The sequence below is a fragment of the Vanellus vanellus genome, assembly GCF_965231255.1.
Source record: "Vanellus vanellus genome assembly, chromosome: 3".
Classification (NCBI taxonomy): Eukaryota; Metazoa; Chordata; class Aves; order Charadriiformes; family Charadriidae; genus Vanellus; species Vanellus vanellus.
This window is the reverse complement of record NC_138907.1, coordinates 107893197-108459388: the sequence shown is the minus strand read 5'-3', so window position 1 is coordinate 108459388 and position 566192 is coordinate 107893197. Positions and strand designations below refer to the sequence as shown.

The 566192-nt window shown below is 39.4% G+C and overlaps 2 protein-coding genes across 2 annotated transcripts; both read right to left on the bottom strand.

Moving 5' to 3' along the window:
- Nucleotides 1–132683: 132683 nt before the first annotated feature.
- On the bottom strand, nucleotides 132684–180227 carry TPO (thyroid peroxidase; the record flags this gene model as incomplete). The annotated part of the gene is made up of 14 exons (XM_082480752.1): nucleotides 132684–132844; nucleotides 136395–136565; nucleotides 137110–137318; nucleotides 142688–142925; nucleotides 144443–144613; nucleotides 145112–145370; nucleotides 152942–153457; nucleotides 159853–160059; nucleotides 162755–162884; nucleotides 167534–167666; nucleotides 170007–170176; nucleotides 176661–176742; nucleotides 179172–179265; nucleotides 180156–180227. 14 exons carry the CDS (start codon nucleotides 180225–180227, stop codon nucleotides 132684–132686), a joined length of 2613 nt encoding a protein of 870 aa, XP_082336878.1.
- Nucleotides 180228–211775: 31548 nt separating this feature from the next.
- On the bottom strand, nucleotides 211776–531444 carry SNTG2 (syntrophin gamma 2; the record flags this gene model as incomplete). Its single annotated transcript, XM_082481246.1, has 17 exons — nucleotides 211776–211907; nucleotides 223178–223288; nucleotides 226891–226983; nucleotides 243468–243677; nucleotides 248229–248300; nucleotides 259368–259484; nucleotides 276557–276595; nucleotides 285768–285897; nucleotides 303424–303551; nucleotides 319185–319276; nucleotides 326830–326917; nucleotides 351818–351859; nucleotides 351975–352018; nucleotides 369105–369162; nucleotides 369259–369315; nucleotides 390047–390184; nucleotides 531373–531444. The coding sequence occupies 17 exons, from the start codon at nucleotides 531442–531444 to the stop codon at nucleotides 211776–211778; spliced, it is 1623 nt and encodes a 540-aa protein (XP_082337372.1).
- Between the last annotated feature and the right edge of the window lie 34748 nt (nucleotides 531445–566192).

The following is a 566192-nucleotide window of genomic DNA, read 5'->3' as shown; positions in this document are numbered from 1 at the left end:
CTATCCCTTCTCAGTACCAGTCTGACTTGATATTTAGCTCTTTGTTATTAGTTAGTAAATGCAGGGAAAAGGAAAACACAAAGTCACTGTGCCCAAAGCAATGCTGTAGAGGGCCAGTTTCTGCAAACCCACCGATGTGTGGAAGTCCTCTCCGACCACGCTATCGTTTCTGCATCTGGACCACCAAGGAAATAAAGAAAATTGCATGACACCTTTCAGCATTCTTTCATTAATTCAAGGAGTAAAACTAATCAAATTTTTCAAACCAAAAAAGCTAGCATTAGTAAGGAAATATAAAGAAACGTAATTGGAAGATGCAAAAAGCAACTGAATGTGTATTACAGACGTAATTGACAGTGTTCCTCATTCTAGGAAAACACCCATGACAGAGTAGCATTTGATCTTAAAATGAACATAATAATTTTTGTCAAAACATATGTAATTGCTTGGCAATGTTGTGGTTTTTTTTTTTTTTTCTGTTTCATTTATTTTAAATCATTGTAACATGACCATCCAGTCCAGTTTTAAAGCATGCTTCTCTTGATCTCAGATCGGCTCACGTATTTGTATGGCCCTGTTTTGAAAATGTGAAAAGATGTCACATGCCATTTTGTATACAAAGTTTCCTACTGATTCATTGTGCATATTGTCAATAGCCATATGTTCCTGAGTATATTGTGGCACTGCTTGTTGAAAAAAAGAACAATCAAAATCAAGAATCATGATTAATTGTGGATTGACTACTTTTTCTGACAAGGTATTTGATTTTTTAGTTTTTTCCAGTTTCATCTAATGCATATATATTTTTACCTCAATATTTTTATCATTCATGTTAAAATGGTCTGCCAATGGACTTTATTTCCCATTTATTAAATGTTTAACGTTATAGAATATATGTCTACACTAGCAGTTCAAAGTTGTGTACTTTTTAGAATACAAACTGCATATTTTTGACCAGGAATTATATATTATATTCAGTGAAGGACAACTATCATACCTCATTTTACATCCTTTTTGTGTTTATTCAGAATTGATTCTCTCCCTGAATACTTAATATGTTAGAATTTATGGCTCTGTCCTTAAGTCCTAAGTCAGGACTAACTAGAACCAGAGCTCTTCTTTCATTATATAGTTCACTGACTTCTGAGTTTATTGTTCAAATTTAGGGAACGGAGATTTAAGTATCAAAGAAATCTGCACAAAATTAAACATTCTCATCTTAAACATTTCAGATTATGCAAACAGACTGAATACTTAATTATTGCATGGTAGATCAAATACCTGTCTAATAACTAACCTAGCACGGAAATATGAGTTCCACTATAATATTTTGGCACATAATTTCTCTGATTACTAACGTTAATAATTTCTAATTTGATAAACTGATACCGTGACATGCATTCAAACTTTGGTGTATCTTTAAAGCTTACTACAGAAACTCATTTCATACTATGGTAGGAGCAATATGTACACGTGAGTGGTGTGTTAAAGGTGTGTGGTAGAGGTACACATGGAACTACAATTTATATTTTTAAGAATATTTTAATTGATTTTATATACAATGTTTTGACTTATGTAATTTTCTATGTTAATACTTGTCAAAATTGTGTGTGGCGAGCATGTTTGAGTATCATATGGTTCCTAGAGGTTGTCATTCCTGTATTTCTTTGATACTCTGGTATTTTGTTGACATTTGTTGAGAGTCCAAACCACATGTCTCGTCCTGTAATTCCAACTCAGATGGAACTCCCATTGACCTATAGCAGGAATTCCTCAAAGAGGAAGGATTGCAGAGCTAAACCAAATATAATTTAACTGTCTAAACAGTTAAATAAGGCAGTAATACATCCAGCTGGTTACTACTTGCATTCTTTTATTCCAATTTTGTATTAAATAAACTTTCTCAAGATTTCCGCTTATGGGAGAAGAGAGTTTCCATTTATACGTTATAAAGTAGTACCTTATATCTGATTGTTCCTTTTCTCCAGCCTCCAGAGTAAAGTGGGAGGTTTTCTTCGTTGCTCACTGTTTATTCATATGGTATATAAAATGGGCGTAGGAGTCTGGATATGCTTAAACAAGTGTAATATTGAGTTATTTTCTGCCATCCATTTGATTGTAAACCATTCAGGAAAAACAGGTCTTTATCCACAGTTTAAAATGTAATCAGTCATGGATTGTACTAATTTGGTTTTATTGCAGTGTCTGCAGAATCAGCATTGATTTTAACATTTCTGAAACAGTGGCCAATGGCTAGATGACCATTTCCTCAGCATCCACTGTGAGAATATTGCTGTAATATGTTGCAAATTTTACATATTTATTTTCTTTTTTAATGTTACCTAAAACAAAGTCTTTGTTGTTTTTATTTTAATCAGTAAATTTACCAAAGAACTGTTTGCACTGTATAATGAATGCTTTTCAGTTAAAATAAAATGGGCCACATTTCCAAGTAAATTCCAAGTGATTTCTTCTCGATACGTGTATTGTTTAGATTATTTGCCGAAGATTACAGTGTGTATTTGGACTGTCATGATCAAGACTCCATTTCTGAGAACTACACAATAAGCTAAAGAATCATGTAGATTCAGTGGGTTCTTTAATATTATGACACATAGTATTAAAGTATCTATTCACTGTTCCCTTCTAGGTGATGGGAAAAAATACAAGTAGACTCAAAAAAGGATATTTAAAAATACACTTATTTCTTAACGCAAACGTGTATTTGAAAACTCTTAGTGTTCACCATTTTTTTCCTATTTTTTATGAGTATGGCTTAATACTTACCTACAGCCTTTTCTTGCACAGTTTCTTCACTTCCTCACATCTTCAAATAGATCCAGTCATGACTTGCCTTCCAATGCACTTGAGTCTACATTCATTCTTTATTCACATCATTTCACAAATGGATATCCAGGTTCGTGCAGTCTCAGCTCAAAATGACTCTTCTCTGCAAAAGAGATCATCTTATTTACCTCACCTTGTTTCTCCACCACAGGAGAACATGCTGAACACACGACGAGTTACTCTCATCCTTTGGTGAGGTGTTAGGATCTCTGGGGCACTGGGTCAGTTCCTTAGAATCACAGAATCGTCTCGGTTGGAAGGCACCTTTTGAGATCATCTAGTCCAACCATCCTTTGTTAGATCCACCTGAGATTCATCTGTTTCTTCATGACTTCATACAGCAAAGCATTTTGTGATACAATATCACTGCAATGAATGTAATTCTTATGGCGCCTGACAGTGAAATGGGAAAAGTTAAAGATGGACTCTTAAGACGCAGAGTTAAGAATAATTTTCAGGTTGCAGTTGACTGTGGTCCACTATAGTTTGACTTTGAGTGTTGCATAAGGCAAACCTAGAAAATGAAAACCACAATAGGTTCATTTATGTATTTTCCAGCAGGCTGCTGAAATATCCTGTTGCTCTTCCGAAGTGTTGATGAGTAATATGCAATCACTATCCTATAAAAATGTTAGGGAAATCAGATTTTTTTTTTTTCTCCAGATTCAGATAAAATTAGTTTGGCAAAGTACTAGTATACATTTTTCTAGTAACTTAAATGGGTAATGTATGCTTCTTTTAACAGACATATTCAGTTCCTAAATTCCTAGGCCTAATCTAATAATACTCAAATATTTGTGTTTCAACAACTTTTTTTTTTCTTTTTTTTTTTTTTTTTAACATGAGACTAAAACAGGCAGAGACTTGAAGAGAAGGTTTTGTTTCAATAAATAACTTTGCATTAGCCCAAACAAGACAACAGCCAGGGTTCAACACAGTTAATTGCCAAGAAGTTTACTAACAGTTACAAAAACAACAAACCACAAAGTTTAGACATTTAGAATAAAACTCTTGCTTTGATACTGATATATTTTGAGAAAGATTCAGTTATATTTGAAATAAACCGAGTAAATTGACTTTATTCCTTTTTGGTTGATTACAGCTAAGAATCATTTGGCTGCAGCATGATTAAAGCTGTCTTTATGGGGAATGACCTCCCATACTCAGTAACTTTGTTTTATAAAATAATATTTTACTGCCATAGTGTATATCTTTATATGATCTAAAATATTTTTCCTTATATTTTCTTTTTAATCCCTTACTGGTTTCGTGCTTTTTTCCTGTAGCGTTTACCAGATGAGAAATCTTTGCAGTGAGTTTTTTAGATATGTTGCAATGGTTCCATGGCTTTCTTTTGGGAACTAGAGTAAGGTATCAAACATTGGTATGTTTGACTAATTTTCTCAAAACTTCTGCATTATTCTGTTGTCGTATTGTTAAAATAGATTAAATGTTTTGCATATACAGGATAAAACAATTATAAAATTACCAGTAGAAAGAAACATTGTTTACTGTCCTCTAATGGTCTCTCTTATCTACAGTGTGGGGTTCAGTGAAATGTATTTCAAAATTCACTACGCTGATTTTTATTAGACACAAGAAAAAATGAGATCTGATATGTGAGAAAAAGCTTGTTAGACAGAATATGTCAAGAAAAAATACCAATATGAGCATATGCACATATCTCACTCGCCCTGAAAGTTTGTCAGACTGTCAATGGAAGGAAACGTTATCCTTATGAAAACTAATGGGAACCAATAAATTGCTAAACGTGTAATAAATTACAAATACTCTCCTGAACAGCTTTGCGTTATGAGGTACCTAATAAGGAGGTTGTATTGCGTCATCGTTGTCTGCTAATGCCGTATTTTGGAGCAGACATCCTAGCAATATCAGACTGACTTGGCAATTTTCCTGGCTGCTGAGTTTCACGCAACAGTTCCTTTTCTTCCCTTTTTTCACACTTAGCCTGCTGTGACATGGCAAGGAAACCTCCGCACCTCCAACGTATTTTTCCTTTTGTTTTCTGCCCAACATCTTTGCTGTCCACCGGCAGTGTTATGAATGGTCCTTTCACTGAGCTTTAGCATTCCAGCCTGGTAACAGACGGAGCAGAGTACCCATGAGATGTGTCTAAGTTACAAGAAGATCTGGCCAGCTGTGTTTAGCTGAAAAGCTCTGAATTGCATATCTCTGTTTAGATTCAGAAATGGAACAGAACAGCAGTTCCTGCGATAAAGGAATAAACCTAATTGTTGCATTCAGTAAAGATGTTTGTGTCTGATGCCTCCCTCAGTGATACAACTACATTCCCACAAGTCACATGCTTTAAAAATGTTGCTGTCTTGCCAAAATAAATCCCATTACCTACTTACATCTTTATGAGATGTTGTCTGTTGTTAACCTGGCTCGCAGCCGTTCGAAGGATCAGCGCAGTAAAGTGCTTCGCGTGTCTTTTCGTAGAGATTAGCATGAAAAAAGTACCCAGAGGAAAAAAAAAACTAATCGGGAATTGTCCTGAGAAAGGAAAAAAAACTATTGCTTTGTTTTTGTGGGGAGAAAAAAAGAAAGATTTCATCAAGTACTCTGAATTTTTTCAGGCAGAATGCAACAGTTCATCAGGAATAACGGAACGGATAAAATACACCGAAGCAACACATACCCTAGACAGCAACAGAGAGTCCCCAGGCACTGGGAATCAATTTCACCATTTATTGGACCAGCTGCTAGGGTGGTGGTAGGCTTGTAGTCCCCTACCTCCACTCTGAGGCATTGCCTCTCTTTCAATGAAGATTGCCTTTTCTTTTTTTCTCCTCCATGCTTTCACAGCTAGGGGACTTAAATGTGAACTCAAGGCTACAAGCCACAAAGCTTATTGGGGCAAATCATCGGCCCGGCCCCTCAGAACGGCACGTCCTAGCTGGTGAACAAGGGCTTAGGCAGAGGCCTGAATGGGATGCTTCCCAGGAGGGTTCAGAGTCAACTGGAAATGTTAGCCAAAGGGGCGTACTGGGGTTCCGGTCCTTTTCCCGTGCTTAGGTGCCGGATTCAGTACTGTCTGTTAGAAATTTCCATTATATGGGTTTTACAGTTCCAAGGAACTCTGCGAGCAGATACCAAGCTGAGGGCTCATTCTTTCCTAAGTCACCTTCGCTGTAGAACGCCATCTTCTTGCTGCACACGGGGGACAGTGTGACAGCTTTCAGATACAGCCCACAATCCCAGTTGCTGAAGGAATATTCAAGCTGTTTGAATCATGGGGTTTCTCTCCTTCTGAGTGAAACTGAATTATTTTGCAACCTATGCTTTTATTTAAAATCTCAAATGCTGTCAGAGAAAAGGAAGAAAAGAAAAACTTTTTTTTTTTTTTTTTTAAATTAAGATTTGCAGAAAGGGCCTTCTTGAATGCAGTGCAGCAGACTGGAGACATGTAGGAGCAGAATAAATGTTTTCTTTCAGCTGAACTGCCTTGGCACGGTTGCATACAGCCTTACTTGTTGCCAGACTATTCTCTTATATTGAGAGTGTTTAAAGATTGCCATGGGATTATTTGGATTTTCTTTTATATCAACAATCAATTCGGGCAATAACAGACAATAGCTGCCTTGAGCTAAGAAAATGACAGCTAGTTTCTGATGCAGGCAAATGTTAATGTGGATTTTTAAACCTTCATCTTACGTCTGTTCTTTCTTTTCTGTGGTGGAATGCTATTGTCACCCCACATCTCACCCCACAAGGAGCTAATATTTTCCAGTTGAACTGCAGATGTATTCAGAAAACATGCCACCTTACTTTTTTAAAATCAAGAATTTTATCATTTGGAATGATAAAAAGGGGCATAGCTCGTACCTATTGCTTTAGGTTAATAGACTTTAAAAAAAAAAAGCCCGGAGAAGTCACTGCGGTCTTGTCTAGCAGCTGCACAATACGGTAGACTCAACTCATCCAGTATTTCTTGCATTAAGACACTGTCTTGTCTTTGAATAGTGTCTTAAAAAGACCTGCAGTCCTGATGGAAATTTTTAAAATGTTACTTCTGCAACACCATAATGGAAACTGTAATAGTGGGTTACTTACTCTCACAAAGAATTTCAGCCTGCAATAGTTTATGTGTGTATGTGCAGGTATCAGCTACTGCACTGCTCCTCCTGACCCCGAGTTTCACTTTTATTCGCAAAATAGCTCATGCTTCTATTCTTACATCTTTTTTTTAAAAACTATGAGGTTTTATGGGTGCACATTTACAGCTTAAGATGACTCTTATTCCCTAAATTACACCAAGAATTCATATTCAGCCAGGTCCTAAAGCTGCTTTCAGCTACTTTACAGCCCCAATTTTGTAAGTAGGATTCACATTCTTTATACCCCCATGCTTGATTTTGCATTTTGCTGTGTTACACTAATCGGATAAACTCAGTCTAGAAAGCAATCCAGATTTTTCTGTAATTATTTTAATTTTCATTAGAGAAAGGTTAAGAAACTTAAGGTTTCAAATTAATTAATCTGGTATAGACGTAGATGCAGCTACAGTTGAATCCCTGTTTTACATACCTTGTAGCAAAAATCAGCCAAGCATGGCTGATCACAGTTGAGAGAGCAAGAAAGTAAAGGAAAAATACAGGAAGGCTGAGCTCTTGCTTCCTTTCTGTGGGAAGAAGTTTTTCGCCAAAGGAAAAAGGCTGGTGACAGTCACTGTTGTTTTTCCCCATCTGCTGTTGTTTGCTTCACTCTTGATACGCTATTTAAAAGTATGACAGGTTTGGAAGGGAGGCTTTGATAGAAAAGTCAGGATTTACAGTGTAGTAGCATACTTTGTAAGTTGTGTGTTCGTAGTGATAACCTCGTCTCTCCTTTCCCTTTCAGGCCGCAAGCTTATCTGTATTGAGTTCGAATTAAATTAAAACAAGAATAGCCCACACTTGTGAAAGAGCAGAAAAATACGGTTGGGGAGAATGTTTATTTTAGAAGTTTAAAGAGTTTGGGCTACATTAAGCTATAGCTGTGGTCAGGAATTTTGCATATTTTAGTGTTGGATTTGCACCACTGGAAAATAAAATGCCTTGTTGGCCTACTGAGCAGCCATGGTTTGCAGATGTGAGAAATTCCCAGTGCCAGCGAACTCCACCACAGCTCTGGAAAATTATTCAGACACGGATGAAGACCTGAGTTCATTCAAGCGTCAGTGTCTCTGTTGAGACTAATGCTGCAAGTAAGTACCAGTCTTGTGGATTTTGTGATAATTACTTGTTTGCAAGGGGGTAGAAAGGAGTATCTCTGTTCTGTGCAGAATTACTTATAATGGTTTTGTTTGTCCATTAGAAACACTGCGAGTCATCTTACCTGTCTCCTAGAAGCACTGAGATTAGGAGTAGTATATAGCTATGGCCAGTTTAAAAGCTGTAATATTTATTATTTGGAATATTAGAATATTTATACACAGAAAAGTTGCTTGCATAGTATTTTTTTAATTAATTACTACTTTAAATGGTAAAAATAAAAGGGGTATTTTAGAATAGAAAAAGAAAATGCAAACACCGCAATAATCACACATTTATTTTGTAAACCAAACATTGAGCGGTTGACTGCTTATTGCTATAATACAAATTAGAGTGTTCATTCCAGACTTTACAGAAAATGGTATCGTTTCACAGATTCTTGCAAAGCAAACGAGATACTAGTATCAAGTCTGGTCTGAAGAAAGCTGACAGCAATAACTGTGTCAGCTCATTTCAGCTGGTTTAAACTTAAGTTTATTAATTTTCCTGTGGAATTATGGAAAATGTAAGCACTTGTGATGTAAGACTTTAATAAGTTAAGATCTTGCAAAAGTGCTGTGGAAACTCCTTCCCTAAACGGACCGTTGTGTTTCTGTTTTGCCTTCCTATCTTCAGCCAACCAGGTGGCTTTTTTTTTCATTCTGAAATCCCATAAAAAAATCTGTTAACAGAAGATAAAAGACAGGGCTGGCATCTTGTCTCTGCTAAGCCAATGTGGTAAAGCCGTTGACACAGCATGGTCAGTCCCGGGAAGGACCCTCGTTGGGCCAGGATTTCACCCCAAAAAATCTAATAATATTCCTGTAGTTCTGGATTTTGTGTGTTAGGAGGGAGAAGGAATTTAGTGTCTAAGATACAAGATCAGGAGGTCAGTTTCAATATGTCAGTCTACTACAGGTCAGTACAACAGCACTGAACAATATATTTTTATTAGGAAGAAATCCTGTCCTCTATAACGTCCCAGGCCCCTTTCCTGGCTCTTCCTTGTTTACACATGTGCTCAGTACAACAGAACTAAATAAACAGAAAAGTTACGGTTGCAGTTCCTGAAAGCAAAAGTATCCCATGGAACATTCGTAACCAATTTATAACCAATTTACTTACAAATCTTTCCTAATTAGATTGCTAGGCATAGTATGTGACTACAGTTTAAGGACAGGATTTCACTAAAGGAATTCCTTCTACAGGAGACTATCAGGTTTGTCATTCTATAATAAAAGCCTAGAAAATATTTTTTATTTTTTTTCTAGGTCATTTTTATTACACAAGGTCTATCCCTGTGAGTGCATAGCTACAAATGAAATTGAAATCCGTGTAAAAACTAACTTATGTGGTTTTGGCCAGATTTCAGGAAATCATTCTCTCTTTAGAGAATATCCGTAACTCTCCCAGCAGATATAGCGAATTCTCCTAGGCGGCTTGCCAGACTGTCAGGATGGTGGTTGCTATCTCAGATCTCACTTTCAGCACATTTTGGTCTTCAGTGAAGATTCCCAAAGCTTGTTACATCAGTCTTGGCACAGCACACCAAGGAAGCATGCACGGGATCATGACTTACATGAATACATTTCTCTCTCAGGCCCTGAATAAAATCTCTGGCAACCAGGCAGAAAAACCATACTTCCCTTTTGTCTTGTAAACTTGAGAGCCAATTAGTTAAAATATCTCTATGGAATACACGAATTTCCAGCTGTAGGCAGGAAGGAAACTTCCACTGAATATGGTATTCCTTTATTGTACGTATTTTCTTTTAATTATGAAATATTTTATATTATTAGGAGTTAAAATATTTTCTGACTGCAGTGGTTATATGTACTTACTACTACAATGCATATGATATTTCTTATGCCTACCCGGTGACATCTGTAGGCCGCATAGCTCTCTCTTACGTGGCACTGGTGACCCTGCACCTGAAAAAAGGATCCAAAGTCCCATCCAAAATATTCTATCAAAGGGGTTGGATCTAAGAGGAAAACAACATTTATGGTACCACGGGGACTGATTTCATGAGGAGGTTAAAAGAGCTTTTGCCAAACGACCATCGTGAAGTGACCAAATAAGGCAACAATTCACAGTTATTTTGAAGGAAATATTTGGCAAAATGGAAGGAAGGGGTTGTTTGAGGTGGTTTAAATAGAATGCCTTTTGGAGAAGAAAAAGGGTTACTGAGCATTAAGCAACTCTATTCAATTCCTCAAAGTGTGGAATAACCCCTGCAGTAAACTGAAGAGATTCATCTGTTCCGTTCATGGTAAAATTTCTACAAAACATAAGTGTAGATGTCACAAAAAATAATTAATTAAATAAATAAATTGCTTATTTGCAAGAATTGCAGCATGTCTAAACATATCATACCTGCTTTTATTTTTATGGTGATTTATTCATTAGTATCTAGAAAGTTCTATTCTTTGTGAAAAGAATACCATGGTGTAAGAACTATCATTTGCAGTATTTGAAATGAGTTTTTTCTGGGTCATAAGTTGCTATTACTGTGTTACTAAATTGTATACTCCTTTGCTAATGATATGAACATGATAGCATTATCCTAATTAGGAGTCTTGTTCCCAGTATCTGATATTAACTAAAAGTGTTTTTTTTTTACATATAAATTCATATTTTAGTCACTTTTCAGTAACTGGCTTTTTTATCTGTCTTACAATTCTGTTTCCCTGACCTGAAGGCAGCACAGACCTGCGTACTGACAAGTGGAAAAGTGCTGTTTGGGAGTACTCTACACCCTGTATACGATATCCTGTATTTTTATGTGGTTTATATAAATGATGTAACTAAAATAAAACTTTTTTTTTTTAAGTAAATGTCAGAGGTAGAATTAAATGTCCAAAAAAAAAGAGAAAAAATGGTTTTCAACTCTTCCTTGTCAAGCCGTGAGTTAGCCCAAGAAGTTAAATGGAATTTAGAGGAGGAAGTTTGCTGTTAAACACATCAGAATGGGTTGTGTTTTGAATGGGTAATTTAAAAGGGTTTGGCTGCAACATATTTGTAGACATTGTTTATCTGAAGCGCTCTAAAAAAACCATCTGGACTGAAGGCTGGTTAGAACAGACACATGGCTAACGGAGCTGCTGGCCCTCCTGTCTCCAGAGTTGCTGGATTCTACATTGATACTATTTGTCATCTTAATCCTAAAAAAATATTCTGGACCAAGTCAGAAAGAGGGAAAAACATCTTTTAACCCTTGTCTGGGTAAATCTTGCACAGTTAATTGAAGGCAGGATGGCCCTGAAGATCATAAACGAGATGGTTTTATTCTTGGCTTAGCTTTTGGTGTGTTTGGGCAATTCATTTAATCTCTCAATGTTTAAGTCTCCCATCTGAAAAAAAGACATAATAATGCAGGCCTCTCTAAAGTCCTTTAAAATCTTCTGAAGCTCACTAGTGGTATTTTGTGTCTCAGAGAAGCTTACTGTTGTTCCTTCTTCTGTGTTATTTCCCTTTCCTATTTGTTTTTCATTTTTACTGTCTTTGCCTTTATTTCGAATAGGAATTTCATTGACCAAGTGAAGACAAATCTACCATTTACAAGACTTCTGTGAACTTTTAACCAGAAGGGGAAGCTGTGTCTTAGATGCTCCGATTATCATAGAAGTTTTCCAGGTCTGAGAGTGGCTGATAATGCCACTGCGGTGCCTGTCATTTCCCACCAGCTGCTCTGCAGGGGATATTAGGGGTTAGAAGTGCCATTCTCTGTCCTTTCTCTCTTCCTTTCATGTACATGGAATTAGGCATGTGAAGAATTAGTAACAGTGAGACCATACTTATGCATATCTAATTCCTCTCAGATTGCCTGTACCGTTAAAAATAAATCCTTAAATCACTTGAACCTCAGATTACCCACCAAAATTAAACTGAAGAAAAAATGTCAGTTTGAAAATAATCATAGAACATCCCAGAATTTCACTGAACCCCAGGGAATTTAAAATCATCAGTGTCAGACAAGAAACACACAAGCATGTTGGCACTGCTAACATCAATTTAACATATGGGCACAAGTTAGAACACAGGAAGTTCCGTTCAAATACACGGAAACACTTCTTTATGGTGAGGGTGACAGAGCACTGGCACAGGGAGGTTGTGGAGTCCCCTTCTCTGGAGATTTTTGAGACCCGCCTGGATGCAGTCCTGAGTAATGTGCTCTGGCAACCCTGCTTTAGCAGCGGAGTTGGACTAGATGATCTGTGAAATCTCTAGAGGTCCCTTCCAACTCTGAAAATTCCGTGATTCCGTGATTCTGAGATGTTGAGTGAGTCTTCAAGTCTATCTTTAATCAGAATTTCTATTTTTTCAGACAACCTTAGGCCTGACTTTTTCTGGAAAATGTTGAATTTGCAGGCTGTTGTCATCCTTTCCTTCCTTAAGTTTTCCCAGGCTGATGTGGGATCGAATGAGACATGCTGCCACTTTCTTAACATGCTAGAGCTTCCACAGCCACGCAATGTCCAATCTTCCTCAGCAGGGAGTCTATATCTTCAAAGTTCTGCATCACAGGCATCCTGATAAAGTTGCAGAGATGCCCCATTTCATAAATGCACCTGATGAAGAGCAGGATGAGATGCAGGCTAACTAATTGGTTCTGCTGCCGGATACAAATTCTTCTGACTGAAGATACCTATATCTATATAGGCACAAATTACATTTTCATTCCCTTCCCCCAGAAGGGATTAACAGCTTTAATTCTGTTTAAGAGGTTTAATTAGAGATTTCCCTATAAAAAGTTGAGCAGAGGTAAAACTAAGCAGGGCATTTCCTAGATATGCTCTTATTCTCTGTCAGTCTTCAAATTGCTTATCTTGTTTGTGTGGGTGTGTTTACTATATTATTCATATGATAATCACCAGTGATTTTGTTACATTGTGGCAAATTTTCTGAACAACCATTAACTGCTTGATGTTGTAACATCAAAAATAAATTTATATTAATATATATATCCCTAGTAGGAAGAACAACTTTCTAGTCATCTAGATGCTGTTGACACAGAAAAGACCATGTACAACAGCAGACACAATTCTGTCTGTGGAAATCTGCCTGAAGATGGCTGCTTTATGAGAAATACCACTAAAATTATGGCCAGAGAAAAGGTGAAATAGCACATAGCTTTTCCTTTATTTACAACCCTGGACCTTCACAGTTTGTTTTTTCCACATTTCCATAAAATAATCCAAGTTTTCTACTTTTCAGGGATGTTTACAGGGTCCACAAGAAAGACTTGCCTTAGTGCTGGGTGAGACCAATTCCATGGGAAAGACAACTATTCATGATTAATAACTCTTGTGTCTGTGTGTTTACTATTTATTTTTAAAATTTTCAGCATAGATGTTTTATTACAGTTCAGTAAAAACTTTAATATTTTTACTGTGATCTGAAAAATAGCAACAGCAGAAGTCTTACAATGACATCACTTTGGGCATCGCAGGAATTTGTTATTAGACAGGCACTAAGCACTGCCCTCTTGTTCTTTTAGAAGCTGCTTCAGATTTGGATTTTGATCACAAAGATCATGTTTCTAGTAGCCTTGTGCCAGAACTGAAGCTTCTTTCTATTAACACCATAGATTGTCTTTGTCAGGCTCTGCTCAGAGGCCAAGAAAGAAGAATCCACAGCTGCAAGAGACGAGGTTAAGGTAGAGGATTTTGTGTTCCTTTTTTTCCTGCTTAGATGAAATTTGTCTTACACACATAACTAATAATATACAAGAGTCTAGGAGCGATATTGCTCAGTGGGCATTTTACGTTTAAGTACCCTATGGTGGAATAAGCAGAATGTTCTTATAACAGAATGCATGAGGTAGAAGCAGTCCAAGTTTTTAATCTATTTGAAAACTCCTTGAGTTGTCACTGTGCTGGTCTACTTTTCTAATGGTGAAACACATCGCACGACTGGGTTTCCACAGTTCCCATTCCCATGTTACAGAACAGTGTTTTATAAGACATCCCCAAATGAAAACCAGCATTAGTGTCCTAATTTGCACTAGCTGTGTAGTAGTCCCCACTGGCCTTCCATAAGTGAAGCATCAGCAGTTCTTTTTACAATACTGCTGCTGTTTTGCAAAAATATAAACCCCTCATAGAAATAAGGGTTTACTTTATTATTAACACAGGATAGTATTTTCTGTAGATATGTATTGAAACCATCAGTGGGAGGTTGCAAAAGAGATGTGTGTCCCTAACTCTTACTGAGGAAGAGGATGGCTTTGAAAATTATTTAATAGACCTTTGCACATAGATAGCTGCTCTAAATCTGCTGGTTAAGAAGAGGGAAAAGGAAGAGGAGCATGAGGAAGAGTGTTATCAGATAAAGGGATGTATTCTTTCAAGCAAATCATTTGGATATTTGAATACAAATTACACTGTTATCACAAGATCTTCCTGCCTTTTCAAATGTAGCAACTTTTCCGGTTTGGATCACCCCATTAGCTGCTAAATGTAAAAATCATGCTATTATTTGATTTTATATGAGAGTATGAATATCCAGTATCCACTCTTTCAGGAACTCTCTAACATCACTTGACACTGAACTCCCTTAGTAGTCCCTGCAAACACTAGATGCTATAATACAAACAGTATCTTTACAGATTACAGGTAATAGTAAAATTTCCTTTCCTGTGAGCTGATCAGGCAAATCTACTAAAGAAACGTCACACTGAGTTACTCATATCTGTAGAAATCTTGAACCTAGGTTGCCTTTGCATTCTGCCAAAGTAAAAGAAAAACTGAAAATATGCTGCTGATGCTAGTATATAAACTGTACTCATTGTATCAGGTGTTTGGTCACAGAATCACAGAATGATTGAGATTGGAAGGGACATCTGCTCCAACCCTGCTCAAGGCACGACCACCTAGAGCTGGTTGCTGAGGACTATGTCCAGATGGCTTTTGAATATCTCCAAGGAGGTAGACTCCACAACTTCTCTGGGCGACCTCTTCCAGTGCTCAGTCACCCTCACAGTAAAGAAATGTTTCCTGATATTCAGAAAGAACCTCCTGTGTTTCAGTTTGTGCCTGTTGCTTCTGGTCCTGTCACTGGGCACCACTGAGAAGAGTGTGGCTCTGTCCCCTTTGCACCCTCCCTTCACATGTTTATATACATTGATAAAATCCTCTCTGAGCCTTCTATTCTCTAGGCTTAACAGTCCTGGTTCGTGCAGCCTTTCCTGATGGCAGAGATGCTCCAGTCCCTTAATACTGGCTCATGGTCAACTCAGTGTTCACCAGGACACACAGATCCTTTTCTGCCAAGCTGCTTTACAGCTGGGTGCCCCCCAGCATGTAGTGGTGCCTGGATTTGTTCCTTCCCAGGTCCAGGACTTTGCCCTTCTCCTTGTTGAACTTCATGAGGTTCCAGTCAGCCCATTTCTCTAGCCTGTTGAGGTGCCTCTGGGCGGCAGCATAATGTTCTGGTGCATCAGCCACTCCTCCCATTTTTGTGCCATCTGCAGACTTGCTGAGTGTACACTGTCCTATCATCCAGATCATTAATGGCATTAAACAAGATCCATCTATGGTCTATCTATGTTCATTTATGCCCAGAGTGATTGGTCACAGGGTACAGTGACTTTTTGGCTGTGGATAAGTAAGAGGTCCAAATTGTAAGTGTGAAGGTTCTAGGAGTCTACAGAAGTCAGCACACCAGCTGGCTAATAATTTGAAAATATTCTAAAGTAACTGTCTTAGAATAGAAGAACTTCCTTAAATAAATATTTTTCTTTAAGGTACTCAGGTCCTTCAAAAAAGCCTGAAATCTAAGTGTGGGATATTAAGCTTAATATAATAAGAATGAGAGTTAAGAAACCGAAAATGGGATGTGTGAAAAAGAATATGCTGAAGAGCGAGCAACCTAGACTAACCCAAAGGGACAGCCTGAGAATAAGTTTGTGTGTTAAATATCACCCCTGTCTGGACTTTATATTCCATTTGCCATGGAGTCCAAATTCATCATTCCTTGTTCCAAGGAGCAGCATTGAGGACATACTTTAGCCATCCTTTTAAAACAATCACTTCTGTAAATTCACATTTTCCTTCATATGTAACTGAGAAAAGGCATGCTACTGTTAATTTTCAGCTACTTGCTAACACTTAATTTAAAACTCAACTGAGATTTTATTTTTTTTTGTGCTTTTACAGTAATTTGATGACTTGTAAAGTGGCAGAGGAGTACTTGAGAGGCTGAGAACTAGGTGTTGTCTACTATTAAATGTTCATGGAATGAACACAGGGAAAATTCACAGCAAAATCCTGTAGTGACCTGGAACAACTTTATCCCAAGGCCAGTCTGCTGTAAATGCAAGAACAGCTGATTGTAAGCCAGGGCAGTGATCATAGAATGGTTTAGGTCATAAGCAACCTGAAAGATCATCTAGTTCCAACCCCCCTGCCGTGGGCAGGGACACCTCCCACCTGACCAGGTTGCTAAAAAGCCCTTTAAACATCTCTAGGGATGTGGCATCTACCACCTCTCTGGGCAACCTGTTCCGGTGCCTCACCACCATCATAATGAAAAATTTCTTCCCAATATCTGTTGTAAATCTCCCCTCTTCCAGTTTGAAGCCATCATTACATGCCCTTGTAAAAAATTCTTCTCCAGCTTTCTCGTAGGCCCCCTTCAGATACTGGAAGGCTGCTATAAGGTCTCCTTGGAGCCTTCTCTTCTCCAGGTTGAACAACCTCTCTCAGCCTGTCTTCATAGGAGATGTGCTCCAACCCCCTGATCATCTTCGTGGCCCTCCTCTGGACCCGTTCCAACAAGTCCATGCCCTTCTTATGTTGAGGACTCCAGAGCTGGACACAGTTCTCCAGGTGGGTTCTCATGAGAGCAGAGTAGAGTGGTAGAGTCACCTCCGTTGGCCACGCTTCATTTAATGCAGCCCAGGATGTGGTTGGCTTTCTGGGCTGCGAGTGCACGAGTGATGCTGACATGCAGCTTACTCCAAGGGATCAGGATGATGAAGCTCTATATGACAGTAAATAAAATGATGCCAGGCTCTATACCTCCAAACTTGAGTGTTTTGTTAGAAAAAACCTGCAGACTTTCACTTCATTCCAACTAGGAATGTCCAAAAACTTAGCACAATCATGTCAATCAGTTTTAAAGGGTGGGAATTTTTAGACATCTATGAACCAATGGACTAGGTGATGTCTGGGTTAAGTGACAATCCCTATTTAGATCTAGCCCTGCTGTCACTTCTCTGATGGATGCTTCAGCTTGCCTTCTCTACTGCTCTGCCACCTTGCTTGCTTTTTCCCCTCCTCGCATCCTTAACTCCTCATCTTAATCCTTCTACTCCCATTAACTTTTTATCCAAGTCTGCTCATCTCACTCCCACTTTGGCTCCAAGTTTGGCTTAGTTGGAAGAATCAAACCCCAGCAGAGCAATTTTGAGTCTAATGTAAGCAGACATTTCCTGTAAACTTGATACCTGGATTATTTCCATGTTACAAGGATGACAAATGGCTCACCAAATAAAAGACTTCATAAATACATTATCATTTTCATGAAATATTTCATAGCATTTCTGAAAAGGCAGTAAGAAGTGAACTGTAGTGCAATTCTTTGCTGAGCTTCACAGCCAGACGTAGTTCTAGGTCCATGTAAGATGCTGGAAAACAAACTGGGACATGATATCATCACCAGATGTTGGATATATGACTTGATGTATTTCTTGTGGTTAGTGGGCTGAAGAGCTGATCAAACCACTATTCCCCTTTGTCTAAGAGCAGCGATACATCTGTTAGAAATTGCACCAGAACCTTTGGGATTTCCAAATGCAGCAATGCAGTTTTGCAGATGTAGATAATTACACATTGTTAGATAATAAAGATTTAGATTTTTGGGGTTAGGGGGAAGGAATGCATTCTGTATTTTATTTTCTTAGTATTATAACTAAATGTCTTTATATTCTAGCTCACTTTGCAGAGAGCAGGCTTGAAAATGAAACATTTTATTTGGTTTATTTTTTTAAATTGCCAACTACTTCTCTCACGTTGATCCCTTTACACAGCACTTGCCATGTAAATGTCATGATATTTCAAAGATAAGATGAACTGACTGTGGTAAAGCGTTGGTCTTATGCAATGGCCAGCACACAACAGCAATGCAAGAATTTTGTTAGTGATGCGTAAAAATTTGTTACAAAATCCTATCTTAATCAGTGCCGTTCAATCACTAAAATGCAGAGAACAAAGGAAACTTCAGCTAAACTTGATATTCTCTTGATGATAGATGTAGATTGTTTTTTTTTGAAATTTTGTAGTTCCAAATAAATAGAAAAAAATAATTTCAGTGGAAGATACAGGGCTAAAACCTAGTTCTTTGGGAATCCCTGTGCATATGTCTTGGAGCTCAGATGTAGCATGTAAAGGAGAGGTAGATTCAGGGTTGTAAATCCTGCAAACACATCTGGTCAGACATTTCTCTCTTTTAGAACATTATCTACCCAAACATATAATTTTTAGGCCAGCAGCTTAGGATGTTTGGTAAGGCAACTGTTTTTTACATTTTCTACTGAAATGTGTATATCTTGGACAAAATCTCTTGTCTCTGACAAGTGTTTTTTGCTGTATATGCTATCTCCCCTCTATTCCCAGCAGTAGTTAAGAAACACCTTACCTCATCTACCTAACAGTGATGACGTTTGAGGTAAATTTGTGAAATAGATTCAGACAATATCTTGTATATCTTAATGTGAGAAAGCTCTGGTCAGCCTGTGAAGACATTTTAAAAGACTTTTTAAAAGTAATAAGTTTCTCCTAGACCACCTGAGAAATCCTAAAGTTAGCTAGACAAAAATATTTATGTTTTCAATTTTCATCAACAACAGAGAAAGCAAAGATCAGTCATTTGCTGAAACAGCTCTTCTTACTTGATTGCTAATCTGATGTTTTGGGGATATAATGCAGTAACTTGGTTGTGCACAGCTTATCAATGAAAAAGACAGAGGTGAGTCAGCCCGCAGGCTTCTCTCTTGCAGTCCCAAATCCATAGATGGGGATAGTTTGCTTGGATGGTGAAGAACATTATGGCTGTGCACGGCCAGCCTCAGTGTAGTGTCCTTGGGAGGCCTTGTGGCTGAATGTTCATTTTTTTTAACCATGATCATGAAGATTTACTCCAAGACAGAGGAATAAGACCAATCTGAGGCAAATAAATGAGGTAGGTATTTGATATGTGCTGCAGCATGGGCAAAACTGAGGGACACCAGAAGGGTGCTTTAAAAGCTTGAACTAAATATGCAGGTTCTGTAGATTGGCCTGTAACGACCTGCGGCCTCTGCATATAGGAATCACAGAGTCACAGAATGGTAGGGGTTGGAAGGGACCTTCGGAGATGATCTTGTCCAAACCCCTGCCAAAGCAGGTTCACCTAGAGCAGGTTGGACAAGAATGCATCCAGGGGGGTTTGAATATCTCAAGGAGCCTCCACAGCCTTTCTCTGGGCAGCCTGTTCCAGTGCTCTGGCACCCTCAACGTAAAGAATTTTTTCCTCATATTGGGATGGAACTTCCTGTGTTCCAGTTTGTGCCTGTTGCCTCTTGTCCTGTCACTGGGCACCACTGAAAAGAGTCTGGCCCCATCCTCTTGACACCCGCCCTTTAGATATTTTGAAGCATTGATGAGATCCCCTTTCAGTCTTCTCTTCTCCAGGCTAAACAGGCCCAGGTCTCTCAGCCTTTCCTCATGAGAGAGATGCTCCATTCCCCATTCCCTTGATTCATCTTCGTAGCCCTCCACCGGACTGTCTCCAGTAGTTCCTTGTCTTTCTTGAACTGGGGAGCCCAGAACTGGACACAGTACTCCAGATGTGGCTTCAGCAGGGCAGAGTAGAGGGGGAGGATAACCTCCCTCGACCCGCTGGCCATGCTATTTTAATGCACCCCAGGATACCATTAGCCTTCTTGGCCACCAGGGCGCATTGTTGGCTCATGGGTATCCTGTTGATCACCAGGACACCCAGGTCCCTCTCTGCAGAGCTGCTTTCCAGCAGGTCAACCCCTAACCTGTACTGGTACATGGGGTTATTCCTCCCCAGATGTAGTACCCTACACTTGCTCTTGTTGAACTTTATTAGATTCCTCTCCGCCCAACTCTCCAGCCTGTCCAGGCCCTGCTGAATGGCAGCACAACCTTCTGGTGTGTCAGCCACTCCTCCCAATTTTGTGTCATCAGCAAACTTGCTGAGGGTACACTCTGTCCCATCATCCATGTAATTGATGAACATATTGAACAATACCGCTAGTTACAGGCCTCCAACTAGACCCTGCGCTGCTGATCACAACCCTCTGAGCTCTGCCATTCATTATACACAGTTGTTAAGAAATGGCAGCTACATGAGAGAAGCTCCACCTTGAGCCAAATTTGGCATTTCATGCTGTGGAGGCCAGCACTGACTTCCTGAGGCCATGCAACAATTTGTGAGCAGAACAGAAAATCAAGCCCTGTGAGTCCTCTGCAGCTTAGCAGGATCTCCTCAGGTACTCTTGATACCCGTCTGAGGCTCATCTCCAAATACAAAGTCAACATTGTTAGGTGAAGTCCACTCAGTCTTCTCACAAGCTCAGGGTGGAGGTATCAGGCTTCCTTTTTTCAGCCTGAAGACGGCTGTCTTTGAAAAGAAGGAATGGGGATTGAGAACTGTTTTGCCACATTTAATTGTATTGAGAGGAAGCAAAGGAAAACTTCATCAAATGGTACTGTTGGTGATGTTTGTGTATGGGAAGCAGTTTGCCTGTTAATTTCAAGGATGTTTGCAACAAGCTGAACATCTCTCTATCTGCGTAAAAACCCATTCTCTGGGCTGTCATTTGAACATGGCCACTTTTTTTTCACCGAGATCTTTTGCTCTCAATCTCAAGTGTATACTTCAAGTGCATCTTTTCCCCAGTGAAAGAATTTAAGAACTTAGAACAACCTCCTGAATTTCCTCTAATGCCTGCTAAAGCTGTCTAGTTTACACTGAATTGCACACAGGTTTGAGGTTTTTCTCTCTTCAGTTTTAAGTTTGCAGGACACGTCTGAAAAATACATTCCCAAAATCTTAATGTCCCCCCAAAACAGGACACTAGGCAAGCTACTGTGTGTTAAATTTAAACCTAGCAAGTCTCCTGACATTTTTATTTCCTTGAAAGAAAGCAGCAATTATGTGTTTAGCCATTTGTTTTGCAGTTGAAAAAAATCAGAAATATTTTCTCTCTTATTAACCAGACCAGTTTGTGGACACTAGGGAGTCCTTATAAACCAGCTTTTCTCAATATTTTACTTTCTTCCAGGTGGCTGAGGAAAATAATGCATCTGTTCCAAATCTCAGCAGACCCACACATTACAGACGTCACCGGAGCCCTAAACCAAACATGTTGTGTAAAGCTGGAAATGTTTCAAGAGTTCCCACAATTATGAATTCATCTGATATTCACTTGAGAAACATAACAGCTCGGAACAAATTATCTTTTCTAAACTAGCTAGCTGTAGCTAGATTTTCCTGTGTGTGAGGAGGCAGCAGGGTAGACAGATGGGTTGAACAATGTCCTGTGCTGAGCCAAAAAGGGACAGAGGAGTTTCCTGGCAGCCCAAGATCTATGATTGGGAATAAGGTAATAAGTTAGCAGTCCCAGGTTTTACTCTTCTCTGGTGGGTTGAGCTGTACTATCCATTGACTTAAATTGTCAGTGAAAGATACATGAGGAGACAGCAAGTTCTCAATAACTCAAAGCAGATCCCTTCTGCCAGAATTAACTCCCTTGCTTACTTTACTGAAGCTATTTATACATTATTTCATCAGGAAAGTCCCCCTTGTGACACACTTCATGTTTTCAAGGAGGTCCTGGGAAATCATTATGACCTCATGGTGGATATTTTAGCTTGTTCGTATTTGGGCCATAGCCAACATCATTCATGTTTTCTGTGACAGGGCATTTTATAAAAGTTTTTTTTTTTTTAAAGAATTTTCAACAACATTTTATCCCCACTTAAACAACAAAAAAAGTTCCCCTTAAAGGTACCTGGCTATTTTAGTATGGTAACCTCATTTTTGTATGTTACTTTTTCTTACTTGTTCATCTTTATAGATGCCCATGTTTAACCATTTTTATCTCTTCAGAAGTGTCTGTACTTTTAATGGCCTTGCTACTCTTTTGAGCCATAATACAGTAAAAATGACCATGTCAAATAATTGTCTTGTATTAATGTAGTATTTAAAAAATTCACCCTTTGTTGAAGATCCAGAACAATACCATTGCTTATGAGTATAACTAACCCCCCCCTTTTTTAAGTACTCTAAATAATACCTTTCTAAACATGATGAAAATGATCTGTGAGGGATAGGACCTGAGGGAAATGATAAGATGCATGAGAAAACAGAGAAAACAGGGAAAAGAAAGAAAGAGAAACTGAGGTTTTACTGTATAATAGGGCTTAAGTTGTTGATACAGCCAAGGCATTTTTATGACTTCTTTCTAAAGGTGACTGTCTAAATTATTTTAAGTCCCATAGCTTGAACGGATGCCAGCCTGTCTGTAGACTGTTTCTTGTTTTTAACTTATGCCTGTTTCCAATTTCTGTTTTATTGTAACCTCTTTTCAATCTTTTTGTATTTTTCCCCCCCTTATTTATATTCTTCACTAGTTCCCCTCCTATTTTGGACAGGAAGTGTGTGGCAGGGGAGAGCAATGATCTTCAATCGGGCTTTGGATAACTTCTTTAAGGCTCTCCCTCGGCATATGCAGGAGTGAAAAACAGCCCTTCACTTGGATACCTGAATTGGGTGCCTGGCCCAGGATGTTATCAATATTTGCGGTCTCATATTGATTAACAGTGAGCTCTCGTAATCCAGAGACCTTGCTCTTTCCCTTCTTTTGTCATGCTCCCCCAACAGTTTGTCAGAAGTGATAAAGTCCAGCGTAACTGGAGAAAGAGTCCAACTTGGTGAGCCCAGCACTTTTTTACTGTCTAATTAGTTATGTGTTCATGTGATTGAAGTGCTATTCATTCCACCGTGACCTTGCAGACCTAGGGACTTTCACAGATTTATAATTGACAGACCTCATGCTATTTGGGATGCCCGGGAGCATCCTGCTGAGAGTAGCGAGAGATGAGTTTTGATAATGGGGAAAGGAGAAAAAAGGGTGACAAGAATGCATATGTCCTTGCTTTGAAGCTTTGTCATAACTGGATCTTCCATCTATCCTCTTCCTGCTGCTGCTAACGGTGTTCTTTCATGTTAATATTCCCTAGGAGTTCTTTACCAGATGGACATGGGCATATCCTGGACACGTTCTCTTGTTCACCTGAAAATTTTGTCTGAATGGAATTTGAGGATTACAGGGATCTTTGAGTACCATTTGTCTTATGTTACTCACTAACTAGAGCTACTACAATGGAAGCTAGTAGTGCATTATGTATATTGGGACCGGTGTATTAACTGTACTGTGCATACTGTGGGAGGTGGGTGTCGATATCTTTTCCCAAGTAACAAGCAATAGGATGAGAGGAAACGGACTCAAGTTGGACCAGGAGATGTTTAGATTGGATATTATGAAAAATTTCTTTGCCAAAAAGGTTGTCAAGCATTGGAACAGGCTGCCCAGGGAAGTGATGGAGTCACCATCCCTGGAGGTATTTAAAAGACGTGGAGATGTGGCACTTAGGGACATGTTTATTGTTGGACTTGGCAGCGGTATGTTTACGATTGGACTTGATGATCTTAAAATTATTTTCCAACCTAAAGGATTCTATGATTCTATATGGTTCACTGATAGCTTATGTTTTGGATGGACCAGACCTATTGCAAATGTACGCTTCTGCTCAGAGAGGTCATTCTGTGCATCACATATACAGTGGGCTCCATGTGTCTTGGATCTGAGTCCAGCTCATTCCGTTTGTGTTGTGGAGCACATGTGCATGTATTTCTGCCTGGGAGATATCGGTCAAAAACTGCCTAGACAACAGTTTACCTTACCTAGGGCAACGGGAAGGGAATTTGCAACTCTTCTGGTCTCAGAAGCTTTGGTAGTTCAGTTACATTTGTTGCTGAAATTCTGGAAGTGGTATACAGGAAGGAAGAATATATTTTCTCTATTTAACAAACTAAATATGTTTGATTTTTTCTTCCTCCTTTTCAAGTAATGGGAAAGAGATATTTCAAGGGGCAATGGCTGCTGAGAATGATGAGGTGAAGAATTTCTAAATTTGTATTTAGAACAAGTGTTTGCTAGATCAGAGGCATAACATGAAGGGTCCCTTTCAGTGGCAGTCATTGCTCTGGTGAGCTGCAGGAGAGAGCTCTTTGAACTTTAGAGTGAGACGCAAGAAAATACTTTTAAGCAATCATGCATTTGGTAGAAAAGACTGGTTTGCTAGTTTGAGCACTATGGGATGCCCAATTAGTTATTTAGATGATGATTAAAATCAGCTGTAATGTTTATCTGGTTATGAACTCTTCATTATTACAGTTATTAATACTTCATTGTATGCTAGCACCTATTTTGTGTTTTGGAGTATAGATATGTTTTTAGAGACTGGATTAGCAAACACAGTTTTAAACGTTTGGTACAGATATGATGTTCAAATGTAAAATCATGTTATGAACTTCAATTACTATGCCAGGTGTTCATCTTCCCCAGCTAGTTCCTCCAATTCTCTGCTGAAAATTCATGCTCCAGATCCTCTTCCTGTCCCCCGTGTTCCTCAGGAGCATTTCCTTCCTGCTCTCTGATATTCTACAGCAGAAACAGCACAATTCCCTGTCTTCGGTATACCAAGCTGATCTTTTACACATTCAATTATAAGCAATTCATATTTTTCACTTGTGAAAATTCACATACAAGTGAATTCTGTGACAAGAAATTCAGCTTAGTGAGCTCTGATGGAATGCTGCAGATATGTTATGCTGATGGTTACAGATATTTCGGCCCTGGAGTAAGGAAATCCCACTCATGCCTGGCAGTGGCTTGGATACACCTCTGAAGATGACTGATGTTGGGCGCTGAGCAAAATGATGAGATGGTCACGGGAGAAAGTGAGAATTTAGGAAATAAATGAACAGCAGCAGAGCCACCTACAGTGCTTAGGAAGTATTTGAAGAACTGCTACTATGTGGTGATATTATTGTGATCGTTGTATGACTTAGAGCCATGGGACTTTGTTCAGAGGATATCCAATTAGGAACCCTGAAAGAGGAGAGATTAGTCTGTGGAAGCCTTGGCAGTAGCAGGGAAATATTAATTACAGGCTGAAAATTACCTCTGTACTTCAAGCTGCATCATAAAACCACAGAGCATTGGGCCAGCTCTTTATTCTTCATCCCCTTTGTGACACTTGGATCTCTGTTTGCATACTTAAAGTTATAATCACAGTGTACGTTATTGCTAGGAGGCTGCAGAGATCATGCCTTTTCCTTGCTGTAGTCAGGAAGGGTCTGTTTTTCTCATAGCATTTTTTTCCATTTGTCCTCAGAACAACTTATTGCTCCAGTGGTTACCATAGGGACTACAAAGACATTCAGCATATTCTTCCACGGTGTTTTTGCAGGCTGCTCTATGAGCCTGCACAATTCCAGTAGTGTGACAACATGTTATCTTTATTTATTTAAGTTTTAATCTCCTCTTTTAAGGAAAAATGCATTCTGAATTCTAGACAAGTTCACAAGAAGCAACAAGTAGGACCGGCCATCTCATTAGCTCATTTTTTTTTTTTCTTTTCTTCTTTCTTTCTTTTTAAAGAAACTTAAGGGGAAAAAAAGAAAAAAAAAAAGAAAAAAGAAAAGAAGTCACTTCAACACTTTCTAAAATCTCTGGATCCCAAAGCAGAGACTGCCCTTAAGCTAACAGAATTATAATTACTTTTGTTTCACCCTCTTAGACCTACAAAACATACAGATGTAATCAAGATTAGAGAAAGTTAACACAAAGGCCATTTCATTTGTGTTCTGGGAGTAATAGAACAAGAATCCTTCCTTGTTATTAATCATTAGATCAAAGCTGCATTATGCAGGAATGTTGTATTTATGTTCTAAACTTGGATTTCACTCAGCAAATGGCTTTAGGCCCAAGTTTTGTTGATTAAATTAGGTACTTAAAGTCTGATTAAGCACTTCAATGAAAAAAAATTAAAAAATACTTGACCCATGGTTCACATTTATTTCTGCCCTGTTTTACTGCAAAAAAAAGTTAGTTTTTTTTTTTTTCCAAAAGTACCCTAGTGGAATATGATCCTGTTTATTTTTCAGTTCACTTAATCATTTACGTGTCAAGTGATTTTGGATGTTTTAGTGCTAGGGCAAAGATGCAAGGCTCTTTTAGCTGTCTTCTGCTCGGCTTACAAAATTTCAAGGATCTAAAATCACTGAGCAGTTCAGAGACTCTTACCCTATCTTTAAAATGGTGCCTTCTTTAGGTGGAAGCTTGTGGTAAAATTGTGTTGTGGCTCAACCAGTAAAACCTCTATCCCTAGCACTGGGATATTTTCTTAAATGTTTTCCTTACATTTGTTAGGCTTTGGTATTGTAATAAATGGTACTCTTATCCTTTTAGAAATAAAGAGATATTGAAAAAGCTCCAGAAAGGTTCTAGTTCAAACTTTCCTCTTTCTCTGAAGTTCACCTTCTTATGTGAATAACCATATATCTCAAACTAGACGGTCTCTGAAGCTGACCTTCCCTGGGTGTTCTTTGTAAAGTTGACCTTGTTTCCTTCTGCTGTGAAGGCACTTAAATGCTGTTTGTCGGATGGTCAGGTCAAGAGAGAAGAAATAAGGCCTCATTTCTGGGCGTGGGTCAGGACATGACAGTAGACCCAGCAGAAATCTCCTATTTACAAAAAAAGAAAGGAACAACTTAGACATGCTTACAAAAAACACGTGGCTGTCTACTCGGCACTGAATGTCCAGCTTTCCCCATGCAGTCCCCAGGCTAACGAATTTCAGCTCTGCGCTGCACAGCTATGCCATACTCAAGCTACCATAGCTTTTCCTGCTTCTTGTCTCTGTTTGAGTCGCACAGCATATTTTGCCCCTGGATTGGAATAGGCAGCATGCGTTTGTGTGGAAAACTTCACATCTTCAATGTTTGCTGGACACTCAGCAGGAACCAAGTTGTGTGCTTAATCTGATAAGCCCCCACATCCCTGACTCTGTGAGCTGTTCGCACTATGAGGTTACGTGAGAATTCATGCATACTTGGATGTGACGGGCTTCTAAAAATATCGCACTCCAATGTACATGCACACTGACAGCAGAAATGCCAGACATTCCTCACTGCTCAAGGCTTTTCTATTGAATGTGTGTGTACAAAAAAGAAACCAGTTCGAGGAATGAAACCACCTCCCAGTAAGGCAGTACTCTAAGAATTCTTCTAGCTGAGTTTCTTTGCTAATTGTTCATAGATTCTTTGTTTCAAATAATCAGCGGCCGTAGCCCGAAGGGCTGCAGATCTTCTCCTGCCCTTGGCTATTCAGTCAACTTGACTAACTCTGAAACAAGTCAGAGTGACTGAGGGAGGGCTGCAGTCAAAGGAAATTTGCTATTGAAACAAAAGTGAATCTGCTTCCCTGCCAGACTTTCCGTGGACAAAAGGGTATTTGTTTTCCCTTTGGTACCCATGGTGGCATGGCTTTCATTAGAAAGTTAGCGGGCCAAGGGTACAGCTGTACAGGATTGCCAGCCAGCTTTTGCAGCCAAATGGTCTAAAGCAATCCATGAGAGCACAGCTGCCTCATAGTACAATGAGGTGAGGAACACATGATGAATAACTAGGTCTACGTCTGTGGGTGAAGTGGGGAAGGAGAAGAGATCACCGAGGCTGTTGCAGAATGCAAGTAATACAAATTATTCTGAGAATTTGCTGTCAGTTAAATGAGCTAGGCATCTGACAGCGCCTGAAAGAACAGATGGATCAAAACCAGGATGTCACATCTATCATATCTTATCTGTGGCCAAGAAGGGCAGGGAAACATTTGAATTCCCAGCTTCAACATCACTCCTATGCTTATGGTCTCAGTAAGATCCCAAAGCTTGAAGAGCCTGTTTCCCATTTAAGATGCAGCCAGATTCTCAAAAAAACCCAGCAATTGTCAGGAGATTTAATGAGATTTCTGCCAAAACCACATAACTGTTAGAAAAAATGTTGGCACAGCTGGTTCTGCCACCAACCCAAACTGTAATTCTGATAAGCTTAAATCTTCAAACTTAAGCCAAGGCAAAAAATCTTTCACTTAGCCTGTATTTACTAGCAAATATATCTGATACTTTGCTATTGGTAGAATTGTCTATCTTTTAATTCAATAGTAGTTAACAAATCATTGCATTTATTGAATTTTATCTGTCATCTTTAGGACTTACAAGTTCTATGTGGAATCAACTATTTTGAAATACACATCTCCTTCAAATCAATATCAGGTGTGTGTTAAATCAAGAGTATGTTATTTCTTGTTCCTTTGAAACTTTCCAGATCCCTCAGAACACCACCAGACCTTATTGGCCCTGCCCAGCCTCCACTGGGCCTCTCCTCTTCCCTGCCTGTAGGCCCAGGACACCGTTTCAGCTCAACCTGGGACATTCTGTCCCTACCCAAAATATATTGCTACTGTGTCTGTTTGCAGCCATTTCCTCAGGCCATCTCCTTTTGCTACTGCTGGGATCCCCGACATCGACTGTTGGCCTGGATCTGGGGCTGCTGATGGACCCTGCTACCAGCCCACGGCTCTGCCCGCCGTGCTCAGCCCCTGTGGGACCATGCACTTTTGGTGAGGGCACAGCTTGTGCTGGATCACCTTTGACTCCCATGCCCTTAAGCAGCAACTGGCCCTTGCTGCTCCCTGACATCCTGTGGTGATCAATGGATTTATTTTTTCTTTTTCTTTTTTGAAATGGAAGTACATTTTGAGTACATCTGTGCAGCACCATTTAAACCTCAGCTGGTAGTTACAGTCTGATTCTGCCCTTAACGAAACAGAGACATGGTCAAGCTCCTTCATGAGATGGTTTGTGTGGCTTGCCTCTTTCTGACTCAGGCAGCTCGTTATGTAGTGTAAACACTCTTTGTACTCATGCAAGCTGATACCTAGGGTAGGGGAAAAAAGGTTACAAGATTGGACAGTCCTCAGTATTTGGCGGTAGCTCCATGTTTCCGGAGAGCCTTTTCCTGCCAAAAGTCTAGCTCATGAGGGTGAGCTAAGCAGTAGTGATGGACAGACTGACTGCATGGACCCTGCTCCTGATGCACATGCATAGGAGAAATAAATCATAGTGGCCAAAAGTCTTTAGTAGGGACCAGCAACAGAAATGGCCTTGTGTCTTTCCCTCCTCCTCGTTCTCTTCATTATTCTTAAAGGCAGAAAAGATTAAGTCATGCCAAGTTTTCTCCCCTCAGCCCTATCTAGATTACCCAATCTTAATTCCTTCAACCTTTATTTATGGGCCATGTTTTTAAGATCTTCAGTCATTCTTGTTGCTTGTCTGGACTGACCCACATTCTTCTTGATCTGCACTGCCCAAAAATGGACATGGTACTCCCCTTGAGGTTATAATACTGACAAGCAGAATGAAAGAGTTACTTCACGTGTTTTGCAGACAAAATTATTGTTTATCTATCCCAGTATGGTATGTTCTGGTTTTCGTAGCAGCCTAACATTGAATCATTTTCAACTTGTGACTCACTGTAGTTCAGAGACTCTTTTCTGTAGCACCAGAGATCATAATTATTCATCCTGTCATTATACAGCTGATTGCTCTTACTTATGTGCAGAACTTGACACTCATTCTTGCTGAATTGCATTGTATTCTTCTCCAGACAATTTCTCTAAAATTGCTCAGTGATTCTGCTGTAAGCCTATTTTTAGAACCACTCTTGTTAGCGGAAGGTGGCTAAAGCCACTGTCACTGATGCCTCATTACCACAGGTAATGCTTGCCATGCCACTTCTGTCACTCTGCATTAGGGTAGCCCAGACACTGATGGCACCAAAGACACTTCCATATAGATGTTTTGGGGTAGATATCTACAGGCTTTTTAAGTGCTTAAACTTCTACTGCAGGCAACTTCCACTGCAGGCAATGAAAATATGGTTCATTGTGATTTCTGAGTATTTGGGGATTGTTTACTTAACCAACCCATCAGCACAGTGGTTCCTGAGTGCTATCTGAGATGCCCTAGTCTGACCCAGACATCCACAGCAGAATAATAGAGGGCATACAGGAACTCAGGGATGTCTGTGCTCTACCGGATGGCAGCAAGGTATCAAACAGGAAATCCTAGGACCTTCCAAATGGCACTGGATCTCTCTGATAAGATGAATCTCCACCATCTTTACCAAGTCTTGGGAAACGGGCGAGGTGCCTGAGGACTGGAGGAAAGCAAATGTCACTCCAGTCTTCAAAAAGGGCAAGAAGGAGGACCCGGGTAACTATAGACCGGTCAGCCTCACCTCCATCCCTGGGAAACTGATGGAACAGCTTATCCTTGGTGCCCTCTCAAGGCATATCAAGGATAAGAGTGTTATTAGGGGCAGTCAGCATGGCTTTTCCAAGGGGAAGTCATGCTTGACCAACCTCATAGCCTTTTATGAGGAAATAACGAGGTGGATGGATGATGGCAGAGCGGTAGATGTGGTCTACCTTGACTTCAGTAAAGCATTTGACACGGTCTCCCACAGCATCCTCATGGCTAAACTGAGGAAGTGTGGACTGGATGATTGGATAGTTAGGTGGACTGCGAACTGGCTGAAGGAGAGAAGCCAGAGAGTCGTAGTCAATGGGGCAGAGTCCAGTTGGAGGCCGGTAACCAGTGGAGTGCCTCAAGGGTCGGTACTGGGGCCCATATTATTCAATATATTCATTAATGATTTAGATGAGGGAATTGAGTGTACTATCAGCAAGTTTGCTGATGACATTAAGCTAGGAGGAGTGGCTGACACGCCAGAGGGCTGTGCTGCCATCCAGAGAGACTTGGACAGGCTGGAGATTTGGGCAGGGAATAACTTAATGAAGTACAACAAGGGAAAGTGTAGGGTCCTACATCTGGGCAGAAACAACCCCAGGTTCCAGTATAGGATGGGGAGCTACCTGTTAGAGAGCAGTGTAGAGGAAAGGGACCTGGGGGTCCTGGTGGACAGCAGGATGACCATGAGCCAGCACTGTGCCCTTGTGGCCAAGAAGGCCAATGGCATCCTGGTCTGTATTAGAAGGGGGGTGGTTAGCAGATCGAGAGAGGTCCTCCTTCCCCTCTACTCTGCCCTGGTGAGACCGCATCTGGAATATTGTGTCCAGTTCTGGGCCCCTCAGTTCAAGAAGGACAGAGAGCTGCTGGAGAGAGTCCAGCGTAGGGCAACTAAGATGATTAAGGGAGTGGAGCATCTCCCTTATGAGGAAAGACTGAGGGAACTGGGTCTCTTTAGTTTGGAGAAGAGGAGACTGAGGGGTGATCTTATTAGCGTTTATAAATATATAAAGGGGGAATGTCATGAGGATGGAGCCAGGCTCTTCTCAGTAGCAACCAATGATAGGACAAGGGGTAATGGATTCAAGCTGGAACACAAGAGGTTCCACTTAAATTTGAGAAGAAACTTCTTCTCAGTGAGGGTGACAGAGCACTGGAACAGGCTGCCCAGGGAGGTTGTGGAGTCTCCTTCTCTGGAGACATTCAAAACTCGCCTGGACGCCTTCCTGTGCAACCTCATCTAGGTGTTCCTGCTCCGACAGGGGGATTGGACTAGATGATCTTTTGAGGTCCCTTCCAATCCCTGGCATACTGTGATACTGTGATACTGTAATCAACCCCTATGCAATAGAGGGGGAACTGTAGTGCTCTCCAGGCTCCATTGATGACACACATTATAACTCCGTACACTGTAATTGGAATACAGCCTGTCATGCTGATAGATACTTAGGTGTTCTAATTGCAAATTTAAGACCTTAATATGTCCTAGCAGCAGGAGGAACTCCATTGCTGAGAGGTAAATGCTCATTTTCATCCTCATGTAAGTGCAACGTAAAGGATTTTCTCACATTTCCTCCCTTCTCTGAAAAAAGAAAATGGGACAGTGAGGCAAAAGTAGGGATTTCACCAAAATCTTAGGACATGCTGTCTTAGGTGGTGGACCTTCTCCTTGTTATGGAGAAAAATTAATATTCGTAGTGAATGGTAAATTGAATTTCCTTGTGAGCAGCATTTAAAGGTGTAAAATTATTGAACATACTTAGTGAAGGATACATAATCTCAGCTTTGCTGAGTTGAGTTACTTGCTAAAGTTGAACTAATGACTAGCAATTTTCCTTCAAGTGCAATGATCTTTTATAATCTAAGATTAATGAGGTCTTCACTTGGCAGAGAACTTCAGGAATGCCCAGTGTTCTCGAACTTGAAGCATTTTACCAAATTCTGAAATGAATTTGTGGAACTCTTTCAACATTTCTTTCATGCCTTTTTTTTTTTTTATTCAGAGAAATGTTTTATGATATGCAAAGAAAGAAAAAAAAATTATTTCAACATATCGCAGTAGGACTGTTGCACTTTTAGATTTTAGTCCTTGAAGTTATTTTTCATTCCAAATGAGAAAAACATTTATAATCCATTTCTGGATCATTAATATCTCAAAAAAATATCTTACAGTATTTCAGTTTCAGGGATGATGTATCTAAGCTCCATACTTTTCTGGGTATTGCTTTCAGGATGTCTCTTTCATCTAATTATTTGCTCATCCAGTTCTTCAGACTCATTATCTTCAGACTCATATCTTAATCCTGATCACTAACTTCAGAATGTCCTCAGAATAGGCAGCAGTATCTAGGTGCCTGGCATGTACAAAGCTCATATAAAGAGATTAACTTTAAGCTTAGCTGCTCACTCTGTATTTTCTTTTGTATCGCTCTATCCAAAAATAAATTAATTTCACCTGTCCTCAAACCTTTTTGTCACTCCTTAAAACTGAAGGAAAAATCATCTTTCCAGGGCAAAGTGTAGAGGTCGTAGAAACAAAGTTTTGTTCCAGGTAAGTAGAATTCATCTTCCATAAGAAACGGTCCAGACTGTCTGAGGGAGGTGTTGTGGCTGGCCACGCCCGGTTTGAGGGTAGAACTTGTGTCACAAAGAGGAAACGATATGTGACTGTGGTCAGAGACTCCCTTCTGTGGGGAATGGCAGCACCTATCTGCTGCCCAGACCTGCTGTCTTCGGAGTTTCACTGCTTGCCAGGGGTCTGGATCCAGAATGTTGCAGAAAAATTTCTGAGGCTCATCTGGCACAAAATGATTTCTCTTTGCTACAGTGGATGTTGTTTCATTTGATTTTAGCAAGGCCTTAACGCAATCTCATGTATTACTCCTACAAATTTGTTGTTGTACGGACTGAATGGGTGGACCTCTTTGGTCCCAAAGGACAGTGGTCAGTGGTTTACAATCTAACTTGTGGCTGATGACAAATTGTATTGCTGTGTGGCTGATGCTGGAGTCAGTGTTTTTTACTATCTTCGTCAACAACCTGGGCAATAGGACAGAGACACCCTCAGCGAATCCATGAAATTGAGGCAAGCAGTCAACATGTGATATGTTGACACTGCCATCAACAGTTGACAAACTGGAGCAATGGGCCAATAGGTACATCATGAAGTTCAGTAAAGAGAAATGCGAAGTCCTTCTCCTGGGACAGAACAGCCTCAAGCAATGATATAGACTGGGGAGCACCAGCAAGAGGGCAGCTCCACTAGAAAGGACTTGGGCATCCTGAGGGATAGAAAGTTGTACAAGTCATCTGTGCATGCTTGCAATGCAGGGCCATCGCATGCTGAGCTGCATTAGCCAGAGTGTAGTCAGCAGGTCAAATTAAGTGAGTATTCCTTTGCATTCATTAAAATTATATGTGGAGTATTGGGTCTGCTTTGGCGCCTTTCAGTGCAAAAGAAGTATTAACAAACTGGACCAAGTCCAGCAGACACCCACTAAGATAGACAGTGGTCTGGTGCATTAAGTATAAGAAGAACCTAAGAAGAAAGATGGGCTTATTCATCTCGGTGAAGAGAAGGAAAAGGGGAGTTATCTAATTTTTATCTTCAGCCACCTAAGGAGGGGAAAACAGATTTAAAATCTTCTTAGATACAGTCAGTCGAAAGGAAATTACAGATGGATATGAGTATACAATTTTCATTGTGGCAGTGGTTAAGCACTGGAGGAGGTTTCCCAGAAAGGCTGTGGGTTCTTCATCCTGAGACAGTCAAAGTTCAACTTGGCAAGGCCTCGAGCAACCTGACCTAGCTTGGTAGCTGGCTCTGGTTTGAGGAGGCAGTTGGACTAGACAGCATCCAGAGGTACCTCCCAACCAAAATTATTCGATTCTAACTACCATGCAAACCAAAGCAAGATTTTAATTTCTTTAATATTGCTTTCACATCACTTTAAATTAGGGAATGAAGGGACAGAAGAAAAAACAGAAGGGTAGGAAGCACCAGTAACTGAAGATATTTGCTTTTTTAATTGAGAAAAAATCCAAAATTCCATGTCAACAACTGATATTTACTTAATTTAAACACCATTAATTAAAAATAATAGCATTTTTTTTATCAAGTCTCTTTATCAAGTTTATGGTGTATTTATTTCTTATATAACACTTCATTACTGTCAAGCGTGAGCTGAGAAACTTGACAGATGGAGAAAGAACAGCAGTTCACTGGCAGAACTGGGAACAAAATGCATTCCTCCCAGTACAGTGTTCAAAGCTTTGGACAATTTAGCCTGTTTCCTGTCGGGAGAGCTCTTTTTCTAACTGCTGTCAGTTTTAATGGATATTCAAAAGTAGGTGAATGCTGTGCATGTTCACACTTGGACAAAACATGGTCAGCTTCCTAGGTCATGTTAGAAAGCACTTCACTGGCAAGTGTCTCTGCTGATGTAACTTCTAACTTATTTGTCTTAAATGGCATTGACGTCATCTGAGTCCCCATATTCCAGTGAATTTCTGAACAAAGAAAAAGGAAGGCACACACAGAGTCTGCTTTTTCTCCCAAGATCCAAGCGTGAAATAGAAATGTGAAGAAATAGCCATAGGAAAAGGCTCCTCTGTTCCAGCTGCTCTATTATGACAGCTTGAGCCCTTGAACGTTCTGTCTCCTGTTGAGCTACTCCTTTTCCTGTCTTGTTTTCGCTGTCCTGACAGCTAATTTGCTGGCTCCCTATTCACTTCTGCCTTCCTTCAGACTTTTTTCACAGCCTGTTTTGTAGCTTTGCTATCCTTTCTGCTCTCATTTCTGGATCATGGTGGTGCGCATACTTCTGGCAGGTCGTTGTAATTAATCATGTGCATGAGCCCGATCTGCTTTGCTGTAAGACCTCTCTGAGGAAAACATACAGTGAGATTCCATTTTTCCTGGAAATTTTTACTGTTTGAGCTTCAGTGGATTGTCAGGTAGTTTTGTCAGGACTGGATGTCTTACTAGTTGACTCTACTTTTGCATTTGGCCATCAAACAGAGAAACCCAGAAGTCAGTCACTGGTGCTTGACCTGCAGAGTGTGCAGGACTTACCTGGATTTATTTTTTTCTCCTGTTGGCTGAATGCATTTCTTATAATTGACTTTCTGAGTTGGATGCATACACCAACTCGTTTCCCACCTTTTTTCATTTGTACAAACATACACGATGAAAGATGATAATAAACAATGGGTTTCAAACTGGCAAATTCACTATGTTAAAACTGTGAATAATTGTGGTAAATGTTTGCGAAGAATGATAATAATGGTGAAAGCAACAAAATATGTTAATTACTGTCAGACAACTATGTGTGCCTTTCAGTCCAACAGTGGCTGGAAACAGATGTTTCAGCTTGGTGTAACAGGCTGCTGTGGCAGATACTACCTATGGGGAAGTTCCTTCTCTTTCTGCAGTTGGAAGCTGGTTCAGACCTTAAAACCTGAGGACTTATATATCAAAGGAAAGTTCTCTGCATCTTTTCTATCCTCTGGATAATTTAACTATTCAGATAAAGGTCCAATACTTTTTTGGAAAACAGCTAAGCTGTTTGGCTTCAGTAATGTCATGTCTGAATCTTGTCAAAATGTATTCACTCTTCACAGCCCATAAAACATATGGGAATATCTCATGACACAGAGTGAGTTCAAGTTAACAAAATTCATGCACTGGAAACAAAATAAAAGTCAGTGTTTAAGGTAGAGAGATATTCTGCTAAAGTTGTAAGCTGGAATGAAAGGAAGATCTGGAGTTCTCTGTTTAGCACACAGTAAGTGAACGTCACTGGAGCAAATGGGATGATTCAGTGTTGTTAAACAGAAGTATTAACATCAGTTCCCAACGGAAATAGCTTGTTTTTAATCCCCATATCCAACTCCCACTTATAGCAATAACAGCTGCAAATGAAGATCCAGGGTAACAGAAGGTTGTAGGTGTGCTAAGATGACTGCTTCTTGGACAACTGGAAGAGATATGCACTGTGCGTAATGTAAATTTTCTTCATTCTAACAATATTGATCAGATAACCATAGAATCAGTTAAGGAGTGTGGGGTTGTGATGAAACGGGAAAAAGGACTTCACTGAGAGGTTCAAATTAACAATTTATTTGGACTTCACTCACAGGTCCAATACGTCACTATTGCAAGTTCTGAGTGTACAATGGCAATTACACTATTGCAGTTTAAAAGAAATTAGCGGGATACACTATTGCAAGCTACAAATGATCCTGACAAGTAACAACACGAACCACAAGCGCGCTAGATATTTATACCTTAAACGAGTGCACCAATTACAAACTTAATAGCATGCCATATACCGTATGTATGTTTCTTAGTCACTTACCCTCTCTCAGGTCAGGTCGCTCAATCCCTGGGAAGTTACCCTGTACAGCGTTCTGGACAGGGGGGACGGATCTCCTACAGGCCAGCTGCATCGTTGGAGGATTCCCCATTTTTCTCCCCAAACCCTGCGGTTTATATTTCCTGACTCTGTGAGGGTGTAGGATTATGCCTGAGTGGATTACACTGTCTGGGGGTATTTACCTCTGGTGGTGTGACAGCCAAGTCTCTGTTGCCAATTTGTGATGTCTGGCGCTCAAAGCCACGGGGAATAGTGGTGGGATGGGACTCAGGGCATTTCGTTTGTTAAGGGCCATTTAGTTTCGGTTCTTATATGCAATCTTGAGATAACCCCGGGCTGAGCTGTTTTGCAGCTCCCCCCAAGTTATCTCTGCATAGACAAGGCAAGGCTGAGATGAAGCTGAGTGGGATGACAACTCCCTGCATCTCACCTATTGTGCTCTGAAACCAGTTTAGCTGGGTGCTCCCATAAAGGGGTCCACTAATGAAACATAGCAGAAATATATGCATTTGTGGAGGAAAACAGAGAAGAAAAACAGCTGGTAAAATATAGTACTTTGCTGAAGATTGATTCAGATATGGATCTGTGATAATTTTGGATGAGATCCATTGCAGCTAAAACATCTATAGCAATAAATTAAGCAGTGCTATAATAATTCCAGTTTGCAGTTTGGATGAATCCATCCTGTTTTGGAGGGGTAAAAACATTTATTACTAATGACATGGGCTGTTTCATGCCAGGTTGCCTCGGTGCCAAAAGCAGCCTCTGGACATTTTTAACTTAGTAGCATAGATGTAGTCCTAAGGTCCCTCTTCCTTCCCAAGTTAGAATTCGAATTCCTAAAACTCATCTAGGTTTCAGACAGGGATCTTATCAGTCTTCAAGATGTCCTAAAATTGTTCGCATCCTAACATCCTAACTTAGCTTGGAAGTTTCCATGACACTTTTTGGGCACTTTACATTCATCCGCAGAGGGGCTGTTTTGCGGAGAGATTTGCTTTTGTCCATGTTTCAACAGACATCCATGACACTTATTTCTTGTGAGAAACCCAGGTGGTTGAAGTGCTAATTCAGAAAGTAGGAGGTGGAGGTTTCAATGCAAACATATTGAACTCCCCTCACTAGACAGTTACTTAATTTGTGTCATGAGTGTGAAGGAAAATATTGACTGCAACTGCAGGCCACCGTGCGGTTCGGTCTACGAGCAGCTTCATGTGAAAAGAGGGTAGGAAAGACACGTCTAAATACTGTCGAGTGGCTAGTGCTGGCACAGTTTGGGTTTTCAGATGTTGTTTCTTGGAAGGTGCATATGTTTTTAGACTATTACAAAGCAAATAAAACCTACCTGCAAGAAGGCACCCGATCTCTGTCTCTGCTTTGTCTCACCCGATTACTTGAGCAACACCATAGGAAAGTGGTGCCTTCTCAATCACTTGCCCAGCACAAGATCCAGCTTACTTCAGCGCTCAGCATTCTACCTTCAAAAGTGAACGGAAAACTAGGAGCTTTCACCCACCATGTTTGTGCGCTTAAAGATTTCTCCTTTGAACAAAAATGAGCCAAGAACTCAAATTTGTTCTTTCCTGCTTGAGTTCTCTAATCATTAATTTGTTAGGCCAAGAAGAGATATGTCCACTGAATATGGTTACACGGCCTTATCAAGAAAAAGCCAAGGATAGGCTGCACCCTTGCTCTGTGTACTTTTAAAGGCAGATGTAGATTTCTAAATTACTCAAAGTCTTAAGAGGAAGGTAGGCTTGTCATATGCCACTGGAGCTGCAGAAGGTGCTTCTGCTGGGCAGAAAGCTTGTCCCTTTTCTGATTTAGGGAGGTGTCTCCAGCCACTAAATGGGAAACTTAGGCAGTGATTTTAGACAGGCAGACTTCATGTTCACTAATATTATACTTTAAATGTTATTTGGGGAGACTGTGCCATGAGTTCATTAAACGCTCATTTCATACCTATACCACTGTCATTAGACAAGAACCATCAGCAGGAAAAGGTCAGCAGCTCTCTGCCGAGACCATTCTACGCTTGAAAGATGAAATAGAAAAGTACAGGTTTCAAGGGTTTTGCATACTGTCCTTTAGAAAGCTACCAGTTTCGTTTTGCAGTGCTGGCAACTAACGAAGCCAGGGAAAAAATAAAAGGAAGACAGATTAAAATTACTGAGAAACATTCAAGGCCCACCCTAAACTAAACCTAGTTTTTGTGAAGGAAAGGGGCATGCTATGACTAATAAAACTGTCTAAAGGAAACTTATATTATCAGGATCTCACTATGAAAAGTGGACAGAAAACTGGGTCTTATAGTACAAGGGTAATTAAACCTAAAGCACAGCTTGAGAATAGTCAAATAAAGTGACTTTGCTCTAGGAACAGTTAAAACTCATGGCTAAAAATGTGAGAGAACATTGGCTCAGGATCTGAGACACTGAATCTTTATTTGATCTCACACAAAAGGCTACATATTTATTAGGAAACTATGTGCCCGGGACTATCCTCTGGCACTGAGGCCAAGTGGCATGGGAGTGAATCCGTTATGGTCTTAGCCACCAAAGCAGGGTGGCCATCCCTCAAGATAAGTCACTGTGCTGTGCTAACACTCAGGCCATGCATGAGAATTGTCTGATAGAGCAACTGTTGGACCAGGAAAAACAGTGCCAGGGAATATTCTAAGAATTTGACCTGTTCGAGTTCCAGTGCTTGGGAATGTTCCCTGGCACTGCTTGATTTGTTAACACAGAAGTAGCCCAAATCCTTTCGCTTTAGACACTTAGGATGACACCTGAGATGCAACTAGCAAAGGATGAGCTCTGTAGAAAATTAAAGTATTCAAAGAAGAAGAATAACACAAAGGGATGGAGAAGGTGATGGATAAGGGGAAATACAAAAGTTGGGGTTAAAAATGTATTTTTTGTTGGATAAGTAACTGAAAAAATATATACTGATTAATCTCATTTGATTTTAAAATTCTGAGACAAAGAATGGGACTATGTTTTTAGCACTATTATTCTGATGTCATTATGCCTGTCCATTCTGAAGCACTACTGGGACTCCTTCCACATTCAAACAGTACTGACCATCTTTTTCATTTTTTATTTTCTGTGTCATTTTACGGACATACCAATTCTATAGAATAACAGACCTGTGCAACTTTAATTCTTATGAACTGAAGTGTTCTTTCTCATTGTCCTTATTCTTGTTGGGGATTTTTTTTGTGTGTTCTTTTCCTTCCAACTTCTAATTTATATTTGTCAGTATCAGTTTTCCTAATTTTCTAAATATTGCTCTGGTTTTATAGCTGTCTTCTCATTTTATTTTATTTTTATTTTTTTTTTTTTTTTTTTTAGCCAGATTTCTTTCTTGCTTATAGGATTATGACTTTCTGGGCATGAAGCAAAATATCCATAATTGATTCCCAATTGCCATATATTTTTCCTGCTTAAATTCTTGCTGACTTGACTCATAATTCTTTTCAGGTTTGGGAAATGTCTCCTTTCAAAGCACTAATCACATATGTTACCACTTTGGACGTTATTGTGCTTGATGTAGCCAGCATAATCAAACTTATTTTTTGTACTTACACTACCATTAATTTTTACTTTTACAACCAAGTCCTCTTTATCTCTCACAATGGGATTTCACTTTTTTGGGTATATACTCCCATTGAATATGAGAACTACTGTGTAACATTTGGCAATTTCAAGGATGTTTAAGTAGTGTGAGCATCACGTTTTTGCATTTTATTCGCGTTGATTTCTCCAGTATAACAGATTTCTTTTCCCGATTCATTGGGCTGATGTTCACAGAGCTGCTCATCCTATTCTAATCTAACTAAATCAGTCGGAGATTTTCAAAACACAGCAAGTAATATTCCAGCTTGTGCTCTATCTTCTAAAGCAATCATCCTTAAACCTTTAAGATTATTTTTGGTGAAAAGTGTTACTTTGCCAATGATTCCCGTATAGATTATACACTACTGATTTTAAGATTCTAATCATTGATTAGATTAATTTCATCTAATGAATGATTTAATTTCATATCCAAGACATCTCTTCCGGCTCCAGGTAGGGAAGAAAACAGAACCTAGATCACGGCTGCTGTTCCACTGATATTCATCGTGAGAATGAGTTTAGAAAGATAATTTGTCCTATTTCCAGTTTGCATATTTAGGGAAGCTGAGTAAGTCTGTTTAATTATTTGGGCTTCCTTATTATATGGTTTAGAGCTCAGCTGTGTTCCCATTAAGTCAACTCTTTGTTGACTTCATGGCAGCTGTATTGCACCTATGATTTTTCATTTGGCTTTTCAATTTTATTTTTCCTACTTCCCTATTTTTCATTTATAAGCATTGTTGTTAAGTGCTATTGATGTGAAAATATCCACATCTCTTTTTTTTTTCTCTGTTTTGTCACCTATATTCTAAAAGATGCGTGAAAACAGAGATGAAAGGACTTATTTTTGTACACATAAGTGATGGCTGACAACACAGAGAGGAATCTGAATGAAACCTCATGCACAATTTGATGTTTACTTTTTTTTGGCAACCTGTTTCAATAAGTAATAGGAAGATGAGGGTGAACACATGCACATGCCATAGTTATTACCGATGTTCAGATAACATGCATGTTCTCTAATCCAGGGTAGTGATCACAGGCTCTATGAAATTTAAAACTGTTTCTAGGGAAGAAAGAAAAGACTCATCTGGGAAATTTCTCTGCCAAATAGGAGCAAGTAGAAGAACTTTTCTGAAAGCTCCATCACTTGAGCTGGAAGAGAATAGGAAACTCCATCGCATTCCTTGTGTGGGGAAACAAGGATTATGTAGAAAAAATCATTAGGTTCTACTGTTTCTTTTAGCTCTGTGGAGCAAGCCCCAATACTTTATCCATTTTAATTGCATTCTTATCTTGGTTAAAAATAGTACTGCCCACAGTTTTGGTTACATTTTTTATTCTTTTCCTTGAGGACCAACAGAATTATTGCTTTTGCAGTGTAAATATCAGATCCTGCCATATAAATACCAAGATGCTGAAAGAAGGCAAAAATCACAGGTGTTTCTGACTGATTTTAGTTTGCAGTAAGAAAATATCTTAAGCAATCCGATTTGGAAGTGCTCCATATACAAGAACAGGAGTGGTGTTGGCCAGAAAACACTCCTGAAAGAATTTTATTTAGATATTTAGAAATAGCAGAACCACCCAAAAGAAACTATAAACTAATTGTGAGCCATATTCATAGACAAACCAGGAGAAATAAAGCTAATAGAGTCATTCTTTTAATATACAAAACTGGCTGTGCCCTGGAATGTCTCAGACTGCAATCTGTAATTCTCTCCATAATGGCTGCTGAATTGCTAACTCCCATTCACATATTAATTCTTTGCAAACGTTTTTTGGTGTAAAGACTCAAGACATTTTGCCTTGGAAAAGGTTCAGGCTGTTCAAAGCATAGTTTGTCTTTCCCTCACACATATGCCAATGTGTTGGGTTTTTTTTTGTTTATATATATATATTTATTTTTTTTTTAACTAAACAATGGGAAATGCTTTTCTCATTGTGAGATTTACTGCTCCTTACAAATATCTGACAGTTAACCTTGGCAGTGAGATCATCTACTTTGCAGGAGGATGCAAGAAAAATTTGTGAAAGTTCTGGGACTCTGCTCATCTGGCAGCTAAAGGATTCCAGAAAAGCCTTACTTGGCCTCAGGCTGAGAGTATGGAAGTTTTAGTTAAACCAAAGAGGAGCCTGAATATTGAGGGGCACTTGCCAATATATCTACCTGAGAGAATATATATGAGAGTTTAGCTGTTCTTGTGAATGTTTTGCACTATTTTAGTTGTAAAAATGTATTGTACTCATTTGGATCCATTGAATAATTACACTGTATGGTTATCAACACAAATCAGACAGTGTTCTCCATTCATTATTTTTCCCAAAATTTTAAGTCATATAATGTAATAGTATGATTTCCTGATGATTCCTGATATAATTTCTAATGATTTGCAACAAATTCACAAACTGGTGAACACTGGTGTTACTGGGAGTGTTTCCATGGACCACAATAGCCTGTGAATCAGGCACATACTGGTAAGTATAACATTTTCAAGAAATCTTTTTGGAAATTTTTAAAAACATACAAACTAATCTCAAGGCTGGGAAATTATAATGTGCTGCAATAAGCTTTTTAATATCATAGAGACGCCTGACAAATTCGGTGGCCTTCAACAAAGGGATTACAGCGGCAGTGGACAAGGGAAGACCAACTGATGTCATCTACTTGGATTTGTGCAAAGCGTTTGACACTGTCCCACACGATATCCTGGTCTCTAAATTGAAGAGACATGGATTCGACAAATGGACCACTCGGTGGACACAGAACTGGCTGGATGGTCACACTCAAAGAGTTGCGGTCAACGGCTCGATGTCCAAGTGGAGAGCAGTGATGAGTGGCATTCCTCAGGGGTCGGTACTGGGGCCTGTAATGTTCAACATGTTTGTCATGGACAGTGGGGTCGAGTGCACCCTCAGCAAGTTTGCCGATGATACCAAGCTGTTTGGCGAGGTAGACACGCTGGAGGGGAGGGATGCCATCCAGAGGGACCTGGACAGGCTGCAGAGGTGGGCCCAAGCCAACCTCATGCAGTTCAACAAGGCCAAGTGCAAGGTCTTACACCTGGGTCGGGGCAATCCCAAGCACAAATACAGGCTTGGCAGGGAATGGCTGGAGAGCAGCCCTGCAGAGAAGGACCTGGGGATGCTGATCGACGAGAAGCTCAACATGAGCCAGCAATGTGCAATCGCAGCCCAGAAAGCCAACCGTATCCTGGGCTGCATCAGAAGAAGTGTGGCCAGCAGGTCAAAGGAGGTCATTCTGCCCCTCTACTCCACTCTCGTGAGACCCCACCTGGAGTACTGCATCCAGCTCTGGAGTCACCAACATAAGAAGGACATGGACCTGCTGGAGCGTGTCCAGAGGAGAGCTACGAGGATGATCCAAGAGCTGGAGCACCTCTCCTGTGAGGAGAGGCTGAGAGAGTTGGGGCTGTTCAGCCTGGAGAAGAGAATGCTCCGGGGAGATCTTATTGCGGCCTTCCAGTACCTAAAGGGGGCCTACAGGAGAGCTGGGGAAGGACTTTTTACTTGGACATGTAGCGATAGGATGAGAGGGAATGGCTTTAAACTAGAAGAGGGCAGGTTCAGATTGAACATTAGGAAGAAATATTTCACTTTGTGGGTTGTAAGGCACTGGAACAGGTTGCCCAGAGAGGTTGTTGAGCCCCCATCCCTGGAGGTGTTCGAGGCCAGGCTGGACATGGCCTTGGGCAGCCTGGTCTAGTGGGAGGTGTCCCTGCCTATGGCAGGGGGGTTGGAATTCAATGATCTTCAAGGTCCCTTCCAACCTAAACCATTCTATGATTCAATGATAAAGATGCAATAGAAGTCACCCAGTGCTAATTCCACAGAAGTCAATGGACAAATGGACAATGATTTTTAAACTTCTTTTTCAATAGGATTTTTAATGCCCTAACTTTTTTTTTTTATTATTTCATAAGGCACTTGTTTTCCCATCCTTTGCTTAGGAACTCTATACAGACAAACATACTATGTTGCTATCATAATGCTGTCCAGCCGGCAATGCCCTTCGGTCCACAAACATTTGCGGCCTAGAAAACATTTCTCCAGAAGATAGGTTCAGAAGAAGAGGTCTCTGCACCTTGCATAGGTAAAATGCTGTTCTGTGAAGAACGGCAGCTGTGTGCATAGTAGCAACATAAGTAGGAATATATACTTGGAGAAACATCAGGTAAAGCTCTATAATTCTGTCTAATGCGAACCTTAGCATAACCCCCACTGGGCACCAGATGGTTTTGCTTGTGCAAACAGCTGCATTTGGGAATGCCTCACTCATGTGTGAAATGATGGCTTTCATCTCCGTGACGCATCCGATTCAGTGCCAGGAGAAGAAACTGAAAAATCCAGCTCAGTGTTCTTGGATATGAGAACTATAGAACATTGCAAATGGGTTCTTATGTCAATATTTGCAGTAAGGTAAAGTTCGTGTCAGCTGGAGATCTGGACCGTATTTTAAATATTGTATTTCTGCTACTTTTTGTGACTTTGGGCTTTAAAATGCATTTAAAATGTAGGTCTAGCAGAGCATGGCATTACGGAAAGCTGAAGGATGAGGGACTACATTAATTGTAAGAATTACTTCCCATGGCAGACTTTTAATCTTGGCAGGAATCACAGGTTTGGTTTAGGAGTAAAGCAGAAATCAGCCTGCCTATTGGCCAATACTAACTGGCCAATTTTGACTACTACTACCTTCAGGAATTTTTCATAGTTGCATTTCTGTTACATTAGCTATAAAGCAACATGTAAACACAGTAAATAGTTAATTAGAAAAAAGCTCCTGTGACCTGTGAAAATATAAGATTCTTTTTTTTTTTCCCACGTCGAAGAAATGGCGTTTAAGAACAGCTGTCCCATAAAAACGGGGAGGAGAATCTGTATAAAAATCATTTATGGGGGTATTGTATGAAGTCAAATTAAAAACTGGTGAAAGTGAGCAACTAGCAGCAAAGATTTGCTGATTATGCAACACCTTAAAGAACTGTGGAACAAAGATATCTGCATATTTCCAGATTCTTGACTATCTGCTATTTTCTTCTTACTTGCTTGATTACGGATTCTAAACTTTTAGTTGAATCACTGCAATTGGGATTTTAAATTAGCACATTCTAGAGCTTTAGGGAACACATTATCTACATTAACAAAATTACACAAGTGTTATTTACAATAACAGACATTCCTGCTTAAATGGGAAGGCAGCAAGTGTCTTAGAGATATCAGAAGGGTAACTCTGTGTGAAGCAAACACTTCCTCTGGCATTATATAATATTTTTATGATGAATGAAAAGCTACAATATTTTGGGATCAACTTTAGATATGTTAAATTCACATCAGAAATAATCTCACTGAAATCATACATAGGTGCTATCAATAGCAATGCCTTGAATTGATGGTAATGCTAGTCTGAAAGTTCTTTTCTTTTTATATCTAATTGTTAAAATATAGTTTACACCTATATGAAAAGGGCCTGCATTTCTGTTGGTCTACACAGTAAAATTTTTGTACACACTTTTTGGCAAGAAATCTCTTTTTTTTTAATAAAGGATTGCCATGGATAGTACCTTTCAGATCTATTCCAAATATTCGCTGCCAGAATGGCTTGACTCCAGAAGTTTTGCAAGTAGATGTTTTTGAAAGTTGCCAGAACTAATTCTGAATTTTTCTGTTAGATTCACTGCAGAGAAAGCCATCAAAATTTTTAGCACATTGCCTTCTGTATGCCTCACTTTATTAGAGGATGATGTATTGCTAGATCTTCAGTCAGCATAAATCAATCTAGTACAACCATGAGGATTTTTGCCAGCTCTGATCTAGTGTCTAGTCAGTCCTTGGCCTGTCCACTAAAACAACAGATAAGTTTGCCAAGTTGGACCAAGTAGCTTTATTTGAATGCTTCTGCTTTGATATGAGAAATGTGGGTCTATAGTATTGATCCAAAATGTATTTTTTGGTGCCCCAGGTAAAGAACCTTCCCTACCACTAAATTAATTTAATTTTCCCCATCTCTTACACTTTTATTTTTTTCCGACCAATTCATACAACTCAGAATAGCAATCCCTGTCATTGTTTTTTCTGGATCTTGACCCAGCTTCTGTAGAAGTCAAGGGCAAACTCCCACTGGCTGCTGAGACAGAAGATCAGTCATCAAAAGCAAAAAAAAAAAAACCTGGAGTACTAGCACTTCACAGGGACCTGCAGGAGTAGATGATCACGCAGCAACAGTCGTCATTATGTAGAAGAGAATTTTTATGGGGATGAAGCAGTCAGGATGTTTATCAGAGCTTTTGTCGTGTTATGTTCTGGAGTTAGCATGCTTTTCCATTGCAGAAGTCCTTTTATTAGCTGGCTTCTTGCCAGGTAGGATTTTTGATTCCATACTAACTTGCAAATTTCCCTGGAAATACTTGTTACTCCAAACTGTGCCTGAATATTTATCTATTTTTCCAGTACATGCTAAAAATTTGTTTGTATTTACTAACATGTAGAAAACCCAACTGACAGAAATAAAACAGAAAACAGTAAGGAATTTGGGTCTGATCTTTCAGAGTTTTTTCTCACCAACTTTCATGGTATTCCGCAGGAGAATTAAGTATACTTAATTAAGTATATTTCAACATTGGCCTCCTCAGTTGAAACAAAGTTTGGGTCCTGATAGAGGGACTTTTTGGGTAAGCCCCAGAATTTAGATCTCAAAAGCTGGATGCCACACAACTTGTGTGCCTTAAAGTATAAAACTTTTCTGTCATTATGAAAGAGCTTGCCTGCTGGGTGGAGACTTGGTCAAGAAATGAAGGGAATTCCCAGAAGAGTGACCTGAACACCTTTTCAAAGGCTGAAGACTGGGAGAGGTAAAGTTTAAGGGGAAAAGAAGGGATGTTTCCACACTTGTTTTTTAAATAGATGTACTCAGTCCCTTATTCACCTTTTCCAACCTCTCTTCCGTGATCTCATATTTGTGCTTCTTCACCTACTGAATCTTTTATTTCTTCTCTGAGACTGCTGTGGACAACATCACTGTTCTTGACAGTGTGCTGGCACAGGATAATATTTGTATTGTCAGTGTTGCTAAAGGATTTGGAAAGATTTGTCCTATAATACCAGTAATGGGTACTCGGTCATCCAGATAGTGTAAACTGGTGGTCAGCCGCACCAGTGTAAAAGACAGCACTTAACGCATCGTAACTGGTGAGTGGGTGTTGGCTGCCTTTGCTATAGCTGGAAGCTGTGGCATGTAAAATGCTATACTTCTATTGTAGAGTACGGAAGGCATTAAAATGTAACTAAGACACTATGAAACAGAAAGATACCAGACTTCCTATGGTTAAGAATACACACAAGATGATTATTTTTGCATGTTTATTATCCTAACTGACAGCATTTGGATTTCTGTTTTTCTCTTTCTTATTTGTATGAGTCCTGCAGCTTTGTGGAATGCATGTTTGTTCTCCATATATTCTTACAGCCATGCGTTTTTTTATCAGTGGTGGGACCTCACAGGTTTATCATGTGATGATTATTCCCTAGTCTTTGTGGATAGATGTCTGTCTCTAGAAAATAATTTTACCACCTTCTCTAGTAATTTTTTTTCTTCTTTTGCTCTGGGTATCAAATAAAAGTAGTTCTTGCATTTTGTGCTGTGGAACTACTCTGTATTAGAGAGCTCTTCTCTAAAAAATGTTCTTCCTCATTCTCTTGCAACCTTTCTCTCAGTAAGTGATGTGCCTCCATCTACTTCAATAGATTCAGCTACCTAAAAGGTGTTGTAGCAAGTTTTTTCTTGAAACTATATCTAGTCTTTCCACATCCAGTCAGAAAACAGTAACAGATATACTACAAATTCTCATTTGGACTTTGCTATTTTAGGATTACAGAATTCTTTAAGATTTTTTATGCTCTTGTTTCAGCTTAATCTCAGCAGTTATTATTATCCAGTCACAAGTGGTGTTCCCCAGGCTCAGTATCAGGGCCCATTCTCTTTATATACCTTTATCTCTTTATATATCTTTATATACCTTTATCTGTTTAATACCTTTATCAATGATCCAGACAAGGGGATTGAGTGCACCTTCAGTAAGTTTGCAGATGACACCAAGTCAGGCGGGAGTGTTGACCTGCTTCAGGCTAAGATGGCTCTACAGAGGGATCTGGACAGGCTGGATTGATGGGCCGAGGCCAATGGTATGAGGTTCAACAAGGTCCTGCAGTTGCGATGCAACAACCCCATGCAATGCTACAGGTTTGGGTAAGAGTGGCTGGAAAGCTGCCTGGCAGAAAAGGACCTGGGGATGTTGGTCGACAGCTGGCTGGATACGAGTCAGCGGTGTGCCCAGGTGGCCAAGAAGGCCAAGAGCATCCTGGCCTGTATCAGGAATAATGTGGTGAACAGGACTAGGGAAGTGATCATCCCCCTGTAGCTGGCACTGGTAAGGCTGAATCTCAAATGCTGTGTTCAGTTTTGGGCCCCTCACTACAAGAAAGACATTGAGATTCTGGGTCGTGTCCAGAGAAGGGCAATGAAAATGGTGAGGGGTCTGGAGAACAAGTCTTATGAGGAGTAGCTGACGGAACTGGGCCTGTTTAGTCTAGAGAAAAGGAGGCTGAGGGGAGACCTTATTACTCTCTACAACTACCTGAAAGGAGGTTGTAGAGAGGTGGATCTTAGTCTCTTCTGCCAAGTAGCAGGCAATAGGACAAGAGGAAACAGCCTCAAGTTGCACCAGGGGAGGTTTTGGATGGATATTAGGAAAAAATTCTTCACTGAAAGGTTTATCAAGCATTGGAACAGGCTGCCCAGGGAAGTAGTGGAATCGCCATCCCTGGAGGTATTTAAAAGACAGGTAGATGTGGGGCATAAGGAAGATGGTTTAGTTGTGGTTTAGTGTTAGGTTGATGGTTGTACTTGATGATCTTCAAGGTCCCTTCCAACCTAGAGGATTCTATGATTCATAGAATCAGAATTGTTTAGATTGGAAGGGACCTTGAAGATCATCGAGTTCCAACCCCCCTGCCATAGGCAGGGACACCTCCCACTAGACCAGGTCACCCAAGGCCACGTCCAGCCTGGCCTTGAACACGTCCAGAGATGGGGCCTCAACAACTTCTCTGGGCAACCTGTTCCAGTGCCTTACCACCCTTAAAGTGAAAAACTTCTTCCTAATGTTCAATCTGAACCTGCCTTCTTCTAGTTTAAAGCCATTCCCCCTTGTCCTATCATTACATGTCCAAGTAAAAAGTCCTTCCCCTGCTCTCCTGTAGGCCCCCTTTAGCTACTGGAAGGCCGCAATAAGATCTCCCCGGAGCCTTCTCTTCTCCAGGCTGAACAGCCCCAAGTCTCTCAGCCTCTCCTCACAGGAGAGGTGGTCCAGCTCTCGGATCATCCTCATGGCTCTCCTCTGGACACACTCCAGCAGGTCCATGTCCTTCTTATGTTGTGGACTCCAGAGCTGGATGCAGTACTCCAGGTGGGGTCTCACGAGAGTGGAGTAGAGGGGCAGAATCACCTCCTTTGACCTGCTGGACACACTTCTTCTGATGCAGCCCAGGATACAGTTGGCTTTCTGGGCTGCGATTGCACATTGCTGGCTCATGTTGAGCTTCTCGTTGATCAGCACCCCCAGGTCCTTCTCTGCAGGGCTGCTCTCCAGTCATTCCCTGCCGAGCCTGTATTTGTGCTTGGGATTGCCCTGACCCAGGTGTAAGACCTTGCACTTGGCCTTGTTGAACTGCATGAGGTTGGCTTGGGCCCACCTCTGCAGCCTGTCCAGGTCCCTCTGGATGGCATCCCTCCCCTCCAGCGTGTCTACCTCGCCAAACAGCTTGGTATCATCGGCAAACTTGCTGAGGGTGCACTCGACCCCACTGTCCATGACAAACATGTTGAACATTACAGGCCCCAGTACCGACCCCTGAGGAATGCCACTCATCACTGCTCTCCACTTGGACATCGAGCCGTTGACCGCAACTCTTTGAATGCAACTATCCAGTTCCTTATCCAATGAGTGGTCCATCCACCAAATCCACATCTCTCCAATTTAGAGACGAGGATGTTGTGCTGAATGGTGTCAAACACTTTGCACAAATCCAAGTAGATGACATCTGTTACTCTCCCCTTATCCATGAACGCTGTAACACCATCATAGAAGGCCATCTAATTTGTCAGGCATGATTTGCCCTCAGTGAAGCCATGTTGGCTGTTACCAATCACCTCCTTATTTTCCATGTGCCTCAGCAGAGTTCCCAGGAGGATATGCTCCGTGATCTTGCCAGGCACTGAGGTGATACTGACCAGCCTGTAGCTCCTGGGTCTTCTTTTTTACCCTTTTAAAAATGGGGGTTATGTTTCCCCTTTTCCAGTCAGTTTGAGTCAAAATGGTTTTAGTTTTGAGTCAAAATGGTTTTAGTTTTTTTCAAATAACAGAGAATTCTGTAGGAAAAAGTTAATCAGTCTGAAACATAAAGGATTTATTTATAATCACTTTGCAATCATCCTGGATTGTAAGGTTAAAATGGTAACTAATCCATTGTTTCCATTAGGAGTAACGCAGACAAAATATGATGTGAAGCTATTTAGGTGTTTTTTTTTTTTCTGTAAACCAGTAGTTCTCATGAACGTGGGAGACATTCTGTGGCTTGATTCGCTTATATTTTGTCAGAAACAGTCTCATGGTTCAAGGGATAATCTCATTTCACACGGTGCAGGGGGGAGGGCAATTTTTAAGTGCAGTCAGTAAAATGACATTAACTACAGTGAATACTCATACGCAAACAAACACAAAGTCCTGTGTGAACTGATCCTCAGCTTCCTGTGGGAATGACATCTTCAATGGATTATATTTGAGCCCACTGAGAATCAGCCGGGATAACAGCTGAGCTGGAAGCTATGCATGAATACTGGCTGCCGTCTGTTTTCGTATGTGTTAGTGATACCTATACTTAGCTTGCTGTCTCGGGTAGAGACAGTAAAATTGGTATGAAGGATGGCTGTAAAAGGAGCTTGATGTGTGATTCTTCCAGGCAGTTGTAACTATTGTCAAGATGCTTCCTGAAATGTGTTTTCTATTTATGACCTCTTTTATGGCTCACGGACTTTTTATTCAGTTGTTTGTACTGGTTATTTTCATGCCTTATGCTTTGTGCATTTCTTCATAGCAAGGTAACTTCTTAGAAGTAAAAACTCTTGAAGTGTAGGAACAGACTAAAATACTCATGGCCTCTGACTGAAAGCATGAGGGTGGTGTGTAAATAAGATTCCCTTAGTTCCTTCAAAACTCCTGCCACTAAATAGTGCTATAAGGATCATTTAAAAGTGATTTACTGATGTAAAAATTATAGCGATGACATAACTTACATTTCAAGAAGCAAGAAAAAGTTTCAAGTAGGAATAAGAAGGCTTTTGTATGCATTGATAAGGTCCCCCCGAGCCTTGGCTTCTCTAGGTTGAACAGCCTCAGCTCCCATAGCCTTTCCTCATATGTCAGATGCTTATCTTCTTCATGGTCTTTTGCTGGATTCACTGCACTATGTCTATGTCTCTCTAGTCATGGGGGGCTCAGAGCTGTACCCAACACTCCAGATGGGTCTCACCAGCGCTGAGCAGAGGGGAAGGATCACCTTCCTCATCCTGCTGGCCACATTTTGCCTAATGAAGCCCAAGAGGCTGCTGGTCTTTGCTGTGACAGCCCTTTGTCAGCTCATGGTCAACTTCATATCACCAGGACTCCCAGGGCCTTCTCTGTTTTCCAGCTGGTTGCCCCCCCTTGTGCTCTTCCAGCCAGAGAGCACGTGAAGTAGTCCTGGTCTCAGTGTCCCTCAAAGGAGCTGGTTTCACACAGCTCAAGGCATAATGGCTTTTCAACTTAGTCAGCCAAGCTGGGTATATAAAACTGACTGTTGTGAATATCCTTCCCTTCAGCCTGTGGAGTATTTTTAACTATCTTGTCATACCCTTATAAAAAGAGCAAGAAGTTTTGAGCAGCAGCCTCTGTCTGAATAGTTAGAAATTAATCTGGAAAGGAATCTAAAGAGCAGAAACGTGACAGAAGTGCTAAAGTGGAGTGGCTTTATAGGACCTCTATGGTGCATTGTCACCCCCTTACTTTCACCAAAATAACATGGTTTTGGAATTATTATTACTACTTTTAACTTGCCAAAGTGACATTTAATATGTAATTACAAATAAATAACTTAATAAATGCTTGTTTTCAAAGCTAATTCCTAGGATTTATCTTCTTTCAACTTAATTCTGGCTGAGGCTTAATGGTGGGATAAACCTTTGCAGAGTAAAGGTATCATTTGTCTTTGAATGTGGATATCCTCTTTCCAGATTGCTAGTCTGCCAATGTTAAACAACTCCTTCAGTCCTGATCTGGAAGGAGTATTCTCCTTGTCTTTGTGCAACTGCCACAGCATCTTATTTCACGTTATCTGAAGTAATTCCAGGGGTTCTCTGCAATCCTAAAGTTGTTTGACCCTGGCACATGATTTGTAGATGTAGCAAAGAACATATTCTGTGTCTCCTGCCTTTATAAGGAATCATCAGAAATCACTGCTAATGAATAGCTTGCTAATTGGGGAATGATTTCATATAATTCAATCTCAAATGAAGCTCATTAGAGGGGACTGAATAATATGAATCCTAACAGCTGTCAATTGTAAAATAATAATTTATGCTAAAATCTCCAGGATGTAAAAGAAAACTGAGTAGCTTGGCAGTATTAAAAGTTGTGTGTGAAGTAGGAGGATTTCCTGCTGACATTATTTTTGGCTTTTTATGCCTTGTACATTGAATCAGTGGCACTTCATTCAATGTGTGTTTTCCTTGAATAACCTGAGAAAGTGAGGGCCAAATGGAAAAAGTTTTAAAGGTCTTGTTGACTTAGTTTAGGAATAAGTTCTGTGATATACTTCATATGCTATTCAAAATCAAGTTGTTTGTAATAATTTAGCAGTATTTTACAATGTGCTTTTCATTCAATGCCCTTCTCATCTTGACTGAGCCTGCATTTTATATATAGTACATATACAGTATACAAACTCTGTACGTACTATACAATCTCAAGGTACCCCAAATGTAACTACAACAAAAAAAATTAAGCCCTTCTTGTCATTAAATACATGCTATTGGCCTTTTTGGATACCTGAACAGATGAGACCAAACCTGTATCTACCTTTAAAACACACAAAAATATAAAATCTCTGCTATAAACAGAGGTCTGCTCAATGCAGCAACATAATTTGTCTTTAGCTGGAACAATAACTTGGATTAGACTCAAGAGCAGCCCCTTTTCTTACCGTGAAAGGAAGAAGCTTCGAGACAAGCAGCACTGTAAAACTTCTGTGTGACACATTTTAAAAAAATGATTAAGGATGTTATGTAAACACTGTGTCTCAGTGCTCTGCAGAGGAAGGAGCTCTCTGCTCCCATCTTTCGGTGATCAGCAGGAAATCTGCTCATTTTATCCACACGGTACGTTTTTCCAGGGCTACATCAGAACAGAGGCTCCAGGTCTCCTGAGTGGATAGATCATGCACACAAAGTGATCCCTGTAACCACGAGATCTTCTGCTCACTGAGAGATGAAGACCTGGATGCTGCCTCCAAAATCTTTGCAGCATGTAGTTTTAAAAATCACTGGTAAGTGGCACTGCAAGAAGATAAAGGGAAATAGGGGCTCCTATTTCAGTTACAGATCCTTCTCAAAGGGAAGAAATACTACAGCCTCCACTGTAGAAATGCGGCTGAGTGAGCACAGGTGGCCTTTTGTCAGGACACCCTGTAGGGCCGCATGATCCCAGTGGTTACCCTCTCCCATGGGAATCACGGTACAGGAACAACAGGTACTCCCTTAGATACTGACAAGTGTCCAACCTGGCCTTGGAGATGGGGTTTTGTACTGACATCAATGTGTTGGCAAGGCTTGCCAGGTGAAGAAAAGTGGCGTAATGTAACAAAGTGGCACTTACCTCTTGGGTTATCATAGTAAACAGATAATTGATTTGGAAAATATCTATTAAAATCACTAAGTATATCACGGTTGTGTTTTCTCAAGTAGTTACTGCATGTGCTGCTTTCCTCGGTAAGGTGTTCCTTGATTTGTGTGCATATTCAGTGTTTGTGAGAGAGGAAAATATCTATTAAGGGTGCCTTGGGAAAGTAGATAATGGTTTTAAAGCCAGGCTTGAGATGATGATGGTTGTCCAGACCTTGCTGTCAATGATCTCTGGCAGGAAGGTCACACTTAGAAATTTAAAGTGCTTTCAGATCTTGTCTAGTTACTGGTTTAGTAGAAGAAAAAGCACCATATGGCAGCCTGAGAATATGATGTACGGCACCTATGTGATGCATAAAATGACTTCCAGGCAGCTGGACAGAGGATGTCACAGATGTAGTTTCTCTGCTAGCTTCCCACCTCCCAAATGCTACCTCCCAAATGCTACCCAATGGCTACTGCATGAAAACTATCACTATCTGTGCAAGGACAGAGGGCTGTGGAGCAGGCGGTGCTGACCCTCAGCAGCTCTTGCTGGGTTCCTGTCACCTTGTCTGCCCATTGGCACAGAAGAAACTGAAAGAAACAAAAATCCAGTTCCGCTTCGTCTGGGTTCTGCATTTCTTTGTGGATTACAGACAAAATTCTAAAAACCTGGCAACATTAGTCTCTTTTTGCAGTCAACTGAACAATGAGATTTTAGAGGATTTTTGCTAATTTTCTCTGCAAGATACCATACATTCTGAATCTACTTCAAGAAACAAGCAGAAATTTTTGTCCTCACTTAGATAACATAGTTGAAATTATTGAAGATGTCTAACTTTTTCTCATGCTCCCTTTTAATATGAAACAGCTACAATGACTCCAGACTACATACCAGTCCCTTCACCCAAATAAGGCAGAAGTGGTAGGTAGGGTTATAAATAGAAAGTAGAAATTTAAATCACAAGAATTCTTGCAACACATACAGTAATAGCTAATAGTTAGGACTGACACATTTTTTAAGGCTTATCTCATCTTCTTCCCAGCAGGTAACCCAAGTTATTTTGGTCAGATCTGGTATACATGAAGTACATTTGTTTTGTTTACATTACATGTGTACAGGTTGTGATTCATTATTTATTAGAAATGTTATAGCTATAGACTAAAGTGTTGAATGCCATAGATCTAAGCGTCTTCCAAACACTAATCCATTCTGTTTCTTAGAGATGTTTTAGGACATTATTCACTCAAAATGGAAAGGAAATTTCTTACAAATGCTCAAGGGTACCACAGACACAATGTAAATTTTTGCATTGAAATTACTGTAGTTCACTTTACTCTCCCCTGCAACACCCACCGATGTAATATCTGAGTAGTATATGTGGAGGAAAATATTGTCCCAAATCAGTAAACACTGTTTTCTACATGATGTCTCATCCATAGCCACTTCTCAACTGGAAAAAACTTCTGTAGGCAGGTGCTTTGGTCTTCACACAAGGAACTGGACAAAATATTTCTCCATAGCTCAGTGATTTGGCATGTGTGAATAAATAGTCTTCATTGTACTTTTTCTCTCAGAGCATTGTTCCCAAACTCTATGTCACTCTCTCAATTTTTATCTTCCTGTCCCTGGATATACCTGAAGCAAAGAAACAAAACAAGCTCTGACCCCAACGGACTGCAGTGAAACTGAGGCAAGGGAAAGCGGAATCAGGCCCACAGTATTTAAAACGCAGCTGTGACGGAAATGAGGGAGGAAAGAGAAATGTGGGAGGGGGAGGATGAGTAACAAAACCAGAGAAGTGTATGGAAACTCCTGAATTTTCTCAGGGGCATTCTCCACCCCACAACACAGCGTGTTGGTTATTTTTTAAATCTCCAACAAAGTTATAGAAAATATTTCCGTCTCTCCCATTGTACCCAGTCTGGGTTTCACCTATGTGCCACTCTTTGCAAGAATCTCAGTGCATCATTTGAACTAGTAAATGCCTATATCTGCAATTTGTGCTTTAACCCATAGCTAAGATGTCTGGCAGGAGATTTGATTCTTCTAGTTAGTTAAGCCTGGGGCAAACTGCTATATTTTCCTGGTCTAAACTTTCTTTCAGGAAAAAAGATTTTGCAACTCGCCTAATCTTCTGAGCTCTCAAGCGGAGAACTTGTTGTTGCTTTGTTCTCACAGGATGTTTCTCAGCAAGCAAGTGTATTTATAGTAAATATGGGAAGACACAAAATTAGATTTAATTTGCCTTGTTGATAAGTGGGACAAAATATACAAGCATTAAAATGAATGTCTTCAACAGCTGCCCAGCTGTAATAAGTTTCATTTGTTTAAGGCAGATAGCTTCCACCTTTTGAAAAGCAGGCTCTCTAAATTTTTCAAGTCAAGTCCCAAATGCTAAGGAAAAAAAAAAGATAATCAGTATTTATATCTGAAATATGGGTGTAAGAATTTAAAAGGAGCTAGCTATAGCATCCAACAAAGCCACGAACAAAACTCCTCAATTTTATCCATATTCATCTTGCTTACATATTTGTAGTCACATCTCAAAGGAATTTTAATGGAAATTCTGGTTTAAGACATGTGGTGACTGGTAAATAAAAAAAGACAGTGTAAGTGAAATAAACAAACCCAGAAGTTTCCCTGGACACCAATCAGTTTTGTCAAGAAATGAATTTTGGTTTATATTTAGTCACAAAACTCTTTTTCACAGGCTAGCAGCCTGGGAGCAAGTGTAGGCTGTGGGTCTAGAAACTTTGTTTGCAAAATATTGTGTCCAGATGTGTTTTCTGCAAAGACTGGACTCCAGTCCAGAAACATAGATTTTGAATTATGAACCCGTTTAAGATTAGATATAAAGGCTCAAGACCCAGTGCCTGAACCTCAGTGCCTCAGGAGGCACAATGCTAAATGATGATTTGCTGAAGGCTGATATTCGTGCTTCAAACCTTCCCAGTGCCGCTGCGTGAAATGAAGTGTAGAAGAACCGTACGAACTTGAATGAGAAGCACAGGGAGAGCCGCGCAGTACAGAAATATTAACAGGGGTGTTGCTGCGTAGTAACCAACCTCCTGCCTGCAAGGATGAGGAGAAAGAGAAGAGCCTGCAGCAACACACAGAAGATACCAACAGGGTGCAGTGGGACTCTGGAGCCTACATAGGAGGTGACCTTAGTCACATGCCACTGGTAAGGCCTTCTCTATCTTGACTTAACTGGGCATGAAACCTCACAGTCGTCCACAACTACACAGAGGTTTTTGTAAATGGATGTGAACTGTGTTTGAAGACGCAGCAATTCACACAGCCAGTTCTTACATTTTCCCCTAAGCTATTTGAAAGTAAACACTCACGAGCTTCTCCTCTTTTACCCCACCAAACAGGAGTTAAAAAATAAAATATGTTTAAATTTATACAGATAAACATAAGTGCTTAGACTTTCAAAATGACAAAATGAGCAAGTCAGGCAGAAATACATTCTCCAGGGAGATTCAACACCAGCAAATGTTGTGTTATGATTTTTCATTGGAAGCTATATCCCTTTCAAAGAAAGGGCTGGCTTATTTAGTTACCTGTGCCGGCTTTCCTTTAAGATCCCCGCTTGAAGTCAGGAGACCCTTAGAAAGGCTGCAATAATCGTAGTGAGAGTAGAGTGATAATGTAGGCAAAGGGAAGCTTTCAATTATTTATCAAGTGCAGGAACCAATAGCTGTTCTCCCACTTTGTCTCCTTACACCGCTGCTGGAGAAACAGGGACAACTAATCACCCTGCATGGAAGTTACTGCATTGCAGTCCTTAAGCCCCGTCAAATCCTTGAGGAGTGAGCTCTGAATTACTGGAAGGTGCTCCTGTACTGACAATCGTCAGGTTCTGTGTCTCAGCATGATTTGAGTTTTTCAGCATAAAAAAGCACTAAGAAATGTGGAATAACTTAACTGGTGAATTTATTACCTGGTGAATGGTACATTTCTCTTGCGCTGTGTATTTTTAAATCTGGTTGGTTATAACAGATGTAGCATCTTTGCAAACCTGGCACTGACACTGCCTTTATTAAGGTAAGAATGCAAAGGATATATCTGAATTTGTTCAGACATGGTATCTTGTTTTGTGACAGAAATCTGTGATTTAGCCTGTGTTGACTGTGCCAGTGTCCTGGTTTGAGGATCATGCTTTAATCAATTTGAATGTTTAACTTCAATTCACTTAGTGTGATATATGTGGAAAATATGAAGTACTCTTGATATTGTTACATATAAGTGCTATTTTGGAGAGCTGCCATACCTAAAAAGAATTCACATGCAGGAAAAAAAGAGGGTTCAAAATTTCAGTTATAACAGAAAAAGAGGTACACAAAGCAAAGGCCCAGCACGGGGCGCAGTTACATGATGAAATAGTGTAGATTGCCTTATGCTGGATGTTAGTTCGTCAGTGCTCCGAAAGGCCCCTGGAAAGTTTTGCCTTCGTTAACAGGATAGACTCTAAAGAACAGAATAATCACCAAGAGTTACCAAACTAGACATTGCTAGGGCACTACTGAGACACTTCTTGGGCCAGTTTGTCGTGGGAACAGCGTTCATTCCTCAAACCAGGACGCTCGGAGCAGTGCATACACACTGCTGCCTGTGGGAAGAAGAGGAACTTTATAAACGTCTCTGAGGAAATGTTCTTGAGAAGAGTCCTTATGAGAAATATACTGATATATTTCCCTGGACAATGCAAAGTGTCAGAAAGAAATTAAAAAGTCCAGAATATCTGGAAAAGGAAGGGAAAGAATATCATCAGTCTTTGATACTGTGAATAAGAAAAATGAAGAAAACTGAATTTTAAAGCAAAAAAATAAAAAGGATGAATGAAAAGGAATTGTGACTCTCACATACGTTTTGGAGTGTGAAATCTTTATTGTTCCTGACTGGAAATAAACATTGAAGTTTCACTACTGAGCATTTCTGGTATATATACTATATACTGTTGAAAAGGAAATGCTGTAATTTTTTATTTGACACATTTTTTTGTATATCTGATTTGAAAAATCAATGAGACCAAGATAAAAATCTAAAAAGAACTAGTCTGTAAGCCAGATACATCTGCCCCAGACAGGCAACCACAGGAAAATTTAAGCCCTTAAAGAGTATCTGAGCAAAATTAGGGACACAAATCGCATTAAATTTTGCAAGACAGAGCTTTGCACCTGTCCCTGCAGAACAGTCACTGCCAGCAATCAAAAGGCAGAAAGGAGACAGTGTTCTGCTCTGCTATAGTAACACAGGGGATGATGGATGTGGGACAGAGCAGAGTGGCAAAAGCAGCAGGATGTTGCTTGTGTATGTGTCAGCCGGAGGTGCAGTATGTAACCTGGTCTGTAATTTACATAGTTTTTAATTACTTCCTCTCCTTTTCCTTCCCATTGCCTGTTAAAGATATTCCATCTTTTTGTATGTTTCTCATGAGTCTGCCAACTTTCTGAAAAGCCAAGTTATAAACTTAAACACTAAAATCATTACAAAACAAAATGGCAGGTGATAGACATTTCAGATTCTCAAAGAACAGCCAGGGCCTGCCTGGATTCCTTCTGCTTCACTTTAGACTTCTTTAATGCGAACAACTGTGCTCAGTCTAGTCAGGCTTATTTCATCAACACTTTTACAGTTTGGTAGGATTAACCTTGTGAGTTTCTATGCTGAAGTGAGTCCTGTCTTAGATGCGACTCATACTCTTCATTGCCTGCAGAAGGAACCAAGGGTGATGAGCTTGGACATAAACGTATACCTTGCAGGCATATGAAGTTAAACAAAATGACTCATACTGAGGTTGTCCTTCTCGAGCAGACAACTAATACAAGTTTTGTGCTCTTTTGTTTTGCAGTGTCCCAGGGAAGGGTTAGCAGTCAAGAGGTGTTTAAAAACGTCTGCTTCAAAATATTTCCCATTGTAGAAAAGATGGAGGATGTATGAGAGCAGCTGTAGTACCTACAGTGAGTGCCAACTCTTCCTTTCCCACGAATGGTTAGTTAAGTCAGCACAACATTTCTTAAAACTAACAAGAACCTTATGAATATCTCTACAAATAACACAAGCTCACTTTTTAGCAGGAATGGCATTGTTAATTGAGTGCAGATGTTTTAGGTTGCTGGTCAGCTAGATAATCAGATAAGTAAGAGCGACCTGATGCAAAGGAAATTACAACATCAGAATAGAGAAAATTGTTGTTCCTATGTAAATGAAAGTAATCGACTGTAATTCACTCTGTTACGTATGTGTGTTTAGTTGCAGCTGGGTAAAGGATATAGTCATTCAAGACCATTCAGCTCAGTTACTATTTCTAACTGCTGTTCATCCAGCAATGCTAGACCTGGAGAGCACTCAGTTTCTGTTCTGGAGAAGCTTCTGGCTTTCACTGCATGGAATATCATCTGCAAGCTACTTTGTCTTCTGTTTCTCTAATTGATTGAATATACCTCTAATATATAGTTTGAATATTCATAATTTATATAATTTATAACAAGTACTAAAGAGTAAGCAGATATTAGTATGGTCCCTCAGTTGCAAGACAAGGAAACTCAGAGGAAAAATTTAGTAATACACTGGCAGTAGGTCCTACAAGAATAATTAAAATATTTCACTTATGCCCAGATCTCTAAGACCAACAGCTAAAGTGAATTATTTTGTTAAAGATAAAATATAAAAAAAATCAAAAGAGTAAAACCCAAATGTAATTTGAATGATTCCAAATTTATTTTCCCTGATGTTGCTGGTCTGAGCAAACTGTTGTGTCCTGGAATCATCCTACTGATTACAAGACAAACGCCAAGCTTAGAGGCAGGCTGGTGAACCCTCCTGGACTCCTCCAAGCTCACATGCCAGCTAGCAGACTCCTCCACTAAAAAGGGATTAATTTTCTTCAGTCCCGGGCAGTGCCTGGGGCCTTGTTTTTAGGATTTCTCCCCAGCTAGCGCTCTATATGAGTATGACAAAAACTGAGAAGAAATAATTTCTCGTCTCATTTTACCCTTTAGTCTTCTTTGGACTTGTGCTCACCTTACCATATCAAGCAAAAAGGCTGATCAGACTTATTCTTTGACATTTGGTTGCATGCATTGCCTATATGGGCAAATGCCTGCTGCTTAGGCTGTCTGATTCTCCAAAGAACAGACCTAAGCTGAATAATGAACCCCATGTTCCCTTCTGAAAGTTCCACTTCCCGTGTGAGAAAACATAACTCTGTGGGTTGGATTCATTGGCCATAATGAGGATGGCTACAAGGGGGGGGGGTGGGTATCTGTCTATATCTAAAGACTGATAACATGAGCATGTAATTTTAACACATTTTAACATTTTAACTTTGTACCTTCCCTGACCATTATAAGAGAAGATCAGGTTCATGACCACCTGAAGAACCTGAACATACAAAAGTCTATGGGACATGACAAGATGTACCCCAAAGTCCTGAGGGAATTGGCTGAGGTAGTTGCCAAGCCACTCTCCAGGATATTTGAAAAAGTCTAGATGATAAAACTTTTGTGGTTGCTAAAAATACCTCAACTGCTTTAAAATATCCTCTCCTGTAGCAAGGGGCAGCATATTCTAAAAAGATTACTTGTCAGGAATGACTGACGTAAGGTAAAAAAAAAAGACTTAGTATTAAGCACTGCCTAATAACATGAGTTGTTACATGGGTTGTTATTTATTTTCCTGTTTCATAGACAGCAATATTTCCATGTCTTCCTAGTACATGAATGGTATGTTCCAAGATTTTTATCTAATTTTTATCTTGAAGGCAGTTGAAATTGCCTCTCCAGATGTTATTAAATAACCAAAGCATGCTGCAATCAAGCAGCCTAATTCTCTGGAAAAGAAAATAATTTCCTGTGCCTTATTTACATATGTCTAAGTTTTTATAAAGCTTGAAGAAGAGACTTATGACAATGGTAGTTGATGCTGTTTTCCCCCTTAACAACAAATAGTTCAAATTCTCTGCTGGTCTTAACCCCATTTATTCCCATCAACTGGCCTCCAGGGAATCCTATAAGAACAAATTTGAGTACAAGTGAGTTTGTCACTTTGTAGGACAAGGATTTAGCTATCCCACAGGAAGAGTATAAGATGCTGGGTGGAAAATTGACATAACCCTTGCTTCTGTGAGCCTGAGAGCACAGGGAGAAATAAATGCATCTCTTCTAAGAGAACTAGTTGTGTGTTTGCTCTCTTAAATGCTAGCAGGATGCACATGCCTTTAATTGGATAATATAACCCTTGCACATTCCACATTACCATTTTAAGGGCAGCATCCCATTATATATTCTGAAGCTGTAACTTGTAGCAATAAAAAGCAATTTAACACTCGAAACTAGTGGTCTTAAAACATTTGCAGACTTAGAGATTTCCAAATCACGTAGCTCAAAATTAAATTCAGTTTCAAAGAGCTAAAATTTTAAAAAAAGATATTTAGTTTCTCTAGTCCTCCTCCACCCTACGTACAGTTTTTGTCCTCATCACACAACAGTACAAAGCTAAGTAGAATGTCAACCGGACCATAAAATAAAAGCACATGTGAATCACTATCTAGCTGACATAGCAGCTTAGCCTGAAACCTATCATTTGTAGCCAGATACTAACAGGCAAAATGTAGTTTAGAGCACAGTAGGGGCAGTGACATAGGAAAATTTTTATGCCTTATAGCTGTGAATGTACACATCCAGCCTCAAGATTTCTTTCACTGTTCTCTGTGTGAACATGTCATTTCAAATCTTGACCTCTACAATAACACAGAAGAAAGGAAAGGAAAACAAAGGAAAAAAGAAATCCTGCAAAAAATCCTTCTTCTTTCTTCCTCAAGGGGACACTGGTCAGTGTCTGTAGCCTAACACTGGAATATGAAATGTGAGAAGTTCCTCTCCTACTTTTCCCTGTGCATCATTAAAGGCCAAACCTAGTTCGCCTGTTCTCAAAATTTGTTCCCTTGAGCCCCTCACAAGTTAGTTCTGTGATATCCTATTTCAAGAACTTCCCATTTGTTCAAATGAGGTCTCATTAATGCTAGATGAAGTCCTGCAATAACTTCATAAATCAGTAGACATGTCCTGGGACTTAGTTTACCCTGTTTTGTTGCTGCAAAATAACATGCAGATGGTTTATTATGCGCAATCACTCCCAGTTCGCTTCCCTGACCTATGTCCTATGACATTAACATTAGACATTATAAACCTCAAGTGCATTAACATTTGAGAGTTTTCATCTTAGCAGTCATATAGGCTGAGTGAAAGACATTCATTAAAACCAGCTCACACTCACAATGAGTAAACTTTCTCATTAATGTTCCATAAAGGTCAGGGAGATGATGAAGGAAAAATTCTGTAGTAATAATAAATAATAATTTATAACATTTATAAAGCACTTTTGTTCTCAGTATTCCAAAGTATATTAAAAACATGGTGAATAAAAGCATTTCTACTTGGTGGGGCTTGTTGCAGAAAACATAAATATCACTGAAAATGAATTTTGAATAATTTGCCAGACTATGCAGTGTATCATCATTTTAACTAACATTTTTAAAGTTTCCACTAAAACATTACTATGACTAGTTCTCCTAAACATGCCAAAAAAGCCCAGGCACCAAGTGGGGCCTATGTTAATATGAAACTGCTCAAAATGGGGACTCGGAAATGTTGTAAAAATAGTAAGTTTTTGACATAGGCATGGTGCATGTTATTATGAAGCCATTTTCTTTTTCTTATTCTTAGAAGTGTTTCCAGCATTCTGTCACTGGAAAAGTTCTGTTTTGCCCTGAAGAATAAATGAGTCTTCTCATTCACATCTTAACCTTGACAGCTAATCAGCAGGGTTTCTCAATGAAAAACTGCCTTACACAGTTTCCCGTGTTCTTATGAGGAAACTGGATCTTTATAAAGACAATCTTCCACGAGAGACACTTTTCATTCCTCTGCAAAGACCAATAGCATAAATGCCACAGCAGTGAAAGCAACAACCTTTGACGAGTAACATCCCGCATCGTGGTAGGCAAGCAGCCAGATAGTGTGAAACCAGCTTAAGAACTAAAGTCTACACAAACTAATCACCGCGGATCTACCCAGAAAAGCAATTATCCTGGGAATCCATTTCTTGCTGAACAGATCCACTCTTTAGTCCTACCCTACAACTGGAAAATTGCCATTGACTTCAGCAGACTCTGAAAAGGGGGTAATGCATATTTAAGCCTATATGCTTATGCAAGTGACAACACTGAATTCTTGGTGTAAGTTGTTCCTTTTAGCGCTGCAGAGCCAACAAAGGGGTCTGCGAGAGGGAGTTAGATACGAGGCAAGCTTGTGCTTCATCAGCAGATCTGTCTCCTCTGTTCTGATTGCAGTTTCCTTATGGCTGCTGATGATTATGAGCCAGGAAAAAATGACAGCTGTTGTTCCAAAAAGCCCTTTTAAAACAGGGTAAATCCAATCCTGTATCACTGGCAAGTCAATTAACATGAAATGATCCGATGCTGATTTTGCAGGCTTATTTTTTAGCGGCTATCAAACATAACGTTCAAAAATCAGGATCTACATTATAGGCATCCCATTTACATCCTCTCCTTCAGGAGCAGAAAGAAAAGATTCCAGCTCTCCTTGTTTTAATTTGCTCAGGAACACACATTTTTAGAAATGTTGATAAGGATCCACAGTACTCCCTGACTGAGAGCGTAGAAATCGATGGATTGATTTTGATATACACAATCTCTCTCACAAAAGAGACCCCAAATCTGCAAATTTCTTTTTTCACTATTTGACTTTGTGTCAAATTGCATATATTACATATAATATATTGCTATCCGATATAAAATTAGATTTTAGGGACATAGAAATGGCAGAAGGAGATTTGTACGCTTGAGCAGAAAAGCAGGACTGCCTTGAAAGACGACAACAAAGAAGATGCAGAATCAAAGGCTATTGCAATGCTGCCACTTACTGCCTGAACAGGAAAGAGTTGCTCTGAGCAATTACCATGCACTTTCTGCTTTCCAGTGCGTGATAATTGCTCAGAGCAGAAGCATCAAGTTGTATTACGACTGGGGGATCTGTAATGTCAGGAAAACAGTATTTTTTTGTCTCCTATACCTATTGAGAGCCTGAGGTCTTGAGAGCTGGGATTGATGACTGCTGTGAGGTTGTGTGTAACGTGACTGAGACTTCTGAATACCATCCTAATCCTAATATCCTAATCCTAATAATAAAGTAGTTAAAGACTATGAAAAAGCAGAGCGTCACAATCACAGAGTTATTCTTGGCTATGCAGCCTTAAGTCATTTATGGTAATTGGTGTTTTAGTAATGGAGGTAAAACTAGACAGTAAAAAAGAGGAGTTGTATGTAGAGGAGTTAAATGATGCTTCTGAGGGAGTGTGACATGTCCTGTAGAATGACAGTGAGCTCCAAATGTCAGTGTTTTCTGCTTCTTTAAGGTCTTGAGATAATAATAGAGCTGTTCTGCAAATAGAATGATAAGGACTTGGAATAACTGCAGAACATAAACTATTTACGCCTATGTCTGCCTGTGCTCCGCAGACTCCTGCTTTTGTTTGCCCTTTCTGATGTGAAAATTTATTGTTGAAAATGACATTTGAACAGCTGGTAGTGTTTGAATATTTTCCATTTTACAGATCAGAAACTGAAAAACAAGGAGACCAAGACCGACATCGACAAAGCGTGTATCTTTCATTGAAATCGATTTAACTGATTTCAGTGTTAAGTACTTTTGAAAATATGTAATGTAAAGACATCTGACCAAATCTCAAGGGAACTGTATTACAGGAGAATGATCTGCACATTAGCTTATGGAGTTCAAGGCTGTCATCAAAATTGCCTGATCAAGTATATTTCTTTAAATGTTGATAGTCACTTTGTATTACCTGTAAACTGAATTCAGATATTTATTCTTGAACACGGCCCATTAAATTCTAATATTTAGGGGATTTTTAAACAATTTAGTTTAATTAAATAAATACATCTATCACATAAACTACAAAGACCAGATTTTATTAACAGTTAAAGACTTAAAGAAGTAAACAGACCTAATGATATAATAAACCTTAGGGTCTATGTTTCCACAGCGTACGTGGAAGCTTAGTTGGCATATATGGTAGTTGTACAGGCACAGAAAAGCAGGAAAAAAGCTTTCATTTTAATTCTATCAATAACAAAATCTTTAAAGCTCTTTCACAATGAGTATTTCAGTGTCAAGAAAAACTTCTCATACAAGCAACCTGTTAACTAGGCTAAAATAATTACATATCTGACTTCTGGCAGATATATGAAAAATCTACATTTGTACTTAATTTATTCTGGAGCTAAAGACCTAAATGCATGTGTTTTCAGTTGCCATTTATTTTATGACTAGTTCTTTCTATTTATTGCTTTCAAATCATAATCAGGTGAGGAACAACTTGTCTGACAGAGCAGTTTCCCACATTATGTATTTAGTATAAACAATGCATTTTTTCTGAACATGTGGGTTTAATGATGTTTTTGAAAGATTTCTCCAGTTTCCCTCCAGCTTCTCCATGCTGTGGCTCCAAAGAAGTAGGAAGAAGTGAGAAAATGAGAAAGATGGAGCACCTTCAGATAGCTCTGCTTGATACCTGTTACAACTCGGCTCACTCGCCGTTCAGCCTTTTGCTTGTTTTGACTGGATCCAGTCACTGGGTTTCATGCCCTTTTAAGCTCCATTAGTCTCTGGATGATGACTGATTGCTATTCTGAGCTTCAGGAATGCCCAACTATTAATCCCACGTCTGACAGCCTTTGCAGTAGTGGGACTCCCACAGTCAGTACGACAACCTTCCCAGGCCTCTGACGTGTCACTTGGGCATGTCCCCAATCAGGTATGACCTGGGTCTGGAGCTTGGGTTTCTAATTGCACTCCAAGCACTGAATGGTATGGCATTTGCTGTGTTTTGAGTGAAAACAGTGATCTAGTCATCTGGACTCAAAATGCATGACTTGGGCATAAGAAGTAGCTAGAAGCTGTGGCTATGTCTGTGTTAGCGATGTGACATATTATGTGACATATTAGGAACAGCTTTGAAGGGAGGGAATTGGCGCTAGGCTCTTAGTGTCCACACTTCACATATTTTGGGCAGATTTTAGACTACACCCCATCTGGTCCCATATGCTGAGTATCTGCTAGTGGTTGGAGCACGCTTTCTTGTTTGGTTTTGTTCAAACCTAGTCCAGTTTGGGTGGTCTAAGACCAAGGCATGATAAATGGGGATGACTTGGGAGATCCTTTTCAAAAACATGGTTCTGATTTGAAGTGAAATGTTAATGTGATTCTTGTCTGTAATCCTTACCTGTGAATCTGACACGCATCAAGGAGCTTAAATGTAATACCAAGTTAGGCTTCATGTAACTGCCTTTCTGTAAAACCACTCCCATGAGATCTTGCCTGGGTAGCCCAGGTCTAGTGTGGGCTGCTGGGGATTTCATGTGTTGGTTTCTCACTCTCCCTATATTCATGGTATAATGTTGGGAGAACCTGAGCCTGCACTGTGAACTCAATGCTTCCAACCAGCAACCAAACTTCAGGTGTTGCAGCCCTCAGCAGCACGGCGTGTAAACCCTTTCTTGGCTCAGGAACAAACCCCACAATTTAAACAAACATGTTTCTGTCTAAGCAGGCTGCCATTAGCTTTTAATCAGGAAATCTCTTAAGATCCTAGATTTGCAATGCTCCTTTAGTTAGCGTGTTTTCAGCATCCTCTCCAGTACTACTTCCTACCTTTTATACTCTTTTACTAAGTTCACTTATACTTAGTGTCTAATATTCATGTGGAGATATCAATTCATAAAAATCCAGAAGTGAAATAATTAAATGCACTAAAGACTGAGTATTGTTAGTGACGTCATTTTCCTCAAACTGCTCATTTTACTGTGTCTCCTGGAGTAAAAATCAATAAAAGTCTTGTTTGCGAGGTGTAGTGGTTTAACCCTGATAGGCAGCTTAGCCCCACACAGCCCCTTGTTCACTCCCCACCAGCAGGATGGGAGAAAGTATCAGAAGGGTAAAAATTAAAAAACCTGTGAGTTGAGATAAGGACACTTTAAGAGGTAAAACATAAACTGTGCATGAGCAAAGCAAAATAAGGAATTCATTCACCACTTCCCATTGCAGGCAGGTGTTCAGCCATCTCCAGGAAAACGGGGTTTATCGTGCATAATGGTTAACTGGGAATATAAATGATATAACACTGAACATCCCCCCTTCCTCCTTCTTCTCCCACAGCTTTTACTGCTCAGCAAGATGTCACGTTGTATGGGATATCCCTTGGATCAGTTGGGGTCAGCTGTCCCGGCTGTGTCCACTTCCAGCTTCTTGTGCACCCCCAGCCTACTTGCTGGCACGGCAGTGTGAGGGGTGGAAAAGGTCTTGACACTGTGCAAGCACTGCTCAGCAATAGCTAAAACATCCCTCAACACTGTTTTCAGCACAGATCCAAAACATAACACCATACAAGCCACTAGGAAGAAAATTAACTCTATTGCAACCAAACCCGAAAGGTTTCCGTCCATTTTTTTCTCTTTTTAACATTGCCCAAAGCCTTCTTTCATGAGTGTTTTCAGACTATCAATTCACGCTGCTTCTATGCTTGTAATTGAAGCCTCCGGAATCACTATTAGAATATAGCCTGAGCATATTTAACTGCTCCCCAGGAAGAGCACATTCTGAAATCTTGGAAAACTGCATTCAAATTCCTGTTTAGCTACTGCACAAGTCTGACATGGCAACAAAGCCCCAGAGCTTGCTCTGCCAACAGCCCAATTCTTTTTATTTCAAAGCTCCACCTTCCAAGTGGGGTTTGAGCTTTGCTTTTTGCAGCTGTACCTCATGCTCCCCCTCTCACAGCCCGCTGGCAGTGTGTGGGCTGCCAGAGCCAGCAGAAGGAGGGATCAGCACCAGAAGCTCTCCCAGGGTGAAGATGGTGAGATGAAGGGCAGTGAGGTTTTAGTTTATTCGCTGACAATACCTGGCCTCTCAAGTTCTTGTCCAATCTTATGTACAATCTCCTACCTTCCTTTTTCCACTTGATTTGTTCCAGTAACCTAATTGCCCTCACTGTTTTCCTTACCTTTCCACATCTGGTCAGCCACCACTCTTGTTATTGCTTTTAAAGGCTCTGATAGGTTTGTGACTCCCCATATATCGTTTTCTCTGGCTAGAGTAAAAAAAATAGGTGATTGTTTCTTTACGGGTGAAAAATGTCATATGGGGAGCTATGTTTTATGGACAACAAGAGAAGGCATGGTGGAGGACATGAGAAACTGGAAGAAATTGCTGTAGTTTGGATTAAGGTATTACCCCAAAGGCAGAGATATACTGAGCCTGGATGGTGATTGCCTTCTGCAGCTTGCACTTTGCAATTTGGTGTCCCCCCAAAAAAGAGTGCACCTATAGAAAAAGATGAAGGACTTAGACCTTTAAGTGAAAGAGCATGTGTGTATGAATATATATTTAAACATGTAAAGAGATTGTTTGCAGAAGCAACTAAGGTGAGGGAACGGATGAAGAGAGTTAGGTAGAAACCTCTCGTTAGATTCATTAGGAGCAAACCTTGAATTTTTGGAGGAAGTGGAGCTGGACTGGGATCTATAGTTTTGAATTATGAAGGAAAATATTTCTAAAACATGTGCGTCTCTGTGGGCAATATTAAATTGCATTTGTACATTGGCATCCAATTACATGTATCACGCAGGTACTGTGGAAGATGATGTATAACGAAGGGAATGGGGGAGTGAATAGAGAAATATACATCAAAACACATGGAAATGTCACTAAGCAAATGCATAATGCTTTTTTGTGGGTCTTTTGTAGGGAAAATGCTATGTGAACTCCAGAGTACAACTACGGGGGGTATATTATAGACCTGAGTTTGCATTGAAATCTCAGCCTGTTTTGAAGATCATCTGGTTTCCAAATACAGACACCAGATTGCATTAGTATGTTTCTGTAATTTTAGCCCATTGAGAACAACAAAGAAACATCACTCAGACCTCATGCAAATAGGGAGCAAAAATACAGTTTAGAAATTATCAAGAGTTTCAATAGGAAATGCACCATGGATTAATTGAATAATTTTCTTGCTGTGATTGGGATGAACTACAGGAAGCATCTTCTTTTTATAATAAAATAGTAAATGAATTTCTTGAAATAAAACTATCGCAACGGATTTACCTAAGTACAACCAAAAAGAGCAAACCTGTAAAATACTTGGTGCTAATAGAAATGGCACAGTAGATCACAATGAGGACCTGAATTGAATGAAACTTTATGGTCTATTCTGAAGGAAATTGAAAACTGTACAACTAGGGACACCACAAGATTCAGAGTTTGAGTGTTGTATCTCATGCTGTTTTAAAAATTCAGTGACTAAAGATAATTCCTGTTTTTGCAATCACAGAGATTGAAATTCTGTGTTTCCTGAAATCTGGACATGTTAAGATATTTTTTTAACATGTCTTCAGTCTCTCTCTTTAGTAATTTTTATTTTTATTTTTTTTTAATGGAGAGGAAACTGATTCATGCTTATGTCTGCTAAAACTTTTTCTGAGATTTTACTACAACGGTTCTTTTCTATCTTTGACTGAAACAGGTATTCAGGAAATAAATATCCCTAGAGACAAGTGAAAGATAATCAAGGAAAATTCCACTCCTTTCAGGTACACACTGTGGCATTCATTCTCATGCATTTTCTCCTTTTCACGTTATTTACAATCATGTAACCTTACATGATCAGTAATTGCATTTGTGCAATGGATAGTTGTACTTAATAACCAAAAATAGTACTTGTGATTGATGTTTGGGATTTGGATTAGATAGACTAGGAGATTGCATATAGTAAAAAGTTGGTAAAAATTAAAAGCGTAACTTGAAAACACAATCAGTAAAGCAAATGCATTTTTTATGAGATAGATGTCAAAGTTAGATAAGTTTTATACTACAGATCAACTTTTTAATGTTATGCTTTTTAGAGATGTTAATTACGATTTCCTCCCACTTGTCTAGGTTTGACAAGCTTCAAAATACCCACTTATCATACAACAAAGCTCCTGTTATGCTATTAACAGCATGGGAAATGTGTTTATAGGCACTTTGTCAGGCCCTGTAGTTAGAAGAGTCAGCAAAACCTACTCATTCATGTTTCTCATGAGCCTTTCCCCTCTCTTTACCCCTCCTCTCCAACTGTCTCAAACAAAAAGCTGGCTCTGTGTTTGCAGTGTACTGTGAACTGTTTCATTGCTGGTGATCAAAAACAAAGCAAGGCAAACCTTTGTGGGAATTTATAGAGTGGCAATAAATCCAGTACATGCCATCCACATGCTTTTCAAACCTCTTCATATAACCTCCGTTTTTTGTTCTGGGATAAAGAGCACGGACTCTGATAAATGCCACTACTTAAAAGAAGGAAAATCCCTGTAGTGTCCTGCGGCCCCCCCTGCCCTCCTCCCCACCCCCCGGATGCTAACTTTATAACAGGAGATTAGGGGGTGGGAGGGTAGCTCACCAAAGCAACTTAAGCTTTATAAAAGCTGGAGACTACAGATGACACAAAGCTGTCTTTGCTATTGTCAGACATAAAAATAAGCTAAGGAAAGGTCTGACTAAAAGGAACCAAGGCAGAGTGTAGTTACACAGAATGGTACAGAAGAATTAGGCATTTAATCCGTGATAAATACAGAGTCATAGTACTTATGCTATTATACTGTTCAAGTAAAACAGAGTCGCATGAAGTCTTCACCATTGCAACTGACAGCGATGTTTGGCCCAAAGTCTGGCTTAATCAGAGAAGGCGGCAAAGAAACCAAGTTTGCAGTCAGTGTGCTAATGAATATCTGGGAGAAAATGTAAAACTCCATTGATGGACTCTCCTTTGGCATTGTAGAGAGAACTAAAATTGACTCTGTCCCACCAGTTGAGGACTTCCTCATTTAAAGAGAGTTATAACATGAACACTCAGAGGACGACTTGGACTTGGCGGGGAGGAGAGGGAGGGAGCGGGGCTGGTCTGTGCTACGCTCTCGCTGCCATCAGCTGGCACTTCCTCAGGGACCTCCTGCCAGCCCTCCCGGGCCAGGCCGAGGGGACTGAGGGATCATATGTGCTCTGGAGACTAAAAAAGGAAAAAGGAACGCTGGCTTACTAGCTGTTGACTATGTATAACACTTGGTAAAGCATTTAGTAAACTGTCTTCTGAGTATTTATCATATGTATTGTATGCACAATTCTGTAACAGAACTAGTGTCGTAACCATGAGGACCAGAGAGAGGACTAGCTAAAGGCGTCAGCCCTTCCAATTTGGGGACTTTGGTAGAAGGCTCAAGGACTGATGCTGAACACTTTTCATCAGAGAACATTGCTAAGGTGAGAAGGCAAGCAGCAAATCGTCTTTGTTTCAGTCCTCCAGACCAAGCACCCGGGAATAGGAAATACGGACTTTGCGCCCTGGCTGACAGGCCTGATTGCCCAGCACAGCAAAAGGACTTGGTGACAGCCCATAGGATAAGAACTGCATTTTTCCAGGAATTGTCCATTCCCTTCCTCCCTGTCTCATTCACTGTGTGTCTTCTCTGTTCCGAAAGACCTAAGGCAGAAGTCCTACTGATGGTAAAACTATGAAATTGTCTTAATGATTCTTTTTAAGTCTTGCAGTGAGTTTTTTTGTTATTTTGGGTGTGTGTGTGTGTGTGTGTGTGTGTGTTTTTTAAATACTTTGGAATAAAAAAAAAATGGAAAAATTTAAAATCTTTCCAAACAGCCCTTCTGGCCTGTGCACATTCATTCATCTATTCTACAATGTGGCTTTCACTCTGTTCTCATTTCCTTTTCAAGCCCCACTTGAACTCAGTGATTAATTGATAGCAGTAATAAGTTGCTATCATCTCCGCAATAGCCGTGAGAGGAAATTGAGACTGCTTGCCAATAGGCTTCAGCAATGCTATTTTGGAATGAGTGAAGTAGAGTGCCAGAACACTAATACTGAATGGCACAGATAGCCGATGGGCAGAACCATTCCAATACACGTTATTTTTGATCATTCCAGCATAAAATTAACTCTGGCTTTCACACTGAAAATGTTGATGCCCAGAAATGAGGATCTGTGTTGCAATTTTGAGCTACACTATGCTTTACTGGATACCAACATGTCAGGCCAACTCTTTTCCCCAAGAGAAGCTTTTTTGCAGATGTTCCCACCACCACACTTTTGTCAAGCCTCTCTGGTCTCCCAGCTCCTCAGACAGGTCTTCCCCTCACATATCCTGTTTCCAGATTTTTGCTCAATCAGTCCATGGTTTTCTCTCTGAGCCTTTTATCCAATCAAATTTCTTCCCACTCCAGCTCTCAGCTCCAATCTCCCCAGCCCCAGTGTCTATTGCTGACTCTCACCACACCCTCCTGGCCCAGTCAACCTTCCTTGACTATTTGTCCTAAAAGAGCTCTTCAACCTTCTACCACACTGCCCCACTCACTTTCCTTTCCAGACGCACAACTGCCTTGGAAACATCTCCTCACTCACAAACCTTATCCCATACGCTTCCTTTTGGCCTTTCTCATCCTTTTCTTCCCTTCAGCCTTTTCCAAAAGTCTTTCTGCTTTCTGAGCTGCCTCTTCTCCCTTCCTTTGAAACCAGTTCAGATTACCTCTAACTTTCCCATATGCTTTTTTTTTTTCTTGTTTCTCCATCACCAGCTTCTCCTCCTACCTCATTTCCTCTACTTGGCTCCTCATCATTAGCCCCTACAACACTGCTGCTCCAGGAACTAGAGTTACCCATGACTAAGCCCCGTTTCTGCAGCTCACGCAAAGTACTGTTTAGAAAACTTCCTTGTGTGCATTCCCATTTTTGTTGCCAGCGAGAGCAGTGTCTGGAAGCCGCAGCTGGAGTAGAAACAGAGGGGTGGTGCTGGGGAGCTTAGGAGATTTGGACTGGCTTCAAACTTCCTTCAATGAAGCATAGGGAGGCAATTAATGGGGAAGCTTGGCACAGTGCCCATCTGCAGAGTCTGCCTGTGCTATACAGCTGGCCTTACTCATTTGAACATTTTCTTTGGTTCAATTCACCACATGGCTTTACTTCACTAGGATTAGCTTTTCAGTTGTTGTAAACTTATGCAGCCTTATTGAAAGTAATGTGGAGATGCTGGTTTACAGCTAATAAGGATAAGGTCCCTCTTTTCAGGGCGGGGGGTGGGGTGGCTTTGCATGGAATTAAAAATTGAAACAGAATTTCAGTTGGTGTCATGTCAAAACCACAAGTTAGACATCGTTTCAGCATACAACCTCAAAGTGGTCTGAGTGAATATGAAAAAGCTCATGAAGTTTAGGGAATCTTTAAATGGACTTGATTTCAGCTCTGTACATGTAATTATCTCATGTGGTTTCCAGTGTCAGGTTTTACTGCAACAATTTTGCATTAACTTAATTAATCTCCAGCTGGAAGAAAAGGCATAAAAATGTGCACAGTGTATTCAGACTTAAGTATTTGTTCAACCTTATTTCAACATTATTTGCATTTTTAGCAAACAATCTGAAATTCTCAGTTTCACAGACTCCCTAGACGTTAAAAGATAGATCTTCAATGGGAAGTTAGGTTAGAGCCAAAAGAGGATTTAGGGATCTTGAAGTTAAGCAGTGTAGCAACTATATTTTAAACACTTTTCCCTGGAATGCAATCCAGAATCAAGAGTTACAGTCCTCAGGGCATGGGAAGGGTTGCATAATTCAAAATGGTAGTCCCAAAACCCTGTGCACTGAGAGGAGAAGGCTAGCCAACAGAAATTGCCAAAGATGGATTATAGCAGGAATTTTTCTGCTCCCTTGAGTTTAAGCACAGAGTCAAGACTCCAGGCAAGCGTATTGACTAATTAAAATATGGTTTAGAGTTACCTTAATTATCTAAGCATAATTAAGACCTCTTTCTAGATCATGTTATGAACTGGATTCCCATGACACCCAAACATTGATGTCAAAAATTGTAGCTGGTTCTTTGCAACCTCCAGGCATTAGTATGTTTAGGAATTTTTGCCAGACCTCAGTGATTACGTGTTCTGTGCCTATGCTCGATTGGCAACAAAAGTATAATGTGTTTAAAGGAAGACTGTGGAAATGGACTGTATAGGTAGAGTAAAATGCCCATCTTTTGCATAACTATCTTGTTCATTAAGACACTTATCCGGGGAAGGGGGTCACTTATGGTCACTTAGGTTTATTTACTGCCTCAGCTAAAGGAAGAATATGAGCCTCAAATTCTTTCCTTGTCAAAGAGCAGCTCAGATGTGAGATTGAAGTGGGGTGGGAAGTATTGCCATCGCTTCAGTCAAGGTTTGCCAGAAACAAACGCAAGAAATAGCCAGAGCAGGGCAGCCTGGTTAGGTAGCTTAGTCGTTAGAAATCCTAGTGGAAGGGGAAGAGTTCTGAGCTCCTGCAGGTGAACTCCTGCCCCATGAATCATAGAATCATAGAATCATAGAATTGTTTAGGTTGGAAAGGACCTTGAAGATCATCGAGTTCCAACCCCCCTGCCATGGGCAGGGACACCTCCCACTAGACCAGGTTGCCCAAGGCCACGTCCAGCCTGGCCTTGAACACCTCCAGAGATGGGGCCTCAACAACTTCTCTGGGCAACCTGTTCCAGTGCCTTACCACCCTCAGAGTGAAAAACTTCTTCCTAATGTTCAATCTAAACCTGCCTTCTTCTAGTTTAAAGCCATTCCCTCTTGTCCTATTGCTACAAGCCCTAGTAAAAAGTCCTTCCCCAGCTGAATGAAATTCAACATTGCATGTATGGAATTAAAGATAATAATACCAAGTAGTTCTTGGTGTGCAAGTCAACACTACTTATGGCCAAAAAGTATCAAAGAAAATCCTCAGGCAGCTAACAGAAACTGTGAAGCTGAAATTTGCATGTTGTCATCGTCTTAATGTGAAAATGCACTTGGCGTGATTACATGGCAGGCAATGTGAGTAACCCTCTTTCACATATAAAAAAAAGAAAGAGGAATCGTAAGATTCACAGGTTCAGAAGCTAAAGTAAGTGGTACAGCCCAACAAGCTTATGATTTCAACATAGAGACAAAAGCCATAAAAAAAGCTGGTTTAACTATCATTTAAACAAATTACTTTCCCCTTTTGCTTCTGCCCCTGTAAATACGGTCACATGTTGATTGTAGCAGAACAGAGCAATATTCAATGGTTTATCATTAATTCACTTATTTTTTTCAGTAAGACATTTCTTGTTCCTTCACTCTTTTCCTCTCAATTTCCAAAATAAAATCTCTTAACCAGACTGTTTATTCGGAAAATAAATTAAAAAAATCTGCAGAGAAAATGCTTTAAAAAATAATTATATAGTGATTGCGAAAAGCTTCAGAAGAACATACTATGAGCAAGTTAATTATTTTCTCATCTAACCTCTCCTTAATGTGATTCAAGGGAAAAGGAAACACAAATTGGTTGCTAGGGATTTAAATATAAAGTGTCCTATTTGCAAAGAATGTCTCTATTTACCTCTTCTTAGATTAAGGCAGAATCCTTGATTTTGTCAAGTCTCCTCTTAGCTGCCTGCAGCCAAATTATTGCTGCATTTTTTGTTGTTTTCTACATTTGTAAGCTGTTATCTGAAGCAATTCTATTCAGAGCAGGTCATTCCTCACACTAGACAATTTTATCCTAGAAATGACTGATATGAACAGTCCATTTCATAGCTTGGAGTAAAAATACTTCCTCTGAGTTGAGTTTAAATGCATTTCTCTTACATGACTGCAGACACATCAGTAATGTTTCCAGACCACCAAGCTTCCTGAAGAAAGCACTCAGTGCCAAAGTCTGCTTCCATTTACGTGAATGTTAAATTCTGCTATTATATATGCCAGTGGTCAAAGAACCAGGTTGTAAAAGAGTAATTATGAACATCATTTCCCCAGTGTGAATTGCGTGTGTGTTTTTGAAGGCAGATCTTGCCTTTTTTTTTTTACATTTGGCTTTCAAAAGTTTGTTTCCCATGAAGTTGCACTCATTCACTGTGTATCAGGACTGGCTTAGTCTGTGTTGAAGATTTTAAAAGGAATTTTACTGTACATAGTCTGATACTATTCACTCCCATATTTTCACTGGAGTGAAAATCTTAAAATCTGATATATTCTTTCACTTTAGATATTGCTCCGATTAAAAAAAAAATGTGATGCTTCAGAACAATCTAATATTTCAATGAATTTTAGCAGGTTGAAAATTCTTATGTAGTGAGAAAAAGACAAGTGATCTAAAGTCGTCAAGCTTTGCATGTATAAAACACCTCTCCCTCAGTAATTACTTGCTCATCTTAGTAACAATGCTTTGATTGCTGGTACAAACTCACCAGGGATGTGGTAGAGTACCCGTCACTGGAGGTTTTCAAGAGGTGACTAGACAGGGTGCTAGCTAATCTCATGTAGTCTCCCTTTCCCACAAAAGGTTGGACCAAATGATCTTTCAAGGTCCCTTCCAACCTGGGCCGTTCTATGATCCTATAAGATTTGTGTCTTCAGATACCACTTCTGACCACTTCTGGTGTTGTACTCCATAACACCGGTATACTGATCCTGCCTATAAAAAGCCAATTGCAACATCGTCCTATCAGCACTGGGCAACTACAGTCCAAGATGACCCTTACATCTCAAGTGTAAAGGTGTTTCCAATTAATAATGTTTCGACAACTTTGATGCAGATAATTTTTGGTGGATAAGGAATACCAGCCATGCTGTGATGCTCATCATTATTCAGTTCTATCTCTTTCCAAAATAAATTTAAGGTGGGACAGACTTATTGTCTTAACGACCACAGTGACATATGGAATTATGACCACAGTGGTATATGGAATTCTCTGTTCCATTTCACGGTGTGGCTGGAAGGAGCAGTTTCAACTTGCTGGCTTCTGTCCTTCTACTTCAAGAACACTACAACAGTTGGTGTTTATTCAGTAAGGACTTGTAGCTAGGAGATACCACTTTTAAACTTATTTAATTGTTAATTTATCCAAGTATTTAGCAATTTTGAATCTTTCATGATGAACACAGGTTTTTAATCAATTACACAAATAAAAATAATTGGCCTTCCACATCCCGGATTAACCAACCCTCTCTGCCACACATCTAGGCACACAGGTCATCAGCTCCCCAAAACCCTGATGTGAACTGCTGAGTAGGTGCAGAAACATGTTAGTCCTTTCTCTAACTGAAAAGATCCTACACGCGGAGAAGCTGATTCCTCTGCATCTTATTTTTTTGGTTCATAAAATAAAATCACTGTCTAGGCAATTCTTAGACATTTTAATCCCAGAAGTTGAAGAGGGTGGAGTCATTTAACCTTATTAACTAGATAAATGTGAGCTTAAATTATATAGCTTGTTGCATGAAATGGCATGACATTTTCTTCCTTTTGGAAATAAACCTGCTTCAATTTGTTCTGAAGCAAAACCACTATATGATATAGTAATATCACCACCTTGTGGGGAAGAAATGTGTCCCAGCACGTACAAGCATTGTCATGTCTGTGAATATTCCTGGAGCACCTTTGTACTCAACAGGGAGAGTCAAAATCAACACATAGTCAATGTTGCTGAAATTAGAAATGAAACAATTATTCTTATAAAAGGTAATTTATATTAAAAATAACAAGCTATTGCAATAGACAGGTTTATCTTCTGATTTGTGCTTAACATATCAACTCTGTAAACTTCACCCAACTTGTGCAGCTAGTTACGAACATTATGATTGAAGCCCTTGACTTATAAAGCTATTTAAATTTTATAAATGTTTAATGGGTTTATAAATGTGTTCTATAACAATGTATGTACACATCTAAAAATAATGGATAAATATATTTAAGTGGCAGTTTGCACTGTGTTTCCAGCAATTCTGCTTTCTTCAACTCTCATTTTCATAGAAAACGCTGAAATTATGCTCTTCTGAGAAGCTGGACATCTGACAGAGGCAGAAATACATCCAGCCTGTACTCAACCAACGGACAAACAAGACCATCCTTTCTCCTCCTTAAGCCCCCATTTTTTCTGTTTTCTATATAACTTCCAAACTCTATCAAACATAAGGCAGAGTTTGTACAGACAACGGTTTCATTCACTACAAGCCCAACGGTCTACCCTGTGCACTGAATGACGTAGTATCCTGTGGAAAAACTAGTATATGCTTATATTATTAAAGGCTGTAGTCTAAAAATGATACTTCAGATTTAGCACAAGAATTGGAAACTTAACTCTAGAATTTCCCAATACTTTTGGATAATTGTCAGAATTAGTAACAGACAATACAAAGTTTCTCATGTTTACTTCTACAGATACTATTTTACAGAGAAAGGTGAAAAGGTATTCTCTTATCTGTAACTATAACACCGCTGAAGTAGTGTAGGTCTTAGAAAAGTAAAAGGAAATTTTCTTTATTGGAAAGTATGAAACCCCTTCTAAAATATACCAGTGAAAGGACTTCATACTGCTGAACAAGGAAATTCTGTTTTACTACTAGAATTCTTTGTTGTTTTTTTTTCCTGTCCTGGTATGCATGCAGAAAAAAACCAGAGTCCATGTACAGCAGAATACGGTCAGGATGCAATACATTCAAAACATACTCTAGCAGAACTACCTTTGAGCATTTAAAGAAGACATCATGACTTTAACTTTACATAAGTGAAGTAAATTCTTTTTTTGTTTTTTTTTTTTTGTCCTGCACTGGAACAAAGCATTGCAGAAGTCTCACACTCCTCAAAGATGAGGAAAAGCTGTCATTTACGCTGCCTGCTTGACACGTTTAACTCGGATGCTTCAGTGCTTAAAAAGCAGACTCCAAAAGCAGACTCCAGGCTTTCATAAAGTGATTCAGGCAACCTAATCTGGTCCTAGGCTTCCTACCTGGCCATGGGGCTCCAGAGTGTGATTTTAGAGATCCTCAGTTAGGAACCCACCTCTCTTCACTACTTGTGAAGTCCCCTATGGGGATTTGGTGACCAACGTAGGATTCATAACAGGCACTTCTGACAGCTTAATATCCAGACGCTGGTTACTCTTTTGGGATCAGGCACTTACTGCAGAAAGCAATATGGGCAGGAGGGCTTATTTCACACGGTAGTAGAGCAGCTGCCAAGAAATCAGGAAAAGGCTTTAGATTTACACTACCTTGAGGATGTTTGCACTACAATTTCTACTACTTTGTAGCGGAAAAGCTGGCAGAAAAGTCAGGGCTGATTCTCTGTTGAGCTTTCTCTGTGGCACCTGGACCTTTTCCAGCACAAACTGCAAACAAAGCAAGACAATAATCTAATGCAAGCCTAACTCCTGTGAGAAGGGGTTTTTACTGAGAGGTGTTTCTAGTTTTCTTGCTCTTGGTGTTGGTTGTTCCCAATGACTCTTAAAAACTCTGGTTCTGGTTCCTACAGATAGAGTTTTTCAAGGCGGTTTTCTGCTTAAGCAACAGATCCCTTCAATTTTTTTTTTCCATTTTCTTAATCTGACTATGTAGACCTTCTGAGAGCATGCACATGATCACCAGATTATTTTTTTTTCTTGTCTTATTTGTTTCTTCTCATCTAAGTTTCAAACATGGAGTTCTTTAAAAAAATCCTACCAGCTTCAGATCCAGCGTCAAGAATAGTAATTTGAAAAATCTAAACTCTAGAACGTACCTGTAATTAGGGTTTGCTTTTGGCACTGCAAAGTTCCCCCAGCATGCAAACATATGAAGAAGTCCTTTTAGTTCCTGCCTCATCTGTGTTGTGATTCAGAGCTGAGACAAAGAGCTGACTAAACCCTGGGGAAAACAGGGTCTGTTAGGTGTGATCTTTGTGCACTACTTGCCCCACGGTAATCACAGACTTCAGCAGACAGCAAAGCAACCACAGATGGTATCATCTGAGACAGGGGCGCAGTGCACCACTTTTGCAGAACAGACTAACAGGTAGGGCACTCCCTTGGGAGAGGAGGCTGGAGGTCCTCAGGTAGGGTGTTTATTCTACAGATTATTTCTGGGTTTTATTTTAGTCTCAAAATGAATACAGTGAAGAACGATCTGGGGAGAGCATGCATGAATCTGCCCGTACTTATCAAACTAAACCTTGAGATCACTAGGTGACAGTGCAACACTTTGTGTTTGATCTCGGTCTGCTTTCATGGCTATGACATTCACGGCTTCCTAGCAATTTTCAAATAACAGAGCTGAAGATGTACTTATTCTATCAACCACTGTCTAATCATTTGCAAAGGAAGTGGAGAATGTAGGTTTGAATGTCCATAGAGGAGAGCGGCACGTTCCTGTGCTGGTTAGCAAGGATACTGGAACATGATGGGGTCTATGGTTAATTTTTTTCCTATGTATGCCTACAGCCCAGTCTTGGACATTTCAAAAAAATCCTGGGTTCAAACCAGCTGTTTTCCCTAATCAGCTGATGCATCTGCCATTACAACCTTCGTTGCCCACATTCTCCATTTGTTACATCCAAATTTCAGCAACTGGTTCTCAAGAATAGGGTACCAGGCTGCACCCTGTGTGAATAAACCGGGCTAAAGAAACAGAATTTTTATATAGAGTCAATACTTTTTCATTAGTTTAAAGTCAGCAATATTTTTGTTAGGCCTGATATTAACACTGATATTAACATTTACAATCAGGCTGTCGAATTATTACAGCTCTTTCCCAATAGTGATGCAGTTAGCACAGGTGTACACACATTTTCTGGTATCTCACCCTTTCTTGTGTTAAGCTCACCTTTCTATATTTCTCAGGGTCCTAAAATCAACAGCACTCGTCTGTTTTGGTGTTTAAGAGAATTTAAGAGACCGGATTTGTCCAGACTGCCAATTTAGTTTACTGCCTGAGATGCAATGTTCCTCATGGGTGCTTTAATTGCCAGACTAGACTGCAGACTTGCTCACAGTAATCAGGAATTTATCCTTAGGAGGGCACTGAGTACAGGAAAGGCAGAAGTGCTGGATCACAGAATTACTCAGGTCAGAAGAGATTACCAAAAGTCCCATAATCCAACCTCTTTCTCCAAGCAACATTACTTTCCAAGTTAGTTCTGGTTACTCATGGCCTTGTCCAGTCCATTTCTGAAAATCCCCAGTGATGGAGATACCACAAGCCCTCTGGCAACCTGTGCTTTCACGGGGAGTTTCCATATGTAAATAAAAATGAATTTTTCCTTACTGCAACTTATAACAGTTGCTTCTTGACGTTTTGTTAAGCACCTCTGAGAAGAGTTTGGCTCTGTCTCACGTATAGCCTTGTATTAGGTAGCAGTCAGATGCCCCTTTATCTCTCTCCCCCCTTCTGGGATGTCTTTGAAAAGTTTTGTTAAGGTCTCTCATTTCAGGAATATAAAAATTAAGTACCTAGTTTCAAATCCCTTTTCAAACTTTTGATTATCACTTGCAACCAATCCTTTAAATCTCTTAAAAGATTCAAACAGATGAAATCGCTGATTACAATGATAAAAAAAAAAACAAAAAACACACCCAAACATCCAAAAGCCATCAGACCTTGGTTCTTGAAAACTGGACGCGTGAAGGGACTATCTGAAACTGCCTGCGGGGGTGTCTGCCCGCGGACTGGTACCGCTGTGGAGGAAGACGACTACCAGCCAGGTGAAACAGTAACCGGGCATTTGCCTGGGGACTTTTCAGTCATAAAATAGGTCAGCTTGAAAAGAAGTGTAAAAGACTCCTTAAATCTTTTTTACCTGGGAGACAGAGGTGTAGGAAAAGTACATGAGGCAAAGCCTGGTATGGCACTGCCAGGAGCCGTCCTGCAGCGTCGCAGTCTTCCTGTGGGCCACCACGAGCTGCCTGCGCTCAGCCCAGGGAGAGGGGGGGACACATGGGGACCCAGGCCTCAGTGTGCCTATGGGACCCTGGGGTGGAATTTTGCACCAGCACCAGCCCCAGCAGGCTGTGGGGAGCTGCGGAGGTACACGCAGAGCTGGAGGACCCACATGTCCGGTGGGAGATAAAAATGTATATTGTGCAAAGGGGGAAAATCCCCGTCCCAGGAGAGGGGGTGCACGTGTAACCCTGCACGGCCACAGAGAGGGCACATGTGTGCACATCACTCTGTGTGGGGATGTGTGTGTGGTGGGGTAGAATTAGAACTTTTTGGAATTTTTCATAAAAGAGTGTTCAGAAATACCTAGGTGTTTATTGACACTTTTTATGTGTCTCATATTGTGGTTTATCCTTTTTTTGCTGATAATGATCCTGAATTACTGATTTCCAGTGTCATTAATAAATCAGTAAACTACTCTAATCCCGATTTGGTTGAAACCATACGAACTGAACGGTTTTCCTCGCACTACTCCATTAATGCATGTCTTTCACGTCCTGTGGCCAGAGAACCAGCGAGTGTCCCAGCTACTGTTTCAGGATCGAGCTTCCTAGCACAGAGGTGCTACTCTGGACATCAGATTCCCCACCAGGATAACATCTCACTAGAGCTGGCCATTCCTTTACGAAGTTTCAATTTGAGTGAATTACCATTTTCTAATGAAAAAGTTCAGCCAAAGGACTTACAGTCTGCTTGACGTTTTGTTTAGTTCAGTCAGACAACTGTAAGGTCACTGCTTTTAAAAAGTAACTGGATGTGTTTTTTAGCAAACCAGAATTATATGAAATATTTTAGGCTACAGGCCTTTTGCATATGAATGGAGCAAACCAGGCAATAACTTAGATCTACATAGCACTAGTAATAAACTGTATTTTTTCAAGATTATGCTTTTATGTATGCTCTGTGTGGCCCCACCGAAGGTTAGGGATTTGTTCTCGTTGCAGACCTCATGCTTATGTCACAAGCTCATTTGCCTGACTCCTTGTTACACAAATGGATCAGAAGTACAAAATATGGAAATTACATGATCTAAAAGATGTAGAGTTTTTATCAACTCTTTGTACCTATCAGGGATTATGCTAAATTTGCACCTGTACTGAGAGCAAGACAAACCTTGCACTATGACAGTAAGAAATAAAGTGTCGCTTCCTTGCAACGTCATGTTATGAGCAGTGATTAAATGCTAAATTTGCTTGAGTTTTCATGTGCATTCTTTATAGAAATTCTTCATATAACTCAATTTCAGGACTAATCCCTAGAGAATTTTGCTAACAGCAGTATAAATTAATTGAAAGATATCTCACTTTCTCAATAAAGTAATTCAGCTTTCTAATAGATGTTGAATAAAACTAATGGAATAACTTTGACAGTTTGTCTGACAGGTGTCTTTCAAACACTGCAGCACTGCCTTGCTCTGCTGTAAGGACTTCAGTGATTTTATCTTCCGAGGAGAGGAATGTCTTACACAGCGTGGGCCAAAGTCAGCATTGATCTATTGCTTATTCAGTATTGGTAATTGAAAATCTTTCTTTTCACCCACAGACATCTTTTTTCCCCCTCTTGGCATGACAGACCTCTGTTAGTGTGACAGATCAGGGACAAAATGTCCAAGTCTCTCCCCTGCAGATGAAAGTTGGGCTCCCTCTTTTCTCTCCTTGTCTCACCACTTTTTACTCCCGCACTTTTGGCTTCACGGCTATAAAAGGAGTGAAAACAACCCCCAAAGTTGGTATTTAGGGCATTTTCCTGGAAGAGTGGAGCCAGACTCTAAAAGGGAAGAGTTTCGCACCCAGCTGTCCTGTTCTGACCACTTTGCTATATCTTTTAAAGGAGACCATCAGTTTGGGTTGCCAGTGGATGTAGGCATTTTCAATTAAATCAGTAAGAGAGGTAACCACCTATAGCTCTTTCTCTGATGACCACAGAAAGAATTTAAGCATGTCACTTCAGAAGAGTACAAGAGTAGATTGGGTTTCCCCACCGGTGCTGTGTGTCCAACATTCAGATCCATTTGCACAAAAATTAAGTGCCTCAGTTTGTCACACTGGCTCTGTGGTGTGCTTTCTACCTTTGTATCATGAGTATATTTCATTAGCATCTCTCTTATATGAAAATGAAAATGTGACCTTTCTGCCCACTGAAGATGGGGAGTCCGGTAATTTGCTGATGAAAATTAAAGCTCTCTTGAAATGACAGGTCATGGCTTCCAAGATCTGTTCTTTTGTCCGGGATCATTGGAGGGTATCGTATTGCAACTGCCTCCCAGGAATTTGTAAGCAAAATCTTCTGGTAATGTTTTTAGACAGTTCCTGCCCACAAAGGGATATTAAGCCCACATGGCTGACAGCAAGAAGACCAAAGTTCTGCTTAAATTTCCTGCCCAGAAGTACGTGTGACTGTGCTATGTATAGCACATCAGAGAGCCAAACGTCCAGGAAGCATGAGACATACTCTACATGTACTGTACCATTTTTTTTAATCTACCATAGCTTCAACATATCCAGACATTTTGATGTGACACATGTTCGGTAGATCAGGATCAGCTCTGTAAGACTGGACATTCTGATCCTGTGATGATGGTCTGAGGTTTTGCGGTGGACATATCTGATTTACAGACTTTATGACCAGAGCTCCTGCTATGTTGAGAGATGTCTAGAAATCCTGGACAAATACTGAGCAAATATTTTGCCCTGACAAGATTTCTGGGAACAAAAAAAAGGAATCTCCTTGCAAAACTCATGTTCATGTTGATTGGTCAGACTGGATAACCCCCAGTCCATATTCCCAGTCATCTGCAGTTCCTCCAAATCATACCTTCCTGGTTGCATTGCCTTTTAATGAAATCAGTCAGGTAGAAAAATATTCATAAAACCAATTAAGAGATCTTGACACAGCCTCTACTTCCCATATTTTCTATCTATATTTGCGCAGCTGTCATGCAAATGTTGATGCATGATGCTTCAGAAAGGATTAAAGTATTGTAACTTAATACCACTCAACATTTTTATATAGCTATTAGATCATACCAGCCAAACCAGATTTTTATTGTGTGATTACAGATTTGACTTCTGAAGGGTTTGATGGAATATATTTAGACTACTAGATGTAGCATTGATGTAGATGTAGCATTGCATAGAATTTGGATAAAAAGTTTAATGCTACAATTTCAAGTCTACACTAAAATAGTTATCTTACAAATGCTTAAAAGTTAAGTGTTAATGGTTAAACATTATCTAATACATACATTTCAAATGAGATTCTTCAAGAATATGTAATTGGTCTCTTACTATCCTGAAGAAAACTATTAGCAATATAAAACCTTGCTGGCATAGTTGTGTATAATACAAAAAATTGCCCGAGTTAAAAATAATAGTAAAGGAAATATGTTTTCCAGGAAAACCTTGGTTGTGCAGGCAGCTGAGCTCATTTGTATCATATGTATTTCAATACAGCAAATATGAGGCTATATTCTAGAGACTAAAGATGTTACTTACACATTGGGGAATATGTTCTGAACATCACTGACTCAGAAAAGGAATTAGCCTGATCATGGTGGATAACAAACTGGACATGAGCTTACAACGCACTGCAATGCTAAAACAGCTGATAGCAATCTCTAAGTCTAGGAAGTAACTGAATCAAAGTCTCTAAGTACCTACACGGGAACGTGATTTGTGAGAGTATATGGGTCATTAATCTTGCAAACAAAGGCATAAAAATGTCCAGTGACTGTCAGCTAATACTAAACAGTTTCAGAATAAAATAAGGTATGAACACTCTACTGGGAATGCAATGTATTTACACATCTTGCAAGGTAAAGTGAGCCCTGCTCTATCTGACCCTAAGTTTGGAAGTCTTAGCACTGTCCAACACTGTTGCTCAGCGAAAGTTAGGGTCCACGCAGAAAACACTGAGGAGTTTGTTTTTGCGAAAATTCAGATTAATGAGAGAAAATATTATGGCAGAAATATGATATATCTTCAAATATACCAAAATAATACTTTATTATAAAGATGAGCTATTGTGACTTGGATGACACAGTTATTAATCATAACTGTCTTGAAAGACAATGATGATTTACTCTTTGTTCAATTCAATTATATAGGTATATATAACTATACCTGAAACTGCTGGAAGGGCGTTTCATCATGGGCCAGCCTGACTAACAGCTTGTGCTCCCATCTGGCTATAAACCCCTGTCCCCCTGCCCAGTACAGAGACTGGGGGAAGCATTGTAGTGGACTTTGAATTCTGTGTGGAAGCAGAGGATACAAGGTGGGACTGCTGTGTTGGAGCTGTGCTGTTGTCCAGCACCAAATGGTGAGCCAGCTGGGGCTAGTGTCATCTTACACCATGGGCTGTGACAACTCACTGGCATGGTGACTCCATGTGTGTCTGTGTGTGTGTTTGTGTCCAGGCAAAGCTTTTTCTGACACAGCTCATCCCTTGCTTGGTATTAGCCTGGTGTTGCTTGGTGTTTCCTCCTGTGACAGTAACAGGTGAGAAAGCTCTGGTTTTAGCACAAAAAGTCATTTATAGGGAAATGTACACATTGCATCAGATCATACATAACAGCAGTAGCATCAAAAGATTCATCAGCTGTGGTCACAAAACATTTCATACCCCTCCAAGTTGCTTTTTGACGTGATACGGAATCCAAGGTACTGGTCATGTGATGGAGCAGCCACAACTAGTGGGTCACATAGCAGAGATGGGGCAGGTCATGGGCTCCTAACACAGCTAAGGCTGTCATGTGTCATCAAGGAACAGAAGAACCCCATGGCACACCCCTAGCTTCAGGGCACTGTAAGGTTGGAGGCATTTGCACAAGCCATGCCTCAGTATAATATTTGCAGTAGTTCCTGAAAACCTGAGCTGCTGCCATCACATTGCTGTGATTTTCTGTTGTTCTCCAGCTTGTACTAGTGAAAGTATAGTGCCATCAGTCAACCCTGGTTTCCTGGTTCATCACCACATTCAGCAAAATTTAGAAGCTTGCCCTTCACTTGCTTTTCTACCTCAGCGAGACTGTACCCCAGGAGTAGGACAACTGAAGCTGGTCTCCTCAGTTGTGGTGTCAGTGCTCTTTCCATGGTGCTCACAGACCCCATCCATTTCTCCTGCCTCAGTCTCTTATCAGCAGTATCCCTGTTTATTTTTCTTTGAAACCTCTTCTCTCCATCATATCAATCTGTCTGTTTTGCCAATAGTGGAGTAGCCACCGAGGGAAAGAAAAACTTTAGGACACATGCTGCCTGTGTACTTTTCATCATCAAGGCCACTGGCAGCATTCAGAAAAGCTGATACTCTCCTTCTCAGCGATGGCTGTTTGTTTCCCTTGTTGACAATTTTGGCTTAAATCTTAGAAAATTTTGGTTTTGTCTATGTCTTAATGTTTGTGTCATTTCCATAGGCCCGTTGAATCACGAACTGGCTATCTGTCTCCAAAACTGTCATGCTGGTCTAGTCTATGGTATGGTTGGCTAGTGAACACATTCTGCTGGGAAAGGCCAGGAGGGGGTGATGAAATCAATAACTTCCTCAACTAAATACAATACTTCACAACTGTGGGAAGCATAATGAATGATGTTATAACAGATAAGGGGGAAGAATACTGAAACAGCAAAATGTATGTGTGGATTCTGCTCATTTACCAAACCAAAATAAGAGTACAGCTTTGCCATGTGTTGGGAGGTTGTGTTCAAAGTCTGGAAATTATTGCCTTTTGGAATTTCAGGAACATGTTAAGGGCTGCTCATATTTATGGCTGGTAATGTTTAGTCATTACAACAATGAATAGTGATGAAAAGGAGTTGCAAGTACTTGCATGATATAGGAAATTCAATTTATTTTTCTGTCTATTACAAGTCATGATTCAAAACCCGCAGAATGCACAGACTCCAGCTCATCACTCATCAAAAGGAACTGAGCTGATTTTGTAGTACGAGTATGTAGTCTGTATAGTATGAGGACCACAAGCCTACAGAGCCAATGTAAAAATGGGCACGCAGGTAGATTTTCAAAGGCATGAAAGCATCTGCTCCAGGGCCACGATCTATATGGTATTGAGACAGATCCTAAGGCTCTGAGTTTCAGCAACTAGTTTCCTCTGAGCTCCACATTCAATAAAAGCCACAAGTCTCATGCCTCTCTGGAGGTGGTATGAGCCCAGACTCCTTACAGCTGGTGAAGGTCTATTACAATTAAATTCTGTATGATGATTTTTTCATTAAAAATTATGGCATGATTTTAAAGGTAAAAACCCAATATGCAGTCTGTTCCTAACGAACAAAGTATTCTGTTCTGGAAAACAGCATCTCAGAAAGGTCTTGAGGAGAGGTAATTCAACAAAAGCTTTCAAGACACTACTGTTTCAAAAAAGCTAATGTGATCCTGGGTTAAAATTTAATAGAACAGTGAGTAGCAGAAGTGAATTGACTTTTTACCTACACTCAGCACATCCAGTATTTAAAAAACATTGAAAAAGTTGGAGATGTGCAACAAGAGTCACAAAAATCAGTTGAGGACTAAAGAAAATACTTTGTGAGTATTAAAACCTAGAATTTACTTAATTTTAAGAAAAAGTCTGAAACATTACTTTTTTTTTTTACAGAACCTTACTATCCCCATGAGGAGAAAACATGAAGCAGAGAAAGGCAACAAGAAGTAGCGAGTGAACCCTGAGGCCAGAGAACTTGCATTCAAAAGAAGACACAGTACCATTAACAGCTGGACCGGACTGCCCACAAAGTGATGGATACTTCCTCTCCCACTGTCTCCAAATCATGATTAATTCCCAGCCAGGCAGACACAATCGAGCTACAAATGAGGTATTAAATGGAATTATAGCTAAAGTGACATCTCACCTCTGTTTGGAGACAGGGGAAGAACCAGAGGCACTGTATGTAAGAATATGGCAGCAACTGTAGAGCGTAGAAATAGAAAGGGCAGCGCCTTCTCAAGATTAGGACGGACAAGTGGCTTAATCCAGTCACGCACAGGGTCCTCGCTGTTTTCTTATTCGATATTCAGCTATGAAGAGATCAGAAATCTTTGCTCAAAAGTTGTTTAGGCATAAATTATGGGATTTATCATAAATCATAGATCTAATGCAAGGGTAACTGTTCAAAAATGAATGGTGTGTCAGACATAGGAAATCAGACCAGACAGCCTAAAGCTTTTTAATAGTCTCAAACCTTATGTCTTCAAGTGGATAGGCTGTGTATAATACACTCCTCTCACTCTTAGTGTACAAAAGGCCACCGTTTCTTTAGATCTGGAAGAGATATAAAGATGAAATAGCACTCTCGGGAAGACTTTATGATCGAGAAAAGTATTGAAACGGACTCAGCATTTGTTAAAAAAGAGAAAAAGTGAAATAAATGCCATATCCATTCACTTGAAATTATAAATTATAGAAAATTTGGGAATTCTTAGCTGTCTCTGTTGCCCTGCCCAGTTTACAGGAAGCATTACCTGGTTTCTCAATTCATGAGCCCTCAAGCTTTCTGCTAAGGTTATTGTGAAAAAGGAGTAAACTGTGGAGCAGCTGCTTTATCGTTTGAGGTGCGTGTTACATTACACATACCTTCAGGAATTATTCCACTTATGAGTCTGCATTAGGCCACCGGTACAGCTCTTACAGCTTCTCGTTAGCTCTGCCAATGCTTTTCTGACACTCAGGAGGTAAAGTTATTAACTGTGAAGTCTGCTTGTGAGGAGCCATTATTCCAACTTAAAACAGAGTCTTTCCATACATAGACCTCTGCTCTTAAATTAAATAAGATTGTAATTCTAATTCCACCTGTTTCTTAGGTCAAACTCCTGTGCTGCCACAGGAGAAAGTATGAAGTGAATCACCTAAAACTATGCTAAAGAATTTGGTACGGGTGTTTTACTTTGGGACACTAAGGAGAAGTTTATAAACTCCTGCCCTGGGATTTCCCGTTGTTCCTGCCCCTCCTTCTCCTACACTTTTTTTCACCTGCAACAATTCTTTCTTTGCAGAGTAGAATTAAGCACTTAAGAATTAAAATAAGGACTTTATCTCATGCACTCCAGTGTCTGGTCTGATTTGTGAAAGTGTTAGCTTTTCTAACGCTTAGGTAGTAAGCAATAAATAATTGCAGGTTTAGAATAAATTTCTTTTGGTCACCCAATAAAATTTTAAAGTTTGGATGAACTGGGAGGGAAAAGTAGATTCACTGGATCCCACAGTGCAAGTTGGTATAAGTCAGTAATGAAAAAAATGCCAACATTTAGGGAAATTATTTGTTATACTTTAGGTAAGATTTATACAAAAAGAATAATAAAGGAAAAGTTTATAAGCAAAAGAGAATTTAAAATGTCCTATTAAACTACAGACACTTCAAGCAGAGTTTGCACATTTAGCAGAAGTTCTAAATTTACATGTATACAATGAGGTATATAGTGACATGGTATAATTACAAGGATTTGAGGGGTGGGGGGCTGTGTGGTCAACCAGACTGAAAGATATTTTGTGTGATAGTGCCCTCTGGAGATAAAATATTTCCAGAAACTTGGATGATATGGAAGAACATTATTTTTTCCTGTTCTCCTTCTCCTCAGAACAACGAACGAGCAAAAGCACCCGGGGATTGTGCTCCTATGAAGCTGATCAGTTTCCTGAGTGAGAACTTGGGAGTGAACTAACATATATGTGGACAATCAGTGGACCAAGGTCCAGGCACAGGGGGGCAACTAATTTGTCTGGCAGCCAATACCTGCCTGTTGTGACAAAGGGAGGAAGAGGGGGAGACCTGGGCTTGAAACATAACATGTGACGTAACTCAGGACTTAAGTTGCAGATCTCTGTTTTATTCATAAGATCTGTTATAATTTAAATATGTCTTATTTTTTGTATAATTAGAAAGAGTTGCCACAGGCTACAGTATTCTAAAATTAAAAAGTACCAAAGTTAGCCTATAAAATATAAACAAGCGAAGCCAACTTAGAACAAGAACAGACAAGAAAGCAAAGGTTACCATCCATTAATCAGAAAAGAAGCAGTTTCAGTATTGCTCTCCTGGTTTGAGGAACTGGGAATAACATAACAAATCCACAGACAGATGTAAATTCAATCCTCCTGTAAGTTTTAACATGTGATAAAATACAAACTTCACCACAAGGTAATTCGGTCCTTACTGTAGATGGTGCTGTAGCATAAAATATGCGTTGCGCCCTGACTGCTGCTTGGAAGCAGTCTACCTGTGACTGACACACAAGTTACTCTGTGCACAGGATCAATCCACAAATTGTTGTGAGGGGTCATGTAAACATGTTGCAATTTATGTGCCGTTTATATGTGAGCGTAGGATTGTTGAAATAAAAAAGAAATAATGAAAAATATGTTGAATTCTTTTCTCTAATGTTGGTGTATTGCAGCATATGCTAGACCATAGCGAGGTTTAGAAAGATCTCTGGAATATATTTGCTGAGAAGGATGAATCATTTTTTTTTATTTTATTTGGTTGCTCTGCCTGGGACACAGCAAGGTGAGAAGATTTCAGCTTCCTATTCTTTCTGAGAGAAAATTCCAGATATTTCCAGCCTTCTTTGTTTTATACTGACTTCTTCCTTCATTGGGAATCAATGTGAATTAATTTTCTCTACACAGGGCAAATACAGAGCATTGGTAAAAATCAAGTTCAATGCACACGGCACATGCAATTCTTATTCCAGAGAAGTCTCAAAGGACACCCAGTTATGAATCCCTGTTTCAAGCTGAAGGATAAATGGTGTTTGCAGAGGAGACACGAGTGTCTCGCCAAGATAGCTGCACGCTGCAAGCTAGAGCCACCGCAGGGACAGGAGAAACCCCAGGAGAACGGTTGGTGCGGAGGAGGGCAGAGTGCTATCCTTGTCCCCGCCTGTTCCCCTGCCGCACCAACCCCTCGCCTCACAGGCGCTTGGGGAGTTCATGTTTGTATTGCGTATTGTCTGTGTGGCCTGTTTTGGAGTTAAAACACTTTGCTTGTCTCTTTTCATCTGGCAAATGGGGATGCTTGTGGTGCACTGTCGGAAATAAACCCCAACCTCCACCTTCCTCCTCCTCTCCTTTGTGTCAGTAGTAACTCAGATGGTCGTGTAAGCACCATCCTGGAAAGCTGCTTGCTAAGTAACTGCTGCTCCCTCTCCTGATGGCAGCAGAGGACATCCTGTTTATCTGTAAAACGTGAGGGAGGCTCCCTGCACCACCAGTGACAGCAGTCTGAATGACTCCCGCAGGTGGCCTGGGCCATGAGCCCTTTTATGAAACCCAACACGAGTTCTCTGGCTGCCGCAAGGTCACCCAGTCTCCCCGCAGAAGCTGCTCGCTCTCGGCAGCAAGCTCCTCCAGTTCCCAGAGGTGATGCATCACCTTGCACAAATGCAGAATGAGCAGAATGAAATTTCTGTGCCCATCCACTGCTTAGCGTTTCTGCTGAGAAGGCTAAGAAAGCCCCACATTTCTGCCTTGTACACAAATATTTGTCATATGGACACGAAAAACTACTTTTCTTGAAAATCGGTGGAGCTGCGTCAACATGAACCAATGTAGGATCAAGTCCACCAAACACAATGATTGTAGGGTAACGGCAACAATGAAAATCAAGCAAATAAATTAATTCGCCTTAGCAAAAGCAGGTGATATTGGTCAATGCTGCAGCAATGAAACCAAAACAACTGAACATGGAATAGCCAAAGAGAACTCTTTAGATTTTTATTCTGGACTCTATTCAGCATCAGAACACACTGACATAACATGTTATGTGAGTTTTGTGTGCTCCTTTGACGCAAAATATAACGTGTTTACTTCAGCAGAATACTAGGACTGAGAAAAATTCAGAAAGTTTTGCTCTCATCCAGATATATGTGCCTGGATCCAGGCATCTTTTCCCCATGTCACTGTGTAAGAAAATAGCTTTTCTTTCTTACTAGCTAACTGATATTAGAGCAGCGAAGGACGGAAGCTTCAGCTCCCTGTCGCACACTGACGCTTTGGGTGGCCTGCTGCCAAACAGAGCCTGCCGCTCCACTTTCCAGACCTGTGCTTGGCAGGTGTCTGCCTGATGAAAGACAAGTGCCTAAGAAGGTCTCTGCAGAGTGCATGGGGCAAGGAGCTCGCCAGTCTGGCCCGCAAGAAGTCCGCAGAGGGTATGTCTTCAACCACACCACAAAACCCCTTCTGACTTTTCACTTCATGCTGTTTCAAATGCAAATTTTCTCAAGATTTCTGAAGTTGTCAGGTCAAGAACTTCTCTAAGTAATTTTCTTGGACCTTTGACTGATCCTTTTGTTTTCAGAAAGGAGGCCCAATTTGGGTTGCTTTCTCTTAGTGTCAGGCTTCTAGGAAAAAAAAAAGCTTTTGCTGCACTGTAGTGCTTATAGTGCAATATCCGCTAATTGTTTTTTTTAGAAGCAGCAGCTATCTCTTGGGCCTCCTAGCCTAGCCTGCAGATCATTTTAGCAAGCTCTTCCACATTATTGTATACTCTAGTCCACCCCTTCTAGCCACGGAGGCACCACTGGTCCTCCTGTGCATCACAGCCTTCTTCCTAAGCCAAGGAAGCAGTATGCCAAAAGGGGAGGTGAGGGAAGAGGCGCAGAGAAAGAGAAAACTCTGACTGCATAAACACATTAGAATGAATACTCTGCTAAAATACCATTTGAGTCATTTATCATCAGCTTATACTTGTTGTGCAGGTATTTTCCCCCTACTTTTCTATGAATTATCATTGACAGCTCTTAAACAATTTGCTCAGGGAAAAATCCTGCCCTTAGTCTTCTAGGGGATGCTGGGAGAAGCAGAGCAGGAGCAGTTGCAGGAGAGTACGTGTGTCTCTGATCCTGACCCATTTTGCCTTTGTGGACACAGGGAACCAGAAGCAAAGTCTAACTGTACTTCTGAGCACTGCTTTGAGAAAGATGCTCATGCGTGTGCCTCCTCTGGCTCTAGTCTTTCACATGTGACAGAAGAGGTTAAAAGCAGTGATATGATGGCCTGAAAACAGATAGTCTAAGTAGGATTTTGCTAGTATGACTGATAAGCAGCGAGATTACTGTCATGGGCAACAATCACCCACATCTGGGCAATGCAAGGGAGTCTGGTCCTCAAAAGATGCAGGATTGAAAGAAGGGATTGGAGTAGTGAGCTGTGGTCAGCCTCTGGGCACTTGCACTGAAGAGGGCAGGATTTGGTCTTATCTTTGGTGCCTGGACAGCCAGCTGTCCCAGGAGCACCCTGTATACCAAGGGGACAGGTGGGCTGGTTGCCAAGAAGAGAGACAAACTCTGGAGGCATCTGCCAGGCACTTCCATCAAGCCTCTAATGTAAAAGCTGAGAGGTCAGCTCTGTTTGCTGCCCTCAGCTTTTTGTTTTCTGAGCCTAGCTGCTGTCTCCCACAGCCCCCTCCTTCCCTGCAGTGTTTTACAAGACAGAGCTGATCAGCAAACATTAAATATGCCACTTCCAGTAAGGCACTGGAATAGCAGTGGGCTGCATCATCAGAAAGTTCATTAAGATGCAAATCTGGTAGCAGAGATTGTCAGTTCTGATATCTCCTTGAAGTTGTATGACAAAACTGTTTATCATTGATGAAGTGCTTTTGTCAATTAAAAAAAATGTCATGGTAAGCATGAGCTAGTCATAAACTATTTCTAAGAAATAATTGATTTGTCTTTTCTGAATTTACAATCAGATTTCTGTTAATTGTCTTAGATCTATGTACAATAACTAACACATGTCAAGAATAATAACATATTTAAAAAAAAAAAAACAACCCACAGCAAAAAGCTTTCCTTTAAGTGACCACTGAAAAGCAAAGAAAACTCCCATCAGTTTCAAAGGAAATTCTTTTTCCCAGTTGTGTCACTGATGTGGTACCGTTATTTTACCAGTGAATATGTCTGCTTTAGAATCATAGAATTGTTTAAGTTGGAAAAGGTCTTTAAGATCATTGAGTCCAACCTGCCAAACGCTGTCAAAACCACCACTAAACCATATTCCTAAGTACCACACTTACCTGTCTTTTAAATACCTCCAGGGATGGTGACTCAACCCCTTCCCTGGGCAGCCTGTTCCAAGACTTGATAACCTTTTCAATGAAGAATTTTTTCCTAATATCCATCATAAACCTCCTCTGGTGCAACTTGAGGCCATTTCCTCTCATCTTATCGCCTGTTACTTGGCAGAAGAGACCAACCCCCACCTCTCTACAACCTCCTTTCAGGTATTGTAGAGAGTGATAAGGTCTCCCCTCAGCCTCCTTTTCACCAGGCTGAACTACCCCAGTTCCCTCAGCTACTTCTCATAAGACTTGTGCTCCAGACCCCTCACCAGCTTCGTTGCCCTCCTCTGGACACTGCTCAGAATCTCAATGTCTTTCTTGTAGGGAGAGGCCCAAAACTGAACACGGTACTCGAGGTGGGCCCTCACCAGTGCCGAGTACAGGGGGACGATGACTTCCCTAGTTCTGCTGGCCACACTATTTTCAATACAAGCCAGGATGCTTGGCCACCTGGGCACACTGCTGGATCACACAAGCCGGCTGTTGACCAACACCCCCAGGTCCTTTTTTGCAGGGTAGCTTTCCAGCCACTCTTCCTCAAGCCTGAAGCACTGCATGGGGTGGTTGTGACCGAAGTGTAGGACCCGGCAATTGGCCTTGTTGAACCTCATACCATTGGCCTCGGCCCATCAATGCAGTCTGTCCAGATCCCTCTGTAGAGCCTTCCTAGGCTCAAGCAGATCAACACTCCCACCCTAGTTGTGTCGTCTGCTTTAGCTTTACTCTAAATTTTTTCCATAACACATTTAAAGTAGATTGACCACGCCAATGCCCTTCTAAAAGTTCTATATATTAATGTAAGCAGCTGGTTCAATTATATACCATATATTTCAATGGCAAAATTTAAATAAGGAAAGAGCTCAAGATATAAATAGGCATTTAGATGATAGTTTTGAAAACTGAATTCTTGGTTCTTGATGCTTTTAAAATCTGATTGAGTAGATGTCTGCAATATTAAGTTGTAAATGATTGTACACATCTGCCTCATTGTTTAAATTTCTTACTCCCCTTCCCCTTTCTAGTCAGCCGTTCCTTTTCTAAATGATTTTCTCTTTTAAAAGTGAATTTGAGTTCCACTCATAACCTTGAATAAATGGAGATCTCTGGAGTATTCTGCCTTCTGAACCGTGGGCCAGATCCACAGTTAAGGAAGGTCAACCTAGCTGCACTGTCCTCAGTGCCAAAGTACTGCATTTGGGGATCCGACCTTTCAATGGTCACCTATTTAATGCGACTAATAAATCAAGTATAATGTAATTTCCAGCACACCAAATATAGCCCTGAGAAATGCAAGTATGCCATTTCTCCCATATGTTCAGATAAAGTCACAGTGTTTTCATTTGTATGCTTTCCTACAACTGCTGGAAAAAGCAAAGAATATCTTCTACTACAGAAGGACACTTGAATGCAAATTAGCATCATTACCATAATAGAACTATGTAGTATTTTTAGCAGATCATTAATTAAGACAAAAATTAATAGCACAGATAAAGGCTAGTTAATTCAAATAGTTCCTACCTCTGATAAGATACCCTATCTACTTCTTAGTATAACATTGATCTTTTCTCTATATTTTTAGCCGTAACAGATGTACGAATGTTGTAATTAAACTGGATGATATGCAGTTAGCCTATATATATCTGTCCAGAATAGCGCCATATTAGAATTTTGATGCAAAATTGAAATTCTGTTGAATTTTCCAAAATTGAATTTCCATTCAATAATTTCACTGTTATTTATATCTTATTGTGGGTTTTCTCTTCTTAATGTATATTTACATGATGTGCATTTTTATCTGAATTATATTTAAAACAGTAGCACTTGGTTTAATAGAGCTCCTAGACTCATAACTTACAATAAGAACCAAAATACAAATCTTTCTGAAAGCGTAAATAATGAGGTTGGATACAAGCGAAATTCAACACTAAATATGAAAATCCCATCTTCTCAAGGACAAAGATTCACCGACTCATACATCATTTTTATTTTTAATGGATTAGAAAGAGTAGGTACAAGTCCTCAAAAATTATTTCTGCAACTTTGAAGAGCTGAGAAAGACTGAGTGAATCAGCCAGCACTGCAGAGTTTCTTAAATTAAGTGCAAACACAGAGTATTCAGAGGCTTATATTCTTAGAATAAAAATTATCTGAAGCAATTCATATTTATGTCCCTTAGTTTGCTAACAGAATTTAAAGTTTGATTTTTAAAACACACTTTTTCCACAGAGTTTACATTTTCACAAGTTTTTCACCAAAAAGCTCCACTGCACTTTCTGCATGCCAAAGTCCTTAGGATGGAGCCACGTTACAATAATTTTCTTTCAAATACATCTTTACAGTTTAAATAAAACACTACCCATCTGAGCTGTGATCTTAAAAATTATTTGCAAAAACACTAAATACACTAACTCAAAATAATATTATAAATTCCTATGAGTTGACAAGGCTCTGAGATGCTGTACTTTACATCGGTGGACTGTCTTAGTGACTTGTATACTGGGTGACTCAGTTTTGGTGAATATTGACTTTATATGCAAGAGAAAGGGGAAAACCAAGCAGGTTTTCCTCATTTTGTATTTTCAAAGATTGAAGTTCAGAGAAAAACAATGGGAACATTTTGCTGTATTTCATGCTTTTCCACTTAGAAAAGCACATCTAAATGATAAAAATGGAGGAATGCAAAACATTACAGGTACCAAACTCCTTGCCAGCCTACAATGGCTGCTGTACCTATAGTAATATAAACAGAGGTAAATCTGAGATGGATTTAAACCATATCGGTCTTTAGGATGTTTCTGCTCTCGTGAACGCTACAGATAAGCAGTGTAATATAGCTTTCATTCAGACACCTTAAAGGTCATTCTAATATCAAGTGAAGCCAATTATGAAGTAGGGGTCTAAAATAGTATATAAGACCAGAGACTTCCCCCCCCCCTCTTCTTTCATTTAGAGTGATATAGTGAAATTTCAGCTGTAATGGGAAAGGTTTGAAGGAAGAAAATGTCTGCGCTGGCTTCAGGGACTTTCTCTCAGCTCCACTTGACAGATGCAGTTGTATTTTCGGGCAGAGCTCAGCAGCAGAGCATCTCAATTGCATGCTGTAGCATTTCCCCTAACAGCCTGTTCAGTTAGAGTGGCTCCCATGACGTGCAATGCCGTCCATGGTATATTCACTTAGTTTTCAAATGTAACAGAACTTGCAATAACATTTGCATTCATTTGCATTTCAATGTTGGTGTGAAAAATACTGGAACTAGTTATAAAAGAACAGCTCTATTTCGCCATTTACCATTTTATGACTAAAAAGGCCCATGTAGGGACTGCAGTGATTGACAGCTTCTGATGGTTATTTAAAAAGATTAAGGTGCTTTGGTTTGGGCCATTTATGGCCTTCCGCAGGCAATCAAAACTCCTATGAAATCATTAGGACTAGGGCAGAGGCTTACTTTACTCACATTTGCCTCAAAACCTACAACTCCCAGTTGTGTCTTTACACTTACCACAAACCGTTCTCAGGAAGAGGAGCACTGCTCCTTGCTCGTCAGATGCTCTCTGACAGGTGCACTAAACATCGATTCTTATGTCTGCAACTCAAGCACTAAAACACGTATCACTGTCTAGACTGGGAGACTACCTGCTGGGTGAGAAACTGGCTGAGTTGTCGAGCCCGTGCAGTAGTGGTCAATGTGATGTGTTCTACCTGAACACCTGAAGCAGGTGAAGAACCTCACGATGCTATCCTGGGACCTGCTTTGTATAATGTCTTTATTAGCAAACAGCAGAAAGACGCAGAATAAACCCTCATGAAGTTTGTGGGCAGTGAGCTGAGCATGATCCAGCAGTGAGACCTGGCACCAGCAACAGCCAACAGCATCCTGGGCTGTGCTAACGGGGAAGGGATTGTTCTTCTTTACTCAGCGCTTGTTTAGACAGTTTCTGGTATACTCTGTCCAGGAGATACTCCAGGATAAACTAGAGTGAGTTCAGTGGAGGGAACCAACATGCTCAGGGGGCTGGAGCACTTATCCTGAGAGACGAGGCTGAGGGAGCTGGGCTTGTGCAGCCTGGAGCAGAGATGGCCTTGGGGGAACCTGACAGCAGCCTTGCAACACCTGCATGGAAGTTACTGAGAATATGGAGTCAGACTCTGTACCAAGGTGCATGGTGGGAGGAAAACAACGTCAGTATGAAAAATTGGAACAGGTTACCCAGAGAGATTTCACAACCCCTGTCCTTGCAGGTTTTACAGACCTGCTTGGGCAAAGCCCTCAGAAACCTGGTCTGACTTTGGTGTAGACTCCGTTTTGAGCAGGAAGTTGCAGTAGAGGCATTGTGAGTTCCCTTCCAGCCTGAATGATTGTATGACTCTGTGATACTACAGAGCTGGATAAATTATTACAGTAGTAGATAGGTTTAGATTTGAAAATTAAGCAGAAATGCTCTATAGATTAACATGCTTGCCTCAACTTATTTCTAACAATGTTAGAAATTTTTCTTGCGTGAATTACTTTGCTTCCTTTCCCACTTGATGTGCCTTTCATTTAGGGTCAAAGAATCTGCTTCTGCTTTTTATTCCAATATTGCTACAATTTGTGACAATATAAATCTCTATTATAACATCCTCCCTCCCCTCTGTCTCACCCAGGTACTCCTCCTTCTCCTCTCTCTTTTTTATCTTCAGCATTTTCAACCACTGTGACATGACCAAGCTCATTCATAAAAACATCTGGCCTCTAAATCACTGTCTGTCTCTCATTGTTCAGTATAGTCTTTACATGGCACGTGTTAGAAATCATAGAATCATAGAATCATAGAATCAGTGAGGTTGGAAGGGACCTTTAAGATCATCAAGTCCAACCATTAACCTACCCTGATAAAAACACCACCACTCCTAAACCATGTCCCTAAGCACCTCATCTACCCTTTTCTTAAACACCTCCAGGGATGGTGAATCCACCACCTCTCTGGGCAGCTTATTCCAATGTTTAATAACCCTTTCAGTGAAAAAATGCTTCCTAACATCTAATCTAAACCTGCCCTGACATAACTTGAACCCATTTCCTCTTGTCCTATCACTTGTCGCCAGGGAGAAGAGGTCAGCTCCCATCTCTCTAAAACCTCCCCTCAGGTAGTTGTAGAGGGTGATAAGGTCTCCCCTCAGCCTCCTCTTCTCCAGGCTAAACAACCCCAGATCCCTCAGTCGTTCCTCATAAGGTTTGTCCTCCAGACCCTTCACCAGCTTTGTAGCCCTTCTCTGGACACGCTCCAACACCTCAATGTCCTTCTTGTAGTGAGGGGCCCAAAACTGAACACAGTACTCGAGGTGAGGCCTCACCAGTGCCGAGTACAGGGGGATGATTACTTCCCTAGTCCGGCTCACCACACTATTCCTGATGCAGGCCAGGATGGTGTTGGCCTTCTTGGCTGCCTGGGCACACTGCTGGCTCATGCTCAGCCGGTTGTCCACCAACACCCCCAGGTCCTTTTCTGCCAGGCAGCTTTCGAGCCACTCCGCCCCCAGTCTGTAGCGCTGCATGGGGTTGTTGTGACCCAAGTGCAGGACCCGACACTTGGCCTTGTTGAACCTCATACCATTGGCCTCAGCCCATCTGTCCAGCCTGTCCAGATCCCTCTGCAGAACCAATCTACCCTCAAGCAGATCAACACGCCCCCCCAGTTTAGTGTCGTCTGCGAACTTACTGAGGGAGCACTCGATCCCCTCATCCAGATCGTTGATAAAGATATTAAAGAGAACGGGCCCCAGCACCGATCCCTGGGGGACACCACTCGTCACTGGACACCAACTGGATTTAACTCCATTTACCACCACTCTCTGGACACGGCCATCCAGCCAGTTTTTTACCCAACGAAGAGTATACCTGTCCAGGCCATGAGCAGCCAGTTTCTCCAGGAGAATGCTATGGGAAACGGTGTCAAAAGCCTTGCAAAAATCCAGGTAGACAACATCCACAGCTTTTCCCTTGTCCAGCAAGTGGGTCACCTTGTCATAGAAGGAGATCAGGTTTGACAGGCACGACCTGCCTTTCACAAAGCCATGCTGACTGGAGGTATCACTGGGGGTAGTTGAAATCACTGGGGGTAGTTGAAAGCTGCCTCATTCTTTCTATTTTTTAGCACATCTCTAAAGATTACACAGTTCCTTACAGACCCTTTCACAACAGCATTCCTACCTATCAGCTTTGTTTCTGTCTCAAGTACCTGTATCTCCTTCTTAAGCTCAGTATTTCTTTTGATGAAGGAACAGTTGTCTCTCTGCCATGCTAAGGAGAATGGTATAAAATGATGGTGGTGATTACTTTTCCCGACTACTCTTCATTAAACAAATGCAATCATTTAAATAAATATTTACAATGTCCTCCATGCAGCCACCCCAGGATATTGTCCAAATCAATGCAATTCCATACAACAAAGTATTAATAAGGTATTAATATGAAAAGGTTTCTTATACATATTACAAAACTTCACACTGATACTGAAGATTTACTACACAACGAAAATAGCTCACATAATGGAGACAACCAGTTGAAGTACTCATATGTACTGCTGCCTGGAAATGTTGATAGAGCCGCCTGATCACAGACGCATCATCCCTAGAGCCCCTCTTTGTTCTTGCTCCCCAATACCTTTGCCTGTAACTATGCAGAACAGCCATCACTGCAAAAGCTCTGCAGCAAGCACATCTACACAGCTAAGCAGAGCACAATATGGGGATTCCCAAGCTATTAGATTAGAAATTCACACAGCATAGACAGGATCAATATAGACAAATTATTATGGAGCTCCATACACACCAATTAGTCTGCCAGGAGTCACAAACTAATGATTTCTCACTCAGGCTGACTTCAGTCAGAAAGTTTTGTTTCCAATACTGGGCCCCACTTCAATGTTATGTGGCTATAAACCAGGCCAGCTTAAATCTGCGTGTCTTTGCTATTTAAATATGTGCAGAGAGGGCCAGGGATGGTTCATGACAGAAGCCTGTTTTATGTGTCTCATGGCAATCTAGATTTAATTTCTGCCAAGGAAATGCTTTGTAGATATCTGTTTGCAGGGCCCATGTGATGCAGCAAACTGGAAATTCAGTTCACTTGAACTGTATTTTAGAAAACTATAATGGCTTAATTATGAAAGGGATTATTAGATTCTACAAGCCAACCTGTCTCACTTATGCAGGAGGGCATCTCAGTCTCACTGAGACCAAGAGGAGAATTTCCAGTGGCTACAAAGGTTTTTAAAAGTTAAATTTACACTTTTGCTTTTCAGTATAACAGGGATCTATGTACTGCAATGTTGATATTGTCAAAGTTAGAGAGGCTGGGAAGGAGGTATGGACAGAAGGTAGCTGTGAACTTGAGGTGGATTTCCGCACCAACAATGTATGATACCCTGATTTATATACAAATGAAGGAGGAAGGGAAGGCACTACTTATGCAGGAAATAGAAAAAGTAAATAGAAATAATAATAAATAATAATAAATAGAAAATAAACGGAACCAACTCAGTCCAGGACATGACTGCAATATGAAAGTGTGCTCTGACTCTTCTGCTTTCCATCTTTATGAAAACTTCATAGTGCTGGATACAGTCTAACCTTTGGAAGCTAATGTCCTGCTTGCCACCTGGGCAAGATTTCTACTCAAAGCAAAACTATTGCTGACAGAAGAATAGGTTTGCCAGGGCTTTGTTAGATGAGTCTTGAAGACCTCTAATGGTGGAAGTACAATGACCTGTCTGGGTCACCTGTTCAAATGGCAAACTATTCCCCTAGGAAAAAAGAGTTTCCCTAAATCCAATAAAACCTTCCAAGCCGCAGCTTGTACCTGTCACTCCTTGCTGTCTGGCAACAGAATTTGGCTCTCTTCTCCAATTCCCCTTCGAAGAGTCGTGGCTTTTTTAGGAGATCACCTCTTTATCCTGTCTTGGTCAAACAAAACAAGTTCAGTTCTCCCAACCTTTCCTTGTAGGTCAAGGGCCCTCATCCTTTTGGGAGACTTTGGATGGATCTTCTTTAGCTTTTCCACATCCCTCTTGACATGGGGCCCCAAACCAAGATGCGGTACTTCAGGTGCAGCTTCACCAGTATCACATAAAGAGGGATAATAATTTTCTCAGTTTTATTCAATGTAAACCACTATGTGGTTTGCAATTATTGTGGTGAGGGTGGAGTGTTTGTTCATCTCGCACTAGGCACCCACCGCACTCCCCAAGCTTATGGTCCTTAAGCAGAGTTGCCGCTCATCCAGCTGCTCCACAGCCTGTGCCCGTGCAGGGGGTTGTTGCACCCTTGGGCATAGGACTTCACACTGCTTGTTTGAATGTCAGGAACTTTCTATTGGTTTAATCCTCGAATTTATCAAGGTCCTCCTGGACTAAGCTCTGCCTTTTCTTGTGTCATCCCTAATTTGATATAATCTGCACATTTGCTGAAGATTTAGTTAGTGTGATTCATGTTATTGATAATGAACAATGTCAACCCTGGTATGGACTTTGGGAGTAATGGAAGTAGCTGTCAATTTGCCAGTTTTGTAACAAACTCACCAAACATGTAGAAGCTTAAGCGTATATCTATAACATACTGTGCAGCTTTTGGCAGAAAAAAACCCAAAGCTGGTTCCTACATGATATATCCAGGAGTGCTAGCCACTGTCTCTGCGTTGTGCTGTGTAGAAATACCAACTCATTTGGAGTTAACCTGAGTATTTCTTTGTGGTTCAGCATTTAAACTGTAGACTCTATAGAACGTGTAATTGATTCTTCTTACTGCTAGAGACAAGAGTTCAAGACCAATTGAGTTTTCTTTTTTTTTTTTTTTAAATATTATAGTAAAAGTTTAATATTTTCTCTCCCTGTGGTGTAGGTGAATTTGTCACTTCAAAGTGATAAATGGAGCTCATTAGAAGTTCCTCCTTATCTTATAATACCTTACAGTAAATCTGTATTGTACCACAGGACATTGCTGTTGTGCTTTACAATGCAGAAACGGAGCATTGTTCAACCATCCCTTTGAAAACGCAGTGTGAATTTGAAGACAGAAAGCAAGGAAAGCACAGTTGGGAAAATCTCAGCGCTACTACTTTAAACGTGTTTTTGATATCCATTGGCAGTGATAACAACTCACATAATTTGTCAGTCTTTGTGACCAAATCCTTCTGAATCTGTGGTCTAGGTATCATTACGGGTGGGTTTTTTCCTCCTTTGTGCACGTGTGTAACCATTCCTAAGCCTTCAGAAAAATGGTTTTTCACTCGTTTTTTTTTTCTAATTGCTGCATTTAGAAGAGAAAGATACAGATTTTTATATATGTATTCACAGATTTGTTGACTGTTTTCTACAGATATTAAATACAAAAACATTTAAAATATCCTTTTTTTCTCATGTCCTCTTTCAAATGAGAAATTAATGTGGAAAAAATACATATTCTATTGGTGCCTGAAAATCCAAAAAGAAGCTCAGAAAAGAGAAGCAGCAAAAGAAGACAAAGTTGTATTAGAAGGCAGTGGGACCATGTTTAAAATTAGCTCACCCAACAGCAATAAAAATGAGCTCTCTTTTCTGAAAATGCAGTCAAATTTATCATAAATGTAAAAAAAATCACAGACGTTTTTATAGGTAGCTGTGCACATGGGAAAGGTAAAAAGTCACCTTCAAACCTGCATAAAAAGATAGCTGGCATCAAGGCACAGTGTGTTAACTATGAGTCATGTGCCGAGATCATTGTGGATCTAAATATCAGCAAAGATGACAATCTGAAATATTGCTATACACTGGTGTAAATGCGATTGTCTTGTTTTAATCTGCATTTCTTAGCATATGCATCTATCTTGCTTGTATGTTCTTAATTGTTTTTTTTTTTTTACAAAGACTGCCAACCCCAAGAATCTCTAAAGATTTTAAATGGCTAGCATGTAACAGTGGTAATTTGGATGAATAGAGAGCAAGGAAGCTATATTTCAACTGGACGTGGCTAAGAATGAAGCATTTATGTGAATGAAATGCAAATAAATGAAATTGAGAGAATACGTCAGTTTGTGCGGTTTTACTTTGGTTTGTTTTTTTTTTTATTTTCTTTTTACTGAAGATTACTCTGGAGCTAGATAAAGAATAGAGCTGTTAACCTTTGTTTACAAAGACATTAAGAGGACATCTTGGACTTTGCAGAACAAATATTCTACTGCTCTTTAATTGCTTCAAAAGACTGGAAGAGCACATAGATTAAAATGCAACATACTTTGAATGATATTAACGTTGAACAGGATACTAGAAGACTATAAAATTTAATGAAAATTATATTAACCATAGAAGCTCTTTGTTAAAAGAAGTTCAAAAGTGCCAGGATACTGAATGCTCTCAAAATAATGATTTTTTTTCTGAAATTTTCTATTGTCTCCCAAGATCATAGAATCATAGAAATCATAGAATGGTTTAGGTTGGAAAGGACCTGGAAGATCATCGAGTTCCAACCCCCCTGCCATAGGCAGGGACACTTCCCACTAGACCAGGTTGCCCAAGGCCACGTCCAGCCTGGCCTTGAACACCTCCAGGGATGGGGCCTCATCCACCTCTCTGGGAAACCTGTTCCAGTGCCTTACCACCCTCAAAGTGAAAAACTTCTTCCTAATGTTTAATCTAAACCTGTCCTCTTCCGGTTTAAAGCCATTCCCCCTCGTCCTGTCACTACACGCCCTAGTAAAAAGTCCTTCCCCAGCTCTCCTGTAGGCCCCCTTTAGGTACTGGAAGGCCACAATAAGATCTCCCTGGAGCCTTCTCTTCTCCAGGCTGAACAGCCCCAACTCTTTCAGCCTCTCCTCATAGGAGAGGTGCAGAGAGATGTTCTAAGACTTCTACAAGCTGAATAAAGTATGATGGTACTAAAGACAAGGGAAAGAATGAATAAATTTTGCATCTAAAGCTTTGCCTGAATTCCATACACACGTAGAAAACGTTCTGTTAATTTGGATCCCAAGTATCTAATTTTAGAGAGCTGAGGCTGATGAGCGGCTGCACCGACAAAATTGTTTCATGACTCACAATTCAGAAAAGAATTTTCATACTACAGCCTCATCAGACAATGGCGGTGCTCAGTGCTAATTTGCTGTGTGAATGCTGTTGCAGGAGGCTTTGGATGCCTTAGCCTTTGTGCTGCTGAGAGCCTCCTGTTTGCAGGTGTGCAGCCTGCCTTCCCCCAGCAGTGCGGGGTGCCCATCACCCCAGCCACTTGGGCAGGGTCTCCCAGGACCCTGGGGCAGGATTTTCCCCTCCATGATTTCACGGTCTTGCTCTCAGGCTGTTCTCATGGCCTTGCACCGGCAAATACGGTAATGTGGCTGTGGCAGGTTCTCAAAGGAAGCAACTGCCACAGGCAGGAGAAGCACTCCATCTTTGCCCCTTTTGCCCTCGGTTGGTGCTTTGAAGTGCATTAGAGATCCAATAACACACTTTCACTGAGTGTAGCAATCAGTGAAGATGCAGCACCAGCCCTGGCCAGCACATGCCAGAGATAAGAGCATTGTAGGCAGGAACCACCAACAGTAGTTTGGGCAGGTCCTAATGAAACGTGTGTCCTTCCTGCAGGATAGCATTATGGAGGACCCCTGCTGCACAGGAGGGGAGCCCGGAGGTGGCTGCTTGCCTGGGGACCCCCATCATTTCTCTTCCTGCTGGCCACTGAGGAGAGTTTTCTCTTTCCTTTTCTCTCTGTCTCTCTCCTTTTGAATTTTTTTTTCCCCCAAAGTAACGTTCACTGGTAGAGTTGATACACACCATGAACTATGAGCTCCGCTTTTAAATTTTTATGCACTTGTCGCAGCATCCACTGTGCAACAATGGCTTGTTCTGCAACTTGCTAATATATTCCTGCACCCACTCATCTTTTCTTGCCTTGACTTTTAAAGAGTCATTTTCCGCATCCCAAAGTCCATGTTCCTTAGTTTAGGCAGAATATGGTTGCCATCTGCCCTTTCATATGTGTGATAAAACCCACAATGTCATCACCAACATTCTATCTTACAGAGTTTCACTAGCTCCCTGCTTATTTTGGGATTCAACCCAGAGAGCAGTCTGCAAGGAGACTTGTATCCCAGTCAGCACGTAGTGTTCTGCTGATGTCCCTAGTCTCCAAGGCTTATCTGTAATCTTCCTTTCTGTGGTACCTCACGTAGAAGGAAAGAAGAAATCACTTGATGTCAAGTTCCTGGGCAAGAGTGAATTTTGTTTTATGGGCACATGCCAGGTTGTCTCTGACACCGATTCAAGTATTTTACGTAATTTCAAAGCTATATTAAAACCAAAAGCAGTAATTTACCCAAAACTACAGAGCAAAATATTAGTGAAACATGTAAGAAAGCCCCAGTGCATCTGCAGGGCTTTATACAACTATTTCCAAATTTTCTACTGCATCCATTTTCTACACCCTTACCCTGGATTTGGAAACTGTATCATTCTATATACACATACACCATTCTGCAAAACTACCCACACTTTTGTTAAAGTATTGCCTGAGTTCCACCAAAAATCTTCCCCATAAGAAAAATGAGTGCCAGATGTAGAATTTAAATTCAGAAATATTTCCTATGATGTTTTGGTTTTAGGGGACACTGCCTTACTGGCTGGATCAGCCTATACGGTTCATGTATAGGTTCATTGAAAAAAATGCCTTCATCTCATGGCATTTTTTTTCAGCTTCCTTTTTCTGGGTAGATTAACTCCATCTTTTAATATGTTTGACTGACCCGATCTGCTAACTGAATATGCCCTGTTTAAAACAAACAAGGAAACATGCTGAACCTCTCAGATAGCCAATAAGGTGAGCAATTCAGCATGAATCAAACCACATTTTCTGCATCATATAACTAACTTTAAAGTAAAACCTAAAGAAATTAATGAGCAAAACTTGGAAATAAAATAAATATGTTATTTTGATCAGCTTTCAAACACTAAAAGGAAAAATTACACCGAGTAACTGGAATATTTCTGTTAAGACCCCAAAACATAAATGCATGCTGAATGCCTGTGCCACCTAGTAGTGTGCTTCTCTGAGTCAGTGCCTAGAGATCCAGCTTCTGCCCTCATCACCCCACAGCAAGCACTGAAGTTTAATATTTCTCAACTATGGATTACAACCTCCAGATGGATAATAAAAGACAACCCAGAAGAGTTATTCCCAGTCACCCCACAGTTACCAGTGTAACTTTTTGGGACAGTAATAAACTTCCGAGGCTTCAGGGTCAAATAGAACAGTTAAAATTGTAGTTATACTATATGTCTTTTTAATTTTTAGTAAATTTAAAGGTGCTATGAAATGTCTAATTTGAAATAAATGTTACTCGCCAGAAAGGACTCCACATCTGAGCCTTTTTTAAAAAAGCAGAATTTTGCAAAGACTGGACATAAATATATACATACACGTATATACATATATATACACACCTATACATATATATACGCATACATATACACACACATATACAGAGGCACTCACAGAGACCTACACAAGGTCTTTAAAATTTTTCTCTGGCTGCAATCTAGAATCATAGAATTGTCTAGGTTGAAAGGGATGTTTAAGATCATCAAGTCCAACCATCAACCTAACACTGCCAAAATCACCACTAAACCATGTCCCTCAGCAGCACACCTACCTGTCTTTTAAATACTTCCAGGGGTGGCAACTCCACCATGTCCCTGGGCACTGTTCCAGTGCTTGACAACCCTTTTGGTGAAGAAATTGTTCCTGATATCCAATCTAAACCTCCCCTGGCACAACTTGAGGCTGTTTCCTCTTGTCCTATCGCCTGTTACTTCGCACAAGAGACTGACCCCCACCTCGCTACAACCTCCTTTCAGGTAGCTGTAGAGAGCGATAAGGTCTCCCCTCAGCCTCCTTTTCTCCAGGCTAAACAACCCCAGTTCCCTCAGCTGCTCCTTATAAGATTTGTGCTCCAGACCCCTCACCAGCTTCGTTGCCCTTTTCTGGACACACTGCAGCACCTTAATGTCTTTCTTGTAGTGAGGGGCCCAAAACTGAACACAAAATCTACCATAACTTAGTAACAGAAAATACAATAGAAATTGTATTGCAAGCAGCAGACTACAATGCAACCTGCAGGCTTAATTTGTCTTCATTTTATAAATAATTATTTATGTTTTTCCAAGGCAGAAGGTTGAATGTACACAAAGAGTTCTCTGCACTTTTATGAAACTTCTGAGAGCTGAATGTCGGTGCTGGTAGATGTCTGCATAGTTCAGCTTTCAGCCTTAGCACTTTAAAACCACTTCTGACTATTTTTCATCAGTTAAGTAGGGCAGAGGAGATGCTTTTAAAATACTCTTCTTAAAGTTTTAATCCTGAGAATTTTTCTGGTTTTCATCTCCCTCCAGCTAGTTGACAATTATTTTGCCAAAGAGTACATATACACACAGGCAAACACACACACACACACACACACACACACACACACACAGGTGCCCAGGCAAGGACACACAGATCAACCTTAACACTTTGTCGTCCTTCTTTTCAAAATAATTTATTATAAAACAAAACAAACAAACAAACAAACATAGAACTGGAAAACATAGCTTTCCTTATTGCTGTCATTTAAGTAGTTCAGACTGGGTCCTTAAATCAAAATGTCTCCTCAGCAGCTATTCGGGGGAAAAAAATATAAAAGAAAAAAGGAGAGTTTAAATCCTGTTCAGATGTCTGTACCTACAGCGACAGAATAATAATTAAATATAAAAAAGATGGTGGCAGCGGTATTGATCTCCATGCAGTGTGAATTTAGGGCAGGGATTTAACGCAATATTATTAGAGAATGCTGACAGGGCATTGTTAATTCATCATCTGTGCAATTCTTCTGCAGCAGGTTGGCTATTAAGCATGTGGCTCATAGAAGTGGGTTAAACATGCAAATTAGCTCAGTACAGGTGTAATATTGTTCTGACTTAACTAATAGAGGTATACTCTGTACTCCATACAGGGCTGTTTAAAGATTTAATCCCATCAAGAGTCCACTTATTATCACCACTTTTTTTTTCTTTTTTAGGAAGGGAGGATAACGCAACAGACCCTATCAGGCACAGCAACCTTATGGGAAAATGCTAAAAGGTTGCTTTAAAAATAGGTGCCACATAAGCAATGAATTTCATATTTTAATCAGAATGTAATTAAAATCACATACATGATCAAGACCTCCTTATACTGCCAACTCGGTTTCGCTAGATATCAGCGCACCGTGACACAACTGTAACTGCATCAAGCCTGGTCCCCTGGAATGTGCTGGATGTATCTGTGAGTCCCTTTAAAGTCCTATTTTCTCCAACCTGTAAGCTATTATGGGATAAGGGTCTATTTGCAAAGGAAAGGCAGGTCCCAGCCATTCGTTCAAGAAAACTCATGTAGGGACAGAATCTAAGTTTTGGATCTTGGGTATAAAAATGCATTTGGCTTCAGCCGGGAACTGAGGATTCAGGGCTGCCCAGGCAGGCTTTATGCTTGGTATTTCCAAACTGTCTAATTTTAGACAGTTCTCTCTGTGTGTGTACGTGTGTGTATTGGATGAGGGGAGCTGAATGTCATTCTGATGCAACCCATTCACTGTAGAGGAAGCCTAGCTGCTTGTTTGGTGTACTTGATCTAGCCCTAGGGCTCCTATGTACTTTTACAAACATTGTCTGAAGAAAATAAAGCAAGTGTTTCTGTAAAAATGATCAACAGTAAATACAGCTTCATGGTGGGAATAAGTGCAGGAAACTCCAGAAGGTTGCATAGATTTGTCTTGCAGGAAAAGCAAATTGGGGAAAATTTTAAAACAAGTTTTTTTTTTTTCTCTTTTGGGCAGTACTTGAAGGAATGCTGCAAACAACATACTCAGGAGAATAAGGGCAGAGAGGTGAAACAAAGACACTTGGTTCAGGACAGGAAAGGAAAGGTAAATCCAGGTTGTAGCTAGCATTAACTTACTGTTCCAGGACTCTCCTATTGTGCTTTATTAATACTACTCAAGTTTTAGGTATCATTTAAAAAAACGGAGTTGCTGTAGAGACCAGAAAGCTGTTTAAAATATATACATATATAAAATTTGTTTTGTTCTTTTCCTCATGGATATCATAATAGCATCTTCATGAATATTAAGTGATTCTGCAAACAAGAATTGGGATGTGCACAGGAATGTAAGAATATAGTTCAGTTGGTGATAGATATGAGGAATAAAGAGTAGATCTGATATTGCTGGAGGCAAGAAAACACTTTGGGTGTCAAAAGCAGGGAAACAGAGCCAGATTTCCACATGTTCAACAGTCCCATGTACATAGGTGAACTGGCATCAAAGGGTTATATTTCATATATTTAATGAACTTACAGCTTCCTCATCACAAATTCTTCCTAACAATGTAAGTATGTCTCAGTAATACTTTTCAAAGTATTAAGCCCATTGCTGCTACTAAATTTCCGTTTGCTGAAAATCTAATTCCTCCCTGCTGTTAAAACTGAAGAAGCTGTATTTTTTCTTTTTCTAAAACCCAAAAAACCCTCAACCATAGCCTTTCTAGTCGAGAAAGACTGCTGTACTTACTAATAAATGTAGTGATGTAAAAGAGTCCTACCGCTAGTTCATACTGGGCTATGAGTCTCCAGAGCCTGCAGGAGAAGAAATACTTTGTAGACATATAATTAATCATTATTCATTTTGTTAAATAAATTTCAGTCTTGCCTATTAGGTCTTTGTAGTGACAGGCCAATTAAATAACAAATTCTCTTAAACAAAAATTTCTACCTATTTAAGATGCATCAGACATTAACTTCAGCTGCAAACAGTTTTCACAGGAGGTGTCTCAGCTGTTAAATGTCATATGGTCTTTATTTTAACAAGGAGAAAGCTCAGGTTGAAAAGATAAAGAAGATTCCATAAAGTAACCACAAAACCCACATTTGTTCCAGAAAAATAAAATATTAATAAGGTTGTAGCATTTACATGCATTTTGAAATTGCTTTTGCTTGGGATCTGCTTTTAAGCTGGGGCTGCCCTGCCTGTCCCCCTCCCGAGCTCTGCTGCAGATGCTGCGCAGCAATGCCTATGACAGACCCTGTCCTCTGTTGATGTGGAACATAAATCCCACCTTCAGGCCCATTTCCCAGCCCAGCCTTGTCCCATCCCCAGTCTCCAGGAAGGTGCAGGATGCCTGGGGCTGCCTCGATGCCCTGGCTGTCCTGCTCCTGGCTGGGGTGGTGGGACCTGCCATGGTGGCCAGGCCCTGCCCTGATGCCATGGGGAGCCTCCACCACCCTCTGCAACCAGTCTCAAGGAGCCTCCAGGCCCCACCATGCCCTGGCATAATTCATTAAGCTGAATATAACTATCTGTATTTTATGTCTACATTGTGATGCTGTGAGCTTATGAAGTATTAACGTCTTCTTATGTAGACAGCTAAAGTCAGTGAGAACTGTATCAGAAGAGTTGTACCCCAAAAGAGCCCATTTTCCCCAGAACCCCATAAAGATAGCCTAACTTCAACTGCAGGCAGAAATCTAAAATCAAATCATGTAAATCCCATCCTCCACATTTGTCGGGCATGAGGAATAGCAACATGTGGTAAAATATATCATAGCTTGCAAGATTATGTTGCCAGAATGCAACACCTGTGAATTAAGCAAACTGAGAGGTCAGATTCATAGAAAGAGAACTGTCTAACTTAAATCATTGAAATCTCAAAGGTTACATACATATATATATATATGGAATTTTTGGTTCTATTATAGTAATACAAATTTAGAAGAGTAGGTGTTACACCATTTGTGAAAAATGTCATAGTGTGTTTTATAAGCACGAGTGATGAAAACCTCAGCCTCATGTGTGATCATTTTTCTCATTTATGTTAAGACAAATTACTTATGATTTTGGTTTTATGCAGTGTGCCTTCAACTGCAAGAAATCAAGGGCCATGTCTGCTGCAGGAAGATTTCTAAAGTTTCTGTGGAGAGAGGGACATACCTTATAGGAATTGCTTAAATTTCTTCCTATGATTGCCAGGCTTCCTTCACGGAAGATATATATAATTATTTGGGTTTATATTTAACAGAAAGAGAATTGACACCAGAGTTTGCAATAATCCAAGAACAAGTGTAAATATACCACAAATGAAAAACACAAGATCACTCTGTATAATATGATCACTTGAATACTCCCACGGTAGTTACCACAACTAAGTAGACAGGTTCCCTTTGTTTTAAAAGTGTAATACATACCAGATAGAAGCCAGATATCACCAGCTCAGACTGGTAACTCTTAAATCTCTTTCTCTCTCTTGGTCCTCTCCTTGGAGAGGGAGGGAGGTCATTCACCCCTCTACTCTGCACTGGTGAGGCCACAACTGGAATGCTGTGTCCAGTTCTGGGGTCTCCAGTTCAAGAGGGACAGGGAACTCCTGGAGCGAGTCCAGCGAAGGGCAACAAAGATGATTGAGGGCTTGGAGCATCTGCCTTATGAGGAAAGGCTGAGAGAGCTGGGACTCTTTAGCCCGGAGAAGAGAAGGCTGAGGGGAGACCTTATTATGGCGTACAAGTATCTAAAGGGTGGGTTGAAGGAGGATGGAGCCAGGCTCTTTTCAATGGTTCCCAGTGACAGGACAAGGGGCAATGGGCACAAGTTGGAACATAGGAAGTTCCCTTCAAATACACGGAAACAGTTCTTTACGGTGAGGGTGACAGAGCACTGGCACAGGCTGCCCAGGGAGGTTGTGGAGTCCCCTTCCCTGGAGATTTTCAAGACTCGCCTGGATGCAGTCCTGAGTAATGTGCTCTGGCAATCCTGCTTTAGCAGTGGAGTTGGACTAGATGATCTCTAGAGGTCCCTTCCAACTCTGAAAATTCTGTGATTTCATGATACCGTGAAAGAGAGTTGGGGGAGGGCCTCTGCCACTCGTTCAGTGGCCAGCCTGGCCCAAACCACAGCAAACAGGCCAAACAGAACAGTACTGCTTTACACAGTAGCATCCCAAAGGCAAAATTTCTGTCCCACAGAAGACAATGGCATAATTTTACAGTGTGAGGACTTGTTCTTGTTCCATGAGAAATACCTTCATTTCATGAATTTATTTTAATAACATGTCAGAGGGGGTTAATGAGAAAATTCATTCAGAAACAGTCAAAAATAGGTCAGAGCTGATTATGAACAGCATCATTCTAAAATATAACAATTATTTTAATTCCTTCTGTTAAAATCATATGTAACTGTCATTGTCACTTTGTCATATTTCTTATATTTTAGTTGAAATTAAGATTTATATTTGAATTTACAGGATAGAAAAAATGCATCAGTAATTATTCAGAGATATATTCAGCAGGCTCATGCAACAGCTTGGCTATCTTACCACCAACTCTGCCTCCAAAGCTCAAAAATTTTTGGGCTGGTCAACAGCCAACCCACTTCGTACTCAGAGACCTTTTGTGGCAGATCAGAATTCCCAATGTAAGTTCCTACATGGCAGAGTTAAAAACCTAAGGATATTGCTAAAGGTATTCTAGCTGGAAAATGTCCTAAAGCTGAGAACTTTGTCTTTTTCTTACAATTAATATTAGAAAGCAGAAAAATCCTGAACATTTGCTCACAGAATGGAAAATGGTAAAAGAAAAAAAAAGTTACAAATGCTGATTTTTATTTTTTTTGTTAAAGAAGTTAGTGTTCTTTAAATACTTTCCAGCTGACATCTTGGTTACTTGCCTTCTTAGTGAAAAATATCAGAAATTCCCTGAAGCATTGTGGAATACATAAACTTTGAACCATAGCTCTTAATCTCTCCATTCACACAAAGGATCATGGGATTTTAATGAGACGGGTGGGTCAGTACCTTTGATTTATAGCTCACCTAGTGGGGCATTAACCTCAGCCTGTGCTTGTTTACTTTTATTGTTATTTGGCTATACAGAGAGTCGTGGTGTCCATTATTCTTCATTTTAGGAGCTCAAAAAGAAAAGGAAATACAAGACACTTATAAAATGTTCTGTTTTACCTCAAACCAGGACACACTTCTTGTGTTCTTCAAAAGATAATGTTCATCCTTTCCCTTGTGGCCAAATCTCATTCAACAATCAAAGCAGTGAAGTGATAATTAATTACAATTAATATAGTTACCCCAAGAAACCATGAGTGGAAAATAAAAGATAAACACTCTGAAGTTTTATGATAAAATGGCAGAGAAAGAGCATGCAGGCCACGTATATGATAAGAAAGCAGGTGCATGAAACACCCAAAAGGAAAATGGGAAAAGCGTGATAATCCTGACGGAACACTGGCTGCCTCCCCCTTTCCACGCACTGCACTGGCAGCTTGACATCATCGCTCTGCAAAGACACGCGGTGTCTGAAATCATAGCTCTTACTCTGCACCATGTATTACATGACAGAGTGCAAACATCACGCTGGGGAAATAGTCAGCACACACACCTTTGGCTTTTCACTGGTCTTTCAGCACAAGTTCAGCTCGGTGGTTTGGACTTTTTTCCCTTGAAGTGCTTGCCTCTGGGTTAACCCTGGGTTAACAAGGTCTCCTTGGAGGTTGTCTATGTTGTATGCAGAGACTTGGGATTCACATTTACATAGGCTCCAGCACCTGGGCTGACAGGTATTCCGAAAGCCCATCACAGCAAATCTACTCTGCTGCATCAAGTGCCAGAGTATCTTTTGCCTTTTTCACTCTACCGTGCTGTTTTTCTGAGCCAAACAGAAGTATGATCAAGTACAAAATGGCACATGGTGACTAAGCAGCAAAGCTTTCCTGGAGGGTGGAGTTTGTGCCCCTGCAGTGATGGGTATGCAATGCATCTTCAGCTGCCATCTGTACCCCAGGAAAATTGGTTTGCTGTCTTGGGAGTGGGAAGACATCCATCAGCAGATGTGTATGCTTCCAGTGCCATCTAGCACAATGTAAAACAAAGGTGACCTTCCAACCTGGGAAGTCCAATCGTCAGTTCATCTTGAATTTCAGTATTCAAAGGAAGTAATCATCTGACTGACAGACTTCTGAAGAACATCAAGTTCATTTGCAGCTTGTGAGCCAGGACGGGAAGAATAATAGTGAGAATGTTAATTTCTCATTAGCTTTCCACCAAAAGCCCTACAGAAGGTTTAAAAAACTGATGATACTGGTAACTTAGCTTTGTCATTGTCAGTGCTCTTAACTTACTATAAACATACAAAACTTTTTTTTATGTGTGCTGAAATGCCAAAAGCAATTGCCGTGAATACTCATAGAAATCATAATATGGTTGCGATGTTTTTGTTGAAAAAATATAATAGAAGGGGACATGTCAGAAAATAATATAATAGCTGCTAAACATTGTGAAAACCATCTTCTATTCTGCTTTAATTTAAGCACTTCATTTTGCTTTTACACATCTCAGTCATTAGGGGAATAAAATCGTGGCTTGAGTTTAGCACACAGTTAATTTGAACTGCTGTAATCTTTTGCTTCAATCTACTCTCTTTACCTTCCCCTGAATACAGCATAGTATTTGTCTTAGTTTCTTAGTTAAATATTTACAAGGACATGAATCCATCCACTGGAAAATATAAAATTCAGACTGTCAAAAATTATTTTTTTAAATACCTGAATAGCACAGAATCTAGGGCTCCTATAGTAAAATTTTCTCAAATAAAGGCAGCATTTTTCTTACAGTTTTGACAGAAGTGTCAAAAGTCATGTTTTTTGTCACCTCAAACCAGCTGGTTTTCTCACTCCTGCAGGGTGCAGTGCTGAGAGTACCGAGTGACTTTGCAGACAAAGACACCTGCTGTGACGAGTCACTACTTACAGCATTCTGCATTTTGCAGCACAGCAAAGAAAGTTTGTCCAATATTATAATTACGGCAAAGTTTAAAGAAGTATTATTTTCAGGATTTATGGTCCTTTGACACAGCACTAAAAGCATGCGAAAAGGTAAGAACATTTATCCAAAGGTTACAATCTGTCACTGTCATAAAATTCAGAACAAAAATTAAAGCCAATTAAAATTAGGAGGCCAATGACAATGTTTTGGGCTGAATGACTGTGAGGAATCCTGAGACTACATTCTTTTGTGCTGGAGTAAAACACACTTTTAAAAATAGGTCTTTCTAACAATATTTAATGAGTACTACATACTGAAAAAAAGAATTCGTGTAGGCTAACCTGTATACTCAGTTGAACTGTATTGCATACTAACATTTTCACCAAAATTAAATTCTGGCATGTTTTTATTTTTCCTAACTATGGAGATTGTCTTTGAAAATCAGAGCTCACCGTTTCCAAGTTCCCATTGGGAAAACGCACAAAAAATTCAAAAGATCTTAGAAAGAGAAGTTAGATAGTGTTGTCCAGAGTTGTACAGATAACTGCTACTTCATAGAAGATGTTAAAGTGTCATAAATGTTATTGCCATGGTTATTCGTCCTGATCTGTGACTGGTACCCCCTGCTCCTGACCTCTGGTAATACGGTTAGCATAAGTAATGCCATTTTATAAGGCAAATGGCATTTTTCTGTGGCTGAGCTGGTCACATATCACTCCCCTTTCCCCTCCTCATCAGCCCCTGAAGGTCCTGTGCACCAGGCAGATTTCTTCTCCCCCTCCCTATTGACCTCAAGGTTGTTGGGTGTCAGGCCGACTTCTCTCCTCCTTACCAGCCTTGAAGGTCCCAGGCACCTGGTCAAACAGGTTGTGATGACCCCGTGACAGAACAGGGAAGCGTAACAGCACACAGAGCACTGTCCATAAAATTCTGCAGTTCAAACTCTTAAGTGGGACTTGGCCTGGAACTGCTGCTGGACAGCAAGACCTGTGATCCCCCGGTGGTCAGGGACACCTGCACCATGGTCTGTTTCCTCTGGGGACTGAGTGACTGACTCGTATTCTTTTATCTATTTTTGAGTCTAGATTATGATTGTTATATTGCTATGGCAAGCCAAGTATTAAGATTTGATCTGATCTCCAGAGGGTCTAGGTGATTAGGAACCAGTAACTAAGCTGTGCTGTAAAATTCTGTGCTACACTACTTATAAAACTGTGCTACACTGATTCTGCTTATAAAAATCCTGTGCTATCTTGATCATAAAGTTTTATGCTACGCTAATCATAACAGTCTGTTAAAAAAATAAAGCTTTCGTTGTAACTGCAGCTTAGTGCCGCCATCATTCTACCGAGGATCCCCAACAGAATATGTGTGTCCCTGTAGTGTCAAGTGACATGATCTTACCTACAGACTTCAATAACTTCATTTTTTAAGATTGCAATGGGTCAGAAAGTAAGTGGGAAAGTGTGGCCTGAGAGGGATACCTAAGGTCTAATCTGTTAAAACCCAAATTTATATTCTGACAGCATTGCTCAGGTAGAAGTGTAAAAACAGCAACAAGCAAACAGACTCTAATCTAAAAAATACATACCAAAAGAAACTCTTTCCCTTCCTTGAACTCAAAAACTTCACTGCATGTTTTCAACGCCATTTCAGTTTAATTCAGTACGTTCAATGAAATTTGAAAATATGTTGAATATTCTCTGTTGCATTCTATAAGGAAATGTAAAGCTTTAGAAAGTCTAATCGTCATACTCTGAAAAGAAGAAATACCTCAAAAGGTCAAAAGTTGGGAACTTTATGCTACTAGTTGACGATGCAGAGAGAAAATATCAAGGGCAGAAATTCTACACAGAAGAAAAGAAATGTTTGTATGTTTAGATGTGTTAAATAAGATAAAAAGTTGGTTAAGCTCACAACTGAAGTACTTTCCAACTCAATATTGTAAAAAAAATGATCATAATGACCCCTGAAATGATGTAAACGAAAAAGTCTTTAGGAAGTGTTCCAGCACCTGCAACACCAAAAAGTATGCCATATATATGACAACACACAGTAACCATACCACTTATGCAAGAATTTAAAATTTGAAAATAAAGGCGCGTTGTATTTCCTTAGGAAGATCAAAGATCCTCAGTACTACAAAACTCTCACCATTATTTTGTAATTTTTCCCATTGTATTTTTTATATCCACATCTTTTATCTTCGGTCTAAACTGTAAAGTCTCTAAAGAATTAATCTAATGAAGAACTAGTGCAGATCCTCCTCTAATTGGACAGAGGCCTCTTGCCAGTATCCCAGTGCAAATCAGTATTAGATACAGAAATTACCTCCTCTGACTGAGTTATGTTTATATAACAATTGAGATAACAGGTTCTGCCTTGGACTCACACAGGTACTCAGGTAGAAGAACAAGAAAAAACTCAAAGCCCAAATAGACACTGATGCTCAGTAGTGCCCTCAGATTGGGCTAGTGACAAAATTTGCTGCCTCTCTAGATTACTTTTTGACAAGAGCATCTATTGAGCTTGCGTGCTTCATGTCAGAGAGAATTCTTGCTGAGGAAACATAAGGTGCGGCAAAGTCTCTGCTGCCTTCGCCCATTTCGTGCATGTTTGTGGTAACGTCAAACATGAAGGAAGGAAAAGGGATGTTCCAGATTCAAGGCAAAGCTTACAGCAAGGTAGTTAAAGTTTATAGGAAGTCTGAACTCTACTTTACATGGAATATGTTGAAATGAAAGCACACATTCCTGGTAGTAGGCTTTGGGAGTGTAACTTTAGGTTGGTTACAGTGCAGCTGTAACCTGTCAGTTTAGGAGAAACCTTCCGCTCTGTCTGGTGCACCTGGGGAAACAAAAGTCACGACGGAGCCTAGACTACTACTATGGCAAGGAAGGGAGAGAGATGTCTCAAATATTTGACTCCTTATTCAGGTTTAATTCAGTGCAGAATGCAAACTTCTTATGGCTTCATACAGACTTCTTATGGTTTCAGGACTTCATTCCTTACCATGATGCTATAGAGTAATGAAATGCAATTTTCAAGCAGTTTGTCAGCTGCATTACTTATATACTACTTTTCTAAGGTAGATATTTAGAGTGAGAGAAATGAAAGGCAAGAGCATGCACACTGACATGATGCCACTTTTGTTGAGAATTTTATCAAAGATTTCAAATAGACTAAGTAAATAAACATCAGTTGACTGAAAGTGTTTGTGAGCACCTTTTCCCAAACCAAAGCATTTGCAACACGTATTGACAAGAAACCATGAGGTCCTTACCCAGAACAACAGACTACAGGGTCTCATCAACACTCTTTTTTTTTTTTTTTTTTAACCAAAAGAATCAAAATGTCTCATTTTCATTCATATTTGCACTGAAGATGTTTTATATGAAGCCTCTTATTTCTTGGCGGCTAGATCTTATTTCAGTAGTAGAGAGGGAACTACCTCTTAATTTTCAGTGCATTTGGTCTTTCAGAGACCTATTACTGCAGTATTACAGATAAACCTGAAATGTCACTTCTGGCTCTGCATTTTCTCTCAAATTATTTGGTCTTTGGGATTAACAGTTAAGGGTAATTCCTTAGTGGGAATTTTCCTCTGATCAAGCCAATGGGAGCTAAATTGTTTGGGGTTTGTTTGCTTTCAGTTATGTTTTTTGTGTATACCATACAAACTGGTTACCCTGGCTATGGAAAAGATTTATGGTCAGTTCTTAAGTTGTAATATTAAAAAGCCATCAATCATCTGAAGAGAAAAACAGATACAGTATAATCTCAAAGCTAGAAGTGGTCATGAAGGTACAAGAGGAAAACCACTGAAGTAACAACAGCAAATTCAGTATCACCAGTCGACCAATTATTAATAACAGTTGAATTAAACTGAGTAGGAAGAAAATAGTTTTTTTCCAGAGCAAGGTCTCCAGAATATTGAGACTAACGGACACTAAAATGGAGAATTTACAAGTGAAATCACTTCACTTCCTGGTGAGTTGGACTTCATATCCTTGAAAAGTAAGAGAGGGACTCAATATATATGCATATTTATGTTAAAACAGACAGGTAATTGTTAGCACTGTGGGAAACAGCGTGATAAAACCAAATGAGTTTCTTCCCAGTTTGAAATTACATTTGCCGCAGTATGCAGTGTTGGAGGTAATATTAACCTGCTCACCAAGACTGCAGAAATGAAGATGCAACTCCTTCATGCTTACTTATACTGATCTTTAATTTTAAACATATTACTTCTTCATTTTAATTCCTTTGGACTACATTGTGACACCTTTAATGACAGAATTAAACCTCTATTCCATTTACCGGATAAGAGCACAATATTGTTCATTTTTTGCCCACAACATGGACAGGAGGAAGACTGAGGGCACTCACACAACAGGCTGTTATCCCTTTAATGCATAATATATTCTTATTGTAGTGGCACTCAAAGGTCCCAATAAAGTTTCAGAAATTTAACCACTGGATAGATTTTTCATGGATTTGTCATATAATTAAAAAAGTAAAGTCCAAATTGTATTACTCATCAAATTAGACAGAAGCTCCCCATGAGCACTTTAGATAATCCTCATCCATCAGTCACGTAAACTGGTGTAAAACATGCTAGTTTGCTGGTTGAAAGTAATTTTAATACCACTTTTTCCAGTTTTTCATGTATTTTATATTTGTTTGTTTTTGTTTTTGTTTTTGTTTTTTAATGTGGCTAAATACATCGAGATTCCTTTTTAATTTAAGATCACATCAAAGAAAATAGGATTTATAAAAGCAAGCTTACTTTCATTGTCCTGAGGGTAGGAACACGTAATTATTTAATCACATGACACATTTCAGCCTAAAATGTTTCTGCCCATTGGCTAAGCCTTCATAAATTATTAACTTTAGCCTACTTCATCTGGAAATCAAAACATACACATTTTAAATGTCTTCACTGTGGGTCAACATCACAGTCTTTTTCTTGTGGTTACAGTATGCACAGATGGAAAGTTGGAACACTTCTGTTCATAATTTTTAAAAAAATTCTAACACTTATACAAACCATGGACTAAAGTGTTAAGGGCTGAGCAACTTTGATTTGAGGCAACTCAATGAATTCACTTCCTGAATAAAGTTACCCTATACAAGTTTCCATCTGAGTCAAAAACATTATCCAACCTTAGAAAAGAAAGCCTTGAGCCTACTGATGCATTCCATCAATAAAAGCACGATTGAAGGTTATATAGATTTGCAGTATTGAATAGTTAGCATTACTAGAGCTCTTCAAAATTTTAAGAGCACTTTAGTTTTGAAGATTGAAATGCTCATAATAATATGAAGTGCTCTCATAATTTCAAATCACACTATACTGCAGATCCCCGATTTCTTATTACTTCTAAATTTCAGCTGCTCATTTATTAGAATCAATGTGTTGGTTTAGAAAAGTGTTGCACTGCCTTTTTTACCAAGGCTCAAAGCCTCATTCTAAATATATAGTGACATTTGCTGGGCCTTATGAATGATGGCCTTAAAAATGTAAAAACAATAGACCAACAAACCAAGCCACCCAATGACCTTGATAAAAACTTATTGTATCAGCTGAAGTAAAAAGAAAAGTTTGGTTATATAAATTTGTCGTACTTTTTTTAATAAGGCAATTAAACAAATGAGAACACAGTTGACTGTTGGTAACATTGTCCTTTCACTTGTTAATAAATATTATTGATAGCAATCTACTGTCAAATAGCTGATTACTTTTTTTCTCCATGGGAAATGACAGTGAAATCATAGAATCATAGAATGGTTTAGGTTGGAAGGGGCCTTAAAAATCATCTAGTTCCAACCTCCCTGACATAGGCAGGGACACCTCCCACTAGACCAGGTTGCTCAAAGCCCCATCCAGCCTGGTCTTAAACACCTCCAGGGATGGGGCATCCACAACTTCTCTGGATAACCTGTTCCAGTGTTTCAACACCCTCATAGTAAGAATTTCTTCCTAATATCTAATCTAAATCTACCCTCTTCCAGTTTGAAGCCATCGTCCTATCACTACATGCCCCTGTAAGAAGTCCCTCTCCAGCTTTCCTGTAGGCCCCCTTTAGGTACTGGAAGGCTGCTATAACGTCTCCCTGGAGCCTTCTCTTCTCCAGGCTGAACAACCCCAACTCTCTCAGCCTGTCTTCAGAGGAGAGGTGTTCCAGCCCTCTGATAATCTTTGTGGCCCTCCTCTGGATCTGCTCCAACAGGTCCATGTCTTCTTATGTTGGGGGCTCCAGAGCTGGACGCAGTACTCCAGGTGGGGTTTCAACAGAACAGAGTAGAGGGGTAGAATCCCCTCCCACAACCTGCTGGCCACACTTCTTTTGATGCAGCCCAGGATACGGTTGGCTTTCTGGGCTGTAAGCGCACACTGCCAGCTCATTCTGAGCATCAACCAGCACCCACAGGTCCTTCTCCACAGGGCTGCTCTCAATCCGTTCTCTGCCCAGCCTGTATTTGTGCTTGGGATTGCCCTGACCCAGGTGCAGGACTGTGGACTTGGCCTTGTTGAACTTCATGAGGTTTGCACAGGCCCACCTCTGCAGCCTGTCCAGGTGCCTCTTGATGGCATCCCTTCCCTCCAGCCATGCTGACTGCACCACACAGCTTGGTGTCATCAGCAAACTTGCTGAGGGTACACTCAATCCCACTGTCCATGTTGCTCTTCCCTTGCCCACTACCACTGTAGCCCCCTCATAGAAGGCCACCAAATTTGTCAGGCATGATTTGCCCTCAGTGAAGCCATGTTGGCTGTCACTAATCACCTCTTTATTTTCCATGTGTCTTAGTCGAGTTCCCAGGAGGATCTGCTCCATGATGTTGCCAGGCACAGCGGTGAGACTGACCGGCCTGTAGTTCCCTGGGTCTTCCTTGTTTCCCTTTTTAAAAATGGGGTTTATGTTTCCCCTTTTCCCGTCAGCAGGAACCTCAACAGACTGCCACAGCTTCTCGAATATAATGGATAGTGGCTTAGCAACTTTGTCTGCCAGTTCTCTCAGGACCGCTTTCACAGTATTTTTTGTGTTTCATGTTTTTTAGTTTGTGCCCATTTTCTCTTTTTCTATCAATGGGCACTAATGAGAAGAGTCTGTGTCTTATCTTAATTCCCATTCAGTGGGCATTTATACACATTGACAAGACCCCCTGAGCCTTCTCTTCTCCAGGTGGAATGGTCCCAGCTCTCTGAAGGTCTCCACATATGAAAGAAGCTCTAGTCTCTTCACAGTTTTCATCGCCCTGCACTGGATTCAAATTAGTAATTCTGTATCTTTCTTGTTCTGGGGAACACAGAACTGGACACAGAACTCCAGATAGTGCCTCACCAGTGTTGAGTAGAGGGGAAGGTTTACCTCCCTCGAACTTCTGGCAATACTTTGCCTAATGTAGTCTAGGATACCATTAGTCTTCTTTGCAGCAAGGGTGCACTGCTGGCTCATGTTCAACTTAGTGTCCACCAGAACCCGCAGGTCTTTTTCTTCCAAGATGCTTTCCAGCTAGTCACCCCCTAGCATAGACTACTGCCTGGGATTTTTCTTCCCCTGGTGCAGGATTGTGCACTACCTCCTGTTGAACTTTATGAGGTACCTGTCAGCCAATTTATCCAGCCTGTGGATACCCCTCTTGATGGCAATTTGACCCTCTGGCATATCAGCCACTCCTCCCAGTTTTGTGTCATCTGCAAACATTCTGAGGGTAAACTCTGCCTCAGCATCCAGAATGTTCTCTAGATGTTAAACAAGACTGGACCCAGTATTGACACCTGTGGTACACCACTAGTTTCTGATCTCCAACTAGATTTTGTTCCACAGATCACCATCCTCTGGGCCAAGCCATTCAGCCAGTTTTCAGTCCACCTCACTGTCTGCTCATCCAACCCATATATCAATGGCTTATCTATGAGGAACTTATAGGAGACAATGTCAAAAGCCTTACCAAATTCTGAGTAGACAATTGAGCTGAATTGGAATTAGGATGAGAGAGACAGATTTTCTCAGTAGTGCCCACTGACAGGAAAATAAGCAATGGGCACAAACTAAAAAACTTGAAACATAAAAAAACTTTTACTCTGAAGGTGGTCAGATAGTGGAACAATTTTCCCAGAGAGGCTATGGAGTCTCCATTCCTGGAGATATTCAAAACCGGACTGGATACGGTCCCAGGCAACATGCTGTAGCTGATCCTGCTTAAACAGGGAAGTTTGACTAGTTGATGTCAAAAGGTTCCTTCCATCATCTGGAGTGCTGTGTGCAGTTCTGGGCTTCTCAATGAAAGAGAGACATAGACATACTTGAGAAAGTCCAGTGAAGGGCCACGAAGATGATATGAGTCTAGAGTATCTCTCCTGTGAGGAAAGGCTGAGAGAGCTGTGACTGTTTAGTCTTGAGAGGAGAAGGTTCACGGGGGAACTTATCAATTATATATAAATACCTGAAGGGTGGTGTTATGGTTTGAGAGACCCATAACAATTTGCTGTCATTTAGACAATCATTCTATCACCCGATGACCCCTCCCCACCTGGGAAAGGGAAATCGGGAAAAACAAGAAAACCCGAGAGCTGAAGTATAAACAGATTTAATAAAATAAGATTAGATAATTAACATTAACAGCACTAAAGAACTGATATTGATCCCGACACCAATACGGAATATGCAAAGATTATACTCAGCCAGTTATATCAGTAGGAAGCTGTGCACTCCCAGCAGTGGACAGCAAATGTCGGACACTGCGAGCGCTATGGCTTCGGGAGGAAGGGAAGGCCTCAGGGCTCCGGCACCAGGGCACGAAGTTCTCAGGATGGCAGCCATCAAGGGAGAGAGAGCGACTTCGCAGCAAACTTTCTAATTTATAATGAGTGTGACGTTGATGGTATGAAATAATCCTGTTGGCCAGCTTGGGTCAAGTGCCCGGGTCTCGCTCCTCCTTATCCCTGCACCTGGCTAGCTCAAAAACACTGAGACCTTGAGACCCACACACCATAGCTGGCTGTAAAGTAAATATTTTCACAAATTCAGACACTGGAGTCTTCTGAAAGTGCAGTTTTCCCAAGCATTAGAAGAGAAATTAGTCCTGTGTCTCTCAAACCAGGACATTCCACCCCTTATTTCATACCATATATATGACACACTCAAATTACTGTTGTATTAGTCCTCTCATATATATACACACAAATATATAATCCTCTAAACCTATAAACTATTCCTCTAAAAGGTCTGTTGAGTTTTTTAGTTGAAAACTAGGAGTTCCATCTATCATAATAGTCTTTTAGGGTAGGAACCAGTGATGTGGCATTTCCTTAGTTGTCAGAGCGGGACCAGGCCTCCATACAGGACAACAGACGTGTAGAGTTGGGCGCAGCAATATAACGTGTTGTGCTCACGGCTAGCATGTTCCCTGTCGCTGGACGCCATTCGATGGAGTTAGCTCCGGTTTCATTACCACCATGTTATCCTGAAAAACACTTATTGAACACTGTTAGTGTTATAAGACAATTAACACCACACATTTTAAAATTAAGGATTCTCGCCCCAAATCAAATCTCCTAACGGTATACATCGAACTTCTCCATTTTCCTGCATCACCCACCAGGTATGCCCTGGTCCTTCAGCAAAAGCAGCCCCACGTTGGGCGCCAAATTTGTTATGGTTTGAGAGACCCATAACAATTTGCTGTCATTTAGACAATCATTCTATCACCCGATGACCCCTCCCCACCTGGGAAAGGGAAATCGGGAAAAACAAGAAAACCCGAGAGCTGAAGTATAAACAGATTTAATAAAATAAGATTAGATAATTAACATTAACAGCACTAAAGAACTGATATTGATCCCGACACCAATACGGAATATGCAAAGATTATACTCAGCCAGTTATATCAGTAGGAAGCTGTGCACTCCCAGCAGTGGACAGCAAATGTCGGACACTGCGAGCGCTATGGCTTCGGGAGGAAGGGAAGGCCTCAGGGCTCCGGCACCAGGGCACGAAGTTCTCAGGATGGCAGCCATCAAGGGAGAGAGAGCGACTTCGCAGCAAACTTTCTAATTTATAATGAGTGTGATGTTGATGGTATGAAATAATCCTGTTGGCCAGCTTGGGTCAAGTGCCCGGGTCTCGCTCCTCCTTATCCCTGCACCTGGCTAGCTCAAAAACACTGAGACCTTGAGACCCACACACCATAGCTGGCTGTAAAGTAAATATTTTCACAAATTCAGACACTGGAGTCTTCTGAAAGTGCAGTTTTCCCAAGCATTAGAAGAGAAATTAGTCCTGTGTCTCTCAAACCAGGACAGGTGGGTGCAAAACACACAGAGCGAGGCACTTCTCAGTGTCAGGACCAGAGGCAATGGGCACAAACTGAAAAAAAGGAGGTGTCATCTGAAAAATCAGGAAACACCTTTGTCGTGGCTTGGCCTCAGCCAGCAACAAAGAACCACGCAGACGCTCGCTCGACTCCCACAGCCATGGGAAAAATTGGCAGAAAAAGGTAAAACTCGTGGGTTGAAATATTATAATTTAACAGAACAGACAAAGGGAAGAAGAAAGAAAAACAATAACACCAGTAAAGGAATATAAGAACGCGATTACATCAGCACAGCACCGAAGCCCATCCCAGAGTGGCGACTGCCCCCCTCTCCCTGGCTAGCTCCTTTTATAGCTGGGCACGGGTCACGTGGTATGGAATACCTGCCTCCCCTGCCGGCTCCTTGGGGAAATTAACCCCATCCTTGCCGGAACCAGGACAACCTTGCAACTGGGAGAGTAACTGAGCACTGGTACAGTTTTCCCAGAGAGATTGTGGAGTCTCCGTGCTTGGACATGGTCCTGGGCAACTGGGTTTAGGTGGCCCTTCTTGAACAGAGGGATTGGGCAAGATGACATCCAGAGATCCCTTACAACCTCAAGTATTCTATTATTCCATTTATAAGTACCAGGTCCTGCAGAACATCTTCTTGATCATCTGTGTCAGGATGCTGTCAATGCTCTCCAGAAATCTTCTAGACTGCTCGTGCCCTGCTGCGTTGTCCTTTCAGGTTAAAGTGTGGTTAAAGTCCCCATGAACTGTTCACAGGACCTGTGAACTTAAGACTTCTTCCAGTTGTTTGGAGAAGGCCTCACCTACTTCTTCTTTCTGATGAGGCAGTCCATAGCACATATCCACTACAACAGCAGCTGTATTGCTCTGCCCACTAATCTTGACCCATAAATTCTCCATTGATTCCTGATCCATCCCAAGGTAGCGCCCCATGCATTCCTGCTGCTCTCACAAAAAGTGCAACATGCCCCCCGCTCCTTGTCACTTTCCTAGTCTGTCCTTCCTAAAGAGCCTGTATCCATCCATCCCAGCGCTCCAGCTGTATGAGGTATCTCATCATGTTTCAGTGATCCCAGTGAGGTCAGAGCCTTGTAACTGCACACAGACTTCTCATTCCTCCTGGTTGTTCTCCAGGAATGCGTATCTGGGTTACAGTTCACATAATGATAACACTGAAACTTGGGCTTAGCTTTATTTCTTCAGTATGCATGCCTCAGACACCACTTTTTTAGAAGGTTTCACATTCAAACATTGCCTCTTGCCCATGATCCTTAGCTTAGTGGCTCCCAGTGGACCAGTACTGAGGTAAAGAAAAGCTGCAGTTATATCTTTGAATCTAAGAAGAAAGATGAAGTCTTTTAAAAGTTTGTCGGTATAAATTATAACTAATATGTAATAGCTGATACTCTGCAGTGGCTTGAAGACATGTTGACTGATTAATGCCACAATTTCAAATTGACTGATGTCGTGGTTTAGGCTGAACCGGCCACTGGGCGACTGACAGATGCGCCCCCTACCTCTCTTCAAAGAAAGAGGCAGAGGGGAGAGAGAGAGACTTATGAGTTTAGAAGGAACTAAACTACTTTAATGAAATATTAATAATAAAATAAAAAGAAAATAATGAAACATATACAAAACTGTATCAAGCTCCCAGATGACAATCACATCACTGGCTGGCATTGGGGAAGTCCCAGACTGGACTCAGTGGTGGACAGGAACTGGATTCCAGATCTGGGCTCAGGATCGAGATCAAAAGCAGACGAACAGACAGAGTCCTCCTTGGATATCAGCTCATTGAAGAAAGAGGGCTGACCCTTTGATCCTTCAGCTTTTATACTGGGCATGAGGCAGATGGAATGGAATACCCTGTTGGTTAGTTTTGGGTCACCCGTCCCGTCCGCTCCTCCCTGCAGGTGGGACCCCTCTACGCTTTTCTGCTTCTGACCCTCTGATGGGGCAAATAACAAAGTGAGCTGCCCTCAGGTGTTACAGCAATAAGTATAAGCGGGAGCCTCTCCACGTGCCATTCCCTGGCATCAACTGTAAACATAGGTCTTATCACTCTGAGAGTGAACAGTGTCTGCACAATATGCTGTTAATTTCAGTAGTTAGAAGAGGGACAGTTGAGAAGCAAAGTTACTGAACAAAATTGGTCCTGTGTTACCTCAAACCAGGACAACCGATCAGTATAAAATGCAGTTACGGCAGAGATACTGTAAAGCAAATCTCACTATTTCTGCAAGAGAATGCAAGGGAGACCCAGATAATCACTTGCCAAATTTTGCCAGTCATTTATCAATGGGCGTTTTCTTCCACAGCTTTAAGCTGTAAGAGGAAGCAATGTGTGCCACATAGCAGAAACTGTTATGACTGACTAGATCCAACAAACCAAACCTTAGCATAGCACACAAGGATGGGTCCATGGAGATGACAAACTCTTCTAGCCCCTAGGTCTAAAAGAAGGTGTTAAACTTACATGCTAGACATTCAGCCATGGCCTGGGTGGCTGTACCTGCACCCATTTTCTTGAGTTGTCAGAAAACCAATGAAGCTCTGAAAAGCACATTTGACTCTGTCTGGGGTAATGATCACTCAGCACAGTAGCACTGACTGTAAGCACTTTCTGTTTCCTCCCTTGAAATATAAAATTTGTGTTATATTTGGAGCTGCCTTACATTCATGTCAGTGCAATGTCCTCATATGATCTGTCTTTGTTGCACTCAACACCAGTGAACTAATCTCTTTAAACTAATCTGAAGGCAGGTTTTTGTCTCCGGATTTAGAGGAGTAAATAAATATGACTATGGTTGAATGGGTAAAGGAATAAACTGTAAATAAAGATAAGAAACACAAATAAGGTTGTGGGTTTTTTTCTATTTTTCTGATATTTTAAAAGATGAAACCATTCCTTTTTCACTTTTACCCCAGATAGAGTTGAGCCTGAGGATTCGCACTTGCATTTGCTACAGCGAGAGAGAGGTAGGTACTTCTGGCAATATTCACTGTTGAGAAGGTACTTCTCTTGGTGGGCCTGCCCTGTCAAGTGTCAAGCGCTGCTGTGTTAGTGCAGTCTCACACTGTCCTTCACTCCTGGGCCTTTGGTGATCTCACATGGTCTCACTTAAGGTTTTGTTTGAGGGATGACTTCTCACTTGAGGAATATGCTCATCTGGTCCTGAACCGCAGCTGGAAAACTGACTGGATGTACATCATAATCATTGAAGACATCTGTTTGTTTGCAAGAAGGTAGTTGTTTTTTTTTACCGGGGAATTATCATCCTGTGTTTTCTTTGTGCAATTAATAATTAGGGACAGTGCAATCCCATGTGTCATAATCAAGGCATTTGTTGAAACAGGAAATAAGAAATGTGCCATCAGTGGGATTCAGTCTAGTTATGATTGCATGGAATACAGCACTGAATACGCAAGATTTGAGCACTCTAAATTATCTGTGCTTCCCTTGGGAGCTTTTGTAAAGTAGACATCCAGCCAGCTGAGTTTGGATTGAAGGTTTTCATGGAGCTTTTGACAGATCTAGGCCCTCTTTCCTCAGAACAGGTATTGCTTAGCATCAGTGGGCAACTACACTCATACTCCACACCTAAACCTTAAGAACCAATACAGCTTCCACATATGCTGTAAAGCTGAAAACCAAGAAAATGCATAATTTATGATAGCCCTAAAAGGGTTAAAAGTTTTGTAATGTAATAGGTTGAATTTATTTAAGATTCAGATGCTAAATCGAGATACTAACTAGGAGAATCTGAGAAAGATTTGATTCTGCCCTTCATATGCACTGTCAGGAAATACTTGGTCGTTTACTTACGGTAGGAATGGAAAATGAAGAGCTTACTTCTGCGTCTGTATTATTTATTCAATACCTTCATTTACTTTACAGAATCTGACTGTATCTTTATGCTCCTGACTGTGCAGAGGGTTTTTATGCATGTTTTTTTCAATACGTCTCAATTTTATGATTTTTACAGCATTGTAAAACAGAACAGAGAAATTTTTAATGGACAGTAGGTTCACAAGCATTACCAATGCACGTTCTTCCATCTTCCGCCAGCTTGCAAGGATCAGTACAGAGACATTTGAAGCTGCCTTTAGTGTTAATGCATTTAGCAGAGGGAGAGCATGGTGGATTAATTATGTTTTCACATTCATTGATGTCTGCAAAACAAATACACACCGATCAATAATCATTACAAATTACAGAGAGGGATTAATACCTTCACATACACACTTTCTGCAAGTATTCATAAATGAAAGGTATTGTACACTTTCAATGACACATAGATACTGCCAAAGATCCTTTAAAGCACAAAGTTGGGGATTTTTTGTTTTTATTTGATTTTTGTTTTTTGTTTGTTTGTTTGGTTGGTTTTTAGCTGGAAATGACAGAAAAAAAAACCATTGTTTTGGTAATCAACTAAAAACTACAAATGGCAATTGGTTGAATTATCAAAAATGCAGACTGTAAACTAGAGAGCTTTTCTTGTATGCATTTATGTTCTAAGACCTCTCATTCCTCTATAAAATTTTTCCATACTGTGCTCTATAGAGGCAGTGAAAATAATAACACTGACAGTTCTAAACACTTCTAGGCATGACTTTGAGGAGCTAAGGATTCAGATCATCTTTGAATACAAAATTTATAACAGTAATCTGTAATATCACTGCAAAGATAGTTGTTTGTAGGTGCTATATTAATTCTGTGAAACGACAATATCCTGACAGAATGATGAGCAGATGAACAATTATCCATTGGAAAATGTGTATAAACATTGTTCCTGAGTCCAATCACGTCTTTTTACTTTCACATTCTGATTAGGTGATGAAATGGGAGTCAGTGTAGCATGCAGGAAAGAAAGTAGTCAATGAAAGAAAGAATGGAATCTTTTCCATATTTCTACACCTTTCTTCTTTCTGTGTAATATATACTTGCAGGTGTTGATTCAGTTGCCTAAAGATAGGTGTCCAGCACTGGTTTAGGTAGTTTCCCATTAGTCCTGTATTGTATATGTCAGCTTGTTCAATGTCTCTGACCCATGGTGCTGGGAAGCACTCCGAGCCCATATGTGGGCAACTAGCTGAGCCTTCAGTGTCTTCTCTTTTTGGTTATATTCCTTTCCCCTTTCCTTCCCTACCACAATGTTTGATCTGCTACTTCAGTCTAAGTAGCTCTTTTAATCAGTATTAGAACCTGACCATGTAGGAATGACTTAGCTTAGCATTGTCACTCAGATCACTTAGGGAATTCTCTCATTGGAAATAGGATCAAGCCTGATCCTCTCTTAAATTTTAATACAAAGCAGTAGCTGTGTCCAAAGCTAGCCATCAACTGCAACAGTCAAAAGACTAATCATGCAAGGAATAATCTTAAACTTTAGAACCCTTAAGAAACACTAACTCTCATAACACCTCTCTGAAGCAGAAAAATAATCTGTTGTTCAGGCTGAAGATTCCTGAATAAGTATTACTCTCTTTGAGACTACATTTTGGGTTTACTCCCGTTGGCTTCATCATCTGGGAAAGAAAACCTTCACAGGCTTTGCCTGAACTGTAATTCAAACGTGCTATTTCAGCTTTTGTAGACCCATAGTCATGCTATCTGCTAACTAGCCAACTCTTTTTTTCCATCACTAAATAGCACGTGTCAGATCTTACCAGCATATCCTACAGCTCAAAGAGGGCAGCACTTTATTAAAGCAAAGTAAACAGAGTTATATATCAAGAGTAAGATAACACTTAATGTGAAGGAAGGTAGCACAGTCTAGCACTAAATGACTTCCTGAATCAATAGAAAAGATTTCTGTCAAAGCCAAAGCTAGTAAGCAGGAATTAACAGCTCTCCTATGCTTTTGCCAACAGGCCACTCTGTCTTTTCCAGAGCAGCATATAATTTCGAAACCATCTGCAGAAATGCTAAGCTCTATCCTCCTCATTATATTGCTTGACTTATTCCTAATTTGCTGAACATTTAAAAGAATGAGAACGCATTGCATAGACATGCATGGAACAAAGTGCTTTCTACTGTAAAACTCAAGTAGCATCTGCCTAAGTGGGTCTTGATGGTTTTCTTTTAATAAAGGCATTGCTTATATAACATATGCAGCAGCTTGTTTTCCTATAGCAGATATATAATCTTTTGTTTACATTACTGAACATATTAAAAGGAACTAGGACAAGGAATGATTCATTCATATAACTTATTTATTCAGTTTGCTGCCAGAACATTAATCTACTGAAAAGATTTTATTATAATTCATTTAATAGCTTTATTTCTTTATATGGTATTAATGTGGGTGGAATTCAGTGGATAAATAGGATTTGAATAAAGGAAAGAGCTGAAAATTTCATTTGACTTTTTCCATACCAGGTATACAATTAGAATGAATAGCTTTCTATTCTGCTGTCACAGAAATACTGATAAGCAGACTTTATTGCAGATCAGCTGCAGCACTTGCATTCAAATTAATTTACCACCACCATAATATATTCCTAAATACCGCCTTTTCAGGTTTCATTTTCTCTCATGTTCTTATAAAGCTGAGCAGTATGAGTATGTGTATATATATATATTAAAAATATATATACACACACCATTATAAACACACACATTTGAAACACGAACAGAAAGAATTCATCCTTCATATCTGCAAAGAGTGAAGGTCTTGTAATGAAATATTTGCCACATTCTCTTTCTTCCTATCTTGTTCTATTCAACAGTAAAAATAAGGCAAAATTAAGAAAGAAGATAAAAGAATAATTAAAATAACAGAAGAGTATTCCCCTGAAATGTGCATGAAATATCAAAAGGCAATACAGGAGAGCTGAGGAAGGACTTTTTACTTGGGCATGTACTGATAGGACAAGGGGGAATGGCTTTAAACTGGAAGAAGGCAGGTTCAGATTAAACATTAGGAAGAAGTTTTTCACTATGAGGGTGGTGAGGCACTGGAACAGGTTGCCCAGAGAACTCCTTGCAGCCCCATCTGTGGAGGTGTTCAAGGCCAGGCTGGACGTGGCCTTGGGCGACTTGGTGTAGTGGGAGGTGTCCCTGCCTATGGCAGGGGGGTTGGAACTCGATGATCTTCAAGGTCCCTTCCAACCTAAACCATTCTATGATTCTATGATTCTATATGGTTTTACTGATTTTTCACCTGTTCTACTTTTGTACCTGAAGAAGTAATTCACTTCTGGCAAGTCTTTTCACAGCTATTTGGGGGAGAGAGGTTGGAACTGAAGTGATAATTAATTTGCTTAATTTCACTTACTCAATTCACAGTATTTTCTTCTTTGTCGCTTTTGCTTAACTTAGTAGGATGATACATGAACTCATTTTGTATCTAGAGCATCCATTGAAACAGTTCTAGGAAAATGACAACTCTCTGTCTTGCTGTTATGTTGAATGTAGGAGGAAGCAACGTATAATTCTGATTTGCTGCTTTTTTCCTACTGGTAGTTAATTGACTCATTTTTGCTTAATTAGGTAATTTTTAGTGACATTTTCATGTCATCAACCTGATTGCTGAATCAGGATGGGTAGAGATTGAGATAGCAATTTTGGAGCAAGGAGATTTTCACATCATCATGTTATTGTACCTAGAAACCCAGAAGGTTGGCTACAAGAGAGCATAGGAGGGAGTTCACTTCTGATGGGCTGTGCTGGACTTTGTCTTTTAGAAAATTCAGAAAAAAACAACAAAAAACTAGATACCTATACAAACGGGAGCCTCAAAGTTCCATCCTTTGCTTGTGCAAGTTAATTGCTCTTCTCCTTGTAACTGAAATCCATATTCACATGAATAAGTCACTGTAGATTTTCCAGATTCTGAACAATATACAAAATCACCATTTTCCACATACTTTGGTGTTCCACATATTTCGCCTACAAATAAAAAGACTGTATTACAAGCTCTTAAAAAAATTACCACCTTACCCTCGAAATGGACATTATTCTCCATTATTATTATTATTCTCCATTTATTACTAAACTAGCTTCACAAAAACTACAAGTTTTAAGGTGATCAAGAATTCAATTGTTTATTTCTGGATAAAAATTTACATGGAATACCACAGGTTTGACTTATAATCCTTGTAAAATTAGCATTATCTTCTAACAGTATGTTCTGCAGAGATCTTAGTTAATACTTTCTACCTATCTGTCTAAGAACTCCTGCCCCAGTTGCCATAATTTCTGGATATCTCACAAACCATTTATGTTGTCAAAGTGAAGTTGGCAAACACTATCTTTTTTTACAGAGAAAGTTGAGAAAGAAGGAAAGAAAGACCTAGATCCCATTTCTAAGTGGCAGAAATACTAAAGACCTGCATCAGACCAGTAGCTCAAGACCTGCCACAGTCAACGTCAGTGCTCTAACTGCTGATTACTCTCCCCTCTCATCAGGAAAGATTGGTAATTAACAGATTACCTTCCTGATAGAATTCTTGCCAAGCTTCTAAATTCATCCCAGGTATATTGTCACAATGCTTAAAATCCTGTGGAAACTTTGCAAGTTGGAAGGCATCTGCTGGCACTTCAGTAATCCCAGTGTTGTCACAAATCACACGGGACAGTGAGTGTTTTCTGAGTTCATGCTTTTGAGCTTCTGTGAAAACATTATCATTTTCCCACCAAAATCTAGAAAGATTGATAGAAACATTTTGAAAAGATCAAATTCAAAGATCTGATTATTCTTACTTTCACAGTACCCTATGTAAAAGACCAAAAATAAGAATAACAGCAAAATGTAGGTGCATACAACAATAATAAAAGTAAACACCATGATCTGAAGACTTACATACCCAGCTTGAAAGTCATGAAAAGACTAGTGTGAGTTTGATGTACTGGTCAACTCAGATGATGTGTTAAAGTCAGCTGGTTAAAACTATTAATTATTCATATCTGCAGAATTGCATTTCATTAATGACGGAGGGCCACAAAAAAAGTTACAATCCTCAGTGAAAAACTTGGAACTAATTTGTTTGAACTGCATGTTTAATCTTCTGCACACCAGCATTCAGTGTGCACTCATAAATTGTTTTAAGCATAAATTACAGGAGGATTACAGGAGTAGCCATAATAGATTTCCCTATACCATCGCTTTTGAATTCTGCTTGCCATTACTGAATGGTTGCTATGAAAACAGGTATTTCTGGGCTGTAAGCGCACACTGCCAGCTCATTCTGAGCATCAGCCAGCACCCACAGGTCCTTCTCCACAGGGCTGCTCTCAATCCATTCTCTGCCCAGACTGTATTTGTGCTTGGGATTGCCCTAACCCAGGTGCAGGACTGTGGACTTGGCCTTGTTGAACTTCATGAGGTTTGCACAGGCCCACCTCTGCAGCCTGTCCAGGTGCCTCTCGATGGCATCCCTTCCCTCCAGCCATGCTGACTGCGCCACACAGCTTGGTGTCATCAGCAAACTTGCTGAGGGTGCACTCAATCCCAATGTCCATGTTGCCAACACAGATGTTGAACAGCGCCGGTCCCCGTACTGACCCCTGAGGAATTCCGCTTGTCACTGGTCTCCACTTGGACATCGACCCATTAACTGCAACTCTTTGAGTGCAGCCATCTAGCCAGTCCTCTATCCACCGAGTGTTCCATCCTTTAAATCCATGTTCTTCCAATTTAGAGACAATGTTGTCATGTCATGTAGGACAGTGTCAAACACTTTGCATAAGTCCAGGTAGATGATGTGGCTGAGAGAGCTGGGACTCTTTAGCCTGGAGAAGAGAAGGCTGAGGGGAGACCTTATTATGGCATACAAGTATCTAAAGGGTGGGTTGAAGGAGGATGGAGCCAGGCTCTTTTCAGTGGTTCCCAGTGACAGGACGAGGGGCAATGGGCAGAAGCTGGAACACAGGAAGTTCCATTCAAACACAAGAAAAAACTTCTTTACGGTGAGGGTGACAGAGCACTGGCACAGGCTGCCCAGGGAGGTTGTGGAGTCCCCTCCTCTGGGGATTTTCAAGATGCGGCTGGATGCAGTCCTGAGTAATGTGGTCTGGCAATCCTGCTTTAGCAGGGGAGTTGGACTAGATGATCTCTAGAAGTCCCTTTCAACTCTGAAGATTCTGTGATTCTGTGATTCTCTGGCAGCTGAACCCCATTAGTCCCCAGTAGACCTGGTTCCTCAAAGCGAGTCCTGTGGTCTAAGTAGCTGAACACCTGGCTATGGTACCAGTCCTGTAACTATTTGTTCACTCACCAGATTCGATTGGCCCTTCCAAACCCCTTCCTTTTGACTGGGAGGATTGATGAAAAAACTAGCTGTGCTCTAGAGTCCCTTACCACCACTCTCAGGACTCTGCAGTCCTTCCTGATCCTCCTCAGACTGCTCCTGGTGGTATCACTGGTGTCCATGTGAAAAAACAGCAGTGGATAATAGTCAGAGGACTGTACAGGGCTTGGTATTCTCTCAGTGACATCCCTGATATGAGCCCCCGGTAAGCAGCACAGCTCTCTAGAGCATGTGTCAGGTCAACAAACGGGTGCTGCCATAGCTTTCAAAAGAGTCACCTACTATAGTCACCCATCACCTTTTCTTAGTTGCACTGGTTATATGGGGAGCAGATTGGGCTGCCTTACTCCGCTCCAGCGTCTCTCCTGATGTGATTGGTCTTTTCTCCTCACTCTGCAGAGCTGTGAAGTGGTTCTGCAAGGGCACCTCAGGCTTTGGAGGAAGTCTCTTCCTCCTGCTGGTCCTCGCCATCACAAACTTCCATTCTGCATTCGTGCCCCTCCTCCCTTCTGTGTGTGCCAGTGGGAGAGTTTTTGGTTTGGCTGTGGGCTGTGGGTCCACTGCAGACTGCACTTAGAACCAGCTATCTATCTCCTTCTCAGCCTCCCTGATGTTACGCAACCTCCTCACCGCCTTCTGCAGCTCAGCCACCTGCTGCAGGAGGTCCTCCAGCTGGGCACATATTTTGCAGGCAGTTGTGTCGCCCATCCTTGTCCCAAGAGAAAGGTCCAGGCACCTTCTACAGTCTGAGGTCTGCACTGCAGCCTCTGCCTTCAGCAGCTCTGCCTGGGTGGGCACATCGGCCACCGCTGGGGTAGATGGTGCAGACCCCCCATCTGGAGCTGCATCCTTTGCTCTCAGATGAGTGCCCCCCATTCTGTCTTAGGGTATCTTCGCTGCCCCGGTGTTTCCCTACTTCAGGAAAACCGCCCTGTGCACTGAGACCTGCTGTTTCACTGCACATTGGGCTGGCTCCAAAGCAGCTCCCCTCGGTGACTGACAGCTAGTTTCCGTTACCCCATGTTTAAATTTCAATACCCTGCATTTTAATCTTAAATCAAATCCTGATATCACAGAAAGATTCAGAGTTGGAAGAGATGGAGAAAGAAAGTCAAGGCTGATGGAACAGCAACAATTTGCTGCAGGTGATTAGGCTGAGGTTAAGACCGAGTTTAGTACATTAGAAAAAGAAATCCCTTCATGTTTTGTCAGATTACTGACAAAAAATTTTAAGGCTATCAGGATGGAGATCAATCAGTCAAAAATTCCCCTTAGTCATAGAAACATAGAATGGTTTAGGTTGGAAGGGACCTTGAAGATCATCGAGTTCCAACACCTCCCACTAGACCAGGTTGCCCAAGGCCATGTCCAGCCTGGCCTTGAACACTTCCAGAGATGGGGCCTCAACAACCTCTCTGGGCAACCTGTTCCAGTGCCTTACCACCCTCAAAGTGAAAAACTTCTTCCTAATGTTTAATCTGAACCTGCCTTCTTCCAGTTTAAAGCCATTCCCCCTCGTCCTATCGCTACATGCCCTAGTAAAAAGTCCTTCCCCAGCTCTTCTGTAGGCCCCCTTTAGGTACTGGAAGGCTGCAATAAGATCTCCCTGGAGCCTTCTCTTCTCCAGGCTGAACAGCCCCAACTCTTTCAGCCTGTCTTCATAGGAGAGGTGCTCCAGCCCTCAGATCATCCTCATGGCTCTCCTCTGGACACACTCCAGCAGGTCCATGTCCTTCTTATGTTGGGGACTCCAGAGCTGGATGCATACTCCAGGTGGGGTCTCACCAGAGTGGAGCAGAGGGGCAGAATCACCTCCTTTGACCTGCTGGCCACGCTTCTTTTGATGCAGCCCAGGATACGGTTGGCCTTTTGGACTGCCATTGCACACTGCTGGCTCATGTTGAGCTTCTCATCAATCAGCACCCCCAGGTCCTTCTCCTCAGCGCTGCTCTCCAGCCATTCTCTGCCCAGCCTGTATTTGTGCTTGGGATTGCCCCGACCCAGGTGTAAGACCTTGCACTTGGCCTTGTTGAACTGCATGAGGTTGGCTTGGGCCCACCTCTGCAGCCTGTCCAGGTCCCTCTGAATGGCATCCCTCCCCTCCAGCGTGTCTACCTCGCCAAACAGCTTGGTATCATCGGCAAACTTGCTGAGGGTGCACTTGACCCCACTGTCCCTGTTGCTGACAAAGATATTGAACAGATTTCTGAACTTGAATGCATATGTTAGAGGAGATGTTTTGAAATACCTACTTACTGACATGTCAATTAGGGTATCTAGTAAGCATGTGACCTTACTAGTGCAGATATAGATAATATCCAATACTCTATCTGACAAGGCACTGCAATGAATGTTAGACTTTTCCATTCTCATACTTACTGCATGGCAACTATAACATGTTTTTACGTACTTCTAACTTCTTGTAGATATTTCCTTATTATAGTATTAATGACAATACCATTTCACATTTAAGTTAGCTTACAGAAACTTTGTGGCAGAAACTTGGGGAATCCTTTTATTATTAGAACTCTCTTTTTCTCAAATTGAAGTTAATGTTAAATTATGCTTAAGTTTAATTAATGGAAGTAATATCATAAGACACTGAATAATAAGTAGTATTGTAAAGCACTGAATCATGGCAACAAGCCTGGAACAGCCTCGATAGGTTATCCTTTCCCAGATAGGGTCAAGTATGCCTGTACGATTCAGAAGGCTTTCAATCATGTTTTTAACACAGCTGAGTGTAATGTTTGTTGTCTATACAGTTTGTGCTAATAAGATGCCACCTTTATGATTAACATAGCTTTTTCCTGTGAGCTAATTAATTAACATTTTTTAAAGTTCAGATTTAAATTCTGCCTTGGATGCATATTTACATAATGGTTTCTTTCCACAACAGTGACTTATGAGAGGAGCTTAGAGGTGAGCGTAAGGACCAGAGGTACTTAAAACACCACTGCTAGCATGGTGTGAGCTGTTTAAAATTAGTCTTCTTGTGACATTCAAAATTACTGCCACAAGTACACAAAATGAAAAACAGGTTGGTTTTTATAATTGCTTCAGGAGCAGAAGCAAGACATAAACTGCATCTTGCACCCCTTTGTGACCTGAAGTTGCACTTCTCCTGCCTTCCTGGTGTGGAGGATTGAACTGGCACAAGATCCTGGTGGTGGTTGGGCAGTGTTGTGTGAAGGGACATACTATGCTGTGCCCGATGAGGCAATTCTGGGAGGACTCTGCAGTCCCAATTCACATAACACTAGGTATGTGGTGTTTTTATTATCCCCACTAGGAAACCTGAATCACAGTTCTCTGCCTATCCCTTCTGACTTTGCTGTAGTTACCATGGAAAACATTGAGGTTCTTCCCATTAAGGACCCTGAGCACGATGCAGCCTTCAGGGACTGGATAGCTAAAGCCTGCACAGTATTACATCCATTCACACAGAAATTAGCTGCCCCTGGCACAATTAACTGCTGGTGGCACCTTGCATTTCCACCAGGAGTGCAAAGTTGGGCATCTCAATGAAACAGTCACAGTGTCATCTGGAATTGAAATTTTATACAGACCAAAGAAGAATAAACAAACCCAACAAAACGGAAGGAGCAAAGTTAAAAACATGGAAGTGGCAGGGAATAATTTGTTTAAAGCCTGTCTAAGCATCACGTTGTCTTATGTTCTGGGAAGTATTCTCACAAATCTGTAAAATCTCCATTGGTAGTGCATATTACATAAATGATTCAACAGCATGAATAAACTCACCGGTCACCATCCCTTAGTGCTTTCATTTGCTTTCCAATTATACAGGCAAACAAGGGACCAGTTCTAGCACCTGGAAGAAAGTCTTCTACCAGACCACCAAGCCAAACATCAATATTGCTGGGATTATGGTACAATTCCATGATTTTTTCAGTGACATTTTGATTGGTTATTACTGTATTCAGGTCAGTCTGAGTTTCCAGTTTTGGTAAGCCACAGAATTCTCGCCAGTCATTATAACCTGTAAATATTATGTTAAAAGGAAGATTAGACTTGACTGTTAAGCATGATATATGAAATTAATAAATTTATAAGCACTGGATTCTGACAACCTTAATCATAGTCATAGACAGTTATGTCTAAAAATAAGCCTATTATTATTGGATAAACTGATCGGGGAAATAATGGCAGGATCTGAAACTACAGGATATGCAATTGCTACATCATTTTTATGAAGGAAATCAAAGGTCTAAAACAGTTCTCTTATTTAAGCAATGAAAACATGATAATAAATAATGGGAGCATGCACTGTGTCTTGAGGATTTCAGACTAAGAATACAGGAGGTAGGTGAAGAGTGGGCAAGAAGTAACCTGAATGAAGTTAGTAACTAAAGCACTTTACTAAGGAGGTTGTCCTAGGGCACTTGTTCAGCTCTCTGGAAAATATATTTCTTTTACATTCTTTTACATCATTGGAATCAATACCCCCCCATCTCCCCAAAAAGCTTGTGGTCTGGGTGATGAAATCTCCCTTGTGTAGCTGAGAGTTTTAAATTCCATGCCAGAGTCAAACTTTTTTTCTACTGTCCTGGGCCAAGGACTTGTGTATTCCTAGCTGTGGAGTCGCACAGGAGAAATGGAGAGGGTTGTCACCCAGAGACATAGCGCCCTTTGACAATCAGTCAGTCCTACCTCCATGGGCGGGACTTTGGGCTCAGAGCACAGAAAGGCAGCCAGGTTTGTTCCTGATTCATGCAGAAAAGTGGTCTGATGAGGCAGGGGGTCAGGGCACGGTTTTAGAAATAAAAAAGAATGAGGCCCTGCCTACCATGCTGAGGGTTGCTGCCTCTGCTCTCAGAAGTTGTGGCGTGCTTGCAAGAGGTTTTTACACAGGACCGGGAACCTACTATATATTTTAACAGCTGATGCAATCAAACTGAAATGAGCTCCAGCAGTCTTCCTCTAAGCTGGTACGCCCACGGCCTGATGGGCTAACACTCCTTGACTGTTAGTTCAATCGTACCCTGGGCTGACTGGAATAAAAAATCTAGTGCAGAAACCAGCCACAAACATGTAATATTTCTCAAAACGAGGTGTACACCTAAATCAACACCACTCCTGGAGACATCTCAACACCATCTGTGGTCGGTAGAGCCAAAGAGGTTGTGTCTAAGTTGACCTGTCCTACAGGCTGGGGGCAGCCTGCTGATGGCAAGTAGCTGATGCAGGCAGAAACCCCACTCCTGTGGAGATGGTTCCAGCAAGAACAAGCCTCAGGTACCTACACCAAGCACATCCAGATCCACTCACTAGTACTGTCCTTTCAGACTTAACAGATTATTTTAATTTCAAATGCTGGGGAATATTTTGTTTCCATCAAAGTTAAAAATATCAGTCACTTACTTACATTTTAAAAGAGACTTAAGCTACTTTTCCGATTACTAAAGCTATTATTTAAAAGCTTATGATTACATCCCAAATATAAGCAGTTAGAGTTTAGTTACAAGTTGGGAGAAAATTCAAGAAAAATCGATAGACCTGGGAGTCCATGATCACGGCCACGCTGTAAGTTCAACGATGCTAAATCAAGTGAACCGTTATTGGACAACACAAACAGTTTTTCTGTTAATTCCTCATTCAGTAGTTGATCTTGCACCTGCAGTTTTGCTGAATGTGCTAGAAGACCCCTTAGTAAAGGATCTAAGCCTCCTTTGAACACAAAAATAATATAACGTTACAGCGTATGTATAAACCATTATAGCTTTCTTAACAAATGTGAATGCATGTATGCTTCTATGTTTTTTAAACATTGGCCACAGGCTTTTACATTCAAACATATGCAGAAATGTGCTGCAAGTTGAAATAGAAGTAATAGTGCTATGAAAAGGCTCCATCTGCTTCTTCAGGTGTAAGAAAATTTGGAACCTGATAATATATACCTCCACAAAAAAAAAAAAAAGATACGAAATACCTTTATCAACCTACCAGACTGGTTTAATCTGGAGAATAACTTTTGTCTGATTCAGAGAACTATTTAACTTAGAATAATTGTTCCAGCTCATGTCAATGCTCTGGAACCTGTTTAACAACTTAAATCAGTGATGCAATTACATAAATATTCCTATTCCTAATTCAAGATAAGTAACTTTGAAAAAAGTTACAATATTCTGTAAAAAAAACATCCAAACAGTTTAAATATAACCATACCTTCTTTAATGAGCCTCCAGGGACTAAAGAAAACTTCATGCAAATGAAGATTTGGGAGTTCTGGATCATTTAAATACTGTGCATTCAATCGCCTTACTATTGGATGGATTGTTGCATGACCAAACCGAAAAGCAGCTGTTGAAAATACATTAGAAACTGTAGGATTCATCGTGGGATCATAACCAGTATAAAGGCCAATATGCAGATTAAAAGCATCTGGACCAATGATTTTGGGAATGTAGTCTCTTAAAGTAATAATCTGAAAGAAAAGAAACAGAAACACTTATCATTCAGGTTTTTTATAGATGCATAGTAATGATGCCCACATGCTAAATGCCCTTTTCTTCACTCATCTATCCCCCAGCAATTGGCATGGTTAAGAGCAGTATTAGCTGGTAAACAATATCGTTCTTATTTTTGCAGTAAGGAAGGAGACAAATGACTGGAGAGCATCAGCGGCCCGGCTCAGTGCAGTACAAGAGCCAGGCCCCTGTTAGCTCCTGCCATAAATGCTAGACCAAAGCCTTCTGAGAAGAGACTACCACTCTGGCGCACTTCCAATCCATGGGGGTAATCCAGCTCACAGGAGGTGTGCTGAGGTTTAAAGCCCTGATTGCGACAGTGTAAATTATAATGCCTTTAAAAGTAGCAATGAAAGCATGAATTACTGCAAAATCTTTCAAGAATGGTTGTTGATAAGAACAAATTCTATTTTCAGACATGTATTTTTAACACAAACCTCTTTACTGAATATTTTAAATGACCAGGATTTAAAACACTGGTGCCCAGAATCCCTTGGTAGACATTTTATGCGAAACTCAAGCCAATTTATAGACTCCTAAAAAACCACACTTGAAACATGAAAATGCTGATAAACACCTTCTGTCAAATGCTTTAATAATGTAATAGCATTACAGTCACATGAAAAAAGCATATGAGTAATCATGACCCAAAAAAGGGGAAAACAATCTGATGTACCAAATAAAATGAAAGTGCATTATAGGTTAAAGATTATGCTGAACTCAATAAAGCATAATGGGATGAAAATTACACGTAATGGGATGAATATGAAGCATAATGAACTCAATAAAAGACCTTATAGATTCAATATACTGCACAATAAAATATACAGACAAATGTACTTTGAGCTTGATATAGTGCATACTGAAAAGCTGGTTGGCATAAATTGACCTTATGAAAAACTTGTATCTTTGTTTTAGGCATGGCACAGAGACAAGCAACCCCCTCCAGAATTCACTCACTTCTCTCAGATGGCAGAGGTAACAACCCCTTTACGTTTTCAGGTTAGGTCATGCAGCGAACAAAATATTTGAAAGAGAATAGGGTAGGATTCCTTTTACAGCTCCCTTAATACAACATATGAAGAAAATAAAATAATTGCTAGAAATTAATAGTGACACTGTAATTTGAGAAGTCCACCTTTTCCTACATTCACAAAGGTTTTGCAAGCCACCAGTTCTTTCTAATTTTAGATTTAGAGTTAGTTTTTTCAAGCAAAGACTTTAAATAGGACTAGGTTAGCCATGGACACAAACATCCTGCTGTATCTGTCATTTGTTGCTAATTGTAAATGAAATCCCAAGCTAAGCTGCTCATAAAGACCAGATTCCCTGAAGGAAGGGGCAGTTCAGATTCTTCATTTGCTCCAGAGGTAAAAGATCTTCATTTTTTGTTTCCTTGGTGGGGGCAGAGGGATTGCTGTTTCAAGACATGAAAATTAAAAGGTTAAGGTGAAAAAGAGGTCTTATGCCTGCCCTGAGCTAGGAGATGCATCTGTTTGATGGAAACTTTCAATAGCTAAATAAGGCTCCATCAAGTGGAGGTGATTTTTAGACAATACAGACTAAGAAGATGTTACTAATACAGCAGAAGATGATACTGCCAGAAAGAATCTGGACTCTGACAAAGAACCGTATCTAAAGTACATCAGCATGTAGCATCCAGTCTTTGTGCAGTCTCTGAACATGCCTAGCCTGAATTTGTCTGCGCGAAGCCAAGGAGAGGCTCACTACAGGTTCTCATAACTGACACATATATAACATTTAAAGAAGGTGTAAACAGCTGACAAACATCACAACCATTTTTGTTAAAATTATTTTGCATGCACTCCCTGCTTTGAGAGAGTGATTTGAAAGATTTATTTCCTTTCATACTTGGCATAAATAAGCATAATACTTTCTTTCGATACAGTGTTCCTTCAACATGTTAGATTCTCCTGTGGAAACAAAGGAATATTCTTGTCTAAAAATAGATCAATAAAATCAGAGTCATAAAGGGACTATATAGAAAGGAAATTGCAAACAAGTACAATGAACTGCTCTACTATTTATTACTTACTTTGAGCCTATTTAGGAATAATAAGTTAACTTGCAGGTGTTTGCAGCACCATAAGGGATTTATGTGGATATAATGAGTCTGAACCTGCGAGGCACTGCGAGGTCTCAACTACTTGTGACATTTCTGAGATTACTGGTAATCTAGGCTCCTCTTAGGAGACATTCAGCACCTCACAGCATTAATTCCAATCTCCATAGAAATCTCATGAAGAGATTAATTTTAATCAATAATGTCAATATTTCTACTGTCTCACAGTAGTCATTGTTTCAATGGTATAATTCAGTGAAAAATTATGACAAATGGGCACTGCATTTTAAACAGAAGCCCATATGCTCAATAATATTTAAATGACTTTAGTAGTCTATATGACCAGATAGTGACAGAGGGATTGAGAGTATTTAAATTTTATTCATATAAGTCATATAAGAGAAAATAAAATTCTGGTTTCCTAGCAATTCAACCAATCATTTGATAAGCCCCATCTGTGGAGGTGTTCAAGGCCAGGCTGGATGTGGCCTTGGGCAACCTGGTCTAGTGGAAGGTGTCCCTGCCTTTGGCAGGGGGGTTGGAACTCGATGATCTTCAAGGTCCTTTCCAACCTAAACCATTCTATGATTCTATGATTCAATCAGAAACAGAATTTGAATGATTACAAGACTGTCAGAAAAGGCTTTGTACAGATTGTGCATCATATCATGAATCAGATGTGCACTGTTTATAGGAAAGTAACTGAATCCTCACCTGAAAACACAATAATACCTCAAGTTAAGCAGGTTGTTAGTGTAAAAGACAGCATCCCTCTCATTCAGAAGGCAGAATTACAACAGGGGTTCCCAAGTGTCCTATGAACTCAGTGAGTATCCTGGCTGGGTTTGCCCCCAGGTTGGGCCACCTCCAGCAGAAATCAGCCATACATTAGATATTTGGAAATGTTACATAATTTCAAATTATTTTTGAGAATTTTTTGGTCATGTTAAAAATTATTTCATATCAGGTGCAAAAGATACAGAAATTCATATTACTTCTCATGAGGTTCAGCAGACTTTTCTTTCCAAAACCCCTCTGGCGTTTTCCAAAGTAGGTGTGAATGAGGCACAATGAATGGAAAGGGAAAATAAAAAAAAAAGGCTAGAAGAAAGAATCCAAAAATACGTGAACTATCATAAGAATAATTAAGACTAAAAGTGCAACTTGCCTTTGCCATTGGCCAGAGGTAACTGCAAAGGAATAGTATCTCACTGAGATAGCAAAGAGCGAATTAAATGAAGGTCCTGGACTTGGGAAAGATTGCAGAAATAATAGAGAACAACCAAACATAGTAATGATGTTTAATTCATTAAGGTGCTAAGCACAGTTGGTTTGAGGTTCTCACTGTAGATATTAAAGGACTTACAGATGATGTTGGAGTCCTAAATATTTCTGTAAAGGGTGATTGTATGATAGTTCAATTTTTAATAAATAATGCACACATTATTATAGTTCCATTAATAGTCTGAACTATATCCTTTATAAACATGAGTTATGCAACATATACTCTTTTATAATATCTATTATCTGTATATCTTTTATAATTTCATAGAATTTAAGCTGTGAATGGACTTATCTAACCATCTAATTTCACAAACAAGTTTCATCCAAGTTAGCCATGTTGAACCCAATAATTGTAGTTAAGTTCAAATATGTCAGCCTCAGAAGACACCCCATTTCAACCCATGCCTTGGATCGTGGCAGAGAAGTAGGGATGCAAGCTGTTCAGAGAACACAAGCAGATGTAGAAGGAAGTGAAAAAAGCACCTATATACACTGTGAAAACTAAAGGCGGTTGTCAACTGTAATTGGAATCAACTGGCAGTAGCACCATTAATTCAGAGATGGTTCTCTGAAACTGTAATGAATCACAGAAACTTTGATTCCGATTGATCTGCAAAACTCCTGCTTCACTCCGACTAGTGCCACGTCATCTGGCTTTCACAAACCAAACAGCACATCAGGGGAAACCGCCTCTGGGAGAAACTGCACATGTGCATGCAATTGCATCCTGCAAACCACTTATATATGAAATAGTAATGTTAAGACCGTAACAATTGAATAATTGAGCGTTTTTTCCTGTTTTGTCTACACTTTTTGTTTAAATAAAACCAAATTTAACATCTTTCCTTACAAATAGCTTAGAAGGATGAATCCTGATTCTCCTTACTCTGTTTTCTCAGGTCAAAACAGGAATAAGCAAAACAAGCAGACAGTTTCATTTCGGTTAGTAAATACAATGAAAATACATCTCTTTGCACAAAACATTAGGTAGATCAGAGTATGTATTTTTGCCGCTGTATACTGCAGTGTTAATACTTTAGAGTTAAGCATGTGTCATTCCCATAAAATACAAGGGGAATTTTAACCACTGTTGTACCTTATATAAACTACTACTTATCAGTGAAACATGCCTACAACACAACCAAAAAAATCTGTTTTGTCCAGGATATCAATAGGTAATTGTTATGTTTGGTAACTTTGTCGAGTTTCTATTATTTAATGCTTGTCACTAGAGATATTTATGCTGCTAAAAAAGCATCTGGGAGGAAAAGTATGGTCTAGAGAAAGATTTTTTTCATTTTCCTATTTCTAGAAAGAAGGGAAGGTTTTTTGTTCAATTCTCTGTAATTACACACCCACAGGCAAAAATTACACTTGGAAGTATTCATTCCAAAAAGAGAGAATTTTAGAAATGTATAGCAACTGAAACTAAATTTTAGAGTGGAAATCTCAAAGTAACTTCAACTAGAGCTGTCATTAGTGTGCTGGTTATCATACCACATTAATAGAGATACTCCAATTATCTCTCCTGAATGAATGCCTCTGAACCAGCTAGATATAACTCAAACACATTTCTAATGAGCCATAGGCAAATCTCATTATTCTGTGATGCTGGTAGAGATAATGAGTAGCCCAGATTCATGCAGCGTATTGCCATGCACGAAGTATTTTCTTTCAGGCCATAATGTTACTGGACGTAAATCAGAAGTGTTTGAACGCACAGAGGCCCACTTTTGGATTTACGCTTTTCTTCTAACAAGTATTGACAACCATTGTCAGTGCCATTATTTTAATGCAAACAGCACATTTACAGCAGAGAAGCTGACATGGTTAATGTAACCAAAATATATATATATAAGCGCCAAAATTTTCAAAAGGACTAATTAAATACAATTAAATGAAGTACGCTGCTTTTCTGAAGTTATCTGGCTTTAAGTTCAAGTAACAACATGCCAGCCGCGCAGGTTGTTTCTTAATGGAAACATTCCGCGCATTAAGCTAACTAAAAATTGTGGCAGAAGAAAGGCAAAGTGTTTTATCAGAAGAGTGACATTTTCCTCCCTCCTTACCCAATTAATCTTCACAAAAGTTTCTTTTTGATACTAAAAAACCCCTGTTTATAAGAATCAGAAAGTGTATGGAAGTCCCCTAGCCTTCAGATTATTCTGGTCCTGATATTGCTCATCCAGTATTATGGATCGTAACAGATAGGCTGAATCACTGTGTCGTAGGTTGTCCGATTAAAGGTGAATCTCCACAAACGCAAAGGCTCTGGTGGGGCTTGGAGGAGCAATGTCGGGTGGAGTAACCAAACCGTTGAAAACGGACTTGCAGGATCGTCCGTTCCCTGAGGCTGCCAGAGAGAGCGGGTGAAACCCACCAAGATGAGTCAATGAAAAAAACTGTCCCGCAGACACCATGTGAGCTAAAGGGGTGGTTGCCTGAAGGGGTAGGAGTTGTGGAGTGCAGGGAGGAGAGGACTTTGAGGAACTGCGTAAGAACTTCGTTTGCAATCCTAGGCAATCCTGCTTTAGCAGGGGAGTTTGACTAGATGATCTCTAGAGGTCCCTTCCAACTCTGAAAATTCCATGATTCCGTGATTCCGTAATGTTTTAAGGGGATTGTGGGAATGTGAAACACTATGGGGTACTCAGGGAAAAGGCTAAAGATAGGGAAAGGGAGAGGTCAAGGTGGACTGGAAGAAGCATGGAGAAATAGAAAAGGGGATAAAAGGGGCTGTGCAAGTGTGAAGAGTTAACTGATCATTGTGCTCGTCTGACTGAGCCCTGTGCTTGATCTCTGCAGTTTAAGCTATATTCTTCTGAAATCCCAGTTCTCACTACCCACTTTGAGGCTGTGCTCTCTACCCTGAGTTTGCATGTGTGATCCCTAGTGAGTTTCCAGCCAGCCCAGAGATGATGAGCAGCATAAGAAACTTGAGGACCCGCAAAGACAACGAGCGGGACCTTGAGCCTCAGGGGCTTGTGGGTCCAGACACCATGAGCTGGACCAGCTCTGGGGCCAGTCACTGTGCAGCCTGTCCAGGAGAGCCTCGCGTTGCCTGTGCGTGTACTTTGCTAATGGGCTTCAACCCTGAGCAGCTGCAGAGAACAGGGGTGAGGCCATCCGTGCTGTTCACGTTCGTGCGAGTGCCAGCAAAGCTGCTGCTTTTGCTGTGCGCTCATTTGTGTGGCCTGCCGTGTGTGTGTGTGGTGTGCGTGTGTGTGCGCACCCACACGCTTGCCTACTGGGCATAAGTACTTGGCCTTGTACTTGGCTGGACCTGAGGACAGGGAGCCACAAAGTCCTCCCGCCTATCAGGATAGCACGGCTCCTGATGGGTCCTGCTGCCACCCAGATCTGAGTGCCTCCAACACTGTGAGCAAGCAGATTATATGCTGTGCGAGGGAAAGCCTCTTGAATGTTTTCATTTTGTTTCATTTATGATAGAGTCTGCAGGAGCAGAAGCTGTCCACATGGAATACCAGAACTGTGAGAAAAAAAAAAAAAGAAGTTAAAGCCTGCATAGCTACTTCAGGGGCGGGGGCGGGGGGGTGTTGGGGAAGGAAAAATACTGAATAGAAACAGATTTTCCTATTTTCAAGTCTAGTATAAACATTCTTAGGGACTCTTTTCTTCTGTGTTTTCCCGTATTTATTTCTCCTGATATCTCCTATCAAGAGTAGCCCTTGAAGTTTATGCATTAATGCATCATTGAGAACTTTGGGGGCATTTTTACACAGGGAATTTATTAATTTATATAAATCCTATGAAAAAGTTAAGCATTTTGAACACTGTATAAATACAGAGGCATTGCTTTTTAATTGCTTCCTTTACAAAAAAAAAAATTAGGCCTGAAAAAGCCTCTTCAATAGACAAAATAGACACTGGAGAAGCCTGCAGAAAGATGAAGCAGAGTAGAAACTGCCATGAAAATCAGAGCACTGAGGAGTCAGGACAAACTAAGGCCAAGGACACTGCATTCAGGAAAGTGGAAAACAAAAATCTTTGAACATGGCAAATTTGAAGTGCAGAAATAAGTGGCAAAGGAAAGATAATGGCATCTTAAAAGCCACCGACAGAGACATATTTGAAGTTTTGTGATCAATTCTGGTCTAAGATATTCACTGCAACGTGTAGATAAGCAAATAAACAGCCAACCTGATGCAGAGCACCGACAATCTTTCGTGCTTCTTGGTAGACTGTCTCAGCGGTCCAGTGGCCGTTGATGCTTTTGAGGGCTCTGGCCAGGCGGTTGTGCTCTCGCAGCCACAGCGTGTGCATAGCTGCCAGAGACGTGACCTCGCTGGATCGGCTGTCCCCAGCCATAAAGCATTCAATCCTCTCACCTTCGCTCGCATTTGAGTCCTGCGCACAAGGTGATGGGATCCGGTCTGTAAAAGGCAGGTATTCCCGATCGTTGTCGTAATATTTAACGTTTACTCTCAGAAGGCCTTCTTTGCTTGTTAAATTCCTCAGTTTGTTTTCAAGGGCAGGGGTACTGCCATAGACGGTAGAAGCATCAAGGAAAGAAGTTAAGCCATTGATCTGTTGTCTTGGACTTAGTGCTGATAAATTTCCAAAGAGAATTCCATGATTGCCAGTGCCGCACGCAGGAGATGAGCGGTAGAAGGGCAGGCAATCCATCCCTGCAGTTAATGTATCATTGGTGGTCACCTGCATAAAAAAAACCAATGTATTTTCTGAGGTAACAGCTCTAAATGTTGAATTAAGGCTTGTGTAAATATTTCCATTTTCTGTTTCAACTTCCTGTTGTTCAAATCTCATCTACTGGAGCGACATATTCTTAAACCTGTAGAGATTTTTTCCTTGAGATTAAAGGAAAAAGATGATTTAACCCTTTTTAAGCAAAGACAGAAATAAAACCCAAAGCCTTTGCTCTGTCATAAGAGCAAGTTACTGCATAGATCTACAGCTAAATTAGCCTGGCTTCCAATCAAAATTCATCATGAAATGTAACTCAGTGAAGATGTGAACATCTGGTCAAATTATGTTCTACAGAACACCAAGTGAAACAGCAGGTTTACATGTATACATAAAAACATAATGAAGAGTTTCAACGTCTGCAGCAGCATTCTATAAAAGCTTTGTTTCGATATCTAATTTTAATCCAGCTTCCTGACTAAAAAAAGGCATATGTAATTATTCACTCTGCTTTCTGCCAGTCCCCCACAATCCTTCCCCCACCTTATTTTACAGCGGCAGCTGTCTTACAAGTATTCAATTCTGACTGTCTTTATATACAGCAAAGGCTGAACATAACAAATGAAAGGCTTCCCAGTCCTTTATCGGTTTGACCCACGTGCAGCCGAGAGACCGAGGTCAACTGGTGATCCAGCATTTGTGCGGATAGTCAGCGGTCATATAGTCTGAACTCATCTGTCACGCAGTCAGCTACTTCAACCAGAGGTAAAGGGAATGGGAAAAAGTTGTGGGAATCATCAAATTGGACCTTGGGGTATACATAAGGTTCTTAGGGGAAAATACAGCCCAAATCAGACAGATGGAAGTTTCGCCACAGGAGAGCACTGAAAATGGTACGTGAATGACTCAACAGATGTGGGGAGGGCAGCAGAGGTCTTGGAGAAGGATAGAAAGGAAAGGGGGGAAAGGTTTTATTCGCATTGTGGGATACCCAGAAGGGAAGCTCAGAACACCAATTCTATTTCAAAGAATAGAGTTCATCGCTAAACCAAAACCTGCCAGGTTTCCAAATAACTAAAATTTACCTTTGTTACCTCATGCACATTTGGATTTATAAACTCTGTTTTTCTGAAAAGCACATTGTTTCCAAATTCTAGCTGCACTGCATTGTGCACCCACAACTAGCCACAACAGCGTGTCAGTTCCAAGAGTTTAAAAAAGATTAACCTCAATTAAAAATGTTATAAAAATCATGGAGTCTGAGTTTCAAGGAGTATAATGCTGGGGGGTTCTTATCAACTGATAAACATGAAATAGAAATAGGTAACACTCACTAAAGCTGCTGAAACAACCCAGAAAAAAAATATCTTCAAACATTTGACTAAAAGAAAATAAATGTTTGGTACAGAGACCTGAGCTAACCCTTTTTATTTGTATTATATCTCCTTGCTTTTAATTTTTGAAAAGTCTTTGGCAGAAGACAGTTAATAGTGCAGGTGTAATATAAAAAGTTGTCATTTCTTCTTTATACTTCTAATAATACACAGATCAGTCTGTGAAGATGAAATAGTCGTTAAAATTGGGGTAAAAGGATTAAAGCAACTTTGGAAAGGAATTAAAGAGCTTCATATATTAACATCGTTAACTCATTTATTATATCAAGTAAAATTTTCTTACTACTGAGAACTCATGGCAGTAGGAATTGATACCAATAAAGCATTTAAGTTAAAAAAGGGTTTTATTTGGTTTTCAAGTTTTGTTTGGTAACGAAATTCTACTAATATTTCTTTACCAGTTAGGTTTTAGCAAATCAAAGTAATTTGTTTTTGAAGGAAGTATGTAATTTATTTTCATTTTTCTTTCTTTCACTGGTTACTGAAATCAGTAATTTCTTTGTCTTGGACTTCCTATTTAGTATTTGTCTCTATTATTAAGTCTTGCTTTTTATTAACTTGCTTATTATTTTATTAACTTGCTTATTATTAACTCTTGCTATTAGGGTGGCTTCTGTTTCCCTTCAGCCGATAACGTAAGCAAGAAGCTCATCTCATACTACAAATACCTGAACTTGCCAACCACAGCACTGTATGTGTTTGAGTTCCTCCTGCTTCTAGTTATCAGGAAAGCGTGGAAGAATTCAGGTGTCACCGGGAAAAAAAAGTATGAGCCGCCTTTAAGTTGTTAAACAGCGAGGCTCACAACAAAACATACCAACAGCGAATGAAGTTCATGCTGAATAATCTTTAGTTAACTGCCTCTGCAATTTCAATTCAAACCATTCTGTGCCCCAGTGGAGAAAAACAGCAGTAATGAACATTAAGGGGCTGGCAGAACTGCATAATGCAGTCCTTTCCTTTTTCAGGGGGTAAGTAGTGTGCAGCCAGCAGCTGAATGTGCAAATGAGAGGTTTCTTATGTTATTATTCAAATGACATAAAAAAAAAAAAAATCCGAAAGGGAAAAAAAAGACCCTTTTCTGCTCAAATGGGTACAGAATCATGTTTTTCTCCAAAACTAATGAGGGATATCCATATCAATTTTTTCTCTTTCTCGCATACTTCTAGAGGAAAAAACCTCACAACAAAACCCTCTCCGGCCAAAATAGTTTTCCTAGGATAGCTGCGCGTTGATTTAAACAGTTATTATATATGCATGGTCAAACCTGTTTACGGTGAAATTCTTTTATGTGTAGGAACATGAATAGCACTAATTGTTTCAGTGTACTACAATGTCTAAATTGTTATTTCAGTTAAAGAAAAGTCTTACTTATTGTGAGTTTGTTCTATGGGAAATGACCTTGCAAAAGGATTTTTGCTGTAGATTTGAAAGAAAGCCTAGCTTACGGTCTATGAAAGTTTGCCAATAAGGAAAACATGAATGTTTATTTGCAGAAATGAAATTCGGAGAAGAGTCAATGACCCCATCTGACAGTGAGCTGCTACCGCTGAAACACAGAAGAAAAAGGCAGGGGCTCACTTTGCTGGTTGTTAAGCACACATCGACTGATCCGTTTGTAGCTGCGACAGTAACCTGTCATGTTACGTGTCACCTTTTGCAAATCACCTCACTTTTCTGTGACTGTCTTTCCTTTCCACCTTCCATCTCTGAAAGCTTTTCAGGCCTGTATCTTACTATGGGCATGCGCCATGTCTAACTTATTGTCAGCAATGTAATTAATAGTGAATAAAGCCAGTAGCTCTCCAATGAAAGGCTTTCTAATGCCTCATTATGTCGCAGCCCTAACCTGAAATAATCATCTGAGGAATGACAGGTTATCTCCTCATCCCTATTGCATGTGTCAGGCTGCTGTAAAAGAAGTATAAACTAAAGCTAGCGATTTTTTATTTGTATTTTTTTTTTCCATATTGTGGGATTCTGAAGAGATACAGAAAAAGGATGTTCAGGCTCTAGCAGAAGCTACAGGCTCAGTGTGAGAATCACTGGGTGAAATTCTATCGCCTTTATTATGAAAATGTCCGGAATAGAAAATCATAATGGTTCCTGCTAACCTATGAATCATTTACCTACGCATGTTATTAATATTAATGCACTACCGCAGCTTTCAGTCCTTCATTGAATTGCACTGACTCAGAACATTTTCCAGCCAGCTTCCCTAACCTGCACAGTCAGGAGCTCCCTTTCCCTGGTGAAACCCCCGTGGAGGGCACGTAGCTGTAAGCACAGTTGTCCTTTTCCGTGGGTGGATTCTCCCTTGGGTGCCAATGTTCTAGGACCACAACAAGAGTGCAAACTGCAGCGTCTATGTTTACGTTGTTGGATAATATGCTATTGATTTCACTGTCTTTGGAAACCAGCCACAGTTTCGTCATATACAAAATGAACATATGAAACTTAACTGTGGCTGTTTTCCAAGTATTTCATAGCTAGAGATTAGCTTTACTTAGGATTTCAGGGAAAAAAAAAATCAGTTCTAAGGGAAAACAGCATTTTGTTTCAGTGTTCAAAAAATAGTTCCTCTGGACATGCTAATATTTGAAACCCCCCCTTCTTTATATATGTTTTTAATACAGTGTCTATTCTTTGGCTTTGACAACAACAGTCGCAAAATACTAGACATATAATAAAAGCAAAAGAACAACCATCTTTGTAATTGTGTCTCTTTAAGCTGTGAATAACAAACTAATAACAAAATTCATGGGACTGTGTTCATGTAACGAATCCACAAGTTGAGAAACTCATCTAATACTTACAGGGTTGTGTTTTAATTTCTTTCTATGTCCCCCTCCATGGCCATTCTGAGTATCAGACACCAACTCCCAAAGATAGCCATGGGTATGCCTTGACTCAGTTTCGCTGCTAGGCTATACTGCCGAGCAGGAGCAGCTCCTAGACTGCATTCAGTGCTAGACTTACTACCTGTATACATAACTTGACTTCATCCTTGAAACATGCTTTGTGATGAATCTTTTCAAGCTCCAAGATAGAAATCCAAAATATGTCTCTTGTTTAGAGCACTGAAGGATGCACTTGTGGGTCTACGACATGACAATCTGTGCAGCTTCTTTCTCTGCGCTGTAATGCTGCTGCCACACGAATAATGTTACCCTTGAAGTCCTTTTTAGAAGTCCTCTTAAATTGCCCCCTTTTTAAGCAGATGTGATTCCTAGGCTTGAACTAGTCAGGGTTCAGTGATTAGAATTCTATGGTCCCTGCGATCCACATTTGATTCAAGTGGGCAACAGCATGAATCTGTTCTCAATTTAAAAATCTGTTTACTAATAAAAAATATGGGTGTTTAGCACTTAAAGATCAATACTAATTGCACTGTTTCAAAGAATATCTCATAAACACAAACCATAAGCTTTCGAAGACTTTTGCAGGTTTACGTGTACAGCAAACTGACTTTAAAAAATAGGAGTCAATACATAGCCACGTTGTATCATATGGTGGAGACATGCTCCACCTCCTTCATCGCATCATGCGAATCACTGCTGGTCATGGCCTGGACTTCTGCCCTAGTCTCTCCTGATAAGACTTTGGGAATGAGAATGTTTCTAAGGCTATTACTTAACAGCACAAACAGAGTAAATAACTTCTTGCCCCAGATGGAAATTTGACAGAAATTTGAGAGAAACTAGAGATTTTTGTCAGAACTATGGAAGAATCACTGTAATTAGGGCTGTTGTGGCTAAACTAGGTTACCCAGACACTCAAATATTCGATACTTCAAACATGTCCTGAGAATGTGATTCTTTAAGAAGTCTGTGCGCTCTCTGAATGCTCTCAAGCTATGCTTGTAAACTTCCAAAAGTCTGTATCTGCTGTATGAGAGAGAATAAATATACCTGCCTGTAGTAAAATTGCATGCAGTCATCAATTTCACTTACCTTTCCCTGTGTTTTAGATTCTCACGCCAAATGGAAGATGTAGTTTCAACACAAGACCTGCTTGGGCAGAATATTTTCCTTTATGTTTAATGGAAGTGGAATGAGGCACTTGAGGCAAAAGAGACTGTGGCACAGTTATCAATTATGGTTTGTTGAGGGTAAAAGAGTTTTCTATTCTGATGGAACTTATTCCTTACATTTTCTTCAGTGTATAGAGAAGGTGGTCATTAGTCAAGCTCCAGCCCTAAGGAAAGTGATTTAGGTTACTCTGGACAGAGACGGAGGCATCAGTCCATGGACAGTAACAAGCATGGGGCTCTCCCGCAGCGTGAGGAGAAGGATAGGCTGAGCTCTGAGAAACAAAAAAAGTCATTTGACTTTGCTACTTAATTTTTTTGAGTGAAAGAATGCCTATACTTTTAAATTAATCAGGCAAGAATACAGGATCCTATATTTATACCAATTTATGTTTCTTCTAACCCTCTAACAAGCTTTGAATTCATGTTTTCCATCTACTCAAAGCAAAGAGGTGATGTATGTAAGTTTCAGCAACTCCCTGAAGATATTTTATACATACATTGAAAAGATAGCTCTCTTCAAAAGTTTGCATTAGCTGCTGGAAATATCTTTGCTTTCACTGAGTAAAGTTAAGATCGTTTCACTTTATCTGGCTGACAATTTAAAAACAGAATTATTTATGACTATGTCCCTGTTTCCCCCAATGGAACTCAAAACCTTGAAGCATGAGAACAACAACATTGGGGGGGACTAGTAAGGTTTCTCTGCAACATAAACCTGAGAGACAGAATTTTTTTCTATTTGTACTAAGTACCTTAGCTATAGTTTGTTAGCTCTACAAAACAATTTCAATATCCACCTATTCCATTTAATAGTTGCACTGGGTTTCAATTCTTCTATCACTGTCTGCTCTAATGTTTCTGGATGATCTATCAATTTGCTTTATGATTATTCCAATGTATGCGTATCACTAATGTGTTTTACTTTACTCATCTGTTTAGAGCCTAGAATTTCTGTTGAAGAAATTAATTTAGAATCTTACCTTTATTGGAAAACATGGATTTTGTTTTTCACATGTTGTCTGGCACTCCATTCCAGTTAGGAAGGTGGTTCTGCTTGTGCTCTGGGGAGTGAATGCAATGTCGTGGTCTATGTACTGTCCCCACACCATAATAATATCAGAATACAGGTTGTCTTCAGTAACAGCCTCATTAGATGCATGAATAATTTTTCTTGTCACTTCACGAACCTGGAAAGAGAACTAATTTACCTTGAGTGCCAAGTAGTATTTACTTCTCATAAAATGATAAAACACTAAAAAGCATGGGAACAACGATAAAAGCTAACTTTTTTTCCTTAGGATGCTTTATGCTGTGGAGGACTTTTAATGGTTTGCTTAAAAACAGAACAAAACCAAAACCACAACAAGAAAAAAAAAAAGCCTCTGACAGACTCTTATTTCTGTTCAGGAGCTGAGATACTGGTGCCACAAGCAGATTCAAAGATGTTTCAGTCGAGTTTTTCTATATATTTGCCAAATGAGAAGGGTATCTTTGATCTGTTCCTTTCCAGAGAATTTTGAAAACCACACGCTTCTTTTAGACTGTCCAAAAGTTTTCTTTCTGTTTATTCTGTTTTCTGCTCCATTAACGAATGGATTCTGTTTGCTGGGCAACCACAAATCACTGCGGATACACAGAGGCTCTGGGCTGCTCCATACATAAATGGAGCAGCTTATGCAGCCCAGGAGACAAGCCAGGTTGCAAATACATGGTAGCTGAAAGCTCTGTTTCATTTTCACAGGCAGGAAGAAGCCAAAATGTATTTCTGGGGCAATTCTGTGAAAGCGGCATAGAGATACAGATGCTTTGAGGGGAAACACATGGAGACATCTATGCTACATGTCCAGCCGATATCAACAACCAAGCAAAACCATCAGAGCAAAATCAGCAGTCAGTTTGTGCTGATTAGGGTCTCGTTACTCTTCACAGATTCCTCCCTCATGCTGCAAAATACTCCCTCGCATACAGCAGCTGCCTTAGAAGTCAAGCAATTGAAAGGGCAGCACATAAAATAGTCACAGAGTCTGTAATAAATATAAGGTCTATATAATGAATGTATAAGGCAGGTGCAGTTAAATAGAATTGGTAAGGACAAGAGGCAACATGGGACTTGTTAGGAACATCAGGATGTATGCTGAACTAGTCAAGAGCAGAGATACATGCCGCTCCTCAGGAATACAAGTCCTTATATCAGTATTTTAATAGCTTTGGTGGCCACAAAGCGGAAACTTTTTTTCTTGCAGTTAGTAAAATTTTCTTATCACTGATAACTTGCACAGCTACGCTGTGTTCTAATATTGCTTTATAGTAATCCTCACACTTATCCCTCAACTTCACATTACCTGCGTGTTGCTTTTTAAAGGATATAGTTGGACAGCTAAAAGTACAAAAAAGACTGAATTATGTAAATGAAGAGAAACATCTACCGCACTAGTTTTATCCTTTCTTACTTCAAAATAAAGCAGAGAACCTTGCTGATGGTCAGGTAGGATCAGATTTGGTGCAGTTATGTAGTTTTGTTTTAGTATGTTTTACTTCACAAGCATGTACCCTAATGAATCTAGAAAAAGGCAGTTTGTACCATCTACTGGAAATTTACCTGTGTAAATGTCAGGTTTTCATCTTTAAGCGCTAAATTGTGCAGCTTAGAGACAATGTTATTTAATTAACAACATGAGTTGCAGGTGACATTAACACTAAATTCTCTTGCTCATCCTTATTAAACATTCAGTGGTTAAAATAACAAGACTTTGAGTCCATTAAAAGTCAAGTTTCAAAGCAATGATGACAAACCAGAAATAGTAAATCCAGCCCAAATCATTGCACACTGCACTGGGGAATTTTTCACCCAGTCCTCTATGCAAATATTTTTTGTTCAAACTCCCCTCTGTAGCAGCTCTGCTATTTTTTAGGTATATGAGCTGCTAAAATCTATAAATATTGCAACGCTTTCTTAGCTCAGTAACTTGGTCTATCTAAAAAATAAAGTTATGATTGGACAGTAATATTTGTTCAGTTAAGGTACGCTAACCCAGGAGAAACTGTATACATGCATACACACATACACATGCTAGCACATTTATGTGCTTTATATCTATTTAGTAAACACCCAACCTTGTTTCCCCCCTCCTCCTTCCCTGAATAAAGGCACCACCATTGAAACAAAGAATCATAAAATCACTGGAAAGTCTAGGTTGGAAGGGAAGTCTGGAGACCCCATGGTGCAGCTTTCTATTGAAAGCGGGGATTAGGTTATGCAGAGCTCCGTCAAGACAGATCTTGGGCATTTCCCACGAGGGATATTCCAGCAGTTGTCTAGGCAGCCTGTTCTGACATTTAATTGTTCTCACAACATGTTGGGTTTTTTTCTTGTATCAAGACAGTATTTCCCCTGGAGCAACTTGTGATCGTTGCCTCTTGCCGTGTCAGTGTGCACCCTCGTGAAGACCTCCCTCTTCTCCATAACAGCCTCTTCAGCATGGGAGGGCTGTGATTAGGTCCACCCGGCACCACCTTTTCTCTAGGCTGAGCAATCATCACCCTGGGTCTGCTGGTTGCCCTGTGCCTGGTGCAAGCCAGGGCAGGCACGCGGCTGGCGCAAGCCCTGCCTGCTCTCCACCGTGGTCCTTTTTGGCAGAGCTGCGCCCCCGGCAGTCAGTGTCCCCCTGCACTGCTCTTTGGGCTCACCCCAGCCTGGGTTCAGGGGACCTCTCGCTATTGGGCTGGTGGAACCGATGCTTTAGCAAAGCTGGCGGCTCTTTAATTGAGCTCAACAACTTCTTTTGTTTTTTCAATTACTGATGCAAATGGAGGTCTGTGGTGGCAGGTACAGTTACTGCCCAGTCGAAGTGTTTCAAGTGATCTTGTGGTGTGCTTTCTAACCAAGGGTAGCTGGACTCCATTGTATCGGACACTGGGATCCCATCCTCGAGGTTGGCTTAGTCCATCTTCATAAGCTGGTGGAAGCCACCTAGCCAAGGCAGTGTTGGATGCTCCCCAACTAGGATGTTCCCTGGGAAAAGAAAAAAAAAAACAACCAAATGCCAAAAAAGAACAACAGCAGCAAACCAAAAAATAAAAGCCGCACATCTGCATAATTCTGATTAAAAAATCATCAGTCAGGGCAATATTCATTGTAATAAGATGTTCATGTAAAGATCTTTGAAATGGCATTAAATATTGGTCCTTCATGTATGCTGGCATCAGTTTGACTCAAAAGGAAAAATTAAATTACTAATGAAACATTACTATTTGACTTATGTTTATAATGTAAGTTTGACTTCTTTGAAACACTTGCTCCAATGATGATTTCCTGAGAGTGTCCTCGTTCCCCATAAAGTCAGATATATGCCTAAGTTCTTTTGCTGGCATTTTTAAAAATATATTTGTTTAGAGCAATATCTGGGAAATTGAGATTTAGGAAAATATAAAGTAGCCCTAGAATAAAGATGAAGAAAGCTTAAAAGAAAAATGCATCCTAGACATACAGAAGCAATCATTTAGCAAGACCCAAGGAGAAAGGACTGAGGAAAGGGGAATGACGGCTGAAGTTGCTGAATTCAGTGGCAATGCTCCCTCTGTTTGCATCTATACTAATTACTTGTGTAGAGCTTTGGGAGGGCCTATGCACAAGCCCAAGCACTGCTATGCATTTAATTATGCTTTTAGGCTGCTAACACTAACTGCTCACGCCAACCGGCATTTCTGTGAGTGATACTTGGCTGAGAACACCTTGGGATCAGTGCACGGCATGCCAATTTGCCATCCTGCAGCCAGCGTGCTTGGAAAAGGGAAGAGAAGTAAAAAAGGCAAAAGTCTAAGATTAAAAGGGTGGCAAGAGTCAGGTCACAGTTGGTTTGAGGGCCAGGAAATGATTCCTGGTGATTTTTTTTTTCATTAGTATTGTCAGTGAGTCCTGGGCTTGACCCAATTAATTTTCCTTCTGTCATGAACATTTCTAATGCATTTTTCCTAAGAGAATATTTTAGGGGTTTTTTTGGTTGGTTGATTGGTTGGGTTTTTTACATGGCCTGTTCAATATGTTTCTTAATTGCCAAATACATAGAAATTAAAAAGAAGAAAGAAAAATTTTGCAATGTACCCAGCTGACCAAAATTGTAAAGTAAGCCACAAGGAACTAGAAATATTCCCAGACAGTTAGTAGAATTACAAGGTGTTAAAACATATATTTAGATGTCTAGTGGGACACTGAAGAGGGAACAATTATTTTATTAATACTTCATTGATCTCTGGCACAGTGAAGTGGCTCAATTTGCCAAGCTATATGGTACAGTAATACACTTAATTATCCACAATAATTCACACTTGAAGGTTGAAGTATGCTTTAATAAAGCATTCAAATTAGTTACAGTTGATTTGCCTTTATTGAAATTGCATAAAATACTGCACATAGCGTAGTGCTATTTCTCTCAATTAAAAATAATGAAATGTTAATTTAACTGCTTAACCAGTGATTTTTCTCCTGATTGCTTTTATATTTTAGCAGATCACTGGAATGCTACTTTAGTAAAACCCTTCTCACATGCCTTTTTATTACTGCATTAAACATGTTAATGTCTTGGAATCTTGCTTGAGTTAAAAAGGTTTTTCATCCAGGGCAGCTGAAATAACGAGATTTTGGTACCATACAGCTTTATAGAGTAGTCAAACTTGATTGCTATACATTCTGTTTATGGGAAGTGGGACTTTTGATTCACTTGTGAAACAGTGGAATTGCACAATTTGGATTTTGTTTTGATTCCCTTAGAAGGAACCTGGAGTTTTAAGGTGCAGTTCACTATCCAGATTTATGTCTTTTGAGTGTCATTTTAATGTCCTGCTTAGTTTCAGGTAGAATGAATGATGTGAATCAATGCCATATGGCAATTTAATAATTGAATTTTGTTACGTTTTACATCGCTCTGAGCTACTAAGCTGAACACTTAGCTTGCATTGAAGTGAAGCAGCTATCCAAAAGGAAACATCTCAATTCCTTCTTATAGTCAATGGATTCAGTCAGGACTGCTCATTCTTTCCGCAAGGTGAGCCATATTCATACCGCTAACTGACAGTATTGGGGGTTCAGACTAAGCTATTCAGACTATTGAGGACAGCCCTGCCGAGAACGACTTGAGGATACTGGTGGATGAAAAACTCAACATGAGCCAGTATTGTGTGATCGCAGCCCAGAAAGCGAACAGTATCCTGGGCTGCATCAAAAGAAGCATGGCCAGTGGGTCGAGGCAGGTGATTCTGCCCCTCTACTCTACTCTGCTAAGACCCCACCTGGAGTACAGTGTCCAGTTCTTGAGCCCTCAGCACAAGAAAGACATGGACCTCATGAAGTGAGTCCAGAGGAGGGCCACAAAGATGATCAGAGGGATGGAACGCCTCTCCTATGAAGACAGGCTGAGAGAGTTGGGGTTATTCAGCCTGGAGAAGAGAAGGCTCTGGGAAGACCTTATTGTGGCCTTTCAGTACTTAAAGGGCACCTACAGGAAAGATGGGGACAAACATTTTAGCGGGGCAGGTTGTGATAGAACAAGAGGTAAAGACTGAATTAAAAGTGGGTAAATTTAGACTATATATAAGGAAGAAATGTTTTACAATAATGGTGGTGAGGCACTGAAATATGTTCCCCAGAGAGCTGGTAGATGTCCCATCCCTGGAAACGTTCAAGGTCAGGTTGGATGGGACTCTGAGTAACCTGATCTAATTGAAGATGCCCCTGCTCATTGCAGGGGGGTTGGACTAGGTCACCTTTAAAGGTCCCTTCCAACCCAAACTATTCTATGATTCTATGATTCTAAGCACCGGGTTCTTACCTGATGAAATGGTTAATGACACAGCAATGAAATAGAAATGCTGCAGGTAAAATTCCCCTTGGTTGCCCAAATATTAGGCATAAAAATACAATCTAGTCATCTAAGCACTTTCCCATCAAGCCAGAGAGACAGACAACTCCTGGGTGCCATCACGCCATCCCATCCTATTAGGAGCAGCCAAACCAGCCTTGCAGTAGACGTACAACTACCTTGGAAAGCTAATATTAGGTGAGGTTAACTGCACTGGGAGATTCCATTCCTTTAGTACCTGTAATTTCTTCACCTTTGAATCCCTCTCACTGCACTAAACACTAAAAACTGCACATATCAACGCTAGTTAGTTGGGATAAAAAATGGGGAAAGAATAGCTATTTGGACATGCTTGCCTCCCTTATTCTTCATTAAAAAATAATGCTGTAAATTTATTTTGCTTATTATCCACACATATACCTTCAGGCAGAAAGGAAAGTAAAATCTGTTGATACCTGTTACTAGTAAATGTGGATAATGGCACTGCTGGGAATGTTTGATGTCATATTGATATTCTTCATAGAAGGCCATATTTATGCTATTCTGTTACTCCTGTGTTCAAGGGAGTTCACACTAAACCAAAGTATTACCAGTGCGGTGGAATAAATACTTTGTAATCTATCTGGTTTGTCCCAAATATGTGAACTGATTAAGTAAAACATCTGTAAAGACATTCCATGCTCACTTTGTGATAGATTTTTCTTATAGGTAAATAACGAATTCCACTATGAATTTTGGTTTTAAATTTCACCTATGAAATGCAGCATTTATCGACCTACAGCACAGCTGCACATTCCTACTGGGTGACTAAAATTACAAATACAACATAGGTCCCAATACATTTTCCATTTGAAAGTGGCAGCTGTATAGCAAGGAAGAGTATAGACTGGTACGTCATGTAAAGTTTGAAGTCTTTGAAGGTGGCTTACATCGTAGAATATGTTGTTCACTTTATAGTATAACGGACTTGTTAAGCTGATGTATTTCAGTAAAGCCCGAGGTATTTCAAGGGGCTCACAAAGTTTTAGATGACGTTAAGATATGACTTGCTGTTTTCAAAGTCTTTGGTTTTGGATTTTATTTTGCTGCCTTGCACCTCTTACAGATGTTTAGAATGAAGAGTGTAAAATACCACCAAATATGAATGATGGGTTTGTACAATGATTTGATGCAAGCATAAAACTATACAAAGTAGAACACGGTGACTAAAGACTAACCAGACTCAACGAACCATATTTACCCCACCAGGTTAAGAAATCAGACTGAAATGCCTAAACACGTCCTAGTATTAACCAGAGCCACTGAAGAGAAAAAGATGTTTTACCTTATCTACAGCAGAATATGTTTCTCTCCGTCTCTGGAGAGAAAGGGAAGGTTGTGGGAAAGGTTGTGGGAAAATACAAAAATGAGAATTGACTTGATTTTTTTATTGCTACTCGTGAAGTAATTCTATTTTCCTGCTCAATATCATTTTATCCCATGCAATCAAAAATGAGCACTGGATTAGAATTAGTCTCTTTAATTTCTATAGAAAAAGGCATATACTGAATCAGTCCTCCCTAAATTTATAGTTCCTTACATAACATTAGAAGCCTTCATAGCCACAAAAACTAGTGTACCAAAGTTTAAATGAAGAGGTCCTTCCCCTGGAAACTTTCACAGGTCCCTCATTTAGAGACACGTTGATGCCAAAGTTAGCTGATTGAGGTCACATCCCCAATTTTTCTAGGGAAAAGTAAATAGAACTCCTTGTATTTAAAGAATAAGAAAGAAGTATTGTGGGGTGCATAATTCTTAACATACATACCTGTTATTGCAGGCACCAGTGATGAGTCGATATTTATTAGCTAAGCAATTGTTTGGACATTTTGGTGGCAACATATAAGGCAGGCATCCAGAAACGTTAGCAATCATAGTGAGCAGGTCAGCTGATAACAGATCTGAAAGGAAGAACCCAAACAAGCAATTTGCTCTATTGCTCAACAGCTGCTACAGGAGAAAAGGCATTATTGTCAGCTGCAACTACAGCATCCCCTCTCTTCTTCCTAGGAAAGAGCACTTAGTGAGAAGTGCTGCAGGAGATGATAGTCTCAGGGACTTAGAGGAGACGGAGGGTGAAAGGGAGCTGGTTTTGTTATCTCATGTGTAGAGAATGAGAAGGAAGTAGTCCAGCTATAGCTGAGAACTGAGCTTGAACTTCTCGTTTTGTCCTTCTTTAATTTGTCCTCTGCTTCCTTCTTTCCCTGTGCTGCAGGCACATTGCTTGTCTGGTCCCTGTGCTTCCTACAAAGGTGTAAAAATGCCATTGAAGAACAGAAGTAGATACCAAGGAGGAAAAATGTGGGACTGGAAAGGTGCAGACATTTAAAGACAATACAGCTGACTATACAATTAAGTGTGGAGTGGAAAATGCTCAGAATTATTAGCTGGAATTTGGAAGCTAGGGAAAATCGGGGAGATGTATACCGGTACAGAGCATGTTATTAATATCTTTATAATATGATCCTAGATGGCTGTTCCAGTCAGTATCCTGCTGACGGGGGACAAAGTCACATTGTTCTGTAAGCTCCAGAGAGCTGTGTCCCTCTCTCACCCATGCATGTATGTGAACACATGTATGGCAGGTTGGAGGTAGAGGTGCACATGAAAGAGGAGCAATATCCTTCCTGAACTCAGAGAACTCTTGCCATTCAAACTGACTGTAACCATCACACGCTGAAAGAAAATGGTAGAAGCAGCACCTAACTCTTGCCCCTGTCTCCCCACCGGCTACTGCAGGCCACCCAGTCCCACCCACCCCCACCCGTTCTGCCCATCTAATCCTGAACTAAGCTGCTTTAGTCCATTAATCAAGCCAAAAAAATAAGCTAGAAAAACAAACAAAAAGGATTCAAGACCCAAATCAGCTCAAAAAAATGTTCTGCTGAGCAGCTAGAACCTGTGCAAGGTAAGGGTGAGAACAGAAGGAAAATGGGCTGGTAGACCGGCTACATATCCTCATCATTGTGTACTAGCTACTCATGTCAAAATTGTGGACAGAGCTGTACTTCCATGTTTGTTCAGGTTCAAAGTTATGCTCAGAGCCCAGTTCTCCAGTTATTTGTGTTGTCTAGGTATTGATTCACGTGTTTTCTTTAAAGCCAATTTAGTTGTTCTTTATTTCATGTAAAACTAGTCTGTCATGGCACACAGACTGTACAGCGTCTATTCATCTTCCGTTAAAGTTGTTTCAGTTTTGAAAATTAACAAGAGCTTTCTGCACTTGTTCTACAATTTAGAAATTCGATTTCTTTTGAAACTGCACCAGTAGAAAATTAATTGTGAGCGTCTGTGTATATATAAATATATGCACACACACATATATAGATATATTTTCAGTTCTACAAATGTCCCATAAGTTTAGCAAGCCAGACAAACAACAAACTGTGGACCTTTATGTTTGTCTACAACACTCAAATGCTTCCGTATCTTGAAAAACATTGTCATGTTATAATACTAACACAGAGAATACAGCTTATAATTTTCCAGTTCATGTTGTTCTCATTAAACTACAGGGGAAAAAAAGTCAATGTTTCTGAATTTTTGAGTTTTCCAGACACCAGTTATCTTGAAATTCATCTTGAATTAACAGCAACAAGAAATTTACTTTACTTAGAGAATTATAGGTCATTGAAATTTCTGGATTATCTCTCTACATCTAACATATAAAACCAGTTAAAATAGAAACGAAGCGGAAATAAATGTGTAACAGCAATGCATTAGAAAATTAGGCTTGGAAATAAGAAAGCATTTTCTTAAAAGAAGGATGTTAGTAAGGCTATCAATGTCCAGAGGAAGTGTATTTCAAAATGCCAGCACCACAGAGTGATAGAAATGATATTATTTTGTCTGCAGACTGTAGGCCCCAGGAGCACTGAACCCAGAGTGCTGGAGAAGATAGATCTTTCGCTGTAAACAAGAAGCTTGCAACACTGCGGATATGCAAGCTGATTTATAGGCAATGCAACCATACAGATATGAGTTCCCAGGATGACAATAGCAAAGTGCTGCTCTCCTCAACTATGGGAACACAGCCCACCATCCAGCAAAGAAGAATGTAAACTGGTGACTATATGAGGGGCTTTTAAGAACAAGAGATGGCATCCTGGCCCCAGGGTGCGGACAAGATGTGTACTCCTGCTGGAGGTAAAATAAAAGTGAAGCTAACCCAACTTTAATCTAAAAGACAACATTCAAGAAATCAACAGGGGGTTTTGCCAATGTCAATATACTATATTTACCGGTTGGATGCAATGAACGTTTGTGCTTCTGGCAAACTTTGTGTTTCAGCACTTGAATTGACATTTCCATTCTTTCAGCTGCTTGGGAAATATCTTGACTCTCTTGTTCAGGAAATTTTGAGAAAGCCAGCAGCAAGGCAGGAGTTGCTATTCCCTTTCCTTGGATTTTTCTATAATTGAGATAAAATACAGAAGTTTGGTTTTTTTGTTTTTGTTTGTTTGTTTGTTTTTTTTTAAATGTATAACCTTTTAGAACTTATTCATAGCTGTATCTGTCTATGTTGGATATGTTCCGAGTTTAATGTATATTTTGATTGAAGGGTATGCTGGGAAAGCAGTGAGGAAGACTACTTTGTGACATCGTTCTACAAGGAAAATTCTGGAAAGAAAGGGAAAGTGCCCTTCCATAGGACACACACAACAAGGTTAAGCTTGTGGGAAGCCTTCAGGATGACAGAAACTGTAGGGATGGACAGAACCTGCAGCACAAAGTGGCTGGGAAGACCTTGTGCAGGATAGTCACAATATAGGACTCTCACTACAGTCGCATCTAAGTGAGTAAGCTTTGCTTTTATGCAACATTTACTATCAAAGACCATCACAATCATTGTAGGTGAATTCACGAATGCCTTAGAACCCGGTCAAGGAACTGGCCAACAGCCATCTAGATGCCATCTGCAGTTGATCATAGAGACATGTCTCCTCTCAAAGACTGTCCAAGCACCTGCTTTGAACTGACTAGTTATATATGAAATTTCAGCAATTAGTTTAGTAAGGCTTCATTAGACAGTTATATGGCTATATATATATATGTTAGTTTACAGCCTGGCCTTACCTCTAACTTTAAGGAACTCAGGTCTGATGAGATAACTTCTATAACACAAAGTTAAACATTTAAACATAAAAAAAAAAAATCCTTTTTAACATAAGAAAAAATCCTTTTTACTGTGAGGGCAGTCAGACACTGCAGCAGGCTGCCCAGAAAGGTTGTGGAGTCTCCATCCTTGGATACATTCAAAGCCCAAATGGACAGTGTGCTGAGCAACCTGCTCTACCTGACCTTGCTCTAAGCACAGCACTGGCCTAGATGGTCTCCAGATGTCTTGCAACTGTTCTATGATTCATTGCAAGATTTATTTTTTACTCAGCACGGCTCATATTACCACTGTCCTTTTATTGGCAGACGAGCCTTGAGAAAAGTTCATCAGGGAGACCTTCCTTTTTAGCTAGAAGTCCCAAGTCCTAAACTGACTCCTACAGTTTAGAAAAAAAACACTCCAGTCTATTCCATTTCCAGACATGGTCATAGGTTGCAGACATCCCTGAGGGCTTCTCTGCAGCACAGATTTAATTGGACATGCAGTTTTCATGAAAACATTGTGCTGTCATATTCACTTAGGTTTGTTTAAAGCACAAGACAAGTTTAAAATGGAAAGAGCAATTTTAATTTCAGCAAAGAAAACAGTTAAATTTGTTTGCAAAATTAGAAACATGCTTACATAAAAAGCATTAAGTGAGAAAATACGACTCCAATGTTTTTTTCTATATGCTAACTTTGTCCTTGATTGATCCAAAGCAGCCTTAGCCTGCTCATTTATTCTCTATACAGAAACTACTCCTTTCCTTTCAAGAGCAGAGCTCAAGAACTCCTGCAACTTTGAAAAAGAGCTATCTTGCTGCTCAGCACCCTGTTTTTCAGATTTTCCATAGACAATCAGGAATTTGACTGATAATCTGGAGAATTAAAAGTCCTGAACTGTGTCCCAGTTAAAAAGAAAAGAAAGATGATATAACTAAATGCCAGGTACGTGGATTTGATATTTAATACCTACAGGAGGATAATATCAGTCATGCATCATTTAAAAAAATATTAAATGAACAGGGAAAAATGTTTGTGCAAATGAGTTAAATAACAACATGTGTACAAATTATCTAGGAGCTAAGAATCAAAAATACCCCCGCCCCCCCCCCCCAAAAGAAACCCCTAACTAAAAACCCGCCACCCTTAATGGTGAAGTATGTTCCATTTTGAGATATTTTCTCTTCTATCTTTTGTCTAATCTAGCAGATATTGTAATATTATCACAGCAGGTTTTAGTTTGCCACATTTCCTGTGTGCCTTGTCATGTCCCATCCCGTCCTGTCCCCCTCCCACTTATTCAATGTACACATGCAAGTCCCTTCTGGTTCCTACCCACACTCCTGAAGCTGAGCTCTGACTCTGGAAGAAGATGCTGGTTTTCTCGATGTGTAAGTTACAAACTGTCTTGATATTTTGCAATGCAGAAATAGCCCCATAAAACTACTAGAATGACCTGTGATAGTATAATTATCAGGAAGATGAAATCAGATATAAAGTGTCTTCACACTTGTTTAATAATGTAAGTCCTAGTGCAGACAGTGGTTCTTCATGTTTGCCAGACTCTCAGTTATTGAGTCTCATCACAGATCATAATCAAAAATAAAATAAAATAAAATATCCAGAGTATGAGCCACACTTCTTTCAGCCTCAGGTATTTTGAGTCTCTGAGATTTATTTCTGCCTTAAATTAGTATATTTATAGAATACCTTGTTTAGAGATTTGTAACCAGAATTAATGCCTTAGATATTTGCCACCATTCAGGAGGTCTCTCAAAGCAGTGACATGGTGCAGAATATAAAGTGATAAAGTTATAAAATGATAAAGAATATAATTTCTTCTTTCCCGTAATGTGTACGGACATGGCCAGTCTGCTTTAAGACCAGAGCGGCATTGACTAACTGATCGTGCTTAGTGCATTTCTGCAACTATGACTTCCTATATGGAACACTGAAAATTATTTTCCACTTCCCTATACACACAGGTGATTCCATAGATGGTCCCTTCTATAGACGGTCCTTTTGAGTAGACATAGGTAGGGGCCAATAGAATAATCTTAAATTGTGAGTTTTACAATTTAGATTCTTTAAAAACATGAAATGAACTAGTTCAAATGTACACTAAATAAAAGTCGTTTTACCAAAATGAAGATGATAAGAAATATCTTTAATCTGCTGTTAAGGCTTGAATTTTTTTTAGGGTTGTCATCTATACTTTTTAATCCATTAAGAACACTGTGCTTTCAGCTAAAATATACGTTAAAACATAATAAGTAATTTCAATCATTTCTTTCTTTAATTAGGCTGAGAAAACCTTTTGTGTTTATATTAGAATTGTACCTACCTTCAATCTGTTAGAGTAAATCCAAAGAGGCGTCTAAAAGTATGTCTTATCGAAAACTCACTCAAACCAAATATCAAGCACAAGGGGGGAAGTCCCACCTGACAAACCACCATAATTCACATCTGTCTTATATGTAACTAGTTCAGCAGTCCTTTTGAGTTAGTTTCCAGGTTCTAACAGGAGAAATGTATGATTAGCAGCCGTGTGAAACACGGGCCTAAGGGACTATCTCTTTGCACAGCTTGCCCATTCTGGAGTTATCTTTAGTTTCTCCTACAATGAAAAAACCCAGAAAAACCAGAGACTCAGCAGAATATAAAAAGGAATGTGCAGCCAGAATCGGAAGCCCTCCCAGCAGTGCTGAGCCTCGCTAGTTAAAGCTAGTACAAGTTTTATAATTTGTACTGGTTGTTATTATAACGAGATTTACTGGAAGTAGGTTTTCCTCTTGGCAAGTCAACTACCACTTTCAAAATGTGGTAGTAAACTACCACTTTCAAACCTGGTAGTAAATTAGCAATATATTTGCACATACCACTGGGTAAGTGTCATAACCTCACAGGTGACATATGGCTCTGAGAGTCCTATCCAAACTGCCTAGATTCCCATCGGCATTGGCGCTGTAATACAAATAGTACATTTTAATGGTGATGCCGTTGTGCTCCATCTATGCTATGTTAATACTATTATGAACGCTTATATTTTAATGACAAAGCATGAACACCTAATCTTAAAGGCTAACGAACCCTAATTGGAACAGCAGGCAGGTACTAGCAAACAGTCACGAGAAGCACTTGCCAAGGGGAGAAAATCATGAAGAGAACAGCAAACTATGAGGATGACACTGGGACCCATGTGACCTTAAAACCTGGGAATTAATTCTGAAGCAGTGGCATTTTCCTAGAAAATCCTGATATGCTTTAAAAAATAGAATAATAAAAAAATTTCAGCCCATATGTTTAGTGCATCGCTGGTCAATTGCTCCAGCAGTTAAAGCATAAACAGCGATTCAAGATTTTAAGTGATGATATTAAACAGCTGAGGTGAAGAAATGTACTTGTTTCTTTTAACCACAATTCAAATCAAACTGGAGTCTCAGGAGAAATTCAGTCGTTTTGACTCAGTGTGCAGTACAGACACCTAGATCACGAATTCAGCAAACATCAGGTTAGCCTATTGTACATGGAACAACTAAGTTTTCCTGTTTTAACCCGAAAAAGGAGCTGCCTTTTCATCTCAGAACTGGCTTTTCAGTCTCAAAGACAGCACTGAGCTCATACTATTGCACTGTAGTTTCCTTCAATTACTTTTAAGCCAAAGTAAAATAAGTTTTCACAGCATGGTGACTTCCGTAACTTCCAGAAGCTTAAATATGTAGTCACACGCATTCCCTTCTTGTTTTTAGTCTTTGTGCTGACCAAAGCTTAATTCAAGTATACAGTATTCTGAAAGTTACAAAAGAAAGAAGCCTTAGCAGCTTTAAACTGACCTGAAAACCCAAAACTATTTAATTAAGGATTCAAACACATTCTCTTCTCAATATAATGATCAGATCAGACAATAGTTCAGTTCTCTACTTTGCAAATGGCCAAGGACTAATGTCTACGAGGCAGGTGTAGAGTGCCTTTACAAGCCTGCATTAAAATAGAAAGAAGTCTCTTAATGATATTTATAATTCTCACTGCCCCACTTAATTGGGCCACAATGAACTGAATTATATAAAAGCACAAAATAGAAATACAATTTGCACTTCTACGAATGATCATCTTCAAATTGAAAGACCAACTATTTTATACCAGTTAACATAAGAGCAACTGACAGTCTTATGAGACTCAGACTCCTAACGCAGGTGTCGGGCACTTGTGGCTCGGATTCCACAATCCAGAAAAGCCTGTGCCTCAGTGGTGATACTAACGCACATCTTTCGATCCTCTGCTGAAAGCCTTTGGCTGCTTACAGGGTTAACCACAAACTTAAGCAAAAGACATGACCAGTTCTGAGTGCTGTTGCTAGCAGTGTTCTGTCTAAGAAAGATCCGATGGTTAACAACAATGTCTATTAGAACAAATACTCCGCAGCTTTAAATCACTGATCTAATTTTCAACTGCTGCTGTTAAAAGATGGAAGAAAAGGGGAAAAGGAAGAAGGGAGAGTAAAGAGAAAGGTAGAGGAAGGGATGAGAGGGGAGTAGAAGAAGAGATATGAACCAGATGACCTCCAGAAGTCCCTTTCAACCCCAGCTATGCTGTGACTGCATTTATTATAAAGGCTTTTAAAGGGAACCCAATAATCTATATTTTTTAATATATATATATAATGTATATATTGACATATACAACATTTTGAAGAAAGCTTAGCAGTCTGGTGATTTATCTGGGGTGAGGAAGTGGTCTCAGTTTTATTCCTAACAGAAGTCAAACAATTATCTCTAAACATTTACCTTTTAGCATTTATCATCTTTAAGACATTGGGCAAATATCGACCACAGAATTGCCACAATATCTTATAAGAGTTAAACATCAGTGTCTTCATTTGGTACATGAGGCAGCTGAGCCACTGAAAGGTTGAGATCCATGTTGTTAAATTTGAATGCCTCGGGACTGTCACCAAAGTGCTACCACTAGAAAATGAATGCTCTACGTACTGAGCAGCCACAGTTCTTGACAGGTTCTGCCCATATAAAGAGTCATCTCTCCTGGAGCACTGCAAACGGTGACTCATTTTCAAAACACAGAGATAAGTCCTTTAGGAAAGTCTAAGCAAAAAGTTGGTGATTGCACCCTGTAAAACTTGGCTGATGTGTTCCAAATACTGGAGAGCAATTAATTTTGTGTAGCACAGAAATGTAGTCAGAGCTACACAGAAAATGGCTGAAACTTTTGGATTCACGGCTAGTCTTCCTGAGACACTTTCATCATTCCTCGAAAGGGATCACTCTCATGGCATACCTCAAGCACAAAGGAGCTTTCCCCAAGTTGTTCACGACCCATGGTTCAAGACAAATGTTTTATTTCCTTTCCCTTATCCTTTCATTAGATCTGTTTCACATGGAAGGGGAAATGTGCAATCCACTTCAACAGTCCCTTTTAAGGCAGTAGGGTTTTAACATTGATGCCATAGGAGTTGTTCCCATCTCACTTTGTACTGGAAAAACATAATTAAATTTCAAAAATATGCAATGTCCGTAAAATTACCATGTTTTGAGCCACATCTTAATGGAATGTGGTATGTTACTTAGATCAGAAAAACATTCCTATTTGCTTTCATATTTCTTATTTTTCTCACATTTTAAGAGGGCAACTCATGCAGTGATAATGCACAAGGTTATGTTTGTTCAGATGCTCATAAACATAATCTATCATCATATGTTTTCTCAAAGAAACTGGTTGATCTCAAATTTTTCTCTTATGAAAGCTTTTTGCTGAATAGATCCTTTGCAATCTTTTTTTACCTTTTCAGTGTATAATGTGCAGCATAATCCACCAGATTAGAGCCCTTCTGGATAGCCTCAGTAATGCAGTTATCTTCAGTTTCTTCTCAACAGGAAAAAAATAAAAAGAAAGGAAGATTAATATGTTATTCAATAATATATTTATTCAAATCTTCGCATTTACAAAATATACAAGTTTGTAATTTTTCCTCATTAAAAGGATCTCCCTATTTTAGTGTTCCTGAAACTAATGTGGCTTCTGGCCTTTCTGAAAGATAACGTAGGGGCAATAAATCAACTGTTCCCTATTTTATAAAGCTTGAAGAGGTAGATTTTCTTTCTGTTTCTTCCAGTATAAATCCAGCTGTGCACATTACACAGTACCAAACCTAACAGGTCCATCTGAAACACATTGTATTCTGCATATGCGTTTATGCTCCTTTGGCTTCATACGTATTTTGCATTAAACTGCCCTTGAATTGACAGGACAAATCCGAGCTTCCCTCACAGGTAGTCTGAGCTGGCCGGAGCCACGTGAAGAATTCAAGTCTGTATTCAGGCATAATTAACAAACTTTAAGACCTTCTGGGATCTGACCGATGCATGAAAGCCCTGTTATCATCTCTCCACATATGTTTGATAGAAAGACATATGTGAACCTGATAATACTTCAGCTCTGCTATTTTGCATAGTGCTATCATGGAACATAAATTATTCCTCTTTTGTGTAGATCGAGCTTTATATTAAATGAATCGCTTATATTTAAAATCCAGTGGTCTAATTCCCATCTATATTTTGTGAGATCACCCATTTTTTCTTAGAAAATGAATTATGAATAATAAGTTTGCTAACAATCATTCATGTACAATTGCTCATCAATGTACACTGTAATTTTTGGTGACATATTTTAACTGTAGTCCATGTTGTGCTATTTCTGTGATCTATTTTTGAATAGGATGCTCAGCTAAAGGGAAGATAATGTGTGATAAGGAGTAATCTTTCCTAGGCAAAATTCTACTTCACTCGACTGAAGATCTTCTCAGCCTTAAGTATAGCAGTAGCTATTTCTTTTTCATCTATACATGATAAAATATCCGATGATCCCTTTAATGTTATTATTCAGATTTCTGTTTCATCTGCAAATGGTTTTGAGTCTATTTTAAAAAGCATTTAAAGATCGTTATAGGCCACACAAGACCTAATTCTATTAGAATTTAATACCGCATGATTTTTAATTACTTTTATGGAGTCTACCTCTGAGAAATATAGTATGCTCAAAAAATTGCTCATCATGTGGTATTGATTCAGACTTGGATCTAGAAGAGAAGGTGCCCCTGCTATTCCTGAATTCCATTGTCTCTCTTCCTGTTCTACTGAGAAGTATGATTTTGGTACCAAAGTAGCATTTTAAAAAATGTGGTTCTTGCAGTAATAAACATTATTTTGTATTGCTTCCATGGCACCAAAGGACATTTACTATAAAAAAGAATCATATACAGTCTATCTATTCCATTTATTTACAGTCCACATAGAATTCATTTTACATTAACTAACATCCAATATAAACTCATTTTAGACCGTGCTTTTCCAAACAATTAATATGGAAGCTCCAAGCAGAGGATCCTCTACGGAAAATAAAACTGACCCCCTGTTTCCCAGTGACGGTCCAAAAAAGATTTCCCATCTGAAGGAATGGCTTGGGGGTTGGTTCAGGTTTTTTGTTGTTTATTTTATACACAATTTTATTTTCTTTGTGATTCTACACTAGCTTCAAGTGAAAACTTTCCTAAGGATTTTCCTTTCTGAACAAGATCTGCAGCTATAGAATTAATTAAGGGAATGTAAAGATTGAAATCCTATTTCTTCATCATCTCTGCCCTGCTTGAATGTAAAAATCAGTCTCTGCAGAAGTCTCTTAAAATACAATGTAGTATCTGCTATATTTCTAGTCTATTAGATCTAACTGATTTAGATTGAACAGATGCAAATAAAACAGCTCTGATGTTTAAAATGGTAAGGTTGTATTGTTTGAATGTAGATGCTACTTCAATCTGAGGGACTTGGAAATCTCCCTGGCGTCTGCAGGTGCCAGCAGAGAATGGACCCACAGGAGACGTGCCCTGCGGGCCAGCAGCAGGGTGCCAGGGGGGACATCTTATGGCAACTGGCTCTAGCCCAGAATGACTGAACGTAGTGATGGGCAGTCTGGGAAAGAAATCTAGCAAGCATGCTTGTAAACATGTCATCTGACATATGAATGCCACTAAGACAGTAAAATCACTGCTAGTCAAAGAATACATAATTGAGATACATTACACATGCAAAGTTTTCCTTTGTGAATTTATGAAGCTGCATTTTAAAAGAAAACACCCATGGAATAATTCTCGCAGAAGTCAGATAGTGTATTTTGCACATAAAAAGAGATTAAGCTAAACTGCCATTGCTAAACTGTCTGCAGTGCCAGTGTATTTTCAGCTTAACAGTAATCACCGACAAAGAAAATAACATGTTTTTTTTTTTTCTGTTACTTACCAAAGAGGATATCTTTGCCTATCTGAAGGAAAGAAAAGAAAACAGCTGCGAAGGCTATAGCTGCTGAAATTCCCAAAATAATGAACACTTTCATCTAAAAGAAAAAAAGAGATAATTGTTGACAAAATACATACCTTCATCTTCTAATTATAAGCCATGCTATAAATAATTTCCCACATAGGGTAAATTTTACTTTTAAATTAGATTTGTAGCCACATGTTTGACTATGTTTTTGAAGTTCAAAATGCTAATTTTTAGAAATAACTGCAATTCATTTTCTTTTTTTTCTTCCTTCCTTATTATTTTTTTTCCATTTTGAGAAAATTCCAGCACAAGGAGATACATCACTTTATCTTAAAACATAATATATTTGGACAATATTAGCAATGCATCCTACATATTAGAGGTTCAACAATATTTTATCACGCGTTTTGAACTTCTCTGTGCACTTCACATAATATAGTGAAACTGGCCAAACTAATAATAACATCGATCAGACCCCTCTATACTTCTGTCCGTGTGTAACTGTGGTATCAAAGCAGCACAATGAATATGTTCACGTGGCAAATGGGAGCTACATTCTCCATTTCAGTGCACTGGATTTCTGTTAGTTATTACAGCAGTACAAATATATAAACTATCCAAGAGGTAACATTTTTCACATGCAGTATGTTGAACAGAGATTGAAAGATTTAAAATATTTTTAGTTCTGTATTCCGTCAACATAAGAAAATTAATAATTAATAAATCAACTAAAAATTCAGGGAAGCAATATTGCCCATAGAAACGCAGGGTGAAAACACCCCTTTTTTTTATATTTCATGAGTTAATATGATGAATTTCTTCTGGAAAATGGCAAGCAAAAGTTTTATAGTCTGACCTTTTGTCTGTTGAAGAGATTATCTTCCACAGTTCTGTACTTTATCGATGGCAGTAACTGTTCTGAAATCTGAAAGCGAAGTACTTTCCAGGGGCCCAGCTTACGCTATCAGCTTTATGCACTTGTACTCGCTCAAGCTTTAAAAGTGCAAATGATTTCAAAATCTTCTTGGCCATGGCATGTTCGCACAAAGCAGAAACTGACGTTAATGCTTGATTTGTTTACTTTTGTCCTGCTAGGAACCAAGAGCTACCTATGTAGTCAGTTCTGATATCAAAGTTGTTTTCATGGAAATGCGGAGGACAAAAGTTCAGACTGAAAAAAAAATAATATGGCCATGTTATGCAGTAAAGTAAAATCTGGGTACGCTTTTCACTAGTTCTCTTTGTCAATGTATTCGGCAAAGAAGGCAACTTTGTGTCCTTTTTCATGTGTTCTAGCATTGGTGCTTTACCAAAATGACCTTCTCAAACTCAGGTGATAACCCCCAGATTGCCCACCAACTTCCTTGCAGCATTTTTTATTTTGTTTTGTTCTCTTGGATAATTTATTTCACACTTCTGAGCCTCCCTATTTTTATTTAGTTGCACTTCTTAACTTTTTTAGTGACACTATTGCTTCTTCTAAAGTCAGTCTTTTGACCTAGAGAATCTAACTGGCTGTTTTTTTCCACTTCCTATTTAGGCAGAGAGATCAAAATCAGAGCTGGAATCGGGATTGAGGATGCCTTAATTTCATTTTTGCTAGTCTCGACAGGGAGATCACAAGGTGGAGCCAAAGATCGGTGTTTTGATCTCTGCTATGGGCGATAAGTAAAGTAGGGGTTGGGTAGCAGGGAGCATCCTGGAGCTGGTGCCTGTGGTAGAGGGTGGTGAAAGAAAACCTGTGACCATGTGAATTGACTGGAGGAAAAAAATCAAAGTTGTCATTATCGCAAACTTCAGTTCAGGAATAGCATCCATACCCTCTTCCCTGCAAAGGTGAGCCAACATTGGTGAAAAGTAAGCAGTGAGTAAAAGGAAATGGACCTCTCCTGGAAAAGGAGATTTATGCTTCTTGGGTGGGGGCTTTAAGATGGCAGACAAGAAGTCAAACTTGCAATACCTCTTCAAGGCCATTCCAAATTGCAAATCTTTTAAGGTTGTTTCCTTACCTAAAGAAACATAAAGACCGACTTCTTCCATAGCACAGCAAAGCATTGAGAAAAGCAGATCTCTTCCAAACACCTAAGAGAATAAGGAGCTTTCACCTATATCCTTTCATATACTTTGCAAGTACCACAGGTTTCATCTCTGAGAGTTGGGGGGCTTTCTTAAGGTGAAAAACGCATCTGATTTTCTTTGCAATTGCACAGCCAAAAATCAAAGCTTCCCCATTTAGTTCAAAAAGAGCTTACCTACATGAAGATTTGTTTAAATGAGGATCGCAACCTTTGCTCATTGGTTGCAGTTGAAGTATTTGTTAACGGTAGACTCTGAATGGTTACCTGCAGTAAATCAATCTGTGATGAAAAATTTGAATAGCAGCATCTATTGTGTGTTTTCCTGACTTTAATGTAAGACTATAAATGTTTAACTCCCCACACAGTTTTAGTTAGAAGGTGTGGGAAGTCTTAATTACCCTGGACAGATACAGACAGGCGCCGTTGTATTCCCTGTCTTACTGCAGCCCATTCAGAAGCCTGTTATTGAAATCTGCTGAAAGAGAATTAAGAGGGCAAAGTTTAGTTGCTCGAGAACAACCTTAATTTTTTGAGTCCAGGATTCATATATTGCCTACACGCCAGTGTAGATAATTCGGATGGATATCTTGCCGAATGTATCCCCTTTTTTTCTGGGTTTTCTGTTAGCTGCCTGTCTTCAGCTCTACTTTCTGCAGAGAGGATGTCCGACCGCTCTGCCCAGCAGTGAAACTGCACGCATCGATGACTGTCTAAACACGGAGTGCAAGTCAAGTATAAAACAGTCCTTATGCTAAACACCACTCTTAAGAAAAGCAGCAGTGAACCTTAACAGTTAACCACATTAATAGTAAGCTTTAGATTCATTCAAATTGTTATATTCCCAAGATTTAAATCTGCACATGAACAACAGTACTTAAAAGTACTTAAAAGTTAAAGACCTATAAAGTAAATCTTTGAGTTGTTGATAAAAAGATAAATTCTGTTCAAGGAAATACCCCAAAGCAATAGAATTCCCGATTATTCACACATATGAATTTCTGCAGACCTACTATGGTATTCAGAAATATTAGCCCGTACTTAAAATATTATGCAATTTCAACTGATGTTCGATACAGGCAGCAGACACATTTCTATAACCTCAGAACAACTCTTACTTATGCACTCTAACAGGCTGCAGCCCTACCGGCCTCTCTGAGGCATCATCACAAGTATTGGATTAGAATGAGAAACCTTCAAGATAAATCTGTGCAGCTGCAGGAGCTATTTTTGATAGGAGATTACACTGTTTTGTAATATTTAGTGGCAATCCCAGGCTCTAGCATGGCATGAAGGACATTCTGTTAATATGGAAGTCTAATCTATAATAGAAAAATTAGTCTCTGATCTCTTCTGGCTATTAAAATTCCAAGAACACTTCTTTGCAAAAGAAGAGGTAAAAAGTGCATAGAGCTGTACAATACTCCAAAAGAAGGAATTTCACTGAAGTTGCAGCTTAACATCATACAAACAACAGCAATTAGTCTTATTCTAGTTAGTTCAGCAAAATGTCACCAAGTCAAAAAATGCAAGAAAATGTGAAAGAAAAGTTTACAATTTTTCTGGGTTTCATCAATACTGTGACGTCTAGTCACTTTAAGCACTTAGTTTTTTTCTAAAATTAATTCTATTTCATTAGAAAGACTTTTTCCTGTTATTCTTTTTAGTTAGAGAAGACCTTGCAGAGGGCTCTGAAGCCAGGAATGGGATGAAGAGGGTGAATAGGTAATATCATTCACTGTCTATTCCAGTACAGAACGAAGGGTCAAGTAGGTGGCAGGTTGAAAACAAACAAAAGAAGGCAATTATTTAGACAACACATAGACAGGGGAACAGCTTGTGTCAAGAAGCTGTGGCAAAGTAAGTTTATATGAGTTCACAGAAAAGTTTTGACAATTTTTGTGCAATAAAAATATATCAAGGCCTAAGAGAGTCAAGATTTGCATCAGAAACTCCCTCAATCACAAATATACTATAGCTGGAATTTTTATTGTTCTTCTTTTACAGCTGTTGCTTTTTGTTAAATGCAAAATACAAAGCTAAATGGTTCTTAGGACTAATTTCTGTCGTTTATGTTTACATTTGAAGCTCGGTTTAACTGCTATACGTAGCTGTCCTAAGTTAAAGGATAAATTATAAGTGAAAAAATATATGTACATATAGCGGACAAATAGTTCTATAGTAACTAAATAGTTCAGATATTAGTTCAGTCTTTTTACAAGACAGTGAATAATAGATTTGGGGAGGGGAGGTTATTTAATTGTCCTCAGGCTCTGTGATTAAATTGTTGTCACATGACTGACAAATAGCTAAAAAGATCAGGAAATAAACTGAAGTAGGTCAGTAAATAACTAAATGGCCGTCTATAGTAACTAATAGCATGCAGATTACCAGCAAGTACTATAAGCAAGGAAGGAAAAGAAGAGCTTTAGACCTTTACTCCTGCAACAAGTAAGTCTGAAAAAGGAACAAGCAGCTTGCTGATCTGGGAGAGTTTGTGGCTAAATAAACTGTTTATCTGGATGACTATGTGACTAGTTTTCCAAATGCCGTGGTTGTTCTCTGAAATAACATATCTGCCTTTGCAGATTAGTTACGGTCTCTTCCTGTGGTCAGTAGGTCGAGGGAGGTCATTCTCCCCCTCTACTCTGCACTGGTGAGGCCACAACTGGAATACTGTGTCCAGTTTTGGGCTCCCCAGTTCAAGAGGGACAGGGAACTGCTGGAGCGAGTCCAGCGAAGGGCAACTAAGATGATTAAGGGCTTGGAGCATCTGCCTTATGAGGAAAGGCTGAGAGAGCTGGGACTCTTTAGCCTGGAGAAGAGAAGGCTGAGGGGAGACCTTATTATGGCGTACAAGTATCTAAAGGGTGGGTTGAAGGAGGATGGAGCCAGGCTCTTTTCAATGGTTCCAAGTGACAGGACGAGGGGTAACGGGCACAAGTTAGTACACAGGAAGTTCCCTTCAAATACACGGAAACAGTTCTTTCCGGTGAGGGTGACAGAGCACTGGCACAGGCTGCCCAGGGAGGTTGTGGAGTCCCCTTCTCTGGAGACTTTCAAGACCCGCCTGGATGCAGTCCTGAGTAATGTGCTCTGGCAATCCTGCTTTGGCAGGGGAGTTGGACTAGATGATCTCTAGAGGTCCCTTCCAACTCTGAAAATTCTGTGATTCTGTGATTCTGAAGAAGGAAGGTTGTCCCAGGCTGGTGGAATGTATCTTATATTCTTTTCTTTTCTTAGGCTAATGGTTTGCTTTGAGTAAGCTCAATAGGATTTGGTCATTACATAGTAGTTTTAGTGTATGATGCTGAAATCATGTTCTCAGATAAATTCTTTTTCTCAGAAACACATGGAATACAACATGTAAATAACTGGGATTATTTACTGATGTTATATCTCAGACAAGCAAAAAATATATAAAACTCAAGTTACAGGAAATATTCCTAAGAATTTTTTTAAATGTGCTGTGGTTTATTATACTTTGAAGTAAATGCAGAACAAGACTCTGTAAAGGTAAATTTAACTGCAGAGGAGAGTCCACTCAATTTCTTGTGTCTGAATTCATGCCAACCCTGTATATCACTGTTTGAAAACTCTGCCTTAACTAAAGAGCAAATTATGATTTATATGGAAGAATGTGGAACAGATGAACAATTTTTAAGGTCTATAGAAGGTCTGAAATTCAGTGGCTTGAATCACAAACACTTTTCTTTTTAAAATGAGACAGAAAATAAATCTTTCATCTTGATAAAGCACTGATTTCAGACCAAACTCAGTATCTTTCAGACAGACCATTTTAATGGCAAGCTTAATGGTGAGATTTCTGCCTTCTTACAACGTGTGGCCTTTTTGCAGAGACCACAGTGGTATCATATAATGAAGTTTATGTCTTGTATTTAAGGATGGTAGGAAGATACATCATATGCCGTGTAGCCATAAAGCTGACCAAATACTAACAAGATAACAAGCATGATCTTTTGTAACTTAGCAGAAAACAGGAATTGATTTAGGAAAATAAAAACAATAACCACATAATACAATTATGGCAGACCAATTTTAGTATTCTGCCTGCTGTGAATGAGGCTCTCAGCATGGTTAGTGACAAATCCACAAGAGGATTTAAGATTCGAGAAGAAAAATTGAGAGGTGACAGTAGAGTGAGTCATTGCCATACTCAAAAGTGTCCATAGATGGCAAATGTTCCTGTCCTCCTTCTGCAGTTCTTTCAATGAGTGGAATATTCTCTACATATTTCCATAGTGGGAACCATGGTGGGAACCATGACACATGTATCTCTCACATCAAAAGCTCTTTGGTAGCAGTAGGAACTGGACTAACATCTTTCACCTCCTGCCTCCCAACACCAAGTTACTGCAAAAATCCAAGCAGTGGCAACACGTTTTCACTTTGTACCCATCATTTGAAAGAAAGAAAAGAGGTGGTGTAGTCAAAGTGTTCAAGAAAAGGACATGGACATCTATAAAAGGAGCAGAAAGTCATGGCTGGAGAGAGGCTCTGCCTTGAAGTGAGCAGTGCAAATGTTATACCATGAAGCATGTTTTATGGTAGTTGTGTGTTCTCAGCTCTTCTTACAAGCTGGATCAGGTGTCTCAGTATGACAGCATTGGCACATCCCATTCTGAAGAGCCTTATTCTCTCTCCACACTGTCCAAAAAGCCTGGGTTTTTCTAAGCTGGATAACTTTCCCAAAATTAGGCATTACAGCTGTCAAGACTGTGATATGGAAGCCCTCCTGTGGACACAAATGTTCCAATAACTTGGAGCAGCAGCGCTTGAATTCTTCCTCACAGCTAAATGTTTTCTGTTGGTCTACTTTAGTGAATTGCCTGGTAGGATGCATTTTCTCAAGCGTGGTGCTGTCTTTCCAAATTGATGATTTCATTTTCAATTAATTTTTTGTTTAATTCAAAGATAAAGGCAGTGGTGGATACTAACACAGTAAGAAACCATTTCAGAGGTGGGATTGTCAAACAGTTTGGGGAAAGATGAAAGAGAAACAAACAGCCAGTGAAAAATTAGATTTCTACTCTGTAAATCAAGTAATAAAAGAATCTCTCAAGATGGCCACCAGCTCATTAGATGGATTGTTCACTAGACACATCCTACATTATAAACACATTTTGTTAATTGAAAAACACATTTTAAATCTAATGAGATACTCTTGAACGGTTTTCATCCAAGTTCGTAGTCACTCAAGCAAATGAGTACGCTTCTGAATTAATCTCCAAATTTCCATTAGTCTGTCACAAATCAGGAAAGTAAATGATCTGAAGAAGTTAAATGAAACATTCTTCATGAGTGCCGATATTAAGAGGTCACACAGCCCTACCGTCTGGGACATTTAGTGTTCAAGTGAGCCTTATGACTGAGTAATAAAAACATCTTGGCTATTTGACGTCATGTCAAGGTTCCACAAATCTTGAGCTGTTATTTTTAATGCCCTGCTGAGTTTGAAGCATTCTGCTGCTAGAGAAAGTATGTTTTAAAAAACTCTCAGACTGAACAAACAAGAAATGTTACATCTTTCTTAATTTTATGTTAACATCCAGATGAAAAAGGCACATGGGAATCATCAAGCATGCAGCATTAAATAATAACTAATAACAAGAATGAAACCCATCATATTTAAGTAAATATTAATGAGAATCAACACTTTGTAAACAAGCAGAGGTTACCAAATAGCTAAAGGAACAGGGAAGAGTATGTGTGTGAGTGTGTGTGTATTTGTATGTATGTGTGTGTGTATATATGTACATGAAATTACATAGACACAACAAAAGAACTCATTTTTCACTGAAGTCTTCATACCTGAATTGAGGCAAAATTAATAATAGATGCCATGGTAGACTGACAAATCCAATAAAACTATTTTAATGCAGCCAAATATAAGGTGATGTTTTTGGAAATAAATTGTGCAGATGATATACACATCATAAGAGAATCGTGAAAAGTTGTGATTAAGGAGAAAAAAAGAAGACAAAAAGGAATCATCACTGATTCTCCACAGACCTTTCAGGTTAATGCTCTGGCAAGAGAAAATAATGTGTGCCCCTGAGATGTAAAAGCAGAGTTAAAAAAAAAAAAATTGAACTGGTGTCAATGTATGGAATTGATAACACTACTACAAGGTCGTCATGTCCACTTCTGAGGTCTGGAGGCTGTGAGTAGGCTTTAACAATGTGAGGCTTAAAGCACTGAATGTGCTTTGTTGGGTGAGGAAATGCTGAAGAGTGACATCAGATGCCGTTGGGCATTTACACTTGGAAAAAAAAACCCTTATGGGGAGCAAGTTTTCAATTCTGCAGAAAAAAATGTATAAGAAGATACAATACCTGTGAGCTGTACCGGAGTTAAACAACCTTGACCATGAAACAAAACATAAATTGCAAGTAGCTAAAAAAAAAAAAAACAACAAAAAATGAAAGAGGTTACAAGGGTGTGCAGTGAGGAAGAAAGAGAAGGAAAACTTTCTGCACAGGGCCCTGGGCATGCCTTAGTTCAGGGCTCTCGCATACAGTTTCCCTGGGTACCAGTGACCCGTACCGTAGCACCAGTTCTGCATGAGAAGGAGTGCCAAACCCAAGAACTGACAGAAAGGACACCAAATTTGTGCCTCCCCCCATCTTCTCACCACTCCTCCCACAGACTGGTAGCTAAACCCCGTACCCGCTGCCCTTCCCATCCTCCCCAGCCCATGCTCCTGTCCGGCTTCCCAGCCCTGCTCTGCGCCGGGCAGCAAGGAGCTCTGGCTGGGCAGCCCCCCATCAGTGGCCACCCGGTTGGCTGATTTTTTAACCCTCAGCTTAATGTTAGGCAGTTAATTATGGGCAGTCTGGGATGAGGGCCTGCCTGGCACTTCAGCAATGTCTATATTGCTGTAAACCACCGGGACGATTTGCATACTACCGTGAGTACCAATTAGAAAATACCTAAATGTGTTTTTCCTGACAATGTATCCCTTATTTCTTCGGCTATGCAGTTGAACCCTGATGCACGAGGTAGCCCTTTCTTAGCTGACAGAAAAACAAATCTGCGCACTAGTCAGATCAACGGTATTTGACAGCAGAATTGTTTGCCTTCTGAGACGATATCAGTTCCCATCAGAAATAATGAAATTCGTGATAATGAGAAAGAAACACTTGGGAGAAATGTCCTTCAGTGGAAAGCAACTTTTGCGGTTGGTTTTTGGCAACGTACTAGCAACATGTACCCCCAAAAAGAGCTCTAACCTTACAGTTTCATTACACTGCTGAATGTACTAAAAAACGTACCATAATATAAGTGCTGTAAGTCCATACCATGTTTTGTACTGTGTAATTTTGCAGCATTTTGATACCCAGCTCTTCTTTATAGTTTTCAGTAATGTCATCAAGGACCAAAGAGCTTCTTCTCGTTCAAAAGACACACACAGAAATGCCTTTTGTTGGTTCATGACACCAACGCCATGCGGTGGAGCTTGTATACGAACACGGGATTCTCTAGAATGGAAAGCTGCTGCTGTACAGTAAATGAAATCCAACTGAGACATTACAGCTTTCATCTGTACTATTGGAAATCTCCTATTCAAATCAAGGTGGAGGTAGCTAAACTGCCTATAACAAATAGTGCCTGGTTCATGCTAATTGCTCAGCCATGCCTAGCAGGGCTGTTCAGCAAACCATTGGCTGGACTGGGGCAAAATCCCATTCAGAGGCAATTTTCACAGTTTTGCCTTAGGGATAATCATAATGCAGATCCCCAAACACTTCCTGATATCATTTAATTTACTAGTATCAAAGTAATGAAAGGGTCTTCACTAGAGAAACAGCTGGGGAAAAAAGAAGGGTGCGCTCTACTCAATTTTTCAAGGTGATTGAATGTCATCAACATGGCACATAGAAATATCTCAGACTCTTCACTGTGTGATGGAATAGACCCAATAACGTGCCCAGGCTCTGCTGATGGCAACTCTCTAGGACAAAATTAACTTCTCAGAGCTCTAACAGGAGGACATGATTAATCAATTTGGTGTGGGCATTCATCCATAAATAAGGGCACACTCTACAAGAGGACCAGCAGAAGCTTTGGGATGTGACAAATATAACGTAATACCTTTGAAGGACCATGAATGAGAAATCACTCCTCTAACTGTAGAAATTATTAAGCAGAGTCTGAAGTCGAGTGTATAACTTATACAGATGTGTTTATAATCTTAATATATCATGACATATTATGACACCAGGTAGCTTTTCTTAATATACATAAATCTAGGAATGATGTCCATATTCTCTTCCCCCTGAGGCACAGAGAAGTTTAGATCCTCAGCTTCTTTCCAGGTCTTGCCTAACTGCGATAGCATCTAAGTACCTGAATTCGCAATAATAAAAACTCGTTACATTTCTGTGCCTGTGCAAAGCGGGAACATGCAAAATGCGGCAACAGCAATGGGCAGAGAAAGGCATAACTTTCCTGGCATTCTGCCTGTGCCGGTCGCAGTAATTATATGGCAGGACGAAGCTGCCAGCAGCAATGTTTGTTTTCTGTGCAACAGCCAGGCTGTGGTATATATAATTAGCAAGCAGATGGCTAGCGCCCCACGGGGACCATAGTTTGTGACGACTTTTGCAGTCCACTGCTTGTGCCATAACATTCTTTTTAAAATAGTGCATGTGCCAGGTCTGGGTAACGGTTTAACAGATGCTTCATCTTGGTTTCAGGACAGCGGATGGAGGAAAGTTTCTCTGAGAGCCAGAAAGGAGACATTCAGGAAGCTATGGATGTTCCAGTGTGTACAATTTTGCACAGGTGTACATATGCTCCTTTAGCCCCGAGAATGCCACGGACATATAGATTCAGTCAGGGAGTTCAAGGAGAAGGAAGGTGCAGGAAACTGGGCTCATCTCTTCCCTTGAGAGCCCAGTACTTTATGGCTCATCTTTTGCAGTGAACTGACAGGTTTGCGCAATTTTTAGACTGGAGAATCTGGATCTGAGATCTGGAGGCCACATGCTGTTTTAGAAGATGCTGGAAGGCTGAAAAGGCATGGGCACAATGTGCCTTAGTTACATAGGCCCTCTTACAGAAATGTGAAAGGTCCTCCAGTAAAAGAATTATTAGTAACGTCCTACGTCTAACAGTATTTTTTTTGTATTTCTGAGTATCTTGTATTGATGAACTACAATAGCTCTCAAGAATAAAAAGCTTGCTCAGAGGATGAAATAGGTAAGAATGAGTTGACAAAGGACAGTTAGTCAAGAGACTTTTGATATGCTTAGACATAATACTTGTGTAAAAATAAAGTTGTGGCCTCTCATTTAAATTCGCTTCGTATGTCAGTGTTTACCTGACCTGTGTGTGTAAGCCATTGCGTTCAGGCAGTTCAGCTGTCTCTGCACCCTTTGCAGACTGATCTGACTCTCTGTTTTTCCTGAAAAGTTTCTGTTCAAACCCCCAGTTACTTTCTCCTCTTTTCTTTTCAGCTGAATTTTACCTTGGACTCATTAATCCCCTGAAGTTTCACTTTTTCTCCATGTTCCCCACATTGGCCAAAGCTTTGAGGTCAAACTGTCTCACCCTTTCCATAAGGTAAGTACACATAATCTCTAAAGTGAAATTACAAAATTACAAAAAATTGTGCTCTAATAGATAAGATTTAAATATTCTGGTCAAGAAATTCAAATACAAGGCCTTCCCCTTTTGAGGTCCTTCCTTCCAACCTTGATCTTCTTGCAATTACCCATAATGTTGTGGTTGTAACAAACTCTATCAACTCATGTGCATCACCAGGAAATGTCTTACCTCACAGCCCCCCTTCGACCCGGCTCTATTCAGTGTTTTTTCCATCCTGCTTCCTGCCCCTTCATCCCAGTGCACACCTCAATATGCTCAATGCTAACACCTGAAAGGGAACATCACTCTCATTCTCCATCAAAGGTACTGGCATTTGCCACTTTTCCAGGCCAGGACACCCTCCCTCCATCCCCTCCCTCACTTACCCTCACTGTCTTCATGCAGATCCCTCTTGCTGATCTTGTATTCCTATTTCCAGTTCTCCCATCCTTTCCCATGCCCCCACCCTCCATTTGCTCCTCTTTCCCCATCTCCCCCCTCTCCGTTTTCCTTCATATTCTTTGTTCCTTACCCTACTACTTCTCCCCTGGGTCTCTATTAACTGCCACGTAACCATTCTCCTGACTTCCATCATAATTTTGTACGTAACAGGGAAAGTTTTATATGCTTCAAAAACCATGGACAAGTAATACTTCATGCTAGTTAGACAAATACCCTGTAAGTAAAATCCTTTCATTTTGTAGTGCTCCCTACCAAACCGTGAGACTGGTGTAGGTCTGCAAGAGAGGACCTGGGGCTGCTGCTGGGTTCAGAACCGCCCACTCTGAGAGCACAGGAAAAGACTGTTCTGCAAATCTGAGCTTGCAGCAGCTCTTGAGGAAAGAACGGGTGGGCTTTTAGACCAGATGCCTCTGGGCAGGGTAGGCAATAAGTATTTCATGCAGTGGGAGTTTATCACAGATTGCATAGACACTGAACAAGGAATCTTAAGCTCTTGCCCTACTTTTGACACCATCATGTGAAGTTCTCCCTTAAGATGCACAAAAGCTGCACCTGAATCATTAAATAAGGCTGCATACGAACAACAAAGTCCAGCTCTCAGAAGGAAGAAAAGGAAGACAGCTTCTTCCCTTTGACTACTTAAAAATTAACCTACCCATCTCTCTGTCAGGTGCAAGGCTACCAGTCCTGAGTTCATGGGCTGCAGCGACGACTATGACCTAGTTTAATATAAGTGAAATGTGAAGAGCAGCTCCCTTTTTTGGAAAAAGTCAGGAAGTTTACAACTAACAGCAACCAGCATGAAAAATCATAAGAACAAAGGAACCGTTATTACTTTAAAATTAACCATTGTCTAAACATTTTTTCTGCAGTTGAAAAAAACCCCTTTTTTCCCAATCAGCAGGAATTTTCTTCTCTTTTGAGCTACATACTGCAGAAAATAATTCAGCTCTGTCATTCCAAGCATGAAGTAGAACAAACCGTCTGAAATAGTTAATATAATTTAGTGCAAAGCAATTACATCTATTGCCATGAGAACCACAATTTACTACCGCAGGGAAGTGAAAAAGTCCAATATGTCATAGTAAAATGCAATTTAAGCTGCACATAAACGCGACCTTCTTCACATCTCTGCGTTTTTCTCTTTGGAAAGAGGACCAGAGCTCAGGATTACACCTCCCCAGAGGACTGCCCTGCCTGCCGGGTTACCAAAGCTCGCACCTTAATCTGTGCTTGCTCTCCCTCCTCCGCAAACCTGCCTCCTCCCCTCAGCAGCAGCACAACCTCAGCGGGAGGCCCAATCGTGCTCCCATCACAGCGGCTTCTTGAGATGAAGGTGGCAGCTTCGACGCCTCACCAAAGGCTCCGGCACGCGCTGAGGCAAAGGGGAATAGTTGCTTAAAGAGTGTGGAGGCCCCCTGGCCACCCGCCCTGCCTCTCCTGTCCCTCCTGCTGCTGCTCAGAGGCTGGCACACTAAACCAGCCCCTGAATCCGGAGTTAAAACGCCACACTGTGACCGACGATGCAGGCACATACTCTCCTCCGCTTCTTCTTCTCAGGGGGTAGCCCCGAGCAGAGAAGGGGGACAGGCAGGAAGCTATACCATCTAAAAACCTACCTGCTCCTCCAGGAGCTCCCTTGTTATGTTAAAAGGACATTTCCCCCTCTGGGTGCAGGGCTATAATCAACAGGCAGGTAAATAATGGGGTCATTCTGCCTCTCCCCACCTGGAAGCACATATTTAATAGAAACGGCAGCTGCCATGTCATTGCGTGAAGAGACTGGTCTGACTGCTCTCTGAAAATGTACTACAGCATCAAGGCTTTCCCTGGACCGAGCAGCCTTCCTCCTGGTTGTTTGCTCTCTGCCTACAGGGAGAGTACATCAGCATACATGCAAATTTGGGATATTAAGGACGTTTAAAGATTTACAGCCTTCAGATTTGGTGACAGACAAAAAACTTTTTCTGTGGTTGCATTCTCAAACTCTACTTTCAGCTTAGTTGCCTAAGTCTCACTTGAGATACACTGTTGTGATGCTAGGAGACCTCTTGATTCAAAGACTACGAGATGGGGTGGCTGAAATGTGTTAACTACTTACAGGTTATCTTTGATTATACTGCATTGGCATTACCTAAGAAAGAAATCTCAGCTCCGTTACTAGCATATGCTGTTTTTCTTTTATATTTAAATTCAGGATTTATTTCTCATTCAGAATATATTCTCTTCTTCTTGAAATGCTGTTATTTCCTTTAGGAAGAATTTCTTTGTACAATTAACAGTCCCTACAGGTAGATGATTCCATTATTAACAACATGAGTATCACCTGTGTGGTGGTAAATCTGTTTATTCTTAGAGGCTAGATATGCTAGAAGATTTCAAAAAACTAAAATTGTTTATAAAACTTTTCTGAAGTCCCTTTTCCCAAACATACGCCCAGTAGAGTTGACAGTAATCCTAACATGTCACATTTTTCCTCTGTTAGCAGAACAAGGAACAAGTATACAAGAGATCTCAAATTACAAATCTGAATTATGCCCAGCTTTGAAGGCTGCAGACATTTTGCTCTTTAGCACCGTTCAGTTCAGGATTTCAGCACTGATCTCTCGCCAAAAGTAATGTATATCGTGGTCATTATGTCTCCCAGCAATTCTCAACTGGCTGCATTTAAACCACGGGAAGTGGGAGTGCTTCTAATTCCTTATTCCTGATTATAGACAAAGCCCAGACCCTGACTCTGTCTTGTCCCGCCTAAGTCTGAAAGCACTTGTTACATATCCCTCTCTCCATACCTTGATTTCCACGGTGAGAACTGGTCTTCATGGCTGAAGGAGGCGGCTGTGGCCAGGTCCCCTCACTGGTTGATCATGAGAAGGACTGTGGATCATGGATCACACCTAGGCTTCACCATAGGAACTAGATCAAGCCAACGATGATTTATTACATGAAAGGTGAAATGTGACTAAGTCCTTTACTGATCCAATTACAAGGCTATCATTTTTAAAAGTAAGAAACACACCAAATCACTGATGATAAAATATAAATGTCAAATAGCTGCTAACAAATCCCTTATATTTATTTCATAAATGAGAAAAAACCACCAATGAGCAATAAATTATTTATTCAAAAACATCTATACAAAATAACACTCTTAGAGATAAACACTTTTACATTTTTAAAGTGCATCTCTTCATTGCTACAATATTTGATTTACTAATTTACACTGTACATTCATAATTTATAAAAAAAATAATTGGTGAATATTTTTCCAGTCGGATGTTAATAACAGTGACAGGGAGCACATATTCCATTATAGAAACCACTTTTGAAGTGTGTACATATACAAACTATTCATACCCAGATGTAAAGACAGCACTGTGACAATAGCAAGAGTATCACTAGAAAGTGGAATTACAGTATACTGTACGATAATAGGTTCTCTTGTTATAAAAGGTTATTTAAAAGTGCAAAATATATACACTCTGCCTTTATATTACTTCCTAGTTTAGTCTTTACTACTTATTAAATCCCTTTCTGATTTCCTGAACTGAACAGATAAAATTACAGTAATTTTACACTATGTAAATCTACAATCATGCACATGTTGCAAGGCTGCATTTTCAAGAAAAAGAACAAAAGCAAAGCTACACACACAAAAAATACTGCATTTCAGGTGCCTTTTTAAATTTGCCAACTGAAATACATAAAATATGTAACAAAATATATAATGAATGCCATTTAGATGTGAAACATTATGAGTATGAAAAAATATTGTTAATTTTTCTTTGTTTGTTAATTATAGGATTACCTGTAAGTAATTCCCTATACTAGGATGATCACATTTACGGCATCATTTTGTTGCACAATATTTTGGCCATCAATACAACCTTCCTCTAAAAGGGAAAGAAACCTAGAATATGTAAAAACTCATAGAAAATCAACAAACATTTAATTACCACGTGGCCAAGATGAACAATATTCAAACAGTCTTTATATGTCTGTATAGAATTTTGATATCTATTTAGGTTTGGGTCTATTAAGAACTGCTGAACTATGCATTTTTAGGAGAGAGCTAGTGGACTGTCAGGAAACCTTTAGTAAGATACAGCTATTGGCTGCAACAGAGTATACTAATTCAAATGTTTTTCTGCTGAATTTATGTTGTGTAAAGCTTTAAAATTGAAAATCTTGTGCTAATTACCTGGTGTAGCTCACTTTGATTTTTTTTCCGGTGTCAGAGACTTGATCTTTCAAAATTTATGTCAATTACTGAAGAAAAGATGATCTTTCTCTTTCAACAAAGAAAGATTTACAGACTGGGAAAAAGAACTAATGGCAATTAGAGGAAAAAACCCGAGTGTTAGTGTCACCACTGATGATTTAATCCTAGAAGCCTTGAGTTCTTAAGGAATTCCACTGATGCCCTCTGACTTTCAAAGGCATGTCTAGAAATGGTTTAAAACATTTCCTATAAAGTGTCCACTGGATATTCACATATCTTTTTCTTCTTTGGGTGAGAAAAAGAAAACATTAAAAAGCACATCTGAAATATACAGTTTTCCCAATGAACAACAAGTATGCAGCAATCAGCCTTACACTGTATTGTGGGTTGCTGATCAGAATCAGGGAATCACGGAGTTTCAGAGTTGGAAGGGACCTCTAGAGATCATCTAGTCCAACTCCCCTGCCAAAGCAGGATTGCCAGAGCATATTACTCAGGACTGCATCCAGGCGGGTCTTGAAAATCTCCAGGGAAGGGGACTCCACAACCTCCCTGGGCAGCCTGTGCCAGTGCTCTGGCACCCTCACCGTAAAGAAGTTTTTCCGTGTATTTGAATGGAACTCCCTATGTTCCAACTTGTGCCCATTACCCCTCGTCCTGTCACTGGGAACCATTGAAAAGAGCCTGGCTCCATCCTCCTTCAGCCCACCCTTTAGATACTTGTACGCCATAATAAGGTCTCCCCTCAGCCTTCTCTTCTCCAGGCTAAAGAGTCCCAGCTCTCTCAGCCTTTCCTCATAAGGCAGATGCTCCAAGCCCTTAATCATCTTAGTTGCCCTTCGCTGGACTCGCTCCAGCAGTTCCCTGTCCCTCTTGAACTGGGGAGCCCAAAACTGGACACAGTATTCCAGTTGTGGCCTCACCAGTGCAGAGTAGAGGGGGAGAATGACCTCCTTTGACCTACTGGCCACACTCTTCCCTATGCAGCCCAGGATTCCATTGGCCTTTTTGGCAACAAGGGCACATTGCTGGGCCATGGATAATTTACTGTCTACCACGACCCCCAGATCCTTCTCCTCAGAACTACTTCCCAGCAGGTCCGCCCCTAACCTATACTGGTGTTTTAAATGTGAATGTGAACCAACTCCAGACATCATTGTTGGTGACACCTGTACACAGAAGAAAAGGACTCATTTCATTAAAAAACTCCACATTTCAGGTCCATAATGTATTTTTGCAAGTTTTCACCATGCAACAATTGCCTTTTACTTTGCAAACATGATCGCATGATGGAGGGGAGGAGAAGCAATGGCTACATATTTCAAACTGATCATTTTTGGACGGAAATTCCCACAGTGCATGGCTGTTTTATTAATGGTGTTTGCCACCCAGAGTGAACAAATTTACTGTGGTATTTAAGACAGAAATTCCTGGAAATGCTGACTTATAAATACCTGCGGGAATGCTATTAATACAAATTTCAAGGAAACACAACTGGTTTTCTCAAATACATAGAATTCATTTAGCTTTCTCTTGGTTTTGCTTACCACTTTCACAAAGAATAATGTCTTGTCTCCATTTTTTTATAGCTAAGTGAAACCTGAGCACATTCTGAGAACTTTGAGTCCCCTTAATTTGAAATCATAAGTGATTTATGGAATGCTATCTTTACCAACCTAAGCCATTAGTCATGTTTCTGTTGAAACAGGACTAGTATTAGACTAATGTGCTATGAAAGATGCCAAAATATTTGAATTAAAATTAAACCCTCCTATATTATTGCACAACATTTCATTAATTTTCGTGGATTTTCCAGTGGATATAAAGGGAAATACAGATTTGAACATCTAACATCACAAACTGCTATTCCTTATTTTATAATATATAATGAATATTCAATCTTTTTGGTGTAATTGAATAAAGATAATGCATTAAGCATAAAAAAATAATAATTTATGTACATCAGATGGTATGTCAAAGTAAAATTTTTCAAATAACTAATATTTTGTCTGTCAATACAGTGAGCTGTCAGAAAGCCCAGAAAGTGGCTAAACTCCTATCTCTGTTTTTCAGAGATTTAAGTACTCCAAAATATGGACTGGAAAAAAGAAATTTTGAATAAATGGTTTGACAGAACAGAATGTTTGGTTTCCAGGGGCAATGAACAGAGGCACTAAACCAGATACAAAAAAACCCCAAAAACTAGCAACACAAGGATGCTGATATAGGTGAGTAAATACCGCCAATAGCAGAAATATGACTAGTGAACAGGCACCTGCCGCGGGATGAGCGAAAACAACGGAATGAGATGAGAAAACTTTCAGTGATCAGCACTGAACTTGGAGAATGGTATTTCATCCTTTGAGAGAGTGTTAATAATGTCCCCCAGAAGGAATGGGTGACATTATGATCTGGAGAGCAGGGTAGTGAGATATAAATTCACCTGCTTCAAGAAGAAATACAGAAAGTACTTGCATTTGCAAAATGACTCAATAGAACAAAAAGAAAAAAAAAACAAACAGACAAAATTTCACTTTCTCTGATAGGATGAATGTTACTTAATAATTGAGTATTTCTCCTCATGCTATATAAGGAATCGTGTAATTCTTTTGTGCTCTTCACATGTTTGGAATTGTGTACGTTGCCTACTCTAGTCTGCATAACAGCTTCTCAGGAGACACTCAGCATATTCCCAAGCACCTGGCTGCATGCTGTTCCAGTGATGCTCACTAGTTTGCGTTTTATTATGCTCATATCCCATGATTTTCATTTGAGAGAGTGCTTTTACAGTTTAAATATAATTTATTTTCTTTCCCACCATTGAATTCATATTTAAAATTACTTCTAAGTATCAGTGGTCTGACTGCTTACGCAGTAGAGTCCTGCTCTTTATTACAAACCTCGCACACAGCTATGCAATAAAGAAAAGTGATTCAACAGAAATAAGTTACCCCATATATAAAAGGAGGTTAGAAAGCACTTACATATGCTTTTGCAAAGCTTTGTGGTCTACAGACAAGAGCCTTGTGAATGCAGTTATATCTCATTTACAACATGGTTTTACTTAAGTTTTGTCTTTCTGACTGTAATCACAGATTGTATTGTGAATATTGTTTTCTCACAAAAAATTAAGTATGTAAATATTCAATGTTTGAAACTAAATGGCAAGGCATTCCAGATGAAGTACACTTATCTTTCATTATGAACTTCAAATTAGCCCATTTTTGCCTGTACACAGTGAGCAAAAGACAAGTGCACAAGTTTTAGGCAGTGAATGAACCCAAGATATGTCATTCTGGAAGAAAACAGTGGTGGGTGCTTTGATCACCAGGGTGATGAACAAGCTGAGGAAGCTCAGCTGAAATCATGGAGTAATACGGAACCAAGATGATTAGGGAGCACAAAGAGAAAGAGGAGAATCAGATATCTCTCATTTTCAGTACTTCCTGGCAGAGAATTAGTTTCTACCCTGATCTGCAGTACAGGAATTTTTAACGAGGAGAGGGTATTTCTCCATGCCTGGCCGGTCAGCCTGAAAGCTCTGCTATTATTAAAATGGAAGAACTTGGAAACATCTTTATAATCCAGGGCCTGTTTTCTGAAACGAAGCATGGTGGCAGGAAAACTGACAGGCTGAGAATTCCCCAAGTGCTGGATCCCAGAGCCTCCAAGTCTCTGCTGTCTGGGCTTAGGAAGATCGATTGCTGGATGGGAGGAATTGCCAGGTGCACAACAGTTGTGCTGGGATGAAGGAAATCTACTTTGTTAATTCATCCCAGTAAGCACACTTCCAAATTTGGCTTGTAATCCATGTAAGGGTATCAGAAAAAGTTTTGTTTGTGGAGGCAGATCAGTTCAACCAGGAAAAAAAAAACAACAGCAAAAGTTAAGTACAGACAACCAAAATAAGTACAAGAAAAAAATCAAATTAATATATGCTTCCCTATCAAGATTCATGCTCCTTTTCCTTCTAACAGTCGGGAATCACACCTTTTTTTCAGAGATTTAAATAGAGTTCCTGGTCTCCCTTCCTTTCTCATCTTGCACTACCTCTCCAGCAATACTGTAATACATTAATGACTAATTCAAAGTTTTGCTGAATACCTTCAGGATTTAGATGCTATAGAATAATATATCAGAGACAGGGTCTCTCCTGCAGAAGGTCTGTGCTTTACTTTAATGCTTCTTCTATTGTCAACAATATTTCTGCCCCTTGGCAATCTTTTGTGCTACACAAAGCCACTGAGTAAGTCATTGTGCCTTTTCCACTTTAAATGATCTGTTAATCAAATCATTTTTTATTAAGCTCAAGCTCAGCCTTCCACTACTTACGTTCGTGGAGGGACAATTGAATTTGCCCTTTAAAACTATTACAGTGACATCAAGTTTCCTATTCCTCACCGAATATCGCCAGCGTGGTATTTACTGAAGTGAATCACTTTATGACAGAGAACAAGGGACTCAGCAGTTTGCTGAACACATTTCACTGCTGGGTGGTGAAATGACTGTGTGCGTAGAAGATTGGGGCTGAGGCCGTGCTTGCTCGCTAGCACCTTGCTCATATGAGCTGCTCGTAATGCTGTCAACTAATGGAGGCTTGGAGGGCGCAGAAAAGATTTAGGAACTCTATGCTACATGAAAGGGTTGTTTTTTTTTTTCCCCTTAAAGACAACTTTTCAGAATATTTGCCCCATTTTGTTTCATCTTTCAATCAAGGAAGGAAAGCATTTTTCCTGGGTCTAAACATAAAACTGGTCTGCAGTCTCAACCAAAAATCTGAGACAAAATGCACATAAGAAATGGTGAATCTTTGCTTTCTCACACGGCACAGGGAATGTGCAGGATGTAGGGCTTCCAGCAGAAAGGGTGGTGATGGTTTTGGATAAAGCCACAAAGGAGTTAGACATGCATTGAAAGAGAGAAACCTTAAGCAATGATGCAACTGAACTGGCAGATGGTCTGAATGACCTCTCACATTTGAAAACGCTACGGTATTACAATTTAAAGTGTGACTTTCCTGGCTCCTCATAAGTATGTTGCCATGAGTACAAAATAAATGGCTGAATTTGATATGACTAGAAATTATTAGAATTAGAAAAAAAGATAGTTTTTAGTAGACTTTTCAAGTGCATCAAGTGTACTTATTTTCTTCTTCTTCTTCTACTCATAATGTAACTACTTCTGCTTGCTCTTGTCACACTAATAATATTTTGCAGAAATTTTTCTATATGCTTAATTTTGTTTCAAACCCAGCACTGAAGCACACTTCTAGTGGGGCTAATCTATTTGACCTGGAAAGTCAAAGGACAGATTCACAGATAAACAACCACAGGTAACCAAGCTATTACAGCTTAATGACTTCCACTCATCAGCTGAGGCACAGCAGTCATCTGTACGCATACCCTCATCCGCTTACAGATATTAAACAAAACATGCCCAGTAAACAACCGTGAAGGTCTAGGAATTCAAAGTGAGCGTCTGTAGTGAGTAGACGGTTGCATATTGAGCAATTCTAATTATTAGGTCCATTTTGGGGAATCTAAATAATCACTTACTTGTCATCCTAGAACAGCTAGATCTTTTTCCCACTGCAAGATCTGTTCATAGCAAAGGGGGAGCTGATTATGGATCTCTGTCTCCCAAGCTGCCTCTGAATGAATCCCAAAGGATGTTTAACAGCCTGGAGTGTGGTCTCCAATGTTGTCACTAATCACAGCTCACAGAGGAACTACAATTTTATCCATACCTTACCCTGGTTCCTAGTTATGTATCCTTTTCGTGGCTGTCTTAAACACATCATCTTCTTGTTCTTAGCTAGCTGGAGGTTATTGTCTATTGGGAAATCCTACAGGCAGTCTGCAAATAGATTGCAAATAGTGCACAGTGAATGCCGTTGGGTTATACTGTCAGGTATACAGGTCAAACTGTTCAGCTTTGTCGTGGTTTAGGCCAAAATCCACTACTGGGGACCTGAGGGACCCCAGATGGGACTGACAGATGCTACCCTCTACCCCTCTTCAAAGACAGAGGCAGAGGAGGAAAAAGACACTTATGAGTTTAGAAGGAACTAAACTAATGAAATATTAATAATAAAAGAAATAATGAAATATATACAAAACTGTATCAAGCTCCTGAGATGACAATCACGACACCGGCTGGCACTGGGGCAGTCCCAGACTGGACTCAGTGATGGACGGGAACTGGATTCCAGATCTGGATTCAGGATCGGGATCACAGGCAGATGAACAGAGTCCTCCTCAGACATCGGCCATTGAAGAAAGAGAGAGCCCTGACCCTTTGATCCCTCAGCTTTTATACTGAGCATGAGGCAGATGGGATGGAATACCCTGTTGGTCGGTTTTGGGTCACCTGTCCTGTCTGCTCCTCCCTGCAGGTGGGACCCCACTATGCTTTTCCGCTTCCGACCCTCCAACGGGGCAAATAACAAAGTCGGTTGGCCTTGGGGGTTACAGCAATAAGTATAAGCAGAGCCTCTCTGCACACCACGCCTGGGCATCAGCTATAGACAATTGGTCTTATCACTCTGAGAGAGTGAACACTGTCTGCACAATACGCAGTTAATGTCAGTAGTTAGAAGAGGCCCAGCTCAGAAGCGAAGTTACTGAACAAAATTGGTTCTGTTTTACCTCAAACCAGGACAAGCTTTCAGAAATCTTGTATATGTTGCTTTAAAATGATGGTGACAAGAGGTCTGTCCGCACAAGAGATTTTTTGAAGAGTTGAGTCAGTCTGGGAAACTCCTTGCTAAGTACTTGATACTGGTCCCCAGCTTTTCTAGGTTACGCAAATCTTAGCCAGACACAAAATGGCAGTTCTTATGTCCATTCGATTTGGATAACATCTTAGTATAACAAAACCATCTGTCTAATACTGAGATATTATCTTTTCCACATGCTATAAAAATTTTCCTAGTTTTTGCAATATTTAGTGAAATGCCCATTTTGTCAGTTTAAATTTTATGTGGAGTTCAAACTAATTATAGTACATCTGCACATAGTTCTGGCAATTTCCAGACTCTGGCGTCGAAGAATAGTGAACACTGACCTGCGCTATGTAAATACTTGTGGGGCTTTTTTATACCATTTGAACTCCTAATATTTGATTTTGGAGGGGATGTTTTCATGCCACAGAGACATAATTTGTCCAATTTATATTCTAGAAAATGCTGGTTGTGCTTTGAATATCAAAATAAAAAAAAGGAATGTGGGAAAAAGAAGAGTAGGATGGAGCATACCACTAAAACTTCCAAAGCTTAACTTTCTTCTCTTTTTTTTCTTTTTTGTCAAAAAAAGAAAAAAGAAAAAGAAAAGAAACAAAAATAACATCAATGAAGCAAATTGCTGGAGAACAACTACAGAGGGTTTTTTTTTCCAGGCAGTTGAATTTTTTTAGACCAAAACATGAGACTGTAACTATAAAAGAACAAAGGTTGATCTATTTTTTGGAAGGAGCAATGACAAATGAACACAACATACAATCTTTCAGAGAAAGATTCTTTAAAAAAATCTGAAGTGGTATGATAAATCAAAGGGTAATGTATATCGCAGGTAAAGATGCACCAACAAAATTGATTAGCAAGAATTAGGCAAAAATGGGACTCATTATTAGATACAGTTTAACATACATGGACTTTCAGCCAAAATACTTTTGCGAGCATTGTTGGAAAAATTGTGGAGCTCTGGATCGTAGAGTAAATATTGTGCTTATTACAAAGAATATTGAAAATAATGTTTTTAAAATAACACCTATATTGTACCTACTTGGCTGTCTTGTTAGGAAACAAAATATCAGTCACGTCAAACTGGGAGAACGTTGTCTTTGAAGGCAAGAGAACTAAGCAATTCTCAGGGCAAAACCCCACTTCACAATGGTTGGCAAAGCTAGTAAGATAGAGAAAGCAAAGAAAAATCAGGAAACCTACGTGCCTTTTAGCTAGTTAAAATAAAATCATATGAGAGCATGCCATATAAATTGATTTACTACTGATGAAAAGGCATCTGTTGTTGAGGGAGGTAAACTAATCAGCAAGGGAAAAGACATACTGCACTGCACTGCTGTGCCTACCAGAATATACCAGACAAGAATGAAGTATGGTTCAAATCGTCCAAGAGAAAAATCAGTAAAAGATCTTAATGTTTAAAACAGAGAAACCTTGTTTACATCCTTGTCATATGAGCATTCAAAAACTATGGGTTTTGGGGTAATTTGCTAATTGCAATTGTAGATCTTACTCCACAGGATATAAAACCAGTGTGTTAGAAACTTATTAAGAGATAAAAAGGAAATGAAAAAAATATTGGGGGAACAAAAATGGTTAATGTGGCATTAATAAAATGCATTAGAAGTACTTGGCTTTATAGAATTAGGATGAAAAGGTTGTAATGAAACAAAAAACCATTTAAGAGTATTTTGAGATCTTAGTAAAACTCTAAAAAAGTAAAGTGCAAAACAAAATAACAAGCAAATAAACTCCGGGAGCTTAGTAGCAGGACTGGGAAGAAGTGAACACTGTATAAGTTAAAATGACCATGAACTCAGAATTTGGCACTGTCGTAACAGCGTTCTCACCTACCGTATGGAGTGAGTTAATTGAAACTCCTCAGCACCTTGATCCAAAGAAAGGTGAAGGGCAAATTAAATACAAGTTTGGTTATGAATAGAATTCCTTTTCCTTTCATCCTGCTATGAATATCCCAGTGATGGGGAGAAAGAAATCTGTAATAATGCTAAAAATGCTGATAAAAACATCATTGACTGCAACAAAGAATTGAAGCCCAGAAATGTCATTGAGATTCAACCCTGCAGCTGTTTTGATGTTACTGTTTCCTACTTCTCCCTGACTGCGTACTTTTCCCCCTTTGAGCCCTATGAAAGCACTAGTGTATCTCGAACACCAAGATGCAACATGCGGTAGCGACTCCTGGGCTTTTGTGGAAGCCACTGTGCTTTTAGTAGCAGGCAGATGGGGAAAACTGCTACCTTTACTCCAAAAATTCTTCATAGTAATGAATATAGCTAGGGTATAAGATAAATGCAAATCATAGCACTTTTCGAAGTCTTGGTGTGAAACATTTAAGGAATAGTTGTTGGTTTTTTTTTCCAGTTTTATCCAACAATAAAATAATCTGACTAAACACATTGGTTCAGAAAAGGATTTCAACTTTAAAACACAGAGAAAGTTTTATCATTAAAACCAATTAAATATTCATATTAACTCAGCTGGAGAATATTTGTCCAGCTTCTGTGCAAAAAGAAAACAGTGAGCTGATTATGTACTCTGCTTATGGATGTTATAGGGTAGACTAAAGGGCATTAACTTAGCTTGGTTCTGAATGTTAATTGAACAAAGTGCTTAAAGATACAGTAGAATGTCTCGAATATTTTGCGAGTAGCTTGATGTTCCAAGAGCCAGTGTACTCCCTCGAACATAGAACCCGTCTACAAATTAATGCAATTTTTACTGCCTCATTTTAGAAATATTTTCTACTAAGCACTAGGTAATAACTGTGAGCTGGAAAAATAGGGTTAGGCTTTTTCTTCCCCCCTCTGCCTGTTTAAGGGGATGACAAACTTCTGATTTACACTCCATTCACTTCAGGATTGTTTTATGTTATCTTATTCTCATAATCTTCCAACATTGCACATGATTGCTACTTTTTATTGTGTGAGTATATAAATCTGACACTAATGCTATCTATAGGAAATTGAGCTGTCAAAAAACTCTGCTGAAGCATAGGAAAATCTAGGCTAGTCAGTGGAGAAAGATGACTGCCTTTCCAGAACGTGATTCAATCCACTGGTTTTAGGCATCTATTGCAGAGGGAGTAAAGCGCTCCCTGGAACGGCCAGTCTCTTTGCACCGATTACAGAGTTGGGACCAGCTGACTAACACAGACTGAACACCTCATTTCCACATTAATTCATTAATAAGCATTGAGTATGATGTTTCCACCATATTTGAGGATTTAGAGACATGTAAAAACCTGGCAGCTACCTGGCCTAGAAATATAACAGAAATACTGTTCCGAGAATAATTTGTAACCAAGAAAAAGAAAAATAAAGTTCTTCTTACATTTAACTTCTTGCCCCTGCTTGGTTGCCTGGCAAAACTGCAGATCTCTGCAGCTGAGACCCTTCTGCTACTCACAACTCCCGATGTAGTGTAGACTTGCACGATAGATCATGGTTTTGCACTGAAGAAAAGAGTCTGCGATACATCTAGACTAGAGGTCCGAATACCTGCATAACTGCAACTCTTACAGGGCACCATGGCAGCCTTTCCAAAGAAAAGGTTACAGCTTTCAGTATAAATAGTTTGATTACTTACTGAAAAGTCAGCATTTTTTTTTCCCGTAGGAATTAATCCCTTTACTGACAATGTAGGCAGCTGTGCAACAAGGGAATATTAGAAAAGAATTTTTCTTCCCCTGTGGATTATTTAAAATTGTGTATCTTTTTGTCATTTTTCAGGTTAAGTCTCATTTAAGTCACTGGGACTTAAAACAGCAGTGGATTTTGGCTCAAGTCCATGGAATTCGATAAATTCAAATTTAATGAAAAGATTTTACTTGTCGAGTTTTTCTGGTTGAGCCAGATTAAAATACATCTTCGATTTCATCTTGCATGCTACACAAATCCCTTTTGTACTTTCTAATAAATTTACTACAAGGTCTCTTACTTCACATAAGATAATTTCTTCTCTACGTGCTTCAACAAAAAAGTACCTAAACATTTTTGAATCATAGCTTAAGAAACAAAATACACGATTACATATTTAACATTATTTTCTTTGAAATATGTTCCTTTTCAGCAGCCATAACTCAATGGTTAGCAATTTACAGTAAGAGAACTTCACTGAAAGAAGACTTTCTCTATGAAATTCCAAGAGTGATAGGTACTTCCAGCTTGCATGCCTAAGTAAAGGAGACTTTTAAGATTGCATAGTCTGTCTGTCTGTCCACCCCTCCCCTGCTTCTGTTTTTGCAGTGCTTTGGTCCATTTGCCATGTACTGGAAAGAGGGACAGAAATCACCACTGACTTCTCTTCGCCTCTCAAGAGAGCATGGAGGAAAGGGTTTCCTTTCTAATGTTCACCATCTCTGCCCTTGGAAACTTACTGGAGGACACAGGCAAATGATATTCAACCAAAAATCAACCACAGCAGTCAACAAAACCCAGGAAAATTTCATTGCCATTACACACACCCCACTTTGAACACTGTGATAGAGGAGGCATTCAGGTGCGGGAAGGTGTTATAGAATATTGGCAGTATTTTAGTAGAAACATTCATGGAAATCTTAAAAAGAAATTCAGGGGTTTTTAAATACTGCTTATGCCACTACAAAGATCAGACTACACTTTAAAGGTTTTGTGGAAAAGGCATGCCTTGTCTGAAGTTACTTATGAATTAATGTAGTTCAGATATAAGACAGGATTTTAGATTTATGGTTGCAAAGTTTGTCAGAGCCTAACACCCCTCCTGCCCCCCCCCCCCCCCCCCCCCCCAAAAAAAAAAATCATGTTTAAGCTTCAAGTCTACTGGTTCAAGGGTGGAAAACACTTTGAAATACTTTTTCTAAGATCCTAATGTGAAAAGAATTAAGTCAGATTTCCAGAACTTGAGCTTTGGATCAGTACAGCCTCAATATTATAATTCTATGCTTTATGATTATAAGCAAAAATAAAATTAATAATGTAGGTCAGATGCAGTGGGTGAAGCCCTGCCCCCACTGAAATCAGCGAGACTCTCTGGCAACATCTACATTTATAACTAAAATTGTCAGGGCCTCTTTTCTGCCCCTGAGGCCATCCAGCAGGGTCTGGCCACATCTCCTCTATGAAATGCTCTGGTGTTTTAAACAGGTTAGCACAACCAAGCCGCTTCCCGGGAACAGACCTGAGCTGACTTTAGCTCAACTGTGCACATGATTTTTTCTGCAGATTTTAATCACCACAGAGAAAAAAAATGCCAGAAATTATTTTAACAAATCAACAGTATCATTCAAGTCCAGTATCCAAGTCCATGCTGCACACCTCCTTAATTTATGTCACTGATGAGCCTTGCTCTGATTTAAATAAACAGTACTACCATTTGCTCAAAATCATGTTTTTAAATGGGACTATTTTTAGCCTTTTAAGCAAGTTTTGAGTTTAAATTAAAGACATAAAGATAATCTGGTCATATAGAAATTATCCTGGTTTTACTCTGTTGCTAGCCATAGGTGGCTGTCTTGATTTTGTCATGGTGCACAATTTTCTGACTCTTATGTTTGCATTTTTCTTTCCCCAGCCTGCTGCTTATGGCTCTGCTGTAGCAAGCAAATCTCTCTCTCCTCCTACCCCTTATTTAATTCTGGTACCACTTTGTTTCCCTAGAAACAATAAAGGAAAACTATCACAGAATCATAGAATGGTTTAGGTTGGAAGGGACCTTGAAGATCATTGAGTTCCAACCCCCCCTGCCATAGGCAGGGACACCTCCCACTAGACCAGGTTGCCCAAGGCCACATCCAGCCTGGCTTTAAACACCTCCAGGGATGGGGCCTCCACAACTTCTCTGGGCAACCTGTTCCAGTGTCTTACCACCCTCAAAGTGAAAAACTTCTTCCTAATATCTAATTTAAATCTACAGTCTTCCAGTTTAAAGCCATTCCCCCTCTTCCTATCACTACATGCCCTACTAAAAAGTCCTTCTCCAGCTTTTCTTTAGGCCCCTTTTAGGTACTGGAAGGCCGCTATAAGGTCTCCCCAGACCTTTTCCTTCTCCAGGCTGAACAACCCCAACTCTCTCAGCCTGTCCCCACAGGAGAGGTGCTCCAGCCCTCTGAACATCTTTGTGGCCCTCCTCTGGACCCGCTCCAGCAGGTCCATGTCCTTCTTATGTTGGGGACTCCAGAGCTGGATGCAGTACTCCAGGTGGGGTCTCACCAGAGCAGAGTAGAGGAGCAGAATCACCTCCCTAAGCACAAATGATTAATGAGGTAGTAAGACTAAAGCTTAACATATCACAAGTACACAACAAAGAAAATTAAAATTTATTTTCTGTTTGATTAGCAATTAAATATTTGACATTCCAGCTGCCCAGTCACCATGAAGCAACTGTCTTCTGCCTCAGTGGGCGATTCCTGAGTGGTGACTGTGGAAGGGACCTACCTACCAGCTGATATATTCACCATTTGTGAATCCTACTATTTTGAGGTCTATACTGTGTTGAAAAGTGGTGCAAATACTCAAGAACTTTGACGGGAAAAACATATGCATGTTACATGACACACACTCCGAAGGCAATGATAAAATAATACGCTTTACTGACAACAAAAATTGTAACAAATGAACACAAGCAACCAAACATATTGGAAGTGCAACATTTTCACATATGAGGTATATGTTACCCTGTTAAGAGAATTACAAAGAAATGCAAGGTGCTATGAAAGTCCTGTACAACCCATATGCTAAACAGCTGAGTAAGTAGCAGTCTGGTAGCTTTTCCCAAGCTCTGGCAGCTTCCTCAGAAGACTGGCCTCTAGTCCCTGCCTTGAGATTGTGGCAGAATGTGAAAGGAAGGAAAAAGCAAGAGAGCTAACAAGGATCTGCAGGTCTCTCGTTAAAAATATGTTAGGAGAATTATTTTGAAATTGTAACCCTAAAATCCAGAGGCTTTTTTTTTCTCTAATATTCCTTGAGATTGACTTGGACATATCAGAAGAAAACTATTGTCTTCAAAATTGGTAGAGAACATAGCTCACCTAAAGACTAAAAGAATTCAGAAATTCCATGAAACAAATAATAAAATTACTTCAAATCCGTATAAGCAACGTCATATAAAAAATCTGAAGGTGGCTAAAGAAAACGTGAAACATCCAGCTGCTCTTGCAAAAAAATAATAATAATTAATAATACTAATTTTGAATTGCAGAACTTTTTGGTAGAAATTAAAAATTATTTAGTAAACGAAGGTTAATTTCTTTTAAGTTTTTATTTAGAGTATTTGGGGTGATACGCTGTGTTTTTAATCACATGATACTTAAAACATTAAGTCTAGAGGCCTGAATGTAGTATCAGTTCAGTACTAGCTGGTACAGTTTTCTACTGTTCCATGTTAGTGTTGAACTTTGTATGAGAAAATAGCAGAAAAACAAAATTGAAGGAACTCCATCATTCTTCATCCTACAGACACTGTCACTTATAATTGTTCATGCTAATAACTGAGAAGTGGTTGTAAGAATGCTATTCTAATTTTAATGCTATAATTTGTGAATGTTAAAATCTCAGTAAATACAAAGAGCTGAAAATAAAATGGAAAGCTGAAAATTAAATGAAATGTTTTGAATAAACGCATGTTTGAAAAAGACAATTTTTTGATTGATTTCTGGGAAGAAATGTAATATAAAATCGAGATGATATTTGTTTAAAAATACCATAATGGCTATAAATATTTATTTACAATTAATAAAAATATTTCTCAACTTTGCTAAATATTGTTTTAACAGGAGTTAACACTCCCTACTATACCTTGCAAACAACATTACAATCGTAAACAACACTGGAATTGCAGAGTCCCAACTGTCCAAATGAATTTCTCTATGGATAACACTTGGCAAGAGGTAATCCTTACAGTAGGATTAAATCACCTACTTTAGACACTTTATTTGTGCCTAAACTTTAGGTGGACAGATAAACATCCATTTAAAGTAAGTGCCTGAGGCCCCATTGCAGTCTGCCAAGACAGCTAACTACCTGAAGACCTGAAAGGGGGAACTTCTCTGACTAAATTTAAGCACTGAAGTTATGTAAAAACACTCCTCACCTGAGAGCTTTTAAAGGCACCTACCTCTTTTCCTTAGGATACAGTAATTTTAGGCATTTACTTCAGCAGGACACTTTACTAGACTCCAAAAATTTAGAGAGGACTTTGATGAATTTGCTCCATATCCATTGTATCTACTTAGGGTATTTTTCTTGCTTGATTTTTGATTGTTCTATTTCCTTAATAAAAAAAAAAGCCTCCAAACTGCACTTGAGAACAACCGAGACTTCTATCACAGAAACCTGTAACATTTGGTATTACTTACAGGAAATATGCCATAAGATTAAAATGTCTTCCTTTTATATAATTTTTGAATAACAGGAACTATTATCCATGCATATAAGAAGATGATTTCAGAAGGAAGGTTAGGAATACAACAAAAGTAGAGCCATATTATTTCCTTAGCAAGGAAAAAAAACAATTTGCTTGTGTATAAGTCAGGGTTAGAGCTGTAGGAAAAAAAAAAGGCAGATGGCCCAGAAAAATCTTTACGTTTTGTTACTTTCACCCTATACTGGGAGCATCTTCCTCCAAACAAAACAATTATTAAAGAAGCTGTCTTAACCATACAGAGCATCACATCAAAGGATAGCGTCAAGGCAATATATGAATGAATAAATGAATGATTCATGGATGTTTGATTTATAAGAAAACCCTATGGCAAGGTTTCTTGAACTGAGTGCCTATAGTCAGGCTTCTTAGCAGAGTCTAAAGCTCTTCAGTTGATCTACCGTGATATTAAAATACATACTTAACATTACCTTGTGCAGACACTGGGGCTATTTAATATGCTTAGAGTCAAGTGTGTGCTTAAGTCTATTTTTCTCGATCTGAAATAGAGTAATTAGTGTTTTGCCAGAACTAAACTCTCAGGCCTTGAAAGAACTGGACCATGGAACTATAATTTTTCAAACATATAGAAGCAAGATAAAAGTTCAATTGCCATGGCAGTTGTCTTCAATAATTATTTCTTTTCTACAGTGAAGGTTGTAGAAATTTTCTGTGTCCCCAGCGCTTTTCAAAACAGACTTAGAGGCCAAATTTTGGACACACACTTTTCAAATGTTATTCCATGTTTCTATCCAATAAGGGGGAGTATGTATGACCATGAAAGCAGGAATCAAAATGACACCACAAATATTATTGTATGAATATTCACTTAGAATTTTAGATTAATGCTGAAGATGACAAACTGATTCAGTTTGACGTAATATTTGTTAACTCATAGGTTCAAAATGTTTAACGGATTGTGAAAACTTTTAACGTTACAGATAACACAACTATAGACTTATAAAATCACGAAGTTGCAATATTGTGCATGAAATAACTACTTTCTTTAAGAAAATAATTTATTTTCCATAGTCACAACATATAATCTGATATCAGTTACTGTACATATATTTTCTTGCAATACTCTGACTGTCTATGAATACTGGATCCACAGATGCCACTTTTGCTGCTATAAAGGAGTGAATACAGTGTAAAACTGCCGTCAGGTCCTGAAATTCAAGTTCCTGAAAAAGGAAGTAAGAGAAAAAAAAAAAAAAAGAAGAAAAAATTTGAATTCATATTCAGGTTTATAAATGTCTTACATAAAATAGTACAGACTAGTCAGCAAACAACAATGGACTTTAAATGAAAATTTTAATCTTTATAGGGAACTGTAAAGTTAAAAGTATTAAGAATAAAAGATGCATACCCGTACCTTGTTCACTGGCAGTGCCGCATGTCAATTTAGTTTTCACTCTGTGCTACTTTATCGTTTATGTTTTACTCAGCTTGGACCATGAAAGCGTTCAACTTGTAAGAACATTCAAATATCGCACTGTATTTTAAAGTATTCGATAAGTTAAGGATATTTGGGGATGATGCGGTGTCAAGTCCCAGCCAGGGAAGGTGAGGAAGACACATATTTTGGCAGCCACTGAAGGAGAGTCAGATAAGCGAACTGGGAGGCCAGTGGCTGGGTGGAAGCTAACGTAAAGTCCCACCACAGCCTGCATATGGAAATATGGCTGGGTATGAAACTCATATGCCCCAATTCACAAAGAATGGCAGAGTTACTCCTAACCAGTTCTCAGATTCCCTTGACTTTTTATAACATATTTCTTCTTCTGTGCACAAGCTCAATTTCTTTTTGCCAGTCTCCCCAGACAGAAATGGAGTGATATTTTGATACAATGACAACAAATATAATACAAGAAACATTCAATTTGCAAGACGCTACTATTTGTAAAGTCCGCAGCTGGTACATATACTGTGGGGACACTTGGGACAGTTTTTGGTTTGGGGAGAAGACATTTGTTTTCAACAACTATTGGCTCCATAGTACTTTATTGAGGCACACTCCCTACGCTTGCCTTTAAACAAAAAGCAAAGTACTGGACTTCTGCTTTTCCTATCACAGTACTTTATTGTATCATTTTCTCAACAAAATTGCCTCAAACTGAATATTTAGAATTCAAGGTTACTGTTCTGGGAAAGCTCACCATCACACCATTTTGCTATCAGAGGCCATGGATTTATGAGGCCATGGATTTACGAGGCAGGAGTGGTTCCACTACTAGTGAATGTCTTAAATTGTTCACTAGTATTTGTGGGGCATGATTTTGTGACCCTTTATTGGGCATAACTGGGAAATCTTTGTTAGTGGGGGGAGCTGCAGGACGGCCTCTGTGAGGAGAGGCCGAGGCTGCCCATGGAGGAGCCAGGCTGGAGCAGAGGAAGCGAGTAAGAAGCAAAGGAAAAGAGAAACAAGGAGTGGCAGAAAGAAACCATCACACCCTGGCAATATTTGAGGGCTCTACTTCATGATGATGAGATTCTACTTATTTTTTTAAAAAATTGTGCACGGTTTCTTTACAGCCCCAGGCACATATAGCTTATTGTCTCAGGGATTTTATTTCCCACTAAGGAAATTTATTATTCTCAGAAAAATGTAATTTTCTGTTACCGACTACTGTCTCCAGCATAAGGTGACAATAAGCATTATTACTGGACAAAAAGAGTAATGGAATGATATTCAACAAGCTCCCAAGATACGCTCTTCCCATGGTGTAACAGGGCTTACAAATGCCTTTAGCCTCTATGAAACATGCACAAAAATTGCAGGGAAAGACCTTCTCAGGCACGGTAGCCTTGGAACAGAGAAAGTTCTGGCAGCAAGCTGTCCTCCTTGCTGCCAGAGTGCTTGCTCAGTGCACACAGAAGCCTAAGAGAACAGTGCTTTCAGCCCCTATGTCTTGCAAGGAATATGTAAGCAGAGATTTTTAGATGTGTATAATTGTCTTGGGTGGGTCATCATCAGACAAACAAATTTTAACTCCTTCCAGAACCTGGAAACACAAGAATTTCTCAATTACACAACTCTGTGAATGTGTTAACATAAATGAAATCACTCTCCCCTTCCTTCAAAGATTGTCTGAAACGACTGACTGGTTTTCCTACAGCTTTCCAAGAAAAAACATCTGAATTCAGAAACAATGCCTAGCCTTTTTTGATGCCAACAGTTGAAGTAATAAGCAACTTAAAAAAGAATAGTATAATTCGGTATCTGATAAAATTAAAAAGTGACACTTCCAAGATTATAAAAGAACAGCAAACGTAAAATACTCCTAACTAAAAAAATGGGGGCATAAACTAATATAACCAATAAGCAGAATGAGCTATTTATTATCATTTGTACCTAGTTAAATAAGAAGAAAATAAGATAACATTGAGAGAAGAGGCAAAACTCTCTCAAACTTCTGGGTTTGCATACCTGCTAGTCAACAAATTGAGAAATAATTATCCGAAAGGAAGAAAAATCTCTTGAGAACTTGTATCAAACTAAGCACTTAGGCAACTTAATAACTGGCATTTGGTTGTTGAAGTAATCATTTATGCCTCATACTCAGATCTCGTTGTGAAAGAAAAATGAAGTGTGTTGGTTAAAACTGTTTGAGGAATTTAATCCCATGTAATCTTTCTTCTGACTTTTCAGGGGCATAAACCCCCTCCTTTTTCTATTTTGACTCATAGTTATGGAGCAAGTATGGGAATAAGAATCTTAAAATATATTTTATTGACAGTAGACGTCTACTGTAAATATTAATAGAAAATTAATATAAACACTTTCAGAAAAAAAATAGTGCCATTACTTCTCTCATTGTCTAAGTTTTATAAAACTAAAATGAAGGACACACTCATGGTTATTAATGAAATACAACTCAATATGAAATAATACAGGCCTCAGTATATCAGTTCTTGGCTCAAGTAAAATGTTTACATCTCCTGAATCACCATCTTTAAAACCAATAAATTCTAAAATATAAACCCACTTGCATTAATCTTAGATGTGCTCCAAAGTCAATTGAAATAATCAAACAACTTCACCCCAGGTTTTGTCATTCAACACACTGACCGAATGCAGCCAAATGAACTGAGAGAAGAGAGTCCTTCACAAAGCTTTCCATTTCCCCACTTTGGATTTAAGCACTTCTAAACTATACGTGTTTGTCAAGATAAGCAATCAGAGGAGACCTAACACAGACTGTAGGAAGGATTTCGGACTGCTCTAATGTCATGTGAAGAGCTTTGGGATAAGAAAACAGCAGAGACAGGAATGTCTCATCACTGGGAGACAGTCCTTCCCAATGCCCCTACTGCAGAATCCTCTTTGTTTCTATCCAAGTTCAGCGTATGGATCAAACTGCCATAGTCCCTCCGCGTATCTGAGAGAAGTTGTCTAATCCGCTGTGAATAACCCTTTGAATACTAATATGCTCTTATTTCTATAAAAGATAATCTACATAAAGTTGAAAGAGGAGCAGTATTGCTAAACCTATGTTTTATGTGAAGACAACACTGTTATTTTCTCCAGTTAATACTGCAGGTCCCTCAGTCAGGGGGATTATTTTCAAGAGTGCTGCTAGTTTTGAAAGTTGTTGTAGAGGTGGGTGGCCAAATGGGTGGCATGTAAGCACTCATGCAGTTTACCAGCTGTTTGCTGGTTTGTGTTCTCTCATGTCTTCATGATTTCACGTTAGGTTATCTGTGCGGGTGAGCAATCATCATAAAAGAGGAGCAGAGCTCCGGAGGTGTCCTCTTGCAGGGACTGTGGTCAGCTATGGTGGTATCAGAGCGGTGGGGTTCACCTGAGGCCTCATGTACCAGAAGCTCCCAGAATGCATCTTATCACAGTAGTACTTGACACAGGAGAACTCAAATCGGGCTGAGGCAGCAGTGCTTTATGTTTGAAGGATGTTTGATGTCTGCGCTGGCTGCCTTCATGATCCTGAAGCTGGCTAGTCAGGTGCAGATGTTGAGGAATAATCACATATCTCCAAAGCAGAAGTTGGGGTTCAGATTTGTGCAGGCTCAGGACAGAGGCTGCTCGGACAACTGGTGTTCTGGCAGTAGATATAGCTTGCATGCAGGTTACAACAGGGAAAGGGGAAGACGATTGGGGGTTGGTTTGGAAATATGGATTTGGTAAAAGCTAGGGATGGCCTTCTGGCTTGGGGAAATGTAGATGTTGCATATTCACAGGACACGGACACAATATGTCGCTTAGCAGGAGACTGTGTGGAATACGGTTTTAAGGGTGGCAATTTTTCCTCCTCAGGTTTAGAATGTAATGTAAACTTTTCCTAGAAAATAACACCAATGACAATTCTTTCAAACAAATGCATCGCTCTGATAATTTATTTCTCTTTTTCCTTTCTTTTTTTTTTTTTTTTCCAGTAACGTTTATCTCCGTACCCAGCCAAGCAGGTGACTGAGTAACTGATCACTTTTTTTGCTCTATATCAAGTAACACCACCCTCACACTTGCTTGCTTGCTTTATCTGTGACTGTTGCTTTTTTCTTTAATTAAGATTCTTGGTTTACTTTTGATGTATTTAGAGAGAATCTATGCAATGTCTAATATTTCGATAACCAAAGCTATTTCAGTTTACTATATGAATCTTAATAAGTGGATTATATGCAACGCTAGAAGGAAGACAGCAAGAGAAGAACATAAAAGATTGGTTTAAAGCAGTCAGGGGACAAGACTGCAAAACAGCCTGCTGGTACTAAGAATATAAAAAATGTGCACACTGCACTGACCTCAATCACTCTATCTGCAAAGCCAAGTAAGAAAAATACATGTTCTTGTTCCGTCCAGCCACCTAGGAGAGTTGGATTTATTACATATCATAAAGAGCTTGACAGGCCTGTTGCATCATTAGCATGCACACACTTAATTTTATTGATTACTTCCGAGAGCTGTTGAATCACTATTTGAACAAGACGTGAGCCTGTATCACATAAAAGGCAGATAATGGAGACACTGACAGATAGTGTTATCATGCCCTGTGCATTTCATTGCTTTTTTAAGGACGTTGGTAAGCCTCAGTGTTTATTAGTTGTTGACAAGAGCACAACTATTACTACTTCAGTATACTATTTCCATTAGATTGAAATGATAACCGTATCTTTTGTAAAAAAAAGGAACAGATAAAGATATCTACGTTTTAGCTCCAATCCACGTGGAAGTCAAAATGGGCAGGGAAATCCTAAATTCAGTTCTGTATCTCAGCAAGTATGCCAGGGCTTAGTTACCATATCATGGTTGAGAAGAACAAATGTATTAGTATTGTACAGCTTGTTAAGACTGTTATAAACATGCAAAGACAAAGCTTCGTCAGCTATAAACTTTTATTTGGCCTCCTCTTTGGGGCTGTCATTTGCACAAAGAGCAGAAGGATAAGCTAAAACAGTGCTCTTACCCTGCAAGCATAAGAACCAGATCTATGATGCCAACATTCAGTGCCAGATGAATTGTAAATCTATCAGTTGTACTTAAAACTGTCATGGTTTGGGTGTTCTACAGGGATCTGGAAGAGATCTGGCTTTTCACTGTCAGCTTGAGTGATTCCAAATGCCACTGTCTACTGCTAAATCTGAAACACTTTTAAATGTTGCACTGGCAGATGCAAATTTTGCTAATGCACAAGAAACTTATCTGAAAAGTTGTTCTGGAGATGCTTGTCCAAGAGCAGCCAACTAAATTCACCCGTTCCAGAAAATATTAAAATAAATTTCCACCAGCAATCAGACCGTCCAATACTGCCAAACAGGCAAAATCTTAACTATTATCTACCATCATCTTGCAAATGTTTTTCAAGCTCTCAAGATCTTCAGTAGTAAACTGCCAGACTTCAGCAACAGAAGACACATGTTAATAAAAATACAGAAGGGCTTGAGTGCTAGATTATGGTTTATTGATGCTAGAGATTAATGTTGCTGTAAAGAGAGAGCTTTGCTTGAACCCTCCTTAATTTGCCATATCTCTCAACAGTATTAATATGGAATAAATATCCTCTCAGATGAACATAGTAAATCTAAAGAAAGAAATACGGTTGCTGACCTGTCCTTGATCACTCTCCTGAAGTTCTCCTGTTTCAAAGAGAATAGGATTTACTGCAAAACTGCTGCAGAGTCTAATTGCAAAACCAGATCACACCGTATCACTGTACCACTCTGAAATTACGGAAGCGTTGAGCCTTGAAGTCAGTGAAGCATACTGAATGCCCTCAGATAAATATGCAGGGCTCCTAAGTTGTACGAGTAACAGACAAGAAGTGTAGGTGACCGGCAGCACTGGAAGCTGAAGCTTCAATATGGCTCACAATAGTCTAGCAACACTGATTTCTTCTCTTTCTTTTTTCAATTAAATATTTGAGAACAAGTTAGTAAAAGAGCAAACGTAGTGAAGACAGATAAATAAACTCTCTTTCCATTCCCAGGGTGTGTGAATTGTTAAAATATAATTCCATCTTTTCTTTTCCACGGAGTATAAAAGGAACAAAAAATAAGATGAGAAGAAAAGGGAAATGCTCAATTAAAATATGCTTGGAAGAAGAAGTCTTATCTTCCAGGTAGCTGCAGTTTAGCTAAGTGAGATAAAGCATCAATGCAATCACGGAAGTATTAATCTTAATTATTTTTTTTTTAAGCAACTTTGAAAATTCAGGGTACGTGTCACGTAGGCTAAGAATATCTACTGGTATGAAGATTACTTGTAATTTCTCAGCACTGGATCCTGTATTCAGGTACACAAACTATATACAACTTTGCCAAATATAAGATGTTTTGGCTGATATTTACCCTACCAGTTTTCCACAGCAGATTAGTTTTCAAAAGAAAATTTTAGCCAAAATAATTTACTCACTCCTGAGACTCTGAAATTTGGCAGGAAGATGAGTTTTGCATCAGGGGGTTGCTTTTTATCATTCCCGTGAAATTTGCTCACCTTTGTTCATTGGAAAATGTACTTGGAAAATTTATATTGTCTAAAGACATAATTTTCACTGAGCATGCTCCAGCTTCAGACTTTCACCAGACAGAAAATTAAAGAGGTATGAATTTGGATCAGGCAAATTTGGGTATGTTATATTCTTCCATTTGGCAACCAAACGATGGAATCTACTTTTATAATTTCTTTTTCAATCACTCTTAATTTTTTTATAGTAACTTAACTTAGGTTCTATGTACCAAAATTATTTATGAGAACATCATGTGGGACCACATTTAAGCCTTAACAAAGTCAAGACAAATCACATGTATTGTTTCCCTCCAGCACAGTTAGCCTGTCATAAAATTGAAATGAGGCAATTTTGCAATAGTCTCTTCTCAAAAATCCACCTTGATAGTTTCCTATCACTTTATTATTCTTTCTATAATTAAAAAATATTTATTCTATGTCTATAATCTTGGTGTTTATTTAATAATCTTGTTATTTTTCTGCTATCAAAGTTAGGCCCACTGGTCTGTAAGTCTCTCTGTCTCTGAAAAAACAAACAAAGCTGCCATGTTTTCTCACTCTGCAATCTTACCCATCTACCTGGACTTCTCAAACATAACTTCCACTAGTTCCTAAATAGCTCAGAAACTAACATTTAAAAATATTTCAACCACCTTCCTTCCATGTTCTGGCTTGTGTTTACAACCTTGTATGTGGGATGTAATTTCTTTTTTTTGATAACTGGAGCAAACAAAAAAGCATGTAAACTATCCTTCTCATTTGCTATTTGCTCAGTTTCCACAGCAAACTATGAATTATTAATTGCCTTCATGTCTTCAGCTCTCGCCGACTACCAAAGTATTCAGAGATTTTTTTTTCTTCTTGTTTTTATGTCTTTTTTTTAGTTGTAACTGTTACGAAAAAAGCGAGTATCTTTTTGCATATGAACTCTTATGTGTAAAATGAACACGTGTAGTCAGTATGTTCCATCTGACTGAAGAGCACACAGGTTTGAAAGCGCCCCACCAAAGGGGCATCTCCAACTCAAAGAATTCCAAACTGCTGATCCAAGGAAGTGTTGACCACAGCCCGTATAAAATCCACATTAATATCACAATCTAGGAATACTTCATAATCAACCACTCTCCTGTCCCTTTCAAAATAATTGCAGAGCTACTCCTTTATACAGATCAATTTGCATGCTATGTTGCAATTTCAGAATTTTTAAGTCTCCCTTTAAAAAAAAAAAGTCTGAGTTCCTACAGAAACGAAGTGATGAAAATCACGTATTTGTGCCTGTGTGTAATATCTGCCCTTTTTGTTGAAGAGGTGGACACCTCAAAGGAGCTGAATTTCTAGAAGTGTGGCACAAGTCGTTGGCAAGGACTGGGAGGTCCTGTTACCACTCTGCAGGGAAGTGAAGGCAGGGGCATCGTCATCCTCTCCTGCCTTGACCAGCAGCTGGGGCAGAGGTCCCTTGGCCACCCATTATACATGGGTTTTCTAACCAGGTAATACACACGTACCTACAAACCAGCTGCAACAACATTTTCCCCATTGCCAGGCTGGATAAAAATATGCTGGGACTTGGCAGTAATATGAACGCATTGCAATGACTTTTGGGAGATTTCAAGGAGTTGAAGCGGAGTTATTACCAGAAATATTAAAGGCAGGGTAAGTTCAGGGAAGTACTGAAGTGGGAAACTATGAGGGGAAGTTGTAGGGAATATGAAGGACCTGAAGGAGAAATAAGTGACTGGAATCTGTCTATGTCTATGGCAGGGGGGGGTTGGAACTCGATGATCTTCAAGGTCCTTTCCAACCCAAACCTATGATTCTATGATTCTATGAGTCTAGGCTTTATTTAAAATGGAAAAATGTATTGTTCTTCACCTACAACTCAAGTGCACAGGAAGAAGCATTTGGCTTAAAACTCAAAGGAGAAAAAACACCATCTCTAGTTAGTAACCAAGATGCAAAACCAGAATTCCCAATTGTGATTTTTTTTCCCCAAGAATTTATACGCATATAAAATTAGAGATAATCTGGAAAATTCTTTTGCAACCTTAACTATACTGTTTAGTGCCAAGTGAACATAAGTCATCTGTATCAAGCTTTATTTCACATGTAGCGGCTCATTTACTCAGGAAAAATGAAACTTCTATTATTTGACGACATTTTCTGTTTCTCATTATTGGCTGCATTTCACCCTACAGCACCATCTGGCTCAACGAAATCTCTTTCAGTACAATAAGCTGAGGCAGATACTATACTATACTATGGGTATTAGTGTTGGTTATTATTTCCCAACTAGTCTGTAATTCTGAACTCTAACAAATAATACCATTTAGGTGGTGGGCATATACCTGAATATACATACCACTTATCTGAAGTGGAGAGGCTCCACAGCTGTATCCCCGTCCCATCTAATGTGAAATCATAGTGGGTACACTGCATTGTGCAGAGACAGTGGTAAAAGGTATAGTCACTGCAATCCTGATAAATCCTCAGCTACTTATTATCAGTCTTTCCTCTGGCCTTTAATGACCTTTTTCTGGGATCTTCCAACAGTTACAACACATATGTACACTTAGGTACATACATACTTATAATTCCGTATGAACCAATCACGTATCATCTTCCATCTGACAATTTCAAGGTACCTCAAAAATATTGATGAAAACTTTGCCAATTACAAGGTGTTTTCACTACAGCAATGTAAAAGAATAATTTTTAATGTTTTAACAAATCAGTCTCCTGGACACAACTTGCTATAAAATTATCATTAGGACTCACTTTTATCATTATTTTACAGATAATCAAATTTTCATTAAAATGCTAAAATCTACATTCTTTTAATCTAAAGAGTAAAATACAGGTAAAACCAATTAAAAACAACTGAAATGAGAACAGAAATAAAAAGAAAATAAAATTTGAAAAAATCAGATTGTTTACCACAACAGAAAGAGGAATGATCCAGTATTAAAGCAATGGAATTCCATTGCAAGCAATGGAAGGGGGGGCCTTGGCCGATCACACACATGGATTACCTAATGATTTAATACACAGATTCAGAGATTGAGGTTATGGTTTTTACACCAGTACAATCCTCCTTTCTGACCTGGAACAAGTTATGTGAGCTCTCTGCAACAGATGATCATCTATAAAATGATGATAGTTGTCTTCTGACTCCCAGGAGTACTGTGAGAAAGGAAGTGGAAATGACCTGCTACTATAGCCAAATTATTCTAATATTTTACCTTTTGTAACAGATATCATAATATCTTTTAAAGTAGAGCCAACAGAAAACTCCGGTTAAGTTTGCTGATGAAATACTGACTAATTTACTAAAAGACTTACATATTGCATTTGTTGTAACTTCATGATAAACAAGGAAGGTTAGAGATTTTATTCTTATAACTTTTTTTTTAAGCATTAGAAGGATAGGTAATATATAACCTTTGTGTATGGTCACTATAGAAGAGTAGCACTTTATAAGTGATTTTAACCTGTACAACCCCAAGTAAGAGTATTTGAGAATTTTCATAGATCTTCAGATACTTCTGTTTTCATCAGCTTTGGTCTACCAAATCCCAGTTGAACCTCACTCTTACCTTCTTCTTTGTCATATCACATTGAAGTTCTCCTCACCTTTTTTAAACCTGCATGATTAAAAAATTATCTTTTTATTTATTTATTCAGCATCAAGCTTAGGATCACAGGGCAGAATCGGAACCCATATTAAGGCATTACAGCCAAACTTCCAGAAGATGATTCAAAATACAGTCCTGTATTAGAAACTGCTGAAGTTCAGTTGGGACTCTGAATTCTGAGTTTCACAATTTTATTTGATGATTGCTAGTGGAAAAGAAAGAGACACCAGCAATATCTCTTCTATAGTAGTGACTGGATTAATTCCACAGCTTCATTCCAGATCCTGTAAAGCACTGAGTAGAAGTAATAGGTTGCAGGAATTGCTTGACCTCGTGTAAGAATATTCCCTCTTTTTAGCTAATAAATGTTACACAATCATTTATTTTACTGGTAAACCTTAAGCACATACTTGCTTAAAAATTTACGTCTACTATATAGCATCTTAAAAATGTATTTAGCATTTAAATAGTTTTATTTTTCCTTTAACTTTTTAAAAGCAGTTTATATATATATATCACATATATTATATATCTAATATAGATATATATTAGATATATGTAGTATTTAGATATTATAAATATATATTATATTATAGGTTGACTAAACTTCACAGAAATCATCTTTCTGAAACAGTAAAACACCATCATAACATCACTCAGTAACAGGCTTGTACAAATTGTGTAATAAATCCAATGATACTACATCGCTTCTGTTTCTTGAGTCTCTAGAGAATAGGAAAGAAAAGATAAACTGTGATGTGGAGTTCACCATATGCATGTGCAATAGTACATGGAATTTTTGATGCCTTGATAATAAATCCATTTCATTTTTTACTAAACTGAGAAGGAGGATGTTGCTTACCTTTGTCTCGATTTGTTTGGTGTCTAGATTCTGAAAAAGCAGCTTTACTCTTGTCTTCCCATCATCTGAAGAGCCTTTGAGCTGAGAGAACTTAAACCTCCAAAGCACGTTCTAAAGAGAAAGAGATTCGATTAAGGACTCTGTTACATATTCTTACCTAGAATTATAGATTGATGATCAGTGTTTATGTATCAGTAAACGGCGCATGATAACAGGCTGGTTGCAGAACAAATAAAATTAACAGCTCTGTATCATATGTGAAAGCAAAAGATACAATATTAATATTCACCAATTAAACAAGTATTTAGAAAGTCTTTGAAATGTAAGCGTTTCAGTTGCATACATAATATCAAAATCCATGGCAAAATCTTAATTCTGGAAAGATCCACGAGGATATTTGTATCAGTTTCTCTATACACAATTCCACACCATATCTTGATCTTTCATATTTAAGCTGGCTCATCTGCGTAATGTAGGTAACAATGTCGTACAGGGACGTTGCAAAGCTGAATTTACTGATGTGTATAACATGGTTTGAATTCCTCAGATAAAATAAGCTACAGACATGCAAAAAAGTTATTATTGAATGTAGTCTCACAAACCACAAAAGATGTGCTCTACAGGATACTGTTTTTTGTCAAATATATAAGAATTCTAGCCTTCTTGGTCTCCAACAGGTTTATGCATGGCGTCTTACTGCTGTTAGCAAATCTTAGATGGACAGGTATGTTTTAATAGTTATGGAGATACTTTTTAAAATCAAATATTGGGAAATTATTTTTTAAACCAATGTCATTTTTTGGTATTTATTTGAACGATTTCTATTGATCGCCTGAAAATGTGTAAGTTTAAAAAAACACAAGGTAACAACTTGTACCCAGACTTCCTACTGATGTTTCCTTAATGCCTATAATCTTAATGAAAAGTCTTTGTACATGTTGAAATGTCATTCAGTCCCTGGACACTGCTGAGGAAACACAATTTAAGTACTTTGAAGGCTATTTCATAAGCACACACAGAAAAAAGTTTGCTATGTTCCATTTTCCAATATACCTCATTGCAAAATATTTTTTTCATGTAGACCAGTGCTACCAGTGGTCTTCAGAACCCTACTCATAGTCTGAAAGGGAATGCCCCATAAATAAAAAAGTGTTTACAGAAGGCACAAAAAGCCTGATTCCATCTCCTGGTTCCCTGCAGACATAAACACCATTGACTTAGACAAATATAACAGATGAAGAAAAACTCAACTATGCTACAGCATTGTCATGGTGCTTAAACTTTACATTCATGAACAGATTTTTAACTGGGTCCAGAGGGCCTAATTAGACCATCTGAAAAGCATTCAAAGCTTAAATGAGTTTGGATTTAAATAGGTTAGACGAATGTTCGCTATATAATATAACTGCTAGGGTGGAGATGACACGAACTTAGAAACAATTTAGCAATAATTGGCATTGCTGGAGTCATCATCTCTCTCAACAGTTGACACTGAGTGGAAAAGAAAAAGAAGTAGATGGCTCTGGAAGGTGGAAGAAAATGCACGCTTTGGGATCCCTTTATCTTGGAAAGCAGCTGGAGGCACAGGATAGGGAAGATGAAGCAAGCAAGCCGAGTAGTTAAAAGAAATCTCTACAAACAGGTATAAAGCAGCAGCAGGCCACACGAGTATGTCTATGATGGGCCCGAATCGTAAAAGCTGAGAGTTAAGCCCATGATGACCCTGGAACACAACATGTATGAAGTGAAGTAATTCTTTCAAATAGGTTTAAGTATCCCCCAAAACTGTTCTAGAGAAGAGCTTTCTAAAAGACACTTAAACTCCTAAGCAAAAGTTTTTGCCCTTTTCATTTTGTCATTTGTAATAAGAAGGCCCTTTTTATATTATTTAACTGACTGTAATATACATTTTTTAATGAGTACATGAGCAGTTGCCCAAAATTTGAGATTGAGGCTTAGAACTGTAGGGCAGACGGGTGACTGGCCTTCATTTTAATAAGCCTATATGAACACCTGCTGTGGTGTAAGACCATTCTTTGCATCAGTAGGTGACTTTAATTTGAAATACATTATCTCCAAGAAAAAATAAGTTTGTCAGCAAAATTGCCGTGTCCCTAATGAACTGTTAATTGCTTGACCACTTCAACAATCTGTTCAGCGTTGGTAGGAAATATACTGAAAAATCTCTGAGTGTCGGGCAACAGAGTCAACTCCAGCTGACAATTATGGTAAGATGAACTGTGGAAGCAACCTATTACTGCCTTACTCAGGCTTGAGGATGCAGAGGACACTGCCATCTCTCCCACAGATGAACAATAAATGTCTTGAGCTCTCCAGATTTTTTACAGTTTAATGATAGAATCAATCTATCTGATGTTATTCTGTATTTCTCCTTAGGTAAGCAAGAAAGGTTGTCCTCATCAATAATGAAGGTAGGCACTGTGGCTCAAAGTCCTATCATTTCTATAGGTAACATTTTGGTTCTACTCAATGCAGTAGGAACAGCATTTTAATTATGGCTCATTTTCTGGTCTTATAAAATTTATAATTTCAAAGTTTGGAGTATACCCAATCAATCATCACATTTAAAAGAAGCATTTTGTATAGCCTAAACTAATGAGATTACTTTCTACCCACAAAATGGGTACAACTGAGCAAAAAGCACAATTTCAGAATACAGTATCACCGGAGGCAGGGAAAGGTATGCAAACATAATTCCTGAAATTTTATGCCACCTCACAGGATAGCATGCTTAATGCAATTAGTCTAAATTTTCAAGTAACAATGATCTTGGTCATTACTTCTCTGCACAAAGAAATGTGCATTTTGGCCCCAAAGCCACAAAATACCAACACACAAAAACTAGATCCCATGTCAATGTTTCAAAACACAGTGTATTTCCTCTTAACTCAGAATGACTGACTGAATTTCTTTAATATATATTAAAAAAAATCCTTTCAGTTTGAAGTTGAAGAACATATTTCAGAGGACAGCTCTATTAAGGCAGAAATATTTTTGCATGTGTGTTTACTTCTACTGGCAGACAAATGTATAAATCCATTTAGAATAATTTAAATTAAAATATCACTTTAAATTATATATAAAATAGTAGAATTATAGAGAGGGCTTGGAAGCTGGCGTGTATCATAAAACAGCCCCTGTAGGCACTTTACATATAGCCACTCTGTTTTGCAAGATAAGTGAATTTAATCTTATAGATTATGACTTTGAAATGCATTTGCCCTTGTTCTGTTTACTTTAGGCATGGCCTAAATTTCTTATGATGGAAGAATAATTAATCCTATTTTATATCCACAGCTTCAAAACAAATAGAATCAGGTGACACAATTTTTTTCATGACCGATGATCTTTAAAAAATCTTGACATTTCTTCATAACTAAGAAACCAAGTTCTCTGCTAAATATAACCTTCCTTTGCTTTTATTACTTGAAAAGGAAATTACTTTTTTATATATTTCTCCAAAATTTATTTTTACATGCTAATGCACAAGTATAATTTTCCCTTTCTAGTTCCAAACTGACTACATTTCAGTAGTGCTGTATAAATAAAAAGTACAGTATGTTTGAGGAAGTAATACTTGACATCAACATAAAAAATTACCACTACTGATCAATATAAAAAATTATGGTTAATAATAACATCAATAATAGTAAACCAAAACAGAGTTATGTTTTCTTTTCTTTTTCTCTTACCTTTGTTTTACTGTCAAAACAGGTAAATCCCAGAGCAAAGTCGACTGTGAAACACAGGGTATCCCCTTGCCAACTGCACATATATGTTTTAGACTGGAAAAAAAAAAGCATGATTTTTGAGAGAACAACCATCATCATAATTTATCATATAAAAATAATATTTTGTGGATGTTTTTGTGTGGGAAGACACTCAGCTGGCAACACTGGTCCTGCTTTATATTGTTACATTTTAAAATTGTCAAAACCTTTCGAATGCAGGTCAATATCAGATCTGTCAGCTAGACATTAACTGGAGGTGTTCTGTACTTTGAGTTCCTCTTCCAGAAAATAAAGACCATATACTTGGAAACCATCCCTTACAAAATGCAATGCAGAACAAAGAAAGCCAAATTTGACTATTTCAAAGCTTTTGGAAAACTGCTTAGGCCTGACCTAGTAATAGTTTTTTATTTTGCGACATTTTTTTCATTTGTAAACTTGGGTGACATGCCAATGCAGCACTATGTTAGTTAATGTTAGTTAATGTAATTTAATAAGAAGAACTAATAACTATCGCTCATTAGTTAGCACTGATACTTGCTAGACAGTGCTAGACGTACACCAATTCTTTGATCACCTTTCAGGTTAGAAAAAAAAATTTCTTTTATTAACAAAACCCAGAAGTTCTGTTTAAACTTCTGAATAAGCTTTACAGTAAAAAGTCAATTAATATTCTTCTTTACATGTGTTTTTAAGGCTAGCTAACTTGGGTATGTGACGAATTCTGAAGGTACATGAAAAAGCTTCTGCTGCTGATTTAATACGGAACAGCATGATGACATTCACCATTCACAGTTAATGGCAAAAAGCCCATTGCCTTCAGCATGAGTAGCGATCTGATCCTGTCTCCAGCCTCTCCTCACCTCTCCTTACCAGCCATTTAAAAAACCATACCCGTGTGCTTTATGAAATCTTAGATTTTTTTTTTTTCAGCCAAGGGAGCATTACTTTGCTCTCGATATTTCATAAACTGCAATGTTGCCTCATGCTTAGACATTTGCTCACATGAAATTTTCGTATCTGGATAGTTTCTTAAAATACCATTCCAAACAATGGTTTCAACACGAGAATGGCCCAGAGGAGACTGAAAGCATTAATAAACTTGCTTAAGTTGAAAAATGTCCTTTTAATTGTTTTTTTTTAAAGATTTTTAGTATAATATAAAACTGTATTTAGTAATTGTAAAGGTTTCCTCATTCCACTATTAATAAAAACATTTAGAGTTATACTAAAATAAGCATTTATGAGTTACAGATATGACATTTTATAAAGGATTTTGAAAGGGCTGGGAATTAAATTAATTTATTAGTAAAGATTACTATTATAATCAGCTCAACAATGGCAGAGATGTATATTATTTCTGAATAAATTATTTTGTTCAAAGATCATATTATTTGGCATTTAAAACGATTTCAGTGATTGATATTCAATTAGAAGGACATTTAAATATCCCTACATTTTATTCAGTAATTATAAGGTGGCATTAAGCACCAGTCATAACTTATTCTCCATTATTTTCCAATTAAAAAGGTTATACTAGCTGAGCTCTGACTCAACAAAGCAATTTTTAAAACATATTAAATTAGATTCCCCCAATGGGTAAGCATCTAATTGCTCAGCCACAAATGGTAAATATTAAAATGAACTATTCACGAATAATTAGCCTGGATTATTTTACAAATATTCAATATTTGCAAATAATGGAACTGGTTTGGAAATTATTTGCAGACAAATGCTACAGACAAACAGAATATGCTGCATTTTCACTGTGATAAACATTACATACATACTTACAAAACACTAATAGCTTTTTCTTTTCAACAGAATTAGTTTGGGTTTTGCCGTGTAAATTTAAAAGCCTGCCTATGGCATTTGCTTAACGACTTTGAACAAGTTCTCAGACAGCTTTGTGATAAGGACCCCCATCTCCACTCATTAACACTAGTACAGAGCACTATCCCTTTTCGTTCTTGCCCTTGGAATAAGCTTCCCGTACACTTGCAATAGCTTAACTAAAAAATCTTCCTTACTGATTGGAAATGAGATTTTTCTGGCCTTAGGTCTAATACTAGCTTATCACAAAACTCTTGGGGATTGTAAGTAGAGGTAGATGAGAATCTACAAGGTTATCAACCTTAAGATACGCATTAAAATATTATCCCATCATACAGCTATACCCTAATACCCACATTAATTTACATAGCCCATACACGTATGAAAATTCAGATTGTTAGCAAATGTGGTATAGTGAGCATCTTTGGCTTGCACTGCTCCAGACAAGATGTAAAAGTTTCTCCAGTTCTAACCTTGCTGATTCTGAACATTATGCGGGTGTAGACTGGAAGTTTAAGTCCGACGAGTCAAAGTATAAAGAATTTAGCTGGTAAAAGGAAGGCCTCATGCCTGAATTGCAACTGCTCAGGAAATTGTAGTACACATCCTAGATTGATTATTTAATGTTTTCCAAGCAAGGGGGAAATGATCTGTAGAATAATTATTTGTAATAAAAGACAATTACAAAACTCTTACCTGCGTAATTTTTCAGGTATCAGTATCTCAATGCAGATACCTTTAACTTATTAAAAGATCAAGTTGAATGTAGGAAAGAAGGGTCTAGAGCACAAAAAACTTCTGCCTCTCCTCAGCAAATCGCTGACACAAAGCTGAAATCTTGTCTGTGCACGAACTGCAGGGGGCTGAGATTGCTGGAGGGGAGTAAGAAGGCTGGGTAGGGCAGAGTTAGGAAAAAGAGAGTCCTGAAAGCTAAATGATGGGAAAAGAGGGCCTGCATCTGGGAGTAGGAGGTGTCAGTGAGAGTGTGTAAGTATCCTTCTACTGCGGCCTTCAGAATGAAATTAAGTCCCTAGGGCAAGATTTCAGCCCTCTAACAAGGTCACATCAGCTGGTCGGTAGTTTGTCTTTCACTCCGATCTACGAAACTCTTGACACTTCCATCCCAGCATGATCCTGGGGATCATGCTTGGGGAACTTAGTACTTGCTTTTTTTTGTTGTTGCTATCCACATCAATTAATATCTTCCATGACTATGCATACATCTTGGAATCCGCAGAAGGTAATTAGTATTGAAGGCTTGGATCAATTACCTCTTAATGGAGATGCTTCTTTCGCGCTTATCTTCCATCAGTTTTTACAACGGGGAGAGGACAAGGGACAGGTTGCTTCAGTACTCTAAAAGAAAGACTGATGTAGGATTCTGTCTAACAATGAGAAGAAACTTTACAAATATGCTCAATGACAGGCCAATTAATTTCAAAACCAGCTTTTATGATCATCATTGTGATGACTCTTTCCCTCAGAAGGAGGGAACATGTTTGTGAACAGATCTGCTAATCTAACAAGAAGGGCTTTAAACTTGATTCATGGGTGTCAGGTACCCAAGTCAAGAGGTGAGTAAATGCTAAAACGGGAGAGTGAACACAGGGAAAAAGACTGCAAGAGGGACTTCCTTATTTCCACTCAGAGAGAAGGGCACAAATATACCTCAAATATCTGTACAGTGAGAGACAGAACCTGGGCAACAAACAGAGAGGGGGTCCACTGCATGTTTAGTCACTGGCCTATGACATGGTTGGAAGAATGAAGACTTGGGGGGTAATGGGCAACATCGCAGCCCAGACACAGGCTGCTTAGGAAGGGGATGCAAGGAAGAAAAAGATGACTTGAGTTGCCTTCTATGTGTAGGGGTCCTTGGCCACACAGAGCTGTAGTACGAAGCCAGAAGGAGGCAAGCATGCCTGCCAGTACATTCTGATTTTGGCACAGACTTGTGGGTCTCCCAGGTAGGCTGAATCCATAAGGAGGTCTGGTTGCTTCAGGGACTGTGCAGTCCAAATGCTTCTAAATAAATGCAGACGTGCAATAGATTTTTGTGGTTGACTATGAGCTTATTGAAATGCTTTAGCTGGAAAGCCTAAATTTGCCTAAGTTCTGTCATAGCTGCCCAATGTAGTACCTATGGATTTTTTTCAAGACATACCATCTTTTAATGTTACTCTGATGTGGGTTTGTATTCTGTCTAAGAAAGAGGGGTTCCACTTGTTTACGTTTTTCAGTAAAATTCTTTAAAATCATGCGTGCTAATGTCTGTAGTTGGGATGTTACATTCTGAGATCAACAATGATTCATAGGAAAAAAATACCATTTCATATAATTTTTAAAGAATCAGGGTGGTCAGTTAGCAACCTTTTCAACTGGTATTCCTTTTCCTAAGATTTTCTTTATTTCCTTGGCAAATAAAGTTTCTAAGGAACAAATGAGATTCAGTGAAGTTGCTCGTGTAAGGGCAACACAGAAAGGTGACATAGAGTATATCCCGTTTAATGGAGTTTACTTTTATATCTCTAGTGCTGGTGTTCCCAATGCCTCATCAAGGTTACAGTTTCAAAAATTTGAATATCAAAATTCAGCTGATGCCTAGCTACATTGTGGTTAATTATTGTCTTGCATGAAAAAAAAACAACTCACTTGCTTTAACTACAGCATTTATATGCAATATATTCATTCATTTTGGACTCAGCTATGTTCTGTTGAGCAGGAATTCTAGTGTTTTTGATCAGCCAAAATACAGAAATAAATACTGGTCTTCTATTCTAAATGAACAGAAATTTGGCACATACGTGATTTTGCTTATTTATTTTCCAAAAAGCAACAGGAAAGTAGACAATGCATTTGCTCTAAGATGGGCTGTAAAGCTCTATTACGTGTAAGTGGGAACACAGACACTATTTCTCACTCTACTCATTTTATAGAATTCAACACATGCTTTCTAAAAATCAATGATAAAAAGAACCAGGCAGCAAAGCATTTGGGAAAGAACCATATCCATATGTATACAGTATACATATTGTACACTGTATTCATATTATTCACTTTAAGTTAAAATATGTGCTATGCCTTAGTGTGGAAATAATATGCCATCAATATACTAAATGCTAAAATCTTAATAAAACTTTTACTTTGCTTAGAACAAGGGAATATTTCCCTCAAAATTAAATTACCATTATTTTATTACTCTAACGAATATATTTTTTGAATATTGTTTTCCAGAGACAAATAATCTCTTTTACATGTAAAATAACATGATGAGAACACAGTTGTAGTTGTTCAGTAAAAACAGTACCTACTTCATATACCATAAACCAGCCATCATCATCTGGTTCTGGTCTTCATCCTTTTTTACAGTTAACTACCAATGAATATAGATACAAGGCAATAACAATAGAGCATGCATTTAGCATGTTTAATTTAGTGATGACCCCAAAATCTATTAAAGTTAATGGCAAAGCTCTTTTGAGCTATTCAAGATTTGTCTGTTATTTAAGGTAAAAAAAAATACAAAATTAAGGCTTAACCATATGCAGATCAAAATTTAGTGACTAAAAATCTCAAACAGAACAACTAGAAACACCCCAAACTGAGCACTCTTCCGTATTAAAGTTGAGTCCATGATCTCATAAAGACTTACAAAAGTGAACTGTATACAGATGAGGAGAGTGGAGTTCTAATGGGCTAAATGTATATGAAACAATTTGTTTGTCATTGTCTATTAAACTGCAGATTAACATAATAATTGAATTTAATTGTAAGAGTTTTCCCTAGAAATCAATTACCAGTCAACATTTCAATCATATTAACAGAAGACTCCAGGGTTGCCAATTTAAACTGATCAAATTTTAATATCATCCAAATATCACTGATACTCGTTTCTTCTTATTTCTGAGACCAAAACCCACCCCATATTACATTTAATATTTTTTTAGTCTGTCAGTGTGGGCAGCTGTAAAAAAATGGGAGGAAGTTTGTGGGACTTGTCAGAGGAACTTAAACGCCTGAAACAGAGAAGGACCTAATGTGCTCTTTTATTACGCATTAGAAATAAAATAATGTACAACAGCATTTAAAATACAGTGAGGGTAAGGAAAAAAGCCCTATACTAACAACAGACAGTTTGGAACCTAGATTCTTGCATTTTATATAGCAGCTTTTTACAAGCCATTAAATCATACAGGAGTGACAGGAGTAAGGTTTCCTAATGCATCCAATGTAGTTACCAAAACATAGAGTTTGGTAAAAGCCTTAGTCTGGGACCTGCTATGTCAAGCATAAGCTTTTTTGAAATTTCCACTCTTAGCATAAAAAAACTCTTGAGTAGGATGTGGAGATGATGATAAGAGCAACCAGAGTTGTTATGGTTGTACTGAGAAATACCTCTCAGCCCACATACAGAGAGTGTATTCGGAGGCTTACAAAATTAAACCCCTTAATTCTGAAGACAGCCTGCAAAATCTTCAACAGTCTTTTCATGTAAAATTACTTGTGCTACACTGAAATGCTTTTTAAACGCTTTGAAATTCCAAAATAGTTGAACGAAAAATGCACATACTTCGGCTTTCTCATATTTTAAAATTCTGATTGTTATTTTAGGATAAAATATTTTATATTATATGTCACCGTTTTTTTAAAAAGCAGAACTTTCAGAAGACATTTATAAAGTACATTGAAAGCATTCTCACTCTGAATCCACATTACAGATGAGAAAATGAAATGACAATGAAATCTGACATTCATCAAAAGCATAAGAGGTTTCAGAAATTTCATCCAGAAACTTCCAAAGCTCAGGTGTATTCCTGTTCCAGATAACTGTACAAAAGGATCAGTGAAATAATTTCTGTGAGAGTGAACGAATGAATACCATCTTCATTCAAAAAATGTGGCAGATCCACTCATTTGGCCATACCTTTAAGGAATTAATCATGTCACAATTAAAAGGTTACAGAACTGTGATAATTGCAGATAGATACAATTAAAACTACCCTACCGAAACAGAACAGATTTAACTAAAAATCTTGTACATTCCTTCAAGATCTGCAGTTGTTGCAATCGAAGGAATTGCATCTAGTGCCCTAAAAGTCATACATACCTTTTTTACATACCTGACTGGGTATTAGTAGAAAAAAGTACATTCTTTTGTAAAAGATGATGCTGTAATCTGATGATTTCAAGAAGACATTACAGTTGTTTTTTAACAATGACGCACATCTGTGGTTCAGCATATATGTATGCAAGAGACACACTGGCACTAAAAGTCAGATTTTTCAAAGGACTCAAATAATGGCTCATTATACTTTCACTGAACTTCAAAGAAAGTTTCTATTGATTTCAGTAGAAGTGGCGCTAGCTCAGTGCTTACTGCTTCAGAGGATAACACCTATGTGTGATACGTTCATGCTTTTAATGCTGGCTTTCTCAGGGTACTGCTATGCTTGAAACTTTTGCCTTTCAGTCATCTATGACAATCTGAGCCATGCTCACAAGTAAAATTCCTGCCACACAACAGCTCTTCTAACTGAAATAAATACTTATCTGACATAATCTATTTGTAATTTGTAACGCTCGTGACACTATAGCAGCCAACTGCAAGAACGGTTTTCTTAGTAGAGATCTCGTGGGGCAGACTGCCTTTTCAGAAAACTTCAGCATAACTGGGATTAAGCATTAAACCATTATCACAGAAAGACCACGGCTACACGCGCATGCGGCCCGAAGCAAACGTTCCTCTGCAGGGAATTGTGTTCCTACAGGAAGACTGATAGGTCAACTAATTTCTCCTGAACCATTGTAGGTTCAGCTATTACTTGGCAAGACGAGCTGATAATGCAGTTACAGATGCCTACTCGTGGCTATAGCATTCTCTCTTCATATGAAGCTATGGCTAATGTAAACACGACAGAAGAAAGAAGACTTGTTGCCTCCTCTGCTGAACACGCAGACTATAGCTTAAATTAGTTGTAGGAAAAGGCAGTGAGAGAAATGGAGGTAGGAGAAAACGAGAAATGGGCAGGGGGGGTGGACTAGATGATCTCCAGAGGTCCCTTCCAACCCTGACCATTCTGTGATGCTGTGATGCTGTGAGTACAAAATCAAAGGCCAGCAGCTTAGCAGCGGTCATCCTGTAGCAGTGAAATTTCGAAGTGCATTTTTTAGCCTTGGCTTATGTCAGCAACAGACTGCGTGTGCTTCCTCATCTCTGTGCCTGAGCAACAGCTTCGCGGTTTTGTAGCAACTCATTTTCCTATACAGAAAAGCAAGATATAACAGTGACTTAAATGTTTCACAGTTTCCTACTTGTAGATTTTCCCAAGTATATTTTCACAGACCTGAGGCAGATCCTCAGTAGCAATCATAGGGATCAGGCTGGCACCACTCATCTTAGTGGAACTCTACTGGTTTACTTCAGCAAAGGCACTGAAATGGTTTTGATGCAGTTTGTTATTATATAATATAGTTGTCCTGGTTTGAGGTAAAACAGAACCAATTTTGTTCAGTAACTTTGCTTCTGAGCTGGGCCTCTTCTAACTACTGACATTAACTGCATATTGTGCAGACAGTGTTCACTCTCTCAGAGTGATAAGACCAATTGTGTATAGCTGATGCCCAGGCGTGGTGTGCAGAGAGGCTCTGCTTATACTTATTGCTGTAACCCCCAAGGCCAACCGACTTTGTTATTTGCCACATTGGAGGGTCGGAAGCAGAAAAGCATAGTGGGGTCCCACCTGCAGGGAGGAGCGGACAGGACAGGTGACCCAAAACTGACCAACAGGGTATTCCATCCCATCTGCCTCATGCTCACTATAAAAGCTGAGGGATCAAAGGGTCAGGGCTCTGCCTTCAATGGCCGACGTCTGAGGAGGACTCTGTTCATCTGCCTGTGATCCCGATCCTGAATCCAGATCCGGAATCCAGTTCCCGTCCGTCACTGAGTCCAGTCTGGGACTGCCCCAGTGCCAGCCGGTGTAGTGACTGTCATCTCGGGAGCTTGATACGGTTTTGTATATATTTCATTATTTCTTTTAATTTTATTATTAATATTTCATTACAGTAGTTTAGTTCCTTCTAAACTCATAAGTCTCTTTTTCCTCCTCTGCCTCTCTCTTTGAAGAGGGGCAGAGGGGAGCATCTGTCAGTCCCATCTGGGGTCCCTCAGGTCCCCAGTAGTGGATTTTGGCCTAAACCACGACAATAGATTTTTTCTTTTCTGGTGATCTATAAATTCTGGAATTTTGCAGTTGAAAAGGATTTTAAATAGAAATATGAAACCCAGACATTCCTGACTACAAAATTTAGTTCTGAATCAATGATGCTTGGAGTGGGATTTTGTTTTTCTGTCTGATCCTTACAAAGGAATCACAGGTGGAGAATAATAGGGAACACCAACTTTTGAAAACATAAATTAAAATATAAAAATTCTAAGGTAAAATTACTCCATAAATTTGAAATGCCATGAGAGTAACTTCTTGACAGGCTTAATAGTTTCAGCCTTTTCAGGTCTATAAGATCCTCTGGAAAATAATAAATCTAGACTCACACCACACAGTGGTTATAAATCTTTGGACTTATAAATAAATATAAATATATTAAGATATTTATATGTAAGTCTTTGGATTTACCCTTTCAATATGAATAATTTATAATTTTAAGAATATACTACTATTTTTAGAAATATTGGTGTAACTTCAAGAAAATAAAAATTTTATATTAATTATGTTTAAAATACAGAATATGTAAACAAAATGTTGTTCAATAGCCTTGTAAATTGGTACATTCTCTTGCTTTTTTAAAAATTATAATAGATGCATTGCTTGATTCTCACCTGGTATCTGAATTGTTGAATTATTAGTCATTTTTACAGATGTATTTACAATTAATCTGTATGGTTCTCAGCATCTTTCTTTGTGTTGGAGAATGGTGGGGTTTTTGCACCAGTATGAAAACAAATTAGAATCTAATAGTATTTCTAAAGATGACCAGTTAAATTGGAATTGTAATAAGCTTTCTGTACATAATGAAAACAATCTAAAACTTAATTGTGTAATTAAACTGAGTGCTTCTGGTAACATACTGATAAGTATCTTTAATGACCCTGTAAGTCTATCCTAATCTAACTGCTATTTAATATTTCACCTGAATTTAAGGAGGATATTCACTTTGCTTATTTGTTTCAGAAATTAGCATATTGTGGCATTTCCATCCTTAAAGGGATTCCTATGCATAATTCTGTTTTATATATGCTTCTTCATGACTATGGAATACAAAATTAGGATAGCATTGCCAAGTGTACTTAATATTTTTGCATTTTAAATATATTATTTGGAACTCATAAAGATTACACTATGACCAACCAATCCCGTTTTACTCATCCTCTCAGTTTACCATGAAGAATTCATAAGCTAGAAATGACAATTAATTCTTATTCAGACTGCCTGATTTCTGCTAGATTTTGTTTACTTAGGTGGAATTCTTTTGCTCAGTCTCAGAGGGTGATTTAGACCACCATTTCTCAAGCACCACCTCATTCCTAAAGATGCCTAGAAATGAGTGTGTGTGTTTTGACCACAGAGTTACGGAGACACACAAAGTCTACTGAGCATCTCAGAAAGCAGGTAGTCAGAAGAGTTAGGTTAGCTGTGATAACATTCCAGGAAGGTGACCCAGGAACTAAACTTCTTTTAGGCTGCTTGGATCCTAACATCCCAAACCCTTTTCTTCGGTTTTCTCTAAATCCAAATTCTTCAATTGGACTTGTACGTTTCATGCTAAAAAGTAATTTCAGATGGGGCTAATTCACACTTCCTTGCAGCTTGGCCCCATGCAGTGGGAATGCCAGGGGTACACATCACTGACCAGCACACATCGCTGTTCACACTCTCAGTGGCTTGTTGAACACTCAACTTTAAGCGTACGTAAAGGAACATTGCTAAAACATGCACTGATGTTCAGTGGTAAAAAATTGTTTAGAAGTCATTTGAACTTTTATGTAAAGGAATTTCTCCAGCTGGCTCCTAATTTTGAAATCCTGAGGAGTTTATTAGGTCCAGTGGACTGAGGATAAAAGCCCAAATAATTTTTTTTTTTCTCTTTCTGGAGCTGCTTACAGTATGGGAGCTATTTGTCCATTTAATTTGGGTGAAAATTTAGGTTTTTAAAATGTCAGTGCAGTTTTGCACTGTTCTTTCTTTTTGATCTCTCATCGTTATAAGTGATTTTACACATCATAGAAGCAAATAGGTGATCTGAAATATAAGCATTACATTTCATGTTATAAACCAATTACTGCTTATGACAGATTAGGAGGTAGTACGTATGCATACAATCGCTACTCTATTGCTATTTTATACAATACAATCAACTGCATGCTTTTAAAGGGAAATTATGAGAAAATACTGCTTTCCTGGAAAGGCTACTGAATTAGTTGGAAACAATCTATTAACTTCCATATGTTTTCAATAAGTTCTAGTGAACTCTTTCAGAGCATTTTTAAAAGAAATACACATGTAAAATTAAGTAACAGTCAAGAACAAACAGCAAATGGTTGTAGGAATGAGGAAATTGCATAGAATATCTCCTGAGCTGCAGAGGAGGGATGAGAGGTAAGCATTACATAGATAAGTTTTATAAAAAAATCTTTAAAACTATAAATCTTTATTACAAAAACAAGAGATGAGAACCAAAACCTGTCAACAGTATGGATTCTGAAAGGATTTGTATAATAAACAATGTATGTTTTACAGAAAGCAACGCCATCTTTCTCAGACAAGAATATTATGAATGGTTAGAAATTAATTAAAACTGATGAACTGGTAAAATCTATGACAAGATATTACAAGGCAATTAAAAAAGATGAACAGAAGATATCAAAAAGTAACCAGGACCAGACACTGAGTCAGAGATAGTCCATCAAGCAAAAAGGGAAAAAGATACAAAGCTGGGGAAAGGATATTGTGTAAACCACTTCAAAATAATTATGTGATTATTTTGCCTTGTTTTAACCATCAATAATGTGGTTGTAGATTCCTCAGGCATTTCATATAGATCATGCCAAAGAACATATAGCATACAGGGGGAAATATTAAATTCTGGGACAGGCAGATGGTGAACTAAGGATACTGTAAGATATCTTACTCTTATGTCTGTCAGTGGAACACTGCTCATGCTCATAGATGAAAACAGAGATTGGCTGGACCAACCAATATTGAAAAGGAATTCATTGTTGCTTTCAAAACAGAAAAGGATTTGATTAATTGCATTTGGTTTAACTATTGTTTCTTTTTTAAGGAATTTTAATCATGGTGTTTTAGCAGCATAATATTTGTGGAAAGAAAATTGAAATGGGAATCCTATAGAAACAAAGCTCCAGGTTTGCATACACAATTATTCCCAATAATTATATTTGCATTTATCCAGGAAGAGACATAATCAGCAAGCAATTCTGAGCCACAGTGAGCCAGTCTGGCTTACACGTGCAGCATCAAGAATCTCACTATAGAGAATGGTTTGTTGTTAACTCTTAGGAAAATAACAAATGTTAAAAATGCATACAAAAAGATAAAACATCTGCAGAAGCAGATACCTGTTAACTGAAATATGAAGAAGGAAAACATGGGATAATTGCATCATACATTTATGTTCATTATAAACCGGTTTTGTATTTCCAATGTTGTTCACATGACATGGATTTAATTTAAATATTATTACAACATTTGTGGAAAAAAAAAAAAAAAAAAGAAAAAAATGTTTTGTTATTTTTAATGTATATTCCTCACAGGACGAATTTGTATCATTCCAGGAACATGAATTTATGAATTTTACTGCTAACGTTTCTCTTAGCACTATACATTCATATCCCTGTCCTCAACAACTATATATTATATTTTTATTTCCAGGGTTTATTTGTCTGTCAAGATCAGTCATTGAGTTACAGAACAAAGTGGAAAGAAGTTTGCTAGCGGTACTTCACTTTAAGCAGAGAAAATAACCGTGCAGCAAAACTTCTTGATTGTTCTGATTGAGTGGAGTTCAACTTCTGACCTACTTTAATTTTTGCAGTAACTCATATTAAATAACTTTTTTTTCTGTCCAAGCAAAGTAAATGGTTTCATGAAACTAGGTTATTCAGCTGTATGAGGATTCAAAAGAGCTTGCAGCATCTGCATCACAGCTGGAAGCACGAAGGGAAAACATTCTTTCATGCTTAAAAGTTGCCAGATAAATGAGGAGAGTACGTAACCATGTCTCCTCACTATACACCAACTGCAGGTGTTTCAGTGCCGCTGTAATAGATGGTTTTCCCCCTGCGTGTTTTTTTCATTCTTCTGAGAGCTCTTCCACCTTGTGAAGCAGATTCCACTTCTCTGTCTTCTGCCATCCATGTAACAACTACAAAGTTTTCAGATGCCAGCACAGTTAGCCCAACTCTTCTACAGCTGACAGTAAAATGTATTACTGTCACTCTTTCCTCTGTCCACCACCAAATACTATCGCAATATCCTTTTCTGTCCTTCTGTGGAAGAAAACTGAAGACCCCGAAGATCCACATCATCCTATCAAGATGTTTCTGCATTAATTTAACAATCATATCCAAGACACAGATGAGTCAAGATAATTTCCTTTGGAAAGAACTGTTTGAGGAGAGGGAAGAATACTAAGAAAGTAACATAAAAGGCAACATTGAAAAAACATAGAATAAAATTCCATACTACTATACTGACAAGACTACTCTGAAAAGTAAAAGATTTAGTAAGAGATCTGAAAAAAGTGCTAGTCTTTTCTTTTTGAAGACTGTCTACACTATAAAAAAATGACTTAATCTGAGCATCATTAATTGGTCTTGCACTGTTTAGGATGTTCCAGGTGAGACAGAGAGGCTTGCTGGGATCTGTGGGAGATGACTGAACTTCAGGTTATTACTGAGAGGACTTCATTGCCTATCTTTCTCCATTGCAATGCTGATTTTTATTACCAACCTCATGGAAATAGTTCTTAAGAGCACTTTTTCTGACTTTCAACTGCCTTCCTGCACTACTTCTATTGCATTTTTAGTGCTCTCCTCTGTCCAACTTATGCCATCAGTGACTACAATATTTTTTACAGAAGGAAAATAGATATTTCTAGCATGTGGATTTAACATAAGTTTGCTTGCTATAATTGTTTGTAAATAGATTCATTATATCAGAATCACTGAATTTCACAGTTTCTCAGTAGACTCCTTTTTCTAAGCGTTTGCAGCTTGAAATACGGCTTTAAGATAGCTGAAAAGGGAACGATATTGTGAGGGGTGTTTCTTCCTGCATTATCGCATTCCTTCTGTCATTTAATATTGCTGCCATTTTCAGAAGAAATGTATAAAAAAATCACACAACACGGGCAGTATAAAATTCAAAAGCACCTTTGAACATACCATTGTGCCTTAACATTTCTTTTCCTAAACTGTGTAAGGACAGAATCTTCTCAAAAATACAATTCTTATAGAAACATCAAATATAAAGGACATGTACAGGATAAAGTTAACAACAACTTTGTCAGCCAAGATCCGAATGACCCTCAACAGTAAACAGAACCAAGGCACATTTAAATGAGAATGGGTTAAATGACACAGTGCAACCCAACACCCGCCATGAATCTTGCCCAATCATTTATGAATAAAAATGAATTTCCAACTGTAATTATGGTCTTTCATCAAAAGGAAGATTTTTTTTTATGGACAATATAACCTACCAAGGACAACCCTCAATTTTTTGGATACTGAATGCCAGTTCTTTTTCCATGGCTTGAAATTATCTATGCAATGTTAAGTCGCACCTCATTCATGCTGCTCTTGATATTCTTCTGAAAAGAAGGACATTGAAAGCAGCATTTATGTTTTGAAGGAAGAAAGAAAATAGCAGAGTCAAAAGATTTTTCACTGCTGGAGAGTGACCACAGTGCTTTGCATCCTACTGACATAGCAGTTTACAACAAACCTGAATGTATGCAACATATGGAGTCTTAAGCACTGTAACCAGGATTTTAATTAAATGCCTCTCCTGGAGGTTTCAGATAGGTTAAACCACAGCTGGAAGAAATATTAATGTCTTTTGTGTGATAATGGTCTAGAAGATTTCTGCATTCAAATGACAAAAGATCATTACACAAGCAAAGAACCGTTCCTTAATTTTAAGATTGTTAGGTTGTAAAAGAATAACAAGTTTTGATATTTAACAATAAATACTTCAGAAATCAAATCAGCTACAGGACTAGCTAATCTCCACCCTTGTTATACTTTAACTATACGTGATCTGCTTTTCATATGGATAATAAATAGGATCACTGAATGGTAGGTCAAACAGTCATATAATAATTCCTTGAAGAGGTCAAGTGAGAAAATACTTTATGCATACTTAGTATGAATTATTAATCCTTCCCTGATGCCTAGCAATTTTGCAGCAGAATCAGTTTTTTTCTGAAGAACTGCATTACTTCTCAGAAGTGCAGGAGCAACAGCATCACCATTACAAAATCATTTTTGTTACCTCATCAGTCTGAAGAGACAGTTGGAAGAGTTCTAAGCAAGCATCTGCAAACCTCATTAGTATCCCGGAGATTTGGAAATTTAGAAGAGCTGATTCAACACCTGCGCTAGGACTCCTGCTCCTTACAAGCTGTGCTAATGCAATGCTGTGATCCAGTACTCTTACTGTTGTAAAGATGTTTAGGAGATCCCTGCAAACCCAAACATACCAGACCAAGCTTGCATTGGCACTAAACTGTGTAAATACACTTTTAATTGGAGAAGGCCTATCCTTTTAATCCATACATTCGCATACCACTGGTCCAGTTCACTTAGGAGTATGGATCTAGATATTCACCAAATAACTTCTTTATATAACAGGTGTTTTAAGTTGCAACTTAAATCAAAATCAATTTATTTTCTCTGTCTTCCTACCACAAAATGTCCCCTTTAGAAGAAAGTATCTGCTTTAGCATAAGAACAATCATTCTTTGGACTGCATTCACTGATTCTAATAGGAACTTAGTCCCCACAATGCTTACAGACACCCACATTTAGACAACTATACCAGGAATCAATCTTAAATTTAAAACCACTTAATGGGAAGTGCACCCTCAGATCTGAGAAAATAATTGAGAGAATTTTAGTAGCTAGTAGAAAGTGATAATTTGCTGTTTAACTTTGAGAATTTAAGACTATCACAAACTTTCCTCTCACTTTTACGCTGAGTCTTCAAACTCTCCCAGTGTTAACAAGGACAATCCCAATTTACAATTAACAATGTAAGAGCAAACTATTTCTTCTTTGGAAACAGACCTATTATATAAAACATAACAAATTTACCTTATTTGAGTGGAAAATAAACTTGCTGGAAGAAAATGTTCAAGGTGGGCTGAAAAATCTCCACATAAATTGTTTTCCAGTTGTAAATGTATTAATTTCCAGTTTCTTATAATCAAGATCAACTTCCAATTTTCAACCTTTCATAACATGCTCACAGGCTGTTATTACATTGTCATTGACATACAAATATTGATGTGATGATGAAGTTTTCAGAAGCCTTCAGTGCATTAAAGTGTACTCGGATCCTTAGTGACTGAGCACATCAATCATTAAACATACAAGTTATCTAAAAATTTGTTATACTTCTTTTACTGATGAAATGGCTCTGGGATTTAAATTATTAATTACTTACCCCTGTTCTTTGAACTTCCAAGAAAATCGCTCTTTGAAATGATTTCTCCCACACTGCCAACTCGCTGCCCAGCTCTACATTGAAATAATGACTCTTGCCATGTCCAACCATAACACTGAAACAATATGGCCTCTGGTCTTCAAGATCGAAGTCCTGATGAATACCTAAATACAAGTTTGCTTGTAGCCAGCAATCATCAGCAAGCCAGAGCTGAAAGACATGTTTCAGTATGTGATTCTTCATCTAGCAAAACCAAACGGTTAAAGCAACATTGTCTTCTGTAAGTGATGGGTACTTGGATACATTATGTCATTAAGTTAACAATTACCTTGAAGAAATGTTCTGAGAATTAAGTAATAATTTCAAAGACAACTTATCTTTTTGCTTCTTATTCACTTTGCCCTTATCATGTAATCTGAGCTACTTCTGCAGTTCCAAAGTACTGTCAAAGTTACCTAAGCAATACACACATAGTTTAAAAGGAGTTTGTAGCAATGTATTATTTACAGTGAAAAGGAGGGAAATCCCTGAATTGTTTGAATACAATTCAAGAGCTGTGCACCAGCTTTACAGGATAATATAACTACTCTGTTCTAATTGGGTTCCAATACGCTAAGCACCAAGCAATGCAGTAATTTATCAAGCACCCAAGGGCTAATTCTGGAAATGACAACTTAGAGCTTTCAGTTGTCCCCTAACAGTTGCCAATGCTGTTCTGAAACTACAAAGGGAGTGAAGTGAGATCCTGCCATCGCCTTTAAGATGAAGAAGAGAAACTTCACATTAGTTTTACATAGTCAAAAATATCCCTGTAACAGAATGTTTTGTAAATGAAAATAAATTCTTACAAGAAGCTTCCCTAACCTTTCAAGACTTCACTGATTAGCATAAACATAGAGAAAAAGAAAACTAAATAAAAAAGCTACTGCTTATACATCTGAGTACTTTCACCGACTGAATTTCCAAATTAAGCATTTTTTTCAATTTCTATTTATCAGATAGGGCCCTTTCCTATCTCGATTTCTCTATGATGGCATGGGGCAGAAAAGACTGAAAGAACAAAAAAAGTAATTTGCAAAGAGAATGTTATCTCTTATTTTCTGAAGTCATCTCGAACAGAATTTTCTTTCTCGAGCACTTCAGGTTAGGTTCAGGACACTTGACTCTAGTCAAGCAGATCTGAGGTTAAAGCAGTCATATTTGACTGGACTTAGGTGGCTTTGAAAAGATCAGAATGCAGCTTTGCAGTGGTACCCAAGTCGTAGAATACTGTAGTCAGTACATTTAGAATTTATTTTTCCAGAAACTCTAATAGTCCATCATAGCCTATTGAGGCTACCGTTGAAACTCCATACACACGAAAACAAACAAACAACTGGAATTTGATCACCCAGATGTAATGTAAAATATTCTGACACATGTAAAATAAATGCTTAAATGTTCAGGGTCTTGTGTCCCTCCTGTTCTAAATGCACACACAACCGCCCACACAGGACAGCAGTGAAGATCCACTTTTTAGTAACAAAAAGCAAAGGAAGCAAAGCCTCCGCTAGTACACCCTCGTCTGTATATTGCTCTCCTATTCACAAACAGGGTCAAAATACTCAGATGGGAACTGAAAATTTTGCAGTTTTGCTTGTGCTGGTGAATTACTGAAGCTACACAAAGCCAGCAAATCTAACCTTCTGCAATTTACTCAAGCCTAGTCTCAAGCCTATGGATGCTTTGTGGGGTTCCTCAGCAGCAGCACATAATGCCACCAGGGTACGCAGCACTTTGTTATCAAAACCAGCCCTGCAGCTACCCGAGGAGAGTCTTGAGGAAGTTCAAAGTTATTTTATGACGCTCCTTTGGACTGGTGAAAAGAAAGCTGAACAAAATACCTACATATCATCTGGTGATGATATGTGACAGGCATCACATCTACTTCTGCTTCAAGACTCAACGCTGCTCAGCCTGGCTCATAGACTACTATATTAGTATTTTTTATTTTGCATGTAAAAATGTGATGTGTGAAAATACCAGGCAATAAAAGAAAATGTTTTTAAGACAAGTGACTTTTAAAAATGCACCTAATATTCTTGCCCCTGAAAAATACAAGTTTTCAGTAACAGTTCTTCCAGTAAATATGGAGTATGAAGCAAGGTATAGGAAGAAACACATGAGATAAAAGAGATCACATATTAAATCATTTGGTTGTTACCACTAAATGTCCACGAATATGCAAGTGCATGAGATATATATATGAATTTTAATTCACATATTTGCACAGGCATGTTTGTGTATGCAAGTCTGTATTTATATGTATGTATACACACACACAAAGCCAAAATATAGCAAAAATTTTGTTTCATTTCTATATTGGATTCTAATTTTTCATGTTTAACTCGTGTCATAATAAGCATAGATGAGAAGCTTACAATTAGGTGGGTAACAAACACACTTCGCCTTAAAATCCACCTTTCTTGAGAAGATAGAATAGCACTCTCCACCACAGCTTTGCACCAGTTCTAACTATCCAGAATCCTTCAGAAAATCCTCCTCAAATTGTGGTTTTTACAAGATAAACTCCATCTTTCAGTCTGCAAGGTAGAAACCTTACTCTCTTTAGAGTTTTTCCTATCTTTTTGGATTTTCTCAGTTTGCTTCATTGTCATTTATACCAAAGAATCAACAGAAAAGAGGTTAAAGTGCTGAATTTGAGCTTTTGCACTTTAGCTAATGTATTCATGAAGACTGGCAATTAAGCATTCATTTATTAAAATGTCAAGAACATTGAAGAGTTGAATCTTGGGTTTCTTACTTCTTTTTCTTAATGAAAAAGTATCACAGAATTTGCTTTAAGGGTAGGTTATTCTTGAAATTACCAGAATATTCAAGGAAGGACCGAGTTTCAAATCAGTAGTAACATTTAAAGGAGAAAAAAAAAACAAAACCCAAACCACAAAATCTTTTCAAAAAGCATAATGAGTATAGACGTCACTGGTACATGACTTATGTACCAGCAAAAAGTGTATTTCAAAAAAGATTAAGGAGACTGAACAAATAACCTGGGAGGGAACCTCTCCTCCTTGCCACTGTCACAATGATGGGCAGCACCTGAAGTTGCCCATGTGTACCCAGCTGGAGACATGGTCACATCAAAATAATGCTGCCTACAAGAATGTGGCTTTGCTCCTGCATCCTGCACTCTGGAGCTGAGCTGAAATCCCGAACTCCAGGACTGCTGTTTTTCTGGCATGGCACTGGCCAAGACCCTTCCCTTTCCCCAGTTTTTCCAGAGAAGGGAACCTTCCTCCCCTGCCCAGTGACAGCTGGCTTGCAACAGAGACAAAACCAGCAGTGATGGGTTGCAAAACTGGCAGCTGACATCAGCAGAGGCTCTTTTAGCAGCCAGTTATTGGGCCTGAAACCTCTGTAAAATGCAGGTATCGGTTCATATGTGAGAGCTATTTTTTCTAGATTTCTGCCAAATTCCATGTGCTCCTTGCTCTGTTGGTTGTAATTTCATCGTGTTTTCAATTTCTTTTTTTTTTTTCTTTTTAAATCCCAGTCAACAAAATTGTTGTAGGAAACATGCCGTGTTGTTGAAAGTCAGTTTGGGACAAGTAGTTTGAGCAGTCGAGACATGCAAACTCTCTGCCACCCTACTCTTTGAAGAATTTGGTCATTTAGCACTACAAAGAACTCCCATCTATGCTGAACAGGGCAGTAAAGAAGAATGGAGTGTTATTGCCAGGTCTATGTTTGTTTGGTTTTGTTTTTTTTTTTTCACTTTTCCTTCTGTAAATTGTCCTGAATAACTGTGTTACATCAGAAAAAAAAAAAACCAAACCCCAAAAAAACAACACAAAAATCCAAAACCAACACCAAAGAACGTAAGCAGTTCTCCTTTGGCACAATGTTAAGTCAGGTACAGGTAACAGAGCAACAGCCTTCCTTCTCCACAGCATCAGTGGATGGTCAGAAGAGGAACAGCAGAGAGAAGGACAGCAGCTGGTGAGAACTAAAGCTGATTTGTAATGTTTTCAGTGAAACAGCGTTTTATCTGAAAAGACTGAGCTTTTTTTGTTGTTGCTGTTGTTGATTTGTTTGTTTGGTTGGTTTTTTTCCTTTTTTTTTTCCCCTGGTAATATGTTTGTTTTTACTCTCTTGGGCAAGTAGGCTCTTGTCTAGCCTTACCTCACCTGCAAAGCAGTTTTTGATTAGCTGGTAAAGAACTAAATTAAACTTTCTGATGCAATTTATTAGAAAACATCTTCTGTAAGTCAACTATTTAAACGGACTGCAAAGGTTTTGCCACAAAGCCTTGTTTGGGACAAGCTCAACAGAAAACGTGACACTGTCTCTCGGTGGTGGAAAAAACTGAAGAATTCTCTGGTACACAAATACACCATGTTGCCCTTTGTAAGGTAAAACCTACTGTAATATTTGCAAATGACACTAAGAAAAAACGAACCACTAAGAAAAAAGCAACATCCAGCATCATTACGCTTATCTGTGTGTCCCACCTATACTGCATACAACCAGCTCTAATATTGAACACATGGAAGCATCTTAGTAACTTGCTCACTTGATGCTTAATCCCTTTTCCATATTCTCTTCTACTTGCATAGCTAATGCACCAGCAATTACAGTTTTTTTAACAACAGATGAACTATTTGAATGTTAGCTACTCCTGGTTAAGATTAGCTCATCATTAACAGGAAACGGCAAGCTTTCTTTACTAAATAATATCGTTGTAATTATTAGGAAACCTACCTTGTGAATTTTAAATAGAACCTCACAGAGGTTATAGATTTTTTCAGCTCGTACCCAGTCTAGCGTGCTTACCTATAACATCAAAAGAAAATATTAACAACACATTCTTCATTCTAAAATCATGTACAGATGAAAAAAAATAAAAAGATTTCACCCATCATTATTCTACTGGAATATAGCCATGTTACTACAACTTAATTAATTCTTAATAATCTAATCTTAATAATAAAACAGAAAGTATATAATATGTTTTTACATATTCTACTGCATGCATGGTATTCAAGTGATGTTTGTCATTTGACTGTTCAAATATAAAATCTGTCAAATGCTGAACCCTAGAATATGAGTCCCTTTGTATCCTGAAAAGATGTGGTGATAGAACTTCCTCTTCCAGAGGTCTTCAGTCCCATTTTCAATAGGTGATGCCTCAGATCTAAATTTAGTCATCTCAAAATTAAAGATTGAATCTGAAGTTAAAGAAACCGGGAGAAAGCACTTCCCTTTTTTCTTCTTTCCCAATATTTACAGTGAAATATTTTTTATTTTTGATGGCTGTTGTGAAAGGAAAAAATAATACAGGTTTTGGACCATTACTGTTGATCCTCAAAAGGGATCTATCTACGTGCTGCTTGCAAAATAAGGCTTACAGCCTAGAATGGTGGCTAGTTGATTATTTGGTCTTGAATTTCTCGAAGGAAAAGATGCTTTTCAATCTCAGTTAAAAGTAGGAGAATCCTTCATTCCTGTTAGTGGCCAGACAGGATATAAAAGCATAAGCACTGACTTAATCTGCCGTTTATGAAACTGAATTTAGTGACACTGGCTATACTCTAAAAGCTGTTGAGATGTGACTGAACTTATATTTGCTCATATAATTTGTTTTGATTCCTCAAGATTTATTTAAACTGTTGGGGTTCTTTGCTGCTATTAATGATGCTACTATGGACAATGGTGACACTGCTGTGCCATTAAATTCACTCTGAATACTTCAGCTTTCTCCCGATTATCCTGTGCATCTCTTTCATCCTTTGACTGACTCTCTGTAACCTCTAACACGTTTTTCAGCAGAGATAGCTAGTGATGATGATAACTGTCAGCACCTATATAAGCCAAGATTTTCTTTTACCGTGTATGTCAGAGAAAGGCTACCATAAAGCCAAGAGTGAAACAGTCTGAATGTCATAGTGCGCAAGGTCATCAGGAGAACACGAATAACATGTTGAGAAGGATTTTAAGGAGGGGAAACAAACATACTACAAAGGGATACTAGTATCCAAAGAGACAGCTGACATTATTTATAGTTTTCTCCAAACTATCATAGTATGTCTAAGTTTAAAATGTTATTGTTATAGACTGCATTGCTTTAAAACAAATCACAAATGATCACATATTTCTAGTCAAGAGAAAAGCTGGAAAGAACCAGAAAAGTTCACAAGAAGTGCAATATCCTTCATTTGCTTTAAAGGATGTTTCAGTTTATTGCAGGCTTATCCATCATCACACACTTAATAACAGGATAATGACAGGTAACTAAGATAAATGAGATACAGAAATATATTCCTTAGGCAATAAAGACGTTTTTCTCATTATTCGCTCCCGGAATTGTTCCTGTAGGTATTCTATATACTGCAGTTTCTTGGGGGATTATTTTAGTAGGACAAGATAATTATTTTTTATTAAATCATTTGACAAAATGTTTCAAAAAAGGCATATTCAGAATGGGTCACTTAATCAGAAATACTTTCATTCATATGAATTCAGTTCTGACAAAGTGTCAAAAATCGTGTCAAAATACATGAAAGTACCAATTAGCATTCACTGAACTTCTGCTTTAATTCTTGTTTGTCTAATATATGAATTTATGACCAACAGTAGCTGAATGTCGTTATTATTATCACTGGAAGAGCAATTCCTTGAGCAACTCAATGCATTATGTGATGTATTGAATACTTGGGTTTGTAGATATTTGGCTATATTAATCCTTTCAGAAAGATTGTAAAATAACACACTCATAAGTGCTGTGTTGCAGAAGTGTTTTTTATTTCGGCGTCAGTTTCTCTAGGTTCCTCATGTTTTAAAAACAGGCATTACAGTGGATTTCCAAAAATAAATAAACTTCTAAAATCTAGTTTTACTTAGCTAGATCAAGCGATCTCAGCATCAGTTCAGGCTTATATTCCAGATATATTTAGCTTTAAAAGTGTCTGTTAATCATTGATTTTTCTTGAAAAAGCTATGATTCACAAGGGAGAAAATAATAAAGTTAAATTCATTTTGACACATACACGTAGCAAACAACAAACTGAAGAAGTTATGCCCTAGATGAGAATTCTGCAATTATAACATAGGCATAAAAGACTTCCATGCCTATTCAGAAACCAGCACTAAAGAACTGACTAGAAATGAGAAATAAATATGGGGTGCATGTAAAAGACAAACACCCTGCAAAACTGTCCTGGTTTGAGGTAAAACGGAACCAATTTTCTGTTGAATAATGCTACTTTCAGGGAATCATGGAATCACTGCCTCCCTGCGGCCTGGGTTAAGGCATCACTAGGAACCTTCCTAGCCTGTTATGGCCCTCAGACTATTACCCATTACTGCTCTTCTATTTGGGTGGCCATGAAGCAGCAACATGTAGTCCAAAGGCAAACAAAAGAGTCTTCAAGGCTTTGGGAAAGTTGGTAAGGGAATCTGCAGCACAGGTTATTTTTTCCTCTCTCCTTCCAGTTGCAACCAGCGATATTGGAAGAAACAGATGAGCTCATGGCTGGTGTCACCTACCCAATTTTGTTTTGTTTTGTTTTTTTTTTGATAATGGGATGGCCTACAAGGCACCAGGCTTGCTGGAGTCAGCTGGGATTCACCTTTCTGAAAGGGGGAAGAGGGTCTTTGCTTACAAGCTAGTGGGGCTCATTCACACAGCTTTAAACTAGGCTTGAGGGGGGATGGGGATAATATCAGGCTTGCCCATGACAAGCTGTGGGATGACACACCAAGGTTAGAGGCACGGGGTGCTAGCAGGGCCCTCAGCCTGTTGCTCTGAGATGTGCTGGCTATACTGCAGCATCCTTGAAGTCTCACAGAGATGAACCAGGGGCTCCTGAGGTAATGGGAGTCAAAAGGAAAACACCACTGAGATACCTCAAAGGAATTAAGGGGTGTTCTTCTAAGAAGGTGACACGGCTGACAGCCCAGCTGAAGTGCTTCTACACTAATGCATGCAGCATGGGCAACAAACAGGAGTTGGAAGCCTAGCACTGTGCTGCTAGAAAGTGATGACCTGGTTGCCATTACTGAAACGTGGCAAGACGAATCCCATGAGTGGAGTGCGGCCATTGAGAGCTACAGGCTGTTCAGAAGGGACAGGCAAGGAAGAAGACGTGGAGGCATTGCCCTCTGCGTCAAAAAATGGATACAGTGTGAAGAGCTGTCTCTGAAGAATAGCCACGAGCAAGTTGAAAGCCTATGGGTAGGAATTAGAGACTGAGGCAACAAAGGGAGCCTTGTGGTTGGTGTCTACTGCAGGCCGCCTGAGCAGGGGGAGACTATTAAAGAAGGCTTCTTACTTCAGCTGCAGGAGGCATTGCACTCGCAAACCTTTGTCCTGCTGGGGGACTTCAGCCACGGAATCACGGAGTTTCAGAGTTGGAAGGAACCTCTAGAGATCATCTAGTCCAACTCCCCTGCTAAAGCAGGATTGCCAGAGCACATTACTCAGGACTGCATCCAGGTGGGTCTTGCAAATCTCCAGAGAAGGGGACTCCACAACCTCCCTGGGCAGCCTGTGCCAGTGCTCTGTCACCCTCACCGTAAAGAAGTGTTTCCGTGTATTTGAATGGAACTTCCTATGTTCCAACTTGTGCCCATTGCCCCTCGTCCTGTCACTGGGAACCATTGAAAAGAGCTTGGATCCATCCTCCTTCAACCCACCCTTTAGATACTTGTACGTCATAATAAGGTCTCCCCTCAGCCTTCTCTTCTCCAGGCTAAAGAGTCCCAGCTCTCTCAGCCTTTCCTCATAAGGCAGATGCTCCAATCCCTTAATCATCTTAGTTGCCCTTCGCTGGACTCGCTCCAGCAGTTCCCTGTCCCTCTTGAACTGGGGAGCCCAAAACTGGACACAGTATTCCAGTTGTGGCCTCACCAGTGCAGAGTAGAGGGGGAGAATGACCTCCTTCGACCTACTGGCCACACACTTCCCTATGCAGCCCAGCATTCCATTGGCCTTTTTGGCAACAAGGGCACATTGCTGCGTCATGGATAATTTACTGTCCACTAGGACCCCCAGATCCTTCTCCTCAGAATTACTTCCCAGCAGGTCCGCCCCCAACCTATACTGGTGCTTTGCATTCTTCCTCCCCAGGTGCAGGACCTTGCACTTGCTTTTGTTGAACCTCATTAGGTTCTTCTCTGCCCAGCTCTCCAGCCTGTCCAGGTCACGCTGGATGGCAGCACGGCCCTCTGGGGTGTCAGCCACCCCACCCAGTTTGGTATCATCAGCGAACTCTCTGAGGATACACTCTGTCCCCTCATCCAGGTCATTAATGAATATATTGATCAAAATTGGACCAAGTATTGACCCCTGGGGGACACCACTGGGGGACAGCACTTTGCAGCTAGGCCTCTTCTAACTAACTGAACTCTCTGAAATTAGTGGTATATTTTTCAGATAGTTTCGGGTTCTAGCAACCAATAATAGGACAAGGGGTAATGGATTCAAGCTGGAACACAAGAGGTTCCACTTAAATTTGAGAAGAAACTTCTTCTCAATGAGGGTGACAGAGCACTGGAACAGGCTGCCCAGGGAGGTTGTGGAGTCTCCTTCTCTGGAGACATTCAAAACTCACCTGGACGCCTTCCTGTGCAACCTCATCTAGGTGTTCCTGCTCCGACAGGGGGATTGGACTAGATGATCTTTTGAGGTCCCTTCCAATCCCTAGCATACTGTGATACTGTGATACTGTGATACTGTGATAAGGCCTGATGTTTATAATTAATACTGAGGCATGGTATGCAGAGGGGCTCCTGCTTATACTTATTGCTGTAACATCCAAGGGCAGCTCACTTTGTTATCTGCCCCGTCGGAAAGTCAGAAGAAGAAAAGCATAGGGGGATCGCACCCGTGCCTGCCAGCAATGTGATCATCATCCTGAGCGCTCAATACAGTTTTGTATTTATTGTATATATTTCATTATTTTCTTATTAATATTACTATGTTTTCTTTTCAATATTTTATTATTAATATTTCATTAGCTTACTTTATTTTCAACTCGTAAGTCTCTCTCTCTCTCTCTCTCTCTCATTCTTCTCTCCGTGAAGAAGGAGGTTGGGGAGAGCATCTATCGTTCATTTTAGTGGCCAGCCCAGCCCAAACCAGGACAGATATACTGGCGCCCAATGTGGGGCAGGACCGGGGCTCAACCAGGGCTCTGACAGATTGCCTGAATAGTTCAACTTCCAGCTTGCTCAGTTGAGAGAGCATCAGATTTTTTCTACGAGAGTCTTAAGGAGCTGAACATTAGACAGCTCACGTTACGTTGTTCTTTAATGAAGCATTATCTCATGCCTTTTACAGGGCTTTGTTTAAAGTTAATTGATGCAACGCTGCTTAACCTGCTGAATGTATTGTATAACTTATTTGCTCTTTGTGTTTGTATGCAGTGGTTTAAACGTGCTATTCTGCTGTGGTTTTTGAAGCAGATGTATAATATGATAAATTGGATAAGAACTTTACTTGCATACATTGGGTATCACTAAAGTCAAAGGCAACATAATATACTCTTTGACTTTCTACGAACACTGAATCTCATTCCAGAAATCTTCAGTGCCCCTCAAAATATTAAAAAAAAAAATTGAATAAATTTAAAGAGTAAAACTTAAGGAAAAAAAAGATCAAAGTGGCTGTAATACTTATTACTGGAATACAGAGAATGCTGCGTTATCTGACAAGTAAGCAGAAGCATCCAATCTACCCAGAAGTACTAAAAAGCTCTAGGCAAAAGATGAAATACATTTAGGTCAAGAGTAATTCATTTCACTGGTCTCTTCACTCCTTAATGGAAAAAAAATGAGCAAAGTATGATTTTAAAAAATTATTAAAAGATATTAAAAAGGAAAAAAAATCAAGACATGTTCTTGACAGGAACTATGATACAGCAGTATAAGAAGCCTAAAGATATCCAAACCAACTCAAAATCGATGGTACAAAAAACACACTAAAGAGCAGTCTGATCCTAGCAAATATGTGAACAAAATAAATAAATTCTTCTGTGTATTGTTAGAAAGTTCACCAAAAACATTTGTGGTCAAGTCTATGCCTTCCAACTTATTGCCACCTCTTTCCTACTATGTTACATTGACATTATGTACAATGTAAATTACAAATACAAGTATTCAGAACTTACCTAGTAAGTACTCTCTAACATTCAAAGCACTGTTCATGTGCTAATTACATTATGCAGCTTTTCTTCTCTGCAGTGGTTTTCAAAGGTGGAACTATTTCTGTTACTTTCATATTATTCTTGTACTTATTCCTTTTCTTAAAACTATATGGAGTACATGCAGGGATTGCCTAACTGCCTTCATGTAAAACACTTCAGTGTTATTTATTTAATCATGTTAAAAAAGATAGTTTTGTAATTAAGGGTAACACAACAGCTCAAAAGATATAGCTACTTGAATATAAAAACCATATTGAACTATGAGGAAGACATAAAAATCAAACAGTACAATCCTCCCATACCTATAGTCCATATTCCATAAAAACAAAACATTTCATTTTTCTGAAAAATTTCAATGACATATAAAATATTTTGGTTTTGAATGACAGTTTTGAATACTGTCTCCCCAATTTCTTCTAGGATATGAATTCAGAACTTTTTCAAGATCTGCAAATTGACAGAAATTTATTAAATGATTTTAGAATATAATAAAATACCGCTTGTATATTAACATTGACACATGAATAATTTCTATTTGTTCAACAGTTTTTCACGTGCAGTTTTCAGAAATGTGTCACAATTCTAATATATCAATCTGTAAATGAAATCTGTAAATTACTTAAATACAGTCAGATAAGCCACTTGAGTGACGCAGAAAGACAAGGCACTTTAGAGATGCAGAAAACCATTCTCTGTTAATCGCACCGTTCTTTATTTACTTCTATGGTGGAGCTTCTACATTTTTGGAAACACCATCTGAGATATTGTTGAAATGGAGTATAAATAGAATATTACTTACCATAGTAATTTCTTTCATAGTATAATATCCACTTTTTTCCACAATTTTCTTTATTTTTGCCCATGCCTAACTACGTTTTCCATTCTAACGAAACTTAGCAGCTGTATTTACATTCATACCATCTTTTACACACAATGAAATAGAAAAAGAGTAGAAATTGTACCAGATCCTTTTAAAAGCAGTTGTAAAGTTATGGGTAAGGTCAGTAAAACTAAAGATAACTGTATGACTTGTAGGTCACCTACCCTGTGCATGCTGCATTGGTACATTGATACACTACGTTGATGCAGTATATAACTAGCAATAACATCATGGAAACATCTCTGAAATAAAACTCATCTTCTGAAGATCAAGCAAGTTAAAACATTTGCATTTTTGTGAAAGAACAATCAATTTTTTAATGCTTCAGTTAACATAACGAAAAGAAGTTAGTAGGAGTAATGGTAAATGCAGTACCACTAAATATCTCTAAAAACAGTGAAAGAACTCTATGCATGGCTTTGTGTGGGGAGCTGCATTTCCAGCTGCAGAGCTGGAACATGCAACACAGAACCAGTGTCAGGGCACAGTGTGGGTTGGCAGTTCCCTGGGTGCCATGGGAGCTCCCCTGGGGTCTGGCGGGGCGGGGTCCTCACCAGCCAGGGCTCATCCCATCGCCCTGTAGTGGGTTGACCATGTCCAATGGCTAAGCACCCACACGGCCGCTCGCTTACTCGTCGTACCCCCACAGTGGGATGGGGAAGAGAACAGGAACAGCGAAATCAAGAAAAGAGTTTAACCGAAAAAGCAAAATCAAAAAAGACGGTTTAATAAGTGAAGGAAAGAGGAAAAAAAACAGGATGCAAAGGTGATCACACCCTGCCCGCCCCAAGCAGAACGACGTCCAGCCAGTCTCCAAGCAATGGCTGCCTTTGAAGACCAAATCCCTGCTTTCTATTGCTAAGCATGATGTTTTATGCTGTGTAATACCCCTTGCGGCCTATTTGGGTCAGCTGTCCTGGCCATGTCCCCTCCCAGCCTCTTGCCCACCCTCAGACTACTCGCTCTGTGAGCAGTGTGAGAAAGAGAGAAAGGCTGTGCAAGCAGTGCTCAGCATCAGCCAAAACACTGGTGTGTTAGCACTGTTTTAGTCACAAATAAGAAACCCACTACCTTCCAAGTGCAAGGTCCTGCACCTGGGGAGGAAGAATGCAAAGCACCAGTATAGGTTGGGGGCGGACCTGCTGGGAAGTAATTCTGAGGAGAAGGATCTGGGGGTCCTCGTGGACAGTAAATTATCCATGACGCAGCAATGTGCCCTTGTTGCCAAAAAGGCCAATGGAATCCTGGGCTGCATAGGGAAGTGTGTGGCCAGTAGGTCGAAGGAGGTCATTCTCCCCCTCTACTCTGCACTGGTGAGGCCACAACTGGAATACTGTGTCCAGTTTTGGGCTCCCCAGTTCAAGAGGGACAGGGAACTGCTGGAGCGAGTCCAGCGAAGGGCAACTAAGGTGATTAAGGGCTTGGAGCATCTGCCTTATGAGGAAAGGCTGAGAGAGCTGGGACTCTTTAGCCTGGAGAAGAGAAGGCTGAGGGGAGACCTTATTATGGCGTACAAGTATCTAAAGGGTGGGTTGAAGGAGGATGGATCCAAGCTCTTTTCAATGGTTCCCAGTGACAGGATGAGGGGCAATGGGCACAAGTTGGAACATAGGAAGTTCCATTCAAATACATGGAAACACTTCTTTACGGTGAGGGTGACAGAGCACTGGCACAGGCTGCCCAGGGAGGTTGTGGAGTCCCCTTCTCTGCAGATTTTCAAGGCTCACCTGGATGCAGTCCTGAGTAATGTTCTCTGGCAATTCTGCTTTAGCAGGGGAGTTGGACTAGATGATCTCTAGAGGTCCCTTCCAACTCTGAAAACTCCGTGATTCCGTGATATGGGCTGCTATGAAGAAAGTTACCTCCCTCCCAGCCAGGCCCAGGAGCAGCGCAGCCATGGGGACCGGGGCAGGCCCAGCTCTGGGCACCAGGCACCTCCCTGGGGACTGAGGCTGGGCCAGGACGTGGGCATGTGGGTGGTCCTGGCTCGTTGGGGCCCACGGCTGGGCAGGACAAGGCTGTGGGGAGCTAGAGACCGTCCTGCTGCGCTGCTGGGGCAGGTTCTGACAGCTATGGGGTGCTGCAATGGGGTCCTGGGTTGCAGGAAGAGTGGGGGAAGCTCCAGGGAAGGGGGTCATGGACAGTCAGGGCTGAGGTGCCATCAGGACACTGATAGTCAGCTTTGAAATGTGGTTTTATATCCAAGTTTGAATTCTCCAGGTGGGTGGTTGGTGGAAACTGCCGATTTCCTGGTTTAATTTTTTCTCCCTGATACAAAACATCTGTGGAATGATTAAATAGCACAAAAACTGGTCAACAGGTTTTATGATTTATAGGCTCTGTCACACTTCCTGGTGTATCCCAGTACTGGTATGATGTAACTTATTGACCAAAGGCATCCCCTTTGTTCATTTTTTTGTAAAGCCAATTTTTCTACAAAAAAAAAAATGGGCAGAAACACAATAGCCTGTAGAAGATACTGACATGTAACGTGTTACAAATACTACCATTCATCCTCAGTTCTCTGTTCTTACTAGAGGGCTGAACGTAATAAATGAAGTAGTTTATCCCCAATTAGTATCATGTAGATGGATAGTTTTAATTATATAAAAAACATTTCTTCAAAAATGGGTCTGAAAACAATAATTAAAATTTATAAAGGAAAATCATTCATGTGGTGTGTTATTTATTTGTTTAATATTTTTGTGTTGTTTTTGCATTTTAATTGGATTGTAGTAATTGAATCAAATTTTAGTTCTTAACATATAGACAAATAATTTTTTAGAAAGGAAAAAAAAACCCCAACTTTTCCCAGATGTATTGTCTCATTTTAAAAAGAATACTATTGGCCATTTAAAAATGCTTGGAGTTAATAGGAATCATTTCATTTAGAATTTCAGTCTAGAGAGAGAGAAAATGTTACTGATTGCTTCTCACTGCAGTTCATAAACAAGGTTCAAAGAGAATGTACTTCCCAAAGGTACTGCAGATAGTACACATGTAAAGGATCAGATTTTATTTGGATCAGCTGAAGAAACTGGGAGACTGACCACCTTCTGAGCCAAATTGCAAGGAAGCCTAGAATGAATTGAAATTACATTCTAATTCCGTATTTTATTCGTTTGTTTAAAGCAAAGGCTCTCTGGAGAAAAAAGAAAGAAAAGATAAAACAATACCATGTGGTATGGGTTATTTTTAAAGAGTTTAGAATTCTACATCTCATTTCTGTTTCATTCTTTTAAATTAAAGGGGTGTTTTTTTGAGAAACTTATCTAATAAGTCATCTGTTGTGAAATAGAATTCTCAGTATTAGCTATATAAATTATCAAAGTAAGACGATGTCATTTTTTCAAGCTGTACACTCAGCATTGCATTCTCTGTAACAGTTCAATCCCTTGCCTGCGTGCAAAATCCACAAGCATCTACTAATACCATGGATGGTGTATTTCATGAAGTATCTTGTCTTTAAGAAAACAGAGTAACTACCAACTCATTACATCTACAAAATACCCTAGAATAAATAAGGTAAGTAATACTGGGCCTAACCAACCAGAGAAAAATCTGAACTTGACAACTTTAAAAAGTAAAACACTTACTGCCTATTAGGAATTCTTTGAATTATCCAGGTACAGTAAGACTTTCAGAGAACCTTGGAAGAGGTTAAATATCTAAAGCTTATTGAAATTCAGTGGCATCTATACCTTGAACTTCTTTTGAAATCCCAACTGACAACTTCACTGAGTAAGGAAAAGCAAACCCAGACATAACAAACAGGCTTCCATTTACAATGAAATTGTTACAAAAATATTTTTTTACCGGTGGAGTGCTGAAAATGTAGAAGGATGAGCCCTTCAGTGCCAGAAACTTGAATTTGTACAGCTGAGATGAATCAGTTCCTTCAAGTCTCTCATTTACCCATCCCATATGTATAACCTGTAAAAGAAGATAACTGAAAATTAAACCTCTGTTTTTCAGGAGAGCATAGGATATATAAGAATAGGTCAAGTCTTTCCACAAGAAAGAGTGGTCATGTTAGAATAGGATGCATCAGCCACTTCACATTTGCCTTCCCACCACTCCCATACTCTTGAAGTGCATGGTATCATGCCAGTGTGTCAGAAGTCCTTGAAGAGACTTAAACTTACAACACAGGTTCTCTGAATCTTGTCTGAAATAATCACAATTTTAAAAGCCACCTGTATATGTCTCAGCAGACTGTCACTTGAGCCAGCAGGAAACCTAGGTGTACTGAAATAGTTCAGCCAGCAGTTTAGAAAAAAACATGATCCTACATTATCTATAGGACAGTCAGAACTTGGACATACCGACATTTCTGTTACATGTACCTCTAACAAAATAAATCTGAACAAATCACTAGATTTATTTGAAACCAAACAGCTTTCTGTATGCTCATGTTTGCCACTGTTAATCAAGTGTCTTTGTTCCACTGATTGTCTTTCAGAGTTTATATACTTTTTTATATATACTTCATCCCATGACGATTTATGTTCTCATAGAATTAGATGTCAAATTCAGTTGTTACACAACTTTGCTCTAACAGTATTGCAATAAATTTCTCTATATTTCAGAAAATTAATTTTAAGAAAAAATAAAACTAAGAAGTAAAACTGCATGCTTTCTTTTTGAGGTGAACACAAATTTATAAAGGACTAATGCCATACTGTGGTAGCAGAATATCATCAATGTGGTTACCCACAAAAAATAACATTTTAGGCTTCATTTTACATAAAGAGGAACGTATTGCCCCTGCAAATACGGAGTGATCCACCAATCTGAATACACAGCTATTGCTGATAGGCTTGCTCATTTTCAGTTAAGGAAAATACTGAGTTATACACGGAAATGTCATAACACTTATGAATATACTGAGCCCACAGACCTTTGCTGGAAGACAGTGGAAACAGCCTGAAGAAGGCATTCATTAAATTGCATGAAAACTTCAGCATCTGTTGTACAGGTAGAATTGGGACAAATGTGATGATCTCAGGAATGCTTTCCTATTGCAAGCCCAGCGTGCATACCTGCCACTATTACCAACAGAGCACAAAGGTAGAAAGAATGGACAGGGAGTGGCTAATAGTATGGATGGATGCTCATAATCTTGTATCTTGAAAATTCACACATTGTTTAATAATTTTGTTATTTAATGTATCAATTCTGTCTCTCACCAAACAAATTTATTCAGAAAGAAATAATAAATCAATATGTTGAGCTAGACAATCCTTCTCTATACCCTTCTATCGAGCTCCAGCATTAACACTCTAAGGAGATCTAAGAAACAGCACAAGAAATACAGTAGCACCTCCAGTTCTCTATTTGCAACTCTTTAAATTTAATAACTCTCCCCAAAACATTGTTTCTATAGTACTCAGCAAAGGTTTAGAAACAGGGTGTTCAGACACTTAATTACTTTAACAAAATATACTACTAACTATACTATACATTGAGTTTATCAGCGTTGTAATATAATATCAAATAATACAAAAAGAAGAATAACGTCCAAATCACAGGGCGCAATCAATACAACAGTCTCTTTTACATTCATAAGGTCATGTTTCCTGATTTGCAAATGGACACCCACATTAACCTGTAACAGTATTAAAATCTTTACTAAGAAGTAGTTTACTGATTAAATTAATAAATTGACAAGCAAAGGATATGGCTTTCTATTATGTTCTTCTTTCATCATCATCATCGCCATTTATTCTTACAGCAGCACCCACCAAATAATTTTGGAATTATCCACCATGTCAAAAGGCAAAACTAAGTACTCCAGTCTTGACATCACCTATTAGCTCGCTTGCATTGGTGACCAACGGGTCCAGTATTGCATCCCCTCTAGAGGGGCTGTCTATTACCTAGCTTAAGAAGTTATCCTCAATGCATTCCAAGAGTCTCCTGGACTGCCTGCAGCTCGCTGTGCTACTTTTCCAGCAGATGTCAGGGTGGCTGAAGTCCCCCAGCAGGACAAAGGTTTGCGAGTACAATGCCTCCTGCAGCTGAAGTAAGAAGCCTTCTTTAATAGTCTCCCCCTGCTCAGGCGGCCTGCAGTAGACACCAACCACAAGGCTCCCTTTGTTGCCTCAGTCTCTAATTCCTACCCATAGACTTTCAACTTGCTCGTGGCTATTCTTCAGAGACAGCTCTTCACACTGTATCCATTTCTTGACGCAGAGGGCAATGCCTCCACGTCTTCTTCCTTGCCTGTCCCTTCTGAACAGCCTGTAGCTCTCAATGGCCGCACTCCACTCATGGGATTCGTCTTGCCACGTTTCAGTAATGGCAACCAGGTCATCACTTTCTAGCAGCACAGTGCTAGGCTTCCAACTCCTGTTTGTTGCCCATGCTGCATGCATTGGTGTAGAAGCACTTCAGCTGGGCTGTCAGCCGTGTCACCTTCTTAGAAGAACACCCCTTAATTCCTTTGAGGTATCTCAGTGGTGTTTTCCTTTTGACTCCCATTACCTCAGGAGCCCCTGGTTCATCTCCATGAGACTTCAAGGGTGCTGCAGTATAGCCAGCACATCTCAGAGCAACAGGCTGAGAGCCCTGCTAGCACCCCGTGCCTCTAACCTTGGTGTGTCATCCCACAGCTTGTCATGGGCAAGCCTGATATTATCCCCCTCCCCCCTCAAGCCTAGTTTAAAGCTGTGTGAATGAGCCCCACTAGCTTGTAAGCAAAGACCCTCTTCCCCCTTTCAGAAAGGTGAATCCCAGCTGACTCCAGCAAGCCTGGTGCCTTGTAGGCCATCCCATTATCAAAAAAAAACAACCCAAATTGGGTAGGTGACACCAGCCATGGAGCCATGTATTAATAGACTGAGCCCATCTGTTTCTTCCAATATCGCTGGTTGCAACTGGAAGGAGAGAGGAAAAAATAACCTGTGCTGCAGATTCCCTTACCAACTTTCCCAAAGCCTTGAAGACTCTTTTGTTTGCCTTTGGACTACACGTTGCTGCTTCATCACCACCCAAATGGAAGAGCAGTAATGGGTAATAGTCTGAGGGCTGTAACAGGCTAGGAAGGTTCCTAGTGATGCCTTAACCCAGGCCCCAGGGAGGCAGCAGACTTTCTTAAGAGGAGGGTCTGTCCGGCACATTGGACCCTATGTTCCCCTCAGAAGGGAATCAACTACAACTATAATTCATCTTTCTTTCCCTGTGGAGGTGGTTGTGATATGGGGGGTAGGCCTTTTTGACCTTGGCAACACCTCTGGTGAAGATGGACTGTCATCCACATCACCCACTGACTGGTACTCCACATCCAGAGCCTCATACCTGTTGTAGAGAGGCACCTGGGAAGGCAGAATGGGCAAGGAGGGGGTTCACCTGCCGCCCCGAGCATAGACTTGCCTTCATTCATTCCTCTCCTTTAAGCTACTGCCTTTGAATAAATAAGCTATTTTCTTTGAATAAAATTCTAAATTTAGAAAATGGGCACTGAATTTATCTCAGTGAAGTAAAATGAGATTTTTTTTTTCAATGAAAATGTACTTTATGTCAAAGTTTTCCATCTGTGAAATGGGAAGAATTTCCTTTACTTATTTTGTGGAATTCATGTGAAGGCCCTGTCACTGTTGTATTCTTAACTATGGCTGCAAGATGTTATAGGAGCTTCAAATGTTATAGCCTCAATTTAATGCGGCACTTAATCTTTGGGATAATTCTCTTGAGTATGTATTTAGCTACAAACGGAAGACTGCATTTTCTAATTAGCTGCAGACTTTATTTTTTTGGCATGTGTTCTAAGTGTTTTACTGAAATGGTACTGTATTATTACTATTTTCATTGCAGTCACATCATACTGTGACCAGTCTACCTGTTGTAGATCAGAAGCAAGAGATTCGGTTTGAAGTATACCCTTCTCTACCTGACAAACAGATTTTTGTAATTATTAATAGTTATAAACTCAATGTTAAGCTGTTTTGTATACTGAAATCTCTTTCAATCTCAGACAAAAAAAAAGAATGATACAAATCCACATTCACTGGACCAGATATTGGGGGAATAGTCTACTCACTGGATTATTACAACATTGTAATATCACTCTTGATCTATACGGATTGTGATAAGGTCACCTAATCCACTTCATCAAAGTCTACAAAAACCCAAACAGCAATACTTCAGCTGCGTTTTGAATAGGTTCCACTGACTCTGCTTGATTTAAATGACTAAGAGAAAAACAGTTCCAGGAAAAAATAACTTAAATCAGAAAAAACCCCAAATAATAGATCATCAAAACAAAGAGAAAGTCTTAGAACTCTTAAAAAATATAAAAAAACCCTTTTTGTTTCTAAATTTGACTATAATTCCCAAAAGATATCAGAAACTCATCAAAAGTTTTTCAATTCTCTTTTTCTTTAAAACCATTACATAGCTTTGCATTGTCAATATAATTAATGGAACAATGAAACAATTATATACTTTGCATTAGAAATAAAAAAAAATGGTCTGCAGATTTATATCTTACAAAAGAAAATGTAAACTAATCTGGAAAAACAAGCTGGTATATAATAGTTCAATGCCATTAAAAAAAAAACCCACAAAGTAAAAGCCCTTCCAAAAGTTTTTTAAATCCCCGAAACACTTACCTAACTATGAAAGATGCTAGGAAACAAAATGCTGCAGTATTTCCTGAACTTTCTAAAAGGCACCTATAAAATCAATGCTTACATCAACTTGTTTCATTTTTTTTTAATGAAGATGTGAAAAAATTCAACAAGTAGCATATCTGTAGATCAATTTAAAACTTAGAGAAGAGTATCTCTGCAGAATACTGACTGAAGTCTCAGTACCTACACACATTTAGGAAGAGAAAAATAGTACAGTGTCCCGGTTTGAGGTAATACAGGACCAATTTTGTTCAGTAACTTTATTTTTTAGCTGGGCTTCTTCTAACTACTGAAAGTAACAGGACATTGTGCAGACGCTGTTCGCTCTCAGAGTGTTAAGACCTATGTTTACAGTTGATGCCAGGGAATGGTATGCGGAGGGGCTCCCGCTTATACTCATTGCTGTAACACCCGAGGGCAGCTCACTTTGCTATTTGCCCCGTTGGAGGGTTGGAAGTGGAAAAGCGCAGAGGGGTCACACCTGCAGGGAGGAGCGGACAGGACAGGTGACCCAAAACTGACCAACAGGGTATTCCATCCCATCTGCCTCATGCTCAGTATAAGAGCTGTTTGTTCATTTGTTTTAGAATTTTTGTATTTTTAGGAGAAAAGCAAGGGTTGAGTTGATTTAAATATGGATTGCTCCACCAAATGTGAAAGACGGAATGAGATATTTTCATGGGGAAGCAGCAATAATCGGGCTCGGTAGCTGAAGAAGGATTTCTATTGGAAGACAAGTGGTGAGCTTAGTGGGTTTAGAGCTGCACTACTGTCATTTGCATGGGTTGGGGATAACAGGACGGCAAGCTAAAAAGTAAGTAATAATGAATATCAAAGAGGAAAAGACAAAGCAAAATACATCTAGGAGGAGAAAGAAATCAATTTAGTAAGACCAAAAATACAGAAGAAACTATGTGATTGAAATGAAAAGAACTAAAGGAAGGACACTATACAAGTATATAAAAAGGGGAAATTGAATGAAAAAATATTTGTGAGGAAAAAACGCAAAGAAAAGAGGATTCCAAATGTATACTTGCCTATAAAGACACAAAGTCCTTAAAAAAGGAAAATAGAAGAATTTACTTTATCAGAATCAGTGTTTGATTTACTTATGCATATTTTGGGAAAAAATATGCATCTTTTTATAGAGATATTAAAAAATCTAATACATTTTTTACTTTCTTTCCACACACCTTTCTTATTGACTGGTTTATTTAATGGTCATTTAGACCATAGAAATGGAGAAAGAATAATTATTCAGTTCAACAAAAGTCTGTATGGAACAAAAGCAACCCAGTGTTGGTACTCAATAACAAGCTGTTTGTGGCTCATAAGTAGGCTACTGAGATTTTAATTTGGTTTCAGTACCTGGGTGGAAATATTAGTCCAGGAATAAAAACTGTTCTGTTATTTGGATTGAAACCCGCCATTTGAAATTTTAAGAAGTGCTCATAAGGCATTGCACTACATACTGTCCCGTTCTCAGCATTGCTTTCACCACTTTATTCCCACACTGCATAATCAGTTTGAGGCTGCTATCTGAAACTGCGTGGAAAATTACCCATACATCATCGATGTATTATTAAGTTTCTAACATGTTCTAATACACTTTCCAAAAGTTCCTGTAGGAACAAAATGAGCAATGGCACTCATTATGAGGAGATAAAACAAGTCACTAACAATATGTAATCCAATCATAGCAGATAAATGAAAGTTCTTATTTGCACTTATTCTTTTCCTACAGCAATAAGGCGTCTAGATGCTGCAATGACTAGAAACTTAATGTGTTACATTTAATAAAGCAATCAGTACATTTTGTATATAGTACATTTAGTTAAATAGTTATGACAAGTAAATGACGCAAAACACTCCAGAGGGAAATGAAGAAAGAAAATCAAGTAGATCTCTGATGTCTGAAATGTCAGAACAGATGGGTACACTTATGTAATTAAAGTGGGATAAGAATCTACAACAGACACCAGCTTGGCCTGCAAGTTAAGAACCAGTGTGGTACCATGAAGCAAAACAGAACAATACAAAATTAAGAAAGCAAAGAGAAATACATCTTGAGGTAGCTTAAGTAATTTTTTTTTCGCCTTTTTTAATGCAAGTGCTAGACTGCATGCTTTGAAAAGCACAGATATTGAGGGAAAAAACCAATCCTTTCACATACATAATGATTAACAAAAAAAAAAAAAAAAAGGATTTGGAATGGTAGAAGTTTTGATGCATTACAGTAATGATTTCCATTGTACATCAATTGCATTCGGTTATGTCCAGATGGCTACTACTCAAAACATAATGTTTTAGAAATGAAACTACAGAGGAACGTAGAAGTGACAACACTCAAGTGTTTCAAGTGCTTCAGCTCAAGAATGAAATTTTTAAGTCCAAGCACAGTTTGAACTCCACAAATAGCAACACGTCTGTACTAACCCAAAGGGTTAGTTCACACTAACTAGCAAGAGAGGTATGTATCTGAATTTGTGCATCTTCCCAGGAATTGGCTGCCTATGCAAAATTTAGATTATTTGTCCTTTTTGGTAGTGATAATTACAAGTCCTTCTGGGTAGTGATAGTCGTTTCTCTGCCTTGCTTGTTTTAACAAGGAGGCTGGGAAAATTTGGGCTGATGTCACTCACCTTTTCCCATAATATCCTTCTTCAAGTTAGGATCCAGAACAGAAAACTCACTCTTGGAGACAGGTACCAGTAATTTGCCTTACTGGTTATGCATTCTTATACTATACTAAATCAGTAGCACTGTTTGTGCAGCAGGAACTAAGCAAACTAAATAAAAGTGGAAAACTCAGGTCCTTCACATTATTTTTTTTTTGTCTTATATGTCTACTTTATTTTTTAGCAATATTAAAACAAGAGAAGTAAAATACATCTAATGAGCTATTCTCCTCCTCACCAAATAAAGACTCAAATCGTTTCTTCTGCAGTTTGGGAAAATAAAAAAGGAAAATCTTTCAAACTGTAGCTGTTAGCTATAGCTGTTGCAAAAGAGTCCTCAAAAACGAAAACACAGTCTGCCTATTCAGTCTCAGCTTCCTTCTACGTGTTATCCCCCAGTGAATAAAATGATAATTCTGCTTAAAAATGTGTTAACATAATTTTAATTGGAGAATAATCCTGAAGGACTGATCTCACAGTAGTAATCCAGTGAAATCACAGTTCTGTAATACTGAATGGAAAAGCAATGGGTTCGAAAAGCTGCAAAGAGCAGATGCCTGTGCAGAAAATTGTATACTATAAAATCTTTCTCCTGATCCACAAAGCAGAAATATACAAATAAAAGGAGAACAAGGAAGAGTTGTTAATATTTTTTTAAAACTGTTCTAACAGCTAAGGGAAGCTCAGGAAGACAGCTTAATCAGAGACCACGATTTTTCACCGAAGACAGAATTGCCTTGTGCCACTCTCTGCAAGAGCCACCATGACCCAGCTGACACTGAAGCAATGTAGGGAAAAAATCAGAAGGGCCAAAGCTCAGCTAGAGCTAAACCTGGCTTCTGTTGTCAAGGACAACAAAAAAAGTTTCTATAAATATATTAGCAATAAAAAGAGGACCAAGGATAATATCTGTCCTCTAGTAGATGGGGCCGGTAACGTAGTAACCAAGGATGAGGAAAAGGCTGAGGTACTTAATGCCGTCTTTGCCTCAGTCTTCAGCAGTAGGACCGGTTGTTCCTTGAATTCCCCGACCCCTGAGCTAGAATACAGGGATGGGGAGCAGAATGAAGCCCCTGTAATCCAAAGGGAAATGGTGAGGGACCTGCTTCAGCACCTGGAGGTGCACAAATCTATGGGGCCGGATGGGATCCATCCAAGGGTACTGAAGGAGCTGGCAGAAGTGCTCACCAGGCCACTGTGCATCATTTATGAACAGTCCTGGATAACCGAGGAGGTCCCAGCTGACTGGAGGTTGGCAAATGTGACACCCATCCATAAGAAGGGCCGGAAGGAGGATCCAGGGAACTACAGGCCAGTCAGTCTGACATCGGTGCCTGGGAAGGTTATGGAGCAGATCATCCTCAGTGCCATCACACGGCACATGCAAGAGAACAGGGTGATCAGGACCAGTCAGCATGGGTTTGTGAAAGGCAGGTCATGCCTGTCAAACCTGATCTCCTTCTATGACAAGGTGACCCACTTGGTGGACGAGGGAAAAGCTGTGGATGTTATCTACCTGGATTTTTGCAAGGCTTTTGACACCGTTTCCCATAGCATTCTCCTGGAGAAACTGGCTGCTCATGGCCTGGACAGGTATACTCTTCGCTGGGTAAAAAACTGGCTGGATGGCCGTGTCCAGAGAGTGGTGGTAAATGGAGTTAAATCCAGTTGGTGTCCAGTGACGAGTGGTGTCCCCCAGGGATCGGTGCTGGGGCCCGTTCTCTTTAATATCTTTATCAATGATCTGCATGAGGGGATCGAATGCACCCTCAGTAAGTTCGCAGACGACACTAAACTGGGGGGGCGTGTTGATCTGCTTGAGGGTAGATTGGCTCTGCAGAGGGATCTGGACCGGCTGGACCGATGGGCTGAGGCCAATGGTATGAGGTTCAACAAGGCCAAGTGTCGGGTCCTGCACTTGGGTCACAACAACCCCATGCAGCGCTACAGACTGGGGGCGGAGTGGCTGGAAAGCTGCCTGGCAGAAAAGGAGCTGGGAGTGTTGGTGGACAGCCGGCTGAGCATGAGCCAGCAGTGTGTCCAGGCAGCCAAGAAGGCCAACACCATCCTGGCCTGCATCAGGAATAGTGTGGTGAGCCGGACTAGGGAAGTAATCATCCCCCTGTACTCGGCACTGGTGAGGCCTCACCTCGAGTACTGTGTTCAGTTTTGGGCCCCTCACTACAAGAAGGACATTGAGGTGTTGGAGCGTGTCCAGAGAAGGGCTACAAAGCTGGTGAAGGGTCTGGAGGACAAACCTTATGAGGAACGACTGAGGGATCTGGGGTTGTTTAGCCTGGAGAGGAGGAGGCTGAGGGGAGACCTTATCACCCTCTACAACTACCTGAAAGGAGGTTTTAGAGAGATGGGAGCTGACCTCTTCTCCCTGGTGACAAGTGATAGGACAAGAGTAAACGGGTTCAAGTTATGTCAGGGCAGGTTTAGACTGGATATTAGGAAGCATTTTTTCACTGAAAGGGTTATTAAACATTGGAATAAGCTGCCCAGAGAGGTGGTGGATTCACCATCCCTGGAGGTGTTTAAGAAAAGGGTAGATGAAGTGCTTAGGGACATGGTTTAGAAGTGGTGGTGTTTTTATCAGGGTAGGTTAATGGTTGGACTTGAAGATCTTAAAGGTCCCTTCCAACCTCACTGATTCTATGATTCTATGATTCTAAGATGAGGCCAGCGTACTAGGGTAAGAAACACTACTTAAATACACTCTTTTGCACATTTTTTCCTTAAATAGGAGTAGGTTTCCTTTGCCTGACACATTCTATAGTTTCTAGCAACCAATGTTTTGAACTCTTACAACTTCAAAGAGTAATCTAATATAAACTATTTCATTAACACAAAAAAAGGGACATACAAATACCATGAACATAGTGTGAATGTATTTGTTTTATAAAGCACAGTAAGATTTAATGAAATATGTTCAGAAATGCAACCAGTTTTCAGAATTCTATTATGTATAGATTTGGTTTGTCTGGTGTGGCAAATCTCTTGACTTAATTTTTGGTTGTTTTTTTTTTTTTTTTTCTTCAGTTTCCTTGTCTTTAAAATCAGCATAGTAGTAATAGTTATTTACCTCATAGAGACACTACATATTAGCTAACTGACTAGAGGTCAAAAAGTTTAAGCGCTTTAAAGTGGTACTTCTTCCATTAGAGTAAGTTTTTTCCAGCGGAATACCTGAGGCCTCAGAAAAAAAATCTCTGAAGCAGACCAAGAGAATTTAATTAGGAATTAAATAACTGACCTGCCATATAAATAAAGTGAAAACAATTACCAAGGAAGATCTCAATTCTATCTCTACATCGTCTCTTTTATGCTTAAAGGAATTTAGTTCTCCTCTCTTTCTACAGGTGTAAGTTTTCTGCAAAGAATCTAACTTTTCCAGACTAACAATTAGGAGAAATAGCTTTATTGCTACATGACATATGTTTTTAAAACATTTTCCTCTGTTTTTGAGAAAATTAAAAGAAAAAGAGAAAATGATCTTACAAAAGTATGTGCAGGGTTTCTTTTGTTCTGCAGGATGAAGCCAAGTGAACATGTTCACGGCATACCTGGGCAGCAGTCCTGCTATGACGAACAACGGGAAAAGCCTCCATATTTGAAAAGTTCCTTATTTAGAATTAAGATCATATAATTGTCAAAAACAGAGTGGAAAAGAGACTTCTGAGAAATTTAGTACGTTACCCTCTCCAAAATGCAGTACCCACGATACTTATTTTGTTTCTAAAAATGCTTCCTTAATGTCTTAACGATCTCCAGTAATGGAGACGTCATAAATTCTCACAAGAATCCATTGCAACACTTTATGATCCTTACTAGTGATGAGGAAGTCTATTTCTCATGTCAAACATTAATCGCTCTTGCTGTAACCACAATTTAAGACTTTTTTTTGCCCTATACATTAAAGACTCAAATGATTTTGGCCTTAGACTGGAAGAGTAAAAAAAACCTTATTCAGTTCATAAATGGAGAAAAAATCCATGCAGAAGACTATGTAGGTTGTGTGCATCACTCCCTGCTTCCTTTCACGTTATTCTCTGAGCACACAGTTACCACTCCTGAATATTTTTTTCACACCTCCCTCTCTGACTTTCTTTCAACCTGTCCACAGAGGCCATGGAAAACCTCTGGTCAATGTCCTTTTGGAAACATAGTGCACAAAATCAGATGCAGTTCTCCTGCCAAGACCTTGCAGCAAAAGGAACACTTAGCATGTCTCGCAGTAACTCAGTTAGGTACAGCCTGCGATACCTGACTCGTTCTCAAATGCCACAAAGGAGACATGGTTGTTATGGCATGGAGGTAAATGGCCAGCCCTGCCATGATGTTAAACTGACAAGGCCAAAATGTGAGAAACTGCTGGACATTGCATACAATGCAACGGGAGAAGTTGGTTGGCCAATTCAAGCCTGCAGCTATACTAATAAAACAATACGGGGATAAACTAGCAGGTGAAATACATGAAAAGGAAGTGAAGAATGGGTGAAGAATGTCAAAAGACAATGAAAAAGGGGTGCTGACTTACAGACAGTGGTGGTGGTATCACAGATTAAGGCTGAAACACCCAAATAAGTATGTAAACATCAAAAAAAGTAAGGGCCAATAGAGAAGGAGTAAAATGTGGGTGTGTTCCTTATTTGGGAGGGGGGAAAATGGGGGAAAAAAGGAATATACGGTAAACCATATGAATGGGGCTTTTGGGGGTCTCTGTTGATCAGCCCTGTACCTGACTACCACAAGCTGACGTAATGATAAACTAAAATAATAAATCATAACAATGAACTTTTTGTTTTTATTATCTCTGACTGTCTTTTTCATCTGACTGGCATCTGGGATGGCCTCCCCGAGTGCTAGCAGGGCAATGGAGGATGGAACTAACCTTCCTAAAAGAATTTACATCCCCAGGTACTTTTCAAGTATTTTCCAGTAACAACTAACTTCTCCAGTTGTTTCCCACAGCTGCTCACATATACTCGATTATTCTCGCTGATGTGCTGTGCCCTAATTGGCTTCCACCCTGTTTTTCAGACTCATTCTTCAATATGTCGAGATCATTCTAATGTCTAACACTGCATTTTAAAGCTTCATGTCTGCAAAACTAGTGGGCTTGCTTTTGTTAATGCACCACAAAGGAAGTATTCAAGGGAATTGGATCCCGGACAGACCTTTTCAGAACTTCTAGTCAATATGTCAGTTTTGAAAGTGAACCATTTATACCTATTATTGGATTATCCAACAAAGTCTGTACAACCAAATTTGTATAATCCTTGCTTAAAATACAGTAATGCCAAGAAATGTCATAAACTTTACTGGAATCAAGATATATTGCAGCAACCTCCTGTCACCCATCCACAAGATCTGTTATACTATCACAGGAGGAAATTAGATTGGTTGTCACTATTTATTCTTCACAAATCCTTCAGGGTAGTCATTCATTTGTTATCTTGCAGCTGCATACAAATATTTTGTTTATTTATTTCAAATTTCTTTCTAGAGATTGAAGTTAAATTGACTAGCCTCTAACTCTCCAACTTCTCTTTCTTTTTCCATTAATAGCCATGATGTTTGCCCTTTCTTAATCTTTTGATGTGTCACCTGGCAGACACAAATTCCCTGAAATATCTTGATAATGGCTCTGAGATTACTTTGACCAGTTTTTCAAATATCACCAGGCATTAAAAGCATACACATCACCAAAACTTCCCTCTGTATTGTCATCTGAGATTTTATTGGGTTTTGATAGTATTATTTGCAACAACCATCTTTTGCAGTTGACCTTTTCAGTGAAGGCTGACCTCTGATATGCTGAGTAGAAGACAAACATTTTTCTTTGTCTTCTTGCTCTTAATGCACTTAGAGGGTAATTTTTTGTTACCCATCTATCCCTTGGTGGTTGCATCTTAATCTGTGTCCTGACTTTTCTGTTACTATCAGCTGCTATGCTTTTACAATCACGGTCTCTAGATTTCATTTTCTGTATGATTTCCTCTAGAGGTCAATAAAGAGGCCATTGCAAAAATCAAAACAAAGGAGGGAAGAGACATCATAGGAAGTAGTGAAAATCTGCTTTACAGAATCACAAGAAAAAAGATAAATAGTCTTAATATCTGATCGATATTTTCTTCTTTTTACTGAGAAGAAACTGTATTGTTTTAGTGGAGGACAGGACATGATCACATTAGTCTTAAAAACATAAAAAAACACCCAGCAAACAACATCAGAAACCTTGCATGTAGTTTTTCGGGACAGAGAATTGCCTAATTTACTGTTTCATAAAAAATATAGAGCAACCAAGCAGTGTGTGTTTTCTTGAAAACTGAGTCCCAAATCTGTCTACTGAACACAGAATCAAGTGCTTTCAAGTCCCTAGAGCACTGCAATAAATTATATCAAGCAGAAACAAAAGTTACAATATCTGGAGAATGGTGGCTGTAAACATCCTCCGCAGTCAATAAAATAATGTACAACCTGGCTCAATCCCCCTCTCTCCTTGTGGAGCACCAATATGTTCAGAAAGCATCCAGTGCATAGATGCTGTGTGCCTCGTCAGCTACACAGGATACATATACACACTTAGAGCCCAAGCTTCAGCAGTGGTACTTACTTAATACCTTTCAAAATCATGTAATCCCTGCATATTTGTTAAATCCTAGTAGTCTTTCATGTGGACTAACTAGCATCACGTGCCCTGGCATAACTAGAACTCTCCAAACAATTCCCAAGGACAGTCTGGGACTTAAGCATTGGTGGGAATAATTTCCAATAGGCAGTTTAAATGCAGACACCCTGCTTTGGTGGGAGAAGAGAATTTAGAAGTGTGGAAGTAGCCGGACCGTGACAATTAGCTTCATGACCCAATACTGTTTATTTTATTTTATTTTATTTTATTTTATTTTATTTTACTTTATTTTATTTTATTTTTGTTTATTTTATTTTGTTTCATTTTATAATATTTATATAATGTATATTTATATTTAATAATATTATTTTATATTATTTTATTTATTTTATTATGTTTATTATATGCTTTATATTACAAATATATTAATAATTACAACTACTACTACCTTTCCTACTACCTCTTTCTAACTTTGGATCACAGGCACAGGGCAAAGTCCAAACTCTTTGTTTGACATCTTCTTTTGGCAAAGACACCCATAAATACAGGTGGTTTAGATGCCAGAACCAATATCTTAGTCCTTTCATTTTCCAATTTTCTTTAGTTATGTGCTCATGGAATTCATCACGTTTTGGAGATTCAGTTTCCAGTAAAACCAGTCAGGGGCAATACGAAAGACAAGGAAGAAAGTCAGATTTAGCAAAGTAATTTTTTACATTCTTGACCCTGAATCACAGTTTGTTAATGACCTATGAAAAACAGAACCCGAATGAAACCTATCCTGATTCAACCTCGTCCCTTCATGAAAGATTAAGTTGAACTCTAAATGTAATGAAGAAAACTCACCGCAGGCGACACAATAATGAAACTCTACGGACCTGTTTAATTCTTCAGGGATGTCCCTACTCAAAAGCTAAGATAAATTTGCAGCTATTACCAATTTTACTTCAAGGCAGCTCTTCAGGTGACCTTCAGTCTCTTAAGCTTATCCTTTCTCTAAATTTTAAATCAATTGCATTAAGAAGAGCTATTCAGGTTTGTACAAACATTATGTAACTGACATTAACAGGCTCCACTCATCTAGGGCAGTTCAGGTCCTCTTCTGCTTTCAGTTATCATTGCCAAGTTTTATTTTATTCCTTTGTGATATATATATATATATGAGATTCACATTCTGGTTGTTTTAAAGCAAATTTTCTCGGGACGAGTCTGAATTTTTAACGTTTTCTCCTTTAATATTTTTATGTTGGCTAGTTTTATTTACTTGATCTGCCCAAATTCATGATAAACTGCAGAGAACAATCCAATGTTTGTTGCTGTTAGTCCCATCTTAAATTATAAAATCCTAAAATTAAGGTCCTAATTTTATCTTCCCTTCTTTTCATATTTGGAATGGAAAAAGTAGGATACATTTGTACTACCTAAATTTAGGCACCTGCTTTAGCTGATACGCTAAGAGGCTACTCTTCTTAGGACCTCAGTATAGTCGAAACGGAAAAAGAGGCTCCTATAAAGGATGATTTAAAGCGTGGATATCAAGTTCTACATTTGAACAGCTCTCTGGAACAGAATAATTTTCTGCACTGACTATCCAGGCGGTTTATGGAGACTAGCCTCTTTATTTAGGAAATCAAATTAGGTATTTAGTGATAGGTTGTATGACTGTCCCCAATATTTTTTAAAAATTGACAATGAATATGTCTTCCTTTTTTCAACTTAACCCATTATGTGTGCCCAAACTGATATGAATAGATTTTGAATAGTTACTAAAGTACCTGTAGTAGAGAGTTCATCCAACAAAAGATAGCTAAATTCAATACCTTTTCTGCTGGCAGTCATAATCTCCTGGTTTTTATATCAATTAATAATTAGAAGCCATGGCAGAGAGAGCAATTAAATTCCCCCTTCTTATATAGAACAGGTATTTATTTTGGGTTTGGGGGTAACTTGATTATCTACTGTACATAGAATTAAAGTCTGTAGTGGTTTTTGAGGTTGTTTTTTTTTTTCAAAGTACTGACCCAAAGACAAGAAAAGTTTCCTGTGTAAGAAAACATCAATGGTTAAATATTTTTAATAACCTCTAGAAGACTCTATAAATGCCCTAGTAGATTTTACAAATAAGGCAATGAAATGGTGACATATGAAAGAATATACAAGTTGTCAAACTAATAAATATTTATTTGATCCTGATGTGAAGAATTTTTTGACTCAGTCTTTGACTTCTGTAATAAAATTCCATAACAAATTTCTGCAGTAAAACAGTATAAAAGACACCTTGACTAATTTTCACTTCTATAATCTACAAACCCAGCATTTTTGGAAACAGCAGGGACTGGGCTTTTTGTTTCTGGGTAATGATTCAATGCCAGATAGATGCAATGAAAGCACAGGTAAGTGAAACTCATTACTCTTATAATAAAAGCTTCAAAGTACTTGCCAGAATTACAGAATTAACCTGGAAAATGCTACTACTTCTATCCAAAGTAAATGGGAAAACTCTTTGCAATGCTACAAGAAGAAAGAATACTTTCAAGTGCAGTAAATTCTTCTGGGTCTTCAGGACATTCGGCTAGTTGGAGCAGAAGAAATATCTCATTAGGCTCCTGAGCTCCACAAGTCCCAGACAAACAGTCATAGCAAAGGTAGTCTGCACAGCATGACAATTGCAAAACAGATTGGATTTGTAATACACTCCTTGGCTATCTGTGCACTGTATGTGATGGAAATACAGAGTTAACTTGTCAGACTCACTATTGCAATATTGCATGCAAACACACGCTACGCTTTCCAAGACCCGTTTGGGAGTTCCCGCTCTCATTTATTTCATAATGCCACCTAATCCACTTTTTAGGTCTGCGGTGGAGGATTTTACTCATTACTGTGGATTAGTAAGAATCTGCTGATTAAGTAGGTATTTTAATAATTTCAAACCATAGAAAACTTGTCTTTAGAATTTTAAAATTGACCAAATGTGTGTATGTAAGCTCTACAAATTCTGCAACTCAATGCAATGACAAGAATGTAAAGAATTGGATAGTATAATGGAAGTCTTACCTGGTCTGAGGGAGAACAGCATTTATTTGCCATTTTCATCTATGAAAGACAGATGGAAGAATACACAGTGTTATTAATATGCTGAAGAGTTTCTGCAATGCAGTTAGCATTGACTTAGTTATTGAATACTGTATTAATACTTCCAAATTATATTTATAAGAAATTAAATCATTCAGTGCATAAATACTAGATTATTACTATTACACTAAATTTACAAAACCAAGGACTCAAAAGACAGAAAGTCTTTTACCAGAGTTTTCATTAAAACCTTCATAAAGATTTGCATTTATGAATTTAACTTTGCCACCCTGAGTGGAAATATTACACTGTACTGTAAACACCTCACTTAGGTCTTAGTTAAGAAATTGCTTAAGCAGATCTATAAATGAGGCATGGGATTAAGTACTAGTGAAATGAAGGCCATAGAGTATAACACATGTTTAAAGATGAAGAGAATATTGTTTAGACTTTCCTTTTAGTTTACTCTTCAAGATAAAGTTACATATCTTTCTTTCTCTCTGTTCAGATAACGAGAAGTTTTGTTGATTTTGGCTTTTCTTTGGCAGTCATAGTTTGCATAGATAAGTGGTGGACAAACCCTGACACATATCCCCTTCTCTGAAGTGTAACACTTCTTTAAAATGCGATATTAGTAAGTGTAATAATGATATGGCATCTAGACAGAAAAAGATTAAATGACTGGAAAGACAGACCACCCTATACACAAAGACTATAAGCTGCAAAATGTCCTACAGTTGATGAGTACTTCCAAAGGATCTTGTCATCAAAAAGCCTGTTTTATAACAAATGGAAATCTTGTGATAGAAGACCAAAAGCTACAGCTAAGCACAGGAAAAAACTACAATTGCCACAGGAATACAGCAGAAGGAACCCAGGGCTATCACTCGTATCCTGGCAATACTAGATTTGTAAGATCAAATCTGTGGATAATCACTGGAAGCAGAGCATATCTGCAGCCATGTAGCTCAGTAAATATGGTGATGCCACTGCCTGTTGTGATGGGTTGACTATGGCCAGCAGCTGAGTACCTACACAGCCACTTGCTCTCCTCTCCCTCCCAGCAGGAAGGGTGAGAGAATAGTAAAAGCAAAAGCAAGAGAACTTGTGGGTGAAGATAAAGAGAGATTAATAAGCGAAGGAAACAGGAAAAAACCAAGCAGTATAAAGGCAATCACTTACTGCCTCCCACAGGCAGACTGATGCCCAACCATTCTCCAAGTAACACCCTCCTCGGAAAACAAACTTCCACCTTCTTTGTCTGCTATGTCGCTCCTATTGCTGAGCACAATGTTATCATGGAATCACAGAATCATAGAACGGTTTGGATTAGAAGAGACCTTTAAAGGTCATCTTGTCCAACCCCCCTGCAATGAGTAGGGACATCTTCAACTAGATCAGGTTGTTCGGAGTCCCATCCAACCCAACCTTGAATGTTTCCAAGGGTGGAGTATGTACCACCTCTCTGGGCAACCTGTGCCAGTGTCTCACCACCTGCACAGGAGAGAATTTCTTCCTAACATCTAAGCTAAATCTACCCTATTTCAGTTTAAAACTGTTACCCCTTGTCCTATCACTACACTTCCTGCTAAAGAGTGCCTCCCATCTTTCCTGTAGGCCCCCTTTAAGTACTGAAAGGCTGCTATAAGGTCTCCCCAGAACCTTCTCTTCTCCAGGCTGAATAACCCCGACTCTCTCAGCCTGTCTTCACAGGAGAGGTGCTCCAGCCCTCTGATCATCTTTGTGGCCCTCCTCTGGACTTGCTCTAACAGGTCCATGTGCTGAGGGCTCCAGAGCTGGATGAAATATTCCAGGTGGGTTCTCATGAGAGCGGAGTAGAGGGGCTGAATCACCTCCCTTAACCTGATGGCCACGCTTTTGTTGATGCAGCCCAGGATATGGTCGGCTTTCTGGGCTGCGAGCGCACATTGCCGGATCATGTTGAGCTTCTTATCAACCAAACCCTCAAAGTCATTCTCACCAAGGCTGCTCTCAATCCATTCTCCGCCCAGCCTGTATTTGTGCTTGGGATTGCCCTGATCCATGTGCAGGACCTTGCATTTGGCCTTGTTGAACCTCATGCTGTTCACATGGGCCCACCTCTCCAGCCTGTCCAGGTCCCTCTGGATGGCATCCCTAAGGTCAGCTGTCCCAGCTGTGTCCCTTCCCAATTCTTTGCCCATCCCTCGATGGGGGTGGGAGTGGGTGAGGGGTTGTCAGAGTGAGGAAAAGTCAAAGCCTTGATGCTGTGGAAGTACTGTTCAGCAACAGCCAAAGCACTGGAGTGTTATTAACACACAACGTACAAAATACAGCACCATACAGCTGCTATGAAGAAAGTCACCTTCATCACAGCCAGACTCAGTGTACCTGTAAGAGGCCAACAGTCTTTGTTTTAAGCTAATGACAGAGGCCTCAGGATGTGTCAGGTTTTGTCTGGACTTGTCTTGGACTGCCTGGAGCTGTATTACAGCTTGTTTAGCCATAATGTAAATATCTAATGAACATGAGAATATCACCTACTTAGTTTTAGCAAAATACAGCTGTGGGATGTAATGATATATACGTATATTAAAGCTATAGGTATATATTTATGTGAAGTATATAAAATGTATACACACACTCTCACACTCTTGTACCTAATAGATGACAACAACAAGGCATTATTCTGCATACAGTGAATTATCTATGACCATAAACAAAATGACCCAAGGACAAAACGCGATGTGGAGGAGCACAGGATGACAGCAGGAGCCTTGACTGTATGGAGACAGGGTGACACCAAGACTCAGGGCTGTAGGAACTCACCAGTCAATCCTAACCCAGCATGGGCCATCAGAGATCCTTCTCCCCCATATGCTCACTTTTGCAGCTTTTTTCAATTTAATTGAAACGTGGCCTTGGGCAACCTGGTCTAGTGGGAGGTGTCCCTGCCTGTGGCAGGGGGGTTGGAACTCTATGATCTTCAAGGTCCTTTCCAACTTAAACCATTCTATGATTCTATGAATTGTGTGGTCAAACGGTGCAGGTGTGCTGGTGAGTCAGACAGCTGGGAGTGACCGAGCCTCTGGGGATCAGGTGGCCAGACCTGCTGGGAGCCTGGGGCATCTGCCAGGCCTCGCATCACCTTAGGCAGAGCGCCAGGAGAGCCAAGAGAGCCTGCCAGCCCCTTTGAGAGGTGCTGCCACACTCCCCACCACCCCCCTGCCACCCCAGAGGAGGAACGGGAACCACCACAATAGAGGCAGGTCACAGCCTCCAGGCGCTGGCACCTGCACCACAGCACCTACGAGGACCAATGATGAGGACAGAGACGAGGTGCAGCTGCCAAGTGGAGTGTGGGGACCCCAGCAAGGTTCCTCGCACCTCTTGCACACAGCTCTGCCTACAGCAGCCTGACACCATGGCTGCACCATGCCAGAGGTGGCCTGGAGCACTTTGGGAGGGGGAAGAGATGGCAGAGCTTCTTGGTGCTCTCCGAGCCCCAACAGTAACAAACCAGGGGGAACTCAAGACCCCACTCTGTAACTCGGATAAAACAAATTGGTGACGTGGCCAGTAAGTATTGCAGAAGGAAACAGACCTCACCAGTCTGATTCGGTGTAGACTTAATCCTGAGCAGTTGTGCAGGACATAATGTAAAGGCACCTGGAATACTTTAATGTCAGTAGGAATGCTGTCACACCCTGCTCCAACCTTTCTCCAATGCTTCAGAGACAAATACATAACATGGCTTATGTTATACACACACAAAATATTATTTCCTTGCAGGTGGCCAAAGACATGCTGAATAATAAGATCCCCGTAGCATAAAACAGTGCAAATAAACAGGGCTACCAGGGATCCTGTCTCCTTTCACCCTCCTTTTTGGTTCAGTCAAACTACTTAAGCTCCCTTTAAGATAGGAAGAAATTTTGTTATCCTACTTATTGTTTTATTATGTTCAGATGTGCCTGGAACAATGTGCGTGAGACTGGCTGGGCGTTTTTTCTGCAGAATGAGGGCAGAGTATTGTGAAGAGCATCCACATAACCAGTCCAGCTTCCCACTGGTAAAAGCAATAGGGAAGAATGCTTTGGACTCCACAGCTATTCACTGCACAGCTGTAGCTCATTCCTTATTCAAAGCAGGGACGGCTGCAGCCCTGACGTAACTGTGGGGAGAGGAAAGATCTCCTTCTGCATCACATTATGTCCCTATGTCATGGGGCTGAGGTGAGAGAAGTATGCAATCTCCACTTCGTCTGGCGCCACATGTTCTCTACATGCCTCCACAGCTGGTGCAGAGAGACAGGAATTCAAACAGGATACGCTACACCTTGCTGGCAGCACACGAGCTTTCAGCGCCGCAGTACAGTAACGGGAATTGGAGACAGCAGGGAAACTAACCCCAAAAAACTGGATCTGTGAAGACTGCAGGCAACTTGGAAAAGGAACTATTAAGCAACTGTAATTCCTATTCTCTGTTCTAAATGAACACATACAGGGCAGGAACAGAATGGGGATGAAATGATTCAGAACCGTATACCAAACTCTAAATACCTCCCAGGCTGGGACTTATCTCATTTAACTTTGGTAAGCCAAGAAAAAGGAAAAAGAGTTATACATCTAATATACCTATATTCTCTTTCCAGACACCGGAGAGAGGCACCTTTTTTTTTTCCCCCATGGCTATAAGAGGATCTTACGCAACCGCTTGTTGCTTAGCTAAATTTAGATGATGTGATTCCTGCCCTTACTGACTTCGCATTAAAACCTCAATGGTTTGAACTGTGGTACTTTCAAATGGAAATTTTTGAGTTTAAAAACAACAACAACAAAAAAGCAGCAGCAAAGAAATATTACCATGTGTTTTCACCCCAGGAATAGAATTGTTTGTATAATCCCTGAAGCAGTCAAATTTGTATATTGCCTCCTACACACAAGGATTTTGTTTCCATCTACATGTACCCCACAATCTGCTGTGTAAAGACAGACCGACCGCCTCAATCATCTTTTTTTTTATAAGCCTGTTCAAAGCTCATATTTCAGAAGTCTCTCCCTATTCAAACAGAAATTTCACTCCACTGTGATATAGAGTATCACTCCGATGTATATCATCTACACAAAGGTGTAAAAGAAAAGGTTTACACATATGACATTCACAATTAAAAAAGCTGTCAAAGGCATAAGTATGACACAGATTAATAACCCTGTTTTGAAGCCAAATTCTAAGTTTCTACCATCCTCCAATGAAGCTGCTGGAACGATTTATAAAAAACATAAATAATGTTTAAAGTGAGACAACTGCACCTTAACTTGTTCCCTTACCTGCTTATGAACTACTCATTTATTTGTAAATATTTAAAAAAAAAAAATAACACCGTTAGAATATCCTAGTTAAAAAATAAAACCTTAAGAAGTTATAAATAAAAGAAACAAGTCTCTATAATGTAAACAAACTGGCAGTATTACCTTTAGGTGCTTCTACTGATCATGACTACGTTAACGTTCAGTGTTATGTTTCAAAGAAAATAATTAAAATCCCTGAGAAAAGCTGCATATGTTTAACAGCTGGCTATCTGAACGGTGGATAACAGAGACAGAAATATAAATTATTCCAAGGAACTCCTAAAAAATCCCAAACATCTCCAGCACAGCATTGCCACTTCAGGTGACAGAGAACCCTCTAGCTGAACAAATTAAGAACAGGAGCAGTGAGAAGCACATGCAGATTGAGTTGTTTCCTGTGATTTTTGTTCCATCATGGCAGCTTCGCTGCCAGTTTCCGTTCCCTCTTTCCCCTCAGTTCCTTCAGCTGTACCTCCTTCTGCGAGAAAAGAGGTGTACGATGAAATAAATGTGAGGTGCTGATTCATCTCTATTTTCTTCTGCGAAAGGTCAATGTGAGAACATTGACAAGATGGGGGATTGAATCACAAAAGAAGATGATAGGAAAGTTTCATGCTGGTAGAAAAGTATGTGAAAAACATGAATATCAACAGAGTGATGAATAATTTGTGGTAAGGGTCCTTAGAAAAACAAGCAACCCATACTGCTTGTGAAGCTGACAGTTACTGGGAGATTTTCCGAGCTAAGCATACAAGGCACATATCTGTAAGGAGGGCTGATCTTTCTCCACGTTGCAGTATTCCCTGTGCTCCTCTGTCTTAGAAGAACTACCTCTCTCCAGGCTAGTACCAGAATTATTATTTCTCATCTACCCAGCAACACTTCCTCGATATGCTAACATCCAGAGGTAGCATCCTTATGCAGTGACGACTTCTCACATCTTCACTATTGGAAGACAACTCCTCCTTTACACTTGATCCCCAGAGAGCTTGCCTTTGCACAGAAGTTAGACGTTTCAGTACTTCAAAAAAAGTAGTCTGACGTTAGCAGAAGTGTCACATTGTGGCAGAGCTATTTTTGTACTGCCTACATTAGGATTGTTTTCCGGCATCAGCAGGAGATCTGACAGAGTTGCCAATTGCTGAATGAGACTGTATTAGGGTAAAATAGCAAAATAAAGTACAGTAGGGTAAAGTGATACATGAAAGATAGGGTGCACTGTAAGAAAACAATCTGTATCAAGAACTCTTTAAGAACTACGATTTTAAAAGAAATGATTCAAAATCATCTGCAAACTATATGACAAAGATCTATACAAGATTGGCACGAATAGGCATAGATGAAGTAAGAATGACTAAGGTGCAGGAAGAGTTGCTAAAGACAAGAAACAAGTATGAGCACAAAGAAAATCTAAAAATGTGTAGAAGTGAAAAGCAAACAATAGAAAGTATTACTTAAAGACAGTAATAGGTCAGGTAAGAATGCTGACATTCTTTATGCCAACAGTATCAGCAAGAAGGTCCATTGTCATCACACATTTAGCAATTAATTTATGTACAGAGATAATGGTATAGAACAGAATAGGAAATGAATGGTTTAAATATTTGGAGAAGCAATTGAACTTAGAGTCAGCAAGGACTCGAGAAATTAACCTGTAAGTAGATAAGGGATTATCCGAAATAAGCTCTGAACCAGTTATCTGATTCTCTTCAGGTACTCCTGGAGAATGAGGGAGACGCTCTACAGAAGTGGAGAAGGGCAGAAACAGGGAAAAAACTGTGAGGAATTACAGATCCATTCCCTAATGTCAATTTCAGAAGTATGATAAGAAAAGAATCATTTTGTGAGATGATATAATATTAGGGTAACAAAAAGCATTCAAAATGGGTTTTCAAGAAGCCTAATCCAAAGGCCTTGCCCTAAGCACTATGTCAAACGATCTACGTCCCCTGGCTGCCAGGAGGAGGGGAGCCCTCACCACCCTGCTTTTGCTGTACACCTTAGCTGCAGTCCCGCCTCACAGTCCCGGTCTCAAAAAATGGTTTGCAATAAACTGGATTGTCACCGACTATTACATCTCCTGTTCTGATGATCAGTAATTAAAATAATGCTCTGGCCACAACCTTTCCAGGTGTACCACAGGCTGCCCACCTAACAAAACCTGTAAAGCACTAAGTCCAAGCAAAATCTTTACTCGCTTCTCATATGATCTGCATACGGTTTACGCTCTGTCTCACCAAGAACACAAAACGTGAATTTATCATGGCTGTTGCTTCTCAGACCCCTCCCCAGCACAGCCACTTATACGAACACCAGGGGCTACTTTGTTTAGAGAATGCACTATTGCGATCGATAATGGAGAAGACCGACACAAGTAATCATTATATAATAAAATATTGCTGCAGACAGCTCACAACACAGTGAACATACTACGTCAGGACACATGCTACTGCACGTAGTGCATTTGAAAAAAACAGCCTAGAACCTTATGACTAATTAAACCCGCTTGCATTTATAGCCACTTTTTATTGTCTTATTCACCTATATCCTTGGATTGGCTTTTATTCAGTGGATTTCTTTAGAACTGAGCTTAATAACTACGAACTGGAAGTGCTCTAAAAATATTACCATGCACTTCTTTTCGCTGTTCACACAGAAGAAATTATGAAATTTCATGAATAATTTACATTGCTTTTTTTAGAATTATCAAATAGTAACACCCTGTAAATTATGTAAATAAAAAATAGAGAATAGAGAATATTTATAAAGAATACATCAAGCAAAAATGTTTGATTTTGTCAGACTTTGCTTAAGCAATTGAATATTTAAAAACAATTAACGTAATAAATGAACTATTGTGATCAAATGTGATTCCAAGGAACTTTTGAAGACCAGAAAATTCAATTTATAATCTGTTTTGACCAATTGAAATGCAATAAAAATTTTACACGGTATAATTGGAAGAACTGAGCAATGATTAACCTAGAGTACAAAGTATAAATTAAAGACATGCTACGAAATCATAATTTATAGAAGAAGCTATAGTCTGAACACATCTAAAGAAAAAAAAATTAAAAACCTGCACAGGCAACTCATCCAGGGACAGCTGTGCTCTTATGTTTTCATCATCAAATCTATCATTTCAAAAAGATTCAAATATATTTTCAATATTGTACATTATCAAGTTCCCTATTTAATTTTATGATTCATTCCAGAATCTTCAATAGTTTTCAGTTGCTCTTTCTTGGAATAATAATGTGCTGTCCAAATAAGAATATTCTGTGTCTCCAGGGATTATTTAATGCTTCTGCTTGCAATAGCAAATGCTACTTATGAATTTACAGGAATAACTCAAAACAACATAAGCACATTTATATTTCTAGGGAGAAAGATGGAATAATATGACCTTAAATAAATCAACTACTAGACAACTTAGAGAGGTAAAAATACTGTCTCCCCATAAGCCTCTGTAGGTCACACTTCACTAGCTACAGAACTTTCACGTGCCTACTTCAAAATCAACAAATACTAACTGCGAGCACATTTTAATTACAAAAATTTAAAAATAAATATTTGGTCATATCTAAACCTCTTTGAAATGACCAGAAAGGATAAATATTTTGCCTTAGAAAGTGCGTTTGATTTTCTACAACTTTCTGTTCTATAACACTGCAAGTCTTGAAAACTTCTTGCTACTTCTGATTGACCAGACATCCTCTCCCTGCTCTTCCCTTTCTCCTTTTCCTCCCCATACACATGCGTTTTATATATTGTATCTTAAATGTGAATTATTTTCTACCCTTGGAAAATTAGAAATAATTTTACAATAGCATAGACAAGAAAATATGCAGAAAGTAACATACATTTTGAAGTGTCAAATCACTGATGTTAGTTGATATTGCTCTCAGCCAGTCAGCACTCTCCTGGGCTGTATAAAACTGAAGTATCCCAGTACTAACTCCATCGAGTGCCAGCACTTCAAATGCATTAGATCTGCAGTAAGAAGAAATATATCCGTAAAGGAAGATACGTCAATTTTCTGAAACTGCCCAATATTTCTCAGTGTTCAAGTGATTTTTACACCTTTTGACAAGTTTTGAGTCTTAACTTTACCAATCAAAAGTAAGGCAACAAAAAGAAGGATAATAATGGGCAGTACCAGGAGCAACAAATACAGTAAGTACTTTCTCTGCACCAGCATATACACGTGCTGATCATTTACTTCCCTTGAGTAAATATCCTATGTTCATAATAACTGAACTTAAGGTAGTGCATTCAGGAAGTATGCATTATATCTTTTGAATAAACATAAAAAAATTTAAACCAAAATGACTATTTTCTTTATTGCATTTTGGTTTCATTTACTATGAATGTGTTAAGTTGCAAAGAACTGCCTTCCCTTGCCTCAATTTCTTGGATTCCTATGCTTTTCTACGTAACATTCTAAGTAATGTTAAAGAGCTTAAAGCTCTTTTATGACATAGGAATTTGAGCAATGTACTTAGAAGTTTCTTCAAATAATTTTGGAATGTAGGGCCCTTTCCCAAAACAGCATGGACACATGCTAATATGCAATTGCATTTCATTCAGTTTTTTAGGCACCTTTTACCTGTTTATAGCAAATATATTCTGCAAATGCCAATGCTTTCCCTACTGTCTGCAGTAAGTTAGGCACTGTTTACATACTTCTGAAATCCCCCACATTTGGACGCTGGTGGGATACACTTTTTTAACTATGAGACTTTTCAATACGAACAACAAAAGTTCATGAAGTAGTGGCATGGAAGTACACTGGTCTAAATTTGAAACACGTGACATGCAATAGTTTCAGCGACTAAACTTCAGAAAGCTCCACAGACTACTTAAGTGCCCACGAGCGTAATGAGAATTAGATTTTAGTCATATAATATTGTGAAAGACAATTTAATTATCTGAATAATTGTGCATATGTTGGTTTTGTACATAGTTTGGAGAATAACACTGCTACCATCTACATTTACAAATTAGACATTTATATGCTATATTGCTTTCTTTTTGGCACTAATCTAGAAGAAAGCAAACTACTGAATCAAGGATACTGCTTTATGAAGTTGCTGGGTTTTCCTGGGATTCTCTGATCTAAGGTGAAGTCTTCTACTGCTTAATTTATGATATATGTCAACATAAGCATTCAAAATGACACATAGAGGTTAACAGGCAGTTACTCATTCATGACTTACTGAAAAAGTTATTAACCTAACATTTGTCATTTGTAGGGAGTTTGATGGTGAACATGAATACTGAACTCTATGTAGTTGCTAAAGAAGGTCAAATAAAATACACATCACACACAATATTAACAAGACAAATTATCCTAATAGATATATATACATTAACTGATATACTTTACTGTTAAAAGAGTTGTAAAGCATTATACTTGCTGTTCACAAACATAACATTCTTGGTCTGAAGACTTCATATGTCGGCTGATTCCCTTGTTTTCCTTTCATAATTGAATTATCGTGGTAACTACAAAAACCTGATGGCAATGGCACAATTCTGTGTCACTCTCATTTCAGTAAATCTGTTTCACCTCTTCAGAAAGAAAGAAAAGGTCAAAACAAATCCCTTTATTGTCTTCAAGTAAACTGAGTGAAATAATCACCTCTCAAGCACACTGTTCCTTTTACCGAGGTGCTGTAATGAAATGACTTATGGTATGATCTCTGCAACATCCCACTGAGACAGGGAAGATCTGTCATCCCCTGTGCGTTGACACACAGTGGAGCATGGAAACAGACTTATTTTGGTGTCGTGAAGAGAAGCCGTTCACAATGCCTAACTTAGATATCAAATTCAAATATCAAAGCTAAGATGAGAGAAGACTTAGACGGAGAGGACAATCCAGAGCACTTAACAGAGCCAAGAAACAGTAGGTGCTCTCCACTGAATCCACAAGGTGTCTACATACTAACTCAGCTTCAGTGTATGCATAAAGGCACGCAATTTGAATGCCTTATCCAAACGGCACAAAGTTATACAAGTGGCTGATGGAAGATCACAGAAGGGAACTCCTAAGCTAACAAACAATGCAACCAACACGGGCAATCAAGATTAAAAAATAACAAGTTTTATTAGAAAAAATAACCAGTCTTTTATAATTTGAAACAGGGTGCTGGCAATAGTGCAGATTACAGTAAAACTCCTGTTGTGCTTTACCTTATTAAAATACGGTCGTCAGTCATAAAAGACAGACAACAAGATTCAAACAAATGCGTCTAGAAATCTGAACACGCCCCTGACAGGATATTTGCACAGAATCAAATAGGGTGTGAGGAATGCTGCAAGTCCTCTGGTCCAGCCTCCTCACTAACTGGTTTAAAATACACATTTCTTTTCCACAGGAAGACCAACACTGGACACAGTATTTTAGATGCAGGTAGTTCAGATGTGGCTTCAGGAATGCAAAGTAGAGGAGAATAATCACTTTCCTTGACCTGCTGACTATGTTATTACTAATGCAGCCCCGTGTGTGGTCACCCTTCATCACCCAAGGAGCGTACAGCTGACTCATGCTTAATGTGGTGTCTGCCAGGATCCCCAAGCCCCAGGATCCCCAAGCTGTTCCCTTGCCCCTGCAGACTGACTCCAGGACATCCTTCCCCAGGAGCTCTGTCTTGTTCGAGGCTTCTGATGTGCCCGAGGCGGTCACACTGCCAGGCACAGGGGACTGCGACCTTTGGGGCACCACTGGGACAGGGCTGACGGTGCTGACTCAGGCAGAAAGCTAGTTTTACCAGAAAGAAGCTCAGTGAATTAAACGAAATAGGAAAAGAAAGAGCCAGGGTTTTTCAAACTTTACAGATGCCAGCCACAACGTCTGTGCTAGTAAGAGAGTGATTTTGCTCTCAACCGTACTCAACTCAACTATGATTATTTCTTGCCTTCAGTTACTACAGTTTCCCTCTATAGATTCCATAATATATTGTTACATGTACCACACTGTGGTCTGGAAAACATTGTGTATATAAGGCTACAAGTCAAAACAAATATCCAAAGTAAAAATAAAAACTTAACAAAATGAATGCTGAGGCTTTTGTTTTTAAGTGAAACAATCAATGCAAGCACCAAGACAGCACTGGAATTCAGGAGAAAATAAATTCTAGAGGCTTAAATACCATGCCTTCCTCCATTTCCTCAAAGGACAGAAAAGAAAAAAAATTAATAAAAAAAAATAAACTATGCACCTATTCCTGTTACCTGACAAGGATGAGCTTTCCAGATAATCATAGAATCATAGAATAGTTAGAGTTGGAAGGGACCTCGAAGATCATCCAAGTTCCAACCCCCCTGCCATGGGCAGGGGCAACTCCCACTAGACCAGGTTGCTCAAAGTCCCATTCAACCTGGCCTTGAACACCTCCAGGGATGGGGCCTCAACAACCTCTCTGGGAAACCTGTTGCAGTGTCCTACCACCCTCAGAGTGAAAAAATTCTTCCTAATATCTGATCTAAATCTACCTTCTTTCAGTTTGAAGCCATTCCCCCTCGTCCTATCACTACATGCCCTAGTAAAAAGTCCTTCCCCAGCTCTCCTGTAGGCCCCCTTTAGGTACTGGAAGGCCGCAACAGGGTCTCCCTGGAGCCTTCTCTTCTCCAGGCTGAACAGCCCCAACTCTCTCAGCCTGTCCTCAGAGGACAGCCTTACTGTCCTCAAACAGTAAGTTTGAGAGGTCTCAAGATGCTATGAAGACATCTCATCACCAGAAATGACATGTCTTGGCTTTTTTTTTTTTTTTTTCTCTGAGGCTGCAAGCCCATTTCAAAACACAGTTAGAGGAAATTACCACCTCTTCTACTCTTGCTGTTACTGTACTGACTATTCCAACTAGAACCAGAAATGAAAGTTTGCTTTTCCTACATTCTAGACATCTGGGCTGACTTACCCTCTCATTTCTTATTTTCAGACTTGTCTCCCAATCTGCAATTTTGTTTCCTGCAAGCTTTTCCACTAAGGAGCACGAGGCAGTTTTCTACATTCAGCCTCTTTCTATCTCACTTTCACGGTGAAATGATGAATGAACCGGCAATCCTGGTCTCTTTGGGCTTTTGTTTACTGCATGTATTTCTTTTAGTAAAATAAACACTGTCTTTGTGAGAACGGTAGTCAGAATAACAGATGGGCATTGGGAGACTTAAGTTCTCCTCCTGACATTGATGCTTTTCAACAATTAATATTATTTAATATTAATAACGTGTAAAATGGCCACTGGGAGATTTGCAACACCAACCAGTTAGCTATTAGAGAGGTGTTAAATCCAAAGACTTCTCTAAGAGAAAATGTATTTTCAGTGTCAGATGGAATGGGAAAAGCTGAATTTTTACTTTATTGGAGGCTAAGAATTTCAGCAAAAGATATTTTGAGATTTTCAGTATCTGTAGCATGTGAAACCATCTTCCTGTTAGACTTATCTCAGTGTTTTATTGTATTTCCTTAATAAAAACCTACATGCTTGTCAGACAGCAGCTGCTTTATCTGAAGTTTACTACCATGCTGATACAGACAGATTTGATCAGCTTTGCATCTTCCTATGTCCTAAGTCAGTCTTCCCTCCTGGGTGTATGATTTTTTGATGTCTGACTTCAGTTTTTATTGCTTTGCTTGCAGTATTTTCTAGTGGCTTGTTTGTATTACTATATGGCCCTCTTGCTAGAATTTCTATTTAGCCTGAAGTTTTGTGGACTATGGATGGACCTGAATGGAAATTCCCCCAAAAGAATTATCTGAATTACTTAATCTCTTTCAAATTCTGTGTTAAAAAATAATGAAGTTTTGTATTGCAAATGAAATACAGCCTTATATATTAAAAAATGTTCAAATTTGCTTATATAATGGGACTATTAACAGAAACTATGTACGTAAAAAGATATCAAAGTATTAAACATAAACTTGGATTGAATCACAGAATCACAGAATGGTCAGGGTTGGAAGGGACCTCTGGAGATCACCTAGTCCAACCACCCCGCCAGAGCAGGGTCACCTACAGCAGGTTGCACAGGATGGTGTCCAAGCGGGTTTTGAATGTCTCCAGAGATGGAGACTCCACAACCTCTCTGGGCAGCCTGTGCCAGTGCTCTGCCACCCTCAAAGAAAAGAAGTTCCTCCTCATGTTAAGATGGGACTTCCTATGTTCAAGTTTGTGCCCATTACCTCTTGTCCTATCACTGGGCACCACTGAAAAAAGACTGTTCCCATCCCCCTGGTACCCTCCCTTTAAGTACTTATAACCATTAATAAGATCCCCACTCAGTCTTCTCTAGACTAAAAAGACCCAAGTCCCTCAGCCTTTCCTCATAGGAGAGATGTTCTAATCCCCTAATCATCTTGATAGCTCTTTCCTGGACCCTCTCCAGCAGTTCCCTGTCATTCTTGAACTGGGGAGCCCAGAACTGGACACAGTACTCCAGATGTGGCCTCACCAGGGCAGATTAGAGGGGAAGGATGACCTCCCTCGACCTGCTGGCCACACTCTTCTTGATGCACCCCAGGATGCCATTGGCCTTCTTGGCCACCAGGGCACATTGATGGCTCATGTTTGGGTTTTTTGTAAACATTTTTCTTGCAGTACTGTTTAATTTTGTATTAAACCTGGAGTACCAAAGTAAGATAACTGAAGTAACACACAGACATTATGCTTCTACAGATACTGATGTGGTAGTAGAAGCAGCTTCCAGCTGTATTCCATTGGATTTGTAACAACTTGTGCAGAAGAAAAGGGTAGTGGGAGACGGGACAGTTTTAGCATTAATGAGAACTCTTATCCTGCTACCCATAAAGTCACACAAATGGTTACACTCGTGTTGTTGAGGAGAAAGAATGAGGGTAACATTGCCATCTGAAAGTGAAAAGAGAGTAGGATGCAGGTGTGAGGTATCTTGCTTTGATGCAGACAGAAAAATCCGAGGAAATTCAGTCTCAGCAAGCTTTGTTTGTATGGAAGAAAGAGGTGGAGGAGTCTTGCTGGAAAACAGGAGCAGTTTGGATGACTGAAAGCTATATGCAGTATCAGTGGGCTATTGTCCTCTCTTGAGCGCAGAATGTATAGTAGGACTGGTCACTATGATGGGCTGGAGAATGGAATGTATGTAAGCTTATTAATACATGTTTTATAATTCCAGTGCAATTTTTAGTTAATGGAAGTTCAGGTGAGATGTATTTCACCCTATTCAGGCATATGTTGCCTAAATATACGGGTGACAGGCAGCAGACGCAAGCTGGAACATGGCAAATTTCATTTCAACATTAGATTCTTGTTTTGTTTTCCCCATGAATGTGATCAAATACTGGCACAGGTTGCCCAGGGAGGTTGTGGAATCTCCATCCTGGGAATTGACAAGAACTGACAAGAGATGGCCCTCAGCAATAAGACCTGATTAGATATGCTTTGAGCAGGGAGCTGGACTAAGTGACTTCCAGGATCCCTTCCAGCCTGAATTATTTGACGATTCTATAAATGAATCATGCTAAACTTAGGAACTATTTTGTTACATCAGAAGCAAGTACACAAGATAGGTGAGCTGGATCATTCTCTGGAGATGCTTAGCTCTGTCCATTGACTCCAAGGTGAGTCCAGGGATTTAGCAAATTCATAGGTGAAGGACTATAAGACGTCTATAGTAAGGTGAGATGAATCTCATCCATTAAACTCGAATCCCACAAAGATTTTAAGCATGTGAATAGTCCCACAGCATTTAGGTGGAATGTTATTTTGCCTTAAGTTAGCAACATACAGATGTCTTTTTAGATTCAGAGAATCATAGAAACGTTATCACAGAATCACAGAATTATCAGAGTTGGAAGGGACCTCTAGAGATCATCTAGTCCAACTCCCCTGCTAAAGCAGGATTGCCAGAGCACATTACTCAGGACTGCATCCAGGCGGGTCTTGAAAATCTCCAGGGAAGGGGACTCCACAACCTCCCTGGGCAGCCTGTGCCAGTGCTCTGTCACCCTCACCGTAAAGAACTGTTTCCGTGTATTTGAACGGAACTTCCTGTGTTCTAACTTGTGCCCATTGCCCCTCGTCCTGTCACTTGGAACCAATGAAAAGAGCCTGGCTCCATCCTCCTTCAACCCACCCTTTAGATACTTGTACGCCATAATAAGGTCTCCCCTCAGCCTTCTCTTCTCCAGGCTAAAGAGTCCCAGCTCTCTCAGCCTTTCCTCATAAGGGAGGTGCTCCAAGCCCTTAATCATCTTAGTTGCCCTTCGCTGGACTCGCTCCAGCAGTTCCCTGTCCCTCTTGAACTGGGGAGCCCAAAACTGGACACAGTATTCCAGTTGTGGCCTCACCAGTGCCGAGTAGAGGGGGAGAATGACCTCCCTCGACCTACTGGCCACACTCTTCCCTATGCAGCCCAGGATTCCATTGGCCTTTTTGGCGACAAGGGCACATTGCTGGGCCATGGATAATTTACTGTCTACCACAACCCCCAGATCCTTCTCCTCCAAGCTATCTCCCAGCAGGTCAGCCCCTAACCTGTACTGGTGCCTAGCATTCTTCCTCCCCAGGTGCAGGACCTTGCACTTGGTTTTGTTGAACCTCATTAGGTTCTTCTCTGCCCAGCTCTCCAGCCTGTCCAGGTCACGCTGGATGGCAGCACAGCCCTCTGGGGTGTCAGCCACCCCACCCAGTTTGGTATCATCAGCAAACTTGCTGAGGATACACTCTGTCCCCTCATCCAGGTCATTAATGAATATATTAAACAAAATAGGACCAAGTATTGACCCCTGGGGGACACCACTGGTTACAGGCCTCCAACTAGACTCTGTGCCGCTGATCACAACCCTCTGAGTCCTGTCCCGCAGCCAACTCTCAATCCACCTCACTGTCACCTCATCTAGCCCATACTTCCTCAGCTTCCTAATGAGGATGTCATGGGAGACAGTGTCAAAAGCCTTGCTAAAGTCAAGGTAGATGACATCCACGACTTTCCCCTCATCCAGCCAACCAGTTATAACATCATAGAAAGCTATCAGATTGGTCAAGCACGATTTACCCTTGGTAAATCCATGTTGACCACTTCCAATAACTTCCTGTTCCTCAACGTGTTTGGAGATGACATCCAGAATGAGTCGCTCCAATACCTTCCCAGGGACAGAGGTGAGACTAACCGGTCTGTAGTTCCCTGGGTCCTCCTTCTTGCCTTTTTTGAAGATTGGAGTGATGTCGGCCTTCCTCCAGTCCTCAGGCACCTCTCCTGTTCTCCATGACCGTTCAAAGACGATGGAGAGTGGTCTAGCAATAACATCCGCCAGCTCTCTCAGCACTCGCGGATGCATGCCATCAGGGCCCATGGACTTGTGAATGTCCAGCTTGGCCAAGTGGTCTCTGACCCGGTCCTCCTCAACTGAGGGAAAATCTTCCACTCTCCAGACCTCCCCCTTTGCCTTCAGAGTGTGGGATTCATGAGGTTGGAAGAGACCTCTAATATCATCAAGTCTAACCATGAACCTAGTACTGCCAAATCCTCCACTAAATCATGTCCCTCAGCACCACATCAGAGTGCATTCAGAGTATAAGTCACATGCAAATTTTGCTCTGCAATACAAGAAGATATTAGTAAATATAAATTAGCAAATATAACAAGATGGGTTCCATCATCTTATTGATTGCACTGGCAAAATAATTATCAACATTAAAAACTTTTCAGCTGTATTTTCAAAAAGTCTTAATGCAAGTACTTACAATTTATTTTAATAACTAGGATAATAAAGATGTGTGTCATTTTCTAATTGCTCTTTAAGCACAATGGAAGTCTGCGGAAGAAGTTAAAATTTATAATAAAAAATCACCCAGCTGTATTTCACAGTATCCCTTATAGGAAGACTAGATTTATCTTAACGATGTCTTCAGAGCTGATTTGATATGTCAATGGCTTCAATCTCCGACACAATACACAGGTGTCTCTAGGAATTTTTTGACACACATAAGATGGCTGACAAAATCTGTATTTGGATAATAATTATTGGATTGCCTGCCACTGTAACACCAGTTCACGTTCAGGCTCAAGCTCTGTAAGGCTTTTGACAAAAGGAGAGTCTACATCTTATGACAACAAATCTCTGTCATGACTACAGAGATCATCAGGTAAGTTTAAATTATATGCAAAAGACTACTTCTTCAAGATGTTCAGTTCTCCACACTAATAATTATCCAATTTATAGTGTATATGAAATTCAGACTTGTTTGTTGGGGAAAAAAAAGATGGCTGCGTGCTTGACTTACACTTAGCAATGTGGTGGATTTATTTGAAATCTAAATACCTTCTGCATTCAGAAGGAAGAGCAATATAGCTTGACCAAATAATTATTATTGATACATAACACAATGAAAATCAGTTTTTTCCCCATAATACTCCCCTGAAAATATGTATTTCTTGAACAGATAGATATTTTGCAAAATAACAGTGATAAACTAAGTAATGAGCATCACAGACTTCAACATATTCAACTTGCTCCTGAATTTTTTTTTTTCTGTTTTGGTGTCAAAGCAGGTCTGCTGCAGAAACTCAAGGCTATTTATCCTGAGGCATTTATTGAAGACATCTGGGGGTAGAGTCTTGCTGAGCTAATCCTGGTGGATTAGAATTTAGTATGTTGTCAGCAAGCAGAGGAAGAGACAAAATAAGTCTCAACTTCTCCAGAAACAAACAAACAAAATGTAATAATTCTTTGAACTCAGTGGTAATATTAATATGAATAATTCCCTGAGACTAATAATCTGTTTATCTCTTTGGGGGGGGACAGGATTTATTTTGCCTTTTCTTCTGCTTGCTGGCAATATGGCATGGTGCGATCCACCGTTCTGTCTTCTAAGAGATGCTATTCACTAGAACAAACAAGAGTGAAGAGGTGTCACATCAATTTTCCAGAGCAACACATCATCTGTGGGGGAAAGCGGAAATGGTTCCTGAGTACATGCATCCTGAAAAGAATGGAAGTGCTTCATTTTTGCCTGTGGACTTAGTTGCAGCACAGATTATAAAACTAGAAGCTAGATATTGTGAGGCAGAAGATTCAAAAACCAAACCAGCTCGCTCTCCTTATGTTGGCTTCACGCTACTGAAGAGAATTAAAGGGATGTATTTAAGCATGTGAATATATTGCTCTAGTGTGCAAAGAAATCGCCTTAGTTTTCACGTCACTGATTTTTGATACACTTTCAGACTGCAAGTTTATTGCATCCAAAAGTATGTCTTATTTCTGGCCAAAACATTTTACGTCACTTCTCACATAAGGAACAGGTACTAAAGCAGTCCCAGTCTCTAATAATCAATATTCAGTGCTGATCTTTTATTATTACTGTGTGGCATAGCTCCTGTCTAGCTTGTTTTTCCTGTCTATGCCTTGATTTTTCTCTGATTTAGCAGCTTATTCTAGCCAAGAGTAAGTCAGTCTCTCATCGCGGACAGATCTGCAGAATGCCTGGTCACTTCTTGGGCATCTTTCTGTTTATATCTGTATTTTCCTGTGCCTCATATTCCTAAAGGAATAGCAAAGTGCTTTCTGAAGTGCTCTGAAGATCAACAAATTCAGAACAGATTACAGACTGGACTCCCATACGGATGCGAAGCTAGTTTTAGTACTTTGCAACTATAGTCAAAAAATCAATATGTATGGTGGAAATCACTAATCACATTGCCCACAGTGAAATATATCAATTTTATAATGAGGCTATCAGGTCTAAATGTCATTGAAAACAAATGTCACTTTCCAACTCTATGCAGAATGGAAAAAAAAAAGTTGAAATTCCTTAAGTGCCAAGGGAAACCCCAGTTGCCAAATCCTAAAATACTACAGCTAAAAATACCTTTTGAGAAAAGAGAGGATTTCCAATAGAAAATTTTATGGTTTAATTTGAATAACCAGAATTGTACATAGATTCTAGACGGGGCCTTAGCAACGTTAGTATAATGGTTTTAATGCTTCTTACTTCTGGGAAGCGTTTCTCCTTCTATACTCTAAAAGATGTATTTCTCCTTTGTAGGTCTGCAGGACAGCAGTGTTTCGGAGCTATTCTCTGTACCTAATTGACTAATTACTCAGTCCTTGCCTTCCTCTGCTGCCATCTACGAGAAGGTTCCACTAGGCTCTCGTGAAAAACTATTTCATATAGTTCTTTTTGCTGTAGCAAAAATCCTTAATGTCATCCCCCTGCATTTTGTATTATTGTGTTACATCTCATTTCTAATAGTTCCATCCATTCATAACATAGCGTGTTCCTCTTCTGCACTGATGATGCTGATTCTCTGTCACCAGTTATTTTAATTAGTGTACTGTTTTCTGAATCATCAAATAGCCCTTAAGAAACCCTATTAATAGTATCCCTTCAAACCTATACTTTTTTTTTCATCTTACATTTTATCAGATGTTAATCCTTCTGCCACTGTCTCCCAGCCTATGGCTCCATATGTTTGACTGTGATATCTTTCAGGTACATACTTGTTCTTCTTACCCTCATGTTCAAAATAATCATTACTGAAAACTGTGAGCAAATACTTATTCAGGTTTTGTAACTCAGAGAGATTGTGTTTAACTCCTACACCTTTCGCAATATGTTTTATTCCATTTCTTACTTGCTGAATTATTTATCTAATTAAAGGCATTTTGTTAACTCACTGAAATGTTAAAACGGAAAATAGAATCCTTCAAAAGATTCTCTTAAGAAACCAGTGAGCAAATTAAAAAGAAAAAAAAAACAAACAAAAAACTCCATTGAAAAAAATAACACAATACTATGTAGTAATTGCAATGGCTACAATACCAAGAAATAGAAAATAACACCTAAATCTCATTAAGTTGTTTTGTAATTGGGATCATAGCTACATGGGCTCACAGCTACTGAATTACTTCCAGTCCACTCATTTCTTCAATTTAATTTCCATCTTCCAAATAAGCAATTTTTTTTTTTCAGTCTCTAAACTCATAATGTTCAAGAGGTTATAGGTATTGTACCTTTACTTAAAGCTCCAGTCAATACAGCAAAAAAATGACTATATAGTACTTCGAGCATCTGCTGTAAGGACTGAAAATACTTATCTATGCATTTTTCCAAATAAGGATTTAGACATTGCGGAAGAAAAATGAAAGATTATAAATGAATGAACTACTTTCTCCATCTTTTAGACTACTTACCTTTACTTTTCTATCTTAAAAATAAAAACACCCCAAACTATGCCATGAACTACAAATTCCTTTGTGTGAGACCTACCGATCTCATTATTTCTGTGTTAAATTTACATCACATTTAGTGACCGACTCTATCCTCAACAGTCAAAAAATGTTTCCATTATCAGCTAGCAATTAAGAGTATTCACAGGAACAGAGTTCTCACTGTATATATCACCTTAGCTCTTGCAGAGAAAAATGACATTGATGGATAGTGAGATGTGTAGAATGACAGAAGTAGTGGTGCTATACTACAAAGACAAGTGAATAAATAAGTTACTGAATTAATAACTAATCAAGAAGACTAATCGGCATGCTGCATAGAAATATTCAGATAGAGTCTAATCATATCAGCAATATGAAATACGCTAATCAAAGGGGATTTCGGTAGTTAATACCATGTCTCTTTTCTGTGTTCATACCTTCTGAAGATATCACTGGAAAGACCCTGCATCAAGAAGAGGAAGGACATCTACTACACTTTTTATCTTTCCTTTAAAATATTCTGGGGGATTTTTTTGCTTTTGTTTTGTGATATGGACAAACACACTTCATAGTCTCACTCTGCAGTATTTTCATTCATTCCCATTCCTCTTCATGTATAAGGAAGGAAAAAAAATCTATCCCATTCTCTCTCGCTTCTGTTAATATCTTATGGTTCTGACAAAATCTAAAATATATGAAAAATATACTCTTATGTTATTAAGTCACTAGTCTTAAGATTTCCTGTGAAAAACAAAATGAAAAGTCAAATGAAATGGTAAGTCAAAGATAAATCCTTTCTCTTATAATGAAAAAAGAATAACAATCAAACAGATACAGGTGTTCCTGGCCATCTCATGACACAGGAGCTAAAAGTATGCCTTTTTTTTTGGCCAAAGTTACTGGACTACTCAAATGCAGTACTGAGGAATTTAAACCACATAGTTTAACCACAAACAAAGTAATATAGGCTAATCTGATTAGATTAGACTAGATTTGATCTAAACCACATTAAAAGTATACTATAGACAAACAGACAAGTCTAGCTATATAATGTTTCTAACTGAAAAGCGGTAAAAAATATTTAGCAAGGTGGTGACATACCATACATAGTTATATGCTGTATTTTTTAAAATAAAGGCAACAAAGACATCCTTCAGCAACTCTGTTCGACCTAACCACAATCTTTTTGTTGTTCCTAAGGTTACCCGAAAGTCAGAGATTATTTACACCACCAGAAAAAGAATGCTGAAAATATGAAACAAACTTGAATATGATGGAGAAGAAAAGTGAATGAGGTCAGAGCGGCCATCCAGACTGGCTGGCAGCAGCTTATGACATCAGAACAGCAAGATCAGATGGACTTACAGACACTATACATAGAATATACAATACTATACATTAAAACAATCAGTCTGTGATTGATTTTAGTAACAAAAGTATGCTAAGTCTGCTGTAGCCAAGTGCAAGAATTTCACAGGTGAAAAACCTGGGTTTCTGTCAGGGAAAACGAGGATCGAAAAAAGCAGAGTGTGCATTACTAATAAGCGGACAGACAGAAGAATAATCATAGAGGCTTCAATATCCTTTCCCAAGCCATAATATTTTGCATAGTTACGAGGGAATGACAAAAGCCAAAGGGATAGAGATGATTTTGATGGAAAGAACGATACAGACTTCTGTATTTAATTCAGGTAGGAAGTAGGGGAGAAGGCCTTTCATACAGTCCATCTAGCTGAAGAGAAGGCACACAGCTGCATACATGAAACTACAGAAGATACTCCCAATGCTTCAGCAACACAGACTTAAAAAGCAATCTGGCTGTTCTGGTGCCAGTGCATCTTCTCAAGACCAACTGAGATAACTGAGAGGATAATATATAAGGAAGAACTGCAACAAAACAAAGTTATGACAAAGAACATGAGGGAGACAAAAGTTACAAGGATGACATATAGACTCACGGACTCATTTAATACTGAAAAAGCAGGCATGCTGTCTACCAACATACCCAGATAGGTTCCAAGTAAATATTAAAAAAAAAAAGAAAAAATTAGCAAATTAGTCATCAGGATCCATGATGCATTCAGGGGAATTGTCATGGACTCATTCAAATGACTTTGGACTGATGGCCGAAATGTGAAAGGGAGTGGAGATGTGTAGCTATGGTTGAAAGGAAGATTGTTATCTAGACTCATGTCACCACTTATACTTGTAATTGCTTGTCGGTTTTATTTCATGCAAAGTAGTCCTTTGATTTTAGAGAGCAAATACTAAAAACAAATGTTGGAATTTATGCTTATATGAACATGGGTAAATGTAAAAGAAATTATGCAAGTGGGATAACAGCAAGAATATGTACCTGTACTTCAGAGGAGGAGAGAATAGGAGAAGAGCAATCTGGTATCCCTCAGGCAAGAATAAACACCTTTAGTAAGAACATGGGAAACACCTCATCCACAGTTAATCTCAAGGTGGTATTCCTTTAATGCTCATATAGATACTCTTGTTGGTTTACCAAAACAAGCAAGGAGCATTTAATAGAACTAAAGTATCACGGGAAGATGATAGGCTCTATGGAAAGATTTTATCTTCCTTTAGAGAGTTTACAACAAAAAGGAAAAAAAACCCAAACCAGTAATAAAGGAGTGCTGTGTATACTACATCTATATATGGGAGCGAGATGCAACATGGAAGAATATATCTTTCCAAGACCGCAACAGAAAGCACTGAGCTCCTCAATCCTTACAACAAAAATATATCTGTGCTGGGTTGATCCTGGAGCAGCAGGTAAGCCTCCACATTGCCAATCATTCCCCCGCACCTCTCCAGCGGGACAGCAGAGAGAATAAAAACAGCCAGAAAACTTGTGGGTTGAAATAAACATAGCTTAATAAGCCAAGGGAAGAGGAAACAAAAACAACCCAATCCACAACAGAATAAGTGATGCAAAGGCAACCACTCACCATCTCCCCCAAGCAGAATGATGCCCAGCCAGTCTCCAAGCAATGGTTAGCTCCCCCCAAACCCCTCTTCTCAGTTTTTATTGCTGTTACACGGCATGGAATATCCCTTTGGTCAATTCGGGTCAGCTGCCCAGGTTGTATCTCCTCCCAGCTTCTTGCCCACCCCAGACCTACTGGTTGAGTAGGAGCAGAGTAGGAAAAAGAGAAAGCCTTGATGTTGTGGAAGCACTGCTCAGCAACAACCAAGACACTGCTGTGTTATTAACGTTGGTTTAGTCACAAAAAACCCTACAGCATCATATGCGCTGCTATGAAGAAAATTAACTCCATCTCAGCCAGATCCAGTACACTATCAGAAGGTGGTTTATTTCAAAGAATTCTCAAAATGCACATGCTACTGTTTGGGGAACTGGAATCCCTTGGGATTGTTCTATCTAATGCATAGAGTGCACAGAACAGGAGTGAAACTGCTTCAAACTATCAAGATGACAACTGAACTCAGTTCCATCTTCCACTTATCCTTTAAACTTAAGAACATTGGTGATGAGTTGGTCTAAATGTGCACATACAGATTTGTTCACTTAATTCACAGGAGAGCTTCTAAGCCTTGAATGGTTGGAGGCCTGTGATAGATTGGGAAGGGCTGGACCACATGAACTGGTCAGTTAAAGGAGGAAGGAAAAAAGTGGTGGAGGAAGTGATGAGAGACTAAATAAAACGGAAGTAAGAATTCAAAGACTGTAGAAGAACCTACAACTTTTCTGGATAATTTATTATTATTCACCTGTGATGCTTTAATACAAGGTCTGGGAGAGGAACTGCCAACTGATTTAGGAGACTGTCTAATTTAAAAGCAGCATAACTGTCCTACTAGAAAAATAATGTTTTTCAGATGATTTTCAGGAAAGGAGTAACAAATCTGGCATAGATCAAGAAAGGTATACACATGAATTTCTGGTACCTCCTGGTAGCAGGTGACCTGTATAGCTGATGCTTCAATAGAGATTCCAATTCCCTCATTAACAAGAATTAGACTGGACTAGAGTAGACCAGACCAGAACAGAATATTTTCAGCTGGAAGTAAATAAATATAGGGCAATCCATATAGCAAATGGAAAATACCAACAATGAATGAACTCCTGTTCCCATACATATGGAAAACTGTGGACTACTTGGCCAGAACTACTGATAGATTTGAGGCAGTCCTACCACACAGAAGGGTTTGCAGAAAAAAGCTGATGCATGCTGTGATGTGTTAAACCTTTCTGAAGCACATTACTTATTGAAGCTTTATTAAACTTCGTTTTTATTTTCATCTTTCCTGAAGTCCAAGACAATCACCTCTGACATCTTATTGAACAGCTACTTTATGAACCATTACTTAGGCCTCTGAGATGTAAAAAGATTCCACTATCAAAAATACAATATTTTGTACCATTTAGTTTGCCAAAATCTTTTGTTAATGTCATAGAATCATAGAATGGTTTAGGTTGGAAAGGACCTTGAAGATCATCAAGTTCCAACCCCCCTGCCATAGGCAGAGACACCTCTCACTAGACCAGGTTGCCCAAGGCCATGTCCAGCCTGGCCTTGAACACCTCCAGGGATGGGGCCTCAACAACCTCTCTGGGCAACCTGTTCCAGTGCCTCACCACCCTCAAAGTGAAAAACTTCTTCCCAATGTTTAATCCTATCGCTACATGCCCTTGTAAAAAGTCCTTCCCCAGCTCTCCTGTAGGCCCCCTTTAGGTACTGGAAGGCCGCAATAAGATCTCCTCAGAGCCTTCTCTTCTCCAGGCTGAACAGCCCCAACTCTTTCAGCCTCTTCTCATAGGAGAGGTGCTCCAGCCCTCGGATCATCCTTGTGGCTCTCCTATGGACACGCTCCAGCAGGTCCATGTCCTTCTTATGTTGGGGACATATGAAAATATGAAAATGATATGCAGCATAGTCATGATGATTGTGCATTACATTATAATTTGCAAAGAAAAAGGAGAGTTAATTGGTAATATTAGAATTTTTAGAATTTGAGAATATTAGAGATATGGAATGAAATGTACTACCTTAAAAATTAATTCAGTAATGCCAAGCTTAACCTCTGAACGAGCTGCTGATGCTAACTGAATTCCCAAGATGCAACAGATTATAGAAACATATTTGTAGGAGCTATATTTATTGTCTGTTTTTACTTTATCTTTGGTAATTGCCATACATGCCATTAATCTCAAGAGAAGATGGACTGCATAGTTTTTAATAAGACGACTTTCATATCTCCACTCAAAGAATTCTTTTATAGCCAACACTCCACAGCAAAATATTAGGTACAGCTAGCTAACCCAGTGCTTCCCCTTTTAGGTTACAAACCTTAATTTATCTGTTCCAGCTTTGTACCTCGAAATTCGAGCCATTGACAGAGGAACTGATAAGGTGTCTAGCCAGCGCTTCTCGTATTTTGGTTCATTAGCTATGGGTGAAGAAGGTGATGATGGAGCCTGTACAGAATAAATGAGAATCAGTAAGTGCAGTTTATCAGATAATATAGTGAAAAAAACATGAATATGCATCTCTGGCTATGCTTGTCTCAGAAATGAATAATCATAGTGATAAAACTATTCAAGAAACTTAGGATTTAGTAGAGAAATAAAAAGAAGCACTCGTGTAGAAAGGAACACTAGCTATCTTGATATTATGCTTGTGACTTAATTTCAGTATTGGCTTAACATTAAAGATATTTAAATTTTTGTTAATACTAATATCTGACAATAAAAAGGAAATTGGTTTTAGTCATAAATGACCTGAACTTTCTCTAAATGCAACATAAAATACAATTTTGGTTTAAATTAATTTGGTCTGTGCAACTCTTCTACATGTCTCAAACAATTATCAGAGAAAAAGACACAAATAATATTCTAATGTAAAGACTACATTAGAGAATACTGGTTTCTTATTTGTGCATTGTGACTTTTATCCATAATGTTATTTAATAGTAGATTTAAAATTCTGATTTCTGTGTTATCACCATCCATATACAGACTGATGAATTTTGAAATTTAATCTTTGAGGTTTTCCTTCAAACGCTTTCACTAGAAAGGCAAGATTGTTGATACTAGCTAAGTAGTACGGGATGTCCAGATCTCAGAATAGAGAAAATATAAAATTTTACAATCTACTAATTTCATGTAACCATGGCATACAAAAGAAAATAACCCTAAATCAAAGGTGTGCAAACGCAAATTAAGTTAAGGGAATTAGCGTGGATATACAGCTATTGATAAAAGGGTCTACTCAAACCTAACCAAGAGCTTACATACAGACTGTTCAGCCTGCTCATATATGTAGCATCTTATGTATCACAACTAAATATTGCATTAAGGCACCAAGAATGAAACAAGATAAAAAGAAGACATTTATGAAATTTTAAAAGTTGCCACAGAACCACTGAACTATTCAGGAAACCGTAGAAACATATACATCTTAGTTGACAGACACCTGCAGAATATGCAGTTTGTTCCTAGTGAAATAATATCCAGAGGTTTACATCATTGTATCAATGACTGAAAGTACAGAACTATGGCCAAATTGTCAAAAAAGACAGTAACTGGTTTTGTTTGCAAATGATTTCAAAATACTGTTTACGGGCAAAAATCAATTAAATTAGAAACAGATTAGAAAATACTGGAAACCACTGCTCAGTGTACCAACTCAGATTTATGAGCATAATTATGAGCTTAAAAAAATGCTTATTAAATAAACAATAGAATGAGCTAGGAGTTTCTCACTGAATGCATGAAAACGATAAATTGAAATTTAGTGGTACTTACATCTGCACTACCATGACAGCTGAGCATTTCACTCTTTTATAAAGACAGTAATACTATTTACTGAGAGGCAGCTGAGAAGGATTCAATGTCATAGGTATTTAGGTCAAAGTTGGGCATTTGTGCTGTCTCTGAACCAAAATTATTTGTCCCAAGTTGAACAGAGAATTTTCCCGTAGAGAAGGGAGTTGAAAGCTGTTTGTTTTTTTTGTTTGTTTTTTTTTGTTTTTTTTTTTTTTTTTTTATGTGAGCTGTAAATATACAGTGAGTAGTACTTACAAAAGCAAATAAATCACAGAATGACCCAACTTCAGCTCTGTGGTGCCCAGATGTTCAAACGCCATAAAATTTACTCAAAATAAAGAGCATTCTGGGAATGGTTCTATTTCTTCTCCTTGCTTATAAGGATTTAGGGTTAATTTCCCTCCCTTCCCCGCCCCAAGTTCTTCCTTACAGTCAGCAAGGGCTGATCTTTCTATTTACTTCTTTAAATAAATCAAAATAGCGAGTTTCACATTCTAACAGGATGACTGAGAGTTAGTGATTGAGGCACACTTTTCTAGTAAATGAAAAATTTGTAATGAAATTGCCAGAGTTGACAACACTAAAGAATCTTTCAGACTGCAATCTCTTTGGGGAAAGGAATTTCATTTAGAGTATTTGCAATCACTAGAACAATCCCGCCTTCATTTGACTGAGATCTCCTGGTGTTGTTGCAGTACACATATTTCATAATCAAGTCTGTAGACTAACTCGCTTTCATAGAAATATCCCCAAAAGGCTAAGGTGTCTCCAAAGCTTAGTATAAATGTAATAATATCATAGTGAAGAAGCTGATGCATATTTTAGAATTCTGTACAAATTAAAATAATTGACAGAATCACATGCAATCTGTAGTTGAAGATTATCTACATAATCTAACGTGCCTGTCCGGAAACTGAAATGTCTAAGAATAAAGCACAAGGTAGCAGATTACAGTCAAACATAAATGCTTGAATATGATCACAGAATTTAAATCCAAGAATCAGAAAATAAAGCAACATAAAAATTCCTGAAGCACCTTCCTCTGTTCTTTCCATCAACTCTCAAGACACAGAAAACATCTAGAGAATTTAAACATAAAAGCCAGTCTTTTTCTTATAAATGATTAGCTGTACTTTTAGCAGGCTGTTGAAGAATATTCTGTAACATTCTATACAATTAAAGAGCATTTGCCAGCAAAAAAAATTCATGGGTGGATCACTCCTGTAATTTAATGTTTCCATTTGGCCCCTTACACTTCAATCAAATGCTTTAGTAGGATACCAAGGTAAAGAAAGAAATATCTCAATGTAAGTGAAGATCACAATTTTAGAAAATCTACATCACAGCTATTCATCAGATTCTTGAATTGAAGGGGGAAAAATGGCCAAAACCGCTTGGTCAAAATCTATTAACCTCAAAGTTCTGATAATATATTATAGAAATATTCCTGCCAAAATGCTAAACTGTTACAAGTGATGTAAACTCCTAAAGAAAATGTGGCTTCTCCAGACCATTTCAAAGTTGTGATATTTGAAAAACACACTGGAAAGAGTAATTCCACCCTGCCCAGTTCTGGACCTGCAGAAACCCTACTGCATGATCTGAACATTAATGACCAAGAACAGGGAAAGGATATGAAGGAGTCAAACTGGTCCAAGTTTCAAATGTCTGTTTCTTACTAAGCCATATAGTACAAACCACTTTACAGTAGAGCAGAAAGTTGGACTGACCCCTCTTTATCTTCTTAGGGACAAAAGAGGGCATAAGACCATTGCACAGAAACAAAATACTGCCATAGGACCAGCAGTTTGTTTTGTTCAATTTGCCCTATAATTTATTACACTTCAATCTGAGACAGATCCTTTGATGTATCCCCTTCTAAACACATGGCTAAAAATAACAAACTGAGGAAGAAGCAAGTCAATACAACTTTTGCAAATAGAGGTCATGCCTCACAAGTCTTTTAGAGTGGATCAAAACTGTTAATTAATATGAGAGAAACAATTGCTAAGGTGTACTTGGGTTTCCAAAACCCTTTTGTCCCTCACAAAAGGTTCTTAACTAATTTGCTCTGAAATAAGGCAAAATCCTCACACAAATTAATAATTAGCTAAAATAAGCAAAACACAGCAGTTAAGAACCAGTTTTCACTGTGGAGGAGCACTATCAGTGGACTCCCACAGCTACATATGCCATTCAGCATATTGATTAATGATCTGGGCAAGATGGTGAACACCAGACTGACAAAATTTACTATGCACAAGTAACAAAGAACGATAAAAAAAAAAAAACCAAACTGGAAACAGCTGCAGAAGCAGCTCATGATACTGAATGACTGAGAGATAAAAGAACTGCTAAAAATTTAGTAGATAAACGTATAGTAATGCACATGAGAAAAGACAATATTAACCTTCCCCATACTGTAATGGGATATGAACAGGCGATTAACACTCATAACTAAGATCTTGCTGTTGTGGGAAAAGCAAATGTTGAAAGGTATGAAATGGTTTCCATGCAAATAATGATTAAGTAAAGCAAAGATTCATTAGACTGGAAAAGAAGCAGCTGAGGGAACTGTATGATAAAGGTATGTAACAACATAAATAACAGTGAAAGGGATTAGGAAACAATGATTCACTTGTCCTGTTAGTATAAGAAACAAGGCTATCGATTAGAGGTAAAATACAGTAGGATAAAAACAAAAAACCCCTGTATTTATATAACAAACGCTGGCTCAGGAAGCCCCTATGCCAGAAATTATTGGAGATGTAGGAAACATACTCCAGAAATAAGTCTACGTATTTCCTCCGTTCTTGTATTCTCTTGAGGGCCTCTGCTGAGGACAAGCTATTTGGCTAGATGGTCCTCTGGTGTGACCCAGCGTACTGAACTGGCTGACCTTCAAGCCTTCTGCCTAGGAAACAGCTGCTGCTGCTCATGTTGAAAACTCTCCACACTGTTCCTTCAAAGCATATAAAAATTTGGCTCTTTAGAGATCATCTCTGCAATCACAGCTTTTATCCTCTGGTTCATTTCACACCTTTGGCTTTCCGCTGAGACCGCCAACAATGTTGCCAATTAATGCCAATTTGTTTGTAACACCTGTCCATTAAGAAATGGATTGAACACAAAAATCTCATTTTTGACAGAACACTGAACAAGAATCAGGTTGTAATGACACATAATCACTACCCACCTGGGACAGCTGTGTACTGTTGACCTGGAGGAGGGTCTGATGCTGTATCCCATTAGCAATCATTGACCTATGAAGGACAATGTAGGCAAGTGCTTTGTTGCTTTTTTTAACAACTATATAACAGCTCATTATGGGGCAACCAAGAAGTCTTCCCGTAAGTAGAATGAGTCCAAAAAATCTTCCATTAAGTGAGAGACCTAATCAGACATGTCTCTATAATTAAGTTTCCACTAAGAACACAGAAGGAAGGCAAAAAATCACAGCTGGCTGAGATGACTGTAAACTTTTAATCTTTGTGTGACATACGATTTGCAAAGCTTGGGAAACTCAGTCATTTTACCTTACTTTTTTTTTTAAACTGTCATTGGTTCTAAATCTCTGCAAGAAAAATGTCACGTCCTCAGAAGGAAGTGTTTCTGAATCCTAACTAGTAACTTAATTTGCAGTTTCTGCCAGGGCCACACCTTGAAAGCAGTCACAGTGGTATTTTCAGTTGACATATCGCTCTTTCCTTAAATGTGGGCTTCAGGCAGGTTGAAGCCGGGTGAATTCACTTTTGGAGTCAGAAATACTCAGGGTTATCTTACTCAGCATACTTAAGCCTGCTTTTAAATATACTTTTCATCCCCTATTACAAACACTTAAATTCTCTGGTTTGCAGAAAGGCAAGTCTTCCAAAGTCTTCACAGTGGATGTAGATGAAGGACTATATCTGGAGCAGTAATGCACCTATCGCAAACATTCTTGTACCACAATTAAGCAAAAAGGCAACAATAATTGGTACAGTTTATTCTTAGGAGACTAAACTAATTCGTATCAATGATGTCTTCCCTTGAAAGAAGCTACTTTTTTCCTTTGCTACCACAATGCCTGGCTGTTGCCACCAGCACTGAGAAATAAAGAGAGGACAGAAGAAATTCTGAGCTTTCTACTGTAAATGTAACCAGTGTAAATGATTTCACAAAGAACTTATTTGTGTTCTGTAAGAGTTTGATTTTCTATCAAAACTCCTTAATTTTTACAGTTACTTGCTAAATTACACGTTTCAGGCTTTCAAAAGACTGGCAAGATATAGACTTGTAAACTTAAGTTCAATGAATTTATTTTAATTTATATTAATCAATAAATTTGATTATTACTTTGATGAAGATTGAAATGTAAAAAAAAAATAAAAGGAAATAAAAGGTTAGCAAATATGATGTCCATTTACAAGAAGGGCCACAAGGAGGATCCAGGGAACTACAGGCCTGTCAGTCTGACCTCGGTGCTGGGGAAGGTTATGGAGCAGATCATCCTGAGTGTCATTACGCGGCACATACAGAACAACCAGGTCATCAGGCCCAGTCAGCATGGGTTCATGAAAGGCAGGTACTGCTTGACTAACCTGATCTGCTTCTATGAAAAGGTGACCCACTTAGTAGATGAGGGAAAGGCTGTGGTTGTTGTTTACCTGTACTTTAGTATAAAGTCTTTTACACTGTCTCCCACAGCATTCTCCTGGAGAAACTGGATGCATATGGCCTGGATGGGTGTATCCTTTGCTGGGTAATAAAATGGCTGGATGGCCATGTCCAAAGCGTTGTGGTGAATGGCGTTAAACTCAGTTTGTGGCTGGTCACAAGTGGTGTCCCCCAAGGCTCAGCATTGGGGCCAGTTCTGCTTAATATCTTTGTCAACGATCTGGATGAGAAGATCGAGTACACCCTCAGAAAGTTTGCAGATGACACCAAGTTAGGTAGGAGTGTTGACCTGCTTGAGGGTAGGATGGCTCTGCAGGGGGATCTGGACAGGTTGGATTGATAGGCAAAGGCCAATGGTATGAGGTTCAACAAGGCCAAGTGATGGGTCCTTCACTTGGGTCACAACAACCCCATGCAGCACTACAGGCTTGGGAAGAGTGGCTGGAAAGCTGCCCGGCAGAAAAGGACCTGGGGGTGTTGGTCAACAGGTGGCTGAATATGAGCCAGCAGTGTGCCCAGGTGGCCAAGAAGTCCAATGGCATCCTGGCTTGCATAAGGAATAGCATGGCCAGCAGGACTAGGGAAGTGATCGTTCCCCTTTACTCGACATTGGCGACGCTGCACTTCGAATACTGTGTTCAGTTTTGGGTCCCTCACTAGAAGAAAGACATTGAGATTCTGGAGTGTGTCCAGAGAAGGGCAACGAAGCTGGTGAGGGGTCTGGAGCACAAGTCTTATGAGAAGCGGTTGAGGGAATGGGGGTTGTTTAGCCTGGAGAATAGGAGTCTCAGGGGAGACCTTATTGCTCTCTACAACTACCTGAAAGGAGGTTGTAGCAAGGTGGGGGTCCATTTCTTCTCCCAAGTAACAAGCGATAGGACGAGATGCAATGGGTTCAAGTTATGTCTGGGGAGGTTTAGATTGGATATTAGGAAAAATTTTGTCACAAAAGGGCTGTCAAGCACTGGAACAGGCTGCCCATGGAAGTTGAATAACCATCCCTGGAGGTATTTAAAAGATGTGTAAATGTGGCACTTAGGGACGTGGTTTAGTGGTGGATTTGGTAGTGTTACGTTAACTGTTGGACTCAATGATCTTCTTTTTTCCAACCTAAATGATTCTATGATTTGATGATTCAATGAAATAAGAATCAAAGTGTATCATTAAAGTCTTGAGCCTGTTCCGTAAACCGATATTTCTACCAAGCACATGTATATGTAAGAGGCATGACTAATTCTAGATTACTGTCTTTGTTGATACTGGTTCAAAACCAGATTTTTGCTATTTCTGCTTTGGTGAGCATTGTTGATAATTTCTGAGAACAATATAAAATATTTCTCTGTAAAATATGTATACGAAAGTGCTAGCAACATTAGTACATTTGATATTTAGATATTGAAATATTTTCCTTGTAAAAACAACTCTGAGGTTGATATCATAGAGTCATAGAATTATGGAATATCTCAAGTTGGAAGGGACCCATGAGGATCATTGAGTCTAATTCCTTGCTACTTGCAGGACTGCCTAGAACGAAATCATATGACTATGAGCACCATCCAGATGGTCCTTGAACTCTTGAAATGGTAACGGCTTGGCATAGCTTCATTTCCTTAAGCTATAACTGAAAACATTGGCCAATAAGTTTTAATGGATTTTGGTAAAAACTTTTAAATCAATAAACACTAACTTTCTTGCACCTTTTTGGAGCAAATTGTAGTGCATCTTGTCAAAACTCCATTATTGAAAATATTACAGCATACTCAAAAGAAAGCCCTCAATATAACAAGCTTTTCAAAGTAGGCAGATTTGTCTTACAGTTACTCTGGAGGAAGAGAATTAGACATATAATTTCGTACAACAGCATCAGCAACCATTCAACCCACAGTGAATTGGATGAGCTCTGTATAGTTTTCAGTCAGGTCTGTGACCGAAATATATCTATATATTGTATATACATATATTATATATATTTATATTTATAGGTAGGATTAGTTTTCAGTGGATCAATAAACTGATCTGACCAATGTATGGCTAAGCATTTGCTAATATTTATTCCAGGGATAGATGGGAAACAGAGGCTGTAGATTGGTTGGAGAAGAAAAGAAGACCACTCTACTTAGCAGTAAAAGTCTTACATTAGCTTACTTTAACCACTGAACAACACAATTAACATCTGTTCAGCTGGGAGTTGAGACATGAGTGAAACTCTTGTGATGCCCAGTTGAAGAAACACATTATTGAGATATCTGCTGTAAATAGGAGTCAATTAGAGCGTTCGACTTGTCTCAGAATTCAGAGGGATTTAATGACGATATCAAAATACCTGTGCATTCCTTTGATGCAGCATCAATTTAGGAGAGGGTCTATGTTTATTTATTTTTAATGGAATTCTTAGATGCAGGTGCACAATGCTGTGACAGCTTTAAGAAGACAGTAATTATCTGGTAAAGTATGCATCACCAAATCATTTAATAGATAAAGGCTTCTATACAGGAAACAAGCTCTTCCAGATGAAGTAACAATTTGGACAAGTTATTTGATGTCTTTAAAATTCAGTGAAAGCAACAACTTTTAATTATACCGCTCTATTCTACGTTATTTTAATTAATGGACGTTGTTTAATTAAATGGGAGGAAGGTGAAACAGCATGTGAAACAAGGATACTATCCCTCCCTTTTTATCATAGAAAAGAAATGCTGTTTTTAATTCGAATGCTGCATCACATTCACGCTTTTGAAATTTAATGACTGCTCTTGAGGACATTTCATGCTTTTTAATTAATGGATGATTTTGCAGACACTGAGCACCTATATGTGGTGTTCACATGGAGAGTCTGTATAGCAGTACATGTTAGAGACTTACACTGCCCTGGTCACTGCAGTAGCTGTGCAGTTAAATCAATGGGATTACTATTTTACCAGTGCGGAACAAATGACAAACCTTTCAATTATATAAGTTTCTCTAGAAGTGATTTACAATGGAAATATTAATGAATATTTCATTACAGCTGTGCTGCTAGGTGCTATAACATTATTATTTTTTTAATGAACCAATAAGGTACAAGCCTGAATAAGATATTTTTAGACGTTACATATGGACTATTTGACAGAATCTTGCACCTTTTTCTTTAATTTGTTTCCCTCGGGCTATTATGTAATTGGTTCCTGAGTAACCTCAACAACCTTGCCTGGAACACCTCTCCAGATATATTCTTCCTTTGAGGGTAGGGGCCAGGGGCCAGAGTAGTTTGTATTAAATCTCAGCACAAAAAGCAGGAAGTAATTATGACTCTTCTTAAACGGTAGCAGCAGTCAGAAATCAAACCCCAACATTAAAGGTATATAGGGAAAAGTCTAGAACAAAATATAATGTTGAAATGACTATGGTGTGACACTATAAATGGAAGTGTACCCAAACTTCAGCTGTTACAGAAAACTTTTAGCAGCCTTTCATATCCGCAAATGGGGCGTGCTGTCCTTGCTTAGAAAAATTAGCTCAAGGTTAGGGAAATTCTTTGAACTCTACACAGTCTGCACATCCCCCAGGATAAATCTCAGGTTTGACTCTTGCTTGCATCCCTAACTAGGAGCTCAGTAAGTGTCAATTTGTTGCAAGAACCTGTGGAATGACACTGCATGCAACTTTGTGGGAGAATTCGTTGCCTCAATTTTACTATCATTTTTCACTATCAACCGTTTATAGCATGTACCTGAGCTGCTGGATTTCACCTATGCTAACATCCAATCTAGAAACAGGTCATCACTATATGCCTCTCTACTTCCATGCTGATCATTAGCAGTGCCCGGTATTCGGAACAGTAATTGCACACTAACTTGGGGCAAGAGTAGAAGGATCTTTCTAGTTAAAAAAAAAAAAAAAAAAAAAGAAGAAGAAGAAAAAGAGAAAGCTTACTTTCCTTTCTTCTAACACTTCAGCTTCCTCATTTAGTCTTCAATCTCATGAATGCCACCATATATATTTCTCTCTAACCAAGGACTTCTGATACTCCCTGCTAATACACATGAAAAATGGCTGCTCTTTCTGTTCACCGTGTTGGCAACAGGTGAGAAATGGTCATAATTTAATTTACCCGTACAACAGAATTTCAAATTTCAAACTTCTATTTATAATCTAGCCCTGACCTGAGGTGGTCCATTTTGCACCTGTGTAGTCATAGGCAGGAGAACAGATAATAAGAGAAAAAAGAGAGATTATTTTGTCCAAGAATCGAATGTAAATTTAATACCTCCACAGCTCTCATTCTGCACTCCTGAATATCATGGGCCAAACAGAAGGGCATAATTCATTAATAAATAACACCACTCCCCAAAACTCCTTTGTCTATCTGTGCAAATGAAAGGTGCTCAATGCACTCAGTGCAACCTACAGAGCAATACAACTCTCCCTAAAACAGATTCCTGGTGACTAGTCAGACGAATTGCTCCCTACGATCCGTCAAGTAAGCAAAGGGACTCAAAATATTTTAATCACAATTGTAATTAAAAAAAAAAAAAGGCAAATGCATAAGGAGAAAGAAAATGACCCAATTTCTATCAGAAATTATAAAAAAGTTAATAAATTGGGCTTTATATCCTAAGCCATTTTCTTTTTGCTGCAGCTGCAAACTAAAATGAACAAATTCATAAGAACTCTAAACAATGCATTCACATGAAAGGGCCGTGTATGAGAAGAATATGTATAATTAAAAAATAAAACCAGATACCTAAAAAATGCAAGATACTGTTTTCTACTTGGCATATTAGTTCCATTGTGATCCTGCTGTACTTTTTTCTGAGAGACAAATAACAAATCCAGAATCTTTTATCTGAACTTTCTTGGTCTTCAACTTCTTTTCAAGTGGCAACAGATTTGGATTTAGGCCAGCCCCCACTTAAAAATTGAAGCTGCCTTCTTTGACAGTGTACGAGTATCATATTAATTTTCAGTGTTTTAAGTGAGTACTTTTTAAACTACTATTAGATGCCATAAAGCAGCAAATATTGTTCAGTGTTCATTTATTTAGCAGCTACTAAGTCTTTCTTTGTACTTTCAATGCCATGTTTCCTTTCACCAGCTTTTGTCAATGCTCTAAGTTAAAGAAAAAAAATCCTAAAACCATATTTGACTTAAACTTTAGTGGGAAATTATACAAGTGTTTAATTGCTGTGCAGAAGAAACGACCAACCTGATCAATCAGATGTTAAATACTAGAAGAAATAAGTCTGCTGAAAGGATTAGCAGTGACAGTGGGGATCAATACAACTAAAAGATAAGACTTCTAAAGGTACCTTTTATTCACTTCACTAATGTCATAGCGAAAGTCCCAATCAACTCTAATCACAATTAGAAAAACACAGCACTTTTGAAGAGCTAAACCTAAATTAAACAACTTCAATATTCAAGATCAAAAGCATTTCCTTAACAATTCTATAGTAGTGGAGTAGGAAGGTGTTATTTAATAGGCTTTTTCCAGCTTTTATGGCAACGATTTCTGAGAGATGTAATCAGAAACAGAAAATTTGGATTATTTTTCCCTGTAGATGGAAAGGGGGCAGTCACTTTATATTTTATTAACGGAGAAAAAGGAGCACACTTATTTGCAGTGTGTTTATCTTATTTCATAAAGGTCCTCAGCAGAGCAGCAGTTCAAAATATTTGAGCTAGCTGTGCTCATGTATTTTAATTTTCTCTTTGACAAATAAATGGAAGACATAGTGATGATTACTTTCATGACAGTAACCAGCGCTGTATCTCTAACTGAGCTATTTTTTGTATTTATTACATTAATTACATTTTATGCATGTACATTACCAAATGATAGGCTGAGAATTGGAAGTCAATTTAAAGTTACATTCCTTTCATATTCAGTGAGAAAAACATGGATTTTCTGATCAAGAGTTGGCAGAGTCTATTGGCATCACATGCTAAACTGGTCTAATAGAAAAGGTATCGATCTGAAATCCTGAAAATTTTCTTCTTTCAAGTGAACTACAGGATGAAAAAAATGAAGAATAAAATAAAACTTCAGAATGATCAATAGCGTGTTTATACTGACTTGGAAGATGCTACAGGAACATTCAAAAAATAAAAATATTGAAGCTTTCAGATGTAGGGCGTCAATTCAATCTCACTTCAATGGTCTGGTCACACACTCCACTAATGTATCCATCACAATAGCTTTTACTATCAGCAAGAGGGTGTTCACCCCCCTTTCTTGGATCCTCTTCCCCTTTTGCCTTTGCATGTTTGGGATTGAACTGTATCATTCTCTCACTCTGGAACCAGGACATTAAAGATTCATTATTCTACTGATCCCACCCAGAGCTGAGCATCTGCATTTTTTCTTTTTTAAAAACTGTACTTGATGATGAAGTAGGAAATGTCTTTTTTAAAGCAAAACTTTCTGATTTAACAGATGAAACAAAGCAACCAAGGAAAAAATATTTTAAAGCAATTTAGAAAATTTTAAGTGCCTGTTTAGTTTCATTTAACCAACTAAACTAAACATACACTATCAAAATTAAATTAGAGCTCTTAAATTACATGAACACTCAGAAAATCATGATTTACTCTGGTCTCACTTCACTTATTAGAACATCGCTTTTAGAAAATTCAGGGAAGCTGGATTTTCAAACAAATGAAAACCTCCTACATTTTCCCTTTGCAAAGTAACTAACATATTATTCAATGGTGTCTTAAACAAGAATTTGTTTTATTTCTGGCCTCTTTTTTTTTTTTCACCCCCAATTTCTCCAGAGAGCTGGCCTGGACATCTAGGATATTTGGACATCTAGGAGAATATCACTACAGAATTTTCTTCATTGTTTTGTAGTTAGAATCCTTCAAGTAAACAATGTGTAATCCCTAGCCTAGAGACCACCTCTTCTGAACGTTTTATGTTCCCCTGTGAAACTTCACATTGTGTTTAATAAACCACTTTTATGTTACAGATGAATGTATCTGCCACTACCAATCTCGACAGTATTCGTTGCAGTGCAGAAGCACAAAATAATTAGGTGTGAAGAGAGCACTTCAGCTCATTTCGCTGTGTTCCAGAGAACCCTGTTAAAGCGCTATACTGCAAACTGCTCTGATGTTATAGGGCGGATGTATATAAATCCTGAAGATGGTATCACGTCACATACAACGGATGCTTCACAGCAGAGGTGATAAAACATATCTAACAGAGGCAAGCTAGCACCAGAACTGAAAATGGTATAACCACATTAGGCAGAAGCAGCTTGATGTTAACACGGCTAAACTACTGTCTACATGATACAAGCCAGTATCACCACAACATATTCTATTGTGCCACGTGAATTTTGCAGCCTGAACACAGCATTAGCTCAAATGTCTCTATTATTGTTTTTCAGAATAGACATGCTGAATGACATCTCGGTAAAACTGGCACAACAGTAATTCCTTACCTCTCGTTCCTCTCCTTTCCTTTACCTTGTGTGCTTTCTGGACCAGAATTCGGCTCATAAATATACATGCATTGTCTAACATGGCATGGATCTGACTGTGGTTAGGAAGATACATACAACTGCAACACAAACTTACAGGATGCAATACTCAAAGTGAGTCAGATCTCCACTACCGAGATGACATTAAAAAGGGATATAAATATCCTCAGGCTTAATGGGCAATCCCATTATAGGAAATGTCGGTTCTATTCTTCCTTTACTGTGAAAATGAAAATGTCGAATTAAAAAAAAAGCAGAAGCGCTCACTAGCTGGTAGTCGAAACACATTTATAACCACTTTTGAAGATCTGATCACAGCTCAGTTACGCACACAGCTTAGTTTGATAGCAGCTTGACCCCACACCTCCAGCAGACCATCTCAAAAGCCAGTCACTCCTGCTCAGAATAGTTAGAAACTTGCTTTTGCATTTCACATAAAGAATCTGGCGATTTTTCATTTTGTTTCCTATGAAGAGAGATCGTGACTTTTTTACTAGGCTAGATATAATGTAGATTGTTTTGTTTTATTTCACTTCTAGGTCATAGTGTCTGGTGCGTACATAGCTCCTCATGTGACTTTATGTCAAGCTTCAGAAAAATTAAGTGCTGTATAAAAACAAGCTAGTACCCTAGTATTCTCCTTTTCTTACCTTCTATTTTTCCACTTATATTTCAAGCTTATGCACAGTCTTTTGTGTGCTGCCTTGGAAACTAACTCTAAATTACTCTGTTCCAAGTCTACAAAACTCCAGCCGCTAATTTATGTTTTTATAATGCGTACAATTCAAAGTGTGCAATTCCCACCGTACAGTCAGAATGATTATTGAAAGTTATTATGGCACACTCATTCTAGCACTTAATAGGCATTAATTTACTATAACATGCTAATGCAATCACAGGCAATCATCTGACCACAGCCCTCTTATAATGTAAGCTCTTTGCAGAAAAGGCTTTGCTTGTCTGCAGAGCCCCTGGTAGACAGGCATTGCAAAATGCTGGACCCTGAGGCCAGACTGGGGTTCTTTAGCAAGACAACGATACAAGGTAAATAAAGGTAATTATTATCTGGATAATTAAAAACTAATAAACATGAAACCTCCTCTATCTATGCTCCGTTTGGACCCCAAGCACTAAGGTACAGGCATCCACGCAGAAAAGCATATTTCTATTTATTTATTTATCATACGTATATAATATATTTATATTAGCATATATATATTTACTAGATGAAAATAAGCCTTAAGGATTAGTTTAGAAAGACAGTGCTCAAAATAGTGCAAAGCTTGGGAGAAGTACAGTAAGCAGCAGACACCGATACCTCTGGCTGAGTAGGAAAGAAAAGGAAAAACAGAGGAGAGGAGAAGCCTTCACTCCATTCACTGGGCATTCCTTCTGTAAAATTTAATAGCCGGCTGAAAGACTACAGCTACAATCTGTTAAGAGCTAAACAAGTTTTGAGCACAAAGGTCCATGTCCTTGTACAGCTAATATTTATATCTTCAATCTTCATTTTTAAAAGAACAACATTGTTGCCTACTAAGACATCCTATCTTCTTTGGCTTTGCTGACTAGTTTTTTCCTGGAGAAATGATTTTTTTTTCCCACAATACTGCAATTAACTCAATCATAGCTGTTCACTGCAGAAAAGAGAACTGAATGTCCTCTGGATTAAAGAAACAGCCCTTTTTTTTCCTCCATGTCTGCTTTCCCATTTTATTTCTTTTTCCCCTTGTTTTTCTTATCACAAAAGTTTGCCCCAATAATTCATTTTCACTTTCTTTTCTGAATCCCATGTATATTTCAGCATCTATAGCCGGACTAAATTCAATAGTATAATACTACAACTCAACAAAGTATGACAAAAGTCCACACAAATTCATGCCTCAACAATGATTAAATCTTACTGTGTTCACTCCTCCAAGCTTCTCAGTTGCCTCAGAGTAAGAACCTAGCAGCCCAGGACCCCATGTTGGCTACTTTGTGAGAAGAGAATTTTACAGTGTATGCACTTAAAAAACAATCAAACAAACAAACAAGCAAGCAAACAAACAACAACAAAATAATTAAGGTAGCCTTATAGTCCTACACTAGCATTTTGAAGCTCAGAATGGGAAGAGCACTTACATAGCTTACACTATGTTTTTATTATTCATTTGCTTACAGTGTTAGTTGAGTTTCCATTTAAATGTAAGCCACTGTCAAAGAGAGGTGATGAAGCTCCACTGCTGTGATCACTAGATGGCCCAGGGGAACCTAGAAATCGGATCATGAAAAATAATTGCTTAAGTTAAAAACATAGGTATATATCAGGCAATATCTATTCCAGCTGTAAAACACAGGAATAATTTTTAATATAAATCACCAAACCAGGCCAGAAGTACTACTTGAACTTTAGGATGACAGCCAATAAAATGTGTCTGACCATATGCTATACGTTACGTCTAGAAAGTAAAAAAGTAGCTAGATGTCATCTTATAGAGGCTGTGCTCATCGGAATTATTTGTATGCTTAACTGTTTGCAAGATTAAGCCTTTTTTCACCGAGAATGAGATATTCAAATACAAGTAAGAAATTCAGTTGCACAAATACTATTAATTTAAGGAATAAATTTCCTATTGAGTGTTGAAAGTCTCACCTTAGAGTATAACCATGGACTGTATTTTTAAACAAAGCTATTAAGAAACTCTGAGGCAAGTACTAACTGTACACATACATACACTATTAATGAATACATATTTTTCTCAAAATGCTAATTACTTTCAAGAATGATGCACCTTCTCAAACTGAGAAGTTAAAACCAGTCAGTCATCTTGAAATGTTGATACTATGTTAGTATGTTAATATTACACAGTTATTCTTCAAGATGGCTCTTCCTTTAGCAGTTATGCATCACGATCCTGGTTTAGTAGTTAAAGTGACTCCACGAAAGCTTAATACTTTTGTAACATACAATAATGGAAACAGCACAAAGTCACATCATTGTGTAATTTTTGCTTAAATATAAAATGTTAACATATAGCACCAATAATATACAATTACTGTCAGGCAGCACTTGGTCTTATCAATAAAGCACATAAAATCAGTTTCACAGAATTATATTCATCATCACTGAAAACTCATTTTTCCATCTGAAGAAGTCACCTGAAATTGCCTGTAGATCATTTCACATTAATAGGTCTGTCAAGTCTAACATCACCAAAGTCAAAAAGTCATTCTTAGTCATATATTTTTGTATGTATCTATTCCACTTATCTGAAAGATTTAGCAAAATGAAACTTAATTCAACAAAAGCTCATTTTCTCTGTAACAAATTTCTGTCAGTTCAGTGCTGAGGTCTCAGAATTACACACTGAATTCTGAAGTTTCATCATGTTTTCATTTGAAGTCCTTTCTGTACAGCGTTAGATGTATCTAGCCACATTTTGTAGCTACTATATATGTACAGTAGACTACAAAAACCTATGTTCAGACTCACAGATGACCACAATGACTTGCTGGAACAGAAGATTTCTAATTTTTTAAAATAAAATTTTTTTTTCTATTTTTTTTTCTAATTTTTTAAAATAAAAATAATGAAATAAAAAGTCTGGCATTATATTCTCCACTGAATAGTCTCCCTCTCGGGGAGTCCCACTGTCTCCAGCAGTAGACAACTACGACAGGTCCATGAGTCAATCAGATTCTTAAAGTAGAATTATCCTCCCTCTTCAGCAATTCAAGCATATCAAAAGACATTAATTCAGATATTTTCAAATCTCTACATCCAGTTTTTACCATAATACAAAATAATACATTAGAATATTTTCTTTTTTTAAGTAGAGAAAACTGACATCCGTTGCATGGGAAAGCTAAGAATAAAAGGTTAAGGACCGTATTTCTCTCCTCCCACAGGGTCCCTGCAGACTTGCTTTTCAGTTCAGCAGTGTCCTTTGGTCTTCTGAGTCAAAATACACAGGCTCTCTCAGGCTCCACTACCTCCAGCACTTGATTGCAAGCAAGTTCACAAGTCTTTCAGTCTGCTTCCTACCTATTCTGCCTCACTCACTCATGGACTACTCCTTCACGGTCCTGTTCATTTTACAAGCTCCCTCTGTATATGCTCAGCTGCTTTCATGGAAGGTGCAGTGCGCTCATCTCTCCAAGGAGCTCCGTTTGCCTCCCCACATGGCAGCCCCAAAGCAATCAGGTAGTCTTTCCTCCCTGTTCTTAGAACAAAACACAGCATGTACATACACAAGATATACACGACACAAAAAATACTAACACAAAGTAGATCTTGCACTGTCTGCTACTGTAGCCCTTGCTCAAGTAGATGAGACTCCAAATCAAGTGTTAGGTACCAGTCCAGACTCTGGAACATTAGTTCGAGAAAGACTATCAAAACAAAGTGTTTACATAAAATAAAACATCTGCTACAACTCCCCCCTCCATGACTACAATACAGTACCCTGATGGGTACCGATGCTGGAAAAGAAAGTATTTGGTATGCTGTGAGATTTCTAGCAAACATTATTGCCTAGCTCTCCTCCTATCCCGCCCGTACCATAGCTAGCCAGCCAGCCTGAGACATGCAAACCTACACTATGACAGGCATCGTCCGTTTAATTTGCTTATTCTCAGCTGTGGCATTTTTGTTATTTTGAGAAGGCTGCGTTAGGAAGGATCACGTGGGTAAGGAGAAGATCTTTGCCTGATCTTTACCTGAGCAATAGCTGAGTGCGGTCAGAGGGAAAAAAAAAACCAACCTTACCCTGTATGGTGAGAAGGGGCCAGAGAGAGAGAGAGAGCGTGAGAGGGCAAGGATATAGGAGTCTGCAGTTCACAAAAGAGACCGAGATGCCCCTGGGGGTAGCAGGAAAAAAGGCAGGCAGAACTCCAAGGTGAGGGAAAGAAACTTTGTGAGGATCACAGGGGATTTTGCAAAGCAAGCAGTAACTCAGGATATCACCAAGCTAGCTGACACTAAACCTAAAGCAAGAATTTATTTGCAGTGGTACAGGTAGGAGTTGTTAATAAATCCTTTTATATTCTTTTTGACAGAATCACTGAGATTTTTCAATTTAAAATCTTAGGTATTCTACTACTCATTTTAATAAAGCCTGGATTCTATTGTTAACTTTAAAAGCCTTAAGCTTTCTAGACCTAGAAAAGTCTCTATTAAAGTTCTGGTCAACTCAGAGTCCTATCAACAGGTGTTTTTTTATCTCAGTCAGTGAATTACACTAAATCTCTAAATAACAAACAAAACCCCTGAAATGCAAGACAGAATATCAATGTACAGTGAATAGTCAGCAAGACGTTATCCTTTACAACAATTTGTCTTATGATCAATATTGCTGAACGATAATGGATAATTTTTCTAACTTGCTAATTATGTCATAGACAAAAAGCTCATTCCAGAAAAACCCCAAATTTAAAATCAGTAAAACACTCCTGGTAATTTTTGATTACACTACAAGCTTTGCCATTTCCGAATATTCTGATAATTTGGTATAACTATCAAAAAGAAAAGAGAGCCTGTTTTATCATAAAATCTCCTGAGGAGTCTTTCTAGCAGCAATGAATTTTATCTAAAAGGGTCCTACGAGCCCTGCTCAACTCTGGGACGGGAAATGGACTTAGCTTCAGAGAATACTTAATGACAATACCCAAGAGCCGATGCCATAATTATTCTGTAACAGACTAACAAGTAACCCTTATAGCCACTAATAACTTCCTGACCCAGCTCCAAAACCCAAAATTCCTTCCTTTGGTTTTCAGAAACACAAATCTATGCTCTCTCTAGCTGACAGTGACCTTAGGGCAAACCACAGGCCATGGGAAGAGGAATCATCCTAGCCACGGAGCCAGACAACCCAGTGAAGCAGACAGTTAATGACCCTACTGGCCCATGCTAACTTCTGATCTGGGCATGATAATCGCTTTTTGAGAAAGAATTATTTGCCCTATGCAAAATTATGCCAAGCATTCTGTAATATTTTATAAAATTGCTGATCAGTTTCCTGTGGCAGAGAATATTTCCTGGCATAATTTAATTTACTATTATAGGCAGTCTTATAACAGTCTAGTAAGGGCCAAGATTGCCTGTGAAAGAGACAATGATCAACACTGGCATACTGCCTTGGGTTAGGGCCCCCTACAAACAGAGAAACAAGCAGTCCTTGTCTCATCCTTATGTGTCAGTTAATCAGTATCCATGTCTAAACCCATGCCAAATCCTGTATTTGTTGTTCACAACCCATGAAGGAGTGAAGCAACCAGAAAAATGTGGTGAGAACTGTAGGAACATACTTCCCTGCTGTGACATCTTGTGCTTTTCACATTCGTGGCATGAGATAGCGTATGAGAAAGAAGCAGGGTAGGCAGATGCTACTCCTGATGATGTACTTATAAGAAATATTAATAATACTAGTTAATAGGAAGAGACAGTATGGTTGCATTTGAACCGAACACACCACAGCACTAAAACTGCCAGCATAGAAGCTTGTCTGAATGCTTGAAGGTAGGGGACCATGAGCCTGAGTCTTCTGGGATGCTAGGGAAGGCCAAGATGCTTCAGATGTAGGCATGCATACACTTAAATGTTGCCTGCATTGAGTTGTTACGTACTTCATTGCATAGTAGAATTGCTACTTAGCTTGTTATATGTGTCACTGATGCTTCATGACTGGAATTCCCTTTTGTGCATGGCCTTGTGAAAAACTCTTCTTGAAATGGGGTGCTTTGTCCCACCACTGCTATTCTCTATAACTTCAGTGTACGGCCCTACACAAGACCTATTTTCAATAATTTTCTACACCTTATTTGCTTATTTCCTCACCGAAAGAATGAGTATTATGTCAAGTCACTTACCAAAGATCATCTCACTCACTGAGCTTGGTTTCAGCCTGTATGGGATGGCTGAACAGAACATCCTGGAGAGGAGCAAGCTGAGGTCCAGGTTCAGTTCAGAAGGGTCATTTCTTAAGTTCCTCAGCTGTCTGACCATACTTAGCAAATCCTTTTGTTGAGCATGTAGCATAGGAGTGAAGGCGTGGGTTCATGCATGGGACTGGGCAGGGTAGTACAATGCTTGCCAAACATTTTCTCATGCTCTGTGTAAAGGAGTCAGCTCTAATAAGCTACCCAAAATGAGCAGTTTGTATCTGCTTCATTTAAGAATGATTGCTTCTCTGCTGTGCTTGTTGATAGTCCGTGACAGCTCGTCTAAAATGGCACAGTCCTCCCTGTTCCAAACAGGTTTCCTTAGAACAACAGTAATCAGGGGCAGACTCCAAATGGTGCCAGCTGGCCGCAGGCCATGAAACAGGCCCTTTGAAAGAGAATGAAGGTTTTTGTAAGTTGAAAGCTCCTGGCTCAAGTGTTCATGGAGGCTATTTACCTACAGAAGTCTTGCATGCACCTCTGGTCACACGGAGATAGAAGATGATCTGGTCTCCCTGCTAATCACTGCTTTCTCTTTCCAGAAATAGCACTTTATGGAAGCAGTGCCATGGTCTCAGCCTCCCAGACAGGAACGGCTGCAGTGCCACCTGAGAAAGGCAATGCAGGGGTCCGCTAAGTTCCTTTTCTCTCCTATTATGTACCAAGAGGACACCATTATTCCCGGACCTGTGTGAACTCTTTGTGAAGGTGGCAGCTGTCTCACATAGAGTGTGTACTGGATGTAAGCGGCAAGGTTTTGGGTGGTGGCATGGCTCCAGGGGTTGGAGATGGTCAGGAGCTACCCTGGGCTAGACACAGCCAGTTCCAGCTGGCTCCAACAGAAGCTGAGCTGAGCCCAGCAGCCAAGCTGGTAGCACCTCTGGAAAACTATTTAAGAAAGGGCAAAATACTGAACAGCAGGAAGAGGAGTGAGGAAAACTGTGAGAAAAAAACATACGAACCTCAAGGTCAGAGAAGAAGAAGAGGGAAGAGGTACCCCAGGGCTTGGAGTAGAGATTCCCCTGCAGCCCATGGAGAGACTATGATGAAGCAGGTATTTCCTTGCAGCCCATGAAGGACCATGTTAGAGCAGATACCCACACTGCAGCCCATGGGGGACCCCACACTGGAGCAGGTGAATATGCCCTGAAGGAAGCTGCAGCCTGTGAGGGACATAGGCTGGAGCAGATTTCGCCTGAAGGACTTCAGCCCACGGAGAGGACCCATGCTAGAGCAGCCTGTAAAGGACTGCAGCCAGTGGGAGGGACCCTCGCTGGAGCGGGGTAAAAGTGTGAGGAGGAAGGAGTGGCAAAGAGGAACGTTGTGTGCTGACTCCAACCCCTCATTCCCCATGCCCCTGCACCGCTTGCAGGGGAGTTAGAGGAGTCAAGAATGAAGTTGAGCCTGTGAAAAGAGGTGGGGGGAAGGTTTTGTTTCAGTTCATTTGCCTTTGTTTCTCACTGCCTGACTCCACTTTAATAGGCATTGTTTAATTAAGTTTCCCCAAGTTGAGTCTATTTTGCCCATGATGGTAATTAATAAGTGATCTCCCTGTCTCTTTCTTGACCCAAGAGCTTTTTCTTCCTACTTTCTTCCCATGTTCTGTTTGAGCAGGGGGAGTGAGAGAGCGGCTGGGTGGGAGTTCGGCTCTTAGCCAAGGTTAACCAACCACAGGTTATAGAGTCAAAGTGTGTATGTATGTGATGTCAATCAACAAGATGAGACAACATTGCTTGTAGGACTGTCATAACCACACATGAATATGGCCAACAGCACAGAAACTACTGGTAAGACCCTGCTAGCTTGCCAAAATCATGTCTAAGCTCGGATACAGTTATGCAAGGTATTATAGATATCAGTCTATAGTTGTCTGATGACCTAGTTTTGTCTGAAAAGACAAAACCTGAAGTTTCATTATAAGGAACACTGACCAGACAAAGATCTCCAAATGTAAACATAAGATTTCTTCAAATTTAGATTCCATTTTCAAATGGAAATGATAGGCAGTAAGAACTGAAATAATGGTTTTAGCATGAAATGTATAGTCTAGTTTAGTGGAGGCCCTTCAAGTTTGCTTTTAATAGGTGTAAGAATCTAGATGAAATGACAGACACGTCTCTAATGACAAGAGCTAGACCTGTGAGATCTATGATTCCGCTGAAATCAAGAAAAAACAAGTACATAGTTGAGTGCAACTTACATAAATCCCCAAAACAAGACGCACTGTAAATCTGATTCGCTTAGTTTGGAAAGAGAATCATATGTAAGATAAACTGGTGCAAAATTATTTGATCTGATTAAGTTAGCTGATATATTATGTACACTTTCCTGCTTGCAACATTGATTTCAAGTGTCTTGAATATTTATATTTGCTAACCAGAAGAACCAAAAATTTCCCTCATCTGCGTTGTTCACAAACAATTTACTATTCTTAAACTACTCAGTTGTCGCATCATAATTCTGCTCCCTGACAAAAATGACATAAATATCAAAGTAATTTATGAAATATGCATACTTAATGTTATCAATTTGTTTGGTTAAGTGTCCTGAAAATACCTTTCAGTGTGAATGCATGACTGAAATGTTTGTAAACACTATTATATTGTATTCAGGCAAAACTTCTGTAGAACAATTGTCAGATATCACCCATGACTGTAATGCATTTTAATGAGGTTTTCAGTTTTATTTTGAATAAACTATAGAGAAGCAGTCATGCCGTATGCATAAGATTCTTATATGTTAAACAATAAAGCACACACACAATTTTCTATTTCTTCCTGTAAAATGCTCAAGGATTGAATTCCTATTTCTGTACACTGTCATCTTATGAGAATACTGCAAAGAGGAAAAAAAATTACTCCTATCCGTTAATTTCCTCTTACCTAATGGGAGCTTTAAAAATGATGGAGCTTCCCTGAGGTACTGAACAGTGATGGTAACTTCATCGCCAGCATTTCGCAGTAGGTGTACCTGTCAGTGTGACAAATAACAGCTACTTAAACCAAAGAACCACCAGCCATGGAAAGCACATTACTTTTACAATGAAATCAACATCTCTGTTGATCTATAATAAACTCAGTATGAACATTTCTGACTGGGAATGAAGAATATCTTGAGGGTCAAGCCACACCAACAACGGATAACAGTAGGCAAGACCAATGGAACAACCTGAATAAATAATTTGGTGGGCAACTTCAAGCTGAATAGAACTTCTCACAAACAAATTGATTTTATAAAACCAGCACAGGGTAGTAGGGAAATATGTGTTTATGTAGATATAATACATTAGTCGTGTGTGTATATGCATAAACAGACACATATATATTAATACATCATACATAGCTGAAGTAATCTTAAGATTTGAAGTTTTTGGTTTGATTCAGTTAGGTGATGCATTAAGTACATTTCTCTCAAATATAGTTTTGATTTTTGTGACTGTCTTCATTATCTGTAAGTATTTGCTAAACAGAAGGGAACACATATACACATATACATGTGTATAAACACATGTATTAAAACATGAGAATTTAAGTAAAGGCATAGCACACTCCCGCACAAGGAGCTTTGTTAAATGTAGAACTTCAAATAACATCTTTGATGGAAGTCAATTCCTATTACAGGGGAGAGGTATTCCACAGTTTCATATCCATGACGGTCAGGAAACAAGTATCGCGTTTGGCTTGTACGTGGCCTGCAGACAGGACCTGCAGCCCTGATCCCATGAGTCAGAAATGGATGCTAACGCCTGTAGCCTCTAATCTGAGCACAACCAGAGCATGCATCTATCAAGCAGAAAAGTAACCGTCTGCAGCAAACTGACTCCTATAGATGTATTTACTGGTCTAACGTACTTGGAGGAAGCTGGTGCTTGTGTTGCTTCAGACCACTATTTTAGCACAATGCCACACTGGCCAACATCATGAGATGCGGGATTACCTCAAACGTTGTAACTCCTTCTCTTGTGCATCTGAAATAATGCTTACACCAGCTTACACTTACATGAAAACATCAAGCTTATGCCTAAGAGATATGAAAACCCAGAACAGGAGAAGAAATCAAGTAAGCAGTCACATAGGTTAAGAATTTTAGGCTATAAAATATTCTGGAAAAGAGTAAGCAAGAGACTGACCATAAAACCCCCAACACTAACATTGAAGAAAACATAGTCTGGACAGGGACATATTCTGATTTGGTTGATTAAGTGAGCAGACACACAGAGACATTGAGTCTCCGGTTAATGAATTTGTCTTCCCAAACTTCATTAATATCCGCACTAGGCCTTGAAATGAACTGATGTTCTCCTTCTAGCCCAGCCACACCAACTAATGACTTTGCACTATTTATGCTAATTTACATTGCAATGGAGCCTTTACAACTACAGCAAATGATTTTAAATGTGACCAAAATGTTTATAAAAGACAGTAAATAATTTTTTTTGCCACACTGTACTGATAGAACCACTGAATTTTGGAGTCATTGACCAACAAAGCTTAATTTGAAACATTTTCCATGAGTGCATTTTTAAAGTTAACAAATAATGAATTACTTTATTCTCTTAAAAAAAAAATTATGAAATTACACACAAGCACTTCAAACAGCAGATACGCTTCATTTCATAATGTCCTGCATAATCAGGTAATGAATATTACTATTATTAAAAAGAATAGTAAGCTGTTTAAATTCCTGACCCCTACCTGAAAATTGATTTGGTCCCAGAAGGAGAAAGACATTTGGCCTGATCCTTGAAAAAAACATCCCAGCTCAGGCCAAGTATGCATGGGCTGCAAAAAATTCATCAAGTAAATGTCCCACAGGCAGCTGCACTGACCACAGCAGCATATGGGGGGCAAAAAATGCCCAGATTTGAAATTAGGAGAGTAACGCACATTACTTGTTCGTGTACGGGGTGCTGGCTCCAGCCAGCTCTGACCAACCCACCATAGGGGATGGCTTCTGGTGGGGGTAGAGGAGTCGGGAAGAAAGAAGTTGAGTCTGGGAAAAGGGCTGAGGAAAAGCTGTTGCTTCGGTTTTTTTGGTCTCTGTTTCTCACTACTCATATCTATTTTAATTGGCAATAAAATTAATTAATTTTCCTCAAGTCGAGTCTGTTTTGCTCATGATGGTAACTGGTAAGCGATCTCCCTGTCTTTGTCTTGATCCACAAGGTTTTTCTTCCCATTTTCTCCCCCTCTTCTGCTGAGGAGGGTGAGTGAGAGAGCAGCTGGGTGGGCATGTGGCTGCTGGCCAAGGCTGACCCACTGCCGTGGGTTATGGACAGTTTTGAAAAAAAAAACCAAAAAACCAAACCAAACCAAAACAAAAAGCTAAAGGAAGAAGTGTAGCGATGCTTTCCACATAGTTTAGGTTCAGTGAATCCAGCCTGGGTGCAACAATGCCAAAGAGGTGATATGGTAGGCAGAGAAACAGACACCCAAAGTATTCCCTTCCAAAGAAAAAGTGCCAGAAATTCAGTATCAAGGTAGTAGGAAGTCAGAGTCGGCAAGAAATACAAGATCCTCTCACCAAATGCTGCTGTATCTTGTGAAATCATTTTACCTGTCATTGTGTGGTAAATACATTAGTAACGACGACTTTAGTTGAACAGGGAGCTAGGGTTGCAACTTAGGGAGAAAAAGAGGATTTATGGCCTTTGGAAGGAAGGGCAGGCCACTCAAGAGGACTACAAAAAGGTAGTGAGGCTACGTAGGGAAAAAATTAGGAGGGCCAAAGCCCAGCTAGAACTAAACCTGGCTTCTGTTGTCAAGGACAACAAAAAAAGTTTCTATAAATTTATTAGCAATAAAAAGAGGACTAAGGATAATCTCTGTCCTCTATCAGATGGGGCCAGTAACATAGTGACCAAGGATGAGGAAAAGGCTGAGGTACTTAATGCAGTCTTTGCCTCAGTCTTCAGCAGTAGGACCAGTTGTTCCCTGAGTACCCAGACCCCTGAGCTAGAAGACAGGAATGGGGAGCAGAATGAAGCCCCTGTAATCTAAGGGGAAATGATGAGGGACCTGCTTTAGCACCTGGAGGTACATAAATCTATGGGGCTGGATGGGATCCATCCAAGGGTACTGAAGGAGCTCGTGGAAGTGCTCACCATGCCACTTTGCATCATTTATGAGCAGTCCTGGATAACTGTGGAGGCCCCAGCTGACTGGAGGTTGGCAAGTGTGACACCCATCCACAAGAAGGGCTGGAAGGAGGATCCAGGGAACTACAGGCCGGTCAGTCTGACCTCGGTGCCTGGGAAGGTCATGGAACAGATCATCCTCAGTGCCATTACACGGCACGTGCAGGAGAACAGGGTGATCAGGCCCAGTCAGCATGGCTTTGTGAAAGGCAGGTCATGCCTGACAAACCTGATCTCCTTCTATGATAAGGTGATCCACTTAGTGGATGAGGGAAAAGCTGTGGATGTTATATACCTGGATTTTTGCAAAGCTTTTGACACCGTTTCCCACAGCATTCCACTGGAGAAACTGGCTGCTCATGGCCTGGACAGGTGTACTCTTGTGAAATCACTTTACCTGTCATTTACCTGCTGGGTAAAAAACTGGCTGGATGGCCGTGCCCAGAGAGTGGTGGTGAAAGGAGTTAAATCCAGTTGGTGTCCAGTCACAAGTGGCGTTCCCCAGGGCTCGGTGCTGGGGCCCGTTCTCTTTAATATCTTTATCAATGATCTGGATGAGGGGATCGATTGCACCCTCAGTAAGGAGGAGCAGATGACACTAAGCTAGATGGGTGCGTTGATCTGCTTGTGGGTAGGATGGCTCTACAGAGGGATCTGGACAGACTGGACCGATGGGCCGAGGCCAATGATAAGAGGTTCAACAAGGCCAAGTGCCGGGTCCTGCACTTGGGTCACAACAACCCCATACAGTGCTACAGGATTGGGGCGGAGTGGCTTGAAAGCTGCCCGGCAGAAAAGAACCTGGGGGTGTTGGTGGACAGCCATCAGAATATGAGCTGGCAGTGTGCCCAGGTGGCCAAAAGGCCAACAGCATCCAGGCCTGTATCAGGAATAGTGTGGTGAGCAGGACTAGGGAAGTGATCATCCACCTGTACTCAGCACTGGTGACACCCCACCTTGAGTACTGCATTCAGTTTTGGGCCTCTCATTACAAGAAGGACATTGAGGTGTTGGAGCGTGTCCAGAGAAGAGCTACAAAGCTGGTGAGGGGTCTGGAGGACAAGTCTTATGAGGAACGACTGAGGGAACTGGCATTGTTTAGCCTGGAGAAGAGGAGGCTGAGGGGAGACCTTATCACTCTCTACAAATACCTGAAAGGAGGTTTTGGAGAGGTGAGGGCTGACCTCTTCTCCCTGGTGACAAGCGATAGTACGAGAGGCAATGGGTTCAAGTTATGTCAGAGAAGGTTTAGATTGGATATTAGGAAGCATTTTTTCACTGAAAGGGTTATTAAACATTGGAATAGGCTGCCCAGGGAGGTGGTGGATTCACCATCCCTGGAGGTGTTTAAAAAAAGGGCAGATGTGGTACTTGGGGACATGGTTAAGAAGTGGTTTCGTCAGGGTAAGTTAATGGTTGGACTCAATGATCTTCAAGGTGCCTTCCAACCTCAGCAATTCTATGGTTCTATGATTCTGTGATTAGTGTAGCAACATCAGCATTTTGCAAAATCCAATGGATAATTTCAAAACCAACAAATTAATAATATAGTCACAATACTGTTCTGAACTATGTAATGGTTTTAAACATACGCTAAATAGAATTAATACTGAGAAGTCACTTTCTTATTCAAAATTGGCTTTTTAGAAAAGCCAAACAAGCGAACCATTTTAATTCTTTGACTTTGGAAAACAAGGAAGAATTTTAACTTCCTAACAGAAACATTTTGAAGAGAACTTTCAAGCACAGGATAAGAGCTATATTTCCTCTTAATTAAGCAAAGAATGTTTACACAGAAGCATCTATATTTATCAAGAGATAAGAGGAGATAGTATGACAGACATACTGCCTAACATACTTTTGGAAGATTTTAGTCAAATATTATGAAGATAAATTAAATCCAAAACCTGTACGGAACAAAAGAAAACAATAGATTAGAAACTGCTGCTGAGCCTGAAAGCTGATTTTTATTTCAAATGATATTTTTGAAAGAAACTCTAATATTAATGCTTTCGTTTAAAATTATGAAGCAGTAATACCTTAAAAGATACTGTATCATACTCTCCTGAAGCTACTTTGTATTCTTAGGTAGTGTCTGAAGAGGTGGTAGAATTGAACCATGCACATACTAAGAAAAAAAAAAATCCATTTCAGTGCTCACAGGAAGGTATTAACAGTAGGGAAGGTCACTAAATAATGCACTGCTCTGTGGTGGTGAAGCTTTTGCACAAGTCCAGTAAGTCCAAAAAACCAAATCCAGTAGCTTTGGAGTCCCTGTTGCACTGTTGCCGTACTGCAGTAGTAATATGCAAGGAGAATTGTAAAAGCGAGTGTTTGGGGTTTTTTTAATGGCTGATTAAATACATTTACTGCAGCTAACTGTGTGTGGATGTACCTACTTGTGTGTTCATATGTATGAAGGAGAAAAGGCCATCAAAAGAAATGCTTGCTTTTCATGCTGGCTATAATTTGCGAATTTTGTACATCTCTAAGTGCATTCATCAAGCCACAGTTTATTATGCTTCTTCTTTTCACTTGCATTTCTCAAGAATAAAACAAAGAGAATGTTAAACATATAAATAGGACCTTCTAGATCTCACTTAGCTAACTACAGTCCAGAGGCTGCAGAGAAAAATATGACTCAAATTTTAGGAAAATCAAATGACCTTTGTTGCCTCATTTTCACTGCCAACACCCTCTTTAGGGGAATCGTATATACTAACTCAGGCAGGCACGTCAATGGCACAATTCATAGCGGATGTGCATTCTTTTTAAGTTCTGGTGCCTTGTGTTTACCGTGGCTTCCTCTAACCCTTCAAACATACCCCATCATTAATATTCACACTGCTTAGGGATATAGACAAGGTTTTGGCTGTTTAAAACAGTTTCTGTCTTATTATAGATCAGAATTGTAACAGCAAATAAAATCGAAAAGGAGCATGCCTTTGATGAATGAATTCACCCAAACGGCCCTTTAGCTAAGATCTATTCCAAGAGCAGAAGTCACATCATTTAAAAGTGACCATTTAAAAGTTTCCACTCAAAAGCAGTTGTTAGTATTTTTTCTAGAAATCAGTAAAGATTTTAGGATAAAAAGGAATAATCACCTGCAGGTGATCTAAATAAGGAGAATCTGGATAAAAACCTTACACTATAAACATCTGAAGTTAGATGAAATGAAACCTATATCACATCTATAGATGAATATTTAAGATTAAACACCTAACTTGGACTAAAAGTCTGAAGCAAAAATTCTGAAGTAAAAGGAATTGAATCTCCTGATGAATGTCTGATGTTGAGGTACACGCTTTTCACAAATAAAACACTCGAAATTCACATGAAGTGCAAGTCTCAGGGTTGACAAGTACCTGGGTGGCACATTCTGTACAAGCCTGTAATGCAGTGGGCAAACAACCAAGAAGTTGTAGTAAAACGTATGAAGAGAATTAAATCATAACATATAATAGTAAAAAACCCAATGAAATCTAGAGAAGTAAAAGTTTTAAAAAAAATCTTAAACGCTCAGAATGAAAAAGCAACAATAGCAATTAATACTTAAAATGCCTCCTAGGCTAAAGCATGTTTGGAAGATTTTTTTTGCGATTTGAGCTCAACCCATGAGTAGAACTGAAAAATCTGATCTCATGCTTTTATGTCTATGAGTACGCAAAGATGCATGAAAAACAGAGACCTCACAGTACAAGCAGTCTTTAAGGTGATAGCAGAAGCAAAGTGGCTTTAAAAAGGAGTTTGTAAGATTAAAATTTGATTGCAAACAGTCTTGGAAAATCATGAAGCAGAATCAAGTTAGTTCTTTTCCACTGGCCAGTTACGAAGTGGTTTCCCACAAATACTTCTGAGTCGTATCTCCCTTAGCTTTGCTCTCTTCCTTAATGCTTAATTAGCTACTCCAAAACAAGCATTTGTGTCTGAACAATGTATACAAACATGCTAGGAAAATGACAGTCAATTTATTAATTCTGCGGGGACTTGCAACACTCTTTCCTTCTTCAGTTAGGTATCTTATCCTATTATTAGAACCAAAATTAGTTTTACAGAGATCTATCATAGATATCCTGGACAATTATATGACACGACTCAAGTCACTTTTCCTTATACTTCTCTACTATACCAGTATTATTCTTTGATGTTTGTATATGTGCCTGAAGAGATTTGTAGCTTTCATAGTCATTGAGCAAATCACAGAATGAATTATACAACTTGGTATAATATTGCTAACGAGACAACCTGCTCCTTTTGTGAAAATCTGTCCCTGCCACCCATACATGTTAGTAGCATCTTCCTGTTTTGCTTCCTCAGTGGTCTCTTACTTTTGTTGTTTATTCTAAAATTTTTATCTGATCATTAGATTAATGCTTATACTACTACAATTTTGAGAAATTTTATTTTACCTGTCATTTTACAAATATATAATACAGTCACAATGAACTAAAAATTAAAAAGATGAGAAGAGAAAAATGGTGAAGTAAAAAATTATTTTGATGAAGCAGTTTCCGTCCAGAATGTTGTCACTGCTACAACAAAGCAACACTAATGACACAGTACTGCACTAGTACTGATACCACCCATAGATAAAAGTATTCTACTGTTATCCCTCTACTGAAACATAAAGTCCTCAAGCAACAAAGAAAGGACAGAGCTGACCAGCATCAGACATGTATGGACACTTTCTAATTATCCAGAAAAATACAAAGAATCATGTTGATTTTACCAAGGATGCTATTAGTGATCACTTCCAAAGTGAAATGAATTACACTCAGAAGGACGGCATGACTGCAGACACAGTAAAGTTAACTGTAAGGGTACGGATACAAGGAAAAGATGGACCTTATTGGGAACGATTTTTGAACATGCCGATAAATACTTGTTTTATATTATTATGAATGAGTAATACAGAATATTATTAAATTATGAGTCCCGTGCAAGGTTCACAGTTAAAAACAGCACCTGCATACCACTGAACTGGGCTTGCTATGCGGTTACTGATCAGAGGCGGAAAAGACTGGAAAATCTTGCTGAAGTGATACATTTCCTTAAATACAATATAGAGATTTCATACTTCAGAAGAAACTACAGGACATCAGAAAAGAAAGATCTTAGGTAGGCGGGCTGCAGTTCTCCAGCTTGGGCTGCACATGTATTTTGTCAGATACATCTTACTGGGACAGATGTCAGTGAGTAGTTGAAACATTTAGACCTCGGAGAAGGAGATTTCTAGCACACCAAAATCTAGCTCTGCACCCAAATCACTGTGCTGCTTCACTCCTTGCTGGAATCTAGGAGCCTTCTCATGATGTTCTTGTGCTTCAGCACAAACTGGGGTTCACAGCAAGCTTTCACCACAGCTCATAAGGCACAACTCTCTCCATGGCTATAGGTATATAAAAAACTACCAAGTATAATACAAATGCACTATACTCTAGGAGAAGCCATAAAGTTTTTTATTTGTCAAAGAATCGGATATAAATAAGGGGCAGAAAAGGTATTAAGTAGAGACAAAACGCAAAGAAAATTAGAGCAGAAGAGGGACTGGTGCTTCTCCCATTTCTCATTGTTTTTTTTTTCCTCCTATTATATTCAAATGGATTTACTACCATTCACATCTTGCCAATCAGTCCCTTTGGCTGGACGAATATCTGAGGAGACCCTATCATGGTGGATATGCAACAGCAATTGGTACATATGTCCCAGACTGAGCACCGAAACCGTAGGGAATCTGCATCTTCCAATTAAAAAATAAAACATACTGTTATCTAAGAAACTAAGTCCTATTTATTATCACTTTAAAAATGTCCCCTCCCCTTTACCTACCTATCAAGAAAATGCAGCTTATGGAAATTTTCACAGATTTAAATTAAACTGCAATTTCTCTTAGTTCACTCAATTAGCATTTTACTCTTATATCTGCCTAAAAATACAGTAAAAGATGTTTCGAACCACAAAGCTTCATTATTAATTCAAACAAATAACATCAGTCCTCTATGATATAATTACCAGGAATTATAGACAAAAAAGGAAAATGCTTAAATGTTTTTTTGTTGTATGTTATTTTTTCTATTTAATCACACACTAGTCTGTGTTTCACTTGAAAACAATGCTTACATGAACATCTGGGATATGAAAGATGCCGATACATATTGTGCGTTGGAAAATACATTCTGAGCCAAATCTGAAACAATGGAAGTTTAAATATATTCGCTTAAAGTTAACTATTACCTGAAGGGTGAAATCCCATCCCTGAGAAAATACCTTTACCATCCTTCCAAAAAATTCCAATATCGGAGCATTACAGGGCCTTCTCTGGAAATTCAGGTCAGTCTCAACTGTTATCTATGCGATACAACTGGAAAGAGTTCAAAGCCACAGAACTCAAAATTTTAGAGTAAGCACTATGTTTATTGCTTATCTACTGTTATGCATTACTTGTAAAAAGAAAGAATTGTGCCAGCTATCAAAAAATCACAACAGACAGAAACGGCCAAATTACCAGAAAACAAACATACAATTCTTAGACTGAAATTTTATTAAATAATTACTGACATATTTGGTATGTCAGCAACACATACTATAGTATCAGAGCGGCACTTCCAGTTCAAATACACATACACACATCTGACTGAGAGTGACTGGAAATGCGTATGTTAAAGTGGAATCAGAATCTGTAGAAATGCAAACATTTCTATCCCAAAGGCAGGCCTTTTCAAGCAAACAAATCGGAGCAGTCTAACCCTGCAGGTTCATATTCTTCAAATATATTTGAAAATTTTTCCAGATGATAGTTAAGTGGTTGTGTTTATACAAACTCTAGTTGGCACAAATTGAGCTAAAAAGACTAACTGCAGGTTTTCATGTAGCCGTTAATGTTCCAATTTTCTTTGTCAGTATTTGCAGAGTTCTCAGAAAAGGATTTTATCTGACTAGAAGTGCCTCTGAGGAGAGAGATATCAGTCAGAACATTTCTGCCATCATCCACTGGCAATGGCATGAAATGATGATGAAGGTAATTTCAGTTGAATGATACACAATAGTTAATAAAGGGTCTCTTGTGCTGCCGAGTGCAAAAGCTAAACCAGAAGCTTTTGAAGTTATCAAATCCAGTAGGTCATAGGCTGCATTCTCTGATTGAGAAATTGTTGACGATTTGGGCATTGCTTTCTTTTCTTACAACAAACTTTTCCACAATGATCCCTTTGTACTCAGTCTTCCTAGTCTAACAGACATTTCACAGACATCCAGAGTTAATATAAGACTAAACGTAAGAAGCACCATGAACTGCTTTTGGTGCCTACACATTCACTGCTGAAGTATGAGATAGAAGTCCTAGACCTACGGACTGATCAGCTCAACAGACTGCCCTTCACTTTGGATCAAGCACAGAATTTATTTGTAATCATCCACCGGTTCACCATTTCAGGCTTAAAGAGCCAGGGCACCTAGAAAATAAAAAAAGTTCCTCTTTTACACTGAAATTCTTACAGCATGTAGAAGAACATAATAGGATAAAAGGAATACCTATGGACAAAATTCAGCACTGCTTCACAGTAATAGTATCCCCGTACGTCACTCGTTAATGCTTTCGTTTCCACAACTCCCCAAGCATGAAAGTGCTACTACCACCATAAAACAGCAGATCATCTGCAATATTCAGTAAGCATCAGGAAGAACTTTGTGTTAGGTGAAGTCCCATACCTGACCCTTCTGCACACTATCTCAGGACGCCAGGACACGATTCCTTGCAATTGTGCTACCGTACAGGCCAATATTTATTCTGCGCAGGTCACCATAAAGTATATTCCCTTACTCAATACTGAACATTTCCTGTACTGGAAAAAAAATCATTCTAATTGATGAGGGGAACATCATGCAAATCTCATTGACATGTTACAGTCTTCTGAAGAATTAGTTTCTATTCCCTCAGAGTACTGATTTCAGCTAGAGCCATATTCGTTTAAATACAGGGCTACACCTTTTTCTGTTAGACTTTTTGCCATCTAATACCATATCAGACAAAGAACAAAAAAGCAAAAAACCCTTTGAATTCCTGACCCAGTTCATGAATAGTTTTGATGCAACGTGCTAGCTTATTTGCTATCTGAAGTGCATGGACACACTCCTGCTGTATGAGTAAATGTTTTGTCTGCTATCTACAATAAGGAACAAGAGCTGATGCCATTATCCAGCCTCAACTGTGGCTAAACAAATGTGCCTGAAATATTAGTGACAGCTGTAAGACCCCTTCACTTCTTTAGATCAGACTCCCATTAACTCAGTGGCTTTTTGAAGAGAAACAATCCTTATGTACATACAGTGGGTTTAAAGGAGTTTCTTAATCTTCCTTGTGATCGGAAATACAACAATTTTATTAAGGAGTTAATTTTATGTGGGTGTAAGTCCTCTAAATAACTTATATTTTCCTTTCCATTTCAGGAAATTTACAAAATGCAAAATAACTGAGTTTCGCTTATGTAAACAGCGTAAGTCTAATCTTCCACAAACACATCTATTTAATTAATCTATTCAACATCACAAGGGTGTACACTGACTCTTCATTAGCCTGCAGCTCGGCCCTCTTAATAACACAGCAGTAGGGTATAGGGCACTCGTAGCTCTTTATACCCTGATGAAACACTGAGGGTCACCCAATATAAGGTAGTGAATTAGTCAGAACCACAACACACTGTTTAGATAGGCAAAGGAAGGGGGGGGCGGGGGGGAAGAAATGAGACAGAGAGGATGCTGCTTCAGAGAAGCCAGCTCAACCAGAGTGGAAACCCGGCAGAGACACCAAAAATGAAGACGTAGACTAGTTTGTGCGCAGGATGTAAGGATCAAAGGAAGCAAGAACGGACAGGTCAGGGATAACAAGGGACATCATACAGCACTGTTCCTGAATCTAGCAAGTCCTGTTTTAAAACCAGGTAATTTCTTTTCCTGCCAGCCCTTTCGAAGACACTCCAGACTAGTCCATGGATAGTTTATACCCTTTTGTTCTTATTCCAACATTCTCCTTTAGCTTACGTATTTGGTCTCCCTCCACGGTGCTCAGTTTTATACAGGTGGGAGGAGGAGATGGAAGAAAAAGCCCCTTTATTTATGACTAAAGGCTCGTATAATTTGTTATAAAACCTTTGTAGGTCTTTCAACATTTAGAAATGAAATAAATATAAAATAAAAGGGTTAAAAGAGACAGGGTTTTTTTTTTATTTTAATTTTTAAAAGTTTTTTACATCTCAACTCCTTTTACCCTTAGGAAGTACTGCTTAAAATCACAGCTGTCCAGCCGCACGCTCTGTGTGCTTTATCTACGAAGCACTACATTTCGTGTCCATAGCTTAACAAAGACTTCAGTTCTTCCCACAGCTCCTTTGTGCCAGGTAGCTCAATTGTTCCATCAGTTTTAATTATAGTCATTCCGCTGTTGTACTTGAAGATTATGCACACTTTAAATGCTCATAATGCCAGAGTACCTGCTGCTTCTCTAACCCAGGGAATGATGTGATTGTGAAATAGATGGGGTAAAATAGTAGTACTGAAATCTGAACTGCTTAATCGTGGCTGCTTCCTTAACGTGTTTAAGCTTGAAAGAAAGTGGATTTCCAGAAGTACATTACAAGAATATATGTAATATTTTTAAGTACACATTTAGCACAGGTACTATGATGTGTTACTGCATTTTTTGAAATCATTCTCTGAAATTTTGCTATCCTTCACAAAAGCACTGTAAAGGTGCAAAAAGGTGCAAATTTAAGTAACAAAAAGGTGTTTTAAAGCATATGAGCTTTATCATTTGCATGTAAAAGACACTGGAGACCAAAAGTGTAGTATAACCTGCTACTTAATGAGGGATGCTGCCAGATGCATTCAGTGACGAAATAATCGCATTTCTAAGAGCATTTGCAAACAGTGAGGTTAAATTGTACGTCCCACAAAATTTTAAAGTTGTACTATAATTTACTGATGTTATGTGGCTTTATTTTTATGCAGTGCTGGAATACAAAATACTTGTGGCAAATTAGCACCTGGAGAAATGAAACTAAACTCAGATCTTTTTCATGTAAGCAAGGTGAAAAACACCTTTTAATTATTTGTATCACTATCATGATAACAGGGCTTTCCTTCTGTTACTGCCCATCTACATAGCAGCAGCTTAATTTTCTAAAATACATGGTAAGTCTTAACTCATGAAAGCAACTACATTAAACCCACTAATAAATGCTCTCTAATAAAAGGGTTTGTTCATTTCTTTCAGTTCCTGTTTCAGCTTTTTGATTCATGCAGATGTTTTGCAGCTATTTACTCACCGTAAGAGGTATTTGCTGTCCACATAAGAGATGACTAAAGCATTCTTCTGGGACTGACTGAGGCAATGACAAAGGAACTCTTTGAGAACTACCAAGATGAAGTTAAGAAAGTAAAATCTTCAAAAGCTTAATAGTATTTTATTGTCTCTTTTTTTTTTTTTGAGGAAACAACTGTGAAACTATCTAAGAAGAAAATTCAGAAAACGCGCAAATTATCTTCAAAAGATGAAAAGCCTTTCACATAAAAATACTTTGAAAAAATGGAGACTCAGTGGGTACCCATAAGTATGGATCCCCTACATAATTTCACAGCGTAGCCCTGCCAAGTCATTCTAGACAAATCTCCATCATTTTCCCCTTCCTCTCCCTTCAGCTCTCATGAACAGAGAGAATCTGGAGAAGGGAAGTGGTAATGTCAAGGTTGTGAAAGCATGTACCTTGATTTTTCTTCCTCTCAAGTTTTGATTAATTAAATGCTCTAAAAACATACACATGAGCAGGAAAGCCACTTGAACTCCAGATTAGTCAACTGCATATTTTAAGTTTTTTACTTTTTTAAAATTTTTATTTAATAGTCACATGAGTGAGATCAGGGAAAGCACCAGCAAAAGCCCTTTCAAAAAGTCACTGGAACAGATTTTTCATGCTTTCCTGGCGCTCTTCCTTTTCTTTCCTCTCTGACATTTTCCTGAGACTTGTTTGTCATCTCTCTGGAAGCACAACGGCTGCTTTGTTTGATTATTCTATTTCATATTTTTTCAGGTTTCCCATGACAAAACATACACCCCCACAAAAATGCACTCACACTTCTCTATGGGTTCAATATAATTTTTAGAGATTGATTTCTTATTTCCACTCTACTGCATCTGCATTACGTGAACACATGCAATTCCCGGAAACAGAGTTTGAAGTTGAGGTGATTTAAGACACTACCACTACGTTTCTGTGCAATACCACATACTTTTCTTTAACTTACACTCATACAGGAAGATGTAATTCCAGCTAATTCCAGCAGTAATGTATATAGACTGTTTCAGAAAGTGTGTGCAATTTTATTGTGTCTTTTTTTTCTTTTCGGTAAGTGTTCATTTTTAAAATGCTGTTTAGTAGCATCCACCTGTTCTTCCAGCACGTCTGATAAAAAAAGAATGGGAGGAACAGATTGCTTTTGTTAGGGTGTGCGAGTGAGGCAGCAAGGGATGGGAATACAAAAGCACAACTTCATTTAGATGAAAATGATGTATTTAAACTCTCAACAGAAATAATTTACTAAAATGAAGAAATCTAAAGGCAAATTTTGGAAAGTACCAAGAAAATGGGAGAGCCCTGCAGCTGAAGAAAAAAAAAATCAAACAGTTCCATGACATTCAAAGGAATCAGGCAATCTTCACACGATGTGAGAAAATCTCAGTTACTGGTTCTTCTGGATCTGGCAGAATTACCATTCCAATACTCGAAGAATATTTCTTCTATGTTGATAGAACAACAACATTGCAGTACAGAGGACTAAATATTCAAGTGAACCATGCAGAGTATTGCTCAAAGTACTCAGAATATTCATCTTGGCAGCGTTAAGATAGATCTCCAAGAAATGAAACACGCACACTCTTTCTATGTAGAAAAACATTTATCTTTTCTTTCATTTAACCGACCAAACTCTCGTTTTGTATTTGTCAGATTTCAATTGCTTTGTCCTCTTGGACTTCCTAACATTTTCGCTGTTGAGTGAAAGAGTGTGTTTGAACTAAAAAGCTTCCTGCAAGAAAAAATTTAAAAGTTCAAGGAATAACCTGAAGTTAAGCATCAGTCTTGGGTCAGAAATGTGTGTATGTGTGTAAGGCTATCCATACATTTTAATGTAGCAAGTAGCTGGGCAATCTAGCAAAACAACGAGCATTTCTCTTGAACTTTGGTCTGTACTGCTGATTATTTCTGGCAGGAATCCTAAGGTATTAATTCCTCTATGGACATTAAATGAAAACTTTATGTTTACTTTCTCCAAATGTCACAAGGTTGTTGCCTCAAGTATTACCGAATTACATATTCAAATATTAATGCATAGTTAAGCCTACAGAAGATAACACTGCAGTTTTCACATTGTAAATACACATCTTTATTTGTTTAGAGATAGAAGTAAATTAATCATTTTAATAAGAACATAAATCAATAAAATCTACTCATTGATATGACTAAGAGATATTACTACACAATAAAATTAGTAAATTGCAAGACTTTTTGCTACTTCCCAAGCACCTATCAATTTGACAAGTTATTTTATAATTCTTTTGATGATTTTATTAATCCATCAATATAATTCTATGTTTTTTATTATCTCATAAAATTTGATATATTTGTTGAGCAGTTAAGCATTATGTACCTTTTTAGGTATGTATCTTCCAATTTTTTTCTAGCTGACCTTTTTATTTCTGATATTATATGGATAAAATTTATAGTCTACATTCCACCACTTGTAAATGAATTCCAAAAAACCATGTAGTGAACTTTGATTCTAAAATACCTAACACAGAATGGATGATGGAATAAGGGATGAATGAAAATAAAATTTCACTATCTCAAGGAAGATAAGCAATTTTCAGATTTATTCCGTGTCTCAATGAATCAGCCTATTGAAGCACAACTTCACCACTCCCTGACAGACATACCAATAACACATTAAATAGTATTAAAATAAACATCTGAAGTTATCAAAGATCTGACAAAACCACTTGATAACTACTGGCTAAAAGCAGTTCAAATTCTGAAAATCTAAACCAATCCTCAGTGAATGGATTCTCTTTTTTAATGGATGTTGCTTCTTCAGTGGTTCTCTTCTGTGAGACTACTCCTAAATAAAAAGAAAGGAGTGTTTCTAAGTACTTTCCTGGGTCAGTGAACAAAATACCAATTAGATTAACATTTATGTGAAATACTGAAAGTGTGCAAAACACACTGATTTACTATAAAAATATATGAATAGGATACAGTAAGAAAAAAATATCAGGTAGGACCTTGTTCTTAATTTTATATACCTAGCCACTCATTTCTGCCGTTTCTAGCTAACAGAAATAAATCCTTTATTATCTTGAAATGGGATTAATTTAATCCAAACTTACAACTGAACTAATCATAGAATCATGAAACAGTCCAGGTTGGGAGGGACCTCAAAAGATCATCTGGCCCAACCTTTTGTGGCACTCAGTCCAATTGAATCCTGAAAAGCCCCAGTGATGAACAACCATCGTGGCATCTATATTTTGCTTACAGTGGATACAAAGAAGCACTTCTAGTGCATTTCATCATAGGGCAGTGCACACCTCAGGGACTCACTAATATCTTTCTGAATCTTATTTCCCTCTCCCACTAAGTACAGAGAGAGAGAAGCACCCAGCCCGGACCACTAAAGGCCGGACATGGAAGTATTCTCAGGAGTAGCCTTTAGCAGGGATTTCCCTGGGTTTCCCTCAAATGCTGTTGCAGAGAACACTGTGGACAAGAGGGCTGTTCACAGAAAGTGGTATGTAGAAGAAAGACCATCTGGACAACCTATCTATCCTGCTGTCTGTATAGCAGCTCTTCCCCTTCTCTGGAGATTTTCAAGACCCGCCTGGATGCAGTCCTGAGTAATGTGCTCTGGCAATCCTGCTTTGGCAGGGGAGTTGGACTAGATGATCTCGAGAGGTCCCTTCCAACTCTAAAAATTCTGTGATTCTGTGTGATTCTGTGATTCTACTGTATTGCTACCGCATCACTAAGTCCTACTGTCAGTCTTCACAGCTCTCCCTTATCCTTCACCTGCTCAGGTGAGGAGGGCCACGAAGATGATCAGAGGACTGGAGCACCTCTCCTGTGAGGACAGACTGAGAGAGCTGGGGTTGTTCAGCCTGGAGAAGGGAAGGCTCCGGGGAGACCTTATAGCAGCCTCCCAGTAGTTTAAGGGGGCCTACGGGAAAGATGGGGAGGGACTCCTCATCAGGGAGTGTACTGATAAGACAAGGGCCAATGGTTTTAAACTGAAAGAGGGTAGATTTAGATTAGATATTAGGAAGAAATTTTTCACTCTGAGGGTGGTAGGACACTGGAACAGGTTGCCCAGAGAAGTTGTTGAGGACCCATCCCTGGAAGCGTTCAAGGCCAGGTTGGATGGGACTTTGAGCAACCTGATCTAGTGGGAGGTGTCCCTGCCCATGGCAGGGGGGTTGTAACTTGATGATCTTTAAGGCCCCTTCCAACCCAAACCATCATATGATTCTATGATCCTCAATAACCTGAAAAATTCTGTTGAATCAGCAAACTGTCACCTCACGTTTCATTTCCTTTGACAGTTTATTACGAATATCTTGAAAATGGAAGTCCTATCCAAGTGGATGCCAAGTGGTGTCCTTTCATTGTGAATTTCAACCAAATTACTCTTCTCCTCTGCTTCCCTCTTTCTCTTCCCTCAGAGGAACTAACTGTTCCTTTTGTGTTGTACAGGGTGATAACCCGATTAGCCACCAGGGAAACAAAATTAATTTTCCACTCAGATAAGCAATACGGAAACTATATTAATCTCCAAATTAACATTTTCAGTATTCACAGTCTCTGCACACCAACACGTTATTTCTAAAAATAAACTTATTTTTCAAGGAATAGAAATTATTTTCAATTTTCCACAGTCTATTGTATTACCTACTGTAAAAGCAGGATTTCCCTTAGTCCCGATTTCAAGTTATTTATGTTTCTATCCATACCCTTAGCCAGAAGTAAGGTGTGATAGTAGCAACTTGAAGAATTGTGAAGAAAAGCAGATTCTAGTAATTAGAAATGAAAAACAGGAAAGCCAGTTTGTTGTGAAATTGTTGCTGACAGAGCAGCCAGTTGTTTGTCATGCAGAGAATTAATCACCTTTTAACCTTGCTGACAGTTCAAGGGTCAAGAAACAAAACTCTGTATTTGATACAATCAGGATCAGGTATCTAAATAACCATCTCCAGAGTGTCAGTTATGAAGATGGTAGGTAGCAGACAGAACAAACTGGCCTCCATTCCTACAATTCCCAGATCCTGTAGCCTTCTCTCCCATGGATTTACCGCAGTGGGTCTTAAGTCTTTAACACCTGTCAGCCAAATGACAATTACACGTAATCTTCCATTTAGTAAAATGCAGGTGATCTCTGTTTGTGCCTATTCAGTGCATCTCCTCACACGGCGTAAGGGTGAAACGGTAGATACTCTAAAATGGTAGAAATGAAGAACAAAAGCGGAAAAAGTCTACACAAAGGAATTCAGACATGCCATTGTGAAAGAAAACAAAATAAATCCCAAGAAGCATGTACTTGCTTCTGCCCCTTAACAGCTTATCACTATGGCTGGCACTAGTGATGCAATTCAGTATCTTTATCTTCGCCACCAGTACCCCTTTCAATAGTCTGTGGTGGGTTTACCCCAGCCAGCAGCTAAGCCCCCACACAGCCACCCACTCACACCGCCCCCCCAGCAGGACAGGGGAGAGAATAGGAAAAACAAAAGCAACAAAACCTTCGAGATAAAGACAGTTTAATAAGTGAAGCAAAGATAAAGGCAAAAACAAAACAAGTGATGCAAAGGCAACCACTCGCCACCTCCTACAAGCAGACTGATGACCAGGCAGTCTCCAGTCAATGGCTGCTTCCCCCAGAAAACCCTCCCCACATTTTTTACTGCCGAGCACCATGTTATTTGGCATCGAAAATCCCTTTGGTCAATTCAGGTCTGCTGTCCTGGCTGTGTCCCCTTCCAACCTCTTGCTCCCTCCCAGCCTACTCATTCAAGAAGAAGAATGGCACAAAGAGAAAGCCCTGATGGTGTGCAAGCACTGCCCAGCAATAACAAAAACACTGGCATGTTATTAACATCATTTTAGCTACAAACCAAAATACAGTACCATCCTGGCTGCTATGAAAAAAATTAACTCCATCCCAGCCAGATTCAGATTCAGATTCACATAGTCCCCTGCATCACACAGTACAATCTGTAATCTTGAATTAGGTATTTACAGGAGGTCTTCACCACCCAGAATACAAGCAGCAAGAAGTGTGTTCAAACTATATGGGAGGGTGACATTTCAGAAGTCCCATCCTGAAGTAGATGACTGAATGTGTAAAAGATCGTGGTGCCAGATGAAAATAAAGCAAGCCAAAAGAATTAGTCAATGACCTTTGACAGGCTCCCATTGATTAAATACTTCATATGATGTTAACAAAGTCAAGTGTCAAATGCAACCCAGCATGAACTGAGACCACTCAAGCCTCATCGCTGAGCGGCTTTTGAACCGAATTGCTGGAGTGCCTCTCACCTAACCTGAATGACACGTTTAGAAATAGGGGACTCTACAAAGATAGAAGATGCAGGTATGATTTCCTAAAAGTTAGATGAGTCTTTCATCCTTAACCTTCTGCTTTCTGGACAGGTACCCTTAATCACTAAGCTACTATATTAATAGCTTAATTCGTTGTACCTTCAGTGGTGTTTTTAGGTGCCCAAACCTACTGCACAGTATATAAAAATCAAAGCTGATGGTTTGTCTAGTCTCTGAACCCCAAATGGAACTTAGGGGTGGGATTTCCTATTTTGCATAGCTTACAAACCTTACATACAAAGAAGCCCTTTTTTCAAGCAAACATTATTGCAGTTCTGGATCCGTACCAAACCCAAAGTTTAAACAAATCCATTTTCATCAAACAAAAAGACACAGGGACCCGTGGACCCTCAAGAATGTAAGCTGAAGGCTTTCTTTTTTTTTTTTTTTAATTAAATGGATCACTCAGACGTATTCCTAAATTAAATACAAATTTCACTTCAGATGTTTATGTGCCATGTTTGTGTGCAAGTCCACATACTCTGGGCCTCTGTAATCCAACAAAAATGAGATGAGAATTATTAACCTTCTGACAGGTAGCAGACAAGCGCATCATCATTGACGTGTTCCATCTACAAATAGCAACTACTGACAAACAGCTGATCCCTACAAGCTGAAAGCTTAGGGACATTAAATGAGCCCTTTTTGAAGCATTTCTTTTCAATTGACAAAAACCACCATATTCAAATAAGGAGATTTTTATTTTGGATAAGATATCTCAACATTATTTCATAAAAATGCAATGACATAATTTTTGAAAAAAATAAGAAATAAAACATCTTCCATTCTCTCAGGAACTTTGGCAATAGCCTACCTCATCTCAAATCTCATAGAATCAGCCCCTTCCTCTAACAACTGACCCATTTATCTAACCCCACTCTGATTATGATAGCAGGTTGGGGTAGTAGAAAAACCTCTTTGCAGATCTGTCGCCTTGGCCCACTCAGATCTCTCTTCCTTCTGGAGCTTCCTTCAGCCATACAGCCTACAGTTGTTCCAGGAACTTTCGTTTAATGCTTCTATTGAATTCCCATGTACAGGGCAAAGAGCATATCATTCTCTGACATTCCTCACTACTGCAGCTTAGCTGTGTTACATCCACAGTTCTGGAGCACTTCTTGCTACTGAAAAACAGTCCTTAAAGGATGTAACTTACCGTTTTGTGGGGAATAACTTTCAGGAAGTTTAAAGTTTTGTATGTGCAACAACAATGCAAGCAGCAGGAGGGCAGTTCACCAATACACAACAGACCTGACTGTGCTTTCCTGAGATTATATGCAATTACTCTAGAGCTTCAGCCTGATGGTATTAATCAACATCAAGAAAGGGACCACAAGATCATGCAGGTGCACTTTATCTTGACCTAGAGAGATCACCTCCAAGGAATAAAAGCAAGTTTAGTTCCTTTGCCCATGTAATTTCTGCCTTGCTGATAAGACTGTCAAAGCCCATGTCATTTATGGTTGCTACAGATGCTATTCTGAGATACAGTTGTCAGTAAATTGACTGATAGCTGCCAATAAACAGGCAACAGGGGGTAACAATTTTTATCTAAACTGCCTTGCACTGCAGACCAGAAAAGCACTGCACACGGAGTTAATGTGAACTGGCTTTATCCACATACAGTCGATCCGATAAATGAAACAAACCAGTTAAAAACTAACCACTATTCAATAAATTATTTTATTTCAGGTTAGACCAAACATTGTGGTAAACTGTATTTCAAAACCACATGAAATAACTGAAGAATAATGAGAAAAAAAATAAGCATATTATGGACTGCTGCTTTTCTTTAAGTCAGTGAGAATGGCAAGTGCCCACTACATTTTCAAAGAAAATCCAGTAAAATTTTCATAATTATAAAGCTAGCTAAGAAACCTTAGAAAAAGCGTTGAAACTGCTAAAACTTAGGCCATCCGTTACCAAATCAGCATTTATCACTGCAGCAGATGCAGTGGCCTATCAAGGCTATATGGTGTAGAATTGTTGGAAGTGATGTACAGGCGAAGGATGGGGCTGAGGTATCTTGGTGGTTCAGGACAGAACAGAGAGTAGGCGGCAACAGCAACAGATGCTATCAAACACGTTATTGCTAGGAGCCATTTGGATACACCTGCTCAGGAGCTGGTGATTTGTTTCAGTGGCTTCCAGAATTGACAGGTTCCCAGCCATCTCCCATCCTCGGTGCTTTTCAATGCATTAGTCTGAGTGTTGCTGTCGAAGTAATTCTTCAACTGGGGTAGAAATATGAAATGGAAGGGAAAGTGCAAGAAATGCTGCCAGAACACTGGTCTAAGATATTCATCTTATGCCCACTGGAGAACATATGATGGTAAAAATATTCTGGAAATTCATCCAGCAACTTCTAGCTTACCACTCGTCTAAACTCTGACAGGTAATATATAGTAACTACTGATAAATACTTTTCTATTTGAGGTTCAGCTGCAAGCAGCTAAGCACTGAAAATGCTACAGAAGCAGCATTCCTTCAAAGAAGTTCCCTATTTTATTTTTTCCCAAGAGAAGTCCTTGCCATCTTAATTCTATAAAGCAATGTAAAAAACATGTTAATAATTTTCCTTCTAAGCAAATAAAAAACTCACTGGAAGATCTTGGTCTGTTTCTTGAACATTACCACGAGAATGAATATGCTAGTGAGAGTCAGCATATCGTGCTAAAACTAGTCACCGTAATTCCATTCCTCAACCTCAAGATTCCTCTAAACTAAACACCACCAGATTAAAAAGCTATGTAGAAACTGTGACGCATTCCACAGCATGCTCTACAATCCTGGGCAAGGGGCCTTTTCAGTGTGCCGCAGCGATCCACACATGCCAGTTTTCCCATGAAAACCAAGATACAGAGATGTGTGCCTTAATCTCCTCCCAGCTTCAAGTTGAGACCTTTGTATGTTTTCTGTATTCATAGAATCATAGAATGGTTTAGGTTGGAAAGGACCTTGAAGATCATCGAGTTCCAACCCCCCTGCCATAGGCAGGGACACCTCCCACTAGACCAGGTTGCCCAAGGCCATGTCCAGCCTGGCCTTGAACACCTTCAGGGATGGGGCCTCAACAACCTCTCTGGGAAACCTGTTCCAGTGCCTCACCACCCTCAGAGTGACAAACTTCCTCCTAATGTTTAATGTAAACCTGTCCTCTTCTAGTTTGAAGCCATTCCCCCTCGTCCTATCACTACATGCCCTAGTAAAAAGTCCTTCCCCAGCTCTCCTGTAGGCCCCCTTTAGGTACTGGAAGGCCACAATAAGATCTTCCAGGAGCCTTCTCTTCTCCAGGCTGAACAGCCCCAACTCTTTCAGCCTCTCCTCATAGGAGAGGTATTCCAGCCCTCGGATCATCCTCGTGGCTCTCCTCTGGACACGCTCCAGCAGGTCCATGTCCTTCTTATATTCATCTCTTTCTTGCATGTGGGTATAGTCTTCTTTTGTACAGGATTTCTTTATTATTGTTATATATTATCTATAGCCCTATAACCTCTGGGAGTACCAGCTAGGAATTAGGATGTGTCCAATATGTGCACTCAGACTTGAAGACTAGAAGTGCGTTTTAGTCCTATAGTTGTCATCAAAAAGAGCCAATGTTTAAACACATTTCTTGCTTCCTAATAAAGAAAATTCCCCCAAATCTGACAGATAGCACCTTAAAATGACTTACAGAATAAAAAGAAATTTAAAACCATGTAACACCACTGCTTTCCTGATTTCTCCTATGCTTGTCCCAGCGATTAGAAACATTGTATGATATTGTTATTACTATCTATACTTCCATAACACCAGAATTCTCAACATGAAACAGGAGCACTGTGCAGTGCACCACAGCCGACAACAATAATGTATATGGTGCATAAATATAAATAGGGCACAACTGAAATTAGGTCATGTTACATCATTTCACCAAATAAAATAACTGTGTTCCTTTACACATTTCCCATCAGAAACCCCCATGTTCTCACACAAGTGCACATTTAGAAATAGGTAGCGAAACGTTAATTAGGTTTTCTGGGTTTTAGTGCATGCAGGGGCAAGACCTACAAAAGTTGAGTCCCTTTCAAGTGCACTGAAGACGATGAGAATCAAAGTTTTTAAATACCTGAGCAGGATCATGACACTCACCCCACGTATTCTAATTTTAAACCGCTGTTTTTACAGTAGGTTAAAACAGATTATTCACTAAACTAATTCAATCCCTGTTCCTACAATGCTAAGAAGGTGAAAATTTTATTACTATTTAAATGTACTACTGCAGCAGATGAACCCTTTAGAAGCACCTGCAATCCCAGTGCATCAGGCACTATACCAAAGGTATAATCCATAAAGATGATATGTGTGCGCACACATATATAGGGTATGTTATAGATACATATATATTTAGATATATAAAAGACTACTCAATTTCTTTGCAACCCCTGAAAGACTAATCGTGATCACCCAAAGGACATTTTGGTACCTACAGTAGCATCATAAAATAGGTAATGTATGTTTTTCACACTTTCACTGATAGTAAAGGCTTTTTTCATTTTTTGTTTGCATTCTATTGAATTTTCATGGCAAGCAGCCAAGTGTACAGTTTACAGGGAAAAAACCCCAAAAGATCATGTGTTCACTGACAAAACTGATACTATTCTGGGAAGAGCAGTTGTACTCTGCCAAACACAGCAGAGGCAACCTACCCGGACTTTGCATTTTTGCCTTATTTTGTGCTTTGAAATACTTATTTTAGCTGAGGGATGTAAAAGCTATAAGAAACTATGATGGAGACTCAACTTTGGAATAGTACGCTTGGGTCACAAGCATTTACATCTCACTATGAAGAAGAGTCACAGTAAGAGTGCAGAAACTGTAACAAATGCTAACAGCCAAAATTAAGCTTTAAGTAACCACATATATGACAAACCTGACTATAGCACTATGTCTTTATAGTAAAAAAGAGTGAACTTATATGGAGCAAGGCTAGAGACAGAACAGCACGGACACAGGATATTCTGTACACTATCAAAAAATCAAAGCGGAATGACTTACCACTTCTTCATGGGTAGCACTTTCTACATTTATACCATTAACCTAAAACCAGATACGATAGGGAGAAAATTATTTGCAATGTATGAGTTAGTTAATGAAATAAACATAAAGGCAAGCATGAAACAAATGTCTGTGGATAAAGTGAATGTTTACTGACCTGTATTATTGCATCTCCTATAAATAACATTCCTGTTTGGTCAGCTGTGGGATTACAGAAGGAGTACATTTTAATTGAGAGTAGTACTGAAAAATAACTTTACATTCTCTTTCAGCAATTCGTTTAGCATGCTGTTAGTAACCTTCATTGTGAAAATACCAATGGCATCGCAATCAGTATTCATCCTATAAAGGTAATAGATTCCTACCAATTTTAAACAAATTAAGAGAGTTATTGCCCATGCACAAAGAATTTATTTAATATGGAATACCAATGTCATTTCTCACTAATGAAGGATTTCATTAAATTATGTGGAAAGTGTGATTCACACTTTTCATTATTCTTCCACAAAAGGGAAATAGGAATTTCTGAAACTACTTAGCAATTCCTTTCCCCCTCAACAAATTTACAGGGACCGCTATAATTAAAGAGGTTGTGCCTAGAATTTAATACAACTCTTTAACATGAAGTTTGAGTTAGCTTTGTTCCTGAGAATAACAAAATACATTATTCCGGTCTGTAATTTGCATGTTTCCAGCCTTACAGAGTTAATGGGAATAATGTAATGAAACTGCACACGATTCTGCACAGATACAAACAATGACATTTTTGAGGTGCATTCTCTAACTTTTAATAGTTTTACTTTTTCGTGGACTTTGAGGACGTTTATCTCTTGGAATTTATTACTTAATTGAAAATAAGGCTCTGATCCTGCTAATATGATTACATGAGGCACATTAGTCTTATGTATGATCTTATAGGGCCACAGCTTGAGACTTTGAAGAACGTAATAAATTTTAACATAGCCACTACTTTTACAGATGGATATAGAAGTAAAAAAGAAAGAAAAATTGTATAGAGTATTCTCACCATTTCTGCAATATAGCTTTTGCCACTACAAATGTACCTTTGGTACAAAAAAGTTTTTTTTATATTAAATTTAACTTTCTAATAGATTTTTAATATCTCTTTTGGCAGAAAAAAGATAACAGTTCATTAGTCATACTTTTATCAGTACTTAGGAAAGATTTCACTATTTTTTTTAAATGGCATACTACAAGTTGCACTGAAGGCCTTTACCCCACTTCTTATTGTGCTTTGTATTTTAAAATATCATAGCTTGTAGAGAAAAGAGACATCTACGTACAGACATGCAACTGAATTAAAGCAGTTTGAGAACATCATGAAGCAACACAAAGTAGGCTATATTGGGTAGATACATTGCCAGAGCTGCTGAACATTAGCTTGGGCATCTCAACACTAAACTTCTGCTCAAGATGTTAGTAATACGGAATCACGGAGTGTCAGAGTTGGAAGGGACCTCTAGAGATCATCTGGTCCAACTCCCCTGCCAAAGCAGGATTGCCAGAGCACATGACTCAGGACTGCATCCAGGCGGGTCTTGAAAATCTCCAGAGAAGGGGACTCTACAACCCCCATATACCACATATACCAATAGTAAAAAACATGTGAACCATTTTTAATTCGATACTTAAGTTAGGGGCATTGGGCTGCTTTAGGAAACCAGGAGCATACCTGAATTGGAGACAGAAGGAAGAGGGTGTGTTTGAAATTCCAGTTGTGGGAAAGTATGAAAGGAAGAAGTCAAAGTGTGGATGCCTTGCCCACTGTGTGTGACCAACTCAAAAGTGAGTGGAGAAATTTTGAGCATGTTTGTATTAGCAAGTCATGAGGCACAACGGAGATAGATAAAGAATGAAAGCAGTTGGTGCTGAGGCTTCTTACGCCTACACTGTATGGGTTTCAGGGGTTTTATTTCAGATCAGTTTGACTGGCATCCCAGTCTGAATGCTCCCAAGTGATGTGAAGCTGCCCAAGGAAAGCTACCGCACAAAACTTCATGTTTTGTGGGCCCCTAAGCAGCCCATCCCAAGGCATACAGTGCCCCACAGCGATGCACTCCCGCTGCCAATAACAGCTGCAGCGGGCCACGTGGCAGAAGCAGACCTTGCTTACAAGTAGTGCAATGGTCCTCGCAGTGCAGAGCCTGGACAGCAGTTGAAGGAGGTGTAACACAGGGAGACTGGGGTCTCCACCTGCTTCAGGAGGACACCCTAATAAGCCAACCCTGGGATATTACTCCGTGTGGGGGCTGCAGTAAGACTCACACTCCAACTCCCTGCAGCAAGGCAGATGTGTGTGTTTATACTTCAACATGTGTCGGTCAGTTGACCTGCGGGCCACGCATGTGATGAGGATGGCACACACGGGCAGCAGGCAGCATTGTTTTCCCGAGTCCCCATCTTTTTTGCTCTTCTGGGAGGCCAGAGCAGCTGACACCATTGGGAACATCAGTTAGAAACAGCAATATTGAAAAAGCAGCACAATAAAAGGAAGAGAGGTGGGGATGCGAAAGATGAGTTTGGAAAGAATTTCTGTAAGAGCCGAAAACAGAAGAATGTAGGGCTGGTAAGAAAGGAAAGTATAGTGAGCCAGGAAATGTTTGGGTGAAAGATGAGATCCTGACAGAAGAGCGCGTCATGAAGATTTGCAGGCAGGTAGGTATCACCACCCTCCTGCATGTTCAGCTATCCACGACCCACTGCATAATGACACAACAGCACAGTTGTGCAATCTTGTCTAAGTTTACCAAGAAAACTGCTTAGTTCTAACAAGAGTTATAATAAAATATGTAGACTTGTATCCATGCAAAATAGGAAAGGTAAAATTCCAGACACAGGTATAACTAGCCCTGTCTCAGGAATTAACAGCTCAAGGCTTGAAGAGGAAAAGAACTGATATTAAAAGGTGTCAAAATTCCAGGAAGAAAACCAGGTAGCTGGAGGATGGTAACTCAGCAGCACCAAAGACCAATCTCTTCCAGGGAGCAATGGAGCCTGAACCTTTTCCACCCGACTTTTGACTGTCAGGCCAGCAAAGACTCATTGGTCATCCCACAGGGGTGAGGAGTACCGCAATATCCCTTGCACCTACTGTGTGCGTTAGCCAATAAATTTTATAGTTTAAGAGCAGAAAGCAATTATATCCTGCTTGCAGTGTCTCTACACACAATCAAACCTGTCCAGATAAGTCAATGAGAGAAGGAGCATCGTGTGGTCAGCACCAAATGCTCTGTGAACTGAAACACGGCACAGAAAATGAGGACAATCACGGAATTTGCTCCAAAAGTGCATTATGCTGCAAACTAACCCAATAACGTAGACACCACCGTGGCAGCTGCCATCATGGCCAGTGACAGTACTCTGGCAAACTGTGATTGCAAGTCTGTGATGAGACACTTTGGTTTTAGTTGATTGTCTATATTTTAAAATCGGTGACGATTTCTAATAAAAATATTTTCCACAAATCAAATTGCAGGGGACATGTCACTACGATGCACAAGTTACAATACAGTTTACAAGTGTATTAGAAATAAAGTGATTGGAAGAACTCCTTGGAAAGAAACAAACAAGCAGTCTTGTTTCTCTAAGGCATATTTTAAATCTGAAGACAAGACATCAACTGATGTTTTCATTAAGTAATGTGTTCTCTACATGACAAAAACGTTAACTTTAAGTAGAATGTTTGAGGCTATGTGGGACTTTTTGTCCCACTGATAACATCCTCATATACAAAGGTGTCTATGAAAGGCTGCTCTGTAATTATCAGTCACTATGTGTAAAATGAATCAGTACGAAAACCAACACTTGAGAAAGGGCTTTGGGATACCGCGGAGCACATAAACTTACTCAGAGAAACAGTAAATATAACTTTGCTAGATCCAGTATGCCTCTTTTAAGTTTTACTTGAAATAATATTTCAGTGGCGGTGAATTGAACACGGCCAAAACAAAAAAAACTTCGGAAAAAAAATAAGCACAAAGGAGTGATAAGTAGAAATGTAGCAGGCTGTAAAGGAAAATGAAGTGTGCTACAACAATTAGTGCTACATCAACTGTACGCCTTAATTATCTTTAAAAATGTTTAATATTGACTAAATGCTGTACATTGATTAAATTCACAAGCGATACTGCAGTAGGAGGAAAGCATCAGGGAAACCCAAACAGGCTTATGTTGAAGAAATGATATGAAAATAACTTATTTTTGAGAATATTAGACTTGAAAAACTTTCCCAAAAGCAAATGTCCCATCATTGTAGTCATTAAAAAAAATTATTCATACAGATCCATGAACTATAAAAATTATTTTGCACTTAGTGAGAATGGAAAAGAACCAATAATTCTTTCCAGCTTTCCCTCATTTCCTGTTGCTATCCATTAGGGCTGAAGAAGGGCTGTATTAAATTTTCCAACATTTGCAAGATTGTAAACCAGTAAATTTACTGAACAGACTCTTGGGAAATTCTAACTTATCCCATGTTAACTGATGTACAGCTCTATTCAGATTTGAGTCTGTAAATAATCTGATGTCCTCGTGTTTTTCAAGATTGATCGCAATACATACTTTCACTCAATTTTTGTTGAATTCCTGAATCACACAAGAAACATACTATGTCCTCTGACATTATTAGTGATGGGCAAAAACATGCTGCTTAAAGCACACAATGAGCTGCATTGGATTCATGGACCTCCCAATTCATAAGCTTAATTTTAAATAAGTATTTCACTGCATAAAGAAAATCTCAATAAATAGTTAAGAAACTAGACGAAATAAAAAGAAGACAGAATAAACTGGTATATAGGATGCAAGAGACGTCTTAAAGTCATACAGATATATTTTTCCCCCCTCTCCCATGAACGGGATATAATCACAGTCATGACTGTAAAGATACACCTGCTGCAATTTACTTTTTTTTTTAAATCTATGTTTTAGAATATTTTGAATCTATGTTTTAAAACACAACAGTATTAACTCAAACATTTAAAACTACCTTGTTAGGTAAGTTTTAAAATCTAAACATACTCTTTACAGGACTTGCTTAAATTCCATTTATTTGTTTAAATAATTAAAAATAATAATAATAAAAAAAAAACCCAACCCAAACTTTCCAAATTCCTATTTTTGACCATGAGATTTCCTTAGTCTAGTTTTCTTCCTCTTGATACGTGTTCAGTTTGTCATGTAAAGAAAAGCTGTAAGTCACTCAATAATCCAATGTGTTCTATCAAACACCCTTGCCATTATTCTAATGTGCCAGGTTCCCCATGCTGAACTGAGTGGCACATGGCAAACTGGGACTTCTCTCTCCACTTTTCTCAGTGCCTATGGAGCAATCAGAAAGAGAGCATTTCATTTTCCTAAAAGAGCTGTACCTACCCATCAAGAAGTCACTTCTAGGTGTAAGCGTACACAAGCCTGAAGCACTGAAGCTCACCACACAAGAATCAATTAAATGTGAGAGATGCACAGGGTGTGATAGGGGAGACAGGTACCGGACAGGTACAGGAGAAAGCAAAGACTGGATGTAGCAGGGACAGATAATAATGGGCCTGGACTACAGGAAGAACGACACGAACTGCAACAGCGCGCAGGCACCACAGGCATCACCAGGGAACACTTAACGTTCATCCAAGCATCTGAGCAAGAACTGATCACTCTGGACATAGTTTTCCTTACGGTCTGGCATATGGCAACAGGAGCATGCAGCTGATACCGAGATTTGTCTAGGACAACGTACACGCTAGCAACTGTAAACTTATTCCACTTTTGTTCCATAAAAGAAGTACCAACAAGCCCGGGATTTTTCTGTTCTACCCACTGCACCAGGTAGGGTCCCATAGTCAACATAAGGCTGTGTTTTTGTTGTAACACTGGAGTGGTTGGTAAAGTCACGGTCAGGGACCCTGGCTGGAAAGCTGATGTGTGCAAGAGGTGGGGACAGAGACTGAACGGGTACATTGGTCAAAAGACAACTACTTTTTGCCGCTGCTTTTAAAAGCGCAAATATGGGAAGTTTGGGAAGCCACGAATTATCGCAAGAAACTGACGTGCCTGTGTTCAAAAGTGAAAATTATTATTTTGTTCCATATAAAAAAGGTGAAATTATTAGGATGGGAAAATCACGGGGAGCATACAAAAAAAAATCATTCAAAGAAATTAACACAATTAATTAAATGTGATTTCTTGCTGCTCTGTGGTGACAGTAAAGCTGAGAGTAAAAATCTGGACTTTGTATTTTGAACAGAAATTGCCTAACTTTACTTCCTGCTTCCCTTCTCTTCCCCACTGGCAAGTAATTCAAAATAGTTTTATAGCCCTTATTTATTTATTTATTTCCTGCCTCAGGATTACTGTAGGACTAAGAAACTCCACAGACAGAAGCTAAATGTAGAGAGGCAACTAGAGGATAAACATATGAATCTGTAAAATCAAAAGACATTCCCCAACATAATATTGTCAAGAAGAAGAGGAAAAAACTGTATCTGAACACTGTATATTTTGATCTTACACTACTATAAAACCAATCTGGGTATTAAACCTTTTACCATATCATGATATGCAGTTGCATCGGATTCAAAGAAACTAGACAGGATTAGGTTGGCTGAATACTTGGATAAGAAACGCATAAAATAACTGCTGCAAAAAGTGACATTTTCTAAGACAGTAAGTTTTGCTCAAGACACAAATTCATTGTTAAGCAAATGCAAAGTATACTTCCAGAAGACATGATGCTATTTGAGATGAAACTGGAATAAGTTATGAGGAATTTGAGATGATTTATAATTTTTTATGGGGATAGAATTGCTTGTATCAATAATTCAGCCAAATTCCATGCTAGTTTGTGACACTAATTTCTGGCTTTATTCCATTAAAAATACCAGTACTGTGTTTTTCACAAGTTCTTAGAAACTACCGTTAAATAAATTGATATTATTTACTGGAAAGGAAATGGCTTTTGCTTTGAGAAAGAGAAAGGCACTTAACTCATATCAATGGCACATGTTCCTGGAAAAGACCAATTTACAAAGTGTACTGTAAACTCCTTCATATTTTGGGTATACACGAGTACTGCTGTTAACAAAAGGTAATTGAGAAGGATCTGGGGGTCCTGGTGGACAACTTGCTGTCCATGAGTCAACACTGTGCGCTCACAAACAGCATCCCGGTCTGCATAAGGAGGAGTGCTGTCAGCATGTGGTCGCAGGTGACCCTTCCCTTCTACTCACCACTGGTGAGACACAGATGGAGTGCTGAGTCCAGTTCTGGGCTCCCCAGTACAAGAAAGTTGTGGTCTTACTGGAGCAAGCCCAGTGAAGAACCACAGAGATGAAGGACTGGAGCACCTTTCATGTGCCAGAACTGGACTCTTCTCAGTGGTGCCCACTGACAGGACAAGAAGTAATGGGCATGAGCTGAAATGCATGAAATTCCATCTGAACACAAGAAAGCACTTTTTACTGTAAGGGTGACCAAGCACTGGCACAGGTTGTGGAGTCTCCATCACTGGAGATATTCACAAGGTATCTGAACATGGTCCTGGGCAATTGGCTCTGCGTGGCCCTGCTTGAGCAGAGGCTTTGGGCCAGACGACCTCCAGAGGTCTCTCCCAACCTCAATAATTCTGTGATTTGCAAAGGTGCACACAGGAATATATTTAATATCCTTAAATATTTTAGCATATTTGTTCAAAATACCACTAATTTGAAATAACATTTACCTATTAAGGAACTATTTGTTGTAAATAAAAATATTCTGAATGAAAACAGGATTTATTTTTACAGTTTAATTCTCAGATGTTGACTCTTCTCACAAGAATTATCCTTCATACTCTATGCAACCCAGCTCAGTTTCTGGATCTTTTTGCTTAGAGGAACCTGGGCTTTGATTTTCTAATTCCCATTGCTACCGGAGCAACAGTGACACAGGAACCGAATTCATAGAAAAGAAAAAGTACCATGACAAGCAAACAATCACAGATCAGAAGCAGATAGATTTTCTCAGAAGTTTTGATTAAAACTTGCCAGGGAAATTAAGAAGAATCATTCCACAAAATTACTCATGTACAGCAGAATCCCACCTGGAAAAAGGTAACCAATTCAGACGCCACTGAAAAAAAAACCCTGAAGCGATGGAAATTTCTAACAATATATATACTTCCTATTTTTAGTGTCATATCTATTGTTGTGCTGTAATGACATGTGATTTTCTCTGTTTATCTTTGTGACTTCCCATCTCTATTAATTTTCAGTGTGTGTCTCTCATGTTCTCTCACCCCTTTCTCCACTCTATTCTCAAATGATCAGCAAGTATATAATTATTTCTGGACTTATGACCATCTTATGAGAGCTTTTTTTAAACAAAATTAGCTTAAACTGGAGATTTTACAGTTAGCAATAAAGCACACTGAAAACACGAGGCATGAATTGCTAAAACTTCTACTTTTTTTCAAATGAAATATTTTCATTCTAAAGAAGTCAGCTAATATTAAACAGGAAAAATTTTTCAGAGCTGAATTTGTTTTGAGTTTGATACTGGCTTTGCTCCTTCACCTGCTCCTTTTAGATGACCTCAGCAAAAAACAGGTTTTCAGAACATATTGCTCACTAGAATCTTCTACTGATAAAACCATTTATCTGTCAATGGCTAGCATTGAGTCCAACTTGAAAGGAGAACTACTGTAAAAACAACTTTCTAGTATTTTTCACTGCAAACTATTAACGGGATAAACTTAGCTTTATTATAAAAAAATATTGCTTGTTATTTCCTATACGCCAAAAAGTAAAATTAGGAAGATGTTAAAGGGTAATTAGTGAACACAAAAGCATACCAATGGGCATTAAGGAACCTGAAAAAACAAATCCTTTTATCCCCTGCCATGACTTTTAGAAGGCAGATGATATCATAACTGTTCAAATTTCAAAATACCATTTGTTACTATTGTCTACTAATTCAGAGAACCTACGCTAAAGACAAAATTTGCCATTTTTTACTGACCTGGTGAGGACAACGGCTGCATGTATACCAAAACTGAGAAGAATAGAACATGGAAAAGTCATGGGCATGGCACTATTTTTAATTAAATGTGCTTTGAAAGACAGTACAGAAAGGAGTTTTAAAGTTTAGTTTTACTTCTACCTATCTAACTCCTAGCAGTAACTATAGCAAAAATTATTAAAAGGCTTTTTGATGGTCTTCTGATTGTAAACAGCTTTGTGACATGAGCTGCATTGCCAGTTTATCACATGATCTGTAAAAAGTACCAGCATACACTGTGATTAAATAGAATTTAGACCTGCTTTAGGAAACAAGAGGAGAAAAATTCAGACGGTCTGAGGTTCCTGCAGAAGTCCAGGTGTTTGCATGTCTTGATGCAAGATCCTTACGCCAAACCAAATGGCAATGTGATTCTTGTAGGTGTTTCCAAACAAATAACATTACATTATGAGGTCAGTAAAGAAAACCTAGACACAACAGGTTAGGTCTTTAATTTAGGAAAAAAAAACTAGGAAAGAGTCTCAGTGTAGCTCAGTAGCTTGTAGATGTTGCAGCAGAGAGAACCCACAGGATTGGTTATCACGATAAATACTTCCTAGAGAAAAATACTTCCAGATTTACACACATTTAATAAATTAGGTCTTCATCATTTGATTTTGCCTTTATAGAAAAATATTAACTTTCAACATCAGGAAAAAAAATTGGAACACTAATAGTGTATGTAATTTTAAATTTTGCCTATTTAAGAAAAGTCATGTTGACCATATGAAAAGCAAAGCAGATATTTTTTAAAATGTATCTTCAGAAAATCTGAATGTGCTACATTACTACTGTCATTTATTACTTGGGATACTTGCCTAACCACAGCTAATAAGTCCCTTGAGTTTGAAGATAAAAGTAAAAATATGCATGCATCTTACATGGACAGAATTCAGACATAAGTCGCAATCATTAAGAAGCAAGAACAATAGTTGTAACTATGAATAAGTTATATTTTGTTTTTTAAAAAAAAAGTTCTACTAGCCAAAAATAGCTAACACTCCATTACGTGTCAGTGAAAAGCTGTTTAAAATTGCAAAAATGTGGTATTGCTAGGAATATGGTTAGCAGTGCTAGAAGCTCTAGGTACTCTATGCGTATAATTAATCGAAACTTAATAACATTTTCAGAGTTATTACAATACTTTTCAGGTAGAAATAGTTGTGCACATTTTAAAATTAATTAATCACTAGGTGAACAAATTGACAAAGGAATGTAGTACAATGTAAAGGAAGATGAATCTGATCACACAATTGCAATATTCTAATGTGCAAGGTTAGCTCTAATAGACAACGGATTAATATCGTATTTAAAAGGATCTCTGAGCTGAATAACATAATATAAAGTTAGACAAGTTATGAATAGGTAACCTCGTATAAGGAAATAAAGTATAATCTGGCATCTTCAATCTTTTCTTCCAGAAAATGTAAATAAGTTTCGATTAAATTCTAGTATAGTATACCAAAAAGCTTTAAATTCTGTAGAGGTGATAAATGGAAAACAAACTTGGAGACTAAGGGGGGATGCCAAAAGCAGAAGAAATACATACTTTAAATGAGTTACAACAAAGGAAGTAGTTCCTAAAATAGCCTAAAAAGTCTTTATTTCAGAAACCAGTAAGGGAAAGATAAGAACAGTGAAAAGACCAAAAATAGAACTTTTCTGAAATTGCGAAATGATGTTATTCAATTTCTCATATTATTCTATGTGACATTATCTCCTAGCAGAAGGGTCGTTACATTTGCTCTTTCCATCAAATACTCTGTATGATTCTTGACTGCTTCAGCACCAGATCCATCCATCCTCAGAGGGACTTCAGGCAGTTCTCTCCTGAAGACATTCTCTTAATGAAAACAGACTATATAGCTCTTTAATTTCTCTGCACAGAATAATTATCATTAACCTTTTTCTTCAACCTGGACTGTAGTGGTAACAAATTCAAATAGTAATTTTAAGTGCTATTTCATTAGATTTCTGCAGTTCATAAGGGAACTACGTTGTCAATCAGAGGTAGGTAGATGGAAGAAAGAACAGAAACTGTTCATGTCAGTGGCATCCTACGGCCACAGTTTATTCACTCAACTACCTGAAGCTACCTGAAGCAGATGACAACTGAAACAACATAACGTACTTTTCATACCTTTCTCTATTTAGTTTAGAGTACAAGAATGATAACCGTAATATTATAGGTCCACTGAAATGACAAATACTGTTTTTCAGATTTTATATCTACCTTTTTGTTTCATAAACCAGAAAATGCACCTTCCAAAGAGAATATTCGTCATAAAACCACACAGAACTGAAATACAGTTTCCAGAAACACTTTATATCTTAACATACCTGTTAAGCAAAACTAATTATCTTTTATTGAAAATTGATCTTCTTGACATGCAAGAAGAATTTGATCATTAATATACTCTTTGAATACAATTTCTTTATACACTTAACAGAAAAGCAATAGTCAGTATCAGGAACCTAACGCACATATTTTCAGACACACACACATATATATGTATACATACATTAAGGCTCACTTTGGAAAAGTGCACAAGCAACTGCCTAAATCGAGAGCTGGAAAGCTAATTCACTTTTTTTTTTTTTCTGCCAAACCAAAAGAATGAAAACAAATTTCAAATTGACCTAAAATGGGAATGCTCTGCTTTTCTCTGTAAAAATTAGTTCGAAAAAATAACACAAATTCTACAACGAAACAAAATTTCTAAGTGAAACTTACAAATATTTCATCCCAATTTTTCATGAAAACATTACCATCTTAAAAACATTTACGAGATCTGATTTTAAGTATATGCCTGCTCAGTTAACTAAACACTTAAAAATTAACTCTTTGCATCCTTCTACCCAAAGAAGTCTTTAGATTTAGGTCAAAAATTTAAGTCCCTTGCTTCAGCACTTAACCCTCAAAACAAATCCCAGAAGTATAAATTGTTCTAGAACCTTAACTCAAGAATTCATCTACCTACACGCTCCTCTAAATACACAACAACTGCTATTTGTATCACTGGACCTTAAGTGGGTTAACTATTACGTTGAATAAAAATACGTTCCCGAGTCAGGGATCAAAGTACCTTCCTTTTACTTGTTGACTGGTATTTTACAGTTCATTAAGATGCCCCTTCTATTAACAGGTACTGCCCTTTGCGGCCTGCCTAGTCTTGAGGAGGGAACAATAAAAAGAGAAATCCAAAACACTAAGAATGTTTTTCTGTGCCCTCTGAAAATAAATTTAGAGCTGGAGGCATGGGTCCAAGACACAGAACAGTGAGTAGACTCTATATTCAGATAGCATTAGCTTTCCAGTAATGAAAAAAAAGAACACTATCAAAGATAATTAAAAATTAATGATAGAAAACACTAATAATCCTAAAAAAAAAAAAAAAACCTGAAGAAATGTGTAAGTGATATTAGGAAATAGTGTACACATATTAAATACCATCCATCTTCCAATGTCTTATGCTCAAATGAGGCCTTTCTTATGTTCAAAGATGGCCTTGTGTTCAGTCTTCACCTTCATTAGCATAAGGCATAATGCAAATTTTTGATCCATTCTGACTTCCTTATAAACGCAAATACCTCTGCTTGGGCTTAACTCATCCTTAATCTTGACCTTGCTGGCTCACTGGAATTAATCTCCAAGGCTGATGAAGCCATGGTGAGTACAGCTGTAGGGATGAAGAACATCAGCTATGAACATACCCAAGCTGTCCAGCTTGACTGTAATCTCACATCATGCCCACCGACTCGTTCCGACTAGGCTTGCTTACCCTAATTGTACCGCCCTTCTGGACGACCAGAGGCAACACAGAAAAAAATACCTATGGGGGAAGTATCACGTATGCTTCCATACTCAACCATCTTTGCTTGGCATGCAACTGTAAGTGAAACTGTTAAAAGCCCTCATCAAACTGACACCGTGTCCTCCAAACAGATGGTCCCAAATGCAGGCAGCCAGGATGTGATATTTGGACACAGCCTGTGTTTGCAGAGCCCACGGTTTTAAGCCAAGAATGTTTCAGTGGCTGAATGTCCTGAGTTCGTTCCCGTCCTGCCAGGGTATACCGCATCCTCTGTCAGAAATGGACTAAACACACAAAATAGAAGATTTTTCGATGCAGCAGAATGTGAGTTATAAGTCACCTTTTATCACAGAAGGTGGGAAAATGCTTTCAAATTAAGGTTTTAACCAATTTTGGCTCTCAAAAGAGCACCTTTTTTGAAACTGGCAAAATGCAAACTATCCCTATTCCACCAGGTTTTATTTAATTTTATTTAACTATTTTCATCACGCCTCAGTGAGCTGAACCCACTGTTCGGTTTCATCGTTACTGCTTGTCTGACTCCACATGTTATCTGAGACATGTGAAAAGCTCACAGCAGAAGCCGGATTATTACAGCAGGTCTCACGAAAATGGAAAGTTGCATCAAGGTAACAAAATTTGACTGCTAACTTGACGACTTTGCAACACAAAGCAGAAATTTGATTGCTTGATATTTATATTTATCAAAATTTCCAAAACTATATGCAGTAAGTCACTTGTATGTATGAGGAGGTTAGATTTCAAAATCCATTTGTTTTTACAGTCTACACAGTTTAGATTCCATAAGTTCATAAACACTTTTTAATAATTAAAGATGGGAATAAGAGAGAAAGATGTAAACACATGAAAGGTCATACAGTTTACCCATGTACTGTGTATAAGGTTTCTTCAAAGTTTATTAAATGGCTCGGACAAAATTTCTTACAGATCCACTGTACAAGTAAGCCTGACTGATCTCATTCCCTTCAAAGCTGAGGACGTTCAGTTACACATCTCTGAGAACAGGACTCTACATCTATTTGACTGTAAGCCTACTGCAGTCTTTACCATAAATAAATTGTTAATACTAATTACAACACATATATAAAAATAATATACACCTAGAAGATATCAGCAAACCACCAACTATTGTACAATGATTTACTCTATCTTAAGCCAATTTCAAAAGGAAAACACAGGAAAGCAATACTGTATCAAATTACATTAAAAAAATCCAAAAACTAGAGAAACCATGAATCACTCTGAAAACATCCTACCGATAAGCTTCAACATCAATAGCATCTTTTAATAATCTGGGAGATTGTTAGTAATGTTGCTAGTATGCTGAGTCAACTGGATGATCTGATATATGGGTAGGAGAAAAAAATCCCTGCTTTGGAAGGGAAACAATTACCTATGGGATTAAAATTACTCTGTAGCTAATTATATCACTTCACTTTTGAATTTATAAATGTGTTTGCATTTACTTGTTCTCATTCTGTCTGGCACAGGACTTTTGTCCCTCTGAAACTAACATTAGCAAAAGCCTCGGTGGTATGAAAAAAACATAACCTCCCTTAGACTGGAAGACAGAATCCAGAGAAAAATGTAAAGGGCTTAAACTTGGTGATGAGTCATTGGCATTAGCAAAACTTGCTCTTAATATTGTTGAGGAGGGCACGTGCCCAGGAAAAATTCAGGACGTTTTTCACCGTGATTTGTAATACACTGGACAGTAGTCTCCAGCACTGAATGACCACTTAACCTTGTCTTCCAGAAATGTAAAGCTATGCTCTTTAATTGAGTTTCTGCGTATGTTTCAGTGCACTTGTTCAGGAAAGTCTTATTGACTAGACTGGTCTAGTAGGATAACTTAATCTGAAAGTTATAAACACAGTGATCGCAGCTAAGGGGTCTCTAAGCCAGTCGAACCTGTAAGAATAGTATTTATTACCACTGTTGCTACAGAAGTGCTCGTGTTGAATAATGAAATCAAATCCAATTGAAATGTTCACCCTATCTCAACAACTGAAGTGCAAATGCTTTCAGCTGCTGCTTAGGTCAATACCAACAAAATCACTTCTCCTATATTTGAAAAATTTAAGGACTACAAAGATAGCTGACTAATTACATTATTTAGGATAGCACAAAGGTTGCACAGATATAAAAAGGAAGCAACTGCATTATTCTATTATACTTCTAGCTTTGGAACTATAAAGTAGTACTGTTTCCAAAGAAAGTAAGCTTGGAAATATGATTTTGCAGTGTTGTTGTATAACGTGCACTCAACTTCACATAAAGTATCACAAGTTATCTGCCATTTTAGGAAATCAGTACTTTAGTCAGTAAGGATAACTTAACTCACATAAATTCGGACATTTTACTCAAGGACCCAAAATAGAAAAATCCCTCATAGTAAAATTCCTGATAAGAAAACCCTTTTTTATCAGGTAACTGATATATTTTCAAATGTTACTGCATGATACAACTTCTTTTTTTTTTCGTTTAGTATATTTGCTTGAACTAATCTCACTGCTTAACTCAAAGCCACCTCTGAAGCTAACCTATCTGTTCCACCCTTGTTAGCTCCTTGTTATAATGAAAGTCCATTGGTGATTTAGTCACATTATGAACATACAGATGTTCAGTCCAAAATTCAGTTTGAGATAAAGCTGTAAGAGTCTCATCTCTCCCTCATGCTTAACATTTCCTCTCATTATATCAAATATGAATAATTTTCCAGATATCCTTTTATGCATAAATATATATATTTAAGTATTTTCTGAGGAAAGATTTTAAAATTTGAGGTAAACAGCTGACCCCCAAAAAATTTTTTTGGACTTGTTACTCTACAAATAAATACAGTTCATGAAAAACTACCTACAATATACAAAACTCTTCATAGAAGTATTTATATACAAACTCACTACTAACCTTGATTGAAAGTACTACATCCTAAGAGGGGAGGAGATAGCTTGCTTTGTTGGCAATTAATTTCCCGAATTACTTTCCTTAGACCTGAATGCTTATATTCATTTTATTATGACGATGCATTTATTTTCTTGGTATAGTTTATTACACTGCGTATTCAAGGAGCCTATTATTGTTCCACGTATAATAACACAATTGACATAAAAACACCTTCTCTTCCTCACTGCAGAAATATCGTTATAGAAAGAACTTTCATACTGAAATATATATAAGTAGTGTACACAGGCAACTTGAAGCAGTCTTTCCAAGAGGATACTGGCATAGCCTATCCATTCACTATTCACTAGGTATCAGCTGAAAATGGGTTACCAAGTTTAGGTATTACATTTCAAGTAAAATAAGGACCCCCTGAAGAAAATGCAGAGGAGAAAAACAAGCACAGCCTGCGATTTAGTAAAGCACGAGGCTGAACGTGGTGCCACGCAAATGTGCTTAATCCCCACTGCAGCAAAGCGGGAAGAGAGGCTGAGGAGTTCAAAAGATCATGCCGGTGGCTCGGAGTCCTGTAAAGGAGCAGGACATGCACCGAGGGTCACAGTGCACACTTCGTGCAGGAAGGGTTACGTGAAAAGGGTAGATTTATTCTAGAGAAGAGGGGTAACGCATAGAAGCTCATCATAAAAACATGACAAATCTTCAGATATGTAAAAGAATGCCCCAGCAAAGAAAAGAACAAACTACTCCCCATTTCCCTGTCCACCAGAGAAGAAAATCTGACTTTGTTTTTGATCAGCTGAGACCCTTATTTCACGTTGCAAGGCACTGCCCACCCACATGCAACGGTTCTGCTTTTCCTTACTGAGGGGCTCCTTTGTTTTCCAGAGCAGTTCTCCAGCTTGCCAAGATCAGCACAAGGTCTGACACCATCCCTCAAAGGTTCCTTCTGCTAGATAAATGTCAACGTGATGCTTAACTGGGATAGACTACACTGATTTAGATCTTGTGTTATCATCACCGTAATAAACATTACAAATCTCTCTGCTTGCAACTAGGCACAGTTTGTCATACCACAGAGCAGTGAATTACTGCGTGAGGAAAAAAGTATGTCCGGTTTGTATTTTTTTATCCTCTGGGTTATTAAAGTTAAGTACATCAATAGATTTCCTATCTCATTGTTTTGTATTCACAAGTAACTTTAAATATTTTGTTTACAACACAACTGTCTTACTGCAGTAAAAAATACGTTTGCTGAAACTATTACTTACCAGCAAAATTTCAAGGACAGGTCCTAAAGACTTGAAAAGATTATAGATTTTAAATTTAACACAAAGACACATGCACCATTTGGACATTTATAGAAAAGCTAATGTGAGGCTGAAAGAATAAGCCATACTTCTGTTTCAGTTGTCAGTTTAAAGAGCATTTAATTTTTCAAAAATCCCCATATGTACTACAGCTCTATGTAAGTAAATAACATAAATATAAGTTACCTGCTTGGTCTTTAAATATTTTTGATATGACGACAGGCACTTTGTGCTCAGCACCACCCTGTAAAAGATGTGCATTAACCATGAGATCTCAATTAAGACTGAAGTGAGCTAGTCATAGTGAAAATTAAAAGAAGAAACAGGAAGTTATCCGTACCTTTATGCTTAACCCCAAGCCACCAACTGGTTGTCTATGAAGTGTAACAGTTCTGTGCTTTAAAAAATTGGAGAAAAAAATAAATTTAGGTGAAAACACAATATCTGAATAAGCATAGAAGAAGTTTCTAAACTGCTTTCTACTTAAAAAAATAAAATTCTCAAAGGTAGCTTAGAATCTGAGTGATCAAGTTCAGTTCTGAAATATCATTCAACGCTGACTTATAGGGACTTATTTAATTCCCTACCATAGAGAGCAGAACTCGTGTGTGAATTGTGCATGCACACTTTTAATGTGTTTTTCTATTGCTGAACTGTTGTACCTCCTAAACAGAAATTTTTATATGCTTTTGCTTTGTTTTGGCATGAGAAAACTATATGAAGAGCTTCGAGGTGTGCATTTTCATAGCTATCAGGTATAGATGATATTTATTCTAATTTTTCAATCACAAATAGCAATGCTTTCTAATCCATATCTTCAGACCTATACCAATTTTTTGCAGCATATGCCTAAAGACTTTTAGCGATAGTCTGCTTCAAACGGTTATTTTCTTGCATTTCACATTTAAGTGCATAAAGAAGATAAACATTCATCAATATTTTTCTATGGCAACCTATCGTATGCTTAACAGTATGCTGAATTTGACAATTCATTAATGTGTAACTCGTGGTTCCTGACAACATAATAATAGTACTTCATCTGTTGACAATAATTATCGAATTGAGGGGATTTTTTTTGCAACATGCTGAACAGTACTGCATAGAATGCCATCTTTACAATAATTCCTGAACGTGTGCATTTATGAACAAGATAACTATTTTTTCTTTTTCTGTACATCAGAAATTCTATATGAAATTACTCCTATATGTATACTTCCTGATTGGGTATTTTTATGATTACCCTAATTCAGATAAATGTAAATTTCTATTCCAATAGTCAAGCCCATATTATATTAACAAGTTATTGTTAGCTTTTTTTCTAACACTCACCTTACTAGACATATGTTCATATTGACTCAGGGCAAAGGGGAACACAATAAATCATACATTTTAGTCTAATTTTAAGAGGTAAAAAAAGGTTAAGAAGGTTAAGAATAATTTCATATATTTTCAAAATTTCTCTCTTCTTTTCCCATGAACATTATACTACACCAGTCTGTGCTAAAAATGGAAAAATATTATATTATGACACACGGTACCTGATTTATAGCAAAAAGGTTTATACGATTCAATTTCAGATGATATAATTCAGCTTTATTGAAATCTGTGCTAATTCAAATTTTCATACATTTTCTTCATTTTGAACTGCATCAAAACTTTTGATCAGAATTATCATATGCACTGACAAAGTTCAGATCCAACCTGAATTAGAATACATCTCTACTTTTAAATTCAGTGACTCATTCCCAAGAGTTATTTTCCATGACAAAAATCCTGTCTACTTATTTAAATTCATGTTTCTCTCCACCTATACTTACACGCTGTAAACAAATTATCCCAATATATCCCATCACGTAGGGATGATGGAATAAATATTTTGACAGTTTAGTTTGCTTTAGCATTATTGGACAGCAAATACAAAACCACTACATGGACAGCTTTGGCTATTTTATAAAAGACAAGCAAGGTATTATTTATTGGCATCTTACATATTCAACTACAACCAACGTGTATTTTTATATTGTTGATAGGTATATTCCAAGTGATAATACTGGTGATATAATTGAGTTTGTAGCTCTATGAAGCAATCTATTTGCATAATATATTGTCATAATATTGATATTTGTATTTTTATAGTTCATAGCATGAACATCCAGAGCTTCAAATATTCCTATTCAGACACTTTGAAAGAAGGTATTAAACATGTACCTAAACATTTCCTACATAACAGCTTTTTTAGTAAGAGCTACATTTAACAGCAAAAACTTCCTTCTTTTAAAGATGTTCAAATTGCAAAGTAAAATGCCAAAAGCTGAGCATGATCAAGTGTCATAATCAAGATCATTTACACAATCTTATTTCAGTCCTATGATCACACATCATTTGCTATGACTACGACTAGCGGTCATACGAGACCAAACATCACATTTCATTTTCTACAGATAGATTTTTGTTATTGATTTTGAGTTTTAAAAAATTGAACAGTGTACAATTCCAGAAGTTTAGAAGAAAGCTAATACTGGGTCAGTACCGAAACCATGTAAAGAGAGACATGGATCCTCATTATATTACAATACTTTAAGGTCAGATGATCATAAATCTGGTAACGAACCATCCATTCCATTATGGAATAATAGAAAAAACAGTTCATGCAGATTTAAAAAGGGATAATTTTAAAGGGGAAAGTGTTATGGAAAACACCTTTTCAAAGTGTTATGGAAAATACCTTTTCAAATTACGTGAATACTTGCTATGAAATTTTGAATCTTGATGGCAGAGTACCTGTGTTGTAATAACCCTTGTAAGGCAGCGATCTGACACCCCACAAAAACTGGATTAAAAACACAAACCTGTTCAGAATAATATGGTGTATTTTAAGCACATGTAAATTGGCTAGCTAAAAGATTCCAAATCAAAACATAATTGAGATAAAGCTACTATTTAGTGGATATGCTTCTTGTGGGATAGCGACAGTACCTGGATTATATTAAAAAAAAATAATAAGCGATCTAAAAAAATCGAAATTAATTGCAATCATGTTTGTAAGGCACAACACGTGATAAAATTAGTGATGAACAGGACAGGTTCTGAGCACACAGAACTTCAAGGTCAAAGGTCATTTCAGATCACCCTTGTAATAAGGAGAACAGGCCAAACAAATAGAGAAAAGCATGGTATCAGGCAAAAGGTGGTCTTGCAAAAAAACCTGACCACATGAGTCACGCTGAGTATGAGAAAAACCTACGTTCCTGCACAAAGCCAGGCCCAAATCACTAGTGTAATACTACATCATCAGCAGACTATTAAGAATGAGAGAGAGACTATAATTTTTTTCTGTATCTGGCAGTGATCCACACACTTTAAATAATATAGCTAGTTCTGATATGCTAATTTTGAAAATGATGCAAATAAATTGGAGAGGTATCAGGCGAGAGCCGCAGGAGCGCTAAATAGCTTGAGAGATTTGTGTAGTAGTGAAACAGATGCCAGGAGTTAAATATATTTAGCTTTTTAAAGCACTTTTCAGGGATGATCAAGCACAGTTTTAAAGCATCTTCCCTGGCAGAAGATGACCAAATCTTACAGACAGATACTGTGAAAATGTTAATGACTTGACGTGGTAAACAGACACATTCAGACTATAGACACAAGACTTAAACTTTTGCAGTATGACACGCCATAACTAGATTTTTTAAAAAACTGGTTTTGATAGTAATATGGCCTTGAGACCTTACAGTGTGCAGATATTTCTTTTTTATCTTTATTTAACGCACAATATGTCATGTTATTTCATGAACACAAATTTAATTTAGTTCTGTATGTAGTATTACTAAAATACTTGGGGCTTTTTTATACTCATAAGCAGTACGATACATAGGTACATCCACATAAATTAAGTAAGTTTCACAGCCTGCCACAAGCATCCTTATTCTACAGAGCAAGGATGTAGGCACTCACAGATTTAGGGACAATTATTTCTGTTTTAGTGATGGGAAACACCTAAATGCTTTTTCTAAGTATTTGTATGAACTTTATCTGTTCAAAGTAGCTTGTTGACCAGCTTCAGCCTTAGCTTTGAATGTTCAGCATTTTAACACATCATAATTTCACATTAGAAGATGAGATGCACCTAATGCCTGATCAGCAGTGTTAATTTGTTTTTAGTTTATGTACGTGACACATCTAGGATCATAATGCACCTCTATTCCAGGGGAAGGATGAATCACCACTAGATATTGAGACTACCCTTTTCTTCCTGTAACCCCTCAACTCATCCTCTGTGTATCTCCCAACATAAAAGACAACACAAACCCAAGATTCAAGAGACAATAGCCTGTATACTTCTACCTTCTTAATATTTGACTTTGCAACTGTAACTTCAACTGCTGTCGTCCCGTTCTCTTCTCAGGACCTTTCTTTGCTTTCGTTCTTCTTCTCTCATAACTCAAAATTCAGGAAGGTATTTTTCACTCCTCCTTCAAACCAAGGAACAGACTATTTGTCTTACAATTCCAGTCTCACAAGCCACGCCTATGCTAAAATTAAGCAGGCTGGAGGATTTTCTCCAGCAAAGCAACACAGTAAAACTCCCGTCCACACTACTAAATCTTTCTTTCCTTTAAAGCATTATGACTACCATCCAAACTGCCTAACTGGGACACTACATGACACATACCATCTCCTGATTTGGTGTGAGGTATTGTTTAAGAGAGTTGTAACTGGCATTGGCCAAAACTGAGACAGAGGGTACACCAACACCCGGTGTAGACAATTTGGCACAAGTCAAAACGTAGCCAGGGAGCACACTCACGTACAGTATAGACAACTGTGGGCCAATGTTAAATGTGTGCTATGGCTGTGTTTTATTTTCTAACAGAGATGAAGTCATATAGAACTTTGTATAACGAATCTTGCAATAAATAAACAGAAAGAAAAAGGACACCAATATACACTAACTCCATGCACAGAATTAAGGTATTTCTAATTATCCCTACAAGTACTGGTAGCATTGGTAGTCATGTACAATAAAAACATACATGTAAAATAACATACATATTAGATTTTATTTAAATTATGATGGAAAAGCATGTAATATTCTGATGGCTGTCACAGAGTAAGACAAAGTCCTTGGTCCAAAGAACATTCCAAAAATTTCTCTTAATATACTCTAAATGATGATGCTTCTATAGCTGGCACTATAGATACAATTCTAATAGTGTGACACTAATAAATCATTTTATAACCTAGTAATGCATATACTAATACTGGTACAAACATATTCTTAGAATTGTGAGTCAAAAGTTTAGCCAAACTCAGGTTTCATGAAAGCAAATCCACCTAACAGCCCTATCTGCCAAAGCAGATAGGTTTCTGGTTGCGCACTTGAGTGCTACTGGTAACACAATTCCTGAACGTGGACTACTTTACTGGTAATGTTGTCTGTCTGCCTCTATTTTTTCAAGCTGTCAGCTGTGCAGAGTTGGAAGGAAAAGACTAATTGATCATATGTTATCAAGAATCTTTTGTATTAGAATCTAATCTTCTATACAAATGTGGATTAAACACCCAAGCGACAGGCTTCAGCATTCTTAATGAGATCTCTGTGAAAACAGAACTGTGTAGACATACAGTGTGTTTGGAATGCAGTCTAAAATACAGAGCGTATTTTCAATTATAGATGTGACAGAATAAAGTTTCCGTCAAATATTTGATTCCAGGCATGTACATTGAAATTAACCTGAAATTTCCATAACATGATCTATAGGGAACAGAAATCTGTAATAATGACGACGATGCCCAGCCACTGGTGTAAAGCAAGGAGGCAAAGGCAACGACAGAAGCAGGTGTCCAGAGAAATGTGTTAGCTGAGAAAAGCTCAAGAGAAAGTTAAAGCTGAAAATCTCTTGAACACAGAAATCACCTTCTAAGGACTGTCTTTCCATGTTTTCTCATAAAAGAAATGAAGGCAGAATTCATGGAAGATGAGAGTTATCTGGTTTATTGTGTTAGTATCAAAGATCTGAGCACCTTCCAGAAGGAAGAGGGAATATATATATATATGTCTCATTGAGAAGACTTTCATGAACTTCATACAGGCAGAATCTACAAGTCACATCTTCTGTCAGGATGCAACAGGTTGGTGACGTGGGAAGTAACTCCATTAGTCGCTCTTGTGATGGACAGCATCAATGTACTTTCTTGATGTGTGAATGCCCTTCTTAAAGCAGAGATCCCAGACAGCTGTAATGGTGGTAGGTGACCATCAAGCAAATAGCCCGATACGTTTACAATTCCAGGGAGAAGACTCCAAAATGTTTGACTGAACAAGTGCACGGCGGCACATCCCACAGTAATCCTGCTTAGCCCAAGAAGCGCCAGGCAGGTTTGGTCTGCATTTGTACCCAAAATGCAAGGAAACGCATGAAATAAGTCCTAGCTATGAAGATTAGCTAGGGAGAAAGGAAGCTACAGACGTGGACTTCTAGAGTAATGTTCTCCAAAACTCTTTCAGTAGTCCCTGTAGGGCTGGGGAGACAGGCAAGATTTTAATGCCTTGCTAAAGAGATGGCTCAAGGAAGATGGATTCGGATTCATCAGAAACTGGGGGCATTTTTGAAACAAAGGGAGCTTGTACAGGAGGCACAGGCTTCATCTGAACTGTAAAGGAACCAAAGCTGCTGGTACTTAAAATTCAGGAAGGCCACGAATAAAGTTTTAAACTCTAGCATTGGAAAAGTTTACAGGTACAGACAACAGTATAGTTGTGAACAATGCTTCTATTATGGATATAAACAGAGATATTCTGTATCCTGAAGTGAAGGACGGGTTAGAGAGGGAATAATACAAATAGGAAACGCAGAACAGAGTGCTAGGAACAAAATCAAAATTGCAATAAATCTGAACTAAACTCTGGAGAAGCCGAAAATACTCTAATACTGGGATGTAAAGCATATATGAAAGGTAAAATAGGCTAGATAAGCAGCAGAATAAATGCCTTATGCTACAGTGAAACTAAGAGTCAAATAAAACCAATAAGGCAACTACTTTAACAAGTGTAACGGCAGATTCCAGGCTAAGTACAAGCAAGTCTCTTTACTAGTGACCACTCAACTAGGATGATAACAGTGACTGACATATGCAAAGAGGCAACAGGAAAGAGAAGTGTAACAGTGGTAACAGACTTCACTTAACCTCCAGTAGATCGGACAGATACACATACGGATATAAGGCAGTCAATAAAAAGTAGGTCTCTATCAGTCACTGCTTCACGGAGCTCACAAGATTAGACTCGGTACTTGCCCTAGTCTCAAGTATAGCAGCTAAGAAAATTAAAACTTTATAGGCAGTGTCAAGAGTACTTAGGGGTACCACACTGGAAACACATAGCCAACGAATGCCATTTGCCAGAAGGACTTAATTTGGAGAAATAGGAAAACCGCATGGCTACAGAGGAGGTTAAGAGAGGTTATTACATGTAAAGAGTGATGGAAATCATATTCATCTGAAGATAAGAAAAAGGAACATAAGCAAATAAAATTGAAAAACAAAATTAGGCAGCAACAGAAAAGAGTTCCAAACACTGCCAAAAAGAATAACAATTAATAATAAATCTTCAAATCTGTCAGGAGCAGGAGGTCTGCCAAAGAAACCACAGCGTTGACCTACAATCATGATATAAAAGGGATACTCAGAGTAAATAAGGCTACTGAAGGGAAGATAAATTAACATTTTTCATTAGTGTGAAAGAACTTTCTTTGTAGCACAAAGGATTTATGGATCTGTCTGAATTTAAAACCACTTTAGAAGCAAATTGACTAAATAACTGTAGCAAATCACTGGGGTGAGATAACATCCACCCTACTCTTAAAGGAACACATGAATGAAACAAAGCAGGAGCACTGGAGTGATACTTCCCAATAAAGCCTTCAAACACGAAGACTACAACGTTGAAAATGAAATCCCATTTTTTTATATAAGGTTCCAGTTAAGGCTTAGGAAACTTAAGGCCTGCACTAAACAAATTAGAACTATAGGGGAAAAAATAAAATCTATATACAGCGAAAGAAAATGTAACAAAGAGCAGAACTGGCAGTTTGATGAACTTGATCTATCTTGGAAGAGATAGTGCATTTTATAAAGGCAAGTTAGGGAAACACAGGAATCGTGAGGGAGGAGCCTTGCACAGACATATTGCTAATCAAAATTAGTTAGAATGTAGATAGAAAACAAAGGGATGGATTAGATGTGCAATTCTCCCAATGGAGGAAGGTCACCAGTGAAGTCCCACTGTTGCCTATGTTGCAACCTGCATTATTCAAAATACTCAGAAAGAATTAAAAAAAAAAAAGGATGAGCAATGAGATTACCTTTGCTGCTTACTGAGATGGGAAACATAAGCGAACTGAAAGCATTTGCAGAACATCTTACAAAATATTAACTGGGCAACAAAATAGCAGACAAAATACAATAGCAGATCAAAGCTGGTGAGAGATTATTTTTCACATATAAATTATTTATATAAGGAATTAGGATTGGTTCTAAATCAGCCAGTTCTATTAAAGAGTAAGACCTTGGTGTTAAAGTAGATGGTTCCACGATATCATCAGTGCAGTGTTCAGCAGTGGTTAAAAATCAAATTTTTGGAAGTCTTGGCAAAAGACATTCAGCAGTACAAAACTGCTCCTGTACAAGGAATAAAAGAATAGGCTATAACTCTTCACCCAGGAAAAGAGACTGGGGATGAGGAAGCTCTTACAATACGGTAAGTTGCACAGAGGACAGTGAATGGGAATCAGTTTTTATAGCCTTTTCCAGTACAAAAACTAGGAGGCATGAAATGATACTATTAGGAACCAGGACCAGAACAAACAAAACCAGGTGATCCTCTATGCAAGGTATAGTAGATTCTAGAGTATGGCGAGAAAAAACTTCTGGACGCTTAAAGTCTACACATGTTCAAGGGGCTATCGGCCAACTATAGCAAAAATAAATCCGTTAACAGCTCACAAAAAAACTCCATTTTGCTCAGAAAGGCACTGAATAACTTGGGGCATAGAAAGTGTTATCACATATTTTTGCCGTTTGGCTTTTCTAGGGAAACATTAACGTCTGCTGTTGGAAAAAGGACAGTGGGCTCAGCAGATTTTAGGTCTGACTCAGTTCTGAACTTCTTATGCAATGACAAAATTTCATGACTACAAAATTTGGACAGAAACCCACACTAGTATTGCAAGCAACTATGAAAGAAAATTCTGCTCCAGAACTTCTTGCCAAAACTGAATTGCAATATTTGTGGAAAAAAAAAAAACCTATCTTTTTGTGACATTAATGATAACGTCACGTACATATGCAGCTGAAAACCCAGTGTTTATGTCTCGGTCAAACATACAACTTCTTTCATGTTTTACTTGTCTGCAGGCTAGATATATTTTTTCTTTTCAGACTAATTTATTCATGGTTTGAAGCTAAAATGAGGCAGACGTCTGTATTAGTCTTAAAAAAAAACAAAACAAAACCAAAAAATCTATGACTCTATGACTACAGAGCTACAATTGACTGTATGATGGCTGTGTAATTTTATTTCATTATAGGCAAGGAAAACTCTTTAGAAAGTGTTACTAATTATCAAACTGAACAGGAAAGCTGAAATTGATACCTTTTTGGCTTTTTAGCTAGTATTTTGTTTTGCTAATGCTATCCTTTAATAGTATCTAAAGTTTATTAAAATTCTTCATTCTGAAGGCTTCCAAAGTACTTGATGTGATACTGTAATGATCACTCGTTCCAGTTGTGCTACAAAGCAGAAGCAATTATGTACCCCCCAGAGCACACCGCATCGTAGGCCTGTTTTGTTTTCCGTTTCTCGGAGATTAGATGAAGACTAAGTGCCCTGCATGAAACTTCAGGATACATTTGAATAGACACAACATAATTACTAAAACTGTAATTGGCCAGGATACCAACACGAGAACTTTTATTGTTGCAGGCTGTCAAGGATTTTTTTATCTGTTTCTCAAAGCAATACTGCCTCTCTAATACCTACCGCTATGTTTAAGAATCAGGGTAACAACGTGGCCATCACATTCTCTAGCATCTAAGTTTTGAGAAACAAATGCATTGACCGGTGTCAAACGTACCAGTAATGGAAAAGCAGATTCACCCCCCAAGTGTTTGGCAGCCAGTTTGATCTGTCAAGCAGTTCTTTGAGTGAGTAGGCTGGCTGTCAACTTAGTCTGCGGTGGAAGAATATGTATTTTGGAAATTAATTTTCTCTTCGAACAACAAACCGTAAACCTGAGAAGGCCGCTCAAATTTTCACTTTTGTAATGCTCTAAGTATTAAAGGAAATTCATATTGCCTAATTGCACATGTCCAAGTAAAACTTTTGTCTTGTTCTGACGCAGGGAAACACTGGGGCATATAGGTGTGGACTGAACAAGTTTGCACATGTTCAAAGACAACCAAACTGCATTTAAGAAAGCAGCCTACTCTTTCTGAGAAACTAAGATTTAAAGCCACTGAGCCGCTAGCTAGGTAGGCAAAAGTAATTTTTAGGGATGAAATACCCATGGCCGCAACAGTGGAAGGACAGAATTTAAATTTTGGGTTAGAAGTAATATTTAGGTGTGATCAATCTGTCATCCTCTCAGTCACTATCGCCACCCTCGTGGAATAACATTTACTCTGCAGGACGGCCAGAGCGTGACCAGTGGGTTTGTATCTCATCAAAGCATATAGCTCGGAGACAGGGGCTTTATTTAAAAACAATATCATGTTCTGTGCACTGGGGCAAAAAACTGCACTGCCGAACAAGATGTTAAAGGTGTGAATAAGCAGAAAAGATTTTGCCCCAACTTAAGATGCTGACAGCCATAGTCCACAGATGAAAGCAGTTCAAGTAATACATTCTTAAATTCAGCCTGTATCTTTTGCTTACATGTAGTTCTCAAAGGTGTTACAAATCCAGGGAAAGCCAATTCCAGAAGAGCTCTGGACTGAAACAGCACGTATAACTATATAGATGAGGGGAGGAAGGCCTTAAAAGGTCTCAGTCATCAATATTGGAATAAAGACCAGTGAGGTAGAAACTTTCAAGGACTCCAAGAATGATGCCAGGCAAGAATATATTGAAAAACAGATACAATATAAATTTTAAAACATATAAGACACAGACACCATACAAAAGAACACCATGCCAACAACCGTACAGAGAAGAGACTGCTTGGTAACAGGAGGTGTAATGCTGCTTGTAACAGCTACAAGGAATGATACAGCTGAAAAAAAAAAAAAAATCCTATAGTTTTAATAGTTTCAAAATGAATGATACTTTCACACGTAATTTGGAAAACCATATGGTCAAATACCTGTCTTTTAGGGCTGAGGTAGCTCGACAACAAAACTTTCTAGATGCCTTTAAAGCACGATGACTCAACAGAAAAGTTTCTCTCTGGAAACTGATACTCATTCATACGAAGTGACATGATTGGAGCTTAATGGGCAACATGAGAAGGCAATTACAGTCCTTATTTCTGGTACTGCTTTTTAGCGAGATTTTATATCCACCTGTCAGCGCCTCCCTATTATGTCATTATTACCAGGTTGTTAACACCTAGGGCTGGCACTTGTGGTAAAGGAGCTTTCAATAGGAAAAATATTATATCTATCTATCTTAATGAACAATGTACTAAAGTGATTTCAGGAGCTACTGCTTGAAGTAATCCACACCCATTGACATAAATGGATATATATGGAAGAAGATTCTATATGTACCACATTTCCCTTTTCTGTGCCAGTCTGCAGGAAAATATTAATGAATACATATATTATTTCAAAATATCGAACTGACGCACACAATAGAAAATGCTGCAACAGTTGAAATAGCCCACGTTCTTCAGATTTTGTTGAAACTGTTCTAAGAAATAAGCCCATTTGCAATGGCTAGAACAGGTTGGAAGACGAAGACTTCCAACACTTTGATTTATTTTTATTCTTTTCCCTTCTATTTATCAGTAACACCACTGTGCTGACTCTACCAGTGTCCTCCTGAGCTGCCCCATTCCCCTGCTGGGGCAGGGAGGTTGTGTAGGGAAGCGTTGTACCGGCTTCTCTCCTGGGTAGGCACCTCCCCAACTGCAGGACGTGGATGCTCAGTGACTTGGCAACATTAAATATAGCCATTGGTATATACCAAATATGCCTTGGTACCTGAGCCCATATTGTCCCCACGCTCAAACCACAACGGACTATTACCTTCACAGGTAGCAGACTATTCCTTAAACAAGGTAAATGGCTAAACAGGAAGATAGGAAAATGTGAACAAAGAAATCATTCATTGCTGCACTGTTCAGAGTTGCGCAGAGTACTTTTTTTTTTTTTAATAAACTTTATTCCCACTACTACAGTTGCATCTGTCATTTATTGGAAACAGCAGTCTCAACAGGCCTCCTCATTTGTAGAACCTAAGATGTCAAATTTACTGCAGGTACTACATGGCAGGTTGACAATAGAGAATAAAAGGCAGTCTCGGGCAACGATGGCAGTAACAGCAGAGCTTGCCACCCAGGCCCGTGGGAAACATACAAAGGAAAAGAAGAAGCGAAACAAGAAAGTGCAATATGAAGAGTTAAAAAAAAAAAAAAAGCCTGCAACTTGTCCTGCATGGACGCAAGGGAAGAAACAGTCTGATACCAGAAGGAGTAAGAAGATAAAGATAGGTACTTAACATACCATATCTCCCTTTTCTTCAGCAACTCTTGAAGCTGCCACAAGGAAGTTGTGAGATAAAAAATGATTGAAAATCAGATCCTGTAAGAATGTGAGACCAAGTAAAATGTACCATAAAATGCAGAGATCCTTCTGGTTGTTATAAATCCAAAAACAACAAAAAAAGGATGTGGTAAACAAAGATATGTGAAATCCTTCAGGAAGTTTTCTCCTCAAGATGGGGATTTCCCGCACCGAGGATTTTCTCAGCTCACACCCTCCACCTCTCCAGCCCTGGAGCTTCCTCGGCAAATTGTTCTACATGTATTTAACGTTCTGCCACATACACAGATTTCCACTTCTGCTTACACAACCCTCACTTCTCACTGACCGTCAGCGAACTTCCACCTATCCAGTGGGTGCAGGCTGCAGAACACCTATTGGCTGTCTCTCTTGGTAGAAATGTGGATTTTAAACTACAGTAGGGGCTGCTCTTGCCAGAATTATTTCAAGATGGAATTCAAAAGAAACACCATACTGAGGAAAGAGAGTGCGCGTAGCACTCTAACGACAGATGGTGCTGGATTATGATTAATCACTGAGTCTAACAATATAGGCACCTACACAATAAGGCTAGAACCACATAGCCTTATGCTGACACATAAAGATATCACATGACATCATAGAGCACGTCAGATGAACTGCAGTGCCATCATCCAGGACTGGGACACAGAGATTCTTTCTTCCAGTATGTGGCAGTCTAGGGTCAAAAAATACTTAAGTAGAAGCCAGAAAGCACTGAGTTTTGATTGTTTCCTTACTCACTACTGCTACTACTAATATATGTCCCACAGCCTTTATTAAAAATTGAGTATACCCAAATCTTAAGAAATCAGCAGAGCAAGAGGAAAATGTAAACGTCACACAGTTAGCCACTTCGGTCAGACTGAATGTGCCACATCTGTGCATTGCCACAAGTTAATACTGCCCTATCAGGAACTGTAACCACCAGCATCTTATAATTAAACCAGGTAAACAATCAAAGAATGCATTGAACAATAATGTAACAGCTTTTCCGTAAAACTACATTGGGGGTAGGGTGTCAATCAAAGAACTTTATTACAAGTAGGATTTGCTATATATGTGCATGTTATATATATATATATAACATGTCTGTTTTTCAGGAAAAGCTTTTTGCTCAAAAGGTGCATGTATAAATATTAGTCCCAAGTCTGTATTATTTTTAACAGACTATTTTATGTTCTTAGAAATAGTTGCATTGGTTAAAAAGACAGGGTAACTCAGAAAGTGGAACAAATTATGGAGACAATGGAAATGTAAGTCAAGAAACCTCAAGAAAGACAGGGAAAGACACGAATTAGTCCTCCATGGCATCAGATGGTGCCTCATTCTCCAATTCCAGGAAGAGGAGCTGTAGCAAGGAACAGGTACACAGAAAGCAAAAGATTATTTTGAATGGGAAATAGAGTTTTGAAACTTAACTTCTTGCACTGCACCTTTTCGCAGAAGGACGGGAAGAATGCAGCTAGAATACATGCTAGCAAAGATCTGAGACAGCTGCAGAGAATCCTTACTAAATATGGAATAACAACATTTTTATCAGTTTATCTTATTATAACTGTTTCTATTACTCGAGATTAAAGGGGGGTTTGGTTTTTGGTTGGCTTTTTTGGGGAAGGGTGGGGGAGGCGGATTTTGGTTGTGGTGTTTATTTTTTTAGAGTAAAATTAAGTCACTCGTTTCAAAACCTGCCAACCTAAATGAGTATTATACAAAAAACAGAATTAGATTGTTCTTAGAGAGGTACAAAGAAAAAGGATGAGCGGCAACAGTCACAACTTGCAGCAAAGGAAATTCCAATTGAGCATAACAACAGGAAATAACTTCACAGTGAAAGAGGCTAAGCATTAGAAGAGGCTGCCCAAAGAGCTGGTAGCATCTCCATCATTGGAGATATTCTAAAGGTGAACAGACAAAGCCCTCAGCAACTTGTCCAAACTTGTAAGCTACCCAAACATTGAGCAGCGGGTTGAATTAGGTGACCTCAAGAGGTCCCTGATCTAAATTCAATCCCTTCAATCTAAATTGTTACATGATCTATGCTAGTAAAGATGACTGTGACAAACCCCATGGTATTTTATTCTCCAGGGTGTGGTGATCATATTAAATATGAGTGAATGAAACATATTGTGTCTTGGTATGACTTGCACAAGAATCCTCAGGAACTCCTCCACTGTAAGATGCTTAATTTGTTTTTTTTTGTTTTTTGATTTTTTAATTTGTCTTTAAGATGTTGTAAGATGCTTAATTTGAAACAGGAGCTTTCTTTGGCAAGTGGTACGAGAGGACCCCGGACTCAGGCTCTTCTCAGACTGACCATTCAGATTAACTCTATGTGGATCATCTATAAATATGGATTTCCAGAGTTACTAATAACATACATAGGACGCTGTGTCAAGATATGATTGTACTTCTTTCTTTTCCCATTCAAAATAAGCTGATTTCTTTCAATTAAAAAGACATCCTATAACAATGAATTACAGCTAATTCTTGCCAGGACACAGCTGTTCCTTATGTGAGTAATTTCGTTTGCATTCACTTTGCACAACATTTCACATGTTGGCTGGTGTGAAGACAAAGACGAACAGTAGAAGCTGCACCCATCAGTATTCCACATACCATAACTGGAAAGGCTTACGCTTTCATTGCAGTCAGATATTTTGCCCCTAACTGACGAGTATTTTAAACTGCTACACGAGCTCTCACAATATACGTAGTTGCAATTTACCACTCCTGACAGTCTGTCATGGCTCCAGGTGTAATAGATTAATTGAAATTTTAATAAAGGACATGTATATTTGTACATATGCATGGTCTACCAATGTTGTGCTGCCTTTCTTCTGTCTTGGTATGAGCGCTTATTCTCAGCTGCACTCATTCCATGCTTCAGGGAGAGATTATTTTTCAGGGATATCCATAGTGTCCTTTGCATTCTTCTGTTCTGTTACGTTTATTAGCTTTTTTCCTTGAGGTATTTACTCTTCTTATCTTTAAGAAAAAAGGTTTTTTGTCATGCTGATGAGTACTCATATTTATTATTTATTTTGTCATACAAACTTTTAACTCCTCTCAAAGTGACAGCAACACAAGCTTATGATCTTTCATAATAAAGAACCTACGGAATTACTTGCTAGCTACCTTCTAAATATCTAGGTCAGCTTTCTAGAGCATGGAAAACAAATAACAAATGGTTAAATAATGTATTTTTTCCATAAAAATGCTCTTAGTTTCAAAAGGAAGAGTCTTTCTTAATCACTCACTTGAGGTTTCCAAAAAGACAGAAAATGTTAATTATTAGCTTTTAAAAACAGTTTTGGACTGAAATACCATACCAGCAATGGCAGAACAGGCAGTGGGCAAACAGTAATATTAGTAGTCATCTAGAGAGAAATTTCCTTGGGTTAAAAAAAAAAAAAAAAAAAAAGCTTTAGACTTTAATGCAGATCTCTTCCCTGGAGGTTTGCTAAAATAAAATTCTTCTTTGTCCTTATTAGCGTCTGAGTTATAAAGAAAAAGTCATAGCAGTCTCATCAGGGATTTAAACAGTACTTTCAGGCACTGTTTCTGTGTTTTGAATCACCAAAACAACTAATCTTGCTATTTTTCTTCCCTATTTACCTACCTTGCTTCATTCTGATAAAGTCCAGCTAAGACACGGCTTGTGAAGCTGGACAACTGGGTACCCAGGATGCAAAGGTTTCTGTTATTCTAATTCTATTAGAATCGCGTAAGCCTCTGAGGAGTCCTCTTCCAATCAAGACGCCAGGAGTCGGCATTAGAAACCTATTTGCCCGACCACTGACCAAGTCAGAGACAATTCAGCTCTGCGAGAAGGACTGATTTTGATAAAAAGCCAGATGTATTTCTTTTCTTTTTTGTCTTTGCAAGTGCATTTAGCGGGGAAAAAAAAATACAGAAACATAATGCAAAGTAAACGACAAAAAACCACTGCTTACGTAAAGAGGAGAAGCATAAAACCGTGGGCTGACAACAGGAGAAGGATGGTAGCAGTATACATAGAAGAAAAACAAAGAATATTAAAGGGTGAGGCACTGTATATAAGAAATTAATTTTAGCATGCAGAATGACAAAAAGTTAAAGCAAAATCATATCTTAATGAAGCATAAAGTACAAAAATGAATGCCTCTCTGTTTCTCCTTTAACTGAAAATGGATCTGTCTGTCACAAAATTAATTCCTTTCTGTAAGTATTGTTAAACTTTAAATCCAGGGGAAAAAAAAAAGGTATCTTCTGTTGAAAATACTTAGAAGATAGCAAAAAATGCCTATTTATTTTCAAAACGCCATTTCTGTCTATACCTTTGTGCTTGGCTTCTATGAGCATGGACCCATTCTGATGTACCCATACCTTCTCCTTTTTCCTATGAATCTGAACACCCCAAACATAATTCTAAGTCATGAAGACTTGCTTAGAATGCTTGGATTTGCCAAGTCTGAAGTTCTGGAATACATTGTGGTAGAAAGATCGCATGTTTAATCACATAAATATAACATATATAAATATTATATATAGTTACATATAAATTATTTTTCATAAATGTAACAGTATATAAGAAAACACTGGAAAATATTATTTCCCACAATGGTTCCACTTCCAGAAGGATTTTTATAGGTATTTAAAAGTCAGCTTGCCCACTGTGAAAAATGTGAATACTAAGGAAAGGAAACAGTTGCCTTTACATTATTTCTTCTATACACACCCTGAATTTCAGAAACCATGCTCTTCTCTCTCATTACTCTACACCCAGGTCCAAGATGGCAAGAACTAGTGAAATGGGCTGAACTGCCATTAAATTACAGAAAGCCAGCTCTACAATTTCTCATCAAAGGTGAAGCTTTCTCAGTGCTTAAAAGTAGCACTTACATGAACGGCAGATGGCAAAATATGAAACAAGAATAGATCTGGACGACGGTAGTAAAAGGTGGTTTATAGCAAGAGCCTTTTATCCTTGGGAATAAACTCTACTGCTGAAAGTTCAACCGACGACAGCAGCACTAGCGACCACTGATGTCTTTGCCAGTCCTCCCTATAGCATTCAGAACTGGACAGGACTAGCAGAGCTAATTACGCAGGGCTGCAAATCCTGTCCTCAGCATTCCTGACAATCAACAAACCTGTCAGCGAAAGGAAGGCTGGAAGCAAACGCATCCCATGAATGCTGTCCCACAAAACTGGCTGAAGAACCCATGAATGCTGTCCCACAAAATTGGCTGAAGAACAAAAAGCATTATCACAAACAGACACAGAACTTTCTTCTTCAGCATTTTTCCATTCACATACCCTACCTAAGAAGAAAAGTTACTCTAAAAACAAAAGATTTTTTTTCCCTCCTACATGTTTGGGGTGACTACAGAATGAAGGCAAACGAGTTATTTCTATTTTTGTTGCAAAGGAACTAGTCCGATGAACAGCCATGTGCAAAATACAGATTAAGCATGAACACCTGAGAAAGTATAGAAAGAAGGAGAATAAATCAGTAAGACAACGTGATTGCTTATGACTGCTATAGAATTGACTTTCAGGTTACAATTTTCTATTAATATTTTGAATCACACAGCACAGGAGTGAAAATTATTTTCTGGAACCACTTGAAAAATAAAGCATTTATCTCTTCGGAATTTTTCTGGTGTAGCTGTAAACGTGAAACTTCAGAATTACCAAAAACAGAGCTAGAGAACTACCAGCTATTTCAGCCTGACTTCTAATTCTGTTCTTCAGCTCCTATACACTAGCAATTTATATACTGTAAAAAATAGTGTTCATCTTCATGTTACACTCAATTGGCCTTTATATTAAATGCTAGTGTTCCAAAAGCTTTTATTTGGTTCGAAGTATAATAAAGAAAAAGCAAATACTGCTGTATTTTAGCCACAGTTTAGTCCATTTTTCTCATTAGAGTTTGATAACAGGAGCCCATGAGGACTGAAGATAACTTTTGGAAAAGGACACTTCGGGGAGATCTTGCAAGGGACATGGAAAAACACCAGATTAGAGTCTTAAAATTTAGTTTTCAGTCATCAGCAAGAAAACTTAAGGAAAATAAGGAGATAATATTAACAACGTTTGCCAGGAAAGGTCAGCTTGGCAGGACTGCCCATGCTGTCTAGCAACAGAATGAGGAGGGAAGAAATCCCTTCTGAATGGACTTTACAGTCAGAGGCACAGGGTACTTTGCAACTAAAACCTAAAGTAACATCTGAATATATTATATTTGAAATTCCCTCACTTTTACAAATTAACAGTACTTCTATATCCTGGTATAGCTCTCTTCGTTCTGACATAGTCCCCGGAGTGACTCCTCTGCAGGCTTACCCACTGCGTAATTGTTATTGGCCATGAAATAGAAGCAGGCACCTTCAGCTCGTTCCGTACGCAGCAGCTGCACATCCCAGGTCTGCCCCCTCTGCAAGGACTCTTACTTTCCAGAATTTCTTTCAAAATCAAGCTCCTCGAGTATTATCAGAGCTTGTCCTCCTGTCCTGTCTTCCGCCACGAAATACTATTATTTAGGGTACCCATAAAAACCACAAGTGCACCAAAATCAGAATCAACCTAAATCTTGATATTAAAGGAAGAGGCAGACTTGATGTTTTGTTTTGGTGGTTTTCGTGGTGGTTTTTTGTTGTGGTTTTTTTTTTTTTCCCCTATTTTGTTTTGTGGGTTTTTTTTGGGGGTAGAGGGGTTGGGGTTTTGGGTTGTTTTGGTTTTTTGAGTGATCAAAGAGTGAAAATCAGTAATATACAGATTTGATACAACATTTTCTCAGATGCAGCCAGCCTGTGCTGATTCAGTCAAGAAGTAACCCGGGACTAGTTACAATAGCATTTTGATTCTTTTCTTATGAATGTTTATACACAAGGCATTTAAATACCATTGAGTCCAGAGCAGTCATGTATGCTTATATGCAGAGATACCATATATTGCAGTCATGTGATATTTTCCTATGACTCTCACAACCACAATTCGCATACAGCTTATCAGCACTACCAACAATTCTGTAGTTAAAAGCTACAGCTTTTCATGCTTCTCAGTGAAGCAGAAAGTATATGCAAGCAGGTGATTTTTGGCCGCAGATTATATTTATTTCAGCAGACCAACCCAAATGGGACGTGCTTTTCACTTCACTGAGTGGCCTCCCACTAGTTGCCAACTGATGCAACATTTTTAAACATTTTTACAAGAAAATCATGTTCCACTGAGTTCGATAGACAAATTTTGACACCAGTATATAATGTTTCTAACTACTCAAAGCTACTTCAAATTATTTTTTGTGTGATATTAAACAATTTATATTAATATTTACTATGGCAGAAACTAAACATGTTTTTGTGTTATATAGGCAGACTTTCTCTCTCTGACACACGTTTATATAGATATACGTATATACAGATACAGTCTACATAGTCTTTGGCTCCTAGCTTCTCAGCAGAGTATTACAACCTCCCTTGATGTCCCCTAGTGCCAAATTTTATGTTGAGGCGAGACGTGCAATACAGCAAGCAGACAGAAAGGCTCCCCCTTGGCTCCCCCTGAGGAAGCTGCACTGAATTGTTCAGTCTAGCAAATACCAGCACAGTTCATGAAATTTATTTTACTCAGTAAAATTTGGGATACCCACACTTAGTTTTAAGAGGAACGCTGTTTACGTAAGGAAATAAAATACACTAATTTGGGATGTCCATAACGCAGACACCACTGCCGTATGGCTCACGCAAAACGCTACCAGTTTTTCCAGCGGCATTACTAAATGGCAATACAGAAGATTCCTCTATAGCTTAGGGCACCACATGTTTTGAAAAGCAGCATAACTGAATTTTGGGGAACAAAAGCACCACGTACATGCTGGCACTGATTAAGCCCCATCTGTGCCTGAAAGAAAATTAAAGTGAAATAAGTGTCTTGTCAAGTGTTCTCTCAGCCAGCTCCATGCCCTTGAACAGACATTCTGTCAATACTTGATACACAAATGAAGAAAACTCTGGTGTATTAGTTTCCACTTAAAATGCTTTCAGTGGGAAATACTTCTTTCTTCTTCATTTAATGGCCTAACGATATTTGGTGGAAGAATGCTGTAATCTCAGTATTTATAGACAATTTCTCTCCTGTTAAGGTTACATATGTCAGAATAAAGGACATATAGCACTGAACAAACAAAAAGTTTTTATACGCAAGAATGTAAGTATGCACAAAAAAAACCCAACAACTGATCATTACATGTATTTCTATTACCCAATAAAATCTCTTGCACTCCAATACCACAAACTGATCTCTGCAGAAGACATTAAAGTGCACAGTCGAAAGCACAGAGATATAGAAGCACTTACATTTGCACTGTGATCACTTCCACTAACACAGACGACATCTTGTTTTTGAATTGTTAATACCTCTTTTGTAAGCTTCAGTCGGATGTCATAAGCGTTTTCGGATACTTCATCATACAACAATGCAATACTAGTTTTAGTCTGCAAAAGCAAGGCACAGAAACAAAAATTTAAGCATATGAACATTTCATAATGATAAATAACAACTCTATCCCATTCAATACCTAAAATGCATATAAATGAGCATTGTTTACAGAAAGTGGAAAATTGGTCTGCTTTTCAGGCTTCAAATGGGTTAGACATAAGAAGCCTCTTCAGTACTGTAAAACGCAGGCTAAATGGTCTTTAAACTAGACATTAATATCTAAAAAACACATAAAATTAAAAACCTGCATTGTACTGTTCCACAAAGGAGTGTAGCCATTGAATGATGTCCTATTTGGTTTTAATTGTATGACTTATTATGGAACTGTATTAGAAGCAGATAAGTGTGTATAAATGTATGTGAACACATCTTCCAGTTTCAGCAACAAGTAGAGAAGTGCAATATTGTTCCTGACTCAGAGATGTTACTTCCACTGTGTCAGAAAAAGACCTGTACCCATCATAAACGTTGCCTTTACAATAGAGAGTTCTATTAGGGTAGAAAACTATGTTTTCACATTGTAAAACACACAAATAAATACAGGCTTTACAGGGTTTCTGTTTGTTTAGGTCAAGATGGACATGCATTTCTGAGGTTAACATCATTGCTGGACTAAGAACTAGTAATAGTAATCCACTACTAATAGTGGTCAGTCAAGTATTTTGGTATAAAAAAAGAAATTCCATTTTCATTTCTGGTTTATTTACTTATGCACAAATCTCCCACTAATATTCAGTCAGATATTTCCTTAAACAAAAACGGTGAAACTAGGACTGCTTATAGCTTAAACTAAGCAGACTAATGCAATTTCAGAGCTTTACAGTCATTGCACAGAAGAGAAAAAGCAAAGCACCTGCTCTGAAATGGATGACTATTTAAAAGTAATATTTGCTTACTAATTTATAATGTACATAACAGTGTCATCACAACACTGCACTTTCCTCTGTGCAAGTGAAGAATAATCAAGCATAATTTAAGACTGAGGTGCAGCTTTTTTTTTTTTTAAAGACCATTTAAAATCAAGTTGTTCATCTGTGTTTTGTTACATAGTAGACTGCGTAAAGAACAGAGTAATGGAATAAAAGAAGAAACAGACCCTGTGCACTGAATGAATGCTTGCGGGATTTTAAAATAAAATCAAACACGGAACAGTATCTTCCTAATTATATTTTCATTTCGATAAAGTTAGGGAGAAAGGTCTGTGGTGATTGTCAGTAAAACCCTTTGGTCTGTAAAGGCAGGATCAGCTTAAGCTTAAGGCACTTAAACTTCGACATGGTGTAGCTCTGTGTAGCAACCGAATGTCAAAGCCTCCCTTGCAGTAGAAATGGAAAATGCAGCCTAAAGAGCAATTCAATTTACCCTGAAGTATAGAGACAGAAGTTGCTCGGCTGAATTCTCATGAGGTTTTGCTGTCCCTGGGCTCAAAGCAGTTGTCCCCGTGTAGGCCACTGCTGCCACTTCAGACACTTCAGCCTATCTAAGACGTCCACACGTGTAAAGTTGACAGAGGCTTTTTAGGAAAACCAGGTCCTTCTCCAGCTGGAGGCAAGACCAGATTTCCATGATTATAACGGGATGCAGACACTGGCCCTGCCAGCAGACATCCACATGTAGGTATCTTCAGCTTGAAATGGATCTCACTAAAGTTTGACAGTGTAGAAATCCACAGCTAGGACAGCTGGTTAGATCCTGTCAAGCCAGTAATGAGCAACAGACACCGCCGAAGCATGATTTACCTCATCTTTTCTATACATCCATCTAGAAGGGAACAAATTGTCTCATAGCTCTCCGCTTTGACTTAAAAAATAAATATAAATAACAACTCAGACACAAGCGTCTAATTCCAGGCAGATAAATCTTGTCCTTAGTGTTTGCTGGGAATGCCTAAAGGAAACAAAGCTCAGTGAGGGCCTTAATCATTCTCAGTTGTGTGGAAATCAACAATTCTTAATTTTCCCAAGGTTTTGAAATTTTTTTAAATTTCTGGCATGTGTGGATGTTTTACCAATACAATTTTGTGAATGACAATGTATGAAAACCATGCCAAAACACCATCCACTTAAAAGCCATGCTGCATAGCAGCAAGTATTTTCAAAACAGAACTGCCTTGAAAAACCACTATCCCCACATTTTGCGGCTGTTCAGAGGTTGCGCATCGCTATCCCACCTGGACTGGCAACTGCTGCTACTTTTGCTGATGTACCAGACTAGGCTTTACAGAAACATCAAGAGAACAGAGCTCCAGAGAGCACTTTATACAGCCTAAATCCGGAACACTTCTCTGGCTAGTAATCGCTACATACATTTTGAAGTAACACAATGAAAAAAACCCTGAACTTTCATTTGTAACAGATGATCAGGTAACGAATGAAATATGTAGCCTGACCGATTAAATCGCTTATCATTTTCCATCGTGCTACTTAAACTGAAAGTCTCACTGAAGCTCATCTATTCCTATTAAAATCCAATACCTACCTCACACTCCAGCTAACTCCTGACGTGATCCAAGATGACGTGCAGCAATACCCTATTTGCTTTCAGAATCAATAAGATTAATCTAGATTTCTCTCAGCCTTTCAAGTCGGGGTTTTTTTTAGACTATTATAAATGGCTTTGAATCAGAGTTCAGCACATTCCCCTGTTCTATCTTTGTGCTAAAGAGATGGCACACGTAACTCCAGCAGGCAAATCCCAGTCCAAAGTGCTTCTTCAAACACGGATCTTTTAATGGGAACTTAGTCTTTGCACGTACATGCATATCCCGTATTTTAACTGCACTATGTTCGTCTTGATTTCTCATTTAAAATCCGTTTATGCAGTAGCCGTTCTAATAACTGGTATCAGAAAGTGAGGACTAAAAAGTAGAAATTACCCCCAAAATGGTGTAGTAACTTTAGAGATCGTATCCCAAATTTCAATGTTTTGTAATAACAAACATGCAGAAAGTGTAGAGGGAGTTGCATCTCAATAGGATTTAAGTGTTTACAATGAGAGGTAGAGGAATATAAATTTAAACTCGCTTGGGCAGATGGGAAGTTAAATGTTGATTTTCGTATCTCTGACAGTTTCCTAGACACTGTCCTCGGGAAGAGGGGGGAGTGGTGCGCGTGCGCACGTCCACATATGTGGTGGGAGGAAGAGAAAAGGAGATCAGTAGCACAACCGTCACAGTAGCTTTGACTTTTAAGAAAGCTTAGTCACGGCTCTGTTTTTGAAAGAAAAAAAACCCTCTGAAACCTACTTTCTCAAGCAAGCTCAAAAACTGTCAACACCACACAGAGGAAAACATCACTCTCTAGAGGGAGCTGGAACAGCAGAGGAATCCTTTTATCGGTTTTATCGTTGACTACTTAAAGGCAGGTCCCCAGCAGGTCCCCAGCCAGTGAACTCGCTTTAAAGCGCTCCCCATTCAGCGCAACGTTTGGAGACCCTACTCAAAATACCGTAACTCTGTCATTACACTGTATCTGCAGCGTAAAGCTCACAGCCGCAAATTCTGTTTCCAAGTAGGCATCTCTAAGCCAAACTTTGGTCTTATTACCATAAAATACTTGTCTTCACTGCTAAGTTTTATTTTGAAAAAGCTTGCAAAAAATGAGGCAGAATTTAAAAGTGTTGTTGAGGTGCACTAGGTTTTCTATAGAAACTATTTACTTTTTTATGTCCGTTTGTTTCTTCAATGCATTAGAGCAGTATTTGTCAGGGTTTTCATGCTAGTAACTGTTTGAAGACAGGCAGAAAATGTTCAAGACTCTTACACAGATGATCAGAAAATTCAGATGAGATTCATAATAAAATCATATAATATATTTGCATTCATTCAGAGCAGATGTCAGAGTACACGCACTGCAGTGGTACTATTTTCATTTAAACTGTGAAGTTCTGGGTAACTCCAAACCTCTCTTATTTCCTCTGCCTAAGCATATTTCAGCAATTGTGATTCCTACTGTTGCCAACTAAATGGAGTATTAGTGTCTTAGACCCTTATAAAATTGATTATCTGAAGTTTCCCCTACTTTATCTAAAAAATCCTCTGTGTTGAGTTACATTGGTCTTCCCGCAGAAATCACCATTTGCCTATCTTCATCCTTAATAAATATATCCATAGCTTCAATGGCATGGCAGTTCATTTTTTAACTGCTAAAATGCATTTATAAATTACTTTTCTTCATTTGTAAATGAAATTCTTTAAGCAGCATATTGGAACTTCTTTTTTCAATTTCCATATTGTATTTCCAGAAAAATATTTTATCAGCAATATTTACACCTCAGAGGTCTAGTGATAAAATTCACTAATCCAATTTAAGGTTTGTTTTTTTTTTTTCATGAAAACAACTCTACTGAAATTCTATATCTGTGGTATACTGATGGTTGGAACACTTGGCTGAAGACACATAAGAACCGGAGTCCCCCAGGTCCCCAGTAGCCGATTTGGCCTAAACCACAACAATCCTACCTTCTGATTAGGCAGAAAGAGAACTTCAGGAGGTCCCACATAGCCAGTGCTCTGACCACTAAGTTACAGCAGGCTCAAATTTACTCCCTCTCTCGTAACTGGTTTGATATGTTTTCTACACCACATCTACTACCATGATAAAAAGACAATGACATTTTCTCAGAGAATGACAGAATTCAAATTTAAAATAGCCTTTACTAACATAAAAAAAAAAAAAAAAAGATTTAAAAATGGTATGAAGTATAACAGAAAAAAAAGTGCAAGGAAGACTTTAGGAAGAACAGTCACTTGCATGGAAGAAGGAAAGGATTTCTTCAGCATTTCTTAAGGAAAAGAAGCAGGTAGGCAGCAGTGAGGACTGAAAGCAAAATATTGGCATCAATATCTTGTTGCAATGAAGGCAAACAGATATTTTGACTGCTCTGCTTTGGATTCTTTCCTACTGATTCGCTTTTTCTCACTCTCACAAGACAGTGCCCAAAAGCAGACACAGTTCTTCAGCTGGGTAATACAGAAGGTTCTTTAACCACTGATGAATGTGAAGGAGGACTAATTTCATGTCCATGAAGTAATCCATCACCACTGTTGCATTTAATACATTCCGGTATATTGTTTCCTTTTATACAGGATTATGTCAGCATTGATTCATGGCTATACTACATAGAAGAGGTAATGAACTGAAAAGCGTCATCAGAAATACAAAAAAATTAAAAGTGATCTGGAAGACAGGACCTACAAGTAATTTGGCACAAATTTGGGTTGTTTAGTTTAAAGACAGAATACAGGAGGACATAATGACAGTTTTAAGTACTTCAAAATCTATTGTGAAGACAAATGGAACAATCAGATAAGAAAATAATTCAGAAAACTCCTCCTTTTAACATATTCCAGCTATATGGAAACTGAATTCCTTGAATGGATTACGGACATCTATTGCTAAGGGATTCTGAGAGAAAACTGAACAAACATCTGCCCAAACGGTGCAGGTACTAATTCTTTCACAGGGCAAAATCCCAGATGAGACAATTTATTTCAGATCTATTTGTCTCTGACGTTAATATTCAGAATTACATGACTTCTTGCATATGACTGAATCTCTGCATCCAGGAGAAAACACGACTTGCCTTAGAAGGACACCTGCATTGAACAACTTGCAACTGCCATGAGAGATGAAAAATAACTATTAAGACCTGAAGAAGTTTATCATTTAAGGTCCTTAACAATGGATGAGTGACATTGACAATCAAATTTGTTAATAATCACAATTTTTATGGCACTTGATCTGAAGGAGGGCTGTACCCTAAGAAGAACTGTACCTTTGCCTTTCATGACCAAAAAATAATTCCAGGCTTAATAGGCCTTGAGCGAGAACGCAAATACAGGCTTTTCAATGCACCAACATGGGACAAATGGATAAGGACAGCAGATACATAGGGAGAGCGATAACGCACCTGTGGAAGGCAGAAAATTAATGATTCCATTAGCACTGTAAACACCAAAGAACCATTCAGAAAAAGTCAAAGCAGATACAAGACAGATTTAATTAAAGCTTTCTGAAACTATTTATACAGAGCTCCCTTAGAGAGTATGTTTTTCCTGTAAATACACATGGAGTTGTCCTTTTTCTCAACTTTAGCATACTATGGCTTTTACACCTACTGATACTGTTTCACAACTGCTGAGATAAAAATCCTTAACCTTAATACTCTTTCCTTTAAAAAATTCTGACTATAATAATAATGGAGCCCTTAGACTGTTCGGATAGGTTACGGTTCCCCAGCACTAGGGGGGTGAAACGTTCTACTAATAAGTCAGAAGAACCATCTGTAAAAATGCTAAGGAGGACAAAATGTTACGGATTTGTCCCTTATCTGAGAGTAGCTCAAGACTCCTGTAGATCAGGAGAGAAAACATTGTTTTACAATCACAGGTATAAAGGCACCTTGGGAGGTTTGAAGCCCAACCTCAAAGCAAGGCAACTATGTGATCAGCCCAGGCTGAAAGCCCCCAAGGATGGAGACTGCTCAACTTTGCTGGGCAAACCAGCTCCACTGCTTGACTGTCCTCATGAGAAAAAGCTTTTCCTTGCATGTGATTTCAAGTTCTGCTTGTTGTCTCCTGCCCACCAATGCACCATTGTGAAGAGCCTGGCTCCATCTTCTTTATATCCTCCTTGTTGACATGGAAAGGCTGCCTTTAGGTCCTGCTGAAGCCCTCTCCAGGCTCAACAAGCTCAGCTCCCTCAAAGATCAAATGGTGGCCTTGCAATCAACTTGCTCCAGGTTATCAATGTCGTTTTTGTACTGGGGAAACCAAAAATGCATGCTGTATTCTAGATGTACTCTAGTGATTGTTGAGTAGAGAGGGATAATTCCTTCCCTTGATCTCCTGGCTGTGCTCCTCGCAATACAGCTCAAGATGCTGTTGACTCCTCTGCTTCCAAGGCTCACTGCTGGCTCAAGTACAATTCGTTGCCCATCAGGAGCCCCAGGGCCTCTTCCACAGAGCTGTTCCCTGGACAGGCAGCCGCCAGCCTGTATCATTCCCAGGGGCTCTTCCTTCCCAGGTGCAGCATTTGGCATTTGACTTTGTTGAATTTCATGAGTTTAGTTCATGAATTTGTTGAATTTCCTGGCAGTCCATTTCTCTAGCCTGCCTAGGTCTCCATCAATGGTGTACTGACTGCCCCCTCCAATTTGGTGCCACCAGTAAGCTCTCTGTGACCTCCTCCAGGTCACTGACAGAGACGTTAAAGAGGACGGCTCACAGGTTAGAACCCTGAAGAACACCACTTGCCACAAGATTCCAGGTAGAGGACAATCCATTAACCACTACCCTCAGCCTGAGCATCCAAGCAGTTGTCCACCCACCAATCTAGATTGAGGCTAGAGCAATAGTGTAGCAACTCACAAGGACATTTACTTCCTTGTGTCAAAATAATAATAAAACCGGTAATAGTAATGTTAATTAAAAATTTACAATTTTGTTTTGTTTTGTTTTGACAGATGAATGCATAACAAACATGGCAATCTAACTAAAAAAAAGATCAGGAAAAAAATCATTATCACTGCTTATAGTCACTACATTCACTACAGATAAAAGCGTCAGAAGATGGTATAGAAATTATTTGGATGAGATCAGGGCTTTGGATCAGACACCTTTCTGTTCTAAAGTACTACTGCTCACCGTCCCCAGTATCACGATCACCCAGTTTCCATGCAGAGAAGGATGTGGCAATGCTACTACACCCATTGGGCCCAGCAGTCCTGCTTACCCCATCTCAGAGTCAAAGGGCCAGGACTATGATGGACACACCTACCGTCATGGTAGGGGCCACAATCCCCATTTCACACCCTCTACACGCATGCAGAGATGTAGCGTAGGGTGCCACCAGCTGCTTCCACCTCCCTTCCCAACGAGAACCAGTGGGGATCCCAGCACCAACATCTCGCTGCACTGTTGCAGCTGATGAAACTTGTGGCTGCCCCACTGGTCCAGCCCTTCATCTTTCATCTGTGTTTGAAGGGAGATATTTTAAAGAAGTTTGCAGGGAAATATTTCCAATTAAAGCAAAAACCAAGTTAAGTCTGAACTTCATTCCAGCTGGAAAGCAACTGCCAATGTTAATTTTTAACAGTAGATTATTTTCAATATTGCAAAAATCAACAAAAAAACCCACTTTTAATCTAAAATAATATACAGCCAAACTGACTTAATAGCTGTTTAACTTTTAAGGTGTACTTGGAAAATATGCATCTTCTTTTAGCTTCTGTTTAAAAGAAGCACTCAAGCCAACCTCACAAAGAATTAAGCAAAAAAAAAAAAAAAACCAAACCCAAAAACCAGCTGCTTTACAGCTAGTAAAAGTACTTATCCTTTTCTTACTATTTTTAAATTCTCTTGAGCATTTAAAGACTGACATTAGATTGTGCATTTGTAATAGAGCTGTAACCCCATTTCATAGTTTCTTAGCCTCCACAATCACTGTTCTCAATTAGTCAAGAGGATCACAAATTCCTGATAATTTAAAGAGATGATTCACATTCACTACAAAGGCAGTGGAATATGTCCGATGGACATCAGTGATTCCAGGGTGCATCAATTAAGACTCAAGATATTGAATTACTATATACTGTAAGTTTTCAATGCAATATATGATAAGAATCAGCATCAGAAATAAAAGACGGTCAAGAACAGATATTTAAGACACATTTGAGTGTATTTTTTCCAAAAGCACAGATTATATCTGGAATACGCACCTTGGAAATTACTGTTTTCATAGATTGTTCTTACTTCTTTTTAAATGTCTATATTTATTAATGACAATATTATGGATTGACATTTCACTACATACAATTGTAAAAGGTATATTAGCATTACAAGTTTTTAGAAGATCGTAAGTGCAGCATGACAATATCACTTTCTAGAAATTCAGAACAGATTTTTTCCTAAATATTTAAGTGGCATACAGAAATCTACAAGAAAGAATATTAACTCAAGGTTAATCAAAGTTTGAAAAGATGCTTTCAAAATGCAAAATTTAAAAATCTATTTTGTTGCTTACATCACAGCCTGTCCACCAAAAGCTCTTTTAAAAACAACCTTAGGGTTAGATCATTGGGATTTTCTGTTAATGGCATTAGCCTTGCAAGAAAAGTGATTAACAGCTGGCTCTCAATCTGTGTGATCTTAATCATTAGAAAGTAAGCAGTAATGTCTTGTTTAATTACTGCAAGCACAGTGTGTTGTGAGCTAATTAGCTATGATTGATTATTGTCATCCTCACGCACCTCTCAAAACATCAGACACAAATACTTGACTCCTGTAATGCATGTTTGGAAAATGAACTTTCAGAATGTCACAATGAATAAAAATTGCCTGCTTAAAAATTCTAATCAATGCTAAATAATAGTGCCGCATAGTTGAATACGTTAGAATACAGACTCTATTCCAGAAAACAGCCAAGGCACAAACTACTACAAAAATTACCTTGCTTTATTTTGGTTTAGATCATGTCTTTAAGTAAATTGGTTACTTATTACTACACCTCATTTTTCAGGCCGGGCAGTAGCAGAGAATTAAATAGCCTAAGGATATAAAGATGCACCTTGGGTTACAGCAGGTTCATACCAGTTAAATAAGAAAGCATAAATTTCACACTTCAAACTAAGCCACTTAGCAATAGATGAAAAAGACCACAACAACATTCTCTTTGAAGATTATTTAAGAAACAGCTAAAAGATCCTCATAAAATTAATGTGATCACTTCTATTACTGGTACCATGCAGCTTACCCTAGCAGGACTTCAGCTGATTTATAAATGTTCCTGTTATGTATCAAAAGAAAAATGAAGAACTGGGAGTGTAATTAGAAGAGACCCACCCATTTTCTTAATCTAGAATAGGCAAGTATGGTCAATATAAAGGCATCGTGTTTTTTGTAATGGAATAGCAGGTTCTGATTCAAAACCTTGGTATCCTATCATACTCTTGGTATCCTTCCCCTTTACACTAATACAGCTTCACCACATTCATTCTTTTTCAAGCTTTTGCATAAAAATATTTTTTTTTCTATTCTATTAAACTGTGTTGTTCTGCCAAAATCAGCTAAGCAAAGCCATATCTAACTGCTTAATTTCTGAATAAAGTGGGTGCAAATATTTATAGCTTCCTTCTAAATTTAAAGTTGCAAAATTAAATTCTATGGTTTCATCACCCTAATGCAAATTCTGCAAAGGTAAAGAAATCCATATCAACATTATAGTAAGAACTTGTCATACTGTATTGGTTTCTAGTGCTACTGGACATAGCAAGATTTAGGCAAAGATTAATCACAGGAATACAAGAAGATTTAAAATAGAGTTCCTAAATATTAAAGTAAGTCTAGGGAAAAAAAAAAAAAAAAAAAAAAAAAATCCAAACACAACTTTTACTCACATCTGTAGTGTTTACAGGCCAGTTGCTCAGATAAACCCAGAGGTTAGAAATGAAATCCTTTTAGCCATGCATTTGGCTGCTAGCTTGGAAAGAAACATGACAGTCCAATTTCATCCTTTATCCAAAGACTTAATGGCATGTTTAAGTTTAACCTCTGTTAAACCTTCTCCTTCTAGTCTTGGCTCCAATTTTCAAACGTAATTGTGATGATCAGTAAATTTTTAGTATTTTCTGTATTTAATGAACATTCCCGGAGTATCTCGAACTGGCTGAAACACTGACTAGCGGGGATAACTTATCAATAAGAAAACAACCATTTAATCACTGAAATTAATAAAGGAAAACAGAATTCAGAAGTATTATAGAGGAGAAAAGCATAAGCTTCATAACAAGACAAAAAAAATAAAACTGGAATAAATTTATAAGCCTCTACAAAAATTAGCGGAATTGACAGAGAATGGCCAAGAAAGGCAGAAGTTAGGCAGGATGATGGTAATTTCGAAGAAGTTACAGTTTAGATGGCAATCTTATACTCAAAAGCAAAATCAGAGGAGTAGTTAGACTGTCATTATTAAAAGGTGAAGAGTCTTATTTATAAACTGATTCTACGTCATGCCACGAAAAAAGATGAAACAGTCTGTTTACACCTAAATTTCAAAATCAAAATGTCCTGAAGTAAGAGTATATTACTGACAAACACCTACAGTTACGTTCTGTTTTTAAGGGAGGTTCTTTAAGAATAACGCAGATAGAAACAATCCAAAAGGCATGCGTACATATCCAATTTGTATATAGTTGATTAGTACATAATAAACTTTGCAAGGAGTGCACTTTTTCAAGTTTATGTATAAGATTTCAACCAATTAGCTTCTGAGCTTGCTGGGACTTCTCCACAGTACATGTTGAATTTGTTAAATAATCATTAGTGATAAGCACACAAAAATGGGCTAGTCTCAACTGAATCTTCTGCAACAAGAAAGCCTTTAAATAAGCAACTATGATATTAAACCACTGTCAAATTTAAGTCACTTCCCTAATCTCTTAGATTCAAGCTACAAAAAAGCAGTATTGAGAATCAACTTAAATAGATAGATGTTCACAAAATGCAGAAGGTGGAAAAATACCTGCAAATATCAGAGATGGAAAATAAAGTACTAAAGCTTACTGCTGGGGACAAAAAACAAAAAATGAAGAGATAATCAGATTCAAGATCTTAAACAGGTAACCTTCAGAAACTGGAAGCTTGTAAAGAAAATATCAGAAAAGAAACAGGAAATCTCGGAACAACTGAAAGTTTTCTGGAATACCCAGTAATTGAAGAAAAATTGCAGGTAATGTAAGTAATGAAAATTAAGAGATTTCTCTGAATTAGACTTCAGAAGACGGTTTCTTAAGATGAAGAATATGTACTCTAAATCACTCTTCAAAAGCAATAGCAACATGTAATCAGAGGTGGCAAGTGGAGACATATGTTCATCTTCAATTTTAAAAACAATAAATGGTCTGGGATGAATAAATGTTTGTCCAGAGCTCAAAGAAACATACACAGTCTAGTTTCATTAGCACCAAGACAAACAAGAAGATTAGTGCTAAAAAACACATATTCTGGAACTGGTGCTAAGTCTGATTTTGGGAGTTGCATATAAACCTTATTTTTTATCTTGCTCAACTTCAGGAATTTGCTGATTTATAACCAGTGCAGGCAACTGACTGATACGCAGGCACTGAAATCATTCGGCTTATGCTTGTGGACTTACATTTACACATCTGGACATAGGTACCAAAGCACAAAAATAAAACTGGTAAGAAACAATCAAACAGTAAACAACTAATGCTGAGTACAAAAGCATTTGAAAGTAAGCTGCTTGACAAAACAGTTGGATATTTCAAGGGGTTTTGACAAAACTTTGACAAAAAAAAAAATGTGTTTCAGAGCAATAAACTTGCATCAGAATTTGCTTTTTATCCATAACCACCCCTCCAGTGCGTGACGAAACGGGAAAAAGGACTTCACTGTGAGGTTCAAATTAACAATTTATTTGGACTTCACTCACAGGTCCAATACGTCACTATTGCAAGTTCTGGGTGTACAATGACGATTACACTGTTGCGGTTTAAAAGAAATTAGCGGGCCCAAGTAAAAATACAAACAACAAGCACGCTAGATATTAATACCTTAAACAGGTGCACCAATTACAAAGTTAAAAGCACGCTATGTACCGTACCTATGTTTCTTAGTCGCTTACCCTCTCTCAGGTCAGGTCGCTCAATCCCTGGGAAGTTACCCTGTACAGTGTCCTGGACGGGGGGAACGGATCTCCTACAGGCCAGCTGCATCGTTGGAGGATTCCCCAGTTTTCTCCCCAAACCCTGCAGTTAATATTTCCTGACTCTGAGGGTGCAGGATTATGCCTGAGTGGATTATATTTACCTCTGGTGGTGTGACAGCCAAGTCTCTGTTGCCAATTTGTGATGTCTGGCGCTCAAAGTCACGGGAATAGTAGTGGGATGGGACTCAGGGCATTTCGTTTGTTAATCACAGAAATAAGTTCCAGACATTCAAAACTGCCCCTAACATAGAGGACAGGACCACCCCACCACCTCCCCTTCCTTGCCTATCCTTTTTGAAGAGTTGGTAGCCATCAATTACAGCACTCCACCTGTGTATGTCCTCCCACCACATTTCTGTGATGGCAACTACATCATAGTTTCCTTGCTGTACAATGGCCTCCAGCTCCTCCTGTTTATTTCCCATGCTGCGTGCATTAGTATAGATGCACTTCAGCTGGGCTAATTGTCCTGCCACTTTCTTGGGGGGACAAGCCCTAATTCGCACCTGATCATACTCAAATTATCACTACCCCTCATGTCTTTGCTGTCACACAATTCACCATCCCCCACCATCACTGGGACAGGCTGCAAGACCTTGCTAACACTTTTACCCAGAAGCACTGGTACGCTTCTCCCAGGCACCACTTTTGTAATCCTGGTCTCATCCCCATCCCCCTTCAAACCTAGTTTAAAGCCCTATAGATGAGCCCTGCTAGCTCTTGTCCCAGGATCTTTCTTCCCCTTCGGGTTAGGCTTCCCCCACCTGTTGCCAGCATGCCTGGTTTCCTGTAGATGACCCCATGATCAAAAAAGCCAAAGTTCTGCCGGATACACCAGTCTCGGAGCCAGGAGTTAATTTCCTGACTCCTCCTATTTATCCCCTCGTCAAGGGGGGCCCTCGTTAAGGGCCATTTGGTTTCGGTTCTCATATGCAATCTTGAGATAATCCTGGGCTGAGCTGTTTTGCAGCTCCCCCCAAGTTATCTCTGCATAGACAAGGCAAGGCCGAGATGAAGCTGAGTTGGACGACAACTCCCTGCATCTCACCTGTTGTGCTCTGAAACCGGTTTGGCTGAGTGCTCCCATACACAGTGTCACCCACCCCTTGCTACTGTTAGTCACATGGCACTGGACTGGTACAATATTTGGTTGACACCACATGGAAAACCCTCACTCCCACAGGCCGGGGATAAAGATGACCTGTACCATCTACCGCAGACTGATGCAAACAAAGATCGCTGAATTAGCTCCTCCCAGACTCACAAGTCAGCGCGGCACAGCAAAGGACCGGGGCAGTCGCTCTGCTGGGCCTGCAAGCAAGGCGGCGTGAAGAAAGCAGACGACAGAGGGAGAGGGATATCCACTTTACTAAACGGCAGGAAAAGAGAGCTCCTGCACAGAGTCCAGCAGGAATCGGTGCTTAAGAGGAAGGAGCACTAAACAGAAGTCAGCCAGCCAAGTGGCACCAGCATTTTTAACTCAAGGATTTTAGTAAACCTTAAGTTAACCTTGCGGTCAGAGAAAGGCATTCGCCAGAACAGTATGAGGGACAGGGGAGCAAAGTCACATTACTGAGAAATGGCAGGGAGAAAAGGAAGGGACTGAGGGGATTTTTTTTTAAGTTTAAAGCATGGAAGCAAAGAATTAAAACAGTCAGACAAAAAACTACAATTAGATGGAGAGAAGGCAGATATTTTAACTGTTTAACTGACACCATCAGCACCATCGTGAAGTCACACCAGTACTGTAGGAGAACTACTGCCAGATTATCCTAATGATATTTCTCGGCAGGTAAGGTCCATGTGTGCACAAATATTATGGTGACGGGACAGCAGGAATACAAAATCCTGTGTCATGTACATTTGAAGCATATTTATGAAAGGCCTGTGCTGGAGAAAGGTGTATCATCTTAAAGGTTTTATCAACAGTTTCACATTTTCATGCAAGTATAAAAGTCAGATTTTCAGGGCAAGGGACAAGATTGTTTGCACTTTGTGAAGGAAAGCGGGAGAGTAGAGGTACGGATGTGGGAAGATGGGGCAATGGTCCCAGGCATAACACAGCGTTGCCAGAGAAGAGGAAGAGAAGACTTAAAATAAGAACAGAAAAGCAGAAAGAGGAATTAACAGTAATAATAAGGGAAAAGATAAAACCAAAAAAAAATAGTAATAATGAGAAAAAATGAAAAAAGGCAATTTTTAAAAATCACATGCTTAAGAGGAAGAGTAGCTGCTCATGGACAAACACATATATCTTTTGCAGGAATGACCACCATAGGTTATTATTCTGTAAAAGAATTTGACATATTAACTCTGCTCTGAGTTGATATTAAAAAAATCCATGTGAAAACCGGAAACAGAATTTACAAAAGCTGTACTTAGCAAAAACGCCAGCCAAAACAATTGAAAGTGCAGCTAAATAACAAGCCCATAAAACACAGCTGGTGGTAAACAGGATCCTGCCTGAGGTTTACCACTGCCTCTCCCATTGTCAGAGGGCTCACTGGGACCACTATTAATGTAAACTGCCATTGCTTCCTACTACTTCCCTCTCCTTCTGCCAGCATGCAGAAGGATTAGCCACCATAAAGATCACTGTTATATCAATTATTTAACTCCATTTACCCCTGCCACAACTATACTATTTACATGTGTGTTTTATACCCCTTTTACATACTATCATACTTTTTATTACACCTATTCTGCACAGTAGAAAAACAGTGTACTTTTCTATACAAATGTCAAGAGGTGAAACAGTGAGAATATTACTGTTTCAGCCTTTCTGTAAACATCTGTTTCCATTTTGATTTGCTGGTCTCACACCTAACTATTCCTACACATGAAAACTTACTGTGGGGATTTTTTTTTTGCAATGCCTTTGCACATACAGCATCGCACAGAAGGATTTTCTGATTTGCATAGAAGTATTTTTTGATTAGAAGGGGCAGTACAGGGCACATCCTCTGTCTCTGCTTAGGTTTTCTTCATTTCATAAATGTCAAAGGTTTACTTTAGCCTCTGTAACCCTCCTTTGATTTTTGTCCTACGGGGATACACATTTTCTGTATTCAGACGATTCACGCTGATGTTAATGGGCCATTAAAAATTCTGGGAGTCATCTTAAATAACCTCTCTCCTTTCCTCGTACCTGAAACTAAGCTATTGTTTTCCTCTTATAAAAGAGAAACAGCATCCCAACACAAATGCTCAAAAAAATCCTAGGGATTTAATTTTAGTCCCAATGAAGCTGAAGTCAATTGAAAATTCTCAGTCAAGTCAGGCTTTCATTGTAAAAATAATTAGTTTAAACTTTGTCACAAATGTTGACAGCTTTTCAAGTTGTAACATTCATAGCATAGTTATTACCATAACTATAAAAATCATGCAGAAGGACATCTTTCAGAATTCTGCAAAGGTTTTGAGATGAGATCCATCTGAACCACTTTTTCAACTGATATCAAGATTCCACAAACTATGCTGGTTTTCATACCTCATCAACAGTTCTTTCAAGTTCCTGAACAAGTAAAGAGTATATTATCCAATTAGAAACATACGTGACTTCATCATTTAGAAATTAAAATCGTATTTAAAAAAAATCCATGTTCTAGCATTTTAAATTTGACTATTTTCAAGACAATCTCAGAATACCAAGGGCCTAATTATATAAATATACTTCAGGTTAGAACAATCAAAATATATGCTAAAAAAGCATGAAGAAACAATCACACAAAAAAGTAGCTTCAGTAGTTGTGTAAAAAAGGTGAAAATTAACATAAAAATGAAAACTATATCAGGCAGTACAGGAACCTTTTTAAAAGTTGAGATATAGAGTAGACTTCTATGGAGATGTTCCAAGCAAAGTTATGAAAGAGAAACAAGGTAAAAAAAAAAAACAACAAAAAAATGCTTAGCATACCAAGTAATCTACTTTAAGATATGCAGAAAGCCCATGTTAGTACTCCACATAATTGCTTGTTTTCCTGACAGTGCTACTTTTTTGAGAATGATCAATTAATAAAAAAATGCAATGTAGATTTTTTTTTTTCTGAAATCTGATTATTAGAAGCATGGAAATGCTAATCACGTTCATTTTTCTGCACTCACAAGTAGAATTTTTTTGATTTGTTTGAGATTGTAAACTTAATAATAAAAAAAAACACTTTACTGGAAAACATGAGAGCAGAAACACAGAACTATTATGGTTGGGAAGGGCTCCTGGAGATCACCTAGTTCAACCCTCTGCTCCAATCATAGTCAACTACAGCATGTTGCTCAGGATCATGTGCAGTCAGGTTTTGCGTATTTCCAAGGACAGAGACTCCACCACCTATCTGTGACTTGTTTTAGTGGTTGGCCACCTTCCACTGTAAAATAAATAATTCTTTTTCTCTTTCAGCAGAATTTCCTGTATTTTAATTTGTGCCTATTGCCTCTTTCAGTGGGCACTACTGGGAAGAGTCTGGCTCATTCTTCATTGCTCCCTGCCAGTCAGGTATTCATACATGTTGGTAAGACTCCCCTGAACCTTCTCTTCTTCAGGCTGAAAAGTCACAGGTCTTTACACCTCTCCTCATATGTCAGATGCTCCAGTTCCTTAATCTTTGTGGCCCTTTGCTGGACTTACTCCAGCATATCCATATCTCTCTTGTAACGGGGAGCCCAGAACTGGCCACAGCACTTCAGGTGCTGCATCTGTGCACTGATGAGTGGAAGGGGAAGGAGGTGATCCTTCCTCAACTTGCTGGCCATGTTCTGCCTTATGCAGCTCAGAAGGTTGTTGGCCTTCTTAGCCACAAAGCTGCATTGCTGGCTCATGTTCAACTTGGTGTCCACCAGGACGCCCAGGTACTTTTCTGCAAAGTTGGTTCACAGCCAGTAAGCCTCCAGCCTCTATTGGTGTCTGGAGTCATTCCTCCCTGTGTACAGGACTTTGCATTTCCCTTTCTTGAACTTCACATCAGGCCATTTCTCCAGCTAGTGCAGGTCCGTCTGAAAGACAGCACAGCCGTCCAGTGTTATCAGCCACTCCTCCCAGTTTTGTATCATCGGCAGACTTGCTGAGGGTTTTCTCTGTCCCATCATCCAGGTCATTAATGAAGATGGTAAAAAGTACTGGACCTGTTATTGATTCCCTCAGTACTAGTGACCAGTTTCAAGCTGGACTTCATGCCACTAATTACAACTCTCTGAGTCTGTCCATTCAGCCAGTTTTCAACCCACCTCTCAATTCATCTAATTCATACTTCATCAACCTGTCTTCGAGGATATGATGGGAGACAGTGTAAAAACCCTTGCTATAGTGAAGATAAACAACATCCATTCCTAACCCTGTATCTGCCAAGCCAATGACCTCATTATGGAAGGCTATGAGGTTAGTCAGGTGGAATTTCACCTTCATAAATCAATGCTGAGTACTCCAAATCACCTTCTCGTCCAACATATGTTTGTAAATGGATTCCAGGCAAAGTCACCCTATCACCTTCCCAAGGATATTGACAAGGATGCACGTTTCTTGCCCTTCTTGAAGACAGGCTTTTCTCCAGTCTGCAAGAGCATTTGCCATGAGTTTTCAAAAATTATAGAGGCCTTGCAATAACGTCAACCAGCTCCCTCAGCACTTCTGAATCTGTACCATGAGGTCCCACGCACTTGTGTATGTCCCATTTATTTAAGTGTTCCATAACTGAGGGAAAGTCTTCCTTGCTCCAGATTTTCCCACCGGTATTGGGCACCTGGGATTGCAAAAGCATTAAAGACCATTAAAGGTGAAGAAGGCATTGAGTACCTTGGCCTTTTCCATGTCCTACATCACACAGTGCCGCTACATTTCCTGCTGTCCCTGCTTCCACTTCTTGTATGCTTCCTTTTTGTATTCGAGTTCAGTGAGAAGCTCCTTGTTCATCTATGCAGGCCTCCTGCTGCCAAGAATAAGATATTACTCAATTAAGAGTAGTTTGGACCCAACAGTCAAATCCTGGAAGACCCCGATAGAGGCTTAGTTTGTGCTAAGCAGCCTAACTCCTACTCACCAGTCCCCTACTTCACTGGCAGGAAGAGAACACTCTAGACTACACACAGATTTTTCACACAAAGTATGCAATTAAGTAAGTGAATAAAAGAGGAATTTTGGGAGGTAATAGAAACCCATACAAGTTAACTTAGGGTAAAATTCTAAAATGAACCTGCAAGGAAGAGGAAGGAGACTCAGACTGCCTAGTTGCTCTGACACACTAGCAAAAACTTGTATGTCCATTCTGAGTTTTTCAATGGATGTCTAAATAATGAGCACAGAACATATGGAAACAAGCCCTGTGGCATAAGGGTATTCTTTCACCCATTAAAAAATCAGGTTTTGGAAACTCTGGCTTGAGGGAGAATTTGGAACAGCTGATTTACTGTTAGGCAGCAGCTTTAAAACAGCTAACAGATAAAATTGCAGGTTCCCAGGCTACAAAAAGGCACCAAAATGGCATTCAATTTGTCAGTGGCATCTACTTGACGAACTATTTGCCCATCTGACAGACATTTATTTACGTTTGTTTTTTTTTTTAAAGGGCTTTCAGCATAAATGAGTATTCGATTAAAGGTGGGAACTGTGATAAAAGTTAGAAATTAATAAAAAGATCCAGGAAAATTTTCAGCTGTTTGTCACAGCTGAACATTCCTAATTGTGAGGAACAGATAAAGGGGACAACAAATGGTTTTCACTTTCTTCAGAAATGTTTAAGTCACACTTACTGTGTAGGGGAATCTTCCCAGGGTAGATGATGAGCTGCGAACCCTGTCACCCTGTCGTAACTCCAGTTACACCAATACAACTATCATAGTTCTAGCAGCAGCGCATTTTCTCCAAGCGTATGTATTCAGTGACAACCCTCTCATCATTCAGAAAAACATCCGTGAAAAACTTTAGCTGGAGGCAGGGAAATGCAAGTAAAACTCGAAGACTCAGTACTGTCCCAGCTGTGACATCCATGCCATCACCAGTGTCATGAAAGTACACTCCTAACACACACAAAACCTCAATTTTTAAAACTATGAGAATTAGTAAGTAGACCATAGATCTTCAGTGAGTTCCATACACATATAAATATCCACTGGCTACTATAAACGTAGCTTACGTTTTTAGCTGTAAAGGCTTACCTACACTTAAAGTGCAGGTATCCATAGAGTTTGTCAAAAACTAGCTATGAATTAAAACATTATGTAATTCTAATTTTGACACTAAATTCTCTTATACAACTTCCCAACTTAATGGTATCTAAAGATGTAAAAGGGATGGAGTCAGATCCATAGGCTGTCCTAAATAAAAATGAGCATTCCCCAAAAGATCTATTATCTGTTAAATGAAATTTTCTTCAGTTTAATACTTAGAAAAGCAGCAGCTTTCCACTTTGACAATCTCCAATAATATATTCTCTCGTACTTTTCCTAACATCTCTCTACCAAAGCCTTTCTTTCATTTAAAAGAAAGTGTCTGCATATTTACCTACACCTACTCCAATGTAAGTTGCCTCTGTTTCATGTAAGTTGTTTTTTTTTTTTAAATTATCACAAAATGTCACTGTCCTTATTGCACAGGATGGATTTCCTTTTTTGCAGACTTCTTTCCACAGTCTGTAAAAGCAAAGTTGTTTAAGAAAGGATACGGTTATTTGCCTTTCAACATGTCAATACTTCTGACTCAGTCTTCTTCATGTCAAATTAGAAATAGTTCATATTTCAGAAGTACAAGAAGAGCATTTTTTTTTTTTTAACTGGGACATTTTTGGGGGGAATTGTGTTTTGTTTACACCTGAAAAGCATCCCAAATTAATCACAAATTATTATGTAGGCAAAAATAAAAGTATGAGCATTCTTCTGAATACTTAAATTTGGCATGCCTGAATTCAGAAATACGTCTTCCTATTATAGTTTGTGTTATTCATATAATTGGCACTGAATTCCAAAACAGGAGTGCCAAATTAGCATATAAGCAGACATATTCCTTTTTTTTTTCTCTCCACTGTAATGCTGAGCTTCTGGCATCATTCTCTCTGCGGCACTCATACTGCCTCAAGATGGATATTTTCTTAAAGGTTTTGTTTGTTTCTTCCAGGGAAATCAGTATCTTCTTGTGTGCATGTTTCATAACTTTCTTACAGACTCATTTTCTTACATCTTGAGATAGGAAGTAGTTTGGCAAGGAAAAAGAAAAAGGGAAAAAGACAGAGAAAAGGGAACATCATCCCTATTGAAACAACAGAGTCTACAACCAGGGGAGACTCACTTCTTCACAGACAAGGAACTGACAGAATTCTTTTTGGAAGATACTGATGACACAGCAATAGGTTCTCCACTCTAAGAAAGAGTAACCCCTCCTTAAGTTGGCAAATCCGCCCTTGCAACACAGCCACGGGGAAGCACAGATCATATCTACTTGGAATCAGTAAACTTAAGCTGATTCTTTTAAAGATGTTAGTGTGAGTGGAAAAAATAAGATCATAATAAACAACATATATATAGACGTGAATCACGTTCTTTTCAACTACATGATTTTGAATGTGAATTTCATTAGTGCCAAAACCCTTCTTACATCTGAGACTGGAAAGAATACAGGTTTAGAATACTGAAAAATATTCTGTCCTCTGCAGTCTGTTCTCAGACATTAAAAAGGTCACAGAAGAGCAGCAGTAGGATTTGGCCCTTTACATTTGTGTCAAGTTTCACTTTTTCTGTTCTGGGCTAGCACTCCTTTCCAAAGTGAGACATGAGGAACAGCATTTGATGAAACAAGTAGACGGGTTACTTAGCTTAATGACTTCTCAGACACATTATTATGCATGACACCTCATTCCTACCTGGTAGGATGGCCAACAGCAACCGAGAAACACGTGATACTAGCATCTGCAAGCACGCAGCCAAAATTCATGAAAATAAACCTAGCAGCTCTCTGCTGCTTTCATCAATCACCTATTCCATTCTTTCTATCTGGATCCACTTTGCCAGTTAAATTGCAGTAGTGTATGGCAGAACACCATATCACTAAGGAACTGATTATGAATATTACTCGATAAGAACTACCTCTTGTTTGCATAATAAAATTTAAGTATTCATTACTTAATATTTCTTTCTAACCTATAAGAAATGTATAATTATACAAACTGTGAACACTTCCTACCTATTTGCTATAGCAGAAAGTCTCTACACACAGCAAAAATTTCAGCAAGCCTATTTTTTTCTAAAATGCTCCTGGTCAGCAACCAATAATTTAAGTATTTAAAATTATTCTAAAACTTAATTATCAAGAAATTGCTTTATTACTGAAAGGCACTACACAATATTCTTACACTACACAACGTTCTTAAAACATCAGTATCCTATGTCAAAATACAGTGGGATGGCCAGTTTATTTACTGGGGAAAAAAGAAACAAGTTGTGTGTCATTCTTGTACACAATACAAAGCGGACATCAGTTCATTTAATTTCTTTTCTCAATGTTCCAACATTGCAATACTAAAAAAATCATCATCATGTAAACATGATTAAAATTGCCTTGCATCAGTGACTGCTGCCTACCTAGGCAAAAGTTATCCACCTTTCAATACTTCCTCTGTGTTTTCAGGATCACCAACTATCGATAATACAGATTTCACGAGGATATAACAGTGGTTGAAGGACCAGCGGAGATTATCCAAGATGCTATAACTTCTATATGACACAAGGAATAGATAGCATGGATAGAAACATAGAAAATGCAATTAAATTGAATGGTAGTTTCTAACATTTCAGTATACCTTTCATTTTGGTTTCCATTGAGCGACGGGCACAGAATTTGAATTACACTCAAACATGCAATTTCCACATTTAGCCCCACTCTGTGCCAACACCTCCAGAACTACTTTTAGACTACTTTTAGACTTCTAGTTACCTAGAAGCACCAAGCTAAAAATTTAATCTTTCACATACTGCACCTTTTTCTGGCAAAGCAGGGAAGACAGGATAGGCTCTGCACGTATATTAACAACCTGAAACCTATGGGTTTAGACTGGGGAGAAGAAAGCCACCTCAGCTCACCTACATGCTCCAGTCCCTGTATACCCACTTCCACACAGTGTAAAGAACATCAGTGTAATTGATACCCCTGTACAAATGCTTCATTCCTGCAACAAAACTTTATAGATCTTCACCAGGTACTGAACCAAAGCTCAGAAGAAGCAAAAAGAATATGAAGACACTGCCTGGATATCTGAATTTTGCAAAGCAGTCTCATGGATTTATTTCAGTAGCTTAATTACAACATAACAGTAGCTTACTGGGGTGGGTCAGACTGGCGGTCAGATTGAGTCTGTGTTGACAAATGCATTTTAAATCATATTAGGGTTAATTTAAAAATAAAGTGAGCATTATAAATTTTATGTAACATTAACCTTAGTAAGGTCAGATTTTGCAATCACGTAGAGAACTTTCCATACTTAAAAGCAGGCAAACTCTTCAAATCACACTAATTAATTCAGATCTCATGTGGATACATAATGGCTAAAATGCAGAGCTATCACTGTCCTAAAAAACACAACAATTCGAGTGTAATTGCATTGAATGGGAAAATAATGCATTACGTATGTCCAACTTTCACAGAAAAATTAAGCCAAACAGGTGACCTGTCAGTGACTCAAAACTTGGTCAAGACCACTCAGCAAACCACTTCTGTACATATTCAGGATTTAACAAGAGTAATTTAGAGATGAATAAGAGATTTAACAAGTCTAGTCCTGCCACTGGAATCAACAGGTTACTGCAGGCCACCACGGGCCACCTGTGCCTGGCTGGGGGTGCCACATGGGGGAAGCCACACCTTGGTGTCACTGCGGGACCTTAGGTGGACTTTTGTACTGGAACAAGCCTCAGCACCTTGTGGGAAGCGGCAGAGGTTCATGTAGAGCTGGAGCACTTACACTTTCAGCCAGAGATGTAAATATGTGGTGTGTAAATAAAAGGCTGTTCAGAAATTTGTGGGTCTCAACATTTTGGTCCGTATCCACTATTGTGGTTTATCTGTTATATTGCTGATACTGATCCCGAACAGGCAGTATACCAATCATCAGTTAATTATGTATCATTAATAAACAAACTGCTTTGCTCTTGCTTTGATTTAAACAATGCAAATACAAGGTTTTGTTTTTTTCCTGAAACACCTCTCTAAACCCAACCTTTGCCAGCTCCTTGTCCCTGTACTTAGACATACTGATCCTGAAAGGATAAGGACAGCCAAAACAGAGTAGACCTTGTTTCTTTGCTCAAACGCTCAGGAGGAAACTATCCTTATGAAAGAACAAGCTTCACATGAGAGAATATACCCTCTAGAAATACATAAGCAAGTTAATTTACAGTAAAATTCAGGGCATCTAGAGCTCCTGTTCTCTAACTTTGCACTCCACTTGATGGATTATTCATAAAGCTGAAGTCTAACAGAGAGAAATACAGCTGAATGGGAGAGGAGAAGGATGCTGGAAGAAGCACCAATGGCAAAATCTGAATAGATGGTAGATCACCACCCTAATGAGGGCAGAGGTGAGAGGTCAAGAGACAAAAAGAGTGAAAAAGACCAACATAAGGAAGAAAGTAAGATTAAAGGCTATCTTGTCCAACTAGCTTATGAATATATATATAAAAAATCTAATAGGGAAACCCCTAGAAATTAGTAAAGTCAGACTATATGAATTACAAAAAAATCTGATAAATCAAACCATAATGAAGATAGGCTTTTAAAATTTCTACAATAGACATCAGATACCACTATAGCAAAACTCATCACACCTCAGGCCACTGATACTAATTATTAACAAAGCATGGAATAGCAGGAAAATTCCTAATGACTAAAAAAAGCACAATGTCACCCTTAGATAAGCAAGTGGGATACCCCAAATAACTACAAACTGATTAAGATTGGATATTAGGAATTTTTTTTTTTCACTGAAAGTGTTATTAAAGATTGGAATAGGCTGTCCAGGTAGGTGGTGGATTAACCAACCCTGGAAGTGTTTAAAAGAAGGGTAGATGTGGTACTTGGGGACATGGTTTAGAAGTGCTTTTGTCAGGGTAGGTTAATGGTTGGACTCGATGATCCTAAAGGTCCCTTCCAACCTCAGCGATTCTATGATTCTATTATTAGCAGAATATTATATATAAGTAAAATAATCATCATAATCTGATATTAACACATTGGAAAACAAAAATGTCAGTCACCAAAGTTAAAAGAAAACAGAGTTCTTGGAAAAAAAAACCTTTATTTCTTAGAGAAATCCACAAGTTAGTTTGATAAAGGTTAAGTGCATAATGGGATCTACTTACACTATATATGCTGGCATACTTAAAACTCTGCAGTGCACTGGTGAAACAAGTGGTTCCCTCAACAGAGAAGATGTTACTTGGTTTTACACAGATTTCCATCCAATATACTCATTAACAGCCCATTTTTTCATGTTCCCAGTTTACACTGCTCTCCCTTCCCACTATCCCCCAGTACTACTTGGGTCCCACTCCTTACTTTGGGCTGGACAAGCAGCTGGACACGAGTATATACACCAGGGTGTCCATGAGAGTAAGCGCCACCCAGCCAGTCCATGAGGCATTAGAGTCATGTAAACACACTTTACTTCCCCTAGTAAATACATTAATTTAAATTAAATTTTGACATATTCTGTATTTGTTTGAAATTAACTATAAAACAGTAATGAAGAGAAATCAAAGGAAAAAGGGGAGTGGATTAAGGGACAATTAGATCAATGGACTGAAAATTGGCAAGTTCACATATACCTTATATTTATGTTAAAAATAAAAGCTACCAAAACAGCTTGGAAGAAACAAACCATAATTCACTAAATGATTAATAAATAAAAAATCATAATTGGGGAATTATAATTGAGTAGTGAGATTTTTAATAAGCTTTGATGATATATAAAGTTATATATCAAAGAACATACCTTGTACACTCAAGAAATTATTCATGAAGACGCAAGTTGTAATGGCTATACAACTTAACATTAACATCCAATGCAGCACACTTAAGAGAAATCTTTGCTATAACGAGTAACTCTGATAACTACAAGTATTTCTGCACAGCACGTATAAAGCCTAAAATACTCAGTTAATTTATGGTGTTATGTGTTAAAAAAATTTAAAAACTGGAAAAAAGAAAAAGCTACAAAAATTACATTCCTTCAAGAACTCAAGGATGAGAAAGACATGAGACACTTCTGGCGTTTAATCTTAATCTATTAATCACAAGAGGTTTAGAGATCTTGACTATTTTGCATAAGTATCTTTAAAGGTGAGAGGAATAGCAAGACCAATGGCTGACATTTAAGAGTAAGTTAACAAATGTTTGGAAGAAACATAACTGAAATGTGCGGACAGATTTTTCTCCCAGGGGTTGTCTTGTACTCAATGGCAAAACAACTACTGAGTTTAATGCAGAGGTAAGTGGGTACAGTTAAATACTATGATATATGAGATCAGAATTAGTGACTGATTGTCCTTTATACCAAAATCCTATGAAATCTATGCCTTCCAGTAATTCAAAAACTAACTAGTGTCTCCTCTGTTAATTTTCTACTAGTAGATTTAATCTAGAAAAACTACTGAAAAAAAACCCACTATGCACTATGTCATAGTTCATAGAATCATAGAATCGCTGAGGTTGGAAGGCACCTTGAAGGCCATCAAGTCCAACCATTAACCTACCCTGACAAAAACCACTTCTAAACCATGTCCCCAAGTACCATATCTACGTGTTTTTTAAACACCTCCAGGGATGGCAAATCCACCACCACCCTGGGCAGCCTATTCCAATGTTTAATAACCCTTTCAGTGAAAAAGTGTTTCCTAATATTCAATCTAAACCTCCCCTGACATAACTTAAACCTATTTCCTCTCATCCTATCACCTGTCACCAGGGAGAAGAGGTCAGCCCCCACCTCTCTACAACCTCCTTTCAGGTAGTTGTAAAGGGTGATAAGGTCTCCCCTCAGCCTCCTCTTCTCCTAAACAACCTCAGTTCCCCCAGTCATTCTTCATAAGATTTGTCCTCCAGACCCCTCATCAGCTTTGTAGCTCTTATCTAGATACGCTCCAACACCTCAATGTCCTTCTTGTAGTGAGGGGCCCAAGACTGGATGCAGTACTTGAGGTGGGGCCTCAACCAGTGCTGAGTACAGGGGGATGATCACTTCCCTAGTCCTGCTCACCACACTATTCTTGATACAGGCCAGGATGCTATTGGTCTTCTTGGCCACCTGGGCACGCTGCTGGCTCATATTCAGACAACTGTCTACCAACACCCCCAGGTCCTTTTCTGCTGAGCAGCTTTCAAGCCACTCCGCCCCAAGCCTGTAGCGCTGCATGGGGTTGTTGTGACCCAAGTGCAGGACCCAGCACTTGGCCTTGTTGAACCTCATACCATTGGCCTCAGCCCATCGGTCCAGTCTGTCCAGATCCCTCTGCAGAGCCATCCTACCCTCAAGCAGATCAACACGCCTGCTTAGTTTAGTGTCATCTGCAAACTTACTGAGGGTGCATTCGATCCCCTCATCCAGGTCATTGATAAAGATATTAAAGAGAACGGGCCCCAGCACAGAGCCCTGAGAGGACACCACTTGTGACCAGACACCAACTGGATTTAACTCTATTGACCACTACTCTCTGGGCACAGCCATCAAGACAGTTTTTTAGCCAGCGAAGAGTAGGCCTGTCCAGGCCACGAGCAGCCAGTTTCTCCAGGAGAATGTAGGCCTGCTGGTGAATGAGACAGGTGCCCTAGTGGTGGAAGACACAGAGAAGGCAGAGTTACTGAATGCCTTCTTTTCTTCGGTCTTCACAGCTAAAGCTGTCCCTCACGAATCCCATACTCTGGAGGCAAGGGGAAAAGTCTGGAGAGAGGAAGATTTTTCCCTCAGTTGAGGAGGACCGGGTCAGAGACCACTTGGCCAAGCTGGACATTCATAATTCCATGGGCCTTGATGGGATGCACCTGCAAGTGCTGAGAGAGCTGGCAGATGTTATTGCTAGACCACTCTCCATCGTCTTTGAACGGTCATGGAGAACAGGAGAGGTGCCTGAGGACAGGAGGAAGGCTGACATCACTCCGATCTTCAAAAAAGGCAAGAAGGAGGACCCAGGGAATTACAGACCGGTTAGTCTCACCTCTATCCCTGGGAAGGTAATGGAGCGACTCATTCTGGATGTCATCTCCAAACACGTTGAGGAACAGGAAGTTATTGGAAGTGGTCAACATGGATTTACCAAGGGTAAATCATGCTTGACCAATCTGATAGCTTTCTATGATAAGTGGTTGGCTGGATGAGGGGAGAGTCGTGGATGTCACCTACCTTGACTTTAGCAAGGCAATTTTGACACTGTCTCCCATGACATCCTCATTAGGAAGCTGAGGAAGTATGGGTTAGATGAGGTGACAGCAAGGTGGATTGAGAGTTGGCTGCATGACAGAACTCAGAGGGTCGTGATCAGTGGCACAGTCTCTAGTTGGAGGCCTGTAACCAGTGGTGTCCCCCAGGGGTCAATACTTGGTCCAATTTTGTTTAATATATTCATTAATGACCTGGATGAGGGGACAGAGTGTATCCTCAGCAAGTTCGCTGATGATACCAAGCTGGGAGGGGTGGCTGACACCCCAGAGGGCCGTGCTGCCATCCAGCGTGACCTGGACAGGCTGGAGAGCTGAGCAGAGAAGAACCTAATGAGGTTCAACAAAAGCAAGTGCAAGGTCCTGCACCTGGGGAGGAAGAATGCAAAGCACCAGTATAGGTTAGGGGCGGACCTGCTGGGAAGTAGCTTGGAGGAGAAGGATCTGGGGGTTGTGGTAGACAGTAAATTATCCATGGCCCAGCAATGTGCCCTTGTTGCCAAAAAGGCCAATGGAATCCTGGGCTGCATAGGGAAGAGTGTGGCCAGTAGGTCGAGGGAGGTCATTCTCCCCCTCTACTCGGCACTGGTGAGGCCACAACTGGAATACTGTGTCCAGTTTTGGGCTCCCCAGTTCAAGAGGGACAGGGAACTGCTGGAGCGAGTCCAGCGAAGGGCAACTAAGATGATTAAGGGCTTGGAGCATCTCCCTTATGAGGAAAGGCTGAGAGAGCTGGGACTCTTTAGCCTGGAGAAGAGAAGGCTGAGGGGAGACCTTATTATGGCGTACAAGTATCTAAAGGGTGGGTTGAAGGAGGATGGAGCCAGGCTCTTTTCAATGGTTCCCAGTAACAGGATGAGGGGTAATGGGCACAAGTTGGAACATAGGAAGTTCCGTTCAAATACACGGAAACACTTCTTTACGGTGAGGGTGAGAGAGCACTGGCACAGGCTGCCCGGGGAGGTTGTGGAGTCCCCTTCTCTGGAGATTTTCAAGACCCGCCTGGATGCAGTCCTGAGTAATGTGCTCTGGCAATCCTGCTTTGGCAGGGGAGTTGGACTAGATCGTATCTAGAGGTCCCTTCCAACTCTGAAAACTCCGTGATTCCATGATTGCTGTGGGAAACAGTGTCAAAAGTTATCCTTACAATTCTTATCATTTGTACTGGAGAGAATAGCAATGAAGATATTTAAGTAAGTTTCAATATCAAAATTCCCTTTAGAATTGCACTTATGATAAAAGGAGGACTGTTATTTCTATATTTAACAACACAGTCAAGTGAACTTGAGGCAGTTTTTTTAACACTATTATCTTTAACACACTACCAAAGTTGGGATTCAGACAGATATGATGACAAACTGGTTATGCAGATTCTTCATGGGAATACTTGAACTACACCACTGTAACGTACTGTTGTCCAGATTCACAGTGGCTCCTTGTAAGCTGAAGTTAATATAAACTATTTACCTTTGATGCCACAATGTTTTTCTAATAATATCCCTAAGTCACTACAATTACTTTTTTTTTTAAGCCGTACTCTCTCAAGTGTAACTCATTCTTTCAACTTTACTTCATAAGTATAAAGCGTCCTGCTGATTTCTTTATAGAGTTATCACATCAGCAATGCTGGTGCATTCTAGCACTATCTAACCTCACCCTGGCTACAAGAAATATGTAAAATACACATTCCTCATCTGCCTTCACATGCGTTTTAAATACTGTCATGGTTTGGGCTAGGCTGGCCACTAAAACGAACAACAGATGCTGTCCCCCACCTCTCTCTCCAAGGAGAGGCGGGGGAGGAGAGAGACTTATGAGTTTAGAAGCAACTAAGCTACTTTAATGAAAACATGAATAATAAAAAATAAAATAATGAAATACATACAAAACCATATCAAGCCACCAGGACGACAATCACGTCACCAGCAGCCACTGTTAAAGTCCCAGACTGGACTCAGTGATGGATGGGAACTGGATTCCAGGTATGTATTCAGGAACGCACAGATTGGGATCAAAGGCAGATGAACAGAGTCCTCCTCGGATGCCAGCCACTGAAGAAAGTGGGCTGACCCTTTGACCCCTCAGCTTTTATACTGAGCATGAGGCAGATGGGATGGAATACCCTGTTGGTCAGTTTTGGGTCACCTGTCCTGTCCGCTCCTCCCTGCAGGTGGGACCCCTTTACGCTTTTCCGTTTCTGACCCTCCAATGGGGCAAATAACAAAGTTGGTTGGCCTTGGGGGTTACAGCAATAAGTATAAGCAGAGCCTCTCTGCACACCACGCCTGGGCATCAGCTATACACAATTGGTCTTATCACTCTGAGAGAGAACAATGTTTGCACAATATGCAGTTAATTTCAGTAGTTAAAATAGGCTTAAATGAAAAGTAAAATTACTGAAAAGAAAATTGGTTCTGTTTTACCTCAAACCAGGAGAAATACATATTCCAATGCCATTCAAGACTCAATAATCAGTAACTGCTAAAAATTTAAATTCAATAAACTTGAGTGATGGTATTTCAGAAAACTATTCAGACATATTTCCACTGCTGTTTTTTTTTTACTTTGTATATAAATGCACTCTCTTTCATAAAATTCTTGGAAAATCAGAGTTTCAGGAATTCAAAGTCCCAGTAAGCCATACTCCTGTCAAGAGGCTGAGAGAAACAGCTGGGACTGAGCTTCCAGAATGGATGTCCCTTATTTTTTCAGTATTTATGTGAAAATTCTGTGGGTCCTTTTCTCACTCCTGACGTCCACCTGAAAAAGGTCAAACGTCCAATTTCATGACCAGAAATTTTCCACAATCTCCCATTTTTTTTTCCAGTTTGCATCTTCTACTTTCTGAAGCTTTGAAAATTCTTCTCTTCATCTAGCTATCCAAGATTGAATCAAGAAATGAAAGGTGCAGTTAAGAAAAAAGAAAAAAAAACGGTTTCTCCAAAAAAGAAACACTAAAAAAGTGGAAGAATGATGAAGGTGATTTCAGCATGATAAAAAAAAAAAAGACTGAAAACAGGTGCAATAAACAGCAGCAAAAGTATATTAAAAAAAGAAACTTGATTACAATTGATAATAAACCTATGCATGTTTATATTACGTCAGAGTCGATTTGCAATTTTGCACACAAATTTAAAAATATTAGGAAAAACTGAATTTTATATGAAGCCCTCAACAACTGGTGCATGAACTTTCTGCTTAATAGAGCATTACATTAGTCATACTAAAAAGCAACCGAAGCATTAAAAAAAAAAAAAAAATTGCACGCTTTGAAATTACTTTGCTTTACTTCTAGGTGCTTTGAAATTACAAATTACTTGATGGATTGGACATACCACCAAAATGTGTATTTGGACAAGTTCCCTCACCTTAATTAATCCACTAGCCAGAATCTTCCTTTTTTTTTTTTTTTTTTTTTTTTTTTTTTCAAAAAAATGCAGGGATGTTTTTATATTTTATTACCTCAAATCATCTCTTTCCAAAATAAACCAGTTAGAGGAAAGACCCTGTCCCTTAATTGTCCCATAGCACTTATTTGCTAGCACTATTTAAAACTGTACAGCGTTATCCTTAATTAAGGACTAATTCAATTTGATTTCATGAGCGGAGTTCTGTCTCTATACACATTGCTGATAAACCGGCATCATTATTTCCCCTCTTTGGAGTCCAATTTGGTTTTACTTCAAAAGGTTTGTTGGCTCATCCATTGGGCTTTACACTGCAGTGACTGCAGACACCGGCTCTGAACTTTCAGAAAAACCTTCTTACTTTAATTGGATGAAAGACTGAAAATAGATATTCTTATGTACTGTAGGCACTTCCTATTTAATAAGCACAGCGAAAGTAAATGCCTTCTTTTAAGAATTAAACAATACTGAACATTTAAAAGCAGAAACCACCTGAAGCGAGCTGATACAGCAGCAGCCTCCTTTAGGAAATTTATCCTCTCCTCCTGTAGACACAAGCAGTGGAATTGTTTGTTTTGGTTGATTTAATGAAGAATTTATGTCATCATTTTCTTATATGACTGAAGAGATGCAATGATACAATCTTGGCAAACCATACTAACGCTAGATGAAAAGGATGCCAGAGATTAAAAAAACAATCTCCCACCCACACATTCAAGAGCTCAGGAACATCCATGAATAAAAAAATTGAAAACTTAGATGGTCAATATTTCAGTAATATTTCAATATGAAGTAATTTACCATTGCTATATTTTGCATTTTATGAATTCCTTAGAAAAACAAATAATTTTCATAATGAATTTTGCCTTTCCTTATTTTGTAATCTTCATCTTTTCCTTTTGTTTCAATTCATCTTCATTGTTTCTATAAAAAATAGAAAATAAGTTCATGTTTGAAATAAAGTCAATTAAATTTTATTTATTCCTGTCTAACTCGGAAATACTCAGTTTTGCTGGCAAATTTTCAGACTGAGTACTTCTCCAATTTGGAAGATAGTCCCCATCAGCAGGGGTCAATTCTAGTAAAAGCCCAACCTGGACAAGGTTGACAAGTGTCATTTTCAGTAACAGGTATTTTAAATGTACATTACTTGGACAAGGTGTTGAAAATGTAAGCTGCATTTTTAGAAACTAAATTTGAAATAAAAATGGAATTTTTAAATTTTAAGTGATAGGTAAAGGTCAGTACTGCAGGCAGAATAGGGAGTGAAGAAAAGTAGCAACCAAATGGAACAGATACATACTTCCCGAAACATCTGCCTATTCATTATCAGCAAGACAGATGGGAAAAAGAAATATGGCTGTGCCACACTGTTTCATACTGTTGAGATTTCTTAGAAAATTACTAGTTTCTTTTAAGTACAAATAAACTTTTACTGAAGATCTTACCTTAGGAAGAAGAAAAAAGTAAGATTTTTTGACAAAACAGTGTTCTAAGTGTTATCACAATTTATATACTATGTTTTTACAAAGTATGAAAAGGAGCTGGAGAAATATGTCTTCATGGATATTATGTTTTTACAGCACAGTCAAAACATGCCAAAAGTTGCTCAAAAATCACAATGAATAGCCAGTCCTGTACATTTCATAGAGGTTATGTTCATCCTGAAAGGTGCATTGTAGTGAATATGGACTAAGCAACCCTGGAACTTAGCAGAACAGTAAGATGCAAAAAAATGAGTTAGGCACTTGGATGGTTTGTGTCCACTGCTTGTGTTAACAGGGCAGACAAAATACATCAAAGTGGAAGGATGGCTAATGTTACTCTTTTCCATTATTTCAATTACACAAACAGTATTATCCTATGACTGCAGGAGAAAGCACTTTAACTAATAACGTTCTACTCTGCATATAAAACACTAACATTTACCACTCAAGATGTCCACGATGTCCTCATGTAGACAACAGAAGTCCATACCTGAAGCCAAACCCAACAATTTGCTGTGAAAGAACAAAAGTCAAGGAATGAGTCCCTTTCTCATTCCTCAAATCCCCTGAAAACCCTTATGCAGTTCTCATTTATCTGCAGTACTCAGGTAAATTCTCACTTGTCTGTGCTTCAGTTGGCTGCTGACTGCCACTCCAGTCACTAGTCTTAAAAGACAAGGCTTTTCTCATGGGCTCAGAGATCCTCTAATTGCAGGAGGAGTGAAGGCACATAAGCCAAGGCGATGCATCACCATTCCCTTTAAAGCTTTTAAAGCCTGCATGAGGACAGAAGGCGCAGCAACCAGGGTTTATCTGCAGATTTTCCCAGATCACACCCATTAGCTTCACAGGGCTTCAACCTCTGAAAAGTTTTAGTGAAAAAGTCTTTTTCACTGACAAAAATCATAGTCAAGCATAATCTGAAATCCATCACTGGTCAGGAAAATAAAAAAAAAAAAAAAGAAAGAAAAGAAAAGAGCCAAGTGCTTTGAACTTCACTCTATTATTTGTCTTTTTACATCTAACTGGTATTTTTATTCAAGTGGTATTTGCTGGCTTAGCCAAGTAGGTTATGATAAATACATTCAGAAGAGACAGATCTGATAAATCCAGTGGTTACCAGAAGAAATAGTAAGTGGTTTGTTGCACTGAAGGCATTTAGTCTGGAAGAATTTGCATTACAGCTTAATTTAAAATTTTCTTTTCAAGTAGTTTGCCATACTTACAACGAACCATTAGCAAAAGGAAGACAGCAATATAGCGTGTGCTGAGGCAGATTTACGTTCTGCTTTACCTTTACACAAACAAAAATACTAACAACGTAACGCAATACCCCAGTATGAGAGCAATTAGCGATTAATAATAACACAGTCAAGAAAGAATTCTTGGTATATAATGCAGTGGAACATAATTGGATTTCATATTTTTGTCACTTGATCAATTTGTAAAAGATCACACTGAATCAAAAAGTCACCCACATATAATGAAGACATTCGAGCAGGAAAAAAAGAGAACCAATACTTCATTGACGCTGTAGCAGCGCTATAATCAGCACGCTTCACTTCATTAATCTTCCTCCTTTCAAAACAAAACACTTGGATTCCCCTGTTATATACCCAAGCATGGTGACAACCCCATAAAACCCTTGTGCCTGGCTGCCTGTATGTGCACAACCATTTGCACCTTGTTTAAAAGCTGTATTAGAAATTTGTAACTGAGTTATTCGATAAAAATGCTACTACAAGCTAGCTGTTGTATCGTTTGGGTGCATGGCATTTTCTTCTCATCCTTCAGTGCTTGTTTTACTGTCTTTTCATACTGTAAGCCCCCAATTTGGGGGGGGGGACGACAAAGGACCCTCTTACCTTACCCATCAAGATTTTTCATGGATCAACATTAATTAGCCGTATGGTATTTGTATAATGCCACTTTCAATTGAAAACACTTTAAAGGGCAATACACATCCATGATCCCTCACCTGACCAGATCAAATTTGGAAACTACTGCTGCAAGCACTACAGACAGAGCTTCCCCTCCAGTGCTGCTCCACGGTAGGATGCTGCTCTCCACAAGGGACCACAGCAGTGCCACACCACCGGGCTTCACAGCCCTTCCCAAACTGTCCTCCACTGCGCCACTGCACAAAACGTCCAGCATGCTCCCTTAAAACAGGACGAGGGGCGATTGATAAAACTGCACTACCACAAGAGCATGAATAGATGATCTTATCTACCTAATTGCTTTAAAATTAACTTCTATAATGAAAAGGAATTATTTTGGCATACAAGTACAAATACGGAAAGACTCGCCTATTCAAATAATAAGATGATTCAAATAATAAGAAAAGTATTTTCATAGAAGATATTTTGTTAGCAATATTAAAAGGAATGATAATAAAAAGCTAGTTATACACTGAAAAGAGGACAGTGTACTCTGTAAAGTGTACTAAATCTGAGCAAACCACTCTTTACTATTAAATACCCCACAAAGGATCTAAAAAGCCAGATTAAATACTTTATATAAGCCTATAATGAAAGAAAAAACAACCTTCAATCTGCAGTACAGCTATATACTATATCACAATAGAACAGAAAGAATGAAACTAGATACCGGCAGACATTTTATAACATTATTTTTATCTTTTTCTAACTGTTGATACTAGTATTTTCTATGGTCCAAAATGTTTTTTTTTAAGTGTAATTAATGGTGCATTCTTCTACTTAAAGTGAGAAACAGTAATTATATTAGATTGTACCACAAAATACATTTTCAAGGTGTTTTTCCATCTAAGGATAAAAATCCAGCACCAGCATTAATAATACACAAATACAGTAATATAACACTGCACATTCAGAAAATACAGCAAAGTGTGATCACTGTATGCCCTGCCGAAAAGCAAGATCATTCTCTGCGTGTGTGTGTGTTTTACAGTAAAGCCTGAAAAAGTTCAAGATGTTACTATGTTACAGTTCACACAAACATGTACATAAGAGTTTCTATTCTGGAAAACATAATACTGCAACATCATTAAAAATAACAAACAATAACTAATAAATATATTGCTAATTTTCTGTCACAAGCTTCAAGAACATCTCCTAAATTATACTATCCTTCCCAAACACATCACCATTTTCATTACTGGATCGAGGACACGCAAAGTCTTTCATTTATTCATCCATATTACCAAATTGACACCTACTCAATCAGAAAGCATACTTTAAATATACTGCAGTCCTACCCAAACAATAGTAGGGTGAAAATGGCCACAGAGAGCCCAGGACACCACAGAAAAAGTTCAGCCACAATCTTTAAAAGTCTTGTTCCTCAGGAGCAAAGGATTAAACATGACAACTCATTGTGAATTCTCACTCTGCTACTACCACATTAGGTATCTCCTTCAACTCTACTGCTTTTATTTCGATAGAAAAAAAAAAAAAAAATCACTTTCAAATTGCCCCCTCCCAGTCACAACCGGAGAGCTGCTATCGTCAGCATGTGCAAACATGAGAAAGTCTAGATAGGACTCTACAGTTTAGCAGCTCCTCCACAGCAGTTTGCTCACTGTAGTATACTATTATCCGCAAGTAAACAGAGATATACTATGAAAGAGATAAGCCACCATACGTTCCTCACAGTGCAGAATGATGATGAGGCAGAGTTACTGTGGAAAAAAACATCCATTTTAAATTCACATACTGTTTGCACCTTCAAGATTAAAAAAAAAAAAAAGTATATTCAATGTTAAACAGCTGGTTGTATAATAACAGTTACGACTCCAATAAGAAATAATATTGAAAACAGTGTTTCTGAGATTACCGTTACATAGCAGAAACAACCAATAATTCTGATCTCAAATATTATTTGAGCCTTTTATCATGTAACTACCCTGTGCAAAAGTAGCAATGCCGTAAGAGACACTATTTTAAAATCATTTATGAACAAAACAACTCTTTGTTTGTATCTGACATCTCCACAAACCGTAATTAACAGACCTTTCTCTGACGTAGCGCGAATGCAGGCGTATGCACTCTGTGAAGCCCCTCGCCCACAACACATGTTCATACACCCGCCATAAGCCTACATAACCCAGACAGAAATCCATTATTCAGCATTTGCTGGATCTGCAAGCAAGTTACCTAATTTAGACCTAATAATGTGAGGCTCTATCACCCTAATTACCATCAGTGGGAAGCAGGAACCATCTGATTGACAGAAGAGAATGAGAGCAGCCACAGAGCAGCCTGACAGACGGGAAATCAGCACATTTCAAGGTCAAGGGAGCAGCTCAAGTTCAGATGGGAGCATCTCCTACACGTATTGAAGTTGTAAAGATGTTCTGCACCACTAATTTATATACAGAACGTGTGACAGTAAACATTTAAGAATTACTCTTGGTTGCCCAATACAGTATGCAGACGTTCACGCAGACATGCAGAGGTTCTTCTGAATAACCATGATCTATCTCTACTCTCTCTGTCCATACTCTACTGGACTAAGTAGTAGCTTTAATTTTATTTCTGGCAACTGACTATTGCAGCCTCATAAAGAAAAACAGCATAATACAAACATAAAGTTTCATTTCAAAGAACAATCTTAAAATACCTTGTGTTTCACTGATCATAGAATCATAGAATGGTTTAGGTTGGAAAGGACCTTGAAGATCATCGAGTTCCAACCCCCCTGCCATAGGCAGGGACACCTCCCACTAGACCAGGTTGCCCAAGGCCACATCCAGCCTGGCCTTGAACACCTCCAGGGATGGGGCCTCAACAACCTCTCTGGGAAACCTGTTCCAGTGCCTTACCAGCCTCAAAGTGAAAAACTTCTTCCTAATGTTCAATCTGAACCTGCCCTCTTCCAGTTTAAAGCCATTTCCCCTCGTTCTGTCGCTACATGCCCTAGTAAAAAGTCCTTCCCCAGCTCTCCTGTAGGCCCCCTTTAGGTACTGGAAGGCCGCAATAAGATCTCCCCGGAGCCTTCTCTTCTCCAGGCTGAACAGCCCCAACTCTTTCAGCCTCTCCTCATATGAGAAGTGCTCCAGCCCTCAGATCATCCTCGTGGCTCTCCTCCGGACACGCTCCAGCAGGTCCATGGAATCACGGAATCACGGAGTTTTCAGAGTTGGAAGGGACCTCTAGAGATCATCTAGTCCAACTCCCCTGCCAAAGCAGGGTTGCCAGAGCACATTACTCAGGACTGCATCCAGGCGCGTCTTGAAAATCTCCAGAGAAGGGGACTCCACAACCTCCCTGGGCAGCCTGTGCCAGTGCTCTGGCACCCTCACCGTAAAGAAGTGTTTCCGTGTATTTGAACGGAACTTCCTGTGTTCCAACTTGTGCCCATTACCCCTCGTCCTGTTACTGGGAACCATTGAAAGGAGCCTGGCTCCATCCTCCTTCAACCCACCCTTTAGATACTTGTACGCCATAATAAGGTCTCCCCTCAGCCTTCTCTTCTCCAGGCTAAAGAGTCCCAGCTCTCTCAGCCTTTCCTCATAAGGGAGATGCTCCAATCCCTTAATCATCTTAGTTGCCCTTCGCTGGACTCGCTCCAGCAGTTCCCTGTCCCTCTTGAACTGGGGAGCCCAAAACTCAACACAGTATTCCAGTTGTGGCCTCACCAGTGCAGAGTAGAGGGGGAGAATGACCTCCTTCGACCTACTGGCCACACTCTTCCCTATGCAGCCCAGGATTCCATTGGCCTTTTTGGCAACAAGGGCACGTTGCTGGGCCATGGATAATTTACTGTCTACCACAACCCCCAGATCCTTCTCCTCCAAGCTACTTCCCAGCAGGTCCACCCCTAACCTGTACTGGTGCCTAGCATTCTTCCTGCCCAGGTGCAGGACCTTGCACTTGCTTTTGTTGAACCTCATTAGGTTCTTCTCTGCCCAGCTCTCCAGCCTGTCCAGGTCACACTGGATGGCAGCACGGCCCTCTGGGGTGTCAGCCACCCCACCCAGTTTGGTATCATCAGCGAACTTGCTGAGGATACACTCTGTCCCCTCATCCAGGTCATTAATGAATATATTAAACAAGATTGGACCAAGTATTGACCCCTGGGGGACACCACTGGTTACAGGCCTCCAACTAGACTCTGTGCCGCTGATCACAACCCTCTGAGTTCTGTTACACAGCCAACTCTCAATCCACCTTGCTGTCACCTCATCTAACCCATACTTCCTCAGCTTCCTAATGAGGATATCATGGGAGACAGCGTCAGAAGTCAAGGTAGATGACATCTATGACTCTCCCTTCATCCAGCCAACCAGTTATAACATCATAGAAATGTATCAGATTGGTCAAGCATGATTTACCCTTGTCCTTCTTATGTTGGGTACTCCAGAGCTGGATGCAGTACTCCAGGTGCGGTCTCATGAGAGCGGAGTAGAGGGGCAGAATTACCTCCTTTGACCTGCTGGCCATACTTCTACTGATGCAGCCCAGGATACGGTTGGCCTTCTGGGCTGCGATCGCACATTGCTGGCTCATGTTGAGCTTCTCATCAATCAGCACCCCCAGGTCCTTCTCCTCAGGGCTGCTCTCCAGCCATTCCCCACCGAGCCTGTATTTGTTCTTGGGATTGCCCCGACCGAGATGTAGGACTTTGCAATTGGCCTTGTTGAACTGCATAAGGTTGGCTTGGGCCCACCTCTCCAGCCTGTCCAGGTCCCTCTGGATGGCAACCAATAGTCAATCACTGCGTCTTCACAGTCCTTGAACAAAATAATGTACAGAAATTTTATTGAGTGTACACTAAGGGCTAAGGATCCTGTATGTGGCAAGTAGTTTAGCTCTTTAAATTTATAGAAATAGTGGACTTTTTGAACTTTTATCTTTATTGCTACCACTGTTGTCAATGGCAATATTCTCACAGAGTCTTATTTTGTTAGTTAAGATTTTATCGTTAGGGGAAAGGGAGAGTGTTTGGTTTAAAGTTTTATTTGCTTTAAAAAAAAAAAAAAGTGTTTGTTTGCTGCTCATTTTATAAAAAAAGGCCTACTAAGTACCTATTAAGTGTTCCCTCCCTCCCCCCCCCGCCCCCAGTCAGGCTCTGATTTTAAGTAAGTTTCAAACCCCTAACACATAGGAATACAAATTAAAGGCATTGCAAAAGCAAATATGTAAAGGCTTGTTAAGTCCCACACAATATTCAATGTGAAAAAACCCCACCAACCAATATCTGAAAACGCTGGTCATAGATGGAGCCATTTGACACAACAGATTCCTGATCTGGCATTTCTGAATGAACCAGAAAGCACTCAAAGTTTTACAAGATCACCCAGAGTTAATGTATGTATCTACATTTATTTACATATAGACATAAATATGAATGCATATCCCCAACAGAATATCTTTCCCAATGAAATCAAAGTGCATTAATGAAAAACTTTAGACCAAAATGTGATCTTTCTACATGCTTATGTGCAGCAGAACCTTTTTCCTTTTGAGATTCAGACCATGTTTAACTCAAAGATAGAGCAGAGAAGTTAAACAGATACTCTAGGGGAATGTACGGTTAAGCAAGCTAAATCTTCTGGAAGTTGTGAATGGGTGCTATGCCAAAAGGATCACATCAAGAAAGCACTGGTTCCTTCTGAGGTCTGTTTTCCTTCCCAATTTCCCTGATTCGAGGTGAGGTGGTTCTGTTCGGTTCTCATTTTATGCTTTCGTTCGCTGATTCTGTCTAATGGGCAAAGCGAGCTTGACAAGCTGCCAGGGGTGAACTGCAGCCGTGCCTCCTCATGGGCTCCTCTTGGTTGCCTTGTCTTGCATTCCTAGGTTCCTTTATTTCTACTACTTCTCAGTTTCATACTCCTATATTACAGAATTCCTTTTTCTGAGTTACATTGGTCAGATTTTCTACCTATTTTGCATCAGCCTGTAATTTTCCTATCTTTTGCCTTGCTGTTTCTTGTTTGCCTTCTTCCCACTCCCACCCCAACTTTTGCTGTTTCATAGAGGGTACTTTCCACTGAAAGTATCAGCCATTACCTTTATCTGAAAACTGCAATCAATAAAATCTTGATTTTTCACATTTGCTAGAAAACATGGAACAGAATTGGTGCAGAGAATGTTTTGAAGGGATTTTGAGGGAATTCTAGTAGAAGATCCTATCTGAACAATAAGATTGCTAAAGTCCATGTCACAAATCTCCTCTGCCCCCTGTTTATTTAAGTGTGACTTAGTTTGCAGTGCACTATTAATTTCTACACCAGCAATTTAACAAAAGGAAACTACTTTGGTGCCACTATTTCTCGGTATCTGTATTCTAGCACAACTCCTGTTAGATTCATGAGCTTTTACCACCTGTGATCATGCAGGAGGGAGAAGTTTGCCAAATAAATTAAAATAATTTCTCCCTAGTTGCCTTTGCCAAAGGAGAAAAAAAAAATAATAATCTTCGCTGGGTCTAGGAGGAAATTAACTATAATTCAAGGGAGAAACACAGGAGTTGTAGTACAGATGACTGCTTACAGTATTAAGTCAACTATATCTGGAGTACTCTTGGAATCATGGTTCATGACGGGCTCCACGTGTACATAGTGTAGCTCCTAGACGGCTTCTACATAACAACTGTTTTTTCCAATTATGTCACTTTTCTATCCTCTTCCGTTGTGAGAAGAAAATCAGCCATGAAACAAATACAGAAATTACGAACTGATAGTTTGGGACCACCTACCTAAAGTGAAACCATTACAACAATAATTAAGCAAACAAGAATAAAAAAGTAGAACTTACTATACAGAAAAGAGAACTGTTTTGAAACAGCAGTGCCCTCTGCCTCTTCCATTTTAGCAAATTATTGGTTATACAACTGGATGTATGATCTCCTGTGAAGAAGTTTAAGGCCTACTTCAGTCAACATTAACTTTTCTGCATAAAAAGAATATGATGCCCAAATCCTCCTTCATAGAATGGTTAGAGTTGGAAGAGACCTTGAAGATCATCTAGTTCCAAACCCCTGCCATGGGCAGGGACACCTCCCACTAGATCAGGTTGCTCAGAGCCCCATCCAACCTGGCCTCGAACACCTCCAGGGATGGGGCATCCACAACTTCCCTGGGCAACCCGTTCCAGTGTCTCACCACCCTCAGAGTGAAAAATTTCTTCCTTAGATCTAGTCTAAATCTTCCCACTTTTAGTCTAAAGCCATTATCCCTTGTCCTATTGCAACAGGCTGTCCTAAAAAGTTTGTCCCCATCTGTCTTGGATTGGAAGCCCCTTTTAAGTACTGAAAGGCCCCAATAAGGTTTCCCTGGAGCCTTCTCTTCTCCAGGCTGAATATCTCCAACTCTCTCAGCCTGTCCTCATAGGAGAGGTGTCCCAACCCTCTGATCATCTTTGTGACCCTCCTCTGGACCCCCTCCAACAGGTCCATGTCTTTCTTATGTTGGGGGCTCCAGAGCTGAACGCAGTACTCCAGGTGGAGTCTCAGAAGGGCAGAGTAGAGGGCAGAATTCCTTCCTCTAACCTGCTGGCCACACTTCTTTTGATTCAGCCCAGATTACGTTTGGCTTCTCATCAACCAACACCCACAAGTCCTTCTCCTCAGGGCTGCTCTCAATCCATTCCCCACCCAGCCTGTATTTGTGTTTGGGATAGCCCCGACCCTGGTGCAGGACCTTGCACTTGGCCTTGTTGAACTTCATGAGGTTGGCATGGGCCCACCTCTAAAACCTGTCCAGATCCCTCTGGATGGCATCCCTCCCCTCCAGAATGTTGACTGCACAACACAGCTTGGTGTCACCGGCCAACTTGCTGAGGGTGCACTCAGTCCCACTGTCCATTGTGCTAATAAGATGTTAAACAGCACCGATACCAGTACTGACCCTTGAGGAACGCCACTTGTCACTGGTCTCCACTTGCACATGGAGTCACTGACTGCAACTTTTTCAGTGCAGTCATCCAGCCAATACCTTACCGACCAAGTGATCCATCCATCAAATCCATGTCTCTCCAATTTACAGACCAGGATGTCATGCAGGACAGGGCCAAAGAGTTTGCACAAGTCCAGGTAAATGATGTCAGTTGCTCTCCACTTATCCACCAATGTTGTAACCCTGTCATTGAAGGCCACCAAATTTGTCAGGCACAATTTGCCCTTGGTGAAGCCATGTTGGCTGTCACCAATCACCTCCTCTTTTTCTATGTGCTTTAGCAGAGTTTCCAGGAGGATCTGCTCCATGATCTTGCCAGGCACAGAGGTGAGATTGACTGGCCTACAGTTCCCTGGGTCTTCCTTTTTTTCCCTTTTTGAAAATGGTGGTTATGTTTCCCCTTTTCCAGTCAGTGGGAACCTCATCCAGACTGCCATGGCTTCTTAAATATGACGGACAGTGGCTTAGCAACTTCATCCACCAGTTCCCTCAGGACCTGTGGATGCATCTCATCAGGTCCCATGGACTTGTGCACCTTCAGGTTCCTCAGATGGTCTCAAACCTGGTCTTCTACAGTGGGCCGTTCCTCATTCTCCTAGTTGCTGCCTTTGCCTTCTGCGACTTGGGCAGTGTGGCTAGAGCCCTTACCAATGAAGACTGTGGTGAAAAAGTCATTGAGCATCTCAGCCTCCTCCATATCCCAGGTGACCAGGTCTCCCGTTTCCTTATGGAGAGGGCCTACGTTTTCCCTAGTCTTCCTTTTATCACCGACATACCTAAAGAAGCTATAGCATCATATGATTCTGTACATAAAATTCATGTACTGTACATTCTGTACATGTATTCATGTACTGAATTTTGTACTCATGTACCGAATTTTTGTACTTTTCCTCTACCAGGGTGTTTAACTTCGTGAAACTAGTAAGACTGAGGTAGTAACTAGATGACAAGGCACCTACCAAATATATTTCTATAATTACAGGAACTGCAGTTTTCACAAAATGTTTATCAGTAGGCTTCACAAAGAGTATGAAATAAAGGATCATATTTCTGTACTCTGATGATCTCAGTGGTGCTTAAGAAGAGACTGTAAAGAGGTAATTAAATAGAACATATGATTTGGAAAGTCCTTTTTTTTTTTTTTTTTTTTAATTTTAGAGGTGTATGTTGGATGTCCCAAAATTCACCAGATTTTATTTCCTGACAAAAATGTAACTCTTAATGACACATATAGCTAGTACTTTCTGCAAAATTGTGCCATTTACTAAAAAAAGCCTGTCAAATTTTCCATTTAGAAAAAAGGAAAGAGCTGTTTTGACAGTTTTATGCTGTAATGTCTGACTAACTTACATGTCAGATAGTGGCACTATGGAGTGATTCAAGTTGTGTTCTCAAGACCTGTAAGGAGTTTAGGGGTTTTTTTGTTGTTGCTTTTAAGTAAAGAACATCCTTTTTTCTCAAATACTCTTTGTAACTTTTTTATATTTTAAAATACTATTTCACAAAAAGACAGTCTCTTTCTTTGTGGAAATCGACTTTTTACTTCATTGCTTTGGGGGGGGACTCAGTTGGTATATGAATTCAACAAAGACCACCACAGCGTTTGGGTACGTCCTGTGGGGAGAAGGCTCAGGGAGCTGGGCTTGTGCAGCCCAGAGCAGAGAAGGCTTCAATGGGACCTAACAGCAGCCCCCCAGTGCTTATGGGGAGATTAGTGAGCCAACTGAGCCAAGCTCTTCAGTGGCACACAGCAGAAGGACAAAAAGAAATGGGTATAAATCAGAATAAGACAGGACACAAAGTAACACTTTTCCCCTGAGAACAGTCCAGCAGTGGAGCAGGCTGCCCACAGATGTTGTGGGACCTCCATCCTCAGAAGTTTTTAAGAATCGACTGAAGAAAGTCCTTAGAAATCTGGTTGGATCTCAGAGCTGACCCTGTTTCAAACAGGAGGTTGGACTAGACCCTTTCCTGAGATCCCTTCAACTTCAACTACCCTATCAACCTACAAAAAATTGAGCAAGCACTCTTCCAGATGTTTCTGTGAAAATATGCTAAAAGAAACAATCAAAACCAGCAGAAATCTGTTCAATATTTAACTGACCTACAAAGTTTGTTCAGTATTTTATGACATTCTGGTGTCTAAGAGTTATTTTATCTACACATCTTGAAACTAACCTTTGGCATATAGAATTTTGGTACTTTTCTCAGAAAATGAATTATTTGAGCACAACCTCACTGCACTGAGCTCTTCACAATGTAGCAGACAACTAGAGGCATCCTTAAATTTAATTCTCATCTGCAGCTTTTCTGCAACTGAGCACTGAAGATGAGAGCAACTGTCCAGTTAAATACAATCTGATACCAAGTAGATGCAGGCAGCATAACAGCATCAGTGCTTCACACTAGTTGTGCAATGGTGGGAGCTGATGATCATGCAGAAAGCACTAAAAAGTGAAGCACTGCTTCATTATCCCCTGCCATGTTATAGAATCATAGAATGGTTTAGGTTGGAAAGGACCTTGAAGATCATCGAGTTCCAACTCCCCTGCCATAGGCAGGGACACCTCCCCCCAGCCCAGGTTGCCCATGGCCATGTCCAGCCTGGCCTTGAACACCTCCAGGGATGGGGCCTCAACAACCTCTCTGGGAAACCAGTTCCAGTGCCTTACCACCCTTAAAGTTAAAAACTTCTTCCTAATGTTCAATCTGAACCTGCCCTCTTCCAGTTTAAAGCCATGCCCCCTTGTCCTATCGCTACATGCCCTTGGAAAAAGTCCTTCCCCAGCTCTCCTGTAGGCCCCCTTTAGGTACTGCAAGGCCGCAATAAGATCTCCCTGCAGCCTTCTCTTCTCCAGGCTGAACAGCTCCAACTCTTTCAGCCTCTCCTCATAGGAGAGGTGCTCCAGTCCTCGGATCATCCTAGTGGCTCTCCTCTGGACACACTCCAGCAGGTCCATGTCCTTCTTACGTTGGGGACTCCAGAGCTGGATGCAGTACTCCAGGTAGGGTCTCACCAGAGTGGAGTAGAGGGGCAGAATCACCTCCTTTGACCTGCTGGCCACACTTCTTTTGATGCAGCCCAGGATACGGTTGGCCTTCTGTTATGTGTGGCAACCCTTCATACCATTGTAAGCATCATCAGTAAGCCGGTTCCACCCCCTCATTGCTGTCCTCTCTCAAGAGTGAAGCTTAAAGCATGTTTCTCATTTTCTTCTTTAACTCAAGTCTCAATGGCCTCACTGGATCTGTAGCAGGTGATGAAAATACACAGCTGCTTAACAAATTAAGCTGCTAAAAACTGTTTGCCTTCAGACTAAAGCACTTCAGAGAAGCACAGTTAGAGTTACCAGAGCAAAAGATGGTCAAAGCTATTTTTCAGAGCCTTAAAAAAAAATCCTGAATCAGTACCTACTCCTCTGCAATCAGTTCCACCCTTTTGAAAGAAGTTTTCCACTAAGTTCTACCACATTATCTTCTTAATTCCTGCAGGAAGCAAGCACAAACTGCTATTCAGCAGCAAGTAGGTATCTGTGATCCATTTCTTTGTTGAAACTCAGAGTACCCCGATTCACCACAGGGTGTGCTCATTTTAATAGTGATATGAACCGCTCATCCCAGCTACTACAGCTGCTTTTAGTGTCTGAAGAGCCTCTCTGAAGAGCTATTTTTTATCAAAGCCCAGTAGCTAGCGTATAGAGAATTATTACCTCCTGCCTCAGACCTTTTCCTGAGCAAAAAAAGCAACATGAGACTTAGTCACCTCATGAGATGGCTGCTCTTTACCTTAATAACTGTAGGAGCTCACCTTGTACCTATTCTGTTTGGACTTAGACATGCCAAAACACATGATTAAAACAGCACAGTATGCAATTTATACAAATATCCTGCAATTGCTAATATAAACTTTCTCCACTTTTGCATTCGCAATTTCTGAGTTTCAAGCTTATAGCAATGTATATAGAGAATTTTTTTCCCCTTAAAATTCATTAATGACCTTGCACTTCTTTAGCATTAAATTTCACCCTATTTCATTTTGTGACTCTTAGTCATCAAGGATGTTCATGTTATTCTTATTGTCCCAGATACAGATTTAATACCATCTAACTTTGAATCATCAGTAACTGTTGATTTCACTGGCAGATTCCAAAGTTTTCCCTCTTAGGTCACTAATGAAAATATTAATTTCAAGATAAATACTACAAATAATTTTCCCTAGCAGAGTACTTAACCTTTCAGCCCACTGGTGTCTTCTGCGCAGCTAGTGTTTTAGCATTCTTACAATTCTTCTGAATTACAAATTCAATTACAAACTTTTTCACCCTGATTTTTCCATCTAGCATATTATCAAAAGCAGTCTTATAGAGATGATATACAAATTCCATATCTCAACCCGTACAAGCGTTTTGACAGGAAGTAGGTTAACCTACATAATACCAACATCTTATAGTAGAACTCAAAAAAAAAAAAAATCTACTTCTTTAGCAAGGCACGTGGCACTACATTAGACAGTATCAAATCCAATTAAATAACAAATTATTTTCTATTTTAAGAACACCTCTCAACTACTTTTTTTCTGGTTAGATCACAAAAAGTTTCTTAACAATTTGAAACTATCCATTTTCCTCATGTTAACCATCACAGCTTTAGGATTTTGACCTCACAGTTTATACAGCCAAAGAAATTCTCTGGAGGATCCCTGGAGACCACTGATTCAGAATCCATTTGTAACCTGGTGGCTTATCCTTTTGCTCTGACTGTGTTCACTGTCTTTGTCACTCAGATAACCAACCCAGCAAAGCTTTTAGAAGAAAACAACACAAAAATTACACATTCAGTTATGAACTGAAATGTACCTACACACATTAACCTATGAACAGAAGACACAGACAAACAAGGCCCTTCCACTGTACATAAAGACAGTTTGGTACAGTTAAGCACACTGCAAGCCTTCATTTGAGTGGGAGAAGAACAGGGCCAGCAGCTGAGACTGCTCACTGCACACGTTTTTCTGATGAGAAAGCAAGCTTGCTTCTTGGCTTGCTAACTATGCACACCTATGCCACAGAGACCACCGTGGAGACAAAGCTTCAAAGATTATTGTTAGAGTTAGCTGACTGACATCTCCCACAAACAAGTTTCTAGTAAGACAGGGTCAGTCTCATTCCACCTTTATGTCGAATACTGAGAATTCTAATACTATGAATTGTTTGATTCATTTTTGAAGCTCAGCCAGGGAAGCATCTCTTGGGTTTCAGCTGTCATAGGGTAAGGAATCTAATCGAGAATCAGATTAATGTCTTTTTGGGTTTTTTTACCTACTTCTAACCTGTTAATCCTACATCAAAAGATGTTCTTTTACAAGCAGTCCATCACTTGAGCATTCACTTAATCAAAGTTAAAGATTTCTGAATTATGAAGAAACCTCACCCAAAAACCCCAAACCAAAACCGCTTCTTTTCTTTAAAGCAGAAAAGACTCAACACATGCAATAGCGTTCAACTTCAATATAAGAATCACGGCTGTTACATTTCCCCCTCAAATTCTAAATAAGAATTCAACATCTAATGTATCACTTCACGTAAGTTACAACTAAAAATATGCCCTAAAGAATGTTAAGAAAGTAAATGATTATGCGGTTATATCAAAACCCGTAACCCTTATTCTATTTTTTCTGATTGCCAGTCTCCACTTGCTCCCATTTAACTCAATGCTAAACTCCCTGCGCATTTTCACACTGAAGCAAAAACAGTCTGTTAGAGGGAAGCTGTACCTCCATCAGTGCTATCAGCAGAAAGCTTTTGGGACCAGCTATACGTTTCAGTGCAAGAATTCATCTTGTCTTTATCCCTTCTGTTTTTCCTCTTAATCTATTTTACAGGGGTGGTGTTGCCTATCTGTGGCAACTCTACAGTTGTCAAGGAATTATTTTTCACTGTTTATTTCATAGAATCATAGAATGGTTTGGATTGAAAGGGACTTTCAAAGATCATCTAGTACTCCACGTGGGGTATCACAAGAGCAGAGTAGAGGGGAAGAATCACCTCCCTCAACCTGCTGGCCACACTTCTTTTGATGCAGCCCAGGATACGGTTGGCCTTCTGGGCTGCGAGCACACCTTGTCAGTTCATGTCCACTTTTTCACCCACCAGTACCCCCAAGTCCTTCTCGGCAGGGCTGCTCTCAATCCATTCATCCTTCAGTCTGTATTGATACTAAGGATAGCCCTGACCCAGGGACAGAACCTTGCACTTGGCCTTGCTGAAATTCATGAGGTTTGCAAGGGCCAACTCCTCAAGCAAGTCAAGGTCCCTCTGGATAGCATACCTTCCCTCTAGCAAATCAAGTGCACCACTCAGCTTAGTGTCATCCACAAACTTGCTGAGGGTGTGCTCAATCCCACTGTCTATGTCATTCATAAAGATATTAAATAATATTGGTCCCAGTACAGACTCCTGAGGGACACTATTTGTTAGTGATATCCACTTGGACATTGAGCCATTGACTGCAACTCTTTGGATGTCGCTATCTAGCCAATTCATTATCCATCTAAGAGTCCATCCATCAAACCCATATCTCTCCAATATAGAGGCAACAATCACAGAATCACAGAATCATCAGGGTTGGAAGGGACCTCTAGAGATCATCTAGTCCAACTCCCCTGCCAAAGCAGGATTGCCAGAGCACATTACTCAGGACTGCATCCAGGCGGGTCTTGAAAATCTCCAGAGAAGGGGACTCCACAACCTCCCCGGGCAGCCTGTGCCAGTGCTCTGTCACCCTCACCGTAAAGAAGTTTTCCCGTGTATTTGAACGGAACTTCCTGTGTTCTAACTTGTGCCCGTTACCCCTCATCCTGTTACTGGGAACCATTGAAAAGAGCCTGGCTCCATCCTTCTTCAACCCACCCTTTAGATACTTGTACGCCATAATAAGGTCTCCCCTCAGCCTTCTCTTCTCCAGGCTAAAGAGTCCCAGCTCTCTCAGCCTTTCCTCATAAGGGAGATGCTCCAAGCCCTTAATCATCTTAGTTGCCCTTCGCTGGACTCGCTCCAGCAGTTCCCTGTCCCTCTTGAACTGGGGAGCCCAAAACTGGACACAGTATTCCAGTTGTGGCCTCACCAGTGCAGAGTAGAGGGGGAGAATGACCTCCCTTGACCTACTGGCCACACTCTTCCCTATGCAGCCCAGGATTCCATTGGCCTTTTTGGCAACAAGGGCACATTGCTGGGCCATGGATAATTTACTGTCTACCACAACCCCCAGATCCTTCTCCTCAGAGCTACTTCCCAGCAGGTCTGCCCCTAACCTGTAGTGGTGCCTAGCATTCTTCCTGCCCAGGTGCAGGACCTTGCACTTGCTTTTGTTGAACCTCATTAGGTTCTTCTCTGCCCAGCTCTCCAGCCTGTCCAGGTCACGCTGGATGGCAGCACGGCCCTCTGGGGTGTCAGCCACCCCACCCAGTTTGGTATCATCATCAAACTTGCTGAGGATACACTCTGTCCCCTCATCCAGGTCATGTTGTGGAGGGACCATAACAAAAGCTTTGCTTAAGTCCCAGTAGATGACATCCCTTGTCCACTGATGCAATCACTCTATTGTAGGCAGCCACTAGATTAGTCAGGTACGGTTTGCTCTTGGTGAAGCCATGCTGGCTGTCTCTAATCACCCTCCTGTCTTCCATATGTTTCAGCATATTTTCCAGCAGGATCTCTTCCATGATCTTACCAGGAACTGAGGTGAGGCTGAAAGGTCAGTAGTTCCCAGGGTCCCTCTTTTATCCTTTTTAAAAATGGGTGCAGTGTTTCCCTTTTTCCAGTCACTGTGAACTTCACCTGACTGCCATGAATTTTTAAATATACATGGAGAGTAGCTTGGCAACTACATCAGCCAGCTCCCCCAGGACCCTGAGTTACATCTCACCAGGTCCCACGGACTTGTGTATTTTCACGTTCCTCAGGTGGTCTTAAATATGATCTTCACTTACAATGGGATAGACTTTGATCCCCCAAGTCCTTGCCTTAAGGTTCAGGGACTTGACCAATGGAGGAAGTGACCATCAGTAAAAACTGAGGCAAAAAAAAAAAAAAAAAAAAAAAAAAAGTGTTATGCCTTCATGCTGGTTGCCACTAGTTCTCCTGTCCTATTTATCAGGAGGTTACATTTTCTTTAATATTCCTTTTCTGACCAATGTACCTGTAGAAGCCTTTCTTAAGGGGTGGTGAATCACTGATCTAAAAAATAAAATAATTTTTTAAAAAATCAACTCTCTTCTCCACTCGATCCTGTGCGTGTAGAACAGTTCTTCCCATACAGTCCTTCACACGCAGTAATGGCATGAAATTTAACAAGGCCAAAGGCCACATTCTGCAACTGGGATGGAGTAATGCTGGGCACAAGTATAAATTGGGAGAAGAGTGGCTGGATAGCAGCCCTGCAGAAAGGGATCTGGGGCTGCTGGATGGCAGCAGGCTCAATATGAGTCAGCACTGTGCCCCGGCAGCCGAGAGGGCAAACTGCATCCTGGGGTGCATCAAACACAGCATAACCAGCCAGTCGAAAGAGGTGACTACCCCACTGTATTCAGCGTTGATGTGGCCTCACCTTGAGTTCTGTGTGCAGTTCTGGGCCCCACAATTTAAGAAGGATGTGAAGGACCTTGAATGCATCCAGGAGGGCAACAAAACCGGTGAAAGGGCTGGAAGGAATGTCCTATGAGGAGCGGCTAAGGACGCTGGGTTTGTCCAGTTTGGAGAGAAGGAGGCTGAGGGGTGACCTCATCTCTCTCTACAGCTTCCTCAGGAGGGAACGCGGAGAGGGAGGTGCTGATCTCTTTTCCCTGGGATCCATTGACAGGACATGTGGAAATGGTTCAAAGCTGCACCAGGAGAGGTTCAGACTTGACATTAAGAACTGCAACAGGCTCCCTAGAGAGGTGGTCAATGCCGCAAGCCTGTCAGTGTTTCAGAGGCATTTGGACAATTCCCTTAAGAATTTGATTTAACTTCTGGTCAGCCCTGAAGTGATTAGCAGTTAGACTAGATGATTGTTGTAGGTCTCTTCCAACTGGAACTGTTCTATTCTAATTTAATTTTTGCCACACTCCTGAAAAAGAAGCATCACTTCTATGCGTGAATTATTCACTACAGCAACAGACATCTCAGCATAGTCCAGGTCTTCAACTGAGTTCTGAAGTGGGGGTTTGCAGTGGGATTAGAAGAGACACAACCACTGCTCAAAGGACTGTCTGGTTAAAAGAACAGGAAGAATACAGTAATTATTTATGACATTTTACAAGCACTTAGCAATACTGAGCATGCATAGTCCATGTTTTCTTAACACATCTCCCGTAGCTCCCCTTCTTGGGGAGGATTAGATTATAGTTCTCACAAGCCAGGAAGAGAGAAGTGCATTTCTCATTTTCAGACTACCTCTCCATTTCTCTCCTTTAACATTTTAACTTCTTTCCTGGCACAAAATATTTTGGCCTTATATCCTACCCAGAAAAACTTGAGGGATCTTCTAACGAGCATGAAGTGCTGATGTGAAAACTAGGTCAGGACTTCCAGAGCACAGGATATTCTACCAAATTCCCACCGTAACGACACATTCAGAAGTCTCCCATTGTTACTGAAGGGAAGTAAGTAAAGCGGAAGAAAAAGAGAGTCACAAAAGCAGAAATCAGTGGTATTTCATAAATTTCATGTTTTTCCCCAGCTAGCTTCATTTGAAGCCTTTTATAGTAATTCCTTAACTGAGAAGTAAAATTATTCCAGGCTTTATCATACACATACAAGGAACAAAGTCTGTGTGGCTAAAAAGGGAGGAGGAAGTTTCCAAATCTCATAAATCTAATTTAGGATTTTTATTAAACATTTGAAGATCTTCTGTATTCCAGATGATTTCCAAAGGGGATAATGTTGATATTCCCAAATACAATAACAGTAATTCCAATATCATTATAACAACTGCAATACAAAGGTTAATGATTTGTTCAATAATGCGATGAACAGAACAGGTTTTGCAACTGTAACTATAATGCTATTTCAAACAGCACCTGAAAAAAAGGAAAAAATTATCCAGTCTGAACTGTGTAACACAAATTTCACCTGAGAGCCATGACTTTTCAAATACCATGGAGAGTGTCTTGTCAACTACATCAGTCAACTCCTCAGGACACTGGGATGCACCTCATCAGGTCCCATAGACTTCTGTATGTTCAGGTTCCTCAGGTGGTCACAAACCTGATCTTCTCTTACAGTGGGAGGGACTTTGCTCCCCCAGTCCCCATCTTGCAGTCCATTCACTTGTGGGGTGTGGGGGTAGAGGTTGCTAGTGAAGACTGAAAAAATTTAAAATGATTGGCCCAATATTAAATACCTTTTCCTTAATTTAACTAGCAAAACAATTTTTTAGCTATTCAATATATCGAATAAAACATTACCTGAAAAATAAGAACTTGCTTTTATAATAGTCTCAAATTCACTTGACTAAGCAAACTGATTTTACTCCCTCAGCTCACCTGATTCTCATTTCTCTAAAAATCAGTCTTTGACTTCAGACTTTGTGCATTATTTATATATATATACAGACACACTATTCAAGGCAGTAACCACTGCTACAAACAAGTAGTTTAGAAACCTAAGATAATTTTTTCTGCAGCAGCTCAACATAAATACAAAAATATAAAATACAAGCAAAACACTATCAAGAAATTACGGGTATCACAAGGCATCACCATATACTCAAATTACAAAGGAGAGGATCAACACAAAAGCCCATTTGTGTTCTATGCACTAATTCTAGTGCATAGTGACTTCTAGTCACCATTATAAAGCCTTATCAAAGAAATTCAAAACCTTATTGCATAAAGACTGCTCTTCTAATGGTCTCAGCAGCATTGTACCAGATCCTCCATGACTATTTAATTATTGCACTTCTGAAACTGAGACACTAATTATATATTCATTAGTAAAGTAAGCTTAAACTAGTCAATTGTCAAGTGCACCCTGAAGGCAACAAGTCTGGTTGTCTTCAACTTCCAAGGAATGGCAAAGAGAGAAGGGCTGGAGCATAATTCACCAACTCTACGAACCAGACAACTGCTCTAACAGGACAGGCCCAAATGTACTTAGTACCCACACAAAGTTCTACATCAGCTGTTAATAGAAATGAATATATTAAGGAAAAAATCATTCCCTCATCCAAAGTATCACACTCGTCTAAAAGAGTGTAAAAGTATGAACTGTTTCCAAATGTTATTTAGCCCAGCTACATCCATCTCCAGCATCCAACCTTTAGTTTTATTGTAGTACTTCTCAATGGGGCACTTCTACTTCCACTTTTCTTTTTTTGTTTCCCCTCGGCCACACTCTGCTCAGTCCCATTTCTGCATCATCAACATCAAAGGTTTTATTGTCCCCTTTGGTACTAGAACAAACCCAGGGAGAACAAGCCTTGCCAACCTGGCTGGAGCAAGGCCAGAATTAATTCCCTATCAGTTACTTCTCCACTGTTTTCTCAAGCCCCTTGGTGTTTCCTGGATTGTAGCAGCTATATTCAATCCTGTTCATAACTGCTTATTTCAAACACATCAACTCCAACAGTATCCTTTAAATCCTCACACAGAAACAGGTAGGCAAATATCAAGCATCTGATAATGAAAAAAACAACATACTGCTCTTTTCTTCATAAATTCTTACAGATGCAAAACAAAGCCATTACACTAATTAGCTTTCTCTGAACAAACACAGAACACACTATTTAATTCCAAAATACATTCAGGTGCATGCAGTTCTGTTTGAAAAGCAGCCTTTTATGAAAATCACCAACTTTTCTGAACAATTTTTGAAGCACTGTGGTGGGTTGACCCTGGCTGGACACCAGGTGCCCACAAAAGCTGCTCTATCACTCCCCTGCTCAGCTGGGCAGGGGAGAGAAAATATAACAAAAGGCTCCTGGATCAAGATAAGGACAGGGAGATCACTCAACAATCACTGTCATGGGCAAAACAGACTCAACCTGGGGAAAACTGGTTTAATTTATTACCAATCAAATCGGAGTAGGACAATGAGAAAATAAAACCAAATCATAAAAACACCTTCCCTCCAACCCCTCCCTTCTTCCCAGAACCAACTTCACTCCCCATTTCTCTCCCTCCTCTCCCTGAGCAGCGCAGGGGGACGAGGAATGGGGGTTGCTCCAACATGGGCCCTCTATGGGGTCACACCCTTTCTTTGGGCATCCACCTGCTTTGGCAAGGGGTGCTCCATGGGCTGCAGCTGGATATCTGCTCCACCATTAACCTCCATGAGCTGCAGTGGGACAACATGCCTCACCATGGTCTTCACCATGGGCTGCAGGGGAATCTGCTCCGCTGCCTGAAGCACCTCACAGTATCACAGTATCACAGTATGCTAGGGATTGGAAGGGACCTCAAAAGATCATCTAGTCCAATCCCCCTGTCGGAGCAGGAACACCTAGATGAGGTTGCACAGGAAGGCGTCCAGGCGAGTTTTGAATGTCTCCAGAGAAGGAGACTCCACAACCTCCCTGGGCAGCCTGTTCCAGTGCTCTGTCACCCTCACTGAGAAGAAGTTTCTTCTCAAATTTAAGTGGAACCTCTTGTGTTCCAGCTTGAATCCATTACCCCTTGTCCTATCATTGGTTGCTACTGAGAAGAGCCTGGCTCCATCCTCAGGACATTCCCCCTTTATATATTTATAAACGCTAATAAGATCACCCCTCAGTCTCCTCTTCTCCAAACTAAAGAGACCCAGCTCCCTCAGTCTTTCCTCATAAGGGAGATGCTCCACTCCCTTAATCATCTTAGTTGCCCTACGCTGGACTCTCTCCAGCAGCTCTCTGTCCTTCTTGAACTGAGGGGCCCAGAACTGGACACAATATTCCAGATGCAGTCTCACCAGGGCAGAGTAGAGGGGAAGGAGGACCTCTCTCGATCTGCTAACCACCCCCCTTCTAATACAGCCCAGGATGCCATTGGCCTTCTTGGCCACAAGGGCACAGTGCTGGCTCATGGTCATCCTGCTGTCCACCAGGACCCCCAGGTCCCTTTCCTCTACACTGCTCTCTAACAGGTAGCTCCCCATCCTATACTGGAACCTGGGGTTGTTTCTGCCCAGATGTAGGACCCTACACTTTCCCTTGTTGTACTTCATTAAGTTATTCCCTGCCCAAATCTCCAGCCTGTCCAAGTCTCTCTGGATGGCAGCACAGCCCTCTGGCGTGTCAGCCACTCCTCCTAGCTTAGTGTCATCAGCAAACTTGCTGATAGTACACTCAATTCCCTCATCTAAATCATTGATGAATATATTGAATAATATGGGCCCCAGTACCGACCCTTGAGGCACTCCACTGGTTACCGGCCTCCAACTGGACTCTGCCCCATTGACTACGACTCTCTGGCTTCTCTCCTTCAGCCAGTTCGCAGTCCACCTAATTATCCGGTCATCCAGTCCACACTTCTTCAGTTTAGCCATGAGGATGCTGTGGGAGACCGTGTCAAATGCTTTACTGAAGTCAAGGTAGACCACCTCCTCCCCCTCCTTCTTCACTGACCTTGGTGTCTGCAGAGTTGTTGCTCTCACATACTGTCACTCCTCTCTTGGGTTGCAATTGCAGGTTTTTTTCCCCTTTATACATATTTTATGACAGAGGTGCTACCACCGTTGATGATGGGCTTGGCCTTGGCCAGCAGCGGGTCTGTTTTGGAGCTGGCTGGCATTGGCTCTATCAGACACAGGGGAAGCTTCTAGTAGTTTGTCACAGAAGCCACCCCTGTAGCCCCCCCACTACCAAAACCTTGACACGCAAACCCAATACAAGCATACTATATGAAGACAAGTTCAATTTAGAAACACTAAAAGTTATAACAAATCAAAGTTGGTTAGTCATCATTAACCTCTTTCCTACAAAGAGGTATAAAGAAGCCATTTACAACTTATTTCTCATTTAAATTCATTTTCCTTCAGCATCTAACAGTCTTTTTTGTTAAGAAACCCAACATTTAAACTTAGTAATAATTTCCTCTTGTAAGAGAATTGCAGTAGAGTAGAAAAAAAAAAAGTCCTAAAAAAGTAACTGCTACACTAGTCATTGAGAAACTACGTTGAAAGATTCCACTCTTTGACCACGAATTCAATGTGTCTTGTCTTTATAGAGTCACTTCTTAATTCAAGTTATAGCTCTGTCCTTAGGCGTGTACTCATTCAGGAGTTCGAAGGGATATTGCATGTCTGTCCATTTCTCCATGAGAAGTTAAGTGGATATGTAGATACCTTCACATGCCCACCATTTACACAGGATGTAAATACAGTAACAGGACATATAGATCCGCTTCCTTTCCAAGTTTTCAACCTCTTTCCCTGAAGCTGATAACTTGCAAATTGCTCCAGTCATCTTATCCTTGAAAAACAGAATTATATGAAATCTCTATCCCCTTCACATCCTTTTGGAAAGAAGAGCAGGCCCTGCACAAAGCAGAGTAAGTTGAAATATTATGCCTACTGAGTATGTTGTCACCCACATTTAACTCAACCTCATTGGTTTTTTAATTAATTACTTCTTCATACACACCCTTTAAATAGTCTAATCAAGTAATTTGTTGCTTTTTATTGTTAAGACAGATGAAGGGGATCAATATTCTGTACTAATATTTGCAATCCTTGTGAGCCCTGACCTCTGATTCCACACTATTGAGGGTAGCCAGTGGAAAATACAGAGCAATTCAAGAGGCAGCTAAGGACACTACAAATGTTTCAGAAGCCCGGCTCCATTTAGTGTCTGTTTATGAAGTTTGCCTCTAAAGCAGACAGTATAATAGGAACCATGGCAACTGCTCAACTATGGGAAAAGAGGCAAGAGCATGAACTGTAAATATTCAAATTGCATGCAGCTTATAATTTTACTTATAAATACGTGAAGAATGAAGACCTATTTAACTTCATACAATGTTTATTTTCCTGGAATTTCCATTAATGTTAAAGTTTTCAAATGCTTCTGAGACAGGCACAAGAGCCAAAGTGCCAATGAACCCAAGTGGCAGTGAACTTACAAAAGCCTTAACCATGATACATATTAAACATGTTTTATAAATCAGGTTCTCATCCTATGAACCCCACACATAGCACAACCTAGGACACCCCAAACAATAATAAGCTAAGACATCAGAGTTTCTCCCCACCAGCAGAAGGCAGCAGCTCAGCACGAAGATGCTCTTCTCCACCCAAGTCACTTGCTGTAAAAGCTAAAATTTTCCTCTGAATTTGAACTGTATTTACCTGACCTCTTCCAGTTTCTTGACATTCTAGAAATAAAGAACTTCCTTAAAACTAGTTTTTTGACTGCACTATTTAGAAATTGCATCTCAAAACACCTGACTGTGGCTCTACAACAGCTTAAATGTATCTAAAGCAAGACATAGCATTACTTTTCCACTTCCACTTGCATATTCTGCCTCCCCCATCACACTAACACTACTGCTTTGGCATCAGACTGATGAAAGAACACTTGTATGTTTTTCTATGGTTAATCTTCAATCAGATGAATGCCCTGGACTGGGCCACCAAGAAGTTGTACAATTTGACTGCAATAGCGATCTCTGAAAATAGAGATTAGCTTCATTGACTATGATATTCTCAGAATCTAGATTAAAGTTATCAAATTATGGGGGTTTTTTTTTGGTATTTTAAACAACTTCAATTGCTTTAAGAAATAAAAATTAAGGAAATATTACATGAGTTTATGCAGGTCAGAAAAGCATCCCATATATTAATATCTCCAGCTGCTAACACAACCAATACAAAATGAGACTCATTTTACTCTGCAGGATAAGATGGCAGATCAGCTATTTTTACAGATGGCAACTCATCTTCCAAACTATACAGGATGACTAGTTTAGCATTAGAAAAAGAACATTTAGATGCCTAAATAATGATTACAAGCAAATTTATTTGGAGCAAAACGAGGCACTATTTTTCCCTGTTTAATCCCACACAATTTTCCCAAATGACACAGAATAGAAAACTGATGCCTCTATTCCACACTTGGTTTGAAGGATTTTCAATTCAAGAGGTAGCATCAAGTTCAAATGAAACAATAAGAAACTTCTCAAAACACTGAGAACTAGTTTTAATGCTTTTTTAATTGTGTTGTTAGTAACTGGCTATTTAAAGGACTGCTATCTTGAAACGTTTCTTCTTTAAATCTTCTAAGACTTAAAAATATTTTTTGGTTTTGTTTCAAGGGAGTACTGGCCAAAACATAACAATGATCTTTCCCTGTTTTTAAAATCAAAATACTCAGTATCAGTAACATCTCTCATTTTTATTATTTATCTCCAAGTTGTGCTAACTACATAAATCAATACAATTCCACAGAACAGTTATGAAACTCAGAGAAATAATTCTTCAACATAATGAAGGACTGTAAGCAATTCTTATTCTTACTTACTGTCAGACATGCAACATTTCTTTACTAGATATACACTTTCAGCAGGAATGGCTTACTATAAATAACCTATTCTAAAGTACAGTCTGCCTTAAGAAGCTTTCTGCAGAAATTCTAACAGACAAAAAAAAAAACAGTAGGGTATATACAGTGATTTAACATCTAACTCCTGTCCAGTAATTAAGCATATGCATTAGTGTTTTATACAAACACTTGTGAGACTACTCAGTAAAACCACTGTCTAGATGCATACCAATAAAATTGAAGCAGATGACCACAATCAACTTACCTCTTTAATCTGCTTACGACCTTTAGTTTGATTTACAGTATATTTAATAGAAAATATCCTGAGTTATCTTGCTTCTAGGTACTCTTACCTCTTTCTTATTTTTCCCTTAACATTCCTACTCCATCTTACAGATTTCCTTATGTGAATTATCAAACTCTGCTTTCACTCACATTATCATAATAACCTACAGCATAGTTCTTGAACGTTATTATAAGGATATCCACCTGCTATAATTTGACCACTAACAACCCCTATTATACTTCAGCCATACTATGTTCCTAGACAGGAGTCATACAGCAATACATACATGATACACTTTTAAATTACTCATCTATAGCACAGGAACTTTCACGGCTGGCAGGTCAGCAGAGCATCAGTTATCTTCTACTTGTGAACGCAAATCATACTTCTGTTAAAGGAAGGTAGTATTTCACATTAAGGACTCATTACCCATGCTTCTGAATCAACGTAAACGACTATTCTATTGCTACACAAGTAATAAAAGAAATGGCCTTTATTACAAGAACATCATTGTAATTGATAAAGCACTTATGCTTCCAGACCTAGTGTTCCCTCTAATTATACTCAAGACAATTAGCACCTTTCTACAAGCACAAAGGGTTAATTTTCTGCTCATTTGCCAAGATGGCCTGACAGCAGCCAACCCTGGCTGAGGAAGCATTTGGCTACTTTAGTAAAGTGCTTTACTTTTCAGTAAACTGGAAACTGTTCTTTGCTAATGAAATGATACTGCTTGCACAATGAAGCTGGACTCTCTCTTGCTAGCACAGACTCGAGATAATAGCCACACACATATATACCCATTTGCTAAATGTAACTTTATAAAATCATTGGCCTGTGTTCACAGAGTAAGTGGTTGGAGAGCTTGATTTTAACTTGCGTCACCTTTCAATTTTATTTATATTTTTTTCCTAACAGTGGACTCTAATGGAGCCCAGTATGCAAACTCCCTCCTGGCTCCATTTTTGATAACAGTGTTCTCAACGAAGAAGACGAATCAGATATTGAGCAGACAGTAGAAGAATCAGATATTGAGCAGACAGTAAACAAAACTCACAGCTTAGTTTGATACTATAACGTGCTGAGGTAGCCAAAGAGTTAATTAGAAAAGGCATTAAGCAAAAAAAAAAAAATAATTTTTCCAATACATTTACTTTCACAGTACCTATTTATCATCAAGGCACACAAAGCCAGCAAGATCAAGGTATAAAAATACACTTCAGATGCAAATCTGCTTGTATTCTAACTCATATAGGTTATAGCTTGTTTCCTATTGAGTTTCTTCAATCTTCTGCCTACCTATGCTTCATCTTCCTGTTACATACTCCAATGAGACTCCGAGCCTTAAGGAAGATGAACTGGGCAGTGGATGGAACAGTCGGCCAATGCTGATGGACAAGGCTCCTGCTTCTACTTAGCGTAACAGAACATAGGCAATTGCATTCAGATCATTTGTGTCCATATTTCTATACACGTCTATCATACATATATTTACACAAGCACACAAATATGTATTATGTATTAATAAGCAGAAGGGCTGAGGTTTTTTCTAGTTATATTCACTCAGCCAGTACAGTGTAATGTAAACTAAGTACCATGCCAGAAATTTGAAAAGAGTATCCAACTCTATTAAACACCTATACCCCACCTGCACTTTCCCAAGGCTAGATAACTGATAATTAACACCTTTTTTGACATGCAAGCTTGCATTATTAGGAGATGCTTCAGTTATAAAAAATAATTACAAGCAACACAAATTATATTACCCCAGGAATAATCTTTTATTGTCTCTTCTTGGGGGAATGGCTTTAAACTGGAAAAGGGGAGATTTAGATTAGATATTAGGAAGAAAATTTTCATTCTGAGAGTGCTAAGGCACTGGAACGGGTTTCCCAGAGAAGTTGTGGAAGCTCCACCCCTGGAGGTGTTCAAGGTCAGGCTGGATGGAGCTTTGAGCAACCTGGTCTAGTGGGAGGTGTCCCTGCCCATGGCAGGGGGGTTGGAACTCGATGATCTTCAAGGTCCCTTCCAACCCAAACCATTCTATGATTCTATGATTCTTTGCTTGTACAGACAAACCTTAGCTGTTACAGGTAATCATGCAAGTCTATTTCTTTATAAAGATTTGGAGAGACTACTGTGTATGTAAAGTGCCTATATCACCTTTGGGAAGAAGGTACTGGGCAAGGATGACATCTTACTCTGATCTCACTGATCATGCAAGGAGACTTGCATGATCAGTACAACTTATAAAAGCTGTAATTAAAGGACAGGGTCAACACAAAACATGATAAATCACATTATTATTATAACAAAAACTACCTTATACAACTTAATTTGATATCTACCCTGTCATTCTAGATGAGAAGTATTTGATAGATCTAACCTGCTTACACGTCAGTAAAACAAGAAAATAGAAAGCAGGAGACAAGTGAAGAAAATAATGACACACTGCACTGAACGGAAAAGGCACGAAACTAGAGGGAGCGTACTTGGGGAATTCCCAAAAGGATACTCTTCTGTACTTAATGAATTTATAATTTTTTAAAAATGGCACAATGTGCCATTGACAATGGAGATACTGTCAGTACAAGAAAGGCTTAAAGTATGAAGAGCAAAGACTATACTTCCTTAAGGAAATAGTTAAGATTTGGCAGGATGGCTAGGGTTATGAATGTCAAGACTAGAAACATGAAGATCTCCATGGCTGGAAGAGAAGGAATGCTGCACAGAGTTGCTCTGAACCAATGTAGCACAACCACAACGCAAACGAATGTCACAAGATTTCCACTGCAGCACAACAAAGATTCAAAACTGAAATAATGTGCTGCTTCTAGTCACTTTAGTTCAAGGAGGACTGAATTAAACATATGAATATTACAAGGAAATAATTTGTTTTGCATAGCAAGAAGAGGGGAGAGGAAAAGAGGATTGCTGTCAAACATGCTTCGGGTTGAGGGAACATGCAGGAGGAAAGTGCTAGTCCAGCTGAAGGCAGCATTTGCATCAGAACAAGTGATATAAAAAAGCAAAATTAAGCAGCCAACCCTACTTCTAAATAAACCAATTAAAACTGTTTAACACATAAGTAGCAGCAATAGAAGAGGACACAACAACTAGGATGTTTCTTTCCGTTTGATGCTCCTACCTATTGAAACACAAACTGTCATCGTCAACTCCCTTGCAGTGTTTATAACCCCTGGCAGGGAACTGATCTGCCTCTCCCACACAGAGATATCTCACCGGTTCCACTCGCTGCCTGGGAGCTGGGCAGAGCAGTGTGCGGGACAGAGGACCAAGGGATTTGTTAGAGCTTTTATTCTAACAAAATTTGTTTTCAGAGTTCTTCAGTTTCACCAGTATTTTCCTCACATGAACAACAAGAACTGATTTCAAATGAGCAAAAAATATATATTCCTACTTCCACCATCTTCTCTGACCTAAATACAATCACATTTTTTAAGAAGTTACTTATTTAACTGGAAGAAGCAACATCTGTTAATAGACAGAAGTTTAATTTTTTGATACAAAATATTTGATAGTGACATTTTAATGAACTAGTATATACAGACATTGAATAGATGCAACAGTAGGCAACACTGACTACACCAATTTTAAAAAAAAAAAAAAAAAACTGAAACATTCTGCTAGAGTTGACAAAGTAAAAATGAAATTCCAAGCTTCACTCATGGATTCTTCAAGCATTTCCTAATCATCAATACATAAGCTTAGTTAACAAAGTATCACCAGCATGCTTTGAATATTGCTTCAGTTCTCTACTTTCCATATATTATAGTACTGATATTATACTACCACATCTGATGTTATACTACTGTCATTGCTTCTCATGTAAATATACTCCCAAGAGCAAGGTATTTCATCTTCACACTCAAACTAAGAAAAGCACAAACTTACAGTAAAGTCCAAGAAATGAAACAAAATACCCACTTGACCTCAAGAAAACTAGGGCTTTTTTTTCTTCAAAAACTAAGAAGGCTTTTAGAGCAAGGCAACATCATTAAAATTTCTAAATTGATTTTTTTCCTTATATTAAAAAACCCTACTTCAATATATTAAAAGCACACAGTCACACCATTAAAATAAACTTGGAAAGATGAAATTAGGATTTACTACTAGTATCTAGAAAGAATAAAGCTCATTGTTCTACAAAAAATAGTTTTACATTTCTTTTTTGCTTGGAGACATACTACTGAATTGATATGAAACAATGAAAACAAAAAAATAAAGTTCTTTTTTAAAATGTTTTATTTTATACTTGCTGTGATTTCCACACTGGAAATTACAGGACCACGTGCCTGAAGCCATTTTAGAATGCTAAAAAAAGAACTTCAGAGAAAACAATAAAATAGCTGCTGTACAAACTGTGATTTAAAGGCTCAACAAGATTTTCTCATAACTACTAAACTTGAAAGGACATCAGACATTTACACCATTTCTTTCTTCAATAAAATCTATACTTCTACTCTTGGGAAGGGGAGGGGGATATTTTATTTGCGCAAGTTATTGCCAATCAGAACAGTGCATTAAAGTGACATTAAAATGAACACCCCTTAGGAAATTTTAGATGTTATTTTTGAAAATGAAAGCTTAACTGACAAGAAAATAAAATAGAAACAGACTACAGGCTAAATGTACTATGAAAGACAGACATTTTTAACTGTATCAAACAATGTACTGCCATTTTTCGTGTAAGACACAAGAAAATTGGCACTAACCTCCTCTCACAGGATGAAGAAAGAATCCACTACTACTGAAGTTCTCCCAGAGAGCTGTTGTTCTCTTTCTACTTCAGCAGCGTTTCTTAAATCTTGACAAGCATCTGGAGGACTGTGGGAGTTAGCATCAAGTGGCTCACAGACAGCAATTTTTCCCCCCTTTTCCAAGCAGCAATGTGCTCAGAGAGATCTCAGACGCAGGGCAGCACAAGTTAAAAGGATGTGGAAAACAGCCGAGGAAGCAGGCAAGAGAACAAGGCACTGCAGGATGGGATCAGGAGAGGGTGTTGAGCTTGTTAAGGAAAAAGAAAAATTAGACAGAGCTTAAAGTGTGGTTGTCTAGGTAGACACATAACTCTACACCACCACAGTCACAGTAGAGTTAAGGTTGGAAGGGACCTCTAAAGACTGCCTAGTTCAGCCCACTGACAGCAGGATAAAGTAGAGCAGGCTGCACAGTACCATGTCCAGGAAGGATGAAGGCTCCACAACCTCTCTGCGTGACCTTTTCCAAGGTTTGGCCAATCTCACTGTAAAATGTTTTTTCTATTTAAACAAAGTTTCCTGTGTTTCAGTTTCTGCCCATTGCCCATCAGTGGGCACCACTGCAGAGCCACTGCCTGACTCTGTCGTCTTTACTCCCTGACCAGTGATAGGACCCGTGGAAACGGAATGCAGTGCTGTCAGGGGAAGTCCAAATGGGACATTAGGAGAAGGTTCTCCACTGAGAGAGTGGTCAGTCACTGGAATAGGCTGCCCAGGGAAGTGATCACAGGACCAAGCCTGTCATATTTCAAGGACCATCTCTCAGTCATACGATTTAGTTTTAGGCAGCCCTACGAGGGAGCACAGAGTTACACTCAATGATCCTTTTGGGTCCTTTCCAACCTGAGATATTCTATGGTTCACCAGGTATTTATATGCATTGAAAAGAACCACCCCAAGTCATCCATAGAGCTATTTAAAAGATGGGTAAACAAGGTGCTTAGGGACATTTTTTAGTGGTGGTTTTGGCAGTGTCAGGTTGATGGTTGGAGTCAATTATTTTAAAGGTCCCTTCCAACTTAGATGATTCTATGATTCTGTCTTCTCCAGGCTGAACAGTCCCAGCTCTCAGCTTTTCCTCATATGAGAGATGCTCCAGTCCTTTCAGCCCTCCTCTCTGAAGGGTCTCTTCATGGCCCTTCATTGGGCTCTCTCCAGTATATTCATGTCTCTTGTACTGTGGAGCCCAGAGCAGGACTCCAGATGCAGCCTCATCACTGCTGAATAGCAGGGAAGGATCACCTCCCTCAACCTGGCAACATGTTGGCTTATGCAGCCAACAACGTTGTTGGCAACCTTTGATGTGAGGGTACATTGCTGGCTCATGTTTAACTTGCTGTCTACCAGGACCCCCAGGTCCTTAATGGCAAACCTGCTTTCCAGCTGTTTAGCCCCAAGCCTGTATCGTTACTGGGGTTATTCCTCCCCACATGCAGGACTGCATTTCCCTTTCTTGAACTCCGTGAGATTCCCCTCTACCCATTTCTCCAACCCTCTGAATGACAGTGCAGCCATCTTGTCTATCAGCCTCTCTTTGTTTTATATCTGCAAACTTGCTGAGGGTGTACTGTGTCCCATCATCTAGGTCATTAATGATGTTAAACAGTACTGGCTCCAGGATTGACCCCTGGGTACACCACTAGTGACCATTCTTCAGTTCAACTTGTTTCCACTCATCACAACTCTCCGAGTCCAGCAGTTCATCCAGTTTTCATCCCAACTCATTGTCCACTTACCTAATCTGTATCCATCATTTTGGGTATGACAATGTGATGGGAAACAGTGCATAAAGCCTTCATAACGCCAAGATAAACAACACCCATTTCTAACCCCTAATTCACCTCATGGCTATGAGGTTGGTAAGGCCAGACCAATCCAAGGACAGACCCTTCATAAATCAACGTTGAGTACTCCAAATCACCTTTCTGTCCATCATGAGTTTGGTAATGTTTTCAGGATTTTTCACTTGACCACCCTCCCAGGAAAGGATGGGAACTTGACTGTCCTGTAGTTCCCCAGATTCACTTGCTTGCCTTTCCTGGAGGCAGGGGTGACATTTGCTTTCTTCCAGTTCACAAGAACCTCACCTACTAGCCCTGACCTTACAAAGAAAAAAGAGTAGCTCCATAATGACACCAGCCAGCTCCCTCACAGGAGCTAGTGGGTACATCCCATCAGGCCCACGTGTATGTTCAGTTTGTTTAAATTTTCCCCTAACATGATCTTCCTCAGCCAAGGGAAAGTTACCCTTGCTGCAGACTGTCCCTCTTGTCTCAGGGACCTGGGATTCCTGAAGGCCAGTCTTACTAGGGAAGACCAATGTGAAGATGGCATTGAGTATCTCAGCCCTTGCCATGTCCTGCATCAACAGGTTCCCCACCCCATTCAGCAGTGGACCCGCATTGTCCCTAGCCTTATTTTTGCTGCTGATAAAGAAATTTTTTATGATGAGGGTGGTGAAACACTGGAACAGGTTTCCCAGAGAGGTGGTAGAAGCCCTATTCCTGGAAACATTCAAGGTCAGAGTGGACGGGGCTCTGAGGAGCCTGATGTAGTTGAAGATGTCCCTGATCACTGCAGGGGGGTTGAACTAGATGACCTTTAAAGGTCCCTCCCCAAACTATTCTATGTAGCTGTAGAAGTCCTTCCTGTTGCCCTTCACAACCATTGTTGGATTCAACACCAAATGGGCTTTGGCTTTCCTAACCCTGTCCCTACGTATTCAGTGTTTCTATACTCCTCTCAGGTCACCTGTCCCTACTCCCACCTTTTGCGCGCTTTCTTTTTATGTTTGAATTTAGCGAGAAACTCCTCTGCCAACAGCCTCCTGGCCATCTTTGCTTGATTTTCTGTTTGTCAGGACAAACCATTCTTGAGCTTGGAGAACGTGATCCCTGAAAAGCATCCAGCTCTCCTGGACCCCTCTTCTCTCCAGGAACTGCATCCCAGAGGATGAATCATCCCATGTTGATCCCTGACCTCAGCAGCAGCTATAGGGAGATGCAGGCCAAAAGACCTGGTCTTCAGGAAAGCAGACCAGATCCTTCTTCATTACCTTACTTCTTTACCATAAATCCAGACCCTTCTTCGTTACCTTACCACTTCTCACCTTTATTTCACTATCTGTCACTCTACTCAAGATAAGAGATGATTTAGAAAAATACACAATTGCTCTGCCAGCTTTTCTCAAGCAGCATGAAGAAAAGTCTTAAAGTCTTCCTGCGATCCCAGCAACAGGCAATTAACTATATTCTCCCACCCTTACCAGTCACCTGTCTTCACTAACCCACTAAAAATTTTACTATCTTTCAGATTGCTTCCAGATTTCAAACTAGACACCGATTTCCAGAACCCCTTGGGCAGAACATGAAAAAGTGACAGAAAGTGGAATATCAAGTGGAGAGATAAGGAAAGGTAGATAATTTTTCTTGTGAAAAATTGTGGCAAAACATTTGTCCAGAGAAGTCAAAGAACAATCAAAAGCATTAAGACAACTTTGCAAAATGAAAAATTTTCCTGTAGCAAAGTCTCATCTTGTTCAGAAAGGGGAACTTACAGACTTGCTCCACCTTTTGGAACTTCTCTTTTTAAATTTTGTACCATGGTAATTCAAACACTTCAAATCTCAAGTCCCATTTTTTTTTCCTGGCAAAATTAAGACTCATTCACTGGAACATCGTATTGACAAATGTTTATTTACAAATTAAAGCCCTCTCCCTTAAAAAAAAAAACAAAAAACACACACTGAAAGAAACTGAATTAAAAGGACATGTGCAACTTGAACATAAAAACTGAATATTTTTTTTCTGCATAGAATACAATACACTCAGTGTAAAAGTTTTTGCTAACTTGAAAGGTAAGAAATAAATTCATATTAATCTTTTATCTTGCTAAAAGATGGGAGTAAATTTCTAAGTACTTTGGTCAGACTGATTATCAATAAAACTGTTTTAATGTGTTATTTATATGATTACACAGCTATTTAACAGACTCATTTCAGTAGATGAAAAGAAGGATAAAATTTTCCTCCTCTGCTCAGCCGTAAGTATTTGTAGGCACACATGCATATATATTTACACACACATTTTAAATATGCACAGCACCTTTGTTTATGACATATGAATATGCATAATCAAATCACAGGGATGCTGGCATAGAGATATGTAAAAGAAAAAAGAAATAGCTGCTCCAATATATGGAAGGAGATAATATGTATAGGTATAAATACACTGAAATTGCTATGCTTCCATTGGCAACTGCTGTCTACTGAGCCTACATCACTTCTTTCTACAAGCCAAAAAGCCTCAACTCCTTAAGCTAATAAACCCAGATGCAAGCAACCATTAAAAGTTTTCCTTGATAGGATATTTTGGATAGAAAAGGGGAAATACCCCAAAATCCAAATTGTGGCTTCATGAAAACTCAGCTTAATTTCTTGTAAGGTATTAAAAACCCTAGAAAGACAAAAAACCCCAAAGAACAAAAGAAAGTAAAACATAATAAATCTAAATAAAGTACAATATATAATAGGTTGTAATTGTAATAGAAAAGAGAAATATTTTGTCTGGCAATTACAAAAAACATTTAGTTAGGTAAATTTAATTAATGCAATTAGTTAGACGACCCATATGCTTTCTTATATTGTTTGCATTGATATCTTTCTTGAATATAACACTTAGAAAGTAAAATGTTTTCAATTATACTGCACTCCAAAATAATTTAACTAAAATTTACATACATACTGCCTCAAAACTTTTAACACCTAAATTGTCATTGAAATAAACTTTTAATTTCTAGTGTAATAACTCCACAGCATTACAATGAAAAGTATATTTGTCTTTACATTCATTTTATCTGCCAAAAATATGAAAGTAACAGATATGAAACTACCATACAGACTGCCTTGTAAGAAGTCCTTGGATCACTTCTGAATAGAAATTAATAAAATCAGTTTTGCCAAAAAATGTATTGAGTTCTATACTTACTCCTTCATGAAGTCATAGCTATTGAGCTGGGAACAAACTGATGCAACATCTTCTCCTATATTTGGCTTGTTCTGAAATTAATGCACGTGAAAACAGCCTCTGCTACATAATCTGAAGTGTTGTATTACTCAAATGCAGAAACAGTACTTCTGAATACCAAACATAAGATCATTCTCCAGCCCCTGTTTGCTGGGCATTTATACCATAAGGCACACAACAAACTATACCAGTCTTATTCCGGAATCCCTCTTCAACTTCTAATGGTAAAATTCAGTGCATCCATACCATGACTCCTATGTGTCGTTGCAGCCTCCGTATCTCAGGGAAGACATAACAAATTCAGAAGGGTAAAGCCAAGAGAGTGGAGTAGCTGCCCTTCAAAGAAATTAAGGAATTTAGAACTCTCAAAAAGTGAAAGTCTGGGGAGAATGTAAGCAAGGTTTATACGATCATGAAAGCAGGGGGTAAGGTGAATACAAAAGTGCCCTTTGCAATAACAGAACTCAGCATCAAATAGATCAGTTCTAAAACAAACATTAATACCTCATTTAGACAGCAGGTAGTGAACTTGGGGAATCTGTCATCACAAGGGTTCTCCAGGCAGACAGCATTATCAATTTGAAAACAGAAATTAGGTAAGTTGAAGGAAAACAGTTTCCAAAGTTAGAATATGGAACAGCATCTTGTCTTGCCACTGCCAGAAACAGACTGGTGGGCTAAGACAGACTGCTGCTCTGACTCCAGTAAGAAGCTGCTTCTGTTTCTATTCTTAACTTCCATTTTCTTATCTTACATTTGAAGTGTACCTATAGGCACTGCAAATCAGTTTTCCATCTTTGACTTCTGGCCTTCTTTGTAGGGAGACTGCTAAGAAAGGACCTACAGGATTTATTTCATTTTATTACAATACTTAAGAAGTCAGCAACACTATATGAAGGACTTAATCCTATTATGCAGCCCAAAGTAAAGAGACTGGCAGCTTATCTGCATCATTCTTGCCTGAGCCTAAAACACCACCACAGTACTGTCGAGATACTCTTCATGATTTCCAAACAGACTATTTTCTAACTTGCATTTAGATGCAATTAACTGCTTGTCAGTGTTGTTACACCAGCTTATAGGAATCCTCCTCACTCTTGTCCAAACAATTTTCACAGGGGTCATTCAACCAACTGTGTGGCAACTCCGTGCACCAGAGGCTAAAGTCTGAAACTGTAGGAAACAGACCTGTTTGTATACACATTCTTATTATCTATTGTTTAGGTTGCCTCACACAGAAATCTATGTATCAAATCTTGATCCTCAATCTGTTCTCCAGGCTGTCTTGTGAGATTACTTTTTAGTCTCGGGAAAGTGTTCCCTCTAGGGTTTTATCTTAGGGTATTACTGCAATAGAAGATAGGAAGAGTCTGATTCTTGTCCAAACCTTTGCAACGATGAAGGTTTGAGAAAGCTCATGTAGTCACTACATTATTAATTCCTTCAAAAATCTAAGCTTATGACATCCCAAAGCCTCTTGACAGGGCTCTTTGCTGTGGGTTGAATAGAATTAAATGTTGATGGGATCAGCACAACACAGATAAAGTAAAAAAGTAAAATATTTGAAAGAAATGACAAAAATTATTTCCTGTGCTCCAAAATATTCAGTATGGAAAATGGCTTCATTAAAAACATTTGGCTTCATATTGATTATCATTCTGGAAAAGCCAAGTACAACTCTACGAGAGCCGACTAAACTAAAAAGCAATCCAAAGACTCCTTTGGGGGGAAAAAAACCCAACACAACAATAAAACAAAAAACAAACAGCTAACCAATAACACAAGAGAAATACAAATATTCAAAACTGTCCTCAGCAGTGAAGAATATAATTTTTCAAGCCATTATTAGCATGCTAGACAAAAATCTGTGAGGTATACAGTTTTCTGCAACAGCCCCTTCATGAAAGAAATATGTCTGCAGATGGAAGATGACTTTATACAAGAAAGGTTTCTTAACTTTTGCATGACAACATCAGAAAAAGAACAGAGTCAATAAAGATGATTCTTATTAAAGACAGTTTATGGCAATGTACTATTGTTTAAGTACTGCTTTGTGACAGAGCCAATGAATAAGTATTCACTACCTTTCAATGGCCCATCCCTTCGCTGAAATTCATTTTTACTGTTTCAGTTTGTGCTTAGGGGATACAGTGTAATGCCAAACTCTTTTTCAGCTGAAGGTAATATGATTACTTAGATTTTTGTTCCTATTTGTAGTCCATTTCACAAAGTCTCCACAGTAACTCCGGGTTGTGGCAATTAAGTCATTAAGAAGATTGATTATTTCTTCTTTTTCTCAGAAATTCAGATTTCTGAGAACATTCAGAGCACAGATTACTTTCCTTCCTCAGCAAACATTCCAGCCCTGAAGGACACTGTTCATATCCCCACTTGTTCCACTGAAACAATAAAGATGTTACACAGTCATTTTATTCTCCCCAAAGTTTGCATTGACAAGTGCATACTATGTGCCCTGAGTATTATGTGTATTATCCTCCTAAAAGAATATTTATGGTATCATTAACCCAGAATAACATAAAAAATCCATTATTCTTTTCTGATTACTGTAAAGCACACTATGTGCAACATGTATAATAAATGTAGCTATAAAATACTTAGGGTACCAGGAGTTTTACTCGCACTAGCATTCAATCTGTATTACCAAGAAGTGATAATCATATTCTCCCACTGAGCTAACAGCTATGATAAAGGCCAGTAGGAACGAAGCAGAGATTAAACCTAAAGATGAAGCAAAACAAAAAAGTAAGCAGAAAACTGATTGCCGAGCACCACTCAGTTATTATTGCAAGACTGTACAAGGTTCCAGAGATGTTTCTGCAGATATCCATTCTGGCTTAGTATTTTAATTTCATAATGAGTACTCAGAAGACCACACAAGTGCACATAAGGAAGATCCTTGTATCACACCCCATAACCAACATTTTCCACTACATTTGACTTCATAAACAATGCTAATTATACCATGTAGAAATTGCCTGCAAGGATTTCCATCCCTCTTGCAAGTGAGCTATTAGCAAGCAAACCACTGCTACATAATCCATCTTCACTTGAAACGCGATTGTACTGCTTTTCTAGTCCTTACTACAGATAATCAACCAAAAATATTCAGAAATGAATAAAATTGCAATCAAGTTATAAAAATCCTACATGTCATTCATGGTATCAAACATTTTTCCATCCCTAACATCACAACAACAGTAACTGTTGGAAAATATATGGAACACAGGCATGAGTATATATTTGCTATCCTTCAACTACAGAATGCTACAAGACAAAACCTCAGTAATCTCACAGGGACACAAACTATTCCCCCCCTTCCCCCCCCCAATACATAGACCGCATTGAATGTAAAGCGAGTAACTATAATGCTACTAAGGCATAAAATTTCATACATATAACCTCTGTCCTAAACCAGCAGCTTTAGGTGAACTCCCGCTTTTTTTTTTTTTTTTTAAAGTATCTGACTACCATTTTCTCCTTTTCTTTTTTTCAAATTCTCTCTTTCCTTACTGTATTTTCCAATTCTCCCTCATGCCCTGACAAGCTCTTACTGTCTCCACTGCTCACCTTTTCTATGTCTCCAAGTACCCATTACGTATTTTCTCACTGTATAGTCCTTCTGGGCAACTTAGTCCAGATTCACCTGGCTTATGGCGGAATTCTCACAAATGCTTGCACTATTTTTAATATCTTTAGGTAGCAAGAGAGAAGATGCTGGCAAATTAAGACCACGCTGGCCAGTCCTGTCAGTCATCTGTAATTAGATAAACCCATGACTATATATAAATATATACCTATAATTCAATGAATTTAGTGAAAGCAATTATATTTCACACTATTAAGTTCAATTGTTTATCAAAACATTTTCTAGTACTCCAGTATTTTATCTTTGAGAAAAGCAGACTACAACTATATCCAGCTTGAAATCTGTTTTGACCATATAATAATACACAAAATCAACACTACTTTTCAGTCGGTTACTATATGGCAGAAAACAAATGACGTAAATTAAAAATGATCGATCATACGGATACTATTTAAACTGCCGCACAAATTATTTGGGATTCTAGTACACTGGACTTTTACAAGGAATTGGCCCCAAAAATACCGTTAAGAACAGCTGAAACATTTTCCCATCAAATTTCTTTCATCATAAATGCCTTCTCATTTGCTAAGAATATTTTGTTGCTCAGTCTTTGATAGAGGTGCCTAAAGGAATCTAGGGGGAAGAAGGGGAGACTAGATGCAATATTATAAGAACTTTGTTAACAAATCTTGACGTAAGCTTTAGCTAATACATAGGTAACAGTCATAATTTATGACTACTTACTGAACTTATTCTTATACCATTCATAAATTAAATATTTTTAGTGTTACCACACAATGAAGATGAAGGCAAAAAGGGTAAATTATTAATAAAAACACTTGGAAAAAAACAGTACTGTTGTGCCCTATACAAATGCAAGGTGGTAAAAAAGTAACATGAATACATACTCATTTTAAAAGCACTCTAAGCACTACAGTGGGACATTGTTAGGTAAACAGGACTTCAAGATTTAACTATAACATGTTTGGTGGTAAAGGCAATGCAAGAATCTAAACCAATTCTCCCATCCTCCAGTTTGCAACCTCTTCAGTTACTTTAATACAATTCTTTATGGGCCCACACTGTAAATTAGATTCATGAAAAGAACTGGTCAGCAAGAACTCAATTTCACCTTATTGCCAAAGAAAACAGAATAAGAAACTACACTCATGCTCAGATTTGCCTTATTTTTCATCTGGGCACATACCTACACAGTCCTGCTGAAGTTAAGCCAAAACTGGGCTGCTGCCTTGAAATTTTGCTCAAGTATCTCATTGCACAGCCACCTTTCCTACTTTCCTCTTTATCCACAGAGAAAGCAATTAACTACAACCAACCCAGAGGAAAACATAAATCATGAGGTGCAGTAGATGAGAAATCAGGACTCCTTTTTCTTATTTGGTCTCCAGTTTCACATACCATTTAACTTCAACATAGAATCACAGAATGGCAAGGGTTGGAAGGGACCTCTGGAGATCCACACCCCCCCCTCCCCCCCCGCCAGAGCAGGATCACCTACAGCAAGTTACACAGGATGGTGTCCAAGCGGGTTTTGAATGTCTCCAGAGTGGGAGGCTCCCCAATCTCCCTGGACAGCCTGTTCCAGTGCTCTGCCACCCTCAAAGGAAAGTTCCTCCTCATGTTAAGATGGAACTTCCTATGTTCAAAGTTGTGCCCATTACCTCTTGTCCTATCACTGGGCAGCATTGAAAAAAGACTGTTCCCACCCCCCTGGCACCCTCCCTTTAAGTATTTATAAGCATTAATAAGCTTCCCCCTCAATCTTCTTTTCTCTAGACTAAAAAGACCCAAGTCCCTCAGCCTTTCCTCATAAGAGAGATGTTCTAATCCCCTAATCATCTTTGTAGCCCTTTGCTGGACCCTCTCCAGCAGTTCCCTGTCCTTCTTGAACTGGGGAGCCCAGAACTGGACACAGTACTCCAGGTGCAGCTTCACCAAGGCAGAGTAGAGGGGGAGGATGACCTCCCTCGACCTGCTGGCCACACTCTTCTTGATGCACCCCAGGATGCCATTGGTCGCCTTGGCCACCAGGGTACATTGCTGGCTCATGGTCATCCTGTTGGTCCAGTGGGACTCCCAGGTCCCTTTCCACAGAGCTGCTCTCCAAGAGGTCAGCCCCTTTTGATCTCTTCAAGAAACTGCTTGAGGAGATCCCGCGGACTAGGGCTCTGGATGGCAAAGGGGCTCAAGAAAGCTGGTTGGTAGTCAAAGACCACTTCTTCCAAGCTCAGGATCGGTGCATCCCAAAGAGCAAGAAATCGGCCAAGGGATGCAGGAAGCCTGCCTGGTTGAGCAGGGAGCTTCTGAACAAGCTCAAGTGGAAGAAGGAAGTTTACACTCAGTGGAAGAATGGCCTAACCCCTTGGGAAGATTACAAGAATGCTGCCAGAGTGAGCAGGGATGAAACAAGGAAAGCCAAGGCCGCCTTGGAACTAAACCTGGCAAGGGATATCAAGCTCAACAGGAAGGGCTTCTTCAGGTATACTGGAGGCAAAAGGATGACCAGAGAAGCTGTGGGCCCACTATTGAATAAGATGGGAGCCATGGTGACAGTGGATGCGGAGAAGGCGGAGTTATTGAATGCCTTCTTTGCATTGGTCTTTACTACCCGGCCGAGCCCTCAGCAGTCCCAGGCCTTGGAGAAAGTAACAGGGAAAGAGGAAGACTTCCCCTGGGTTGAGGAGGATCAAGTGAGGGACCAGTTAGGTCAATTAGACATTCACAAGTCCATGGGCCCTGATGGGATGCACCCAAGAGTGCAGAGGGAGCTGGCAGACGTCATTGCTGGGCCACTCTCCACCATTTTTGAAAGGTCCTGGAGAACAGGTGAGGTGCCTGAGGACTGGAGGAAAGCCAATGTCACTCCGGTCTTCAAAAAGGGCAAGAAGGAGGATCCGGGGAACTACAGGCCGGTCAGCCTCACCTCCATCCCTGGAAAGATGATGGAACAGCTTGTTCTGGGCGTCATCTCAAGGAACGTGGAGGAAGAGAAGGCTATCAGAAGTACTCAGCATGGATTCACCAAGGGGAAATCATGCCTGACTAATCTGATAGCCTTCTACGATGGTGTGACTGGATGGATAGATGAGGGAAGAGCGGTAGATGTGGTCTACCTTGACTTCAGCAAGGCGTTCAACAGTCTCCCACAGCATCCTCATAGGGAAGCTTAGGAAGAGTGGGTTAGATGAACGGACAGTAAGGTGGATAGAAAACTGGTTGCAAGACAGAGCTCAGAGGGTTGTGGTTAGGAGCACAGAGTCTAGTTGGAGGTCAGTGACGAGTGGTGTTCTCCAGGGGTCAGTAGTGGGCCCAGTCCTGTTCAATATATTCATCAACGACTTGGATGAAGGGATAGAGTGCACCCTCAGCAAGTTTGCTGATGATACAAAGCTGGGAGGGGTGGCTGACACACCAGAAGGTTGTGCTGCCATACAGAGAGACCTGGACAGGCTGGAGAGTTGGGCGGAGAGGAATCTTATGAAATTCAATAAGAACAAATGTAGGGTGCTGCACCTGGGGAGGAATAACCCCATGCAGCAGTAAAGGTTGGGGGCTGACCTGCTGGAGAGCAGCTCTGTAGAAAGAGACCTGGGAGTCCTGGTGGACAACAGGATGACCATGAGCCAGCAATGTGCCCTGGTGGCCAAGGCGGCCAATGGCATCCTAGGGTGCATCAAGAAGAGTGTGGCCAGCAGGTCGAGGGAGGTCATCCTGCCCCTCTACTCTGCCTTGGTGAGGCTGCACCTGGAGTACTGTGTCCAGTTCTGGGCTCCCCAGTTCAAGAAGGACAGGGAACTGCTGGAGAGGGTGCAGCATAGGGCTACCAAGATGATTAGGGGACTGGAACACCTCTCTTATGAAGAAAGACTGAGAGAATTGGGTCTCTTCAGTCTGGAAAAAAGACGGTTGAGGAGGGACCTGATCCATGCTTATAAATACTTAAAGGGTGGGTGCCAGGAGGATGGGGCCAGGCTCTTTTCGGTGGTGCCCAGTGACAGGACAAGAGGTAACGGGCACAAACTTGAGTATAGGAAGTTCCACCTAAACATGAGGAGGAACTTCTTTACCTTGAGGGTGGCAGAGCACTGGAACAGGCTGCCCAGGGAGGTGGTGGAGTCTCCATCTCTGGAGACATTCAAAACCCGCCTGGACGCGTTCCTGTGCAACCTGCTCTAAGGTGGCCCTGCTCTGGCAGGGGGGTTGGACTAGATGGTCTCCAGAGGTCCCTTCCAACCCTATGATTCAGCAACTCTGCCTTCTCTGAATCATCTGTCACCACGGCACCTGTCTCATTCAACAGCAGGCCCACATTTTCCCTAGTTTTCCTTTTGTCTCCTATATACATAAAGAAACCCTTCCAATTGGCCTTCACATGCCTTGCCAGGTTCAATGCCAAGGCTGCCTTGGCTTTCCTTGTTTCTTCCCTGCATACCCTGACAGCGGTCTTATACTCTTCCCAGGTGGTCAGCCCCTTCTTCCACCTATTGTAAACTCCCTTCTTCCACCTATTGTAAACTCCCTTCTTCCACCTATTGTAAACTCCCTTCTTCCACCTATTGTAAACTCCCTTCTTCCACCTATTGTAAACTCCCTTCTTCCACCTATTGTAAACTCCCTTCTTCCACCTGAGCTTTTTCCGAAGGTCCTTACTCAGCCATGCAGGTCTCCTTCCCTTGACTGGTTTCTTGCTCTTTGGGATGCACCGATCCTGAGCTTGGAGGAAGTGATGCTTAAATAGCAGCCAGCTCTCTTGAGCCCCCTAACCCTCTAGAGCCATGGGATTTGTCCAAGCAATTCCTTGAAGCGATCAAAGTTAGCCCTCCTGAAGTTTAAGGTTTCAACCCTACTTGTGATTTTGTGTATACTGCACTTGATCAGGCCTTGATTCTCATGGTGGACTTCAACTACCCTGATATCTGCTGGGAAGGCCACACAGCTGGGCATGTACAGTCCAGGAGGTTCCTCCAGTGCATTATGATAACTTTTTGACTCAGGTGGTGGAGGAGCCCACCAGGAGAGGTGTACTACTGGACCTACTACTGACAAACAAAGAAGGACTGGTGGAGGATGTTAAGGTTGGGAGCAGACTGGGCTGCAGTGATTATGAGAAGATAGAGTTCAGGATTAAGTGCAGTATACACAAACATAATGGTATGCTTTATGATGTTTTCCATCCTGGATGCTTTTTTTTTTTTTCCTTTTTTGAATACCTAAAACTAATTTTACTCTGTTCCAAAGAGTTCATTCCCTCTGCGATCAGTAATTGAAACTTGCATCCTCCTCTGTGCTTCCAAGTTAATTCACTTGCTGTCATTCCATGCTTCTGCTCCTCTGAGCTACACCTTTCTTCTATGGTTATAGGCAGTTCATCACATGTGGAGTAGCAAGCTATTCTTACTACATTATTAGACATAGAAGTGTATGAAATTCTATGGGAAAAAAAAATGGCTTTTCACTCCACAATCCTACAATAGTGAACTAAACCCAAAACAGACAGGGAAACAATTTCCTCATCATTATGGAATTTCCATCACAGCTGAACAAGCTGTAACAGAGCCCCAGGCAAGCCTAAGAAAAATACAGACAAAGTTATGCCTGACAAGCCCCTGTCAGGAAGCCAAGTGAGGTAAGACAAGCCTGTAGCCTGTCATGGACAAAGAAAATATTTCTTGTGATACAGGCATGAGTTTGCTACCCAAACAGGGTTCCTGGTTTGGAACCAGCAGCTGTGGAACTACGAGTGGCTGGTCTGCAGGCAGTGCAAACACAGACAATAACACCATAGATTTTTTACAGTCCTGCTTGGTCAAAACCAGTCCTATACACTTTTAACACTGAAGTACAGTTATATGTCCCATAGGCTGTACTCAAGTGGATGCATGCCAATCCCTAGCCACTGGGTGCACATACACTTTTTCAGCCAATTAAACTGAAATGTTCAAAGTTCAGCAGCTATTCTCCCTGCAACACAAACCCCAGAGCACTCCTAGCAACTACTTCCAACTTGAATCTCCAGTAGCAGTTAGAGCAAGGAGTTACAAATCAGGTTCACTTTTTTGTTTTAATGCATAAAATAAGAATACTTCTATAATCAACGGTCCCTTCCTCTGTACCACCTCTGTCTTCTGGACCGATTCACCTTTTAGCCAGGTGTCTATCTGACTGTGAGCAAACTAGCCACATCAAGTTGATAAAATTTTTATTGCCAAACAGACGGAACATCACGTTTCCTTACTAACAGTACTGATTAGTTCCCTATTCATACTGGAAAAGAGTCGACAACAGAAAAGAATTCTGGAAAAAATAAATCAGTTATGGCAGATGAACATCTCTATTATTTCCTCTAAAAGAAAGTAATGAGTAATGTAAGCATACCCTTTTTTGCCTTCAACCACTTATGTAGGAAACCTTAATAATTATGTTATGTTTTGTCTTCAAAGAAAAGCAAAGTAACAAAAATATCTAGTTCCATATACCCGATTATTTTTTTAAACTATTCAAAAGAGCCAGCTAATATACTTACAAAACCAAAAATATGCAAGTTTATAAACTTACAGTTTAAGCAATCAATTACTAGGTCATTAATCACATGCATGAGCAGCTGCTAAATGGATCATTCCCACATGAAAATACTGTTCAAGAAAAGCATTTTTAAAGGCTGCTCTTAATATGGCAGGTTTTCACGAGGAGAATAACATTTAAGTAATTTAATTTTATCTGTTAGAACCATGCAACTTGCCAAGGATTAAGTTCTTTCCTTCACCATAAAATGAAATGTATTTTACTGAATGCCTGAAGCCCTTCTATATTTATTTATCTGTTATTCAGAGGAGTTACTGTTTAGTAGTCAGTGGTATGTAGCATTGCATATGCGAGACAAAAGTGGGCTCCGAGAAGGTGCACAGACTATGAATCTGGATAAGAAAAGGCAGAATGTCTGAAAAAAGTTATGTTCTTTTGAGAAAAATGTTTTCAGTATTAGAAGTCAATTCCTTGAGATGATCAAATGACCTCATAACCCTCCAGCACAGAAGACAGCCTTCCTGCTCTCAGTTCCCGTGCCTAACATTACAATAATTTCCAATTAAAAAGGCACTTTGGGAGATGTTAAACTTGCTAAACCTTTTGTGTTACTTCCCAGGAAAGCAAAAAGCACTTTTTCCTCCCAGGTATCATAGAATTGTTTTGAATGGAAGACACCATTGACTCCAACTGTTAACCTAGCACTGCCAAGTTACTAAACCATGTCCCTCAGCACTACATCTACACATCAGGGATGCTGACTCAACCCCTTCCCTGGGCAGCCTGTTCCAATGTTTGATAACCCTTTTGGTGAACAAGTTTTTCCTAATACCCAACCTAAACTTCCCCTGGTGCAATTTGAGGCCATTTCCTCACAGGTCGTATCGCCTGTTACTTGGCAGAAGAGACCGATTGCCCCTACGCTACAACCTCCTTTCAGGTAGTTGTAGAGAGTGATAAGGTCTCTCCTCAGCCTCCTTTCTCCAGACCAAATCACTCCAGTTCCCTCAGTCACTTCTCATAAGACTTGTGCTCTAGACCCCTTCACCAGCTTCGTTGCCCTTCTCTGGACATGCTCCAGAATCTCAATGTCTTTCTTGTAGTGAGGGGCCCAAAACTGAACACACTATTCAAGGTGGGGCCTCACCAGTGCCAAGTGCAGGGGGATAATCACTTCCCTGGCCCTGCTGGCCATACTATTCCTGATACAGGCCAGGATGCTATTGGCTTTCTTGGCCACCTGGGCACTCCACTGGCTCATATTCAGCCAGCTATCGACCAATACCCCCAGGTCCTTTTCCACCAGGCAGCCTTCCAGCCCTTCCCAGACTTCAAATCACTGAAAAACTACATCCTCCCAAAACAAGCATCTTCCCAGTCATTTTTAAAAACAAACTATAAATGGGTGGCCGACGGTCTTAATTTTGTGATGCCTATATACAAGTAATGCATGCCAGTAGATATGGATTCCACAAAAGCATATATAGATAGTTTCTCAGATTTCAAGACTAACTAAAAATGTTCCCCAAAACCAGCTTCTTATTAAAAGATGATTATTTTTTTTAACACCCCACTAGATTTACTTTTCAACTTTTGTTCTATTCTAATTCAAGGGTTTTGCCAATGTAAGCAGTAGTCATCACTTGGCTTCACTGCCCATACACCATCCAAACATAAAATAAGCATAAGTTCCCCCTGACTACTTCTCTTTACCTGTCTTCCTTTTATGTCTGTGTGCTCTTGCTTAGGTAAACAAATCCTTCAACAGTTGCAGTTTTCTAAGCAAGTGAAGGATATTTTGCCTAAAATATGAATTGCCAGTGACCAAGAGTGAGCTATATTTAAGAATGGTGTTTATTTCGCACACACACACACACACACCCCCCCATGTAATTGCACCGTGTTTCCATGGGGGGCCTTTTCCAACGTAAAAGCCCAGTATTGCCTTACCCATACATTCCTGTTACTGCTCAGGCATTAGCAACCAAAGGAAAGTCAGACCAGGTCACTAGTAAATTGAAAATAAATAGCTAAAAAAACTATTTTCCCTCAGAAACATTGTATGCCTCTGAAGGTCAGGCCTTCAGGGAGCACCTGGGAATACATGGATCTGGAGGAGAATGAATACGCTGGGCCTACTTCTTCCTGTGGGAGCCCACCAAGCAATAGGCTGAACTGAGTGACCACCTGGTTGGGGTCTGGCTGGTCCTCCTCAGAATTAACATACAGGATTGTGTCAACAACGAAGACCTTTGGAGGTATCCTGTTCAGCTTTGAGCTTTAAAAAGTGGGAATATGTCCAACATGAAGTCACCAGTTCAGCTGTTGCTTTGTCTAGCTGCTAAAGTCTTGAAAAGAGGTTTTATAGCCTCTAAGCAACCTGCTCCAGTGCTGCACTACCCTATCCTCCAGAGGGATTTTTTTTTTTTTCCCTAACCCTCAACCCAAAAAAACCAAAGCTGCAATTTGTGCCCTTGTTATAGGACCTGGCAGTACTGAGATGATTTTGGCTCCATGAACTCTGTAGCTGCACCTCAAATAATTGTAGGCAGTTACTAGATCACCATTTTGCTTTGCCTTCACCTGCACTTAAAAACGCAAAAGCAACACAACCAACATTTTCCAGGAACCTGAATTTAGACCTTTCAGAACCTTAAATGCATATCAGCCCACTACAGACCCTAGGAACACGGAAGTTGTTCATAAAGATTTGGAAACCTTTACACTGAGTCCAGCAGCCAGAGTCATCAGAAAAAAAGGAAGGTGTGCTTCTCTCTCAGTAAGGCTGCACAGCCTTCGAAGAGATCCATGGCAGAGCCACTTGAAAACATGAGGACAAACAACGTAGTAATGGGAGTCTTTAAGTGAACCATGACAGCAGATGGTTATACATACTGGACAGTTGATCTGATTAGACACTGAGTAAATTACTAGAATAATTTTCTCCAGCCGCAGAGGCTGTCTCTCCATTGGTAGCTCTCTCTACACCCTGGAGAAGCTTTTGCTGATTTCTGCTGCCTTACAAAGAGTCTCTCCTGAGATCCTCTGCAAAGATGCAGCTCTTCACTGCTGCTAGAGTAAGGCTGTGCCTAACAAACTGTAAAGCCTTCAGGCAGTCTTTTCCACTGGAGTCACTGGTAGCTTTTCTAAAGGAAACAGGAGTAAGTAAAGAAATAAAAAAAAATAAAATATTTCAGATAAACAGACAACATTAAAAAATATCAACTTTGTAGAAAAGCACACAGTTTAACTAGCAGTTGCATCTAAAGCAGAGCTATAAAATGAAAGACGACACGTGTTGTTATGCTGGCGCATACTTCAGGGTCTTTGTCACAAAGTGAGGTAGAATTAATTACTGTAATATAATTAACCGTCTATAAACTCAATGCCAAATGATCATTTGTGCTGAAAACACTTTTTAATTAAAGATAAAAATTCCAAATCTGAGCTGACTTTATGTAATTCAAATTAATATGGGATTAACTATATAGCATGTACAAACAAGCTCAGGAAAATAATTTTTCTTAAGTTTTATTTGGCTGTGGTTCTATTTTTCATGAAAAGATTATTTACGTGGCAAAGAATGGTTTTGTCACTAAGTCTAGAAACATCAGATAAAACCCGTATCTGTACAGCAAAGACTCTGATATTTTCTATCCTAGGACAATTTGCCACTCCAAGTGGGAAGCAGTCCTAGAGCTCTCTCTTCTACAGTAAGAAACTTTCTGAAGGAGTTGAGAATAAAGCTTAGGTGGCAATTAGTTCTATTTGTCCTCATCTTCTGCATCCCCATCAGTCATTTCCCCTACACAAAATTAGCATGGATTTATTAAGTTAGTATTCTTTCACATCCTTCTTGCTCACTAGAAGTTTTTAAATTATAGAAGCAGAACTGAAATTTATGACTTCAGCAGAAGGCAGAAATAAGAAAGCTTGGGTCACTACCATCACAAGATGTGATATCTCTGAGAAAAAGTAGAGACATGAAAATACTTTTATGGGAAAACATAAATTGGATAAATCCTCAAACGCATTGTCGTGGTTTGGCCTCAGCCAGCAACAAAGAACCACGCAGCCGCTCGCTCGACTCCCACAGCCGTCGGGAAAAATCGGCAGAAAAGGGCAAAACTCGTGGGTTGAAATATTATAATTTAACAGAACAGACACAGGGGAGAAGAAAGAAAACAATAACACCAGTAAAGGAATATAAGAACGCGATTACAGTACCGCCGCGCAGTGCACCGACAGGACTCGCACCGCCGCAGCCCACACCCGAGTGGCGACTGACTTCCTCTCCCCGGCTAGCGCCTCTTATAGCTGGGCAAGGGTCACGTGGTGTGGAATGCTTGCCTCCCCTGCCGGCTCCTTGGGGAAATTAACCCCATCCCTGCCGGAACCAGGACACACATTATTCATTTGAACTCACTGCCTGGATCTTGTTGCCAAATAGAACAATACTCGTGATAAATGAGATTTCAGAGCACCATAAGAGATGTTTGCATACTGTTTACATCTGAAACATTAAATTGTATAGGCAAAATAATTGCCATAGAGGAGATGTGCTACCCTTCCGCTCTAGGAAGAGCTATTTCAAGGTTTTGTTTTGCATTTTCTAGTATACTACAAAGTTTTACATAAAATCTAGATAGATCAACACCACCAAGTACTGCATTAATCATGGTAATTAACAGACACAGTTATTCAGTCAAAACCCCTCTAACTAAACATCACATTTCCTTAAGATTGCAAAAATGCATAACCAGCATGTTCTGGGTACTTGAATTTAGTTATTTTATACTCTTAAATGCATTCAGCCATCTATGGAATTCAAAATGTGAGAGTTGTTTATATTGAGTTAAGGATATATGAGATTCCAATAACACTGTTTCCTAAATAGCATAATTCTCTTATTATTTCTATTATGCTGTACGCTTTGTGGAAGCCAAGAATTAACTCAAGTCCAAGAGACATTACTGCTTCTCCAGAAAAATGAGGTAACCCCGGGCATGAATGGCATGAATGCAGAACCCCCTATGAGCACCAGGTAAGTGCCTTTCAAGAGTCAAACCAAGACAAAAGGGACAGACGTTTTTTCCCCTGCTGCTGTGCTGTGGGATGCCACAGTGAAGATTAAGACTGGAGTAAAATAAAGCACGCAAGTATTTTCTGTTTGAACCCAATAATCCTCTACCGGTTAATGTAATCCCCGAAACTTTTTTGACAATTAAACCATCCCAGAGAAAAAGGTTGGTGTCAAATAGCCAGCAGCACTCTCAGGGAGGGGTACCACTTTTTCATAATTGTTTTCTTCTGAAAACAAATGCATCAGCATTTCAAACTGGCTTCTTCGATTTGGGGCTATTAAATTGAGAATTTTAATGTGATCAGAAACACATCACCCTCGTGTATCAACAAAAATCTGCTTAGCACAGAAAGAGGCCTTTAACAGTCTGCAAATATTTTCAATAAACAATATGACTAAAGATCAATTCAGAACCTACTGGGAAAATAAATACTATTTTAACAGTGTAATCAAATTCTTCAGTTGGATCCAACAGTTGTCAGAAGCCAATAATGCGAATTTGAATTGCTGTCATGTACTATCTCATATCACAACTCTTCTGTTCAGGAACACAAACAATGTAACGATGGGAAAATTCTATTTCTATTATACTATTAAGATTTGTTATACTCATCGGGGGTATCATATAAACCATAAAACAGGTTAAATATAAATACTATACTCCTGACATCTCCCTAAGCATAGAGAGTAAAAGCTGTCAGGGATCTCCCCACTATTCCCACAGCAAGCTAACAGACACAGTGGGATAAAACCCAAATGAATTCGATGGAGCCAGAATCGTCCTCTATCACTGAGGCCAAATGGCAGAGAACAGCTCAGGTCCAGCCTGCCGATCTCATTTACTACCCCCTAGAAGAGGAGGAAAACATACCTGTCGCCAGCTGGGAACAGCTCCCGTCCTAGTGAACTCCCACCCCATGTGCAGGATGACAGGTGGAGAAAGCTGTGTGGCCCGTGCCAAAACCAAGCCCAAGACCCCTCCAGCAACCCACAAGAACAGAGGGCTGACCCGTCTGCCCAGAAGCATCCCCCAGGACAGCCCACCTTCCTGTAGCAGATGTCGTCAACAGACCAGAAAGGTGACACATTGGCAGAAACACCATTCAAGCGCTTTGACTGGCAGCTGTAACAACTTCCATTTTTTTTACACATTTTTCTTTTACCACATTAACAGCTTGCTTTCTATTTGACAACCCATGTGTCTTTTCTACCATATTATACAAACCACACGCAACTCTAGAGGAAAGGAATCTTAAAAATAATGGTAGTTTAGTTTTGAATATGTCCCAATAAAGGAAATTATACCTTGATCTTGCTACAATAATACGATACAAAGTGTTGAGGTGTTTTTTTCTTTCCCTCTGCAGAAATTCTTCATAAATTAAAATTTATGGGAAAAAGCTTTCAGCTCAAAAGGGTTAGAAATTTGAATTTTTAGCCCAGTACAAAATTATCTGCTCTTCCCCCTTTTCTTCTGCTTTAAAAAAAACTTCAGGACTGTAATATTAATAACTAAAGATTTAATTTCATTTACAGCTTTTTCCCATTAAAAAGGTACATCAAATCTCAAACTATAAGAAGTTAGGAGAATTTAAATATTTGCTTACATTAACATTTAAGTCTCCCTAAGTCACCTCAACACTTATACTTAATCTGTAAGGCAAATTCATTAACGTTCAAACCATCAAAACTGAAGATAAGAGTAGAGAAATAAAAAAAATTCAAATGCATATGTGTATGTTCTGCCTCAATTTCACCAAGTGCATTCACAAAATTGTAGCAGTATGTAGTAAGACGACGGACACAAAGAGATGTCCATAATCATGTGTTCTGATATGAAACCACATGATACAGAAAACATCAACTGAAGATTTATAAATACTTCCTATCAAACCTGGAAAAACAAGTCAGCCCTCTCTAATACAGCCCTTCCTTTTGTCCTCTCCTGGCTTCTTCCTCCTTTCTTCAACTGAAGACAGAAAAGCACTGACACTCCTGAGACCAATCCGCCTTCTGAACTCTTAGTGCAAAGCCTCTTTGTATTTCCATACCCATCATACACCAGCACAACCCCTTCCCCCATAGAAGATGGGTGCAGTCAAAATTAAATCATATATGCTCCTATTTTTCTGTCTTTGCTTCTTCATCTTCTTTCACTTGGAAATATAAAAGGCATTTTCCATCCACAGTTACACTCTAACTGAATTAGACTTTGACATTAGACAGATGCTGGGGAAAGATCAAAGACAAATACTAAGACTAGGGCTATCCCTTAATTAAACAGAAATCCTTCGGAACTTTCACTTTCCCCATCACATGCAAAACCTCTTCCTTTGTCAAAGAAAGTCTCAAATGTTAATCTAAGCCATCAGCCTATGAGCAAATGTCATCCCCCACAAAAACAAGCCAAAAAGTTCTCATTTATTCCTACGGTTTCACCTCACAGAGAGAAATGCAACAAACTCTATTGCATGAGTTCAATCTCTTGTTCCTGATTAGTTACTTTTCCAGCTTTCCACAGGATTGCTCCTCTTATACCCTAAGGCCCTCCTATCTCTGCTAAAATCTACATGTGACCATTTACCTTAATAAAACACCAAAACATTCATATTTTCCCAGCAAGAGCTAGGATTCCTTAAGGAATGCCAATGAAACGTTGGGTTATCTCTATAGTGGTAAACTCAACCCTTCCAAGGGCCCTTTTCTGACCAAGACACCAAAGGGCACGGTGTGGCTGTTTCAACAAAACCTCTCAGTCTCCATAAAGGAAGAGGCACACTCCAACTGCCAAGTGTAGACAGCCTTTGGCCAATGCCAACTCCTAAACTCGGAACTATCTCCAGTCTAAGCCCCAGTACTGTTTAATTTACTAGTATAATGTCGACCGTCACTGCACTATTGTATTAATAAGCAGTGATGCAAATATAGCACATTAGTAAAATATACATCTGCATTTTGGCCAATTTTCGTAACCATACACACATATACATGTGTAAAAATCTCCAAAGTGAAAATGAAGAGGCTAACATCTCCAAAAGATCTAGATTAAGACTCAAAGCTTCAGAATTTTTATTATAAACAAACTTTCAGATCTCTAGAGATCATCTAGTCCAACTCCCCTGCCAAAGCAGGATTGCCAGAGCACATTACTCAGGACTGCATCCAGGCGGGTCTTGAAAATCTCCAGAGAAGGGGACTCCACAACCTCCCTGGGCAGCCTGTGCCAGTGCTCTGTCACCCTCACTGTAAAGAAGTGTTTCCGTGTATTTGAACGGAACTTCCTATGTTCCAACTTGTGCCCATTGCCCCTCATCCTGTCACTGGGAACCATTGAAAAGAGCCTGGCTCCATCCTCCTTCAACCCACCCTTTAGATACTTGTACGCCATAATAAGGTCTCCCCTCAGCCTTCTCTTCTCCAGGCTAAAGAGTCCCAGCTCTCTCAGCCTTTCCTCATAAGGCAGATGCTCCAAGCCCTTAATCATCTTAGTTGCCCTTCGCTGGACTCGCTCCAGCAGTTCCCTGTCCCTCTTGAACTGGGGAGCCCAAAACTGGACACTATTCCAGTTGTGGCCTCACCAGTGCAGAGTAGAGGGGGAGAATGACCTCCCTCGACCTACTGGCCACACTCTTCCCTATGCAGCCCAGGATTCCATTGGCCTTTTTGGCAACAAGGGCACGTTGCTGGGCCATGGATAATTTACTGTCTACTATGATCCCAAGATCCTTCTCCTCAGAACTACTTCCCAGCAGGTCCGCCCCTAACCTATACTGGTGCTTTGCATTCTTCCTCCCCAGGTGCAGGACCTTGCACTTGCTTTTGTTGAACCTCATTAGGTTCTTCTCTGCCCAGCTCTCCAGCCTATCCAGGTCACGCTGGATGGCAGCACGGCCCTCTGGGGTGTCAGCCACCCCACCCAGTTTGGTATCATCAGCAAACTTGCTGAGGATACACTCTGTCCCCTCATCCAGGTCATTAATGAATATATTAAACAAAATTGGACCAAGTATTGACCCCTGGGGGACACCACTGGTTACAGGCCTCCAACTAGACTCTGCACCGCTGATCACAACCCTCTGAGTTCTGTCACGCAGCCAACTCTCAATCCACCTCACTGTCACCTCATCTAGCCCATACTTCCTCAGCTTCCTAATGAGGATGTCATGGGAGACAGTGTCAAAATTGCCTTGCTAAAGTCAAGGAAGATGACATCTACGACTCTCCCCTCATCCAGCCAACCAGTTATAATATCATAGAAAGCTATCAGATTGGTCAAGCATGATTTACCCTTGGTAAATCCATGTTGACCACTTCCAGTAACTTCCTGTTCCTCAACGTGTTTGGAGATGACATCCAGAATGAGTCGCTCCATTACCTTCCCAGGGACAGAGGTGAGATTAACCGGTCTGTAGTTCCCTGGGTCCTCCTTCTTGCCTTTTTTGAAGATCAGAGTGATGTCAGCCTTCCTCCAGTCTTCAGGCACCTCTCCTGTTCTCCATGACCGTTCAAAGACGATGGAGAGTGGTCTAGCAATAACATCTGCCAGCTCTCTCAGCACTTGCAGGTGCATCCCATCAAGGCCTATGGACTTATGAATGTTCAGCTTGGCTAAGTGGTCTCTGACCCGGTCCTCCTCAACTGAGGGAAAAATCTTCCTCTCTCCAGACCTTCCCCCTTGCCTTCAGAGTATGGGATTCATGAGGGACAGCTTTAGCAGTGAAGACCAAAGAAAAGAAGGCATTCAGTAACTCTGCCTTCTCTGTGTCTTCCACCACTAGGGCACCCGTCTCGTTCATCAGTGGACCTACATTTTCCCTAGTCTTCCTTTTTCTATTGATATACTGAAAGAATCTCTTCTTATTGTCTTTAACTGCAGTGGCCAAGCTGAGTTCTGATTGAGCTTTGGCCCTTCTCATTTTCCCCCTACATAGCTTCGTTATATCTTGGTAGTCCTCATAAGTTGCCAACCCCCTTTTCCAGAGAATGTAAGCTTTCTTTTTTTTCCTGAGGTCCAGCCAAAGCTCTCTATTTAGCCAGGCTGGTCTTCTTCCCCGTCTACTCGTTTTTCGAGACACGGGGATGGCCTTCTCCTGTGCTTCTAAGAGCACCTGCTTGAAGTATGACCAGCCTTCCTGGGCACCTTTGCTCTTCAAAACTGCCTCCCAAGGCACACTCTCAACCATGCTCCTAAACAGGCTGAAGTCTGCCCTTCAGAAATCCAAGGTGACAGTTCTGCTGGCTCCCTGCCTTACTTCTAGGCAACCCTATGGTCTAGGGTTTTCTAAAACAGATCTTACAACATCTGATTTCGTAGACACATATGTTTCAAAAGTATGTTTGAGGCAATACAAGATTTTATGATGATGTTTAGATATGCTGACCTCACTTTGGAATGAGTTCAGTGGTTGCCTCAAGTTCCTCACAGTTATTAAGACACAGTTTAGATGCTGAAGCTACATTTTAATACTTGGCATCATGTGCTAGGTAAGACATCTGACAGCATCAGGAATTAAATAAGATGTTCCTATATTACAAAATCTGCAATCAGTGTCTGAGCATCACCAGTACTGTAGAGCCATACGCTAAATCAGACAAACCTTCACAAGAAGCATTTAACTAACTTTAAAGAATACAATCCTTTTCCGAGAAACTGACTCAAAAAGGTGTCATTCAACCAAAGAAGTCAGGCTTCATTTGAGATATTTCACTGCCTGGTTTTGGTCATTTTAGCAACACATGAAACCTAGCTCAGAAAACTTAGATGTCCATACAAAATTTTTTCACCTCCAAAAATAACCAGAAACAATGCTCATCCACTACGTGTCTATATCTTATACTAAGTCAGATCCTCGCACTATCTACATGAGCATCCTTACTCTGAAAGTTAACCAAATATTTCAGAGGAAGATGCAAGAAAATTTAAGATGAGATAATCCATTGCCTAGTAAAAATGCTGCAGTGGAGATCACTGGATAGAGCTTCATCACCTTTAGAAGAATGTCTTGTTAACTCATATTTACATAAATATGTAAAGTGAAAGAAAGATTCTTCTCTCCAAAAGGCATACTTTCTCCTCTTCAGCATCAAAACAATTTGTGGCAGGACAGCTAGATGTGAATTGCATTCGTGCTACCAAAATGAGAGAGTTCACAATATGTATGAGAAATTTAAAATCTGAAATAACTCTCTGTTAAAAATAGTTGTTTTTACCAGTGTTTGGCAGACTTCTTTTATAGCTCTATTCGTAGCCTCTCTGTAAAAACCATGCTGCAGCTGGGCATGAGCAGGCCACAGACAGCCTTTGCTGCAGGGACCATGAGACGGTAGAGTTCATGATCTTGAAAAAGAGAAGAAAGTAAAAAACAGGGTGCTAATACAGGGCTACAGACAAGATGACTTTGGCTTGTTCAGGGATCAGCTTGGAAGAATCCCATGGGATACAGTCCTGGCAAGGGAAGTCCAGGACAGCTGATTTGATTTTCAAGGATTACCTCCTTCAAGCTCAAGAATGCTTGGTCCTGACAAGCAAGAAGTCAAACAAAGGTGAAAAGATGCCTGCATGGGTGAACAAGGTTTTCCTGACTGGACTGAGACAGGAAAAGGAAGCATCCAAGAGGTGGAAGCAGGTACAGGTGATCTAGGAGGAATAGAAAGACACTGTCCGAGCATGCAGAGATAGGGTTAGGAAAGCCAAAGCCCATCTGAAGCTGAATCCAGTTGTTATCCCAAAACTTGTGGGATCATTTACCAGGTGTGCAAGCCAATAACACTCAGAGTCAAGGTATTAGTCCAAATGGAGAGCAGTGACAAGTGGTGTTCCTCAGCAGTCGGTACGGGGGCCTGTACTGTTCAACATCTTTGTCAGCGACATGGACAGTGGGGTCAAGTGCACCCTCAGCAAGTTTGCCAATGATACCAAGCTCTCTGGCAAGGCAGACATGCTGGAGGGGAGGGATGCCATTCAGAGGGACCTGGACAGGCTGGAGTGGTGGGCCCAAGCCAACCTCATGCAGTTCAACAAGGCCAAGTGCAAGGTCCTACATCCAGGTCAGGGCAATCCCAAGCACAAATATAGGCTCAGCGGGGAATGGCTGGAGAACAGCCCTGAGGAGAAGGACCTGGGGGTACTGATTGAAGAGAAGCTCAACATGAGCCAGCAATGTGCGATCGCAGCCCAGAAGGCCAACCGTATCCTGGGCTGCATCAGTAGAAGTGTGGCCAGCAGGTCAAAGGAGGTGATTCTGCCCCTCTACTCTACTCTCATGAGACCGCACCTGGAGTACTGCATCCAGCTCTGGAGTCCCCAACATAAGAAGGGCATGGTCCTGCTGGAGCATGTCCAGAGGAGAGCCACGAGGATGATCTGAGGGCTGGAGCACCTCTCCTGTGAGAAGAGGCTGAGAGAGTTGGGGCTGTTCAGCCTGGAGAAGAGAAGGCTCCAGGGAGATCTTATTGCGGCCTTCCAGTACCTAAAGGGGGCCTACAGGAGAGCTGGGGAAGGACTTTTTACTAGGGCATGTAGTGACAGGACGAGGGGGAATGGCTTTAAACTAGAAGAAGGCAGGTTTAGATTGAACATTAGGAAGAAGTTTTTCACTTTGAGGGTGGTAAGGCACTGGAACAGGTTTCCCAGAGAAGTTGAGGCCCCATCCCTGGAGGTGTTCAAGGCCAGGCTGGACGTGGCCTTGGGTGACCTGGTCTAGTGAGAGGTGTCTGCTTATGGCAGGGGAGTTGGAACTTGATGATCTTCAAGGTCCTTTCCAACCTAAACCATTCTATAATTCTATGATTAGCAGTTCTGTGCAGAAATGGGTGCTGGGGTTATTTCCTCAAAGCTAGCAAACACAGCATTGAAACAGTCATTCATTTATACATTGTAAATTAACATAATTAACATATTCATTGCTTATCAGCTTTTTACTGGTGCTCATAATTCCTCATATTGAAGCTGATTGGTGTAAAATGTCCTCGTCTTCAATTAAAGGTACAGTATTTCTTAATTTTACTGTGGATGGTGTGGGTCTTAAAGCGGAGGTGGGTATCCTAACTTCTAGAGGAGTGGTTTTAATATTATGATTAGTCAAGTTTACCTACAGGGCACATTTCATGAGGTATAACCAAGTTTCTTGGGCAATCAGCCCACTAACGTTTCTGGTACCTGGTTTTAGGTCCGTTTGTTCCTTCTATTCCATTGTCTTGTCAAGAATCATTTACCCAAATGATTTACTGAGTTATGACCATAGAGGTTTCAACATCACAGTGAGGGATGTGAAAAGCAACAAGAAGGGTTTCTGTAGGCCATCCAACATTCAGATGTGCTGAGAGAACTGGTACTGTCCTGCCCAGAAAGAAAATGCTCACAGGAACCTTATCAACATATATAAATACTGATGGAGGCAGTAAGGAAGATGGACAAAGACAGATCCAGAACAGACAAGAAGCAACGAGCACAAGATGAAATACTGAAATACCAGCAGCAAAAGGAAGATTAGGCAAGAACACTGATAAGTGGACTGTGGGGTGGACTGAAAAACAGTTGACCTGCGGAATTCAAAAGGGTGGTGATGAGCAGCATGATGTCCAGCTGGAGGCCAGTCACTAGTGGAAGAACCAGGAGGTAGATGCTGGGACCAGTGCTGTTTAACATTGTAATTTATGACCTGGCAACAGGACAGAGCACACCTTCAGGAAGTTTTCAGACTACATAAAACACACAGGAAAGGTGATACACAAGATGTTTGTGTGCCATTTAGATAAACCTCAAGAGGCTGAAGAAACAGATGAACGGGTATTTCATGAAGTCCAAAGGAAAGTGCTAAGTCCTGCACTTTGAAACAAATAACCTCAAGTACTGATGCAGGCTTGGGGCAATTAGGGCTGGAAAGCAACTTGATGGAAAAAGATCTCGGGGTCCTGGTGGGCACCATGTTGAGCATGATCAACGACCCTAAGCCAGCAATATACCATAGTGGTAAAGAAGGCTGTCAGCTGCCTGAGTTGCATGAGGAAGATTGTCCCCAGCAGGTCAAGGGAGGTGACACTTTCCCTCTCCTAAGCACTGGTGAGACATCTGGAATACTGGCTTTAGTGTGGTCCTCCCCACACAAGTATAACTTGGACATACTGGACCAAGTGCAGGGAATTACACGAGGAGACACAGACAGCTGGAGTTGTCCAGCCCAGAGACAGGAAGGCTCTGGGAAAACCTTCTCAATGTATATTAATACCTGAAAGGAGACAGAAAAGAAGACTGACCCAGATAGATCCAGAACAGACAAGAATCAATAAGCACAAACTGAGATACAGAAAACGGCATTTAAATGATAAAAGTTCTTTGACAATAGGGTGATTGAACACTGGAACAGATTGCCCTGGCAGGTTGTGGAGTCTCCACACTGGGGGATACTCAAAACTCAACCAGACACAGCCCTGAACAATTTGCTGTATTTGATCCTGTTTTGAGCAGAGGGGTCTCTTCAGAAGCCCCTTCCAACCTGAACAGTTCTGTGGTCCTTGTTGTTATGTACATTTTTATTCTGTCTGTTACCGCTTAATTATGTCTAAGCCAGAAGCAGTAGTTTCTTTGGATCTGGAAGCATGATTTTTACTATAGCACCTACAGTATTTCGAGGTGCGACACATACTTCCTACATTCACTATGAATATTTAATTCATCTTTTATATAAATTATTAATTTAAAATATTTTGCTGGGACTTGCAATCTAAGCCTTCCTGAAAAAAATCATGCTACCACAAATGAACTCTACAGTTGCTGCTTTTGAAATCCTCTGTTATACTGATCTTAAAAGATGCTGGAGTGTTAAATCTGTAGGGAGAGTTTACTTTTTTGCATATAACCATTTTTTAAATGCAAACCTGCTGGAAACAATAAGGACATAGATCTATAAACTCATTAAGCAAATAAATGTCTAGTTTATAAATTTCTTATCAGGCATCACTACTCTAGTTAGTTTACAGCTACCTCATTGTTTACAGCTACCAGATCTTTCTCATATTGAACAGTATTTACCTTGTACACTATTGGAGATCCATATTTTGAGTTGCAAAGAACAAGCCCACAGCAAACCCCTCCCCAAACAATTCTTACAGATTTGGTTGGAATTCAAGAAAATACATGTTCTTAGCATACAATCTAATAACAGGAAGCATGTTTAACGAGACAAAAAAATCAGTATCTTACAGAGGGCCTGTCACTTTAATGGGGAAGGCTTTAGCATGAAACAATGATGACAGGCTGAAACACTCCAAGTCAGATACATGCTAAAAGTGATGACAAATTCTCAGAAAAATCTACGATTTTTCCTAAGCCATATCCATTCTAACAAACAAACCAGGACCAGGACATGGACAGAAGTCACCCATACTAATGTGGTGAGGCACTGGAATAGGTTGCCCAGAGAAGTTGTTGAGGCCCCATCCCTGGAGGTGTTCAAGGCCAGGATGAATGGGGCTTTGAGCAAACTGTGGGAGGTGTCCCTGCCTATGGCTGGGCGGTTGGAACTCGATGGTCTTCGAGGTCCCTTTCAACTTAAACCTTTCTATGATTCTGTGATGATTCTAATTAAATGTTAGCTTACTCCTTGGTACGTTTTAGCCTGTGCTAACTAGCATTCCCCCAGCAAATGCCCTAGCATAGGTCAGGAGACAGCACTGATGAAAGACTGCATCCGATGGGCAGTACGTGCGGGGCAGAAAACAGACCAGTTGCTTCTAAGTGAGCTATCACTTGTCCTTGGGTAGCATCCTCACAAAATTTGTTCTCCATCACTTCCCTCCCTGGTTTTGTGGTCAGTACTTAGTCTCACTTGCACCTCATAACTCCATAAAGCTCAGCCACACAGTTGCATTAGCCCCAAGCATGACACAGGAAATATTAAATGCACTATCTTTCAATTTTAATAGAAATTGTAAGTTAAAAATGTGCACTAACTGTTTAATAAATTGCAGATGTATTTACCCTTTTTCTCAAACATTTATGAAGTAAATTATATTTCAAAAAAAAAAAAAACACACACAAAACCATGAAATACTAGGAACACTTCCCTTCTATGAGGCAGTAATGGAAGTAAACTAGAATTATATTGTTTGTTATGGCATATAGCTAAATAAATATTTATATTTTAACAAATATTATGCTCCTTTTTTATAAAAGCCCTTGCTAGACAAAAATCACATCAGAAAACATAAAGTCTCATTGCAACATATTAAGAAAGTATATCATGCTTAAACCTTACAAAAATTAACATAATGCTTTTACCAAACAATTTTGGTGTATCACCATGAACAATTTACTATGAAGAGACATAGCAGGACCCAAAGCTAAAAAACAAACAAAACAAGCACAGAATGCTAGTCAAAACAGAACTCACTTGCATTTTTAATGGCTTCCAAATTTTCTTCAAAAACCTAGTCCCTATTAATTAATATATGCAAAGTGTTCTAAAGTCACTATAGATCTGGACTACTAAATTTTTTTTTTTTTTTATTTTATTTTATTTTTACATACTCAATTAGCAAATGTATTCCTCAATACCGGAACTAAGAATCAGGCTAGAAGAATGCACTGGCATATGTTGGCTTCATTTGCAATTAATGTTTTGTTAAGGATAACTCCAACCCCCATTTTCCATTTAATTTTAAGAGCTGTTTGTAAGCAAGGATTACTTTTCAGTTCTCAAAAAAAGTGAGATGGGCATATTTTGATAAGAAAGGAATTCAGCTTGCCAAATAGCTCTGCAAAAGTTTATCTTCAGTGTCGCTTTGCCAATTAAGGCCTAGATTCCATCATTCTTTAGTCTGACTCTGTGGACTTTTTCAGGCAGTCCTTACAAAGTATTTCTTAACATCTCTTATTAAGTCCATACATTTATTTTAGAGTTGTTTGGTTCCAGTTCCGCTCCTGTACCCTGAACAACACAAAATACACTGCAAATTCACCCATCAGTCTTAGACTTCCAAAAGAGCTCCATCAAATTATTAAAAAAATAATTATAATTATATTGGAATTTGCAATCTGAAGCAAAATATAGAAGTCTTCCTTGTCTACATACTATCTGAGCAAGACAGCACAACATATGGCACAGGCTTTATGTTTTCAAGATTAAAGAAAATTAATGAAACAGATGATGCTTGCTGAAAAACAATAAATATAATGAAGCAGCCATTAAAACAAGATATACGCCAACTTTTTAATTTACTGTAATGCCATTCCTAATTAGCACCACATGTTTGTTTATGTATATCACAAATGCTTGGAAAGAGTTGCCATTCCAACATATTATTCTCCCATCACTATGTTATACCACCTAACAATAGGCTGTTAACTAATTATATAGGACTTCTCCCTTTCCTATTATCATCTGCTGTATCTTCCTTAATTTTCAGCTCTATCAAGAGAATGGCACTTTCAAGACCTCTCTAATATCGTCAGTATATTCAGTATAAGTCCAGTAGATAGAAAAGTCTTATCATATTGCTGCAAGGATTACGAAACCCAGAAATGCATTATTCTTGTTGTTAGTACCAGCCTCAGAAAATAATTTGCAAGCACATTCAAAAGGGACTTCTCAGAATATCCTACAAATACCTTTAGTCTACGTGATCTTAAAAGAGCACGTAACCCAAGACATCGTTAGTCAAGAAACAAGCTACACTCAGCATAGTTTTATTGTGAGTGGCTGACTAAAGTACAAGAGAAACATGCAGAACTCAAGGGAAAACACTCCCTCAGGCACACTTACACCTGTCTTGGGTGGCTGCCCAGGCTGAGCCAAGGGACCTGGAGAATGATCCAGCAGAGTCAGAGCTGAACACCTTGGAGCAACGCCCTCCTTTCCAGCCTCTCATCCCAGTCCATCCTGATCCCCACTTCAGTTTTGCTCCATCATCCATCCTCACTTAGGTGCATCGCCAGCAGCTGCTACAGCTCTTCACAAGAAGACCTGAGCCCCAATCCTGCAAGAAAACCAAATCTACTACCTACAGCTGAAGAACTTAGCCCTTCCCTATTCAGACCTAATATATTTATCTTGCCCAACCCTCTTCCTCCTTTAGCTGGAATGAGCAACAGCTGACATTAAAATAGGAGCTCACACTGTCAGCAGACCTGTTTCTTCATGGAAATGCCATCAAATATAGGAGAGCTGGGCAGGACTATAGCATTAGAAAGGTGTCTAAGCACCTCTACCCCTTTCCTGGGAAGAAGTGAGAGGTTTTTCACCAGTGATGACCACACCCCCAGGATGTTACAGAGAAATTTACTGTGCAAAAAAGGCTGGTGTTTGGCTTCCTAGCTTGCCAACTGCTGCGCACCACTGCCCAGCATCCATGTTTTGTCTGTTCATCAACTAGGAGCTTGCTTGCTCCATTTCTAAAGCAAAGTACTTTGGGAGGTGAAGAAGAGCACACTCAGCTCTCACTCAAAGCAGGAGTGACTTTGCAGAAGTCTGTGGTCTGTGCATTCCTTATCTACTCTGTTGGCTGCTGCCCCGAGCATGGCTTCAGTCCAAAAACTACATCTAGACTCATGAATTAAATGTGCCAGGACTGTTCTCTGGCCTGGAGCCCTGCTGACACAGCCCATGTCCTTACTATTAAGCTCCCGTTCTCTGCCCCAACCACAGGGGCCTCACCCAAACTCCTCCGGCTCTCGGTAACCTGTGACTGCCCAAGGAGGGTTTGGGTCAGCACTAGCTGGCTTGGGTGAAACACTGCTAGGCTTTACACTGACAACAACCCGGTGCGGACTATCAAGGTGCAATGCCCTGGAATAGTTGTCACTATAGCAAGATGCTGTACCTTTGTACCCAAGCAAAGAGAAAGGCATGTATGATGTGGCAAGATACCAAGACACTGCCTCTGCATACACTGTTATAATAAACAAAGCAAAAGCCTAAATGGACCTCACTTGAAAAAGTTGCTAACTTAGTTTTAACCTTCACTCTCATTCTGTTTGGTGCTTTAGTTATGGCACCTTTATTAATAAAAGCAAATACATAAAAAAGTAGCACTTTTCAAGCCCATATATAAGGCTTGAAACACATAGGGCTTTGGAAAGAAGGATACTCCACATCCAGGTATGGTGGTATCACCAGCTGGACAACTTTGTTCTCTAGCCCCAACCCACTGCACTGAGAGCTCATAAGCTGTGGAAGGATGAAACAAGACCCTCACCGAGTGAGACCCATCAAGCAGCCTTCAGTCTCCTGCATCTAGAAAACATCCACATGACAAAATGCTGGGGTTTTCTGGTACAACCCAGAAAACAGGCTTTTGTTTTTCCTTTAAAAGGTCACAGGGTCTGCACTAACCTGATGGTGCTGAGCCTCCGCACTTCTAAGAGTTGGGATTTGTCTTGGCCTGAGCTTATTTGAGCTTGCTTTAGCTGTGCTTACTGTCATCTAGCATTCACATTATTGCCTCGCTTGTCCAGGTTAACTTGGAATCACCATTGCAGCCAGGGTCTAACAACCGTGACAGAGTCAGCCTTGGCAGTGGCCAGTACCAGGGCAGGGTAATGGGTGAACATGGGCAGGGACCATTCCCAGGAGGCAACTGGGGAAGGGAGAGTTTACCAGCCTGGCCATGGCCCTAGGGACCAGGGGCGTTCCAGGCACTGGTTTAGATGGAAACAGACACCAGTGCAGACATGCCACCAGAGTAATTCCATGAGCTTGTCCTGCTCTTCCTGCATGCACAGGTCCTTGCACAGGAGCACATTTAAGAATCTTAAGAATGAGTGACTTGCCCCTAACTCCAGCTCTAGACTTTCCTAGAGTGTCGTCCCTGGGTTCTGGTCTGCTCTGGAGTTGCAGCGGTGTCCTCCCCTCAGCCCCCAAACATCTGTGCTGCATAATCTCCAGTCTTCTGCCTAATATAACAGCATCACTGAGAACTTCACCATATACTGCAGGGTTGAGAAGCACCTGGTTTCACCACTGCAGCTTTAATAAATCTCAAGTGCAAACAATACACTTTTCTGTGACAATCCTTTTTCCTAAAATGTGTTTAGTTGCCCTATTTTTTATCTTTTCTGTAACTCAATCCTGGTTTGCACACTAACAAAACCTTCATAGAACTAACTTCAGTTTTAAAGAATTATGGAATACATATTTGCTTTTCCACTTAAATCTTAGAGTTACAGCGATAATGAGTATAAAAAAGCCCTCAGATAGCTACACTGAATGAACAGGAAGACAAAACTACATTTCAGACTAAAAATGAGACTCAAAATGAGAGCACAAGACCAAAATGGGTAAGATAAGTTAGACGGAGCTCTGAGCAACCTGATCTAGTGGAAGATCTCCCTGCTCATTACAGAGGGGTTGGACCAGATGACCTTTAAAGGTCCCATCCAACCCAAACTATTCTATGATTCTGTTCTACGATTCTAAGATAGCTGATATTTATCCAAATAGTTTGGCCATAGTTTCATGTTACATCCACAGAGCTGAGTCTCAGAGCAGCAACCAACCTCATATATTCTGCTAATGTAAACTTTGTTCGTGTTTTGTGCAGAACAGTAATTAGTTGCAGCATTGGAAAACTTAAATTTGGAAATACAGTCCCTATATAAAAACAGAGTTGTTAAAGTTGGGGTAGGCAAGATAGACTTTACAATGCATTAGAATTTTTTCATGACAGCAATAAATACCAAATATCAAAGGTATACATGAAAAAAATAGTTTTGGCAAACAGGCAATACAAATCAAAGTTGAAAACAGAAAAGTTAAACCATGATGTAACAACAAATCTTGTCTTTAATAATGAAACTGAACAAACTTATTTGATAACAGCTGAAATATCACCTGCATCTCTTTTCCTAAAAATGTTACATAATGAAGTAAATCAAGTTTTTAGAAGACAACAGTAAGAAGTAATGATGTTACAAAAGAGTTCAATTCTTCCTCGGACATTAGAACTGGGGTTGTTTAGCCTGGAGAAGAGGAGGCTGAGAGGAGACCTTATCACTCTCTACAACTACCTGAAAGGAGGTTGTAGAGAGGTGGTGACTGACCTCTTCTCCCTGGTGACAAGTGATAGGATGAGAGAAAATGGGTTCAAGTTATGTCAGACGAGGTTTAGATTGGATATTAGGAAAAATTTTTTCACTGAAAGGGTTATTAAACATTGGGATAGGCTGCCCAGGGAGGTGGTGGATTCGCCATCGCTGGAGGTGTTTAAAAAAAGGGTAGATGCGGTACTTGGGGACATGGTCTAGAAGCAGTTGTCAGGGTAGGTTAATGGTTGGACTTGATGATCTTAAAGGTCCCTTCCAACCTCAGCAATTCTATGATTCTGTGATTCTATGTGATTTAAGAGAGACAGAGAATTGCAAGGGGTATATGACTTTCTAACACAATGAAGCTATAAGTAACAACGCCTTATTCTGTACCATACTCAGTTAAATTTTGTTCCCTCCTTCAAGTCTAATATTGTCTTACTGCAAGTAGAAATTGTTCTGCTGATGACATCTTCCATATGCATTTGTGCAAACACCTGATTTCAGCTGGGATCTTAGATGTCGTAAAATACGTCACAATCTGTTTTTTGTGCAAAGAGTTGTTTCAGCACTCTAGGCAGGGATACTGTCACAAATACAGACAGGAATGGTTTGATGATCTTGAATGATTCACATTGTTTTGGAATAAGCAAAACTGGGGAAAAATTCCAAAATATCATAAAGAATAATTTATTCATGTTTTAGCCAGAAATAATAAAGAAGTTGTAGTCATAATTGCAGAGTATTTTTTAAAGACCAAAATCATAGTGACAAGTCATTTTAGAAAAACAAAACACCAGTAGAAAAGAAAATATACACTTAATGACAGTCTTACATACTGACACATTCTACAGACTAAAACATATCATGAGAGCAACTTTGCCTACACTTTCATCAACACCCAAGCAGACAAGCATTCTTCATCCCTTTTAAAGCCATCAGTATATCATACCAATGTGTGAAATCAACAAAAAAAATGCATCCATCTGACAAAGGCAAGATATTTGCATGTCTACACGAAAACAATGAAACAGCTCTGTATTGTGTTGGAATGCAAGGAGTAGAAGACAAACTAAATACTTCAATAAATCTCTCATTTTTTCCTTGTGTTTTTTCTTATTTTTTTCAGTTTTGAAATCAACTCAAAAAAACAGTTTGTATCTAATCCTGCTATATATTTAAAAAAAATCACTGAGCTGCAGTGACAGCAAAGCCCACTTAAAGCTCTGCAGAACAAGGTATTAACTGCAAACTTACTCGTAAGCAAACTCTGCTGAGTACCTTCATAAAGATCAGAAAACAGTTAAAACTCTACATGACAGTCAAGTAGGATTTGTTTGATTTTAATGACTGCTCTGTTGGAATATACCCCAGGGAATCATTTTAATTTCATAATTATGAAGAGTAACATAAGTGCTTTAACTGAGGAAAGATTTCCAAAATACACATTTTAGGCATCCAAGGCCTGATTTTGAATGTAGGCCCATTAAAAACACGTATTTGGTATCCTAGCAAAAAATCGTGCCTTGGAACAAGCAGAAGTCAATGCTTAGGCTCTCAGTGGAACAGGAGAGAGGCACTTGAGCTAGCTTGGCTCTGAGAAGCAGTGTAACATTAGAGTGGCTCCAAAACGTCTGAAGTACTACATTTCTCAATGAGGATAATTGGTTGAAGGACACTAATGCATCTGTATTGCTTTGAGGGCTAAAATACCTGAGTCAGCTAGACCTCTTCAGCAAACTGCCTTCCCTTCCATCAAAATTTCCTCAGAAGTGGAGTCCAGACCAGCCTTGCTGACCTACATCAAGACGATGGAAAATGCTGGTGTTTTAACATTTACAAATAAATGTGAAAGACTATTCCACCTCTAAAGCCTGACCATTTTCCACCTTCTTAATTCCTTTTCCTGCCTTCAATTATGCTGAGCCTTTTGATCCTGAAAGAAAGCCTTCAGTCTGCAACATATCGAACACACAGTTCTGAAATGGTGGAAATTAGAATCTGAACCTTAAATACCTGGATGTGCAAGATATGCTCACACAGACTCAGACTTAGAATTATTTAGATAAAACAATTTTTCTCCTGGAAGTAACCATCACACAAATGGTACCTATTTTTCTACTTAACAAGTGATAGCTCTATCTCGCTCCAGTCACTTCTTTTATCTACTCTGCCCTATCATTTTTCGTTCTCTCCAACATGCTCATCTTCATCTTTTTATCAGAAATCCAGACGAAAATTCAAGTAACCACTTTCCTCAAAAACAGTGATAACCATCTGATCCACTGAATTACTGATTTTTAGCTTACTGACAAGATTTTCTCTATCCTTCTTCTGCATGTAGAGTGTGTTTTTATAATCAACTTTACAGAGCATTTTTAATCAATTGTTCAAACAAACCAACTCAAGCCAGAAAAAATCTTTTCACTTACTACAGTCACCTCACATCAGGTGTACCCAAATATAGTCCAGCTACTTTATTAGGACTAATCTATTGTAGAGCACTCCAGATAGAAACAAACATGTCCTGAAGTCACTAATTTCATTATCATATCTGCTCCCAACCATGTCATACAAAACCATGCACATTTTGTACTTGTTTAGAACTGCCATACTGAATAAAGACTGCAGTCATTATTAAATGATGCACCTGTTCATGGTGCAGTCATCCTCTTCGTTTCCAATTTTATATATGACTGAACTTATTTTTGAGAATTCTGGGAATCAGTATTCACCATTCTATCCATTTTGTGTGGTTTGTAATTTGATACTTTCACATATTTAAGTTTCCATTTAGAATTTCTCTTTAAATGCATATTATTCTTGCATATGTTCTTCAACACCCTTTATCTATATAAATAATGGATCCTTTATACATATAAACAATGTCCTTTATATATAAAAATAATGCAAGAGACAAAATTCTTTGGAAGGGAAAAGTACAGCATAACAGCTTAACGCCTTTTTTCATAACATCCTGCTTATTCTTTCTATGTATTTATATATATACTATTGCTCTCTGTACATTATCTCTCTCTTACTAGCCACGGCTTCCTATTAGGTACTACAATATGGTGTTAAATATACCCCATTAAGCACTCCCAGACTTACTTTACAGCAAATAATAGTTGAAGGAATAGCACACTGCTATATTTCATTCAGTTTATTACATTTAGAAATCCTAAACCATTAATAGACTATTTTTTTCTCTTCTCTCTGCAGGTTTTCAGAAGAGAAGTGAAAATGAAAACAAAATTTATATACTAAATAAGACACTTTTCATTAGGATTGCTTGAAAAGACTGGACAGAGAATAAGAGTCCCAAGTCACCCAGGATAAAAGTGGTGGGAGAAAATACCAATCAGATTTTCTTACTGAGAACATATTTTACATATAAAGCTAAAAACTGTGTCAGTCTAAAGCACTGTAATTACTTTGGGCAATATCATTCAACAACTGAGACAAAAAAATTTTAAATTTCAATCATCTCATTCTTTCCAAGTCATGCTGAAATTACATTTTAAACACAGACAGAAGATCCTCAGAGATTCAGATTCAAATCCCAAGAACAGATCAAGAATGTATTTTCCTCGTGGTCGTGTTCAGTGTCACTTTGAGGCTGCTCTCTCAGCTGCTTCAATACTACTTACATTCCCAACTGTCCCACATGATGCTGAAAGTTAAAAGACAACATACAGATTTGCCCACCTGCACTGCAACCCTCTTAGCACAAAGGTTTTCCCATGCTGAAAGGGAAAAAAAAAAAGGGGGGGGGGGGGGGGGGGAGGTTCTTATTCTGGTTTTCAAAAAAAAAGCCCCGTATACCTGAAACTCTGAACATATACAGAATATCTGTATGAGCAAGGTTAGCTGAATTTCACCCTAACCTCAATCCAACCTCCTGTCTGTTCAGGCAGCAGGCTTACAAGTAGTACATAACAGGTATGCTTTTTCTTATACCCCTTGCCTTTGTGATTAGCTGCTCTTTAAAAATAACGGAGCTTTGAAAACTGATATTTTTGGAAGGTTCCCTACAGTGTGAAAGTTGTGAAATAAAATATAAAGAACCACCATCCTGTCAAACATTTTCCATTATCCTTCCTCTTGCAGAAAAGGGTAAGATTTTATAAGAGGCCCCAGGGATATGAACAATACTTGACAACATACAAAAATAGTATGCAAGTTTCTGCCTTTTCCACTTCTATCTGAACCACAATAATTACATAGTATGATTATTGCAGCCCTCTTTCTTTTTGAGGTTCTTGGCACCCAAATTCCTTCCCCCAAGCATGTTAGAAATACTCTGTCTAAAGGTTCTTGTTTTCCTTTCATTCTGACTTCCAGTAACATTAAAGCTTTCCAAACTCCGTTTTCATTGGAGAAGTATAAACATTTTGTCCTTATTCTTTACAGCCTGATTTTTTTCCTCCACAACCTGAGCCGCTCAGACTTCTGTGCAGCCTGCCTCTCTGATCTGCTCTGCCAGAGCAATAGCAACAAGACACTGTTTGTGTTCAACAGCACAACGCAATCTCCGTACATTTTCCTACACTCTTCACAATGTACAAGAATGTCTTTCTGAGCAAAGCTGCTCTCCTCTGTCAATGACCAAGAATATTTGCCTAGTTTCATATTACTGAAATCACTTTGTGGACATGAAATCAAGCATGAGACCCTGCCATCACCATAGGAATTTAAAGGACCACTGCAGAAAGGCCAAGTGATCCTAATGACACACGGAACAGAAACCATCGTTCTGTTTAGGGGAAAAAGAAAAAAAGCATGCAGCAGTGTGACAAACCACACCTTACATAATCACAGAGTCACAGAATGATAGGAGTTGGAAGGGACCTCTGGAGATCATCTAGTCCAACCCAGTGCCACAGCAGGTTCACCTGGAGCGGGTTGCAGAGGTTGACAACCACAGCCCACCTGAAAGACCTCACTGGGATGTCTCCCAATTGGCTCCAATGGGCTTCAGTTCAATGTCTACAATGAGCTCCTGAGACACTTCTTTTTTCCTTCTACAGTACTTCTAATTCCTTAGACTTCACACAATCATTTTCTCCTTTGTCTTCTTAAAAGGTTTTGTTTACAGCTCAGTAAGATTAAAAAATAACTACTTCTGTGATTGTATTAACAGCAATTTTCCTTTCCATACTAGACTACGTTCTAATCTGCAAATATATCATTTGATAGTGAAGATCAGATGTTTATGTTTTGCATATAAAGAAACTATACGTAAAAAATGTAAAAGGTAACAAGACAAAATTTAAACAAAAATAGTGCTGAACAAGCAACATGAAGACATTGCTGTATAACTCAAGTAATACAAGCAAATAAATAGCTCGGAATAAACATTCATTATGTATCAGGATGCAAAAAGTCTTTTAATTAGAAGTCACTCTAATTCAAATTTAAGCATGGAGTTTCCAGAATTCTGGCCTACTTTCATTTTTAGAACAATTTATTTGTTTAATGCACATACATTTCAATAACTCATAGTTTAAATTTCCCGGTGTAATCTAAAATAGCTGCAGATTGACTTAAAAGCTCTGAAAAACTGTAGAGTAATACGTAAGAATTTACTTCTTGGTTTTAATTATTTAAGATTATATTCTGCAGTCGCATCTAGATAATGATCTATCTTACAAAATGGTCAGAAGTCAGTAATATAAGACCTAAAAGCAGAGCACTGTTGTGAAATCTTTTCTTAGAAAGACTGAAGATGTTGAATTTTGTGTCTGAACTACAGAGTGGGCACATGACAAGTTTCTGCCCCATGCATATATTTTCATCATTTAACAAACCAAAAAGGGACCCCATGCTCTTTCCCCAACATTGAAGAAAGACTGTTTTCTTGGTTGCATTTTATTTCTTGCTGAATTTTAGACATGCTAAACTGACATTGTAAAAAATAAAACTACAAATAAAAGCACATCAGTTGCGCGATTGCATATTGAGCATATTAGTTCAGTACAAACCAGAAAAAAATCCCAAACAATTATATTTAGAGAATTTTATAAAGTCACAAGGGTCTTTTATTAATGGTTTTATAGAGGCCTCTGGAGCTTTCATAGCAGTGTACATCAATGAATTCTTCCTGGCATTTGACACACAAAAATGCATTGAAAGGTTTAATGCTGCAGTGGATCTGACGCGCATTCAGAGTAGCCAAGTTTCCTATCTGAAACCTCCACATCTAGCCAGATGGCCAATGTTCCTTCCTTTTCACCAAGTCAGAAACCATTTTGAGAACGTCAGTATATACCTATGCCTTCTGAAAATCTAAATTCAACAGTTATTGGAGTCAACAGGAAGATTTATACTGATGTTAGGCTGGCTTTAGACTAAATCTGCCATGTCAAGTTTCAGATATCTAGTCCCAATGTTAAACATAATGATTTGTGAAAATTAGAACATTTGGTGTTCCATCTTGTTTTTTGCTTTGTAGCTCATGATATAGTAGGAGAGCCACTGGTCAATAGGAAGCAGGGAAAATAATAGGCATATATTACAAGTGGAAACAAAAAAAAAAGAAGAAAATGCTAACTTTTGGTAGAAATGTAATTTTTTTTTTAAAAGATTTAATCTGAATCTACAAAAGGCAGAACAGAGTTTGCACCAATGCTGTGTTTTAATGGACATAAAATTAATCTAAAAGGAGCATTTTCTTTTAAAAAAGACTGAATAATAAAATATTCATCCAACATTCATGAAAAACAGCATTTTGTATGTTTCATATTTTTTAAAGTAAAACTCAGCATATCCAAACTGCTATTCTGAAATCAAATTCAGTGGTGTTTGTGAGCACCTTAGCAAAACTTTTTTTTTCTCATTAAAGTGTAGCCTTAAAAAAATGAAAGTATTTATGTTGCAGAATGTTACTAAACATGCTTTTCTTTTATTCTATAAAAAAAAAAAGTTTAAAGAAAACAAACCCAAAAATCTGCCTCATGAAAAAAAGATATTTCTGAAATTTCTTTTCATTAGAGACATTGAGTTGTCAAAGTTATACATCAGTCACACAGAACAGAACAAACAAAAATCCCTCTACACCGTCTCTTCTAGCTCAAAGTTTAATATTTTCATGAAGTTTCATGTGACTTAACACAGGAGCTACCTTGGCTAATTTTAATTCACCATTAAAGAAAGAAAAATTGACAACAGCCATCCCTAAAATGACAAAAGCTTTCCTTCCCAGGAAGATAAAGGAACAAAACTGACAAGAAGTGACAGAACACAGTTGTTTGTCATGTCATTCTCCTAAATGGACTGGAAAAAAAAAAAAAAAGAAAAAAATTTTTTTTGATAATAAGCTTAATTTTTAAAAGCTTGCAAAAAAACTTCAAAACCTACTTGCTGGCATGAACTAAAGTAGGTTTAGAAACAGAAAACTTGTGAAAGAAATATAAAAGTACTGTTTTATACATCAAAAAATATCGTAAGAAGTTATTTGTGACATTCAGAATGTGTTGTAAGGCAGTATTTTGATGTGCATTAATTGAGGAAATTCTCTGGCAAACAGCCAAGAGCTGGAATAAAATACAGAATGATGACAATAGCTTTTTGATTCATGTTGACTACCTCCGCTTACAAACTTGAAATACAACAAATCCAAACCTTGACAGTGGTTATGAGAAAGTGAGAGTATCTGCACCAGTTTTGCAGGATCATCCCCACTGGTGTGCCAACAGGGATGAACAGAACTTTATCATCATTAGGAGGAACAATTCTAAATCCAGTGAAACTAAGGTCTCTCCCAGGTTGCAACTCACAGATGTACAAGCTTTTCTTTGTAACATGTTAACTCTCCATATATATTTTTCCCCTTTTTAGCTCTCAGTAGCCATCCAGGACCTCTTGCCAATTTGGAACTGAGAATGATTTCATACACTCTTCTTTTCTTCCATCTCTGTAAGAACTGTATTGATGGAAGACTAGAAGAGCAGTGAAGTAGGTTATGCATCTTTTTAACAGCCTATTTTGTCAAAAACAAATTGTTATCAAATTATACCAAAATATTTCTTTATGAAAAACAGTAAAAGCGTGAATATATCTTTTCTTCTATAAAATGTGCGTTTTCCTATTTTAACATGATTAAACAATACAAAAATTCTGTTTATTACAAGCATCCAGAGTATAAATCATAAGCTTTTGAGATACATATTACCTAAACAACAAGTTTCACTAAGATTTTATTGCTCTTTTCTCCTAAAAGTATTGTGAAGTTCTCTTCCAAAAACTAATTTAAATAAAAAAGAAAGCCTCTGGAAAGCATTCTTCACTACAGAGATTTTGGTATTTGTTTCTAAATGAAACAGAATGCCTTTTTATTAAAATAAAACAGAATATTTTCATAGCTAATTTACTTTTAGTCATAATATGGTCTTAAAGGATTGCCAGAAGTATTGTATTTAATCATAATACATTAGTCTTTCATTGGATTAGCAAGAAAAGCCTGAGTGACAGGCACAATAATATAGCATTACAGAAATTGAAACAGTCATATTCTTCATATTTTTCGTCTTCTTGGAAAAGTAAGACTGACCCATCAAAAATTAATTTAAATTTTTCTATTTTAAGATGACTAAGACTCGTACCTGGAACAGTCAGTTATTTTTCTGTCTATGCAACATCAGGACAGTTCAGCAATCAAAAAAAATTCTGATTAAAAGGACAAATGAGATAGAAAAGTCAATATGAAAGGCACTGTCTTCCCTGAATATGTGAAGAAAGCACAAAACGCATTACACCAGCAACCCCTCGTGCACGGTACTTCATAAAACCCTTTCACACAACATCTAATTGTTTTACAGTCTTGTAAGCATTACATACAACAGGCTTGTGAGGCAGAGTGCTGTCTGCTGGCTGTGCAGATACCTAAACAAGGCAGGAAAGGATGGGCACAACTGCGGGCTACCAAGCAATCAGGCGTGAGCTTTCCCCGCCTTGCTCCAGAAAGACCTACCACAAGCATGTTCCAAGCACGAAATGGTACAGATATAGTTAACCTCAGTTAAGCTGTTTCCAAATTTCAAAATAACTGTGGTTTCAGCACAAGCACTAACATAGCTCTACATAAAAATTTACCTTTGTTAAGAAAAAACCCTGTGCTGAATAAAGCAGTTAACTCAGAGTTCTCTGAAGTACCCAGGCTATACCTTCACCAAGGAGACAACACTCTCACTTCCTTTTAAGTGGAAAGACTCATGAACCTTGAACAACTACTATCAGACTTGATTTTTAAATCAAGTTTTGCATGATTTTCAGACACCTAAGACTGGCACCTGACTGATAGAACTGTTCAGCGTGAGAGGCTGGATGTGCATTATCCCAAATAATTTGACAGAAATTATATGCAAGGAATACTGGAATTATCAACTGCACAGGAGACACTGACTTGCATGTTTTGATTCTCCTTCTACAAAAAAAAAATCAGTTCACTCAATTCCACTTAAATCAAGATTGCACAGATTGTGCATAAACTTTTCCCACTGTTCATCTCTTTTAATCAGATATGCATGGCTACTGCATCTCAGTCACACGTTCTGATAAGACACACGAAATCCTTGAGAGGAGGGCACCAATGGTTAGCCATACAAATCTTTTTTTGATGTCTGTAATGGCAGCTAAAAGTGTATTCTCCACATTAATCTTGATCACAAGTTCCAGAGGGCTATAAATCCAATTTTACAAGTAGAGATTTCTTAAGTAAAAGATACAGTGTTTAATGTTTATTCTGTCTTTAATTTTCTTAAAAAATCTTTTGAAGTCTTTCATGTTAATATCACTGTAGTGAGGCTAATCCTAAAGGATGCTAACAGTGCATATGAATGTAACAGTGCATATCTCGGTATAGTACACACCCACTAATCAGTGTTTCAGTGAAAGATGCAAGAAAAATGCAAAACCAAAATGCATCATTTTGTAAACCTCTCCCATTACAGAAATTGCACATCTTCCTGGCAGTGAGTCAGAAAAAAGTCATTGTCCGTCCTGGCCATCACCCTGGGCATCTTGTGCAACTGTTCACTCGCGCTGCCTCTACCATACACAGGCTGAAGCCCGGCAAGCCTGACACTCTTCTGCACCAACTCTGTGCTAGTAAGAAAACCATAACTAAGTGATACTGACTTAAACATGCTGCATACGTGTTGGTGGCAGGCCATTTCATGACACACAAGTTGCAATAAACAAAACAGTTCCTGGCATCCACCCCACACATTTCTGAATCTGGGTCATTTCACAGTGTCACAGTATCACAAAAGTTATGTTTTTCATAGCATTAATACGAACTATCGCTATACCAGTATTCATGATGTGAATTGATATGAATTAACAGTTATTTCAGGGTTTCAGAAAGACAGAGACTTTTCTGGATACATCTGCATCTTATATCCTTGTTGCTTCTTACTGTGTATATGTAAAAAGAAGACCAGGAACCAGGAGAACATAGGCTGTTCATGCGGCCACGAACAGGACCTCCCTGTGAAGGTGGCAATGAACCTCTATATCTCACAGAAGCATCCTCAGACACCTAAGACAACCACAGTCTACAGGACATTTCTTAAACAATAGGTGAAAAATCTGCATCCATACATTGTCAAGGTGAGAGATAACAGTGCGGACAATCCTGATGGCACATGAGGACTCCTGCAAGGATACGAGGAAATAACTGGCCTAGGAAGTTTTCAGTAAGCACCGTTAACAGAGGAATATTTGACAGTGAAATAGAAGCAGTTTACTGCCCATCACCTTAAATCAGATATTATTTTGCTGAAATTATGATTACAGGACTGAGAAAGAAATAAAGTGTCATAATTGTGTCTCAAGACATTTAAATAGAAAGTACGTGTGGGGCTTATATAAATGTTACTTTAACAGATGTTATCATTTTCATAAAAATTATTCTCTTTTCTTTGTCTTAAGCCTCTCAAGAGTACAGTTCCCAAATGACTATGTGAGTATCAACCCATTCCTATGACATAAATAATAAAGTTAATCTATGGATATACATTTACTCAGTTTAATCAAGTCAAACTCAGCTATGTGTATTATGAAATGAAAATGGCTCCCAGGAAACACAGCTTAAAAAAATGCCCTTCTTCTTTCAGATAGCCTACAGCATATGCAATTACCCTGCAACTCACTAGGGACAGAAAACAAACAGAAAAAGGTTAATTTTTTTTTCAGTTGCCCAACTGTATTCCTAAGAAATTATTATCAACCTTTACTTTGTCTCTTTCAATAATTGTTATCTAATTGTGTTAGTAAAACTTGCAACTATTGTGCAAATAAGTACAAAACATAAGCACTGCAACCATCCCTTAAGATACTTCTAATTTTGTGTTAACTACTATGTTGTACATATATTAAGAAGTCTCACTCCAAAGACACTGAGTCAGCTTTAATTGTTTATGTAGGGTTTTAGTAACACACTTTGAAGCTAGACAGAAACTCTTTGATCTTTAAAAGCTTAAATGAGAGACTCAAGTGCACATCCTTCAAACCTGCAGTTAATCTGAATTAAAACTCGAAATGAGGGACTAATTAACATTTCAAATAAATCATGCATTTTAAGGTGACACTGGCTAACTGATTAGTCCTCAAAATATGTCATTTTTAAAGAGAACTATATCCTAAGAAACATTTATCCTGTAAATTTTTTTTGTAACATTCTGATATAAAGACCTCATTCTGTAACACACTCAAAGGGAAGCAATTTCAATTCTTCCTGGAGTCAATAGACACTATAAAGTATTCAACCATTCATATGACAGAAGAACTTAATTCAGCTTTGCTCTCAGAACACAGCTAAAATAAAGCAGCATTTCAAAATTGCGCCAGTGCATTTCACATCAATGTAGAAAATTCCTCTATAACCGAAAAGTAAAATATAAGACTGTTTTTTTTCTTTATATAACGATAGTTTGATTTTCTCTACATTATTTCCCAAAGCAAAGAGGTTCCTTCACCTCTTTCCTCTTTCAATTCCATAATTATGTCCCAGCACCATCCCCAGCATACACACACTCCTTTTTTTAAATGATTAAACCAGCCACATCTAAGTTTGAAAAAAGATGAAAAGGACACTGCACAATGATTCCTGATATTTCAGTAACATCACACAATACTCTTGCTTCAAAAGAGAACAGATGTGCTGGTCTATTTAAACATATGCTTGGTCAGCTCAAAGAAAGCACACAGATACCTGGATTTACAAAGAGACTATGGTTAAGTCTGCAAACAACCTTAATACGAGCAAGGTGAACCTAACAGTGTCCTGCCGTGACTCAGCTCTTGGGGACCCCCACAATCTCTGATCCGTGCAAGAAGGAGAGAAGTACGTTAGACTTTGCCAGGCAGCTGCAAACTGAGCATAAGATACGGCTAAAAGCACCAAGTGAAACCCTGAGGAACAAGATCTGTTCAAGAGGATGGGTGGATATGCAGGCACATGCACACACTGAGCTGAAACCGCAGAGCTGCTGGCCCTTTCCCAGGGTCAGGAACTCAAGAAAAGGCGCTGTCAATAAAATGAGGAGGCCACGTCTACTGCCTTATACCGAACAACAGCAGAAAGATAAAAGCATTCATCTGATTTGAATCTTAATATACATCGTAGGATCCTACAATGCTATAGAAAAAGTAAATTGTTTGGAAGAAAAGAGGGTAGGAGACTACACAAACACCCAGCTCGGAATGCTTTCTCACTCTTTCATAGCCTTCACTGGAGGAGTATCACAGGACTTCTCTCAGATGCATTTAATATATCTGCACCTACTTAATCATATTCCTTGCTGTGTAGTCTTTTTTACATGCAACATGTGGAACAGTAATCTGAAATCCTCAACTTACTGTCACCACAGAGCCACCAGCTGACACTTATTTGTGCTACAAATGCCTTACACGCTCAGCACTGGCTGTAGTGTTCAGCTTTTAATCATACCATGACTGCAGAGCCAATAGAAAGTGTAGCCTTCAAAAATGAGATATAATCCCTTTATTTGTCACTTATTGCAAAAGTCCTAAGGACTTCAAGTTTTTCTTTATTATAGCTAGTTTCCTACTTTGTCCTCTTTATTTTAATATTAAAGCCTTATGAGCCTGACAAGAGGAATACAGAAAAATGCTTCGTATTCAATCAAGTATCATTGACCAGAGGAGGTTATGAAAAACACTTGCATGCTCAGCATTAAATAAAGTTGTATTATCAATTATAGGAAACATTATTCATACTTAGACATAACTGATTTCAAAATATTAATAAACTTTAAAATGAGGACTGTATATCTCCTCCACACTGAATAAAATAACTAATTATTTTAGTATGCAGTGAGACTTTTTTGGGACCTCTACACTGCTAGCTGACAGTCAGGCACTGCAATCACATGGAATACTTGTGACCTCGGATTCAAGATTTCTGCACTGCATCTGTTACAGCTAAGGAACATCTGCCAATCCAGTGTAAATGTAAATGTTCTCTGAATCACAAGACAGACTTAAAAAAGAAGCCTGAAAAGAACATACAAGCATGTACTGTAGTCACTGTTCATCTCAGTGGGAGGGTAGTTAGAACTACAACACTGCCACTGACATTACCAGGTTTAAGAATGAATTTCTTGCTACAAATAGTGAGATACACATTACAGCACTGTCCTCAGTTATGATGCTAACTTTGGTCTCCCATGAAAATCAAACACTACCCTGTATTTGCCCTAACCTTTCTCATTCACATTTTCCATCTCCCAGCCTATTTCATGATGAACTTGCAAATTTTCAATTCAAAGTGTTATTGTCTACAGAAATAACTTGAAATGGTCCAAACAGATGTGTATTACTTGCAAATTTCAATAAATACCAATTCCCATTATTTAAATGAGAAAAAAAAAAAACCACACAGGTTGCTTTCTCCTGGGTTTTGGTCAAGCTTCCTCCAGAATACAGGAGATCTGCAATCAGAAATACCACTCCTCCATGGAAACACAAAGATGAAATATTCCTCATTTGACTCCTTATTTCCAACTACTGTTGTCATTTTATCAGACCCTTTAGTGGACAGCACAGATACATTAGAAAGAAAATTCTGACAGTAGAGTTGACAACTATTTTATAATGTAACATTACAGATTTGAAAGAAAATCAGACTCAATTAATTTCATTTGTTCTTAATGACAGAACAAGAGGCAACACTTCAAGCTGCAGTAGGGTACATTAGCATCCCTACCAGAGGAAAAAATTATAGTCATCAGATCATTAAACAAACTGCCAAGTGAAGTTACAGACTCATTATCACTTGAAACATGACACCTATCAGAAGAGCCAGAAACAATAAATCTGTCTTGCCAAAATGGTAATGGGTTGTCCATAAATTCCAGAAGAAACACATTCCAAAATTGAAACAGTTTGATTAGATTACAAAAATTACTAGTTATTACAATCTGCATTAATTTGTTTAGTCAGTAATAATAAACATGAGAAGTACTATAGCAAACAGCCTCCTGAAAAATTACTCAACTGGCAGTGTATTTAATAAAGCTTTTTGTTATAAACATTCACTTATTTTCTTACTGGTTTGAAATTCATAACTTCAGAGAATATAATACAATTTGGAGTGGAAAATACCATCCCTTCAGTTATATTTTTTGCATATATTTTCTATACATGTAAATAAAATCAATACCACTTGCTTGCTGCTCTATACCTTATCTAAGGAAAAATACCAGCTGGTACAGGACTAAACACAGCCTCGGGCAACCACTGAGGCAGTGGCAAGTGGCCCAGCTGCCTCAGCCAGCTCCTGCACGGCCAGCACTCGGTGTCAGGGAGCAGCAGGAGGAAAGGGGTGCTCCTGAGAGGGAGATGAGCTGGCCGCAAGGGTGGTCCCAGCAACAGACCACCGAGCATCAGGCAAAGGTGCAAGCCACGGCCAAGCCAGGAAACCCAAACAAGTTGGGAAGAAAGCTGGCACCAGCCAGGGCCAGCATGGCTCAGGTGGGGATGGAAGGATCTGGGCTGGAGCTCAAATGGGCCTCCTGCGCCTTGGATAGGGACACTGCAGCCCAGTGGTCCCCTCAGGGTTCAGACGCGCGGCTCCCACCGCCCAAATGCGTTGCTTCTGGTTTTGAAGGCACGAGGACTTGGTGAAATGCTATAGCGTAACTTAGGCTTTACATTCTGCTCCTTCTCTCAGCCGTTATGTAAGTTCTATTTACAACAGCCTGCTAATTGTGAAAATTAAACTATTTCAGTACAACTAGGCTGTCCTCTGTCAGCGTGGCACAGCCATCACAGAACAGATCGGGGTCGTGCTTAAAATGAGCATCTCTGGAGACTTTTCCCATGCTCAGAGGAGGTTTCATGCACACTTCAGTGATTTAAGTAAATGACACAGAAGTCTAGAAGAAACGAAGTTAGAACTATTAAGTATAGTGGCATGCATGTGTTAATTTAGAGGGAAATAAATTAGCAAGGGCAGTAACTAGTAACTACAGCAGCAACAAGCACCACACTGCCTACTTTGCAAGCACTGCCTTTGAGCAAGTTTCCATGGTTTAGCAGAGGGAATATAAGGCCTGGTATTTAACCCTAATATTCATCAATTTTATTACAGAGATCTCAGCCCTGCACATTAAATGGCTTTCACATATAAAACATGAAAATACATGCATCAAAGCTTCAACACCAGTCCTCTCCCATACAGAAAAGTGATTGGCAGGTTGGCAAAGAATTGATCTTGGTCCAGCAGATCACCTGCTTCAGTTTCAAGGACAGCCCAGAATAATATTTTGAAAAGACTATGAAAAGGAAATATGTCCAAAAAAATTAAAAGATAAAATCTTTTGCATAGAAAACTGCTATCTGTAAAATAACAACCAAAGTTACAGGGATTGACAATTTAGCAAGTTTCTTTTTTCTTCTTAGATATTAAAGTTAATTAAAATTGGTGAAGTCATGGAGTCATTTGTGACCTAGCCTAAATGTAATATAATCTCGTCTGAAAAGCATGAAATTACTCTGCCTATATCTATTACTTCAATTCTTGATAACTATTATAGTCATTCAATAATCCAATTACTATAAATTACATTGTGAAAGTAGGTCCATGCAATAGCAAAAATAGAAAAGATTTGTGACATTGTCTGCACAACATTAATGGACCAAAAGAAACTTAATAGGTAAAACAAACTGAAAAAGCCAAAACTTGCTTTGACTTCCCACAATAAGTATATCTGAAAGCATTTGACTTGCTGCAGAATAGAACACTCTGTGAACATATATACAGTTACCATTTTAAAATGCAAAAGTCAAAATCTATATTGACTCTAGAATGTAATGTTAAAATCAGTTTTTAATGTAGTTTGGAAGGTGCTAAGTTTGACATCGGTAAATAGGTACTTTTGGAAGCTGGCCCAACAAACTTCCCAAAATGCAGGAAGAACATACTTATTCGTGTAAAGCTCCATTTTCTGGTGCCCAACACAGGAGGACTTCATCTAATACTTGAGAGTATGGAGCCATTGAGAGTCAAACTTTGCATGCTAATCCCCAGAAAGGAAAAGGTTCCCAGAGGAAGGGATAGCTAGCAAAGACAAACACTGGCGGTCACTGACTACCTCCTCCACTGGTTCAAAATCTTTTTTCAGTTTAGAGCTTTTGAACACTAGTAAATATTTATCTTATGCTTATAAACAGAAAGAATAGTTTATTTTGGCTAGATTCTAGCCCAAAACATACGGGAAAAAATCTGGCATTTCAGTGTCAAATGAGGGATCAAAGCGAAAAGCACACATATTACAGGAGAAAAGATGATATAGTCTTAACAGTGCAAGAGCACAAAATGTTTGACTAAAAGAGTGGATGAAGGAGGGAGAGTAAATCAACAATTCTTTTATTTTCCAAACCCTTTCAATGAAATTTAAAAATGCAAATTATATTAAAAAAAAAATCCAAAACTAGCTAATGAATCCACTAACTTAAAGTATGAGCCCACCTCATCAACAGCAAGTTTAGAAAAATCAGTAGCTGTTATGGACAGTTAGAGGAATGCCAGAGAGTAAGAAACAATATTTGTATATATCCTCAGTTTTACACTTCAGGTTACAAGGTTGTAACGTTCAAATTAACAGGTCACCGTGCTTGATGTAAACCTACCGTTATTGCATCCTCAGCCAGTTGGGATCCATGATCTGATGGCTCACATCTATGACTAGAACCTCTAAAACCCACTGTCCCCACCCAAATCTACACAGCACTATCTTTCCTCCTGGTACACAAAAAGACACCAAAATTATCCTAAAAAAGATAAGATCATCCACAATTTCCTTTTCAGCTAGGATTCACATAAGAGAAGCGCTTTGCAGAACATTTAATACAGTCCTGTGAAACAGGAAGAATGGGGGGTTTATTTCTTTTGTTTATAGATTAATGGAATATAATGACCACAGAAATAACTTTTATATAGATATTTCACTATGGAACTAATGAGTTTTGTAAAATCCATATCCAATAAAAGAAAACCTACAAACACGCTAGGCATTAATTGTCATCATTTGCAGCAGTAAAAGATGTATTTCTTTTACTTTTTGAAATTATGAGTAATTTCAGGCAAAAATCTGAATTGCACAACATTTTTTGAAAAAGTAACTTTTCAGAATTCTTTGGGTGTTGTTTACTTCTCTGCTCTGGACTAAATAGCACAGAAAATAAACTGTTCACATACATTTCTTTGAGATGTTTACATTCAGCCTTAATATGCATCACAAATGAAATCTATGCTTCATGGAACATGAAAGCATGTTCTCTGAAATTCTTCATAAATGCAAAGCACAATCTGGCTCTGTAAATCTCCAGAACTACTGAGGAGTAAGACAGGCAAGAAACAAAATATGCATATGCACACTCATGCACAAGAGAAAATAAGACTCAGGCCTAACTCTGGAAACTTAGTTACAAACATTCATAGACTCATATATTGTGCACCTTCATTTAAGTTAACACATCACAGAAATTGCACTTACATTAATGAGATCCAGTGGATCTAAAGTTACTGCAACAGAAGTGTAACAATCCATGCGGAGTAATCAATGGATGGATCACTCCAATGAATGACTCAATCAAGGATGAAAAAGCAAAAATAAATAATTAAGATTTAGTTGTTAACGTAAGTTGTGAAATAACTGCAGATGTTATTTACTCAGATTTCCACACAGCATTTCATATAGAAAAGAGATCTGCTTAATATTTTACTGCTTGAGGTAAATAAAATATTTCACTTGTATCTAGAAAATCGAGACAACCACAGCTGCAGAAGGAAAAAAAAAAGTTTTGCTGAAAATAATTAACATGTCTCACTTCTTTTCTGCTATTTCTCCTCTGCATTTTGCTCAGTCCACTTCTGCCTTTTTACATCTCTGCATGTTTTAGTTAGTTAGTTTTTCATCTTTTTTAGTGCATATTATTTTTCTCCATGGTTACAAACCAGGTTTGTTGTTTTTCTAACCTGGTTTGGAAAAAAAAGAAAAAAGTTGAATTTCCAAGTTCTGTTCAGCTGGTTCATGATTTGAGTACTTCTATTCTAACGAAAATCCTGAATAGCATAACACATTTATATCACCTTCTCAGCTACTATTTAACAAGATCTGATATTAAGTAATTAAAAACTGTAACAGCAGAGCTGGGTTTGAATTTGAAATGTAGTTCTGTCTGTCCCCAATAATACACCTTTAAAAAATTTTGCCTACTTTAAAGTGCTAATATGAAAATAGAAAATCATTACTGAATGCTGGCATTTTCAAGGTTTTAATAAATTAATTGCTGCAGAAGAGCATCATACATTTCACATTACAGAAAAAAGAAATTACAAGTATAACATCAGCCGTCTAAAGTCTACTAGAAAATACTTTCTCCATCCCATTGATATATATTCATAAAGATAAATCTCTATATTAGAAAGTAAATGATTCCTAGTTGTCATATAATAACAACAGTGACCATCTGATGCAGTATTTCTGGAGTAATGGCCATTTTATTGTGTGGCTTTCCCAGGTTTTGACTTGGGATTAAACCTCCTTCGGTCCTACTTCATTCCCAGCATCTTCAAAGGAGCAAGAGCCAAGTCCCCCACTAAATCATGTCCCTAAGTGCCACATCTACATGTCTTTTAAATACCTCCAGGGATGGTGACTCAACCACTTCCCTAGGCAGCCTGTTCCAATGCTTAACAACCCTTTCAGTGAATACTTTTTTTCCTAATAGCCAATTTAAACCTCCCCAGAGCAACTCGAGGCCATTTCCTCTCATCCTAACTTGAGGCCTATTCCTCTCATCCCAAAGTACCTCAGCTTTGCACCCACTTTCACTTGCCCCATTCAGCAATAGTCCCACATTTCCCTTGTTCAGCCTTTTATTACTAATATAGTGATAGAAGCTCTTCTTGTTACCTTTAGGGTCCCTTGCAAGTCTTAGCTCCAGCTGAGCTTTGACTAAATTCTAAATTCGTCCTTTGTAGTCCATCTTTGCGCATTTTTGCACTGAAGCTTAGTCACGAGTTCCCTGTTTAACAAAGCTCTTATCCTGGCAAGTCTGCTTGACATCCTGAGTATTGTGACCAACATTCTTGCTCATGGAGGAGGTTTCTAGTCTGTCACACCACTCTGGCTGGACCTAATCAGCTCTAGAACTCACCATTACAAAAGTAATCTCATGCAGTTTATTAGTATGAAGATACTCTACAATCTTGCATAACTTAGATCCAGAAGTTTCCTTGACAAAGAAGATAAACGTCATGGCCAAATCTTTATTTAATATACTCTGAAAAATGTCTGTAATTTGAGGTTTCCTTTATTCTCCTTCATAAAATAACTCTAATAGTCAAAAAACTCTAGAGAAGGAGAGAGTGAAGAATATTTCATAATCCTCAAAATTGTACACTTCAACAGACTTTCTCCTTTAGAGGAGAAAACAGTGAGTGAGTGAGTGCTAAAACAAACAATCCAACTTTGAAACGGTGGCCTTATCTACTTGTTTTTCTTCATTTTCATATTCTTTTCATATTAGAAATAATTATTAGAATTACAATTGGAATGAATGAAAAACACCTTCACCACGAAACTGCATAGGAACAGGTTGTTCAGATGATTTTGTGCATCTCTAAAGATGGAGATTCTACCAAATGTAAACTTGAACCTTGGATCTGGGAATCATGATCTCACATACTACCTACATATTTCAGATACCTTACTTTTAAGAGGCAGACTCTCCAGGCTTCAACCAAAACTTAGCTCCAGCCTGGCAAAGGAGAAAAACATAAAATATATGCACATACATACAAGTGGCTGTAAGTAGCATGCTATATGGCATACCATTCCTGAAAGATTTCTGATTCCTGAATCACAAATTCCCCAGTTCACTTCGCTGCAGAAAAGTTAAGCAGCAATTTAAGCAGAATAATTCTGCCACACAATTCATGAAATAAACTGAACAGTAATTAATAATCCTTTTCTTCTCACATACACCAAGTAAACGAGGTATCCCAATGTTTGAAGGTCCCACCCACCATGGCTCTCAGGGTAGTCTTTAGCAGTCCATTATATCATTCTATCTTACCCGACGCTGGTGCGTGATAAGGAATGTGATATACCCACTCAATGCCATGCTCTTTGGCCCAGGTGTCTATGAGGCAGTTTCGGAAGTGAGTCCCGTTGTCTGACTCAATTCTTTCTGGGGTGCCATGTCGCCATAAGATTTGCTTTTCAAGGCCCAGGATAGTGTTACAGGCGGTGGCATGGGGCACAGGGTATGTCTCCAGCCATCCAGTGGTTGCTTCCACCATTGTGAGCGCATGGCGCTTGCCTTGGCGAGTTTGTGGGAGTGTGATATAATCAATCTGCCAGGCCTCCCCGTATTTATATTTTAGCCATCATCCTCCGTACCAAAGAGGCTTTAACCGCTTGGCTTGCTTAATGGCAGCACACGTTTCACATTCGTGGATAACCTGTGCAATAGTGTCCATGGTCAAGTCCACCCCTCGGTCACGAGCCCATCTATATGTCGCATCTCTTCCTTGATGGCCTGAGGCATCGTGGGCCCACTGAACTATGAATAGTTCACCCTTACGTTGCCAGTCCAGATCCACCTCAGCCACTTCAATTTTAGCAGCCTGATCTACCTGCTGGTTGTTTTGATGTTCCTCAGTGGCCCGATTCTTGGGGACGTGGGCATCTACATGACGTACTTTCACAACCAGATTCTCAATCCGGGCAGCAATATCTTGCCACAGTTCAGCAGCCCAGATGGGCTTACCTCTGCGCTGCCAGTTGTTCTGCTTCCACTGCTATAACCACCCCCACAGAGCATTTGCCACCATCCATGAATCAGTATAGAGGTAAAGTACCGGCCATTTCTCTCGCTCAGCAAATTTCCAAAGCCAGCTGAATGGCTTTTACCTCTGCAAACTGACTCAACTCACCTTGTCCTTCGGTGGCTTCTGCAACTCATCGTGTTGGACTCCACACAGCAGCCTTCCACTTTCGATGCTTTCCCACAATACGGCAGGACCCATCAGTGAACAGGGCATGTTTCTTCTCATTTTCTGGCAGTTCATTATATGGTGGGGCCTCTTCTGCACACGTCACCTCTTCCTCTAGTGATATTCTGAAATCTTTGCCTTCTGGCCAGTCCATGATCACTTCCAGTATGCCTGGCCGACTGGGGTTTCCCATTCGAGTTCGCTGTGTGATCAGTGCAATCCACTTACTCCACGTAGCATCAGTTGCATGATGTGTGGCAGGGACCCTTTCTTTGAACATCCAGCCCAGCACTGGCAGTCGAGGTGCTAAGAGGAGCTGTGCTTCAGTGCCAACCACCTCCGAAGCAGCTCAAACACCCTCGTATGCTGCCAATATCTCCTCTTCCGTTGGGGTATAGCGGGCTTCGGATCCTCTGTGTCCCCGACTCCAGAACCCCAGGGGTCGACCTTGAGTCTCCCCTGGTGCTTTTTGCCAAAGGCTCCAGGTAGGGCCATTCTCCCCGGCTGCAGTGTAGAGCACATTTTTAACATATTGTCCCGCCCTGACTGGCCCCAGCGCTACTGCATGAACTATTTCCTGCTTAATTTGTTTGAAAGCTTGTCGTTGCTCAGGACCCCACTTAAAATCATTCTTTTTCCGCGTCACTTGATATAGAGGGCTCACAATCAAACTGTAATTTGGAATATGCATCCTCCAAAAGCCCACAACACCTAAGAAAGCTTGTGTTTCCTTTTTACTAGTCGGTGGGGACATAGCTGCTATTTTGTTGATCACATCCATTGGGATCTGACGGCGTCCATCTTACCATTTTATTCCTAAAAATTGGATCTCCTGTGCAGGTCCCTTAACCTTACTTCATTTTATGGCAAAGCAGCTTTCAGAAGGATTTGAACTATTTTATTCCCTTTCTCAAAAACTTCTTCTGCTGTGTCACCCCATACAACGATGTCATCAATGTACTGCAAATGTTCTGGAGCTTCACCCTGTTCCAGTATGGTCTGGATCAGTCCATGACAAATGGTGGGGCTGTGTTTCCACCCCTGGGGCAGTCGATTCCAACTGTACTGGATGCCCTTCCAAGTGAAAGCAAACTGTGGCCTGCACTCTGCCGCCAAAGGGATTGAGAAGAATGCATTGGCGATATCAATCGTTGCATACCACTTGGCTGCCTTCAACTCCAGCTCGTATTGAAGCTCTAGCATGTCTGGCACGGCAGCGCTCAGCGGTGGTGTGACTTCATTCAGGCCACGATAATCCGCTGTTAGCCTCCACTCTCCATTAGATTTTCGCACTGGCCATATGGGACTATTAAAGGGTGAGCGAGTCTTGCTAATCACTCCTTGAGTCTCTAGTTGATGAATCAACTTATCGATGAGAATCACAGAGTCTCGGTTAGTGCGATATTGCCGTCGATGCACCGTTGTGGTAGCAATCGGCACCTGTTGTTCTTTGACCCTCAACAACCCTACCACAGAGGGGTCCTCTGAGAGACCAGGCAAGGTGGATAACTGTTCAATTTCTTCTGTCTCCAAGGCAGCTATGCCAAAAGCCCACCGGTATCCTTTTGGGTCCTTGAAGTATCCTCTCCTGAGATAGTCCATGCCAAGGATGCATGGAGCCTCTGGGCCAGTCACAATGGGATGCTTTTGCCACTCATTTCCAGTTAGGCTTACTTCAGCTTCCAGTACAGTCAACTCTTGGGATCCCTCTGTCACTCCAGAAATACAAATGGGTTCTGCTCCTCTGTAATTTGATGGTATTAAGGTGCACTGTGCACCAGTGTCCACCAGAGCCTTATACTCCTGTGGCTCAGATGTGCCAGGCCATCGAATCCACACAGTCCAATAAACCCGGTTGTCCCTTTCCCCCACCTGGCTGGAGGCAGGGCCCCTCTAATCCCGATCATAGTATACGTTACTCACTTGTTGCAAAAATGATTTGGAAGTCCCTTCAAGAGGATCAGAGGCAAGATCAGGCCTTCCATTCTGTCTGGGGAGCTGTCTGCTGGAAACAGGAGCTGCACTTTTCCTGGAGGGATCCCCTTTTGTGATTGTTCTTCCTTGCAGCTCACGTACCCATGTCCGTAGGGTTGAGGTAGGTTGTCCATCCCACCTCCTCATGTCCTCTCTGTGGTCACGCAGGTAAAACCACAGGGTGCCTCGTGGTGTGTATCCCCTATACTCTTCCTCTTGAGTAGGGAAACGCTTGCTCCTAATAGCTGAGATGCTGGCCTGTACAGGTGGGGAGTAGGACATACTCTCTTCAAGTTGCTGGACCTTCTGGGACAGTTTCTCCACAGCTGAAACGAGGGGGGAAGATAGGCTTTCTTCATATTGACAGAGTCGTCCAGCCACCTCATCCACTGTTGGTCCCTCTTCACCTCTCCATTCCATCACTGCCAAGGAGTTGGCATATGATGATGGTGCGCTCCGTACAAACTTCCGCCATATGGGCCTTGTGCACTGGACTTCATCAGGATCTGTGGGTAACTGCGCATTATCTGGGTCGAAGTAAATAATTTCTCATACGGCTAATTCCCTCAGGTACTGGATACCTTTTTCCATGGTGCTCCACTTGCTTGGACGACATACATCTTCACTGAAAGGATACCTTTCCCTTACACCTGCCAGGAGTTGCCTCCAGAGGCTGAGGGCTTGTGTCTTTTTCCCAATTGCCTTGTCAATGCCCGCCTCCCTAGACAGGGATTCCCAGCTGCTTAGCTTCCCTGCCCTCTAATTCCAAGCTACTGGCCCCGTTATCCCAGCATCACAGCAGCCAGGTGACAATGTGCTCACCAGGAAGTCGCCTGAAATCTTTTCGCATATCTCGCAGCTCACTCAGGGATAGGGATCGGGTGATTATCTCTGGTTCTGTCTCTTCCTCCTGTTCCTTTGATGGCCCTGGTTCATCATCATCCTTTACTATGCAAACTGATTTCTTGGTGTATTTCTTCTTCTGTATAGGAGCAACTGATACTGGCAGAGGTTGGTTGTCTGGTTCAGCTGCAGTGCCTTCCGCTTGGGTTTGAGTGGCTGCATTGCCTGTCACCAGGGTTTGAGTAGCCACAGTGCCTGCCACTGGGGTTGGAGTAGCCTCATTGTCTGTTGGTCTGGTTTTCCCCTCTTTCCCCTGAGGGTCCTGCATACCCTCAAACACCCTGAGCAGTGTTTGGTAGATACTGGCCAGGGCCCAACACAGTGCTGTAAGTTGTGCCTCTTTGGAATAGCCACAGTATTTTCCTTTCAAATATTCTATTACTTTATCAGGGTCCTGTAGTTGTTCAAGGGTGAAGTCCCAAACCATTGGAGGTGAGAAGTTCTCTAGATACCTGCCCATGTTCTCCCACATCCCATGCCACCCCTGACTATCTGGCCTTGGGACAGATTTCTGAGTGGTAGTCTTAAACAGTTGTTTTACCCTAAACAAGACTTGAAAAACATTCAGGAGGCATAGCAATAGGAACATGCTGGTTTGAGCATCCCAAGGATATTCAAAATTCTCAAGAGGTGTCATACCTGGCCCAAAGGAGAAAAAGGAGGCAAAAGAGCTGGGGAAAGTATCTCCCCCTCTTTCTCCCATAGATTGGGTATGATTGTTGATAACTTCTGAGAGACGGTAACCAAGGTATGGACAGGACAGGGACAGCAATACTGCATAGAGACCCCAACAAAGCCACTTGAATAGTGATGTTACCATATTATAAGCTGATATTGCACAAGACAACAAAATGATAGTCCTGATCCCTCTCCCCGAGATAACAAACAGCATCACAGGGAGTACATACAGCATATAAGAATTTACATAACACAGCCATGTAAACAAATGAAGCAACATTGTAACTGGCAACTATTTAACTAATAGGAGAGATGCATATAAGAAATCCATTTTAACAAGCTCTGGTCAGATCTGTCGTTATTGCAACCCTTCGTGCTCCACAAAGGACTGTCATGGTTTGGCCTCAGCCGGCAACAAAGAACCACACAGCCACTCGCTGGACTCCCACAGCCGTGGGAAAAATCAGCAGAAAAGGGCAAAACTCGTGGGTTGAAATATTATAATTTAACAGAACAGACACAGGGGAGAAGAAAGAAAAACAATAACACCAGTAAAGGAATATAAGAACACGATTACAGTACCACTGCGCAGCAGGCCGACCGGACTTGCACCACCGCAGCCCACCCCCGAGTGGCGACTGACTCCCACTCCCCGGCTAGCGCCTCTTATAGCTGGGCACGGGTCACGTGGTATGGAATACTTGCCTCCCCTGCCGGCTCCTTGGGGAAATTAACCCCATCCTTGCCGGAACCAGGACAGTCAATCATCTATTTCATGCTCTAGTATCTGTAATTATAAGTACTTCATGAGATACATCTACAGTAATCCTGCTCGATCCAGCATATTGACCAGACCACAGTTGGAGTCCCATAAACAATTTTTACAGACAGATATGGGTGAACTGAAAAAAATCAACAGGAAAGAAAATGCATGATTCAAAGAGTTGGGATTGATGCTGCTTACGCTACAGAAGATATATTAACAGTCTTCAGATACACAGAAAGCTGCTGCAAAGAGCAAATGTCCTACTGCAAAGACCAGATTAAGTAACAGCAGATTTCAACTGCAGGGAAAAAAAAAAAAAAAAAAAAAAAAGAGTGAAGCCAAAAGAGTGAAGAAATGCAGATAAATCAACTCAATCTGATCCTGACCAACTTGGATCTCCAAGTGCCAGGGAGCAGCGAGAGTGGGCTGCTCCACCAGGGAAGGTAAGCAGGGAGCTCAGGGTAGTCATGAAGCAGGCAGGGGCAGTGTCCTTACCCAGCAGGAGCACAGTCCCACAGTAAGCAAGCAGGAAAAGTAGAGCAAAATGCCAGCCAAAGTACAATACCAAACCTGAAAAAATAGCGAAGAATGTTTATAAACAGACACAGGCAATGCACGAAGAAGAGACATATATTCTCCTTAAACCTGATTAAATCATAAAAGTTCTTTCTCCTGCCATTTGGTTGATCCATAATGAGAAAACTTCGTGTCAAATACTCACTTCTCTTCACTACCACTGTAATAAAATTGTTTGCAGACTAACAGTCAAGATACTAGCAAGACCTGGCAACTTGCAACAGGAACTGAGAATAACCAGGAATTAAGTCATTAGGGCACTGGGAACCACACCCTCATTTATATATTGCTTTTTGTAGGCAGAAAAAGCCATACGTTATTGCTAGGTTCCTCTTGTTCAGGGGTGCTTTAAACCAGAATTAAAGCACCTGAAATATTCTTTTCAAAATATTTTTTTAACTCTAATATCCTCCCAATCTTTAGTTTATTTCCTAACTTCTCCTGATGAATTAACAAGAAGAATAACTTCCCCTAGCAAAAAAGAGGGTGTTTGGTGTGTCTCAAAAAATACCCATGTCTACTGCCTGGAATTTTCTTCACCAATCTGTTCTGCCTCACTTCTAAAAAGAACCAAGTAATGATGAGTACTCTGTAGTCCATGAAGAAGAGCAAAACATGCAGCAGAAGTTCTTTCCTCTACAGAATTCCTCAGTTTGTGCAACTAAGGGAATTTGCAAATTGAGGGAATATTTTCCATCTTACTTCTCATAGCACATTTTAGAATAATACTCCAAATCACATACTCTCAAATGTAATAAAATTGGGAAGGAGTAGTAAGGATGAGGAAGAGGGAGCCGTCAACAGTGGGTGGATGGGATCCACCCAAGGGTACTGAAGGAGCTGGCGGATGTGCCCACCAAGCCACTTTCCATCATTCATTATCAGTCCTGGCTAACCGAGGAGGTTAGCGAATGTTACATCCATTTACAAGAAGGGCCACAAGGAGGATCTGGGAAATTACAGGCCTGTCAGTCTGACCTCAGTGCCAGGGTAGGTTATGAAGCAGATCATCTTGAGTGCCATCACAAGGGACATACAGGACAACCAGGTGATCAGGCCCAGTCAGCATGGGTTTATGAAAGGCAGAGCCTGCTTGACTAACCTGATGTCCTTCTATGACAAGGTGACCCACTTAGTGGATGAGGGAAAAGCTGTGGACGTTGTTTACCTGGACTTCAGTAAAGACTTTGACAACATTTCCCACAGCATCCCCCTGGAGAAACTGGCTGCTCATGGCTTGGATGGGTGTACACCTCACTGGGTAAAAAACTGGCTGGACGGCCAGGCCCAAAGAGCTGTGGTGAATGGAGTTAAATCCAGTTGGCAGCCAGTCACAAGTGGTGTTCCCCAGGGCTCAGTATTGGGGCCAGTTCTCTTTAATAACTTTACCAACAATCTTACCAACATAGGATATACCTTTCGTGCACTTCAAACCACTTTACAACACATGGCAATGAATACGGATGATAACGAGATTCATCTGAAAACCATGTGCCCAGTCCAAAATAAAATATTAATGCATGTGTCCTAGGATGAAATAAAGACTCTTTGGAATGGAATATTTTCAATCACCATTTTATGCTCTGTTCTGCAAGCCAGAGTATATAAATATTTGTTTTGAAAAAAACAAGTCCTTTACTCAGCTCACTGGTGGTAAATTCCCCTGAATCAAGGGTCAGCAAGTCTCAAACACTTCTGAGCAGAGCAGGTTAATATCAATGACAAACGGGACAGCTACAGCAAAGCTACAGCGAAGAGGACAAGTCTAAGTGGTAGTATCTATACTAGCAAATAAAGCAGCTGAGGGCCTGGAGGTCAGCTAGCACAACTCACAGCAGTGAATCTAAGTGCTTTTGCCCTCCCTGAAGACATGAACCGCAATCGTGCTGCCCACAGGAACAGTCCCAAGTCACAGTATGGATAGTCTGTGAGGCTACTAATTAGCTTAGGATAAAATTATGCTGAGGAAAACGCTAACCGTTATACAGTGTGACCAAATGCATTTTAGTGCTTGGATATATGCCGTGGCCGCCCTAGTGTAGTTGGTAGCCAGTAATTCCCACATACTGAAGGTAAAGGATACCAAAACCTATCTTCAGAAGGGTACAATCTGAATAGAGTATTATTCTGCTTCTACAGCAGTTACTTGACCACATCCAACAAAATTACCAGACTTCGAGGTATGTACCTCTAAATCACTGGTTACCCTGTACCACCAGTGGAGAGACTGGAAGACTATTAAGTCTTGAAAAAACTAATACAAGTTGTTATGTTCCAGTTAAATGAAACAGTCATAAAAAGTATCTGTAGAGCTTATTAGTGAAACCACCTTAATTTCACATACGAACATGAAATTAGTTCCACAAGATATCTGATCTGTAAATATCAAGCAAGCTGATGAGAGACTATTTAGATTGCAATTTACAATTAGCGTATCTAGTTTTTTATTCTGTGCAATGTCAAGACAACAATTTTCCATTATATATATAGAGAGAGAGAGAACATAGACTACTGCTTGGATTGCCTTTTAAGTCACATCCAATTAAATATAAGATAGAGAATTAGCTCTTGGTGAGCAGAAGCCCTCTTTATGAAACATCAACACCACAAATAAAAGCAGAGATTATAGTCAGACAAGTCAGTTAGAATCATAGAATAGTTTGGGTTGGAAGAGACCTTTAAAGGTCACCTAGTCCAACCCCCCTGCAATAAGCAGGGACATCTTCAACTAGATCAGGTTGCTCAGAGACCTGTCCAACCTGGCCTTCCATTTTTCCAGGGATGGGGCACCTACTACATCTCTGGGTAGCCTGTGCCAGTGTTTCACAACCCTCATTGTAAAAAAATAAAAATTATTCCTTGTATCTTGCCTAAATCTCCCCTCTTCCAGTTTAAAAGCATTACCCCTTGTCCTGTCACAATAGGCCCTACTAAAAGGTCTGTACCCATCTTCCTTATAAGCCCCCTCTAAGTACTGGAAGGTAGCTATAACGTGTCCCTGGAGCCTCTCTTCTCCAGGTTGAACAACCCCAGCTCTCTCAGCCTGTCCTCATAGGAGAGGTGCTCCAGCCCTCTGATCATCTTCATGGCCTTCCTCTGGACCTGCTCCAACAGGCCCATGTCCTTCTTATGTTGGAGACTCCAGAGCTGGACGCAGTACTCCAGGTGGGTTCTCATGAGAGCAGAGTAGAGGGGCAGAATTGCGTCCCTTTACCTGCTGGCCACGCTTCTTTTGATCCAGCCAAGGATACAGTTGGCATTCTGGGCTGAAAGTGCACATTGCCTGCTCATGTTGAGCTTTTCATCAACCAAAACCCCCAAGTCTTTCTTGGCAGGGCTGCTCTCAATCTCTTCATCCCACAGCCTATATCAATACCCGGGGTTGCCCCAACCCAGGTGCAGGACCTTGCATTTGGCCTTGTTGAACCTCATGAGGTTCACACAGGCCCACTTCTCAAACCTGTCCAGGTCCCTCTGGATGACAGCTACAGAGAAACACTATTCTTATCCCTAAATAATGTTCCCTAATCTTTCATTTTGGAGAATGTTCTGATAATTTACACACAAAAGATCCCTTCTCCCTAGGACAAGAGTTTTTCAATTTATAATGATAATACTCTCTTGGCTGGCCTCTGTTAGTTTCACAGAAATACTTTAAAAATAACGATGCGCTACGAAACAATCTAATTTTACCACGTATAAATTCCATCCAAAAGGAATACATAGAACTGTGCCATGTTCACCTCACACCTCAATGCCGTAAACCATGGAAATAGGCTGGTGGGTTTGGTTTAGTTTTATTTATCTTACTTCTGCTAGGTATGCTGGGCTAAGTCGTAACTTTTGTCAGGCAGCATAGTCTGGAGCTAATTTTCAAAATATAAAAATATTTTTATAGTTCTCACAGAGCAGACAGCCCTTACACTAACTGCTTAAAAAATATACATGAAGCACACTTCACACTTGGCAATGAATCACATGTTGGACCAATAAAGGGGAAATTTTATAAATTTTAAAAGATGAAGTTTTCATTTTATGCTATAAACTGATGAAGGAAGATGTTTTTGTGGAACAGAATTAGATTGACCCTGGTCAGATTAAAATGACACTAGAATTATGAGAATTACAGAGTAAACTCAAGCAGGTTTACTACATTTGATTATATTTAGTTATGAAAACTACAGCCAATAGACATTAAGTTAACCTTACTGACATTCATGAGTCTGTCAAACTGTTGAAAGCTGAAAAGAAGAAACAGAGACAGCAGAGACTAAAGTATGGACTTTCCCTACTACACACAGATACAAGTCACCCAGAAAAAGCAACCCAGTGCTCCCTGAGGTCTCAGTAACACCTGCCTGCCTACTCACTCCTTTCACATCGGTTCCCTTTAATAACTACCCTATAATGTTTCTGTTCTTGAAGAAAAAAAGTTCTCCTCTCTTCATCTTTTTTTTACTTTTTGTAAACTAGTGTAATAAACTATGAAATGGAGCATCTACAAAGAGCACATGTTCAGCTAATGAGAAACCCTGAAAATCTTTTTTTAAGGGGTAAAGCAAGGATTATAAAGAAAAAGCAGAAACGAGTGAAGTACAGAAATAGAGGGGTACATAAGCACAACAGCACATCTGTAAAAGATTACCTATTCTTTCCTCTTTCCTGACATGCGAAAGAATTATTCTTGAGGGTATTAGTCACAGATGGTTCCAACTGCTACAGGATTGCCCTTGGTAAGAATTACAAATCTGATTTTTGTTTTCTTACTCTAAAGGTTCAATTGCAGGTAGTAAAAGTCGGTAGAAGGAAGCTTTCTTCCAAGCTGCAGTTTATATTGTCTGACTGTCATAAAAAACAGAAAGCTCTTTGAGGTTGTGTGTGCAAACCAGATCTAAACAATTTGATTTCATTAATTCTCACTAGTAGGTTGCTGTGGTAGCATTTTGACAATTAGCCTGGAGACTGGCTTCCTGGACATCCTATCTTCAGGAGTACCCACATATTCCTAAACTGGGTATGCTTAAAGCAGACTGCTTTCTTGTTGGAATCAGTATGTTTCCTGAAAGGACTGCTTTTGAAAGTCCTTTGAGACCAACGCATCTCCAACCTGTATTGCTTAAACTGAGTAGTGACTGCCATGCTTTTGTTAATGTCCCATTTAACAAAGAAAAAAAACACAGCTCTTAAACTTCTAGAAGTCTAATTTAAATGAAGTAATTAATTTTTGTAAATGGAAGGTACACTGGATAGATTTAAGCCTCATTTTCTGAAACTTTATAAGTAAAAATAAGGGTGATACATATCAAATTTCACTTGATTGGGAATAAAGATGTATAACTATAAACAGTGAATAAAGTGGCCCATATCAAATTTCTGCCATCCTTCCCTTAGAGGTGACACTATGTAGCAAATTAGTAATTCAAACTTCAACTGGTATCAGTTGGTAATTTTGGCTATGGTAGATTTCAGTAATTTTCTAATGTAAAATGAGTATGAAGTTTGTGTTAAGTATACTAAGGAAACTGGAGGTTTGTGTGGAGTTAGATACAGTGGGTTGAAGTGTATCTATGACCAATACGTTAGCTGAAGACTGAGGTGGTCTTCACTTTGAAGGTCTTCATGTGATAACCTTGGAGGATATATAATTTCTATAGGCAGTACAAATAAAAACTTTTTGCCTTATGAATTGTAAATATAACCATAACCCATTCTGTGATTATCACTTGGAAGAAGTATCATATAATCAGCCCATGTATAATAAAGTTATTGTCAGAAAATAGTGTCTTCCCCTCCCCCCCTTTTTTTCACATATTACAAGTACAGATACATACAGGTATGCACACTTGTTCCAGTAGAATCAAAGATTCCTTTAATGATCACAAAATCCTGAATAACAGGCTTGGAAATTTTAGTACAGTACGGTTACTCTTCAAAGAATATTAAAAAGTCTAATCCTTTTATGTAACGTCATTTTTCTCTTATTATTTAAAAAAGACTTCTGTTTAGCACATCCAGCATATGCACCATATGACGCACCAGATGCCTTAGTAATTAATTCATCTTTTAAATGAAAAGCACAATAAATAGTTGCATAAAACAGTGTGTTGATACAAGTGATAACTACACCGACAATTGAAAACTAGAAAAGGAAAGGATTTTATAAAAAGCAATAGCTACATCACAAAACAAGACTGTCAGACTGAACTGGCAACATATGCCTACTTATGCTTCAACTGTATTCTGAAAATGAGCACACAGCACAGATTACTGTATACCCTTATATTGCCATTCTGTCAGGGCTCGTGAAGGGTGGCAGAAGAACATCTAAATCTTACATTTACAAAAATGCTGCATAAGACAGAAGGATATGTGAAAAAAAAAAAAAAAAAAAAAAAGAGGAAAAGACACATCATATAAAATTGATTGTAATGCCTGCCTGAAGATAGGAGAATATTTTATTAGTACAGAAGAAGATTGCATTTTGTTAACACAACACCACCGATGAGTAATTCCTTAAGCCTTTCTAAAAACATGACTTAATACTTTTAGATGGGATTTGTATGGAAAGACATGTGCCTATGAACTTCCTTGCAGTATCTACGTCTTAGCTGCAGCCAGTGAAACAAATGAAAAATCTATCTCCTTGCCTGTTGATTGAACAAGCTTTGCTGGAGAGGAAGCATGCTTGTGTGCTTGTGACAAACAGTTTTCAAATATGGATGCGTCCTCATGATATCCAACATGAGATCAATTCTTCTAACGTTTTCCTCCAATAAACTTAACAGGTTTACATTTACTTAGAGGAAAAAGACAGTTTCTACAGAGGAAATAAAATAAACATTCATTACTATCTCCCGCATTATTTAGCACTGTTCAATGTGTATGCTCGTTCTTCTGTATTTTTCTGTTACATATTAGTTATTATGTAAGCTATATAATATATCCATATTCTCGGTGATGCTAAATATACTATTACTTAGTTACACATGCAGCAGAAGTTAAGTATGCCTGTGCTCCTAAGCTAAATGAATGAGTACTCTCCAAAGAAGTCCGCATCCGTTACTGGATGGGACAGAATAGTGCATGATTTACTCATGTAGAGGAGAAAAAAAAAAAAAAAATTGAGATATGGAAGAAAATTTTAAAACTGAAAAACTTTCTCCATCTAATCTTTGGGCAAGTTTCATCACACATTCAGGAAATGTAAAGTACTGAAAAACAATTTACTCAATCCAAATTAAAAAAACAAACGAACAAAAAAACCCAATCTTAACCCCTCTTTTCTTCAGCTTCTCCACTGGTAAAGTAGGAACAATAATGCTCACCCACATCACACTGTACTCTGAAATTCAATATACTACTTACAGTTCATCCAGTGTACAGATAGATGTTAACAACTTTTAGTAGTAAGAACCAGAATATTAGCACTGAGGAAGCTTTGGCCACCAGCATGCACAGTGCAGCCAACACACTGTATTTCCCCTAGCTATGTGAAAATAGCCCACCACAAAACACAGGCTGAGTGACTCTGAGACCCCTTTTCCATTTGTTGTTAGGCCTCCTGTAGAACTGGGCATAAAAAGGGTATCCCCATCAAAAGGTGCAACCACCAAACTTCCATTTTGTGGCAAGGAAAAATCATCAAGAGCTGACGATAAAGATTTGACACCAAAAGGCTTCGATTCCATATCTGGATAAGACTGTTTCTGTGGTCCTCAACAAAGCAATTAACCCCTCTCTGCTATGCATCTCTGTAAATAAAGTGCAGATGTCAGTACTGCTTTAGACCAAGGAAATGCGATGAGACTCAGCCGCTCAGACTCCAGGAAGTGTGTCTACAGTGTGGATGATAACTGCCTATGAAAAAAGCTACTCCAGATGCAGTTTGCACAGCACATCGCATCACATAAAACTTACCTGTTCAGGGGAAAAGTTTCTCCTTAGATTTTATTCATCTGGTGATTTAGAAGTCTCATATAAACTGTGCAAAGGTAAAACCCCCAAAACAACAAGCACAAACAGTCCTGCAAGTTTGGTATGGTGGAGGGAAGCATTATAAGGCTAACGGTTTTACGATATCATACAGTAAATGATACATACAGAAATTTATGATATCATACAGTAAAGAGGCATGTACTATGCCTCTTTAAATACGGTACAAAACAACTGAGGTTTTTCATCAATTTCCTTGCCCAGAACTTCTCTAAATATTACAAAAGCATTTTGTCCCTACTACAATCTGAACTTCACAAGGAGATGATAAATGAGATAATATTGATTAGATTTTGCTAAAGGGTTCCAGCTCTTCAAGGTTATATCCTTTAGAGAGTTTGTAAATCTCATTACAGAAATCTGCCTGCTGATATACGTAAATAAAGAGTGGCAGAAGGGTTCCAGCATGACACGTCACACTGGAATCACACTGTTCTTCAGACAGAAAGTTCAGACAAGCAGGTACAGGAGTTCAAAATGGAAGAATCAACCTGCCTTTTTCAAAGAAAGCAGAACAAAAAAGATTTAGATCATATCTGTATTAAATGAGTGTTACTGACAAAGGGTGTTTGGAGTGAAGCGCAATCTTGGGCCTCCGTTGCCTTTAGCTGTCAGCTTCGTCTGTAATATGAAGGATGAGCAAATCCACTAAGTTGTTCCAAGTACTTCACTTTAACATGCAGTTTTTAAAGTAAATGAATCTTAACTTCAGATGAAAGTCAGCATCAGCCTTTCTCTGCTATTTTTTTTTTTGGGGGGGGGGGGGGGCAGGGGAACAGGGAATGAGGTACATGAAACAGCATGCAAATAAGCAAGTACAATAATCTGCTAAATTCCCTTGAGTTATGTATTCATTCTTAACTAATGGAGGAAAAGAAGAGGCACTTTTACTAGACATCTGCTTTTTGAAAACTGTCATTGCTTAGGATTTCTCTCTGAGACATCACGGGGCGGGGAGGGGGGGAGAAGGAAGAGTAATGCTTAAAAGGACCAGGTACCCTTTTGTGCTGGTGGACAGAAGGCTGTACAGTCGCCAGTGCACGCAGCCAGCCATGAAGGCGAACAGCATCAGCAATGACAGAGACATGATCCACATAACCATTTCTCTTTATTTGGCAGTCATTAGACTGCATCTAGTTTTGGGCCCTGCAATACAAGAAACACATGGACAAACGGGAGCAAGTCCAATGGATGCCCACCAAAATGGTCAGGGGGCTGAAGCACTTCCCCTGTGAGGAGAGGCTGAATAAGCTGGGCTTGCCTGAACCTAAAGAAGAAGTGGCTTTTGGGGGAAACTAATAGCAGCCCCCCACTTCCCTGTGGAAACAACCCAGCAAAGAGTAGGTTGCCCAGAGAGGCTGTGCAGTCTCCATCCTTGGAGGTTTTAAAGATGCAATGGGAAAAGCCCTGAGCAACTCAGTCTGAATTCAACACAGTCACTGCCTTCAGAAGGTTAGCCTCATGGACCTCCCAAGGTCCCCTTCAACTTGAATGAGTCTGATTTGTGTTTGCTGCCTCTATTATCGTGGTGCCACTGACAAGCAATATTAGGTGTCAGTGTTGTAGGAACACAGTCATGCCCTGTTCCTTCTGTTGAGCTCCGCTACCATTTCTATTCTCTGCAGTTTCTGCATTCCCAAGTGAAAGTGATTCTATTTATATTCATCTCATGGAATGTTTAAAACATCAGAAAAAAAATTGCTTACAATATGAAACACAGATCTGAGGTGTAAAAAGAATACCAATGCTGTTCTTTTTCTGAGATCAGACACTGTTTTTCAGAACAGTAGGTGGGCACAAGTCTTATTTCCATTAAGATGTTAAAGCCATAAGCTTAAATATGTTTTTATCAGTTTGATAACTGTTTTCATGGAGATATATACAGGTAGAAGCAGGATTCAAATTTAGTTTGTGACAGCAGGGAAGCCAAGTGAAGAAACGTGTAACATTTGCATACTCTGATATTTAGGAAGTGCTTGGTACATTTCTTCAATAGGATCTCGAAACTATTAATTTAACAGATTTTTAGGGGGAAAAATCATCTTCCCCAATTACTGGGAAGTCAACAAAATTTGCAATGGAAGGTAATTATTAGGCTACACATAACTGAATACATGGACACCCCCTCCCAATCATGAAGCTCTGACATCTTTTTTCTTGTGTTTTCCATCCCCAAATCAGGAAACAAATTCTGTTTTCTTCACAACAAAAGTTTCTGAAATCAACTTTTGCCCAGCAAGGAATTTTAATAGAAAATGAGTGTGTGGGAGGAAAAGCTTCAGTTAATAAGTATAACCTATTGATTTGTATTGTGGCATAGACAGATCTTGGAAATAATCTTGAAACCCATGCCACCTTAGTGCTGGTAGAACTTTTAATAAAAAACATCCGAAAGTTGAAACTTCTTACAGTCACATACAGTGTGACTGAATGCAGTCTAACCCTAACAAAATACTGGTGTGGAATATTAATGGTAGTCACCTATTTTAGGAAAATGGCAAGATTAAATGTTGACCCTGAATAGACAGGGAAAAGGCAAGACACCGATGTTTGTGGTAACATGACACCTAGTGTTCACTTTCGGGAAGCTTCTATATTGGTGGGTGTCAAATTTTGAAAAAACATCAATGCACCAGGACTTGCTTTCCAAAAAAAAAAAAAAAGTAAATATTTATATTAGCATCTCTATCCAAGTATCTAAATTACATTGATATAGTTGAAAAAAAGAGGAGTAAAGGAACAGAAAAATCAGCATGTGCTGCGTTTCCTCCTCATCTTGAGTACACAATTTGGGTAACTCCAGAAAAGAGCACTATCCACAAATGTTCCACATCATCTTTTTCCTTTGGGTTTCTGCTGAATAAAAAAATTCTACTGATAACTTCCATTCACAGCTACAAAAAAAAGCTATTAGAAAACTGGGTCTACTACATATAACATACACAACAGAAGTTTAAGAGAATAGTCCCTACTCTAAAAAAAAAAAAAAAAAAAAAAAAAAGAATTAATGACAAGGTTTATTTATACATAGCAATGAGGGGTACACTTTTATTTCTTCAGTTAAAATCCTGGCATATCAACAGTATGAGTGACTGTAAGGCTCGCATTCCCTTTCATGCTTCTAGTAACACAATGAAAACCACAGCATCTAATGCACACAAGATCAATGAGAACATAAAATCCACGTAAAATCATGGCACAGGCATTCTAACATCGTGAGTAACGATTTCTAAGGGACTTGACCTCTTGAGTATTTCTGAGGGACAAAGAGGGGAAGAATTTTATGAGAAGTCAGAGCAAAAAGTTCACTACGGATAGAGGAAGCATATGCTGCTTTCTGAAATTAGCTCAGTAAGAACATGTGCCTGATCCCGAATGAAAAAACTGTCAGAAATTACACTAAGAAACTGGCAAAACATTAGAGACAAGGTCTGACTGAAACTTCAGTTCCATAGAACAGAACATAAACAACTGCACTTCAAGAAGTTTATTCTTATTGCAAGAAACATTCTTAAAAGAGCTTGTTAGTTTTAAAATAAAAGCACACAAGACATTAGTATTGTATTTCAAAGCTAGCATGCTGTCTTTAATTTTAAAGTATGCTGTATTACTTTCCAAGGAGTAGAATTTAATTGTTATCCTTCTGAAGAGAAAAAAAAATAATAATACTACATGTACCTTTAAGACTGCCTAGGTACCACGATCCCAAATAATGAATTAGACTCAGCATGCAATATTTAGTAGTTAAATGGTAACTAGCGTTATTATATCTTCTTTCTGAGAAAAATGTGCACAGACACAGTGAATACACCAATATTAAAATACACATTTTTCTTTTAGCAAGGTAAACAGCCTATATTCCAATACTATTAAATAACTCAAGAAAATGCAAGTCAAGCACTTATCCCACTGTTAATTATAAAAGAAATCCTTATTTTTTTAAGATGTTTTGAGCATAATTCTCTGCAGAGGTCTAGTACGTGGCATCTCTGGGGACCCTGGCAGTTATGAACTCACCTAAATAAATATCTGCCATAAGATGTCCCTGTTGAAACCAAAGTCTATACAGCTTTTTTTTTTTTTTTTTTTTTTTTAAGACTATATATACATGCATTCCTTCAATCACAAACATCTATTTAAAATACTCTGGAAAATGAAGCTAAGTTGTTATATGTTTATTGGAAACAGACAGCTTGCCAAAGCTTTACATTCATGGCACTATTTCCCATATAGAGTCCAGGTAAACTATATAGCCACAAGCGTTTAGTTCCTATCACTCTTGTCCAAAAGGTCAGTTCACCATTCATTCAGCATCTAGTTCCACCCCAGGCAGAAGTCCCATGAGTATCAGCAGAAACAGCATGTCCTATTGGCCTTAAATGTATACATTTAACGCAGCTACAAGAATACCAGTCATAAATTTCACCTAATGATAGTGATTATCCCTCACCTTTAATGCTGAAATATTCTGAACTGCCATACAACCTACTCAGCCGTTAGCATTTTAGGTAATTGCTGCACAGATTATTTTTGCAATTCAGGAACAGGTCTTAAAAATTAAGAGCTGCGGAACAGCTTTAAAACACAGAGGATTCTAAAGTAGGTTTAATTCGATTACTTCCTTTTGAATCACAGAAATTCTAAAACCCCAAAGGTTAAACATTGGCATCTCTTCACACATAGTCCAAAGAGGGATGCAAATATACAGTGCGTACATTTCAAAAGCCATATAGGACAAGACAACAGTTTGTTTCCACAGATTCCCATGCAGTTGTCGTACAGGCTTATGATTCCAGGTAGCCTCTACCCGTTCCTCCCACACTTATATCTTCTAAATATTTACTCTCAGTCTTACAATTACAGAGGCTCAAAGCAGTTATAAATTCACTGAGGGGGGGAACACATCTTTAAGTCATACTTCATGCAGCTGAAAGGAGACTCCTTCTGACCACTACTCTAGATAAAACATGAGGAAGAGAACACCGTTTTCCTTTAAAAATTGCAAGGCTGTGGACACAGAAATAGCTTGAAGGACAGTGCAAAAAAAAAAACATAACTAAAGGGCTGTTTATTTTAGCACCAGTAAACTATTTTACAAAAGATGCAACAACTAACTTTTCTGGTGGTGACTGAAAAACACAGCAATTACACTTCAACAAAATAACTTTACGTGCCAAGAAGAGCAGCGCATCAAATCACAGGGCCTGTAATGATTTTAAAAGCTACGCAGGGCATACCTACTACATTTCTTGTAAGTCAGGGACAGCGGAGAACCGCCGTCAGAGGGCATCATTCATAAATGATTTTCCACATACGCTGCCGTGAAGTAGCAAGTTATTTTCCAACTCCCTCACGGGCTCCTCTTAAAAGTGCGTGAGGTGCTAAATCCGTGGAAGTAGCTTTTTTTTTTTTTTTTTTTTTTTTTTTTTCCTGGCCGGCACAGGCTTGCAGCTGGGGTTACAAACCCAACGATGCCACGCTGCCGCCGGCAAACTCGCCCCTCACGCTGCAACCTGTCACGACGGGTTGAAAATCGCGATGACAGCAGCTACAGGCACCCCACCACCACCCTCCCCGACAGAACGGGGGACAAATCCCACCTCACCGCCCTCAGACCGCACCGGTGCCCGCCCGGCTTCTCAACCTTCACCCCCACCCCCCCTCCAGCTCCGCGGCCAGTGTGGGGCTGAGGGGGCGAAGCGCGGGAAGGCGGGCGTCCCGCCTGAGGGAGCTGCGCTAAGCCCGGGCGGCTGTCGCCTCCTCCCTCCGAGAGCCCTTCGGTACCGTGTGGTGCTGGCAGGCCGGGCCGCTGAGGCGGGGGGAAGCGGCGGGAACTACCGTCCCGCCGCTTCCCCCCGCCTCAGCCCGCCTCGGCGGCCCGGCCTTCGCCGCCGGGCTTCCCGCTGCCCTCACACAGGCGCCTCCCTCCCGCCCTCCGGGCAGCGCCGCCGGCGGGACCCTTCCCCACCTACCACCCTCTCCGCGGGAGTTGGTACCGGGACGGGCTGAGGGGAAAGCGGGTACTTGCCCAGGTGGGGACGAGGAGGCTGCCGGGGCGCTCGAGCGGTGCTGGAGGAGGCTCTTTCCCCGCCACGCTCATCTCCTCCCATGCAGCTGGCGTAGTCCCTCTCAGACGGGCGGCTCGGCGGGACGCGGGCGCCTTCAGGCACCGATTCCCAAACGCCCGCCCCTACCGGCAGCGCCGGCGTCCCGGCTCCGCGGGGCAGCTTCGCACCGCACCGTAACCGCGCTCTGCCCCGCGGCCCGGGCGGGGCGGCGGCACCGGCAGGGCGGGCGGGCGGGGGGTGGGACGTTGGCCGGTGGTGGTGGAATTCGGCGGAGGCGCGGAGCCAGGAGGGGAGGGGAAGGCGGGGGGAGTCGAGTCGGCTATTTTAACTTCGCTCTTCTCCGGGGGGAAGGCGCCGCCGCTCTCGCTCCCCTCCCCTCCGCGGCCGCATCCCGATAGCCGGGCTCTGGGTGCTGCTACGAGCGGCTCCTCCCCGGCACGGCACGGCACGGCACGGCAGGGCTCCCCTTGGCCCGCCCGGCGCCGCTTCCCCGCGGGGCTGCGGCCCGAGGCAAGGACGGGTTCGGGCTCCGGCTTCCCGCACCCTTCCTCCGGGAAAGCTGTCGGGCAGGGGAACTTCTGCCGGGGGAAGGTGGGCGATGTGGGAGGTTGGGGGGGAGGAAGTGAGGGTGTTTCCTCCCCCCTCCCCGCCTTGCCTGCGGGCCGTACCGGGCGACTGTGCTGGGCGTCGGGGTGGCAGGCCACAGCCTCTGCCACGGTAAAGCACACGGCCCTCACTTGTTGATCTCTGGATCAAGACCATGAGCGGTTTGACACCCCTCGCGTATTCTTGGTACCTTTGACATTGGATAGCACAGGACAATCGGTCTTTTCGGGGGGAAAAGCCCCAACCCATGAACATTGCCTTCCGATTCTGCTCTTGGGTTGATCTTTGGCCTCCATCCAAGTTCCTGACCGTGGCCTGGGCCACCAGTTTGGGGGGAACTTCTTGCAGGTCTGTGTTGGCAATGCTGAGGCTGATCCTAAGGAGAAGAGGTGCAACCTCGTCCTTGACATACTATTCTATTGGTAGACATATTTTTCTTCTCTGAGGGGAAAGAGGGAAAAGCTCTTAACTTTTCCCATCAGTGTATTGAGGAAGATAAGTGTTTCACGCACGTACCCCTCTGTTTTCTTATCTAAGTGTAATTTGAAAAGGCACCTCTATTCTATTCTGAAGCCTCTGCCTTGTCATGCAAGGATGAGAAGCTATCACATGCAAATATATAACAGGAAAAAAGGGTGAGTGGAGAGGGTCAGACTTTTCCTAAAGTTAGTTTTAAAGGTTTTCGCTACCTAATTTTACTTTTATTTTTTTTCCCAAAAGCTTTTGTAAAAGCATCGCAAGAGTTAAGCAGGAAAGAAATGTGCATTGTCTTCTACTTGGAGGTAAATACATACAAAATGCCACATGCCACTGCTATATTTTACCCAAGTATGAACTCTTCTCTCCCCGGGTCTCCCCGTCCAAAAATACCTCACTTTTCCATAAAACTGCATCTTACAACAAACAAATAGTGCTTGCCATCCCTGCCTACTGATTCATCTTTGCAGGTACCAGAGGCCCACAGAAGATGAGGAGAGGTGGACAAGAGGGCAGTTTGCTCTGTGGGGTTATGGGATTTCAGTTGTTCTCCAGGGATGCTCGGGGCTCTCTGTCTGTGCCCAAGTTGTTTCCTTTGCCGTGCCCGGAGGCTTGGAGTTTGCCGTGCAGCAAGGAGTCAGTGCCATTCTCCTCAAGAGGTGGAGCTCGCACTGAAGCCAATCTGCCCCAATCCATCCTGTGTGTAAAAAAGCCATTTATCACACTTCATGCCTGTGGAAAAGTGTGTGACAACACGCTGGCAGTGTGAAATGTTAGAAGAGATGAGTCTGGGCTACAGCCTAACATGACCATATAAACTTATGTGCATGCAGAGAGTGCTGGCACTGTGAGAGGTGTGAGTCTTTTTGCTTAAGGTTAAAGACAATCAAGCCAAGCAAAGCCACGTAGATGAGCTGCAACCTGTTTGGAGATGGATTGCCCCAGGCTCCAAGGGCTAGAAGTTGCCAGGAACTGGCAAATAACAGCAGATGCCCTGATGGTTGTTTGCTAGTATGGATAATAGTTTTGCTGTGATTACAAACTTGTTATCCAGCTTTTCTTCTCACGCTGCTTCTTCACGCTCTCCTTTCATAAATATGGTGCATAAGTGGAGATTAAAAAGCGGAGATGCAAATTAATGTAAAGACAAAATAAATAGCATAGCAGTATGATAATATACAGGGAATATATATGGGAAATGACTTGCAGAGAGAAGTAGAATGGAAACCCCTTAATTTTCAGAATGTTTCTATGTATCTGCAAGCTGTACTTTTTAAACTTAAAAATCTTTGTCAGTTGGATATAATAAGCCTTGCACACCATGTATAACTTTCTGAGAAGCTTATCTTAACATTGACACATACAAAAATGGTTTCTGGAATTCTCTGAAAACTGGGTAATATCAGACAGCTAAGGAACTATTAATGCTTAGTTCTCAGATTTAATGAGTATGCCTCACAAAATTATATTCTCCTATGATATTGCTGTACTGAAAGTAAGTGTACATATGATTTGGGGAAGAATTAGGAAAAAATAATTTCATTATTTTGTACATAATTTGAGCTAAGCCAATTTATGATAGTCTCATCTAATAAATTCCTTTATTTCAAGGGACAATGAGGTTTAACAGCTTAAGAAACCTATGAGCTTTTTAGGAGTTGATGCCTCGTTCAGTTTGTTACTCGTGAAAAGCTTATATGCATTTTTGCCTTTCTTCTGTTTGTAATTTTTCAGTTTCACTGCATCCCTGATTCTGCAAAAGGTTTTGCTTTTGCCATTCCTGAAATATTATTATATGGAAGCTAGCTGTCAAGTAGCTATTTTAGTGATGACAGTTTATTTTTTTCTGGATTACATTGAATACTATAATTTGGAATAAGGCAATTATTTGAAAATGTCTAGCCCTTGAGATTTCATAAATATCTACAAAATATAAAGAAAGTAATCATACAAAGAGACAGTAAGTCAAGAGAATGCTGAATGTTTTCAATAATATACCGTGATTTTAAGTCAAACTTACGATTTTGGCGTGTTATGTTAGATAATGCCTGAGAAGTTTCATTAAGATGTGACTCATATGACAATAGGAAAATTGCAAATTGTGTGAAATAAAATTGAATAAAATCAACATTCGTGAAAACAGATGCAAACTGCCAAATTTGGAAGATACCTTATTACAGACCTGTCTTTATTTCCTTCTGTTTTCACACATATGCCTGCATCTGTACATACAAACACACACACAGAGATAACACTTAGCTTAGAGAATGGAAATAGAAGACTATTACCACTAAACCAATAAATAATTTGTTTTACTGAGCCAAATAGATGTCAAGGTTAAAGGCTTTGTAAAGAGAAGTGCATGAAAAAGTTTAATTAGATCTTCCAGGAAATGTAGGTATGTCTTATGGAGACATTACAAACATTTCTCTGTCTATACAAAAACATTTACACAGCTGTTGAAGTCAAGTTTTGTCTTAATATAAACTCCAGAATTTACAGATGTTCCAGTTTTAGTTTTTATACATTAATATTTGCTGTATTCATGAGGAAAAAGGCCCTTTTTAAAACTTAATTGCTTTGTGAGCTTCATTATACTTAATACTTTACTTTACTACTCAAATAAATGCTCCTTCATTTAATTTTGTGTTGTGGGAAGAGATCAAAGCTCTGGGGAACTAGAGCATACTTTTCTAAGGAATACAAGTTAGGAGTTTCTGACTTGGAAATCACATGTAAGGCAAGGTAAAAATGCCACCTGTCCTAAGGAATCTGCTGCCGGTCTTCATGAGGATGCTTATCCATCCCCAATTTAGGAGGAGTAAGGAAGACACGAGTACACTGACAATCAGCATTAGACCCCTGTCTCAGTCTAGTCTCCGCTCACCACTTTTGTTTTGTATTAAGCTTGTGAGTAAGGGGCAAATTACTGGGAGTAACATCTTGACAGCCCATCAGAGGACAGTAATGTGCCAGAGGCTGCTTAAAATGTACAATGATCAATCACTAAAATTTCACAGGTATGTTATTTTGCTTCAAAAGACAAACATGTCCTTGCTCTCACGAGTCTATAACGTGCATCAAATACCCTGTAACTCGCTGTCCCAGAAATGTCCTCAGTTCATTGCGTAGGCTAAGAAACTGTAACTGTACATACGACAGTAGCAAAATGGAAAGAGGCAGTAAGATTACCCGTAACATCGAGTGAAAGCAAGAGGCTGCTGTACTTAAACAAACAAAAACTTTCCTTGAACAACTGTTCACTGAGAAAGGGTGACTGAAATAAGCATCTCATGCTTTTATGGCAGACGGGTTGAGGAGCAGTTAGGAGAGATGATAAGGAGGTTTGCCGAAACATCCCTCCCCACTCCTGAGCCCTTTTCAGGTGCGGATACACCTTGCCAGGGCACCTCACTGCCAAAGTCAAGGATTGACTTGGGCAAACTGGCACTATTTTGGCTGTTACTATTGCAGGAATGAATATTGACTGCATCAATCAGGAGTTCAGCATCCCAGGCTATACAAGCGAGCAATTTGTCATTGCTTCCCTGAGCAGGTTATTATGAAAGATGATCAAAAATGGGTATCTGAACAACTGGACATCTGAAAGATGTATTCCCAGCAGGTGTTTATAGAGGGATATTGGACTGATCAGTATGTATTCTAACTTCAAAATCAGAGAATTTTGTTAACACTGAAAACATCAGTGCAGACTTGCAGCACTCATCACCAGCTGAGGAAAAGAAGCAAGTAGCAAGTGGCAAGCAAGTGGCTAAACGGCACTGTGGAACCAAACAGGATTTGGGACTGTTTCTTGAAGCTGCTGATAAAATACTCGTTCTTAGACACTTTTTTTTCTTTTTAACTTGCCTGTCCTAGAAATCTGCCTTGTATTACCAAACGGAGGAGCTGATGTTCTGCAAACTGTAGTATTTCGTGTGTGCTGGTTCTCTACAGACAGCAGCCTGCCAAGATGTTCTGTGGAAGCAATGCCAGTATGCGAGAGGGAATACAGTATGTTGTGGCCAAAGAAAGCACAGACAAGTGCTCAGCTTGTGAGAGGGGAAAGAGCTGAGTTCTGGAAACTCACTGCCACCACTAAGTTTTAGCCAACAATTGCTTGGCACCAAAATAATTACCAGTTCTGGGAACAGGATATAGGAACGAGGATATAGAAATCCCTCCTTCTTGGGAAGTGCATGTGTCACTGCAATAGCGTGTCATGCTCCTTTCAGCTTTCCCTTTCGCTCTGGTTTCTGCTCATTAGATTTGGGAGCCAATGTAAGTCTAACTGAGAGCTATTTGTCAAATCACATAGTTTGTTTGCATAGATTCATTATGTTTCAACAGTATTTGACCAAAATCTATCCAATTATATGAATGTATGCAATTAGCCAGGACTCATTTAATTAAGAAAGAAAATATGTTTCACAAAGAAAGTAAACTTGATTGTAAGTCGAAGCACTGGTAAGTTATAATCAATGAACAGAGGCAATGTTATATGGTTTGGGTCACCAATAAATAAATCCGATGATAGAAACTTATGAGTACATAATTCATGGCCTACTTCTGCCAAAAATTCCATAACCATGTCTGTTGAATAATTTCAGCACTGATGGACATGATTTTTATGGATTTTTTGATTCATTTGGGTATAATTCATGAGCAGAATCAAGGGTCCAATGCATTGATTGAATTGTTCAAGTAGCTGCATTACTATACTATACTGTACTATACTACGCTACACTACACTACACTATACTATACATTTTTTAATCAACTCTCAGCTTATTTTCAAAAGAAAGTGGCTGCAAATTCATCTGAGACACATGCTTTGTTAAAAAAAAAGTAGAAGTGGACAATTAGAAGAAAATAAGAATTTTACTGCTGGTTTTATTGTCTGAAAAATGCTGGGAGAGTCTATATTTAATAGTCCCCATACAAAATAGAATAGGAAATAAAAGAAAATGTGCACTGCAGTGGTAATATCCCTTTTCTGCTCATCTTTCTACAACAGTGCAAAAATTTGCTATGTGCTCTGGCATCACAAAATATTCATTATTATTTTTAAATCAAATTTTTCTCAGCTTTTAAGCTCTAAGGTTTACAGTCATACTTGTATTCTAAGATATAGGAAAAAATATTCATACCAAATGACTTTTCCAAAGACATTTAGCTACTTTTACCAGGTTGTTTTAAATTTTATTTTATTTCTACATTATTCAGTCATATTCATAGAATGGACAAATAAAGTGTTGATTAAGCTTATTTCCTGTGATTACAGAGGAATTAAATTGGGACATTAAGTGAACCTAATCAAAAGCAACCGGTATTTTTTAAACGCCCTTCTGATGCGAGCAGCTGACCTCTGGCTTTCTAATAACAACTAACTTCAGGGCTTTTCAGAAGTTGTCTTGGGCAATTGTGGGTCTGTAACAGCAAAATGGAGTAGGAGTTAGGAGGCTATTGCCCAACTTGGTTTTGCTTTAGCTTAACACTGACTCTGCAGCTGTGTGGTCTCAGTAAGTATGGCGATGAAAAAGTAAGTGGTCGTTGTGTAACTAACCTGAGGGGAATACGGAGAGTCAGGGTGGTCAAACAGACCTGGATAAGAATAACCCTAAGCAGACGCAAGAGCAGAGAGAAAAGCGAGAGCAGACCCTTCCCAGCAGAGAACTCGGGTCAGTGGTGACTCAGTGCAAACCCTTCCTCTTCTGGAGTGAGGCTGGCAGTGTCAATTTTAGGATCCCGAAGGTCATGGGGTAAGAGTAACACTAGGAGATAAGGGTTAGATTGCAGAAAGTCAGCATATAACTGAAAGAGTAAAATTAATGGGGATTAGCAATAATTGGATAATTTGGAATACATGTGTTAGTATCATTGTAACTGGATTAATATATGTCTTTGTTGTATTAGGCTGCCAAGACACTAATTAGACTGCTAATAGATTCATGGCTCTGCATATGACGAGTGTTCTGTTAAGCCAAAATAAATTGCTTGTGGTTTAATGCAACAAAGTGGTGGAGTATGAAGGCAATGTAGGCAAACCTTTAAGGACTTGCTGAAAATTTGAGAGAGAGCAGAGAGCGAGCTGTGGGAAGGCTCTGTTTCATTGACGAAGAGGAGTAATCAGACGAATCCCTTTTAAAAGTCCTTGGCCAAGGAGCAGAGTATTTTATACGAGATGATGTTCTCAGACTTTTACCATTTCAAGTGCGAGACCTGTATCCAACGTGCTGCAACTAGACAGATACCCTGTATGGGGAATATAAAACTGCATGGGTTTTCTAGATCCTAGGTGAGATTTAAATAGCAGAGGCAGGGCTTAGACACAATTGCGAGTGCATATCACAGCAGAAGTTCTGAATTTAATCAAGATACAGAACCGTGCCTTTAGTCCTGTTACTTTTTTTTCTTCCACCTTTATGAAATTTGCATATTCAATAACAGATTTGTTCCATTCGGTTCCTTCAGATTTTCTTAGCAATTCTGTTTTAATATACTGAAAGACAATACATAAAAATAGCCACTGATTCAATTGCTACTCTTTCTGTCAGAGGTGAGCTGTTTACTCTAAATTCTTATTAACACTTATGTCCAAGGGAGTTTGCAGCGAGCTTCAGTGAGACGAAGATCCAGCTGTAAATGTCATACTTTGTGTAAAAAAGCTGTCGCTATTCTGATCGAGTCAGTGGCCTCTTCTCCATACCCTCAGGCGTAGTTTTTATTAAGCAAGAGACAATCATTTAGTTAAAACAACCTGCATATAATTATCGTCTCATGTTTTATATATACTTTAATTGATCACTCATGACCTTGAATTCATCTAATTCTTGAAATCATCATCCACTTTTGTGGCCTTTTACCAATTGTTAGCCTCCTTCTACTTTGATACCAATTGGAATTTATAGGTTTAGGTGGGTCTGAAATTCAGTCCGATTCAATATATATGGATAAGCCATGCACTGTAAACAGGAAATCACAGAGCTGAAGAATTCTCCACTCATCAAGGATATATTACAAAAGCCATTGTTAATGTTTTATGCAAGAGGATAATTTGGGCAAAAGGTAATTAATATAAATAAGGTTCTTTTTGTCTAAGAATTTCTCTACTGAAGAATGAAAGGGGATTGTATGGATTGCTGTTTGTATAGTAAGCAGAAAAAATACTGCCACAAAAATGTTGACACCAGTTTTTTGTTTGTTTGTTTACTTGCTTCATTATATTTATTTTTTTTCTTCTCCTCTGAAAGCGAAATATTCTATTTGAGGTTCTATAAATTAAGGAACTGCTTTAGTCTTCTATTGCAATATTTAAAAATGAATGCAGTGATATTTTTACCTGCATTATCATTGTGATAGAAATAGAAAGGAAAGTGTTTTTCAAAAGCTCAAATGTGTTTTTGGCCCCGAAGATACTACTGTTAATTATGCCAAGAGAAAAACAGTATCCAGAAAGAGGAATTTAAATTAAAAAATGAAGTATGATAATATTATTTTTGAGGAACTGTAGAACTCAGGAAACAATCTGGATTACTAAATAGTTTAAGAAGTTCTACCCAGAAACTCGAACCATGTATAGTTTGGACATTTTCAAAGTGCCAAACAAAGTGAAATTCAGTTCTATGCTCCCACAAAGAAGAATAAGAAAAGAACCTCCAATTCAGGTAGTAATACACAGTAGTAAAAGAGGAATAAAATTTGATTTGGAACTGAATTTTTTTGTCTGTCATGTATAAGATTTCAGTGTGTGTCATTTGTCACTCATAGGCAGCTGCCAGTTACAGCAGAATTCCCCTACAGGAAAAAAGAAAACTCAATACATGTTAAAGAAAAAAAACCTTCTCTTTTTTTTTTTTCTTTTAAAGATACATGCAGTCACAACAAAGTTTCTGATTTAATCTATGATGACATATTTAAACGTGATTCTAAAATTCCAAGGGAGGGCTGAGGAAATAATGTTGCAATCCAAGGAAAGCAAAGTATAATGAAGAAATCTCACTTAGAAAAGTTTCATTGACTTCTTAAGTGTCAGTGGGCTTATTTTTTATTAGAGGAGTGTTATAGGCATAAATAAACTAGGAATTTTGAAGAATAAAACTAACTTCAGGACATATTTAACGGAATTAGGTCAAGACACTTATTACAGTAACTAGTACAGAAATTAATCTGCTCTGAAGCAGTGCCTGCAATTTTACATTTGTGGGAGAGTAGCAAAAAACCCCAATATTATGTTATGCAAACAGAAAAGACATTATCTTAGGCTGTTTAAAATTTAGGAGTAACAAAGTAATATTAAATGGGATGAATTACTGGGTAAAGTGATATGATTCATTGAAAAGTGAAGAAGCAATCTTTTTATTTTGGGTGTGTATCCTATATATGTACCTAATCTGAAAAAGAAAGTTTTGCCAGGTGAGAAAACATTTTTAGTTTTAACAGCTGTGATACATAAGTCCATAGTTCCACAATGAGAGCAATTTGGTGATAGCACTTAATTAAGAAACTTCCACATCCATCCTGTGTGTGCTAACCCTTGGCTTGTGCCAAAGCAATTTTGTTTGTATTGCTGTAGACCACATCCCTGAAGAAATCAATGTTAAAAATTACCTAGGAAAGGGGAATGAGCTGCTAGGGGGGCAGATAGAACAGAGAATCTCCAAAGCCAGTATTGCTGGTAAATCCCTCATAGATTGAAAATTGAGACAAATTATTTGAGTATGTCCCAGGAAACAGAAGATTTGAAATGCTGTAAATAAAATACAAACAGCCCACCCAAAATATCCCCTAATATTCCATCGCCCCTTGAATTTACCAGCTATGACTACACAAGTGGTAATGTAATTAGTGTGGTCTAAAAATATGGTGCAGAAATAGAGGACAGGTGTGAGGACCTTATGCTTACACAATACATGTTTCAAGGAGAGTAATTTTTATCTGGTCTCCTGAGCTGAACACTCCAGCAGATGGAGAGCCCCTTTCCATTTATTTCCAGCCAACACATCGGTATCCAGTGCAAAGGAATAAAAGGCACTCCAGCCAGTAAGTCAGCTTCATCAGGGGCCCGACTTAAATGCCTCTATGCAAACACATGTAGCATGGGGAATAAGCAAGAGGAGTTAGAGACGTGTTCACGCCTACCAGGCTATGATCTTATTGGCATCACGGAGACATGGTGGGATGGCTGCTGTGACTGGAGTGTAGGAATGGAAGGATACAGGTTCTTCAGGAAGGACAGGCAGGGGAGACAAGGAGGGAGTGTCGCTCTGTATGTCAAGGACCAGCTGGAGTGCATGGAGCTCCGCCTGGGGATGGATGAGGGGCTGACCAAAAGTTTATGGGTCAGGATTAATGGGAGAGCAGGGACAGGTGACGTTACAGTGGGGGTCTGCTACAGGCCACCTGACCAAGAAGACCAAGCACATGACGACCTCTATAGACAGATAGGAGCAGCCCCACATTCATAAGCCCTGGTCCTCACAGGGGGCTTCAGCCACCCCGATATCTTTTGGAGAGTCAACACAGTAGGGCAGAAGCAATCCAAGAGGCTCCTAGAATGCGCTGATGATAACTTCCTTCTCCAAGTGACAGAGGAGTCAATGAGGAGAGGTGCCAAGCTGGACCTTGATCTCAACAACAAGGAGGAGCTAGTGGGGAATGGGAAGCACAAGGGCAGCCTTGACTGCAGTGACCATGAGATGGTGGAGTTCAAGATCCTTAGGGTGGCGAGGAGGGTGTACAGTAAGCTCGCTACCTTGAGCTTCAGAAGAACAGACTTTGGCCTTTTCAGGGATCTGCTTGCTTGAGTACCATGGGATAAAGCCCTGGAGGGAAGAGGGGTCCAAGAAAGCTGGTTATATTCAAGGATCACCTCCAAGCTCAGGAGCGATGCATCCCAACAAAGAGGAAGTCAGGCAAAAACACCAAGAGGCCTGCATGGATGGACAAGGAGCTCCTGGACAATTTCAAACAGAAAAAGGAAACCTACAGAGGGTGGCAGCAAGGACAGGTAGCCTGGGAGGAATACAGAGAAATTGTGTGAAAAGACAGGGATCAGGTTAAGAAAGCTAAAGCCCTGACAGAATTAAATCTGGCCAGGGACATTAAGGACAGCAAAAAAAGCTTCTATAGGTATGTCGGTGATAAAAGGAAGACTAGGCAAAATGTGGGCTCTCTCCAGAAGGAAATAGGAGACCTGGTTACCTGGGATAAGAAGAAGGCTGAGGTGCTCAATGATTTTTTTGCTTTAGACTTCACCGGCAAGTGCTCTAGCTGCACCGCCCAAGTTAAAAAAGGCAAAGGAAGGGACTAGGAGAATGAAGAATGGCCTACTATAGGAGAAGACCAGGTTCGAGACCATCTGAGGAACCCAAAGGTGCACAAGTCCGTGGGACCTGATGAGATGCATCCACAGGTCCTGAGGTAACTGGCAGATGAAATTGCTAAGCCACTATCCATGATATTTGAGAAGCTGTGGCAGTCTGGTGAGGTTCCTGCCGACTGGAAAAGGGAATAATCCCCATTTTTAAAAAGGGAAAAAAGGGAACTACAGGCCAGTCAGTCTCACCTCTGTGTCTGGCAAGATCACGGAGCAGATCCTCCTGGGAACTCTGCTAAGGCACATTGAAAATAAAGAGGTGATTGGTATCAGCCAACATGGCTTCGCTAAGGGTAAATCACGCCTGACAAATTTGGTGGCCTTCTACAATGGGGTTACAGCATCGGTGGATAAGGACAGAGCAACAGATGTCATCTACTTGCACTTGAGCAAAGTGTTTGACACCGTTCCGCACAACGTCCTTGTCTCTAAATTGGAGAGACGTGGGTTTGATGGATGGACCACTTGGATAAGGAATTGGCTGGATGGTTGCACTGAGAGAGTTGCAGTCACTGGCTTGATGTCCAAGCGCAGAACAGTGACGAGTGGTGCTCCCCAGGGGTCAGTACTGGGACTGGTGCTGTTCAACATCTTTGTTGGTGACATGGATGTTGGGATTGAGTGCATCCTCAGCGAGTTTGCCAATGACACTAAGCTGAGTGGAGCGGTTGACACACTAGAGGGAAGGGATGCCATCCAGAGGGACCTGGACAGGCTGGAGAGGTGGGCCCAAGCCAACCTCATTACGTTCTACAAGGCCAAGTGCAGGGTCCTGCACATGGGTTGGGGTGATCCCATGCACAAATACAGGCTGGGTGGAGAATGGATTGAGAGCAGTCCTGAGGAGAAGGACTTGTGGGTGTTGGTTGATGAGAGGCAATGTGTGCTCACAGCCAGAAAGCCAACCGTATCCTGGGCTGCATCAAAAGTGAGGCCAGTAGGTCAAGGGAGGTGATTCTTCCCTTCTACTCCGCTCTCATGAAACCCCATCTGGAGGTCTGCAGACAGCAGTTCGAGTCCCCAACATAAGAAGGACATGGACCTGTTGGAGGGAGTCCAGAGGAGGGCCGCAAAGATGATCAGAGGGCTGGAGCACTTGTCCTGTGAAGGCAGGCAGAGAGAGTTGGCATTGTTGAGCCTGGAGAAGAGAAGGCTCCAGGGAGACTTTATAGCAGCCTTTCAGTACTTTAAGGGGGCCTACAGGAAAGATGAGGAGGGACTCTTTATCAAGGAGTGTAGTGATAGGATGAGAGGTAACAGTTTTAAACTGAAAGAGGGTCGATTTAGATTAGACACTAGGAAGAAATTCTTTACTGTGAGGGTGTTGAGACACAGGAGCAGGTTGTCCAGAGAAGCTGTGGGTGCCCCATCCCTGAACGTATTCAAGGCCAGGTTGGATGGGGCTTTGAGCAACCTGGTCTAGTGGAAGGTGTCCCTGCCCCTGGCAGGGGAGTTGGAACTAGATGATCTTTAAGGTCCCTTCCAACTCCAACTCCAACTCCAACTCTAACCATTATACAATTCTATGATCCTGGATGAATACCTGAAAGCAGTTTAAGCACTCTGAGACAACCCCACAGTGCCGACCCAGGCATGATAAGTCAGAATCATAGAATTGCTGAGGTTGGAAGGGACCTTTAAGATCATCAAGTCCAACCATTAACCTACCTTGACAAAAAACACTTATAAACCATGTCCCTAAGTACCACATCTACCCTTTTCTTAAACACCTCCAGGGATGGTGAATCCACCACCTCCCTGGGCAGCCTATTCCAATGTTTAATAACCCTTTCAGGAAAAAAATTATTCCTAATATTCAATCTAAACCTCCCCTGACATAGTTTAAACCCATTTCCTCTCATCCTATCACTTGTCAACAGGGAGATTCACTTCAGAAGGGAATCCAAATTAAAACTCTAATGTAGATACATCTTTTTTCTTCCAGCTCTTTAATGAGGAAGTATCAAAAGATCTTGCACTTTGCTTAGAGCTTTCCTCTAAGGTAAGAAGGAATATCCGCAAGAATAGCTCAGCAGCACATCAGTGAGAACTAAGAATTCATGGTCAATATAATTTCAGTGCAAAGATCTTTGAAGAATATAAAATACATTAGTAAACATCTAATCTGCTCTGAAAGAGAATGATGAAAAAGCCAGATTTGTGCTCTCCTCTTGTCTAGGAAGAGAATTCCAGAGCAGAGGGCGCTGCCTTCTGTCCTCTCACCATTATAGCATTTGACCATAAGCCATCTCCAGTTTTGCAGTGTTTTGTAGGAAGTCAGATGGACTGATTCTGCTACTTAAAGGTTATAAATATTAGGCAATTTAATGAAAATGCTGGAGGCCAAGTCAACGTGCTGGGCTATGACTTTTAACCACCCAATAGAAAAGGTTTTTGAACAATCTTGCTACTCTGTTCTATATTATCTGCAACCTGCGTTTTCTTATCTAGAGTTTAAAAATATGATAACACACTGAATGAAACAGATATCATCACTTTGAAGAAATGATAAGCCACCTCCTAAAGAACTATGTCAGTAAAACTACTTCTCCATGCATCTATGCAGTAGGTATAGGGCAACGTATCTGTCCGGGTTAATTTAGCAGGATTTTACATGAACCATACATTTATTTGTAGTCAGTCAGTCATCTGCATTTTAAGAATCTATTCGTGCAATGCAGTAATTCATCATCACTTTTCCTGTCACTGGGATTTTCCTAATTTATTTGTGTAACTGCCAACATCAAAGATTACTCCTGAAATAAAAGATCATCCCATTTCATAGCAGAAAGAATTAAAACATCAAAGTTTGCTAGTGGTTCAGTAAATTTGTATGTTAATTTGTGGTGCCTGACAGAAATGCCTCACTAGGTCAGAATTTTGAAGCTTTTCCAGAAAAGAACAGTTTGCCTTACAGAAATATAGAATAATTAGTGCTTTCATTATAATCTATTAGGTAAATATTTTACCCAAAAGACTTGATGCCAACCTATGCCAAGTGATTTAATATGTTAAAAAAGCACTTGTTTAGTTTTAAACTAGGGAAAACTATGAAATACTGAGTATAACTTTAATCTCAAAAGTGTATTCTTTATAGCATGAGAGGCCTCCATGTATCCTTAGAGAAAGTTCAAGACACAACATCAAGATGGTCACCTTGTAGAAAGGTCAGATGCTTTTGTTAAAAAAAAAAACAAACCAAAAAAAACCCAAAACCCCACTTTTCCTTAAATGTAAAGACATCTAGCATAGTCAAGCGTATTTCTCCATTGTATCATATCATGAGAGCTCAACCCTAGTTCCAACACATTTAGTATGGTAACCTGGTTCATGAGGTTTTGCCTGGCTTGTGTTTCAGGGTCGTTTAAATCCAAGAGCTTCAAAGCAAATTACAACTAAAATTATTGCATTGTTTCCCTAACCCACTTTTTTTTTTTTTTTTTGTGTATTCAAAGCTGTTCTCATTTGTCAAAGGATCCAACTTTTGCCTCACTGAAGTCACTAAGAATTAAAAAGTAAAATCTGAAGGCAATGATCAGATGCTGCTCGCTTTAGTTTAAAACGTTTGGGGAAATCTGATAATTTACTTCAATATCAGAAACCAATAATATTAGACCATTCTACTAAAATTCATCAAGCTAGTTCACTATGATCAGGTTTTGGAATGGGCCAAATTTTCAAAAGTAGTGTGTAATTTGCAAGCCTTTTATTGGTTTTGCGTGGTCAGAGTTTGGTAGCTGGGGGCTACAGGGGTGGTTTCTATGAGTACGTGGCAGAAGCTTCCTCCATGTCCAACAGAGCCAATGCCAGCCAGCTCCAAGATAGACCTGCTGCTGGCCAAGTCTGAGCCCATGAGTGACGGTGATAGTGCCTCTGGGATAACATATTTAAGAAGCGGAAAAAAATCCACCTGCACACCTGCAGCTGGAGAGAGGAGTGAGAATATGTGAGAGAAAACTTCCCTGAAGAGACTCCCCTGCAGCCTACGGTGAAGACCATGGTGAGGCAGACTGTCCTTCTGCAGCCCATGGAGGTCCATGATGGAACAGATATCCACCTGCAGCCCATAGAGGACCCCACACCAGAGCAGGTGGATGCCCAAAGGAGGCTGTGACCCCATGGAGAGCCCATGCTGGAACAGGCTCCCGGTAGGACCTGTGGACCCATGGAGAGGAGCCCATGCTGGAGCAGGTTTGCTGGCAGGACTTGTGATCCCATGGAAGGGACCCACACTGGAGCAGTTCATGTAGAACTGTAGCCTGTGGGAAGGACTCATGTTGGAAAAGTTAATGGAGGACTGTCTCTCATGGGAGGGACCCCATGCTGGAGCAGGAGAAAGGTGTGAGGAGTGCACCCCCTGAGGAGGAAGGAGAGGCAGAGACAATGTGTGATGAACTGATCGCAACCCCCATTCCCCATGCCTCTGTGTGGCTGAGGTGATGCCTCTGTGATGGAAATAGGTGAGTGATCTCCCTGTCCTCGACCCAGGACCCTTTCATTATATTTTCTCTCCCCTGCCCAGCTGAGGAGGGGGAATGATAGAGCAGCTTTGGTGGGCACCTTATACTCAGCCAGGGTCAACCCACCACACCCAGTTTTGTGTGTACCATTTATAGTATATTTGTTCAAATCTGCAAATTGTGTTTTGAATTCTAAGGTGTTGTGTCTAATTTGTGCTATTACTATTTTGAGTAATTGCTAATGTTGGTTGTAAAAAACCTTCCAGGAGCTGTGTTTGGAAACCCAGTGTAGATGTAATGTTATAGGTAATGCATTTTGCATTAATATTAAAATTTCTTATGATTTCTCTACTATTTATCTTGAAATAGACCTTTCATGGTAAAGAAAGTATGAAAAGACTGTTCTTCCTTCAAAATTCCAGTGTTACTTTAAAAAAATACTTTTGGACCTCTGTGTTCATTTGCTGACATTTTCACAGTTCAGTGTGACTTGCAATTTAGATTTAAAATGTAACGACCAGTCATTGTTATTCCATTTTCCACATTCTGCCTCAGCTGAAATAGTGTATTAATTTGAATAAACAGAAAATAATATGCCTTACAGAAATTTACAAATAGGCCACTAAATTATGTAGGATTAAAACAATCTGGGTATTATAAAAAAAGCCGCCATGATTTGTTATCGTATTAGGCAGCATAACTGAATAATTACCCTAAGCAAGATTGCTTTTGTTATTTAGGCAGGTATTTTGTATGGAGATACTACCCCATCTAGCTCCCATTGCCCGGCCAGGGGAGTTGACAAAGAGAGTTGCAGCTCTTCCAAGGACTTTCTCCTCTCCACCTTTGGGGAATGCATGGCACCTTGACATATGCAGGTAAAATCATAACTATAATTTTAGCTATGAGTAAAAGTGACACTAAAAAAGAGAATGTATGTGCAATCTCTGAGCCTTGTAATATTTCACTGTGGCAAAATACCTTTTAAAAAACACTGTCATTTTTGTAGGGGAAAAAGGAAGTGGAATACACCAGGGTTTTGGGTTGTTGGTTTTTTTTTTTCCTTTTTACCTGGGATGTTTTCTCTGCTTCTGCTACGGCTGATAATACTTCATCTTTTTGGCAGCATAATAACATTTTTCTCAGTGTTATTACAAGCAGGAATGCTTAACGATGAACAAAGTATCCGTCAGTGACAAGAATTTTAGGCCTCTATATCTGCAGACTTACAGTCATCTTAAATCTATCTCATTTGGTGGATTTAGAATTAGTTAAATCTTGTAAAAGCAGTCACCCAACTAAAAACCATCTCTGATTTTCTCTACTTTCAACCTGCTCTCCAGTGCAGCAAAAATATATATTTGTCTGTGTGAGAAGATTTGCTGGGAGTTTACTTTTCCCCTTTGGTACACAGAGGCTCAAGTAAACAGCATCTGTAATATCTGACCTTCTGTGCGCAGATTCCCCAGTGTGCCCTGAATAAACCAAGAACCCAACCCCTTTGTGTTTAGATCCCTCAAAGTGCAGGGATATGCTGTAAGTCAATCAAGATCAAAATATTTAAATAAATTCTGATGATTTGAAAATTAAATAAAAGAAGTAAAATTTATGGATTTTCTTACACTTTCAGAATTTTAACACGCTTCCAAAAGGTCTGCTGAAAATGGATTTTTCATTGCAGAAAGCAGTAACTGCAATATAGTCTCAAAGCACATATTTCACTTGCCCATCACTTTCCTAAACTTCAAACTTAGAGGAACAGTTTCCTAGACCTAATCTCTTCCCACAGGCTTGTTCTTTCTCTTCAAACAGAAATTACCCAGTTTTTAGAAGACAGTGAAAAAGAAGAGTGAAATATGTTTCTCTCACACTAAAAAACAAAGCAAAACCAACCAACAAACAGAAATAGTTGCAATTTTTTTTTTTAACATAACCACTTCCACTGCTGCTAGTATCAAGTGCTGAAACTTGGCATGGAAAGACCTCATGCTGTGGAAAAGTGCCTCTGCATGTTCTGGTAAACATTTTGCTTTGAGTTGACCAAGTTGTGAGAGTTCACAGGTCACACACTGGGTATGTACAATGGGGTTACTTTGTACATTTTTGCTAAGTTTGTAATATATGAAAGTTATCTTCTATGCTGCATAATGAAATGTATTCTGCAGGTGCACAGATTTGAGGAAAAGCTTCAGCAGGAGTCCTGCTGTTGGTAGCATTTGTCAAAGAAAATCCACTGACTGCAATGCAGAGTGTAAGGTCTTTTCTCCCCAGGAAGCCTCAAAACCTCAGAGTTGTCATTCTGCTCCTTTTCCTTCTTGTGCAGTTTTGGAGTCCTGTGGATGAGAACCGTTCTTGTGGCCCTTTGCTCAGTGGAAATAGTTTCTCTGCTTATGGTGTAGGGGCCTGGGCCCTTGCTGAAGATGCCTCCCAGTTTGACAGCTGTCTGCAAGGATGCCCACACAAGGCAAGGCTGGGCACCTATTGCAGAGAAATTGTGTGAATCCAGGTATTCTTTCTCTGTTACATTAAGAAATTAATCTGAAGTCTCTGCCTTGAATGTAAGCTTCCTTCAAAACTACACGTATGCTGTGATACCAAGTGTGGTCTTGAGATGCTATTCAAAATATAATGTAGTGATATCTGATGCAAATGCAGGGGCAGAAAATAATGTAGAAACCACAGCACTAATGAGGAGATTTTTTAATTAATAAGTGTTTCCTCTCAATAGTTTTATTTGGCAAGACTTTTGTTTCAAAACTTTTCATTCTTTGATGTATCTTGACTGGAATTAATTTTTCATGTGCAACTGCTGTAAGACATTTGAAATATTTCAGCAAAAGCACACAAAAATTTCAAGTAGCTGTTTGGATGTGTAACTTGTTCAAACTGCTTTAGATGTGCTCTTATTACTTTTTCAAGGACAGGAAGTGCTTAACAAATGAGTTCTGGAATGAATGAGAACATATGTGAATATATGAAGTGTATTAGAAAAGTTGAAGACCTTAAATGTGGAAGCCACTGACCCCTTCTGTGCTGAATACTCAGTGAAAATTTTTGCATGTCAGTTTGAATAATGTGCTGATATTTACTAAATTATATAATGATGTTTCGTCATTCTAATTTTGAAAGTCCTGTTGGGGCAATGCTTACAGTAAGAGAATGAATACCTTTGTTATTAAAAGTGTAGGAGGAGTTCAATTTTATCTTTTGTAATCAGAGTTATATTCAGCTCTTAAGTACAGAGACTTTCCACAATGTAACTTCAACCAATCTGGATATTAAGAGTTTTTAAAAATTATTTGTATTATAGTAGTGTATAGAAGCTCGTGATCCTATACACAGACTTATTTTAATACGCATCATATGGGAAAATGCTGCCCTTGAAACGGAAAGAAAAGGCAGACAGACTTGGGAGGAAAAGTCTTGGCAGACAGAACTTTCAATAAGCTCTTAATTGACTTAGGATAAGAAGTCCATTAATAGTGAAAGGCTTATGCATTTTTGGAATTTACACACGTGGCAATTTCCCTAAGGTTAAACAGAGGGATAAAAAAAGTTGTGAAGCGTACCCAAGCCTTGTAACAGACATTAAATTGATAATTTTACTGGAAAAAATATTCATATAGTTTACATATTATCTGAAAAATCACTGTCAAAAACCAGCTGTCCTAAATGCATTATAGCGTGATGTTAGCTAAAGTTAAAGGGGTGCTATGCTTACCTCGTTTTTTCTTGTCCACATGACCGATAAAAGTCACAAAGATCTTGTGCAGAAGCTACTACAAGACTATTCCCAGATAATACTTCAACACAAACTCAGCTGGGTTTATGGCAGCTTTGTACACCTGGAGTGGGAATAGAAAAAAAAAGCAGCCTTTATATTCCTGACCCGTAACCCAACCCCATAGCAAACAAAGATGACTGCCCGCCATTTAGCAACATGCCTGGGGCTCTTAGCAGGTTTTTTTCCTGCTGGAGAACAAACCGACATTCCAAGGGGTTTGCATTTTCCTGGTACTGCTGCTTCTGTCTCAACACACATAACATATGCACTTATATGAATCAGTTATCAAACTGAAGTGATTGCAAGCACTAACCTTTTCAGGCATGTGTGCTGATGTAGAGGGCTGGATCACAGAGGAAACTGTCTACAAAATTAGCTCTAACACGTTTAAGGCAAAGGTGAAACTCTTCATCTTGGAGGTATCAACTCCTCCCTATGTAAAATACATCAGAAGGCTAATGAAATAATTTCTTAACGGATTAAGAAGTGTCTGTAACTTGTAAAACTCTAAAGCCTACTGTAACAGAATATTTGAATAGATAAGGAGAATATTATGATCTGAAACTAATATAAAATTTTATTTAAGGAAGTCATTTAAATACAGTATTAGTTTAAAAAAGATAACAAGGTCAACTATTTCAATGTTTTATGTAAGGAAACATTTTCATGTAGAGATAAGCATCATAAATAGAGGAAACAAAGAAGCAGAAACAATAAATAAATCACCAAAATAACCTAAACCCATTAATCATAAAGCACTATCAATGTTAATTCATTTTAACCTCAATGTCTCAGCAACGGGATGCCTTTACTCATCCTAGGACAGGTACCGCGCCAGAGATTATTGCTCTTTGTCACACTGGCTCACACTCAGAGCTAGGGAGACCGTAGTAATGCTCAGGATACTACAAGGTTTAAGAAAAAATGAGGAAAGTAAGATTAGCACTGTGAAAAACCTGCATTTTTTAGTTTTATAATGGTGATACAGCAAGAGGAAGCATGAAATCCCCAGAGAATATGCCAAGAAGAGGAAAATAGAATGAATTAGGAAAGAAAGATGAGATGTAGCTGCTGCAGCTCTGTGACCAGACTGTATTTGTAATCCCATGAAAGTAAACAGGCTTGTAGGTGACCTTTGGGGAAAACAGGTAATGGAACACAAGAAACAGCAGTCCAAGAAGTGTAAAGACTTTAAGAATATTGAGATTGTGAGTTAATTCTTTTGCTGATATTTTGAACATAATTAGGAAATGACAAATATTCTTGAGATAATCTATTTAAATATTTGAAACTCAAGAACTCTTAAATACAATGAAAAAATGCACCCATCAGAGAGTACATTAATATTTTTTGTCTGTTTATTTTTAAATGTGACTGCTTTTTATGGCTATTCTTAGGACTGCAACAGACCCATCACTCATTGAATTTAGTTCCCTTCTGCCATAGCTGATAGAGTAAATAAAATCACATCGGAAAATTTATTTAAAAAAAACCCCAACACTAACTCTGAACAGGATAGCAAGCTTGATAGGCTTGAAAGAACTACACAAGCACTATCTCCTGGTTACTTCCAAAATGTTTAACTGTTCTCTACCATCTCTGTCCACCAGCTTGCTCTAATCTCTTATTGGTCCTCGTCATGAAAAAAAATTGTCACAAAGTTAGTTTTAAGTATCAGATTAGAACCACTGAGTAGTAAAATAAAAGTGCTATTTAGTTCAAATGTGTATTATTAGACCTAAAAGAGAAGAAATGGAGCGAAAGTTTATAGTCCATGATTTACAGGTTGCCAAGCTATCCAATTTCATGGCACCTTTTAATGTTATGTTTGACTGGAACTACTAAGAGATGCAAATTTCAACATCAGTGTCAAAAGTTTGAAGGTTCAAAGCACATTCAATATTCAAAGGTGAGTATAACTCGATGTGAATGTTTCACCTGATATTTTTGGCTATGTTCATGGTTGTATTGTGTCTCTAATTAGTCAAAAGGATTTTAAAATCTGGGGATGCAGTCATATATTTTTATATATAACTGAAATGTTATTCTCTAAGTTGACGTATTTGCAGAGGTTTATGTACCACTAAGCAGTTTGGGGTGCTCAAGATTTCTAATTTTAGAGCATTAACTGTTTCACAATAGGACTCACCTTTAATAAAACTTCCTTTGGTCTTTATCAGTGCGCAGGGGAATATCAAATTGTCTAAGATATGTAACTCCCTAAGAAGTAATTTTTGGATGCAATGCTTGTGTGTGTGATGCACACACGTCTCTATGGTAGAGAAAGTAACCTCACTGTGGCAAGGTTTCATCCTGCTTCAGCCACCTAAAAGCTTGGTATTTATTCCAGGCCTATCTAAGGTTTCTTGATAGTCAAAGGAGAAAAAGACACAGTGATATGTTTCACAGAATCATAGAATCATAGAATTGTCTAGGTTGGAAGGGGCCTTTATGATCATCGAGTCCAACCATCAGTCGAACACTGCCAGAACCACCACTAAACCATGTCCCCAGTCATGTCTACCCATCTTTTAAATACCTCCAGGGATGGCGACTCCACCACTTCTCTGGGCAGCCTGTTCCAATGCTTAACAGGCCATTCGGTGAAGAACTTTTTCCTAATATCCATCCTAAACCTCCCCTGGCACAACTTGAGGCCATTTCCTCTTGTCCTATTGCCTGTTAGTTGGGAGAAGAGACTGACACCCACCTCACTACAACCTCCTTTCAGGTAGCTGTAGAGAGCGATAAGGTCTCCCCTCAGCCTCCTTTTCTCCAGACTAAATAACCCCAGTTCCCTCAGCCACTTCTCATAAGACTTGTGCTCCAGACCCCTCACCAGCTTCGTTGCCCTTCTCTGGACACACTCCAGCAACCTCAATGTCTTTCTTGTAGTGAGGGGCCCAAAACTGAACACAATATTGGAGGTGGGGCCTCACCGGTGCCGAGTACAGGGTGACAATCACTTCCCTAGTCCTGCTGGCCACACTATACAATACAGGCCAGGATGCCATTGGCCTTCTTGGCCTCCTGGGCACACTACTGGCTTATGTTTAGCCCGCTGTTGACCAACACCCCCAGGTCCTTTTCTGCCAGGCAGCTTTCAAAGGTATGAAACGCATTAGACATTGATATATTTGTCTGCTGTTTGCAGGGGCTCTAGGTGGTTGCTTGGAGATAGCTAAAGGTAGTTTGGACAGACCATTGTAATCTCCCTTCTCTGATAGTGGATTGAGTCAGGGGAAAACACAGAATTTCTCAGAACCCCTTTTAGTCATTAAGCTGTCATTAATAAAAATCAAGCTGCTTTTGTTAGTATCAGGCAGCCACTCATGCAACGCGTGCACTGCCGCACTCACGCGCCTTACTGGCTCTCTCGCACAGTCGCTCGCTTACCCGCTGGTGCGCGGTAGGGAGGACAGCCCCAGCTGTTTGCTCAGAAGCACAGAGTTAAGTTATTCTGTAGCAGATAGCAGAAAATAGCCTTAGTAATGCAAAATCACCTCTCAGTCGTAAAGATACCTCTCATGAAAGAATGATGGAAGCCTACACTTTTCTATTCATATATGCCGTGTATACGTGTACTACTGTCTATTTATTATCAAGACAAATGCCTGATCACAGCTAGATGTATGACAGTATCTTTCACAGTCAATATTACACAAATAGCATGCAAGATTAACGATCCAGCAACCATAGTCTATATCAGGTGGCCGAAACTCATTTTTCCTCCAAAATCTATGTAGCAGTTTTACTGTTTTTACATAAGAGTACTTTGGAAGGATCACAGGGTGAATGCAAGGTCCTGAGCGCCAAGATTTTCCCTATGGGTCTGCTTCCCCCTTGCTGATACGGACACAACCATTGTGCTGTGCTTAAAACCATTCTCTTTTGCAAAATATTTACAAAATATTACAATGTAATTGTGATTTATTTCCTGTCATTATCAAAGTTGGAATCCATATCTAGAAGATATCAACATTACACACTGTCCTGCTTGTGCGACAGCTGCTTTTTCAGGTCCCTGAAACAAACTAATGTAAAATGATGGGAATAATAATCCAGAAGCAGGGTGTAATTATTCCTTCGGCATAAATAAACCCGTGCCAAACTTGCAGCATAGATCTGACATTTCTTGAATGCATTTTCACAAAGAGTTTAAGATTCTGATATTTCTTCTTTGTCACGGGTTTAGCATGGTCTCACTAACCTACTTGCTATGGGATTGACTTCCCTCTTTCTATTTTTAGGCTTTCAATTTCTTTCATTTAATTTACTTTAGTTTGTTCTCTTAAACCGCATTTTTGTTTTCTCTATGTATGTCTTTTGTTTCTGTCTTCATGAGTGTCCTGGTTTGAGGTCTTGTGATGCTCGAGTTAGAATGCATTTGACTAATGTTATACAACTTACCTAAGCTATATCTGAGTGATTATCTGGACTTTCGCAGTGGATGCAAAGATGGAAAGAAAGTAATTTCTACAGTGGAGTTCATTTCTTCTTAAAACAGGCATTTAGAAGGAGTCAAATGAATAATGTTTGCAAGATTAGCTATTTCTCCGACACTGACTGCCTGCGTAACTTGGGGGACCATTGCAGAGGTCTAGCAAGTATACGCCTAAAATTAGATGAGATATCCAACCCTGAAAGTTTCCCGAACAAATTCTGTGAAGAAGTGCAGATGCTGATGCATCTAAAATCGCTCCTGGTGATCAGAACTTCCCTTGATTGCAGCTGCTGCCATCTTTATGCAGCCTGCTGGTGTTCTGGGCGGTGCTGCTTCCTCTCTCCAGAAAACTCACGCTTTGCTTCTTTGTATGCTGTTCCAGTCTGAACATTTTAGCAATTTTCCTTACAGCAGTTCTATTTAAAGGCAGGACGCTGAAACGGTGTTTTATTCCACATCTACTGTATTAATTGTCTCTTGCTGAAAAGGCTAAACTGTTAGTATTTTGTGCGCTTTCTGGAGTAAATGGCTGTGTGGGAGCCTGATTTTCTCTTCTGCAGCGTACTCTTCCTTTTTGCCGTGCCAGAACATGCCATCCGAGCTGAGTGAATTGCTCTGACTTTTAATTCACTGGTCTAGTGAACTTACATCAGCCTCTTCTAATGTCACCCTCTTAGTCTTAGGCTACCAAGGGCCATTAATATCTGATCCCAAGCAGGGCCTGAGGATTTATCAAAACTGAATGTTTAACTCAAGAATACAAAAATCTATATTAAATATTTCAAATGCTTCTTACTTTTTCCTGCTTTATGAAATGGAAGTAGGATCTTTCAAATGCTTTATTCTTGTTAGGAATGCAATGATCTGCCAACTTCTGTGGCACAGCCTGATAACTTGTTCTTCCTGACTTAATTGAAGGTAGACTCAGAGCCAGCAATTTATTTAAAAAAAAAGTATTTATGCTATTGCTTTTTGTGACTCCTCTCACCTTCATAAAGAGATCGGTGTTGTTTTTTTTTTTTTTTTCAGGTCTTTATTTCACCTGCATTCCCAGTACCGTATTTGAATTTTAAATTGCTTCCACATTGTAATTGGTTTTACTTCTGTGCCAGCATTTCAAGATGCTTTTTTCTGTTCCTGCCCTTTCCACTTTTGCTCTAACATCACAGTGAGTGAGTTCTTTTGAGGTGTTTATCAATGAAAAAGGACTGTAATGTACAGTTAAGCTACCAACATGGATAGCAAGCTCTTAAAATGGAGAGATAAGATCGGCGGACCATGTCCTTGCATATTACATCTTGTATAAACCAGGAAACTAATTTTAAGAGGCCATTCGAACACTTTGGCTATGTATTGCCTCCTCAGATCCCTGAAGCTGCTGAAGCCTACTTTTCAAAAATCCATTATCCTTATTTTCTATGCACTATTAAACAAAAATGCCAATTGTTATATATCTATGCATTATAAATACTTGAGGGATTATTTCTTCAGCACAATGAAATTAAAATACTTTAATTGGGATAATACAGTAGCTCTATGCATTAAACAGCTCCAAAAATATTAAGCCATTTTATTTTACTCCAGAGGGGCAATGTTCTAAGCTTACTAATGGTCTTACATTCCTTTACCAGAAAATTAAAGTTGTAAGTATTGGTATGCCTATTGCTGTTTTTGTTATTGCTTTATGTTTGTGTTGGAAATAATTAATGGCTGAAGAACAATTAAAATCTTATCTTTAAGAATCTGAGCATGATATGTGGGATATGTACTTTCAATGCTATAAAATAAAGTCTCTGCAGAACTATTGTGCTTTACTTTGTTTTACTTTAGAGTTGTGTTCCTCTGGTTTCTAATCAACATATATAGATTTTTAAATAAATCAGTAGAATGCTTTCAAGCCATATTTCAAGTTTTCTTACATTTAATTATTGGCTGTGTGTATTACAATCCCTATAAGCATAAAGAATCACAGTAGTTCAGATGATGTCTGAAATCTGCTATACTTCTGATGACGCTCTTTATACACCCTCTGGCTGTATCTATACTAGCAAATTAAATGTGCCAAGTACCATTCGCTGTCACTGAGGCTCTTAGGAAGCAACAATTTAAAGTTTAGTCTCCAAATTGGGAGAGGGGGTGGAGGAGGCATACTTCTTTCAAATACTCATGAATTTTTTGGACCTGACCTGGACTGAAAATATGCCAAGTCTGATAGTTGGTTGTCTACTGACTCTATACAGAGATCTAGAGACTTGGAATATTTTCTGATGCTGGTATAGATGTGACCTCTGAATTCCAAACCAGGAATTAATTCTGCTGTAAATATGTAGGGATCTTTCCTGGCTTTGAGGACGTATTCACATTAGTCTCTTCGTTTCTGTTTAACCTCCTGCTTAGGAGGACTGCCACATGGCTGTGCAACATAGACATTTTGCTGTGGCTGAATCTGGTATTTTCAGAGATTTTACATGAACTTCCAGAACCCTCTGATCCTTGCTAATAAGAGGCCACTTTGACAGCTATAAGCTGTCTGAAGAAGCTATAGATGGCAGGATAGCATCTACTTCAGAAATCTTTGCTGTATGCAACAGTTGAACATACTGGTTTAGCAGGAGACAGTGTGAGCTCAGATGTTTCAACCCCTCATATAGTCACATACTAAGAATTAAGTCAGAAGCAAGTATTAAAAGCTCTAAAAATAAGGATTTAGATTGAAAGAGTGAAATAATTCTAATCACAATAAGGCAAATACCACTCAAACTGTGACTCCAGCACTTTTTAGCTGGTGAAGATTCCCACTGGGCAGTGCAATGTACTTCTACGTCTTGTCCTGGTATGTCATGGTGCCGGGCCCAGTGCTGAGATGGGGCACCCATGGGGGGTGGGAGGAAGCAAGGGGGAAAACCAAAAGATTTTATTGAGGGTTAGGAAGTTCCCTTGGGGATGGACCCCGCTGCTGTCCAGATAAGAACTGCCCCCGTGTTTGAATGATTTTCTAAAAAACAGTCATGGAGATTCCAGTGAAATAGAACATTTTCTAGTGACATAGACAGCTAACCTCTGCTTATGAAACAAAATAAATGATGCTCTTTTAGGCTACATTTTTATTCCTGATGTCACCTCACTAGTATTAGTGATAATGAGTTCTGGAAGTAGAGGAAAGTACTGCAGAAAACCTGTGGGAATTGCTCACATAACTTACATTGCACCTTATTTTACCACTTCAAGCACACTGTCATTGGATATGTCTGCCTATCAGCTGAGGTCAGCCTACTTCCTAAAATGCCAGCGCTCTACCTGCGGCATGAAAATATTCATATTTTTAGATTCATCCATTGCAACTAATGTTAAGTAGCAATTTCTCCTGGAAGACCAGCTGTAGAATAAGCATCTAGTATGAAAGCACTCTAACTTCAAGAAGCCCTAGAGGAACGATTCTGAATAGACTCTTCAGGGACTGCTTCTCTCTAACATGTAGGAGTCCTGTGACAGGCTAAAAGCTCTGCTGTGGTAATGTCAGTCTGATCCTCTAAATACCAAATGTGAAATATATATATATATTTTTAGTATATTATGTATATACATATATTCCAAATATATTTGATACATATACTTGAAATATATGCGTATTTCATATTAAGTGAATATATTGAATATATCCCAAATACATATATATAAAACTATGCGTATATTTAAGTTTTTATATTTTGCACAGAAGTAGAAAAATTTATTTATTCAGCTTCTTGTCTAAAAGGTGTGTATTTCTTAAGCAGATGCAACAGCTGGTCTCTAGAGAAGAGAAACGCTGTGATTAATGCTATTTATAGAGAAATATTAAACAGCAACTCCTTACAGTTAAAGCCCTTGGTTAATTTTTGCAAGCATCTCTGTTTTCAGTAATGGGATTTTCTTTAAAAGAGCAATGTGAAAGCAGCAAATTTTCAAACTATAGAGCTCACAGCTGAACACTTAAACCTTAAACAGCAACTCAGGAAATACGGGTGTAAGGAGATTCCTACCTACTCCTAGTTCTCTAAAAATAAAGTACCCAAGACATAGCTGTGAACACATTTTTTTTTAAGCAAAAGAAATACAAAAAAGCAGCAAATATGTAGAAAGAGATAGGAAAACTTCTCAGCAGAAGTTGAAAGTTGCTTTGTTCCTGATGAGATATTTTAAATCTTTCTGCCTCCAAGTCTGAGACCCGATGTCTTCTCCTCCTGATTTTGGCATGCACTGCTTCCTCACTTCTCCCACACTAGTCCATGTGCTTTGCCCCTTCTTTTCCTTGCCTGCAGACCACCGTCATTGCCATCCCGCTCTGCCTAGCTTACACTTTTTCTCACATCACTGTTGTACGTCAAGCTGCCACATTAAGTTCAGATTGGTAGCACAACTTTTGTATGAAATGATTTTGTGGTTTAGCTATATTTTTCCCGGGAAGTTTCATTTTATTTTATTTTGCTAAGTTGTCACAATATAATAAGGCAAATACAACAATTAAAGAAGGTGAAATGAAATTTTAGATCACATTGTAAGACTGAAATTCTCATGTTCCCCAAAAGCAAATTTGACAGCTGGTTTTAGTCACCATTTTAAAAGCAAGTTTGATTTTATTCTATTTGACTGTAGTATAATCCACAAATGTATCCTATATATGCCAATATTCCTTACTTTTTGTGACAGTTTCTAGAGATAAATAAATAACTTTCTGCCTTGTTACTTAAGGAGTCCTCCTTTTCATTATGGCAAGAAACATAGGCAAAATAACTTCAGCACCTCAGTTAAAGCAGGAACTAAGTAGCTGCATCACTGCGTCGTGAAGAAGTAAGATTGAGCAAAGCTGAAGTCTAATTGAAAAAATCCTGAACAACAAATCAGGTTGCATAATAACCCTGTATTAAGCAAAGCAGTCATCTAAGTTTCTTCTTAGAACGTGTTCCAAAAATCTGTGGGTTTATGTAGGATGAAGAGCTAACAGTATGGACGTAGGGAACACAGGTCAGAAAGCACAACAGGCTTCACACACTACATTTGGTCCCAGATTCACAATAAGGACTGAAGACAGTCAGGGACAACTTCTCCTTTTCCACATAATAAATTCAGTGGTGGAATGAAGTGCAAAGAATTACTTACCTGAGTTTTTTTTTTTTCAAGATTACAGCAGCTTTCATCAGTTCTGGCTTTTCACAAGCTTGCTGATTCACTGGATGACCTGCTAAACTAAGCCAAAATAGTTTCTGTTTCTTACTGAAAGAAATAATTCTCAAATATGTCAGTGGCTGCAATAATATTTAAATATAGTTGCATGCTCAGGAATTAATTAACTCACAAAACAAATCTGAACTTGGAGCCATCTAGCTTCAGACTAGAAGAAGGACTTGGCTCAAACCTTATTTTTTCCAACCATATCAGTTGATCTATTAATGATATTTCTCTTCTGTGGTGGACTGTGACCACCATAGTTCCCCAACAACTAATTTAATTCAAAATTGTTTAAAATGCTAGAATTTCAGTTGAAAATTTCAAAATACATATGCCATTTTTTTTTACAATTTTTTTTTCCCCCACCACCTCTTATTAGGAATCTCAGAGATTTGGTATGGAAATAGTTACCTCTCTGAAAATATAGACTAAAAGCGGAAAAAATAATCTTAATCAAAGTTGCATTGTGTCTACAGAGGCAATTGCTTTAATATAAGCATCTATGGCACCATGCTGCATGTTGTGTCTCTGCTTTCTTCTCCAGTGAGCAGAGAGCAGCTGAGAAGTGAGAGGACATATCAGTGCCAGCTGACCCTCACTGCAGGTTTACCACAAATTAATTCATTAGCTGGGATTCATGGGTCTAGACATGGGTCTTGAATGATTAGTGGTATAACAACTGCACTGCAACCACTTGGAGGATGCTAAAAACCATACGGATTAAACAATCCTTCTTAGCAAAATTATTTTGCTCTAAGATCGAGGTAAGTTCTTCCTCGCATAGAGCTAGATGGACCCAGGCTAAAAGAAGATCATTTTCTGCTGTTGTTTTCGTGACTCCACTTACTCGGCACCATGGAAAGTACCTAAAATGCCATTCTGTAATGATTCAAATATCTGGGAAGCTCTTATTCAGACCAGCAGGAGACCATAGAGAGTCAAATAAAATAAGCAAAAATGCAATATAGCTGAGGAAAATTGGCTATTAAAGGTTATGTATTTCACACTGAAGCAGAACATCTTTGAAAGAGGGTTTTCTTCAGAATATTTTCTTGTCTTTTATACATCTAGTGCCTGCTGACCAGGTTTGTGTACAATGCAAATGTATATGTCCATGTCAAGAATGGACAAAACTAGCAGAGCATTTATTCACAAGTAGAGCTGTCTGCAAGAAAAAATGGAAGAATTTTCTACAAAAACCTGTAATTTCAGAAAGACTATTGGCTGTCTTTCAATCTTATCTATCTTGGTTTCGATAGAAGAGTAAAATAAGTTACATTTATGAAGTATAACTTCTCATGGTTTAGGCAGGGAAAAAAGTTAGAAATCACATCCCTGCAGGATGGAAATTTGTGAGCCAAATCTGCCTGGGAGCACATTGAAAATAAGACTAATGTCTTTTTCTTTCTTTTTTCCCATATGTTCAGATTTTCATAAAATAGAATTGAAAACTTCTGAGTCTTTGATGAGAGTAAACATATAGCTGAAATTTAGGGTGCTCCTGTATTTGTCTCAGTGTTGTGCTAACTCTGAAAACAAATGGTGGCAGATTTACTGCCAGTACTGTTTATGAATGTAGTTTGATTTAATCAAAACTGCATAATTACTAAATGTTGAGAATCATTTAAAAGCATATTTCAAGTTGATGAATTGGAACATACAAATCTGTTTTAAATGACTGTCATTTAATATTGAATTCTTTTGTCTTAAGCTTGATAGGATCACATTTTCTATTTTATTTGGGGAGAATAGTTTCAGAATATTTGAAATTTCTTAGGTCATCGTAGCCAGAACTGGTAGTGGTTGTGAACAGTCAAAGGGAAGAAGAAACAGCTAGAAATGTGTCACGGAGCAGCTGCTGTAGATAACTATGGAAAGCAAGGGCAGAGGCCATTAAAGGGACTGCCACAGCCTCGTCTCCTGAAAGGGCAAGCTTTGTACAATCATGGTGTACATATATGTGTTTCCCTACATTTCTTCCTCAATTTTTTAATATGCCACTGAATTGCAAGTAAAAATGAAAAAAATGAACAGATTTGGCATGGAACAGAGAAAAGAAACCATACTACTGCCATAACTCAAGGACAATTAGACATCAAGGATCTGATGCATTGTAACGCCACAATCTTGGCAAATATTTTTCCTAAGTTCAAAATTAACTGGTAGGCACAACTCTAAAGGAAATCAAACATCGCTGGTTCCAGTGTTTACAGAACTGTATGTTTCTAATTTAAGAAAAGGGGGGGGAAATAATTGCTTTTGTTGAATCCCGGGGCTACAAATTTAAAGTATGGATCTGTGGCACTGAAGTAAAAACTCTATGGTTCAGGCTTTCTCTAGCTAGACTCTCTAGCTACAGACTTTGATCTATACTTGTCAATCAAATGTCCATACAGAATAACTAAATATCATGCCTCAGATACTAGTCAGCAGCAGTTATTTAGGGACAGAGTATAAGAACTATGTGAAATCTAGAGCTCAGTAAACTTTCCTGTGTTTCAACAAGTTGTGCTTTAGTGAATTCGTAATCCAGAGGTTGCCCTGGACCATCGGACTTGAGACATGAACAAGTCCCATCTTCTATGAACAGCCTGTCTCTCTTAAAGGCATATATACCTTTGGGTGATACCGTGTGGCAATGAGTTCTGCAATTCAATCGTGCATTATTTGAAAAAACAAACAAGCAAGCAAACACAATGTTCACTGCAGGTTTTAAACCTACTGCATGACCTTTTCTTTAAGTGCCACTTACTTCTTGTGTTACAAAAATGTGAGTATTATCTTAATCTTTTACCTTCTCTGAATTTTCACTGTATCCCAAAATACTTCCTTTTTTTTTTTCCAGGTGCAGAGTTCTGCTTCATTGATGGTCTTAGCCCAGATAGAGGCTTCTGTGTAGTGCTTACCACCCTTGCCAACAATCTTTAGAGCAGTGGTTTCAGATTTTAGAAGTGAAATAATTTTCATTTGTCTAATATTGCCTGCATTAGATACATCTCTAATTCCGAATTGTTGAGGTTCATGTAGCTCCTGCTACAACTAAGGATGTGTCAAGGAAGACATCATCCAAAAGTTGTAGCAGGAGAACTGAGAAACGAAGGATGGTGGAAATATTTGAGTCAACAGAAATGCTGATGGGCCACCTGCCTCAGAACAGAAGCAAAGACAGAGGAACTGGAGCTTCTGCTGAAAAATGTATACTTTCCAGGCCCATTCAGCTGAACATAGGTGAGCTGCTGGGTACTTACATCTTCATATAGTCATTTGGCTAGGAGGAAGTTGGAATCCAGCTGTCGTTACTGGCCAATGACAAAAATAACACTTCCACTTAATTTTAAAGATTTTACCCCATACTACAGAAGACAAACTTTCTACTTGGGATTACCTTTGCTCACCAACAGAAATAGTTGATAGTTAACTCTTAATAGTTATCAGCTTTTTAAACTGTTTTATCTGCTAGATTTTGTACAGTCTGATTTCAAATAAATGTTATTGCCCACATGATTCCTGTGAACTCGTAAACATTTGTAGTTATTTACGTCACTGTAATTGGACAAGTAATATTATCACTATTGAGGCATCAGTTATTTTGCATTCAAACCAGAGGGGTACTATGTCCCAGAGGAGATCTTCCTATGCTTATCAGCTGTGCCAGGATTTATGATTCTGGTGCTCATCAAAAATACATAAGAAATCATACAAAAAGCAGCACTAATTACTTAATTAAAAAAAGAAGAAAATCTAAATATTTGCAGCACTGAATAGATCTGCACAAGACCGTTGAACAACGCTTCAGTGACTTCAATTTGCATAGCAGCAGGCAGTACAACCTCCCCTGTTAACTAAAATTTTATTCACCATGAAACTTTCATTCTTGTACATACTAAAAATATGTGTATAAATTAAGTTACTGATGATTTGTTGATAAGGTTGTATTAGCTACTGATGATAATTGCAACACAGTAAAAGAACGAACATTAATTGTATTATAGGAAGGGGCAATACAAAATCTGGCTACTATCCCTTTTCGTGCAGCCAGATTAAATTTCTGGACAGTTCAATTAGAACTTGCTTAGGCATGGCATTAAATCCTCTGCGTTCTGCAACATGCTGCCAAAATGAGTGACATCTCCAGATCATTAGATTTCGTTTAAAATAGAATTTCAGGAGTGTAAAATCTGTTCTACCATCTATACACATATCGTTATTCATTATAGAGTAACATTTATAATGTTTATAATGTATAACATTTATAATGTATTTATAATGAGGTCTTTAGGATATGTTAATTAAAATATTACAAATAACCTCTACTGTACTTTTAAACTACTGACAGCTTTACCACAGTGAAAGTGCCAGGGTGAGGCCCTTACAAAGCTATAACGTGTTTTAAAACATGACATAACATTCACATATTTTCCAGAACAGTCATTTAAATTAAAATTGAATTGTCAGTTTGTGTAGCTTTTAGGAAATCTGACTGAATCAGAGACCAAATTTATTCATGTTAAAGGAAAAGGACAGATAGTTTAGCTTGTCAGGGATCTCTGGAAATCGTCTAGCACAGCCTCCTGCTTGAAGCAGGGTCAGCTGCAGCATGTTGGTCACGGCCTTGTCCTGTTGAGCTTTGGTCATCTCCAAAGCTGGAGATCCCACAAGACTTCTGGGCAGTCTGTGACAATGCTTAACCATTTTGTGGAGAGAAAAAGTCTAGCTAAAATTTCCCTTGTTGCAACTTGCGTCCACTGCCCCCTGTCACATTGCTACAAACTTCCAAGAAGTACCTGCCTCTTTGCTCTCTGTCCTTCCATTAGGTAGATGAAGACCATAGTAAGATACCATGGATTGCGTAGGTAGTTATTTGGTTTTGTAGTGCATTAATGCTTATTTATTGTTGCATTGCATTATCTCAGCCCCAGATACTATGGAATTTGCTGTTCAGATATCGCCCTGCCTATAAATGATGAAGGCAGAACAATCTTTCAAATTCCTTCTCAACAACCAAGGATTCTGGGGTAGGGACCCCAGAACAGTACATTTTCCCTTTAGTTCACCTGCATCCAGTGAGACAAAAAGTAAAAATTCGGCTGCTCCGGAAGGCTACATCTAGAAAAAAATCAGACTGGAGGATAAGGGAGAAATATGGGAGACCTAGATACCACTTAAAAATGAAAAAAAGCGGTGTCACCTCAGCAAACATAGCTATTAGTCAGTCAGCCGTAGCCAGAAATTTCTTCTATTGATACCCCTTAGGTGGAAAGTTCTAATAATGCTTTTTGAAGATATATGTAGCTAAGGACTTTGTTTAGATATGATAACCTTCTATATAAAATATTATTACTCAGTAGTGATAGCATACCAGTAATAATTCTGTTAGCAAAACATTCTCTTATCTGAAAAAGCATACTGATAGTATATTTTTGTTA